Source organism: Vulpes lagopus, chromosome 8 (assembly GCF_018345385.1).
Source record: "Vulpes lagopus strain Blue_001 chromosome 8, ASM1834538v1, whole genome shotgun sequence".
NCBI classification, from domain to species: Eukaryota; Metazoa; Chordata; class Mammalia; order Carnivora; family Canidae; genus Vulpes; species Vulpes lagopus.
Genome location: NC_054831.1, coordinates 31672188 through 32248903, shown reverse-complemented (window position 1 = coordinate 32248903; position 576716 = coordinate 31672188). Strand labels below are relative to the sequence as shown.

Genomic DNA, 576716 nt, shown 5'->3' with positions numbered 1-576716 from the left:
CACTTGTATTTCCTACTATGGCATGTGTGTTCCTGAGGGTGATGAGTTGATTACAGAGACACTAATGAAAAGTTTTTATTTGAATAGTTTTGTATTAATTTTAATATGCATAAAAATGTAAATAGTAAAATATTACTATTATTTAAAATGCATCCAAGTAAGCAGTGCCTGGTGGCTCAGTCAGCTTAGTGTCTGACTTGATTTCACCTCAGGTCATGATTTCAGGGTCATGGGATTGAGTCCTGTTTTGGGTTTGGTGCTGGCTATGGAGTCTGTTTGAGATTCTCTCCCTCCTTCTCCCTCTGTCCCTCCCCCAACCACAGACTCTCTCTCTCTTCCTTTAAAATAAATCTTTTTTTAAATTAAGATTTTGTTTATTGATTGATGAGAGACACAGAGAGAGAGGCAGAGACACAGGCAGACAGAGAAGCAGGCTCCATGCAGGGAGCTTGATGTGGTACTCAATCCCAGGACCCCAGGATCACGACCTGAGCAGAAGGCAGGCGCTCAACCACTGAACCACCCAGGTGCCTCAATAAAGAAATCTTTAAAGAAAGATGCAACCAAGTAAAAAGAATGATCAGATTTAAAATAAATTCTGGGAAAATTATTAAGAAAAACAGAACAAAAAATAGCTAGCCATGACAAATGTCACAAAACTGTACCAGTGACTGATGCTGGGAAATGTGGCTGCATAGAGGGAGGTCCTTTGCAGCCTTTGCACAGGCCAGTACATCAGACAACACACAATGAACAGGGCACCTTTGCCTCTACCCCTCTCTAGCTCTCTACATTTTATCTCCTGATTTGTTTAATGTTTATCATTTAAAGAGTCTCCTATAGTTACTTCTCTCTTACAGGGAAGAGGCTATTTGCATGAGGTTATTTGCATGCATATTTTTCCATAGTTGTTGTTATGTAGATAGTTTACTTTTGCCTTATTTCATTCAGTGTTATATCAGAAGCATTTTCCATGTTGCATATCATTTTCATTTTTTTAAATCATTTTCATTTTTAAGGGTTGTTTCCATTTTTAAAAAATGAACACCATTGGATACATACCTCTTGTCTTCTATTGAACATTTAATTATTTAGGGAGAATAAATTCATGTAAGTGGGATAAATGGGTCAAAGCATATACATTTTCATCATCTCTTAACTGTGCACAACCACTAAGCTTGAGGCCTTTTGGCCCATAAAAAATAATGGTTGCCTTTTTTCTTAATATGTAAAGAACCCTTCAGAGAAAAGGATGAAAAACCCAGTGGAAAAATGACAAAGGATATGAATGTTATCTCAGAGAAAAAGAAATACACTTGGCCATAAGCATATGATAAATGCTCAACCTCGCTGACAATTAAAATTTTATAAATTTAAGCAAAAAATGATACCTATCTTATAAGCAGGATCTGAAAAGTTTTATAACACTTCCCAGAGGTACAGTTGAGGAGAAAAGCCACTTTCATTTTATCTTTGCAGACACATTGATTGACAAGGCTTTAGGAGAGGATAATTTGGCAATTGCTACCAAAATTTTAAATGTGTATGTCTTCTGATACAGCAGTACTCCTTCTAAGACTAAATCTTGCAGACTTCCTTACAATGTACACAAAGATAAATTATATTCCCATCAATAAAGTTTTTAATAGGGAGAACTGGAAAGATTTTAAATCTCCACCCACGAGAGACCCAGTAGAATAGATTATGATACATTTATACTGAAGCACTACTACTACTACGAACAGGGGTTGGGGAGAGGATGTCTGCTGACATTCACACCTGGGTGTGCAGCTGGCTTGTAATGTAAGCATGATTGAATCCATTTTTATTAACTTTGGGACACATCTAAGATTCTTCACTTAATATCCTTTATACTATCTGAATTTTGTACAAAAGAACATGTTTCTTTTGAAATATAAAACATTAACACATATATTTTTTAAATGTATTTAGGAGTCACTTGGAAAATTATTGATGAAGGGGCCACAGTATTTTCTTCATCAAAACTTGCTAGTGAGCATGTTCTTTTTCTCATTTTGCTAGTGATCAAAATGTTGGTTTTGGTATCAGAAAATTATCCTTTTCCTCCTCTCAGTGAATAAGTCACTGAGCTTCTCCATGCTGTTCTTAGAGCTGGGTGGAAAATAAAAACTTTTATGCATGAGAAAAATTGAAGCACAAAGAATGCAAGGGGTTGCCTGAGGGTGCAGAGGATGAAATCAGAATGCAGGCCATCCCTGGACTCTTCCACCCTTTCTCTCTGCTGCATGAAAACAGGACTTATGTGCCAAACCCAACTCGACCTGCACTCTAGGCACATAGCTCTGACCACCATCTGTAGAGATTGGATGCAAGTCCACAAAGGTTAGCTGTAAACACTGCCTTGCCTCACATCCTGAGACTACTACTACACCCATGACCTCCAGAGCAGCACTGGCCAGTAGCCCTTCCTGCCGTGGTGGAAGTGGGAAATTTCTGGATCTGTGCTTGATAGGATGCCACAAACCATGAGTACTTATTGAGCACTTGAAATGTGGCTAGTGCAACTGAGGGACTGGATTTTTAATTTTACTTACTTTTAATAAACACAAATTTAAATAGTCACACTTAGTTACTGGCTACTGTATTGGACGGGTTAAGCTCTAGAAGTGGAATATTTGATGCAGTCTGCTTTGAGAACTCTGATGATTCTGAGCATACCATGGGAGATTGCAACTAGCTAGACCAAGTTAATAATTTCCCAGGGAATTTGTGTGCAATACAAGAGGGAAGAATTTGTGTTTTTGAAGTGTGGCAAAATGACAGAGCCTCCAGGGCTTGTGGCTCTATCTAAATGGTCATGATCAGTGCCCAAGGCCTTCTGGAAGTTAAGCTGTGCATTCATCAAGAGAATCTTTACTTGCCTTGCAGAATGACCATCAGTACTTGGAAGAACTGGAGTGCATTTCTTCTTTACAATGGATCAGCCTAATCAACACTCTCTGGCATTTCGACATGCAACTGAAAACGTTATTGGATAGTTTGGTAAAAGTGATCAACATCTGCTGAATGAAGACATAAATCTGGTTGTACATTGGAATGAATTTTCACAAAATGGAGCATGAGTTAATTTCTCCATGATCCAGTCCTTTGTTGAGTTGGAATGTTTGTAATAACAAGGATAGGGAGTAGTAGAGGACGACCCATGCTGCCATTCAACCCTCTTCTCTCTTGGGTTTCTGTACCTTCTGTAGTACACATCAGTACTCTCCTAAATGAACAATGAATGGGACCATTTTCAAGGCAAATACTCTTGAAAACACCTAATAATTCATCTAGTGACCCCATTTGAGATAAGCCTTTTCCAATTTATTGGAGAGTTAGAATTGTAAGCCAATTCCAGTTTGCATATTTTTTAACCTTTAAAAAAAAATCATCCGTTTTTTTTTTTTTCATTTTTTCATTTGGTCACATGTGTAACTTACAAATATAGTAATAAAACACATAGATAGGCATTTTCTACCTCATGAGTATATCATATTCCTCTATATTTTCTAGTGTACCTTCATAGTTTTTAGTTGTTCAATTTTTAATCCCTATGAAATTTATATTTGTTAATGGTGGAAAAGAGAGCTGCCAGATTATTTTTTATGAATTTGTAATAAGTTCTCTAAACATTGATCTATTTATCTTTTCCCGTCTATATGAGACATCTCTTTCAACACTTATCATATTCCCAGCTGTTCATGGGCTTTCTCTAGATTTGTTTTTGTCCATTGTTCCACTTATCTCTGCCATTCTAATTGCTATAGTTTTTTAAATTCTTCAAATTCTTTTTAGCTATTATTGTACATTTCCTCTCCAATATGAATAGAATCAGTTTGTCAAGTTTAATGTTAACATTTTTTTAGTAATTTGATTGGTTATGTAGTATTTTTTAAGCCCACAAAAAAAAATCCCATTATAGCATGAAGTTAGAAGTTACCCTTTATGAACCTTGCCTCCTGCTTGCCCATGCCAACAATCATTTCCAAATGGCCTCCCTCTGACCCTGACACATCGCAAGTCACTGGCAGAGAATAGGATTTCTCACTGAGTACATTTCTGTCTTCCCATTCCAGGAGCCTTCCTTCCTCTCATCCCGAGTTTCTTTCATAGCACTTATTCACACCAAATAATATGTTGACACAATTTATGTATATTTTTCCATGTTTTTAAAAATAATCTTATTTAAATTCAATTTGCCAATATAGTATAACACCCAGGGCTCATCTCATCAAGTGCCCTCCTTAGTGTCCATCAACCGGCTACCCCATCCCCCATCCTCTCCCCTCCAGCAACCCTCAGTTTGTTTCCCAAAGTTAGGAGTCTCTCATGATTTGTCTTCCTCTCTAATTTTCTCCCCACTTAGTTTCACTCCTTTCCTTTATAATCCCTTTCACTATTTCTTCCACGTATGAGTGAAACCATATGATGATTGTCTTTCTCTGATTGACTTATTTCACTCAACATAGTACCCTCTAGCTCCATACACATCGAAGTAAATGGTGGGTATTCATCTTTTCTGATGGCTGAGTAATATTCCATTGTATATATAAACCACATCTTCTTTATCCATTCAGCTGTCAAAGGACATGATGGCTCCTTCCACAGCTTGGCTATTGTGGACATTGTTGCTATGAACATTGGGGTGCAGGTATCCCAGCATTTCACTACATCAGTATCTTTGAGGTAAATTTTTGATTTATTATTATCTGTCTCCTCTTGCTGTAATGAAAACTTAGTTAAAAAGAGCAGAGTCTTAATTTTGCTATTCTCTGCTCCATCTCCAAGGCACCTCAATATCTGTAGAATGAATGAATGAATTTGAAGTTATGGTGTCTGGAATGTGATATTTGCCACCACGTTTGGTTTGCCACTTTCAGCAGTTAGGGCTGACCTCCAGCATGTGGGAGTTCCTCAGAAGGTATTCTTTCTTGTGGAGTAACAGCTATCCAGATGGAGAAAGACCTCTCTGAGTCAGCAACACATCATTTCATTTCATTTGGTCTCACCAATCCTAGGAGGAAGACAAAGTAGGTTCAAATGCTGGTGGGAATGAAAATTGGTACAACTTCTGGGAAAGCAGTTTTGTACAACATGTAGTCTTACTCATGTTCCTCTGGACACCACCAGAACACATCTGTAGGTAAAGAAATTCATTTCACTCAGTAAGAGAGTATTAAAAAGAACCCAAGATAAGATTAGGACTTATCCTTATTAAGACTTATGTTTAATGGCTTATGTTGGAGGAAAGGTCTAAGGCGTTGCTCTGGTTGCTGTCAGGAAGTGTGGGCATTCTACGACCCAGCAATTGCACTGTTGGGGATTTACCCCAAAGATTCAGATGCAATGAAACGCCGGGACACCTGCACCCCGATGTTTCTAGAAGCAATGTCCACAATAGCCAAACTGTGGAAGGAGCCTCGTTGTCCGTCGAAAGATGAATGGATAAAGAAGATGTGGTTTATGTATACAATGGAATATTACTCAGCCATTAGAAACGACAAATACCCACCATTTGCTTCAACGTGGATGGAACTGGAGGGTATTATGCTGAGTGAAGTAAGTCAATCGGAGAAGGACAAACAGTGTATGTTCTCATTCATTTGGGGAATATAAATAATAGTGAAAGGGAATAGAAGGGAAGGGAGAAGAAATGTTGGGAAATATCAGGAAGGGAGACAGAACATAAAGACTCCTAACTCTGGGAAACGAACTAGGGGTGGTGGAAGGGGAGGAGGGCGGGGGGTGGGGGGGAATGGGTGACGGGCACTGAGGGGCGCACTTGACGGGATGAGCACTGGGTGTTTTTCTGTATGTTGGTAAATTGAACACCAATAAAAATTAATTTATTAAAAAAAAAAGGAAGTGTGGGCATTGTGATCTGATGTCTTTATCCAGAAGGCAAGAGGAAAGAATTAAGGCTAAAGCTGTGGTTGGTAAAAGCCACAGAGGTCACTTAGAGTAGCCAGCACAGGGATGTTTGGTCTTTGTAACCTAGACAGTGTATGTGTTTTGTCTGTGCCTAGCCACAAACTTGGAGAGGACTTGTTCTTATCTCAATCATGGTCCCAGAATAGCCTTGCCTGAAAGTTGTGTTCTGTAACATTGCTACTGTTCCACGGGAGGACATTAGTGCCTAGCTGTGACACCAGGTCAGCTTCTGCATGTCCTGGCTGCTGTTGTCTTTCTCGTTGCCTTTTAATCTAAGGAGCACTTCTGGGGATCAATCATATGTACATCTCAGCATTATTTTAATAGAGAAAATACCCCCTAAACACAGGTATGGTAAAGAAGTTCTATGAAGCAAACACATACATGAACCATGTGAGCAGGGTTGAGTACAGACAGGGATCATAGTGCTCAGCCATGAGTGGCCAACACTGTATGGAGCATGATGCTGTCCTCATCATGATGTCTACAAAGATTTCAAATGGCCTGAGGACACTTCAAAGATAAAGTAAAATAGAGAAGTGAGGCACATAACTTTAAGTATAAATATATATATAGCATATCAATAATGTAAAAGGAAATTATTTATTCATTTAATACTTCTTAAGTACTGACTCACTAGGGGAGGAACCCACTCCTGGTCCATGTTTTTTCTGTGACTCATGGTCATGTTAAAAGAAGATGGCATACACTGCTCTTAGAGAGAGCTTGGCTAAGTCCCAGGATCAGGCTTCACAAGGTATTACCACCGGTTGCCCAGGTACAGAAACTGGATTTTCCCCCACGCACTCAAAATTGATGGGGCTTCTGAGGACCAAATAATGACAATAAATTCATAAGTCAATTATTGCCAATGGCTTGTGTACTTTATAATCCCACTTTCTTTAAGGCCAGTGGGAACAGACTTCTCCAGTGAGAAGAGACCTTAGTGTTTAGAAGAGACCTTAGCTCTTTGGGGAGCTTTCTGGTCCCCAAACACCTACTGCAGCCTTGTAAGAGACCTGGCTGAACCTGGAACTGGAGCCAGGTCAGGGGTATCTTAAAGGAGAGCTAGCCAGCCATCAGTGGGAGAAAGACCAAGCCCCTTGGATGAGTTCCCAAATGATCCACTTTGAGGGCGTCCAAAAAGGTATGTCATTTCATTTACTGTGTAAAAAACTACCCCCAAACTTAAAAGCTTAAACAATAATACTTCTTACTTCAATTTCCATGAGTTAAGAATCTAGGTAAAGTTTTGCTGGGTTCGGGATCCCTGGGTGGCACAGCGGTTTAGCGCCTGCCTTTGGCCTAGGGCGCGATCCTGGAGACCTGAGATCGAATCCCACGTCGGGCTCCCGGTGCATAGAGCCTGCTTCTCCCTCTGCCTGTGTCTCTGCCTCTCTCTCTCTCTCTCTGTGTGTGACTATCATTTAAAAAAAAAAAAGTTTTTCTGGGTTCTCCAGGGCAAAGTGGCTTAGGGTGGCTCAGGCACCAGCAGAATCCTGGGTCTATGTTCATGCATCATCTACAATGAATATTTTATATTTTGCATGCCTATTTCCAGCAAGACCCAGACATATAAGCACAAGAGTTTCACAGCTAGTTTTTAAAGTCTGGGTATTCAAACAACTCCTGACTGGACCACCCAACTTAATCTGATCTGACCATACGGATAGCAAGTTAGTACCCTAGCTACAATCTGTCCAGTGGTGTCAGGATGAGTAGGCCCCCACTCCAGTGCCCTGCTCAGTGTCCCCCTCCTCCCACACCTTCCTGAGACACTGGAGCACCTTGCTCCTGGATTGTACTTACCTTTTATACTTTTTAATGCCAACAGCCCTGTTTTACAGACCAGATACTAGACGGGGGGTAGGGGCTGACCACAGTGTCCCACTCTTGTAGGTTCAAGGGGCTAACAGCCCCTCACTGCCATGCACCATACCCTGATGCCTCTTGTTCTTCCTTTCATGCATTTGAAGCATCGCCTCTGTAGGTGTGAGTGTAGGAATGAGACCTAGGGTAGCCAAAGGTACTGAAGCAAATTATGTTCCTTAAACCAGAGTATACCCTCTGGAATCAGAAACAAGGCTGATGACTTTAACTCTCAAAGCCTCTCTGTCCCTGCGCTGCTCTCCCGGTGGCTCTGGCTCCCTCAACTAGAGCCCAGGTACAACCTGACTGGGTATTTGGCAAGAGACCACACAAGATGCGGACTTATCTTCTGCTCACAGGTTGCAAATATCTTTTCTAGTCATCCTCAAAGCTCAAAGGATTGCAGAGTATGAAAAAGACAATTGATCCGCCAGTCCTGCTAGAGTCCTAGATCCACTTTACAATGGCTCTTGCTCTTATTGTGAAGATACTCTGCAATGAATACATTCTAGTCTGTATAGTGTTAGCTGCCAGGGACTCAACTCTTTAACCTGTTGCCAACAAGTGATCAGTTCCGACAGAGCAAGTTACCCATGTCTTTTTTCGTACTTCTGCATTTGCACCTCCATTTCTGTGGCCTTCATCCTCATTCACATCCACAGATGCATGGCTCCTAAATGTCACCTCTATCTGCCTCCTTCTTGCCCTTTCCCCTCATCCAGAAAATATGGTGCTTTTTAGTTCCAACAAACCATGATTTTTTTTCTTTTTCTCTTAACCAAACACCGTGTCCTCTATTCCACATTAGAATTAAAAATACCTACTCATCTTAGAACTACAGAACTCAATTGCTTAATGTGGGTCTCTTTGAAAAACTGAAGGTATCAAGAAACTTAGGATTTGGGAAAATGCAGAAATAACTGATGTTGGAAAAAAGTGTGCATGCGTGTGTATGCATGTATGGGAACACGGGAAGAAAGGAGTCAAAACCTGTAAGGCATGGCTGAGAAGCATATTTTCTCTTCGAGCAAACAGTAAAGCCACTCCAGAAATGTATTCATTTTTTAAAATTTTTATTTATTTATGATAGTCACACCGAGAGAGAGAGAGAGAGAGAGAGAGAGAGAGAGAGGCAGAGACACAGGCAGAGGGAGAAGCAGGCTCCATGCACCGGAAGCCCGATGTGGGATTCGATCCCGGGTCTCCAGGATCGTGCCCTGGGCCAAAGGCAGGCGCCAAACTGCTGCGCCACCCAGGGATCCCCAGAAATGTATTCATTATTCCCCAAGAGGACACTTAGTCCTAGGGAACATAAATTTCTTTGTAATGCACCTTCTGATTAAGCATTTTTCAGACATGAAATTCTCTAGACATCTAAACTTGTCTCCCCAGGATAAGAAAGACAAATATAATTCAACAATAATCTTGTATGGAAAGACAGATGCTAATGAGAGCTGTGTACATGGGGTTAATTCTAAATTTCAGGAAGTCTGATTATATTAGTGTAATCAAAATCCTCCTCAACTCAAAATACTCTTGGTCAGGTCCCCACCAATCATCAAACTATCTGAGAAGCAGGAAATTCAGAGTCACTTCAAGAACACTTCTTAGGTATTTTAGTCTGTGGCTAACGTGTTGTCAAGTATGTGAGGCACATTAATTTGATGAAATGAGTGTGCTTATGGGATTAAAAGCCCATATGCAAAACACACAAACAAAGGCCTCTGAACAAATAGTTGCCAGAGGCTTACTTTTCTCACCCAAGCTTCTCTGTCAGTGTTCACACAGCACCATAGGCTCCATTTCTGTACTGCGAGGGTGGATTGGGCTCTGCTTGGCCTTGGTGAGAAAGGTGCCAAATATGTGTCTCAGGTTCAGGAAGGAACACAAAGGCCTCCTTCATTTTCTAAATGTCAGCCCTGGGGATGTTGCATGTACAGTGGGCACATTTTGGGGGATACATCCTATGTATCTCAGGGAACAGCCTCACAGCTTCCAAATGGAAAAGCAGATAGTGTAAATAAATGAGGGAATATAATCATGTTTCAAAGGCTCCTTTCCGTGTCCTCCTTGCTAGCCCACTTGGTGCCCTTTCCATGTTCACAATTTTGCCAACTACAATAGGATACAGCCACAAACGAATCCTTTAATCATATGTTGGTTTCTCTGGTAATCAGCTTCCAATTTCAGTTACTTAGAGGCTTTTCAAAAGTCACTTCATTAACATAAACTCAAGTATGGTAGAAAGGGCCTTATTATGAATAATATAACATCCTTTTCACCTCTATGGCTTTGAAATAATTTCTGAAATAGAGGACAAAAGGCCAGATATTATCATAAAAGATGCTTTCATTGCTCTTATTGCTTATGAAATTCCAAAGGCTTTAGGAGCTGGAAGCTGAGAACCAGTAGATGAAGGCCAAAATATACATTTATTATAAATCATAATATTACACTGTTGATATTTTTTTATTGGAGTTCAATTTGCCAACATATAGCATAACACCCAGTGCTCATCCCATCAAGTGTGCCCCTCAGTGCCCGTCATCCAGTCACCCCAACCCCCGCCCACCTCCCTTTCTACCACCCCTTGATCGTTTCCCAGAGTAAGGAGTCTCTCATGTTCTGTCACCCTCTCTGATATTTCCCACTCATTTCCTCTCCTTTCCCCTTTATTCCCTTTCACTATTTTTTCTATTCCCCAAATGAATGAGACCATATAATGTTTGTCCTTCTCTGACTTATTTCACTCAGCATAATACCCTCCAGTTCCATCCACGTTGAAGCAAATGGTGGGTATTTGTCATTTCTAATGGCTGAGTAATATTCCATTGTATACATAGACCACATCTTCTTTATCCATTCATCTTTCGATGGACACCGAGGCTCCTTCCACAGTTTGGCTATTGTGGACACTGCTGCTAGAAACATTGGGGTGCAGGTGTCCCGGTGTTTCACTACATCTGTATCTTTGGGGTAAATCCCCAGCAGTGCAATTGCTGGGTCGTAGGGCAGATCTATTTTTAACTCTTTGAGGAACCTCCACACAGTTTTCCAGAGTGGCTGCACCAGTTCACATTCCCACCAACACACTGTTGATATTTTTTATGTTGATTTAAAAGCATCCTCTGTACACATGACTGCAAATTTGAAACATTTCCTGGTTGCTTCCTGACCTATTTAAGGAAGGCCAGGGTGGAGAAAATACAACTTTAGGCTGTTAGGTACGGTTATACTTTTTGGCAGCGGCAGAGGGGGTGGAGGTGGCAGGGTGTGGGGCCCAGAATGCCTAAATTTGAAATACATCTCTGCTATTTTCTGTGTAACCTTGAGTTGATTAACATCTCCATTTAAGTGTTTTTATATCTATGAAATAGGGATAAAAATCATACTTAATGTCTTTGGGAGTAGTAAATGAATTCATACATTTAACATTTGTTGAAGAGTATCTATCACATAAGAAGCATAATGAATACTAGCTACTCTTTGTGGGTAGAAGTCCTGATTATCTTTTTATGTACCTGACTTTGGAAGGCATTCAGTTAGTTTACTTCTGACTACATTTCATTAAACTCAGTGACACGATTTTAAAAAGTGGCAGTTCCTTGTAGGAATAACTAAATATTTTATTCATAAACTCAAAAGAAAAAATAATTTTATTCTAATGCATTCTAATTCAAGAATAATGGAAATTACACAGCAAGAGCCAAGGCTCTCACCAACAGTTTTCTTTTATTAAATTTAATAAATAGTTTTTCTTGTTTATTTCTTTTTTTTTTTTAATTTAGTTATTTATGATAGTCATACACAGAGAGAGAGAGAGGCAGAGACACAGGCAGAAGGAGAAGCAGGCTCCATGCACCGGGAGCCTGACGTGGGATTCAATCCCGGGTCTCCAGGATCGCGCCCTGGGCCAAAGGCAGGCGCTAAACCGCGGCGCTACCCAGGGATCCCTTCTTGTTTATTTCTTGTTCTTGATGAAGTGCTAGGGGATGGAGAGGTCATGGCAGTCAACCTGCTCTCTTTGTCAGTCATCAGTCCCTAAACAGAAAGACAGATCTCTTTTCTTTTTTTCAAGATTACTTATTTATTTATTCATGAGACATAGAAAGAGAGAGAAAGAGAGAGAGAGAAGCAAAGACACAGGCAGAGGGAGAAGCAGGCTCTATGCAGGTAGCCTGTGGTGAGACTCGATCCTGGGTCTCCAGGATCAGGCCCTGGGCTGAAGGCGGCGCTAAACCACTAAGCCCCCTGGGCTGCCCGAAAGACAGATCTCTTGGAGAAGTCATCCTCCAAGGGAAAGGTGCAGGACTGTAGGTCTGCTTGAAATCTGTGGCATCCCATTGAAGCCACTTTTCAGGTGCACTTTGTATTTATGTTTGGACACTGTTTAAATCTCTTAAAACTTCTGAAATTGATTTCAATGCTCGTATGGCTTTAACAAACACTTCTCTTTCTCACATTTTCTTAAGGATTTATGTCTCTGGACCAACTTATATATTGTAAGAGAAATGTGCCATAAAATCAATAAACAATTTTCACTAGATAATTTATTCCTATATTGACCTTATGTTTGAGCTAAATTGAACTATTATCAAACACTAACAGATGAACAATAGCTCCTTAGTGATCTCTTCTATAACCTTCACTGAGGCTGCAATTGGCATTCTGAAAGCTTTCCAATAAGACCATTTTGCAGGGACACCTGGGTGGCTCAGTGGTTGAGCGTCTGCCTTTGGCCCAGGTCATGATCCCGGGGTTCTGACTATTATCATTTAACAAATCATAATACAGGGCAGCCCAGGTGGCTCAGCGGTTTAGTGCTGCCTTCAGCCCAGGATGTGATCCTGGAGACCTGGGATCGAGTCCCACATCGGGCTCCCTGCAGGGAGTCTGCTTCTCCCTCTGCCTATGTGCCTGCCTCTCTCTGTGTGTGTCTCTCAATAAATAAAATCTTTAAAAAGAAAAAGACCACTTTCCAGGTTTACAATTGAGTAATTCTGCTTACTGAGTTGAAATCCACAAACATTTACCAAGTATTACTCTGTGTGGAGCCCTCCAAACACATAGGCAGTAAAGTGGGGCAAGACATAGCCCTAATCCACAGAACTCCCTACAGCCCCAGGGTCACACCAGCCCAGGGACGAGTGTGACAAAGGATGACACCAGGTGTTCCGGGGAATGGAAAAGAGTAGTGATGGTGGAAGATGTCCCACCAGCTCTCAGAGTTGGGCAGGGCAATGCTGGATGTGGATCCCCTGTGTACCATAGCAGTACTAGCAGGAACCTCAGTGTGCACATGAGTCACAGACGGTCACCTGAGCCTCTGGGGACACAGGACGAGCAACACTGAGCATGGAGGGTTTGAGGAGATGAAAGGAAGGCAGGGTGGCTGGAGCACAGTGCATGAAGCTGCAGGACAGAGCCCCCAGATGTTCAGTCCTTTGTCAAATTTCTTGTGCTTTTTTTCAAATATAATTTATTTGTATATAAAGAAAAATATATTTATATAAGCTCATATAAAATATTTTCTTTTTATAATGTAAGTTAATATACTTTTAATTTTTTCCAATCTTACAATGTGATTTGGAGATTTGTTCACACCAGTACACAGAGGTGGTCTCGTTCCCCTTTTTTACAGCTGCATAGTATTCCATCGTTGCATTTGTTTAACCAAGACCCCATTGAGAACATTTCAAGTGTTTCCAGTCTTCTGCTACTATAGACAGTGCTACAGTGAATAACTCTGTGTAACAGTCATTTTGGAGTTCTATGAGTATCCACATAAGATAAATGCCTAGAAATGAAATATCTGCCTCCAAGAGTATGTATATTTTTAAATAGATGTTCTTAAAGTGCTTTCCATAGTGGTAGCATGCATTTAAACAGCCACTGGCTCTATAGGAGAACATTTCCTTGGTAACACTGTGTTATTAAACTTTTTTATCTTTGCTAACATAAATGAAATCAGTTATCTCAATATAAAATTCTGATACTCAGTTTTTATTACAGGTGAGATAGGGCATCTTTGCACATTTTTATTTTGAGCTTTCGGCCTTTACTTATTCTTAGGAGCTTTTAATATCTCAGAAAATTAGCCTTTTGTGTGATCTCAGTTGTAGTTTTTTTTTTTTTTCAAGTTTGCCATTAATTTTCTGACTGTGCTTATGGTGATTTTTGTGAGGTTGAAATATTTCTATGCATTAAAATTTATCTATATTTCTTTTGGGCTTCTGATGTCTTTCCATATTTAGCAAGGACTGTTGTAGTCCAAGAATATAAAGAAAATCTCCCATAATTTCTTCTAATGCTTCTGTGGTTTAATATTTTATATTCAAATCTCTGATACATTTGGGATTTGTCCTGCTGTAAGGTATGACATATGCTTTGAACTTCTTTTTCCTGACTACTTAGTTATCTCAATAACATATGTTGAATAAATCATTTTTCTGACTGAAAATGCAACTGTTAACCAAGACTAGAACTATGGAAATTGTTTTATTCTGGAAATAATCCCTGAAAGAAAAAGAAATCTTCTTTTCTATGTGTGTTGTAAAAATCCAGATTCACTCTTGCTCTGAACAATCATTCATGTGGTGACCTTATGATAAAAGTAATTTTATTGTGCTCAATTTACAGCCTAGGAAACTAACTGAACCAGAGAGAAACTGAAAACTTGCTCCAGATCACACTACTAGAAAGTGACTGAGTCCAAGCTATTCAACACTATGATACAGGCCTAATTAGTTTAAAGAAGTATTAAATAATACTGTGTTCATTGCAGTTATTCCTGGCTTCTGCAAAGTGGGGATAACCAACTTACTTCTGTGTGTGGGTTGCTCTGAAGATTAATCATTCAGTCCATGTGCATACCAAGGACCCAGTCAGGCTAGCTATTTATATTCATTTAATGATTTAGGGCTTCTTTCACTCAGAGCCATATATTTCTGTAACACTAAACACTAAGACATAAATCTGGGTGTGAGTCTCAAACTAACAACTATCTTTTCTGAGTCTCCTCTGCATCTGCAAAATGGGCTCAGTGGTAAAACTTACTCACAGATACTGTTTTACAGACGGAATGAGATAAAATATGTAAAGAGCCCAGCCCAGCATTCTCCTGAATGCTCTGCCTTGCAATCCTATAGGTTTTTCTATGTTGCTGGGGCATCTTCCTGCTGATAATCACAAAGCATGGAAGTTCTTCTCACTTTCAGCAGAACAACTCTTCAGTCTGGAATGGGCAGCTAAGGATTGCAAACAGTTTAGCCTCAGACCTAATTGTTAAAAAGATCTTCCCCAAATGGGTCTACTGCACCCCACCGTAATGGTTTCTGGTAGGAAATTGAGCTGAGTCGGTGCTAGCCTCTGGGCAGACCCCAGAGACCAATGTTTTAATTACCACTGGTTTCCCTCCTCTATAGAGGGAAATATACTTCTTCCTTTTGCTATAGACTGCCTCTCCTCCAAGATACTACTGCTTTTCCCTTTCTAGTCTCTGGAGCCAAATGAACTTAATATTTTTGGCTATGAGATCAGTTTCCACTCTAAATGACACCTCAAATCTCCCATAACCAGCAGCTTTGGGTCCTCCTTCCTGCCTCTTTCCACCAAAGTCAGCTCCACCTCATCACTCCGGGTGATGCTGGCCTCCTGGTCCCCAGTAAGCTGGAGAATCCCTAGGTTTCTCTGCAATTCCGGGTTTCTGCTGGTTGAACTGCTTCTTGTGCAGAGACCTTATAGCACTTGACAAGTTAAGTCCAATGCCAGCAAGCACTGTTGTGGCCAAGGAAGGCAAGTTTCACTTTCCTTTTAAGTGAAACTTAAAGTGAAACTTTCCTTTTCCTTTTTCCTTTCCTTCCTAACACTCGAAGGGAAAATGACTTTTCTCAGAACCTGTATTGAGTGTCGGAGCCAAGATCTGATTATGGTCTAACATTTATCAAGCATAAGCTCCTGAACTAAATCTTTATATTCTCTCTTTCACTGAATTCTCACAGTAACTGAATGAGGGACGTGGGCCTGGCTGGGCAGGTGGCTGGTGAAGGCCTCAGTGGTCCATGCTCATCACAGACACAGGATCGCTCTCCAAAAGCCTTGGGAGGGCACTTTGCTGAGGAGGTATGGGTGGGAATCCACCTGAATGAACTAGACATTGTCAGGAAAATCACATCAGGAGAGAGGCTCACAGAGCAGGATCAGGGTTTTGGAGCATCAAGTGTAAATTTAATCTCGTCTTTCTGTTCAGTTGGGGTTGTCTGGTTTGAAGATCTATCTTGATGGAGGATTGCTTGTTTTCTGGCTGGGTGGCCCATTTTTCTATCTGTCCAGTTGGAGATCTGTCTGGCTCATGCAGTGTCTGTCTAGCTGGGGATCTGCCTGGCTGCAGTCCTTTTGGCTGGAGGTCTGCATGTCTGTCTAGCTGGGGGTCTTTCTGAGGGTCTTATCAAGCTGGCATTCAGTCTGTCTGGAGTTTACTTTTCTAGCTATCTACTTGGAGATTTATCAGCCTATCTGGCTACAGACTGATCTGTCAGCCTATGAGGCTAGATGTCTGTTTTGCCAGCTGCAGACCTGTCTGCCAAACTAGCAATCTGTGTGCATCTGCTATCAGTTCAAGGGCTGGGGGTTTGTCTGGCTAAGGGTCTATGTGAACGGCTCAGACTTAGTCTAGTTGAGGGTCTTACTGTCTGACTAGGGTCTATCTGGTTGGGGATCTGTCTAAATGGAATTTGAGTTGTTGGGGGTCCATTTCTCTCTCCAGATGAGGGTCCACCTGTTCATCTGGCTGTCCAGTTTGGGATATGGCTGGCCAGTTGGCTTGGGGTTTATTTATCTCTGCCTGAGCACAGTACCTCACTGTCTGGCTGGAGTCATCTGTCATGTGCCTGACTAGGAGTTCATCTGCCAATGCGGCCCTATCCTCTCTGAGAGACCGTAGGTCGATCTGGCTAGCAGATATCTAACCTGTTTGAAGGATCTGATGTGCAATGTATGCCAAGTTGGTAGATGGTGGGCAATCTGTCATGCTTAGGATGCTTATCTCCCTGAGCGTTTGTCTACTTATCTGGCTTGTTGACTGCCTGGGGATCCACCTGGCAGTCTTCTCAGCAGGTGGTGCATCAATTTGTCTGCTAAAATGTGGGTTCTATGGAATTGGTGAGTTGATGGGGACTATCCAACCATCTAGAAGTTCACCTAGACATCTATTGCTAAGTTGAGTGGCTGTCTGTACAATCAAGGGTCTGGCTGAGAGTCCATCTGGCTAGAGAGGAGTCTGACTAGGTTAGTCTGTCCACTCACTTGGGGGTAGGTCTGTCTGAGAGGATGTCTGTGTGCCTGTTCAGCTAGGGATTTATTTATGTCTGTCTGTCTGGGAGTCTGTCCACCTAGAGGTCCATCTGGCTGGTGTCTGGCTGGCTGCCTAAGCCAGGAGAGGGGTGTTTTTTATGGTCTCTCTTGCTGGGGCTGGTCTGTCAGGCTGTTAGTTGATTTCTCTCTCTGACTGGAGGTCCATCCTTCCAGCTGTGGTCTGTCCCTCTGAAGATCTGGCTGTCTTAGGTATATGGCTATCTACTTGTCCCAGTTGGGGGCCCATCTGTCTGCATACCCATCTGGGGATCTTTTTACCTGTTTGAAATCAGTCTGCTGGGTTGTTATACCTGGCTTGGATCTGTCTGAATGGTGACAGCAGGGTGGGGAAGCATCCATCAGTCTTTTTCATGGCCCACCCCTTTCTGTATCCAGCTGAGTATCTTAAGTGAGAGAGGTTCAATTATCGAGATGAACTAGTGCATTATGGACGATGGGGGCAATTTATAGAAGCCCATCTGTCCATCCTCTTCTTCACACCTGGGAGAACCTGCCTAGTCCCCTGGGGTTGGACCCATTCCTGATGTTTATTCTTGAATCTGTTCACTGCAGCCTTACCAGCCATTATCTTCCAACCACCTCCCCCAGCCTCAGGCTTCGAATGCTATAATCACTGGGGCAAAGCCCCTATATTTCCACCCTGAGAAACTTTTATTTTGATCCAGGACCAGCATTCCCATTCCCAGCACTTCACATAGCAGAGCATGGCCGTCAGCAGGGCAGGTGCTCATGGGGGGCAACAGGCAGGCAGCTTGCGCACTCACACCTGGCTCCAGTCAGCAGGGGGTTCCCGGGGCCCTTTAGGCCTTCCAATGCGCAGGTTGAAGCCTGGAAGAAGGGTTTCATGTGGAGACATGAGGAAGGTCGTCCTCAAGCCTCCAGGCCCTTGTGTGTGTGTGGGGGGGGGGCTGAAGCCACAACCACGGGACTCGAGGAGTGTGGGCCCCGTGCCACCATCCCTACGCCCCCAAATCCTGGGATTCAGTGGAAGCTGCGGAAGCCCAGCAACCCAGACTTTGACTTACCTAGCCCCCCGGTCTGAGGGCCGTCCACCACATCCTCATAGGCGTCCGGCCCGGCGGGGCTCTGGTCGGCAGGAGCTGTGGGCAGAACAACCCACCCCCGCCCCCACGGATCGACTCAGCCCCACGGAGCCCCGGCACACACTGGGGGCACCGCCCCGCGCCGCCGGGGCCTGGGGGGGGGCGGGTGTCGCCGCGGAGGGCTAGCCCTGGACCGGCTGGCGTCGCCACGGACTCGGGCCAGCGCTGGGCACTTCCGACCGTGGCAGGGGCCCTGGTCGGCGCGCCGCGCGGCAACTGCCCCAGAGGCGTGGCCCGGCCGGCAGCGCTGCGGGGCAGGGGACCCCAGCCAGCCGCGTCTGGGGCAGGGGAGGTGGGGGCAGGGGAGGTGGGGGCAGGGGAGGTGGGGCAGGGGAGGTGGGGGCAGGGGAGGTGGGGTAGGGGAGGTGGGGGCAGGGGAGGTGGGGCAGGGGAGGTGGGGCAGGGGAGGTGGGGGCAGGGGAGGTGGGGTAGGGGAGGTGGGGGCAGGGGAGGTGGGGGCAGGGGAGGTGGGGGCAGGGGAGGTGGGGCAGGGGAGGTGGGGCAGGGGAGGTGGGGCCCGGGGAGGTGGGGGCCGGGGAGGTGGGGGCAGGGGAGGTGGGGCAGGGGAGGTGGGGGCAGGGGAGGTGGGGCAGGGGAGGTGGGGGCCGGCCCTCCCGCCTCGCGCCGCGACCCGCCGCGACTCACCGCCGCCGGGCAGCAGCCCCCGCGCGTCCTCCGCGTGCGCCGGCGGCCTCCGGGCGCGCGGCCTCACCTGGCTGTACAGCGGCGCCTCGCCCGCGCCCGCGCCCCGCGCCCCCGCCCCCGCCCCCGCCCCGGGGCCCGCCGGCGCCCCGCGCTTCTGCACCACCGCGTACGTGTCGGCCATGGCGAGGCCCGGGGGCGCGGGCTCCGAGATGCTCCCGCGGGCGCGGAGGGCGGGGAGGAAGTGGAACGCCTGGGCCGGAGGAGGGGGCGGGGAGCGCGGCTTCCGTTCCGCCCGCGCGGCGGCCGCGGGGCCCGCGGAGCCCACGGGCTGGGCTCAGGGCTCTGCGCTCCGGGCCCGGGCTCTGCGGCTGCGGCGCCGGCCAGGCCGGTGGACGGGGCAGGCGGACAGCGCGCAGGTGAACGGGGCGGGGTACTGGTGTTGCGGGGGGCTCACTTCTGGGTAGACGTTTGAACCAAAGAATGAGGAAGTGGCACCTAAAGGGGAGGGAGGGATAGGCTCAAAATGGTGAGCTGGTCTCAAGGACGAGGGGCTGAAATCCGCCGCAAAGGGAGAGGGACCCTGTGTCCCCAGCACCTGACACGAGGCCTGACACGTGGGCAGCATCAAGAAATATTTGCGAGATTAATGACCGGGGAAGCAAAGAAAGGGCTAACCAGGGGCTCGTCTCAGAAGCAGAGGCAGTGGGATCTCTGGGATCAAAGTGTCCTTTGGGGGCTGGTTCCCCGACTCAATTCAAAGAGCCAGTGAATATTTGGTAGACTAAACATGGAAGGGCTGGTGTTTCAAGGGCAAGGGAAGGGTTAGCCTCTGAGGCTGAGAAATTAGGAAGGGAAGAATGAGGAGATGGAGCTGGGTACCTGAGGACCTCGCCAACTGGGCGTGGTGTGGTGGTAAGGGCCAGGGAGGTCTGGAAGGACAGGGCGTCCTGGTAGACGGGGGCACAATGCTGGGGAAAGACAGGAGGGGAGGGGTATGAAGCTTGGAGGAAACTGGCCAGACCCCTGCTGAAGGTGACCATGGACTCTGTGTGAGGGGCAGGGGCAAGGGCAGGGGTGGGGCGGGGGTGGGTGGGAGGATTGAGCTTAAGAGGAATAGTCTGATAAGGCAGCAAGGACGATATCATTGTCAGCCCTGCTCCCAGAAGGAGTCCATGGGCTAGATGCAATGATGGTGGCCAAAGACTTCTACTCTGGGTCCTGGTCTCTGAGGGTGTTGATGGTGGACAGGAAGACAGTAGGAAGGGGGCCTCGGTACCTCCTTGAAATTCTGGTAAAGAGGGTTGGTATTTTGGAGTGCTGAGAACATCTGAGCCACTGTGTGGTATAGAAACCTGTACTGCTCCTGGTAGGGGAAGAGGAATCATCAAAAAGGGAAGACAAGAGGAGGAGGGATGTGACCTTGGATTGGGGAGACTGAGCCTCTCACCTCTGTCTGCACAGCTGCAGGCCTCTGGTTTCTCATCTCCAGGACCACGTTGAAGAGGCTAAAGTTAGGTGGGATCATCTGGAGCAGAGAGAGCACATGAGCAGGACCTGGTGGGCATTGGACCTGTACTGCACATAACCACACACATGCCCTATTCGTACCTGGGTCAGGAGTAACTGTCTCACATAATCCACAGTGCACAGGACACCTGTTCACCCACAACCCACACTGACAAGCAAGAGTAAGTGTAAGCTTGGTCAGGACCTGTCCACAACCCCTTTATATGGGGCATTTGAAGTTGGGAGTGAAGGCCATAATGAAGGATCCCCTGCAGCACCTTTTGATTCTCAGAATCCCCAGATTACAATTTAAAAGAAAAAACTTTTTAATTGCTTATATTTTTGAGCATCAACTTTGTGCTTACTCTCCAGCAGGCAGTCTGTGCTCAATAAATGCTAAATTTCAGTTGATGCAGCATGAGCTAGTGTGGCTTCAGGTTTTTCAAAAGAGGCCCTCAAACTGTGATACTGACTTCAGGCCCTGCACTGACCTCCCTACTTCCCTCCCCCACTCCTAATCACCTCTGTCTCACCAGACCCCCATAAAACCCATTTCTTTAACCTGCAGTGGACACAGAGGGGGCTGGGGCCAGATCCCTGGAGGCAACGGGCTTCCTCCACCATGGTGAGCACATGTTCAGGATTGCTAGGGACTCCTCTGTCTGGCCAGGACATATATTGCAACTGATACACAGAAGGGCATTTCTGAAACACGGGAAAAGAGAGGCAGATTTTTAAAAAGCATGTATGGAGCATCTACTACATGTCAGACATCGTCCGTTTAAATCCAACAGGTAGTAACGGAGGAGATAGGTATTATTGCTAATGCCCATTTTACAAATGAGAAAACAAACAGGAAACAGCTCTGCCCTTATGGGAGCCTCCGCCTCCCCTTTCAGTACCTTCTGAAAAGTGACCTGGAGGGTCCTGAGCACAATGTCTGTATTCAGCCGTGTCTCCCTTGTCTGAGGATGTGGGGCAGGTGGGAAGAGAGAGAAGAACAAAGGTGCCAAAAGACATTTACAGCAAACAAAGCATTTCTGATTAAAAATCAAAGTCAAACAACATATTTTAAAAAATGCATTTGGCTCAAACGTCTTCCATGGCTTTCCTGAAGGAAACATTTGATAGAGGGGAGAAAGAATTGTGATTTAAAACTCCAACAAGCTCATTTATGGTGGGGGAAAAAAAAAGATTTATTTTGTTGTATGCAAGAGTTTTATTGTACTTATTATGTACCAACTATACATGACTTGAAGTGAGAGATTTTCTGGAGTTCTGAAATGGTAAAGGAAATAAGGATTTTAAGGACCTAACCAGGCATTTATATAACAGAGATAACCATGATCATAGTCAGAATGCAAAAGCAATGTACATATGGAGTTCTGACTATTTGCATGCTAATACCAGAGAGTGCCCTGCAGTGTGAGGGGGCTGTGGAAAAACTATTCATCCTTTCAGGCCCAATCCAAAAGCTTCCCTGAGAATCTTCTGTGAAACCTCCCTTCATAAAACACCATTCCCACCTTTGCCCCAGCTCACCAGGGTGATGCAAAAAAGCCCAATCTGTAGTGGTTCCCATTCTTGGGCCCAGAAAATGCTCACACTTTTTCTGCAAAAGCCAAGGGAGAAAGGGCAGGGAGTGAAGAGCAGTAGTCTGCTTTATAGAGTTCCAGATCTATACACCTACACCCTCACAGGACACCTCAGGCATTGCTGGTGGAAGCACATATAGCTGCAGCTTTAATGCATGCCAGCTGGCAGCGCCCTGTCAGATCAAACACACAGACACAGTGGAGACTTGAGCTTCTGACTATGTAGGAGGAAGACAGGTCAGAATGCTCTCATATCGTAAACAACTAAAAAGCTGGACAGAACATATGTGCCACTATTTTCAGACATTGGGAAACAGGCATTGCAGGATTGTTATTACTGAACAAAGAGAAACACATAGGTTAAATCTTATGACTGCCCCAGGTTACTGCCTAGAGGCAATCACCAGGCAGGACATGGAGAGTCCAATGATCCCACTGAATTGAGGAGCCAGAGATCATGGCTCAGGAAGGCCAAAGCATCTAGAATCGGAAGGGCAGAGTCCTGGAAAGAACAGAGGCATGCAAACAAAAGTTTAAAAAGTCCAGAGATCTGCATATGGTCCCCTTGAGTATTATTAGCTAAATAATAATCTGAGCATCATGAAACTCCATGAAGCCAAGCAAGAATAACTTCCCATGAAAGAATAACTAAGGACCTAAGATGAACATTTCCTGTAATTCAGAACAGGACAGAAATAATTTATATTCTCTCCAACCAGAGTGGAGAGACCTGATTGACTATAAGGGCATTCAATAGGGAACCAAGAAGGATCACATACATATTAGAAGTAGAGTGAAATTAGTTCTAGAGTAAAGGCCGCTCTAGACCTGCCCTACAAAAGCTGTAAAACAAACCTTAAAGTGATCAAACATCCAAAAGTAACTTAACTGTCTTCCAGAAAAAGTCCAATGCTCTTTAAAGGAAGACGATAAAATCCAGCAGTTACCTGCGTAAAATTAGAAATGTCCAGCATCCAATAAAATTACTAGACATACAAAGACACAAGAAAACATGATCCATAACCATGAGAAAAATATGTGAACAGAAGATCCAATAGGGATGAAGAAAGAATTAGACCTTTAAGCAATTAAAAAAAATATTTTAAATATACTTGAAGATGAAAAGGAAAACACAAACATAACGAAAGTGAAACAAAAGATATATATATATAAAAAAAAACCTAAATGGAGGTCTTTAGACCCCATTAGAGGGGAAAATAAAATACATGAAATAAAAAATTCACTGTAAAATAGCAGATTAGACACAGAAGATCAATAAACACAAAGATATGGCAATTGAAACTATTTAAAATGAAAAAAAAGGGATGCGTGGATGGCTTAGTGGTTGAGCATCTGCCTTCAGTTCAGGTCGTGATCCCAGGGTCCTGGGATGGAGTCCCGCATGGGGCTCCTTCCAGGGGCCAGCTTCTCCCTCTGCCTATGTCTCTGCCTCTCTCTTTGTGTCTTTCATTAATAAATAAATAAAATCCTCCTTAAAAAATGAAAAAAGAGAAAAAAATTACTAGGGAAAAATGAACAAAGAGTCAATTACCTGTGGAAATATACCAAATGGTATGCATAATGTATGCATATCTGGAGTCCAGAAGAAGGAGAGGAGGGAGAGGAGAACAGAAACTACATTTGATACTACACTTGATCTTAGCCAAAAGGATGAGAAGCGATGAGAAACTACATTTGAAAAAATAATCATTGGAAACTTTTCCAAATTTGATGAAACCACAAACCCACAAAGCCAAGAAAGTCAACCATAGAGAGAATAAACATAAGGAAAGCCATATGATCATGATCATGGCAGATCATGATCAAATTGCTGAGAGAGACAGAGAGAGAGAACTTAAAAGCATCACACACAAAAGGACATATTACATGTTAAGGAACAAAGACAAGAATGACAGAATTTTGTCAGAAACTGCGAGCCAGAGGTCAAAGGTGTGACATTCTAAAAATGCTGAAGTTAAAAAACCTTTCAGACAAACAAAAGCTGAGAGAATTTATCACAAACAAATCGGTACTGTGAGAAATATTAAAGTAAGCTGTTTGTACAAAAGGAACATAATACTAGATGAAATAAGGATGAACACAAAAGAATGAAGAGTATAGAAAAAGCAAATATGTGCCAAATATAAAGGATATTTCTTCATTTTTAATATTTTTTTAAAAGGTAATCCAGTGAATTTTGCCAAACAAGGAAGAATTAATAGCAATTATTCACAAATTTTTTCCAAAAAAAATTGAAGGACCATTTTCCAATATATTGTATGAGGCCAGTATTAATCTGATACCAAAACCAGACATAAACATCACAAGAAAAGAATGATACTAACCAATCTCATTAATACAGTCACAAAAATCCTCAACAAAATACCAGCAAAGGGTTATACACCATGACAAAATTGGATTACTCCCAGGAATGAAAGATTGGTTCTCTACATAAAAAAATCAATTAATATCATATACCATATAAATAGAAAATAAAATAAAAATACATGATCATTTGAATAGATACAGAAATTTTTTTTTATAAAATCCAACACCCTTTCATGATAAAAGTACAAAAGAAACTAGGAAAAGAAGGAAACTCCTTAGCCTGATTAAAACAACAGCAACACTAATACACACATCTACAAACAACACTAAACAAAATCCACAACCAATCCTTATATTTATGGTGAAAGACTGAATGTTTTGCCCCTAAAGTCAGGTTGCACTTGCCACTTCTGTTCAACTTTGTACTGAAAGATCTAGTCAGTGAAGATAGGAGAAAAGAAATGGAAGACAGGAGGGAGGGAGGAAGGAAGGAAGAGTATTGAATTAGAAAAGAAGCAGCAAAATCATCTCAATTTGCAGACGACATCATATTACATATGGAAAACCCTAAGTTTTCCACACAACCACACCCACACGATTAAAGCTCATAAATGAGTTCAGCAAGGTTGCAGGATATAATATCAATACAGAAAAATCAACTATATTTCTATATAGTGAAAACTATTTGTTTGCAATAAGGAAACTGAAAATGAAATTAAGAAAATTACTCCATTTACAATAGTATCAGAAAGTATAAACTACTTAGAAATAAATTTAACAAAAGTGCAAGATTTCTAAACTAAACACTATAAACATTGCTAAGAGAAATTAAAGAGGACTTAAATAAATGGAAAAATATCCATGTTCATGGAATGGAAGACAATACTGTTAAAATGGCAATAGCTCCCAAATTGATAGATTCAATGCATTCATTATCAAAATCCCAGAAGGCTTTTTGAAGATATTGGCAAGCTGATCTTAACATTAATACATTAACATTAATGAATGTGTCATAGATACCTAAGACCACCCTCACGTTTGATAATTACTAGCGGGATTCACAGGACTCCGCATAGAGTTATGCTCATGGTTATGATTTATTACAATGAAAAGATACAGAATAAAATCAGCAAAGGGAAAAGATGCACAGGGCAAAGTGAGGGAAACAAGGTTCCTACTTCCAAGAGTCTTCTCCCAGTGAAGTTGCATGCAGTGTGCTTAATTCCCCCAGCAATGATTTGTGGCAACATGTATGTATGTCCACAGGGAAGTTCATTAGGCAATCCGTCCCCAGGGTTTTCACTAGGGCACTCCATGCGGCATGCAGGCACCCTCTGATTAGCATGTATTGAAACTTCAGGCTCCCAGAAGGGAGAGCAGGTGTTCACATAAACCATACTGTTTATATAAACAGTTCTAGCATACGGAGCCACTTTTATTAGAAACCCAATTTCTAGGCAGGAGCTGATCAGTAGGTAACTAGGAAGGTCTTTTTAAATCATAAGCCTGCTATCTTACTCTTTTCTGCATAGCAAGTGACCCAGAAAAGTCAAAACGATCTTGAAAAAAAAAAAAGAAATTTTGGGACCCAAAATTTGGGTCACTCAGCAGTTGGGTGGCTCAGCAGTTGAGCGTCTGCCTTTGGCTCAGGGCGTGGTCCTGGAATCCTGGGGTGGAGTCCCATATCGTGCTCCCTGAGAGGAGCCTGCTTCTCCCTCTACCTATGTCTCTGCCTCTCTCTGTGTGTCTCTCATGAATAAATAAATAAAATTATTTTTTAAAAAAAGAAAAAAGAGATTTAGAGGACTCACACTTCTTGATTTCAAAACTTACTATAAAGTTACAATAATAAAAAATGTATAGTACTGGTACGAAGACATACCAATCAATGGAATAGAATTGAGAGTCCATAAATAAACCCTTACATTTATAATAAATTGATTTTATACAAGAATAACAAGATTTTTCAATGGGAAAAAGACAAATAACAAGTGTTGGTGAGGATATGAAGAATTTGAATCCTCATACATTGCTGATTGGAATGTAAAATGAGGGGATCCCTGGGTGGCACAGCGGTTTGGCGCCTGCCTTTGGCCCAGGGCGCGATCCTGGAGACCCGGGATCGAATCCCACATCGGGCTCCCGGTGCATGGAGCCTGCTTCTCCCTCTGCCTGTGTCTCTGCCTCTCTCCCTCGTTCTGTGACTATCATAAAAAAAAAAAAGGAATGTAAAATGATATAGCTGTGGAAAACAGTTTGACAGTTCCTCAAAATATTATGAATAGAGTTACCACATGATGTAACAATTCCACTTCTAGGTATATACCCAAGAGAATTGAAAACATACTTCTACACAAAAACTTGCACACAAACGTTCATAGCAGCATTATTCAAAAAGTGGAAACAAGTCACATTCTATAAACTGAATAAGTTTAAGAATAACTTAAATGAATAAATAAAATGTAATAGATACATTCAATGGAATACTGTTCAGCAATGAAAAGGAGTTAAGTACTGACACATGCTATAATATGCGTGAATTTTAAAAACATGCTAACTGAAAGGATCCAGTCACAAACACAACATATCATATGATTCAGTTTATATGAAAAGTCCAGAGTAGTCAAACCTATAGGGATGAAAAATAGAGTAGGGGTTACCTACGGTGGAGAAATGGGGAGTAATGGCCATAGATACAAGATTTTTTTGTGGGGTGATGAAAATGTTCTAAAATTTATTGGCAGTGATGGTTACATAACTCAGGAATATACTAAAAACAATTGAATTGCACACTTTCAATGGATAAATTTCATCTTGATAAAGGTGTTTTTAAAAAGAGATTATTTTGATTCAGTCCCAATAGTTTTTGCTTTTATGTCCTTTGCCTCAGGATACATATCAAGAAGGATGTTGCTATGACCAATGCCAGAGAAATTACTGCCTGTACTCTCTTCTACAATTTTTATGGTTTTGGGTCTCACATTTAAGTATTTAATCCATTATGAGTTTATTTTTGTGTATAGTGGAAGAAAGTCATCCAGTTTCTTCCTTCCTTCCTTCCTTCCTTCCTTCCTTCCTTCCTTCCTTCCTTCCTTCCTTCCTTCCTTCCTTCTTTCCTTCCTTCCTTCCTTCCTTTCTTTTCTTTTCTTTCTTTCTTTCTTTCTTTCTTTCTTTCTTTCTTTCTTTCTTTCTTTCTTTCTTTCTTTCTTTCTTTCTTTCTTTCTTTCTTCTTTCTTTCTTCTTTCTTTCTTTCTCTGTGTCTTTTCTTTCTTTCTTTTTTGCATGTAGATACCTAGTTTTCCCAGCACATGTATTGATAAGACTCTTTTTCCCATTGCATATTCTTGCCTCTTTTGTTGAAGATTAATAGATTAATTGACTATATACTCACGGGTTTATTTCTGGACTTTCTGTCCTATTCCATCGATTTATGTGTCTATTTTTATGGCAGTAGCATAGTGTTTTGATTACTACATCTTTGTAGTATAACTTAAAATCTGGAATTGTGGTTTGAATCACATACTTTGGATAGTATGGACATTTTAACAATATTTCTTCTTCCAATCCATGAGCATGGAATATCTTTCCATTTGTGTCATATTCAATTTTCTTTTCTTTTTATTTTTTTAAATTTTTTTATTTATTTATGATAGTCACACAGAGAGAGAGAGAGGCAGAGACACAGGCAGAGGGAGACACAGGCTCCATGCACTGGGAGCCCGATGTGGGACTCGATCCTGGGTCTCCAGGATCGCGCCCGGGCCAAAGGCAGGCGCTAAACCGCTGCGCCACCCAGGGATCCCCTCAATTTTCTTTTATTCAGTGTTTTATAGTTTTCAGTGTAAAGGTTTTTCACTTCCTTGGTTAAGTTTATTCTGAGGTATTTTATTATTTTTGGTGCAACTGCAAATCGGATTGTTTTCTTAATTTCTTTTTCTGCTGCTTCATTATTAGTATATAGAAATACAATGGAATTCTGTATATTGATTTTGTATCCTGCGACCTTACTGAATTCATTTATCAGTTTTAGCATTTTTTTTTTTTTTGGTGTAATCTTTAGGGTTTTCTATATATAGTATCATGTCATCTGCAAATAGTGAAAGTTTTACTTCTTGCTTACCAATTTGGATGCCTATTATTCCTTTTTTTATCTGATTGCCATGGCAAAATAAAAAGCTTCTGTTTAATGAAGGAAAGAAACAAAACTAAAAAAAAAAAAAAACCCAACCTATTGAATGGGAAAAGTATTTGCAAATATATATCGGATAAAGGGTTAGTATACAAAATACATAAAGAACTGATTCAACCCTACAGCCAAAAACCAAATAATCCAATTTAAAAATGGACAGAAAAAAAAACAGAAAAAAAAAAATAAAAATAAAAAAAATAAAAATGGACAGAAGACATCCAAATGACCAAAAGACACAAGAAAAGATGCTCACTCAACATCACTCATCATCAAGGAAATTCAAACCAAAACTACAATGAGAGGGACACCTAAGTGGCTCAGTGGTTGAGCTCCTGCCTTCAGCTCAGGTTGTGATCCTGGGGTCTTGGGATTGTGTCCCACATTGGGCTATCCACAGGGAGTCTGCTTCTCCCTCTGCCTATGTCTCTGCTTCTCTCTGTGTGTCTCTCATGAATAAATAAATAAAATCTTTTAAAAAAGTAAAAGAATGGAAAAATATATCATGCACACTTTAGCACAATTTAAATGGCTATAGTAATATCAAAGTACACTTCAGAAAAGGAATATTAACAGAAATAGAAAGGAACCTTTCATATTGGAAAAGGGATTGATTCATCAGGAAGACATAATCCTAACTGTGTATGCACTCAATTACAAAGTTTTAAAATAGCTGAAGTAGAAACTGACAGAAGTGAAGAGACAAAAAGATAATTTTAAAATTAGGGACTTAAACATTATTTTAGCAAATAATAGGGCAAGCAGCCCCCCCCAAAATCATACAAACAATAAGATTTGAATAATATTTGTCCTAATTGGCAGTTATTGAACAGTTGGAGATCTCATCACTCCTCTCTTAGCAATTGATAAAACATTTAGAGAAAAGAAATTAGGAAAGATTTATAAAATATAGTAAAGATACAAAGAATATAAACGTGTCTTTCAAAAAAGACACAATACATTTGACTGAATTGATATTTATAGAACACTCCATTCAACAAAAGCAGAATACACATTCTTTTCAAATGTACCCAGAGTATTTACCAAGATAGACTATATTCATAGCCATAAGACCAGTCCAGTATATTTAAAATGTTTTTTTTTAAGATTTATTTATTCACTCATGATAGACATAGACAGAGAGAGAGGCGCAGAGACACAGGCAGAGGGAGAAGCAGGCTCCATGCCGGGAGCCCGATGCGGGACTTGATCCCGGGACTCCAGGATCGCGCCCTGGGCTAAAGGCACGTGCCAAACCGCTGAGCCACCCAGGGATCCCCTATTTAAAAGGATTGAAATCATATAAAGTTGTTCTTTGACTACAATAGAATTAAGTAAAAATTAATAACAGGAATACACGTGAGAAAGTCCTCAAATATTTGGAAACTAAGTACAACCGTGATCAAATACCATGAGTCAAAGAAGAAATCACAAGGGAAATTAGAATATATTTTGAACTAAATGAAATATAAGATACAATGAATATATCAAGTTTGTGAGATATAGCTAAAGTAGTGCTTAAAGAAAAATAAATAACATTAAATGCTTATATTTGAAAAAAGAAAAATCTCAAATCAATGATCTAAATTGAAGAAACTAGAAAAGTAAGAGCAAATTAAACCTAAATAACCATTAGGAAGGAAATGAAAAAGATGAAAAGTTATTAATGAAATAGGAAATGAAAAAAATAGAGAAAATGAATCAAACCCAAAGTTGGTTCTCTGAAGAAAACAACAACAACAATGACAACACAACAACAACAATTGACAAATCTCTAACCCAAAGATGGCTGACATTTTCTATAAAGGGCCAGATAATACACATTTTATACTTTGCAAGCCATTCAATCCACCAAAATTGCAACTACTGAATTCTACCATTTTAGCATAAAAGCGGGTATATACAATATACAAACATATGAGTATGGCTGTATTCTAATACATTTTATTTACCAAAAAAGGCAGCAAGATAGATCCAGTACAACAGCTCATCTTTAGCCAGACTGATGGGAGAGATGGACAGACAAATCACAAATTACCAAAATCAGGAATAAAAAAGGGGCATCACTACAGATTGTACAGACTCCATGATCAGCCATTCATTTCTGGGCTGTACTTACCCCACCCCCATCTCTGTCTATTGAATAGGCCAGAATGTAGAAATCATGTGCCTTTGATGTTGATATGCATTTACTGGTAACTAATGTATGCTAACAGACAAAACAAAGATCTCTGAACTCCTGGACTTATCTTCTAATCAAGAAGATAGAGAATAAACAATGTGTAGATTATAGTATATGCTAGAAGTGATAAGAATTGTGAAGAAAAAAGGAAAATAGGACAAGGGAAGGAGAGTTGAAGTGCTGGAAGCTTTAAATGGTGTAAAATCCAGGAAAGTCTCACGGAGGAAGTAGCATTTGAGGAAAGATCTTAAGGTGGTAGTAGAGCAAGCCAAGGAGAAGAATGTTCCAGGCAGAAGGAACAGCCAAGGCAGAGGCCCTGAGACAGAGCCATCCCTGTCACATCTGAGCAACAGCAAAGGCCAAAATGGCTAGAATGAAATGAATAAAGGAGAGAGAGAGGCAAACACAGAGATCAGAACTGTACCAGGGACAGCTTGGTATAGGGCCTTATGGTCTATGGTACAGACTTGTGGTGGGAAGACCAGCAGTAAAGGGGTTGTGAACACTGCAGGGATGAGCACCATGAATAAAAGGGGGAAAAATCAACAAAAAATTAAAGAGAGCAATAGAGGAGTCACTACAAGAATTGGTCCTTTTGGACCCGGGATTAGGGAGTTGCTAGCAAGATTTCTCTTGCCTCCTTCCTGCACAAGGAATGTATTCTAGAGGGCTAAGAACACCTACCTGCCCATTCTCCATTTCTCGACATGCCATCAAGATTACCTAGACAAGAAAGGGGAAAGAGGAGTGATTTGGGTTAGGGAATCGGTTAGGCCAAGGGAGGACTCCAAATGTTAGCTTCACTTTACCCTCCCCTGAGCTGACCTTGACCCCAAACTCCCAGACCAGGCGCCAAAAGTCTAGTATGCTGTGAGGCAGGGGTCCTTGTGTGGCAATATAGGCCTGGCTTCCATCAGTGCCCTGGTAAAGGCTAAGTTCACCACCAAGATCTTGCTGTCACCCCTACCATATCCATCCCTCCCTGACTCCCAGCCTGACCCGAATGAAGTTGCCATTGATGTAGTCGCCATGTCCCTCCTCCTGGAGCAGGGAGAGGATCACTTGTGTCTGATCATCTGCCAGTGGGAGAGGTGAGAAAAGTGCTTTGGGATGACAGAGGCACCAAGGTGCTGACAGCCTCCTGGATGAAAGCCAGCAGGATTATTGCACACCCTGCAGGTATCCCACCTGGGTGCATTCATGAGTTGCTTAGGAAGAAATGTAGCCATTGCAAGGATCTGAAAGGGAATGTGCTGGGAGCATACTAGGGTGGACTACACTGCCATGGGGTGGAGGATGTGTGCAGAGCTACACTGACTCTCTCTGGAAGTCCCCAACTTACACGGCAACACATCTTTGTTTCCATGCTGCTGAGCGGGCAAGGATGTACTGGAGGAAGTCACCATGAGCCGAACCCAGGGGAAGGAGGAGAGAGGAAGAGGGGGGCCAGGTCAGGGTTCTTGGGCTCAGAAGCACTTGTAGGGATACAAGGTACCTGGCCTGTGAGAAGTGAGTGCAGACTTTCAAGATAGCATGGTGCCTGGGTAATAGTAGTGATACAATAGTAACAGCAACTCAGAGCACCTTCCCTATGCCAGGCTCTGTGCTAAGGACATTGGATCATTACAAAAGTCACCCTAAGGCGGGGGGGGGGGGGGGGGGGGAGTAACGACTATGATATGATTGATGTGCCCACGGTGTAGGTTAAGAAAACCTACATGGTTGAGTAACTTGCAGAAAGTTCCCCCTCCAGGAAGTGCAACAGTGAGGATTGCATTCAAACCTCCCAGCATCTACCCCTTAAACATTCAATCTGTGTTACATTGTATTGTAAACAATTGTAACATAATACGTATTTAATAGAACAAACATGATTGGTATATGATCTATATGACAATATACAATGCATATAAATTATAATGTATAACGTTATTTTTGTAACAAAATATTACAGATACTTTGTTACTGTTCGATTATTATAATTCGTGAAATGTATTTCCATCAGCAGCAGCTATTAAAAATCAGACGATAATAGAAAATACCTACCAATGTCTACGACGCTGCATTAGCATTCCTTACGCATGGCTTGCATCGTGGCATAGTAATGTTTAGAATATTTATAACTAGCGACATAGGCTCCTACAAAGTGAGCGCTCAAGAAGTACTAGGCGTTTTTTGTTGTTGTTGTTGTTGTTTTACCCACACCAGTTCCTCACACCACTTTAGTCTTTATCGCGTTTTACCCAAGGAGACACTGATGTCCCAGGACCCAGGTGAAGCACCCTAGCCCGGCATCCACACTACCATCCCTCGTCCCTCCCCCCCACCCCGTGGCAGGGCTTCTTGGTTCTTTTCCCCTGACCCCTTCTTCCCCATGACCGCAGACGTGATCACCGGGGCGCCTGCGGAGGCCCGGGGACTGGTGTGCACTCAAGGGCGGGCCTGCCTTCCTGCGCCGCGCCAGCGTCTCCAGCCCCGCCCAGCAGCCGGACTTCTCCGGGAGCTGGAAGAGGGCACAGGGGCCCAAGGGCGTGTGCGGCACCGCCAGGTTGGGGAGGGGAAAATGGACGTTGAGACGAGGAGAAACCCCTGGATGGAGAGAGGGAGAGACAGAGAGACAGAGAGAGAGTCCACCGGGCGGCTCCTGGCTCCGCGGGCCGGCGAGGTCCAGGCCAGCGGGAGCGCCCGGCGGGGTCGCGGGCTGCTGGAGCGCGGGGGGCCCGGACCGCAGGCCCCGCCTCCGACCTCGGGACCCGGTGGAAGCGCGCAAAGCCGCCGGGGCGCGCGGGTCGGCCAAGACGTCGGCGGCTCGGCCTGGTACCGCCCTGAGGCTCGGGGCCTGGCGGCCGCAGTCCACACCCTCCCTCCGGCCGGGAGAACTGGGTCCAGCGCAAGTGCTTCCCTCTTTCGGGGCGCCGGGCATGTGGGTGGAGTCCGGACGATCCCCTGGATCCTCCCTCCCCAGACCCTCCCAGGCAGGATCCGCTCCCGGGGCCCACCTCCGCCGACGGGGCCCGCGCTGGGCAGGTGGCCGTGCATTCTCGCCTGGCCTCCCGGGTCCAGCGTCCTGGAGCGGTCGGCAGGGCTTCCGGCCAGAGTGGCCGCGGCCGCCCGCCCCGAGGCCCCTGGGGTGGGGGCGCCCCTCGCGCTGAGGGCAGCGGCGGGCCCGAGGGGGGGCGCGGGAGGTCGCCGCGGGCGAAGCTGACCCCCAGGCTCTGCTGCTTGGGAGAAAGGCCGGCTGGACGCGCGATTTTCCTGTATTTCCTGAGGTTCCTTTTTCTGGGTTGTGCTAAGAGGAGCTGGGGGCACCAGGATCCTGTCTTACCTTAAGGTTCTCAACCCGCCTAACCCTGCCAGAAAACAGAATCGGGGCCATAGAAGTGGGCTCCAGGGGGAAAGATGTTCTCGACGCTTTCAAAGAACTTCTATTTTCTGTCTCCACACCCTCGCCTTCAGAAAATGGGCGGGAAAAGGCCAGAGGACACCTGTGGACCAAGTTTCCTGGGGCGCTAAGGGGAGGCTGGAGAAGACAGAGGAGCGTAGGGGTCCCACTCTTCTGGGGGCGTCACTGGAGGGGTGACTGTGCAGTCCACTTTGAGACTGTATAGGTGTCCAAGATTAACCCACGGGGCGCAGTGTACCATACCTAATTGAGGAGTCAACGGAGTCACTGGTTGTGTATTTAATTCATGAGGGGATTATCAGAGTGTTAAGATAGGGATGGGGAAAGCCTTTTCTTCAAAAAGGCTTTGGTCGGGATCCCTGGGTGGCGCAGCGGTTTGGCGCTTGCCTTTGGCCCAGGGCGCGATCCTGGAGACCCGGGATCGAATCCCACGTGGGGTTCCCGGTGCATGGAGCCTGCTTCTCCCTCTGCCTGTGTCTCTGCCTCTCTCTCTCTCTCTCTCTCTCTCTCTGCGTGTGACTATCATAAATAAATAAAAAAATTAAAAAAAAAAACAAAAAGGCTTTGGTCTTTGGCTTTGCTGTTTCTGGTCTCTGTCCCAGCTGCTTAACTCCATGGCAGTGTGAAAGCAGCCATAGGCAACATGTAAAGAAATAAGTGTGACTACATTCCAATAAAACTATTTGTGGACACTGAAATTTTAATTTCGTGTAATTTTCATGTCACAAAACATTCGTGTGTGTGCGTGTGTGTGTGTGTGTGTGTGTGTGTGTGTGTGGCCTGATGCTGTGGTTTGCTGACCCAGGTTTAAGTAACAGAAGTCAAAGTGGATGATCAGTGGGGATGTTTCATTTATTGAGGGGTTAGGTGGAATCAGTATTTATTAGTTTCATCTCTAAGGGCTCAAAGATGGTCAAGTGATCACTGAGGATAGATGTGTATAGTAAATTCATTGGAGGTCAGTGAGAGTTCTTTGGATGTTCATGGGCAACTGTCATCAGATATGAAGGCAGCCATTGGAGGTCAGTGAGGGACAGTGAAAGTAGCTAAGGGCTATTGTGATTTGGGGTGATAGGAATTCAGGGTTCCTACTCAGGGCACAATAGCATAACTCAGTGAAATCATTGAGATTTTGTGGATGGTAATGGGTTTTTGGAGACTCAGGGAGGTGGGATACAGAAGTATCACGAAACTTTTGAGAAGATATGGATGTTCAGGGGAGGAATCATGGACCCTCTAGTCCTTGAGTACTCATGGGTACTAATGGCAGTCATTAGGGACTAGTGGATACCAGAGTAAATGAAGAAGAGTCACTATGGGATTGTGAAACAGTTTGTGTAGACTCTGGTTAGTGGATGTCACTGGAGGTTAAAGGTCACTGGACACTCGTGGTACCTGGAGAGCAGATGCACCATTGAAGGGTCATTGGGCCACCCATATCATCTATGGGTGGTGACTGGGGGGCAGAAATGCTGACCCAGAAGTTGGGGTCTGGCCAGCTGGGGATCTTCTGGCTAGTGACTGAGGGTCTGTATATCCAGTGGGGGGGATGTATCTATCTGTCCACCTGGCTTTTGGGGGGCATGTTTATCTTGCTGAGGGCCTAGCTTTCTCATAGGCTGGGGTCTCTCTTACTGTCAGAAGCATTACTGTCAAGCGGTGGTATAGCTGGCTAGTTGACTGTGTAGGTGGGGTATATCTCTGCTGGAGTAATGTCTGTCTATTCGAGGGGTGGAGTGGTCTACCTTGAGGGATTTTGTCTTTTGGTTGGCTAGGGTCACCTAATTGTCGGGCACCAGGGGGTGTCCATGTGTCTGATCACAGGTCTTTCTGGATTCCTGGATGGACATCTTCCCATTTGTTCGAGAATCTGTCCATTTGTTTGGCTGTCTGTCCCTCTGGAGTCTGTTTGTCTCTCTGGGATTTTGTCCATCGAGAAGTCTGTCTAGCCAGGGGTCTGTGTGTCGGTCTGTTTGGGGATCTGGTTCAAAATCTTACAGCTTATGAACAGAGTGGCTGAGGCTGGAATGACTGTCTTTTTGGTTGCATGTTCACCCTAACTCCATGCCCCACTCTGATTGTTTAATCTGCCTGCCCTACTGACTATTCCTCTATGTCTCTCCAGATACCCAGATACTCCTGGCTAGCAATCTACTCCACCCAGTAGGGTCCTGTGGAGGATGGGAAGACCGGTGGGAGTGCCTCTAGTAGCCCAGGCCTGTCCCACCTCTCCCTTCTCCCAGAGAATTGCATGCTGTGTTCATACAGTGGGATTTGGTGCTAATGGCCCCTTAGTGGCGGCAGTCCTGTGAAGTGGGAGCAGACGGCACTGCCCCCAGAGGTCCTAAGTACCCTGATGCACACATTCCAGTCTGCCTGTTTGCCAGCTCAGAGCGCTCACTCAACAGAACCAAGTGGCCTGGGTGCTGGAAGGTGCTTGGGTAAACTTTCTTAATCCTGAGGAACTCAGGCTGAGCTGATGTTGCAAAGAGAAAAACTGCAACTTTACAATGGAAAAACAGTAGATACCACCTTAATCCAGGGAGCTTGTTGGGAGATACGGTGAGGCTATTGATAGTACTATACCATACAGTTCTGCTCTGGCTTCCTTTTTTATAGAACAAAAACGGGGGGGAAGATATTTGAAAAAATTCTCCCGCTGCTCCAGTTAAGACCCCACAGGCTGGGTGGGCCGACCTGTTGGTCCACCCACACCTGTGGTGTGGTGTAACATTGTTCCCAATAGGGGCAGCTCCTGCAGCTAACTGCGTTTGGGAGGGCACTTTCCCCAGACTGGCCCCACTTCTTCCAGGGCAGATCCTAGGTATCTTCTTTGCTTGGGGTGAACTCCACATGCTATTAACATGTCTTTGGAGGAAATAAACTCAGCCTTGGGCTCTCTGTGCCAACAGCTCCAACTCCTACAAGCTCTAGGCATAGAAATGCTCTGACAGTGATGCTGGTAACATTCTGGGGCTTCTGGTCAGGTCACCCTACATCCTTGGCTTGCAGCTTTCCCAACCAACTTTAGCTCAGCACCACCCCCTCCCCTCTTATTTGGAAAAGACCAACTAGCCACATTCTTTTAAACTTAGTCTGGCTGGAATCCTGCATAACTAAGGGTTCTTCTGTGGGTACTGAATGCAGAGCCCATGGCATCACAACCAAAGGGAAGTATGGATCTTCTCCATCAGCTGCCACTCTATAAAACCAGAGAGAAGTTAGTGCACATCTATGCCTAGGTAAGTATTAACATCTCTGGAAGGATTCCTATAATGAGACCAAGAGCAAGGGCAGGAAGCATCTCATGCTGCTGCAACTGCAGCTCGGTGTTCTAAAGTTCTAGCTGATGCACTGTGGCAAGGAGAAAAAGAGAAGGGTCTGTCAAAAATACTGTAACTGGCATATGGCATAATCAGCTAGAAAGTTCTAGAAAATCTTATGAAAAACCATAAAGGCTTATAAGAAAATTTAATAAGGTATCCAGCTGAAATATAATACCCACACATCACACATATACATACACAAATCACTTTCCTATATACCAAGAAAAATAAATTTGAAACTGTAATGCAAAAAAGATCTCATATTAATTTCTTGAAAAATAGGCACCAAGTTCCAAACTGTTATTAAATTAATAGAGCTAAACAATGATATTAATGTCTGCTATCATCAAAAAAAAAAAAAAAAAGACACCCGCATATTATCATCCTCCTGGTAAAAGAACAAAACTCCACCAAATATTCTTCCCAACAAAATTTAAATCTGTACCTGGTTGAGCCCTTAGATCTAAATATTAATTTTGAGGAAATAGAAGGGCACAGAAAAATGTCAAATGACACAAGAGGGACAAGATGAGAGACATCCAGACTGTGGAAACACTGTAAGACAAACCAGTTTCCTAATTGAGTAAATTACAAGGAAAAAAATTTAAAGAGAGAGAATTCTATAGGTTAAAAGAGACTTAGGATGTATACACAAATGCTTATGGGAGTATTATTCTTAATAGCCCCAAAGTAGAAACAACTCAAGTTTCAGAAAGTGATAAATGGGTAAATAGAATGTGGCATATCCATACGATGGACAATTACCCAGCAGCAAAAAGTAATGAAGGACTGGTGCTTGCTATGACAGGGATAAGCTTCGAAAACATACCACTGAGTGAAAGAAGGCAGTCACAGACACACCACAGATTGTATGATACCATGCATATGAAATGTCCAGAATAGGCAAGTCTATGGACCAAAAGTAGATTAGTGGTTGCAAGGGCGGGAGGACAGAGGGATGTTGGGAGGGGAATGGGGAGTGACAGCTAATGGGTATGATGTGTCTTTTAGGAGGACAAAAATGTTCTAAAATTAGATTGTAGTGATGGTTACACAATCCCGTGAAGACAAAAAGGTTTAATTGAATATATTTTTTTATTGTAGGACATAAATGAGTGAACTGTGTGATATGTGAATTATATCTCAATAAAGCCATTTAAAAAGAGTAAGTGACTTTTCACTCATTCGCAATGAATGGACCTAATTTGGATCCTCAGGGAAAACTCAACACTAACTGTATATTTGAAACAACATATTTAAAATATGGAATATTTTGGAATAATTGGTCCCTTAGGTGTGATAATGGTAATGTTTTCTTGTTGAGTCCTTATCTTTTAGAGATATGTACAGAAATATTAATGGGTGAAATGACAGGATGTCAAGGATTTGCTTCAAAATGAACAAGTGAATGGATATAGGGAGTAGGTGGGGCTATGAAGGAAACCAGACTGGTCAATACTGAGATGGGCTCATGGACTTACTGTATGGTCCTCTCTGCTCTTGTATGTTTGAAATTTTGCACAATTAAAATATTTAAATCCATCAATATAGAGGTGAACAACCAGTTCTATAAAGAGAGCAAATAGGTCAGAAAATACAAACACATACAAATAAATGGCCAATAGTATTTGAAAAGATGCATAACCTCCATCATAATTAAAGAAATACAAATTCAGTTAGGGAACCATTTTGCATCTAGAGCTTGGCCAAGATGAAAAGTCTCATAGTACCCAGTGCCAGCAAGGACACAGAAACAGGCACTCAGATCTATTGACAGTGGCAGGGACAGCCTCTTGGGAGGACAACTGAGCAGCATCAATGATCATTTTAAAGACAAAAATCCACTCATAGGCAGTTATTCATCATATGTACTCAAATAAGTATACAGAGTTACATTCAATGATGTTTTTGAAGCAAGGTTTCTGGTAGTAAAAATAGAAAGCACCTTGAATGTGCAGCCATTAAATAGGAGGTGGATCTACATGTACTGGATATCCTTGATAACCTAGAGGTATCTCTGAAAGAGATCATTAAAGGGAAAGACAAGAAGTTTCAGAATGGTGTACACAGCATGATTTTTGAGTTAAAAAAAATACCATGGGGCAGCCTGGGTGGCTCAACAGTTTAGCACCGCCTTCAGCCCAGGGCATGATCCTGGAGACCCAGGATCGAGTCCCATGTCGGGCTCCCTGCCTGGAGCCTGCTACCTCTGCCTGTCTCTGCCTCTCTCTCTTATTAACAAATAAAATCTTAAATAAAAAAAAAAAAGAGTGTCACCTTTAAAAAAATACCATGAAGAGAAAACGTCTGGCCATATTTTTTTTTTTTAAGATTTTATTTAATTTTTATTTATTCATGAGAGACAGACAGAGAGAGAGAGAGAGAGAGAGAGAGAGAGAGAGAGGCAGAGACACAGGCAGAGGGAGAAGCAGCCTCTGGGCTGAAGGCAGCACTAAACCACTGAGCCACCTTTTTTAAGTCAACAGTCCATAGCTTCTGGAGAGTATGGCAGGATTGTTGGGGGCACAGGAAGGAAGGTGGTTTATTTTTCACTGTGCACTTGTTTTTTTATTTATTATTTTATTATATAAATATAAATTTATTTTTTATTGGTGTTCAATTTGCCAACATATAGAATAACACCCAGTGCTCATCCCATCAAGTGCCCCCCTCAGTGCCCATCACCCAGTCACCCCCACCCCCGCCCACCTCCCCTTCCCCCACCCCTAGTTCGTTTCCCAAAGTTAGGAGTCGCTCATGTTCTGTCTCCCTTTCTGATATTTCCCACTCATTTTTTCTCCTTTCCCCTTTATTCCCTTTCACTATTTTTTATATTCCCCAAATGAATGAGACCATATAATGTTTGTCCTTCTCTGATTGACTTACTTCACTCAGCATAATACCCTCCAGTTCCATCCACGTCGAAGCAAATGGTGTGTGTCGTTTCTATTGGCTGAGGAATATTCCATTGTGTACATAGACCACATCTTTATCCATTCATCTTTCAATGGACACCGAGGCTCCTTCCACAGTTTGACTGTTGTGGACATTGCTGCTATAAACATCGGGGTGCAGGTGGCCTGGCATTTCATTGCATCTGTATCTTTGGGGTAAATCCCCAGCATGCACTTGTTTTTTAAACATGAGGGTGTGTTACTTTTTGTAATTTAAAGAAATATCGTTATTGCAGTATCTGCAACATCTTTAAACTCTTTAACGCCAACCAGACAAAATCAAAGTATCTCCCTCGCGTTCCAGAAAAACTGGGCAGAGAATCCAGAAGGTAGCTCACAAAAGTGAGATCAACAAGTAAATGAAATGTCTATGCACAGTAGCACTAAATTCTCCCTTCTTCCTGGATCCCCACTGCACTGTTACCTCCTGCAAAGGACCAGTTGAATGTTTATACTCCTGGAGATAGATAATACAGTTCATACACCAGATCGGGGCCCTTCCCCCTTCTGCACACTGGTAGCATATCACATATGGCATTTCACCATGCTTTTATCACTTTATCTTGAGGTGCTCTTCAGTGGCTGCAGTGTTCCACTCAATAGATGCATCCTAATTTATGTAACTTCAGCGCTAATGATGGACCTTCAGGCTGTTTCTCTGCTTTTGCTGCTACAATGTTACAATGGTATAGATCCTTGCATGGGGACCACTGTGTACATGGTATGTACATTGGGCACATTCCTAGATCTGGCTACTGGATCAAAGTAGGAATTCCAATCTGATAAAAAACGGTCCCCAGCTATAAACTTTCTGATAGTAAATATCAGAAGGCTTAGACTTGCACATCTCCTTGGATCAGGAGTATATTCCTAGAAAGTCCACTTCTAGGAATGTACCCTAAGGAAAGAATAAGGTTAAGATATTCCACTGCAGCCAGCTTATTGGATCAATGCCCAAAATGTACTTTTCATATTGTGCTTGACTTTTCACTTCCTTTTTGTACCTGAACATTCTCTTTTCCTCTTCTTCACTACCACCCCTCAGCCCCAACTCAATGGCTTTCAACCACCGTTAATGGTTGGCATGTCTTCTTTGTTAACTTTAAAAATAAAACTGGCATTTGTTTTACCAGCAAAAAAGTGGATTTGGGAATAGCAGAGAATTACAATCCAAGACAAGCATGATAAGGTAAAACCATAGGCAAGTCCAGAAAACAAGAGAGGAATGGTTTTTCACAAAATAAAGTGAGCGATAGGAGGGCTGTGATAAACAAAAAGTTCATTAGAATAAACTGGGGAGTTCAAAGTATGGTGGCTTTTCATTGGCTGAATTGTGACTGTCTTTCACTGACCTGACCAGGCTGTTGCCAGAGAAGTAGAAAACCTTTCTTTCTTCTGCTGGAATAGCAAAGTAGCAGCTGAAGTAGCAGGGAATAAGGTTTCTGGGTCTGCAATTAGGAGTGGTAGGGCATGAGAGCACTCCCTGCTGGCTTTCCACCTTTATCTAAAAGGAGGTTCCCTTTTATTTTCACACCTCAATCTTTTTACTTGATGATCTTTAACAACTTAAAACAAAAATATGAGAACTCCTTTAATAACAGAAGGCATTTGTAATTATTTTCCTTTTAATCCTTTACTGTGAAATATTTAAGACATGTCAAAGTAGAAAATACAACACATCCTTTGTCTGAATCACTTAAATATGACAATTAGTATTTTGCTTCAGCTTTTTCGCCCGTGCTAAAGCATTTTCAAGCAAGTATCAGGCTGATATTTCACCCCTAAATACTTCACCATGTCTAAAAACTGAGAACATTTTCTAAAGGAACTCTAATGTTACAATGTTACCCCAAAAGATTATCAATAATTCCTTTAAAACTTCTAAAATGTTTATTTTGAAATGTCATATAAAGGTTGCAAAAATAGGGCACAGTTCTCTCATGCTCTTAACTTGGATTCCCCACATGTTAATATTTCTAAACACTAAGAATACTAGAACATGAAAATCACTTGCAGCCACGACACAGGGCTTTTCCTGAGCACAAGAGCCCTCTACTCTCTCTGGGCCACTGCTCTCTGGCCTGACAAGATGCTCCAAATGGTACCCACCAAAGCCCACACCCATTTCTGTCTCCTCCCTCATCTTTCACATTTCAAAACTCTACAAGTATTAACTGATTTCTTCCTTAAAAAAATAAAACATGCACAAATATCCCTTGAAGCACTATACCACACCTCAAATCCAAGGCTTCTTGTGAGTCCTCAAGATATTATCTGTGGACATTTCCCACAAATTATTTCTTGCCTCAATTACTGCTATTTTATTGACTTATTTTACAAACTCCCCTGCTCAAACATCCAGGCAAAGCTGTGCCTGAGCTGTCGTCTGCAGATCAGTGGCCACTAGTGTGGTGAGTCAAGAAGCTGAACATTCTATATGCTAAGAAACCCTACCCAACTGCCATCTGAAAAGCCTTTCCCCATAGGTTCTTCTACCAGCAGTATAAGAGTCCTGTTTCCCCCAGTATCACTTGACATTAGATACCATTCATGCCCAATAGCTAAACACAGCTGATAAGCCAAATTCCATGGTCCTTCACAAAGCCTTCCACTACTGGTGACCTCAAGAGTGTTGGGTTCTCTGAGGAACTTGAAGAATTACACTCAAAGGATCCTTTACCAATGGAAGCTGCAATGAAGTGAATAATAGTTTGCGTCTTATTTTCTGCCTGTCCTTGGCTGCGAGCTGGCCTATCAGCTATCAGCACAAAGGCCTGCTCTGAGGCTGCTGTTATTAAAAAAAAAACAAAACAAAAAAACACCAGTGACTAAGCACCTGCTCTGTGCCCCAGGCCTCATGGCGCACTGAGCTGGAAGGACGCTAAGAGTAAGAGGATGAGGGGAACAGCATCCTCATGCCTGCGATGTTTGCAAAAGGTTCTGGGGATACAGTTAAGGAAGGGCAGGAGCCCCATACCTATTGAATGTAAGGGATAAGGACACAGAGTCAGATGAATGGTGGCCCCAAGAGATATGGCCACAGCCTAATTTCTGGAGCTGATCCTGTCTGGGGGAAAAAAGTCTTTGCAGACAAGTGATTAAGTTCAGAATTTTTAAATGAAGAAGTCATCCTTGATCTTCTCACGGGCTGTAAATCTAATGACAAGTGTCCTTATAAGAGACACACCAAGGAAACTTGACAGAAGATGCTCATGTGAAGACAAAGGCAGAAACAACAACTATGCAACTACATGCCAAAAAATACTAAGGACTGCCAGTAAGCACCAGAAGCTGGAAGAGGCAAGTAATGGAGGAGGGGTTGGAAATGGAGCTAACACCTTGATCTGACTTCTGGCCTCCAGAATTGTGAGAGAATAAATCTGTTTTTAAGCCACCCAGTTTGTGGCAATTTGTTATGGCAGTACCAGAAAACTAACATAAAACATCATACTACTCTACTTTGTATGTACTTTTGTATTTTCATAACTTACACAAAAATTTTAGTGGTATAGCCTTCATTTGTCAACTGAGGCTATGGCAAGGTGGAAGAGGCCCTGGAAGGCCCTGGATTCACATGCGTGGGGCCAGAAGTCACAGACATCCCATGAGGTTCCATTGCCTGTTCTCCCCCAAGACTTCCCTTTCACTGGGCCACTCTTGCTCCTGGAACTCTTATGAACACGTCCACTTCAGGGTCATTACACAGGCTACCCAGGGGAGCCCTGATGCTTCATGCCATCCCGTAGCTCTCAGACATCTGCAGGGGCTCCCCACCTTCATCCCCTTGCCTGAATTGTGTCTTCATAGGCCTGCCCCATGTGGTGGGATGGGTTTCTTTCTTAATGTCATCACTCCCCTCCACATCAACTTGCAGGCATCCTATAGCGTCCTGGCACATGTTCTGGGTAAAACCAGGGTCCTTGGGTATATACCAGAGCCCAATCTTCCCAGTCTGACATGAACTCTCACAGCCCCTGACCACTGAGTGACAGCAACACCAAATCTCTCAAACCTTCCCTAAGGCTAAGGGGCCAGCCAGCAGGTTTGGCCTGCCTGTCCTAGACACAATATCAATGGCAGACCTGAGAATGTTCCTGAGCTGTCAACTCCCCACCTAAGAAGACCCATGGAAACTGTCCCTCACACTCAGCATGACAGTGGGCTTGTCCTGACCACACAGAGGCAAACAGGGTGGTGTGGCACATGGACTTTATTCCGACCCCTCCCCACCTCCTGGGGGGTGGGTTCATTCAGCACTCAGAAAGACTCTCTTGCGTGCAGTGTTGGTGTACGGATGCCAGCGCCACTCCACATCTGCTGTGGCCTCCTGTTCCAGCGTGCCCAGGCGGATCATATACACTGCGGGGGGTGGAGATGGAAACATTGTTACCTAAACTGCCAGCACCCTACCACCACCAGAAGTGGAATAAAGCCCCAAACTCACACTTTAGTTCAAAGCGAGGTCCAACCTCAGTCAGCTCCACACTGCGATGGTTGGTCTTCTTATACACGTGGTGCCTAGGGCAATGGGAGGCAGAGCAGGGATGAGGTGGGGGCAGAGAGTGGATGTAGGTCAGTAATAAACAGCAGTCAGGACACCATTCTGTAACTAGCCCATGGACCTACCGGAAGGAGATATAGTCATCTTGGTTCGCGAAAGTTATGACCCGGTGGCTGTCATCTTTGGGCACAGGAAACAGGTAACGGAGTATGTCAGAGACCTGGGTCAGAGAGAAGGAGAGTGGCAAATGCCCAGCCTGGAACTCCCTGCCTCCAGGCCTCATCCCGTGAACCCAGACTCACCCGCTTGCCTAGGCGAGAGGAGAAGCCATGCATGATGAGGTGAGGCTTGGCCTCTGACATGGTGCCCAGGTCAGGGATGTCATGCCGCATGACCACATTGCACAGGGTGAAGTAAGCAGTGGGGCCGAAGGGCAGATGGCTGACAATGAACCCCACTGGTGGGGCCAGATTGGGTCATCAGAAACCTTATCTGCTCTCAGACAACCACCCCAGCAGACCCTCTTCCCATCCACAGTCTTACCAGGTGTGCCTCGATGCTCATGGACAACCAGTAGGTCAGTGACACCATTGGCTTTGCAGGCTCGCACCAGTGCCCCTACCTCATGCCGGCCACGGTTCATGCGTTGGGCACCTGGGAACACCAACTTCAACTCCTGTATATGAATGTACTCCAATTAGGACTGGGGCCACTGGTGCCTTAGCAACTCCCACTCACTCCCTACTGGTACCTTTGCAAACATCTTGAGGCGGGAACTGGGGTCTCGGGAGGTAGTGATCATGATCTTAGGATCCTCAACTCCCGCCCATCGATATTCATCATCTGTGTGGTCGGTCACACCTGTCAGAGCATGAGGGGCAGGAACGTGACATTGTCTTGAGAAATAAAATGCTAACTTGAAGGTGGCTGACTCTGTCTAGAGCAGCACTGTCTGACAATACCTTTGATGATGAAAATGCTCCTCACCTGCACTGGGCAAGAGGGTGACTCCCCAGCCCCACTGGTTACAAATACAAGTATGACTGAGGAACTGAATTTTTAAATTTGATTTTAGTTCATTTTAACTATATTTATCACACAGGGTTAATGGCTACCATTGAAGTGCAAGTCCAGATTCTGTTAAGGCCAAAGGAGTTTGTTAACTCCTTTCCCTCATAACAAAAGTGTATAATGTCTGTGATACCTATAATATTTGTTGAATAATGCAATGAAACATTTGGGTGTTAATGAAGTGCTGGGAGCTGAGAACATTGCAGTAAACAAAATGGACCCTGTGTCGCCTTGGTAGAGTTCACATTCTAGTAGGGGAATAATTAACAGACAAAACAGAGTAAGCAGGATAATAGTGTATGTGTTATAGAAATGAAACTGGGAACACTGAGTAAGAACTTTCCTGAGGTGCCATCTGTGGAGAGCCATGAGGGCACCAGGGAGAAACCTTCACGATGAGTTGCACAGCCTTTCCTTCAAGGTGTCTGAGGAATGCATGGAAGCCAGCAGGCTCAAGTGCAGTGGGGAGAAGCTGGCAGGAACATTTACCTTCCCCGCCGGCATCATCAAACTCCAGGGAACCCTGTAAGGCCAGAGCCTCCCTGCGTAACTCGGTGGGAATCAGGCGGTTCTCTGCAAGGGGAACATAGAAGGGCTGAGTTAGACACATGCACCCACCAAGCCCTCAGTTTATACAACACTGTGGCTTATAAAAACTTACAGACTTAATTAAAAAGTAACCTTTTCACTCCTCTCTGTGCAGAAAAGTGATACATATTTTTGGCAGGGGGAAGAGAAAAGCAAAACTATTTTTGTCTATATGCCAACCTGTCAACAATGGTTACAGGAGACCTCATTTTCTATGGTTCCTGAGTCTCATGGTTTGAGGACTTTCTAAAATATTTAATTGCAAGTATATAATTGTTTTTGTAATTAGAAAAAAATTAACAAGCTAATTTTTAAAAGAATACACACAGAGGGCTCTTTCTGTATGAGGGTGGACCAGAAACCCTGAAACCTTCTGACAACAAAACTGCTCATCTTAATGCTCCGGGTGAGAGGTTTCCTCTGTGAACTACAGCTGGACTTGGTAAAAGAAGGGCTGGCTGTGGGTATGCCTACTTTGGAGCACAGAGCTGAATATGAACATGCCCTTGGACACAGCTTTTCTTTCCAATACGCCCCGGAGAAATTCTTGCACATGGAAGAGAATGTTCATAGCAGCAATGCTGTTTCTAACTACCCCAAACTAAAAATAAGGTCAGCACCAAGCACAGGGAAATGGGAGCCCCCACCATACTCATTGGGTCTTAAAAGCAACGCTAAATGAAAACCTAAAGCTGGGAAAGAATACATACAACTTAATAAGTAAGTTTAAAACTAAAAACCGACCCATTTCATTTAAGAATACAAACAAGTACGACATAAGCATAAAGAAAAGCAATGAAATGGTTTATTTCATTCAATGAAATATTCACAGTATTCAATACTGTGGCTATTCTGAGTTGGGGAAAATACTCCTGAATTTCAATATATTAAGCATTTTTCATTTCTAATGTGGGCAGATAGGTCACAGGTGTCTAACAACGCTTCATCTAAACATACAAACATATACAAGTACTTTGTATGTCTAAAACACAGAAAATCAAAGTGAATTTAAAATAATCAAAGGTATTAAGCTGATGTACCATCCAGATAGGAAACAAGCTCCGCCCACACAAGAGGCAAGAGACAGGGATAAATACAACATTTCCATTCAGGCATGCCTAACCCTCTTCATCAGTATAACAAGAAAATGGAGAAAATATTGCGAAGGTAGATCCTAATTCACAACTCGAATAAAACTAAGTTCCCTACGGTTTAACATTTTAAAAATGCAATGGAATCATAATAACGCCAAAAGACGGTAAGATATTCTACTTCTTGTACCCAAGAAGGTGGGGAAAAGAAAAACAGGGCAAGAGGGTACGGGGGTGAATATCTATAGGATGACGTAAAAACTTAAAATTTGGGATGAACCAAACACACAGTGTAAACAAAATGGGAAAACTGTAAAATCTGGATACTGCAGCACAGATGATGCGTGATTTATTGCATCTCGGAAGGAACGTTTGCAAACCAACAGGAGGACCCAACAGGCAAGGAAACGGCCAGGAAGTACCCGAAGCGCTGCGCAGCCACACTAACGCTAAGAAACGCCGGCACCCGCGTCCCGCCCGCCCGGCCTGTCACTCTGCGGGGCTCCGGCAGGTGCCGAGGCCGGCCGGCCGCCCGCGCAGGTGAAGCCACCGGGCCGCGTACCTTGCAGCGCGCGCCGAACCTTGTCCTTCCGCTCCTGGAGCGCTCGCTGCGACTCCTCCTGGGCCCTGCGGTACAGGTACTCGCGGCGCAGGCGGGCCTCGCGGCGCAGCTGCGGGACAGCGGGGTCGCTCAGCCTTGTCCTCGCCGCACGCCCACGCGCCCCCGGCCCAGGAACCACCCCCAGCCTCCAGCATCCCCCCTACCATCCCGAGCGCGGCTTCCACGTGGGTCCGGGAGACTCGGCCGCGGCCGCAGGAGCCACGCCACCCTCACGTCTGCCCTCAACCAACAAGGTCGCTCGACGCTTCACCACGCTTGGCTCCCGTAGCAGTGCCCGACGTTAAGATGGCGGGGCGTGGGTGTGTAGTCGCAAGGCGATTGGCCAGTCCGGAGGCGCATGCTCCCTGCAACAGCCAATAAGGGCATTAAGACGTTATCACGTCGCGTAGGAGAGCAGGGAGTCAGATGTCGCTGCGTGTCTCCTGACTTGTCACTGTTGTGCGCGATGCTCAATGTTAAGATTATGAACCGCTAAAGTAATCATAATTGGTTGTTCGAAATGATCCAGCAACTGGAAAAGCAGCACAGCGGTTGTCTGGAGGTTCGCCTACCGGCTCCTGGAATTAAAGCCTCTTCTCCCTTAAAACCAAAAGTGACTTGATGGCGGCCCTACGGCTGTGCGTCTTCCATCACCACAGCTCCAGCCTTATTCTCGTGCGGCCTCTTCCAGAAGCACCTCGGAACCACCCGCAGCTCTAGCCGACTGTTTGCCTGGCTGTCCCGCTCCGGAGCGACTAGTCCATTCTGTAGGGCTGTTCTGAGAGCGCTTGCCTTTAAAGGCGGGGACCTGGTGGCCTCTACACCGTGGCTAACTCGCCCCCGCCCCCCCTCGGCTGGGCACGCCCTGCAGGTGGGTCTATTGGTTGCCGGGCCGTGGGACGAGCGGCGATTGGGTGACCTGTGAGGACGCCGGTTCCAGGCCTCTGTCCGCTGGGCCATGGCTGCGCCGGACCTCCGCTCGGAGCTGGACTCGCTGCTTCTGCAACTGCTCCGGGACCTGGAAGAACTGGAGGCGAAGCGGGCGGCGCTGAACGCCCGGGTGGAGGAGGTGGGACCTTGGAGAGGGGTGGGCGTGCGTGCGGGGGTAAACCGAGTCTCACCACCCTCTCTTTCCCCAGGGCTGGCTCTCCCTCTCCAAAGCTCGCTATGCCATGGGCGCCAAGTCTGTAGGTCCTCTGCAGTATGCCTCCCACATGGAGCCACAGGTCTGCGTCTACACCAGGTGAAGAGCCATGCTTGCTGGAGCCAGTGGGTGGGCAGGGTCCAGGCTGGGGCCTCCAAATATCCATACTGCCTTCTTGTTCTTCAGCGAGGCCCAGGACGGACTCCAGAAGTTCTGGGTGATGAGAGCCAGCGCCCAGACTCCAGAGGAGCTGGGACCCCGTGAGGCAGGTGAGTCCCTCTTTCTTCCCGTCAGGGCGCTCTCCCAGTGTGGAATACAAAATGTACAGGATAATAGAGGAGGTGAGTTTATTAAGGGTGTTGTGATAGAGAGGGCGGCCTGGATTGGAGGATCACAGTGTCTTGGCAGGCTGTTTTCTTGTAGGGAGAAATAGACAAGTTATAGCTGAGGTACCTTACAGTTCGGATAGTTTTGCAATCAGGGGAAGTTTCATTCAGTTGAACAGAAAATGTTTATATGTCTAACTGGTTTCAGAGGAGAAACTCATAATTTCAATCACTTCTGAGATGAATGGGGAGTTGGAGGATCTGTCCGACCTTCAGCATGTTCAGGCAAAATGGGGAAAGTCAGTGTGTTGGCACTGTCACAGCTAAACAAGGGGTCATCTGCTGATCTTGAGAGTCATGGGAAAGAGTGGTCAGGGCCTCATCTGAATCACAAAGGGAAGGGTTGTTCTTTGTGGTAAGATGTTCTCTGGAACATAAATGGTTGGAGGCATTTTTCCAGCCATCGGTGTTTGTCAGGATCATGAGCTCAAATCAAGTTCAACATTGTCACAGAGGAGACAAGGTACAAGTAATGTACCCCAACCTCCAGGCTGTCTTTCTCCAGCTTTGCGCAGGCGCAAGGGTCTCACCAAAACCCCAGAGCCGGAGTCCTCCCCAGCCCCCCGGGACCCTCTGAATTGGTTTGGAATCCTGGTTCCTCACAGTCTGCGGCATGCCCAAGCCAGCTTCCGAGAGGGTGAGTGGATGCTCTATCTACTGGAAGCACTTGAGCACTGACGCCATGCCTGGCTGGGGTTAATCTGCAAAGGGTTTTCTAGGTTTTCTCCTTAGCAGGCTTTTGTTGCACAGCTGCTGTTTTTTGTTTTGTTTTGTTTTTTGTTTTTTCAAAAAAGCATTTACTGGCTGTTGGCAGTGTTTCAGGCTCATGCTAGGTGCTGGGGATACAGCAGGAAACAATAAACAGCCCTCATAGATTGAAGGGAGAGTGAGAACATGCAAATAACTAAATAGGCTCTTTATATAATACCAGGTAGTAAGAATTGTTATGAAAAAAATAAGATAGGGTATGGTGGATGGAGTGAGACAAGAGTGGGGAGGGTAACTATTTTATGGAAGGTAGTCTGGAAAGGCTTCTCTGAAGAGATGGAGGTGATCTGGAGGATCTGTGCTATAGGCAGAGGGACCAGCCAGGGCAAAAGCTTTGAGATGAAATCATGTTCAGGATGGCAGAGAGGAGGCCAAGTGGGCTGGAGTGCCACTTATGCATCAGGGAATGGAAGGAGTGAGATCAGAGGGGCTGGGCCCAGGTGATTTTAGGTGTAGGTCCTGATGAAGACTTTGGGGAGTCACGGATTGCTCTGAAGAGAGTGAGGCACAGTTGGACCCACAGAGTGATAGAAGACTGGCAAGAACAGAGGGACGAAGCAGGTGCCAGAGACAAGCCAAGCTTACAATGCAGGTAGAGGCAGTGAAGGAGAGGGTCACTGATAAGAACCTGCATGTTTTGAGAGTACAAGTGACAAGATTTGCTGACAGATCATTTTGAGAGTAAGGGAAGGAGAAGAGTGAAGGATAAGCCCACAGATTCCAGCAGGAACACCTGGCAGAGTGAAGCTGCTCTCACCTGGTGTGAGAAGGCTGCACAGCTACAGCCAAGGGTAAGTCAGGAGTTGAGCAAGAGTATGTTCCTAGGCTGTGTGGTGGGGACTCTGATCGGGTGTCAGGGCACATGCATCCAAGTTTGGAAGAGACCTGGGCTGGAAAGAGAGATTTGGGGAGCCCACTGCATAACATTGGTGTTTAAATTTCTAAGTTGCTGGCACAGATACAGCATTAAAGCAGAGATCAGCAGAGGGCCTCAGAGTGTGGACAGAAGGTAGGAGGAGGAAGGGGAGAAACCACTGGAGGAAACTGAGAAGTAGCAGTGAGACAGGAGCAACACTCAAAGGGTGAGAGATCCAAGAGGAGAAAGTGAAGGGGGTGAGAGATCCAAGAGGAGAAAGTGAAGGAGGTGAGCAGATGTGTGGCCAGCCCTCCTGGCAGGCAGGTAGGCTGAAAACTGGATGGGCAAGTGGATTGGGCATGGAGGGCCCAAATGACTTAATAGCAGAAGCATCAGGGTAGACCTCGTGGCTCAGCGGTTTGGTGCCGCCTTCAGTCCAGGGCGTGGTCCCGGAGACCTAGGATCGAGTCCCGCATGGGGCTTCCTGCATGGAGCCTGCTTCTCCCTCTGTCTCTTTCACTCTCTCTGTCTCAAATAAATAAATAAATAAATCTTTTTAAAAAAAAAAGAAGCATCAGGCAAAAGCCACCTAGATGGGGATCCAGAATGTGGAGCACTCTTGAGCGCAGAGAAAACGTGTAGAAAGAGAGAAGGCAGGAAAAATGAAGGACTATTAAAATGAAGGAAGGAAATGAGGGCATGCAGCAGTGTTATGATCTGTGAGTAATATGATCAGTGTTAGTTCCTGGTGGGTAATATAAGGGAGTAAAGGGAATGTCAGAAGTGACATTTTTGTAAAGATCTGAAGGAGGTGAGGGTGTGGGGTCTAGTGAGATTCTGAAGTAGCCAATGCAAGGCTCTTCCTGGAATATTTTAGGAATACTGTGGAGGCCAGAGAGTTCTGGAGGCTTTCCAGTCCCTGGGAATGTTCAGAGCCCCCTGAGTCATGTGTCACATTGAAGATACCATGGTGACAGTCTTATCTCTTCTTCTAGGCCTGCAGCTGGCTGCAGACATGGCCAGCCTTCAGATCCGCATCGACTGGGGTCGAAGCCAGCTCCGGGGGCTCCAGGAGAAACTCAAGCATCTGGAGCCAGAATCTGCCTGACTTGTGACCAGAGGCAGGGTCGTGAGCACAGCTGTTCTTTGGTGTGGCTGCCTTATCTCAGGACTCCTTGCTTCACAGATTGCCCCTGCTCCTATTCCCACCTCAACAAGTTCCTACTCCTTAAAATTTCTCTGGTTTGCATGTTTCTAGCTTTGTTAGGTATGAAACTTTGAAGAGACCAACTGAATACTCTTGAAAGTCACTACCGGGAAACTACTTCTAAGTTTGTATTCTCCTAGGACACATTCATGTGGGGCAGGGGCAAAGCTGTTAGGTTAGTTTATAAACAACCAGAACAGCCTCATAGATGTATCAGCTGTGGTTTCTTTACAGAATGAAATACTGCATAATTAGTGGTAGAGAAGGACAAGAAATAGATGCTTCAGTTTCACTAGATTCTCAAAACTGATTTTGATGTAGGAAAAAACAAATATGGCTAATAAATCAAGACAGTATGATTCCATGTCAATAAAAAACATGAACATCTGAGTAGATAAGGTAGTCCTTGACAGGTTTTAGGCCAGAAAATGAAAAAGGTCTTAGATTTTCAAGGGAACTCTAAGTACTCTTTCATTATCTTTGTAGGACCAAGACAAAACTGCTTTTAAGTTTTGAAGGGCTAGATGTATTTCCTGTGATGGGAACTGTGTCTTCATTTTCTTACTGGGTTGTTCGTATTTTTAGAAGTTTGTAGAAGGTAATCTTTATGTTTGGGGACAATTACTTCTTTGTTCATAATATGAAGTGTAAATATTTTTCCCAGTTTCTCTTGTAACTTTGCTTCTGGTGTTTTGTTTTTGAAATCTTCATTGTAAAATAAAGCACATTACATTACTCAAAATAATTGAATAGCTTAATGAATAAGGTGAAAGCTATAGTAACTATCACTCAACTTTTTTTTAAGTTAATTTCCTTAATTGACTTTAAGAGTTGAATTTATCAATCAGCCGTTTTATAATTTCTGGATTTAGGGTGGTAAATGATGTGATAAAGGAATTCTCCAGTATTTTCCATAGAACTTCTATGGTTTCATTTAGGGTCTGGGGTGAATCCTGCATCTGAGTCTAATGTGCCGCCCGGCTACAGACTCACCACAGACTCACCGCTTGTTGGAGACCCTGGTAATCCCAGGACCGCCCCTCCTTTTACTGTCCGTTAATGCGGAGCTTCTGCACTCGCATCGCAGTCGGTCAGATTTGTGACCGGATGGGGGGAGCCTTCAGCTTGAGCTGTCAGTGAAAAACCTAATGGAAGCACTTTTCAAAAGGAAACTGGAGAAAAAAGCATATCCCCTCCCACAGAGGTTGAATTTGAGAACACAATCCTGCTACCAACCGGGTGTCAACCAGTGAGATTTTGAAGCCAAAATAAGTAAAAGAAAACAATTCGTTTTTGTTTTTCACGGAAAAGATATTCACGTGGAACTCCGGTTCCAGGCGGGATCCTTTATTTTAGATGTCAGTTGGTGTCGATGCAATAGCCCTCCTTTCACTGAAGTTGGCCTTTGGGTACGCGAGCCGGCAGTTCCCGCCAACACCCCGCAGGCAGCCCCCCGCGACCGTCCTACGGGGGGGGGTTTCCGGGCGCAGGAGTTCCCGCCCCCAACGGAGACCCGGATGTGCCGGCCCAGGCCCCGGCAGGGAGCGAGGCCTCGCGAAGGGCTCGCGCAGCCGCAGTCAGATGTTCCGGGGCGGGGCGAGCCCCGCGGTCCTCGGCGGCCGCTGTTGCTCTGTGGAGGCGGGGGTGGCACGCTCAAGTAAGTGATATGTGTAAAATGAAAGCCGTGCACGTAGCACCTCCCATATGGTCTAGCGGTTAGGATTCCTGGTTTTCACCCAGGCGGCCCGGGTTCGACTCCCGGTATGGGAATGGGAGTACCTTTTTGTTTTCTACTTAGGCAGAATTTTGTATTTTCGCCACTGGAGTGCGTCAGGTCAAATTGGACGTTTCTTTCTATGTAACCTTAGAGAAATCAGGGCCCGGAAAACTCTAGGACTGATCACCCTGTGTTTTGAACAAAGTTTTAATTTTCCATCACATCATTAACTGGTTTCTCTGTCAGTAACTCATTATAGAAGATACCGTTATATTTAAATATTGAATAATATTTAAGATATTCAAAATTCATTGTCGATCTCAGCGGAGGGTGACCGCTGCCCGGCAGCTTCCACACACCCCTGGGGGGAGCCTGCTAGGGAGGAAGGAAGGTCAGCTGGAGTCACGACACTTGCAGCTCCTGCTGGAGCGGGTCCAAAGCTGGGCTGCAGCAAGCGCAGCCGTCTCTGGAGGGCAGAAGGTAAGTGCACGAATGGACTGGAGAGGCCGGCTGGAAGAAGTCTCTGGCAATTTAATTTTTCCTGGCCTTGCGGCTGCTTTGTTTCCCTTCTAGTCCAGTGGTTGGGGTTCCTAAGCAATGTGGCTTGCCCTGTTAATTGAACTTTTAAAGAGTCCCCCTTGACACTTGCACACTTTCAGTCAAAAGGAGAGACAAACCTACAAACCGGAGTCACTAAGTGCCTTCGTCAGTGTTCCACCCGCTTTATCAGGTTCATTTACTCAACCCAGGGCTGCGGTCCTCCGTTCAGAAGTGGATCACTACACTCATTTATTCATTCATACATTTGGAGGGGGAAGAATTTATTTCTGAAATCATATTAAGTATATAGGTTAAAATAGGATACAGTGGAGCTCGGAAGTCATCACTTTGGTCCTCACAAGACAAAAAAAGCTGAATAAACTAAAATTTAACAACTCTTCTTAGATCCATTGGAAAATTGAAGTCACAGGATGAATAGCTGCCTTGAAAATTGGGAAGAAGAATGAGCACAAAGTCATAGTATAAGGCTCAGAAGCTGCTGCTGGAGCCAGGAACTGGTAGGAAAACTTGAGGGCTAATTGACCCTGATGAGAGAAAAACTCTCTAAAGGCCTGTTATATAAGGGAGGCTTATTCTATTTTTATTTTATTTTGACACATTAAATATTTATTGCTCTTTTGCAGAACAAGAGTCCTAGACAGTTAACCATCATGGTGGCTTAATTCAGACAAAAATAGCCAAGCGGCATCAATTTATTAGCAGAGCAGTTTTAACAGCAGCTCACTAAATTGTTAACAGAATCATTTTCTAGAAAATACTAATCTAGTCATGTGAATATGAAATAGGTGAAACACAAGAATGCTATAAAGATTTTGTGCAATACACTTTTAGTTCTCCACAGTTTTGTTGGGTATGAAGCAAATATAACTGGGCTCTGATGTAGAGAATTATTGATATAATTTTCAAGTTTTTCAGTGTGGGAAAGGGATGGTGGCTGTTGCCCTCCTCAGCATGGAGCCCATGACCTGCCCTGGGCAAGTTCAGACCCAACTCACACATCTGCAAGCAGACTAGAAATAGCCAATCAGGTAAATGCCAGTTTTCCGCAAATTAAAACTGATAAAAAGAAACATAAGATTTTGACAAAAAAGTTTCCAACTCTGTTTGAAATCTAGGCATGGATCAATGGCCATCAGACTCAGAACCCTCAGGAAAACTGGAAGAAATTCTTCAGAGATGACAAAGGCAAAGGTTTTCTACCTGAGCTTCAGGGTGGTCAGTACAACCTCACTTCTGCACTCAGCTCCTCAGCCAGGACAGAGAGAAAAAGGCAGATTCACCAGAGGAGCTGGGACATTCTTATTTATAAATGAAGGAAATGAAGAGGCCCCAACCAGAGCAAGTACAGATTTTGTGAAAGAATAAAGGCCTCGAGTATGACATTGATCAAAGGCAAAAGAAGAGATTTCTATCTACAGTAACATCTTTAATTTTTCCAAAGGGGAAGCCATTTTAGGTTTCTTTCTAGGTCAGCATGACTATATAAACTTTGCTTAAACCAAAAGCCTGATTTATAGCCCTCCAAGCATACGTCATGCATCTGCTTTGTAAATGAAACCATGTAAAGGTAAACCATCATGTCCTTAAGGTGTTGACTACACCTGCTCCTTGCATTTCTTAACATTAAAACTTGTGATTCCTGCCTATATGTTAATCTGTAATCTCTTGACCTTTTACAAGATGTAAAACTATAATCCTGTACAAAGTGTTCATTGTCTGGAGCATTATCTTCTCTGTGAAGAGTATGTTTCCCAGGCAGCTGTCCTAATGGGCTTGAATAAAAATTTCTTTTAGAGTTTCTAAGTTGTACTCATATTGCATTGACAACCCTCACATTATTTTTTTAATTTAAATTCAATCAGCCAACATATAATATATCATTATTTTCAGATGTAATTTTCCACAATTTATTGGTTGTGTATAACACTCAGTGCTTATCACATCATGTGCCCTCCTTAATGCCCTCATATTCTTGTGGGCTTTACCTCCAGAAACCCTACCAAGTTGTTAGGGTCCAGATGAGCAGAATCCCCTGGTGCTTCTGGCAAGAGAGGGGAAAGTAACCACTTTGAAATATGCCAGAGCACCCAGTTATCCTCAGCAAAGGCCTATCCTAAAACAAACAAATAAAACAAAACAAAACAAACAAACAAACCAAAGGCCTATCCTCAGGGAAACTATTTTACTAGAACCCACCCAACCTAGAGAAAGAGAAATGATCCTAACCCCCTCTAGCCTTCTATGTCATATAAGGGAGAATAAAAAGCTAAGAAGCACTTATGAAGGTTACAGCCTGAGGGCAGAAGCTCAGTAAAAAACTGTACATTATACTTCCCTTCCCGCCATGTGTTATCACCACATCACTAAGGTTCTTGTTATGATATATAATAATACAACTGAAAGAACTGTAAGGGTCGGAACCTATGTAAGAAGAAATCTGATGGGAAACCCAAACACAACAGAGGAGACTAAAGTAAGGGTATTATGCTAAGTGAAATAAGGTGATTGGAGAAAGACAATCATCATATGGTTTCACTCATATGTGGAATATAAGAAATAGTGAAAGGGACCATAAGGGAAGGAGGGGAAACTGAATGGGGAAAAATCAGAGAGGAAGACAAACCATGAGAGGCTCTTGACTCTGGAAAAACAAATGGAGGGTTGCTGAATGGGAGATGGGAGTGGGGGGATAGGGTAACTGGGTGACAGGCATTAGGGAGGGCAGGAGATGTGATAAACACTGGGTGTTATGAAATATGTTGGCAAATTGAATTTAAGAAAATAAAAACACTGGAGGAAATTTTAGCCTCTGACACCAACAGCTACAGCAAACAATAAGCACAGACTGATTCCTAGCCAGATAAATATAAATCTCACACTAAAAGTCTATTTAACTCAATTCCTTTTACCTGTTACATCACATCTACCTTTCAACAAAAATTTAAAAGTTGGAGGATAAAGCATGTCTGTAATTGAGAACCTCTATCAGCCCATATCCTATATGTGGGGCTTTGGAAGTGGGGCTTTCCATCTCTGTTGGATGATCTTAGGTTGCCAGTAGTTTTCCTGGTATAACGTTCTCAGAACCCTTGTCAGCCTGTGCGGTTCTTGGGTTTCAGCCCTCAGACAAGACAGTCCTCCACAGATATTTCCTGGATAACCTCATCTCTATTCTTGTTTCTGCTGAGATGTCCAGTTGGAACCATGAGTCACAAACCCAGTCTCTTTAGCGAAAGATTGTCCAGCCACACCCTTGACCCTTTTTTTCAGAGCACACTTTCCAACAGTGAATTTCTTAATATTTGAATCCTTTGTAATCTTAGTAGCCTGAGAACCACCCAAATCATCAAGAGCTGGCTCCTTTTTGTTTAACTGTCCTTTTCTTAATTTACTTCTTTTGCTTTTTACTATAAGCATCAAGGAGAATCAGTCTGTGCCTTCAACACTTACTTAGAAATTTCTTCAGCTAAATATCCAAGTTCATTGCTTCTAAGTTCTACTTTCTGTCAAACAGTAGAATACAATTCAGCCAAGTTCTCTACCACTTTGAAAAATGGATTGCTTTTCTTCAGTGTCCAAAACATGTTCCTCATTTTCTTCTAAGTTCTTTCCAGAAACACCTTTAACTTTCCTATTTCTACTAATGTTCTGTTCACGTCAATATTTATATTCTCTAAGAGGATAGAAGCATTCTTTACTATGCTCCTTACTTATATTTTAGCTCTGGCCAGAATAACCTTTAATGTCCATATGTATTTCCATTGAACATCTCTTCAAGGCATTCCAGGCTTCTTCTGTCTTGTGCTTCAAAATTCTTCCAGCCTCTATTTCTTACCCAATTCCCAAGCCACATTCTACATTCTTAAACAATTGTTACAGGAACCCCCTACTTCATGGTATCAGAATCTACATGAGTTTCCTAGGGCTGCCATTATAAATTACCACAAACTTGGTAATTTATTATCTCTTAGTTCTGAGGCCAGAAGTCTAAAATTATGCTGTTGCTAGGGCCACCCTTCCTCTGAAGGCATCTTATATGGCCTTTTCCCTCTGCGTCTCTTCTCTTCCTGTAAGGACAACAGTGATTGGATATAGGGCCTATTCTAATCCAATATAACATCATTTTAGCTTATTTTCATCTTCAAAGATCCTATTTCCAAATAAGATCATACACTGATGTTGCAGGTGGACAAGAATTTGGGAGAAGACACTGTTCACCTCACTACTGAGCACATGTTGGAACAAATTACAAGACTAGTGGATTCTTATAGTTCTTATAAATGCTATCTTGATTCAGCTTTGAGCTCTGGCTGGAGGCCAATTTCCCTTCTAAGTAGCTAATTAAATCCACACCCCAACCACTTCCTTTATCAGGCTCTCACACTAATGGGCTATTGTATCCCTATCCTATTCTCTCCAGGGCCAGGTATCAGACACCCAGGGGAAGCCCCTATGCCCCTGAGCCTGCTGAAATTATTCAAACTAGCCAATCCTAACCCTGGTTACCCCGACTAATCCATTCATTCCCCAGGAAATCCTCATAAAGTCTTTTGTGTACAGGTTCCTCTTCACTCTCTCTGCCTCTTGATCTCACCCTTGGTCATTCTTTGTCCCCCACTGCCACCCTCTTTCCCCCACATGATGTGTACCCCTTCTCTTGGGAACCTTGAGTAAAATAAACCATCTTTTCAGTGGCAGTTGTTTTCTGATCTATTGGCCTTACCATGCCTAAATAGTAGTAGTAGTAGTAGTAGTAGTAGTAGTAGTAGTAATAGTTGTCGTAGTAGTAGTAATAATAATAAATAAATAAAACCTACCAAAACAATTGGCCCAGCAAAGCAGGATGGCTTGGTTCCAGACCAAATGACATGACACTAGACTTTTCTTGACTTACATGCTCTTGCAGATAGCAGTAGCTACCTGGGCAGGCATGCCACTGGCTAGCATGTTGGTGCTGTGGGCCATAGCTGCTTTTTGTTTCCTCTACCAGATGTTGCTGTGAATCTACTCCACAAGTTGTGAAATTTGTGAACAGTCCTCCCTTATATTCTCTCTGAGTCAAGGTGTTAAGTGTCCAGGACAGAGAAGTTGGAGGCAGCTCAAATTAATCAGCTACTTCTCATTGTTAAGAGGCTCCTCTGAAGAGAGTTAGGTGTGACCTCATCCAAGTGGCAGGAGATGGTCTGAGCAGCCTACTGGTCAGCAAGTGGTGAGGCCAATGAAGTCATTATATCCTATAACAGTCAATTTATTTGGCCTATTCCACACTACAGTAGGAGACTACTCTGTCTCAAATCATTTATAGGGTCAATGTGAGGGCATCCTAGTGATCATGGCACCCACATGTCATGTGGTCCTGTGGTAAAGGTCATAATTGTTATGCTGCTGTTTGTCTAACTTCCTGACTTAGTTGGGTAGGGGAGACCACATGGATGGAAACCAGTAGCGCAAAGCTTAATGAAAAGGGAAAGATTGGGGGCACTATCCTTACCCTATCTAAGACCCCTGAGGAAGTCATGCCATTGTTTTAGGAATGTAAAACTCATGGACCCTTCTGAGTGCTGCTGCTTACCAGTACACCAAGGGCCTTATGCTCAAAACCTGGGTCTTCAAAATACTGATAAGGCCACTGTTGCTCTCATGGAAGTCCATGTGGACCCTCAGAGGTCAATTGAGACATCACAGAGAGGGAGGCCACTGCCTACAGACAGGACCACTGGACCACAAGAGTTTACCTGTTAAGTATTCAAAGGTCAAAATGGTTTGGGACACACAGGAGACTAAAACAAAAACTAAAATTTTTACCTGCCTATACATATAAGTCATTTTTAAAGACTTTACCCAAAAAAGATAGTGGAAAAAAAATTGGTACTTCAAGACAATTACACTGTCCCGAGAACAGGCTATTATAGCTCTTTAAGTGCAAACCCCTATCTTTGGGAGGTGGATTTGGAAGGCTTGGAAGGAGAAAGAGCCACCTATTAGGGGCTCCTCCCTTTCCTCTGCTTTTGCTGTAACCACTTAGAACACACATAGTGTTATTAGTCACAGATAGAAACTATAAATTGTGCATTCAGGCAGCTAAAAGACTAAGATGAACAAACAAACCAAAAAAGGAAAAAGGGGGGAAAAAAACCACCCAAAGAAATGTAAATACAGGGTAAAAAATAAAAAGTAAATAAACTGTATACATTTAATTTGACTTAATTGTAAGTGGAAAATTTACTTAAAGAATTTATATTTAAAAAACAACAACAACAAAAGGGGCACTCATTGGCTTTTGTGCCTCAACAATATAGGTTCTTTTTTTTTTTTTTTCACAAGAACCAATTAGCTGATTTATTTTAATCTCAGAAATGTGTCTATAATCAATTTGGAGGCATCTGCTGCCCCCTGCCTGAGTCCCTGCCTAATTTCAGCTTTACACTGAAGGAACCTGAGGAAGGGCCGGGATCGCCCCTCACCAGCACATTCCAGTGAAATCAGCAGCTTGCCCAGAGGTGTCATTGCGGCCAGGTTGAAAAGACGGAGAAATATAAAATTGGCTCAGATCTCGTTAAAGCTACATGGCTCAGTACTTTGGTTTTTGCCACAGCAGGGCAACCCTGAGCTCAATCCACACCCCGCACAAAGTGTGCCAGGTTCGTGCACACACACTCGCATGACTGAAGTCACAGTTGGCATAGGAAACCACAGATCCCATGTCCCTTAATTGGCACCACCAAAGCTCCCCGGGAGCTCGCAGACCTCTCCAGGGACACCAGAGGGCCCCCCACATGCTTCATGGGGGGCAGTGGATGCAGCAGCTGGGGAGCCCAAGGCGAATCTCCACTAGTTGTGACCCTGGGCAAGTCACTTGCCTCCCTGTGGGTGCTCTCACCCCAAAGATGGGACAACACATCTAGAATATGATGAGAACAAAAGGAGAGGGTTCATCTCGGGGCAGCCAGGGGGCGTCCCCAAGAGCTGTGTGGAAGACTCTCCTCCCCCAGCCAACCCTGCCTTCTAACTCTTGAACACCAGGAGGTGTAACTCCCCTGGGAAGATATGGTTTGCCTGGCAAGTGGTAAGAGCACTGCCCACGCGGGTTCTACAAAGTACCAGCTGTGAAGGATTTAGGATAGAAATTAAAGAGACGATGTTCTTATTATGAGCCTCAAATTGGAGGAAGATGGTATTTGGGGAGAAGTAGGACATGACCAACACAGACAATTTGAGCAAAGGATTGTTTAACAAGGACACTTCTGTCTCTGCGGAAAGTCACCACTCAGAGGGAAAGCAATTTGGACAACTTCCGCCTGAATCCCCAGAAGAATTGGCATGGAATTAGAAGGCAATGATCTACCCTAACCAAAGACCTGAGAAACATGTGGAATTTAACCCGAAATAAATTTCTAAATTTATTCAGAAAAAAAAAAAAAAAAAAAAGAGGATACTCTCATCCCTTTCATCTGACATTGTCTTCTGAGCTCAGCTCCTCCCCTCAGCCCCCAGGGATTCAGATCTCCTATGGTGTCTCCATCCTGAAAGGCCCACACCTCAAGGCTGTATCAGAAAGGGATGAGCATTCTCCTCCTGCACATTGTCCAGAATAGAGGTATCTGAGAACACAGGAAGGAAGGGCTTATGTCCTGAGGTCCAAGAAGTAAGAGGAGCCCTCCTCGATACCTACAGCTATGGTGAATCAGGATGTCTTCTGGTGACTATGACCTTGGTGATTTCTCATGCCTTACCTATCCAGCTGGCATGCATCCTTCCCTGAGGATCCAGACCAATAGAACTGTCCTCTTACTCAATGGTTAGATTCTTCAACTCTTCCCGAATGTGTTCACCAAAGCTCTCAGTACAGCATCCCCAGGACAGTACCTGGGAGACCTTTAATAAATTCTAAATGGAGAACTGGCAAAAAAAAAAAAAAAAAAAAAAAAATTTTTTCCCTTTTTTTTTTTTTTTTTTTATGGTTTAACAAAATTCTTTAATAAAATTTATAAAAATGAATATTTAAGAATTTTCGCAGCTTAAATTGTTTTCCTTTTCCAGACCTAAAGAAAATACAAAATTATCCATACCCACACACATATACACTCAAAACTACATTAACATTCTCTATACAGGACTAAATTAGAGTTTAAATTGCTGAAAAATCAAGACAATTCCAAGAAGTGATTGCAGGGATGATTTTTTTTCTTTGAAAAACAGCTGACAGACAGTAAAGCAATTTAAGATAAAATTATTTCCCATGGTTGTCAAAAGTTCCTTGAGGTTCACATTTCAATTTAAAAAAGATCCAAGTCAAAGCTCTCCCCACCCTCCCTTTGCCAACACCCTTTAGGGTCATATTTTCTTCCTGCTCCTAAGGGGGGGAAAAAAAGAATTTCCTAATATTGTCAGTTTTCTATGCACACTTAGAATTGGGGCACCTGAGTCCAGATCAGGCTGCATTTTCGGTGCTTGACTGTGCACCCTGGCCCTTCACAAGGATTACAAGATGCTGAATCCTGTGTCGGGTTGATTTGGGTCTCCACGTCCTGTAACACCGCTGGTTACAGGCTTTCTGCTTAAATTACTCTTAAATTAAGTTCTGCAAATGATTCAACAGACCTAACATGCCCTAGCTACTTCTACCCCTGGGAGTCGGGGGCAGCGGATGGGACGCTGGGGAGGGGGCCCGGCCCAGCTCACTGCAGGAGGTGGACAGCAGCAGCCTTTCGGATGAGCCGCTGGGTCAGGGGTGAGCCGGGCTTCAAGGCGTCACGCTCCATCAGGAGGCTCGGCACCACATTCCTGTGGATGCCAGAAGTGCATTTTAAGGCTGCCTGGATCAGCAGCCTTGGTTGAAGACGTCTCTCTGGGCTTTGCTGCCTCCGATCTGCACGATCTGGTAGCGGATGGGCAGGAGCAGCTCCACGACATGGTCGGGGTTCCCCTTCTCGGCCTCCACCAGGGCCTGGCACAGGGGCAGCCCCACGTCACGGGCCAGGAGGTGCTGGTAGTTCTCCCCGGGGGACTCGCTGGCATCCTGCAGGGTGCTCAGAAGCTCTTGTGTGGTCTGGGTGTCCCCAGCTCCCAGGGAGGCCATCAGGAAGTGCGCATCGTTGAACAGCAGGATGTGGTCACGGCTGTGATTCTGGGTCAGGGGCAGGATGTCCTGCCACCGCTCACCCACGGACACTCCTTCCGTGGACATCTGCAGCCGGTACAGCATGGAGCAGCTGTCCACCACATCCAGCATGGTTCCGCTGGTCTTCAAGCTGGGGAGGACATGGTTATCGTAAATGGTCAAGGTGGCCTCGTATTCGCCCTTTTCAATCAGATACAGAGCCCAGTGCCAATAATTATGACAAGCAAACATATCAGAGTCCTTCCAGTGGGTTTCTGAGTGCTGCATAAACTCCAACCGGTCCTTGATTTCTGCTTTCATCTCGTGAATATGGGCAATGGTGTGCACCGACCATGCGTCCATGGGGTTAATAGACAAAGCCTCTTTGGCAAGCTTCTCTGCCTTATCGTAGAAGTTGGTTTCCATTAATCCAAAAGAATAGATGCCTTTCACATAGCTGCTCAGAGGGATGCTGGTGTCCAGAAGGGATAAATTCGAGCCACAGAATCTCGCATCTGTTCCTGGTAGCCCAGGTAAAAATAAGCATCGTGGGAAAATTTTAGGGCTAACATGTCTGGTGGGTGGTCCCAGAGGATCTGTTCCCATAGTTCACAGGCTCCGGAAAAGTTTCCCTTGGCAAAGGTCTGCACTGCAGACACGTGCAGCCGCTCCCGCTGCGTCAGTGGCTGGGTTTGGGAAACCTCCACCATGGTCTTCACGGCCAGGGCCAGCTCTCTCCAGCCTCAGAGCTTCCAGTGCCGACCAGCACGAGCCCACTGGCGATGGCGTGGCCCATTGCGAAGGTTGGATCTGCTGCTCTGAGCTTTGACAGGCGGCCCTCAGTGCCACCAAGACTTTGGTCATTAGTCCACGTTACATACTGGGTCAGGATAGCGTCGAACAGCTTGCAGGCCTCGTTGCTTGTGGTTGAGAGTGGGAGCCCGGAATCCTTCCACGCCTGGCAGTCGCGCAGCCGAGCGGGGGCAGCCGTGGAGACGCGAGGGTGGCGGGGTCCGGGGTGGCGGTCCGGGGCGCCTCCGCAGCGGTGCGGGCGCGGGGCGGGGCCAACAATATAGGTTCTAAATGAACTTTTAACATCTGCTAAAATGCCCCAATTGGCAAAACTAATCAATGCTTGGGCTCAAATTACAGTTATCCCCAGGGGTCCCACTAAGTATAAACATTGTACTCCCTAAAATCTTGGGAAAGTCACTAAATAGAAAATAGAGAAAAATAAGTATGCTTCACTTTAACTATAGCCTTGTCTAAATTTCCCATATTCATAGTACTTATTGTTCTAATATATCCCATATTGGATACAAATCTCTAACACAATGAATTAAAATTAAGTTTTGGCATTTATAAATTGGCAGAATAATAATGAGACCTCCATAGACCTCCATTTAATATGGCCCAATGTAAGAACAGGGCCTTTAAGTAGTAAAACTATTATATAAGACCTAATTAATAAAGGAATGATTTCCCCACTGATTCTTTAACAACTCAGTTTGCCTGATTTCAAACAACAAAAAAAGTATGGATGACTCAGGATTGATAAATGCAACCCTAATTTTATGGTCCCATCTAGTAATTATTTCATACCTAGTGCCTAATATTAAAATTATTGATGCCATCCAATCAACAACCAGTAGATATTTTACTATTACAGATTTATGTAATATGTTCTGTTTAGTGCCAATTTCAACAGCCTCTCAGCTGCAGTTTGCCTCACCTCCAAAGGGACACAATATACCCTTTCCAGGCTGCCCATGAGGTTCCTCACAGCTTTACTATCATACATCATCCATATTCGTTACAGACAGGATCTTAACTTTCTCCACAAATAGCACTATGACATTACATTGATGACCATCCTCCAAGGATACTCATTGGGTACATTCATTAAGGACAATTAAGGACATACAAATCCCTTTTGGGTTCTGGTGGCAACATATTTACAAATTTTTCTTAATCTCACCGATGCTACTTACAAATCAGCCTATCTTAAATGGGGCTCCTCCTACAAACACTCTAGAATCTGTCCCAGTTAAAATCAACAGGCACTTCCATTAGTGCCCTCAGAGACTCCTTCACTAAAGAGGTTTGACACCTTTTCTCATGCCTCCTGGGGTATCTGGACCACATATAATGTCATAAGTTGCCCCAAAGCCTCTGGTGCAAGAAGCTGGTCCTCTTGGCCCTTTGATAAACTCTTCTGGCTACATACTGGTATGTCCTGGAAATAAGAACTCTCACTCATGGGCCCTGAACCCATGATCATCCATACCCAGCTTCTCATTAGTCTTTGGATCATGGAAACAGCGTACCACAAGCTCAACACGGCTATTCAGGGCTCCTGAAGACAGGGTGCAGGCGGTCCGAGCCCTCTGGTATATTCCACCTACAGGAGGGAGTGGATTTCCCTGTCTTTAGTCTCTTGCCACATGCCACAGTGCCAGAGGAGGTCACCCCTCCTCAAGATCACTAGGCTACCCAGTGAATATCTTTTTTTTTTTAAGATTTTATTTATTTATTTATTTATTCATTTATTCATTCATTCATTCATTCATTCATTCGAGACACAGAGAGAGAGAGCGAGAGAGGCAGAGACACACGCAGAGGGAGAAGCAGGCTCCATACAGGGAGCCTGATGTGGGACCCGATCCTGGGACTCCAGGATCATGCCCCAGGCCGAAGGCAGGCTCTAAACCCACTGAGCCACTGAGGGATCCCACCCGTGAATATCTTAAAATAAATTGAGTGCAGAGATGGAAATATATAGACTGTATGGACAGCATTGCCACCATCACAAATGGAGCTCAGTGGAATATTACTGTCTTTCATCCTATAGCCAAGATAACCCTGATAAAAGGATGGACCAGGGATCAATACAGTTGATCAAACTTAAGGCAATCATCTTAGCACTGGATCCTCTGGCCATCAAACAGTCCCATCTGCACACTCATCACAAACTTTTGGATCATTGCTGAGAGTTATCCCCTCAGGGTAAAGTATTACAGAATGTCCTGCCTCATGTACACCAAAAGATAAATACAAATCTACTGAGTTGAGACCACAATGTGAAGCCTTTCTGGGATGTTCTTTATCCTCTTCAGAGTTACAGACACTTTCCTAGGTACAAATTTCACTTCTTAGAATACACGGTACTGGGCTCTTTAAGAAAGGTGTTTAGTAGGGATCCCTGGGTGGCGCGGTGGTTTAGCGCCTGCCTTTGGCCCAGGGCGCGATCCTGGAGACCCGGGATCGAATCCCACGTCGGGCTCCCAGTGCATGGAGCCTGCTTCTCCCTCTGCCTATGTCTCTGCCTCTCTCCCTCTCTCTGTGACTATCATAAATAAATAAAAAGAAAAAAAAAAAAAGAAAGGTGTTTAGTAGAACTGTTATGCCCCTGATAGTTCCCAGATAGTTTGAGAGACATATGGTCTCCTCTAATAACTCCTATTCAAATGCCATTCTGACTAATGAGTCTCTTCTTGCCCCAGGCCTTAATACCTAATTCACAATTATAAGTATTAATTTTATGTATCACTGGGCCAGAGAGTGCCCAGATACTTAGTCAAACATTATTCTAGATGTTTCTGTAAGGTCATTTTTGGATGATATTAACATTTAAATCAGTTGACTTTGAGTAAAGCAGATTGCCCTCTCTAATATGGGTGGGTGGGCCTCATCCAATCAGTTGAAGGTCTGAGTAGAACAAAGAGACTGGCCTCCCTCGAGCAAGAGAAAATTCTCCAGCAGACTGCTTTCCAATTTCATTTGTAATATTAGTCCTTCCTGGTTATATAGCACACTGCCTTTTACACTGTGATTGCAGCAATGTTTCTCTAGGTTTGCAGCCTGCTAGTTCATCGGGCAGATTTTGGATTTGCTGGCCTGAATCTCTGAAAAATCCTGACTGATAAACCCACTTTAACAAGCTTTCCCACTATTCTTTCCTATACTTGAAGGGGGTTATGTTTTTCCTCCATGCATGTAAAAAGCCCATTAATATGACTCTCCCTATCTCCCTAAACTTCTAATTTTATCTTCATCCTGTAAGCCCTGGAATCCCAGGTGCATACTCTCCTTGTCCCATGGGCCAGGTAGTAACCATCTGATATGGGGCCCATTGATCCCAAACTTATATCACTCAAATAAATCCCAAATTCCCAAAACAACAACAAAAGACTTCCTGAATATTTAGTTATAATAGGTGCATAATTAAACTGGATTCTCCCTCTGATCCCATTTAGGAAATTAAAATTAGTTCTCTAGGGGGATCCCTGGGTGGCTCAGCAGTTTAGCACCTGCCTTTGGCCCAGGGCACGATCCTGGAGTCCCAGGATCAAGTCCCACGTCAGGCTCCCGGCATGGAACCTGCTTCTCCCTCCTCCTGTGTCTCTGCCTTCCTCTCCTTCTCTTTCTCTTTCTCTTTCTCTTTCTCTTTCTCTTTCTCTTTCTCTTTCTCTTTCTCTCTCTCTCTCTCTCTGTGTCTATCACAAATAAATAAATCTTTTAAAAAATTAAAAAAATAAAATTAGTTCTCTAGAGCCATTCCCACAGACAACGTGGAATACCAAAAAAGGTAGATAGAAAATTCCACTTATTAAATAAAAATCACAGAGATCATAATAAAAATCAACATCATACCCCATAATGTTGACATAGTCCAGAGGAGAACCCATATCAGACAACCAAAGCTCATTGACTGCAGCTGCACACCATTCTGTTCACTACTGTTTTATTACTATTAGTCCAAGTGCTTTCATTTGTCTACAACAGAGAAGCCCAAACCCTCCAAGTAAACTACAGTTTCAACTAAACATGGCAATACTGAAGCCCACATGCCATTTGTTTGGCTAATGTGAACCCTACAATCCAAGGAAACTTGCCTATCACCAGCCAAACCAAGAACTGAAGCAAAGGGCCACATTAGAGGGCCTGCCTACAGTTTTATGCTGGAGCTCCAGCCTCAGCCACATATATTTATTAAGAGCAATCTGATGCCCTTACTAATAACACCCAAAGTACCCAGGCTGATGCTGGCAGGCTGGGTCCAAAGGCCCATAGGGGGTCTTAAAGGACCAGCCAAGAAGTTCCTTGGCCTTACATAGGATAGGAATCAAATGCAAGCCAGGAGATGAGAGCAGTCTAGCGACAGTATATAGAGAATGAAGGTACAGACAGAGTGTCTGGAAGACTCCGGAAGGAAGGGAGAGAGCCTCATCTTTGCTCTGCATCTGGAGTTTTTCCTGAGGATTGTGGTCCAGTGTACATGTCCTCTCAGACATCCAGGAACTGGTTAGAACAAGGACAAAGGCCCAGGTGTCCTTCATAAGTCAATTTTATTTGTTTGAACCAGGGAGTAGGGATAGAAATGTCTAGCACTGGTGGTCTGGAATATGCATATGATGATTTCATCTGGTCATTGTCATCTGGTCCTAACTTAAATATTGTCTATTTTTCTGGAAGACTCTAGAGATATTATTAACTCTTTGTCCCTCACAAGGAAGGCATACACTATTTGCCCTATGGGGCATGTATAAAGTGGAGGTATAGGTCCTAGCAAGAATAGAAGCAGGAAGGAGCAAAAATATTTTTATGGAGCTCTTCAGTTTCCCTCCCTCAGATCACATGATTTAAAACCTATTTATAACAGAGTCCCTCTTATCACCCATCTGGGCAAACCCTTGGACTATTGGACCTTTAAAATTCAGTCACCCTAATGGATGTTTTTTTTAAATCACCCTTTCATGCATAATATCAAAGTAGACTTGCATATTGTTTTATTATAAAGCCATTTCTAGAGGAAATACTCCCCTCCATGTTCGTTTGTTTCTTAAATTCCACATGAATGAAATCGTATAGTGTTTGTCTTTCTCTGACTGACTTATATTACTTAGCATAATATTTTCTGGCTTAACGGAAACACTTCTGATCAAATTTTTATAGTCCTGTGCTTTATGGTAGTAATTGGGAAAATTAGAAGGAGGGATAAAATTGATAGAATACTAAATTTATATTTTATAGTTTATTATATTTTATATGCTGGATAAAATAGAATTATTTTAACTAACATTGTGCTTTATCTTTGGTGCTGATCTTTCTGATTATTTTAATTATGGGTTTAATGAAGACACCTGGAAAACTTACTATGAAAAACAAAAGAGGATATGAATGAGACTTGAAGTTATACCAGTTACCTCTACTACAAATAAAATTACAGTAGTTAGTAAATATTCCATAATACCACAGCCTTTTCGACAGGCCCCCAAATCACTTTTTTCCCATTAAAGTTAAATGCTGTAAAATAGTTTAAATTTTTAATTCTCTTTACCACATTTGTTTTTTTCCCTTTCTTCCCTTTTAGTTTCATATTAATGGTTATCTGGTGTTCTTAGTTTTGAGTCACAGACTAGCCATAGCTGGTTTTTTTTCTTTATGTGGCCTATGAGTTAAAATTGGTGTGATATCTTTTTTTAAGATTTTTTTTAAATTCAGTTAGCTACTGTATAGTACATCATTAGTTTCTGATGTAATGTTCAATAATTTATCAATTGCATATAATACCCAGTGGTTATCACATCATGTGCCTTCCCTAATGCCCATCACCCACTTACCCCATTCCCTCACCCCCCTCCTCTCCAGCAGTCCACAGTTTGTTTCCCACAGTTGAGAGTCTTTCATGATTTTTCTCCCTCTCTGGTTTCTTCCCATTCAGTTTTCCCTCCCTTCCCTGACTATCCTCTGCACTGTTTCTTATATTCCACATATGAGTAAAACCATATGATAATTTTCTTTCTCTGATTAACTTATTGCACTCAGTTATTATACCCTCTAGTTCCATCCATGTTGATGTAAATGATAAGTATTCATCCTTTCTGATGGCTAAGTAATATTCCATTGTATAAACATACCACATCTTTACCCATTCATCTGTCAATGGATATCTCAGCTCCTTCCATAGTATTGCTATTATAGACATTGCTTCTATAAACATTGGGGTGCAGGTACCCCTTTGGATCACTACATTTGTATCTTGGAGGTAAATACACAGTAGTGCAATTGCTAGGTATTAGGGTAGCTCTATTTTTAGATTCCAGAGGAACCTCCACACTCTTTTCCAGAGTGTCTGTACCAGTTTGCATTTCCATCCACATCCTTGCCAATATTTGTTGTCTCCTGCCTTGTTAACTTTAGCCATTCTGACTGGTGTAAGGTGATATCTCATTGTAGTTTTGGTTTGTATTTTCCTGATGACCAGTGATGTGGAGCATTTTTTCATGCATCTGTTGGCCATTGGTATATCTTCTTTGGAGTAATACCTGTTCATGTTTTCTTCCCATTTCTTCTTTTTCTTCTTTTTAATATATTTTTTTAAGATTTTATTTATTTATTCAGGGAGAGAGAGAGAGAGAGAGAGAGGCAGAGACACAGGGAGGCAGAGGGAGAAGCAGGCATCATACAGAGAGCCTGACATGGGACTCGATCCAGGGTCTCGAGGATCACACCCTGGGCTGCAGGCAGCGCTAAACCGCTGCTCCACCAGGGCTGCCCTTCTTTTTAATATTTTATTTAAATTCATTTTGCCAATATTACACACACACACACACACACACACACACACACACACACCCAGTGCTCATTCCATCAAGTGCCCTCCTTAGTGCCTGTCACCCAGTTATCCCATCCCTCCATCTCTTCCCCTTCTGCAACCCTCAGTTTGTTTCCCAGAGTTAGGAGTCTCTCATGGTTTGTCTTCCTCTCTGATTTTTCTCCACTTAGTTTCCCCTCCTTTCCCTTATAGTCCCTTCACTATTTCTTATATCCCACATATGAGTGAAACCATAGATAATTGTCTTTCTCCAAATGACTTAATTACACTCAGCATAATATCCTCCAATTCCATCCTTGGCAAAGCAAATGGTAGATATTCGTCCTTTCTAATAGCTGAGTAATATTCCATTGTGTGTGTGTGTATCTCACATCTTCTTGATCCATTCATCTGTCAAAGGACATCATTGCTCCTTCTACAATTTGGCTATTGTGGACATTGCTGCTATTAACATTGGGGTGCAGGTGTCCTGTAGTTTCACTAGAATTGTATCTGGTAAATACCCAGTAGTGAAATTGCTAGGTCATAGGGTAGCTCTATTTTTAACTTCTTGGGGAATATCCACACTGTTTTCCAGAGGGGCTGCACCAGCTTGCATTTCCATCAACAGTACAAAAGGGTTCCCCTTTCTCCATATCCTCGCCAACATTTTTTGTTTCCTGTCCTGTTAATTTTAGCCATTCTCACTGGTGTAAAGTGATATCTAATTATGGTTTTGATTTGTATTTCCCCGATGCCAAGTGATGTGGAGCATTTTCTCATGTGCTTGTTGGCCATGCATAGGTCTTCTTTGGAAAAATGTCTGTTCATGTCTTCTGACCATTTCTTTGCATTATTTTTTTGTTTTGGGCATGCTGAGTTTGCTAAGTTCTTTATAGATCTTGGATACTAGCCCTTTATCTGATGTGTCGTTTGCAAATATCTTCTCCCATTCTGTAGGTTGCCTTTTAGTTTTGCTGACTATTTCCTTTGCTGTGCTGAAGCTTTTTATCTTGATGAAGTCCCAATAGTTCATTTTTACTTTTGTTTCCCTTCCCTTTGGAGACCTTTCTTGCAAGCGGCTGCGGCCGAGGTTGAAGTGGTTGCTGCCTGTGTTCTACTCTAGGATTTTGATGGATTCCTGTCTCACATTTACATCTTTTACCCATTTTGAGTTTATCTTTATGCATGGTGTAAGAGAATGGTTCAGTTTCTTTTTTCTGCATGTGGCTGTCCAATTTTCCCAACACCATTTGTTGAAGAGATTGTCCTTTTTCCATTGAATATTATTTCTTGCTTTTTTGAAGATTAGTTGACCATAGAGTTGAGGGTCCATTTCTGGGTTCTCTATCCTCTTCCATTGATCTGTGTGTCTGTTTTTGTGCCAGTTCCATGCTGTCTTGATAATCATAGTTTTGTAATACAACTTGAAGTCAGGAATTGTGATGCTCCTGCTTTGGTTATCTTTTTCAACATTCTTCTGAATATTTAGGTTCTTTTCTGTTTCCATACAAATTTTAGGATTATTTGTTCCAGGTCTGTGAAAGCTTTGATGATATTTTGATAGAGATTTCATTGAATGTTAGATTTCTCTGGGTAGCATAGACATTTTCACAATATTCATTCTCTAATCCATGAGCATGGGATGTTTTTCCATCTTTTTGTGTCTTCCTCAGTTTCTTTCATAAGTGGCCTATAGTTTTCAGAATACTTATCTTTCAACTCTTTGGTTACGTTTATTCCTAGGTATTTTTTTGTGGGGGGGTTTGGTGCAGCTGTAAATGGGGATTGATTCCTCAATTTCTCTTTCTTCAGTCTCATTGTTAGCATGTAGAAATGCAACTGATTTCTGTGTATTGATTTTATATCCTGCCATGATATTGCTGAATTGTTGTATGGGTTCTAGCAATTTTGGGGTAGAGTCTTTTGGGTTTTCCACATCAAGTATCATATCATTTGCAAAACTGAGAGTTTGACTTCTTCTTTGCTAATTTGAATGCCTTTTACTTCTTTTTGTTGTTTGATTGCTGAGGCTAGGACATCTAGTACAATGTTGAACAACAGTGGTAAGAGAGGGTATCCCTGTTGTGTCCCTGACTTTAGGGGAGATGCTCTCAGTTTTTCCCCATTGAGAATGATATTCACTGTGGGCTTTTTATATATGGTTTTTATGATGTTTAGGTATGTTCCCTCCATCTCTACATTGTTGAGAGTTTTAATCAAGAAAAGATGCTGTATTTTGTCATAGGTTTTTTTATGCATCTATTGAGAGGATCCTTTCTTTTATTAATGTGATGTATCATGCAGATTGACTTGTGCCTGTTAAACCACGCTTGCAGTCCAGGAATAAGTCCCACTTGGTCATGGTGAATGATCCTTTCAATGTACTGTTGGATCCTACTGACTAGTATCTTGGTGAAAGATTTGGTATCCATGTTCATCAGGGATATTGGTCAGTAATTCTCCTTTTTTTATAGGGTCTTTGTTGGTTTTGAGATCAAGATAATGCTGGCCTCATATAATGAATTTGGAAGTTTTTCTTCTATTTCTATTTTTTTAAAACAGCTTCAGAAGAATAGGTATTGATTCTTCTTTAAATGTTTGGTAGAAATACCCTAGGAAGCCATCTTGCCCTGGATTCTTTTTTTTGGGGGGGAGGTTTTTGATGCCTGCTTCAATTTCCTTGCTGCTTATGCATGCTCAGCCTTTCTATTTTTTCCTGTATCTGTTTTGGTAGTTTATAAGTTTCTAGGAATGCATCTATTTCTTTCAGATTGCCTAATTTGTTGTCATAGATTTGCTCATAATAGGTTCTTATAATTGTTTGTGTTTCCTTGGTGTTGGTTAGGATCGTTCCTCTTTCACTTGTGAAAATCACAAGTGAATTTATTTATTTAGGTCCTTTCTCCTTTACTTTTTGATAAGTCTGGCTAGAGGTTTATCATTCTTATTAACTCTTTTCAAGAATCAGCTCCTAGTTTCATTGATCTGTTCTACTGCTCTTTTGGTTTCTCTTTCATTGATTTTTGTTCTCATCTTTATTATTTTTCTTCTTCTCCTGGGTTTAGGCTTCATTTGATATTCTTTTTCTGACTCCTTTAGGTGTAAGATTTGCTTGTGTTTTTGAGAATTTTCTTGTTTCTTGAGAAAGGCCTTATTGCAATATGCTTCCCTCTTAGGACCACCTTTGCTGTATCTCAAATGTTCTGAATGGTTTTTTTTTTTTTAATTTCATTTGCTTCCATGAATTTTTAAAATTCTTCTTGAATTTTCTGTTGACCCACTCATTCTTTACTAGGTATTGACCTCCTAATGTTTTTGTGTTCTTCCAAATTTTCTCTTGGAATTGAGTTCATGTTTTAAACCATCGTGGTTTAGAATATGCAGGGAATAATCCTCATCTTTTGATATCAATTGAGACCTGATTTGTGACCCAGTTTGTGATCTATTCTGGAGAATGTTCCTTGTATACTACTCGAGAAGAATGTGTATTCTGTTGCATTAGGGTTGAATGCTCTACATGTATCTGTTAAGTCCATCTGTTCCAGTTTATCATTCTAAGCCCTTGTTTCCTTGTTGATCTTCTGCTTATATTATCTATCCATTGCTGTGAGTGGGGTATTAAAGTCCCCTACTATTGTTGTATTATTATCAACATGTTTCTTCAATTTTTTTATCAGTTGCTTGATATAATTGGCTGCTCCCAAGTTAAGAACATAAATATTTATAATTGTTTGATCTTGTTGGATAGACTCTTTAAGTATGATATAGTGTCCCTCTTCATCTCTTATTACAGTCTTTGGTTTAAAGTCTAATTTATCTGATATAAGGATTGCTACCCCAGCTTTCTTTTGAGTTCCATCAGCATGATAAATAGTTCCCCATCCCCTTACTTTCAATCTGGAGGTATGTCTGGGTCTACGATTCATCTCTTATAGACAGCATATCAATGAGTCTTGCTTTTTTACCCAATCTGATACTGTATGTCTTATGATTGGAGCATTTAGCCCATTTACATTCAGAGGAACTATTGAAAGATATGAATTTTATTGCCGTTGTATTACTTGTTTAGTCACTGTTTCTGTAGATTGTCTTGTTCCTTTCTGGTCTATGCTACTTTTGGATTCTTTCTTCACCTAAAGTATCCCTTTTAATATTTCTTGCACGTTGGTTTAGTGATCACAAATTCTTTTCGTTTCTGTTTTTCCTGGAAGCTCTTTATCTCTCCTTCCTTTCTGAATGACAGCCATGATGAATAAAGTATTCTTGGCTCAATGTTTTTCCCAATTATCACCCTGAATATATCATGGTAATCCCTTTTGGACTGGACTGTCTCTGTGGATAGGTCTGCTGCCAGACCAATGTTTCTACCCTTGTGGATTAAGGACCTGTTTCAGGATTAAGATTAAACTGCTATCAGGATTTTCTCTTTATCTCTGAAATTTGCGAGCTTCACTATTACACGTCAAGGTGTTAAACTACTTTTATTGATTTTGAGGGCATTTCTCTGGGCCTCTTGGACTTGAATGCCTGTTTCCTTCCCCAGGTTAAGGAAGTTCTCAGCCAAAATTTGTTCAAATAAACCTTCTGCCTCCACCTTTCCTCATCTTCTGGAACCCCTATTATTTGAATATTATTGCACTTTATGATATCACTGATCTCTCAAAGCTTCCCCTTATGATCCAGTAGTTCCTTTTCTTTCTTTTTCTCGGCTTCCTTAGTTTCCATTATTTGTCTTCTGTATCATTGATCTCTTCTGTTTCATTTACCCTAGTGCTTAGAGCCTCCATTTTTTACTGCTTCTCAGTAATAGTATTTTTAAATTTTGCCTGATTGGATTTTACTTCTTTTATTTCTACAGTAAGGGATTCTCTAGTGTCTTTTATGCTTTTTTTCAACCCCAGCTAGTATCTTTATAATTATTATTCTGAATTCTAGCTCTGACATCTTACTTATATCCATCTTGATTAAATCTATGGCAGAGAATATTGCCTCTGGTTCTTTCTTTTGTTGTGATTTTCTCCTTCTAGTCATTTTGTCCAGAAAAGAAAGGAGAGTAGAAAAGAAAAAAAGGAACAAACCCAGCAAGAACAGCAATAATAATATTAACAACAATAATATTTCAGGATGTGATCCTGGTATATGTATGTATACTCTGCAGTTGTATGTTAGTTGCTCTTTCCCACTGGTCCTTCCTCTATAAAGTTCCTCCTTGCTTGTAGTTGGGGAGTATTTGTTCCTTTAAGTAGGTATGTTCTTTTTTCTTTTTTTTTTTTAAGGATTTATTTATTTATTCATGAGAGACACACAGAGAGAAAGAGAGGCAGAGACACAGGCAGAGGGAGAAGCAGGCTCTATGCAAGGAGCCTGTCCTGGGACTTGATCTTGGGTCTCCAGGACCACACCCTGGACTGAAGGTGGCGCTAAACCGCTGAGCCACAGGGGCTGTCAGGTAAGTATGTTCTGATTTGTTTGTGAAGTTAAGCCAGAAGCTGAAGTTTTGGTGCTTTCTTTAATCAGTAGACTTGGTATATGCTAGGATTTGTGTTTGTCTTCTGAGGAAGAGGCCTGTTGCTCTGGCTCACAGTCTGACTTGCTCTTAAAGATGCTTCTGCCAGGACAGGAGGTGGGGTTTAGTGTAGGGGATTCCAGTCTCCAGTAGAGGTGCTGGGTTTCTCTTTGGAATCTGACTGGGCTGGTGGGCAGGAAGAGGGAGTGGTGGTAGAAGTAGAATATGGTGTTCCTTTGTCCCTGGAGGTGGAACTCCTAGAAGCTGCTCAGGAAGCCCACTCAGAAAAGTGAGCAATCTCCTGTGGCCCAGCCCTTGTTAATTCCCTGGCCTAACTTGTCTATGTCTGGGTTATCAAAATGCCCAGACTCATAGACCTCTTGTATTTTATATCTGGCTAGTGGCTAGGATTCAAAACTCCAAGTTTTAAAGGGCCTGATAATGTTCGCACCCACTCCAGTCCGCCAGTGGAAAGACTCAGGGAATACTGAGCACTATCATGCCCTAGAAAAGCCTTAGCTCAGTGTGCACAGAGGCTAGAGTTTATTGTAACTCAGGGAAAAGCTGGAGCCAGGCTATTAACCATCTGCACTTGACTCAGTCCTCTACTCCCCTTTCTCCCAGGAAAGCCATTGCAGAGGCTAGAATCTACTGTGGCAGACAGCAAAAAAGCAGTGGCCATGTTATCAATGATACGCTCCAGTCTCTATGGTGTTCCCAGAAAAGTGCACAAGCCCAGAGGTATAAACCTACTGTGGCTCAGAGCAAAAAGCAGCAACCAAGTTATCTGGGATCCACTCTAGTTCCTGTACACTGCTCCTTCAGTCCCACAAAAGTGGCTATTGGTGCACACACAGAGATTTAAGCCTATTAAATCAGAGCAAAAAGTGGTAGCGAGGTTATCCTGGATCTGCTTTAGTCTCTGCACTTCCCTCAGTGAGTCCTAATAAAGCTGCTGCTTGGTACATGCACAGAAGCTTAAGCCCTATTGTGGCTCACACCCAAGAATTTAAGAGGTTTTCTGCCCTCTGCATGACCCTCTGACCTTGCTGCAGCACTGTCCCTTTGTCTCTGGAGAGGACTAATATGCTCCTCCATATACCCTCCAGGAGGCAGAGCAATTTTGCCCTAGGCCACCCAGAGATCCACATGCCACACTTATTCTGGAGTCACAAACTGCTGCAATCTTTCCAACTTTACCCCTCTTCTTGAATTTGCTCCACAAACTGGTCTTCTTCCCTTCCTGGCCTCAATGGTTCCCAATCCTCAATTTTTAGGGCTCTGAACCATGCTTCTGCCAAATTCACTCACTCCAACTGTGCAGATTGTTTTGTATTCCTCTGATCCTCTTCCTAGTTTCAAAAATAGTTAAAGGTTGATCTAGTTGTATTCAAAGGGTGAGGCAAGTTCAAGGTTGCCCTACTACTCTGCCAGCTTGGACCTCCTGAAATTGCTTCTATTGCCATGTGAAAGAAGATGGTCCTTTAAAGATGGTTTCTAGACGCGCTAGTTTCACAGATTTAGGTAGATGGCACTTTCAATATGTTTACACACATACATTTGAAGACACTTCTTTCTCTACGAAATAAATGAAATTGAAAAATGGTTTCTACACATACTTGTTTCGCTAAGTATATGGTATATTCTTTATGCTTCCATACATACATTTGAAGACACTTATCTCTCCATGAAAGATGTTATTTAAAAGATGATTTCTCCACAGAAATCTCTCACTAAATTAGGCATATGGCTGTTTCTTTATGCTTCCACACATACATGTGAAAATGCATCTTTCTACATGAAAGGAGATGTTAGTTGAAGCATGGTTTGCGAACAGACTTAATTCATGGAGGTAAGTATATGGCACTTTCCTTATATTTCCACACATTCTTTTCAAAACACTTTTATCTCCATGAAAGAAGATGTTATTTGAAAGATGGTTCTACACAAACATGTTTCACTGAGTTAAGTAAATGGCACTTTCTTATGCTTCCACAAACATTTCTAAAACAGTACTATCTTCAAGAAAGATGTTAGTTGAAATACTATTTCTATACAGAGTTGTTTCATTAAGTATATGATACTTTCTTTATGCTTCCACACATACATTTGAAAACACTTCCATCTTCGTAAAGTAAGATATTAATTTAAAGATGCTATCCATGGAGCACCTGGATGGCTCAGATGGTTAAGCATCTGCCCTCAGTTCAGGTCATGATCTCAGGGTCCTGGGATCAAGCCCCAAGCTGGGCTCTCTGCTCAATGGGGAGTCTGCTTCTCCCTCTCCCTCTACCTTTCCCCCTCTGCTTATGCTTTCTTTCTCTTTCTCTCTCTCTCTCTCTCAAATGAATAAATAACATATTTAAAAAATAAAGATGCTTTCCATACAGTATTCTTTTATAGAGTTACTATATGGCAGTTTCCTCATGCTTCCACATATACTCTTTTGAAGACTTCTGTCTTCATGAAAGAAGATATTAGTTGAAACATGCTTTCTACAGGAACTTGTTTCTCTGAGTTAAGTATTTGGCACTTTCCTTATCTTTCCACACATACATTTGAAAATGTTACAATCCTAATGAACTAAGATGTTAGTTGAAAGGTGCTTTCTATACAGTGTTCTTTCTTAGAGATATGTATATGGCACTTTCCTTATGCTTATACACATATATTTGAAAACATTTCAGTCTTAAAGAAAAAGTGAAAGGAAGAAGCAAAAAACTTACCCTCAGCCCTACAATATGCCTAGTCTCTAAAACCAAACACTGACCCAGAGCCTCACCCTAAAGCTTGCCCTCAACTCAGTTCTCAGGGCAGGTCTTACCACTGTCATCATATGCAACCCTATCATCTCCTGGACCCTCATCCTAAGCCTAGGCAAGTGTATTACCCTTCCTAGTCCTAGTATTAGTCTGTGGAAAGACGAGATTTTGGAGACAAGACTGGTGCAGGGTGGATCAGCCAAAACTACAGAAGGAAGCTGTGCCACATGGAACCACTAGGATGGAGCTGTAGAGCAAGATTCTAAGGAAAACCTGACCCTCAGTCCCACCATGTGCATGGCCCCTTGAAATCAAACCCTCACCCTGAGACTCATTCTAAGTCTTGCCCTCACCTCAGCCCTATGGGCAGGTCCCTACACTGTCACTGAATTGCCTCCTACCATCTCCTGGACCAGAACCCTAATCCTACCTGACTGGGCCTGAACCCTAGATCTAAAGGTACAATGGATTTGAGACACCTGGTCAATGCAAGACAAATCAGGCAGGAACACAGAAGGAAACCATGCCACATGAAACCCCAAAATGGAGCTGGAGAGTATGATTTTAGTGAAAGACCTAACCCTCACCAAAAACACCAGCATGTACCTGAGGCCAATCTGGAAGCCAGAGCTTCACCCTAATGCTAGCTGTCAACTCAGTCACAGGCAGATATCTGCACTGCCTTCAGATAGGTGTAACAAGTTCCATATCAGAACCCCAACCTAGCCCTGACCAGAACCGAACCCTAGGTCTGAGTGCACAATGGATGTGAGACAGCTGGCCAGTACCAGATTATTCAGGGAGGAATTCTAAAGGAAATCATGGCATGTGCAACCTCCGGTATAGAGCTAAAGAACTTAATTGTAGCATAAACCTAACCATCCCCAACTGCATCAGCATCCCCATGAGGCCAAACCTGAAGCAGGAGCCTAACTCCCATCATTGCAGGCCCTCAAGCAAGCCCTCATGGAAGGTCTCTTCAGAGCCATTAGGTAGGCCCTTACTATCCCCCAGAACAGAACCCTTACCCTTGCCCTGGCTATGGCCCTGATTGGGCCCAAACTCGAGGTCTAAGGGCACAGTGGGTTTTGGAGACTTGGCCTATGTCAGACTATACAAATAGGAACAAAGAAAGAAACCGTGGGAAAAAAAAAAAAAAAGGAAACCGTGCCTCGTACAACCCCTGAATGGAGCTGGAAAGCATGATTCTAACGAAAAACAAAACAAAACAAAACAAACAAACAAACAAAAAAACCGCTCACCAAGATTATCAGCATCCCCCTGAGGACAGTCCAGAAGCTGGAGACTAACCCTAATGTTAAGATGGAAACCATGCCACCTGCAACCCCCTGCGATGGTACTACGAGCATGATTCTAGCAAGAAACCTATCCTTGATCAACAGCGTCAACATCTCTCTCAAGCCAAACACGAAACCAGATCGTCACTCCAATGTTAGACCTCAACTCAACCCTCAGGACAGGCCAAAAGCATGTTCTTACCATTTCCAGGACCCTCACCCTAAACCTAGGCATGGCTCTCACCCCATCTGGGCCTAAATGCTAAGTCTGAGAAAAGATGGGATTTGGGACACAAAACAAGCACAACACTAATCAGGCAGGAGCAAAAAGGAAACCATGCCAGTTGCAACTACTGGAAGGAGTGTATCATTGTAGTGAAATTGCTGGATGGAGTGTATCATTGTAGTGAAATACCTAAAGCTCAGCAACACTAGGAACATGTCCCTGAAGCCAAACCTGAAATTTGAGCCTTAACCTAATGCAGCGCTTCAAATTTGCCCTAAGGGCAAATCTCTACACTGCCATCAGACAGGTACCTACTATTTCCCAGATCCTCATCCTAACCCTATGATGTTAAATCTGAGGAAAGATGAGATTTAGGACAAATGACAGGGACAGGATGAATCAGACAAGAATAGAGAAGCAAGCTCTGCCATGGACAACTACATGAGCTGGAGAGCATGAAACTAGTGAAAAACCTAAAACTCAGTAACAGCATGAGCACCCCCTAGAGGCCTAACCATAAGCTAGAGACACCCTAATGCCAGCCCTCAACTCAGCCCTCAGGGCAGATCTCCACACTGGCATTGGATTAGCCCTTAGAGGCTCTTGACATTAACCCTAACTCTAGCCCGGGCTGTGGCGATCACTGGACCCGAACCCTAGGTCTGAGGGCAAAATGGATTTGGGATACCTGGTCAATGCTAGACTAATTAGGCGGGAACACAGAAGGAAAACGTTTAACTTGTAACCCCCTGGATATTGCTGGAGATCACGCTACAAATGAAAAATCTAAAATTCAGCAATATTATAAGCATTACAATTTTAGTATATGTGCTGCTGAAGCGAACACTATTATGAGCATTTCAGAGGCCGGCCTAGAAGTCTGAGCCTCACCCAAATGCTAACCTCAATTCAGTCCTCAGGGCAGGAATCCACATAGCCAGTAAATTGACCCCTAACATCTCCCAGACCATAACCCTACCCTTAGCACTGGATGTGGCCCCAACCAGGCCAGAATCCTATTATGAGGGCACAAAGGATTTGGGACGCCAGGCTGATGCTTGACTAATCAGGCAGGAATAGAGAAGGAAACCGTACCTCTTGCAACCCGCAGGATGTTGCTAAAGATTGATTTTAGCAAAAAACCTAAACCTCAACAATAATATGAGTGATCTTTGAGGCCAAACTGGAAGCCTGAGCCACACCCTAATGCTAACCCTCAACCCAGCCCTCAGGGCAGGATTCTGCACTACAATGGGATAGGTAGTACCTATCATCTCCTGGATTCTCACCCTGACCCTAAGCATGGGGCTGGCCATATGTGGGCCTAAATGCTAAATCTAAGGAATAATGGGACTTGGGATAAATGACTGGTACAGTTCGAATCAGCCAAGAATACAGAGGCAAACCATGCCATGTGCAATCATCAGCAATGATCTAGAGATCATGATTCTAGTGAAAAATCTAAAATTTAGCAGCAGAACTAGGATCCCCCTGAGGCAAAACCAGAAGCTGGAACCTGACCCTAATGTTAGCCCTGAATTCAGCCCTCAGAGCATGTCTCCACATTGACATCAGATAGACTCCTACCATCGCCTGGACCCTAACCCTACCCCGCCTATGTATTTTACTAGGCCCAAAGCTTAGGTTGGAGGGCCCAATGGCATTGAGACACTGGCCGATGCTATACAAATCAGGCAGGAGAAAAGAAGGGAAGTGTGCCACTTGAAACCCCTAGGATGTTGTTAAAGATAACATTGTTATTAGATTCTAGTGAAAAATTTAAAACTCAGTAACACAATGAGCATCCCTGAGACCAAACTAGAATACTGAGCCTTACCCTAATGCTAGAGATCATCTCAGCCCTTAGGGCAGGATTCCACTCTGCTATGGAATTGGCCCATACTGTCTCATGGACCTACACCCTAAACCTAGCCTGGCTGAGGCCCTGACTGGGCTGAACACTAGGTCTGAAGGCAAAATGGATTTGAGATACCTGGCTGATTCCAGACTAACTAAGCAGGAACACAAAGGAAACTGTACCCCATTCAACCACCTGGATATCACTGGAGTCAAAGGTTGTAGCAAAAAATCTAAATTTCAGCAACACTAAGAGTATCTCTATGACCAGATCTGAATCCTGAGCCTAAGCCTAATGCTTGCTTTCAACTCAGGCTTCAGGTCAGATCTCCACACTGCCACCGGATAGTGGCACTCCACACTACCATCACCTGGACTGTAACCCAACCCTAACACTGCCTGTAGGGCTTACTGGGCCCAACCCCTAGGTCTGTGGGCACAATGGTATTGGGACTTCTGAACGATGCCAAACAAATCAAGCAGGAATAAAGAAGTAAACAGTACCACTTGAAACTCTCATGATGTTGCAGGAGACCATGATTCCAGAGAAAATTCTAAAACACAGCAAAGCAACACTATGAGCATCCCACTAAGTCCAAATCAGAAGCCTGAGCCTCATCCTAAGGCGAGCTGTCAACTCAGACCTCATAGCAGCTCTTAGTACTGCCATGGGATAGGTGCCTACACTCTCCTGGATACTCACCCAAACACTAACATGGCTATGGCCCTACCTGGGCCCAAATCCTACATCTGAGGAAAGACAGAATTTAGGAAACAAGGCTGGTAGAGGATAACCCAGGAAAGAATACAGAAGAAAGCTATGCCACATATCACCACCATGGTGGACCTAGAGAGAATGAATGTTATTCTAGCAAATAACATTAAAACTCAGCAACAGAATGATGTCCCCTTGCGGCCAAATGAGAAGGGGGAGACTCACCGTAATCCTAGCCTCAACTCAGTCCTCAGGTCAGGACTCTGCACTGCCACTATCAAAATTGACCACATCAGATAGGCTCCTACCATCTCCTGGAATGTAATCCATTGTGCTGGATGTGGCACTTAACTAGGTTTGAACCCTAGTTCTGAAGTCAGAGTGGATTCTATCCATCTGGCCAATGCCAGACTAATCAGGCAGGAACACAGAAGGAAACTGTGTCACTTGCTACCCAGGGATTTTGCTGGAGACCATGATTCTAGGGAAAAACCTGACACTATGAACATCCCATTGAGTTCAAATCAGAAGGCTGAGCCTCCCCCTAATACTAGCCCTCAACTTGCCTCCTAATGTAGGGCCTCAACTCACCCCTATGGGCAAATCTCTGCACTGCCATTGGACAGGTACTTACGATCTCCTAGATTCTCACCCTAACCCTAGGCACAGCTCTGGACCTAATTTGGCCCAAATGATAAGACAGGAAAGTCGGGATTTGGGACATAAGACTGATCCAAGACAAATCAGTCAGGAATACAGAAGCAGCCCAGCCATGCAAAACCATGGCGGTAGAGCTGGACAGCATGATTCTAAAAAGAAATCCTAAACTTCAGCCCCACAATGTGCTTAGTTCCAGAAACCAAATGCTAATCCTGAGCTTCACCCTAATACTCACCTCCACTCAGCCCACAGGGCAATATCCACATTGTCATCAAATAGGCCCCTACTATCTTCCAAAATGGAACCCTAATCCTAGACCTGGCACATAGACACAAGGATGGGACACCTAATTGATGCCAGACTTTTCAGACAAGAACATAGAAGGAAACCCTGCCACTTGCAACCCAAGGATATGCTGGAGACCATGATTCTAGGGAAAAACTTGACACTCAACAACATTATGAGCATCCCCATGAGGCCAAATCAGCTTAGACCCACCCGGATATTAGCCCTCAACTCAGACCTCAGGATAGGAATCCACACTGTCATCAAATTGGCCTCTAACTGCTCCTGGACCTTAACTTTAGCCCTAGCACTAGATGTGGAACTGACCAGCCTCGAACTTGACTTCTGAGGGCACAATGGTTTTGGGATACAAAAGCCATGCCAAACTAATCATGTAGGCACACAGAAGGAAACTGTGATATTGCAACCACTGGAATCCTGCTGAGGCATGATTCTATTGAAATCTCTAAACCTCAGCAACACTAAGAACATGCCCCTCTAGCCAAACCAGTCTCAGTCTCACCCTAATGATAGTCCTAAACTCAGCCTTCAGGGCAGCTCACCATAAGAGTTTCTGATAGGTTCTTACCAACTCCCAGACCATAACCCTAATTCTAGGCTGGACTGTAGAACTTACTGTGCCTGAAAGCAAATTCTGAGGGCACAATGAATTTGGGACATCTGGCCCATGCCAGAATAATCAGGCAGGGCACATCAGTCTAGGGAAAAACCCTAGCCCTGGTTGTGGAACTTATTGTGTCAGATCATAAGTTTTGAAGGCACAATGATTTTGTGCCAATACCAAAATCCTTAAACCTCAGCAACACTGTAAGCATCTCCATGAGAAAAACCAGAAGCCTTAGACACATCCTAATGCTAGCCATCAACTCAACCAAACTGCGGAATCCTACCTGAGGGCTGAATTGGAGGCATCAGATAGGCTCCTACCATCTCCTGGAATGTAATCCATTATGCTGGATGTGGCACTTAACTAGGTTTGAACCCTAGTTCTGAAGTCAGAGTGGATTCTATCCATCTGGCCAATGCCAGACTAATCAGGCAGGAACACAGAAGGAAACTGTGCCTCTTCCAAATTCCAAGGATGTTGCTGGAGACCATGATTTTGGCGAAAAATCTAAAATTCAACTAGAGTATGAGCATTCCCCTGAGTCCAAACAGTTAGGCTGAGCTTCACCCTCATGCTTGCCCTTAACTCAGCCCTCAGGGCAGGACTCTGCACTGCCACTATCAAAATTGACCACATCAGATAGGCTCCTACCATCTCCTGGAATGTAATCCATTATGCTGGATGTGGCACTTAACTAGGTTTGAACCCTAGTTCTGAAGTCAGAGTGGATTCTATCCATCTGGCCAATGCCAGACTAATCAGGCAGGAACACAGAAGGAAACTGTGATATTGCAACCACTGAATCCTGCTGAGGCATGATTCTATTGAAATCTCTAAACCTCAGCAACACTAAGAACATGCCCCTCTAGCCAAACCAGTCTCAGTCTCACCCTAATGATAGTCCTAAACTCAGCCTTCAGGCAGCTCACCATAAGAGTTTCTGATAGGTTCTTACCAACTCCCAGACCATAACCCTAATTCTAGCTGGACTGTAGAACTTACTGTGCCTGAAAGCAAATTCTGAGGGCACAATGGTTTTGGGATACAAAAGCCATGCCAAACTAATCATGTAGGCACACAGAAGGAAACTGTGCCTCTTCCAAATTCCAAGGATGTTGCTGGAGACCATGATTCTAGGGAAAATCCTGACATTTAGCAACACTAAGAACATGCCCCTCTAGCCAAACCAGTCTCAGTCTCACCCTAATGATAGTCCTAAACTCAGCCTTCAGGCAGCTCACCATAAGAGTTTCTGATAGGTTCTTACCAACTCCCAGACCATAACCCTAATTCTAGCTGGACTGTAGAACTTACTGTGCCTGAAAGCAAATTCTGAGGGCACAATGGTTTTGGGATACAAAAGCCATGCCAAACTAATCATGTAGGCACACAGAAGGAAACTGTGCCTCTTCCAAATTCCAAGGATGTTGCTGGAGACCATGATTTTGGCGAAAAATCTAAAATTCAACTAGAGTATGAGCATTCCCCTGAGTCCAAACAGTTAGGCTGAGCTTCACCCTCATGCTTGCCCTTAACTCAGCCCTCAGGGCAGGACTCTGCACTGCCACTATCAAAATTGACCACATCAGATAGGCTCCTACCATCTCCTGGAATGTAATCCATTATGCTGGATGTGGCACTTAACTAGGTTTGAACCCTAGTTCTGAAGTCAGAGTGGATTCTATCCATCTGGCCAATGCCAGACTAATCAGGCAGGAACACAGAAGGAAACTGTGCCTCTTCCAAATTCCAAGGATGTTGCTGGAGACCATGATTCTAGGGAAAAACTGACACTATGAACATGTGTGGAGGCCAAGAAAATTAAGGCCATTGCACCTCAAGTTCGGCGTTAGCATAAGTACAGCCATCTCAGGCCCCTATGCTTAACGCCCGTGGCAGGAAGCACCATATCAGAAAGAGAACAGAGCTTAACGCCCTTGAAAGCCCCATATCAGAATGAAAACAGAGCTTAAGAAATTCCTCCACCCCTTCTGGAAATCCCCTAGACCTGCCCATGAAAACCCAGCTGAAACCCACCTCGGGGCCAAGTCCCTGCTCTGCTGTGTCTGGTATACTTGGACCCAAGATCGAGCTTGCTAATAAACCCTTGTGTGCTTGCATTGGTATCGGCTCCTTGGTGGTTTCTCGGATTTGCAATCTTGGGCACAACACCACCAGAGTGGAGCTGAAGAACATGATTCTGGTGAAAAACCTAAAAATCAGCAAAAGTATGAGCAGCCACCTGAGGCCAAAGCAGCTTCTGGAGCCTCATCCTCATGCTAGCCCACAATTTAGCTCTCAGAGTAGGTCCCCACACTGCCAACAGGTAGGCTCCTACTATCTCTCAGATCATAACCTTAACCCTAGCCCTGGATGTGGAACTTATTGTGCCTGAACACTAGTGCTGAGGGCACAGTGGATTTTGGATACCTGACTGATGCCAGATTAATCAGGCTGGAACACAGAAGGAAACTGTGCCTCTTCCAAATTCCAAGGATGTTGCTGGAGACCATGATTTTGGCGAAAAATCGAAAATTCAGCTAGAGTATGAGCATTCCCCTGAGTCCAAACAGTTAGACTGAGCTTCACCCTCATGCTTGCCCTTAACTCAGCCCTCAGGGCAGGACTCTGCACTGCCATCAATTTTGCCTGGACATTAACCCTCACTCTAACCCTGGATGTGGACACGGCTGGAACTGAACCATAGGCCAAGAGGACAATGGATTGGGACACCGGGCTGTTGCCAGACTAATCAGGCAGGAGGAAACTGAGCCACTAGCAATGCCTGGGATGTTGCTTGAGAACATGAAAAGTCTAAAACTCAGCAATACAATGACCATCTCCCTTAGTAAAACCAGAAGCCCTAATGCTTGCTCACAACTCAATACTCAGGGCAGGTTTCTGCATTGCCATCAGATAGGTGCCTATCACCTCTCTGATTCTTACCTTAACGCTAGGCTAGAATATTGCCCAACTTGGGCCCAAATGTTAAATCAGAGGAAAGACGGGCTTAAGGATACAACACAGGCACAAGATGAACCATAAGAGAATACAGAAGAAAGCTGTACCATGTGCAACCACCGAGGTGAAGCTGGAAATTACGATTCTAGTGAAAATCCTTAAATTCAACAACAGTATCAACCTGAGGCCATACCTGAAGCTGGAGCCACTCTCTATGCAAGCCCTCCACTTTTCCTCAGGGCAAGTCTCCACATACTAACCAATAGGCTCCTACCAACTTCGAACCCCAAACGAACCCCAAACCCTATCCATGGCTGTGGAACTTACTGTGTCTGAAACCTAGTTCTGAGGCCCCAGAGGATATGGGCCACCTGACCCATGCACAGAAAGAAACCATGCCTCTTGCAACCACTGGAGCTGCTGAGGGCATTGTTCTAGGGAATAACAATCCCTAAACCTCAGCAACACTAAGATCATGCCCCTAAAGCCAAACCAGAAGCCTAAACCTCACACTAATGCTAGCCTTGATTCAGCCCTAGGGCATATTTTCCACACTGCCATCTGATGGGCTCCCATCAATTCCCAGACCATAACCAAAACCCTAGCCCTGGCTATGGAACTTATTATGCCTGAACCCAAGTTCTTAGGGCATAATGGATTTAGGACACCTTGCTGATGCTAGACTCATCAGGCAGGAACACAAAAGAAAACTGTCCTATTTACAACCCAGGGAAGTTGCTGGAGACTATGATTCTAGGGAATAATGTGACACTCAACAACACTATAAGCGTCCCCATGAGGCCAAACCAGAAGCTTTAGACATACCCTGACGCTAGCTCTCAATCCATCCCCCAGGGTAGGATTCTACACTGCCATTGAAATGGCCCCTAAACTCTTCTGGACTATAACTTTAACCTTAGAACTGGATGTGCCCTGATGAGGCCCGAATCTAGGCTTGGGGCAGAATGGATTTTGGTCACCTGGTTGATGCTAGACTAATTAGGCAGGAACACCGAAGGAAACTGACACATGCAACCCAGGGATGTTGCTGAAGACCATGAATCTAGGGAAAATCCTGACATTTTGCAACACTATGAACATCCCGGTAAGACCTACCCAGAAGCCTTAGACACACACCCTAACCCTAGCCCTCACTCAGCCCTCAGGGTAGGCCTCTGAACTGCCAGCAAAATGGTCTCTCGCCACTCCCCTCCCCCCACCATAACCCTAACCCAAGCACTGGATGTGGATCTTGAGTTAGAAGCAGATTGGGCTAGGCAGGGAAAGATAAGGAAAAGACCCAGAGTCAAGTTCCCATAAATGTCTGGGCTCCAATAAATCCTAAGGACACTAAGATGCAACAAAAATAAAGATAAGGAAGTAATTCTGGCCTTCTGGCTCCAAAATATTAGGGAGTATCTTCCTTTGATGGCTACTAAGTAATCAATCACCCAGACTTAAAAACAGTCGTATGTCATTCACTCAAGACAGTACAAGAAATCTCAAGGCCAGGTTCTCTATGAAAGACCAATCCTACAGGTCCTCAGTGGCAACCCTGTCAGGACCCCTCTCACTCCTGAGAGCTCTCTCTGTATCCTTGCTTAATAAACTTCTATTGCGTTACTCACTCTCCTTTGTCCATGAGAACATTCTTCGACTCCATGAAACAAGAAGCTAGCTCTCCCACATCATTTTGATGCTGAAACCCAGGATCACTTCCATCGAAGGATGAGTAAATGCAGATTCTTTTCTTTCCTGGGAGACCCCTTTCCCTTGGAAAACCTCTTTTTATAACAAACAGCAAAATCAGGCACCTGTTGTCCAGTTAAATGCAAATAGCGTGGCCACCAGTCTTAAAATTAAGGTGACAGGCTTCTGGAGAAAGGTTTGGTTAATCATCTTTGCTCAAAAGAAGGGAATGTTGGCCTAACCCTACCCAGTTCTGCTTTCTGTTCTTTGACTTCTCTTAAAGGACTTTTTCCCACCTCAGGAACTTTAGGAGGAAGGACCTTGTCCTCATTTTTGTCACCTGGTAAGACATGTTTTTCTGTTAGGCGTAATTTAGATTTAATCACAGCCAGGAATTAAAACTGAATTATCGGCAAGCAGGATTAGAGCTATCTTTTATATGTCATGTTGGAGGCAGTCTGATGTTTCCTGGGCATTTACTCCCTTTGGAATACTTTGGGCATTAAGGAGGGAATTTTGAACTCCCAGCCTATTCTTCAACTGGTTGTATTAAAGGCTGGGTCTTTAATGGGTTATATTGTTGAGGCTTTCTGGTTCCAACAAAAATATGGAATTATAATGATGCTAAATCTTGGGATCTGCACCCCTCAGTTGGCCATGCTTGCAAATGGGACCTCAGGTATATGAACAGAATAAGCGCCAAGGGTAAGGAGAGGAAACATAATTAAAATTGGTTTATAATTGGCCTGACTGGGAACCATGGGGCTAGGAATGTAAGTGAATTTACATGACCAAACAATGAGAGCTCAAGCAAGAAAGCCCTGAAGAATGAGGTCATTTATAGGATTTCCTGCTTTGTTTAAGGTTCATCCAGGGAGCAGATGGGAGGACTGGCAATCCCAAACTCTGAACCTGCCCTTTGGTTACCACTGTTGACCTTGGAGTCTCTGAGACATGTAAAAGGCTGGAGACAGGCCCTGTGTGTGTGGAGGGGGGGGAGGGGGGGTCACACTCTGTGGAAGCTTCATCCATAAGCAGCACACGCCTCCCACTGAGATACCCTATGTGTTTTGCTCACATTCTTAGTCTTCTGAAAAAAATATCACAGTTGAAACTGTTAACCTCCCTAAACTCTATGATTAGGCCAGACTTTTGAGGGGAAATCCACAGGAGACAAGGAGGATTAGGTGAAGGACAGGTAAGAGTGGCTATCCTCGCCAGCCTGATCCTTCCTCAACCCAAGATATTAGGCCACTCTTTCACCTTGGGTAGGCCAACCAGGGGATGCCTTGTTTCACAGGGGAGAGTGATATGTAGGGACACCTGCATAATCACCTCCCTATCAGGTATAGGGTAACTGACTGCTACCGGTTCATGAGATGGGAAACAAACCATCCTCTGAGGAGACTCCTCTGGATTGGGTACTGCAAAATTGGGTAATTTCCCTCTGTAAAATTTTTCTAGTGTTTTCCATGGGTTAAAAACAGTGGTTTCTTAAAGGCAAGGTAAAATAAGGGGTGACCTTCGTGGCAAGGCATGGTCTCTTCTTCAATCCCCAAGGATTCTCCCTTCAGGTGCCTTTTACCCAACTGGAAACAATTTGGATTGCAAAATTCAGGGAAGGACTGATCTCCTGTAGCACTGCATGGCCTCAGTGGGATCTATCAGTTAGATCTCTTCTGCAGAACAGGGCTCTACATCAGGACCCCCACCTAAGGAGCTCTTGCAGAATGTATTTGCCCGAACATGTTGGCTGGTAAACTTCTTCCTGACATATTGGATAATAATCTAAATAGGCCTTCAAATATACCCAGGCTGCTGGAAGAAACACAGGCCTCTCTTTCTCACTGTTCCTCCTTATAATAGATGTGGGGGCTTCTGCTTCATTAATTTCCCAGGTTAATGGTTATAAATGGAACCAACTGTGGTTAGTCTACCTCAGGACGGGGACTTTAAGGAATATTCCCAAGCAGCTGCCGAAACTCTCTTTATTTGGGAGGAAATTCTCTGTCTTCTCTGGCCTGACATGGACTGCCTCATTCCACTTGTTGTTGGTAGAACATGACATTTGTTCATTTGTCCAAGTGGATGAACTTTAAAACTGGGAATCCTTTTTCACTGCCTTCTGGCTATACTTTGCCTTTTCTGTCTTCCCCTCCTACTCCTATTTCTGCACCACTTTGGGTGCCACCTGCATACACCTCTCATTTCAGATTTCCCCACCAGTGTCGCAGGTAACAATTGGTAATGGGGAAGAAGCTAACTTTTAAAAGTGGACCCTGGTGGAACATATTCAGAATTTGAACTAATTAAAGTTTGTTGGTTTATTTAAGATAGATGTGTCTAAAGTTATTAGCACTAAATCTGAAACTTTTATTCTATAGAGGTTTGCTGACGGTCAAATAAGCTCATGTTATCTCTGTTGCAATTTGTTAGCAAAAAGGTGACTTAAAACTATGGTTAATCTTGTCTGAATGTGTTTTGTGAGTAATTGTTAAGATAGCTTTTTAAACTCTTTCATAACCTGAAACTTTAAAGTTTTGCTTGGATAGTAATTGAAATTAAATTCATTGGACATCCAGGTCTTTTCCATATAGGATAAAGACTGAATCATTGATTACTGGACATAGGCTTGTGCTTTTTATCTCTTGGTCAAAACTAAAGATATTTGGATCTGCTGGTAAACATGCTTTGTCTTTAACTGGTTCATAAAATTGCTGTCTAAAGAGTTTTGGTATAACAGTTCACAATTGGTTACTACTTAGTTTTCACTGGAGAATGAGGTTTCTAAGAGTGCAAAATTCTGCTAACTATAATTAAGACTGATGGGAATAAGGGAAGCAACTCTGTATGTAGAAAAGTTGGAGATATGTAAGAAAGGTATAAGGAATAGGAATGCATTTTTGTTGAAGGTAAAAAAAGGTAATTTTTTCCCAAATGAGACTGGTTGTTTGGGAAAAAATGGCTTGGGACAAAATCTGAAAGCAAAGGAAAGTTGTAGAAGGTTTGTGAATGGAAATCTTTAGAAAGGAATTTTAGGTGTACTCAGGATGGACTAAGATTAAATGAATAGATTTTAAAGTACATTGGTATAAGATTGAAAGGCTGCTTTCTCTCTGTTCAGAAAGACAAATTTTCTTAAATTGTTGGTCTACACTTGATATGAAAGTGTAAATAGTTGTTTTCTCTTTGCAGGCCTGGAAAAACCAGTTTCTATGTTTTGTCTTTATTAGGTCTTTAACATCTCTAATCCTATTTAGGCGTGTGCTTTAAAACTTTCGAAGGTTTTAACAAACTTCCCAAGATTTAAATTATAAACAAAATCTCTTTAACTCATTAGGCCTTTTTATTTGGTATGTTAAGTCACTTTGGAAGCACTGTTAAACATATGATAAGCCTTAGGTTACATTTGGGCAAATGATTTAACTATTCTGGAGATGATATGCAATTCCTAAAGTTTTAATATGTTTTAATGCAAGGTCATCACTTGATGTTTTGATCATTGAAGTATTATGTGTCACAGAAATAACTGAGTTTCCTTGTCAATTGCATCATAATGAATTCTCATATCAGATCATTTATAATGTCCATTTCTGAGTTTTTATCATTTATAATTGTTCTTAGGTGATTCATATAAAGGATTTTCAGGACAAATACAGGTTTTAATTTCTTTAAGATCAAAACTGAAATGAGAGAGAACCTGGGTGGCTCAGTGGTTGAGTCTGCTCTTGGCTCAGGTCGTGATTCCAGGGTCCCAGGATGGAGTTCCATATCAGGCTCCCTTCTCCCACTGCCTGTGCCTCTGCCTCTCTCTCTATCTCTCATGAATAAATAAATAAAATCTTAAAAAAAAAAAAACTGAAATGGGTAAGAATTTCCAGAACTAAAGTTGCATTCTAATTAAACAAAAATAGTAACATGGGACTAAATGAATCGAAAGGATGATTATAGGGTGCTTGGGTGGCTCAGCATTTGAGCATGTGCCTCTGGCTCAGGTCTTGATCCCAGAACTCTGCAAAGAGAAAACAACTATCAGGATCTCCCCAGGGAGCCTGCTTCTCCCTCTGCCTATGTCTCTGCCCCTCTCTCTGTGTCTGTCATGAATAAATAAATAAACATCTTTTTTTTTTTTAAAAAAAAAAAGGATGATTATAATTTTGTGACTACAGTTTGAAACACTGCTCTTTCTCTAATGTTTGCTCTCCCAGGTTAAGAAAATTTTCTCTTAAGATATCTATAATTTACAGAAATGTGATGAAGTATTCATCTGTAAACAAATTAAAGCATTAACTTTTCTCTCTACCTCAACTCTCTGATATTCAAAATGTCTCAGTAAGTATTCTTTCTTCATTGGCAATCATAGGCATTTGCATAAGTTCAGGAAGAATCTGTTCTCCTTCTAACAGGATACCATTGGAAACATTGGTTATTTTACCAAGGCTTTGACTGGAATGTCATATTTGAGAGACATGCATAGACTCAGATATGACCAAACAGCTTTAAGGAACTAAGGTTGACTTTATGAAACCTGGAACCATAAAGCCATTTAGCAATGTTGGCCTGAAACCTTGCTTACAGAGTTCCCAGCAGCCTCACCAGGTGAGTAAAGAATGTTACTTTATGGCAGATGCAAGAAACTCAGGATACTTTGGGGACCTCAAGAAGAGGAGTCTGCCCAAATCTACAGGTATGACAGGCATGCCTGATGGCAAGTATTTGCTTGGCTTCTGGCTTGGAGAGTCTACTAAAAATTTAACCTAGAGATTCCTTATAAAAAGTTCCAGCAAAGCAGATCCTAAAAGTTCTATATGATCAATCATTATTCTTGTGCTGAGCTTATGTAAATAATTAGGCCAAGTATGTTAAAACTGGACTTGTTTTACAGATAGGTCAGTCCTGATTTGGCTTCTTCTAATTTAAAAATGAGGGTTATTATAGACAGAAAAATTGTGTTTCAATAACATACCTTTGTGGATGTTAAATTTTAGTTCTGATTGTCTTTGAATACTGTTTGCCTAAACTAGACAACTTGAGGTAAACTTCAGAGAAATTCCCACAATAACTCACATATAGACAACCTTCTTGCTTGTTATTCTGTGGGGATAATAACAGGGCTCCATGGCATATGATTAAACAACTAGAAAATGGGATTAATCCCCTAGCAATTATATAACTCAACTAGCACTTTGACCAATTCTGTATGACTAGGATGACAAAATTGCTCCTTTAAGAAAAGAGTGTACCCCACTGCATGGAGTTAACTATGAATTTATAGAAAATAATGGATGACCCCACATTCTTTATAATTAGATTGAATGATGCACTTGGGGATGTCCTTATCTCCCAAGACAAGTCTTCTCCCACTTGATTCCTTATAATTAGGACATTGTTAAGGCTGGACCTCAAACAAAGAGGGCTTCTTGATAGTTTCATCCTTCATAGTCATGTTTATCCTAAAAGCCACTTCTATTGATGTACTATTACAAGACTTTAGCCAAGCACACACTGGCCCTCCTAGTAGAAAGAACCTTAAAACTCACTATGGGATTTCCAGGACCTTATGATAGGACTGCAGCATAAAATAAGCAAAATGGTAGGTTTGCTGAGCAGGACTCTAAATGGTATTTGACAGGCAGCAGATATACTCAGATAAGAATTAAGTGAAGTCAGAGGACTTCTTAAGGACCGCACTACTATTGACTGTCTCCTATAGCTACACCATTTGGGGTGTGAGAAATTTCCTCACATGTGTTTTTTTTTTTTATTTAATTTTTATTTATTTATGATAGTCACAGAGAGAGAGAGAGGCAGAGACACAGGCGGAGGGAGAAGCAGGCTCCATGCACCGGGAGCCTGATATGGGATTCGATCCCGGGTCTCCAGGATCGCGCCCTGGGCCAAAGGCAGGCGCCAAACCGCTGCGCCACCCAGGGATCCCACATGTGTTGTTTTAACATCATAGTTAACTCAATTAATAGGGGACGATAATCAGTGATCAATTAAATACATTCAAAATATCCACTGATCTATTTGACAAAATTGATAATTGGAGATCTTATCTAAGGGATGTGATCATAATTTGGGGCCTAATAATTGTTTTATGTTTATTCTTTTGCATGTGTTGATGCATGTACCTTTTACTCTCCATCATGACCCTCTGGAGCCATACCACAGGCCCCCGGACTGGCCCCTGGATAGATTCTAACTGCAGCACAGCCCGCCACCCCATTTCAACAAGAAGTAGCCAGAATATCATCATCCCATTCCCTAGTGGCAGTTAGGGTAACTATTCCAGGAGGAGGAATGAACAAGGAATGAACAAGGGACAGGTGAGGGTAGGTGGGGAGAGATAGGTGGCTACAGGATTAGGCTCACAGAAATCCCAAAAATGTTGAGATGTAAGGAAACCAAAGATAAGAGAACAAACTAGATTACCCTGCCCTAGGTGTGGGTGAGGAGGGTGTCTTTTTTATGACAGTCATCTGTGACCAACCAAGAATAACCAGACCCTAAAAAGCAGTAAGCCATTAAAGATGTTATCACCAGTCCTTACTTAAACCAAGATACCACAAGAATGATAAGGTCAGACCTCCCTGGTCAGTTCTAAATAAAAGACTGTCAGTGGAGGCCCACATTGGCAACACTGTTGGCACCCCTCTCACCCCTGAGAGCTTTTTCTGTATCTTTGCTTAATAAACTTTTATTGCTTTACTCACTCTCCTTTGTCCTCCAGATTCATTCTTCAACTCTGAGACAAGAACCTAGCTCTCCCAATTTACCATCTGTGCCCAGGGCTCAGGAGTTCCATAAGATACAACTTCAGGGGAACAGGGAAATGTGTTTAGATGCTTAGGAGTAGGATAGGGGGCACTTGGGCATCACTATGAGTCCCACAGAAGAACCTCCTCAGGCCCTTGTCCATCCTCCTAAGTCCCCATCCCATGACCACGTCCAAACATGATTGAATGGTGAGTCCAGGTGGTCATACATGTGCAGTTTGCTCCCCTGCTCCCCTGATCCAGGTTCTTGACCCACTAAGTTTGTTGGACAGGGTCTATCCTGCCTTCCCAGACCTTCTTTCTGGGTCAGCATTTCCCACCCTGCTCCACTGATGAGCATGTTTGAATGGTTGTTCCCTTCAGACCCCATAGGGCCCTCCTTTCCTTATGAGACTAAGGACCTCTCTGGTATATGCCAGTCATACCACGTAACTAAATCCCCCCACTGTACTCCTGATGAGGAGAGGGAAGGTCATTGTAGGCAGATTTCTTTGGCCCTTTACCAGTAGATAATCAGGGCTTCTGTGGGAATCAGATATTTTAGGTTTCTCTGATAGGGAACTTGTCAAATGTGTGTGGTATGTCCAGGCTCTGCAGGTGGAGTGACATCTGGCTGCAGGAAAACAGTTAGGTCTGCTTTGGTGATATTGGTATCACTGTGAGTACCCCAAAAGTCCCCACCAGGGCACTTCAACCTCAGAAGTGCCCATAAGGGAACCAATCCAAAGGTGCATGGGTGCTGAGTGACTGCAGCTCTCAGATGCACAGTTAACTCACATCCACCTGCCCTATGTCTCAGGCCATCTGTACTGTTTGAGAGGCCCTGAGTTTCCCAACCAAGTCATCTTCCTGGGTTTGGTAAAGGGGGGGGGTTGGTGTTTGTTGCCCATTTATAATTTCAGCCATTATGGAGATGTTTAATGTTCCTTATTTTCAGAATGACCAGGACCTTGCAGTTCTTATACAATTAGGAACCTGTTTGGCAATCACAATTCTTGGTTGACTCCCATCCTGTGGAGCCTTATACAGGACCCAAAGGGCTTTCTAATTCCCACAGGATCTGCATATGAGATTTAGTGAGCTCTGTGTGCAGTGGAATTGGTGTTATATATTTTTAATTATTTTTTATTAGCTTCAGAGGTAGAAGTCAGTGATTTGTCACTTGCCTATAACACCCAGTGCTTATTACATCAAGTGCCCTCATTAATGCTCATCATTCCTTCCCCCTACCCACCTTCCCTACATTTGTTTCCTAGAGTTCAGCCTCTCTTATGATTTGCATCCCTCTCAATTTTCATCTTATTTTATTTTTCCTTCCCTCCTGCTATGTTCATCTGTTTTGTCCATTTCCTTACCCACTAAGTGAGGAGATTAGACTGGTTGGCCATTAGTCATTTTTAGTGCTGCCTCCCAGCTTTGCTGGAATCTAGAGGACAGAGTATCCCCCAATACTCACATGCCTCAGGGCTCCAGAGCCCTTCTACTCCCTTTCCCCTGCCCTGCACCCCATGCTCCTCCCCACCCTTACTACCACCTTCAATTTACTTGCAGCTCTCCCAGCAAAAGAAATCAGGCTCCCTCTCCCCACAGGGCAGATGGCCCCTGGGGCAGGGGTCTTTCCTGGTCACACAATCTGCTGCCTCTTCCTCCACACCTCTCTCCCTCCTCCTTGTCCTCCTTCCCTCCATCTCAGCCCAGGACTCCCAGATGCTCTTCTATGGAGATTTCTGATCAGGACTCCTGACCACAGGCCTCCTGACACCCCTGCCCCTACACTGCTCATTCTGTGTCTCTAGTGCATTAGGATGGCCAGTGGTATATCAGACCATTGATTGTCCTGCACCTTTGGGCTAGTCCACACCTGGAGGGACTGCCCCATAGTTTGCTCATGACCTTCATCAATGAGTGTCCTGAGTTCTCTAAGACAGCCTGCTCAGGGACAGGCTGGCTCCTGCCCCTGCCTGCACAGTGAGGCTCCTCCAGTAAGCCAGCTCCTTAGATCCCCACCTGTACTTCCTCCCAAGTCAGAGCGTACCCTACTTCCCCATTCCACCTACTGTCTTCACTCAAACTCTGTTGACTTCTGGGAGACTTTACCTTCTAAAGAAAAAATATGGTGTTCTACTTCCTGTTCCCTGGCTTCTGGTTCTCCAATCCCCTCTTTCCTATCTCTTGCAGAACTTGTTTTTTGTTGTTGTTGTTGTTATGTCCCTGAGGCTCCAGTACCTTCCAGTAACCCCTGGCCAGTGTTTCAGTATCTCGCTATTGGCTTTCTTCTACCTATCAGGGCAGGAATCTATTATAATATTCAGTCCCTTATAGAAAATGAAAAGCTTTCACACACATCACCTTGTTGATATTTTAGTTTAACTCTCTGAGAGGGGGGATTCTCTTGTTTACTCAACCTCAGGTGATAAGCTTTGCACATGAGACATCTGGTAAACATTTACAGAGTAATATGTGAATGCCTTGGTCTTGATGGAACCCATGCTTAGAAGAATAATTTATGTAATTAAGAGGTTGTGCAGTGCTGGAGAGTGCAGAGAAAGAAATAAAGGAAGTGAGAGGTGTGGGGAACAGGGATGTGGGGAAACCCCTGGGGTGTACCGCTATACCTCCTGCGGCCTACCAGCTGCAGGATAGCAGAGGCATTCCTGGGATCCCAGTTCTCACATCTTTTGCTCTCAAGACACTTTCACAGATGAAAAATTATTGAGGATCACAAGAAGCCTTTATTTATGTTGTTTACATGTATTAGTATGCACAATATTAGACATTTTAAGGGTTAAAATACTTATTATTTCACTTAAAGCAATATTAGTATACCCATCATATATACACACATGTTTATTTACTTATTTTAAATTTTTGTTAGTGAACATACAGTGTAATATTGGCTTCTGGAAGAATTCAGTGATTCCTCACTTATATACAACCCCAGTGCTCATCACAAGTGACCTCTTTAAAACCCATCCCCTCTCTAGCCCACCCCCTACCCATCTCCCTCCAACAACCCTCAATTTGTTCTCTATTGTTAAAAGCCTCTTATGACTTGTTTCCCTCTCTCATTTCTTTTCTTTTCCCCCTTCCAGTATGTTCACATATTTCATTTCTTCAATTCCACATATCTCATATGAACATGTTTTTTTTTTTAATTTTTTTAAATTTATTTATGTATTATAGTCACAGAGAGAGAGAGAGAGAGAGAGAGAGGCAGAGACACAGGCAGAGGGAGAAGCAGGCTCCATGCACCGGGAGCCCGACGTGGGATTCGATCCCGGACCTCCAGGATCGCGCCCTGGGCCAAAGGCAGGTGCTAAACCGCTGCGCCACCCAGGGATCCCCATGAACATGTTTTAAATGAAAAAATACTTATATGTCTTTTAAAAGCTACTGGGAAGAGTCATTTCGTTTTACATTTTTGCACATCCTTTTTTTTTTTTTTTTTTTTTTACTTTTGCTTTTTGGTCTTATTCAAATTTGTTAGCTAACATATAGTGTATCATTAATTTTGGAATAGAATTTAGTGATTCATCTGTTACATATAATAATCAGTGCTGGTTACATCAAGTGCCTTCTTTAATGCCCATTATCCAATTAGTTCATCCCCTTACCCACCTCCCATCTAGCAACCATCAGTTTCTCTACAGCTAAGAGTTTCTTATGGTTTATCTCCCTCTGTGTTTTTATCTTATTTAACTTTTCCTTCCCTTCCCATATGTTCATCAGTTTTTTTTTAATCTTAAATTCCACATAGAAGTGAAATCATATGGTATTTGTCTATCTCTGATTGATTTATTTACCTTAACATAATATCCTCTAGTTCCATCCACATCATTGCAAGGGGCAAGATCTCATTGTTTTTGATGCCTGAGCAATATTCCATTGTATATAATACCACATTTCTTAATCCATTCAACATTTGATGGACATCTGGTTTCTTTCCATAGTTTGCATATTATGGGCGTTGCTACTTTAAACATTGGGTGTATGTGACCCTTTATCACTACATTTAAAACCCTCGGAAAAACACCTAGTAAACACCTAGTAAAGCTTTAGGATAGTTCTATTTTTAACTTTTTGAGAAGCCTCCATACTGATTCCGAGAGTGGCTGCACCAGTTTGCATTCCCACCGACAGTGTAAGAGGGTTCCCTTTCTCTGCATCATTGCCAACATTTGTCATTCCTTGAGTTGGTCATTTTTTCCCATCTAACCAGTGAGAGGTGGTAAACTCATTGTGGCTTGTACTTCCCTGGTGATCAATGACGTTGAGCATAATTTTCATGTGTCTGTTAGCCATTTTTATGTTCTTTGCAGACTTGTTTGTTCTATTGGCCATTTCTTCGCTGGACTTTTTTTTTTTGTCTTTTCAGGTTTTGAGTTTGATGAGTTCTTCATAGATTTTGGATACTAGACCCTTATGTGACATGTCATTTGCAAATGTCTTCTCCTATTCTGTAGGCTGCCTTTTAATTTCGTTGCTTGTTTCCTGTGCAAAAGCTTTTTATCTTGATGAAGTCCCAATAGTTCATTTTTAGTATTTTTTTCCCCTGGAAGTGTGCCTCTGGAGACATGTCTAGCAAGAAATTGCTATGGCCGAGGTCAAAGAGGATGTTGCCTGAGTTCTTCTCTAGGATTTTGATGGATTCCTGTCTCATGTTTAGGTCTTTCATATATTTTCAGTTTATTTTTGTGTCTGGTGTTAGAAAGTGTTCCAGATTGATTCTTCAGCATGTGGGCTCCCAATTTTTCCAACACCATTTGTTAAAGAAACTGTCTTCTTTCCAATGGATATTCCTTCCTGTTTTGTTGAGGATTAGTTGAGTATTGCATTTACAGTTCATTTCTTGATTCTCTCTTTTGTTCTGTTGACCTACAGGTCTGTTTCTGTGCCAGTACCATACTGTCTTGATGATTACAGCTTTGTGGTACCATTCAATGTCCAGAATCATGATGCCTCCAGCTTTGTTTTCTTTTTCAACATTTCTTTGGTTATTCAGGGACTTTTCTGATTCCATACAAGTTTTTAGGTTGATGGTGGTTTTAAAAAGGGATTACAAAAAAAAAATAAAATAAAAAATAAAAAGGGATTACATTCAATTTGTAGATTGCCTTGGGTAGTATAGGCATTTTAATAATATTTGTTCTTCTAATCCATGAGCATTGAATGTTTTTCCATTTCTTTGTGTCTTCCTGAATTTCTTTCCTAAGTGTTCTTTTCTTTTTACAGTGAAGATACTTTAGCTCTTTGGTTAGGTGTATTCCTAGGTATCTTAAAGTTTTTGGTGCAATTATAAATGGGATTGTTTCCTTGATTTCACTTTCACCTGCCTTATTGTTAACATATAGAAATGCAACTGATTTCTGTGCATTGATTTTATCCCTGGGACATTGATGAGTTCCTGCATCAGCCTACACATTTTGGGGTGGCTTCTTTTGGGTTTTCTACATAGAGTATCATGTCATTTGCAAAGAGTGAGAGTTTGACTTCTTTTTTGCCAATATGGATGTATTTTATGTCTTTTTGTTGTCTGATTGCTGACGATAGGACTTCCAGTAGTATGTTGAACAGCAGTAGTGAGACTGGACATCCCTGTCATATTCCTGACCATAGGGGAAAAGCTCTAGTTGTTCCTCACTGAGGATGGTATTTGCTTTGGTTTTTTCATATATGGTTTTTATGATATTGAGGTGTGTTTGTTCTATCCCTACAATGAAGAGAGTTTTTATCAAGAAATAATGCTCTATTTTGTCAAATGTGTTTTCTGCATCTGTTGACAGGACCAGTTCTTGTCCTTTCTTTAATTAACGTGATGTACCAAATTGATTAATTGTGAATGTCAAACTACTTCTACAGTCCAGGAATACATTCCACTTGGTCATGGTGAATAATAGTACTTTTAATGTACTCTTGGATCCTATAGGCTAATATCTTGGTGAGGATTTTTGCATCCATGTTCATCAGGGATATTGATCTGTAATTCTCCTTTATCATGAGATCTTTATCTGTTGTTGAGGTCAAGGTAATTGTGGCCTCACAGAAGTTTTGGAAGTTTTCCTTTCATTTCTATTTTTTAAAATTTCAGAATTATAGGTGTTAACCCTTTAAATATTTGGTAGAATTGCACTGGGAAGCCACCTGGCCCTGTATTCTTGTTTTTTTGGGAAATTATTGTTTACTGATTCAATTTCCTTACTGGTTATGGCTCTGTTCAGGTTTCTATTTCTTCCTGTTTCAGTTTTGGTAGTTTATAGATTTTTTAGAATGTATCCATTTCATCCAGATTTCCTAATTTTTTGGCATATAATTGCACAAAATATTATATATTTGTCTGTATTTCTTTGGTGCTGGTTGTGATCTCTCTTGTTTCATTAGTGATTGTATTTATTTGGATCTTCTCTTTTCTTTTTGATAATATAGCTAGGGGGTTATTGATCTTATTAACTGTTTCAAAAACCAGCTCCTGGGGAATCCTTGGGTGGCTCAGCAGTTTAGTGCCTGCCTTCCACCCAGGGTGTGATCCTGGGGTCCCGGGATTGGGTCCCACATCAGGCTCCCTGCATGGGGCCTGCTTCTCCCTCTGCCTGTGTCTCTGCCTCTCTCTCTCTTTTCCTCTCTCTCTCTCTCTCTCTCTGTGTGTGTCTCTCATGAATAGATAAATAGAAAAATTAAAAAAAAACAGCTCCTAGTTTTGTTGATCTCTTTTACAATTTTTTATTTCTATATCATTGATTTCTGTTCTGATCTTTATTCTATCTCTTAACCTGCTGGATTTAGGCTTTATTTACTCTTCTTTTTCCAGCTCCTTTAGGTATAAAGTTAAATTGCATATATGACACTTTTCTTCTTTCTTGAGAAAGTTCTCTTTGCTATAGCCTTCCCTCCTAGGACCACCTTTGATGCACCCCAAAAGTTCTGAAATGTCGTGTTTTTATTTTCATTTGCTCCCATGTATTTTTTTAAATTCTTCTCTAATTTCCTGGTTGACCCATTCATTCTTCTGTAGGACACTCTTTAACCTCCATGTATTTCTGGTCCTTCCAAATTTTTTCTTGTGATTGAGTTCAAGTTTTAAAGCATTGTGGTTTGATGGGACACCTGGGTGGCTCAGCAGTTGAGCACCTGCCTTTGGGCATGATCCCAGAGTCCCAGGATCAAGTACCACATTGGGCTTCCTGCATGGAGTCTGCTTCTCCCTCTGCCTATGTCTTTGCCTCTCTCTCTCTCTTTCTGTGTCTCTCATGAATAAATCAATAAAATCTTAAAAAAAAAAAAAAGACCAAAGCATTGTGGTTTGAAAGTATGAATGGTATCATTTTAATCTTTTTGTGCCAATTGAGACTTGTGTCATACAGTATGTGATCTATTCTGGAGAATGTCCCATGTACCCTGGAAGAAATGTGTATTCTTCTGGTTTAGGAGGAAATACTCTGAAGAGATCTGTGAAGTGCATCTGGTCCAGTGTGTCATTCAAAGGGCATGTGTCCTTTTTGATCTTCTGCTTACATAATGTCCCTTGCTGTGAGTGAGGTGTTAAAGTTCCCTATCATTTGTGTATTATTATCTATGTGTTTCTTTAATTTTGTTATTAATTGGTTTATATATTTGGCTGTTCCCAAATATATAAGGGGCATAAATATTTACAGTTAGGGGCATACATATTTACAATTGTGTGATCTTCTTGTTGGTTAGAGCATTTTATTATGACATAGTGCCCTTCTCATCCCTTATTAGAATCTTTGCTTTATAATCTATTTTATCCAATAGGAGGACTGCTACTCTAGCTTTCTTTTTTCTCTTACCATGATAAATGGTTCTCCACTCTCTCACTTAGAATCTGGATGTGTCTTTGGGTCTAAAATGATGCTTTTATGGACACCATATGGGTGGGTCTTGCTTTTTACCCGATCTGATACCCTATGTCTTTTGATCGGAGCATTGAGTCCACTTACATCAGAGTAATTATTGAAGCATATGAATTTAGTGCCATTGCATTATCAGCAAAGTCGCTGTTCTGCAGATTGTCTCTGCCCTTTCTGGTTTTTGTTACCTTTGGGCTCTCTGTTTGCTCAAAGGATCCCCTTCAAAATTTTTTGCAGGCTGGTTTAGTGTTCACAAATTCCTTAAGCTTTTGTTTGTCCTGGAAACTCTATCTCTCCTTCTATTCTGAATGACAAGCTTGCTGGATAAGTATTCTTGGCTGCATAGCTTTCCCATGTAGCATATTGAATTTGTTAAGCTAGTCCTTTCTGGCCTTCCAAGTCCCTTGGGACAGGTTTGCTGTCAGCCTTATGTGTCTACCCTTGCAGGCCAAGGACTTCTTGTCCTAAGCCGCTTTCAAAATTTTCTCTTTATCTCTGAAATTGACAAGCTTCACTGTTGTATGTTTCAGTATTGACCTATTTGTATTCATCTTGGGCGGGGGGGGGGGGGGGGAGGTTCTGTGCTTCCTGGACTTGAATGCCTGTTTACTTCCCAGATTAGGGAAGTTCTCAGTTATAATTTGTTCAAATAAACCTGCCCTGCCCTCCTTCATCTTCTGGGACTCCTATTTTCTGGATATTATTTTGCTTTGTGGAGTCACTAGGTTCTCGACGTCTCTGTTGGTTCTACAGTAGTTGGCTTTTTCTCCTCTCTTCAGCTTCCTTATTTTCCATCATTTTTTTCTTCTATATCATTGACTCTCAATTCTGCCTCATTCATTCTTGCTGTAGGGCCTCTGTTTTTAGCTGCATCTCAGTAATAGCATTTTTATTTCAGCCTGGTTAGATTTTAGTTCTTTTTTTCTGCAGTAAGGGATTCCGTAGTGTCTTCTATACTTTCCTCAAGCCCAGGTAGTATATTTATAATCATTGTTTTAAATTCTATTTTAGACATCTTACTCATATCCACATGGATTAAATCCCTGGCAGTGCGTATGAACTCCTGTTCTTTCTCTTGTGGTGAATTTCTCTGTCTCGTCATTATATATAGAAAAGAATAGAAGAAAGAAAGAGGAAAGTCTACAATACCAAGCAAGAACAACAACAAAGCAACACCAACTGTTGAGATAGGTTCTAACTCACAAAAGTGATAGGCTAGTTGAAAGCTGCAGGCAAGGAAAGCTTCTTCTCTTAGTGTTAAGTAGATGGCCTTTCCACTACACCCTCCACACCAACTGTTGAGATAGCTGCTAACCTCCCTCAGGTGTGAGCCTCGTTGAAAGGTTCACTCAGGAAAGGCTTGGTTCTCAGAGTTAAGTAGACCACATTTCCATTGCACATACACAACTCCTTTTGAGAGAGGTTCTAACTCCCTTGTGCAAGAGGCTAGTTGAAAGTTGCATTCAAGACACTGTTGTTTCCCACAGATATTACAGCACATTTTTACTGTGCCTCCAAAACTTCTGTGGAGATAGGTTCTGACTCCCTTAATTGAGAGGCTGGCATTCTAGGAATGCCTGAGTCTCCAAATTAAGTACAGCTTATTTGCACTGCCTTCCACATGTACTGTTGAGAAAATTTCTAATTTCCATTAGTGAGAGCCTAGTTGAAAGCTATATTCAGGGAACACTTGTTACCCAGTGGTAAGTAAAGTGCATTTCTATTGTGCTTCCACATGTACTGTTGAGATCAATTCTGACTCCCTTAAGTGAGAGGCTACTTGAAAACTGCATTGAAAGAACGATTGTGTCTTAGAGGTAAGTATATCACATTTCCAATGCTCCTCCACACCTACTGTTGAAGTATGCTCTAACTCCCTTGAGTGGCTAGTTGAATGCTGCACAGAGTTAAGTACAGTACTTTCTCATTGCGCCTCCACACCTACTGCTGAGGAAAGCACTAATTCCCGTATGTGAGAGCCTATTTGAAAGCTGCATACTTCTAATGTTTGTTTCCCAGAGATAAGTAAAGCGCATTTCCATTGTACCTCCAGCAGTACTTTTGAGATAGGTTCTAACTCCCTTGAGAGGCTTGTTGAAAGCTGCATTCAAGGAACGATTATTTCCATGAGATATGTAAGCACACTTCCATTGCACAATACAGTCCTCCCTCAAAAAATTGGAAAAACCTCAAATACACAAGCTGACCTTGCATCTAAAGGAATTGGAGAAAGAATAGCAAATAAAGCCTAAACCAAGCAGCAGAAGAGAGATTATAAAGATTAGAGCAGAACTCTATGAAATAGAGCCCAGGAGAACTGTAGAAGAGTTCAACAAAACCGGGAGCTGATTCTTTGAAAGAATTAATGAGATAGATAAACCCCTAGGGGTTTTATCTTTTCTAAGAGAAAATACTCAAATTAATAAATCACAGATGAAATAGGAGATATCACAACCAATACCAAGGAAATACAAATGTTTTAAAAAATGTATTACGAGCAACTATATGCCAACAAATTGGGCAATCTAGAAGAAATGGATGCATTTCCAGAAACCCACAAATTACCAAAACTGGAACTGGAAAAAATAGAACACCAGAACAGGGCAATAACCAGCAAGGAAATTGAAACATGTCATCACAAACCTCCCAAGACACAAAAGTCCAGGGTCAGATGGCTTCCCAGAGAAATTCTACCACTTAAAGAAGAACTTTTTCCTATTCTACTAAAGCTGTTTCAAAGGATAGAAAGGGGGAGAATACTTCCAAACTCATTTTATGAGGCCAGCATTACCTTGATCCCCAAACCAGACAAAGATCCCACCATAAAGGAGAATTATAGACCAATATCCCTGATGAACATGGATACAAAAATTCTCACCAAGATACTAGCCAATAGGATCCAACAGTATATTAAGAGGATTATTTAACATGCCCAAGTGGGATTTATCCCCAGGATGCAAGGGTGGTTCAACACTCCTAAAACAATTAACATGATAGACCACATCATTAAGAGAAAAAACAAGAATGATATAATCCTCTCAATAGATGCATAGAAAGCATTTGGCAAAATACAGCATCCATTCCTGACTAAAACACTCCAAAGTGTAGGGATAGAGGGGAACATTTCTCAAATCTTAAAAGACATTTATGAAAAGCCCACAGCAAATATCATTCTCAATGGGGGAAAACCTGAGAGCCTTTCCCCTAAGATCAGGACCACGACAGGGATGTCCACTCTCACCACCGTTACTCAACAAAGTAATAGAAGTTCCAGCCTCAGCAATCAGACATCAAAAAGAAATAAAAGGTATTCAAATTAGCAGAGAAGAAGTCCAACTCTCCCTCTTTGCAGATGACATGTTACTGTATATAGGAAACCCAAAGGACTCCACCTTAAGATTGCTAGAACTCATGGAGCAATTCAACAATGTGACAGGATACAGTGCACATAAATCAGTGGCATTTCTATACACTAACAATGAGACTGAAGAAAGAGAAATTAAGGAATCAATCTCATTTACACTTGCATCCAAAACCATAAGACCTAGGAATAAACATAACCAAAGGGGTAAAGGATCTATACCCTAAAAATTATGGAACACTTCTGAAAGAAATTGAGGGATATGTAACGAGATGGAAAAACATTCCATGCTCAAGGATCGGAAGAATAAATATTGTGAAAATGTCTATACTGCCCAGGGCAATGTACATGTTTAATGCAATCCTTATCAAAATACCATGAACTTTCTCCACATAGTTGGAACAAATAATCTTAAGATTTGTATGGAATCAGAAAAGACCCCAAATAACCAGAGGAATATTGAAAAAGAAAACCAATGTTGGGGACATCACAATGCTTGGTTTCAAGCTGTCTTACAAAGCTGTGATCATCAAGCCAGGTCAGTACTAGCACAAAAACAGACACATAGATCAATGGAACAGAATAGAGAACCCAGAAATGGGCCCTTAACATTATGGTCAACTAATATTTGACAAAGCAGGAAAGAATATCCACTGAAAAAAGGACAGTCTATTCAATAAATGGTGCTGGGAAAATTGGACAGCCACGTGCAGAAGACTGAAACTAGACCATTCTCTTACATTATACACAAAGATACACTCAAAATGGTTGAGAGATCTAAATGTGAGACAAGAATCCATCAAAATCCTAAAGGACAACACAGGCAACAACTTTTTTGAACCTGGTCACAGCAACTTCTTGCAAGATACATCTATGAAGGCAAAGGAAACAAAAGCAAAAATGAACTATTGAGACTTAATCAGGATAAAAAGCTTCTACACAGCAAAAGAAACAGTCAACAAAACTAAAAGACAACCTACAGAATGGGAGAAGATATTTGCAAATGACATATCAGATAAAGGGCTACTAGTATCCAAGATCTATAAAGAACTTATTAAACTCAACACCCAAGAAACAAAAAAATTCAATCATGAAATGGGCAGAAGACATGAACAGAAATGTCACCAAAGAAGACATAAAAATGGCCTAGAAGCACATGAGAAAATGCTCCGCATCACTTGCCATTAGGGAAATACAAATCAAAACCACAGTGAGATACCACCTCACACCAGTGAGAATGGTGAAAATTAACAAGACCGGAAACAACAAATGTTGGAGAGGATGTGGAGAAGGGGGAACCCTCTTGCACTATTGGTGGGAATGTGAACTGGTACAGCCACTCTGGAAAACTGTGTGGAAGTTCCTCAAAAAGTTAAAACTAGAGCTACCCTATGACTCAGCAATTTCACTATTAAGTATTTACCCCCAAAGTTACAGATGTAGTGAAATGCCTGGACCCCTACACCTCAATGTTTATAGCAGCAATGTCCACAATAGCCAAACTGTGGAAGGAGCCATGATGTCCTTCGACAGATGAATGGATGAAGAAGTGTTCTATAAATACAATGGAATATTACTCATCCATCAAGGGGGACAAATACCCACCATTTGCTTCAACGTGGATGGAACTGGAGGGTTTTATGCTGAGTGAAATAATTCAATTGGAGAAAGACAATCATCATATGGTTTCACTCATATGTGGAATATAAGAAATAGTGAAAGGGATTATAAGGGAAAGGAGGGGAACTGAGTGGAAAAAATTAGGGAGACAAACTATGAGAGACTCCTAACTCTGGGAAACAAAGGGTTGCAGAAGGGGAGGTCGGTGGGGGGATGGAGTAACTGGGTGACAGGCACTGAGGAGGGCACTTGACGGGATGAGCACTGGGTGTCATACTGTATGTTGGCAAATTGAATTTAAATTAAAAATGGTAATAAAAATATTAAAAAATAATAAAGACTACTGATAAGTTCAGTATTAGAGCTGACCCTTGAACTTGTATGGGTTTGACCTGCACGTGGTCCACTTACATACAGTTTTTTTTTTTTTTTGTAAATATAGTATAGTGCTATAAATGTATTTTCTCTTCCTTATGATTTTCTTAACTTCTTCTTCTCTCTAGCTTACCCTACTGTAAGAATACAGTATATTATACATGTAGCATAGAAAATGGATGTTAATTGACTGTTTACCAGAGGCCTTAAGAAATAACATAAATGGTAAGCTGTCAGTAGTTAAGATTTGGGGGAGTCAAAAGTTACAGGCAGGTTTTGAAATACACAAGGAGTTGGTGTCCCTTAACCCCCCACACTGTTCAAGGTTCAAATGTATACTCCAAGAGTGATTTGGTGTGGCTAGCCAATATATACAGAGTAATCTCACACCACCACCAAAAACAATGAAAATGGTACAACAGAGTGGTTGTCCATACACTTACAACCAGATATGAAGTCTTCATTCATCTTGTCAGCTACAGACATATTTAAAACTTGCTTTGTATTAAAATATGTGTGATGCACCAAGTCAGTGACCCTGACTTCTGTCTTCATTTTGATAGGCCACAGTGGGTTATAGATCTGTTTCTTAAAAATTCCAAAAATATCCAATAACACATGAAAGAAAATAATGTAGTATTCTTAAATAATTTCACTTAGTTGACTTATCTTAGATATCAACAGTACTAAAATCTGTCCAAAAGTATTTAGAAAAAAGAAAATCTATTCCCACAAAAGAAAAGTTCTCTCCTAGTGGGGAAGCCAGCCTTAACCCAGTAAAAATCCATAATAGAGAACCAGGAGGAAAAGGAAAAGAAAACTAAAATTTGGAGTAGTACATTTCCACTAGGTCTGTGAATAAAGATACAATTTCTAATCCATAAAACATTTAATATTTTAATACAAAATATTAAGACTCCTAACTCTGGGAAATGAACAAGGGGTGGTGGAAAGGGAAGTGGGGGGGGGGTGTGACTGGGTGACGGGCACTGAAGGGGGCACTTGATGGGATGAGCACTGGGTGTTATGCTATATGTTGGCAAACTGAACTCCAATTTTTAAAAAATGGGAAAAAAATACAAAAGGTTAGGCAAGTTCCACTTGAAAATATGTTCTATTCAAAATGTATACACATTTTATACATTTCTTCTTTTATTTTTTAAAAAAATCTACTTATGTTCTTCACTCTTATCAGTGGACTTGTAACATTCATATGTTTGCCTTTTAATAGTTGGTGACCAAAGACTATCAGGGGAATTAATTCCATTGTCACTAACAGGCTTCAAAGATGCTTTGTCCACATATTTTTGAATGAATCACTTTAGGAGTTTCCGTGTCTAAATGTTTATCCATAGGCAAAACTGTTTCTGAATTAGATGTCAAATGCTTATCTTGAAGAAGAGACTTGGCATCCAGCTTCAAAGGGTCCAGTAGGTTAAAATCACCTTTATTGGCATTTGTGTCATGAACATTAACAAGGTTAAGTTTTGCATTAGCAGCCTGGATAATCATTAAAGGAACTTCTTCTCTCAAGATTTCCTTTGAAAATGCATAACAGAAGAGTCATAAGTTTTGTCTTTCATAACTTATTCCAAAACTTTATGGGAAAAAATTTTGTAGTAGACATAAATGATTATATGAACCATCAGACTATACAGAACTCTTTTAAACTATATGTGAACCAGTTTTAAGCAAAATACCAAAACCAAAATTTATAATGTGCTTATTGCAAACATTTATCAATAGATTCAGATATCAAAAGTGAGTCCAACATGTTCATTATATTACAGGACATATGAAATGCAGTTTGACTTTTCTAATAACCACTAAAACTCTCTGCAAAGATGGCAAGCCCATTAATGTAACCAAACTCAGAAAATTAATATGACTAACAGCCCTTGAAAACATGTATATTGATGCCTCTTAAAATTGATCCTATTTATGATTACACCCAAAACTATAAGATACCTAGTAATAAACATAAACAAAGAGGTAAAGGATTTGTACTCTGAAAACTATGGAACACTTAGGAAAGAAATTGAAGAGGACACAAAGAAATGGAATGGCATTCCATGCTCATGGGCTGGAAGAACAAACATTGTTAAAATATCTATACTACTCAATGCAATATCTATCAAAATATCCCCAGCATTTTTCACAGAGCTAGAACAATGAATCCTAAAACTTATATGGAACCACGAAAGACCCAAATAGCCAAAGCAATCCTAAAAAAGCAAAGCAAAGCTGGAAACATCACAGTATCAGACTTCAAGCTCTATTACAAAGCTGTAGTCATCAAATATAATACTGGCACCAAAAAAGACACATAGATCCATGGAACAGAACAGAAACCCCAGAAATGGACCCACAACTATCTGGTCAACTCCTCTTTGACAAAGCAGGAAAGAATATCCAATAGAAAAAAGTCTCTTCAACAAAAGATGTTGGGAAAACTGGGCAGCCACATGCAGAAGAATGAAACTGGACCACTTTCTTATACCAGACACAAAAATAAGTTCAAGATGGATGAAAGACCTAATGTGAGACAGGAATCCATCAAAATCATAGAGGAGAACACAGGCAGCAACATCTCTGACCTCAGCTGTAGCAGTTTCTCGCTAGACACATCATCAGAGGCAAGGGAACCAACAGCAAAAATGAATTATTGGGACTTCTTCCAGATAAGCAGCTTCTGCACAGGAAAGGAAACAACAGAATTCGAAAGCAGCCTACAGAATAGGGGGAGATATTTGCAAATGACATATTGGTAAAAGAGCTAGTATCCAAAATCTATAAAGAACTTATCAAGCTCAACACTCAAAAAACAAATAATTCAATTAAGATATTGGCTGAAGACATGAATAGACATTTTTCCAAAGAGGACACCCACATGGCTAAGAGACTAGACACATCAGAGAAATACAAATCAAATCCATGATGAGATACCACCTCACACCTATCAGAATAGCTAAAATTAAGAACACAGGAGACAACAGATGTTGGTAAGGATGTAGAGAAAGGGGAACCCTCTTACACCATTGTTGGGAATGCAAACCACTGCAGCCACTCTGGAGAGAGTATGGAAATGCCTAAGAAATTTAAAAATAGAGGGGCACCTGGGTGGCTCAGTCAGTTAAACTCAACTCTTGATTTTGGCTCAGGTCACGATCTCATAGTTGTAGGACTGAGCCCCACGTTGGGCTCCATGATCAGCATGGAGCCTGCTTGAGATTCTCTATTACCTTCTGCCTCTGCCCTCCCACCCTGCTTGCCCCCGCCCCAATGTAAATATAATCTTTGGGGGGAAAAAGTGTTAAAAATAGAACTACCCTACAACCCAGCAATTGCACCACTAGGTATTTACCAAAGGACAATGAATCTGTAAGCACGCTAATGTTTATAGCAGCACTATCAGCAATAGCCAAACTATGGAAAGAGCTCAAGTGCCCATCAACTGATGAATGGATAAAGAAGATGTGCCTATACATACAATAGAATATTACTCAACCTTCAAAAAGAATGAAATCTTGCCATTTATACTGGTATAGATGGAGCCAGAATGAATTACGGTAAGTGAAATACGTCAGAGAAATACAAATATGACAAAATTTCACTCAGATGTGGAATTTGGGAAACAAAACAAACAGATGAGAAGGGGGAAAAGAGAGAGAGGGAAGCAAACCATAAAAGCCTCTAAATGACGAAGAAAAAACGACAGAGGGAGGTGGGTGGCAAATGGACTAAATGGGTGATGGGTATTAAGGAGGACACTTGTTCTGATGAGCACCAGGTGTTATATGTAAGTGATGAATCACTGTATTCTACTCCTGAAACCAAATTACACTCAATGTTAACTAATTAGAATTTAAATAAAAATTTGAAAAAGACCCCTAAATACCTTTTAATAGGAGTAAAATAGCATATACTACAGATGCCCATGAGGTATCTAATAATAACTACATCAGACACAGCAAATTAAGCCAGCATCTAAAACCATGCTCTCCAACATACTTTCCCAATTGGCATTTCTTCTGTCCTAGAATAACAACTGCTGAAAAAGGGCCTACAAATTCTTTTTGGATGTCCAGTTACCACCAAGTGCAATAATGCCTGTAAGAGTAGTCTTTTCTGTTATGAGATGTATGATGACAAAAACAATCCCACAGGCAAAGTTTCTTAAAATTAAAATACTATAATCAGGTAGTTCTACATAAAAGAAAAGATGCTGACTTTGAAAAAAGTCATAGGGATCCCTGGGTGGCGCAGCGGTTTGGCGCCTGCCTTTGGCCCAGGGCGCGATCCTGGAGACCTGGGATCGAATCCCACATCGGGCTCCCGGTGCATGGAGCCTGCTTCTTCCTCCGCCTGTGTCTCTGCCTCTCTCTCTCTCTCTGTGACTATCATAAATAAATAAAAAAAATTAAAAAAAAAAAAAAAAAAAAAAAAAAGAAAAAAGTCATAGATTTAAATCCTAGTGCCAGCACTTATTAACTGGGTGATCTTCCAACAATGTTATACAAAAAAATAAACTTATATCCTATCTTAAATAAAAATACATTGCAGATGACTTACAGATTAAGATGCAAAAGTGCTAGGAGAAAATACAGATGAATAGTTTTAGACTCTTTAATAGATAACATTTATGTATAACACTCTCGTGGGTTAACATTTTCTCAGTCTTAATCCCAGGTCCTGTAAATTGTGGCCATAATTATTTGGAAAATAATCTTGTTAACATAAGTTAAGGATCATGAAATAAAATCATCCTGGATTTAGAATGGGCCTTTAACCTAATAAGCAATGATGTCCTTATAAGAGAAAAAAGATTAAGCAGGATACAGGAACACTGAGAAAAAGACCATGTAAAGCTGAACGCAAATATTCCAGTGATACTACCACAAGCTAAGGAAAACCAGGAGCCACCAGATGTTGCAAGAGGCAAGAAAGGAGACTTTGGAGGGAGTTTAGCCCTTCCAATATCTCAATTTCCAACTTTTGGCCTCTAGAGCTTTGAGAATATATTCCAATTGTTGCAGGCTACCAAATTTTGGTAATTTGTTCCATCACCCCTAAGAAACAAATACAAACATTAAAACCTAAAATGTAGGGCACCTGGGTGGCCCAGTGATTGAGCATCTGCCTTTGGCTCAAGTTGTGATCCCAGGGTCCTGGGATCAAGTCCTGCTTTAGGCTCCCTACAGAAAGCCTGCTTCTCCCCCTTCCTATGTCTCTGCCTCTCTTATGTGTCTCTCCTGAATAAATAAATAAAATCTTTAAAAAAAAAAGAAAAGCCAAAAATGCATAAGGCAAGGAGAGAAGTACAAAGAGAAAACCCTGCTGAAACTTTAATCTCAGACTTTCCTAGAAGTATGAGAAAATAGGTTTCTATAGTTTGAGCCAAATAAGTAAATAAATAAATAAAATATTTAAGAATCAAAATACCTCTTGACACAGAAAGTTTCTAAAAACAATAGATAAAAAAATGAATATTCCAAAAGGAAAAAAAAGACAAGGAAACAAAGAAATGCCATTTAAAAACAGATATCTATTTTTGATATATAATACCAGCAAAAATTAAAAAGAACTAGAGTGAAATAGAAGTTAAACAATAGATAAGATAAATGAAACTAAGAGTTGGTTCTCTGAAAAAATAAACAAAATTGACAAACCTTTAGAGAGGCTTATCAAGATAAAAAGAATCAAATAAATCAGAAATGAAAGAAATTACAGTAATATTCCATTATATACATAAGCCACATCTTCTTTATCCATTCATCTTTCGATGGACACCGAGGCTCCTTCCAATGACAAATACCCACCATTTGCTTCAACGTGGATGGAACTGGAGGGTATTATGCTGAGTGAAGTAAGTCAATTGGAGAAGGACAAACATTATATGTTCTCATTCATTTGGGGAATATAAATAATAGTGAAAGGGAATATAAGGGAAGGGAGAAGAAATGTGTGGGAAATATCAGAAAGGGAGACAGAACATAAAGACTCCTAACTCTGGGAAATGAACTAGGGGTGGTGGAAGGGGAGGAGGGCAGGGGGTGGGGGTAAATGGGTGACGGGCACTGGGGGGGGCACTTGACAGGATGAGCACTGTGTGTTATTCTGTATGTTGGTAAATTGAACACCAATAAAAAATAAATTTATTAAAAAAAAAAAGAAATTACGACCCACATCACAGATACAAAGGATTATAAGAGAATACTATGAAAAATTATAATGCAACAAATTGGACAACCTAGAGGAAATGAATTAATTTCTAGAAACATACAATTTTCCAAGATGAACCAGGAAGAAATAGAAAATCTAAGTAGACTGATCAAGACTAACAAATTAATCATTAATTAAAAAATTACCAACAAACAAAAATACAAGATCAATTGACTTCACTGGTGATTTCTACCAAACATTTAAAGAAGAAGGTAACACTTACTCTTCCTAAACTATTTCAAAAAACTAGAAGAAGTAATACTTCCAAATTCATTCCACAAGACCAACATTAACCTGACACCAAAATTTTAGACCCATATCCTGATAAAAAAGGATACAGAAATCGCTAACAAAATATTAGCAAACAAAATTCAACAACACATTAAAACAATCATCTACTATGATCAGATGGGATTTATTCCAGGTATGGAAGTATAGTTCAATATTCATAAATTAATCAACAAGGTAATTACCAAAATGAAGGATAAAAATAATTCAATCATCTCAATAGATGCAGAAAGATATTTTACATATTTCAATATCCATCCATGATAAAAAAAAAAAACTTCTCCAAAAGTAGGTGTTGAGGGAACATACCTCATCATAATAAAGGCCATGTATAACAAACCCCCAACCAAATCCTACGCAATGGTGAGAAGCTGGAAGCTTTTCCTCTAAGATCAGGAAAAAGACAAGGATATCCATTCTTACCACTTTTATTCAACATAGTATTGGAAGGCCTAGCCCAGCAACCAGGCAAGAAATGAAACAAAAGGCATCCAAACTAAAAGAGAAGGAAAACTTTTGCTACTTGCACATACTACTACAAATAGAAAACTGTAAGATTCCACCAAGAAACTATTAAGGCTAATGAATTGAGTAAAGTTGCAGGATACAAAATTAATATACAGGGACCTGGAGACCCAGGATCGAATCCCACGTCGGGCTCCCGGTGCATGGAGCCTGCTTCTCCCTCTGCCTATGTCTCTGCCTCTCTCTCTCTCTCTCTGTGTGTGACTATCATAAATAAATAAAAATTTAAAAAAATCAAAATTAATATACAGAAATCTGTTCTGTTTCTGTACACTAATAACAAAGTAGCAAAAAGAGAGATTTTTAAAAATCCTATTTACAGTCTCATCAAAAGAGAATAAAATATCAGGATCCCTGGGTGACTCAGCATCTGCCTTCGGCACAGGGCATGATCCTGGGGTTCCAGGATCCAGTCCCGCGTTGGGCTCCCCACGGGGGGCCTGCTTCTCCCTCTGCCTATGTCTCTGCCTCTCTCTGTATGTCTCTCTTGAGTTAATAAATAAAATCTTTTGAAAAGAAAAGAATAAAATACCGAGGAATAAATTTAACCAAGGGAGTAAAAGATCTGTACTTTAAAAACTATAAGACACTAATGAAAGAACCTGAGGACAACCCAGATAAATGGAAAGATAAATCATGTTCATGGACTGGGATAATATTGTTAAAATTTCCATACTACTCAAAGCAACCCACAGATTTAATGCAAGACCTATCAAAATGCCAATAATATTCTTCACAGAACTAGAACAAACAATCCTAAAATTTGTATGGAACCACAAAAGACTCCAAATAGCCAGAGCAATCATGAGAAAGAACAAAGCTAGAAATGGATGAAAGACCTAACTGTGAGACAGGAATCCATCAAAATCCTAGAGGAGAACACCAGCAGCAACTTCTGTGACCTCAGCCACAGCAACTTCTTCCTAGACACGTCTCCAAAGGCAGGGGAAACAAAGGCAAAAATGAACTGTTGGGACTTCATCAAGATAAAAAGCTTTTGCAAAGCAAACAGTCAACAAAACCAAAAGAGAACCGACAGAATGGGAGAAGATATTTGCAATTGTCTTATCAGATTAAGGGCTAGTATCCAAAACCTGTAAAGAACTTATGAAACTCAATACCCAAAGAACAAATAATCCAATTGAGAAATGGGCAGAAGACAGGAGCAGACATTTCTCCAAAGCAGACAGACAAATGGCCAACAGACACATGGAAAAATGTTCAACATCACTCAGTATCAGGGAAATACAAATCAAAACCACAAAGAGATACCACCTCACACCAGTCAGAATGGCTAAAATTAACAAGTCAGGAAACGACAGAAGTTGGCGAGGATGTGGAGATAGGAGAACCCTCTTACTGTTGGTGAGAATGCAGGCTGCTGCAACCACTCTGGAAAACAGGATGGAGGCTCCTCAAGAAGTTGGAAAGAGCTACCCTATGAGCCTGCCATTGCACTACTAGGTATTCACCCCAAAGATAAAAGTGTAGTGATCCAAAGGGGCAGTTTATAGCAGCAATGTCTACAATAGCTAAAACATGAAAAGAGCCCAGATGCTCATTGACAGATGAGTGGATAAGGAAGATGTGTATATATATATACAGTGGAATCCTACTTAGCCATAGAAAGAAAGAAAGAAAAGAAAGAAAGAAAGAAAGAAAGAAAGAAAGAAAGAAAGAAAGAAAAGAAAGAAAAGAAAAGAAAAAAAAGGAAAAGAAAAAGAAAGAAAGAAAGAAAGAAAGAAAGAAAGAAAGAAAGAAAGAAAGAAAGAAAAAAGAAAAAAGAAACCTTGCCATTTGTAAAGACATGGGTGGAGCTAGAGGGTATCATGCCGAGTAAAATAAGTCAATAATTGAAAGATAATTGTCATATGATCTCACTCATATGTGGAATTTAAGAAACAGAACAGAGGATCAGAGGGGAAGAGAGGAAAAAATAAAACAAGACAAAATCAGAGATGGAGACAAACCATAAGAGACTTAATCATAGGAAACAAAACTGAGGGTTGCTGGAGGGGAGGGAGGTGGTGGGATGTGGTAACTGGGTAATGGACATTAAGGAGGGCACAGGATGTAACAAGCACTCGTATAAGACTGACAAGTCACTGAACTCTACTTCTGAAACTAATAATACATTATATATTAATTAACTGAATTTAAATTAAAACAATAAATAAAAAGAACAATGCTGGAGGTATCACCATACCAGATTTCAAACTATGCTACAAACCATAGTAATCAAAACAGTTACAGGGCACCCAGCCCAAGTAGGGCATGAGACCCTGGATCTCTGGGTTGTGAGTTGTTCAAGCCCCATGTTAGGTGTCAAGAGTACTTAAAAATGAAATCTTAAAAAAAAAAAAAAAGAACAGTTATGGTACTGGCCCAGAAATAGACACAGAAATCAACGGAACAGAATACAAAGTCCAGAAAGAAACCCACACTTAAATGGTCAATCAATCTATGACAAAAGAGGCAAGAATATACAATGGGGAAAAACAATTTCTTCCGTAAACAGTGTTAGAAAAACTGGACGGCTACATGCAGAAGAATGAAATTGGACCACTTGCTTTCACCATATACAAAAATAAACCTGAAATGAATTGAAGACCTAAATAGAAGTCCTGAAAGAATAAAACTCCTAGAAGAAAACATGAGCAATAATCTCTTAGACTTCAGCATTAGCAGTATTCTTCTGGATCTGTCTCCTCAGGCAAAGGAAACCAAAGCAAAAGTAAACAATTGGGAGTACATGAAACTAAATGGCTTTTGCACAGTGAAGGAAAACATCAACAAAATGAAAAAGGAATCTACTAAATAAGTGAATTTATAAATAAGTCGTATATCCAAAAGGTGTTAATATCCAAAATATATAAAGAACTCATAAAAACTCAACAGTAAAAAACCTCAAACAATTAAAAAATGGGAAGACGACATGAAGAGACATTTCTCCAAAGACGACATCCAGATGGCCAACAGACCCATGAAAAGATGCTCAACACCAATCACTATTAGGGAAATACAAATCAAAACCACAATGAGACATCACCTCATACCCATCAGAATGGCTAAAATAAGAAACACAAGAAACAAGTTTTGGTGAGGCTGTGGAGAAAGGGAATGCTTGTGCACTGTTGGGTGGGAATGTAAATTGGTGCAGGCCCTATGGAAAATAGTATGAAAGTTCCTCAAAAAACTAAAAATAGACATACCATACAATCCAGCTATCCCAGTGCTGGACATTTGTTCAAAGAAAATGAAAATACTAATTCAAAAAGACATACGCACCCTCCATGTTTACTGCACCATTATATACAATAACCAAGCTATGGGATCCATCAATAGATGAATGGATAATGAAGGTGTGGTGTACACACTTACACACACAGGATTATTACTCAGCTGTAGAGAAGAAAGATTTTGCCATTTGTGACAATATGGATGGACTCAGATGGCATTGTGCTAAGTAAAATAAGTCAGACAGAAAAAGACAAATACCCTATGATTTCACTTCTTTGTGGAATCTTCAACACAAAACAAATGAACAAAATAGAAACAGACTCATAAATACAGAGAACAAACTGGTAATTGCCAGACGGGAAGAAGGTAAAGGGATGATGGGTAAAACAGGTGAAGGTGTTTAAGAGGTATGGACCTCTTTATAACCTCCAGTTATAAAATAAGCGAGTCACAGGGATAAAAAGAGAATAGAGAATACAGTAATATTGTACTAACTTTGTATGGCGGCAGAGGGTAATACACTTATCAGGGTGAGCATATCATGACATATGTAATTGTCAAATCACTATGTTGTACACCTGAAATCAATATAATCTTGTATGTGTGCTATACTTCAATTAAAAAAAAAAAAAAGAAAAGAAATGTCAGACTGCTGCCAACTGGCTATCTCCTCAGTAAAGCTGCTCAAAACAGTCTTGAGTAAAGAAGGCAACCAGGTGATAGTCTCCAGAGTCACTTCGGTTACTGTGAACCCTTTATGTCACTAATTGCATGTGAACCCTTTATGTGCTTGGCTGAGGAGCCAATGGGGCCAAGCTAGCAGCTGCGGGATTATGACTGCAAACCTCTATGTCAGGATCCCACCCAGGCTGAATGACAACACGGCGACATGAGGCCTCAACAGCCATCCCGTCAAACCCACACACATGCACTGTCGCTGGAAACCTGGAACTAAACCATTTTGTAGATGACCTGCTTCTGAGCTGGGGTTTCCTCCCTAGCAGAGGAGCTAACCTGCTGTGATCTAATAAATAATAATAAATAAAACAAAGACAAATACAACTGCTTTGATAGTTTTTCAACCTAAACACAAAATAGGTTTTATTTATATTCTGACAGTGTAACTCTCCCAGCAACACTTGAGTTAGGAAATGAGAGGAGAAAGGAAAAAGGAAAAGCAACCCAAAGTTCTCTTAGGAGGTGGGGTTTCAAAAGGAGATAATGAAATTATTTGAGGGCGCCTGGGTGGCTCAGTTGGTTCAGCATCTGCCTTTGGCTCAGGTCATGATCCTGGGGTCCTGGGGTCCTGGCCAGCAGAGAGTCTGCTTCTCCTTCTCCCTCTCCAGCTCCCTCCTGCTTGTGCTCTCTCTCTCATGCTCTCTCTCAAATAAATATTTAAAAATTTTAAAAGTCATTTGAAAGTCCCATCTTATTGGCATCTAAGAGAAACAGAAAGGCAACAAAGTGCCCTGGTGGGAACATGCTGATGTTATCTCAAATAATGGCTGAAAGACATGTCTGAGAATGAATTAAGGAAGAGAAAAAATGCCCTCCAAATAATGGAAAAACAGCATCCCTCATAGAATCTAAACACTGATTTTAAGATGCCATTATTGCATGTGCCACTAAGAAAGAGAACATTGAACTATGACATATAGTAACCATATGACACATATTGATTTCAGAAGTGTTAAAATATGAAAAATGTGCATCTTATAATAAATTTTTAAAAGTCAAAGAAATTCCAAATGCTTAAGGAGGGAAAATAGAAGGGAGGGTGGAGAGCAGGAATAAATAGTACAATAAAAATTTTGAAGGGGCGCCTGTGTGGCTGAGTCGGTTAGGCATCTGCTTTTGGCTCAGGTCATGATGCCAGGGTACTCGGATGGAGGCCAGCAGCATCAGGCTCCTTCCTTGGTGGGGAGCCTGCTTCAGCCTCTACTCTTCCTCTCTGCTCGTGTGCTCTCTCTGGCGTGCATGCTCTCTCTCTCTCTCAAATAATATCTTAAAAAGTTTTTGTTGAACATAATAAAAAACAATGTAAATATTAAATGAAGTAAATATTTTTAAAAATCAAGAATATTAATCATTATATTAAGTGTTCAAGGATTAACTAGTTCATCCAAAGAGTACCAGATTACATTAAAATTAAACCTAGGGACCCCTGGGTGGCTCAATCCATTGAGTGTCCAGCTCTTGATTTTGGCTCAGGTCCTAATCTCAGTCATGAGATCGAGCCCCAGATCAGGTTCCATGCTCAGCATGGAGTCAGCTTGTTCCCCTCCCTCCCCCTCTGTTCCTCCCAAACCCCCTCCCCCACCACCACTTGTGTGGGCTGGCACACGCTCTCTTTCAAATAGATAAAATCTTTTTAAAAAAGTAAAACCTAGCTACATACTATTTATTAGAAACCCTCTAAACAAATGATAAAGAAAAATGTAAATGGGATGGAAAAGAGAATAACAAGCATACACAAAATACAAAAAAGCAAGGGTACCAATACTAACATACAAAGGAGAATTTAAGGTTAAGTGCCACTGGGCAGGATAAGCTTGGTATAAGCTTCAGACAGAGCATTTCCCCCCCAAAGTATGTATTGTACCTCAATAGCTAATGCTTTAAATGGCTCCTTTGGTTTGCATCTGTAAGTTTAGGCCTTGGATGTGGTTTGTCCTTAAAAGAAATAAAACTTTTCTGCTAATTAAAAGGTGCCCCTTAAAGGAGTGCATTTTAAAGGATAAGAAAAGTTTGCTTTACAGCAGCATACCTATTTTCCTACACTTTTATTTATAGACTTTATTCTCTGAATCCCGTTCCCTGGTAATGCTGACCCCTGTGGAAGCAGCCTGGCTTAGAGACAGCACTGGTTGGCACCTAACGCCTGCCTTTGGTCTGCACTCTGGCTAGGGTTCTGTCCTCTGAGAGTTGTTTAAGTTCTTGGCTTCTGTTTGGTCTCTCTGGCACACTTTCTCACTTTATTATAGAACAATAGATTTTTTTCCGCCAACACATTTCATTTTCAAAATTGATAATTACTGGAAAGTTGGAAGAGCTATATGGTGAACCTTCACATACTCTACCACTTAGATTCTACAATTAACATTTTGCTATATTTATTTTATCACATATCCATCCATCCATTTGTCTCTTTTTTTATGCATTTCAAAGTAAATCACAAACATCAGTATGTTTCACTCTAAACACTTCTTAAGCAAGTTTATCTGTACTAATCTTTTATTCCTTTTTCATCTAAGCTTGGGTTTTATAACAATGAAGTAATTTAGCATATTGAAAGTAAATAATTTTGCAACCCTTTGATTTTTTTCTAAAGTTCTTTATTATAATGCTGGACTGGAAGTGGGGTAACTACTAGCAAAAGTACACAAAGGATAATAATGTTAATTATTTAAATCTGTATGGTTTTTTTTGCCTATAATTTAATCTGTTGCTTTCTGCTTGCATAAAAATAATTTTGGATGTATATATTTTCTGTTTTTAGATACCTTTGTCTGGATATGGAGGGATAAGTAATCTTATTTTGGAAGATGTTAAAAAGTTATCTGACAGTTACATGGTAATGGTGAATGACTTAATATCTGGCGAAGAATATAGAATCGTTTTTTCTGTTCGTAACACCGGCTCTCGGGCAGCTTTTGTTAAAGCAGTAGGTTTTAGGGATTCTCAGAAAAATTTTTGCTGGATCTTAAAGTACTAAGGATTTTTCAGATAAATTTGTGCTCAAAGAAGAAACATGAGAAGTAAGTATAAGTCTCTGCACTAAAAATATGAACTCATTTTTAAGGTAAATTAAGACTTATGTATTTTATGGCTAAAAACTAGCATTTGGAAGTAATAAAAGAATGGAAATACTTAACTGATCTTCTTAGAAATGCTATCAAATGCACCCATGTCTACTGACTGTTTAGGCTCATATGATAATTCACAATGAAGAGACTTAAGGAAAATATTTAATATTTACTCCTGATTTTTTTCTTGGTATCAGGATGTTACTATAATATATAATCTATTAGAAAGAACAACTATACAACCACAACAGAACTGTCAACTATATACTTCTCTGGTAGCGATGAAATTTTGAGGCAGCAATATCCAAGGTAGGTTACTTATCTTAGATGGTGTGGGAAACTATTCAGTAGAAATAGTGAAGATTTAAAAATAGTTTGGGATTTGAAAGCTATCAAACATGCACAACTACTTATTAGTGAACCGGTGGATGAAAAACTTGATAAAATTTGTATAACTGATAGTCGTCCACCATGATGCGAGGAAGAAATGTCTGTAGGAAACCCATCTGCTGTATTTTCATTGTACCTTCTTTTCTAGACATATGTATGGTGCCTGTTTTCCTTTGTGCAAATGGGCACCTCAGACTTCATAATAGGACAATCTTCCTAACGATGGTAGGTCAATTTTAGAAAAGATTTAGGAACTACTGAAAGAATATACTGTGCATAAACACACCTGATTCGTTTGTAGTATTTCTGGGAATGTCGTGAATTATTTGAAAGGATCAAGTTGTATTTAGAAATGTGTAGAGTGTTTAACTTGGCTAGCTTAACACACACATGTGCTTCTAGAAAATTGGTACTTCTAAATATGGTTTAATATACAAAAATCTTGTCAAATTTAGACATTTAGATTTAGATGTGATTTAAACACAGGGAACTTTCTTGTATGTTGAATTCAGAGTTCTTGTATGATAAAATTTTGTTGCCTAGCCTAGAGGGCCTGGATATATTAAAATAAGTGAGGCTCACAACATTTCACGTGTCAGTAGGAAATCATCAGCTCCCAGTGAGGGAGGGTTATATGCTTATATCAGTATTTCCTTCTTCGACCTTTGTGCTCTGCTATGTTCTATTCTGATATATAATTTAGGAAATTGTTTTATTTTTGATCTGTTGAGTGGGAAACATTTAAAAAGAGACTTGAATGATAGATTACTACATAATATTATAATAGACCCAATGTAAAGAGCTCAACTTTGAATCTGGTTTTGTTTCTCACATAAGTATTCTAGCTATAGAAACAGACGTTTGGAGAAATTAGATGACCAGGTTTGGGTTTTTCCCCCCTATTCTCTCTACTGGGATATAGAAATCAGTGTATTGTTTTAGAACTCCTCTTTGCCACATATATATATATAGTAATGAAGTTTCTTTTGTTTGTGGACATCTGAGTATTACAGAGAAATTTACATTTCAGTTCTCTCACCTCAAAGATTCTTTAGAAGAGACCAGGTAAATATAGTTATATGGAGATTTAAATGTCTCTCTATGACATCTTACTTATATCATGTTCTTGGTATATTCTTTTTTTTCTTGAGACAAATTTCTAACTATAATCAAATTCTCACAAATAATGAAAATGTAAGACCTGAAGAGAATCTAATTTTACTCTTCTCTCTACTCTTATATTAGGGAGCTCTTGTTTTGATGGTAATATTTAACTGAAAGCAATGATTGTACTACCATGTATAATTTTCAAGGAAACTTCCAAAACAAATTTTCTTTTAAAAATTATCTATATTAGGATTTAAGACATGAGATATATATACTAATGCATTATGCATGCTACTTGTGAGATTTGCCAAATACACTAATGAAATTTTAATTTATATAAAATCATTTTTGAATAAAATCTCTATTGGCAGAGCCCTTTTGCATAAACCAGGGATTATAGAACAAATACTTCCAGAAGGTTGTAGAACGTTGATTTTGCTGAGGTGTTTCAGGATGAGTTACTAGTAACTGAAGGTAAGAATTTCAACATGTCCTAATACTACCAATGACCCAAAATACGTATCTAGACCCAGGGATGTGTTATAAGGAAGAAGAGTATTAGTTTAGATCATGGAATCAGGCTGACTTTCAGTCACACTTCTGTGTATGACTTTGGACATCACTGAAATTACATTTCCTTTCTCGTAAATGAGAGTTTACCATATCTAGCTTCTCATCCATACGGAATTGTGAAGGTAACATGAGAGAGCTTTCCTATGTAAATGTTAGATGTTATCATGTATTATGGCACCTATTCTTTGGGTAGACTTGTAAATAGGAGGAAAATGGTCATTATTGAACTCAAAGTAATTACTATTTAGGATTTAGTGATTGCAACTCGAACTCAGTTTGAGATTTCAGTGTCTGCTGTGCAATTTATGGAGGATATGATGTTGAAAATAAAAATCCAAAATAGACAGCAATGGAATAATTCCAACCTAGATATTAGCTCTATTTGAGCTGAATTGCTTAAGCATCTAATTGGTGTTTATTACTGATATAAAAAGTATGTATGAGACATACAAATTACGTAAAAATGGGCAGATTTTCACCATAGTATTGTTTATAACAGCAAGAAGTTAAATGAAACCTAAGTGTCCAAAAATAAGGCATTATTTCTTTACAGAATATTTTGAAGCTATTAAAGCAATGATATGATTCTATATAAAATGATATGAGAAGTTATTCATTAATTAAGAAAAATTATTTTAAAGTTTACACACTGAGATCTCCTGGTAAAAATAATTTAATGTGCCTATATACAGCTACATAGGTAAAATTGCAGGAGTATACACACCAAATATGAACAGTGGTTATGTTCTGGTAGTAGACTTTCAGGTGCAGTGTTTTTCCTCCTCATTTTCTGTTCTCGTTTTTTTTTTTGTTTGTTTGTTTGTTTTTTTTATTTATGATAGGCACACAGTGAGAGAGAGAGAGGCAGAGACACAGGCAGAGGGAGAAGCAGGCTCCATGCACCGGGAGCCCGACGTGGGATTCGATCCCGGACCTCCAGGATCGCGCCCTGGGCCAAAGGCAGGCGCCAAACCGCTGCGCCACCCAGGGATCCCTCTGTTCTCGTTTTTAAATGGTAAATAGCTTCTAAAATATGAAGTGATAAAAGGATATTTATGCTTATGTAGAGGTGATGTAGAATAGTTCATGATCTTTTTGGTAATTAGGAGGCTAGATCATCTGCTCAAAGGGACAGTAGGGGTGGATGAGTTAAAAAATAGTGAAAAGATTTGAAATCGATCTTGTCAGCAGTGTGTTAAGGGAGCAGAGTACGGAAAGACCTTGGATTTGGAATTGAAACAATTCAAGATCCATCTTTGCCATTTCATCTCCTCTGAGCTTTATCTTCCTTATCTTCTCTTCATCAGAAAGACTCCCCCAAAACAAAAGAATTAAACTGAATTATGCTTTGTAGATGGAAGCACTTAGTAACATACCACAACAATCCTGGAACCTGTGATTAAAAGTAGGTAGCATGAATTTGTAGTGATTTAGAACTTGGTACAGTTGCATGATTCGGCAACATTTCATTTATTGATTGAATGGACATGTATTGAGAGTAGAGGGTGCCAGTCTGTAGAGATGAAAGATGCAGTCCTGGTCCTTTAGGTTCTTGCAGACTAAGGGGAAGACTAGTGATGAAAGTATGATACGCAAAGGGCCATGATGGAGCTGTGTTTTGGAATCTGGAGAATACAGAGAAAGGGTACCCCATTTAAAATGAGATGACTTTTGAGGTATCTTGAAGAATAAGGAGTTGGCAAGATGGAGAGGATTGGGGACCAAAATGAGGAAGGATATTCCAAGGAAAGGGAGCTTCATGTACAGGAATTCAAGAAATGTGTTATATTAAGGGTCGTGTTGACAAACCTAACTAAGAGCTCAAGTAACCCGTCAAGACCCCCATCTAAGATGGGGTTGAGTTGGGACTTCAGGTAGGTCTTTGGGACATGAGAATACTAGATTCCTTGAGATGGTATACTTATTGTCCAGGGGAAGGGAGGAACCAATTCCGCTTTGTTATTTTATCGGTTAGTATAGATCAGCTATGGGAATGTTGCAGTTGAACTTTTTATGCAGTTATTTTGAATAACACTCATTTGAGCACAATACTATTACAGGTATTTATAATCTTGCTTTTGCAAATGTATGATTTGTGGCAATTATTTTCACACTTGATTTAAACTTTTAAAGTCTGCTATCTTGGTTATTATAAATTTCAATTTACACTTACTATGTTCTTTTAACAATTTTTCACTTAAAAAGTCTAATTCTGGGCAGCCCTGGTGGCTCAGCAGTTTAGCGCCACCTTCAGCCAAGGGCCTGATCCTAGAGACCTGGGATCAAGTCCCACGTCGGGCTCCGTACATGGAGCCTGCTTCTCCCTCTGCCTGTGTCTGGGCCTCTCTCTCTCTCCCCCTGTGTCTCTCACAAATAAATAAAGAAAATATTTTTAAAAAAATTTTTAATTAAAAAAGTCTAATTCTTAATGTCTAATTTATTTTTTTTTTAAGTAGGCTTCACACCCAGCATGGAGCTTGAACTCATGACCCCAAGATCAAGACCTAAGCTGAGATCAAGAGTCAGACAGATGCTTAACTGACTGAGCCACCCAGGTACCCCTCTTAATGTCCAATTTAAATGTGGAATACAAGCATGTTCTATAAAATTTCTTGTATATATAAATTCAGGTGGACTAATACAGAGATGTTCAACTCTACCACTATTTTATTAATTGGCAGTATTTAGTTATATTACTGCCTGGTTTCTAGATTTGCTAAAGTTAAATGTCTGTGAGACCACCACCTATAAATTATGTATCCTTAACCTCTTTGTTTTGTTTTGTTTAAAGATTTTATTTATTCATGAGAGACAAAGAGAGAGAGGCAGAGACACAGGCAGAGGGAGAAGCAGGCTCCCCACAAGGAGCGTGATGTGGGACTCAATCACGGACCCTGGGATCACGCCCTGAGCCAAAGGCAGATGCTTAACTGCTGAGCCACCCAGGCGTCCCATCCTTAACCTGTTTGTGCTTCAGATTACTCATCCTTGAAGTGGAGATGTATATATATATATACCTACCTCAAAGAGTCGTTGTGAAAGCTAACTAGATTAATGTGCACGAAAGGACTAGAGTATCACCCGGCCCACAGTCAGTTTGTTGTATATGTAGCTTTAAACACATTTGAACTTTAACACTCACAACAACCCCTGAGAAAGATTGGTACTTGATGTTATCCTTGATGAGACTAGAGTTTAGAGGAGTGAAGTTACCACGTCCAAGGCCAGGGCCTGAGCTACCTATAACTTAATGCTAGTCAGTAGCAGTAAACATCAAATGTCACCCACCCCCAACCTAAGAAAATAAACTTACACATTTACAGCCACAGAATATTATATGTTACTTTGTGATGTGACTATGTGAAGACTCAGGTATTTCAAACATTGTTTTCTGTTTCAGTGTATGATCTTCCCCAACGACCTAATTAATGATATTCAGCTCTTTTATGGAAATATGCATAAAATTATACTTTCGTAATTGGAGAATTCAGAGATTCCGCATCTAGTAGAGAATTCCTTCAGCCTTCTTCCAAACCTAGCTTAAAATCTAAAAGGTAAAACAGACAAAACATCTTTCACCAGATTTCAAGATAACTTAATTCATAGTAGAGCTCATCTTTTCTCTGTACTTTCTTTACTTCAACATGCTTATTTCACCTTTATATTTTAGTTTCAGTTGAAATAATTTCAAATTTACAGAAAAGTTTAAAAATAGTAGATATGCTACCTGCATTGAGATTCCTCAGTTGCTAAGTTTACCACATTTACCTTATTATTCTTTATGTATATATATCTATAATTTATTTCTGAATCATTTAAGAGTGGCATGATGCCGGCATGATGACCAGTTTGTCCTAAGGTTCCTAAAAACACAAACCCTCTCTTATTGCAGTTCAATTTAGCAACATTTATTTATTTTTCTTTATTTTTATTTTTTAAATTGTTTTTATTGGAGTTCAATTTGCCAACATTTAGCATAACACCCAGTGCTCATCCCACCAAGTGCCCCTCTCCTTGCCCATCACCCAGTCACCCCAAACCCCCACCCACCTCCCTTTCCACTACCCCTTTCCCAGAGTTAGGTGTCTCTCATGTTTTGTCACCCTAATATTTTCACTCATTTTCTCTTCCCCTTTATTCCCTTTAACTAATTTTTATATTCCCCAAATGAATGAGACCATATAATGTTTGTCCTTCTCTGACTGACTTATTTCACTCAGCATAATACCCTCCAGTTCCATTCCCGTCGAAGCAAATGGTGGGTATTTGTTGTTTCTAATGGCTGAGTAATATTCCATTGTATACATAGACCACATCTTCTTTATCCATTCATCTTTCGATGGACACCGAGGCTCCTTCCACAGTTTGGCTATTGTGGACATTGCTGCTAGAAACATCGGGTGCAGGGGTCCTGGCATTTCATTGCATCTGTATCTTTGGGGTAAATCCCCAGCAGTGCAATTATTGGGTTGTATGTAGGGCAGATCTATTTTTAACTCCTTGAAGAACCTCCACACAGTTTTCCAGAGTGGCTGCACCAGTTCACATTCCCACCAACAGTGCAAGAGGGTTCCCCTTTCTCCACATCCTCTCCAACATTTGTTGTTTCCTGTCTTGTTAATTTTCCTCATTCTCACTGGTGTGAGGTGGTATCTCATTGTGGTTTTGATTTGTATTTCCCTGATGGCAAGTGATGCGGAGCATTTTCTCATGTGCTTGTTGGCCATGACACAGACCCTCTCCTAAATAGCTGTAGTAAACCCAAAATTAGGACCTTAACATTGTTAAAGTACTGACATCTAGTCCACAGATTCCATGCAAATTCCCTAGTTCCCTAATAAAGTCCTTTAATAGTTAAATCAAAGAAATAAGCAAGAAAACTTCCTCTTTCCTTTTCCTCTTTGGTCTAGAATCTAATCTGAGATCACACATTATATTTAGTTAGCCTGTCTTCTTTTACCCTCTTTCTTTCTTTCTTTTTAAATTTTTAAATTATGTTTTATTTATTTTTAGAGATTTTATTTATTTATTCCTGAAAGACCCTGAGAGAGAAAGGCAGAGACACACAGGCAGAGGAAGAGGCAGGCTCCTCACAGGGAGCCTGATTAGGGACTGGATCCACAGACCCCGGGATCACGCCCTGAGCCAAAGGGAGATGCTCAACCGCTGAGCCACCCAGGCATCCCTAATTATGTTTTATTTAAATTCAATTTGCCAACATATCCTATAACACCCAGTGCTCATCTCATCATGCGTCCTCCTCAGTGCCCGTTACCCGGTCACCCCATCCCCCACGCACCTCACCTTCTTTCAATATAGAGCACTTCCCCAGTCTGTTCTCTTTCATGACAGAACATGGAGGATGAGATCATCAGATCAGAGCCACAAAATCAAAGATAATATCCAGAATTAAGCTTTAGTAATAATTTTAGGTGAAACATGAGGAAATCAGGATTGCTAAGGATGCTTCCTAGGCCCTTTTTGCAACTTTAATACTCTACTCTGGTTCAAATTTAACCCGAGGTCTCTAAGTTGTGCATGTGATACATCGCTTACACAAAAGGGGGAGCTGTTTCAATTACGAAAGCTCTATTTTACACTTGTGTAATCAAATACGTTATGTGATATTTTTTCAAACTCTGCTGCATAAATTCATTAATTTCAGATTTCTTTATCATAACCTACTCCAGACAGACCTAGAACATGTTGTTATTATAAGCACTCCATAGAAAAGTAAATTAGTGGGTTTACTGGAAGATCCCAAGGGGATTTGACCAAGTCATCTTTTTTTTTTTTTTCCCCTGGGCATTCCCTAATAAAAAGGGTAAATGGGCTGTAGGCCAGCTGCTGACCCTTTCCTCTCAGTGACCTTGATGTTTTTGTAGAGTATAGACCAGTTACTCTATAAAATGTGGCTCACACCACAGAAGTGATGCTGTTTGTTTTCTCCATGCCTCTTCTGAGGTGGTAAACAATGCTGATTTGTCCCGTTACTAGAAATATATTTATCAGTCAAAATGGTGTCTTGCCAGGTTTCTCCACTGTAGCTAATTAATGAAATGTCTTAAAGGGAGATCCTTAGAGACGATGAGTTAGCTTGTTTCTTATCACACGTGTAGCACCCAGTGATAATTATCGGTGAATCATATTAGTACTGTCTTATTTACCAAATGGTGATTTTCTGATTCTATCTTTCTACGTTTACTAGCTATTGGTTTGTTTTGTTCGTTTGTTCATTTGTTTATCTCAATGAATACGACACGCCAGGTGCTCTGATGGATCCCAGAAAAATTATAAATAATGCTGCGATAAACATTCTTATGCAAAAAATTTTTAAGACAACTTTCCCATCGTGAGACCGATGTTTAGAAGATGCACATGGTGACTCTTAGATAAGCAGCGTGGGCACAAAGTAGGAACTCAATAAACATTGTTGATTGAGTCAGTGATTTAGGTTATGTCCAAAGTAGGAGTTATTATAAGAGGAGATAAGTACTATGAGTGTTTCCCTAACTTAATCAGTATGTTTCATCATAACAAATATCTATCCAATGGTATCTATACTATGCACTGGTTTAGAAAAAATTGACAAGAACACAGTGGTCAGCCCTTTCTTTCTCTTAAAGCATTCAGCAACTGTAATTTTTAGAAGGTGACTAAACCAAGGACTTAGGAAACTTTGATACGTTGTATAAGAGCAGAAAGTTAAAAAAGAAAGAAAGCACCTCTTTCTGTGAGAAGGACAAGTTACTATTTTTCATAACATATAGAAATTAAGATGAATAACTTGCTTTCTCACATGTTAACAGTGAATAAAATGTAAAAAGTTCATGCAACTCAATCACAATTATACTATTACATTTACCAGAGGATATTTAAGTGAATAATAAAATGACCTAATTATTTATTTCACAGTATTTAAACCGAGGCACATTAACGACCACAAATCCAGAACTATCCATTAAACAGACTTCCATACAGACAGGGGCCCTCCCCAGATGGAGCTGCAGGATTTACATCATGTAGTCAGACAGCAGGATGTGAGGCTTTGTTCTGAGCTTTTTGACTTCATCATAGGCCTAAAAGCCCACACATCATTTTTTGAGAGCTGTAGCAAACCTTATTTATGCTGATCTCCATGATGTCCAAATACTTGAACATTATAACATAGGGAGTCAGTAGGCTATTCACCCAAACGTGCCTGTGGCTACGCATTAGAATCCAGTCCCTCTGTGTTACTAACCAATGGACAGGACATTCAAGCTTCTGATTAGGTCTGTGATTCTCTATAAAAAAATGTTGGTTTGAATTTCCATTTACTTTGCATCCCAGCAAACCAATCTATTTGCTGTTGTCTTCTGGGCAAAATGCCTGGGCTTTGTAAAATTGGAAACAAACTCCTACTGAAAAAGAAAAATAAACCCAAGGAAAATAAACTTCAATTGTTGGTGTTCTCTTCTGGGTTCTTACCTTTCTTTAGTTTTTTTTTTTTTTTAAGATTTATTTATTTATTTGAGAGAGAAAGAGAACAGGGGATTTGCAGAGAGAGAGAGAGAGCGAATATCAAGCAGACTCCCTGAGGAGGACTGAGCTGAGGAGGGGCTCCATCTCACCAACTCCTAGACCATGACCTGAGCTGAAACCAAGCCAAGTCGGCTGAACCGACTGAGACACCCAGGTACCTCTTACTCTTCTGTAGCTTTAAGTGAGTGCATTTGTTACCAGTGATGCCCAGCCTTTGATTAATTTCCGGAGCCTCTTCTTTTGGGGGAAATTTCTGTAGTGGCCTCTTACAGTTATAGGTTTTGGTACTGCCCTGCATATTTTTTCGTTACAGTAGTTTTTAATTACCATAGATAAAGGGTTGTTTACCTACAGGATTTCTGCAGTAGGCACCTAGAGATACCTCTGGATTATTTTTGTTTTATTATATGGAATCACCCACAAGCCAGTGCAAATTCTAAACATAATTACCCTGTCCAGAAGTAGAAAATGAACATTAAATATTCATCATTTAATCCATCATAGAGGATATATCCTACACACACACAATTTAATAAAAACAATGCCCTCTGTTGCTATTAAAGTTTGGTAGCTACTGGTGTGTTCATAACTGGACCTTAAACAACTTGCAGAACAAGTTGCAAACAACTTGTTTTCTGAGGAAAACACTAGCAGCTGTGTGAAATAAACCTCTCAGGGCCTCCTAAAGAAAGACTACAGCATCCGGGAAGACAGTGGGGTCTGTGATTCTTAACGGGCCCAGGCATTTTCTGGGATAGTGGTGTTCATGGTACAATACTCATCCAAAAGCTGAGTTCTGTAAGGCACAGTAACAGTTGTGCTCCATAAATGCTCACAGCATCTGCTGAGAGGGCTGGCATATTGTGATTGCTGCTTTGAAAGCTTTTCAGCATTCACAGCTGATGTTATATACTTCTTATGAAAGTTCTTGAATTCAATGGCAGCGTACAAACAACTTCAATGATTTTATTTTAACCCCCATGAGAAGGACGAGGGAAGGGTAAAGGACAGGACCCAGACTCTACCAATACAGGCATGACAAATGGCTATTCTATTATAAAAGAAATGACAAATCATTTGACTTTTGAGGTAATAGGATTGAACACTGTTTTAAAAGCTAGAGATACAGTCTGTATGCAAAAAAAATGAAAGCTAAGCCACTGAGTATGTATGTGAACCAAGCATTACCCTCAGTGTTTTACTCACAAAGTTTCAATGGTCACCTTATGCAGTAAGTATTTTATTCCCTTTTTACAGCAGGAAATGGAGGTTCATGTGAGGAAGCTGCCCAAGATCACCTAGTGCGGAGCAGAGGTGTTGGGACCCACAACACTCCACTTCCTCCCAAATGAGTGCATCTTTAGGATGCCCTGAGACCATGTATTTCACACAACTGCTACTATTTCCTGAGATTTGCGTCTCATTGGCGAAACAGGCCAAGAAAGGCCTCTGACATGTTTTCACTCCTGCCAGGCCAGCCCCTCCAGAATCACACAAGACCGCAGTTCCAAGAGGAGGAGCCAATCCCCAGCAGCCTCAGGATTGGATAAGACCCTCCAGGGGGCACAGAGTTGCCTCATTCCCATCCTTGCAACTGCAGCGGTCTCTCCACCTCCAGGGCTCCTCCTCCTTTCAGTAACTTCCTACTTGTGGAAAAGCTTTTCAAGAGTTTAACTCTTAACATATATTTTGCATTTCTAATCATCTTACTAAAAAGGTAATTAAATTCCTCCATGGGATAGACACACATTCTCCAAGTCTCCATAAATAGGATACCTCCAGTTATACAACTTCAGTTGGATAGCAATTTGCTTTTATTCAGATACTCATGGAGACTTTCTAGGGGAAGCAAGTACTGCCAGGTAAACTTAGGAGTCAAGGATGCTGGAAGGTGGGTATCTCAGCTCCTTCTCAATTCTGCCTGAGGCTAGTCCAGACAACTGGGCAGCTTTCTTTCCACAGGTGAAAGGTTATCACATAAATGAACCTCGGTGCAGGCACTACCAAGCAGAGAAGTGACATTTACCTGAAAGGGCCCTTCCAGACTCTTCCAGACTCTTTCACCCAGTTTGACTTTTAGTAGCTGGCTGTCTTTACTGACAATCTGGCTTTGAATGTGTTACCTTTCATTTCCTTTTATCCCCTCCTCTTTAACAATTTCAATATGTGGTTTTATTTTTTTTTAACAGTACAGAGGGGTATATTGAAAGAAAAGATGTACATATAAAACACTCAATCCACTTGGTGCTCCTTAAAAAAAAAAAACTACGAATGTGTCAAGTTTGGTTTGAAAGTTTTAAGTGATGTGATCATACTAATACACAAAATTGTATAGCTGAATCTTAAATGAGAAGCAAATCATCAGGAAAAACCAATCAGCAAATAACAACTTACCCTTTGAACACTTTTTGTAAAAAAAAAAAAAAAAAGAAAGAAAGAAAGAAAAAGATTCTATTTATTTATTTGAGAGAGAAACAGCACAAACGGGTGGCTGGGATAAGGGCAGAGGGAGAGGGCAGAGCAGACTCCCCACTGAGCAGGGACCCAAGGTGGGGCTTGATCCTAGGACCCCGGGATCACAACCTGAGCCAAAAGCAGACAGATGCTCAATCACTGAGCCACCCAGGTGCCCTGTAATTCACTTTTTAAAATGCAAAATAACTAAAATCACGATGGATATACACTTAGATATAGCTAGAAGGGTACTTACTGCAGGGTTGCTTAAAATAGTAAAACGGGAAACCAACTAACTGTCCCAAAACAGGGGACCAGTTCAGTTGGGATGCAGCCATGTAATAGAAAACTATAAAAGCTGCTATGTAAGAGTATTTTGGTGATAAAGATGTCCATATTTGGATGAAAAAACAAGTTAGAAACAGTGTGTATGGATCAAACTTAGTTTTGTAGAGAATGACCTTCCAGCAGTGCAACTTCAGGAAAGTTATTTCTCCAAATCAGTGTTCTTTTTTTTTTTTTTTTTTTTTTTTTTTTTTTTTTTTTTTTTTTTTTTTTTTTTTTTATAGTACAAAGTTAGGGATCTTTATTCAGACAGTAAAGCACAGCAAAGTGGGAGGACTATGCGGTCTCCATGGCAACAGAAAGTCTCCACTAAATGTAAGGTCCATAAGTGTAAGGTTCTTGACTTTTATCAGGCAGACTCTTCCTGGTTCAGGAGAAACATATTTTAACTTGATGAGAACAAAACTAGGCAGCCTGGCTGTAGTGCAGAAGGGTGGCTGGCTGGCTGGTCAGTTCTTCTGGAAGTGCTTAGTGAGTATGTCCAGCAGCTCCTGCTTCTTCAACCCGCCTTTCAGCCCACACACCCTGCAGGCTTCCTTCAGCATGGGCACAGTGAGCTTACCCAGCGTGCCCTTGTTGACATGGGCCCTCAGCTCCTCTTCAGATAACTCCATCTTGGGCCTTTTGCTTCCAAGACCTTCATCATCTTGTCTCCGCTTGGGAGCTTTTCCTTCAGGACTGTAATCTGGTGGGTAGACAAGCTCCTTAAACTCATTCACCAAGGAGCCCAGTCTTTTATCTATTGCTTCAATCTTAGGCAGTGTCAGATCCTCCGCCTGCTCGGGTTCCATCAAATCCAAAGCCAGCCCCTCCAGGTTCCTGAAGTGTTGCTGCAGCACTGGGTTCTCAAAGCTGCCACTTCTGTAATTGAATCGGAGCTTCTGAACAATAGCCTTCATCTTGTCTATCTGCTCTGGGTTTGCCATGACTTTTTCAGTAAAGGGCACCTTGCGTTTATCATCAGCATAGGGTAAGAAGACAAGCTGAAAGCCTGGGGGTGTCACCTGAATTTTCTGGTCATCTAGCTCCTCTTCTTGTGGCAACAAGGCCACAAAATAAGGAGGGATGTTCCGACGGGGGGTGTATCTGCACACTGCCATGACCTCCTTCTCCAGACACTTGGTGAGCAGAGCAATAAACAGGGTTGAGCTCCCATTCACCAAGGACTCTTCAGGGTACACAAACAGGGAGGGCCTCAGGTAATGGTGCTTCTTCAACATTATCAAGGGCTTGAAACCGATGAGAATCAAACCTGGTTCATCAAAGCGTTTCAGCTCTTCTGTTTCCTCTTTCTCTAGTACAATCTGACGATTCCCATAGTTCTGAGATCTCTTGGTGTCACTAGGCAAAAGCAAACTGCCCATATTTACATTAAATGTCCGGGTTTTGGATTTCACTGGCTCATTGGTCTCCCGATAAAGCCTCACCGGAGGAGGTCTGACAGCCTTCTGGACCATATTATAAATGCCGACAGTGAGTGCAGTATCCTTGCTGAGCTTAAGCTTCAACCTGCAGAGCACACGCTTCCGGGTCTCCTTGGCACGAACCTTCCTCAACAGGTCTTCTAGCTTGCTCGATTCCTCAAAGCGAACCCCTAGGTCCTCATCCTCTGCTATGCTGATGATATCTCGGTAGAACAAGGATATGTCAAAACCCCCACGTTTCTTCAAGTGCATCAAGTCCAAGAAGATACCTGTGTCACGGAGATCCCCAGCTTTGGTCCTGGCCCTGCTAGCTTTGGCACTGTCATTGCCATGGGGGTCATCTTCATTGGTGAACAGCATGATCCTCTTATGGCTCATCTTAACCTGGACATCGCTAAAGAGGTTGGCACACACCCACAGCACCTCACTCAGTGAGTAGTCAGATCCATGGCCAATTAGGTCTTGGAAATGTTTTTTCCCCCGCTCCCCCTTAAACCGGTCAAGCTCAAGCACTCGTTTAGCACCTGGATTATCCAACTCCTGTAAGACGTAAATATTTTTGAAATTCACTGAATTTTTATCCTTCTCAGTACCATAGAACACCACTGCCAAGAGATCTTGATTACTGCTTATGATCTTATTGGTATACACACTCTGGATACACTGGATGCTCATGTCAAAAGGAGTCAGTTCAACTTCACCCTGAGATTCAAACATGGCCCTAGAACCATCAACCAAAAAAATCAAACTATCTCTTCCTGAATATGTATATTCTCCACCGGCTTCAAGGCCATCTTCTTGCTCTTCTTCTTCATCGCCCTCGTTTTTGTAATAAGACTCCCAGCCTGACATATTGTTTATTGCTCACTGAGGCACAAGGACCAAATCAGTGTTCTTAATACACGTTAGCTCTCTTCATGATATGTTCTTACAGGGATGAAAAAGAATTTGAGGATATAACATTAAGTGATTTTCTAGGTGATTGCTGGTTTGTTTAATCTGCACTTTTAAACTTCCATAAGTAACATACTACTTACTATAGGTAATACTACTTATTACATTATTTATGTAATAAACTGGAATATTCTCACACAGTGGTTATCTTCTTAAAAATCTACCATAGTGTTTTGCTCACAGTAAATAAATCTTGGTTTAGCTGAATTTACCATTCAAATTTCATTTAAACATGTTTGTTCTGGAGTTCATTTAAAATTATTTTAACTGGGGCACCAGGATGGCTCAGTTGGGTTAGGTGTCTGCCTTTGAATCAGGTCATGATCCCAGGGTCCTAGGATGGAGCCCCACATCAGGCTCCCTGCTCAGTGGGGAGTCTGCTTTGCCTTCTCCCCCCTGGCTGGTGCTCTCCCACTTGCTCATGTTGGCTCGCGCTTTCTGTCTCCCCACTCCCTCCAATAAATAAAATCTTTTTTTAAAAAAACAAACCTATTTTAACTTAATAGCCTAACTTGTTTCTAATATTTTTATTGGGCAAAGCAAGGCATATTTGCATTGTTCAGCCTCTTAAGAATTTATGAGCCCCAATTCAGGACTCATTGGAAAGCCACTGGATCTTGTATTACCAGTAGGAGGTTTCCTCCCAATTCCCCATTCTCTCCTCCTGTTTGGTTTGTTTGGTTTCTTCTTTCCCTGCTATCATCAAGGTGAAGGGTGCTCTCTGCTGGACTGGAAGCTTCAAGGACAGGTACAGAATCTCCTTCATGTTAGCATCACTAGTATCTAGTTTAGTGACTAGAATATAGTAGCTGCTCACTAAATGTTTAACAGCTGAAGGAAGTGAATAAATGTCTAATAGTTCAGGTTAGAGGCTTCAATTCCTCCGTAAGAGAACTAGGTAAAGATGGGTAGGCTACTCTCATCCGAAAATGTCTAGACTTCTCAGTAATTGTCACCCCCTCAAAAACAAAACAAAACAAAAAAACAAAACAAAAACTCATTTGAAAGTATCACTTCTTTAAAAAAGAAAAAGTTCCCATTTGTATTCCATTGTCTATTTTCATAGATGTCAGATTATTTCTATTTTGCCCTATATTTTGTTTAAAGTCTCCCCTCACCAATTCCCAAAGTTTAAGTTACTTGCTCAAATATGGCAAGTAAGTTACCATGCAGATAGCCTCAAGTCTCCTGGATTCCAAAGCCCAAGACCTTTCCACATCATATGGTGTTAAAAATTCCCTATGACCTTTGACCCTAAAAGCTGTTGCAGATATGGTTAAGAACAAATCTTTCCAATAACACCTGAGCAAATACTTCCTATCCTTCCAAATAGTTCCTCAGGCTTTTGTAAGATCCCGGGAGAAGAGAAACTGAGGCCAGGAGGCAGCAACCCAAAGGTGTCCAGTGTTTCCTTCCAGGTTCCTAAGTCAACCAGCTTTACTTAAAAATGAAAAGTAAAGAAGCCAAATTAAATATTAACTCATAAAACAAGACTTCAACCAGAAGACTACTGTGAGGTAAGACAGGCGACAAACCAAGGAACGGACTATAAAAAGGAAATTCTGCACTGCTTATTTTAGAGGAAAAAAAAAGGTTAAGGTTCGAGTTTACCATCAGTCCAATCTTCCTGCAAATTCCAGATTTGTCTTGTTAAGTGGTTGCTCTGACTCAGTTTAAACAGCGATCCCCAGTTCCAGTGAAATGGGGTGGCAACCAAAAACCCTTCAGGTATCCACAATGAAATGCTTAACATCCTGAAGATCCAAGGAACTTGCCAAAGGATTTCCCAGGCTAAACCTCAGCCCACCAGGTGTATAGGCAGGAAACCTTGTGGACATTAATTGGCAATCACCCATGCCAGCTGTGGAACACACCACTGTCTGTACGTAAACAGTTACAATTTGTTTTGGTCTGCTTTGTGCCAGATATTGAGAGTAATGAGGGTTTATGCTGAGTGAAATAAGTCAATCGGAGAAGGACAAACATTCTATGGTCTCATTCATTCGGAGTATTAAAAATAGTGAAAGGGAATAAAGGGGAAAAGAGAAAAAACGAGTGGGAAATATCAGAAAGGGAGACAGAACATGAGAGACTCCTAACTCTGGGAAACGAACAAGGGGTGGTGGAAAGGAAGGTGGGTGGGGGGGTTGGGGTGACTGGGTGATGGGCACTGAGGGGGGCACTTGATGGGATGAGCACTGGGTGTTATGCTATATGTTGGCAAATTGAACTCCAAAAATAGATAGATGATAGATAGATAGATAGATAGATAGATAGATAGATAGATAGATTAGATAGCCAGAAAGACCTGGCATCTCTAGTTATTGTCCCATTTTACTGAGTCAGTGTTTAATGTGACTGAGAACCCACCGTTAATAGACGAGACTACGAGGGTCACCAAGGATTTGCAAAGTTTAAATTCAAAATCCACCCCCAACCTAGAGTCACTAAATAGTTAAATGTCCTTAAAATGTAGAACAAATGTCAAAAACGATTTGAGGTCATATTAGAGCAAACGAGATGAAACATAAGAATGAATGGCAAAGATCAAAAATCGAAATAAAAAATTACAGAACACTTGAGTTGTTTCAAGAGGTGGCCACGGGTTACTGACGACAATCCGGGTCTGGGAGGGGTAGGCAGGTGCATTCTCACCCACCTGCGCGGAGAAGCCAAGCCTTCTCCCTTCCCTAAGCGGACCGGCTCGGGGCTGCCAAGGTTTCAGGGTGTGCAGCCCAGGACTGGACTCTTGCTGTTCACAGGGTCAGTAAGCGGCTCTCAGAAGAGAAAAAGACAGGCCCTCTCCACCCCCCGAACCGCAGTCCTGCGCCCCGGACAACGTCTGGGTTAATCTGCGTCCTTCCAAGGCCAGGACCGAGTTACCCAAAACGGGTGCAAATGAATGAGAGGAAAGCTCGGAGCAAGAGGACTTCGCCACACATCCAACCCCTCCCAGGCAACCCCGAGGAAGGGCGCCCTGGGCGGGGGCCGGGCCCAATAAGAGCCCCCTCCGCGCTCGCCATCCCCCTTTCCCTCCCCGCGCTGCGACCAACGCTCGGCTCACGCAGGCCAGTCTCCTCCCGGCCCCCCGGGCGCTCCCCACCCGCTCCCGGCCCGGAATCGGCCAGGGCCCGGGGCCCGCTGCCGCAGCCACCCCCGGCCGAAGCCGCTACCAGACTCGCGGTCTGGCTGAGCGCGCAGCGGCCCCGGGGAAGCCGTCTCCGGGGCCCTCCCGAGGCCGCTCCCAGAGGCGCAGCTGCCCGGCGGGGCTCCGTGGCCAGGACCGCCCCTGCGCGCCCAGGGCGGGCTCTCCCCGGCCACTCCGCCCGCGGCGCCGTGCGAGGCTCGGGGTTCCCGGGGCCGGGGGCCCGCCCTCCGCTCCCGACGTCACTCATTCTCTCCCCGCCCCCGCACTCCTGACGTCACTCATTCGCTCCCCGCCCTGCGCTCCTGACGTCACTCATTCTCTCCCCGCCCCCGCACTCCGACGTCACTCATTCGCCCCCCGCCCTCCGCCCTGCGCTCCCGACGTCACTCATTCGCTCCCCGCCCTGCGCTCCTGACGTCACTCATTCTCTCCCCGCCCCCGCACTCCGACGTCACTCATTCGCCCCCCGCCCTCCGCCCTGCGCTCCCGACGTCACTCTTTCTCTCCCCGCCCCTGGCCCTGCGCTCCTGACGTCACTCTTTCTCTCCCCGCCCCTGGCCCTGCGCTCCTGACGTCACTCATTCGCTCCCCGCCCTGCGCTCCTGACGTCACTCTTTCTCTCACAGCCTCGCCCGCCCCCTGCGTTTCCCAACGGTGACTCCCCCGCCCGGGTGGCAGCGGCGCCGGCTCCCGCCCCTGCGGCTGTCCCCGCTCCACAAACCCGTGCGACTTCCGAAGAAGAAATCCCCAGCCGACCCGCCCCCTCTCGGTGAAGGCGCGGGAAAGGAGGAGCTTGGCAGGGGGCCGTTGGATCCTGGGCTGAAAGCCTCAGGGCCCGGAGCTTACCTCCCGGAGCGGTGGCACAGACCACTCTGGGCAAAGTTCTTCGGTGCCACTCCCAGCAACTTGTAAGGATGGGCCGGGAAGGGATCCCCCCAACACACGCGCCTTGCCTTATTCGGGAACTGCTTCCTGACGTCCGTGTGAGTGGGCTTGGGGACACCAGCAGTTACTCGGTTATTCGAAGGGTGTTAGCCCAGGCCTAGGTCGCAGAGGTGGGTTTCCAAACCCCACAGGGTGGTCTGGCAGGGTAGGTCCCCCGGTGGCTTGCTCTAGGTGTGAGCGGGAAGGCTGCTCCAAGTTAATGAGGCTAATAATACTTTCCCCTCGGTGACTACCTACCGTGTCATTCGTCCTGTTAATTCATTTGCTTCTCTTTAAGGACAAGCGACCATAACCAAATAAACAGGGAAAGCCTCGTTCTTTGCTCAAGTGAACATTGCACTCTTCCGCAGCTTTCGGAGCACAGGGTGCTGGGCATGTGGTTTCTTTGATGAGCTCAGCAGTTATGTTTTTAGAAGGGTGTTGCCTTCTTCAAAAATGGTCGAGGCTCTATGTTTCTTGGAGTTGCTATTCATACACCTGCTGGGCACCTTTCAAAGTAAAAAAGCTCAGTCTCAGATTCCACTAGGATGAATTAGAATGTGGCCAAAACTTGATTGAATTTAAATGATGAATATTTAACGTTCGTTTTCTACTTCTGGACAGGATAATTATGTTTAGAATTTGCACTGGCTTGTGGGTGATTCCATATAATAAAACAGAAATAATCCAGAGGCATCTCTAGGTGCCTATTGCAGAAATCCTGTAGGTAACAACCCTTTATCTATGGTAATTAAAAACTACTGTAATGAAAAAATATGCAGGGCAGTACCAAAACACATAACTGTAAGAGGCCACTACAGAAGTTCCCCCAAAAGAAGAGGCTCCTGAAATTAATCAAAGACTGGGCATCACTGGTGAAAATTGCACTCACTTAGGGGTACAGAAAAGTAAGGGGTACCTGGGTGGCTCAGTCGGTTCAGCCTTCCAACTCTTCATTTCAGCTCAGGTCTAGGGGTTGGTGAGATGGAGCCCCTCCTCAGCTCAGTCCTCCTCAGGGAGTTTGCTTGATATTCTCTCTCTCTCTCTGCCAATCCTCTGTTCTTTTTTTCTCAAATAAATAAATAAATAAATAAATCTAAAAAAAAAAAAAAAAAAAGCTACAGAAAGGTAAGAACCTAGAAGAGAACACCAGCAATTGAAGTTTATTTTCCTTGGGTTTATTTTTCTTTTTCAGTAGGAGTTTGTTTCCAACTTTACAAAGCCCAGGCATTTTGCCCAGAAGACAACAGCAAATAGATTGGTTTGCTGGGATGCAAAGTAAATGGAAATTCAAACCAACATTTTTTTATAGAGAATCACAGACCAAAAAAAAAAAAAACAAAAAAACACACACACACACACACAAAAGAGAATCACAGACCTAATCAGAAGCTTGAATGTCCTGTCCATTGGTTGGTAACACAGAGGGACTGGATTCTAATGCGTAGCCACAGGCACGTTTGGGTGAATAGCCTACTGACTCCCTATGTTATAATGTTCAAGTATTTGGACATCATGGAGATCAGCATAAATAAGGTTTGCTACAGCTCTCAAAAAATGATGTGTGGGCTTTTGGGCCTATGATGAAGTCAAAAAGCTCAGAACAAAGCCTCACATCCTGCTGTCTTACTACATGATGTAAATCCTGCAGCTCCATCTGGGGAGGGCCCCTGTCTGTATGGAAGTCTATTTAATGGATAGTTCTGGATTTGTGGTCGTTAATGTGCCTCGGTTTAAATACTGTGAAATAAATAATTAGGTCATTTTATTATTCACTTAAATATCCTCTGGTAAATGTAATAGTATATTACATTTGATTAATGTGATTGAGTGATTGAGTTGCATGAACTTTTTACATTTTATTCACTGTTAACATGTCAGAAAGCAAGTTATTCATCTTAATTTCTATATGTTATGAAAAATAGTAACTTGTCCTTCTCACAGAAAGAGGTGCTTTTTTTCTTTTTTAACTTTCTTTTTCCTTTTTAACTTTTTTAACTTTCTTATACAATGTATTATAGTTTCCTAAGTCCTTGATTTAGTCACCTTCTAAAAATTACAGTTGCTGAATGTTTTAAGGGAAATAAAGGGCTGACCACTGTGTTCTTGTCAATTTTTTCGAAACCAGCGCATAGTATAAATACCATTGGATAGGTATTTCTTTGTTATGAAACATACTGATTAAGTTAGGGAAACACTCATAGTACTTATCTCCTCTTATAATTACTCCTACTTTAGACATAACCGAAATCACTGACTCAACAACAATGTTTATTGAGTTCCTACTTTGTGCCCACGCTGCTTATCTAAGAGTCACCATGTGCATCTTCTTTTTCTTTCCTTTTTTTTTCCTCATGTGCATCTTCTAAACATCGGTCTCACAACGGGAAAGTTTTCTTTAAAAATTTTTGCATAAGAATGTTTATCGCAGCATTATTTGTAATTTTTCCAGGATCCAGCATAGCACCTGGCATGTCATATTCAATGAGATAAACAAATGAAGAAACAAACAAACAAACAAAAACAATAGTGAAGTGACTCCATGTTGTGGGATACTATGTAGACAATAAAAGGTTAAAATAATCCCATAGGTAGACTTTAGAAAGCTGTCCTTGTTGGGATGCCTGGATGGCACAAAAGGTTAAGCATCTGACTCTTGGTTTTGGCTCAGGTCATGATCTCAGGGTTGTGAGAGGGAGCCCAGGGTTGGACTCTCTGCTCAGCACAGAGTCTGCTTAAGATTCTCTACCTCTGCCTCTGCCTCTTCCACTGGTGCACATGCTCTCTCTCTTTCTGAAATAAACAAATCTTAAAAAAAAAACAAACAAACAAGGACACCTGGTGGGCTCAGCGTTTAGGCATCTGCCTTTGGCTCAGGGCGTGATCCCCAAATTCCAGGACCGAGTCCCACATCAGGCTCCCTGAGAGGAGCCTGCTTCTCCCTCTGCCTTTGTCTCTGCCTCTCTCTCTGTGTCTCTCATGAATAAATAAATAAAATCTTTAAAGAAATAAAAAAATAAAACTGTCCTTGTTAGTGACAAATATAAACAGTGAAGGAAGCAAAGGGAAAATACACCCCCCCCCACACACAGGCACCCACCTTTTTTGACAAACACCACTCCCATGAAAAAATCCAGAACCAAGCTATGTTACCTATTAACAGTGAGATAAAGAAGGGCAGAGTGTGAAGGAAAAACTTGTATTTTTGGAGTATTTTTCAATGAAAATCTGTATTTTTGAAATTAAAAATAGCAACACAAGCAACATTATAACTTAAGAAGACAGTACTATGAGTTCATGACATAGGGGGTTTATAGTCTCATTGGAGAGACAATGATAGCTGGAACAACTAGAGAATAAGGCTGTTCATCTTCTGGGTTTGGAATTTCAATGCTCATTTTTGCCAGGCCCATCCAAAGACCAAACACCTACAATTATTGAGTACTTATTATATGCTAGGGACTATGCAAATTGCTTTAGCTGTATTATCTCATTTAATCCTTTCAGCAATGATCTGAGGTAGGTACTCAAAATACCCTCCTCTTCAAAGGTGGTAACCAAAGGTAAGAGAGATGATTATCCTCCTAAGATCACATGGAAGTAAGTAGTATCACTAGGGCATAAAACCAGTACTTCTATGATATGGTCTCATTCATTTGGGGAATATAAATAATAGTGAAAGGGAATAGAGGGGAAGGGAGAAGAAATGGGTAGGAAATATCAGAAAGGGAGACAGAATATGGAAGACTCCTAACTCTGAGAAACAAACTAGGGGTGGTGGAAGGGGGAGGAGGGCGGGGGGTGAGGGTGACTGGGTGGCGGGCACTGAGGGGGGCACTTGACGGGATGAGCACTGGGTGTTATTCGGTATGTTGGCAAATTGAACACCAATAAAAAATAAATTTATTATTAAAAAAATAAAAATAAAACCAGTACTTCTGTCTTCAAAGTGCGTACGTTGTTTATTTAAGAGAGAGAGCATATGGGCACATGCATAGGGAGGGAGGCCAGAGGAGAGGGAGAAGCAAACTCCCTGATGAGCACAGAGAGCCTGATGTGGAGCTCCATCCTGGGATTCTGAGACCATGACCTGAGTGGAACTGGAGATATAAATTTTAGAATAGTCAGCATGGGAAGGATAATAAGGAAGCCACAGGGAAAAAATGAGATGGCCTGGAAATAGTATCCAGAATAAGAAGAGAAGAGGTCCAAGAGAGGGCCCAACATTAGAGGGTTGGTAAAGGAGAACACTACATATGGGCCTGAAAACACTTAGCTAGGAAGAAAATAGAGTGTAGTGTTAAGGAAACTGAGGAAAAGGCTATTTGAGAAACATGGAAAGGCCATCTACATTAAAATTCTCCTGAGAGAGCACATAAAGACAAAGTCCATGGAGTTGATGACATGAAGGTCTCTGTTGGCCTTACTCTGGGTGGGGAGTGGAAGGGGGTGAAATCTTACTGAGTAGAAGTGAGGGAGAGCTGGAGCTGGCAGGGGGCCAGCTGGAGTTGAACTGACCTGGCTTTCTGCAGAAGAGAAGGAACAACTCCTCTACCACAGGAGGGAAAAGGGGAAAAAGTAGCATGGGAATCATGTTTGTAGACTGCTTCTAGGAAGTTGAAATCTTTGCTCTCCATGCTTCCATTTTACTGTGAGTTCAGAGGTGTGTATTAGTTTTCAATTGCTGCTGTAACAAATCACAAACTTACTAGCTTGAAACAACACAAGGTATTAGCTCACAATTCTGCGGGTCAGTAGTCTTCCAGATTCTGCTGGTTTCTCAGCTCCAGGTTTCATGAGGACTGAAATCAAGGTGTCGACAAGCTGGGCTCTTACCAGTAGGCTCCGACAAGCTTCCAGACTGAACAGAATCTAGTTCCCTCTCATTGCAGAATCAAAGTCTCCGTGTTGCTCTGCTGGCTGTCAGCTGGGAGCCACCCTTGACAGCCAGAGGCATGTCCCAGAGCCAGCAACAGAGTGTGGAACCCTTCTCACACTTGGAATCATTCTGACTTCTTGCTCTGCTGCATCTCTTTGCCTTAGCTGGAGAAAGTTAGCTGTTTTTAAAAGACTTGTGTGACCACATTGGGCCCACCTGGATAATGCAAGCTACTATTTCTATAGTAAAACCCATAATGTTAATCACATCTCTAAAGTCCCTTTTGCCATGTGATCTAACGTATTCACAGGTTCCAGGAACTAGGGTGTGGACATCTCTGGGGGCCCATTCTGCCGACCATAAGGCAACATTGTCAACTGAGAATAAGTGGGAGCAGTGGGTGGTTTTAGAAAGAATGAAAAGTTTAAAGTAGCCACACTGGAGAGTAAGAACATGAACTGACTAGGGAGCACTAGGGTGGCTCAGTCTGTTAAGCATCTGCTTTCGGCTCAGGTCATGATCCTGGAGTCCTGGGATCAAGCCCCACCTCCGGCTCGCTGCTCAGCAGAGGAATCTGCTTCTCTCTCTCCCTCTGCCCCTCCCGCTGCTCCTTATCTGTCTCACTTTCTCTCCAATAAATAAATAAAATCTTTTAAAAAAATAACATTAACTAGAGAAAACATAAATTTGGCAGATGGTACTGAAGACTGTATAGATGGTACAGGGCCATAGTGGTGCAAGAGTGTCTTTCTCTAGCAGCACTCAAACACCAGGGCATGGGCAGAGAGAATGGAGGTGGTAGATGGGATAGACAGACAGGGAGGGAGGGAGTCTAGGACAGTGTCCATGAAGCAATGGATTAGGGAATAAAAGATGGTCAGGGAGAAAAGCAAAAGGAGGAGGGGGCTAAGGGATAAGGGAAAAGTAAAAGAATTAGTAGCCTAAAGATCCTGGAGACATTGCAGAAATGGGAACCAGGGGTAAGAGAGAGAGAAGAATTTGGAAGCACAGGAGATTTGGGTGGTGAGATTTATGAACTATTATCTGAGCAGTATGGGCAATGGCAGGGCCTGAAATGTGACTGTGAGTGAGAGGATGAGGTGGAGGGAAGGAGAAGAGAAGTTGTTCAGGGCACTAGAAGAGCAATTGTTATAGAGGCTGAAGTTACCCAGAACGAGGGCCAAACAAGGGGCAGAAAAGACGACAGTAAATCAAGTGCCAAACAATTAATAATAAGTTGGAATGAGGAAAGGAAGGAGATAGTATAGAAGATGTGAATGCCTCAAATGAGCAGGGCACTTTACAAAAGCCTGGCATAATTCAGTCCAGAAGTATCTCTAGAAATCAAAGACCCTACTTTTCAACTTCAAGTACATCGAGTGTGAGAGGATAATTGGATATCCTTGACAGGCTGCAGGGAAAGCATGTCCCCAGATTGCAGTTAAGGTCAAATAAACAAGGAATATTTAGAGACACAATTGAGTAGATCAGAGAATTTGTGATCATAAAGTAGGAATTTCAAGTAGGAGAAGGGTTTAGGGAGCCATGGGTAGATTCAGGGAGTCAGGGAAAATCACAGAGTATTATAGAAATAATCATATGGAAACATGTATGAAGGTGGAATAGGCAGGTAGTAGGGTAGGGGAGATTTTCTCCCTAAACTCACCCCCTACCTTTTCTGGAGCTGACAGCTTGATCTTTTCCCAAAGCCAGGGCAGTAAAAGGTAGTCTTGTGTAATGTAACTAAAGGCTGAAGAGAAGACATACTAATTTAGCATAATAGGGTTCAGGAGGTATATCAAGAGGCGATTAATCACAGTGCAAATGATCTCATTTATTATTGGCTGTCCCATTCATAGGCCAAAGTACTATGGGAATAGTACTTCCTCTCCTTTTCTCCCTTAGGATCCAAAATCCACTCACTGGCCCTTAACTACATGCACTTAGATATGCTTGACAATGAGTGACAAATCATGACAATGTTTTGCAAATAGGCAGGAGAAAATGGATTTAAAATTCTGAGTAGCACGCCTTGGGGAAAAGAGAGAAATATCCAGTAGGGGTGGAGGTTGGGGGGGTGGGCATGCTTTACTGGTCAAGATAGGAAGCCATGGAGTCAATTAGGATAGTGCACAGATGTGGATGGAGCAGGTGTGGAAAGGGAATAAACTGGGCTGCAGAAAACAGTACCGAGTCTTCTCCCAGTACTATTAGGGAGAATCTCGAAATATGGTACTTGAACCAGTAGTAAGGGCAGGTCTAACCTCTGGGGTCTGGGCTAATGTGGAGATTGCTTTGTTTTTACTGTGTGACACTCACTTCTATCATAAAAGGGTACGTGTTTGGACTACATGAGAAATGGCAACAATAGTTCTGAGAGTCTCCTGGAGGGTAGTGGGAACAAGTGCCTTAGAAAAATACAGCAGCAGCAGCAGCATAAAAGTGATGACAGTGCTTTGATTCTCATAAGAATTACCATCATGTGAAGCCCACTCATGACTTAATTCATCTTCAGGGGAGGGATTCCAAACATCATTTTAAGTAAGCTCCTGGAACGATTCTTTATTTATTTGAGAAAGAGCGAGCCCAAGCCAGGGGGAGAGGGAGAGGGAGAAGCAGGCTTCCCACAGAGCAGGGAGCCCGATGTGGGGCTGTCAATCCCAGGGCCCTGTGATCATGACCTGAGCAGAAGGCAGACACTTAACCAACTGAACCACCCAGGTACCCACCTTAGATAATTCTAATGTTGAGAAAAAAAAAAAAAATTGGACAATTCCAGCCCAAGGCAATGATTCTCTACCTTTTCTCCTATATTGTTGAGCAAACTGCACTGTTCCTAAAGAAATACTAATTTTCAGTCTGGCATCATGCCATCTTGGAAGGGGCTATCAGAATCACAAAGCAGTCTGGAGTTAGGAAAGAGGCAGATGGAGAAGGGAGGGTGGAGAGGACGTCAGCTTTAACCAGCTTTCCCAGGGACACTGAGGCTCCTTTTCAATAGGGAGATTCATCCCCCACCCCCAATTCTACTCCCAACCTCCTTCCCTGTGTGAGTCATTGTCCAGACTAGTCTGCAGGAAGAAAATTTACTAACAAGCTTAATAGTTATATTCTAATGTTTAGAGTGTTCGTGACTATAATTCTTGTGAGTCAGTCTCTAGTAGGTCAGTCACCTTGCATTCTAGCAAAGTTGAATTTTAAGCCAACCAAACTAAAGATCAGACTTCACAGGCTGGTGCCCATACCAGGAAAGTGACCCCTTCCTTGTAGGACACATCTAGACAGCCTGCTCACCTCCCAGGCCACATGCACTTTCTCCATTGGCTGCCTCTCCAGTCATTCCTCCTGGTTCTAGTCCAGTTAGAGTGTGCACACACACGCACATCCTCCTCCACACAGTTTTTTAGGGCACTATATATGATCATATCATCTTACCCCAACTTGTCCTTCTTAAAAGGAGTGGGACTTGAATTGCAAACTAAAACATACATTTTTTTTCTAATTTAAAATGTGAAGTTGCTGTAGGACATGCTAACTTTATGCAGATCTGACTTTCCAGCTGTTAGTTCAGACTAAAATGTCTAATGTGAAAGGTACAAAGTACACCTGTTTATCCAAGCCCTTTCTACAATGAAGGGAGGTAATAACTGTAGTATTGTGCTTTTTACATGACAGTATCCAGCCAACAAGCTTAGTTATGTAATAACTACTAAAACAACCATGTATATATCATATAAAACTTTCTAGTAACTATAGTCAGGGATAAAGAGACATGGAAAGTGAATAATAACAGGTGAAAATCTTTGACTTCTCAGTTTTCAATTCTTCTGCTCTTTGGTTTGTTTTCAGGCAGTGGCCACTAAAGACTTTATCATATGTACAATTTATAATTTTGACATGAAATGACATCTGCTTTTATACTAATATTGTCACTGAAAAGAAGCCAGACTACTTTCATATATCACTAACTCATTTATTATATCTTTATAACATTTTCTTAAATTCTGATGGCTCCTTAGTCTACAGTCAATATTTAATCCGAATCCTGTAAGATTCAGAAGAAAGTAATTGCCTTTAATACTTTTAAAAAACATTTCCTATTTTGTGTTAAAATCCATTGTTTTCTGCTTAATTTCTTAGTATTATATCACCCACTCCTACCCCTAACTTGGCATTCTCTCCTGCACTTACCCTTTCTTACCTAGTTCTCATAAATTAACCTTGTCCCTCTTTTAATCATCTATTCCTTGGTCTGGCAGTTTCACTCATTATATCTACTTTTATTCTGATAAAGTTTGAAGGAAAAATTTATCTTATTGATTGTATGTATTCTAGGTTTCTCCACTTAGCCACCTGTGGCTACTCAATAAATACATTTGATTAATTGTACTTTTCATCTATTTTGAGTCCATCTATCCCATAAACCTTTATCAAGTACTTACTATATGCTGAGTTTTATAAGGGAGACCAAAGGTGTAGCATATATCCATGGTTTCAAAGTGTTCTCAACACAGGAGCACCTGGGTGACTCAGTAGCTTGAGGGTCAGACTTTTGATTTAAGCTCAGGGTGGTGAGGTCAGCACCTCGTGGGGCCCCTTGTTCAGATTGTCCCCCACCCCCATGAATCTGTGCTCCCTAAATCAAGCAATCAATCTTCAAAGTGTTCTCAATATAGTTGGGAAAATAAAATGAACACACTAGAATCACATTCATCGGAATATGATCATATTTCACCCAGAAGTAACTTAACAGTTAATGTATTTATTTCACATTTGTTTTCAAGGTTTTTTGCCCCACCTCATGGACTGCATGACAACCTGCTTAGAACCCACTTTAATTGGGTGACTACCAGTGCCAACCACTTCTGGCTCCTGGTTTCCCCCATCCCTTCATCTCAAGGATAACACCTTTTGCAACATGCTAGTTAAAGTTGTATATACTAAACCAATAGAAAACATTAATAGGAAAACAGAATAATAGTAGTAATTATATTCACCAAAATGCTGCACCATAGGCATACGACTATACATATACTCAGTATAGTCATGGTCTTGGCAAGAAAAAGTTGGCATACCCAAAGTGATTAACTAAAGAGTCTAATGAAGGTACTATTTATAAAGGATGTAGTCAGAGAGGCCAGTACAAAGATGTAACAAGAAATGATGAAGCCCCCAGGGATACTGAAATCATTATCACCTTTGGGCCTGGAAAAGAAGGGAGAAAGATGTCTCCAGTGCCAGTAAGACCTAGCATCATAAAAAGGGGCTGCTAGATAGAAGCTGTGGCCTCAGGTGGAGGAATGTAGTGATTCAGAGTGCAGAGACCGAGATGAACAGTGATCCTGACCTTTCTCCTCCGGCCCTTTGACTTCCTGCTGGTGACTGACCTGGAGGGAGGAAGGCCACATGGGCACAGTCAGTAAAGTTCAGAGTCCAAGGCCACAGAACAGGGCTGAGAAGGGTGAGAATGGATCTGGAAAGGCAAATGGAGAATAACCATCACTGCTCCCTACAGAGTTTTGGGAGTCCATGACAGGTTGGTTTATGACAAGGTTTTTCTAAGAGCATTGAACTCCATCCAGATCCCCAACTGGGAAAGCCCAGTTTGGAATAGGCATAGTAGGGCAAATTTAAAGAGACCAATGACCTCAGAGTTTAACTTAACCAAATTAGTCTCCCAAACCCCTCCCCTACACCAATTACTGTACAATATAAATGTAACCTAAATTGTAACCTTACATCTCCTATTATTGCAGTGGGAACACGCTTTTTGGTCAGGTTTAACCTAATATTTATAATAAGGGACAACTAGGAGAAAAAGAAGCCACCATGAAGGCAAGGTAAGCAGTTATGTAGGGATGCTTCAGACAATCCCAAGTTAAACCACACATACAACAAAAAAACATCCTGAGGTTTGTAACTCAAAGATTCCCTAAATGGCCTTTCCTCAGAAATCTGCAGATAACCCATACTCAGGATTTTAAGTAATTTGAATTAATTTGTGGAAACATTCTATGGGCACAGTGATACACAAAATGATTTCTTGCGTGTCACAATTTGCCAATTGTTTAGTCAACCAAGACTCTGGGGTCCTTTGCCTGTCACAAATGACCTTCTCTTGGCCACATAATCTAACCATGGATTCCCAGGCATTGTCTGTTGTTACCAGAGTTCTCTAACACAACTGGGCTTACATCAAGGAGACAGTGAAAGGAAAGCAGCTCTTCTCATTTCCACCTACTTCCTGGCCTCCGATTCCACATTATCTACATTAACTACAGAGAACAAACTGATGGTTACTATAAGGGAGGTGTGTGTGTGGGGGGGAATAAGTGAAATAGGTGATGGGGATTAAGGAGTGCACGCGTGATGAGCACTAGGTGATGTGTGGAATGTTGAATCACTATAGCGTACATTTGGAACGCTTACTGCATTACAAGTTAATTAGAATTTAAATACTTTTAAAAAAGGGTCTAATTCAACATTCCAAAAAAGAAAAAGGAAAAAAGAAGAATAAAAAGAAAAAGGAAAGAAAGAGAGAAATCCCAATAGGCAATGGAGGAACCACACACTCTTGGAGGAGTTATTATTTATCCCATCTCCCCAGAAATTGAATCTACCATTTAATTCCTATTTTGCCTGAATTTCAGTGCACACAGCACTTCATTAGAAGGAGTGGAGGCACAGTAGCCTGGTTCTCAAGCCATGTACCAGGAGCCAGTCTTGGGAGTAAGGGGAGGCTAAGCAAGTCTTCTGCAGATGGCTGCAGATGAGGGTGACTTCTGAACACTATTTTCCTTCTGGTTCTTATATTTAAAGCAAAGCCTAACCCTCTGCCCCAGAGTGCCCCACCTAGCCACCGTCAGCCGGGAAGTGGTGAAATCTGTATGCTAAGGTAGAGCCTCTATAGCCAAAAACGGCAAGAGTTCTGGAGAGACAGCTTGAAGGACCTTTGGAATAGTTCTAGGAGACAGATCTCATAGCACTGCCAAGAACATTTTAGGGTCATTGGTGATGACTTTCCATTGTTATCTGGAAAACCTTTTGCAAAAATCCCCTTTCTAAATGATACATGTTTCCTTGGAGTCCTTTTGCTCTCACTCTAATCTATTAGTTTCAGATCTGGTAAGGAAAAAAAAGAGTCCTGGTCTCCATTAAGAATTTCCTGAAGTTGGGGCAGCCTGGGTGGCTCAGCTGTTCAGCACCACCTTCAGCCCCAGGCCTGATCCTGGAGACCCGGGATCAAGGCTGGCGTTGGGCTCCCTGCATGGAGCCTGTCTCTCTCCCTCCCTCTGTCTCTCATTAATAAATAGATAGAATCTTAAAAAAAAAAAAAAAGAATTTCCTGAAATTGGTGGGAAGGGGAAAGATTTTCATATTTGGGGGTTTTCCTCTGAAGTCTTTATTTTTCATTTCCCAAAATACTTTCATACCCATTCAAATTTAGTAAGGCATCTATGATAAATGCCCTTAGTCATCAGTTTGGTATGTGCTCCCTCAAATATTTAGCATTGCCAACCTCAGAAGGAGTTTTAATTAAACAAATTTCTTTTTTTAATTCCCAACCATGAAGCCAGGAAAGATGTACAAATCCTAACAAAATCCTATCAAAGAATGATCACAAAGTGGTATCTTCACAAGCAATGTCATAAAAATAACCATTTGTTCAGTTATAAACATAGTTACAGTACCTGATCCTTTTCTGCATTATCTTTTTCCCAAAATATTTTTTAATTACAGAGATTTTATGTATGTCCACCAATATAGCCCTGGGTAGAGAACAAAAAGAATATCCCTTAAACAGAAAGAAAATAAGTATGGAGGAGACCCTCCCTTACAGAAAGGAGACTGTTCTTACTTTCAATCCAAACAAATACCCAATAGATTAATGACATTAAATAATTTATAAATGTTCAGACACTTTTCAAAATTCAAGCAAAATAACAAAGCTGGTGTTAGACTAGTTTTTAACAACTATGTGTAAAAAGACTTTCATTGAAATAAACTAAAGAAATAAATGTTTCTCTTAACTTAAATTCAGCATTTCTAAGTCCACACAGGAACGTAGATTAGGAAATCATTTCATGCCTTAGATTCTTTATCAGATAAATCTATCTTCTATTATCAGAAAAAGGATAAGGTACTAAATTCCATATAATTATCTTAGAATTTCTAATGTGAAATATGTAAAATAAAAATTCATTTACAAGCAAACATAAGAAAGAAAAGCAGGAGAAAAAAAGCTCCCAGGAGACAAACATACATCAAGTTAAGGAAAGCAAAACAATGTAAAAAAACTTAGGTAAAATATATAGAAACTACCTGTAACAGTCCAGGTAGCTCTACTGGAATCCTCTTTTCACTGGGTAGTTTGAGTTACAATGATTTTTGAAGAGATTGATTCTATAATTCCCCCATAAAACTGTTCACAAGTCTGATTCTTTTTCACAAAATCAAGAATGTGTGGGTCTCTAGATTTTTCTGAAATAGAAAGACTTAAAATATAAAGAGTACTTAAAACCATTACTATATATGGATATAATGTCCTCTCTACCCCACACCAAATCATCATGCATTCTTCTTCTTCTTATTGTTGTTGTATTATTATTTTAACTCTAAAACAGTAATTTAGTCTACCTTTGCTAATGAAGTCAAATTTTAATATGCTAAAAATATAATTATCTAAGGGAGAGGTCTGCTATGCTGTCCTACTCCAAGAATACCTGGACATGCAAGTTTGCTGAGCTGAAGGAAAAGACAGATCATCGTTCTGAAAAAAAGCTGGAAGATGGTCCCAAGTTCTTGAAATCTGGTGATACTGCCATCACTGATCTGGTTCCTGGCAAGCTTATGTGTGTTGACAGCTTCTCTATCCTCCTCTGGGTCATTTTGCTGTTCCTGACATGAGACAGACGGTTGCTGTGGGTGTCATCAAAGCAGTGGACAAAAAGGCAGCTGGAACTGGCAAGGTCATCAAGTCTGCCCAGGAATTCAGAAGGCTACATGAATGTTATCCCCAATACCTACCACCCCAGTCTCATCCTTGGTGGAAGAACGGTCTCAGAATTGTTTGTGTCAATTGGCCATTTAAGTTTAATAGTAAAAGACTTGATTAATGATAACAATGCATTGTAAAACCTTTAGAAGGAAAAAAATGTTTTGTGGACCATTGGGGAATTTTTCTGTGTGTGGTAGTTTTGTTTTTTTAAAAAGATTTTATTTATTCATGAGAGACAGAGAGAGGCAGAGTCACAAGCAGAGGAGGAAGCAAGCTCCGTGCAGGGAGCCCAACACAGGACTCGATTCTGGGACTCCAGGATCACACCCTGAGCCAAAGGCAGACGCTCAACCGCTGAGTCACCCAAGCATCCCATGTGTGTGGCAGTTTTACTGGTTTTTAAAATCAGCACTTTTTAATGGAAACAACTTGACCAAAAAATCCGTCACAGAATTTTGAGATCCACTAAAACAAAAGTTTAATGAGGGGGGGAGGGAAATCTGGACATTACCTCTATCATTTGGCAGAAGAGGCAGGTAGGGACAGAATCAAATAATTTATCCATTTAGAACACAGATCAACAAAGACCCACAAGGCCAGATCTCAAAAACACTTATTTTAAGGGAGCGGAGGATTCCCCCTCTTTGGCTTCCCAGCTAAGCAAGTTTTAAACATTTTTAAAAGGTGACATCTTAAATGGTTATATAAGTACCCACATCATCATGGTCCCAATTTTGTCTCTTGGCTTGCAAAGCCTAAAATATTAAAACTAACCTTGCCCTCAGAAAACTTTGTCAACCCTTGATCTAGAATATTCTATCAGCATTTCTGAAAGGAAAAACCACTACTCTGGACACAGCCAAAGTTAGGAGCTTATAGCTAAGAGAAGGTACTGGCAATTTTCTTTCACTATGTAGCAATTCAAAAGGCACAAAAAATTCCAGCAGGTAAGATTAAATTCACTCTAGACCTAAGGAACACTTTTTACAAACAAAGGATACAGATGAACTAGAGTTTTGTTTTTTTTTTCTGTACCTGTATGTATAACAACCAAAAATCAAACCGTTTTGGAAACACACCATACAAAATCTTGATAGCTAGTTACATAAGTAGGTTATTTACATATTCAATTGGCATGCTTACTCATATATTTCTAGATTTTTCTGAAAAGAAATTATATCAGCCCCGAGAAAGGTGGGAATAAACATGGGGTTGGGGAAAGACACACTAAGGATAAAGAATAAACTAATAAAAGATTCCCTAATCTATTTTCTAAGGCCACATTTTTAATGGCTTCATGGGGTTCTCTTTTCGCATGTGAGTCCCTCCTAATTATTGAGTTTCTGTGGGCACAATTATGTTGATATTTATCAGCACCCAATCAGCTGGACAATCATGTAGCATGAAAAGAGCGGATATGTCTAGGAAGACTAGGGTTATATCAGCATACATATTCCTGGTAATAGGCAGACTCCTAAAAGCTTAAATTATCTTTCCTGGTTATAACAATATCTGATATTTTTAGTGGAAATACCATGTATGTGTACTTCCTAATGAGATGAATACCTATTTGAAATAATAGATAGATCTTCATGCATACGTACACATACACACTGGACAATACAGTGTGATTTTTTTCAGATCATATACTTTCTAAAGTACTGCTCCTATTATATATATTTTAATCTCATTCAAAATATAGTTTTTATTTGTAATATAATACTTTTCACTGTTCAATGAAGAGCTGGAAGGCAATTCATATAAGCTCAATTTTATTATGGTCACAGAACTTACCATCAAAATGACACAGTCATAGTCATTGTCACAGTCATTACTATGGGGTCTGTGAGCAAGCCAGTTCAAAAGTTTATCACATATTCCTTTTGTATAACCACTAAAGTAAAAACTGGATCATCACAAAAGATGTATATATGTATATAATACATAGATATATTATTATTAACTCTAACCTATTTCTCCAACAGTCCCATTAATATTAAGTGTTTATGAAACCATTTATAGGTGGAGTATTTTTATTTTAAGTTTAAAACTACACGGACTTTTACCTGGTAATGTTCAAATCATATTCATATATTACATATTATATTCACTTCTCCTATTCAAGGGAGAAAGAGGTTAGGGAAACCTAAGTCAGTCATTTTCCTAACCACTGCATTTATTTTTAATATGAATATAAAAGTAAGGATCATCAGGCAGAAAATAATGTTTAGACAGAAAAATAAACAATAAAAATAAAGAGAAGCAAAATAAACAGACTGAAAAAATACCTACTTTGCAAGAGATCGTTTAGAAGTCAGAAGAGAACTATAAAAAATTCTAACTAGTGTTCTCATAGAGAATCAAAAATATGTTGAATTTATGAACAGATTGCTGCTATTGAAAAGGAAAAAAAAATCAAGAACAAGAAGGTACTCTTGAAAATTAAAAGTATGACTGCAGGTATAAAATAGTTTGCTAAACAACAAAATTGAGTCCCCACTTGGTAAGCTAAAAGAGAGTCCAGAAATATCCCAAAATACAGAGGAAAACACAAAGATGTAGAAACAGGAAACATTCAGACATTTGAAAGGTAAATTGAAGTCTATAATCAATTTAACAGGAAATAACTGCGATACAAAAATGAATGATAAAAATAATCAAAAATATAATATGAGAAAATGTAATTTTCAAAGACTGACCCAGTGCTAAAGAAAGATATGCATCCCTGGGTTTTAAAGATTCTTCAAAAACAAAGCAAATTTGGTATTAAAAAAAAAAGAAACCCACACCTAGACTCATCCTGGTAGAATTTCAAAGCACCAGGGATAAAAATCTGCCAGACATTTTAGCTACAGTGGGATGAAAATGAAAAGCAGTGTTCCATGAGGCAAATGAAAGCATGAGCTCTGAAGCCAGGATGCATGAGCTGAACTGAATTCTTAATTCTCCATCTAATAAGTTACGTGAACTGAGGCAAGTTTGCTTATTCTCTCTATTTGCTTCAGTTCCCTCATCTGCAAGTTTGGAATAATATTACTATCTTAGAGTAACTGTCCAGATAAAATGTGTTAATACATAAATTGCTCACAGAGTACCTGGCCAGAGTTTGAACTGATTTAAGTAAGCTCTTCTATCATCATCATCAACACTGAATGCTCTGACACATGACCAATGTCTTTCATGTTCTTTAATGCTTCTAAAAGTCTACCATAGGCAGTTTTAATGATAAAGGATACATTTTCTGCTATTTGGGTCTAATTACAAAACTTGACTCCACAATGAATATGGATTAGTTATAATGTTATAGATGTTTTTTACTGTTTTTTAGGTTTTAGATTAAATATATAGGTAAATAACAATGAATTTAATTTATTCAGAGAATGCAATGTAAATATTTTACACACTGACAATATAAAGAGACCAATATAACTAACCAGTTTGGTAAATGTAAAAAAAAAAAAATGGTGGAAAAAAGAAGTAAGTATGCTATTTCAATTTTTTTTTTTTACAACATGAAATCCAGAGATAGTATCCAAAGATGATATTAAAGACGGAATGTTTATATTCCCCCAAATTCATATGTTGAATCCCTAACCCCCACATGATGGCATTTGGAGATGGGGCTTATGGAGATCAGATGAGGTCATGAGGGTGGGGTTCTTATGATAGAATTAGCGGCCTTATAAGAAGAGACAGCAGAGAGTTCTCCTTCACCCCACACCCCGACCCCCATTCTACCTTCTGTGAGGACACAGTGAGAAGGTAGCCATCTACAAGCCAGGAAGAGAACTTTCAACAGAAACTGAATCAGCTGAAGCCTTGATATGGACCTTTTAGACTTATCAAGAGAAATACATTTCTGTTGTTTAAGCCACATGGTCTATGGTATTTGTTATGACAGCTCTAGTAAACTAAGACAAATGACAAACAAAAAAATAAGATTTAAAGAACCAAATATCTATCCCATGTTTCCCATACAAATTGTATCTCTGATTAAGCAAATAGTATGAGGGCCAGTATGTCTTTATAGAAATAACCCAGTTCAAAAAACCTATTAAGAAGGAATGAGGAAATTTTATTATCCTCATTTTGAAATGCTTAATGAATTAGTAGATTTAGATATTGAGCCCCAGGTACTAATACCACTAAAATAGAGAAAGCACAATAACTGTCCCTGAGTGGAACAAAACTCCATCTATAAGAATCATTGAAAAAAATAAGTGATCCTGCCTCTACAAACAAGAACAAGAGAAAGACAGAAAGGGAAAGAGAAGAGAGGAAACCTACAGATTAAAATACACTTAGGAGACCTATCCACTAATTGCAATGTGAGAACTTTATTTAGATTCTAATTGAAGTGAAAAGATAAACTAGAAAAAAAAATATTTTAAGTGTTGTGTTCACCAAAGTTCATGTTTCCCCTTTCACAGTTTAGAGCTGTTCTAAGAAGTTGCCATCTGGCCCAAAACTACATTTTCCAGACTCTTTTGCATCTGGAAGTGGCCATAAAATTAGTTTTTACTATAACGGAATGTAAGTGGAAATTATGGCAGGACTCCCTAAAAGCAGGTATGCCTTGTCTATTGTCATTTCCCTTCTAAAAAGCTAACTGCAGAGAATATTAAGACTTGGGAGGACAGTGGAACCACAATATGGAAAGAGTTTGAGTCACTGAATCACCATTAAAGGCTGTCCACTAAGAGGAAACTCTGCTTTGAACTCTTAGAAGAGTAAGATATAAATTTCTAGTATGTTATGCCACCAAAATGTAGAGTTTCTAATTGTTACAGAAGTTAGTATTCCCTTAACTAATACAGAAATTGATGCAGAAGGGGAGGTGGGTGGGGGATGGGGTAACTGGGTGATGGGCACTGAGGAGGGCACTAGATGGGATGAGCACTGGTGTTATACTATATGTTGGCAAAGTGAATTTAAATTTTAAAAATGTAAATAAAAAATAAAATGAAATGAAAAAAAGAATTTCATCTTTATGAAGAACTTTAAATACTGGTTCTGTCCACTGTGAATATTTGTAACGCTGGTAATACTCCACAAAGAATTTAAATTGAGGGGAGAAATGCCCTTTATTTTTGCCATGACACCTATTCATGTTTGCATTTTGGGTTTCAACCCTAGCCTGGTTTTGCCTCTTAGTGTGCCAGGCACTTAATTCCATGATGATGTACACCTGCAGAATATGTTAGGATTAAGGTGGGGGTGAGGGCCCCACTAGTAGAGTTGGGTAGTAAATGGAAAGAATTGGAAGCCAGCAGTTTTATCTTCAAAGAAAAGGTAACTTGTCCACAATGGTAAGAGCCCAAAAAAAGGTTTCTTCTCAGAAGCCTAAAGATAAAGTTATTTTGAGAAGATGAAGAATGTCTGGGTGGTTCAGTTGGTTAAGTGTCTTTCTTCCACTTAAATTATGATCCCAAGGCCTTGGGATGGAGCCCACCTGGGGGTCTCTGCTCAGCAAAGGAGCCTGCTTCTCCCTCCATCTCTGCCTGCCACCCTGCTGCTTGTGTTCTCTCTTCCACTCTCTCTGTCAAATAAATAAAATCTTTAAAAAAAATAAAAGGAGGTTGAGGCATTGATCACTTCTGTTATGTTTTGGGTTTTTTTATTGAAATAGTTGTCAGTGATGGTGATATTGAGAAAATAAAAGAATCTGAAACTTGACCAGTGATTAAGTCATGAGTTCATCTTATATCAGTTCACTAGTATATTGTGCTTACTGGACTTATATTTCATAGGAATATATTTGCTAGTAGTAGAAAATTAGGCTTTTCTACTACTAGCAAAGCACTTATTGAGCTCTTTTGAATGCTAGGCAATATGGTAAGCCCTTACTATGTATTATTATCACATTTAATCATCACAAAATAACCATAAGGCACACACTATTATTGTTTCCATTTTATGGATGAGGTAAATAAAGTTTAGAGAGGTTAAGTTATAACCTCTCTATAGAGGTTAGATGTATGATCTAACCCCTAGTTAGATAGATGTATGATCCTATAGATCATGTATAGATGTATGATCCTACCCCTGGTTAATGGTGACCAAGATTCTGAAATTTGGTATGACTCTAAATATCTTTGCTTAAGTACAATATTCTTGGTGTCTATTAAATTATCTCATAAGGTGCTTTAGGTGCTACAGTGTTAGCACTCTACCCCAAAGCACATGGGATAATTTTGTTTTCTTTTCATTCTGATTCTTCACTATTCCTGAAATCAGCCCCACAAGTTCTTAATGTAAAGGATAGTGTCTTGTTTTGTCTTTTATGACACAGATTTATCAAGTGAGGATTCCATAAATGTTAACACTGCTCTTTCTACTTTCCACTCCAAAATATGTACAGAAGACACATAAACATTGAGAATTTTGGCCTTATTTAAATTTTCTTATTTTTATTGAAACTTTGAATGATTCATATACATGTGTTTCTTTTACTCTGGATACATTTTAAAGAAAAAAACCCATGAAATTCAGTATAAAAACGGTGTAACCTATTCTATTCCTTAAATGTTTGACAACCTAGTATTGATATATACTTTTCTTTTTTTTTCCTGCTACCAATATGACCATTATTCTCATAGCTATTCTGACAATTTGCTTGCAAGACAAAATTAAGTCAAGATAGTTTAATATTTTTTAGAATTATAATCTCTGTAACATTTCTTTGAAAAGTTCATTACTGAGGCACCTGGGTGGCTCAGTTGGTTAAGTGTCTGACTTTTGATTTCAGCTCAGGTCATGACCTCAGGGTCATGAGATCAAGCTCTGCACTGGGCATGGAGCCTACTTAAGATTCTCTCCCTCTGTCTCCTTCTGCCCCTTCCCCCCTTTCTCTCTCTGAAAAAAAAAAATCTATACCATTTATTTAGGTTTCAGTTGTATAATCATCAGTACAATATTTAATTTATAAATTATGAATACATATGGTATTAACAAATGTATATACTGTATGGAAGAGCAATTGCCTATAATGTCATAAATAATTTGTTTAGGTTTTCTCTTACAGGAAGGCTCCTTGATTATGAAATGATACACTTGAGCAAAACTACAATCATAGTTACAGAAGTCAAATGAGCACACTGGGTCTGTGATATTTCTGCCACAGGCTTTTTCAACACCTGTTGATCAGTCAATCAGAGGAAACCTCAGGGGCTGAAGATATGCCAGCTCGGTGGAAATTCCTTCCCAAAATAGCAATAGCTGAGCAAATTGCTAGGCCAACAGAAGTAGAGCATGGACAGGCCTCAGGATTTTGTATGATAGAGCAACTGTCTTGAACGGTTGGCATTTTTTCAATGTTTAAATCCTTCTTTGGTCTAACAGCTGATTTCCTCCTTTGTCATATTCTTCCTTCCTTTCTGTTTTCCCAGGGAATAACAGCCACACCCTTCCACATTAGACTTTCTTTGGTAAGCAACTTCTGAAATTGTTATACAGCTGTCCCTAGTTGTCTGGCAGTGACCACTTTTCAAGTTTAATATTCCCACTAAATATCTCCATGAAGCATTTAAAATGCGAACTTTAAGAGAAACAGAAGACTGTCAGTTTTTATTTAGATCAAATAAAAGCCAGTTTTAAATAGCCAATTATTTTAGTAGCTTTGTCTTGCCCTTCTGATAGAGAAAAAATAAACACATGAGTTCATACAGTTTAGTGAAGTCTTCATTAAAAAAAAAAAATCAAACCAACTCAATTTAAACCATTAAAATTTTCAGCCGTACAAAGGTTTTTTTTTTTTTTTTCGTACAAAGGTTCTAAGTTTTTTTTTTTTAAGTTATAGTCAAACTATAATAAACACTATTGGTTTTCTTTCATTTTCCCTTAGCATAATATAATGAGCATTTTCTATGTTAATATAAACACTTTAGAAAAATCAACTTTCAAGGCTGCTTCAAAATTCCATGAATTTACTAAGTTGCCCCATAAATTGCATTTAAGTTACTTCAGTCTTCTGCTATTACAAATAGTGCAGAGTTGAATGTGTTTTTATGTAAGATTTTTCCTCTAGTTAGGATTATGTTCTTAAAGCAGATTTAGGACAGAATTGGTCAAAGGCTGTGACTTTTTTAAAAATTACAGTTGAAACTCAATGTTACGTTAGTTTCAGGTGTGCAATATAGTGATTCAACAAGTTTATAGGTTATGCTGTGGTCACCACAAGTGTAGCTACCATCTAAAGGCTATGACATTTAAAGTTCGCCAGATGAAGATGAATGTTCATAAATGCAGAATAGGTCCACTTATAAATGGATCTGAAGATTTGCCAATCAGCAGGCAAAAGCTGATCAAGGTTAGAAAAAACCTTACTTAAGACATTTAAAAACAATGAAGTTTATTTTGAATCCTCTGAATTAAGACATACCGAACTCAAAACTTCTTTAATTAGTTACGCTCTATTTTATATGCAAAGGACTTCAAAAAGTTTTACTATGTAGTAGATTTATCAATCAAGAAAGGATTTTATTTTTTAATTTTTTTAAATTTTTATTTATTTATGATAGAGAGAGAGAGAGAGAGAGAGAGAGAGAGAGAGAGGCAGAGACACAGGCAGAGGGAGAAGCAGGCTCCATGCACCGGGAGCCCGACGTGGGACTCGATCCCGGGTCTCCAGGATCGCGCCCTGGGCCAAAGGTAGGCGCCAAACCGCTGCGCCACCCAGGGATCCCAAGAAAGGCTTTTAAAAGATTAAAATAACTTTAAGCTCATTATATGGTTAATTTTTTAATGGTAAATGTAATGCAAGTACATACAAATTTGAAATCCAAAAATAAAAAGATAATTGAAGGTTTCCTTTAATTTTACTTTTCAGATACAATAACTAATATACAATGTGCTTGTCTCCTTAATACTATATTTAGGATATCTTATCCATATCACTTCTTATTATACTATATTGGAAAGTACATTTTAAAAATTATTATTAATAAGGAAAAACATAAGGAGTAAAACTGTAATGGTCAAGATTATCCGGTGCCATTTTTTCCCTCTGATGCCATTTTTAAAAGTAACAATACATGGAGTAAAGTCTCCCACCGAACCCTATTCACCATCCCAGTCAGAGTGCATTTACTCTCCCAGATTAAACACTGTTACCTTGCAGGAAAACTTTAAAATTGTCCATTCATATACCAAGACTGCAAAAGAAATTGTAGACACAGACATATAGATATAATTATACATAGATACATATGATGATGATGCCACAAATATGTATACTGTTTTGACCCTAATCATCTATCTCTACTATAATCTCATAACTGCACACTTATTTATTCATTCCACATTCTTTTTTTTTCCAATTTGTGTGAGCCTGAACAACTTTTATTTTGCTGAATGAAGTGAAAAAAGGAATCCAGTTCCTTTAACCATAATGAGGAGCAGATCTTTGGAATTGAACAAGGTCAAGAAATAGACATGTATTTATTTAATATGTGCTCCCATTTCAATGTAGTGTTCTTCCGATACAAGAAAAAGATATGTCATTCCTTTTAATCCATTGTCCCATTCCTTATTGTTCATCCATAGGAATTTATAAGTACTCTAGCAGTCTTGAAAGTCTCCTCCTTTAATACTATTTCTTTCCACACAATCATTCTGGATATTTCACCATGCTAGTTCCTCTAGATAAAACCTATATTTGTTTTGCCAGTTTCAGGGGGGAAAATGCTGTTTTATTGAAATTATATGACATTTGTAGATCATTTTTATGGATTTTGTTACAAAATCAATTCTTCCCAATCTTTACCCATTCCATAAAGTTGTTTTTTTTTTTTTTAATGAGTGGAATGGATGTTAATTTTTATCCAAAGATCCATTAACAATCTATGAAAAAAAAAAAAAACAATCTATGGAGATAGCCATATAGCTTCTCTCTTTTGACTTATTAATATAGGAATTAAGTGTTAGGTCTTTGGATGTATTTTTTTTAAGATTTTATTTATTTATTTGTTCATGAGAGACACAGAGAGAGAGAGGCAGAGACACAGGCAGAGAGAGGGAGAAGGCTCCACGCAGGAAGCCCAGTGTGGGACTTGATCCTGGGACCGCGAGATCACACCGTGAGCCAAAGGCTCAACCGCTGAACCACCCAGGCGTCCCAGGTCTTTGGATGTTTGTGTAAAACCCAGCTGGCCATGCTATATTCTTCTTTTAATACACAATTGACTTCTATTTACTAATAAATTTTCCAGATTTTATATTGCTATTTAAAACATCAATCTGTACTTTTATTACTTTATTCATTTTTATATCCATATTATTCTGTCTTTATGAAGAAATGTTACACTTATTTTGCTTAAGTTCAACAAAAGCTGCTTTTGAAATTAATGATACTGGCTTTCAAGCCCAGAAGAATAAACATTTTATACTTAAACCCTATAAACCGAGTTGAAAATGAGATTATTTCAGATTTAGGGTCATATCTAAAAGTGCCTAAATACCCGTATATAAACACGGATTATGTAATCTATGGTTATACTTCAACTCTAGTTTTGTTACTGTTATGATAAAATTTATTTTTCTCTATTCATTTTTGTGCATATACACAAATTGGCAGCAAATATCGCAAGTAGCAGAAGCATGTGATCAAAAGACCACCCACAGCCTTGGATTACACATGTGCAGCAGATTTAACCATAGTTTATAAAAGAGAAGTCATGCGAAACAAATCTGAAGTTTACTGCTAGATCGAGGTGGAAATAACTTTTAATCAAACAAGTCTTTGAGGACTTTGATTCTGTGGCATGTATCCAAGCCAGATACAAAGAAAGAGAAAGAAATAGGAAGACACCATGATTTGAAGCACACTTGTTCCTATCATCACCAGATAGGCCAACAAGTGGATAATCTGTGTTAAACTGAATATTTTCTGCCTCAATTTTTAGTTTGTTTCTTGATCAGTTTTCTCAGTTACTATTTTATTTGCTGCCTGGTGATCTCTGCTGGTAGAGAGTGCCAGGATTGAGGGGGAGTAAAATGTTCAGAAGTGGGGGTAAGTAGGCCAGCTCCTGGAGTTGGAGAATTTTCAGAGCTTCCAGGGCCACCAGAAGAGAAAAGGTTAAGGAAGGATGAGTAAGCAAGTCTGCACACTCCTTTTCACACCCTTTTATTAAAGAAGTTTTGATTATCTATTTTTTGTCTGAACAATAAGTATCTGCATCTTTTAAACCAGTGTACTAAAATACACTATGTCCTTAATTAACCTGAAACTATAAGGCAGACTAATAGATAACATGAAAGTAGAGTGATCTATAGCCTGGAAGTCTCAGTAAAGAAGAAAAAGTCAGTGTAGTCACTGAGTGGGAGATGTGGAAGATGGAAGTTTACGGTTTTAAAAATGGAACATGTCCAAGTATAGTTAATGGAGTAAAGGTGTGTTACCCTTCAAGGTGACCACCAATGATCTCACCAATTGGTATACCCCTGTGAAGTCCCTCCCATGTTGAATAGTACTGACTCTTGTAACCAAGAAATACTGCAGAAAAGATGGAATGTGACCTCCAAGCCTAGGTCAAAAAAGATACTGTGGCTTATTATTGCTCTTTCTTGAATCATTAACTCTAGAGGAATCCAGTTTTCATGATACAAGGAAACTCAAGCAATGATATGAAGTCCACAGGGCTCCTGCTAAGAGCAGCATTAACTTTCTAGGCACATGAGTGAGCCACCTTGGAAGTAGAGCTTCTAGCCCCACTCACACTTTCAGACAAAAGTAGACATGGGCAACATCTCAATTGCAATCTTTTGATACCCTGACCCAGAATCACCAAGTCAAGACTCTATTGGATCCTAATACACAGAAATTGTGCCAAACAACAAATGTTTATTGTTTAAAGACACAAACTTTTCAACAATTTGTTATAAAACAGTAGATAACCAATACATGATTTGAGAAATGGAGCAGATCCGTTTATGCCATCTATAAGTAGAGCTGAAGATCATGAGAGATCGGCAAGTCAAAGAATCAATTTGCCACTTTCTTTTCTCTTTTCTTTTCTCTTCTTTCTCTTTTTAGGAATTTAAAGAATATTTATCTTTCTGGGGTTTTTTATTGAGATATAATTGACATATATCAGTTCTAGAGGTACAACATAATGATTTGATATATGTATACCTTGTGAAATGATTGCCATAATAAATCTAGTTAACATCACTACACACAGTTAAAAATTTTTTTCTTGTGATGAGAACTTTTAAAATCAATTGTCTTAGCAACTTTCAGATAGATGATCTTTCAGTAAAAGAAAAATACTAGCATGAATATGCCTGTTCTTAGCATACAGTTTAGGTGGGATTGTAAAATTAACCTGAAATATATAAAAGTTACAATGCTAGATACATTCTGGTGTAGAGAAAACATATGTTTGGTTGCTCCTGCACCGTTTACTATTTTTTTAATTAGTTATTTATTTATTCATAGAGACAGAGAGAGAGAGAGAGAGAGGCAGAGACACAGGCAGAGGGAGACTCGATCCAGTGTCTCCAGGATCACGCCCTAGGCTGCAGGCGGCACTAAACCGCCTTTATTTCAACCACCGGAGCTGCCCTGCACCATTTACTATTAATACAACATTGAAATCTTAAAAACATTGAGATGAAGGGTGAGTTAGTTATATGTCTAGTATCCATTTATCTTAATAATAGCATTATATTTTCATTGTACATATATTATTTTTAACAACTTGCCTAGTTAATTTCAGCAGTTCTTTCCACAACTACGGTAATATCATGAAAAGGTTACAATATTTTGATTCCTATAATCTCTTTATATTTAGTTAGCCTTAGGACACAACAGAGATTTTTGTTTAATTTTTCACTAAACACAAAAGTACAGATATTAATGTAAATGATATGCACACTAAGATGTATCAAATGTTACCATTTTTTCATATTCCCATCACTGCTATTTTTTAGAAATATGCATAGATACAGTTGAAGCCTCTGTCCCTTCTCTACTCGAACCCCTAGAAACTCCTTCCAGTGCCTCATCCTTTTCATCTGTATTTCGTGTTCCTGAGACTGGAGATTGTGTGTTTTAAATTTCCCAGAGAACATACCTCCTCTCTTCTCAAGACATGGGAAGAGGTCATCTGGCTGCTTGAAGCAGATAAGAGACAACAGGGCCTATGCTTTTGGGGGATTCTTTGAACCAATTACCTATTTTCAGCTCCTACGTCATTCCAGAAATATCCAGAATTGCCAATGAAAAGTTATTTTCAAGGAGGAGCCTGGTGCCTACAATTCCTGAGCCTTTCTGGGACTTTTTGGGGCTAATCATTGCTTCTCATAGGCATGCCTTCTGCAGGCATTTAAGTTTTCTAATGTAGTTAGAGTTAGATCACTCATTTTTATGTTAAGTATTTGCCAACAATTTTGTCTATTTCCAGCATCTTCTGTCTTCTCTACCAATTTCTGTCCTTTTGGATTTTTACTATTATCTTATGAGGTTTTAATAAAAAGACAAATTCATCAATCAGGGTTTTTCCCAATAAATATAAATTTTTAAAAACACTTATTAATAAGTGTAATGACTGAAATAGCCAACAAAAGCAACCAGTTGCAAGAACCATTTATAAAGAACCAGTTTTGCCTAGAAAGAAAAGTACAAGAGCAAAAACTTCTTTTTTGGATCACTGTGATGGTATTATTTAAACAAAGGGAGACTCAGAACTTCATTTCTAAATTAACTGGGAGGTTTTGTGATTATTTTTCCCCTTAGATTTTGCTCTGCTAAAAGAAATGCTTTCTTTTCTTGTTAGCTCTATTCATTATTTAGAAGTTCAAAATAATAGAATATGTTACAATGAAATGCTATAGAATAAGCAATAAAATGGTAGTGAAACATTTTATTGTAACTGTAAGAAGATTCATACTTGTCCTGGACAATAGTCATTCAGCATTTATTTATTTCTTCAACAAGTATTTGTTGGATGCTCATAACATGCATTGAGCTTAGAACTCAGTGTTGCAAAGTTTGTAAGATTCGGTCCCTGTGTGTTTATACCTACTTAATCCTCTACGGACTATGTATTTAATACACATCATAGTCCTATAATAACTTTTAATTAACAACTTGAAGTAGGAGAACAGTATGACTCTCCATTCAATTTGACAGGTGCCCAAATTTTTAAATAGTTAACTGGATTTACTATTTTAGGATAATCTACCATATGACTAAAAGTTAAATGCACAGAGCAGAAGATTATAAGAAGAGCATTTCTTATTAGTGTCACTTTTTCTGCTTGGAATCACATACTGTACTTTTAATTGATTAAGAATATGTTAAAAGGGCAGATGTTGGTTTTAAGCCACAAGGTCAGAGTGTAGAGGGATATGTGTAAATCCTATGTTTATTAGATCTATAAATATAGTTCTTTCTACACTAAGTCCGTTTAATTTCTAAGAACCCAGCCCTCAGACCTAGGACTGCTTCCCAGCCCACTGCTGGAATTCCTGATCGTGGCAGTCTGCTGAAACATGAGTTCAGTTACCAAATATAGTTGAGTGGAGTAAGAGGACAGATGCAAGTCCGAGGCCACAGTTGCCTCAAAGTGACCAAGGACCAAGCCGTCTTTAATGAATAGGCAAGACCAACCTCCGCTCTCCCAGAGAAGAAGAAATGCTCATTTGAAACCCATCACCTTTTCAGAGTCTTCAAAATAAACAAGGATTGAAAAGGTTTGTAAGATATTTCTTAATATACTATTAGGGCAACATTTTCTCAACTTGTTTTAAGCTAAAAATATAATAGTTTCCCTGAAATTATAATACTATTTAGACAATGCCTTGATTTTTCTTTAATTTGGAGAGAAATGGGAATTTTGTACTCTTTCCAAAAGAAAATAATACATAAGATTTACCTTTATTTCTACCCCCACTGTCAAATAACTGAATTTTCTCTTATAATCTTAAATATGCTAAATTGGTGCTATCAGTCCCTGAAGAATGAAGTGTAGTTATGGAAGCAACATTTGTCAAGATTGTTTGATAATATATGTGTTATGTTTCACAGAAAACATGAATGCAGTTAATTTGAACTTTGCCCATACTTAAGCTAAATACTGATGTCTTACAGTTGTGTACGGTAGGTCTTAGTAACATTTTAAGTTGTTAACTATACTTCCAACAGATTTTTAAAATCAGTTTATATAGTAATTGCAGACATAGTAAATTATATCTATGCATAAAGTTTACATGTTTATTTATAAAAAAGATAAAGCTTACTAAGGGAAAACTACAGGCAAATTTAAATATCACAGTATGATTTTATATCATGTTGTTTTAAGTTACACATGAAATTGTCTTGAATCCAATATATGAGGTTGATACAGAATGGTTTGAGGGTCATATTACTTTTTTAACATTTACTAAAAATACTAATCACCTTCTAGTATGAATACTGTGACCACATATCAAGCCCATTGCCTAACAATACTATGCAAAATCTGTTTGATCATGTATGTGCAGAAATTACATAATAAATATCCTTTCCAGTATTTTTTCTCAAAGAACTTGAATGCTCATCTCGATTATTCAGATTTTAAAAATCGAGTCTATTTGACAAATTATTAGTAACAATAGACAAGGTATAAGATTTATTTGGCCAATAAATGCTCTGTAAATATGTGATTACATATTCCTAGAATACAGATTAGTTGTTTCCCATTCTAGTGTCTACTATGGATTAGGGTCTGTATTTTAAGGGCTCTATGTCAGTTCCATCTGAGCTTCTCTCTGTTTTATTGCTAAAACTGAATATTGAGGGGTCCTGTAGCATACTTTGTAATACAGTGTGTATCTAGATTATACTGGACAATGACAATCACTTTAATTTCCTTACTTCATTGAAAAAAGTGTAGAGGGAAAACACTAGTCAAGTTTCAAAAAATATGATGTATTCCTGAAGATATACCAACTGAAATGTGTAAGGACAAAACAAGGAACTCCACTTCGTTATTAATAATATGTGTGTGGAGGATATCAAAAGGGATTGAGATAACTGAGTTACAGTCAGGAATTTTAGCTATCTGGAGTTAACGGCTATGTCCTAGCTAAATTCTAGCAAAGAAAACAAATATTGAGTGAAGTAACTGACTATAATTTGTAACTGTTATATTGGAGAATAGAGAAACAAATTTGGTAACTAATTTTTAACCTGCATACTTTTGATATTAAAACTCATTTTTAAAAAAACACAAGTAAATCCATTTCAACCTAAGCCAGCTTGACTACACGTAAAATTTCTTTTCCAAGATTCCTTTTTCACAAAACTTCTGAAATTTTTTATATTCATTCCCTTTTTTTCTTTTTTCTTTTGAAAACAATCAGTTAGTTGTTTTATTTTAGGACAAATTATTTTTTTTCCTTAACAATTTGTATACCTCATACCTTTTCTTACCAAATACTCATACTACTTTCCTTGCATAGAAATGGTTCCCTTAATATTTCTAGTGGTTTTAATGACACATGCTAATTAGAATTCTTAACCCTTAGAATCCTTAATTTCTAGCAAAAACTAAGAAGTACATAATTGTGGACTATCACACTAGCATTCTGTGAGTTGGCAAATTTATAAATACATTTTATTTTTAAAATTTTTTTAAAGATTATTTATTTATTTATTCATAGAGACACAGAGAGAGAGAGAGAGAGAGGCAGAGACACAGCCAGAGGGAGAAGCAGGCACCATGCAGAGAGCCTGACGTGGGACTCGATCCAGGGTCTCCAGGATCATGCCCTAGGTTGCAGGTGGGGCTAAACCGCTGCGCCACTGGGACTGCCCTATAAATACATTTATAATTTCTAGAAGTATATTCTTCCTCATAGTAAAATTTTCAGTGTGGCACAAAACATGTTTACTAATAGACCCAAATATTTTTAGTTCCACTATAAAAGGATGCCAAAAGTGGATAAACCTATATTCAGTTATTAATGTTTCAGTACTTTATCTTATTTGGAAATGATATACTCAATGCATATTCATCATTTAATTTATCTCAGTGTAATTTTAAGGTTTTAAGTTACAAAAAATATTTTGGAAATTTTTTTTAAAAATGTTTTAGAGGCGGTGGTGGGGAAAGGGAGAGAGAGAATCTTAAGCAGGCTCCACATCCAGTGCTAGCCTGAAACAGGAGGCTCAATCTCACAATCTTGAGATCATGACCTGAGCCAAAATCAAGTCAGATGCCTAACTGACTGAGCCACCCAGGACCCCTTTCAAAACTACTTTTAAGTAGACATATCATAAAGCATAATTACTGTTTAAAATTCATTTATGAACTTTTATGTATATTCAATTTACTTGATAATTATGTTTATTCATGAAAATTTCATGAGACATTGAATAGCTAATCATCATTTTTAAAAAATATTTTATTTATTTATTGAAGACACAGAGAGAGGCAGAGACACAGGCAGAGAGAGAAGCAGGCTTCCTGAGGGGAGCCCGATGTGGGACTGGATCCCGTGACCCCAGGATCACGCCCTGAGCCTAAGGCAGACTCTCAACCACTGAGCCACCCAGGCACCCAGTTTATCATCACATTATCTTTCTTGCTTTCAAATTATGTAACACAGGTAAACATGAGATTACTTGACTTTTTGTAAATCTAAGTGAAATAAAAGTTGTGTCCCATTACATTTAATGCTGATAATCCTAAAGACATTCCTGTCCTAATTAAACCAACAAATTTAAACTAGCTTTTTTTTTTCCTGAAGATTATCCTCAATCATGTGAACTTGAAAAACATTTGAGTTGGTTTCTGTATTTCTGAGAATATACTTGATTTATATCAATGATTGCCTTTAACCCAGTTAAATAGAGCTCTTTACAAATTAATTTTGGCAATACTATGTTGAGGTAAAAATTTCATCTGCAAGATACTATGTACTACACACATAAACACAGAGACATGCAAACAGAGCTCTTAATAGCTTTTATTTTAAAATTGTAGCTATGAGATAGGTACAATAATGCAAAACTCACTAGTTTATAAAAGAACAATTTTGATCCAAATCGTGTTTCTAGAAGATGGAATAAGCTAAGGTTACCTGCTGAATGGCTGAAATGTTTTACTAATTGTGGAGAAAACTCTTAAGATTATTTGCCTCCTTCCTTTTCTTGTTTGTTTGTTTTTCCTTTCTGATAAGAATTACCTCCTTTGAATTTTGCATTTCAAAAAGATGGCCTCAGTTCCTAGAGAAGATCAGACAAACAAGGCTTTTGAGATAAACGGGAGGTTTGGGGATTGGTAAAAAGGATAAGTGGGCTTTTTCTGTTCTTGTAAAGACTCAATTTGTAAGACCAGTTGTACAAGTTGCCCTCAGTTGGTAGTACATCTATTTTTAATTCCTCAAAGAATTGGGCTGCAATCTGAATATATCAAGGCACTGATCCACCTACATTGTCCTCAGTTTGCTTCTTTATATCAGTGAGATCTTTTTTTTTTTAATCAGTGAGATCTTTAAGATAAAAATCGGAAGTTTCTTGTGTTCTGGGTTTACAGCGATTTGTCTCTAGAATGTTGTTCTTCCCTAGTACCTAGTTTTACTTATCTTAGGAGAAAAAGCCTTTGAAAAACTTTATCAGGCTCTGAATATCAGCTTTTAATTTGGCCAACTTTTGACCATAGCACTACTTTAAAAAAATCCTTCCAAATATCTTCTTGGGTTTCAGCTGGGACAAACAGTAAATATTCCTGGTAGTATTGAACAACCTCATGGACCCAAGACAGTGGACCCAGTCAGTAAAGCCTCTGCTGCAAAATAGAATGCAACCCACTTTTCTGCCTGACCATATTTTTGGTGCCCCCACACTGACAGTTGCCAAGTCAAATTCTCAGAACACAGAAGAAGACAAATGGGAAGACAATAGTTGTCCCTGGGAGAGAAAGAATCAATAAGCAATGGTTCTGGATTTGGAAGGAAGAAACTGTGAAATTTTACCTTCCTCTCTCACTGGCACTAGTGATCCAGGAAAGCTGAATTCTGGGAATAATTTTCACCCTTTGCCAGCTTCTGCCAGTTTTCCCAGAATCCTTTCTGTGAGCTCCAGAGTGAGTACATCTAAAGTGTAAACCAGTATCAACCAGAATTTTTTGCAAGGTTTTCTATTAATTTTGTTTTAATTTCCCCTTGGCTATGTAAGGGATAACTGGTAGCAGTTGACTGGAGAATGTCTAAGTCCATCAACCCTGGATGGGGCCCATATGGAAACCCTCTTTTGAGGGTAAATATGGGGGTGTTGAGTTGGTGTCAAGAATTTGATAAAACCTTCAGGGACAATCATATTTCCAGTGTCCCAGTTGATTGCAAGTGATACCAATTTCTAGACCAAAGGTGTGATTATGGTGAGAATGCAATAGGATTACGATGAGAATGTGATGGGAAAGGCCCAAGGGTTTTAGGTTTCTAGCCTTGAGGCTATTGCACTTACAAGGCAACTTGAACTTTTGCCTACAGTCTTGTGGTCTCTTCAGAGTGGAAAAGTAGTTCATATAGAGGATTAGTAGATGGTGAGTACTCAGGTTAAGTAGGATAATTTTTCATTAGCCTTTTGCAATGAATCTTTCAATGAAACTGTTTAGAATCTTGAGCCATTTTGGAGACTTCTGCATGCCAATTAAAATACGTAACTTATTCCATTTGTTGATTTGGAAACCTTTGCTTTCAAGGACACTTCTTAAATGAATGATCTTGTCTAATTGGAATGTTCCCCATAATGGCCATTGTAATTCTAGGTTTTAGTAATATTTTGCTTTTTTTTTTTTTAAGGTATCTACAGTTACCAACACCATAGTTCTTAGACATTAAATAAGCAGGTGTGCCAAAATGTGATATGCTCAATTCTTTGAATCTTGAGAATCTGTTTCTTTAGCTAAGCCTTGGTTCTCTCAGAGCCAAATTAAAACCTAAGAGGGATGTGCCACTGGATTGGAGGTTTTGTGGTGTTTTCAATGTGCCTCATTTCACAGAAATTTTGAGGTTGGTGGGTGAACTAGTATCACCCACCAACCTCAACTACCCACCAACCTCAACTAAACTAACTTGCTCTATGATCAACTTCCCAGCTTGGGAGTCTTAGAATTAAGTAATATGTGCTGATAAGAGCTTTTAATTGCTCTATCCCTGCCCGCCAATTTTGTGGCTTTGACTTCCAAGTTTCCCATTAGCATTAGATCTATTATTCATTTCACAAGGTATCTTTATAACGGCAGATACCCTAACTACTTTTACTTGTGCTTACTTAGATGTTGGTTTTGATGGTCTAAACAGTCTGAATTTCTTCTTATTTTCCCAAGAACCCCAGTAATTTATGCTATGGACTCACCTCAGGCTTTGTGAGTCCCCTAATGAGTACCTCCAAATGCAGACTCCCAATATGACTATTCCAGAGCCCTTACAAGACTCCCAGAATCTTTCTTGGATTTGTTTGTTTATATACACTTTTTCTGTGTGTGTGTGTGTGTATGTGTGTATACATTTTTAAATAAATTTTTCTAAAATAAAGTTTGTTTGGATCAGAGAGCTGAACACAAAGAAGTAGAGAATTCAAATGTGACAGTGACTTACCCATAGCCCTCATAACAATGAAAGGAACAGAAAATTCAAAGGGTTCAGAAGGCATCTTAACTATGCAGCATCTCTATAGGTCATTACCTGTCACATTCAGATTCCATCTTTGTCACTAACAACTGTTAAAAAATTATTAAACTAAATAATTTAGGTGATAAAAACAAATTTTATTTGAAATTTCATTAAGTGCATAGCTTTCTTTTGGAGAATTGCAAATGGGGTGGAAAGCAGGAAGCTTTTTTAGAAAAAAAATGAAGAACAAGGAAGAGAAAAATAGAAAATATCTTATTGGCAAGGGCCACTTAGTCATCCTTGTTTGGAGGAACAAAGAGCAAGAAAATACAGATAGAGCCTGGAGTTGCTTGGCATTTGGGGATTGATTGATTGATTGTGTTTCTGGTCAAAAGAGCATTTACAAGTCACAAATTATCTAAGTTTCAATTTGCTTGGAAGGGATCCTCAGGCAGAAGTGGCTTCATCATTGGCCTAGAAGATTATTTTAATAAAAGGAAGAAATTATCAATAATAACTGTGAATGCAAATGGACTAAATGCTCTAATCAAAAGACATAGCATGACTGAATAAATAAAAAAGCAAGACCTAACTACATGCTGCCTATCAGAGAGTCATTTCAGACCTAAAGACACACACAGATTGAAAGTGAAGGCATGGAAAAATATTTATCATGCAAATGGAAGCAAAGAGAAAGCTGGAGTGACAACACTTCTATCAGACAAAATAGACTTTAAAATACAGACTTTAACAAAACACAAAAAGGACAACATAATCATAAAGGGAATATCCAGCAGAAAATATGACAATTATAAATATTTGTGCACCCAACATGGGAGCACCCAAATATGTAAAACAACCATTAACACACACAAAGGGAGAAATCGATAGTAATAGAGCAATAGTAGGGAACCCTAACACCCCACTTACATCAAAGGTAAATCATCCAGACAGAAAACCAACAAAGAAACAGTGGTTTGAATGACACATTGAACTGGATGGAGCTAACATATATACTCAGAACATTCCATTCAGAAACAGAGGAATACACATTCTTTTCAAGTACACATGAAATAGTCAACAGAATAGAACCCATATAGGCCACAAAACAAGTCTCAACAAAATCAAAAAGACTGAAATCATATCATGCATCTCTTCTGATCATAACACTATGAGACTAGGAAACAACTACAAAAAAAAATGTGGAAAAACCACAAATACATGGAGGTTATATAACATGCTACTAAACAATGAATGGGGAATAGGCTAACCAAGAAACCAAAGAGGAAATAAAAAGAATACATGGAGATAAAATGAAAACACAATGGTCTAAAATCTTTGGGATGCAGCAAAACTGTTCTAAGAGGGAATATATAATATATAGATGTATATAATATATAGATGTTGCATATATATGTTCATATATAGCAATATAGTTCCCTCTTAGAACCTACCTCAAGAAGCAAGAAAAATCTCAAATAACCTAACCATAGTTTGGCTAGTAGAAAAAGAACAAACAAAACCCACAGCCAGTAAAAAAGGAAATAATAAAGATTAAAGTAGGAATAAATGAAATAGAGACTAAAAAAACACTAGAACTGATTAGTAAAATGAAGAGCTGTTTCTTTGAAAAGATCAACAAAATTGGTAAGCATTTAGCCATATTCATCAAAAGAGAGAGAGAGAGAAACAGAAAGAGGACTCAAATAAAATCAGAAATGAAATAGGTGAAATAAAAAACAGCACCAGAGAAATATAATCATAAGAGAATATTATGAAAAATTATATGTCAACAAATTGGACAACCTAGATGAAATGGAGAAATTCCTAGAAACATATAACCTCCCAAAGAAATAGAAAACCTCCAGGAAGAAATAGAAAATTTGAACAGACCTATTAATAGCAATTAAATGGAATCAGTAATGAAAAAATTCCCAACAAATAAAAATCCGAGACCAAATGGCTTCACAAGTGAATTCTACCAAACACAAAGAATAGTTAATACCAGAGCACCTGGGTGACCCAGTCGATTAAGCATCTGGCTCTTGATTTGGGCTCAGATCATGATCTCAGGGTCAGGAGATGGAGCCTCATGTCCCATACTCAGCAGGGAGTCTGCTTGAGAATTCTTTCTCCATCTCTCTGCCCTTCCCCCATTCACATACTCTCTCTTTCTCTCTAAAATAAATAAATAAATATTTTTAAAAAAAGAATAGTTAATACCTATTCTTCTCAAACTATTTCAAAAAACAGAAGAGGAAGGAAAGCTTCCAAATTCATTTTATGAGGCCAGCATTACCCTGATGCCAAAAGCAGATAAAGACACTATAAAAAAAGAAAATTAGAGACCAACATTTCTAATGAACATAGACATAAAAATCTTCAATAAAATATTAGCAAATTGAATTTGACAATACATTTAAAAAAAAACATTTATCATAATCAAGTGGGATTTATTCCAGGGGTACAAGGGTGATTCAGTATTCATAAATCAATCAACATGATACATCATGTTAACAAGAGAAAGAAAAAAGCCACATGATCATCTCAATAGATGCATAAAAGTATTTTACAAAACACAGCATCCATTCATGATAAAAACCCTCAAAAAAGTGAGCGTAGAGGGAATATATCTCAACAAATAAAGGCCATATATGAAAAATGCATAGTTAACATCCTGATATTCAATGATGGAAAACTGGGAACTTTTCCTCTAGGATCAGGCACAAGACAAGGATCCTTTCTCACCACTTTTATTTAACATAGCCCTAGAAGTCCTAGCCACAGCAATCAGACAACAAAAAGAAATAAAAGGCACCCAAATTGATAAGGGAAGAAGTAAAACTTTCCCTATTTGCCAAGGACATGATACATACATAGAAAACCTAAAAGATTCAACCAAAAAACTACTAGAACTGATACATAAAGGTAACAGGATATAAAATCAATATACAGTAATCTGCTGCATTTCTCTACACTACTAATGAAATAGCAGGAAGACAAATTAAGAAAACAATTCCATTTACAATTGCACCAAAAATAATAAAATGCGTAGGAATAAACTTAACCAAGGAAGTCAAAGACCTGTACTCTGAACACTATAAAACACTGATGAAAGAAATTGAAGATGACACAAATGGTAAAATATTCCATGCTCATGGATTGGGAGTACAAATGGTGTGTGTGTGTGTGTGTGTGTGTGTGTGTGTGTGTGTGTGTGTGTGTGTGTGTGTGTGTTTAAAGATTTTACTTATTTATTCATGAGAGACACAAAGAGAGAGAGGCAGAGACACAGGCAGAGGGAGAAGCAGGCTCCATGCAGGACTCAATCCCAGGACTCCAGGATCATGTCCTGGGCTGAAGGCAGGCACTAAACCTCTGAGCCACCCAAGGATCCCCAGGAGTACAAATGTGAAAATATCTATACTACCCAAAAGCAATCTACAGAATTAATGCAACCCTACCAAAATACCAACAGCAGTTTTCACAGAATTAGAACCAATAATCCTGAAATTTGTATAGAGTCACAAAAGATCCCAAATAGCCAAAGCAATCTTGAAAAAGAAGAAGAAAACTGGAGGTATCCAAATCTCAGATTTCAAGTTATACTACAAAGCTGTAATTATCAAAACAGTATGATACTGGCACAAAAATAGGTAGATCAATAGAACAGAAAAGAGAGCCTGGAAATAGTCCCACAATTATATAGTCAATTAATCCACAACAAAAGAGGCAATAGGGGCAGCCCCAGTGGCTCAGCGGTTTAGCTCCACCTTCAGCTCAGGACTTGATCCTGGGGACCGGGGATCCAGTCCCATGTCAGGCTCCCTGCCTGGAGCCTGCTTCTCCCTCTGCCTGTGTCTCTGCCTCTCTCTCTCTGTCTCCCATGAATGAATAAATAAATAAAATCTTTTAAAAAAAAAGAACAAAAAACAAAAAACAAAAGAGGCAATAGTATATAATGAGAAAAAGTCTCTTCAACAAATAGTTTTGGGAAAACTGGATAACTTTATGCCAAATAATAAAATGTGAGACATGAAATTATAAAATTCCTAGAAGAAAACATAAGGAGTAATCTCTTTGATGCCAGCCATAGAAATACTTTTCTAGATATGTTTCCTTTGGCAAGGGAAATAAAAACAAAATTAAACTATTGGGACAATACCAAAATAAAAGGCTTTTGCAAGGAAAAGGGAAAGGAAATCATCAACAAAACAAAAAGATAACCAACCAAATGGGAGAAGATACTTGCAAATGATATATCTGATAAGGAGGTTAATATCCAAAATGTATAAAGAACTTATATAACTCAGAACCAAAAAACAAATTCAAAACAATTCCAAAATGATCAGAGTACATGAATGGATATTTTTCCAAAGAAGACTTACAGAGAGCCAACAAACATGAAAAGATGCTCAACATCACTAATCATCAGGAGAATACAAATCAGAACTACAATGAGATATCACTTCACACCTGTCAGAATAGCTAAAATCAAAAACACAGTAAACAAGAAGTATTGGTGAAGATGTAGAGAAAAGGGAACCCTCATGCATTATTGGTGGGAATGCAAACTGGTGCACTTACTGTGGAAAACAGTACAGAGGTCCCTCAAAGAATTACAAATAGAATTACCATATGATCCAGTAATTCCACTATTAGGTATTTATCCAAAGAAAACAAGAACACTTCAAAAAGATATATTCACCCCGATGTTTATTGTAGCATTATTTATAATAGCCAAATTATGGAAGCAAACCAAGTGTCCATCCATACATGAATAGATAAAGAAGATGTGGTACATATATACAATGGACTATTACTCAGCTATAAAAAAGTAATGAAATCTTGCCATTCGCAACAACATGAATAGATCATGAATAGATCTGGAGGATATAATGCCAAGTGAAACTTGGTGAGAGATAGACAAATACCATATGATTGAATTCATATGTGTGATTTAAGATGTAAAACAAAGAAAAAGAGAAGTGGGTCACCTAGGTGGCTCAGTCAGTTAAGCATCTGCCTTCAGCTCAGGTCATGATCCTGGGGTCCTGGGATTGAGCCCCATGTCAGGCTCCCCATTCAGTGGGTAATCTACTTCTCTCTCTTCCTCTGACCCTCCCCTGGCTCTTGCTCTTTCTCTCTCTCTCTCTCTCTTAAAAAAAAAAAAAAAAAAAAGAGAGAGAAGCAAGAACATTTTTGTTTCTTTCTCTCTTTTTTAAAATATTTTTTGATGAGTCTGACTTTTTTTTTTTTTAATTGTAGTTCACCCTACCCAGTAACATACATTCCACTAATCATGGGCCAAGCAAAAATGTTAGTGGATCATTTAACATAGTACTTGAGTGCCATACAGTAACTACATTTTTACAGCAAAAACATACATGCTCATAGAGTTCTTCAGCTAAAATTCAATATGGTATTATATTACTCAATTTGAATCTTGAAGCGGATGAATGATTGAAATCAACTGATTTTTTTCCTAAACATAATGAATTAAAATAGCATTTGAACAGAAAATGCATAGTTTCCACACAATCCAAAGCACCATAAATGTCCCCTCCACAAACATAATACCTCTTATTCAACTAACGGAAATTAGTTAAATGTGGTTGCTATAGAAACGTGGAACTGTCCTGTTCAGATTTTCCAAGCAGCATCCTTCCAGATCCATATAGACAAAACATTCTTGGTTTTATCAATTTTGTTGTCTTAAAAAAAAATAGCTCGTAATTTCATCAATCTGTTCTATCGGGGTTTTTTGTTTTATGTTTGTTTTTTTAGTTTCTTTATCATTTATTTCTGCTCTAATCTTTATTTCCTTCTTTCTTCTGGTTTTGGGAGGTTTTTGTTGTTGTTCCTTTTTTAGTGCCTTCAAGTGTAAGGTTATGTTGTTTGAGGTTTTTCTTGCTTCTTGGTAGACTGGTATTGCTATAAAACTCCCTCTTAGAACCATTTTTGCTGCATCCCAAGGATTTTGAATGATTGTGTTTTCATTTTCAATTGTCTCCATGTACATTTTGATTTCTTCTTTTATTTCTTGATTGACTCATTCATTGTTTAGTAGCATATTATGTAATCTCCATGTATTTGTGGTCTTTCCAGATTGTGTGTGTGTGTGTGCGTGTGTGTGTGGAGTTGTTTTCTAGTTTCATGGTATTGTGGTCAGAAAAGATGCACAATAAGACTTTAATTTTTTATATCTGTTGTGAGTCGCTTTGTGGCCTAATATGTGATTTATTCTAGAAAAGGTTCCATGTGCACTTGAATGTGTACTCTGCTCTTTTAGGATGGAATGTGCTGAATACATTTGTTAAATCTATCTGTTCTAGTGTGTCATTCAAAGCTACCGTTTCCTTGCTGATTTTCTGTTTGGATTACCTGTCTATCAATGTAAAGTGAGGGGTTAAAGTCCCCTACTATCTGTATTACTATTGATTAATTCCTTTATGTTTGTTATTAGCAGTTTTATCTATTTGGGTGCTCCCATGTTGGGTGCATAAGTGTTTACAATTGTTATACCTCCTTGTGGAATAATTGTCCTCGTTACTATTATGTAGTGTCCTTCTTTGCCTCTTTTTACAGCCTGTGTTTTAAAGTCTGTTTTGCCTGATATAAGTGTTGCTACTCTGGTTTTCTTTTGACATTCATTTGCATGATAAATGTTTCTCCATCTCTTCACTTTCAATCTGCAGGTATTTTTAGGTCTGAAATGAATCTCTTAAGGCAGCATATAAATGGGTCTTGGTTTTCATCATTTTATCACTCTATGTCTTTTGACTGGAGCATTTAGTCCATTTATATTCAAATTAATATTAATATTCAAATTAATATTAATAGATCTTTATTGCCATTTTGTTACTGGTTTTGTGGTTGTTTTTGTAGTTTTTCAAAAAAAAAAAAAAAAAAAGACTCTTAACTATAGAGAACAAACTGATGGTTCCCAGAAGAGAGGTGGGTGAGGGGATGAGTGAAATAAGTGATGGAGATTAAGAGTACACTTATTGGGCAGCCCGGGTGCCTCAGCAGTTTAGCGCTACCTTCAGCACAGGGCGTGATCCTGGAGACTAGGGATCCAGTCCCACATCGGGCTCCCTGCATGGAGCCTGCTTCTCCCTCTGCCTGTGTCTCTGCCTCTGTGTGTGTGTGTGTGTGTGTGTGTGTGTGTGTGTGTGTCTTGAATAAATAAAATCTTAAAAAAAAAAAAGAGTACACTTATTGTGATGAGCACTGAGAAAGTACAAAATTCTTCCCTTCCCTTAGCCAAAAGGCCGAGAAGTGATAGAAAGTACAGAATTCTTGAATCACTATATTGTATACCTGAAACTAATAAAACACCATATGTTAATTATGCTGGAAATTTAAAATAAATAATTGAAAAGTTTTAAAAAATAAAAATGAAAGGAAGACATTTGGTCTAGGAATTGCCTGATTCCCAAGCAACAACAATAAAAAGTTTTAAGTTTTTTTCAACTTTGTTTTCATAGGGTAGATTTTATTTTGAAATATTTTTCATTTTGAATCTTTGTACCAAGTTGTTATTACTTTTTTAGAAATTGTTTAAATATGAAAATAAGCAAATTAAAATGCTTAATTTAAATTGTAAGATCACTTATAATTTAACTGGGTCTTTTTTTCAAAGAATGTGAAATAAACAAAGATTTTTCATACATGTCCCACCCCTCAACATTATTTCTGCCCAAGTTCTACGACAAGGTAATCAACATTGTTTGGTGCATTTTCTTACAACATTTTTTCATGTATTTATTCCTAACTACATATGAATTTTAAAATGCTTATTGAAATGTTACTATACCTAGGCACCTGGGTGACTCAGTTGATTAAGCATCTGACTCTTGATTTTAGCTCAGGTCATGATATCACACTCTTTCCCTCTTTCTCTCCTTTTCAATAAATTAAGTAAGTAAGTAAGTAAGTAAATAAGTACCTGGCCCATGTGGCATGGGATACTGAGTGATCCTTAGTACCTGTCAGCCATTTTCTAGCATCAAACACTTTTTCTTTCAAAATTAGCTTGTCAATGTCTCTACAAGGTATCGCATGAACAGACTGCAAAAGTTCTCCCCTTATCTAAATTCAATACCCATAATATCTCTAATGGGAAAAGAAAATTTTGTGGTTATATGCAGGTTTGAACTCCAAATCTGCTGTTTCCGGATAGTTCAACTTTAGCCAAATAATTGAATGTTTTTATGCTGAAGTTTTGGGGACAGAAATAACAAAAAGAAAAATAATGATTACCCCATCAATTATTCTGTGGATCAAATAGTTTATTATATGAAAGCAGGGAACATGCAACACTCAGAAGCTGTTATGTAGGAAATTCTCAGAGAAGGCTAGCTTTTATTGTTTGCAATTGAATTCCTTCTATTAGGCTCTGCTGTTTCTCATGCATTTACCTTGACCTCCCTTTCCCTAGTCAGGTAAGTCTTGGTCAACAGCCTATAGTGCCTTGCCTCATAGGGATCATGCAGGGGATGTCCCACAAGAATTTTTTGCTGATAATATAGAAGGTTATCCCAGTTATCATAGATCTGGTTTTCACATAATTATTCCCAAAAGTCAGCAACTCAAAAAATAAATGTCATTCATAATTTCTAAATTTGTCTTTCTTTCTCTTTTCTGTTATTTATACATTCATATGTGTTGAATCATATATATTTATATTTATATTCAGGCACTCAAAAATAAATATTTTCCCAAATACAAGGATGGTAATTCCAAGACAATTAAAGATGAAAAAATAGCTTGTGTAGAATGTGCAATATACATAGCATATTTTAAAAGTTCAATGAAAACTTACATACATGTTCTATATTTCATAGTAGATCATGAGTCCAACAGGATATTAACTTAAAGAAAAGTTGTAAACCATAAAATTATTTAGAAATAATCTATAAATTATGTGGCATAAAAGTCCTTAGAATGAATGAAATATGCCACAGGAATTAAACAAAATAGGTGACCATGGAAGTCTACAATCGAAAGCAATATTTACTTGGGAAAGTCCAGATGTTGATGAGCTGTCTACTGAAGTTCAAGGTGGAAAGAAATCTATAATGTCTCACAGTATTTGCTGATCTTCCCAAGCCTTGATTCACCGAATATTTGCTTAAGTTTGGCATCATACATAAATGTCAAAGTTCACCTGGAAAAATTTGCCTCCAGAGCACCATGAGGAACCTGCAGCTGCCTGCATGGTACAATTTGAGAGCACATAAAGCACCACTAGCCTGAGAGTATCCTCTGGCGACTGTTACCACCCTCCCACCAACAGCATGCCTCCTAAAACAGCCATGGTTTGCAAACACCAATATTAACACATAAATATGCATTTTATTATATTTAGTGTTTTTGTTTTGTTTCATTTGTACTTTAACAACTTTCAAAGATAACTTGAGACTGTATACAACAAAAGCACAATGCAATTGCTCAAAGTCAATTAAAAGATTAAGACCAAACCAAGCATAAGAAATTTAGAACCTGACATTATATCAATTTCCTACTTTTGCCTTTTCTCCTTTAGAATGTTAACTCCTTAGGACAGAGAATTCTTTTTTTATTTATTTATTTTTAATTAATTTTTATTGGTGTTCAATTTACCAACATACAGAAAAACACCCAGTGCTCATCCCGTCAAGTGTCCACCTCAGTGCCCGTCACCCATTCCCCTCCAACACCCGCCCTCCTCCCCTTCCACCACCCTTAGTTCGTTTCCCCGAGTTAGGAGTCTTTATGTTCAGGACAGAGAATTCTGTCTTACAACTGTGTCCCCAGCCTGTTAAAGGAGAGCCTAACACAGTAGGCACTCAACAAAAATATGCTGACTAAATAAGTAAACCGAGAAAGTGAGAAAAAAAAAATAGGAGAGGGGAGTAAAAACATTTGTATTTCTATGATTCAAAATTTAACTCTGAGCTTGCTAGCTAGCATCCATGCCAAAGAGCATCATCAAAGGTTACAGAATTGTCTAGTGGAATGCCAAAAAACAAAAATGTTTTTCTGGTTCTGAACTTTTTCATGAGAAAGTTTCTTGGCAAGTATTGAGAAACATAAAAATCAATGTCTCTATAGATAAGGTTTTTATTAATGCTGTGTCAGACCTACTACTGTCTTGTATTAGGGAAATGAGGATGTATTTTGTATTTTTACATTGACAGCTATTAATATATAGTACTGATTCCTTATCAAGTTCTTACTAGAAAACAGAGCTCAGGGGATGAGTAACTATTGGTAAGACAGATGAAACAGCATGTAAAGAGCAGAACAATGCTTCACTAAGGACAGCAAGTCCTAGAGAAATGCTGCAGTGAGATCTGGATGGCTGAGAGCAAGGGGGGAATGAAACATTTCTACCTTGTATGGCTCTGTCTCCCATCAAATCTTTTTTAGGGTTCAATCCACATTTCAAGTACCAAGTATTTCTTAGTTTCTCTCCATCATCTGCCATGACTCAGACACTGTGCTGAGCATTAGCCATTCAAAGACGGTCAGTTACATATCCTCTTTCAAAGTGTTCACAGTCTAATGGAGTATGAGTTGTCTAACTCATATTAGTAATTCAGTAAGATGAATGTTATAATAAAATACTGTGCAGAGTGTCATGTTTGGAAGAAAGAGAATTATACTGACTGGGGAACCAGAAATCACCAAAAGGAAGTGGAATTAAGTTTTTAAGGATAAACTGGAGTTTGAAACAGAAAAACAGCAAGGAAGGGTAAAAGGAACAGTATGAAGATGGGAGAGAACATGGAATGTTCAAGGAATGGCAAATAGGCCAGTAAGGCATGGTGGTAGCATGTGTCAGAGTGAAGATGGAATTGGTTTAGGTTGGAGTCTCCTGCAGGGCAGGCTGTCCAGAAGCACATAGATAACCTGCATATCATGTTTCGGACCTTCTCTTCTCCACTGGGAAAGTACCATTGGAAAACAAATATTAAAAGAATGACATGGTCAAATTTGTAAATATATTCTCTCCCACCATCTTCGATCTCTTACTACAAGATGTTTAAACTACTTTAATAGCAATTGCCACGTTTCTCCATGTATTTATTTCTCACTCTTGTCCTGTCCCTCTAATCCCATCTATTAGATTATAAAATCATTAAAGGAGGGAAACTATGCCTGGCTCATCTTTGCCCTCCTTGAAGCTTCCCTGGAGCATATTAAGTGATAAATAAATGATCATTCAATTGATTTCTTGTCAGTGTAATGATAAAACACACAGGGCCAACAAAGAGCCATGTCTCCCATGGGGAAGAAGCTAGACCTACACAAATTCCAAGAAATTAGAAAATGGCTGTGGCTTATCAGAGTTTTAAGCTGAATTATTAATAATGGATGCAGAATATATGAAAGAGAAAAATACAAAGAAAAAAAATTCCAAGCAATTCAAATTCCTTAAGAGCATAGAGTCAGGGGGAAGAGAAGATTTAAAGATGTAGGAAAATGCTTTATTCCTCAAAATTTCAAAATCTTTCTATTCTACCTGCTAAATTGAAACTCTTTAATGTTTTTGGCATTTATCTCACCTCTTTACTCATTAAAGACACCTAATTAGTTCTTTTCACTCTATTTCATTTTCTGTGTCTATTACACCAGCATAGAATTACCAAAAGTGCTATTTGAAATAAAACATAAAATCTCAGGGAAATAAAGGAGATGTTTGCCGTTGTATTTCTTTTGATTACAACCTTTTAATTGTGGGGTGTTGACTGACATGAAAATCTCTGAAGCATGATTTTCCAGTGAGTTTGGGCCACCTGGAAACCTCCCTTGTTCATCCATGTTGAATGAACATTTTCCCTAGCCCATGTGCATGTTCTAGCAGCAATAACTGGATTGCAAATTAAACCCAAACCTATAGAGCTATTATTTTCTTTTTCACTGTGCAAGCAGTTTTTAAGCTATACCTAATCCTCACAACTGGATCCTGTCAGATGGCGCCTCTTTAAAACCAAAATACAAGTTAATAAGCAGGTGATTAAATTTGCCTCCAGCAAACACTCCTTATTTTAAAAAATGAACTAAAAAGTGTTTCATCATTCAGAAGTTTACTTTAAGCTTCCTCATATAATGTTTTTTATGAAGGTTTAAAATTTATCCTATTATGTTTACTTTGCACTACGTATAGTTAAATCAATAGCAGAACTCTGATATTAGCAGAAATAGCAGAAAACTGATCCACAGTTCTATTAGTATGATATATTGCTTAAGATTCTTGGTTGTGGAAACCATAATATATTGGTAGTTAAGTGTATGGTTAAGATAATGAGCTCTGAAGTCATTGTCTGGGTTTGAATCTTGGCTCTTCTAATCACATTTTCTGCCTCAGTTTCCTTCTTTGTAAAGAAGTTACAAAGTGCCTGTTATGAGAATTTTAAATGAAATAATCTAAATAATGATGCTTTAAATAAATAAATAAATAAATGCATGAATGAATAAATAAATAAATAAATGTGCTTGACATAATGCCTATCTCACAATGAGCAGTACATTGTTAGCCATTATCATTATCAGGATTATTATCAGTAGTGCTTATGCTAGATGAAGTTATTAAGTAGCTGATGTTCTATAGCAGGGGTTGGCAAACTCTTCCTGTAAAAGTCTGGATAAATATTTTAGGTTTTGTCAATCATAAAATCTCTGTGGCAACTACTAAACTCTGGCGTTGTTCTTCAAAGTCAAAGACATTCACATGGTCACACTCTAAATGCAATCAGGAGTCAAAAGTCCCTGCTTCTGAAAGGATCAATTCAGACCTCTCACTGTCTGGATACATCCTTCCAGATCTCTCATTCAGTTATTCCCACTACACCTTCCCTTTGCTTTCATTGGGCCTCCAGTCCCTTAAGCTCTTTATGATCAAACTCCTACCCATGAATCCAAATCCAGGGTAGATTTTAGAATCCACCCCCCCATCTTGCTGTTATTCCCAACGACCTCAACCATTCCCCTTCCATTTTACCTGTGTGTAAAAACCTGGAGTATCTTATCTCCACATCTTCATCTGGACTGCTGAGCTCTGGTGAAGAGAAGTGGGCAATCACACTGATTAATGACGCTATAAATACATTTAACTTCAACTAGGTCCTCACCTTTGCCCATAAATCCCTCTTAAAAAAAAAAAAGGTTTTATTTATTTGAGAGAGAGAGTGCATAGAAGTGGGGGAGGGAAAAGCAGACTCCCTGCTGAGCAGGGAGCCTGACATGGAGCTCAATCTCAAGACCCTGAGATCATGACCTAAACCGAAGGCAGACACTTAACCCATTGAGCCACCTAGGCGCCCCTGCCCATAAATCCTTAAGGAAATGTTCCCCTTTCTCTACATCAGCTATTTCAGATTGTCTCCTGTCCTCATAAACTTCCCAATCCTCAGAAATCTCAAGATAGGAGCTCTCCTTTCTTTCAATTACAAATTTATCTAGATTACCTCTTGCCCCTTCTCTCTCTCCCTTTCTCTCTCTCACATACACACTTCAATTATTTCTCTCCTTTAATAATGGAAGAACTGTTCTCTTCCAATCTGAAGTCATTTGTACTATAATAACCCATTTCCTCTTACATCCTGGAAGACCCGGTCTATTCATCACCCCCACTTTCTTACATGGGTCATCTGCTTCTTCCTCTCACCTATCTAATTCCATTAGCACTGAAACATGTTCCTGAGCCACTTCTTAAACAAAGAAACCCACTAGATTTCATACTTTTGCCCACCTACTAACTCTGTCTCTCCTCATTTCTATAAAATTCTCAAAACAGTCAATAGCATATACAATCTATATTTTCTTTCCTTTCAGAGTTTCTCAACATATGTAGAACCTGGCTTAAATCTCTGTCACATACACCAAAACTGCTGTTGCCAATGTTGCTAAATGTTTCCAGTTGCTAAGTCAAAAGGATACTTCCTCCTTCACAAGACATTTCCTTGCCCAGTTTCCATGACACCTTAGTCTCCTGGTTTTCTCCCAACTCTCTGGAGGATTGTTTCCTTTTCTCTCTCTCTTTCCTTGATGACCTTATCTACCCCCATGTCTTATAGTACCACCCATGGGCTAATAATTCCCAATCTAGTTTTGCTCTCTTTTATTATGTACTCTGAACCAGTATCTCAAATTGCCTTCCAGAAATCGCTAACAGAGTTCTTAATTGCAAAAGGTGCAAATCAAAATTAAATTTTTTTTCTCAAAACTTCTTCCCCTATTTGTATCATGTGAGTTAATGGCACCATCCAACCCATTGTTTGAATAAGAAATCTATAATCCTTCCTCAGCTTCATCTCTTCATTTAATCAATCAGATTTCTGTCCTATCTTCTACCTATTGCTTCAGTTCACTGTTGTCCATCCCAGTGTTACTTATTCAGACTTCTGTCATCTTTCTTTTTAATCTATTAGTTGTGCTCCTTAATGGCAAGAAATATTCTTTGGTCAACATGAGTGCAAAACAAATTTTTTTTTTTCAAAACAAATTATTGATAGGAGTTGTGGCAATTCACAGAATGAGGCCCATAGTGTATGCTGGAAGCAAGACCACAAGGCCAGAAATAGGCTCATGTATGGCTACCACTGCTGTGGTAATGGTCCACACCATTACCACCAGCTAAATGGTCCACACCACAGCTTCCACCTCCCACTCTCTGCACAGCCGCCACTCCTGCCCCTCCATACTGCAAGCTGCTGCATCTACAGCTACTACCAGAAGTCAGAATGTTTTCTCCATGGAACCTGCCTTGAAGTCCAAGATGGATACATATAATTGCCATGTGTCAAGACTTGTGCCAGGCTCCAAGGGGCTGGGAAAGCAAATATTTGGAGAATCCATGTTCCATTATGATAAGTGAGCTTAGTTTCTCACTGAGGCTCAAAACATGAATTATCCAAAACTAATAAGGATGTTCAGATTATGGGCAACCAAAGATAAAGCAATGATAAATATATACAGCCTGAGAATAGGACACAAGCCTTCCCATTGACTTTCATCTTGCCTTCCTCTTCCCCTGACTCAATCCCTGAGTTTCTTTCTAAAATGCAACTCTGGTGATACTTCTCATGTACTTAACAGTCTTCTTTGTCCTCTAACTGCACCTAAGATAAAATTCAAGTTCTTGACATGGTTTCAGGATTTCTGACACCACTCCTGCTTTCTAACTTTTTCTCTGGTGACTTTCCCCCATCTCCAGATAGATTTCTGTTTCACGGAACCTCTCTGAGTTACCTGAGTCTGCCGTACTCTCCCTGGGATCCACAACTTTGGCCATCCTTCTGCCGGTGTTCTCTTTACCTGCCTAACTCTCCCTCATTCTTCACATACCATTTTATAGGCTTCATCTTCCATAAAACTTTTCTTGATCATATAACCCTGTTATCCCCTCTGAGTGCTAACATAACAGTTTGTTCTTCTCTCATCATAGCTCTTGACACGCTAAATTATATATGGTCATTACTTATTTAAATCCCCCATACACTAAGGTCCATGAGGGCAGAAACCTGTTTTTTTTTAAATTACATTTTCCAATCTCTCTCACACTGAGTTCAATACAAAAAATTAATTTCTCTAAGGCCAAAAACAAATAAACAGACCAACAGAGAAGAGAAACTTCTCTTCCAAAGAAAAATAAATTTTGAAATTTGAAAAATAAATAAATGAAAATATGGTATGCTTTTCCTTCAGAATATCAATATACTTTTGGCCCTAGCATCTCTCTCTTCCAATTTTCATGTCTTCTGAATTAATGTTGCCTGGTAGCTTATATTTTCACATGTTTTAAGAGTTGACCCTGACCTTGACTTCTCCTAAACCATCTACCATTTTTGCTGACTGAAGGGCTAATTGTAATTCAAGGTTCTGTCCTGGGAGAAACTAATCTGCCTTCTCAGGACAAACTATGAAAGACTTTAAAATAAGCAATACAGAACTGGTATCTTTTCAATGAAATATTCGGTAGGGTCTCCTTCCAAGGTCATCTGATTTTATTGTGGTCTTTACATTTGCTGTCTTTAATCAGGTAATTTTATAACTTTGTAAATTGAAAAAACCTGGTAACAATGCAAATTATACTTCAGCATAGATATACAAATAAATTTTTTTCCAGTAAAAATACTATTAGTTTGTTTGTACTCCATAGAAATGACTCCAAACATTATATTTTATTGCTCTCTATATATTAACCAGTTTCAAATTTATTAGTAAATTCATTTTAGCATTCTTGATTGTCTGCATATACACTTACACACTTATATATACATATATATTATACTTATATATGTATCCATATACTTTAGAGTCTGCTTTGAAATACTTATATATCGGGGCAGCCCGGGTGGCTCAGCGGTTTGGTGCCACCTTCAGCCCAGGGCCTGATCCTGGAGACCCGGGATCGAGTCCCACATCGGGCTTCCTGCATGGAGCCTGCTTCTCGCTCTGCCTGTGTCTCTGCCTCTGTGTGTGTGTGTGTGTCTCATGAATAAATAAATAAAATCTTTAATAAAAAAAAAGAAATACTTATATATCTTACCAGTTTCCTCATTAATTAGGTAAATAAAACCTCGCATGAATGTTTATTTTGATACTTGTATATTTGCCATGATTTTACTTTTTTTTTTCTTTTTTGTGGCCAGAAACAAGCTCCAAGCTTTCTTTCTTTCTTTCTTTCTTTCTTTCTTTCTTTTTTTCTTTCTTTCTTTTTAAGACTTTATTTATTTATTCATGAGACACAGAGAGAGAGAGGCAGAGACACAGAGGGAGAAGCAGGCTCTTCGCAGGAAGCCTGATGCAGGACTCGATCCCGGGACAGGATCTTGCCCTAAGCCAAAGGCAGATGCTCAACCACTAAGCCACCCAGGCATCCTTTTTTTTTTTTTTAAGATTTTATTTATTTATTCATGAGAGACACACAGAGAGAGGGAGAGACATAGAGGGAGAAGCACAAGCTCCAAACTTTCTATTACTGTTCCCCAGATTTGGCTTCCCACTGAGAACCATGACCACTAGAACACTAGTATGTGGTCTCTCCTTCTACCCTCATAAACTTCCAAGCTCCTACCAATGTTTCTGGATTTTGAGATTCAGAAAGCTTTGACCTTAAGGGAAAGTGGCACACAAACTGAAAGAGAATTTTCTAGTTCCTGATACTTAAGTCTTGGGAGAAGGCTAGGTAGGAAAGTAAAAGCTAATAGGTACTTAGGATGAAAAGTATGAAAGTATGAAAAGTAAAATCAGGCTATATATTTTCATATTTAATTTTGTTTTTTCTATATTATATATTATATACATAATAATCTCTATGTTTGATGTGCCTTTTAAAAATCATATATTAACTGCCTACGTCTTGTGAACAAAACATATTAAAATATACAAAACTGAATACATCTTCTCTCCATATATGAACTATATTTAAAGAATCAGTGAGGAATCAAAATGATTCCATTCTGGAGCACAGACAGGACAAAGCAATTACAATAATATTATAAAGAGGCAGATAGTGACAAAACCAGTCCAATAGATTTGTAAGATTTACTAGGAGAATAGGGGGTAATATGGTTTAGTAGATAGGATAGTACTAGAATATGGAGGATCTCATAATTCAAGTATAACAGAGTAATCTTTCTAAGAGGATGCCTACAACACAAGTACAACTTTTGACTAAAGAAAACATGGTAGGTTAATATTGAGCTTTAGGATCTGATTACATATTTTCTGTTAAATTGACAGATTCTATGAATCACTGTATCCTATGTGGTAGTAAGTCCTTGAGGTAGATTTCTAGAACCCCTTTACATAATGTTCTTTGAGATTGGAGACTTACAGGAGTCAAAAATGCAAGCTGGCTCATTTTTGGTCATAGGAGAGAAAATGACATGTCACTTAATAAGACAAAATCTCATCACTCTAAGAATCCCTAGATGGGAAACTACTTCTGGACAAGCAACCCAATTCTGAGGAACACTTCCCTTATGGAGAATGAATTTCTTATTAAGTTTACTCCTGACCCAACCTATAAAGTTGAGTTTCACAACATCCAATAAGCTTCCTTTGTTGACATCTAGACTCAACCTTGAGGCAAATTTCCCTTCTGAAGTTTTCCAGATCTTCCCTCTATCATTCTATGAACAATATATAGAAAAAGAATAGCATACTTAGAGTAACAGGAGAGTCATTACCTCATAATATTTAGTTCAAAATGCAGTGGAATTTCAGCTGCTGCCCCATTATTTTGCAGATCATGAAACCAGTAGTGGCATTTCTATATAATGAACATGGAAATGCTGGTGGTATTTCCATATAAATGTCCTATACAAGGCACAAAGTTCTCTCACATGTCCTTAAAAGATTGTTAGGTTCTCATAGCAACAAAGCTCTTTTAGTTTTCCTTTAATACTCTAATTTTTATATCATGTTATTTGTTTAATGTCTTTTCTACTTCTCCCCTTTACAATCCCATATGACTTTTAATTCTTTGAATATAAGGACTGTGACCTCAGTCTAGATCAAGAGTCAGCAAACTGACCCAAACCCTGGGCCAAATCCATCTATCCATCTCACCACCTGTTTCTATGTGACCTGCAGACTAACAATTATGTGTGTGTGTGTGTGTGTGTATATATATATATATATATAATCTTAAAAAATCTTAAAAAGTATATATATATATATATATATATATATATATACTTTTCTTTTTTTTAAGAGACGACAGTGAGAGAGAGGGAGGTTGGAGGAGGGGCAGAAGGAGAGAAAGAATTCCAAGCAGACACGGGGCTTGATCTCATGACCTGAGATCATGACCTGAGCCAAAATCAAGAGTCGGATGCTGAACTGATTAAGCCACCCAGGTGTCCCTATATATTTTAACTGTTAAAAAAAATCAAATTCAAAGGAAAAATAATATTTTTGACATGTAAAAATTATATAAAATTCAAATACCAGTGTCCATAAATAAAGATTTGCTGGCACTTAGCCATCCTTATTCATTTATATATTGTCATTGGCCAGTCATGTCGCAATGCAAAGTTGATCTCCAGTCCAGATCAAGACTCTTGTTTATCTCTTCCTGGCTGAGAAAACCAGAGAGCTCAGGGAAGAAGTCAGCCTTCTTGCTTTCTTCCTGCATGTCTGACAGGGAATCGTAGAAGGAGTCATGGGAGGAAGTCTCCGACATATTTTAATAGTCTTCATACACTCTTTGTTTGTTTTCAACAGGAAGGCCAGAGGCATTGTGTCTTTGTACAACAGAGATGTACAGCCCACAAAGTCAAAAGTATTTACATTTGGCCTTTGGTAAAACAATTTGCCAATCTCCAGTCTAGAAAATGACCATACCTCTAGCACCTGAAACTTAATAAGTTATTATTAATTATGTGTTGAAATAACTATTGAATGAGTAAATATGAATGCATATAAATGGACACAAGGAAAAAATGAAACAAGATTTCAAGTATTTCATTGAAAATTAAAGATAAATGAAAGTTGAAATCCAAATATATTTGTGGTTTAGAGTGAGATAAACAGAATCAGATTTACTTAAAGTATCAATAAGCCACTAATCTCATAACATTAATGAAATCAGAGCTTTAATGAGGTATATAGTGGGGGGAGATAGAAAAGAAGGAGGCTCTAAGAAGAGCAGAATGCCCTACTATATTTTTAATGCCTGCTGCAGATATTTTTTTTTTAGCTATTCAATGGTGGTTAGTAGGATACTTAATATTCACTCACAGGGAAAATATTAAATTAAAGTGATAAATAATAAATGCAAGTATACTTAATATTTCTCCCAACTTGAATAAGAGAGAAAAAAGTATTTTTACAAAACTTTATTTGTTCACTTTAATGTTTCTCCCAACTTGTAAATTAGTAGTATTATGATAATACACACAAACACACACACACAACCATTACTACTAACGGCAACTCTCTCTATGTCGTCTTGCAGAACACAAGAAATAAACTGGTTTCCAGTGCCTCCGGCCTTCCTGTTGAAAGCAAACAAAGAGTGTATGAAGACTATTGAAATATGTCGGAGACTTCCTCCCATGACTCCTTCTACGATTCCCTGTCAGACATGCAGGAAGAAAGCAAGAAGGCTGACTTCTTCCCTGAGCTCTCTGCTTTTCTCAGCCAGGAAGAGATAAACAAGAGTCTTGATCTGGCCCGGAGAGCGATAGCCAACTCTGAAACAGAAGATTTTGACTCAGAAAAGGAGATCTCACAGATTTTCAACACTTCTCCTGTAAGTGTCTGTGAAAATCCTTCCCATAAGGAGACCAGATTTGGAGAACCAACCTCTTCAGGAAGACCTCATGGTAACAGGCCAACACCTGTCCAACCTCTGCCAGAACAGACTGACCGTATCTCTTCATCTGCTTCAAAGAGGAAACCTGCCAAATCACCCTTGCTTGCCAGTCCCAGCTATATCCGGAGCCTCCGAAAGGCTGAAAAACGTGGTGCAAAAACTCCCAACACAAATGTAAAGCCCAAACCAGCATATCAAGTTAAGACTGGCCCCCAGAGCCAGCTATGTGACAAGGCAGCTAATTTCATTGAGGAGCTGACATCCATATTTAGAGAAGCAGCAAAGCCAAGAAATAGAAGCCCAACTGGGGAGTCCTCATCACCAGACAGTGGGTACTTGTCTCCTAAAAATCAGCCGTCAACCCTGATGAGTGCCTCAGCCAGCCAGAGCCCCACTGGAGACCAACAGGAGATAGAAGCGAAGGTCAAGTTACCCAAATCCAGGCACTGCTACCAAGCAGACCAGGACAAGGCAGTGCCAACCAATAACATCTCTCACCCACAGCCCCAGAATGCACTCCACTTCCCCTCAGCTCCACGATTCATCCAGAAGCTTCGGAGCCAAGAAGTGGCAGAAGGAAGTAGAGTTTACTTGGAGTGTAGAGTCACTGGAAACCCAACTCCTCGAGTCAGGTAAGAACTTTTTATCGTGAATATCAAATGATTTGTGTTGACTTTTGATTTTACTTTAATGTTCAATGAGAAGAAATTTCCTGTATAGTGAGCCCTCTGGAGCCTGACATGATGTTTTCAAATACCTGCAAGGAAAAAGCATCCCAGAATCGCAAATACCAGTTGTAGTAGATATCACTGGTGGGATGTGCCTGTTATCGTGAACCATGTGCTGCTAAGGAGAAGGCAAAGTATCAGACAGGCATAGAGGAGCACAAATAGGTCATTAAATAGGACTCTGGTATGAATAACATCCCAGGAAACTTAAAATGTAAACTGATTCATTTAAGGTACCATGAAAGTGTGTGCATAACTTGAATACGAGGTGCTGAAGATGGTTGAAAGTGTGGCTAAAAACTGGAAAACTGGAAGTTTTCTGCCAGTACAGAGATGTAAGGCACAGATATGCAGAGGCCAACCACAAGATTTACCCCCAAATATATAATCTGATCTAAGGCCTGGGCTAAGTGGGCACATATTCAGTTTAAAAAAGCATACCCACATACCTTCAATGTGATGCAACCAAGGAAACAAAGAAAGATAAACCATGGTGAAAGTCATACAGGTCTGTCGCTCATACACCAGCTCTGGCCACTACAGCCAGAGGTATAGCAAAAAAACAAAAACCAAAAAACAAAAAAAACAAAAAACAAAAAACAAAAAAGCAAACAATTACATGAGCATGAGGCTAGTTGGAATCCATATACACTTACACCCCCATGACTATTCTAATGTCTAGAGTTCTTCCTTCTTGCAGAGTTCATACTTTCTCTGCAAAAAGTTAAAGAAGGGTGACTCTGGAATCAAATTGCAGTGTTTCCAATCATGGCTCCACCTTTTGCCAATTGTGTCATTGAGGCAAGTTACTTTGTGACTTAGTTTTTTTATCTGTGAAATGGGAATTAAAATAATGCCTACCTCATTCTATTTCATAAGGACCAAGTAAAATAATATGTGAAAAAATAAAATAGTGCTTTGCCCCTTGTGACTGCTGTGTTAGTAGTACCTAATACTTTTATTATTTCTCATTACTTAATTTTATATGCCAAAATGAAAATAACATTACAAACTGGATTATACTACAAAAATAAGCCATTTATTCATTCAGTTATTTTGAAAGTTTTGCTTTTATTAATGAAGGATGTTTTACTTGGATTACGTAAATATTAAAAAGTAAACTCAAAATTGTGAAATTTGGCAAAATGTTAAGTAGGCATCATTGGCTAAAAATTGCAATACTGGTACATTCTTATTAATATAGCATTTCACAAGCCACAAACTTGACCTCTTACCCTACATCCACTAATAGACACTCCGCTAGAGTTGGTCTCTTAGTTTGACAGGTTATTGCTCACAAACATGAAGTAAACATTAGCATTATTGGCTAAAAAGTGGTGTAATTAAAGGCAGGGAATTTTTTTTTTCCAACCAATTTGTTCAATTAATTCCTCGGGAGTCAGTTTTTACAGTAATTTTACTATATTTCTTTTAGAAACTGACAGCAGGGGGCAGTAAAAAACTTCTTACTGGATTCATTCCATTCAAGATGTCATCCTAAATTCTGCATTTATGTATCTTTTCGATACAGAATTTTTCTTATCATTTTTGCCTATGATGGAGATGAAATTGTGTGGTTCTTTTGGATTCTACTTAGATTGCTTTCAACCTACTAATCTTGTCAACAAATAATTCTTTATGACTAATACTTTCATACGTCATTCAAAACAGTTTCACAGGTTTTCATACTACATATGACTCCACTGACATTAACCTCCAAAATAAGCCCCTTTCAAAAAAATTTTTTTTAATTTTTAAAAATATAAAAAAAAACCAAAAAAACAAAATAAGCCCCTTTCAAACATATTACTGTGGCAAGTAAATATACTACTATGCCCTTTCAAAAATGACAAAAACACTCTGCTTAATATCAAAGGGTTCATTCAAGTGAGCAGACCATAATTATTATGTTAAGGTTCACTTAAACATTTAGTAATTTGGGGAACATCAAATTCATGCTTCTGTCTTCCCTTCTTTTTACTGGGATTGAGGGCGTTAACTTAGTTAGTAACTACAGAATTATTAACTAGTTTTCTCTTGTCACCTCCTGGTCTAGCAAAGTCCATGACCAATGTCCTTAAACATTACAAGTTATGCCCTTCTAGAGTTAATTAAGTCTTAGATGAAATGCACCATTGTTTAAAATTAGCTGGTCATTTTTGTATTCTTTGGAATTTTTGTTTGTTTTATTTTGTATTTTGAGAGGGAAATGTACTGGATTTTCTTAATTTCTGTTCCAAAGATTTTGGTACTCTCTTTTATGCATTTGTAGGTATACCAAATGCCTAAGAACACTGAGTTCCTTTTCCACATGAGACATGAGAGTCTAAAAAGATCATCTTCTTTGAAGGAAACTTCATATGAAGAACACTACCTTTAATAAAATGTGCCCTCCTCTGGAGCATTTTAGAACCTGGCTCAGACTCAGTCAGTCCAGGAGACTCTAAACCCAGAGATTGCACAGACCTATTGATTGCTAGGCTACCTCCTAAGATCCCAGAAGCAGGTAACAGGACCCATAGAGAGCAAGGGGTATCAGAGGAACCTGAAGCAACCAATAAGCAGAAGACCAACAGACGATGACTGGTAAGCATAGAGACATTTCAGTTATTGAGAAGTCAGCAGCTATAGGGCAGGTGAGTAAGATGTGGTGCAACTTTCTTCAAAGAAATGCATCACAGGAAAAGATGGCAGCAGGTATCTGCATCCAGATACAGGGTCTGAAGCACAGGGAGAAAGTTCTGCCCTTCAGGAATTTAAGGAAAAGGCAAGGCTACTGCTCCAAAGGACAATAGGAGAGGTGCAGTTCAGGAAATAGAGACTCAGGTATGGTTAAATGAGGTGAGACTTTAGTGACTAAACTTGTGCTGCGTCCAGAATAGGGAAACAAATTGTTAGACTAACATGGCTGGGCTACTAAGGTGCTGGCCTGGAGCTACTTAAATTTGGCCTGAATAGAAATTTGGTCTGGGAAACTGGACATAGTGAAACTTAATGAAGGTAGATAAAGTGGTCCCAGCAAAAGGGAGGATTGGTGGAAACAGTAGGATCGAAGCCAGGCCAGTTCAGTCCAAGGCTTTTCTACTTTATTCTCCCACAAATATATGGCATAAATATCAGATATAACCACAAAGAGAACTGAAAAAAATGTATTTTCCTTCTTTATTTTTGCATAGTTCCAACACAACCTCAACAAAAAGAGAAAGGCTGGTGGAAGAAAGCTTATGTATAGTAACTGAGGCTGTATACAATCTAGATACTACTCAAATTACACACAAATTATTTGTTAACATTTTGAATTATTACATTAAATTAAATCAAGTCAGAATTTACACATTTTTCTGATATGTCCCAGTGTTTGGTATTTCTCATGCACTACTTTATAATAGTAGTTATAAAACATGTTCCCTTACATCACTCACTTTCCCTGTTCCCTCCACTCTCAGCTTTTGTGAGTTGGAGAAAAATTCACGAAGAATTTTAGTTCAAAAGTACTATAAAAATGAGACCTCTCATTTTCGCTTTATATTTTTAAAAATATTTTATTATGGCAACCATATATTTCAAACCATTTTAAAGAAACTGAGAAATAGGGAATTATTTGCCTACTAATAGAAAAATAATTAATTAATCATAGAGACTAGAATATAACTCAGTTCTTCTAATTCCTGATCAGGTACTGAGTGACTCACAAGAAGATTTGGCCACTGTCACTACTGTTTTGCTTGTTGTGGATGGCTTACTGACAAGCTCCAGAAATGGAGATGAGCAAAACTGCCACCTGGAATTCATTCCAAATACCTTTAAAGAAAATAATATCTTGATAATTTCCACAATATTTTTCTATTAAAAAAACACACACACACAGAGCCATTCATGGTTATTCTCTTTCTTTGCAGTAAGTTAATACTGCAAAGTAAGTCAATCAACATAAACGAAAAAATGTTTGGGCATGGGGGAAAGCAGAAATTCCCCATCAAGTAACTACAAACAAAATAAATTATTCTCAATTTATAAACAGTAGTCCAAACCATCCTCATATTCAAATTGTATTTTGAGGTAAATGTGAACATACTCAGAGAAAAACACCTTTAAATGTCCACTTATTGCAGTAAAAGCGAGTCCAGCAGTAGTCCAAGCACATTTAATATTCTAAGTACAATTACACCTAATCATAAGGAGGCTATTACATCATCATTATTAGCCTAGTAAAGTTTTAATGAATATACAAAATTACATTCTTTCCTTCAAAAATCAAAAATCTAGTACCTCCAATGCTTCCAAATTAGTTTACATTAGTGAGACATTGATCATCATCAAAACCCAAAACAAGAGAATTAGCCATATCAAATCTATGCATGCTGTCTGTAGAAATTTCCATCTCCTCAAAAGAAAATAGAAACAAACCACCGATTCACTTTTTTTCCTAGGAGTATCAGTATATTCCAGTTATTGACTACTTTGGTTTGGGAAAATGTGGCAATAGCACCACTAGCTAGTAGGTTATAAACATGTGGTGATTGTTAAGATTCAGATGGTAGAGTTCCAGGAGTATTGTTTGTTTTTTGTTAAAGAGTATCTTCACAATGCGACACCAGATATTACCATTAGATTACCAGAATGAAAGATTGACCATGTTGTTACATGAACATGAAATGTAAATAGGTATAAATAATTTGGGGAATAATTTTGTGATATACAATAAAGCCGAAGGTGTACATAACCTAAACTTTCATGTAATTACCAATTGCCTACTGGACATCTCTGCTCAGATATCTAATAGGTATATCAAATTTAATATATCCAAAACTGAACTTGTGGATCTCCTTTCCTCCAAAACCCTTCTCTTTCTAAATCTTCTGCATGTCAATAAGTGACAATCTTCCTTCCAGCTATTTAAGAGAAAAATTCTGGGGTCATCCTTGGCTCTTCATTTTCTCACATCTCACATCATCCAATCCACCCAGCAAATGCAGTTGGCTCTGCCTTTAATATACCTAGAATCAGACCACTTCAGACCACTAATCGGGACGTCAACATTGGCTGGGTTAAGCCACCACCATCTTCCCCTGGGATATTTGCATAACCTTCCTAATCTGTCACCTTGTTTCCATCATTGCTCGTTATACTCTTTATTGCACCTAGCATGATCCTTTTTAATGAAATTGTGGTCACAACACAGTGCAAAGCTTTCCAGTGCCTTCTATCTCACTCAGAGTAAAATTGGTAGGCCCTATAAACATTAGTAAGGCACCATCTCTCCGATTTCATCTCCTACCATGCCCCTGTTTGGCCCACTCCTGCTACAATGGTGTTCTTGCTATATACTCTGACATGCCAGGTGTGTTCCTGTCTCAGGGTTTATGCACATACTGTTTCCTCTTTCCCCAGATATATGCAGGATTAGATCCTTCATCTCCTTCATATCTCTCCTTAAATATCACCTTCATTCAGAGTATGGCCTTCCCTAACTACTCTATGTAAAGAAAAGGCCCTGCCCAGCTTACTCTCCATTTCACTCATTGTTTTTCTTCACAGAACTTATCCAATAAATTCTGCATTTTACTTGTTTAATTTTTTTCATTGTCTGTCTTCCTAAGTAGAATATAAAACCCTTGAATATAGGGACTGCCATCTGATTCTTGTTGTGTCCCTAGAGCTTAGAATGGTGCTTGGCATATAACAGGTGCTCAGTAAATATGAATTGAATATATAAATGAATTTCACTCCTGGCTATATTTCATGCTAATTTTATACTCATTGAAAAATAATAGCTTTCTATTTTACTCTACTATCCCAGTTATGTATTTGGTATGTTCACAGCAATGTTTCCAATAAATGAATGGCATAATTTAGTCTATACATAACATCTAGAAAATGTCTGGGTGGTAAGCAATGCAAATTAGATACGCTGGCTCTTCGGTGTTTGCCCTCATGAGTTATAAGTTCATCAATTTTCTGAGTTGTCTTAGTTGTTTTAAAGCTTTTAAAATTTTTCTTATTTTAAATTCATGGCAATAGAATGGTATATGTACTCAGTCTTCTGCCAGAGATCTTCTATGGTTAGTCTACCCAATTTATTGACTACAGAGGATAGAGAAATTTGTATATGAGTCTCTCATTCCCAAGACAAAATTCCTGCATTTAGACACACACACACACACACACACACACACACACACACGCATACACACGTGGTACCTTTTTTGAAATAGTGAAAATCTGAAGACTAACAAGAGTTGCATATTGTCATTTCACCAACCCAATTATCCCTCCCATATTATCATATGTGGTAAATGGGAGCAAGCAAAATGGGGCAGAATCCAACAGAAACAATACCAATTAATGTTGTAGGTTCCTGGGGCACCTGGGTAGCTCAGTGGCTGAGGGTCTGCCCTTGGATTAGGTCATGATCCTGGGGTGCTGGGATCAAGTCCCACAACAGGCTCCCTATAGGGAGCCTGCTTCTCCCTCTGCCTGTGTCTCTGTCTCTCTCTGTGTCTCTCATGAATAATAAATAAAATCTTCAAAAAATGTTTTAGGTTCCTATTTTTCTTATTCTTTTATCATTTCCTTTAATTTATTTCTAAATCTTTTAATTGTTTTCTTTTTCCATACATTTGGATTGGCTTGAGAAACTAAGTCTTTTGTATTTTACAGGGGACAATTAGTGTTCTCAACATCAAATTACCATTGAACTAGAAACCAAAGGAGATTAAGCAACAGAGTAGCAGCTTTATTTTCATTGAAATGAAATAAACTTATCTCTGATTCCCCCTCATAGGTGATTTTTATGAGTTAATAAATTAAGGCAATATGCCCTATTATGCTATTTATCCTCTTTCCTATCCTTTTCATTCTTTCTCAACCCCTATTTCCATCCAATATCCACCCACTTGTAATTCCCATGTGAAAAATGACCTATACCTCTACAATGCTTTAACTGCTAAAAGCAGTTTAATATGAATTAAACTTATATTCAAATGAATATTGAATCTGCTTTTGTAGACCAGTGAGTAAAATGAGGTAGCTCAGTATCAATGAACCCAGGAAATATTGGCTCTGTTTTGTGGAGCTATTGTTTAACAATTTGAACATTACAGAGTGACAGCAACTGCCCTATCATCTGTTCTTGGCCAACCCATGAACCTGTGATGCTGTGATAGGCCAATTCTACTGTACACAATGCTGTTCATATGGATATCTCAATGAATCAAGAAGCAAACTTGATATTCAAGGCAAATATGGAGTATTAATATAGTAATAACAATCATTGGTATATAGTTATAAAGTAGCAGCAGCCAAATCAGATAGTAGGATCTATTCTAAAGAATTGGTTCCATCATTTCAGTTTACATCTTGATAGCCAAGTTTCTGGATTTAACAAGAAAACTGATAAATAAACAAACATCAACACAAATTTTCCTAGGAAATAAAGGTGGTCAGAAAATCCTTTTACAATTAAGAAATATATGTTTATGCATTACAAAAAAAATGCTTACAGAACAAACAGCAAAAGGGTTTTGCAGCTGATCATAAAGATACTGAAGCAAGAGTGTGAATCTGGCCTCTATCACATGTCCAGTCATGTTAGCAAATTATTTCACCTTTCAACATTATTTATTCCCTACAACATTATTTGTTGTACACCTTTCAACATTATGTTGAAACCTTTGTTTCATTTTGTTGAAATGTTGAACACCTTTCAACATTATTATTTCCCTACAACATTAATTGGTATTGTTTCTGTTGCCTCAGTTTCCTTGTCTGTAAAATGAGAATAATAAAACTACCTACCTCTAGTGTTGAGTGTTAAGTCAATTAACATAAGTAAAGAATTTAGAACTCTGCCAGCACATAGCTTAATAAATATTAAGGTATTATTATAAAGTTATTTATTATTATTATAAAGTGTTCACCTTTATTGTTTATTGTCATTGATTTGTTACATGCTCCCTACACTCTACCTTCTCAAAAATCTTTGAATCTCTTCTTTTTCTTTAAAATTTTTATGCTACAACTTTCTTTTGTACTGCTCATATTTCCAATGGTGTAGGGTTTATAGAGAGGGAACACTTCAACTTTAAAGGCTAAACATAATATATAAAGAATACAATATATCTCAAAACATGTTTCTAATCCTGTTTGGACAGTGAGTCTCAGATTCCTATCTCAAGGTCAGAATCAATACCCAGGCTGCCAAGGGCTGTTGGGATATTGTCCCCTGATCTCTATTGTCATTGTCTAGTAACTTTTACCTCACTTGGCCTTCTGTTCCTTCATGGCCGCAGGGGTGGGATTAGAGCCAAAGATAAGTAATTTCTTTCCATCTCTACCCTTCCTCCTACAACTAATCATCCCCACATCCTCTCTTCCCAAACCTCAAAGCTGTGAAGGTCAGCCTTATTGTGGACTCCGGACAACTTGGAAAGCCTTCTAAAATCAAGTCTCTGACTATTGTTTTCTTGCTGCTTTTAAAATTGTTTAGCAATTTTCCTGAGTTAATTTCATGACTCTTTGTGAAATACTTACTAAAACCAATTGAAAGTGGTTCCCTAACACTTTAACCACTCCCTGTTTTTGTGTTCCAATAATTTCAGCAGGAAGAAAACTCTAAAAATAATTGGAGTAACAAATGCAGGCTTTTCCCCCAGCTAGATAAATTGGCTTTGATTTTGTATTTTCTTCCTACTAAGTATTATACCATACAGCAAAGCTCTCAAAAGGAAAAGAATGTGGTTTTGGAAGTTTAATTTACTATTATGCAAACTACTGTGAAATAGTTGTTTTGAAAAAAATTTGACTCTGAAATTTGGGATGGATACATTCACAGTCAAAACTACTCAATGTCTTAAGTCTTTTCTGTAGAGCTGCTTAAAGTACTTCTTGACATGTTTCTTCATTTGCCTTGAGGCAGGGCCACATAATGGATCACTGAACCTGTTTAGGCATAATTACAGCAATTCAAGAACTTCACTTCCATGATGCATTCTTTTGACGGTTAAAAGGAGTTATTTTATAAATACAACTGTAGCAAAGACAATTGCAAGTCTGAAACCTGATGCAGCTTACTGTGCTGATCCAGATGCAAACAAAGATTTTCTACCAGTTGATGTGTTCAAGTGATGTGTAGCAATAGAACTGATTCTTTCCTATTTAATTTTAATTTCTTTGAGCCAAGAAACAGGGTCATATTGAACATGTACTGGAATAGGAGTAAAGTGCTAGTCATGTGAGCACTGATAGTGAAACCCAATCAAAAGCTTTTCCTGGCAGAAGAATTACTAATTCCAAGTGGAAACATTGTTTTCTTGATCATGAGTTGTAAGAGTGAAGTCTAATTCTATATAATAGCATAGAGGAAATTAGGCCACAGAAACAAGTTTCCAATGAGTGGTTATATGGTTCACATGTGGGCTAGAACACTTAAATAAAAATACCCTAGGAAACAGGATTTTTTTTTTTCCTAAAGTAACAGCTTTTAGTCTTGGTTGTTGGAATTGGTAAGTATTTTCTAAGGGGAAAATATAAAACAAGTCTGGTGAAAAGGATTTCCAAGTCTTGGAGGAGAATCTTTGAAGAAGGAAGAGGAAAAGGAGGAGGAGGGTGAGGAGAGGGTAGAGGAAGAGAAAGGTGAAAATGAGGAGAAAGAAGGAAGGGAGGATAGAAGGAAGGAAGGGAGGACATATGAAAGGAAAAAAAGAAAATTTATATTTGAAGTGAATTGGTTCTGTCTTTAAAAGCCTGAAAGATCTTCAAAATCATTTTTGCCATCATATTCTACATCTAAATTTACAAACACACATACACACACACGCACACACACATGCACATTTTTAAAAGTAGACTCCACACCCAGTGTGGAGCTCAATACAGGGCGTAGACTCACCACCCTGAGGTCAAGATCTGAGCTGAGATCAAGAGTTGGGCACTTAACCAACTGAGCCATCCAGGTGCCCCTGAAAACACTTATATCTTAATGAAAGAAGATATTACTTGAAACCTTGAAAGATGGTTGATACACAGTGTGGTTCAATGAGTTAAGCATAGGACCTTTCCCATATACTTCTACATTTAAGTTTACAAATACTTATATATTAATGAAACAAGATGTTACTTGAAAGACTTATTATATACAGTGTAGTAAAAAAAATCATTTTTGCCATCACAGAAGTTATCACAGATCAATTTCATTAGCAGAGAATATTCCAATTGTGCTTATACATAGCGCAATAGATATACAGTTATGAAGGCTAAGAAGAGGAAGTAGAAAAAAAAGAAAAAAAAAGAAGAGGAAGTAGAAAATATTTGTTTCAGTTTTGGATTTTGAACTGCCACAGACAAAAATTAAGAATTTTCTACATCATTGGGGAACCCAGACAGTTCAGTCAGTTAAACATCTGACTTTCGATTTCAGCTCAAGTCTTGATCTCAAGGTCGTGAGTTCAAGCTCCATATTGGGCTCCACATTGGGCATGGAGCCTATTAAAAAAAAAAGCAAGAATTTTCTATATCATTATATGAATTTGGATATAATGAAGGAAACACCATGGGCTACTGAGCTTTCTAGAATAATGATACTATAAAGGTATTATTCACAAAAAAGATGATTTGGTCAAAAATAAAGACTTAGCTTAGGCCTAGGCACTCCTAATATTTAGAGGCTTTGTCAGGCCCTCATGAGGAAACTTTTTAAGTTAACACCTGAAACTTACTGTAGTATTCAACTTCATCATACATGTCTGTGCAGTCATTGTGCAGAATTACATAGACCACTAAGTTGTAGGAAGCTTAAGCCATTCTCAAACCCTTTGTTTATCATTCTAAAGTCCCAAGTTAAAATAATTCCTCTTTATTTTCCTGAGAGTATGGGAATTAAAACCTCATAAATGTTGCTATCATTTTCCTAGTAATAATAGTAGATATTGGGGCACCTGGGTGGCTCAGTTGTGCCTCCACTATTGATTTTGCCTCAGATCATGATCTTGGAGTTATGAGACTGGGCTCTGTGCAGGCTCCATGCGGGGTGTGAAGCCTACTTCGGATTCTCTCTCTTACTCTCCCTCTGCCCCTCCCCCCCAACATGCTCCCTCTCCCCCTTTCAAAAACAGTATATATAATAATATTAATAGCCAACATTTCTTGAGTACTTAGCACATGCCAGACATTCTTTTCACGGATAAACTCACTATTCCTACAAGGTAGAGACTACCATATTTCTTGAGTACTAAGATATATACTTTGTCACACTTTAACGTGTCTATAATTAGAATGCATCTTGCAGAAGACAGCATTTCACAATCATTATCAGACCATAGTTATGATACGATTGTGATTGTATATACACAAATTTGGTCAGAACTGTTTGTTTTGTCATTTTAATTGAGCTGTTTGCCTTTTCGGTACTGCATACTGTTTTTTTTTCTTTCTTAATAGTTCATGAAATAATAGTGTCGTATAATGAGTGGTATATTAGGTCCAGCGAGCTATAATATTATAAAATCTCTGTTTTAGAAACAAGAAATAAAAGCATGAAGAGCTTATGAAAATTGTCCAATAGCCCAGAGTCTTTACTTTTTAGCATTACCCTATACATCCAAAAAGTCAGAGTGGAACACAAAGAATTTCTTATAGAATGGTGCCCCAGCAAAGTCTGGGTGGGCCCCAGCTTGCCATTAGAAACACCTAACACAGTAGTCATTATTTCTTGAAAAGTGAAATGTTCATGAATTGCTTCCTTCCATTGCCCAAGATGGAAAATTTGGAAAAGAAAGGAAACATGACCAGTGATTTCCTGGTCCTCATGAGAAAACTTTATGTTGTGTATACTTCTAGTCACTCTATTGTGTCATCGTTGATGGAGACTCAGCATCTTGATTAGTAGGAACAATCTCCATTCCTGCAGTTTGTGGGCCCATGGGGTTATAACTTCTACCATCAAAGCCAGTTAGCCAAGGTCTCTCTCTTTCTCTTGTAAACAGAGCAATAATCCCAAACAGAACATAAGAGATATGATTTGTAATCCAGTACGGTACTCTTTAATTCTTATGTGTAGTGGCCAGCATTTTAATTAAGAATGTGTTGGCATATGTTGGCCAGAATCCTGATTCATGGAGTCATTCTGTGCTCCAAGAACAAGGACAAATTATCACTGCCTGAAATAAAGAAGGAACGGGCCCCAACAATACCAACAACATGTTAGCTCAACTGATTTCTGATAGACCTTTTCTACAAAAGGCCATTGTAAAATATAATACAATAAGGTAATTTTTTTACAGACTAAATAGCTTTAAATTTGAACAGGCAGCTATTAAGAAGGAAGTATCAGTATTAAGAAATCAGGTCAACATTTGGATAGTAGATAGGATGCGTGTTGTCATAGCATGTGCAAGCCAGTATGCATACCAAAATGACAGATGTTCCTCAGCTCACCACAAAATTTATCAAGGGCCACATGGTGTGGTAATTATAGGGGGTGGGTGTTATACATGTAATCAGGGGAGTTCTCTAGGAAAATACCATCTTACCTCAGGGTGGGTCAGTTTCACTTACAGGAAATATGTGTACACATTCAGTTCTACAAGTATCTTGACTAATTCCTTTCTATCCTAGACCCTTAAATTTAACCCCCCCCCCAAAATTTTTTTAATTGGAGGGAATTGGGGCATATGTTTTAAGTACTCATTTGTTTAACTGTTGGCTAATGGAATATACTAATGTGCTACCTCAGATTAGAGATGCCATAACTCCCAGTTAAATAACAGATAGTCCACAGAAAAACAACAAGTAAAATCACTCTAGTATGAGACTTGTGTTTGGATTGTATTTTTTTTCCAATTCCTAACAGGCCAATGCAGGTAGAACGATGAATCCATTAACAAGGTGTGTCTATCCTACTCCAAATCAAAGTAATTTTACTACCATTGTATAATAGATAATATATACCTGTAACTTACATTGCCAATTAAAAAATTTCATACTTACCTACTCCCTTTCATCTGTAAATCTTAAAATCTTAACATTATTCATCTAGGATACTATGTAAAATGGCTTTAGCTCTTTGGAATTTCAAGGTGTGTCTTCTAATAAGACCTAGAAGCAGCCTGTTGCCTTCCAGCACAAAGTTCAGCTTCCCACACATAGCTCAGGAGCTCACAAAGCCATATTTTTCTCAGAACACATTACTAGCTCTTAGCCTCCTCCAATTCAGAATGCACTTTGTGGTCTCTGCAATTTCTTGACTCCATGGGGTCTTCCTCAAGTCTTCAATTCCCCACATGTGTTTTTTCTCTTCTTTTGATGGTTTTTTGGCTTTCACATTTTGACAAATCAGAAAAAGATCAAACCCAGCCAAAACCTGTCTTTCATTACAGTTTGCTCCAGTTGAAATGTTAAATTTTCTCACTTCCATGGAATTAGACTAAATTATGATCCAAACCGAAAGATGAATTGGGTTCATCTTTTCTCTCACTCCTATCCACATTGCAAATAACTCCTTTTTATTTTGCCTCACCGAATGTATCTTTTGCCCTCTTTGCTTCACCTTTGTCTAGGTGGACTGCTCACTCCTCAGGTGGATTTATAGAAACACAACTTAGTTTGCCTTCCAGCATTCACACAAAATGCTATACCTACACAAATCACCTCCACTTAATGTTCACGGGACGATGGGTGATGACTATTAGAAGTTATCTGAGGCTGTTGGCATGTATTTCTCAAACACTCATCTGCACGGCTATATTTGGTCAGCCAATTACAGTAAACAGATCTGAGACTATCAAAGCAGTCAGCAAGCTTGAAGTCAGGGGTTAAAACATTACAGAGAGGCAAATGAAGGCTCAACAAAGAGAAATGGAGAAAGAGGAAAGGCTAACGGATTTGAAGCAGATGATTTCTGAAACTGTTCCAAGAAGAAATGAGAAAAGGCAGAGCTGAAGGTGGTTGAGTGCTAGAGACCATCAAGACAGCCATATACAAAACATTTCCAGATCAAATGTCCAGGAGAAATAAAATAATAAGCAAGAATCCCCTGCTTTGCTGAGCAGTTGTGGCATTTGCTCAGCTGCTTGTGAACAAACAGCTGTTTGCTCAGCACAACACTTACCTGATAGCAATCCTGAAGTGACATGAATCATTGCTGAAAAGACTAATGTTTACAGATTGCTTCCTTATGACTTAGAGTGTTAGGTATAGAAGAAATAGAAGGAAATGAAGACAATATCTCCTTTGGGTTCCCTATGTCTTCTCAATGGATCAGAAGAGAAACTCGAAAATATTCCTTTGGTCCAAGTTGCCACAAAATTGTATTAAGATTATGAAAATATAAGTACTTAAATGCGAGGATTCATTAGTCTGTTCTTGCAGCTTTATCCCTCAGTATCCTCTGGTTATCTTTCATAGGCCCCTACAGATTCTCTTTCCACTCTCCTCCACCCCACTCTTCCCTAGAAAGCTGAACTGGGTGGACTACAATACATTCCTTCAAGGCTCCGTTTGGGTTCAGCCCTGGGGAGCTATGGCAGGTCAGAGGAATTTATGGTACTTAGTCCCCTGGCTACCTCCCTGTGGCCTTCTGTTGGCTCTCCCTATCCAAGGAAGGTCTTCACTCAAAATGATGTTCTTTTCTGTGTTCAGGAAACTGCTGCCTCTCTTCTGCCTCTAATTCTGCAGGCTCAAGACTGGAAACGGGCTTTATAGCCCCAGGGTGATACATTATCCCTTATGGTTTCCTTATACCTTGACAACACTTTTGGATCTAATCCTTTCATGAAACTTTCCTTGAGTCATTGGGATTTAGTGTATCCTCTCTTCCTCATTGGCACCAGGACTGATAACTTTTTCTGATTTGCCCATACTTCTGTTTATAAGATGACCCATAATCTTCACAATCTAGATAAGGGAGCATGATCAATTCCAAAAATGTTTTACCCTGGAATTGCTAAGGTAAATTCTAGATTATTCACTGGCAAATTATCTGGCTCAGAAATTTTTTTTCCAGCTCTATCCTCCCTTTTACTCCTCATTGTTTGCTTTTAGGATTTTTAAGTAAGCCAATTCCAATTCTGTTAATTTGACAAAAGAATCACATTGATTTGAAAGTACAGAAACACATTTTATGTCATCAGTAGAATTTCCTTATTTATGCATTCTCTGTCAATGAGAAAAATAATGACTGACACTTTGTGGAGCATATATACTTGTCATTTTTCTAAGGACTTTATATCCATTCTCTCATCCAATCCTTGCAAGAGCTCTACAGGATAGGGGTCTATTATTATTGTATCACTATTTTACATATAAGAAACTGAGGCTCAAGGAGGGAAGTAAAATACCCAAAGGTATACCCCTGGTTAGTGATGTATATGGGATTACTAACTGCAAAGGTTGGCTATTTGACAGACTTCCTAATTGTTCATGCTTTATGTATTTGAAGTGGTGCTTTATGTATTTAATGGTGCATAACAAACCACTTCAAAACTTAGTGACTTAAAACAACAATCTATTATTTTCTTCCACTCACTAGACTATCTGAAGAGTAGCTACCACAGGTGTACTCTCAGGCATTTTTTTGGTGTGTTTATTACCCTGGCCTAAGTAAACTCTAATGAGTACAGAACACAGGGTACTATGGAGGAAGGGTGAGGAGGGTGGTTATTACAACAGGGTTACAGTTTGAATTAAGAATCAAGATTGGAGGTAGGAAGAGGAGTTCAGATTAATGGTAAGGAGGAAGTGCCCAGCAGAAGAATCAGGAGTACCATTAAGAGTTGGGCTCTGCACTTCGAGCCCAGACTCCCTTCTTCAGTCATGTAACTTGCAGCATGATATGAACACAAATGTGCAAGCCAGAGGAAGAAGGAGAGCAGAACATCACACAGTTAAAGAAGGCATGGCCTACTTAGACTCTCACTGAACTCATTACTTAGATACAGAGAGAAAAGCCATAGATAGTTTTACCCTCCAAAAAATTAAACTTGTACATTGCTATGTTGAAGTTGTATCTGCTTTGTTAAAACTTGAGAATGACCATTTAATATAAAAAAAGTTTTGGGACACTTCATTTTCAAAAATTATCTAAGATCCAGTTCAATCACAGCTTCTCTAGTCTCAGGGGAGGCCTCAGGGGAGAGTAGAAGATGCAAAATCAAATAAAGGAGTTGCAATTTTAAATTAAATAATTACATACAACATTATTGAGTGTTGACATTTTTGTTTTTCAAAATAAGAACCAGATTAGGTAAGTGAAAATAATGTTTAAAGAAATATATACTTTCTTCACTAAAATATTGCCTTAAATGTTTATTTTTATTGTAATGAAAACTTCAAGCTGATTTTGTGTTTTTCAGCCAGGTTTCCCACAAGTCTAGATGGCATACATTTTAACAATTTTTTTATTTCATCAACTGGCTGTGGTCCTCAGGTTCAGTGTAAGAATAATTACATACTACAAATAATTGGAAAAAATCCTTGATGACAATTTATTCTCTGGAATAGTGAATATATATAATTTGACAGAAACAGAGTAGCAATAGCTAACTCTAATTTATTCACTGTAACTGGCAACAAAAGAATATAGTTAATTAAGATCTTAAAGACTGGAAGTCCAGTATTTTAATCAATAATCTCAATCTTCTCACTAAACAAAATATTTCATTGCAAGTAGATTCTCTGTCCTTTTATTCTCATTTTGAGTTTGTTGTTGCTGTTGTTTTTTTTTTTTTTTTAAAAGATTTTATTTATTTATCCACAAGGGACACAGAGAAAGAGGCAGAGACATAGGCAGAGGGAGGAGAAGCAGGCTCCATGCAGGGAACCTGATGTGGGACTCGATCCCAGATCCTAGGATTACACCCTGAGCTGAAAGCAGATGCTCAATTGTTAAGCCACCCAGGGGTTCCCCCCCCCATTTTGTTATTGAATGTCTATTTTGTGAATTTGAAATATATTATGAATGTGATGAACATTTATGAAACACTCCCTGAGGGTAAAACTCTGTCAGGTGTCAGAGGGTACCACAGTTTAGTCCATCACTTTAGTAAACCCAGAATTTGGGGAAGAAGACAGACAGACAGATATGTGTAATTGGACATTTCTGCCTCTCAAGATATGGGTATAACTGTCTTCTACTCTTACCAAGTTTACGGCCTATGAAAGTTTAAATTGTACCCTAGATTTCTTCCATTTCCTTCCTCACTGACTGGGCTCCTGTTTCTGTGTGTGGGCTGCTTCTGTGATGACTCAGTGGACTCATGTGAAAATTCAGCATCTCTTTAAGTCCCATGTTTAAAATGTTTTCATTCACATTCATTAGCCTAATAAACTTCACAGAAAATGGTATGAAAGGAAACAGGTGAGAAATCACAAGAATGCCCATAATATATATAAGGGAGCTAAGAGGACAGATCATCTGGAGAGCTTACTATCATTCCAAGACATTCATGTTCACCAGTTACCACCAATTACCACCATGCCTTTGTGAGATTTCACCACATGTGCCTAGTCCTTGCCTATCCCCCCATCTTGCTCTTACCTCTTCTCAACCACTTCCACTTCTTTTTTCTTTCTTTCTTTCTTTCTTTCTTTCTTTCTTTCTTTCTTTCTTTCTTTCTTTCTTTTCTTTCTTTCTTTCGTTCTTTCTTCTTTCTTTCTTTCTTCTTTCTTTTTTTTTTTTTTTAAGATTCTATTTATTTATTCATGAGAGACACAGAGAGAGAGAGAGAAAGAGAGAGAAGCAGAGACACAGGCAGAGGAAGAAGAATGCTCCATGCAGGAAGCCCAACATGGGACTCGATCCTGGATCTCCAGGAACAGGCCCTAGGTGAAGGCGATGCTAAACTGCTGAGCCACTGGGGCTGCCCACCCCTTCCACTTCTTAGCCTTCAGCCTTCCTTTCCTTCTCTTCTGATTGCAATAGAAGCTCCAAATTGTTTTTCCTTTACTAGACAGCACAATGCTCCCCTCCTCTGAAGTCTTAAATCGTCTGGCACCTAGATATTTTCAACAAAGAATTCTCTCCCTAAAAGAAATTCTTGTGCAAACTATAAATCAGATTTTAAAATTTTTCTCTCTTATCACACACTCCTAATTTAATGCAACAAAAAATAATATTATATTATTAGTGATCACTTATAGAAGTGAAATTTATATATCTCTATATAGATAAATAGAAATTAATATGTATAATTGTGGGACTATATGACGGTTATTTTTCTTTTTCTACTGTTTGTCAGAATATTGGGTAATAAGACTGTTTTGGAGTAATGAAAAACATCACTTAAAAAGACTATGTATAGGGGCTCCTGTGTGGCTCAATCAGTTAAATGTCTGACTCTTGACGTCAGCTCAAGTCATGATCTTAGCGTTGTAAGATCGTTCACCATGTCAGGCTCCTAACTCAGCAGGGAGTCTGGTTGAGATTCCCAGATTCTCTCTCTCCCTTTCCCTCTACCCCTTCCCTCCCACCTAGCTCTCTCTCTCTCTCTCTCTCTCTCTCTCTTTCTCTCTCTCTCTCAAATAAATAAATAAATATTTAAAAAAAAAAGACTAGATAAGTTTTAAGCCAATAATGATAAATCTGAAATCTGACCACTGGGTCAGAACCTTATGACTATATTGCTTGAACTAATTACAGAGACTAAAGGCTGTTTCCACATCTCTGGAGAAAATGTGCCAGGTATGAATATAATTCATCTTAAAGCAGAGGAAGGATAAAGTGCCAACGCTCTGATTTGGAGCAGAGCTGCAAGGTTAGAAGTGAATGACTTGTGACATCCAGTGACAATGGATGATGCTATATATCACACGGCTTCTGTCTCAGTTCCAATGAACTTGGCCTAAGAAGCTCAGTATATGAAGTTTATATGTGAACCAAAAATCCAGGCCACACTTAAGAAACATGTACCAAAAAAATTATAAATTCTGATAGAAATGCTAATACAGTGCAGATACAAGGCAGAAACGAACACTGCTGCTGGCCATCAGGTCAACAGAAACAGCTGCCCTACTGAAGGCATGTATAACAGAAAGCACTCTTTTACCAGAATAAATCTTGTCCTGATTTGACAATTTGATGGTAGGGGTAGGGTGTCTTATAGGGGAATCTTGCTATTCATAAGCCTTACTCTTTTACAAAAAACCTACAAGGCAATAAGATCTTTACTACTCAGAGGAAACATAGGCAAATTACTTATACCAGTCACCCAAGGTCTTTATTCATAAATAGTATCCAACCACCAATAATCACCAGGTGTTACAGGAAAATAAATAGCAAAATGTGTTATTTTGGAAAAAGAAAAAAGAATAAAACAGTGACATTTAAAATATAATGACAAAGAGGTACCTGGATGGCTCAGGTAGTAGCACATGGGACTCTTGATCTTGGGGTTGTAAGTTTGAATCCCACGTTTGATACAGAGTTTACTTAAAAAGAAAATTTTAAAATAGATCGATCGGTAGATAAATAGATAAAACAGAGTGACAAAAATAAAAAACTCCAGTGGATAGTCTGAAAAATCAAAAGATTGGACTGATTAAATGGAAGGAAAAGTTATGAAGTTTCTTAGAATGTAGATCACAAAGAAAAAGAGAGGATAAATATGAGAAAAAAGGTAGAGACTGGAGGGAGACTTACGAGGCCAACATCTACCCAGTAGAATTCCCATCAAGAGAAGGAGAAAATGGGACTCCTGGGTGGCTCAGAGGTTGAGCGCCTGCCTTTGGCTAAGGGCATGATCCCGGTCCCAGGATCAAGTTCCACAGTGGGCTTCCTATGAGGAGCCTGCTTCTCCCTCTGTCTATGTCTCTCTGCTTTTCTCTATATGTCTCTCATGAATAAATAAATAAAATCTTTTTAAAAGAGAGGAAAAAAGAGATAATGGAGGGGAAGGAAATAAGAAAGGAAAATTAGTCTTAGATGGAGAAATACAGGCATCTTTAAATTGAAAGACACATCGAGGAAGCATTGGGTAGAATATATGTTAAAAGACTTATAGAACTCTTGATGAAATGTCAGAATCAAAGAGGAAATTCTAAAAGCTTCTAAAGAATCAAAATAGATTACTCACAATGAAGAAGCTGCCCAATACCTGACATTTCACCAGAGGCACTGAACCCTTGAGAGCAATAATGCAAATTTTATTTGGTGCATATGTTTCAGAATGATGTCTGGAAGAACATACATCAAACCTTTGGAAGTTGAGGGAAGTAGAAAGGAAGATCCACTTTTTCCTTTCTCCCCTAATATTGTTTTAATTTTTAGGATCATCTTTTATTACTTTCATAATTAATTTAAAAGAAATTATTAACTCAATAGCAGTGAACAAAATTAATTAGGAGTGAAAGAGACTAGAGGCTATTAATTCTGTTAGATGGTTGTTATGATACTCGCCAGTAAGAAACTGAGGGAGAAAGAAGCTACAACAACAGAAATCAGAGGCCAGATTCAAAGAGCATTTTTAAAAAAGATTTTATTTATTTATTTGAGAGAGAGAAAGCACAAGCAGAGGGAGGGGCAGAGGGAGAGGGAGCAGCAGTCTCCCTATTGAGCAAGGAGCCTAATCCCAGGTCCCTGGGATCATGACTTGCCCAAAGGCAGACACTTAACTGACCCAGGTGCCCCCCAGATTCAAAGAGCATTTTGAAGATATTTCTGACAATTTAGTCAGCTATTGAAATTAAGAAGAAACAAGAAAGAAACGATGAAGATGATTCTTAAAATTCTTAGCTTGAATGACTAAATGAATGACCATTCAGTTAGGAAAGACAAAAGAGGAAGAGATTTACATTGGATATTAGGGAAAAGTTGATTTTATGTTTATTTTGAGTTTGAGCAATAGGTAGAGCATTCATACAGAAGGCCTTGCCTGTGGTCTGAAATGGAGGCTGGAGTTAGGGAAGAATGTCAGGTGTGGAGATAGCTGGGCCATGAGATATACAGACAAGAGAGACAAAGACTGATGACAGAGCCTTATGGGAAGCCCTGCACATAAGGTAGCTGAGAGGGGAAAAAAAAAAAAAAGTGCCACCTGGGAAGAAGCATTCAGAAAGAAAGAAGAATCTGGAGAGTTGAATGTCACAGCTAAAGAAGGACATTTTCAACAAAGAGGGGAAGTCTTTGCTACATCAAAGGATTAAGGAGGAAGAGTAAAAATGAAAGTTTTGGCAACTGACAATGTCATTTGAGAAATTTCAGGTTAATAAATGTTTAAATGGTCAAATAATCTTGTATAATATATTAAATGCTTCATCGATTGTTCTCATATGGGTAACTCTTTATTACTGAGGGGCTTTTTAATATCTTAGCAAGACAAGGGTAGAAAATCTCTTTCCAGGGTACATAATAGCTAGATTTCAAGAGGACATCTGAAGTCAAAGAGTCAACCCTTTAGGGATGGGTTTCCAGGATTCCAAGCTGAGGTCAAACCACATATCTAGGAATGCCAAGTCCAAAGAGAAGGCTGGGACTGATTCCAGGGCAGAGATCAAAGCCAACAGGAGCAAGACCAGAGCCAGAGGAAAGACTGAGAGTACAAGGACACCAAGAGCAACAAGATGGTCTGAGAGTCAGTCAGAGGACATTTTATCTACTGCTCTGTGTTTGAATCTAATATGTTTCCTGTTTTCAATCACTCCTCCTCTATTTTATTAAAGTTGACAGGCAAATGAGGTATCTGATAGTATTTCCCACAGAAGAAAGTTTTAATCATTTATATCCCCAAGATCCACAACCTACACAAATAGCCATACAGAGAATATTGATGCTTTCCTAATGTATATTATGATGAAAGAGATCATAATCTCCATTGTTGTAATAGGGGAGGTGGCTCCTTCACAATATTCAGCTTTTTACATCTTCCATTGAACATGTTTTCTGTTCTAAACTTCTCTAGTACATATTGCTAAATCATATGTCTGGCTCTACCTTTGTATTATCATCTTTTTAACCATATACATTCTATCTTTCCTTCTGTAGGGTAAGAGATACACATATGACATGTGCTTTATTCTCCTTTTAATTCTCTACATCCCTAGAACAATGTCTACAACGTTACATGTTCTTTATCTAAGTTTATTATCACTTATTAATAAGTGATAACAAAGATAATGACCGCTAAGGATTATTCATAGTATTTCCTTATATAGATTTTTATACTTTTAAAAGTATTTTAATGTACAAAAAGATATTTTACTTTTATGAGAATTTCTTAAACAGAAGAATTGATTACTATTTAATAGCTAGGCAACCTGAAGTTCAAGAAATTCAATTATTTTTTTCCAAAAGATTCAGTATTAAAGCCAGAATCCAGATTTCTTGATTCCTAATTGAGTTTTCCTCTACTAACAGAGTGGCTATTAATTGTCTCTAATAATTGATATTTGAAGAACTAAACCTATCCAATGCCAGTGGTTTTTATGGGGTGGTAGCAGGGAGATTGGGGTGGGGGCGGGTAAAGGGCAGGTGCTGGAGTGTGTTTGCATGTACTACTCTTCAAGAAACAGTTGGAAATATATTGTGTCATCATACTGTGCATTATCACAACGGGTGGAAAATGTTTGTGGCATTTAATGAGATGGGATGTTAACCACCTTGCAATACTGGCTACAACACAATGAGAATTAACCAATCTGAACAGCAATTACTCTCCTATTGAGAAACTCAGCAAGTTTAGGCAAACAAAGTGAATTATATTCACCTCTTCAAATTATAATCTTCCCTATCAAAAATCTGCAAAACAAAAGTCAAAACTTTTAGCCATTATTGAACATACGAATGTCAAGTATCCAAAAGTTAGTCTTACGGGAGGTAACTAAGCAAAAGCAAGAATTCAGCACACAATCCAGGCTCATATTCTTTCTACATAAAAATACAATTCCTACATCCTCACAAAAATAATCACATAGGCAGCATGGTGTGTAATTTACACCAAGATTTAAAGAATTCTAAGCACCAAGGTGCCAGCTACAGGCTTCACTGAAATTGTAACTTGTCAATCACCCTTTACTTGTCTTAATAGAAAAGAGAGTTAAGTAGAGCTATCCTGAATCTTTTCTTAAAATTAGAAGCTTTCTGCTTCTCTTCCTTTGAGCATGCTTTAATAATTGAGTTACCTCAGACTTATGACTCTCTCCTGCTCAGGGTTTTCACAGGAGATCCCTGATTTCTGATGCTTCACATCAGCCTCTCTTTTGGCCCAAACGGATTCCTTTTGCCCATTCAGCAAAACAAAATGAAAGGAAATGTTATAGAAAGCTCTTTTTCTCACATTGCCACAAACTATGTAACAAGTTTTATCCCTTTCAGGATAAAGCTTTGTTGGCCTTCATGGCATGAAGCTACCCATCTTATTTTCCTTCCCATTATTAGCTCCCTTGTATTATATTTTAAAATATTTAGTATTGAGGGGCACCTGGGTAGCTCAGTCGGTTGGGTGTCTGACTCTTGGTTTCAACAAGGTCATGATCTCAGGGTCATGAGATCAAGCCTCACCTCTGGCTCTGCCCTCAGCAGGGAGTCTGCTTGAGATTCTGTCCCTCTGCGCCCTCAACCCATTCATGTGCATGCTCTCTCCTTCTTTCTAAAATAAATAAATCTTTTAAAAATATATTTAGGGCAGTCCGGTGGCTCAGAGGTTTAGCACCACCTTCAGTCCAGGGCGTGGTCCTGGAGACCCAAGATTGAGTCCTGTGTCAGGTTCCCGGCATGGAGCTTGCTTCTCCCTCTGCCTGTCTCTCTCTCTCTCTCTCTCTTTCTCTCTCTCTGTCTCTCATGAATAAATAAATAAAATCTTTTTTAAAAATAATAAATAAATAAATAATAAATAAATAAAAATATACTTAGGGTATTGAAAAAAGTTTCCTATACTTTAACATTTAGAGACACATTTCTTTTTTTCTTTTTTTTTTTTAAGATTTTATTTATTTATTCATGAGAGACACACACACAGAGAAAGGCAGAGACACAGGCAGAAGGAGAAGCAGGCTCCATGTAGGGAGCCCTACAAGGGACTCGATTCCAGGTCTCCAGGATCATGCCCTGGGCTGAAGGTGTCACCAAACCGACGAGCCACCCGGGCTGCCTGAGACACATTTCTTAAAAGGATATGTATACCTTTGGGATTTTTTTATGGTGTTTAGGGGGAGAATGTAGAACTGAAGGAATATTTCAGGTACAAAAAAAGGTCTCACCTATGGCCCTTTAAAATGTAATTGTGACAGCAAACAAATGTTTTAGTTAATCAATAAATCATAAAATCTTTCCAAAGATTGGAGTGATGTGATTATTCTACATAATCGCCGCTTAGTTCTAAGAATGTGTTAATTTGTTTTCTGTTCATCTGGTATAATGGAGCAAATTGTTTCACTGTGATGCTTTATAAACTAACATGTATCACTGTGTATTCCCAATTAAATTTCAATTAAGAAACCTTATAATTATCTTATATCAACCAGCCAAGAACAGAAATACCTCATATTGGATCATACTTACACTAATAATGAGACCCTCAAGGTTTGGCATTTATGTTTACCTCAGATAGGCGTCCAAAAATTGTGATGATTATCCAAACTCTCCAAACATCTTGAGTCTGCAAAATTTGGCTGGCATTCTTGTGGGAACAAGCTTTTTCGCAAGAGCTCAGTATGTCTGCTTCAAATCCTGGCTCAAAGTCAGACTACAAAGGCAGATGAAAATGAGAGAGAAAATTTTATCTAAATATTTCAAAGCTTTAAATGGGTGAAGGTTCATGGGAAGGAACAGTTTATTTTCTTTAAAACCAGTTCAACATAATTTATACCTATTGCCACATTCATGTTTAACCTGTTACCATAGTCATAAATTGGACTTCTCTCCCTTAAAGTGAGAATAATCATTCAAGAAACTTTATATGAGATTTTTTTTAAGAGTTTATTTATTTCTTCATTCATGAGAGACACAGAGAGAGAGAGGCACAGACAGGCAGAAGGAGAAGCAGGCTCCATGCAGGGAGCCCTATGTAGGACTCGATCCTGGGTCTCCAGGATCACACCCTGGGCCGAAGGCGGCGCTAAACTGCTGAGCCACCCGGGCTGCCTTATATGAGATATTTTATATTCTTGGATCCTTTCCCTGTTCTAACACACAGGAGTGACAATACCAAAATAAGCTGTGTTTTTATTCAAATTGTCCTGATATATAGACATAGTAAATAATTTAGAAGTATTTACTGAAGCAAGTAGGATATTAAGTAAGATAAAGAACTAGGAGTTGAAAAAAAATGGGAGTGAATATATTGATACTATATATAAATACTGATTATATACTTTCATAACTGAAAGAACCAATCATTCTTCTAAGTTAACAATCTACTCCCTTTTTTCTATCTGGAATATAGTAAGATGTTTTAAAGCCCTTGCCTTTCAAATGAAAAGGTAAGCATAAAAAGAGAAGCTAATAGAATGAGGATCTACTAAAATCATGACATTCCAAGCTCAGGCCAAATTTGTTTTAAATTTAAATAAAATTATGAAATGAAATGAAATTTAACCCTTGACACTTTTTCAAATTACCTTGCTTCAGTTGTACCTATATTCATTCTATTGTAGCTCATTCCTGTTCTCTAGAACAGAGGCAATTGCATAAAGTTGAACATAAAATAAAACTTGGTTTCCTATTGAATTTCAAATTTCACAGGGAATACTTCTGGAATAATTCCAGACCTCTGGAGGAAAATCTTCCCAACTCTAAAGCCTCTCCTCTAGCTTCACCACAATCACCCAAGTTTAGGATGCTATGATTTCGTGCTTACATTTTTCAGAATTTAGCCCTCCCTCAGCACCCCTCCCCCCAAGACTCACCTTATGGATGTTTTAAAAAAAGATATCTCACAGAAGTAGATAAATTTATAAAGTGTAATAAAGCTAGCTTCCAGAATTATAATTTGGGGGTCTTTTGTTTTAAACATCTTTGAGTATCTACAACATGGGAGATGGGTTCTAATACTTTATTTCATTGAATTCTCACAACTGTCCTATCCCACTTTACAAATGAGGAAAACTGAGGCTTAGAGAAATTAGGTAACTTTTCCACAGTTTGTCAGCCGGGAAATGAGAAAATCTGAGTTCAAATCTAAGTGTTCTGATCCTGAGTCACGTTATTTCAGTTTTCAAGTTTAAATTAGGATTCACTGGGGGGGGGGGGGGGGGGGGGGGCACCTGCTGCCTTGGTGACTCTTGATCTCAGTGCTATAAGTTAGAGTCCCATATTGGATTGGATGTAGAGATTACTTGTAAAAATCAATCAGTAAAAAATTAAAATTTAAAAAATCAGGATCCATTGAAAAAGCTAAAGGTTGCACAAAGGCCTCTCACAATTTCTTTTCACCACTAATTTATGTGACATGCAGCACTCAAACTTCTCATCTAAGGGCTTGAAATTACCTTGGCCATCCTTGTTGATACCCGGTTGATTTCTCTGAACTAAATAAACCACAGCTGCATATACTCAGATTGTCAGACTTTTAGTGAAGGAAATCATGTTGCACTTTAAGAAACTTAAAGGCACCTGAAGCTTAAAAAGAACATTAATTGTGGCGCTGTAGTGTGACCAGGTCATCCAGTCTTTGTGTGGGAACATGAGCCCTTGTGATTTCCACTTTAGCAGATGGTCTCGCTGGTTTCAATGAAGCCTTTCCACAGTTACTGACCTTGATAGGCTACTATCAGGTTCCTTCTCAACTTTTCACTTTCACAGACAGAGACTCCAAAGCTAAATTACAGGCAAGCTTAAAAGATCAGGAAAGCTTTCACATTATATGAGTGGGTGATTAAGTTTGATTTGTGTCTGTTATAGTAATTTTGCCTTTCTCCAGGCTTCCTTCTCTGCTTCTGAAACACAAAATGCAGAAAGCAACCCACACTCTTCATATGCTTGAAGACGGCCTCATGATGTTTTCACCCTGAAACAGGCTCTAAGAGTGGAGGGCCTTGTCAAATGATGACAATTATACTTCAGTTGGCCAAGTGCCTCAGTTCTGGCTGCAGTTAAAATGCATTTCAGTTTTTACTTAGTTGTATGCATTTTTGACGAAAATGCATACAAAGTATGTTTGTGTTTGTTTTTGTATTCTTCACTCTTTTTTTGTCTTGTTTTACCTTGTAATGACTCAATAGTATTGAAAGATGATAAATTCCTTCCTGGCCAAGAAACGCTGTGGGTATCACACATTCTCCTGTATCTCTGGTGCTTCTCCCTGAACGGAAAGTGTCCAACAGGTTAGAAGGGACAATCACTTGCTGTTGAAACGATAAAGGACATTTTGTACTACAATATTACTGAATGAACCACAAGGAACTGGGGTTTTTCTTTGGCACTCCTCTTGCCCCCTACCTCAGCCTTCATCTTCCAGGATGTTTTTGTGAAAAGTCAATAGATGTACTCTAAATTGTTGACTGATCTTGGAGACTGTAGCTTGTCTCAGAATTCCCCAGGGACAAAGTTGATTGCACAGTCTCCTACTAATGAGTACAGTTCATTTCAATGAAATTTATACTTGAAAGAAAACAATGGAAAATGTGGTACAAACACACTGCAGTGTTTATGCAAATATGTTGACTCACTGTTACTTAGGAGTCAATGAACTGAGCAGCTCAGTCCTTAATTCAGCAGGACTTCAGATGGAGATATTCAAGGAGGCAACTGCACTCCTTCTTCATCCATTTGTCTGTTATTTGGGTTTTTAATTTTTGCTTTTCTCTCATACGTTTTTCAAACAACAGCATTTACAGCAACAAAATCCAGACTCCTGTCATAGAAAAATGTCCTCTCTTCATTGTCTTATTAGTTTTGATACAAATTTTCTTGTAAAAGAGAAATACCTAGTAATTGGATTTTTATTTATTTTATTTTTTCCTCACACGTTCTATAGTAGATACAGTTTTTAAAAATACATAAACCGGGATCCCTGGGTGGCGCAGCGGTTCGGCGCGTGCCTTTGGCCCAGGGCGCCATCCTGGAGACCCGGGATCGAATCCCGCATCGGGCTCCCGGTGCATGGAGCCTGCTTCTCCCTCTGCCTGTGTCTCTGCCTCTCTCTGTGACTATCATAAATAAATAATAATAAAAAAAAATACATAAACCGTTTGATGACCTAATTCATTTGCTGGAAAAAAATGTTAAAAAGTGACCCTTCCAAGTAATAGATATTTACTGGACAACTATTACGTGTGGACACTATTCAAGGGGTCTGGAATATAGCAGTGAACAAAACAGACAAAAACTTCTGCCCCTGGAACTGACTTTTTTTTTTTTAAAGATTATTTATTTATTTTTTATTTATTCATGAGAGACACACAGAGAGGCAGAGACATAGGCAGAGGGAGAAGCAGGCACACTGTGGGGAGACTGAAGCAGGACTCAGTCCTAGGGCCCTGGGATCATGACCTGACTCAAAGGCAGACGTTCAACCACTGAGCCATCCAGGTGCCCCCAGAACTGACATTTTAGTTACAAAGGTGACAGGGGAAATGGTGATGGATGTAACACTTAACACATCTGTAACATTATTATATGCCCAAATTCTTTTTTTTATAAATTTATTTTTTATTGGTGTTCAATTTGCCAACATATAGAATAACACCCAGTGCTCATCCCGTCAAGTGCCACCTCAGTGCCCATCACCCAGTCACCTCCACCCCCTGCCCACCTCCCTTTCCACCACCCCTAGTTCGTTTCCCAGAGTTAGGAATCTTTCATGTTATGTCTCCCTTTCTGATATTTCCCACTCATTTTTTCTCCTTTCCCCTTTATATGCCCAAATTCTTAAGCCCATTGAATCATTATGCACACACACACACACACACACACACATACCTTTAAAATTACACCGTAATTAACCATATTTTACAGATGAGAATACATAAATAATGGTCCAATGTCATACAAGTAATAAGTGACAAGGCTAGGATTCCAGCCGAAAAGTTTGACTCTGTAGCCTGTCTTCTTACACTAAATAAAATTGCCCTTTCCAGTTAATCACTACCATGGCAGATTTTTAGTGGCACAGAATTCTGAAGCAGTTTGTTAAGTGCTCTTGCCTGGGAAATTAGTCTTTTTTTTTTTTTATTTTATTTTATTTTATTTATTTATGATAGTCATACAGAGAGAAAGAGAGGCAGAGACACAGGCAGAGGGAGAAGCAGGCTCCATGCACCGGGAGCCCGACGTGGGATTCGATCCCGGGTCTCCAGGATCGCGCCCTGGGCCAAAGGCAGGCGCCAAACCGCTGCGCCACCCAGGGATCCCGGGAAATTAGTCTTTTACCTAACTCAACACCAACACAATCCAGCAGTTTCTCTAAATAAAAGAATTAAACCCCTTGACTATGTAAAGCTAATTGTTTTTCTTATATAAGAAAAACTTGGGTGCCTGGGTGCTCAGTCGGTTAAGTGTCTGCCTTCAGCTCAGGTTATGTCCTAGGGCTCTAGGATTGAGTAGGGCATGGGGCTCCCTGCTCAGTGAGGAGTTTGCTTCTCTCTCTCCCTCTGCCCCTCCCCTGGCTCATGCTCTCTCTCTCAAATAAATAAAATCATAAAAACAAAACAAAATAACTTAGGCAGACGCCAGCATCAGGTGAGAATCTTTCACATTCTTAAAAAAGTGTGGACCTATATAATAGCCTCCAAACATGCATCATTGCCTCCCCCCACACACACACACACCCAGGACAAGGCCTATCCCAGACTTAGGCCACAACCTTTGTACTTCTGGAAACAGAGGGAGGCCATTTTTTTTCTTATCTGGAAAAACAGAGATAATACCTCTAGAAGTTCTTTTGCACATCAAATGAAATTTAAAATTTTTATTTTCATGAAAATTTTACTTTAATTAAATAATAAAGCAAAAGCACTTTGTACTCTGCATAAGGAGAGATAAATGCCTTCAATGCATCCTGAACACATTCACCAGATCAGATGGCTGAAATGCAGCTTCACTCTTCCTTCTTCAGGATGGAGAGAAAGGACCATTTCCCTTTTTTTTTTTTTTTTAAAGATTTTATTTATTTATTCATGGGACAGACAGAGACATAGGCAGAGGGAGAAGCAGGCTCCTCACAGGGAGCCCAATGTGGGACTTGATCCCAGGATGCCAGGATCATGCCCTGAGCCAAAGGCAGATGCTCAACCACAGAGCTACCCAGGTGTCCCGCAAGGACCATTTCCATTAAGCTTCTCCACCAGCCCATCTTGCTTCACCTGTTTCTCAGACCTCTTGCTTCTTTCCATATCATGTAATTATGCGCGGTCTTTTGTTATGCTAAGACTTTGTGCCACCTCTCCTGAAATAAATCTTAAATCCTTGTGAGCCAACCCTAAATCAACTCCTAAAAGAAAGAATAGCATAGCAGTTAAAAGCACAGCTTCTGAAACCTCTCAGCGAGGACTCCATTTCCAGCTCCAGCATTAACTAGCCATCTGACATTGGAAAATCACTTGTCCTGTCTGTGCCTCATTTTCCTCATTTGTGAAATGGATGTGATGTGGGGTGTCCTGCTTGGTGGAGGTCAGAGGTGCAGTGTGGATGGTGAAGGAATTCACCCGAGGCAGAACAAAGGGGATAGAAGTTCATTGAATACAGAGCAAGGGAATAGTGGGCAAGAGAGCAAAGGGGATAGAAGTTCATTGAATACAGAGCAAGGGAACAGTGGGCAAGAGAGCAAAGGAGAGATGCTAGGAGGCAACGGTGGGGGGCTCTAGTTAAACGGGGAAGGTGAGGTTGTATGGGAACAAAAGGAATTGTCCTTTTTTTGTACCTATGTCTGGTAGTAAGTAGCACATTGGTCAGCTACAGCTTATGGATATTTTGAGATGGGTCACCTGATGGGCCTGTTGGCATTCAGCCTGGTGGGCACCGTGGGCACTTCTACTTTACCGGCACTTCTGGAACTCAAGTTGGTTGCCTACAAGTGGCCTCATGTTGATAATATTGTTGAGAGGAATAAATGAGTTAGTAAATGAAAGCTGTTTAGGATGATACCTGGTTCACAGTATGTGCTATGTAAATCATCTTCCTTATTCTTCATTTTTCTATCTTTCTTCTTCATTTAGTCTTGCCTCCACTGTCCAGGGCCTGTGGTTGGACTGGGCAAGATGTGCTACTAAATAGAACATCTAGTTTAATGTAGAAAACATGATTTGGGGGAACTTTACTTACTCTGCTTCTGCTGCTGTTATAAGGAACAAGCATTACCACCAACATAATGAGGTAGATGAGGTGAGCTAAAGCATTAACTTCATTAGTCATTGTGTATGGTACTTATAATACTGTCTCAAAAGACTGAGTCATTATTTGAAGGGTACCTTCCCACACCCAGCTGAACTGGGGAAAATTGCCCTGCCTTACAGACACCATTGGTTTCCTCTAATCTTTCGAGTAGTTCACAACAAATACTAAATCTGCAGATCATATTTCATTGCTAAAGTCTCACAAACTTTTAGTTCTCATCAGGTATGTTAGCATATTTGGGGGAAAAAACCCCACCATCTTTAGAGAGAAAATAAGGTCCATGAAAGAAAGGAATTATTCTAGTTTTGTTTACTCATTTAAAAATATGGTAAATAAATGAATATTCATATTTATGTATATATAGATATATTCATGTATAGACATATATTTGGAATTTTAATGATAATTGCTTTATATACATACAACCTTTCTATTTTTACTGCTTGAATATTGAAAATATGTACTTGATTTATTTCTATAACAAGGCAAAGACCACATAATCTGCTATGTCATTGATAGATAGGTCTTAGATCTAGTCCATCTGTACTACTGAACTATTCTTTTCCCAACCTAAAGTTGATATTGTCCTAACTACCAGTATTCATTTATAATGAGAAAACAACGTAATTACATAACATGCATTTTTTATGGTCAAAAAGAAGAATAGTTTCTATTCATACATGATTATGATGGGGAGGGTGGGATGATCCCTCATGCAGCAATTTTAAATGAGTTAATTATTTTAAATTAGTTAAAATAAGTGCTAGAAAGCTACTATTTTCATACCCTTCATTTTCTTGATTCAACAGAGGAATAAAATGCTACTAAAATACACAATTCTATTCTAGAAAGAATGGCTTCTGTGAGGGAAAAAACCTCAGAGTAGCACTTTTGTTTAACTGATCATCTTAACAGTCTTTATATATGCCCAGGTTGGCTGGCACTAAATTTAAGAGTAAGAAATGGAGAAAGGTAAATGGGTATATGTAGTAACCTGAGAAACATATGGAATTCCTGCAGGAAATCTGAGAGGAAGTTAATGAAGGACAAAAATGATAGGGAGTGAGAGCAGCCAGTAAGATCAGAGTGCTAAAAACATATCAGCAGATAGTAAGAAATTTCCAGAACCAGGATGTAGAAGGAAAGAAGGAGGGAAAGAAGGGAGGGAGGGAAGGAGGGACTTTTAACAAGGGGAATGTCTGCTTTTTAATCTAAATTTTTTATTGTTCCTCCTCCATAAGCCTTCCTTGTCTCCCCAAATTGCCAGTACATCTCTTAGCACCCAAAAGTCTTGTGTGAGGTGAGTGGGATTCTTCGGAAATGAAAAAAAAAAAAAAAAAAGCAGCTGAGCTAGCTGGGCCCACAAAGAATGGAGAAGGAATAGTCGAGGCAAAATACTGTCATTTATATTTCAAGGATCAGGAACTTAAAACCAGAAGTTACCAAGAGAATTTAAGTCCTGTGTATTCATAGGTGTTTCAGGTCATTAAACAGCCCCAAACTCCTGGAATGGAAGGGAGTGGTCCATATGATCTACATGTTGAGGATGCCAGCTGATGTATGCGTGACAGTGGTCACCTTCCTCCAAACAAATGTGGTGGCTAAAATGAGTATAGAATTTTAAATGGTTTATGGTTCTTTCCAGCACTGAAAGGAACATGGGACCTTTCTCATCTCCTGGAACATACTATATACTTCTGACAATGCTATAAAAGCAACCTAACTTTGTATCATGCGTTTCAGATCCACCGGTCCAGGATGGTAAACCAATCATCCTCCTTTTTTGCACTCAGAACAGCGCTGTGTTTGAGCTGCTTCCTTGTGGCATTACCTAGAGGGAACCGGGGGCCCAGGCATAGCTCCTCACTTTCCATCCTTCCTTCAACAAAGGGGCTCTGCTCAGTGTGTGCTGGTCCACAGGCCGAATTGTCCACATCCTTCTGTACTTTGTTAATGCCCAGTTTCCCAGCTTTAGCTAAGTGTTTGGCTGGACCCAGGAGCCCCCAGCTGGGGGTGGAGGCTCTACTCATGATTTGCCCTTCTTCACTGAGACATCCCCAACCTCTGCCCCTTGGAACCCTCTCCCAGGGCCATCGCTTGCCCTGTCCCCACTCCCCTCACTCCCACTTCTAATAATAAAAGAGTCCCTTCACTGTTTTCCAAAAAAAAAAAAAAGGCTTATCTCACACTCATAGAGTTTTTTCACATGAACAAGCCAGGGCCCTCCTCCCTTCCCAAATCTCCACTTCAGAATTTTCTTATATTTCTCCCTATTAAATTTCATCTTTTGGGTTTTCTTGGCCAGCAGTCTAACCTGCTGAAATATTTTAGAGTTCTGATTCTATCATCCCTTGGGTCATCTGCAGATTTGATCCATATGCCTTCACCCTGCAAGGGGTTGTAAGGTGTTGTGGGAAAAGAAAAGGAATAGTAATCTCAAACCCTAAATTGTCGACCTAGATTGTTGGGTCTTGTTTGCACTGGGCTATTTAGTTAACCTTTCTGAACCTCAATTTCCCCCACTTGAAAATAGAAAAACCAATCTCTGGCAAATTTGCCTCAGATTATTATGAAAATCTAATATGTGTGGGTGCACATAAAAATATACACACATACATGAAAAATCAGCTTTCCCAATTAAAATAATTGTCGTGTAAACACATATATTCTTAACATGTTTATCATACCTGTATTCTAGGAGAACAAGATAACACTGCCAAAGGCTATGAAGAATTTAGAGCTTTCTTTCAGGAGCTCCTGGCTAGCTCAGCTGTAAGAGCATGTGACTCCTGATCTTGGGGTCATGAGTTTAAGCCCCACATTGGATGTAGAGATTACTTAAAATAAATAATAACAATTTTTAAAAATATCCTTCCAAGTGAATGCTTGATACACACAATCATCCAGCATTTGCTTTTTAGGCATCTACTGTATACCAAATCAAATGCACCAGGTGCTTGACAGCAAAAAGTAGGAAGACACAAGTGTCCTAGCTAAAACCAGTGATAAGAAATTCTAAAAGATGAAAGGAGAGAGTTCAGCCACTAAGAGCTAATGTTTACTATTATTGCTCTGACAAAAGAGGGAAAAGGTTGTTGCTCTGCTCTTATCAGATAAAAAAGGGAAAAGGGATCATTTCCTTTAGACTCAGAAAAAAAAAACGGGGGTGGGGGACTCTAATGCTCTCAGCAGATCTTATTACTTCTAAACTATCTTTACACTTCTTTGGGGCGGGGGGGGGGGGATGGGGGGGGGGGGGTTGATATATACCAGAAAGAAAAAAAAAAAAAAAAGAAATCCTTTGAGATGATTTTTGAAGACAAAGTTCTTTTCATCCAGTGATTAGTTTGATCTAAAAAAAATGCCCTAAGCCCAAGTCTCAGAAGAGGCAGATAAAATGCTGATGCAGGATTCTCATCCCTGATACTCTGATTGAAATGATCTGATGTGGGGCCGGGACATCAGCAGGGAAATCAGCAGGGAAATGTGAGGTCCCAGTTGAGCATCACTGCAGAAGAGATGAAGTCCTAGCAAAAGTTTAAGTTGGAAGCTCTATGGAGGTGAGTCCTATGTTGTGAGCTAATACAGATATAATAAAATTCTGGGACGCCTGGGTGGCTCAGTGGTTTAGCACCTGCCTTCCGCCCAGGGCATGATCCTGGGGTCCTGGGATCGAGGGACACACATTGGGTTCCCTTTATGGAGCCTGCTTCTCTCTCTTTGTCTCTCTCTTTGTCTCTCTCATGAATAAATAAAATTGTTAAATATATATATATATATATAATAAAATTCTTATAAAACACAGTCTTACACATTGTTTCCTTTAAAGGTTCTTTAAAATTATGACCTTGAATATTTTTATTATTGGAGTTAACTATTTAAATACGATTTGGGGAGGGTGGTAAATAAAATGAAAGTTACTATTAAAGCTTGAGAAAATAGCTACCCCAGAAAAAACACCCACCTGATGATTTAAACTATACGAATATCACCTATTATCTGTTTAATTAAACTACCATGTAATATGCTTCTTGAGTCATGAATTATCCTCTTTCACAAAGATATTACTGTAATAATTAAAATTGTCAAGTGATTGCAATGTCACACCTCTTTAAAAAAAAAGGCAGTGTTACAGCATCTAAACTAAAAGCATAAGGGCAGTCAATGGAAAACAGATGTTCATCCTGGTGGGTGTTCAAAACAATTTTTTTAAGTCAGATGTCTGTATAAGCATTTGTACAGTCTCAAAACACAGACTCGTACTAACAGTTTATATATTTAAATGCTCACTTGTTTGATATCAGAATGTTAATTAGATAAGCAACATATTGTTAAAATCAACTACTTGACTAACTGATCTTTTCCACCTTTTGTTCCTATGGATTTTCAAAAATCTAGTACCACAGAATCTTGATGTTTTTAACCCAGACCAACCAATCCTTCCCTCTTAAGACTTCACCAAACTACTCCCAAAAAACAGGAGTATCTTGTTTCTAAGGAAAACTATATCCCACAATTTATTTCAATATTCTGGTGAGGGATGCAAAACCAAGATATCCATCAAATGGCTATTCAATTTTAAAGATGGTAACTATTAGACATTTGTGGCCAAGGGATCCCAGAGGGATTGGGGAAAGGATTTAGATGATAGAAGGGAAAAAAAAGAGGTCCTCAGAGATAATCCTAATTTTAAAAGGATGACCTTCCTTTGTGTGAGACAGTATGAAACCACAAAGTCTTCATCAGAATAGAAAATGAAAACAAAGAAAAACATTAAGTACTTCAATCACACCATCCAATGGGAGAATTACCACATCCAAGTCATCTGAACTCCCAAAAGCCTACAAATATTTCAGTTATTGTAGTTCTACGTTCCTCTGGGATAAAATAGAATAAAACCTTGCAAGATTCACAGGGAAAACCAAATGTGGAAAAACTGGCTTCTTTGGCAAAATGACAAAATACAGTAAGTCCCTAGAACCAATCTGGACTTCAAGCTAGAGATTATTTATGAGTTTCTATAGAGCCACTAGAAGAGTCTCTCTGTGCCAGACACTCACCTGGACTTCTGAGTTTACATTCATTATTCACACATGGGTATATACTCTTTTGTAATTTTACTAATCACACTGGGCTCTCAGAATCAAATTTTGCTCTGCAAGCAAATTATTCTCATTTATAGGAAGAGGTCAGTTTTTAGTTAGCTTAGGGGCACATGTCATGAATTCTTCAATTATTAATTTTGTTTTCTAGTTTGATATTCTGTTTCCAATTCATGTTCTTTCATTGAACTGTAATGTTGCACCTACATGCTAGCATTAGCATTATTTTGGGGAGGGAAAAGTGGTTTCTAACTACATATCTTACTACTAGTGCTAATGTGCAGTTTAAATTAATGGTTAATTTGCAAATTCTGGTATGTAGCTGTTACAAAGTTCCTAAGTGCTTCAGGAAGTTTTGCATTTTGTAAGTCCAGTGACAAAGGTGTGGAATTATCTATGCACTATAATCTGTGTCTTGGTAACATACTATAAATTTTTGTACCTATTGCAAACATTGTTTTCCAAAAGGTCATTTCCACTGACCTATATAGAAGAAAGTGTTAATCATTGCTTTTTTGCCCAAATTGGATAATATTTTTTTCAATCTCTATTAATTTGACAGATAAAACACAGATCTATTTTTATTTTCATTCTTTGAATATTAATTACATTTTAAATTTGTATCAATCTTATGATTCTTCTCCTTTGTGAATTGTTTGTTCACATATTCCGCCCACCACTTCAGTAATTTAAAGAAACCCAAGGCCAAAATCAGAAAGCTGTTAACCACATTTCTTTTGCTTGCTTAAGAACTGGCAATGTGACCTCATTCCTAAGAAGGAAACTCAGGAGTCACAATGTTTTATGTGCATGTGGTAAAATTCTTGAGTACTTTGTATATTAGTTATTGAGAGAAATACAGTAAAATTTTAAAAATATGAACTATAATTTATTACCTACTCTTTGCGGGAGGAGATATGTATGTGGATGATAGTAAAACTGAAGATTAATTTATTAAGACTTTCAAAGGAGTTTGACAACAGTTCAGAATAAAAAATCGTTTTTTTTTTCCTTGTTTTTTATTGCCTTGTTTTCTTTTCTTTTAATTGGATAGGGAAGTTGTGAGCTACACTGTGTAACTTGCTGAGAAAGAGGCAACATGAATCATGGATTTCAAGCAGGCTTTCCACAGATAGTTGAGTAAAGGTAGGAAGCCAAGGACAAATGGAGTGGAATCAACCAGTCGTGTTTTTATGACCAGTGCTAGAAATAGAGGATTTAATATAATAATAATGATTTGGAAGAGGAAGTACGCAGTGACATTTCCAATTTACAGCTAACATTAAGGTCCCATGAGCTTTCTTTTTGAGTGGGGAAGATGTGAGAAGTTGGATTTGTTTGGTTTTTTGAGCTGGCAAAACAGAGGTAGGTGGACATATATGTGGAAAAATGAAAGATTTTATGTCTAAAAAGTTTAATACTACAAAACAATAAATCCCTTAAACCTATGATCTATCTTAAATCACCCATTAAGTACATAAGCTCTGAATACTAACTGGCCAGCAAAAATCTTTGCAGTTTATTAGCTAAGCTTTCCTCTTTGGAAACCCGATGGCACACACTATCCTAGTCAGTACAAAATTATAGCACATCTATAGTAAGAAAGATGTGGAAATCTTAAGGGAAATTTTTAAAGCTAATAATCATTAGGTATTTAATATGTATTAGGAATCGTGTTAACAAGATTGCATGTTGGGGAATTATTAAAGCCATACAACATCCTTCTGAGGTAAGCCTTTATTTAGTATCATTGGTCTATTTTAAAGATGGGGAAACTGAATCTCAGAGATATTAGGTAAGCCACCAAGTTTACCCAGACAGTGAGCAAGGAGTTTGGAAGTGAAACCAAACTGAGTCTATCCTTTACTGCTCCCATATGTGATGGAAGGAAGAACCACATCCATGAAGGGACTTGGACTGTGAGGACGGTGAGTCAGTCTAGAAAGAGAAAGCCTCACCAGGGCTCTTGTAAAAAACAACAAAAGGTAGAGATGATAAAGCTAAAGCAGATAGAGTGCACGAACTCTGGAAGAAGGTAGATGCCTATATGAGCCATTAATACCGGTGATACAACAATTAAAAATATTTAAAATGTAAAATGTTCAGATAAACTAATAAGTGACATATGTATAGTCAAGGGATTAAGGAAAACCAGATTACTTGAGAGAATATTTTATGCTTAGGCTGGCAGTAAAGAAAGAAAACCATGTCTGCCCACAACAGAAACCTTGGTGTTGCTGTCAGGAAAAGAGGACTAAGGTGAATAAAACTAGTTTCTGTACGATAAGTCTTAATCTATACTTAATATATACAGCTTTTTCCACCTGGCTTTGTTTCATGGGTTTTTTTTCCCCCCTTATATTTAACTTAGATTTTTATACGTACAAAACTGCCTTCTCAGCTAGATGCCTTGGAATATGTATTTCCTTCTGCCTAGAATGCCCTCCCCTTTTCCTCCCCAACCCCCCCACTATCATTCAATGGAGAGGTCTGAAGTGTAGGGAAGGGCATCCTGTATTTTCATTTGTGAAATCAGGTAACCCTAAATTCTAGGAAGAATCTCTGTTGAGTGTATTCCTCCTTCTGGTATTTATGACAATGGTGATTTTTAATTTTTTAAAAATTTTTAGTTTTTTTTTTTTTTTTCATTTATTTGAGAGAGAGACAGAGGTAGCGAGAGAGAGCATGAGTGGGGAGGAGAGGAAGAAGCTGGAGAGCAGGCTCCCCCCTGAGCCAGGAGCATGACCCCACGCATGGGTTTCCATCCCAGGACCCCGAGATCATGACCTGAGCAGAAGGCAGATGCTTAACCTACTGAGCCACCCAAGCACCTCAGGCAGTGGTCATTAAAAAAAAAATATTTATTTAATGTGACTCCACATGAATCCTCACAACCACACAGCCCATGGTCAGCACAGCACCTGGAACACAGTGTGCTGTCATTAAAACCTTGCTACATGGGCAGCCCAGGTGTCTCAGTGGTTTAGCACCGCCTTCAGTCCAGGGCGTGATCCTGGGGACCCAGGATAGAGTCTCATGTTGGGTTCCCTGCAGGGAGCCTGCTTCTCCCTCTGCCTGTGTCTCTGCCTCTCTCTCTCTCTCTCTCTCTCTGTCTCTATGAATAAATAAATAAATAAAATCTTAAAACAAAACAAAAAAACCTTGCTACATACAAGAAACCCTTCAGCTTGCAGATGAAGCACATCAGCTTCATTTTACAGGAATGGGTAACATTAAATCACTATCCTTCATGAAATATCTGATATTTGAAAACCCGTTATTAAGTCATTCCTTGTTCCTTGCTCTATTTTTGTGACTTTCTTCTCTATGTTGAGAAAACGTTGCTTCTTGTAAGTCTGATGGGCAAGGAAAACCGCCTCACTTCTCACATTCTCCAGGACCTTATTGAGTGCCTCTTATTCTCCAGGTCACTAACAATTAGTGGGAAAATCCACCAAGCTGCAACAAAGACCTTATTCCCAACTTTATGTGGAGAAATCTGTATTATAAAGCCACAGTGAAAGACTTAAAGACCTGTGTGTCTCTGACTCTATTGTCAGCATAGACAGACATTCACGGCCTCATAGCAATGAGTGGTACCCATGAGATATCGTTAGAATGTTTAAAAATAAAAGTAACTATTATCATTTAACAAATCATAATACAGGGCAGCCCGGGTGGTGCAGCGGTTTAGCGCTGCCTTCAGCCCAGGATGTGATCCTGGAGACCTGGGATCGAGTCCCACATCAGACTCCCTGCATGGAGCCTGCTTCTGCCTCTGCCTGTGTCTCTGCTTCTCTCTCTGTGTCTCTTGTGAATAAATAAATAAAATCTTAAAAAAATAAAATAAAATATTTAAGGCTAAGTAAGCCCTTAATTAAATTTTTAAAAAGATTTAATATTATGTAGAAATTTGAGAGTCCTCAATATTCTATATGTAAGGAAATTTTTTTTGTTTTGCTTCAATATATTTTTAATAATATCCTGATTCCAGAAAGTACCAGAATTTAGTCCTTTAGCTTCTCAAAATAAATCATCAGCTTTTAGTACAAAGGGCTTCAGTGCGGTTTAAAGGACAAACTTACCAATCCATCTCCTTTTTATACAATATTATTTCTATTAAGTGAAATACATCAAAATGAAAACAATGTTTGCCCCTAGGTAGCATGATTTTCAGTGATATTTCTGCATGTTTTTTGTTTGTTTGTTTTTAAGCAAGCTCATACACCCAACTTGGGGCTTGAACTCACTGACCCTGAGCTCAAGAGTCATATGCCCTACCAACTGAGCCAGCCAGGCATCCTTCTACATATGTTTTTATATTTTTTAATTACATGCAATAAGATACATGTATCATGAGAAAAAAACATAAAAGTATTTAGTTTATTTTACTGGGGTCTAGTCTTCTAATGAGGTACAAAAGATAAGGGGAGAAAATATAGATCTACCATTATCAAAAATTTCACCTATTATTTTCCCCAATGAATTGAACCTGGTAAGTTCTAAATACCTGCAATAATTGCTATGTGGAGACATGTGAATGCTGGTTAGGAACGGAGCATATGGAATGGAACCACATAAACTGAGGAAGACATGGCTCCTGAAGTCTGAGGCCTGAGAAAAACCCTCACCAGTGTACAGCCTCTCCCTAACTAAGCAGGAAGAAGATGTTCCCATCTGCCTAGTGGGCAGGGGGCTAGCCTGCTGGGTTTGGAGCCACTTTATGCAGGCCAGTGCATTGCAACCAGCCTTCTGTTGACTCTGCCTGTTGCAAAATTTTGCTGCTTTCTGGGCTTCTTCCAGACAGCCACAAGGCTATGTTCGAATTTTTTTAGGTGTCTGGGTATGAGCATTAAGAGGAAGGATTCTATATTAGCAGATCAATCATCTCTTTCTCTGCTTTTTGTTATACAATTAAACCAGGGGGTGATTTAGATCACCACAAGGGTAAGTAGGGCAGCTGTTCCATTTCTGAGTACTCCTGCCAAGTATAACAGATTTGGAAACAAAATGCAGCTCATTCCAAGGCAGTTGATTTAATCCCTCATTATCCATCTATGTATTCAGCATCATGGCCTGTCTTGACACCTTATTAATAATTTATTCAAAAGCTTAGCTCTGTATAACATAGCTGTTAAGAGTTGGGAATCCAGTCAAAAAGACAGGATCAATTCCAGGCTCAGATGCAAACAAGTCCTGTGGCTGAGGACACATGGTTTAACCTTCTTAAACCTCCATTTCCTCTTTTGTAAAATGTAGCCACAACATCCTTAAAGATCAGACTGGAGTGAAAATGCTCAAAACCTCTTAGCACAGTTCCTGACACAAATTATGTGCTTATAGATGGTAGCCTGTATTATTAATAACCTCTCAAAATGAGGAATTTCTAAGAAGGTGAAGAACTTTCCCTCTCTTATGGACATATATTTTCCATTTCTTTTTCTATTTTTTAAGATTTTATTTATTTATTCAGGAGAGACACACAGAAAGAGGCAGAGATAGGCAGAGGGAGAAGCAGGCTCCATGCAAGGATCCCGATGTGGGACTCAATCCTGGGACTCCGTGATCAGGCCCTGAGCTCAACCTCTGAGCCACCAAGGTGTCCCTTATATTTTCCGTTTCTTAAACGTAGGCTTTCTGAAAGTAGAATTCCTGGATGAGAATGAGCCAAGCTCATCAGGGATGCTCAATATGCATAAATTAATCTTTTGATAGCCTGAATTCAGAAAGCCAAAAAATATCCACCTCCACCCCCCGCCAAAAGCCTGAAACCTTTACCTTGTTATTTTTTAAGTCACCTAAGTCCTATCTAAGAGGAACATCGCTGTTAATGTCATTCTTCACATGATAATTCAAAGTAGTTGGAAAAAAGACTGAGTAAACAGAAAAGTATAGAAATTTATGCTGGAGAGAAAGGTGTGAGGAGAAGTTTCAAAGCTTGAGGCACTCTTGCCCCTAAAGTAGGGTGCGCCATAGTGTTTTGTGACTGTGGTGTAAAGTCTAGAGAAATGAGCCACTCCTGTTTTATTCCAAAGGCACCTACCACGCACAGAGTAGAAGGCAGCAGGGCAGGTGTTTCTGCGACCATCTTCCCCAGGAAGCATCCATATTCAATGAGCTCTCCACTCATAGTTCCATTTGCTATTTGTTTAATATAGATTGCCCTAAAGTATTCCATGCCTCTGATGGTATTCCAGTAGATCTGAGTCCATTCCAAACAGGATCTCTATGGAACTCTCTATCTTTTATGTTTCTCTATGTGCGTGCCAACTTTGAAACCATAGCCTTTCAATTATACCCATATTCATTCTAGATACAACCAATATGTTGAAGTAGCACAACACAGGATGTAAACAATCACAATTTCTTCTTCTCTTAGACTGTCTCCATAAGTTATTCCATTGTACTAAAGTAACCTTCCCTTGTCCCTGGGTGAAAACTCCAAAGACAGTGTCCACTCTTAACTAAGAGCCCTTACATTTGCTGGAAATCGCAAACACAGCTGCCACTGGTAACATGAAGACCTAATCTGATGCAGCTATCAAACCTCTGAGTTTGACATACTGTGACCTGGTCTCTCCTTCCCCATTTAGGACCTATGCCCAGCCATAAACAGGCAGTGGGGAAGGAGACTCCCACCAGCTCTTTCTTTAATCTCTCCCTGTTCACCTCTTCCTTCCTGCAGATCATACTTCCCACCAAGGTGGAAGTCAGAGAGGCAGGAGCAGTGAGGGGACAGGCTAGTCCTAACTAGGGGTTGGGGGGCTTTGCTCTTTCTGGACCTGTGGATGGCTAAAGTCATTTGGGCTGTTCAGTGGGGAGTTGTGTGAGCTCCAGAGTTTTTCTGCTGAGCTCTCTCCTCCAGTTCCAACAGCCAGACAGATGGAGTCTCATGGGACTCCTTATTCATCCTCTGCAAACCAGCTACTCATCTCCAGCGGCTTCTTGAGGAGGTTTCCTCTCACCCCTCCAGGTGGAGGCAGGACCTCCTGCAGCTCAGTTCTACGCGTCCCAAATGCACCAGCCGCGCATCTGTAGGTCCACAGGCTGGGAGTGAAGGTATCAGCAGCTCCTCCCTAGCTCCTCCAAATGCAGAAACTTGGACCTTTTCTCACCATAAAATTTTCTAGGACACAGTAGGCCGCAGTCCACAGTATACTTCAACTGCTGCAGGCACAAGTCAGGCACCAATCCTCTGTGTATCCTGAATGTATGGAGACATTTCAGAGTTCTAGGGTTGGCCCTTTCCCCCATCACTTGGCTCATGGTTTGGAAGTAGCACCCTCCCTCACCCCTTTCACCAACAAGGACACATCCGACAACAGCTCTCTTTAAATGAATCTCCTCACCAATCTTCTTTGACCACTGTTTATATTGTTCAACACTTGAAGGGCTTAAGAGTCTTGAAACTAGTTCTTAATTATTTTAAATAACAATTTAAATGAATATATTTATTATTTTATTTATTTAAATATAATGTATGTTAGTTTAAATATAATTTATTATTATAAATTTATTTTAATAATTTTTAAGTAAAAATTTATATATGTGGATTTACCTCATATAGACATGGGTATCTGATATCTACCACATTTGTGCTTCAGTTGAGGCAGAGGCCGGAAGAGCCCCATTCTAACATCCTATTATATAAGTGAATGTGGAATTTCTTTGGAATGGCATTTATTGTCACAGTGCCAGAAGTTCATCATAATCAGCATTACAAAGGAAATAGCAAAGGAAGCAATAATGATCTGCCATTTATTGTAAAACATGACCTAGGTGTGCCTTCTTTCTGTGTTTATAAAATGACAGGGTTCACATTATAATTAACTTTCCACATTGCAATTGAAATCATAGACTAAGAGGTTACTATAGGACTAGGTTAGAGTAGATGTACTGTCCACGTGATTGATCTACTCTAAAATAGCTCCTTGGATGGGCAACCCGGGTGGCTCAACGGTTTAGCACTGCCTTCAGTCCAGGGGGATCGAGTCCCATGTCAGGCTTCCTGCATGAAGCCTGCTTCTCCCTCTCTCTGCCTGTGTCTCTGCCTCTGTGTGTGTGTGTGTGTGTGTGTGTGTGTGTGTGTGTGTCATGAATAAATAAATAAATAAAATCTTTAAAAAACTAAAATAAAATAAAATAGCTCCTTGGAGTTCTGACATGATGCCAGAAATTCCCCCTTTAACTCACTTTCAATCTCAAATGCCTTTGACAACTAATGCAGAAATGTTTTCTCTGGGAGAATTCAGTCAAGGACAAAAAGAACCCTGGATGTTTAGCTATAACAAGTTTTTCACAGCACTTTTTATTTGCCCATAGAGTATCTGCCTTAAGGTTCTTTTCAGACTGAGTTTTCAATCTCTAAAACTCAAATTGGTCTGACAAGTTAACCCACCAGCCAATAGTGTAGCAAGATTAAAAGAAAATGGAGACATTCATGAGAGTTTTGCTGAAAAGAAGGGTCATTAAGGAAATAGGACATGGGGTATTGACCCAACCCTTCTGCTAAATGATGCAAAAATCATTTGCTTTCCAACTGGGTGAAGTATGGCCAGATCTTGACACTGAGTTTGATCACTAGAAAATAGCATTATATCAAATTTCACACATAGTTGAAATATTTTAAGATAGCATGTTTAAATATGCATGTCTCTAACAAGGGAACATTACTGCAATGGTATTATAAGAGCCACTTGTAGAGAACTAATAAGTCTCTTGAAGAAAGTGATCTAAAAACCAGTGTATTTTATCTGACACTTATTAAAATTATATTTGAGTTCACATAAAATTTAAATAGTATCTTTTACAAGCTTCAACATATATTTCATGTATCAATTGTATTGTTCTCAAAATACAGTGGCAGGTGGAATATGGAGGAGTGTGATTATCAATGCAGTAATTTCATGATAGGCATGAACTGAAATAGGTTACAGAATGCTTTTTCTGAAAACCAGTAACTAGATTTGTAGCTTGATTTGTTAGGTATCCTAAAGAAATACCTGGCCCCTAAACATTTCCCCTCTTATTCTATAAAGCCATTCACTTGCTTTCCACAATGATACCCATCACCTTACATAATCCTTTAAGAATGAAGTCCTTCTCATCTAGTAAAACTGCAGCTGGAAAGCAAGCAGACAGTGGAAAGCGCTAGAACTGTACACAGTGTTGACAGTGTAATCTGAAACTACTCAGCAGTTTCTAGTATCGGGTTCACACATAATTTGAAACAGACAGATTTCTTTTGAAACTTTCTGTAAAAGGTTTTACTTGAACTGGAAGACAAAGAGTGCAATTATCAGGAAAGAAATTATTCTTATTAATCTAAATGGATTAAATGAAACTAAAATGAACAAAGGGATGCATAGTATATTCCCAGGTAGCATCTGTCCCCCAGTACCTGTTTCTGTGATCAAGGCATCAGGGAATCAGAGAAAGAAGCTCATTAAACAATTTAGACATCCATTCAGTCACCATTTATTAAGATCCTAAGAAGTGCCAGGTACTTTGTGAAGCACCAGGCATATTAGCATTGTGGAAGGTAGGCCCATCTACCCTAATGAAGCTTAAACAAACGTTCAGTACATTTCCACAAAGAGATGATTTGCCATTTGGATATCCATCTAGAAATAGACGAAGATTTTTTTCTATTGAAAAAAGTATACACACACACACACACACACACACACACACACACAAATATTCTAGCATAACTCCTAGATGATGATGGGTATTATGATGATTAATTCTTTATGTCAGCTTGACTGGGCTAAGGGGTACCCAAATGCCTGGTAAAACTTTGTTTCTGGCTGTGTCTCCTGAGGGTGTTACCAGAAGAAATAAAATCTTTTAAATCATTTAAATCATTTAAATCAGGAGACTGAATAAAGAAGACCTGCCCTCACCAATGTGGGCTAGAATCATCCAGTCTATTAAATTCTCCTCTTATATATCTATATATATCCTATTAGCTCTGTTTCTCTGGAGAACCCTGACTGATGCATGCAGAATGCTGTGGTCTGAACATTTGTGTCCCCCCCAAATTCATATGCTGAAAACCCAGTATGACAGTATTAGAAGGTGGCATTTTAGGAGGTGATTAGGTCATGAGGGTGGAGCCCTTGTGAATAGGATTAGTGCCCTTGTAAAAAAGACCCCAGAGAGAGAGATCTCTTGCCCTTCCACCATGTGAAGACACAGCAAGAAATCTGCAGTCCACAACCTGGAAGAAGGCTTTCACCAGAACCTGATCATACAGGCACCCTGATCTAGGACTTCCAGCTTCTAGAACCATAAGAAATATGGGCAGCCACAGTGGCCCAGTGGTTTGGCACCACCTTCAGCCCAGGGAGTGATCTTGGGGACCCGGGATCGAGTCTCGTGTCAGGCTTCCTGCATGGAGCCTGCTTCTCCCTCTGCCTGTGTCTCTGCCTTTCTCTCTCTGTGTCTCTCATGAATAAACAAATAAAATCTTTTAAAAAAGAAATAGAAAGAAAGAAAGAAAGAAAGAAAGAAAGAAAGAAAAGAAAGAAAGAAAGAAATGTGTTTATAAGATACACAGTGTATAGTAACCTTATAGCAGCTCAAACTAAGACAGTTATGATTCATTTGCTTTAGAAAGCAGAGTTACTTGCAATGAAGCACCATTGGTAGAAAAGAAAAGCAGAGTTACTTGCAATGGAAGCACCATTAGTAGAAAAGTAAGAAAACATACATCGTCTAGAAGACAGTGTTTCATGTATCTGCTATTCCACCCAGGAGCTGGGGAGATGGCAGTGAGACCCACATAGGCCCTGCTGTGCAACCTGTCCTTCAGAGTCCTATGCTCCCTAGGCCTCCCTGGGTGCAGTCAAGGATGAGCTACTGAAGGCCAAATCACTTTCAGGACCCCTTTTCTCAAAGTTGCCACAGACAGTTGCCGGGTATTCATAAATAAGCATGTTGCTTGGTATAACCAATTTCAAAAATCTTTTTTAAGTTAGAAAAAGGAAGTTCAAAACACATTCATAAGCTTTTTCTTAACTTAGTCAAACCTTCTGTTCACGCTTAAAACTCACAGATCACTCAAACTTTTACTCTTTCCAGCCCTTTCAGGGGGATTACCAAAGCTTCCCTTTATTTGAATTAGACAAGATTCCATCCATTGGTTTTAGGATGAACTAGTCTATCAGAAATGGGATCAGTTTTGAGATTCAAGATAGATACACTAGGGGTGCCTGGGTGGCTCAGTGGTTGAGCATCTGCCTTTGGTTCAGGTCATGATCCCCGGGTCCTGGGATCGAGTCCTGCATCGGGGCTCCCTGCAGGGAGCCTGCTTCTCCCTCTGCCTATGTTTCTGCCTCTCTCTGTGTCTCTCATGATTTATTCAAATAAATAAAATCTAAAAAAAAATCTTTAAAAAAATAGGTACACTTAACTATTTCAGGAGAAATGCCATGGGAATGAATAAGGGCTACCAAAATTCCTTCCTTCCATGAATCTACAAACATTGCCCCATAATAATATTTAAATTGCCTGTCTTTACTCAACAACTTAACTCAACTCTACAATTTATAAGCCACTTTTATAGGCACTAAGCATTTGTCCTCATTACAACTAGGTTATTATTGCACAGATGAAGATAATGAGACTTGGAAAAATTAACAGATTGGCTCAAAGGTCACATAGACAATAAGATAAATAGGAATTCAAACCTAATACTTGTAACTCCAAGTATCTTTCAAAAATTTTTAAATTTAAATTCAAATTAATTAACATATAGTGTATTATTAGTTTTGGAAGTAGAATTTAGAGATTTATCAGTTGCATATAATACCCAGTGCTCATTCCATCAAGTACCCTCCTTAATGCCCATCACTCAGTTGCCCCATTCCCACAGCCCCTCCACTCCAGCAACTCTCAGTTCTTTTCCTATAGTTAGGAGTCTCTTTTGGTTTGTCTCCTCTGTTTCCATCTAATTTTATTTTTTCCTTCCCTTCCCCTATGTTCACCAATTTTGTTTCTTAAATTCCACATATGTGTGAAATCATATGGTATTTGTCTTTCTCTGACTTAATTTACTTAGCATAATATCCTTTAGCTCCATCTACTTCCTTGCAAATGGCAAGATTTCATTCTTTTTCGTGGCTGAGTAATATTCCATTGTATATATATAATATATTATATATATGATATATATGCATTATGTTATTATTATATATGATATATATGCAAGATGTTATTATTATATATATGATATATATGCAAGATGATATATATATATATCACATCTTCTTTACTCGTTCATCTGTCAATGGACATATTTTAGCTATTGTGGACATTGCTGCTATAAATATTAATGCATGTGCCCCTTCGAATCACAATGTTTGTATGCTTTGGATGAATACCTCATAGTGCATTTGCTGGGTTATAGTGTACTTTCTATTTTCAACTTTTTGAGGGACCTCTATACTGTTTTTCAGAGTGGCTGCACCAGTTTGCATTCCTACCAACAGTGTAAGAGAGTCCCCCTTTCTCTGGATCCTCAGTAACATCTGTTGTTTCCTGAGTTGTTCATTTTAGCCATTCTGACTGATGTGAGGTGGTATCATTGTGGTTTTGATTTGTATTTCCCTGATGCCACCTGGACACGAGAATCTAGAGCTCAGTAGGATAAAGTCAGAAATAAAAGATTGGGAGGTAGCCTAAAAAGGCATTTAAAGCCATAGCATCCCATGAATCTGATCCACTAGAAAATGACATTGGAGTCACATAGAAAAAGTCTGAGGCATCAGGAAATGATTCAAATATCTTCCACCATCCACCTCAGGATTAAAGCCAAATCTCAATGTAACTGAGCATATTGAGAAACAGTTTTATGACAGATAAAATTGTTAATCTTTTCTCTCAGCTTTTCTTTGTGTTAGCAATTTTAATACATGTATCTTTTAAAAGAATGGAGATTTTGAGGTGTGACATTTTAGCAAGAAAAACTATTGTACCTGTGTGCTATAGTGCATGTATATATGAGGAGGTGGAGGTGTTCCATATTTATAGATACATACATTAAAAATGTTTTTGCCTAGTGTGATATGGATCATAAACTAAGATCTTTCAGGAAATAGGCAGCTCCCCTTATGGCATCTCTTTCAGTCTGTGTTCCATGGAAGCAAAAGAATTGTGAAACGAATTTGTGAAAAGCGCTATGAAAGAAAATTTATCTGAGCTTCACCAAAGTGGAGAGGATGAAAGCTCCATTCTAAACCTTGCTGTCCTTTACTAGGACCTTATCATAGTTCACACTATTCAAATGTGACTCACAAGGAATTCATTTAACGTGTACTGAGATACCTGAATTAGCATTCCCAGGTCTCTTTCAAATGTTAATAAAGCCAGTGTTTCTTACTAAAGTGAGATTAGATAAAGCCATGTAGATTTCAATATAACCAGGGTCCCAGGTGAAGTGACCTACTCCCCCTTAGTGTCCTGGGAGTTTTAACATTTCATCTCTTTATAATTCTTTCTAGACAAATATAACTGCTTATTTTTCATTCTTTCATCTATTTAGCAAGAATCTGAGGAATTTCTATAGAATAACACCCTGTTAGGCACAGACAGAAATACATATGAAACACACTGTTCTTCAACAGCTTATTCGAAAAGACGACATTATCTAAAATTATGGGTAGACACAACGAGATCTTATCTATATAAGGCCAGGGAGGGACTATATCTTGCCTATTAAAATTCATGACTGAGATTAATGACGGAAATCTATGGAGGAATTCAAAGTCTTGGGAGCTGACCCTAGAAATGGAAATAAATGAAGACAGCAGCCTAGGTAATGATATATATACTACATATACAAAATTAATCTCCCCAAGATTCCAAGAAGACTTACGTAATTATTAACTTTTGGTCTGTATCTTCATGTTTTTAGAGAAAATCACTGCAGATTAAGATTAAGTCATAGATCTCCAGATGGATCAAAAGCAGATCCACCCTCCTCATCTTTACTCCCAATAAGAAGCAAAGTCAATATGATATTACCTTTGAGAACACTTTAGTCCTTCCCTTTTTTTCCCTGACCAGTGCTACCAAAATAAACATCCATTCCTGTTCAAACTCATGGTCATTAAATAAATATTTATTGAGTGTTTACTATATACTAGTATCCATTGTAGTAGGTTTTGAGGATATGGAAAGGAATGTTTAGAGCCATTTCCTTTGTGCACAAGTAATTACATGCGGGATCTGTGTTACAAAAAAGGAAAACCTGAGTGCTATGGCAATATAGAACGAGGGGAAAATACATCACCCAAGCTGAAACATTGGGGAAGCTTAGAGATAAGACAAGAAAAAAAGCAGAGAAGGAAGATGTTTCAAGTCAAGAAAATCTAGGTGTGAAAACTGGAGGTGAGGAAGAATGCCACACATTGTTCATTCATCCAAAACCACTCCAACTTAACTGAAGCAGGGTGAGCTCCAGAGAAAAGGAGAAGATAAGATTTGGAGAGATAGAATGGCCAATTGGAATATCATCTAGAGGGTGAGGGAAAGCCATGAGCACCTCAAGAAAAAAAGTTCATGGTCAGACTTAAGTTCTGAAAACACCTTTCCTAGATACAAAAGATGCGATTGTTTCACATAATTTCTTATTCATTATTGAAGAATATATATTTACCTTGTCATGGTCAGCCTGCCTCATGGGGAAAAACAAAAACTCATAGAAGAGAACCTGTTTTGAATTGAAAGGAAAAGCTATCATAATTGAAAAGCTGATTCCTCTTTATATATTTCTTATGCTCCATGAAACTTTATAGCCTTGAGAAAATTTTGTCTTCTAAATGTAGCCAAATAATGCTGGTGTCTATGGTAGTATTAGTGTGCTTTGTGTTATATAGTGTTTTCTTTTTCCTCTTCCTCAAAATACCCATAGAACTTTGGACCTGTCCTGTGACCAAATTCTGGACACAAAGGGAGTATTTTGATTATACTAGTGTGAAATAGATCAGAGATAGTGTAAGAGAAAGGATATGGTCTCTTAGCATTTAGCTAATCTCTGGCCATCATCCAACAGAAAATTTTCTCTGGGAACGCCAGAAGATCAGTTACTAAATGTTTAGTAATATATTACTAAAAAGTAATATATTTTTAGAGATACCAACATCAGTTTATACTCTTCTCTAGATTTAGACCTTGTTATAACAAGGAATATATAGGAATATAACAAGGAATAAAATTCTTTGTTTTTATAGGAAAGCTCTTACCTATAATTACCAATTCTAAGTACATATATTTAGAAATTGTATTGATTTATGAGTCCATGAAAATATAAACATGTTGTTTCATAAACATATTGCTTCTTAGCATGTTTCTTCCCACAGTGACATGAGGATTATCAATTTCCATCTTTTCGTCTAGCTTTAGTCCTAACTAGATACTGCAGTAAGGTGCTAAGCAAAAGAAATCTGTATATTGATATAAACATTGGAATCATTTATGTATGTGTTTTTCATAGACCCAAAATGAAGGGTCTCCACATACAGACCCTATGGATTGGCCAGGTTCAGCAAAGATCAGCAAATGTACTGAGGATTCACCAGATTGTTCCTTCAAAACATATTGTCTTCACTGGGGAGGCAACTCAGAAAAACAACTAGAACCATATTCTGCAACACGCTTTCTAGCTATGAGCATATCCTTATCTTGTCAGTTGTCCCTGTAGCTCCACCTTAGAAATAGCCAAATTTTAGTAGTATCACATGATCTTCATATGTTGAGTTGAAGAAACTTTTTTTTTAGATGCCAGAAACCTGTTGAGTTGTCCATTGAGGTTTTCAGTAATTAGATTTTTAATTTTAATTATGAAAAATAATCAAGATGAAAATTGAAACTCCTCAGTATTATAGTGCAGAATTTAAAGTACCATGGTCCCATCTAGTTCCATGAAAAATTTTGTTAATCTGCTATTATGAATCTATTATATTAGATTTTATTTCTATTAATAATAAGCAAATATATAGCAAGAAAATCCATTGTGCTTTACTTAACTAATGATAAAGAGCAAATTAGAGGTACATAGATAATTTCCATTATAATATTCTTGAGAAATTCTACAACAGAGCACTAGAAAACATCATTTGTTTTTGTTTTGTTTTTTAAGGATTTTATTTTTTTGAGTAATCTCTCCACCCAACATGGGGCTTGAATTCACAACCCTGAGATCAAGAGTTGCATACTCTACTGGCTGAGCCAGCCAGATGCCCTAAACATCTTTATCTGTTAAGGTTAAGGTAAATTATTTATTCCATTTTTCTTCTAGTATTTGGCACACTAAAATCATTACTAAAAATTACTTTTTAAAGGTGTATCTGATATGCTTGTTTTCATGAGCCTCCGTTCATTACATAAAGTTAAATTAAGAGTCTAAATGGTCTTTACACAATCTCACAAAAAAATACACGCACATTCAATGTAAATCGAGAAAATAATAGAGTATTTTTTCAATGTAGAAAGAAAATCACTGCCTTTGAATTTTTGTCTAAAACCTGCTTAAATTGGCATGTGCTTTACATTAGTCCTGTATTATTCAAACTTGCATACATATGTGTGCATTATATATGGTCACAAACAATTTGATGATGGTGTGTATGTGTATATCTGTCAAATCCAAACTGCTTCACCTGAAATTTGGGAAAATTTTCCTAATGTAAACCTCCACTAAAAACGATAATAATTAGTATATATGTATATGTAATGTATATAGTATATACATTATATATATGTATATTATACATACACACATACACACAAAGGCAACATGAATGCTTTAATTATATTTTAATGCGTTCTTAGAGTTGGAGTGGGTAATTTTCCTAAATTTCAAGAATAGTGTCCTTTTAAAGACAACATTTAAATGTGATCTTTTTAGATATGTTCCTGAAAAGGGAAAGTCTAATTTTAAAAAAAGCACATAAATCATCTCTGCTGGTTTACTTTTTGCAACAGCTGTTAGAATTCGGAGAGTGGCAGAGAAATGTCTGTAATAGTTCTGCAGTTTTCCACAAAGAAAAATATCTCTTTTACCTTCATTGGTGAGCATCTTATCAGCAAACACATTAACTCAAACAAAAACCACTCTTATCTGCAAAGGCCAGGTTCAGGCTTATTAGTGAAGTGAATTGGCAACCACCCCTTTCTACATAGCAACTGGGCAAATATTGTTCCAGCCCGCTGAGTGACCAATGAGAACCAAGACAGTGCTGTCGAATCTTTTCAGTACAAGTAGTGTTAGTGTGAACAACCTCTATTTCACTCTTGTTCTCCTCTCATTTAATCTTTACCGTTTCAAGAGTATGATCTCATCTACAGACTGTAAATACTTGGGGACTTTTATGAAAGGAAAATATTACAGAGTGCTAAAGTTTGCTTCGAGAACAACTTAGGTAGGCACTTCAGTTTAATTACTAGCAATTTGTGTATGTTGTATTTGAAAAGGATTGTAGTGTTAGTATATTTATTATGGATATAACTAAATGTTAGTGTATGAATCAATAAGAATGATGATTTTTTCCCCCTTATTCTAGAAAGGCCTGGAATACCTAAAATTAAGCAGACTGCATGTTTTCTAATCACCTAATGAATGAAGCAGGCACAAGATGTACTCAGGAGCAGGTTAGAGGGTGAGAGTGCCATATGGTGGATCTGGATCACACTTGACCTCCAATGCTTTGTAATTGAAACTTTATGTAAATTGACCACACCCTTCATAACTCTTCTGCCGCCAAGCCTTTATATTACAGAAGAGAAAAATTAATAACAATTATGAAGGGAGAGTCACTACAGAGATAAGCTTTTAAAAAACACAGCTGGGAGCTGATTTTCCTTTGCAATCCTAAAGGAAATGTCACAGGCTTTAAATCCATACAGTGTAATATTGACCACGCTTCCTGTGTCTTTCCTTCTGCTTGTGCCTTTTGCTTTGTTTTTATGACACTGGCAAGCTTGGGAGTTTTTACCTCCTTTGTAAATGTATATTGTTGTAACTCAGCAGGGGATCTGGGCTTCAAATTACCTCCTCTGGGAACAATAACCTCGGTTATTTACAAAATGCAAAGTAAACAACTTGCTTTAATAATAAAGGTTTTAATGCAACGTGTCCCAGGGTTTCCTAGTAGGAAAAATATTCAATAATTGTCTCTCTATTCAACTGATGAGTTTTATTTCCACCAAATTGATAATGTCTTTGTAAATGCTGAGATGTTTGGTTTTTGTTTTTGGTCCAGAAGAAACTTCCCATAAATGCAAACTCATTCTGGCCACCTAAGAATTTTGTCATAGAAGCAGCGTGTTTTCTTTCCCTTGTGGGTTTTGAAACTTGGCCACATGGTATTTTGGAGTTGGCAGGGTAATACCTTTTAGACAGGGCTTTAGGATTCTGCTTAATTGACTACAGCAGGTTAACGAAAGTGCCAATATTCCTTAAAAACAAAAACCAAAATGCTCTGTGGACCTAAAGCTAATGCTAAATATTAGATTAAATTGCCAATTGCATTTTTCCATGTTTATCTTCTGAGATAGGAATAAAATTAAAGTGTGTTACCATAGCAGCATCTGTAACATTTTATGAGACAAAAGATCCTTTTTTCCACACAAAGATCCAAGCCAGAAGCATTATCCATTAAGGAAAGCAAATAAGGCTAGAGGGACATATTTTTTACAGTCATATTATGGAAATACTAAAGATCCGATGTCCTGAGGTCAGATTGTGGAACACAGCTGTTCACATTCATTTTTGTCCTGGATTGACACTCTCAGTTAATTCCTGAATATCGATCAGTTCTTACCCTCCAACATACCTAAAATTAGAAGCATTTTCTCTTATCCACATTTCTTCTCAAATCACACTATAGTGATAACAAAGAGATGAATATAGATGTACGCCTTGTTAGGCATTAAATAAATGCCTCAGTCAGGCTTTATGACTGACTCAGTTTTGTAATCCTGATTTTTTATTCTCTGGAGCTTATTTCTTTGGCTTTATTCTTTGAAAATGATCGCAGGACTCTTACTTGAAGAAAGAACCATAGAGATCTTAAAACCTTTGGGCCATGACTTTACTTTGCACTTCATCCTATCCACCCTTCCCATCTTTGCCATTTCTCTCATTTTTCCTTCTGTTTATTACCATGGTTGTCTTTTTTTCCCCTTCTACTTCATTTTCTGGTTTTGTGGGGCAGAATGCAAGATTCTTTGAGGCAAATTTCATGCCATGCACAACATCAATCTTCAAAAATTGCTTGCTGAGTGGATTGCCAAACCAAAAGACTTTAAAGTTTCCTCTGCAGTTTTTAAACCTGGAGATAAATTAATGGTCAGAATAATTCTATTGCCTCTTGAGAATACTGCAAATGACTGAGTTATAGCACTTTCACATATAAGCATCATCAGTGCCAGCCTCAGTAAGCATTCAGAAAATAGTTGCTGAGGGAGAAAATGAGTAAATGAATTAATAAGTAACTGAATATTTATACACCCAAGTGTGTACTGACAAATGAATGGAGAAACATAATGGAATATGTACACACAATGGAATATTATTTGGCTATAAAAAAGAAGGAAATTCTGACATGGGCTACAACATGGATGAACCTGGAAGATCTGATGCTAAGTGAAATAAGCCAGTCACAAAAGGACAAATACTTTAAGATTCCGTTAACACGAGGTACCTAGAGGAACAGAAAGTCTTTAGTGGTTGGAGGTCCTAGGGAAGGCAGGAATGGGGAGTTACTCCTAACTGGCTAGGGTTTCAGTTTGGGAAGATGAAATGAGTTCCAGAGACAGATGCTGGTGACAGCTGCACAATCATGTGAATGTACATAATGCCACTGAACTGTACACTTAAATATGGTGAAAATGGTATATTTTTTGTTATATATAGTTTAGTAAAATGTTTTAAAATCTTGTATACCAAAAGAAATATTTTATTCATGACCACAGAATACATTATACGTATAGTGTGGTAATTAGGGGGAATCAGTGTGGTCCTCTTAAGAACTGAAATAAGATGAAGTTAAAGCATGAGGGGAAAGGCTCTGCTTACTGACAAATACACTTTCTGTCCTTCCTGATGCCAATCTCAACAGGGGACATAAGTCCCTCTCCACTTGCCAATGAAATCCCCTCTGCATTTGCCCCGTTAGCCAGTTCATCATCACCATGATCATAATCACCAGTTTGGGATGTCCCCATTGAACACTTGCCATGATCTAAGCATTCTACTAAGCATTTCCCGTAAACAATCTAATTTAATCTTCACAGCAATCCCATGAGGTATTTACCAGATATGAAAACTGAGACTCAAAAGAGGTGATTATCCAAGATGGCATATTTGATTGAATAGGAAAACTAGGGTAGAGATTCAGGTCTGTTTCCCTTCAAAAGCCAGGATCTTAACTACTTTTCTGTAGTGATAGGAAAGTAAAAGGGGACTGTGTACATTTGATTTGCCTTGGGTTCTGGAATCTTTTCGGAAGATATGGGTGTCTAATAGCCACCTCAAACTCAATTTGTCCCAAAACGAACACTTGAGTTACCACATACTTCTCAATCCCTTTCTCATACAATCTCAGTAAGTGGTACCACCATCTACCGGGATGCTTAATCCAAGCCTGGGATTCAGGCTGTCCCTCCTTCATAGTCCACTCATCAGCAAGATCTACAGGCATAACCTCCAAATCTAAGCACTCTGCTGTTCAACACAGATGCAAGTTGTCATCTCTTCCCTGGACCTCAGTAGCCACCTCCTAAATAATAGCCCTCATTTTGTCTTCCATGAACAGTCAGAGTGGTCTTCTAAATATATAAATCCAATTATGACATTCACCTACTTGGAACCCAACAGACTTTTTATTGCTTTTAGCACAAAACCTACTCTCCTCAGTAAGATCTACCGGTAATGCCCAGCCAATTCCTATCCACCTTTCCAAACTCATTGAACACACTTTTCCCCATCTCACTCTTGGAGTATCACTCAAAGTATATCACTCATCACCATCTAGAATTACTTTTTTATTTCCCTTTGTATGTGTTTATTCATCTCCCTCCACTAGACCTTTAGCTCGTTAAAGACTAGTAGTTTGTCTTTTCCTATGCCATACCTCCAGTACCTAAAACAGCATCTAAAACAGAGAATGAATGAATGAATGATGGTCATGTAAGTAAATACAACCCAAATACCCTTCTGGCTTTTATCTGTGGGTAAAGGACAATAGATGTCACTACAGTTTAGTAGGATGAGTACAATGATGGAGGGGTGCAAAGAGCTCTACAAGCGTATAGCAAGTTGGGGAGGAACTGCCTCAGGCTGGAACAGTCAGACCCTGCTGTCTGGAGAAAGTAGTGCTTATAGGAGGCCCTCTTTCCTGAGGTCTATTCATCTTGTAACAAGGAAGCAGATGAGTATCCTTCTTAAAATGTATAAAGCAGCATAACATCATTGGTGTGGCATATAAACCTTGATACTATGTTTCTAAATGCTGGAGAGTACTAACATAATCATGATTACTATGCTCAATTATCCTTGGAATATAACCTCTTATTTTTGGATCTCTAGTTAAAGAGAAAACAATTTCTGGGAAACATCTCCCTTTTTGTAAAGTTTATCCTTAGCTTGCCAGGATAGCTGCGTTTTTGGATGGTCTGTGTCGCATCTTGCTTTCTGACTTTTTTATCAATAGTGTCATGGTGCTTAATTAAGCATAATACTGGCATAAACAATATAGTCACGGAGTGCTGGAGTTAATTTAAAAAGCATGTTGAGAAGCATCAGACATTTGTTGGATAGTTTAAAAGATGATTTTTATAAGACCTTCCAAAGCCAGAGATTTTTTTTAAAAAAATTTGAATCACCTGAGTCACTTCCTTCCTTCCCCTCATGAGTGTTAACGGATCAATAGCTGATTGTAAGTTATTGTGTTTTAGAAGACAAACTTTTTGGTGCTTTTATGGTTATTCCTTCTACATTTTCCCACTACTTGGCCTCCTGCTTAAATTCATACAGTAACTTCTCACTGATCTCTTGCCTTATTATACTCACCTTCCTCAAATCCATCTTCAAACTGCTCTCAGGCCAGTGCTTATAATAAATGATTATTCCAAATAATAATAATAATAAAATGATTATTCCATGCTTCCATTATACCAGGCATCATATTGCAACAAAACTATTTAGTTGCTGTGTCTGTCTCCCTAATAGATTGTATACTTCTTGAGGGAAGGAACTGACATTTTATCTTTGAATTCCTAGTATCCAATATCATCTGTCTTATTATTGGGGTTCAATAATCAGTTGAATCATCCCCAAAAGCCTTCATATCATCAACCGTCCTGTTATGTGACTGGGGAAATATTCAGTAACTGATCTTTCCCCCGAATTTGAGTAGAAGGCTTGTAGCACTTGAAAACAGAACTTATTAGATAATGACAGAGAGTTTAGATGGCTTTGTCAATAGATGCTCTGAAAAGTCCGGGGGACAAAATGATAAAGTAAAAGATTAAAGCTAGAAAAAATTATCAGGCTTAGAATGTGTTTATCATTCTCTGACTCATTTAAAAATAAGAGATTGACATTCACCAGTATTTTTTTACCTGGCTTTTCTCAATTATTATATCTGCTATTATTTTAACATTTGGGATTAATGGCTCACTTAGCCCTTGAAACACTAGTTAATGCCTTTTAATCACCATGACTGAAGAACAAGTATCCGCCCGAGCCGGAGTGAAACTCTTTGCCTTGAGTTAACCTGATGAGCACTTGCCATTAGGTGTGTTTAAGAAAATAGGTAATAGCAGAGGTTCCCTCACTTAACCTACATCAGAATCACCTGGAGGCTTATTAAAACAGATCATTTGAGTTCCACCCCATTCCCTACGTTTCTCATTGACTAAATCTGAGTTGAGATTTAAGAATTTTCGTTTTAAACAAGTTCCTAGGTGATAATGCTGCGCTGATCCAGAAATCACACTTTGAGAAACCCCACTGTACAATGCTACTCTAACTTTAGTGTAACAATAATGAATCACCTGGGCATCTAGTCAATATGCAGATTTTGCTGCAGTGGACAGAAAATTGGGGTGGGATTTGAGATTATGCATTTCTAAGAAGTATTCAAGTGATGTCATTGCTGTTGGTCCGGGGTCCACTTCTGAGAAGTTCTCTTCTCCAGCTGCATACTAAAATCATCTGAATAGCTTAACATATATTGCAGCCCAGGTGCTGTCACAAGATTCTGTTTCAATAAACCTGACCTGGGGCCCAGTTTTTTAATGAGCAACCCCAGGTGATTCTATTATAGTTAATCCATGGTCCATATATGGAGGAAAACTGGTCTAGAAATAAAATCACTTGTGGAATTTTTATACAAACACAACTGTCTGAAAAATATATAAACTACTTACAGAATATAAAAGGATATACTATAATTATCTTTAAGACACATTTTTTTTCAGGGATGCCTGGGTAGCTCAGTCAGTTAAGTGTCTGACTTCATTTCAACATAGGCCATGACTTTAGGATCCTGATTGAGGGCTGCATGGAGCTCTGTACTGAATGTGGAGCCTGCTTGAGATTTTCTCTCTCTTCCTCTGCCCGCCAGACATCCAACTCACACATACACACACACTCTTAAAAACAAAAATGCAGTTTTTCACATTTTAATATCTTTAAAATTGGAAGACCTCTTACAATTAGTAGTGCTTACAAGTCGTGGAAGCATTTTATTTCTCTGTGGTACAGGAAATGGCTGGTAGATAAAATCCAGGAGCTCTTACTTTCTACTAAATTCAGTGGTTTTAAAAGGCTTAGAGAAACACAAGCAAGTCTCACACATAATACAGCAATCTTTTTAAGTATAGTTTATTTTTTATTTTTTTAAAAAAGATTTTATTTATTAATTGATGAGAGAGAGAGAGAGAGAGAGAGAGAGGCAGAGACACAGGCTGAGGGAGAAGCAGGCTCCATTCAGGAGACAGACGTGGGACTCAATCCCCGGGCCCCAGGATCACGCCCTGGCCCAAAGGGGCGCCAAACCCCTGAGCCACCCAGGCTGCCCTTTTTAGTATAGTTTAATTCGGACTTTCCTTATTTGAGAAAGGTAAAAAATATATCAAAAGCATTTGCAATTCTCCCCTTTCTATAGAAGAGGGTATTTGTGGCATTAGGGACAGGAATGAGGGTAAAGAGGCAGTCTGGAAAAAGAAAGAGAAGGGACATTAATCTTTATTAAAGAGTGACATTCACCGACAGGAGTTCTTGAAGGAGCCTTGACAAAAAGAGAAGGGAAGTCGGCAGGAGGTGATGGACTGTAGGAAAGCAGAGTCCCAGCTGCCTGGGAAGCAGAACTTTGGGAAGAGGGAAGCTGTGAACAAGGCAGTTCAGGAATGCGTGTGAGGCACTGGGAATCCCCTCACTTCCTGCACGATCTTTCACAAAGACCCATGTTTTTCAAAGCTCTTTGAACTTAGTGTGTGCTTCCTTTAGATGCAGCACACACTGAAACAAGGTGGTCTGCAATATTCAAAAACAACTTGTTAATTGAAAATTTAAAAATAACATGTTTTTGCTTTACATGATCTCCTAGTGATCTCCTCACCTATTTGGAATATAGGTGAGGTCCGGAGCTGACAACCAAGAAAGAATTGAGACATCTTTGGTGTAAAATGGTGGTTTTATTAAAGCACAGGGACAGGACTCCTGGGCGTTCCCTGGGGCTAGCTGCTGCCAGGGGCCTGTGAGAAGTCGATGATTATATACCTGGGAGTTGGGGGAGGTAAGCAAAAGGGAAATTCCAAAAGGATTTTCATGTGCTAAGAAGGACCTACAAGATACTGGAGGCCTTGCCATTGTCAAGTTAGATTGCTTTTCCCTCTAGCAAGGCATTAACATTCAGACAACTGGAAGCTTCCTGAAGAATGCCCCACATATCCCACCCTGGGCTGGGTTGTTTATGGGATATCAGCTGTTCTTTGTCCTCAGCTAGCCTTGTTTCCTCATCACTAGGGTAAACAGTGTCCCCAGACTTACCCCTCCATTAATTTAGAGCATCGGAAAATGCAATTCTGGATCAAACAGCCTTTACAAAGGGCTGCCCAAATCGATGTTCTAGATTATAAGACCATGGACAATGTTTGTAGATATGAGGAAAAATTGCACACATAGGTGATAGATGATTGACAGGGAGATGACAGAAGGATAGGTAGATACAGATTCCTAGTGTTAAAGAAAAAAGAACACATATGGTAAAGAACACATATGGGTTTTCAAACCCAGAATTTCCCAGACATTGAAGCAGAGAATACTGAGGCACATTCATGAACATTCAATGAAGCACCATTTATAGTTCCAGTTGGTGCCCTCTGTATATCTTGATTTCCAGTTTTAACAAACTCCTAGCAGTATTCTACTTGTTAAATTAGGGAAAGGGTTTTTATTTGAAAAGAAGAGCATATGGAGACCAGAGAGAGGGATAAATGAAAAAAAAAATCTAAAAATAAACTTCAGCTCTATACTTTTGCCTGAGGCAGGCCTTGCTTTCAATCCCATGGAAATCCCATTAAGTGTCCCACAGGGGGAGGTCAAAATACTTTAACAGAATAGTTAATAACACCAGCTTTGGTCATGCCATGTAAAGTCCAGCTGTTTGAGAGTTACTTAATCAGAAACCTCAGTTTTTACTTTCATATAATGTAGGTAAGAATGATGTCTTCCCCAAAAGGACATTGTGAATATTAACTGAAATGCCGTATTGCCGCACAGAGTAAGTAATCGTGACTGTCAGCTTTCACTATCAAATGCAACCAATGGCTAAGTTTCAATCTATGAAAATTTGAGAAATTGAATCTGAAAAGCATTGGAATACTCAGATATTGCAACAATGCCTTTTACATGAGACTATATGTTTATGCACAAACAGATATAAATCAACATATATCAAAGTAGGTAGACATGAATATAATATTGGATGCTTAAAAATAGTTCAGTGTTCCTAAACACTAAAACAAAACAAGAACAACAAAAAAAAAACCAACAAATTTTTCAAAACACCAGAATTATGTTTATGCCCCTACTGTGAAAAAGAACCTTTCTTTGGTAGCTTAAGGAGGCATTTTTTTTGTATTACATAGAAACTTATTTCTAAATACTTTCTTACTTGTTTAAAACATAATATTGTGTTATATTCATTGTTGCCTCCAACCGAAGCCAGTTGCCTGTACATGGAAGACTTTCCACTCTTTTTTTTTTAAGATTTTATTTATTTATTAATGAGAGACAAAAAGAGAGGCAGAGACCCAGGCAGAGGGAGAAGCAGTCTCCCTGCAGGGAGCCCGATGTGGGACTGGATCCCCAGACCAGGATCATACCCTGAGCTGAAAGCAGAGGCTCAACCACTGGGCCACTCAGGAGCCCCCAGACTTTCCTTTTACTTGGTTCCAGTACTTAACCATTCATGAAAGCCAGAATGGACTGGAATAAACAAATGACTAGAGTTGATAATAAAAGAGTACTCATTAGTAAACTTTCTTTTTTTATCTCCCAGTTAGGATTTGTTTTGGTTTTGGTTTGGTTTTTTTTTTTAAGATTTTATTTATTCACTCATGAAAGACATACAGAGGCAGAGACATAGGCAGAGGGAGAAGCAGGCTCCCCACTGGGAACCCCATGTGGGACTTGATCTCAGGACTCCAGGATCACGCCCTGAGCCAAAGGCAGATGCTCAACCACTGAGTCACCCAGGTGTCCCACCCAGTTAGGATTTGAACTCTCTTTCTGTATATTTCAACCATAACGTACTTATCATCGAACCTAAGGAATAAGAGAAAAGACAAGTAGGGTATATCCAAAACTAAAATAAATATAGTCTTATTTCTTCACCTTATTTTAGGCAGGAGGATGAGGAACAGTTAAACGTTAGATTTTATTCCTTGGATATTTTGCTAAGTGTATGCTGTGGATAAGTCAAATGACGTTTCACTTAAAGTTATCAAAAAAAAAAAAAATGTGAAAGTGAATAGATGATGCTGAAACTAAGAAATTATCTCCTAGATCAGTGCTTCTCCAAACATAATGTGCATACAAATCACCTGAGGATCTTGTCAAAGCAGAGTCTGATTCAGTAGGTCTGGGCTGGGGACTGAGATTCTGCATTCCTGGCAAGACTCCTCATGATCCTGGTGCTGCTGGTCTGCAGACCACGCCTGAGTAGGGAGGCCCACAAATAAAATCTTGTGTGGCCCTAAACCACACAAGCCGCTGTCTTTTGCTGACCGGTTATTTTCTAGTCCAGGTTTATCTAATAAGATCTACAATCTACTGATCAGTTTGACTAAGTTGCGTAATGGAGGTGTCTAGACTGAGTTTGCTTAAAGGAAATGTCACTCTTCCATGTAAGGCTAAAGGACTAATTGGACTGAATTTTATACCTTAGTTGTTGGGATATTAATGATATTATTATTCTTTTCTCACCAACATGGTTTTACTCCTGCTGCTGCTCAGTGGCCCCTGGGACCTCACCTGCTTATCATACCTGTCTTCCTTGTCTTCCTTCCATCCAACCTTCTAAATCCACCTGAGGTATAGGGTTCCTAACTCCGGGAAAGTCACAGTTCCCATCTTTTCTCCACCAGTCCTATAATTACATTTCCATTTTCTGAGCCTTAAACTTTTCTTCACTGAAATAAGGAACATGGGAATATATGAAGTTAAGGGAAAAGCATGTAAAGTGCCTACAAGATGACTGGCACAAAGTTGGTATGAAATGAAGGTTGGATCCCATCCCTATCCCAGTGATCTTGTTCTACTCCAATGTGCTTTTGCATAATCTGAAACCATTACATGTAAACATCACATACATTGTGGCCCTAGCTTATGAAGTACCTTAAGACCATCATGTTTTTTTACCTCTTTTCTCCAATTTTAATTTACAGCAATTAGTATTATTAAGTCTGATTTCTACACCTTATAAGCATTCCTCTGCTGAACCACTATAATGTTATAGCCGACGTTGGAAGGAACTTTTGGAACACCAACACACATGGATCTAATGGCAAACAACAAAGGTGATACAATTACTGGGTCTCTCATATTAAACAAATACAATTTTAAGGAAATATGATCATGAATCATCTTTTTGGGATCTCAACCAAAAATAATTATTTTGTATTTTGTCATCTTTTCATTTAGATTTCAACTTAATCCTTCATTAGAATATGTGTTAACACTCTTAATTTGTATGATTTGCTTAATGAAAAGTGGGATATATAAAATAAAGTGACTTTTAAAGCATCTAAAGAATGGTTTCTATCTTAATCACCAAAGCATGTCAGGACATTGTTTAAATGTCTTCTATTTCAATCTGTGGTTTGTCTCTGCCATCCAAAAATGAGTAAACTTTAAGAACACCCAGCTGTGTTCTGAATATGAACATTCAAATGTGGACCATGTGTGATGGAAAATCTCTGATGGCTAAGAACATGGATCAACTTGAGGGGGATAGTTTGATGGAAAGTTATTGTGTATTTTCATTCGTTTATTTATCATTCATTCTGGCTCAGGTACTAGGAGTATGGTGGTGAGCAAAATATACCCCCAACTAAGTACCACATGCACACACACATAGTACATTTATTTGGAATGTGTATTAGAGATTTCCCGCCCCCCTTAGCTTTTTTATACTAGTTCCAATATAACTGTAAAGTTGTTTATGATGAAGATTCAAATCATCTACCATAGTATGGTAGAAATTCTAATGGACAAGAAGACAGATATTCATGTTTTTGATAACAAATGTAACAGCAACCTCAATGTGCTGAGAAGCCTCTGAAAGATCTAAGGAACACAGGATATACCATCCATGATGCATAATAAAAGTATATATACTGAGTTTAGAGCACATTGCAGTTTTCCAAGTGGTTTCATGGCCAGTGTCTTGTTCATTTCTCATAACATCCTTGTGAGTGGTCTGTGTTATCACTAGAAATAAAATATCTGAGTGTGTGTGAACATGTAAGGATGTGTTCTGTCAAATGCATGTGTGCAGGGGAAGGAAGGAGGGGGGAAGCAAGACATTATTGACCCATTTCATAGATGAGGACATGAGAGATGTGACCAGCAATGTAACTTCAATAGTATTGGTAGGTCCCAGAAAAAAGATTTGAAACCGGTCTTGCACTTCCACCCTACTTCTCTCCACTAACCCAACAGCTCTAAGATTTTTTATGAAGTAGGGATTAGAGCCATCCCACAGGTCACCTACAGTAATGACTACACATGCAAATGCCCTTTCGTAGAAGAGGAAAGGGAGAGTGACTAGGAATCCAGTCTCCACTGCAGGCACCGTGTGTGCCCATGACCTAAGCATTTTAATTCCAAGAGCTCAAGGCCAGTCTGATGACAGCCTGTTGTTTTCAGAGACACCAGCCAAGGAAGCATTGTAGACACAGTTAACTGAAGAAAAGCTCCCCGCGAGGGTGGAACCAAGCGGCCTATCCCCTACCTATGTGAGCAAAATTTTCATAACAATCTCAGAGTTGACTTGGGGAATCCTTTTAGCATTCTTTGGAGACCAGATCTGTGATTTTTGCACAATGACATACTATTTAAAAATACTGGATCTAGAGTCCTTTACTAGACAGAATGTCAGGAAAACAGCATTGGCTACATAAATTCCTTCCCTGAAACCCAATAGGGGAATGTTGCTAACTACTGTTGCTCTGTCTGTATTAAAGCTGTGTTTAGATGTTACCAATTGGCTTATATTCTCGTAATTTTGAGGTTGGGAAGAAATTACTTTGAAAGTTTTCGATTTAGCCAGAGTGTTTGAGCATTTCAAGATACCGAGAGTCCACCCCATCATCTCTCTGGGTTCTCAAGAGACCTGAAAAAAAGAGATGGCTTTCTTTCTTTCTTTCTTTCTTTCTTTTTCTTTCTTTCTCTTTTTTTTTAAGATTTTATTTATTCATGAGAGACAGAGAGAGAGAGAGAGAGGCAGAGACACAGGCAGAGGCAGAAGCAGGCTCCATGCAGGGAGCCTGATGTGGGACTCGATCCTGGGGCCTCAGGATCACGCCCTGGGCCAAAGGCAAGCGCTAAACTGCTGGGCCACCGGGGCTGCCCAAGAGATGGCTTTCTATCCAAGCAGTGCCAATCAGGAGTCCAGCCCCATGAAAAAGAAAGCTGAGATTCTCCACTCCTTGGTATCAGTACTGCCTATACTCATGGTACACCATTAAAAACCCCAAATTTATGTAACCATTCCCATTTTAGAATACAGAGCACATTTCTTGCACACCTCATCAGACTTCTCAACTGAGCCTATACTAGAGATTTCTTCACCCAGCACAGCCCAGAATTGACTATTGTCTGGATGCCAGCCCCAATTATCTTAGCAATGATTGATCATGAATTTAGGAATTATGAGGGGAGAGAGGGGCACCTCTCTACCTTTACAGCAGAACTGGCAAAACTGAGGTAGCCAGAAATTTATAGACTTATCAAGCTAACATGTAAGTTGAGTCAATGTCCACGTATAGATTAGAATCCAGAATTGGGTTCTAATCATAAAACCAGTTTCTGATCATCAGCCAGATGATCCTCAGTGGTCCTAGCAGCAGAGTCTATTGCTTCCTGGGTTCAAAGGGGTCATACTTCTGAGGGTGATTCAGGCATCTGTGAAATGGGCCTAATGTTAACACCAGGAGTCTTTAAAATTTTAACATACCAAATCATCAGTTCGGTCTCTCAATTCTCCATTTGTTTATTTATTTATTTAGTAAATTTTAAAGATATTTTCTCCTGGATTTCCTTTTTAAAAATCACGTGTTTCCTCAGGGCAAGGAGACACGGCCAAGAACATCTTATGGCAAGAGGGTAGATGAAAAGACTGAGTCTGTGTCCTGGATGGTACCTGTATAGGGCAGTGCTTCTCAGTGGCAGGGAGATTGTGTTTCCCAGGAGATATCTGTACGTGTCCAGAGACATTGTGGTTATTGCAACTGGGAAAGGAAGCTGCTACTGGCACCTAGAGGGTAGAGGCCTGACATGCTGCTAAATATCTGACAATGCACTGGAAAGTTCCCCACAACAAAGAATCCCCCCCCTCCCCAAATGTCAGGAGTGCTGAACTTGAGAAATGCTGGTGTGTCGATAAAAACAACAATCTGCTCATCTTTCTAGTGGTGGCAGCAGCTGGAAAGGTCTTCAAGAGTCTAAGAATTTGGAAAACTTTAGCTTCGTGATAATGTATCACCCAAAGGAAAAATTTTTTGAAGGCTGTATAGGTGGCATCTGGTCAAATGATTGCATAAAAATCGAAAGAGTTTCCACCTTTTACTTAGTCTGCTAGAACACACCCTTTGCCCTTGAAGAACAGGAACTGCTTACATCATCCAGTAGCAGCCCTGCTTGGTTGAAGCAGCAGACAGCTCACCAGATTTCCCAGGAAAGACTGCCCAGCACAGGCTCAGCCAGGACCTCCAAAGTGCAGGGAGGCTTTGGCGTGAGGGGGAGTAGAGGTGAAGGTGATCGCTAGGGGCAATTTTGCCAATGCCTCCCCACTCAGGTTGCCTTGTGTGAAGCCTCGTTGAGCCCTCACCAGCTACCTTCTTACCTATTATACTTCTCTCACACGAATTTTGCCATTTCTCTTATGCCTCTATGCAGAGGCATAAGAATTTCACTGTCTCCCACCTTTCCCTCCACAGGGGAATTTACTGTGTTGAGTGGGGGGAACTCTCTGGCATTCTCCATAGCCAAAGAACAGTCACCACTTGGCATAATTGTACACAGAAGACTCGTGACAAAGCAGTGGAGAACAGAGAGAGGGTGTGGTGTGTGAGGGGAGATTCAAATGGAAGGGGAAGACCAAAGTTGGGGGAGGAGATAACACTGTGAGGATTGTCACAGGAAGTGAGTTTTCTGCTGCTCATTTCGAGAGCCAAATTCATTTATTCAGAAACTTGGTTGAGTCATTCTTAAGATTAATCTGCTGCTAACTGTTGGATTTGGGTCAGTCTTGAGTAGGATCTGAAAATGCTGTGGAGTGTCCATTCCTAATAGTGGTGATCTCATACGTTTATGCAATTCTGAGTCATGATTTGCTTTTTTCTTCCCTGACCCCATTCCCAGTTTCCTACCAAGATCACTGGTCGCCCTGGGAGTTTGGGAATTTGCATTTGTGAAAAATCCCTGGAGCCAAACCCCATAAGCTATAAATTTGGCTCATCATTCTGAGAATCTTCAAAGGTTAAAGAAATATTAGACAGGGGAAGACAAGAGCTTCTTAAAGTCTATTTGCCCACCTCATCAACCCCAGATGGGTTGTCTACAGATTTTTATGGAGAAAAGGAAATAGTTTAAGATACCTTATTATTACTATTATTATTATTATTATTATTATTATTATTATTATTATTATTTTTGGCAGACTCTGGTTAATAATCCTTCTCAGGTTACTTTACTAAATTAAACCTTTTTAATGTAGGCAGAACAAAATATAATAAGGAATAGCCTGTTCAATCTCTATCAAATACCCCTTCAAATAAAATTATTTTCCTCTAGCCAATTTCTTCTTTCAAGCATTTCCTATGAAAGACTTGATTTACAATCTTACATACAATTTTTTTTTCTTTTTTTTTCAAGTTATTTCTTAATTTGTGGAACTTTCATTTTTTCTTGACAGTGAGTTTTCATATTTGGATCAAAATTTGAACTTGAAACAAGAGTTTCTGTAAAACTCTAGCTAATAGGACAGCTATTAGATACCTAGAGTAAAGCTAACTATTATCAAACACAAACTTACTGGTTCTGTGACTGGCTCCCTAAACGGGGAAAGTTTGCATCATTCTTAAAGCACTTTAATGTGCCATAATTTGTCATTCATGATTGAAATACATGGTAAATTATGCTTCTAGAAAAGTTATCATTCTGATCCATGCCTGATCTAATGGGAGCAGCTGCGTCGTATTGCAGGCAGGGCTCTTGTCAGCTTTTTCCCTCAGGGCCAAACAGGTGTGGCCTAAGCCCCAGTCTTAGGTAGGAGACCTCCAAGGAAAGCCCAGGTGCTTTAGGAAGCTTCACGATGAGATCAGAAATTGGCCCAAACACCTCTGAGTCAGAATTCTGAGTCATTTTTTTAAAAGCGATTCCTTATCCATTTCCTCCTGCGACTACCTGTGTCTGTGCTTCACAGTCAAGTGTTCTGCAATGAGATCTTTCCTGAAATAACCCAGTCCACTGTTCCCCCTCCCCCTCACTCCTATTACCAAAAAAAGTATTGCTAAGCCAATCCCTTCATATTTGAAAGCCCAAGACTGAGGAAAACAAGTTGAAAACTCTGTTCAGAACTGACACTCCATATTAAAGATAGGAAAGAGAGGTTGAGGAGCTATTGAGAATGAGAGGGTTAGTTGTTAAGTTATACTGAAATCCAGACATTATGTGAACCTTCTTGCCACTGAAAGAATCAAGCCTAATGGGCTCCTTTGCCCAGTGTCATGCCTGGGAAAGACTTAAACCCCTGAAATTCTCTGAGAATTCTTGACTGCTTTTTCTGTGACGATCTCCTTTGCTTCTGTTCTGCATACACGTGTGCTGCCCCTGTTTGGCCCCAGGTCAACCTAAGCATAAAAACTCAGTCCTTTGCCTGTCTTTACAAGGAAGTCACTTCGTACCGAATGTTACATGGTGATAGAAATTGCTAGAGCCCCCAGGACTGGCATACTTAGCCCCAAGGTTTTTCTCCAGGTTGACCAGAAGTCTTAAGCCTTCTGTAGCAGTCTTAATGTTAGCTAACCTCTAGCCTATGTTTCAAAATTTTTCCAGCATATAGTTCTCTTCCTCAGAGATATTTTGAGGCCTGTTAGTATTACCATTGCTACAACATCATTAGGAATTCGCAAGGATAGCACTGGGGCTTTCCATACAACGATAAGATACTAATCCACATTATCTGTTTAACAATCAAATATTTAGGGCACCCTAGGTGGCTTAGCAGTTCAGTACTGCCTTCAGCCCGGGGCGTGACCCTGCAGACACGGAATCCAGTCCCAGTCAGGCTCCCTGCATGGAGCCTGCTTTTCCCTCTGCTTGTGTCTCTGCCTCTCTTTCCCTCTGTCTCTCATAAATAAATGAATAAAAATCTTAAAAAAAAAACACAACAATCAAATATTTAGTGCCTTCTAAGTATCAGGGCATAATGTTTTGAAATTTTTTTTTTTAAGTAGAAGTAAGGAATGCTTCCTGATGACTACCCTAGAACACCAGGAAGAGGATGTGCAAGGGATTGGTTGAGCTTATAGGAGATGTTTATAGCACATTGTAGTCTTGGTAATAACTGATCTAATTGATTATTAAGCAAGCCTATACTTCGGTGCAGAAGGACAGAATATCATGGAGTAAAGGGTGGGATGGAATAGGTCATGAAGAGCGTTCTCTTCACTCAGAAGGGGATCTAGAAAGCGTATACTTTCCATTCTATCATTGTCTAAGCACCTCTCAGCTTCTTGACAGCAGAATTACTGCAACATCTCCCCCTACACAGTGCATGGCATTAGAGAGATTTCAGTAATACCCTAATTCAGAAATTAGAGAATTTTCAGTATTACTGAAAATTCACAGAATTTTTAGCATCTGTGGGTTGCATCAAGATGGGGTTCTATACAAAAAGGTTGGGCTCTATAGTCAGGTGATGGGTTCAAAACTGAGTGAGCCAGATACCTGCCATTTAATTCTAAGTGAGTCCTTGTCCTCCCTAGGCTTGGATTTCTGTTTATGAGGAGATAATGATATCTCCCTACAAAATTGGTGTGGGAATTAGAGATGTAGATGTATAACATAGCGTGGGCTATAGCAGACACTCCATAAAAGATAATCACAATTTTTCCTACTACAGATTCTTTCTTATCAACAGTACAAATGACTTTTCTTGAAAATCTCACCTCCAACCCTAAGTGTAACCTGGGAAATTCACTCAATAATATCAACTCTACATTTGTATAGGATTACTTCTATTTCTATGTAATGTTAGTATATATTTTCAAACTATGTTTTGAGAAAATCCAAAATGGTATGATTTTTGGTATAAAACTACTGGTCAAAAATGTTATTACATCTTCTTTCCTTAAAATTTTTTTTTTAATTAAACCTTTTTATGTTAGTGACAGAAAATACTATTCTTCATTTAGCTTCAAAGAGATGTTGAATATTTTCCTTCAAGAATGAGAAGAGAGAAGACAAGAGACAAGGCTTTAAAGTCATAAATATATAATCCTAAGACAGCATTTGTTTATTTGAGAGAAAATTTCCAAATTATGGATGAATGAAATTAGCTGTGGAAATATTACTCTTAGTAATATTATTATGGATTGTTATGAACTTGAAGAGAGAAGTCCCAAAATACCACAGGAAATGTATATAAGAGAACTAAATTCACAGAGGGAAGAAACAGTACCGTCCAAAAACAAGAGAAACTTTATTCAGAACCTAAAGTACCTGGAAGTGTTTTTATTTTGACACCTCAACAGGCTGGGTCATACTAAGATGTGCCTCAACAACCAATTGTTGGAAAAGGAGTACACAATTTTAATAAATCAGTCTGTTCCTAAAATTCAGGAACTCCACTGCCTGGAGATCACCAAGTTACATCAAAAAATCAGGTTAAAATCTCTTATTTGATATTTCCCATTTGACACTTCTTCTATTGTAGTTAAGTCCTTAGCTATCAAATCACTATTGTAGAGGTAGCAATTTATTTCTTTTAAGTTCATTTAATCTACAACATGTTTTTACTAACTTAGTCTGATCTGTCTAGAAGACAAAGTATGAAGAATAGTGCTATTATGCTGCATGAGGCAACGAGCCCTACAGGATCAAACTTGAAAAGGAATCTAGGTCATTGTCCCGACAGATCTGAGCTTTAAATTTTAAGGACACCTACATGTCTAGAACCACGCCAAGTAGTCGTGTGATTTGAGGCTTTGCTTCTGAGATTTAGAGTCAAATAAAATGTAATATAATTGACTCCTTCCTTTAAAAAATAGTCAACTATGCAAAGATTACAAGAGATTTAATGAAGTATAACACACAAAGAAATTATTGATTCCCAAATAATGTTTGGTATAAGTTTTATTTTATAGATTCTTGGATTTTTAAAATCATAATGTGGAGTTTAAAAATGTTTATGGTTAATTAATTTTTTTAAGATTTTATTTATTCATGAGAGACACACACACACAGGGCAGAAGCAGGCTCCATGCAAGGAGCCTGATATGGGATTTGATCTTGGGACTCCAGGATCATGTGCTGGGCCCGAAAGCAGGCACCAAACCACTGAGCCACCCAGGGATCCCCTGTTTGTGGCTAATTTGATCTAATACCTCTCCACTCTTATAAATTCTCATCTCTTTTACTAAGCTTTGTTTTCAACCAACCACAGCTAAAAGTTCTTGGATTCTTTCAAACATAATGGACCATTCACTCCAGCCTCCCTCTGCTGGGTCTGCTTTAATTAAAGGGAGTAAGAGAAATCCCTCAGCTTACTCTCCCTACTCAGTGCATGTCTATTCAGCCAAGAAAAGTACTTTGTTTAATAAAGAGATTACCAATCCCCAAGCAAAAGGAAAGGGAAGCTGGTACAGACAAAACCATGAATAATCAAAAGTTTAGATTTGAAATTCACACCACAAGCACATGTTGTCTTCCATGTGGAAGCTCAACCTTTCCCAGCTGGGTCTCTTTTGCCAAATTACCATCTACTCAGAGACTGGGAGAGGAGAAGGCCAGAAGACAGGAGGATCCTAATAGCAACTTGGTCATCCACATCTAATCAAAATGGAAATAATCTGTCTCTAATGAAAGAGAATACAAGGAGTCCTCATTTTTAAAAATAATGTATTACAGTTTACTTGTCACTCCATTGTTTGGAATCAGAATATATTTTCCATGATAAAAAAAAAATTACAAAGCAAGCATACCCCCCAAATCTCATCTAATTTGTTATGTTGAGTGCTCTGTATACATTTGAGTTTGAAATAAAAAAATGAAGAAAACAGTGCTGTGGCAATGATAGCCATTAAAAATTTTTTTAAACATAAAAGTGACTTTTTTATTTTTATTTTTCAGAAGCGCTGGGCTCGTGGAAAGACATTGGGTTAGATACGTTCATTAGAGGCTTGCAGAAAGGAGCCATCTGGGTAGTTTCAGAGCTTTGGAAATTAATGGCTCCTTGGTTTTAGGTGTATTGTTATTGCCTCTTCTGTATTTGTTGTCACAATTAGGAAAAGTCTGGAAGTAACAAGTTAGATAATACAAAGTAGAGATTACGGGAAACAGGGTTATTTGATTATCTTTAAAGAACTAGGCAAACTGAAAAAAAAGAGGGAAGGCAAGCAGTTGCTTACTCATGATGTAAATAGAAGTGAAAGAGACTCAGGTGGAATTCATCTATCGCTTCCTAGTGAAAGGCTGAAGAAAGGCTCAGGAGAATGGGCAAGGCAAGTCATGCGAAGAGTTAGGAAAAGAGGACAATTTCTTACCGGGCTTCCTGGGTGACACCATCATTCCTGACTATTCAGTTACTAGACAGAATAAGCAGGGTGGTATTTAAGGAGTAACCTTAAAAAAGCAGGGGTGTGTAGAGGAAGCAGTGCCTGTAGTCACAGATCAGGTATTTGTAATATGGAAAGTGAATGTTTTTCTTTTCGACAAACTGGTATACAACTTAACAAAACCAGCATAATGGAAAGGACATGTATTCGCAGTCAAACCAACTTGGATTTGAATTCTGGCTCAATTATGTGATCTTGAACGAATGATCTAACCTACGTGGTCCTCAGTTGGGATATATTACAGATCAGTACACAGTGTTAGTGTGAGGCTGTTACGTCAGCTGGTGTCAAACATTCAATAACTGACACATAAGCTTTCTGAAATTTGCCAGTAATGCCTGATGGGTTACATGTGCATTGATATACCTGTAGTGTTTGAACCTGTACCAAATTCGGTATATGTTTATCCTGTAATACATTTAAATGCATAGTGGATCAAGAACAAGATAAACATAACTAACTCTGTGTGGAATTGTTAGAGTTGCTATGGAAACTTTACTGGGCTTATGACTCTCAAAAGGAATCCCAATTAATAGAATCTTCTTGGAGAGTTATCTATTCCAAGTAAATGAATTATCTCTTTAACAGCTAAAGGACACATGCATTTGAACTAGTCATTGTGAGACTCTTTTTCCCAAGTGAATGATTAATGAGCAAAAGTCTGTGGATTAGATAAATTGACTAGACATCATTGAAGACCCAAAATGAGTCTATATCTGTCCTTGACTTCCACGAGGATGAATTCTCGTGGGGCCTGAGGTTATTTGCTCTCTTTATTGAATCAATAATTTGGGTTCATTAACAATACCTGTCAGTGTGCACGTCTAGAACCAATTAAATACCAGACCAAAACTTTCCCAACCCTGCTGTACTTTGGCAAGTGTGGAAGAATAAATGAGAAACTTACACTTCCAAAGCACAATGATTTATTGAGAAGATCTGAACTACATAATAAACAGATGGGATGACGCCAGAAGCACATGGTATGGTGGACCCCAAAGACCTTCTTTCCTCTATAGATCACATCATTTACTACAAATGCTTAAAAGGCTTTGAAGCCTTTGTCTAAGACATTTATTATGTATAATTAAATAAGTGCATATTTATTAAAGTAAGTATGCTGTCGTTTTAATGCCAAAGTCATGCCTCTCTATAAATGTTAAAAGTTTTCACTTAATATAAAGTGTGGTTATATTGGAGTAAATGTGTTAACCCATTTATAGTGAAGAAAGATGGTGTCTCCAGATTCCTGTGGACATGTCCTCAGAGCTGGAGAGTAAGTATAGGTATGTACCCAGTTAGGAGGGTGCAGGATCTGAATAACCCAGGAATAAAAATCTGCCCTGGGGGATCCCTGGGTGGCTCAGCGGTTTGGCGCCTGCCTTTGGCCCAGGGCGCGATCCTGGAGTCCGGGGCTTGAGTCCCGCTAGGGCTCCCGGCATGGAGCCTGCTTCTCCATCCTCCTGTATCTCTGCCTCTCTCTCTCTCTATGTCTATCATAAATAAATAAAGAAATCTTTAAAAAAAAAATCTGCCCTGCAGTACATGATTTTTGCCTACTCAACAGAGTGTTCTACTTTTGCTTCTCACCGGAACAATCCATGCTACACTCTGTTGTTTTACATATATTTATAAATATATATATATATATTTTTTAAGATTTTATTTATTTATTCATGAGACACACAGAGAGAGAGGCAGAGGGAAAAGCAGACTCCATGCAGGGAGCCCTAAGTGGGACTCGATCCCAGGTCTCCAGGATCAGGCCCTGGGCTGAAGGCGACACTAAACTGCTGAGCCATCTGGGCTGCCCAACTTCTGTTGTTAGAAATGTATCTGCAAGGGATCCCTGGGTGGCTCAGCGGTTTGGTGCCTGCCTTTGGCCTGGAGTGTGATCTTGGAGTCCCAGGATCAAGTCCCACGTTGGGCTCCCTGTATGGAGCCTGTTTCTCCCTCTGTGTCTCTGTCTCTCATTAATAAATAAGTAAAATCTTAAAAAAAAAAAAAAGATGTATCTGCAATAAGATTCTTTGGCAGTTTGAGTATATATTATTCCATCCTCCATTGAAATCATACTTTTAGATTTTATGCACATTCCACAAAAATGTCTTTAGTACCTATTATGTGCCAAATCCTACATGTTCTGTGGATTTAAAGATGAATGAGACACACTCCTCCTACAAAATTTCATGGTCTGATGGAGAAAAAATATGCATAATATGCATTACATTGTAATACATCTTACTTGCTACAAGGATACTGTCAACCATATACTATGAAAACATTAATGAGAGAATGATTAATTAGTCCTTAGAGATCCAGAAAAGTTGTATTGAGGTGGCATTTGAATTGGGCCTTAAAGGTGAAAAGTAGCATGCAAGCCAGGTGAGCAATGAGCATTTGTCATCCTGGGGGAGGCTACTGGATAAACATGGAAATGTGTTTCCATGCAGGGCATTCTTGTCTTTTCTATGAGGTTGTCATTGTTCATTCATCAAAATTCATAGACTAAGATTTTAGGAAATAACCTCTACACATTTCAATCCAGAGAGAATAAAGGCAGGGATACTTTTGGAAGACGGCAGCATGAGTAGCTTAGGTTTGTATTTTCAGGGTCACTTCTTACAAGTGAAAAATGAAAGTCTAATAGGTTGGGTCTATTCTCTGAGCCATTTCAAATATAGAGTATAATTTGATCTTGTAGAGCATGGAAAGGTGAGGTAATACCTAGAATTCTTGATTGATAAGGAAATACATTTAACCATCTCTCTGCCTGGAGAAAGTAAGCCAAAGTACCAAGGGTTTTGAGGTTTCTTAAATTATACTGACCTCATTTAACATTAAAGGTGTTTAGCTGAGTCAACCCCTATCTGAGCCTCAACATATTAAATGCAGTGCCTGTACTGTTTTCAAAATGCTGTCAATTGGTATGTTTAATAATAATAAAAAAAAAGAAACGTTTTTGAATGAGAATAAAATTACACTATAGGCAAAGATAAACGACCAACAATAACTGGCGAAAGGATCTGCAATATGATTGACAGACTAGAGAACTGTGCTATACCCAGAGTTCTCACAGACAACATTAAAAAAATACATGAGAGGCAAAGACAATGAACAGGAAAATCTAGAGAAAATAATTATACAAAAAATTCTCAATTTAACTTATAATTAAATATAAATTACAACAACATACAATGGATATACACCATATATTACTTAAATTGGCAAGTACAAAAACTTTAATACTACCTAATATTGGCAAGAACATGGGGAGACAGTATCTCTTATAAACTCAGGGGCAGATCCAACATTTGTGCCTGAAGCTCATGCAATTTTGGAGGCCTCTTTCAGAAAAATAATACACCCTTAAGTAAAACTTGAAATTTAACTTAGAATGAAAAGAATTCCAATGACCTATACGCTTTCAAAAGATAACAAACACCACAAACGTTGCAAAATCTAGAAAAATAACATTTATATTAATTCACTGCCTGGCATATCTCTGTAACACCTTTTTACTTGCATTTCCTTTATTTTTTAAAAGACTTTGTTTATTTTTTTCATGAGAGACACACAGAGAGAGGCAGAGACACAGGCAGAGGGAGTAGCAGGTTCCCTTTGGGGAGCCCGGTATAGGAATCATCCCAGGACTCCGGGACCACGCCCTGAGCGGAAGGCAGACGCTCAACTGCAGAGGCCACCCAGGCATCCCTTTACCTGAATTTCTTATTGTCATTTCATGTGACAATTTTACGATTGACATAGAGAAAATAGAAATAGAAGTCATGGTTGATCAAAATCTTTTAAATTTTTGATAGTTCAGAAAAGTTTCTTTCAGACTCTCAACCTATTGGAAATGTCACATAAATTTTTAAGGAGACCTAAATCTGGAATGTTAGAAAACTTCTAAAAGTCCTTTCACACAGATCTGTAATATTTCAGGGAATTTCAAATGTTGTTCCAGAGTGGCTAATCACCCTTAATGACTTTTTGAATTGATGGCACTCTCTTGGTTTGATATCCTGTCACAGTGGTGTACTTTGAGCTTTTATGTTATTGTCCATGTCAGCATTTCCTGTCAAAGCAACAAGAAACTGAATCATTTTTAAAGTATTTATATGATTCACTGTTTTCCATAAATTTAATCATCAAATAAGCCAATAGTCTCTTCACTACTCCTACTTAAAATGCATTGTATCCTTTTAAAGAATTACTGCTTCTGGAGTGATTTCAGCATCTCCTTTTTTTTTTTTTTTTTAAACAATTCATTTCTTTATTTCAAAATAACTTTTATTGGTTTCACCATTCATCTTTATTGCTTTGGTTTCATATTCCATTAATTTTTAATCTGAATTTAATTTATTTAATAAATAACTTTAAAGACGCCCATAATAGAGACTTTTCCTATCAATATCAGGAATCTATGATTTATCATTTACTATATTGAAATCTTCAAAAGGGCCTTTACAACTTACAGTTAAAATGGTGTCTTCCCAGGGGAAGCTCAGTCTGTTGAGCATCTGACTTTTGATCTCAGCTCAGGTCTTGATCTCAGGGTTATGAGTTAAAGCCCCATGTTGAGCTCCACGCTGGACATGGAGCCTACTTTTAAAAAAATCATTTAAGGGGGATCCCTGGGTGGCGCAGCGGTTTCACGCCTGCCTTTGGCCCAGGGCACGATCCTGGAGACCCGGGTTCGAATCCCACGTCGGGCTCCCGGTACATGGAGCCTGCTTCTCCCTCTGCCTCTCTCTCTCTCTCTATCATAAACAAATAAAAAAATCATTTAAAATGGTGTATTCCCAACTCAATCTTCCCTAAGCCTGGTCCCCAAAATACACAAGAGTCCCTCTAACTCCACCTAGCATGTGATGGGTGTGACAGCAGGGAAGTCAAAGTAAAGAACTAGTACTCATAAGCAATTGTAGTTAAAATATCTTACTTGTGCTTATTTTATACAAATATTAGAAACATCTGCACATTTCAAGGCTTGGAAGAAGCCCATGGAAGTGAGGTGATCTGAAGCTGAAGATTAATTAGTTCACACACCTTTATGGTGAAAGTAGAAATTCTAATCATGTATTTGTAGAGCAATTTAGCAATATTGACAAAATTTAGAATCACATATCCTTTGATCCGACATTTCCATGTCTAATAATTCATTCTACATAGACCCTTACAAAAGAACAAAATTTTATGTTACAAAAATATTCCATGACGGATTGCTTGTAACAGAGGGAAAAATTGGAAACACCCAAAGTATTAGAAGATTAGTAGACTTAGTTATAGATGTCTATGCTATGATATACTAGTTATTTTTTTAAGATTTTTTAATTTATTTGTTCATGAGAGATACAGATAGAGAGGCAGAGACACAGGCAGAGGGAGAAGCAGGCTCCCCACAGGGAGCCTAATACAGGACTGGATCCCCAGACCGCAGGATCACGCCCTGAGCAGAAGGCAGATGCTCAACCGCTGAGCCACACAGGCATCCCTACTTTATAGTTATTGAATAAATAAGTTAAGAATAATTAATAGATACCATATATACAGTTATCTAAATTATATTTTAAGTGAAAAAAGTAAATTATAAAATGGTATATATAGTTCAGCCACAACTGACTTCCTATGTATTATATTTATGTAGAAAATTTCTGGGCAGGGATATATTCTACTATTAATAATGACTACCTCTAGGGATTGAACTAAGGGGACAGAGAACTTCTATTCGTAAATCTTTGTATATTTTAGCACTATTCCTTCCTTTTTTTTTTAAGAAAATGTTTTGGTTTTATAACAAAAATATTTACAACTGCTAATCAAATTTCTTATGCATCAATAACTACTTTTTCTTTTTAAACTCATCTTTTTTAAAACATTAAATAAAAGTATCCCTTAGAGGATCCCTGCTGTGAAATGACCTAATCAATTTTTAGGTATTCTCTTTTATTTCCTATATCTATAATAAAAGAGATATAGAATATATCTCTTTATATATATAGACATATAGAGACATATATAGACTATCTCTATAGAGATATATATAGGATATATTTCTTTTATTGAAACAGGGTTTTGTTTCTGATTGCTCTGTATTAATCTTGCAACCAGAACTTTCAGAATTTGTCAAGATTTCTTGAATAATGCCTTAATAGAATAAAATATGATGACTGGATGATCAGAACTACTTCAGGTGTATTTTGTTCTAAAACAGAATAGTCATTCAATGGAGGAGGGCATCATGATTAAATAGAGGATATAAAGAAATTCTAGCCTTCAGGTGGTTGCTAAGGGAGTACTAGAGACCAGAAGACTTCTAGTCATCTCAGGTAAGAGTGATGATTGTATTCAAGAACATTTGCAAGAGTGTCTTCCTTAAAAAGAAAATGGCAACTCCTAAAGAAGGATATAATATCTAAACAATGTCAACTTTGCCTGAGGAGAGAGGGGAACGTGCAGGCTTGCCTGAGAGCCGTCTTTAGCATACTTTACTAAATGACACAAGGATATTAAGAAATCAGTGATTTATCACTATTTCCTTATGTCTCAATGTTTTCTCTCCTGCAAGTTTGGATTTGTCATAGACCTTTTTTATAAAAAATCTTAGCTAGTAAAAAAAAAATCTTAGCTAGTTACAACATGGGTCTAAAAATTCTAGCTTTTTGACAAATTATTTACTTTAAAAAATCCAATACATAACAGATCTGTAGCTTGACAGAATAAAAAAGATTGAGCAGCTTGTTTCAGAGCAGAATTGTTTGGGCACGAATGGCTTTCAGGGGAACAAGACTAGTTGTTGGTCACTTTGGTCCAGGAAACCTCTGGGGCATTAGCTCAATCCATACGTCATTAGAGAGTAGTGATTCTTAAACTTCACATGTGTAAGAATGCCACGCAGAACTTGTTAGAATCACCACCACCACCACATGATTCAGGACCACACTAAGCAATGTGCTTTAGAGAGGGCCCAGATGGCTCAGTTGCTTGGGGTCTGACTCTTGATGTCAGCTCAGGTCATGATCATAGGGTCATGGGATTGAACCCCGCATTGGACTCCGCACTCAGTGGGGAGTCTGCTTGAGGATTCTCTCTCTCCTTCTCCCTTTGCTTCTCCCCCTGCTTGTGTTATCTCTCTCCCTAAAATAAATAAATAAACCTTTAAAAAAAAAAAGAAGAAAGAAAGAAAAGAGAGAGAGAGAGAGAGAAAGAAAGAAAGAAAGAAAGAAAGAAAGAAAGAAAGAAAGAAAGAAAGAAAGAAAGAAAAGGAAGTTGCCTTAGAGCTTTAGGTGTACCCCAGGGAAAAATAATATGCACAAAACCATGTCTCACTCCTGCTCTCTGATCTGTAAAAATAGGAATGAAAATGCATTGTCTTGTAACCTAAAGTGCTTAGATCAGCTTAAATGATAGAAATTTAATGCAAGGACACAAAGGGAAAGAAGAGAAAGCAAAGCCTCAGCAGTTGCACAACCCAGACTGGAGAAGGGGGAATCCATTCCTTGCTGGAAAAGAACACCTCAGGGCTATAGGGCCCAGCAATAGTTCTCTACTTAGTGTCCTAGGGCATAATTTCTGTCCTCCAGGGGCCATCTTTCAGAGCCTCTCCACTTCTGCCTCTCTGCCCACTGTACTTTCTGTGTGTCTCCAACTGATCAAAACAAGACAGGAGGGGACAAATGAATAGGAAAGTCACAATTCAGAATAGAGCATTCTTGTGGCTACTAGCAAGATGGTAAAGGTCAATATTTGGGTCAGAGAGTTGGTCTGGCAGGTGGGGCAAGAGTGGCAGAGTCATAAGACAAAATATGGCACCTAAGCATTGAAAACCTGAATTGAATCATTGGGAATGAGATCTTGGAAAAGACAAGTATCTGTCAAAAGAGGGCAATATACTTGCCTGGTGAGCAGTCTATAAACCATTCACTCAGCCATTCAATGATGAACATTTACTAAGTGTTAAATATGAGGCTACATGCTAGAAATAAACACACATTAACACACAGCATCTGACCCCAAGGAGCTTAGAGTGTAGTGATGGCGATAAACAGGTGAATAAACAAGTATTATCCAGTGTGACAACTACTATAGAGAAATGTATTCAGGTTCGTGAGAATGCAGAGACACAAAGAACCCAGAAGACTTTCTGTAGGATGTGAGCTTTGAGCTACATTCCAATAATTAGAATAAAGTAGGAATGGAACCCATATAAAAATACTACCAGGTGTGAAGGCACAAATGGATGTACCCCTATGTTGGCTGAAATCCAGCAATTTTCTCACCGCATCCTCACCTCTATTACCCTGTTTCCACTCCTTCTCAGCCATTTCAGAAGCTATAAGGAAAACAAAAATACAAATTACCTTGAAAAATAAGGAAATATTATCTCCCTGGAACTGAAAAAAAAAAAAAAAAAAGTGGCTCCTCAAAGGCAGCTTTAGGGAGAATGTAACTGGCTGAATGTATTAAAACTATACAGTAATATCCCAGGCATGGATTAACCACTCTAAATAGAAATTCTGTTCCTATCAAGTCCACATTGATTTCTAATTTATGGACTGACTATGGAGGATCTCTGAAAGACCCTGTGCAACCCAGTGCCATCTGGAAACTTCCAATGTTTATCAACATTTTAATAGGCCATTTAAACATTCTTGACCTGGCTAAGTTATAATTCAAAATGTCCCGGAATTTATTTTCTCAAGAAAAAAATAACCAGGGACAACTGGGTGGCTCAGTGGTTGAGCATCTGCCTTTGGTTTAGGGCGTGATCCTGGAGTCCTGGGATCAAGTCCCACATCAGGCTCCCTGCATGGAGCCTGCTTCTCCCTCTGCCTATGTCTCTTTCTCTCTGTCTCTCTCTCTCTCTCTGTCTTTTGTGAATAAATAAAATCTTAAAAAAAATAACCAGCAGTTTTTTTCCTCATCTAAGACTATTTAATAATAGACCTTATATTCTGAAGTATTTTTAAAGCTATTGATTTCTTTTTTTTCTTAATTTACTTATTCATGAGAGACACAAAGAGAGAGATAGAGACATAGGTAGAGGGAGAAGCAGGTTTCCCACGGGGAGCCTGATGTGGGACTCAATCCCACGACCCACGGATCACGATCCCAGCCAAAGGTAGACGCTCAAACACTAAGCCATCCAGGAGGCCCTATTGATTTCCTTCTGACTAGACTTTACAGAAGACTAATCAAATGAAAATGTCTAGTTAATTATGAATATATGTTTTTACCAATAACACTTAATTACAGCTCATCAATAGCTATAGGAAAGAACTATTTTTCAAAATACAAAAAATCTTCATCTTCATTCTGTTTAAGTTTGTTCATTACATTTTGCTCAGGATGTTTCTTACTATTTTTATAGTAATCCTCAGGTTAAAAAGTGTTTTCAAAAGCTCGTAGAGAGAGGTATTATTCCTTTCTTTACAATTGAGGCAAGTAAGTTTTGGGAGATTTCTAGTTTGTTTTGTTTTCTTAAAACTAGGGGGATAATGTGGGCTGGCCTGATTTCAAATAATGCTGCAGGACATACATGGGGTCTCTCCAAAGGGGAAATCACCCTCTCAGTGGTTAGATAGGAGCCTCTCTGAGTGGTTCCTGCTCTCAGGGGGGAGTACACAGCCTTGGTTGGGGTGGGGGTGAGGGTGAGGGTGGTGCCCTTAGCCTGGCTCCTCAGGGTGAGGCTGCAGGGCTCCCAGTACTACACAGAATCAGCCATATCAGATCAGCTAACTAGGCAAGGTTTTCGAAGATGTACAGTGAGGACTGGGGACCATGCTCAGAGGCTTAGTTGAAACTTGGCTGACTGTGGGCAGCCCAGGTGGCTAAGCGGTTTAGTGCCACCTTTGGTCCAGGGTGTGATCCTGGAGACCTGGGATGGAGTCCCGAATCAGGCTCCCTGCATGGAGCCTGCTTCTCCCTCTGCCTGTGTCTGTGTCTCTCTCTCTGTGCCTCTCATGAATAAATAAATAAAATCTTTAAAAAAGAAAAGAAACTTGGCTGACTGTGATAATGGGACTTAAAATGCACACTTGGGCTCCAGAGAGGTTTTCGTGTGTGTGTATGCATATCTCTGTGTGCATGTATGCACACATGGACACACATGTAACAGAGTCACACACACACACACATACACACATAGACATAGGAGGCCAGTAAGTTTTTTTTTTAATTTAAATTTATTCATGAGAGACACAGAGAGAGAGAGACAGAGAGACAGAGACACAGGCAGAGGGAGAAGCAGGCTCCATGCAGGGAGCCTGACGTGGGACTTGATCCTGGGTCTCTAGGATCAGGCCCTGGGCCGAAGGCGGCACTAAACCGCCGAGCCAGCCAGGCTTCCCTGGCCAGTATGTTTTAAAAAGCTTAGTGACTTCCCTAATGTGCAGCTGGTAAAAGTGGACCTGGTCTGTCCACAGGGTGCAAAAAAAAGGGGGTATGTTCTATGGCCAAAGTAGTTTGGGAAATGTTGGACTTAAACAAAGCTAAATAGTTTGGGGAATTTTTTTAAAGTTGCAAATATTTCAGAGCATGGATATATGCTAATGTGCTTTGTAAATCTCCAAGAGAGAGTCTGCAGCATTTTCAAACATGCTTGAGCATGAAATCTTTTATATCCAGAAGTATTTTGGGGGATTAATCATGGAAGATAATCTAGTAATGCTACCCTACATTAGGCTCCTTATCTTCTAGAAATTCAAGAAAATAACTGAAAACTCTGTTAAGAAATGAGTTTATGAGAGCTATAGTGAGAAACAAGGAGAGAAAAGAAGGTAAGCAAGCCTGACTAATACCATAGAAGCTGAGGCTTAGGCAGTAACTTTAGGAGTGTCACATAAACCAACCTAAAAGAACAAAAAGATACTTGATCTCAAGCCAAATTTCTCTCTCAGTCAAGCACTGTGACAGGAACCAAGTGCAAACCATCCATCCATCCCCTGAGTTCTCATTTAGTTTGAACAAGATAAGAAGCCAATCAAAGGAGAGGTCTCAATATATCCTCAGAAGCAACCAACATCCGGAGAAATCTCCTAAGATCTTACAAATGGAACATATAACGTGGCCATTTTAATGGTAAGCCCAACAACTGGAAAAAATGCTAAAATAGTGTCTGAATTTGAGTATAACTAGATATAAGAAAAAAGAGTTACATTAGCAGGCTAATAATGCTTAACTAAGCCAGAGAAATTAGAGGAAACTAAGATAATATTTCTATAAAGTGTAAATTTATTCTGTTGCAATATGAATATTAACAGCAAAAGGGTTGAATAAAGTGCATGTCTCTGAGAATTCCTGTTGTGAGAGAATGGAAAGGACTTTGCTGGGGAAATGCTTGCTACCTAACAATGCCATTGGTGGTGACTCATCCAATATTCAGACACAGGCCTAATGAGTCTCTGAGAGAATTCCTGGCAGACTCAGTCCTATTCAGTGAGGCAGATAGAGGGTAAAAAACGAAAGTTCTCAACTGATACGGTTTTCTGCGATGCTGTGTTGTTCCTGCAAATGGAAATATAGCATACATTGGTCAAATGATTATTTGACTGCCCTCTATGATTTTGCTCATCAGAAGAGAGAAAGACACCACAAAGTGAGAAAGGATTTTGTTGCTTTTTAAATTATTATTAGAATCCTTCATTTAGACACTTCTGAAAGCATGCTTTTGTTGAAAACTGCTCCTCCAGTTCAGGAGCATGATCAAGCAAGTAATTACCCACCTTAATGGGATGTTTCTGGTGGTCACTCCAAATGATTGAGTAATCTCATTTATGCTTGGACTTGGGCACTGTGTTTTTAGCTCCTGCAGTGGAGGTTCTCAAACCTGGCTGCTCATCAGATCCACGGGGGAGATCTTTTAAATTATCCATGCCTCGCCCCCCCACCCCCCATACCAGTTAGACAGACTCTCTGGATGGAATCTGTATCTGTCAAAGTTCTTTAGGTGATTCTAAATAAAAGTCCAAATTCTTCAAAAACTGCTGTTACATTCATGACCAGTGACTACGTAGGCCATCTAGTCTCCAATGAATGATCCCCCAAAATTGAAAGGATTAAGCATGAAGAAAATGTGGCCAGCCAATGGTCAGTACACAGTCAGTTGCTTGAGAACTAGCACCAGGCCAGTGTTGAAGCAAAGGAACCTGAGGGCTGTGATGAATGTTAGTAGAATCCAAGAAAATGATCCACAGACTAGACAATGGAGTCTGGACCAAGGATGGGCCCCATAGAGCTTTCTGGAGACCAGGCTTCACACATCCAGGGGATTGCAATGGGCATTCCTGCACCACTGCCTCCCCTCTCTGGTCTCTGTAGCTTCTACCAACTATATTTTTGGCACCATCATTGCCCTGTAAAATAAAAGAGAATTGTTTTGTCTTATAAACAATTTCAAATAGCATAAAGTATATTAAACACGTATTCTTGCCACCAGAGGAATATACTGTTCATACTTTGGATTTCAGACTTTCTGCTGTGCAAATGCAAATGTAGATTTTTGTACATTTTTAAAAAGATTTTATTTATTTATTCATGAGAGACACACAGAGAGAGGCAGAGACACAGGCAGAGGGAGAAGCAGGCTCCCCGCAAGGAATCCAAAGTGGGACTTGGATCATGCCCCGAGACAAAGGCAGATGCTCAATTACTGAGCCACCCAGGCAGCCCTTTTTGTAGATTTTTAAAAGTTTGCCTAATTATCTTGGAATACATTTCTAGAAATGCAATTTTTTAAAGGGTATATATGTTTTAAATTCCTATAGGAATGGCCAAAAGGCCTTCCAAAATCATTGTATTTGTGTATACTCCTGTAAGTACTGTTCTTTCTCCATGGTTTTGTCTGTAAAGTAGAAATTGTCTTAATCCTTATCAGTATGAGAGGCAGAAATAAAAACCTGTTTTAACTTGTAATTTGATTATTAGGGAACTTGAGCTTCCTTAAATGTGATTTGGGGCCATTTCTTTGTTACTTGCCAGTTGGCGAAACACGTGAATGTTTCAGTATTGGTAGCTGTTATTGCTTTCAGAGCCCAACTACCCAAGGTGACCATCTCAGCTATGCCTTCCTTGCCCTGGCTCAGTTGGAGGGGAAGAGGTTCCATAATTCCAGATGCAGCTCCCTCAGAGTCAGTTTTCTTACAAACTATTTGTTCTAAGAAAAGATGAGAGCTTGGGGTTGAACACTTGAGGTTGTACCTGGGTCAGGAATATTGACTATATATACTGGAGGGACCTGATGCCCACCCTGTAAAACCTACAACGCTGGGGAGATGATTAAAGGAACCCATCTTAGGAAAGAAGCTGAGATTTTTCCCTTGCTTATAACATTCAGTTCCAAAGATATAAATAAAGCATGGGAAGATGTTGAGATAGGAGCTGCTCCCAAGTTTGCATATTGTACCAAAGAGTTGGCTACTTCTTTGGGGGTTTTATTTCTCCAATTCCTGAGAGAAGAATCTGGTTGGTCCATCTCACCAGATGCCCATCCCTCAAGTAACTAGCTGTGGCCTTAAAGCAGGATCACACTATATCATGAGCAGCACCTATCAACGTGGGGTCTGGCAGGAGCCCTTGAGCGAACAACTAGGGGTTTGTGAATGTAAGTCACAACATGGTTTGTAGCTAAAGCAGTCTGCAGCTTTTCGCAGGCACAAATCTGAAGCATGCCTGTGGCAGGTCTCACTCTTCACCTGGTGGGCCCCTATCTGCATCTCAAGGTGGTTTGATTTTCTCCTCTCAAACACTATAACGTGCATGAAATATTAGATTGTTAATCTGCATGAGACTGAGACTTCATGACCCATATCAGCATGATACTGCTTCTCAAACACAAATCCATAACCAAAATCCTTGAAATAGAATTAAGCGCTTGCTGAAGATTCTCAGAGCAGCTAAGAGGAGGAATGGCATCATATGACACACATCAAAACTTTCAAACATCTTTACTAGATTGCTCTTTCTTCCTTCCCCAATCTCTCTTTTTTCTTTCTCTTAGTCCTTCCACATCCAGAGCTATTTGTTGCTGTCCTTGTTTTGGTTTCTTGTTTGCTTTTCTCTATGGCCCAATTTATAGGAATCACTCTGGCACCTTTTTTTGTGTGTGTGTGTCTTTCATTTTTCTCTACCCACTGCTCTGATCAGTATGACAGGCGTGGGATAGTAGAAGATAAGGAAGGGGAAAAGCTGGAAATACTTTTTGCCTTTCTGAATTTTGTCTTGCTGAAATCATTGCACTTTTCCACAAAGGGGCCATCCCCATGAGGCACCCAGGGTTTCTTCCAGTTCCTGCCTCAACACCCACCCCCTCTTCCTTCCTGTCGTCTGCTGAGCTGAGTAAAATGCTTTCCAAGGGACTCGAGAGAATTGCCTCTCCATAAAGCTGGGGGGAAGCAAGAGTTATCCTGAATTTAAACATTCAGCAGCAGAGGCTAGCTTCCTCTAGACACAGGCATTGGCTATGCCTCGTGTCAAGTGTAGATGAGCTGCAATTGTGTTTACCTGTGAATAATAGAAAACCCAATTTTCAGTGGCTTAAATCATTAGGGGTTTTGTTTTTGTTTTTTTTTTTCAAAGAACAGGAGTATGCCCTAAGGGAGCTAGTGGTGTTTGCTCCATGGCAGCTTGACTCCTCAGTGATCCTAGGAAATAGGAATGGAGGATTGGGGTGAGTAAAAAAGCTGGTACGAGGAACGGTGCTCCAGTTCATGACCCGGGCCTGTCCCCACTGGGACCCCTTAAGGATATCTGCACAATCTAGCTCAGAGCTTTCCAACCGATAGGTTAAAGAAAGGTGCTTTCGTTTATTCATTGGTCCCACCTACCCATCGGACAAAGGTTGCCCAGTGAGTGCTGAGGATGTTCCAGCATGATCTCTAGCCACGCATCAGAGACACCTGGGAGCAGAAAGCAAGAGATACTCAGGGCAGTTAGGGAAGATGCTGTCCAGGTATACTTGCAGGGAGCTACGAGCAATGGCTAGCATAAAATTTGGGCTAGGAGGATGTGACATGGGACCCAAGACCTATCTCAAGCAGTTCAGAACCTTCTGAATCTGATTTTTTACATGCTTCCTTAAATCTGGGAAATCTCTGTTACTTTTTCTTTAAATGTGTCATCCCTTCCATTTATTCTCTTCTCTTCTCTTCTTCTGGGATTGCTTCTGTATCAGTGTGGTTCTCCTGTCCTATATGCTTCGTTTTCTTTTGGCACAGAGGGAGAGGGAGAGAGAGAACCTTAAGCAAGCTCCATGCCCAGCATGGAGCCCTACCTGGGGTTCGATCTCAGGACCTGAGCCGAAATCAAGAGTCAACACTTAAGCAACTGAGCCACCCAGACTCCCCTCATTTTCTGTTATAGATTCTATTTCCTTATTCCTTTCCAGTTCCTTCGAACAATTCTGCACTCCAGTCTTTCTGTACACTAACTCATTTTCTATGTCCAATTCATCATTGGAGGGACACCTGGGTGGCTCAGTGGTGACGCGTCTGCTTTCAGCTCAGGGTGTGATCCTGGGTCCCAGGATCGGGCCCCACATCAGGCTCCCTGCATGGAGCCTGTTTCTCCCTCTGCCTGTGTCTCTGCCTCTCCCTCTCTCTGTGTCTCTCATGAATAAATAAATAAAATCTTTTAAAAAATCCATCATTGGGTTCATTGATGATATTTATTTAAACCAGTATATTTTCCTACTGAATAGGTCTCATTGGTAATGCATAACTGCTTATTTCTGCTTCATGTCCTCAATCTCTTCCTTCACCTCTGAGAATATGTGATGTGTCCTTATTTTAAACTTTTTAATTTCTCCAGCCCATCAGGTATGCTCCATCTGGGAAAGTTCTTCCTCTTGAGATTTTTCTTATTATTTTCTTTAGCAGTCTCCATGTTTTTACTGAGAGCACTTACTCTTCTGAGGGCATTAATTTCCTTGGTGGATAAAAGTATCTCTGGCAAGAGGGGTGAAAGCCAGGGTCTCGGGCTGTGCCCTTCCCAGAGAAGGGCTCATAGTTCCTAAATGTTACTCTCTGGGCACAGTCACTATGGGTTTAGCATTCCCCTCTTCTCCAACAGGTGACCCTGCCCCTTGGGGACTCTGCCCACACTGTGGAAGCTTCTCTGGGGAGGGTGGTGGAGGAGGCAATACCTGGAGCTGGCCAGATGGTCTGAACATTTAGTTATCAGCTGCCCACTCCAGCTGGGTTTTCACATCACTGAGTATTCTTTACCTGCCTGGCAGAGGCAATTCTAGCTACGCACAAGACTAAAAGGGGGCAAAGGTAAAAATTTTCCCTGAACCTAAGACCTCCTTAGGGGGTCCAGCCCTTCCTCCATATTAAGTCAACATTTTCACACATACATTGTGATCCAACTACCTTCTGGCTCCTCAGGACTTTCTCCCAGTTTTTATGTTAATTCTAGATTCAACATCTTCCCTCCCACTTCAATGCACCTCCAGAGTCCGGTTCCAGAATGGCCATGAGCAGCAGCCTGGGTTAGCTTCTGTTCTGACAGGTCTGTAAGGAAAGGAAAATCATGTGTTATGGAGTTCTTTTATTCATGGGTGCAATATGAAAATCCCTGACTACAAGTAAGGTGACTATGTGTGTGACTCCATCTCCCCAAACCTTATGCAGTCACAGATTTATTGTCATATCTGTCTCCCACCTGCTAATGCCTAGAGATCAGTCCCTCACCATTTTAGGACCAATTCTGGAAGCTGTGACCAGGTATAGATGACTCTGGTTGGCTCCTTGGTCATCAGTGACCAGGCTCTTGATAACAGCAAGCTGAGTTCCATTCTAGTTCTCAAGTTTACTCCAAGAGCCTTGCCAAACTCTACCATTTGATCTTGTTTCCTGAAGGCTATTAAGGTCACTACATTCTCTTTCTTCCCTCTCATGAGCTCCACCAACAGTGAAAATTCAGGTCATTTTGTCAATTGGTGGTGAAGTCTAAGCTTGTCCCGAAGTTCTTTGCTATAAATCACTCCCCACTGACTGAATTGGGTGTCTCTAATCCTATAAACTGTGTTCCATCATACCTTGCCAGAGGGCCATCTGCCAGAAACTCTGAAATCCAAATATCAAAGTAGGACCTTTCTCTCTCCTTCCTGTTAATGAATGACAAAATGACAACAAAACCAATAAACAACAACAACAACAACAACAACAACAAAAAACCTTCAGCATAGGAATCTCATCAACTCTTCAGCTTGGAATGTATATTTTGCAGGACTATTAAATTACCTATAATCAAAATCGAGGCCTATGAAGTCTTATTCTATGTGAAAATCCTAAGAACAAATTCTACAGGCTACATTTTATCTCCAGCATTTATCTATTTTGAGGTTTTGCCTTTCCAACACCACTTTAATGCATGATCACCTGGAACTTGGTCTGATACTCTTTGCAGATTTTTCTAGTTTCTGGTAGCACATAACCTTCACTAGTGGTTTCAAAGGTGGCTTGATTCTTTGTCCTACCAAAACAACTCAGAAAATGTTGTCTTATTTAATGAAATCAGATACACCAGTCCAAACATGTCTACCACAAACTTTTCCACTTCCTGAAATGGATCAATGTTGTTAAGAAATAAAGGGTCTGCCTTAGTGCAGGCTGCTATAACAACTTACCACAGGCCGGGTGGCTTAAACAGCAGAGGTTCATTTCTCACGGTTCTAGAACCTGGAAGTCCAAGATTAAGATGCCAGTGTAGTCACTTCCTGGTAAGGGCACTTTTCCTGGTTTGCAGACGACTGCCTTCTCGCTATAGCCCCAAATCGCACGGAGAGCAGAGAGAGAAAAAGAGAGAGAGGAAGCAAGCTCTCTCCCATCTCTTATAAGAGCACTAATCCTGAAAGTTTCACTGTGACTTAATTATCTCCCAATGGTCCCATCTCACAGTGGGGATTAAGGTTTTACCGTATGAATTTTGAAAGACACAAATATTCAGCCCTTAGCAGTGTCTTTGAAGTCTGGGTTTTTTTTTTTTTTAAACCAAATTCAGCCTATAGTTTTTACCCTTCCTAACTAAGGGAACTCATATGCCACCATCTGCATGTGGCAGTCCTTGTGATCTCTCCAGCCTCAGCACACAATTTTTCCCCGTAGTGGGAACTCTGGTCCCAGAGAAATCTCCATCATTTTCTCTGATTTCAGGATGATACTCCAAGAACCAATCACAGCTTGTGTCAAGTTGACCCTCCACTCCCTTGTTCCATATTTTCAGCAGCTGAACAATGGTGAAAGTATTCTTTGGCTCTATTCGGTTCTAATGATATTATGCAAGGTGCAGCTGTGCATTATTATTTGGGTCCCAAACACAAGGCATTTGTTCCCAAATCTGAGCTGAATTAAGCCAAATTGCCTTGCACCTGCTTTAAAGTCTTTCTCAACATGGTGACCCACCCAAGAGAAAAAGAGGTGTGTCACCAAAAATATCTTAATGAAAAAATATTTTCCTATTTTACCAGAAGCTCTTTAGAGATGGAGAGGAGGGGGTTTCACAGTGTTTCATAAAGCTGAACTTTCTAGAAATCTTCTCCTAAGGCCCTTGAGCCAAACAGCATAGCATAGAATCCTCCTTAAAAAGGAGACTGTGAGAAAAATGAATCCTTATACTTTAGGATTTTGTCTCTGAAACCACAGAATTCAAAAAGCTCTTTGCACTATTCTCTCATAGTATACAGAACCAACAGGCTTAAATCATAAAGAAGTCCATCTTTCTAATGTAATGGCTGAAGGTTCAATTTTTTAAGGTTCTACTTTTTTTTTTTTAAGATTTTATTTATTTATTCATGAGAGACACACAAAGAGAGAGGCAGAGACATAGGCAAAGGGAGAAGAAGCAGGCTCCCCTCAGGGAGCCGGCTGTGGGACTCGATCCCTGAACTCCAGGATCATGTCCTGAACCAAAAGCAAAGCTAAATCACTGAGCCATCCAGGCGTCCCTAAGGCTTTACTTCTTGAATACCTATTTCTTGCCAGCTTCCTTCAGTAACAAGTGGAGAACACTGAAAATATTCTGAGAGGTTGTATGACAGAAACAACTAATTTCTAATATAATTTTGAAATGCATTGTATGCATGTACATCTCTTAAACACCTATGTCTATGTTTCTTGTAGAGTGACCCAATCATCCCAGTTTTGACTAGGACTATGATGTTTTCCAGGGATGCAAAAGGTTCAGTGCTCAAGCCAAAGAAGTCCAGAGCTAACTTAGATGAGCTGGTCACCCCTAGTTCCAAGCCCACTGAAATATTGCTAAGATAAATGTCTTGACTGAAGTGTCATATGTTTTTTGATGGTCATGCTGCATCAAAGAGCATGTACCATAATTCTCTTCAGAACATCCCCAGTCCTATATCCTGTCCTGGTCTTTACCTAGCCACATCATCTTTTCCTCATCTTTTGGATATGTGTCAACACTCTCTAAAGTTAATTGTGCTATATCCTGTATTCCAGATAACAATGCCAGAAATTGATGCAGGTTTTAGGTTTTGGCTGCAAGGATCTGGTTGTGAAACATACATATTTATAATTGAGAGGAAAGTGGTAAAGAAAAGAATCCTACCTCCTTTGGCTGGTTTATGGAGTGAGCTCAGTCCTACACATTCAGATATGAAGTAATTAGAAATAATGAGCCCCTAGGATTACCCTCTGAGTCTTCCAGGAGATATAGAGCATACACAAGTCAAGCTGGCCATGAAGGCTAGAACTCATTATGGATAAAAGCAGGAGAATTAGATTAAACTAATTCATGGGCATATGTCCAAAGATTATTTAAAAACATGGTAGAGGTGCCACGTAAATAATACATGGATCCCACAAATTCATGCCAACATTGTGAAAAGAAACCTGAGTCGTACAGCTCCATTCCAGCTGCCCTGAAGACCTAATAGTGTTACTCTTCTGGTTTGTAGCTGGGAATTCATTTAAAGGCTGGAGAATTGGGTTTCGGCTGTTCTTTCTCTGCTTAAGTAACGTCATAAGTAATGTCCATCAGATGTAACACTGTCTGTGTGGATGGCGCCTTTACTCTAGTGGAGAATCTCCAGTCTCATGAAGAAAATGAAAAGTCTCTTTACCTCTTGGCTTGGTTTCTGTCTCTTGTCTTTTTTTTTTTTTTTTCCTATCATCTGAGTATTACACTGGTCTTAATCATTTTTTTCTTAAAAGCTCTGGACTTTACTATTATCAAAAAAGACATTGTGCACTCTGTTACTCATATTGAAAAAGTAATAATAGCAATAAATTAATGGGAGGCCCATGCTGAACTAGGGAGAGCCCGGAAGCCCCCCAAAACTGCCCTTCAGACCAAGAGAGAAAGCAGCTTCCCTGGCTGGCGGCTAGATGGTTTTTGGCAAAGATTTCTTCTCTGGAAATTGCTCATATGTGTATCATACATGTTTGAAATAGCTTTCTCCAATTTGGAAAACCATAAAGCAACAATAAACAAATGGAACTCTGGTGAAAAACCCTTTATAAGTATTGTGCATGCTTTTACAAGTGTTTATTAAATGGTCTCATTTCGCCTTTGCTTTTGAACAGTGAACTCTCATTGCTCATCTACACTTCCAGATGTGCTTGGGTCCCTATTCTGTCCACTAACTTGAGTATTTTTTTCATTATTATTATTTTGAAAAACTTCATAAGAACCTAGTGCTGAAAAAGCAGCCAAAAGTACCATGAAATGAAATAAATCCTACTAACAAAGGCCTCTCTTATTTCCAAAAGCATGTGTTCCTCCATAGCTCTGCAGGGTAAACCACATCAGTGTGGGACAGTGCCACGTCAATGAGCTGTTCAAATTGTCCAAAACTGCATATATGAATAAAAACCAAGCAGTTATAGTGCCAATAGGTTGTGGGTCTTTCAAATACAATGGCATCAAGATTCCTCAAAGTGAGAGATGGCTGGAGCCAATAAGCACTAAGGCAGGGATGTTAAGAAATTGATAGATTAGAGTTCCATGATTAAAGGAATAGGCCAAGAGAGTAAACTGCTATATACAGGGTTTGGCTCATATTTCTTGCAATGTATCTTTTGGATTTTTTCCCCCTAATTCCTAAGGTAGATGCTAAGTTTAAAAAAAAAAAAAACTGTTGTAAGACATTACTTTTTTTTTTTTAATTTTTTTTTTTATTTATGATAGTCACAGAGAGAGAGAGAGAGAGAGAGGCAGAGACATAGGCAGAGGGAGAAGCAGGCTCCATGCACCAGGAGCCTGACGTGGGATTCGATCCTGGGTCTCCAGGATCGCGCCCTGGGCCAAAGGCAGGCGCTAAACCGCTGCGCCACCCAGGGATCCCTGTAAGACATTACTTTTAAAAATTCATATAAAAGACTTTGACAATACAAATCACATTCATGCTTCAATTTCACACACTTTCTGTCCAATCATCATGGAAATAAATGTATTTTTTAAAGCTACATTGTGATATATACCACAAAGTGCTTGTATATCACACAAGGAAAAAATGATTGATCTTCATAACCACCTCTCCACACATACTTTTGGTAATCATGAAGATTTCTTCTTACTGCTCCACAAAGAAAATAACAGAAATTGGGATTGGAGTGTCAGTATCTAGCCATAGCCCATTTAGTGGCAAAAAATAATTCTCAAGCACTGACATTACATTTCAACAGGGCAAAAGAAGACTGGATTTACATTCCTTTTTGGTTTAGGTTTTGTTTTTTATATTCCTTCTCTTTAAATAATCAAAAGCACGTGTAGCCACACCTTGCCACCTCCACCATCGATAGATCGGACACATGGCAATGGTAGTGCTTGATCTTCAGGGCGAGTTTCTGAGATGTCTGAGGAGACATCTGAAAGACCATGTTGCTGGATCCCAAGCCAAAGGGATGCTTGTGATTCTTCTCACATTGTCTTTGAGGTGTCAGTCACCAAAGCAATGAATGTCAACCGTTCTCAATCCCATCAGTGACTTGCTCTGAAAAACATACTAGCAGGAGGCTACAGTTTCAAATAATCACTGCTTTGTGGTCAAACAGAGGAAGAATATCCCAGTCAATTTATGAGGTCTCTGCTTTCAAATTGTGGATAAAAGAGTTTGTTGCTAGCTAGGGAAAGTTATTTATGATGTGATTGTTAAGGAAGGAATGATAATGTTACCATGTTTTTCTCAGTCTTTTTTTTTTTTTTTAAAGAGTTCTTGGGTTTTATGACTGCCACAGTATTTTTTGCCTATTCTTTATATACTCCTTTTGTCATTGAGTGTACGTAATGTTGCATAAAGGAGTCAATCTTAACTTTGTGACCAAAGAATTTGTAACCATAGATATCCTATCCTTTTTATAACTTGCTTTATTTTAAATAATGTGGATTCTAATAGCTGCATGCATCTTTTGAGATAGTTAATTTTTTTTTCCATTTTAAGCCTTAAGGATAAGTCCTTATCTACCTTAGATCATATTTAAAGAATGAATCTCAAATTTGAAAAATATCCTAAATTAATACAGAGTAGGGTAGTTAACAGAATTAAAAGAATATTTGATTTCATTCTCTTTTCTTACAAAGGAGAATTTACTTGTATTTCTTTCAGTTTGAAAACTCTACCACCACAGCTACTAGAGAAGCAGACTAGGTAATGTATATCATTTCAATACAGGAGACACAAATAGGGTTTATTTTCTTAACTGAGTTCACCAGATTACATCATACCCTCTATTCCCTATCTCTGGTTTCTTATTAAACCTCATATGATATTTCTCAAGAGGCAGGTGTGTCCCTAACCCTTTGCATCCAGATCGTCCGAGTAAAGAGGTAGGCTACTTGAGAAAAATGAGGTCCCTTTTTAAACCTACTATCAGAATCTTTAACAGTGGATCCAAGAATCTGAATTATTATCAAGTTTCCCAGGTGATTCTGAAGACCCTAAGTTTTGGGAATGACTGCCATGCGATGCCTTACCTTAAGAGATTCTAGAATGGAGACTGTAGCAGGATCCCTGGTTGCTTACCCCAGCAATACCTCAAAAAAAAAAAATAGAACCCCTTTGTCTTAGCCAGGTGCAAGGCACTGTCACCACTAGATGTGGCAATTTGAGTTAGTCCAGACGACCACAGAGATGGAAGCAAAAGTGCTGTGGGCACCTTGAAAGACAGCTGACATATGTCCTTACTGCTTCTTCCTTCTTCCCAGTTGGAGCAGAGATGCAATGATGGCATTCCAGCATCTACCCTTAGAAATGAGGCCACATACTAGTAAGGGCAAAATAGCAAATAGAAGGAAAGTTGAGTCCCTGAAAATCATAAGTTTATGATCATGAACTCCCAAACGTGCTAACTTTACATCTCCTTTATGTGACATCTTGTTTAATTTGTAAATCTCTTATTTTTTAAAGACTTTATTTATATTTGTAAGAGAGAGTGTGCTCATAAGAGCAAGGAGAGAGGGAGGGGCAGAAGAGAGGGAGAGGGACAAGCAGACTCCATGCTGAGGGCAGAGCCAGAGGCAGGGCTCAACCCCAGGACCCTGAGTTTATGACTTGGGCCGAGGTCAGGCACTTAACCGATTGAGTCACCCAGGTACCCCTTAAATCATTCATTTTTATTTTTAATTGGGAGATGGGGTAGGGTTGATATTGTATGCAGCTGAACCTGATCCTAAATGATGTATTCATCAAGAAAAATAGTTTTCTCCCCCCTCCATGGTCCTAGAGCCTATTACCAAAAAGCTGATTTTTTTAAATCAGAAAAGAAGGGAAAGTGGGAGGTGGCAGAGGGAGAGAGAGAATCTTAAGTAGGGTCTATGCCTGATGTGGAGCTTGATGTGGGGCTTGACCTCAGAACCCTGATATAATGAGCCGAGCCAAGATCCAGAGTCCCACTTTTAAAAAAAAAGATTTTTATTTATTTATTCATGAGAAACACAGAGAGAGAGAGAGGCAGAAGCACAGGCAGAGAGAGAAGCAAGCTCCATGCAGGGAGCCCAATGTGGGACTCGATCCTGAAACTCCAGGATCATGCTCTGGGCTGAAGGCGGCGCTAAACTGCTGAGCCATCCGGGTGCCGCAGAGTCCCACTCTTAGCGGACTGAACCAATAAGGCACCCCAATAAGTTGATTTCTTATAAGCAACCACCTGTTGCAGGAGAATGAGGTTTGGAGATGGGTTCCCTCGCTTGAGACTCAGAGCTTTAGCAGCTCTTGGGTCACAGAGCAGAAGTAGGGGCTGATCAAAATTTGGAGCTCCACAACATTTTGCAAACCATCGGAGTCCAAGAAACAGTATAATGAAGTGAAAGAGCAAAGCCTACGTGTTGAGTAGGACTCTCAAACTCCAAGGGGCTGGATCCTGGCCCCTCACTAATTTTCTATAGGCTCTTCGGCAAGTCATCCAACTCCTCAGACTTTAGTGTCCTGCACTATAAAATAAGGACACAGGGACACCTGGGGGCTCAGCAGTTGAGCATTTGCCTTTGGCTGAGTGTGTGATCTTGGGTCTGGGCATCAAGTCCCATATCGCACTCCCTGTGAGGAGTCTGCCTCTCCCTCTGCCTGTGTCTCTGCCTCTCTCTCTCTGTGTCTCTCATGAATAAATAAGTAAAATCTTAAAATAAATAAATAAGATAAAATGACACGTAGAAAACCAACTTGACAATGTTATTATGACAACTAAATTATACATATATATGTATAAAGTCTGGCACATCAATAATAATATCTCTCAATAAACAACTATTATGGTTATTTTTGAAATAATAATAAGAAAAATGAAACATCAGGAAGTATAGTTATGAAGTTATGAAGTTAGGTTCCCTCTACCACCCCACAGCCTGACTTTTTTCCAACTTCAGAAAAAAATATTGAAAGGGGTTGAGTTTTGGAGGGAGAAAGAGATGTTTAAATAAGATTTTAAGCTCCTACTATTGCAATACAAAGAAATCATCAGTTAAGTTCTGGATTGCTCTTAGGGAAGAAGAGAAAGTAATTCTAATGAGAACAGGGGAGGGAAATAAGAGGCAGCTACAAAAAGGGCTCCAGCTGCGGGCTTTCCAAGGCTGTACTGGCCATACTCTTAGTAGGCAGCTGGTAACCTACCAGAATCATATGTCACTGGATCTCAAAAATCTTTCAGTGACATACTCATCTTAGTCACTATTTTACGTCTTTCATTACACAGGGAGGGTTTTGAAAGGCCAGAGATATTCAAATATTAATAGAAGATGCAGAAATCTCTTCTAAGATATGAAAGAAGTACATGGCAGGGAGTTCATTCCATTGTGATTGGAAATTCTTAACATCAGGGTCTGAAAATGCTGTGACCTTTGCCCAGCCACGAGATTAAATCCTTTCCTCCAAGGTAAATGCTGGCTGCTATGAAATACGTATTTGCTTATTCACCAGCTTCACTCCTGTTTCATTCCTCAGTTACATTATCAGTTAGGTCTCTATAGATTCTTGTTCACATTTTTTTCCACATGGATTTGTTCTCTTGGATTCATTTCCAGGTTTTCTTTCTTCTTTCTTTCTTTCTTCCTTTTTCTTTCTTTCTTTTTCTTCTTTCTTTCTTTCTTTCTTTCTTTCTTTTCTTTCTTTTTTAAGATTTTATTTATTCATGAAAGACACACAGAGAGAGAGGCAGAGACATAGGCAGAGGGAGAAGCAGGCTCCCTGTGGGGTCCCGATGTGGGACTAGATCCCAGGACCCTGGGATCACAACTTGAGCCAAAGGCAGGTGCTTAACCACTGAGCCACCCAGGCGCCCCCATTTCCAGGTTTCTAGAAGGCAACAATTTTTATCATACTCTTAATTCAACATTCAACATATCTGAGTGTTTGGTACACTATATGCAGTTTTTAAAGTGGTGGATGCCTGGCCATGACCAGGCCCTGACTGCTTCTTCCTTTCTGAGCTTCTAATATGTGCCAGGTCCCCAGTGGGTGCCATGCTACTGGTATTAATATGCTCATGGAGCTCACCCTTCTGCAGGAAAGTCACTCTACATAAACAAAGACACAAAATATATTTGAGAAGTGGTGGAAATCAAAGTCTAATGATGGAGGAAGACTTTCTGATGGATGACTTAAGAATTAAGACTTGAAGGAGGTATAGAAACTAGAGCAAAGGCCATAAGTGTAAGAGCAGTTGATATGGACCAGGAGTTGAAGGAAAACTAGCAGACTATACTATAGACGGGATGTGGGGGGTTGGAGAAGTAGGCAGCAGCTACATCGCCCCCTCCCCCTGTGTCCTCTGGAGTGCTTAAATGATTTTGTTTTACTGTAATCAAAACAGGCAGCCACTTAGTTATTCTAAACAGGAAATGACCTAACCCCATCTCCACATTAAGGTGGTCTACTGGCAGTTGTGGGGGTAACCAATTAGGATGCCCTTCAGCTGTCTGGGCTGGAAATAATTGTGGCTTAGACTGTGCTGGCAACAGTAGAGTTGGAGAAGTTTGGAGTCTGCTCTTTCTCACATTGCTGGGCGGTGGGGGGCAGCGGGGGAGATCTTCCAGTAGAACCATCTCGATTTACGGTGCTTAATAGTGAGGGATGAAAATGACTAAGGAGTGTGATTTATAACAAACTTCAGAGTTATCTTACACATACAGTTTTTGAGAAGTCTGACTAAGTTTCACGAACACTTCTGAATCTCCTGTTGCTAATGGATTTCTTAAAACAACAACAACAACAAAGAACAGAATCCCGGAGTCCAGGGCCAACCCGGGACTTACCTTCTGCAAGTTTTCAAGAACATCAGATGTACCTATAACCAAATGTAAACAAAAAATATGGTGAAGTATAGTTCTCCTACCCAACAGGCAATTGAGCGTATATTGGAAGCTTCTCCAGTAGTAGTGATGAATTTGTACAAATCCATCCACACGTTTTCCTGACTCTTAGTATGAATGTTCAAGAAAGCCAGTGGACAAAGCACACAGCCTGCTGCCCTGGAAGACAGCAAAATTAACTGAATCTAAAACACAAACCACCCTAGCTCCATGCTAACAACGTAGTCAATAGACTTCATTAATGCTCCTAAATTTCTTTTTTACCCTAATGGCAATTCCAAAAAATGTCCTCCAGTGTGCCAAAATTCAGGGAAGCCAAACAAAAAGATGTTTAAACTCTACTTCTCAATGATAAAAGTAAACCACAATGTCATAAAGATAGTAAAATGTTGTACCATGGTCAGCTTTGCATTTGCTAGATGATGGGAGCTGTGTGGAGGCCAGTTTAGGAAAGGCAGGCTGAGACAAGAAACTCCACACCCAGGCTGTGTAGTCTGCCCCTGCACACCCTACCTTTCTCCCATCTGTGGAAGAGGCAATAACACACTTGCCAACAGGAGTCCAAACTTTAGATGCAGACCCCGACTAAATTCTTAACTAAATTGTCCTCACAGAATTTTTGTCAGAATTAAATGACATAGTGTTTAAAAAAACTACAGGTAGTAAGAACTCAACAAATGCTATTTTACTTCTATCTCTTTTTAAATAAGGTAATACAATATCCTAGACTAGCAATTCTCAAAGCGGATTCTGATGTTCATTGTATCAAGTCACTGGGCATTCTTTTTTTTTTTTTTTTTTCACTGAGCATTCTGGTTTAAAATCCAAATCCTTCTAAATATAAATTTTTTCACCATTAAAAAAATAAAATAAAATCCAAATCCTTGGTTCATGCCCTGCCCCTCTGAATCCAAGTGGTAGAGCCAGGAATCTACATTTTATCGAGACCCATTTGATTCTGATCCACATAACTTGAGAGCTACAGTCCAGACTAGTAAATACAGCATATCTAGTTTTACCATCCTTTCTTTATTGCACTTTTGCAGATATTGTGTTTCTTACAAACTGAAGTTTTGTGGCAACCCTGTGTTGAGCAAGGCTACCATTTTCCCGACATCATTTGTCCATTCTGTATTTCTGTGTCTCATTTTGGTATCTCTCACAATATTTCAGATTATTTTCATTCTTATTTCATTTTAACTGGAATCTCATGATAAAACTTTAATAGATAAGGAGTTGTTTCTTATGGATAAGCAAAGAAAGGGGTTTTTTGAGATGGAATCTTCTCCTGGCAAAGATGCTGTGAAGATTGTTGAAATGACAACCAAGGGTTCAGAATATTATAAAAACTTGGTTATTAAAACAGAGGCAGGAATTAGGAGGATTGACTCGAATTTTTAAAGAAGTTCTGTAGGTAAAATGCTGTTAAACAGCATTGCATTCTATAGAGAAATCATTCGTGAAAGGAAGAATCAATCAGTGTGGCAAACTTCATTGCTGTCTTATTTTTTAAGAAAGTGCTACAGCCACCCCAACCTTCAGTAACTACCACCCTGATCAGTCAGCAGCCATCAACACCAAGGCAAGACCCTCCACCAGCAAAAAGATCATAACTTGCTAAAAGCTCAGATGATGATGAGCTTTCTTTTAGCATTAAGAATTTTTAAGTGAAGATTTGTATTTTGGTTTTTAAACATAACTCTATTGCACACTTATTAGACCACAGTATAATGTAAACATAAATTTTACTAGGAAATCAAATATTTCATTAGACTTGCTTTATTGTGACATTCCCTTTATTTCAATCATCTGGAACTGAACTTGAGGTATGTCTATACATACTTAATTATTCTGCAGCTGTTCAAAAGCATATGGGTTTGTTTTGTTTTGTTTTGTTTTCTCTTCCCAGCCATTGATAAACCTCTGAAAGTTTAGCCTTGGGCCTTCCATCAGATAATCCAGCAGAGATTGGGTCCAGTAAATACTTGATTTATCTAATGGCAAGCAAATAACATTGTTATGTGAAACTTCTCTCATCACTACCAACGTTTTTTAAGACTTAGAGTTTATTCACTGTTGTAATTGTCCTATAAATCCTTATCTAAAGTTTATTTCTGGGGAAAGCGAGAAAACCCCTAGCCTCCAGGTAGGAGGGAGCTGTAGAACTCCACCTGTGGGCAATGCTACAACACAAATCAGAATGAGAAAGGCAGGATGCCTGGCTTCTATTTTCAACTCCTTAGCCTTCCAGCCACCCCCCCCACCCCTGCCCAGGCATGATGTTTTGGTACTAGAAGTTTTTCTCTTGTTCACTTACTTTATCCTTTGATGTTTATGGAAATGTGCCTTTTTATCTAGAACTGAGGTCTAATTTCAGCAATTATGAATATTTCCATATTCTCTGGCTTGGTGTATAAGTCCCCATCCAAATGTCTAAGAATCCCATGACAGAGTTGACAGGAATGGCTCTTTTGCCACCTTGCCAACCTCTCTCTTGGCAAGTGTGACCCAAGAGGTCCATCATTTTGTGAGATGGCAGATGAGCTGCCTAGGCTGTGAATTGCAGTGACCTATGACCCACCTTTGCTTCTCAGAAGCTTATCATCTTGAATTTATGTAGGGATAAGATGCTGTGTAAATCTACCATGAAAGCCCTGTGCAGGCAAGGGAGGGTGATTCTTCAGGTCTGTGAACACATGCTTTATCCGTTTGACTTATGTGGGCACCCTAGGGCTTTTATTTGGACCAAAACGTAGAAGCCAAGCTTTCATTGTAAACAGATGGTGCTGCTAACAAGGAAAGTAAAAAATTCTTTCAGTCATTCTCCCACACTAGAGAGCATAAGAAGATTCTTCTTTAAAAACAAACTAAATTATCAAACACTCCCTCTCCCCGTACCTCATAGGCTCTAAGTTAAAACATACACCCCTGTGAACAGACAAAACCTGGTCTCCATCCCTTACTTTTCTCCTACTTCCCCATCCTCTCCCCATGCCAAATTCTACATTCCTTTGGTGTGGATACTATAAATATAAAATGAGCAAACTCAATCCCAAATCACGAGGGGGCTTTTCCTTGCTTGACCACAACGTAAGCATTTGTCCATCATTTTGGGATTTTATGAAGCCTCGAAGAATGTTCAGAATTCCAGTCTTGCTCAAACAATGTCTCGCTAGTCAGCATGATTCACATGTTGAATCTTAGGACAACTTGGAAATTTCTGGTTAGAAGGAAAGGTAATCCTAAAATGTCTCAATGTGAAAGATTTTCATGTATTTTCCTCTTTTACTGTTTTTCTTTCAGCCCAGAAAAAGAAATGTGGAAATTCTTATGTTTCCTTGAACATAGGGCAATTTGAAGTTGATTGTAATCTCCCTGTCCCTAAGCCCAAAAGAGAAGCAGCATTATTGTGCTGTATTGGATTCTTCCTTAAATTTCACCATTAGGTAGCATCTTGTTACAAAAATAATTCATGACTTTATTTTTTTTTTTATTTTTTATTTTTTTTCAAATTTTTATTTATTTATGATAGTCACACAGAGAGAGAGAGAGGCAGAGACATAGGCAGAGGGAGAAGCAGGCTCCATGTACCGGGAGCCCGACGTGGGATTCGATCCCGGGTCTCCAGGATCGCGCCCTGGGCCAAAGGCAGGCGCTAAACCGCTGCGCCACCCAGTGTTCCCTAATTCATGACTTTAAATTTAAATATCATTGATAACAATCTCCTGACAGATCATACTTCTGGGGCTTAAGTTTGAAAATGAATCATCCAGACCCTGAGATGTTCTTGGTGAGTGTTCTGGAGGAAGAGGACACCAGAGGTTTATCCGGTCACCTGTGCCTTGGGGCAGGACCACACTCAAACTGTCCCAAAGAGATTATTTGAAAGTTTCCCCAGAAAGGTAGATTCCATGACCTCCCTAAGTAAACCCTCCAGTGTTTCCACAACGTTAGCAATTTCCGAAGAGAATTAAACATACTATCACTTTACTTATTATTCACTTGAAACTTGGTCCTTTAGGCGCTGGGGAATATTCCTCCCACATCAAGGTCTTTCAGTAGCATATCTGAAAGCTGAATTGTCTACTTGTGTAAGAAATTATGAGGAAATAAAATTTTGAGAAATCTCATCTCAGTATCTCCTATCTGTTTAACAAAGATATCTGCTCTTCCAAACTCAATATTACTAGGAATATCAAGAAAACATTATGTGTCAAGCTGCCCAAGTAAGGTATTACTTGTATCACCACCAAAATAATCATCCTAAGATTGAATCTGGAAGTAGTTGTTTAAATTTACTCTATTATAGAAATAATAGGAACTCCTAAAAAATTACTGTGAGTCTAAGCCTAAATTAATGGATACAAACATTCTGTCCATGAGTTAGTACGTAGGTACTCATGTAAGCAAACTAGGTGTGGGGATATCACAAACCCTCAAGAAAGAAATTATCTCTCTAAAGATGAAAGACTCACCTGAAGAACAGTGCCAGGAAGCTATATCATTGTTTGGCAATACCTGGTGCCAGCACTGGGTCAGCAAGAATAGAACCAGTGGGTTACATCACAGAATGGAATCCTGTCTGGAAGGTATACAAGTAGATCAAAGTGATTCAGAGGGTGTGAGTGTCAAAGAGTAAGGAAAGACATACCAGGCAAAGAGAACTGAAATAAAGTAAGGTTATAACCCTACTCACAGATAAGGTGAATTTGAGCAGCAAATAAATAAGAAAAAGGACTCATTATAATGCGGAACAATAAAATTAAAAATTAAGCTGTAACAATTATGAATATAGTTACCAAATAATATAAAGGGCATCTTACAAAGCAGAAATTACAGAAATGCAAGGAAAAATATACAGAAATGTAAACTCTCTCAGTATATGACAAAGTCAAAACACCTGAAGTTCAAAGAAGACATAAATCTCAAAAGTGATAATAAAAGATATGTTATTCAACTCTGTACTTGAAAATATAGACACCACTATTTTTTCAGGTAACTAAGGAGCATATGTGAAAAGTGACCATAAATTAGACCATAAAGAAAAAGTCAATTGATTCCAAAAATAGAAACATTATGGACAATATTCTCTGATCACAAAGCAATGAAATAAAAAATTGTTATTAAGATCTCATGAATATCAATGGAAAAATTCTAAGTAAAACATTAGCAAATAGCATCAACCCACACATTAGAAAAATTAACCATGACGAAGTGGAGTTTAATCAGGAATGCAAAGATAATTCATTACTAAGGAATTCATTATATTCCACCAAATTAATAGATCTAAGGAGAAAAATTAGATGACCATTTCTAAAGATACTAGAAAGAAACATTTGGACAAAAGCCAATAATCATACTTGACCCCAGAAAAAGACCTCAATGAGATAAAGATGGACTAACACTTCTTTAGCATAATAAAATATATCATTCCCAGCCCAAAGCCCATCCCATACCTACCGGGAAAACACTGGAGGCATTTCTAGTAAAATCAAATATAAGACAAAAATGCCCACAATCATCACTGTTATTTAACATTGTACTAGATTTAATAGACAATGAAATTAAAAGCATAGAGCATTAGAGCGTAAACACTGGAAAGCAGAAAGTTAATCTTTATTTTTAGATGATATATAGTTAGAAATATAAGAGAATTGAGAAATATCTATAAACAATAAGAGAATTTAGTGAATAAAGTGGTACAAAATGAATACACTATAATTAGGGGATTATATCCAGTAAGATGATATAATGAGAGAAAAGACCTGTTTGCTGAAGGTCAGGAAATAAGATTTGAACAAATGGAAACATTTACCATTTTCTTGGCTAAGAAAACCCAACAACATAAAGATGTTGATTCTCTCTGTTAAGTATCTAAATGTAATTATCGTAATAAAAATACAAATCAGGATTTCTATCACTATTACTATTTGTTTACTCTGAAGTTCATGAGGAAAAATAAGCAAAAAAGGAAACAGAGAGAAGAGCAATGAGAGAATTAGGCTCACTAGATACGAAAATTAAAAGCCTCAATAATTAAAACAGTAGGGTAGTGGCACTGAAACTGAAAGATCAACCAAGAAAACAGAATAAAATGTCCAGAAATAGACCCAACTATATATAGGAACTTAATACATGTTAAAAATGTACATCTTAAAACAGTAGTTTGAAGATTACTATTATAAAGTAGTCGTAAGGCAAAGCACAGGCAGCAGAAATAAAGGTAGAAAAATGGGACTATAGCAAACTTAAAAACTTCTGTGCATCAAAGGGCAAAATCCACAGAACAAAAAGCCAACTTATGGAATAGGAGAAATTACTAGCAAATCATATATCTGACAATGGGTTGACACCCTATATATATAAAAGAATTCTTACAATTCAACAACAACAACAAAAAAAACCCCACAAATAATCTGATTTTAAAAATGTACAAAAGGAAAAAAAATTTTTAAAAAATGGACAAAGGGGGATGCCTGGGTGGCTCAGCGATTTAGCTCCTGCCTTCAGCCCAGGGCATGATCCTGGAGTCCCTGGATCTCGCATAGAGCTCCCTGCATGGAGCCTGCTTCTCCCTCTGCCTGTGTCTCTGCGTCTCTCTCTCTCTGTGTCTCTCTCATGAATAAATAAATAAAATATTTTTTTAAAAAAATGGACAAAGGACTTGAATAGACATTTCTCCAAAGATGGTACTCAAATGGCCAATAAGCATATGAAAAGATGTTCAATACTATTAATAGAGAAATTCATAGAGGAATGTGGGTAGGGGGATGGGCTGGATGAGTGATGGGTATTAAGGAGGGTACTTGTTGTGATGAGCACTGGGTTCTACGTGATGAATCACCAAATTCTACCCCTGAAACTAGTATTATACTATATGTTAACTAGAATTTAAATAAAAATTTGAAAAAATAATTAGAGAAATTCAAATCAAAACCATGAGATATCACCTCATCCCCATTAGGAGAGCCACTATGAAAGAAGGAAGGAAGGAAGGAAGGAAGGAAGGAAGGAAGGAAGGAAGGAAGGAAGGAAAAGAAAAGAAAAGAAAAGAAAAGAAAAGAAAAGAAAAAAAAAGAAAAGAATATGTTAACAAAGTGTTGGTGAAAATGTGGAAAAATTGGAATCTGCCTGCACTGTTGGTAGGAATGTAAAATGGTGTAGCTTCTGTGGAAAACAGTATGGAGATTCCTCAAAAAATTAAAAATAGACTTACCATATAATGCACTAATTCGAGTTCGGGGTATATACCCAAAAGAATTGAAAGCAGGACCTCAAACAGATACTTACTCACTGATGTTCACAGCAGCATTATTCACAATAACCAAGAGGTATACACAATTCAAATGCATCAGCAAATGAAGGGATAAAGAAAATGTGCTTTATAAATGCAATGAAATATCATTTGGCTTTAAAAGTAAGGAAATCTCGTCACATGCCAAAACATGGTTGAACTTTGAGGACATTATGCTAAGTGAAGTATGCTAGCCACAAAAATGATTCCATTTATATGAGGTATCTAAAGTAGTCAAATTTATAGAAACAGAAAGTAGAACAGTGTTTGCCAGAGGCTGCAGAGAGAGGGGGAAATAGGGAGTTGTGGTTCAGTGGGTACCGAGTTTCAGTTTTGTAAAATGAAAAGTTCTAGAAATCTGCTGCACAGCCACGTGAATATATTTGGCATCTCTGAAGATTTAAAAAGAGTTGAGATGGTCAATATTATGTTATCTGCTTTTTATTATAATTACACTTTTTAAAAAAATTTATTCATTTATTCATGAAAGACACAGAGACAGGGGCAGAGACATAGGCAGAGGGAGAAGCAGGCTCCCTGTGGGAAGCCAGATGCAGGACTCCATCTCAGGACCCCGGGATCACAACGTGAGCCGAAGGCAGACGCTCAACTGTTGAGCCACAATTACACTTTTTAAATTATTGTTTTAAAAAGTGGTAGTGAGGGGATCCCTGGGTGGCGCAGTGGTTTGGCGCTTGCCTTTGGCCCAGGGCGCAATCCTGGAGACCCGGGATCGAATCCCACATCAGGCTCCCGGTGCATGGAGCCTGCTTCTCCCTCTGCCTATGTCTCTGCCTCTCTCTCTCTGTGACTATCATAAATAAATAAAAATTTAAAAAAAATTTAAAAAAAAGTGGTAGTGGAGCAACTGAATCATTACTTGGAACAAAATTAATCAGGGTCCATACTTTAATACTTCATAAACTAAACCAGGATAAGATATAAATCTGCCAAATATCTAAATGTCAAAAAATAAAATCATTAGAGTAGATGATATAGGAAAGGCCTTTCTATACACTTTCTCCCTACTAATAAAATTTAGAAACTTTTGCACGTCAAAGGATACCATTAGCCAAGTCAAAAGCCAAATGACAAACGGAGAAAACAGTCTGCAGCTCTTATTTCCTTCAGATGTACAGACTTTAAGTGAATCTGTAAAGAAAAAGGTTAAGAGCCTTATAAAATATGGGTAAAGTATAACAGAGAGGCCAGCCACAACAAAGGAAATGGAATTGGCTTCTAAACATATGAAAAAGTTGCTCAACCTCACTCAAAATCAGAGAAATGCAAGTCAAACTATCTTGAGACATCACTTTCACCTACCAGATTGGCAGACATCCAGAAGTTTGATTATACATTCTCTTGGCAAGGCTGTGGGAAAACAAAAACATTATTAGTGGGAGTGTCAATTGGTTTAGGCAATTTGTCTATATCTATCAAAAAAATTAGATATACATAATTCAATAATCCTAATTGTAGAAGTTAATACCATATACTTGCGCAAGTGTAAAATGTCATATGTGGAAGTTTGTTTAACAGCAAAATATTGGAAACAACTCAAATCTCTATTAGTTGCATCCTGATTGAATACAATTGCAGTGTATTTATCCAAGAGAATACAATATATTAAACATGAGCATGTTTTCTGTGTGCTGATATGTATATAAATTGTATCATGTTTCTCCTCCTCTCAAGACCCTCCAGTGGCTGTCCATTGCTTTATGAATAAAAGCCAAAATCCTTATAAGCCAGTGATCCTACATGATCTGCCCTTCCTGTTGCCTTTCTGACCCCCAATGACATTCTGCCTCACTTGCTCTGCTCCAGTCACACTGGCCTCTTTGCTTTAAACATGCTAGTTATACTCCCACCTCAGGCCCTTTGCACTAACTGATCCCTGTCTGGGTCACATATTCCCCACATAATTCCAAAGCTCACTCTCTCAGTGACATCAAGTCTTTGCTTACAAGGCATTTTCTCAATAATGCCACCTCTGACCACACCATTTAAAATTAAAATCTGCTATCTGACATTCCCAATCCTACTGCCTTGCTCTAGTTTTTCAATAGCTCTAATTATATTCTATCACAATATATAATTTACTTATTATGTTGTCCTCTTGATGTCCCCTCCCCCAAAATATGAATGCTATGGGGCAGAAATGTTCGTCGCTTTTGTCCATATCTGTATCCCTAGCATATACAACAGTACTTGGCACAGAGCAGGTACATAATAAGTGCTTGTCTCTAAATGAACGAATAATTGAATGTATGATATAGAAAAAGAGCCTTAGGTATATTTAAGTGAAGGGGCAAAGTAAAGGATAGTAACTCTTCTGCATATAGCATCTTTAAGAAATAAAAATAAAAGAATTTATATTTGCAGGTATGTACATAAAGAAACCTGAAAGAAAAAACTATTGCCAGTGGTTGCCTTGGAGGAGCTATATGGACTAGACCTATGGAAACAGTGGTAGGAAAGAGACTGCAGGGTATACACCTTTATTCAAATTATGTGAACATATTATTTATTCAAAACATTCAATTACACACACACACACACACACACACACACACACACACACACACACACACGGTAATGTCATAGCCCCTGGACAGAAAGATCCTAAGTCAATAGCTCTGAGTAGGGTCCAGAGAATTTACATTTTCAACAAGCTCCCCTCCCCCATTTCTGAGACAGGTGCTCTGTGGACCACACACAGTGAGAACACTGTCACTGCTCCCTCTCCTAATTCAAGTAACCCTAAGGAACATTCAACATTGGAATATTTCTCATTTGGGGCACAAGCATGCAGGCAGATCACAGAAACCAAAAGGAATTTCCAGGAACATTTGGTACCACCCTTAGGTGCAACCCAAGAGATAGCCTTACCTCTTAGTATACTATGTGGAAGGACTGCAGAAAACTCATCTTCCCTCAGTCTCATCTGCACACACAGATCCAGGAGAAAGGGATGTTGTCTTTGACTAAGATATTTATGTATGGTGGATATTTCAAGTAGATTTCAGACTTCAAAAGTGTCAGAGTTTTAGCAAAGGCAATTGAAAGGGATGCTCAGGTCTTTGTGATCATGGTGATACTGAATCCCACCACCACCCCTATTTTTCTTTCTGCTTTTGCCTTGGCATTTTATTTTTTAAGATTTTATTTATTCATGAGACACACAGAGAGAGGCAGAGATATAGGCAGAGGGAGAAGCAGGCTCCCCATAGGGAGCCTGATGCCTGATGCCAGACTCAATTCCCGGACTAGGGATCATGCCCTGAGCCTCATGCCCTGAGCTGAATGAAGGCAGATGCTCAACTGCTGAGCTACCCAGGCATCCCTTGCCTTGTCATTTTAATCAATAAAATGTTTCCCCTAAATTCACAGAGGATTGTTCTAACACCCCTTGCTGGAGAGGAGAAAGGTGGTTAGGACTTGAAAAATATCTTAGAGAAAGCCACCCAGGAAGGCCACCCTGCTTTACAGTGATGCCTTTCAGACAAACAAAAATATTTGACTCTTATTCAGTGGCTCTAGCAGAACTTTATAAATGAAGCGTAGTTAACAAAAGACCTAATGGCATACAAGAAGGAGCTGAACCCGCCAAACCCAGAATATTTTCAGTTTGAAAAGCAAACTCATCCTTACTACTTTACATTGATTCTCCAAGGAAGGGGGAAATTTAATACGTGAGAAAAAATGTATTTCATGACCCATCACCTCCTCAGGATAATAAAAATAAGCTCAAGATATACACTAAACTGTCAACATCTTATTGCCATTTCAAAAAATATTTTTGTGCTATCTCTATTTTGGACCTCTCAAGATTGTTCTATTTCTGGAACACACTTTCTGATATTTTCTAATTGACTTCAAGAATCTGTCATGCCTTTGCCATGTTCCATGCTACATTAAAATGAATAGTTTCATGGGTCCCTTATGAGTTTCTTCCTTAAATTTCCAAATACAATCTTGGGTTTCTGTTTCCCAGACTGACCAATGACAAGCAGTTCTGTGACTCCAAGATGGGGAAACAACGGAAGTGGTGATATGATCTTTAAAGATGTTTAAAATTTAGGCCCTAACAATCTGCTACAGTTGGCAAGTAGGTAGGTCTCTATTGAATAGTTGGTTTTGTTTCTCCTATTGTCTCTCCATTATATCTGTCTGTGTGGTGCCTGAGTCACTATGACATAATGCTGCAAAGACAGACTGTAGAACCACCAGACATGCACATGTTCATCTCTCAATGAGTCGCAGTCTTGGGTCTGTTCCCTAGATGCTGGTGGAAAGGCTTGATTAATGGCAGGCTTGTTCGACATTAAAAAAAGAACAAAAACCAGATTTATTCTCGGCATTCCTTTTCCTAGGGGCTTCATGTGTCACGCAGTGATTAATTTGTAGATTTAGGAAGGCGGCCTCGGAGAAAGCAATTCAATTCGCCGGAATGCAGGTGGAGGGTGTGATTGAAAAGATACCTCCTGCGTGAGCGAAGGCGTGTGTGCCGAGGAGCAGGATGGAGGTCGGTTCCTCCTGTAAGGGCCACAGACCCGCTACTCGCTGCCACCTGCCCCCCCCCCCCCAGGTGTCCTCGGTGAGCGGAGGTCGTTAGGACATGCTTCCAGCCGCAGCTGAACCGGCTCGGAAGCCGCGGGGGCAACCTGCCGAGCGAGCACCTTCCCCGCGGCGCCGGCCATCCGCGGCCCAAGCTAAAGGCTCCGAGGCTCGGGCAGGGCTCGGAGCTCCTCCGCAGGACACACCCCCGCCCCCCCGCAGCCCCCCCGGCACACGCCCCCTCCCTCCGACACGCGCGCCGCGCTCTCGGCCCCTCGGCGCCCCGGGCTGCAGTCGGGCGCCGGCTCGCAGGGTCTGCGCCTCGCCCCGAGCGCCCCCGCACGGAGCCTCCCGCCGCCGGGCCCCCCTCCACCGAGCCCTGCCCCCCGCCGGCTCGCCGCGAGCCCCCCAGCACCGAGCCCCGCCGCCTCCAGGCCTCCCCGGGGCCGGGCGCACACGCCGACACGTCTTCCTCGCCGCCGGCGGGGCCCGGGCGTGGAGAGCTCGGCTGCCCGCCCCTTTTCTCCGTTGTCTGCACCCAGACGGACGTCGGAGCCCCGAAGCGGCCGCGGGGAATAGCTGGGACCCGCAGGACCTCAGAGGGGAGCTCCTTTTGAGGGCAAAGCGAGTCCCCGGCACGACCGGTAAGTGAGCGTTAAGTACACGTGCAGGGCGGGAAGTCTTCCCGGAGGCGGCGGCGGCAGGTGGTCCCGGGAAACGCACGGTCCTGGGTGCTGGCTCCCTGCGGCGCGGGGACGGGGCGGGGGCGCTGGGTCCGGCTCTGCGCGAGTCCTCCGAGGTGGGAGCCGGGGTGGGGGAGGGGCGGGGCAGGGGCAGGGGCAGGGAGGTGGCATTTCCCTGCCCCCTCCCCCCCCCCCCCCCCCCGCCGCCTTTTATCCATTAAAAAGTGATCCTTGGAGGGAAGCTTCTCATGCGGGCGTGTCTGCGCTCCTTCTCCTCTTTGTGATCTGCTCCATCCCCGCTTGAAGCACAAGGGGAACTCGCACGAGCGGGCCCTCGCTGACAGCGGAATCCCTCATCAGCTGCTCAATGCATTTTAGCTGCAAACACTTTAACGGAAGGTTTTGGTGATTTCTCTCCCCCCCCCCCCCCCCCGCCCCCGAGAGATCTGGGCGCTTTCACACCTGTTGCTTTTTCAGTTCCCTGAGAGTTTGTTTGTTTTCCTGGGTTTCACTTGATTGCAGTCCTTTGTGTAGCAAAATCAAATGCTACATTCTCATTCTCTTGTTCTCCTCGAAGCCCTTTGGATGGGCTCCCTGTCTTCGTTAGCATTCAGTTGGCCGCGTTCTCAGGGAACAAGTGGCCGGCGGAATACAATAGGGAAGAATGCATTCCTGATGACTCGTCTACCGTGGAAAGACTACAGTGAAAAACTGACATTCCCCATTCGTTTTTATGGAAAGCATTGCTGTTACAGTTTTATGAATGTTTGTTCGCTGAACTCTCGGAGTTAGCTAATCCAGAGGTCACCAGCGTGACTTTTACAAAGCAACTTCCCCCAGTCTGCAGTACAAACATAAAGACCCTGCCCTGCCACCTATGCTTTCCAGGGATGCTACAGTCACCTCTCTCACTTGACAGGTAGGCTACTGATGAAAGAGGGGTGGTGATATGGTCTGTGGCAGGGGCCAAGCAGGAGGACCACATCAGAAGGGGGCTGAAGTTTATTTTCAGCTTCTGATGATGAACAACATCATCACAATACTGGAATGCCCCTTAACATCCTGGTAGGTTGAGTTGAATTCTTGTCCACATGATGAAAAAGACTTTCAATAGCCCTTCTCACACTTCCAAGTGGAGCTCAGTGGAATGCTTGTTTATTTCTGTTGCTGATAAATCCATGGGAAATCTCTGCTGAACCCAGCAATTTTGAAAAGCAAGCCCTAGCTTATAATTGCCCACATAATGGCAAACAGGTTATTTTCAGGAACCCAAGAGCCTCGAATTTTCTCCCACCATTGTTTTAGAGGTTACTTGAAGATCTTAGGAGCATACATTTGAGCTTTCCTCTCACCCACAACTGAAACGGAAAGTTATCCTTGGGTGCCTGATGAAAAAGATTATTGCCAGATATGTTACGAGGCTATAAGAAAACATGTTTCTGAAAAGATTATGGCTATTAGATATTAACGGTCACTAGCTACTCTATAATTTTTCATTGTTCCTTTAGGGAGGAGGCCTACTTTACCAAAGTGTTTCCATTTGTTGTTTATTTGTTGCTGAGTCTTTTCTTTTTGCTATTGAAAATCTCCTTTCACTTAGGTGAAATCATAGACTAGAATTAGCAGGGATGATAGCTCTGGGGCTAAAATCAGGCAAGTCCAGGGGACTTTTCAAACATATCCTTCTTGTCTCACGGATTCTGTAGTCTCCTTTCAGACTCCTACTTTTGCGATTATTGTAAGAGGATGCTTAAGTACTCTTTTTACAGCAGTTTATTTGGACTTTTTCTCTTGAGCTTTCATCGTACTTCACTGGCGCATGCTGAACTTTATTTCTCTGAGATGCCTAAAGGCACACCCCACTACATTTACCATCCCTTCAAAGTCTATATACTTAACTCTTTAAACAGTTTCTTTAAAAAAAAAAAAGTTCCAGTGGCACTTGCAAAGTACGAGACTGGGTCCTCTGGCGTGATGGCAGATGGCAGCCGCTTGAGCTTTGTTTATGCCCAGGACAAGCTCACATCTATTAAATTAATCATGAATTGAATAATTGATTTCTCACACCTTGGGCTACTCTTCATCCCCAGCTGTAAATCTAAAGAAAGGTTACTCTTAAGGTCTAGTTCACTTGGAAACCCTTTCAAAGCATATCAAACGATTTTACAGCTGGGTCAAATCTAGTCGTAATACACATTATGAAATACAATGACATAAACTTCAAGCTCTCCTGGCTTTCTCATTTTGAAGCCGGGCTTCAGCGACCTTCCCATTTGTTGGTCAGCTCCAAAGATGGTGGGGTTGATGGATACAATGGGTTTCTGTGAATGTAATTAAACGTGTCTCTGCCAGCTGCCTGTGGTATTCGTGAATGTTTTCATAAGAAAAGCTGTTCTTCGGCTTTATCTGCCCACTGTGGTTTGTGGCATGTTGTGCTATTCTGCAGCCGTTGCAGTTTTTTCCTGAATGATTGAGCTATGATGTCATGTGCTATCTCAGCGCGGAACCCTTTCAGGGCTTTGCTGGGGTCTGTGTGCCTGAGCAGAGGGAGTGGAAGCTCCCTCTGAGCACTCTTGGTAGCGACTCCCCGTCTATTCCAGCACATTCCATTGCCTGGAGACCAAAGCCACCAAATGATTTGCGGTCAGAATGATTTGGGGCTGGTTAGAGATGATTTAAAAGGAAGGTTATGGGCACATGAAGTGTAGGGTAAAGAAAATATATTTTACTACTTTATTGAGACCACATGGCTCCAACTTGAACTTTTTTTTTTTTTTTAACATGGAAATTGGCTGAACGGCCCACAGTGTTCCCCCTTTTTTCTTTTTCTTTTTTTTTTATTGCCTAGAGCAAAGAACTCTACTTTCTATTTATTGTAGGCTTGATCTCACTATTATTTCTGAAGGTTTGAAACATTTTTATATGCCCAAGAAAACAGTGAAAAGTAGACTTTCTCTGTTGTGTTCGAGGACCAAAGACCATTGTCCAAGAAGAGATTCAACTGTCTTCAATTACTGAAAGAAGGATATCCCATGTCAAGCTTGGGGAGGCATCAGTTATGAAAGGCACATGCCAGGCCACACCCTTGTACCAGAGTCCCGCAAAATATCTGCTGGAAGGGTATGCCCATCTCTTGATGAGTCAGAGAGATGATTTTTATACCTGAGGACTCATTATTCCTCCTTTAATGGGGCCAAATAAAATGTAGTCGATCTTTTCCAATGCGCTGTGATGATAGAGCTCAGAGCCCAGTGGCCCTTGGCATTAGGAGTCCAAGGGAACACATAGCCCTTGGACCCACACTTCATTTGTGGGCTCCTGCCTCTTCTATGTGGTCTACATGAATTGGGACAGTAAGTCATCTCTTACCACTGAGCAAGTTCCTGAATCTCTGTCCAGTATGAACTTCAAGTATTTGTCATTACTTTGTGGTTTATTCTCATCCATTTTAGCTTCAGGATACATGCTGTAGCCTCATAGTCCATTACAAACCATCAAATAGCCATCTCCAGTGTCCAATTTGGTGTTATGAAGCTGACTAAGAGAGCTACAGGGAAAGGTAGCTCATGAATATCCCCAGTCCCTTGGAAGCTATCAGTCCAGGGTCTGAGGGCCATAACTGTGATGTCATGGAAGGCTGTTTGAGGCATGCCCAGCAAGTCTTCAGAGTTGCTGGTCTATAATCCATCTGAGCCAGTCTGGATTCCCACAGTTTGAGTCTATGCACATCCAGGGGTTTAAAGGAAAGCACGTGGAGATCAAATTAGTGTGGTGGCTTATGAGAAAATCTTCCAACTGTAGAATTGGAAAAGTGTCAAGAAGACAGCATTGTACGAAGGATACTGCACTGCATTGGAATCGAGGATCCTGGTTTTACCACCCCATGACTTAGAACAAGCTACCCAATAGTGCACATATATCGATAAAGCAGTTAGCTACACTTATCGTGTCCTTCATAAGTGTGTTGCCATGAGATGCTCAGAATGACACCAGGAAACAGCTAGAGTAGGTAGTGTTCTTTCTTTCCATTTTACGGCTTTTGGGAACTGAGTCTCTAAAAGTTGATGACTTGCTCAGGGTCACACAGTATGTGACTGGTAAAGTTTGGCCTCCTATCCAAAACTTCTAACTTCAAATGCATGCTTTTTCCACTGTAGCAGGCAGCCTCCACAACTCTTAGCCTCTACGGACCTCGCTCTCCTTATTTGCAAAAGTGAGGCCTTTGGCCCAAAATATAATGGTCCATTCCAACTTAAAATTCTGTCTCTAATGAATCACTGGCTGGAAGGGATTTTAAGAAATCACTTAGTCATATTCCTTGCTTCCAGGGGGACACTGTCTAAACTATTTTGAGAAGAAAATGTCAGATCTTTGGTTTGTTTTTGTTTGTGTTGTTTTTTTGTTGGAGTCGGTAGTGGTATGTATGGTGTCTTAACCCAGAACAGAAACGGACCCTGGAGGGTGTCTGAGTGCATTCTGGGGTAAGAAAAGAAAGAGGAGCTATGGATGGTGTCAGTGCCTGGTGGGGAGAGCCCTTCTCTCTGGCTCAGGAGTAGTGCTGCTTGCCTCACTAGAAGTGAATGTCCAGTCCTGGGATCGATGTCGAAAGTAGGAGCTGAGAGTAGCAGACATGCTTTGCTGGTTGGAAAGGAATTCTGGAAGGAGAGATCAGAGGGATGGTTACTCTGCTAAGAGGAAAAAAAGAGCTAAGTGACTCAGTAATGATCTTAAAGTTTATTAAGGGCTCCTGGAGAGAGTGACTGCAGATCAGTGGTAATGGTTCTATTTAAAGATACAAACAGAAGAATCCTTTTCATTCAGTAAATGTGACAAACAGAAAGCTGTGTTGATCTAGTTCTGACTCCACTTGTATTGGCAGGGTTGGCGGCAGAATGGGGATGGAAGGAGAAGCTTTTCTGGGAAGATGGTGCCCTTGAACCTGTGAGTCGAGTGCTATACCTCAGTTTCTTCCTTTCCTCACAGCACTGCTCTCTGCACGCTAGAGCACCAGGTTGGGTCTGGTAACCTTCAGAAGACAAAAGACTGTCAATGAACAACTACCAGCAGTCAGACCAGATGACAAATCCAGGCTACTCAGCTAACCTGATTATAATATTAAAACACTCGTCAGTCTCTCAATGTTCTTCCTGTTTCTCTCCCATGAAATAGGTGTTAGGAAAAAGAGCAATGACTTTGGAGCCAGAAAACAGAAGTGATTACCACAACTCTACAACTTATTGAGTTTGGACAAGGCATTATTTAATCTAAGCCTCACTTTCTTATCTTTAAAATGGGGTAGTAATAATACTTTAATTATTCCTAGGGGTCGATGGAGGAATATAGGCAAACGTGCTACGAAAGTTAGTCTGGATCATTTGTAGGTGGTAGTACAGTGTCAGACCCTTTCCATAAATCATGAGGCCACTGAAGTTTCTTTTTATTTTGCCTTAATTCCATTCCCAGGCCCAAGTCAGAATTACGGCAGTTTTTCCATACTTGCTGTGTGTCAGGCATATAATCATGTATTTAATCTTCACCAAAATATTATAAAGTAGATCTCTTATCCCTATTTTATTATCTGGAAATTATGTTCTAACAAGAATAAGCATTTTGTCCAAGATCACATGGTAATATAAATAGCAGTGGTAAGTAGAAACCAAGACTGTTTGGCTCCAGAGCCTATGTGCTTTCAGAACTGTAGAACTTGGGCCTTTCCTAGCCCAATACAGACCCAGTGTTCTTGGTTTCAGGTTGCATTGATCTGGCAGTTGCTTGATTGGCCTCCTCAGTAAATGATTCTGTACCAAGTTTTTGGGCTTGGCTGGGCCCTGTAGCTAAGGCTTCATCTTCACCAGCTTATCCCAATTCACACCCTAGTCTTCTATACTTTCCGTGTTCTGATTCCTGGGTGGCTTATAGGAACCCCTCATGCTCTCCTTGAGCTGCAGGCATATTCTTCCTCAGGAGTATCGTGCATTCTTTTTAGCTTTCTTTCAGAACCAGATAATTCTCCATAGGGACCTTATAGTCTCCACAGTTTGCCCCACTTCAACCTGTGACATGAGCCCATCAAGTCCAGATCAAATGCCCAACCCCTGAGCACATTTACTGTTTTCACTTCATTGGAAGGAAAATGTTAACCTGTTAAATGCAGCTACCACATTGCTCTAGAACATCACAGAATGTGAAGTGTGAGAGTTGAGAAAGCAAGCAACAGAGGTCATTTTATGAATGTAGAAACTGAGGCCTGGAGAATTGCCTGCCCCAAATCACAGCTCTGGGCCGGAGCCAGGGCTGATGCCAAATCTAGTCAATGTTCTCTTTCCTTCCGACTTTAAAAATAGTATAAATCAGCATTTTGTCGCATCCACTTACCCTAGTCTGGTGGGGTCCCTTGGTCAGTGTTTGGAATTGAGTCTTTGTCATGCTACAACATTGATCACAAGGAAGGTTTCCTTTCCTTAACATACATCCCTTCTGCTGAACTGAAGCCTATTACTCCCCAACAGGATACAAAGAACAAATTGGTCACTCTCAGCTGTAATTCATGGACGGGAAGTGTTAAGTATCCCCTTAGTTTTCTTTCTCTAGGTTAAATAATACCAGGTCTTTTTTGCTTATTCTCTTAGTTCTTGTTCTCCAACAATTTCATCATCTTTATTTCTGTCTGTTGAACTGTGTCCAAGGACTCCATGCCTCTCAAACTGTGAAGTCCAGAACTGGACAAAGATGTCTCATAAAGGTATGATAAAGTGACGATTACCTCACGGTGCCTTCAAACTGTGTTTCAGTTAGTACAGCCAACTCTCATGCTTGTGTTTTAAGTGACAGCTGGACCTCAGTGGATTGTTTGCAGCTTATTATCCTCATTTGGCAAGACATTGCTTAGCCTGTGTGTGTGATAATAATCACTTCCTCCAAGTATCATTCAGAATTTTTCCTATTGAATTTTTTTTTCCTTTGTTCTTGACTATTTCTCCAATTCATCAACTCATTTGGGACTCTAATCCTATTCTACTTCTTAATTCTTAACCCAGCTACTGTCCCAAGTAGCTTAGCACATTAAATGTCCCTGGAATTCACCCATATAGAAGTAGACCCCTTGGGCTTCTGGCTCCTCAAAGTAGTTCTCCCTCATGGCTCCAGGATCTGAAAAGCAAGCAGTCTACCTCCCAACACCAGGCCCTCAAACTGATCATTAGACAATGTTGTAAGTGCTGGCCATAGTAAGAGATCATTGGAGAACCTTCCAGGAGACACATAGCTGAGGCCAAAATACTGGCCAATTCAGAAATAACCAACCAAGCCCAGATCTGACTTAGGTAAATGGCGGGGGTCTCCAAGATTTTGCTTTGGCTCAGAGATGTGATAATTACAAACAATTGCATTTATAGACCACTTTGATGTTCATTAGCTTAAGCAACTCCTCTGAAGACATACATTATCTGCATTTGACAGATGAAGAGACTGAGTTTCAATAGAGTCAAGTGACTCTCAATATCACACGGCCAAGATTGGAACTCAAGGTTTCCTGTCTTTAAATTCCTTATACTTTACCATATTTTAGTGTTTTAAGACCTTAGAATTCTTAAAAATCCCTGTGAGTGGGCAGGGTGGAGGAATGCTTATAAAAACGCAGAATCAGGGGCCCTGGCTCTAGGTCGTCTTGATTCATGAAGCCTGAGTGGAGCCTTGGAATGTGCATTTTAATCAGCACTTCAGAGGGTTCTGAGGTTTCAGTAGATTATATTTGAATAAACCCTCTTTTAAGCTATGCTTTCTAGAATAGAATCTTTAAATGCATTTGATCTGCCTTTGTTCTGTGACCAAGCTGGTGCATAAAAACCAACCATAGACCTCTCCTAATCCACATGGTGCCTCAAGAAGTCTCCTTGTTAACTCTGGACCCATGATGGGGGCTCTCAGAACCTGCCATCCAGCCCGATTCAGTCCTGCTTCATCTTGCCAACCTGTTTACCTCCCCTCTTCCGAGTCATCTGCCTTGGCTCCCCACTCAGCTCCTGATAATCTCTGGCCCCTGATTTTGTAAATCTCTGCAGCTCCAGATCAGAAAGCCTATCTCTCTGAGGTCTTTCCAGATGCGACCATATAGAGGACCTGAACTCTGAATCATGAGGGGGAATCTGGTAACTCTCCAGGAGGTCTTTATCTGGGGAACTTCTAACCACATGCACCCTAGCTGGGGATCACTTACCAACTTTTCTAGGGGAAAGATGTACAGCCAATTCTCTCAAAGACCTTCTGGTTCTTGCAGTCTTCCCGCTCAGTAAGATCACAATTCTTTGTTACCTGAAAACCTGGATATTCAGTAGGTTAATAAGTGATGAGTGAATGGGTGGTGTGATCAATGTTGGTTGAACAACCCCAACACACCAGGCACCGTGTTGGCTCCTTTTTGTGAGTTGTGTCTTACTACCTTTTACTACCTTTCACTGATCACATCCAGGATGGTTACATATGGTGCTAAATCCCAGTCTTGGGATTATGTGTTGGTTGAATTACCAGTACTGAGCCCTACTATGTACAAGTAACCTGAGTCCTGAAGAAAAAAGTTTTTGGGATCAAAGCAGACTAATAATGGTTGAAAATTTATGTGAGATCTAACTAGACTCCTACTCATGGTAGATATGTTCCACCCACTACCTCTTCTGTATTTCCTTTTTCAAGTGCAGGCATCATCTACACAATAGGCTTGACTCTCCCACACTTCTTAAGAAACATATTTAGATTGTGATTATGGGACAGGAAAAAATAACATACTTTGACAGCAAGTAACACAGTGAGAAGAAATGTGTTTTTCCTCTACCTTGGTCTCTGCTATCTTGTGACACCCTGAAGAGAAATTTCCAAACATGAGCCTCCTGAGTGATTGTCAGATGTATACCTTGCCTTATCTCTAGCAGATGTGAGAGCTCTTTGAGAATATACCAAGAATATTTGGGGAAAGTGATGCTTGGAGCCTTGCGGGAGCCCAGGCTTAGAGCTTTAGAATATTATCCATACATGAAAACTGAAGTTTTGCTGAAATAAACTGTTTTATGTTATAACTTGGCAAGTTATGGAATAGCACTGATATTAAATGACTTGTTAAAGGATCTCCGTGTATTATGGCAAAATTCTACCCCATCCTTAATTAGGTCAAGTTAAACTCAAAAGGAAAAGGAGTCTGGTTTGCTAACCACAGTGGAAGTATTGCTTTCGGGTGGAATTCATATCCAAATTGTGTTGTCTGACTGAAGGATAATACACAGGAAACAATTTGAGGTTTTTATTTCTTTTGGTTTTGATATTTAAGCTTTAAGGAACTTGCAGTCCAGAAACTGGCATTTGTACTGTTAACAGCTATCACAGTTATCACTAGCCAGAATGTCCCCATTTAAGATCTTGCAGCTGTTTATTGTATTGAGTGTACAGTATGCCATATATGATTTCTAATACACCTGTGCTAGTTATGGCTTATTACCAATAGGAGTATCTACCAAACCATTGATCAAGGGGCCAACATGTCCTACCAGTGCACTCTGAAACTTTATCTGCTGAAAAAGCAAAATTTCCCTCCACTAATGAAAACTTTTAGGAAAGCAGACTGGTTACAAGTGTCTGAAGCAGCAGAGCGACAATGCAAGTGAACTCCTATTTCTAGATTGCAGGTGATCTTGCAAAAACTGGGGGGGGGGGGGCAGAGTTTTACATTGTAGTTTCTCATGACGATCTTCACTTTAATAATAATAGATAGCCTTTACTAAGGTCTGATTGGGAGACTCTTTACATTAATTTCTTCTTTGATCTAACAATCCCATATCATAGGTACCATTATTGTCTTCATTTTCCAGATTATGAAAAAAGTTCAGAGAGATTAAGGAGATCACCTAAATTCAAGGAGGAATGACGGAACCATGGTTCTTTTTTAAAAAAATGTATTTAAATTCGATTTGCCAGCATATAACACCTAGTGCTCATCCCATCAAGTACCCTCCTTAGTGCCCATCACCCATTTACCCCATCCCCCCACACTCCTCTCCTTCCACAACCCTTTGTTTTCCAGAGTTAGGAGTTTCTCACGGTTTGTCTTCCTCTCTAATTTTTCCCTACTCAGTTTCCCCTCCTTCCCTTATGGTCCCTTTCACTATTTCTTATATTCCACATATGAATGAAACCATACAATGATTGTCCTTCTCCAATTGACTGATTTCACTCGGCATAATACCCTCCAGTTACATCAACATAAGTAAATGGTGAGTATTCATCCTTTCTGATGGTTGGGTGATATTCCATTGTTTATATATATACCACATCTTTATCCATTCATCTGTCGAAGGATATCGTGCCGAACCATGGTTCTAATGTAGGTATGACTATGACTTATGCCAGAGACTATCCTCTCTGGAGGCCATTCTTCTTCCAAAACCATTTGGTGCTTCCAGAGAGGGAAATAGTTAAGTAGTTACTCCCATTTGCTTCAAATGACAGATAGGAGCTCTTTGGGTGTTATCTTTTAAACATCTGTTGAGCATTGACTTTGTCTCAAATGGTTTAGATAGCCTAGATCCTTGAATACCCCCAATAAACAAATATGGTGGGTTCTGGTATCCCTATTTTTCTGTTCTCTCTGGTCACCAAGCATTGCCTCTGTGGCCAGAGGGGCTGATGTTTTCAATTTGTGGCATATGAGTAGGGCTAAAAGAGGGAGCCATTTGATGGTCGCAGGAAAGAAGACACAGCAATGGAAGTCCAAAAGTGTGGTCTAATCTTGGATACCATCACTCATGGTAGCTATCTTCAGCTCTAGACCTCTGTTTCTTATTTCCTTTAATTAAATTGGGAGTGCCTCCTGAAGTCCCATCCATATAACATATGAATTAGAAGCAGACATATTTCGGGGTGCCTGTGTGGCTCAGTCAGTTAAGTTTCTGTGTTTGCTTCTCCCTCTGTACCTCCTTCCCCACCTCTGCTTCTGCTCTCTCTCTCTCTCTCTCAAATAAATCTTACTTAAAAGAAAAAAAAAAAAAAGCAGACCTATTTCTTTTCTAATTCTGGCTCTTCCAACTAAATATCACTATTCAAATTAGTCTTTCTGACCCTCAGTATTCTGATTTATAAAATGGAGGCAGTGGTACCCATCTCCAAGTGTTGCTGTGAAGATGCAATGAGACCACACCTGTGGTATGCATAGCAGAGCACCCAAGGTGTATTGTTAGAACTACCCTTTACATGTTAGCTGTGTCCCTTTCCTTAGCTCTCCACCTGGTACTCTATATTACTAAGTTGTATTTAACGTACTCATGTGATAACGAATTTGTTTACCTGAATTGTGTGTCTATGGAGACAGTATTGAGTAATGGTTAAGAGTATGATCCCTGTAAGCAGACTATGAAGTTAAAATCCCTGTTCTGCCATTTATGTGTAACCCTGAGCAAGTTACTTAACTTCCCAGGCCTCCCTTTCCTCATCTTAAAAATGGGCCTAACAATGGGTACTTTTCTCAAGGAATTTTTGGGAAAGCTGAACTAGTTGATATAGGATAAGCACCCGGAAAATCACTGGCACAGAGCTAGCACTCATTCATTGTTGTTGTTATTATTACCTGCTATCTTCATGACCTCTTGTAAGCTTCTTAAAATAACTGGTTTTGGTTAGCTGTATAGAGTGAGGCCATGAAACAGATTTTCTCAGTGCAAATGGGGCTGCTCACAGGGGCCTCGTGAGAGACTGAGTGCTGACCTTGGCCCTATTAGCACCGTTGTCTAACCAGCTCAGGCACGGGGCTATGATGAGGATTATTGAACTAACATATGGAAAACTCCTAGTGTTAGCTCTTGGGAGGGGAAAAGGCACTAAATAAATACAGGAATTATTAAAAACTAGGAGACGACCTCAGAGGGTTGCTGAGCCTTGTATGTTATTTGCTATTCTAAGAAGAAATTGGGGCGGGAAGCCAACTTCATCACCAGGTGACAAAGTGGTCTCCTGGCTGCTGTTCAAGGGACGGCAGCGCATAGCTTCACCTAAGCAGATCCTAGGTCATCCACAACCTCTCCCTGAGTGTAGGCATCTCAGACTTCCCGCATGGACTGAGGGAGAAGGAAGAAGGTCAGGGTCCCCTGCCAGATGCTATGTCTGCACCAGGCCTGCCCCCACTCAACCTCCTATGTGACATCACCAAGGGGCTTCCTTGAGGAGAGCTGGGAGGTGGTGCTCTAAGGTAGAACCCAGGGAGCACAGGACTGATGCTGAATTGCCTTTGGTATGAGTGCTGGGGACTCAAGGGCCACCAGCAATCTGCTTCCACAGCAGGACTTCAGTCCTGGGTTGGGCCAAGCCCAGGACTCTGTTGCCAAGCTTTGACAAGTGTGTGGAGAGCACACAGCTCTCTAATTTTGGAGATAGCAGTCCATCAGTCCCTATTTACAACTTTACCACCCACCCCTGACACATTATTCTCTGCAGAACCAATGCTAACACCAAAATGAAATATACTTAAAGTGGTCTCCAGGTATCACTTGTGAAATGGTATATATGAGCCTTCCAAGAATGAATCAAGATCTGGCCCACCGCCACCACATAGGTTAAGGCCTCTGGCTTCCCCTTGATAGAAGTGGCATAAGATTAATTTCCATGGCTCCAAGCAGTGATTATAGAAACAGCCCATTTCCCTTTGCCACAAAATAAATAGTATCTCAGCCACGTTGTCTTACGTTATGAAGTCTCAGAGGATCAGGATACCTATGTGAGTCTCATCATTCAAGAATTCAGAGCATTTAACAACACATAACTTTTATTTATACTTTTCTGGTAACAATACAGTTTAAAAATATAAATAACTTTTCCACATATGATCAAATATGCTAGGATCTCAGTTCTTAAAACAACTAAATTAAGGTATTGATGTTAATAACACAAAAAACAATACTTCTGCATAAAATACTGTGAAAACGTAGCCTACCCTAAATTTGAACAGCAAGAACAGTTTGATAAAGAAACAAGATGGAAAGGTCCACCACTCAAAAGAAAAAATAATATTCGCTCTCTCGTGCATTCCTTCAGCCAGCTCCAAAGATGCCATGCTAATCATCAAATATGAAAAGAATTGAACTCAGTAGCCTTTTAAACCTATAAGTCTTGAAAAGTAAAGATCAGAATTATTTTCTCTGACATTTAAGATTTTAGAAGGCTCTGAGTAGCTTGGTTAAGTTCTCCACAAAGCTTTGGCAGACCATATTGACTACAATGCAAAATATATAAAAGGTACTCTGGCTCAGTTACTATGATGGAATATATCTTCCTCAGAGATCAGGATTAGTTATTAAAATATTTAAAGAGATGTTCCTACGGCTGCTGGGAGGCACATCATAAGAGTAGATCCCAGTAACAACTTCATGAGCCAAGTGACCTCTTGAACCTGGGACAGTAGAGCATAGCCTCAGAAATAGTTGAGGGAGAAAAAGCTCAGGTAAATTTTCAGAGCCCCATTCGTTCCATGTAATCCATGTATTTCAGTGTACCCCTCAGATTAAGGAACTTCCAAGCATTTAGCACTTATTTTTAAAAATTGCATGTTTTCCTTATTTATTCCAATTGTACACCTAGAACAAGGTGCATCATTCCCCCTTTGGCCCTTCTCCCTTTCTTTCCATCTCAGTCATTCTCTGCTGTTGTTGACGTGACATGAATTCTCTCGTTTTTTTTGTTTTTGTTTTTGTTTTGTTTTGTTTTGTTTTTTGGTTTATCTGCTTCTTATAAAGAGCTAATCTGCTCCAGAGAGTACCAGAGGCTGTTCTTAACCAACAATCCTATAAACTACTTTTCTTTTGCTTTTCTTATGCACCAGAGCACACCCCCCCCCCCCAACATTTCAGATGAAGGCGAATGCCTTCAACAGTATGTAAAAACGACTACAGAAATGCTTACAATGTATTAGCAGCTTAAACTTGAAATCTGTCCATATGCATTAGAAACAGCTGTTTTACAGCCTGAGAGAGAAAGCTAGAACTCTATGGCATAACTGTGGGAGAAAATGGGCCATTTCACTGTAGAGGGAGACTTGAATTCTAAAGTCCTAAATGAAAAGTTTTTGGTCGTTATGGGTATAAATTAGTAGGAGAAGCATGCTTTCAGGAAAGAAAGTATAAATTCTATTTGCCCAGAAGGTGAGAGAGTTGCCAGTTAGTTCTAATAAATCCAACGAGGGAAAGGAGGCCTTTTAGAGATAGGTGACGTGATGCTTATTATTAGTGAATGTCTTGGCATGAATGCTTTTGCATCGAGTGTCTGCTGTCAGGGTCTCCTCATGAATGTTCTTTTTATGTGCTGGTATCTTTTTTCTTACACAATCTTGGTGAAGAACACTGTACTGTTGTAGCATGGAATGACCTCACTCTCTGCCATAGCTACCCTACCTAACATAGATTGGATCTTTCTTAACTGTGTTTTGTTTTTTCATGGCACTTCTCTGTCTGAACTTATTTTACTTTTGTGGCAGTTTAAGTGATTATTGTCCCTCTCTCCCACTGGAGTAAAACCTGCATGTGTGTAGGCACATTGTCCTCTTCTATAGCCATGTCTTCTTTTTCTTAGAATTAGCTTTTCTCGTCTTCCAGAAAGATTTTCAAGATCCAACTCAGGATGCTTGGGGGATGGAACTTAGATTCAGTGGACCTCTGCAAGAATCACTCCGTGGGTAAAAGGCATTTTGTTGTTGGGACACTGAGTCAGCAGAGCCAAGAACTTTCCTATAAGCTATTGCTTGGTCGTTAAGGAAACACAACAGAATACAACCCTAACATGTCACATTCTACAGATCCTCATTTACGATACACTGTGATATTTTTCACCCACTGTCTGAAGCAAGATGAGATAATCCCTGGCTGGTGTGAATTTGTTTTTTTAGCGTCTTTTTGCATTAATAGATCGAGCTTTAGGATTAAATACTTAAGTGTATAGGACAACGCACTAGCATTTGTTTTCTTTAATCAAGTCCATTTAACTCTTAGTGTGACTATGATTTTTGAAAGTACACAATGGCTCTCATAGCAGTGGGAAGCTTCATAGATAAAAGTAAGGGGAAATGTAACAAACATATTTATAACCCAGATCAAGTGGAGGCACTCTGAAATAGGAACAAAAGTAACAAAGTAGAAGACTAATATGCAGTTGCATTCATCCAGAGACTTTTAAAAAAAAAAAAGATTTTATTTATTTGAGAGAAAGCATGGTGGGGAGGGTGGGGACAGAGGGGGAGAGAGAGAGAGAGAGAGAGAGAGAGACAGACAGGGACAAGTGGATTCTGCACCAAGTGCAGGGCTGGACATGGGGCTCCATTGCAGGACCCTGGGATCACAACCTGAGCAGAAACCAAGAATCAGACGGGTGCTTAACACACTGTGCCACCCAGGTGCCGCCTCCTTTGCCCCCATAATGTAATTTTCCCTTTTCTTTTGTAAGAAATAACAGCTGGCTAACCTTTTTGAGTAAAATGAATGAAGTCCTGAGCCAAAGGTTAGACATGCATTGCTGTGTTTAGTTCTTCTAACAACTTTATGAGGGGGTACAAATAAAAAAGGGGTTAAAAGACCCCAGTAGTTAATGAATGATGAAATGATGATGTAAGTATCTTTTAATAGAGCATAATTGCCCTAAAAAGCATTTTTTCTTCAGCTTTTAAACATTATTTGAGAGCGAGAGAGAAAGAGCCTGTGAGCATAAGTGAGGAGGAGCAGAGGGAGAGGAGAAAATCTGAAGCAGACTCTGAGCTGAGCACAGAGCCCAGCATGGGGCTCGATCCCATGACTCTGAGATCATAACCTGAGCCGAAACCAAGAGTCTGACGCTTAGCTGACTGAGCCACCCAAGTGCCCCCCTTTTTTCTAGCTTTTAAAATGCGGCATAGATTGAGTAGTCAAATACTGTGCTTCTCTATTTCTTTTTGTACATTTTAATATGTTTAACATCTATGAAGTAATATTTGTGGTTTTAAAAAAAAATCTACAGGAAGTTCCAAGATGAAAAGCAAAACTTTATCTTCCCTCAGCTGCAGTCCCTCCTCTCAATATAACTTCAGAGTTTTAAGTTTCTCATATAAGTAACTCTCTGGAAGTTTAGTGGTCTGTCAAACTCTGTTGTGGTGTTACTGGGCAATATAATTTTTGACAATCTCGCCTAACATTATTTTTAAAGGCTGCATAGTATTTCCTTGGGTGGAATACCATAATTGAATTGCCATTTTTGTCCTTATTTATGGGCATTTAGGGCACGATGAGTGTTTTTCTATTACTAAAAAAAGTGCAGAAATGAACATCCTTACACATACATATTTCATGGGTCTTTGTGCCCTTGTGTGGACATAGCAAAGCATAACTTCTCAGCATGAAGCTGCTGGGTCAAGTGAATGTATATTCTCAACATTAGTGGTGTCAGATCCTTTTCATAAAAGGTGGGATCCCTGGGTGGCACAGCGGTTTGGCGCCTGCCTTTGGCCCAGGGCGCGATCCTGGAGACCCGGGATCGAATCCCACATCAGGCTCCCGGTGCATGGAGCCTGCTTCTCCCTCCGCCTGTGTCTCTGCCTCTCTCTCTCTCTCTGTGACTATCATAAATTAAAAAAAAAATAAAAAAAAAATAAAAAAAAATAAAAGGTTGTACCAGCAGTTCATATTCCCTTATTAATTTAAACAGTTTTCAACATATAGGAGTCTTAGCTTATGTTTAAATGTATTCATTTTCCTTTTAGATGTTCATATAGTTCCCACTTGGGAAACTCCTTCACCCACCTCCACTAAGAAGACTGCAAACTCTGCATAATCATATGCATATAATAATTCTGTCTGAATATCCTTGTCTTTCCTTCCTTATGTGTAAAGCATGTACATTTTGTTGAGGGTGGATGGTGGGGGAATGCCTTTTCAGGATCACTATTTAACTTAGCTAATTGCAATTCAGAGATTGATGCAAGAAGGCAAAGGGTTCAAGAGTGAAGTCAATTTTTCCTGAAGTTAGAAATAAATCTATAAATTCTGGTTCTGTGAATTGCTGAAGAATTATTGTGTAGGGATCAATAAATCACTTCTAAAGCAGTGTTAGAAGACTGTTCCGTCTCCTCAATGCACTAGTTACAATTACATGATTAGACTCTAGGGTGCTGGGCAGGCTCATTCTTTCAGCTTTTAACATTGCAGTAAATGACCTGGCAATAGATTTAACATTTTCTTTGTAATGTCCAAAATTAACTCTCTAGTTACAGAGTCTCTAATTCCACCAGAATCTTATTGCTATTTAGTATTTAGGTTCTTAATCACTTAGAAATCATAATGACTAGGTGCCTGGGTAGCTCATTTGGTTAAGCATCTGCCTTCAGCTCAGGTCATGATCTTGGGGTCCTGGGATTGAGCCCCCTGGCTCCCCACTCAGCGGGGAGTCTGCTTGTCCCTCTCCCTTTGTCCCTCCCCACAGCTCCTCTTGTTCTCTCTCTGCTTTCTCTCTCTCAAATAAATAACATCATTAAAAAAAAGAAATCATAATGATGCTTTCTTTACAAGAAGAGATGGAGAAAAGGGAGGAATTTCTACTCAGTGACAGGGTAAACTAGAAAAATGGACCGGTCATGATTATTGAATAAATGCATATTATGCATATTGACATCTTATTCAGGAGAGTTGCTTTTGAACAGAAGTAAATAACTAAAAAACAGTGATTCTGCACAATCAGCTCAAAGGCTGGTTTAGTTTTAGCATATTGTTTTGTTCTTATTTCTCAACACTGAGAATAGACAATACTTACTGGGATAGAGGCAAATGAAACACCACACGGAAGCTGGAAGGCCAGAACCCCCTCTAGAGGCTTGGTCTGAGGGCGGAAATGTTGAGGAAGCCAATGGAGCTTGTGAAGACTCATACCCAGTATAAGCATGGCAGGGAGTTCCTTATGTAGAGAGGGCTTTTCTCTCCCAACAGATACTTTTATGTGTGTGCCAGCCCCAAGCAGAAATCATGATTTTTCTTCATCACTCTTTGGGTGGTATGTGATTTTTCTCCAAGAAGAATGTTGAAAAATAAGACACAATATCAAAAAAATGAGGGGAAAAGGAGGGTATTCAAAGACTATCAAAACATATTTGCAGAATTTTATGAAAGTTTTTCTTGAATTAAGTGACAAAATTTTAAAGAATTTCTTTTAAAGTTCTCAAATAATTGCCCTACGGAAAACTTAAATTATACCTCATTGAGTTTGAATTTTAGCATGTGATTATGTAACAGACATTTTTAAAGTTAGAGGTTCTACGTCAATGAAATGAGGCTAAAATGTGAACTTGAGCAAAGAAATAGTAGAAACTTTAATACAAAGGAAAGTTAGTGATGAAGATGATTTAATTTAGAAAGTCTTCCTTTTAGAGGAAATACTCTAATGTCACCTATTGACCTAGGTTTTTGTACACATATGAAACAGTTTTTAAAGACACATTTTATGGGGTGCCTGGCTGACACATTCATTTAAGCATCCAACTCATTGTTTTGACTCACTCCTGATGTCAGGGTCATGGGATCAAGTTCTGCATTAGACTCCATGTTGAGCATGATCTCTGCTTGAGAGTTTCCTTCTCCCTCTGCCCCTCCCTGCTGTGCACACACTCTCTAAATAAATCTTTAAAACACACACACACATATATTGTTGTGATGGTTTGCAAACATGGAAATGTAGCATTTTGTGTGCTGAACACAAGCTCCATTTAACAGCTAATATCTCCAGTAAACTATCCTACTTTAAAAGCCCCTAGAAACCTCAAATGTTATCTTGATTAAACTAGGCTAATTTAGTAAATGCATCATAATTAAGAGGATTATGTCATTCTTTAGTGTTTAGCACACCAGGCATTAGATGTTTTGTTCCACTTTCACACATGAGCTGTCAGTTGCTTGCTAAAAGAAAGATCATGGCAGCAGTCATCGTAGAATCAATTGTCCATCCAATTCTTGAATTATCTCTACAAGATTTCTGCCTATTTTCCTCCATCTTCAACATAGTCAATAACCAGGAACTCCCTCATTCCAATCTATCCCATCTTTAGGCATAGGGAATAATTTTGGTCATAAGAAACCTTAGGGAATTTCTTTAGAGCCTTTAAAATTGACTTAACACAGTACTTGAACAATAATTTTTAAGCCTAACTTCAAATAACCTGGAGAAACTATGGACCAATGGAATATTAAAATCTGGTGGGACACTAGGATCTTCTTGCTCAAAAGAATTGAGAAAAGGTCTGAGTGTGGAACAATATTTATATATAGCATGAACTCCCTCCACCTTTTTCTGTCACAGAGTACTTGTTTTTCTCAATATCCATAAATTGCCAGAATAAGGTAGTATAGAAAGGCTTTTTCTTTTCCTGAAAGGAAAGCGTGACCTGTTGGCCACAACTCTTCTAGTCACAAACAATTCTTGAGGAGCCCCCAAGAGAGCAGTGGCTGAGGTAGAAATCATGTTCTCTAGAAGTCCTGATATCCATGTAGTGAGCTCAGAATGAAAATCCTGCTCTACAGGACAAATTTTGGATACACTGTTCTTTCCAGGCATAGCAAACACATGTAGCCATTATTATTGGTTACATTTTTTAAAAAATTATGAAAACAGGCATTTTCATTTGCTGTGCAAGCAAAGGAACTATTATAATTTCCTCTAACTAGCAAATATCATATGCTACTGCCTCCCCCACTACCCTTCCCCCCCCCCCGCCCCACCCCATACCACTTAATAGTTTTAGAGGTTTGTTTGGTTTTGTCTTTTGCCAAGTCTTTAAGTGCCTCTGAAGCCAATTTTTAAAAGTCATGTATTGTGCCATTAAGGGAGCTTTGGGGCATGGAGGATATAAGCAGTAACTGATGGAATGTAGCCAGGTGGTGGGTGCTCTAATTCTAATCAGAAAAGAGAGCTTTCTTCATCGTGAAAATCCCTATCTTTCAAAGAAATAGATCTAAGTCTGTATCCAATCCTCACATTAATTTTAACACTTTAAAAAAATCGAGTCTGATTGAAATGAAATGCCAGCCTGAGGTAATTTGCTCTGAAAAAACCAACTGAAATGAAACAGGCCAGTTTATTTGTTATTCAAATAACCAAATAAAACAAGGTATAATTAGTCCTGACTTCCTGTTCTTGCTCATATACCTGAGGCCCCTCCCTGCTCCAGCTCCACACACTCAGAATCTGAGGGAAGCAGGGAGACAGCTTTCTTGGGAAATGGCTCACTGTTCTACAAACTCACAAGTATGTATTGGATCCAAATTGTTGGGAGGAGGACAGATGCTATTTAAAGAATTACCTGTGTGAATCAGAATCAGAAGGGTGGTTTGCAAAGCGGCGTTTGCAGGGTATTTGAGACTCTTTCAGGAAATTAATTCAGGGACCCTGTCAGATATTCAGTTCAGCTTTTTGTGTGTGTAGGTGCATGGTATGGTGGGGTGTGTGTGTGTGTATAAAATGTGACTCAATATTTTGGTGAAAACATTCACTATTTAGTTGATGGGATAGCTGGTGGTGCAGGACACATGAGCACTCACCTGCTAACAATAGAATTCCTTCTATACTTAATTTCTCATTGCCTAATTCAAAGAGTTCCTTCCTTGCCGGATACCTCATTTATTATAGTTCTTCTTGGAAAGCTGACCTCTAAGTGCAGACAGCTAGAAGGAACATGACATAAGAACAAGGGAAAAGCATTTAGAAAAGGGGGTGGCTTTGACACAAGTTAGCTGGGAAAATTTTGGAAAAAGAAAGCAAACCAGTTTCCATATGTACTTACTGACAGACAAGGCCAGTGTATGGTTGAACTTTGCTTGCACTCAGCTCTGCTTTTCATGTTTGTTCTGTAGTTCCTAGGGGACCAAACTAGCCATGCTTGAGCATCGTTAGACTAGAGTGGGGCCAGAACAGTGTGTGAGGAGGCCAATGAGCTCCCCTACACTTCACCCAGATTGTCCACCAAATCCGATGAGAGGCTGAAGCAGCCACCCTTGCCTGCTGAGAGCTTGGCTCAGCTGAGGAGGCCTCATCAACCAGTGCAGTGTTAGCTGAAGTCTCCTTTGGAGAGGGGAGAGAGAGAGAGACATCTTTGAATTGAAAGCTGAAGTTGCAGCTTTTTCAGAAAGGGATATTTTCCCTTCATTTTCTATCCCTGCTTTGATCTATTTTCTCCTCCCTTACCCCTAATCATGATTAGCCGGCAGCACAATTAAGGCAAATAATTAAGGTACTAATAAACTAAGAAAAGTTGTAGACAAAATCTGTACTTTGATTTGGGGGAAAGATATTCCACTGTTGAGGAAAAAAATTGTATTCAGTGTAATTGTCAAATGCAAAGAAATCACTACTAGGCGTGCTAGCGGTCTATACATGAACTGTTTAACATGGGTTCCTGTATTTATGTAAGGTTGAAGACACCAAGCGGACTTGTTTCCTATTTCTGCTTTGGTTTGTGTCCTTTCAGGTTTCGTAATTCTGAGGTAATCGTTATATCTGAATGGACACATTCCAAAAGCCTAGAAGACTGACAGCATTGTCTAACAAAACATCTCCCATTTTATTTCCTTTGGAATGCACTCCAAGTTACAACAATAGCTAGTAATTACCTGCCATAACTGTAACAACAAAATAGCTGAATGTGCACCTCTAGCTGTTTTATGCATGCAATCTCTCATTCTCAGGCTCTCTTTATAATCCATTCTTTCCCTTAATGCTTTGAAGGCTTGGAAACATTCAGTACAGATTTTCACAGTATAGGAAACTTTGAAGTATGACTTGTCAGGTCATGCTGACTTGTGTGCTTGTATAAAGGATTGGTAAGGAGGAATCTTTTTTAACAGGTGTAACAAGAATTTGTGAACGGGCGACAGGAAGGTTGGGGACTTTTTTTTTCCCTCTAGAGACTGTGAAATTTACTTTTGTCTGCTCCTGGGAATCAATCACATTTGCAGAGAGTCAAAATATCCACTAAAGCCAAAATGACATTTTCAAGGTGCTCTTGCAGAAGAGTATAAAAGTAGGATAGCTGTATATCCTGGCTAACCTGGCACAGTCCCCATTGTTTCCTGTAATTACTGTGGTGTGGTAGTCTGTTTCTTTTTCTGAAATAACCTGACTTGAACATCATATTGTATATTGACACTGAGCATTTTCCAAAGGAGGGGAAAACCCCAGTAATTCCAAGTGTCATGGCAAAATGGCTGCTTGTCCAAAAAAGAAAGAAAAAAAGAAAATTCTTAGTCAACAGTCAAGGATAGATGGGAGGTTAACAGCATTTCATATTGATTCCTGTCTAAGAAAATAGTTTATAACATAGATAATTAAATCAGGCATAGCAAATATGTTCGACTCAAGTGCCAGCTCTATCTAAACGGTTGGTAGTGGTTACCCAGAGCACATTTGAGAAGGGCTCTGAAACTAAGGAGGCCAGTGGGAAAAGGTTTTACCTTATTAGTGATGTCTGTCATGAGCACTGGAAGAGATAGTTGTAGGCCAGGTATTAAATGTCACTATTGGAGAGTTAGATGGGATGTTGGTGACAGTTTAGCCTAAAGTGTTTCCCAAAATGTGTTCCATGTAACATTCATTAATCCTTCAACATGATTCTCAAAGCATGTGTTCCATAGTCAAGAAAGATTGAGAATGATGCCTGCCAGTTTTCCTCTTGTGGAAATTTAATGTATACTGGCATAGTCAATGTTCTAGAAAGTTCTGTAGTAAAGACAGATGTTTAACTTTGTTTAACTCCTTGTTCCATGAACCTGTTGGGCCACAGAACCTTTTTCAGTGGTATCTGTCAACTGGCTGCAAAATTACTCTCCTGGGACACAGGAAACACTGGTCTAGTTCATGCCTCACATTTCATAAATAAACTCAAGCCCCAAAAGAGAACAACTGGATTACATTAAGCTTAGCTGGTCTATTGACCAGGTAAAACCAGAATCCTGGATGCTGATTCCCAGCCCCAGGGTCCTTTCAACTATATCACCAGTGTGGAAAATACTGGAAGCAATCTAAGATTTTAATAGCTTCAGCAGCACAAACACTTAGTTGTAGATTCTACTTGCCTACTTCTATAGTTGTTTTTTAGGCTTACTGATTAAACACCTATGTGCTCCTAGTGTCCAGATATGAAGTTACTTCTTATGGTCAAAACAAGATAAACTCCTTTTAGAAGTTCTGTTTTATTCGGGCTGCTTTTTCTCCCCCTCTCTGTTTTATCTTTCTTTCTTGAGAGATAAAGTGATTATGAGAGGAAAGAATTGGTAGACATGAGTCTGGTTTTGGTTCAAAAGCTATTTTATCATTTCCTGGGCTTTGAATTTCAAAAAGTCAATCTATTTTTGGTCTCTTTTCAACTAGAAGGTTAGAGTACATCTGTTCTCTGCACAAATTTAGCTATTGGCCTTTAAGCTAAGCAGTCATGAAATTATAGCCATAGTAAATTTAGACAAGGAATAATTTCACTTTGGTCTGCCTGTAAATCCACATGACAGAGTAAACATGGTGTGTCTTGTGGTTAATGTGAACACATGTAAAAAATTAAGAAACGCTTGGTGACAAGACAAAGAATACTCCACAAAAATTAATTGGTGTTTAATTGAGGATGTATGAAATGCAGTATTTACAGATGGCCTGATTTCAAGCTTAGGCATAAATACAGTTCAGCTTGGGCAAAAGTTCCTAGTTTTGGTGATTCTTCATTTCGTGGCTGAGCACTGCTATTCCTGTGGGAGAACGGAACACCTGGAAAATAGAACCCTTGCTGACTTATCTGGGTTTGTTTTGTTTTTGTTTTTTTTTCTTACCTACGTTTGATTTCCATTATAATGGCATTTAAAAAACTAGTTCCTTGAGTTTTCTTCAAGCATGTGCTTCTATGAAATCATGTGGCTGCTGGCACTTAGGAAGAAGGGGGCAGTTGCCGGCTAACTTTGCCTTCCTGTAATCATTGGTATCCCTTTGAAGATAAATATTTCCAGGAAGTACAAATCAGTGGACTTGGAAGCAAAGTAGAGATACATCTTTTCAACGTAACTTTGTTTCTCCAAGAAGGTAAGGAAAGTGAGGTGTAGGAGAAAATTAAAAATAAAAAACAACTCTGCTGTTCTTAAAAGTTTTTACTTAATAAGCACCTCATTATTCTATTAACTGATTTCCAATATTTACCATTTTCCTTAGACTTGGAAAATATTAGCCAAGATTCATTGAAGCCCTGTAAATTTTATAAATCGATTTTTGTGTTGTAAAACTTGTTTGTGTTTAAAATACAGGGCACAGAAAATCTCCATGATACATAGTTGTGGTTCAAACAGGGAAAGATGCTGAAACCATCAATCATAAAACCTGTAATTCTGTTTACATGACAGTGTTAGATAGTACTAGTTAACTGTTAAACCAAGTGATGCCATATGTGATTTTTAAAAAATATAACGTACTAGTATACCACACTGGGTAGCATGTATTCTACTTTGTCAGTGGATTTCGTAGTCCCTTTTATTTAACAACTGAATTTATTGTCACAAAAATCTACAATATTGCCCTATCTTGGAGAACCAGAGTGTGCTGGGCTTTCCCAGATGTACATCCCATTCCGCATTACAGTCCTGAGCCCCACAGCCAGTTGCCAGAGTCATAAGAGAAGGAAAAATGGAAGGTCACATCAGGGGGTCAGTTTTAAAACTATCTTACACTACCCAAGAATGGAAATGATTGTGGTTTTCAAAGGCAGCCGTTTGTTCAGAGCAGCTGCAGTCCCCCTGATTTTAGTTAGCTACCCTGTGACCCCTTTGGATTTCCAACCAAGCGTTTTGTGTGACTGTAGTCAGATAGAGCCATGTTCCTCCAACAGTGCAACTCTGACCAAATCAGAGGTTACATTTAGCTTCATCTTGAAATGTAGAAAGCGAACAATTAAATATTGAACTTTTCTATGTAAAACACCTTCTTGAGTTTCAACCTTACTATATCCTGCTGGTGCCATAACATGATCCTTGAATTTTTGGCACCATCTCACTTTTAGGCTGGAATGTTTGAAAAATCCTGAGAAAAAGACATTAAGCAACAAGAAGAAATATATATATTAAAACAATGTAGATTTCAAAATCCCATCATAGAGCAATATAAAGAAATGTGCCATCTTACAGAGCTTTAAATACTACAGTTCTTTTTTTCTGTTATCATTTATGAATAAAAAAAGTTTCAAGGCTTGTGAAATTCATCAACATTATTCCCTCTCTAACAAATTAAATTCAACCTAAGTATTCTATCCAAAGCAACTTTAATTTGTAAGGATGAAGCCATAACCAATTTTGAAAGATTTTTGAAAGCAGTGCATGCTTCCACGTGATTGAAGAGTCTCCATTCATTAGATGAAATGCATTCAGCATTTCCTAGGTCTATAGTTGGGTTTTCTTATCTCTTTAGCCCTACTACTAATCTCCTGAAATAAACCCAGTTTAGCTGACATCTGTACCTCTCAGTCAGTTTTTGAATTAACGTCAAAGTGCAGGGCAGCCCGGGTGGCTCAGCGGTTTAGCGCCGCCGTTAGCCCAGGGCCTGATCCTGGAGACCCGGGATCAAGTCCCACGTTGGGCTCCCTGCATGGGGCCTGCTTCTCTCTCTGCCTGCCTGCCCCTCTCTCTCTCTCTCTCTCTCTCTCTCTCTCTCTTGTAAATAAATAAAATTAAAAAAGAAAAAGTCAAAGTGCAATAAACCCCGTTGATGAATGAATGAATAAGTAGGACTATCTCCTCACCCTTTTACACTTCATTTCCAATTAATGCAAGGTTAGTTTCATGCCCTGTTTATGACCTCATAACAACCAGTTATGAGACTGACAACCAGCCTCAACTGCCTTACTCCTCTATGAGCAACTCTTAAATTCTTTCAAATGAGGATTTACCATACGAATTTTTCAGTGTTTGTGTCTCAGCTTCCCATTGCATGGCATTCACATAGTTGCTTACCAGCTTCACCAGATTAGAGAGGAAGAATCAGTAACCTTGTTAAAATTTATATCTATAATAAAAAGTTTGATGAAAGATGAAGCTAAATGTGTTGAAGAAAATGAAGTTGTGAAAATTATCTGGATTAAATTGTCCCTGTTCTTTTTTTCATATTTACACATAAATGAAAATAGCCTATATCTAAAGATAAAATGAAAACTGCTTCACAAGGTTTTTGGGAAACAGTGCCATATTTGCAAAGTACATGATATGTAATAGGCATTGAATATGTATATTCACTCTCTCTATTTAAATTTATATAAATCCTTATGACTATCATAGTTCCAAATACTGTGTCCTCATCCTAAGTCTGAGATTATTATTATATATTTTAGCCATTTTTGTAGTTGAAATGAAGTATAGTCAAGGTTTGCTTGAAGTTGAAATTTATTAGAAGTACACAATGGGAATGTAGATAATTGGATTTTGACTTTCTAACATACTAGCCAGTGTTTCACCCACTAGATAAATGGCTTCCAGGTATAATAAATGGAATGAAAAAAAAATTCACGGGTGTTCTCAAGAGGAATTTTACTTAAGTGGACTCTCTTCGCTATATTATATACTTCCATATATGCTCTCTCTCAACCAAATCCTCTCGCTGCTGTTAAAATAGAAACAGCTTCCAGGATCTGAAGAAAAGGGAGAATGTATCTTCCAAGAGCATGGCAAATGTGTTTCATTAGATTTCAACTGCAGTTGCTTTGCACCCTGCCCAAACAGCCATGCTGAGAATTCAGAGACATTCGGTTTCACTAGCAAAGAATACTCAGATCAATTATTGATGTCTGCCACAGGATATGCAAAGAGGATAGTGTCATTACCTGTTCTATGCATTTACTAAACCTCTGTTTTGTCCTATTTTGTAGGCCTAACATTGTAGCTTGTCATACCAGTATTGCTTTTCCTAAACTGTACTACCAACCAGAATTACTTATTTATTTATTTAATTTAAATGTTAGTTAACATACAGTGCAGTATTGGTTTCAGGAGTAGAATTCAGTAATTCATCACTTGTGCTCATCACCCATCTAGCCCATCCTCCACCAACTCCCTCCTTACTCCTCAGTTTGTTCTGTATAGGTAAGAGTCTCTCATGGTTTTTCTCCCTCTCTCCTTTTTTTCTTTTCCCCTTCCCATATGTTCATCTGTTTCTTTCTTAAATTCCACATGACTAAGATCATATGGTATTTGTCCTTCTCTGACTTATTTCACTTAGTATATACACTCTAATTCCATCCACATCATTGTAAAAGGCAAGATTTCTCTTTTTTTGATGGCTAATATTCCAGTGTGTGTGTGTGTGTGTGTGTGTGTGTGTGTGTGTGTGTATAGCACATCTTTATTAACCAGAATCTTTTTTTTTAAAACCAGAATCTAATATAGGAAAAATTTCAGATCAAAATTTAATCAACAAACCTGAGGTTTACCTCTTCTTTGACGAAAACTAAATATTTTGAATCCTTTCCAGGAAGCTGATAGAAATATGACCTTAAAGAAATCTAGCAAAACAAGCATGCCATGACACAGCTCATCCATCTACTCTGTTGCATCAAAACTTTAAATCTCCAGGACTCTCTTAGGTTAGATAAGAAAGTGATTTGTATTTGATCTGCTACATAAAGAATGGACAAAGCTGATTTCCTCTTTTGAAGTAGATTATTTTGAGTTTAATTTTATGCTTTTTAAATGCACTTCAGTATGAGCTGGTGAGAGAAGATACACTTCTCTCTGTATACACCTGAAGGCAAAAACTATAATAGGTCGTCTTATTTCAACTATCTATTCAATCCTTTCTCCTTCATTTGTAAGCCAATCCTTCTTTGATTAGTTTAGTGCTTTAAAATGTAGGTTTTATTATTATTCAGGCAAGGTGAGGCCAACAGATAAGGACTCAGCTACCATCAATAGTTTATTTGCAATTTCCAAGAGTAAAGAGCATGCTACACCATGGGGGCACCACAGGGGAATCAGGAGGTGCCTCCTGCAATGGGTGTAGATGAGGGGGAGGTGGGCATGGATAGGAGCTTTACTGTAATATCTGCAGGAAGAAATGGGTGAAGCAGGGTAAGCACATTTAAGATTGGCTAGTTTGAATAATTGGAGCAAACTCTGCGGCCTAGAGGCTGCTGTCCCCTAGTATTTTGCTCTCTGGTTCTGGGGTGATTAGAACAGAGGCAGTGTAGTGAGGAGAGCCCAATAGAAGAGGCGATGAAGATGTGGCTCTAGACTGATTAGCTTTCATGTGAAAGCTGTGCTCAAAGGAGTCCTTTACTGTCTTTAAGAATTGGCTAGCCTTGGGAGGGGCAGTTTTTCTGGGATCAGCATGGCCCAGGTGTCAAAGCCTCAGAATTACAGAAAATATAAAGGCATGATTTGTATATTCCACATACCCAACATTGTGTTGGGCCACATATCACACTTATTGACTTAGTAAGTTAAAAAGACCAGGTCTCTAACCTGGAAAAAGTTAGTCTAGTAGGATAGAGAGACACATGAAGAACTGGTTTCAAAAGAAGTTGGGAAATATCATGGTAGTGATAAAGACAAGGTGCTAACCATGGACACATTTAAGGACCCAAGGTGGGTAGATAATCTTAGAAACACTATTATTCTTTAGTATATTTCAGAGAAGAGAAGCCATTAATTACTTGGATTAATCAAAGAATTTCATCAAAGAATTTTCGTATTATTTCTAGAAAAACTTTACAGTCTTTTTTTTTTTAAGATTTTATTTATTTATTCATGACAGAGGTAGAGACAGAGGCACAGGGAGAAGCAGGTTCCCTGCAGGGAGCCCAAAGCAGAACTTGATCCTGGGACTCAGGGATCACGACCTCAACCACTGAGCCACCCAGGTGCCCCTAAATGCAGTCCTAAATATAAAACACTTCTACTTCATCAAGAACCAGAAAATTGTGAAAACTTACAGCTATAAAGTCTCATGTCCTTGTAAGTGAGGAATCTGAACCAGGAAGGCTAGCTGACTTTAAAAAAGTCACAATCGAGCCTCTGTGCTATGCCATTGCTAGCTTCAATGTGTAAATGGTTCCAATCATAAATTAAACACACATTTATCTCAATATTGGCCAGGAACCATGCTGCCCTTTTTGTTGCTGCAGGGAGTCTGCCATCTAAATATTTGCAATTTTTCCCCCTCTTGAGTCACACCCTGTCTTACCACATTTTAACAACCTAGAACTGGTCACTTGACAGGTACTTATATCAGTAACAATCTGACTTTCCCTGAGTGTCAAAGCAGTATAAATGACTCATATAAATTATTTGACAAATTTCATCTTTTCTCTGTACTATGTCTTCTATACATTATAATCTGAGATGCTTTTTAAATTTTATTCATGGAGCTGGAGACCAAATAGCATGAGTATTTAGAAAGCAAAAACCAGATCAGTGTAATGTTTTGTAAGCACCAACCATTCTACCATATGCAATTATTGAAGACTGGATGAACCACTTCAAAAGACAAAATGGGTGTTAGACTGTTGCAGAATATGCAATTGTTGCCTTAATCTTTCTGATATTTTATTTTTTAAAATTTTATTTATTAGAGAGACAGGCAGAGGGAGAAGCAGGCTCCATGCAGGGAACCCGACATGGGACTCGATCCCAGATCTCCAGGATCACACCCTGGGCTGAAGGTGGTGCTAAACTGCTGAGCCACCTGGGCTGCCCTTTTTTTTTTTTTTTTTAAATATTTTATTTATTTATTCATGAGAGACACAGAGAAGCAGGCTCCATGCAGGGAGCCCGACGCAAGACTCGATCTTTCTGACATTTTAAAAGTCTATTTCTAGTATTTTATTGTGCTCACTGATTAGTTTCTTTAGCATAATACATATCACCACTGCTCAGATTATAATTGGTCTCAATTTATCTTTAGAAAACTGCGGATTCTATGGGATAGGTTCGCTAGAACATACACATGGAAAGTCAGTAGAAAAAAAAGATGCAAAATTTGAAAGAATCTCATGGTCAACTAACTTGAGTAAATACTAGATTAGACAGTGTTAAATTTCTTCTCTGAAGGACTTTCAGGGCCTTTTATAAGAAAATGTGAATTGTAAACATCAATAAATGATACATCGTCCAAATCTATTCATCCGTAGATCCTCCACTATTTGGTTTTTCATGGAAAGCATATTCTAAAGTTACAAGTGGCAGATAGTATTTTTAAAGGCATACAATACACTATGGATCAATAAAAAAAAAGTTCTTTTTTTTTTCTGCAATGAGGAAGTCTATTTTCTAGGTGGGAAACTAAGGCATAAATGCAGTAGACCTCAAGCAATGGTATGAGGAAATAATACAGAAACTGTCACAAAGTGCTGTATGATCAACTGTTGGATGAAAGATATTAAGATTTGTTTAGTATAGAGGTGAGAGAAACAATATAATTTTACATGCACTTATGTGCAAGGGACCAGAGGTATAAGACACATTAAATATGACTGCTATATTAAAGAAGTGAATAACCTAGAGGGAGAGCCAGGACTCAGTGATGCAGGTTGGAATGGCCCAAACTTAATAGACCTAAACTGCATAATCTTTGTGCACACATGAGTTACTTGGAGGATCTGAACTGATTGAATAGATTTGGGATGAGGATCAAAATCTGCATTTCTGATAATCTCCCAAGTGACACTGATGCTGTTGGTCCAAGGATCACATTTTGAGGAGCAAGAAATTAGAGCAGGAGTTGGCAATTTTTTTCTATAAAGTCCAGATAGGAAATATTTTAGGATTTGTAGGCCATATACCTTGATGCAACTACTCACCTCTGTCACTGTAATGCAAAGGCAGCCAGAGACAGTAATATGTCAATGAGTGAGCATGGCAGTATTAAAAACAACTTGACAGACTCTGGAATTTGAACTTTATGCAATTTTCATATATTGTAAATTCTTCCTTTAACTTTTTGCAAAAATTAAACATATGAAAACCATTCTTGGCTCATGGGCCATACAAAAACAGGTGATGGGGCTGCAGGCTGTAGGTTTGCTGATCCAGGAGTCAGAGGACAAGACACCACACTCCCTTGGGTAGTTGGCAGTGGTTTCCTTATGAAGCATGTCTAATCAAGCAATTGCTCTTGCCGTCTCTTAAACCTTCATTGTATTTTTCATGCTTAATTTTCCCTCCAAATGTTGGTTTGTATCTTTTTCATGGAAGATAAAGACACTCAACTAGTTGCAGAGTTTACCAGGCTTTATTCTATTACCTGTAATGTGTTATGCAGTGCCTTCCACATAGAAGATGCCTAGCAAGCATATGGTCAGTTGAAGGAGCCTTTAGCTTGGCTATAAGGAAGAGTGGTTCCTAGGTGGTTTTAATGAAGAGAGAAGGAGATAATTCTGAGGAAGAGAAAGGATAGGCAAGGGAAAATCAGCAAGTGATACGTGAGGACCATGTAGGAAATAATAAATCCATGCAAATATTTAATGGAGGATTAATATAGGAAAATGATTAAAAAATAAAACTAGGGCCAGGTCTATGAATGGCTTCCATGACAGATCTGAAGTGTAGAGACCTACATAGGGAAGAGCTTTAATCTGATACAGAATAGAGAAAGAATGTAGTTTACTGGAGATGGCAAAATCAGTTAACTTAATCCATCGTCAGTTATCATGGGTGAAGATCTGGTCTATGACTGTGGAAAGAGAACAGTAAAGAAGGAACTAGAAGATGACTCTAGGCTTGAATGTTCTGTGAAACTTTATGAAGACAAAGGAAATGGGACACCTGGGTGGCTCAGTTAAGTGTTTGCTTTTGGGCTCAGGTCATGATCCCAGGGTCCTGGATGGAGCAGCACTGGGGGCCTGCTCAGAGGGGAGTTGGCTTCTCCTTCTTGCTCTGCCCCACCCCCACTCCTGCTTTCTCTCTCTTGCTGGCTCACTTTCTCTCAAATGAATAAAAGCTTAAGAAGACAAAGGAAACTACTAAATGCCCCAGAATCCAGAAATACTGTCCTTTTCAACTGTCTCAGAAGTAATACATGTTATGTTGCAGAGGATGCTTTGTTGGCAGGGTGGTGGTGGTAAATGTCCTACCTGTTCTTTTAGGAGTAACTTCTACTTAATTTTTAACATAGTTTCTGGTGTTAATACCCCAAGTATTAGCAAATTGGTTTTATTTTCAGATTAAATACAGATAAATACCTAAGCTGTGCTACCAAAGTAGCCTTCAATGCCATATTTTTACAAAAAGATGCAAAGTCCAAAGAATTTTATAGAATATACGACTTAGAGGAAATCTGAGTACTGATTGAGGAGTAAAATGGACAACACCGTCCCAGAGACCTCAATGCTTTTCGTTTTAAGTGGCACATTCCTACATATTTCTTAAAAATCACATTTAGTGGAGGTTTTAGGGCAGCTTCATTTTTTTTTTTTTTTTTTTTTTTTTGTAAAAACCCTGTTGAGAGTTTGAGGTGTTTGGGGAATAAGGCAAATGTGAGAGAGTGAGAATGAGAGCGTGTGTTAAAACAGTCTGGCAGCTTGCTGCCTCCTACACCGAGGTCCTGGTTGTTTGGAAAAGGAAAAGTGCTGACCAGCAAGAATGAATTACAGCACAACCTACATTTCCCTACCTCGCCGAGGCCAGGCCGTCTGCTAGAAAGTTTTGTAAATATCAGAAATGTGGAAAGCATTAAATATGTTATTGCTCAGCTGATCAGAAGCCTTAGGGTCAACAAAAAATATTGCTGCCTGTGATTTTTTAACAGGATCATTTGTTCCCCTTGATACATTAGATATTTTGAGCATTATGTTTGTGTTTCCTTTTTCTTAAGGTAAGAATGATAAAGTTGTAAGGAGCATCTACGATGAAACATTTTATAAGATCCTTTGAATTTCTGTTCCTTATATTTTGTGACTAAAATGGTTTTTACAAGTTTGACAATATCCCTTATTTCAAGGTTGATAAAATGTACAAGATGCTTTTAGGAAGAAAACCTGTGGGAATTGTCTAGTCCTTAATTTCACGGTCTAAAATGTAGAGTTTCCCTTAGTAACACTGACACAGATTTTTTTTTTTTTTAATCAAATGAGTATCTTATTACAGGGCATTAGCCTTTTACTTCTGCTATATTATTTTAAACATCACCATTTCCTTTCTTTCTCTCCTGTCCTTTGACCTCCATTTGGCCTGCAGATGGTTCTGTGAGGGGAAAGAGCTACACAATACTCCAGATATTCAGATCCGCAGTGAGGGTGGGGACCTCCACACCCTGATCATAGCAGAGGCCTTCGAGGACGACACAGGTCGCTATACCTGTCTGGCTACAAACCCCAGCGGCTCCGACACAACGTCTGCAGAAGTGTTCATTGAAGGTAAGTGGAGGTACCTGATTTAAAGGGAAAGACAAGGCCTGAGAGCTTGAGTAAGGCTTCACTAGGAACATGCTTTTCCAGTGCAAACGACAGAATGGCATTGTAATTCAAACCTCATTTCTCATGAAAATTTTATATGAATTGAATAGTTCTGACACTTGGGCATACATCACATATGCCTAATGTCAATATTTGTTCCTTTTAATTGAAAACATTTCAGCTACATTAACTTGAATTTATTTAAAATATGAAGTGTCTTAACTTATTTTTGGTTTCTCTAGTGCATAGAGAATGGGAATATATTAAAATACCATGTCTATCAGCCAGATAGAGTCTAACTCTAAATGATTTAGGAAATCATTCACAGAAATGCTAAATGATAAAATATTTTTAAATGTTCTCATTTTTATTCTAGAGTTTTTCCTCTTTTGTCAAGATTCTGTTATTCCTTCTAAATGTACTATGAACTTGCAATGACTAGGTGAAAAAAACTTCAAGAATTGGTGTTGTATTAAAAAGGGATAAGCATGGGCAGCCCAGGTGGCTCAGTGGTTTAGTGCCTGCCTTAGGTCCAGGGTGTGATCCTGGAGACCCAGGATCAAGTCCCACGTTGGGCTCCCTGCATGGAGTCTGCTTCTCCCTTTGCTTGTGTCTCTGCCTCTCTCTGTCATGAATAAATAAATAAAATCTTTAAAAAAAATAAAATGAGAAATAAAAATAAATAAAAAGGGATAAGCAGAAAGTAGAATATTTCTTTTGTTCTTGGCGAGACTCAGCCTGTGGGGAAATTAGAAAACTTGACATAAAAGTATACAGTTTTAAGTTATTTTTGGATTTTGATCAATAATAATGATTTAAGTTGGAAATGTTTTAAGCACCACAGTGTACATATTATTTCTAAATCCATAAATTGATGAATACTCTATTAATTGGTTGCTTTTCAAAATAATAGTTAAAATACAAAAAAAAATTAAAATCCGTGAGGTCTCTATTACCCTCACTCTATCTTTTTGTGTTTCTTTTTTACTATTTAATTCCACAAAATTTCATTATTATTTGAGATAGAAGAAAGCAAGATATGAATCATAATTTGTAGCTCTTTAAGGCTTGACCAAAAAAGTAGTTTTAGAGAAATTATTACTGCTGAGTAGACATATGTACCTTTACTTTTAATAAAAGGATCCTCTGCATTGTCTTTGAATGCAAACATCTGTGAGCTCCTCAAGGGACCTTGTCCTGTTAATGAAAGCAAACATTTTGTATAGAACAATACGTAATACTTCAGAGCACTTACAAGTGTGCATGTACTCATGCGTAATGATTTAAACTTCCCCGTAAGCCTATGAGGTATTAATATTGTCTCCTGTATGTGGGTAAACTGAGACCCAGAGAGGTTAAAGCAACTCTTTCAAAGTCACCAGGTGACTGCAGATGGTTCTGTGAGGGGAAAGAGCGAATTAAATTCACCACGTGAATTAAACCCAGTCAGTCTTGCTCCAAGGCCCATATTCTGAACCACTGTGTCATACATTTCAAAGTGCTAAATGAATTACAAAAAGACTTTTAAAATATAATAAGTTAGCAGTATTAGCCATGGAAAAGGGCTGTGTGGCAAACTTCTTAAAGCATTTTAGAATACAATGAAAGGAACTTAAACTTGCATAAGAAAACTGTTTGCTAATGATAATTGTATATGTCTCCAAAATCCAAGTTCAGATAGATCCTCTTAAAATTCAGTGCTTTAATTGCTTTCAACATTGTTGGAAATGTGGTGAATTTTAGTGTGCATTGCTTTTGTACTACAGATGTTCTGTGAAATCACCTTCAATTTAGTAGCCTACCAACTGATTTCAGCGTGTGTTTATCAAGGCTCTACTATGTGGCAGATAATGCAGGCACAAATATAATTAAGACCTATTCCCTGGTATCCAGGAGTTCCAAGTCTAACAGCAGAGATGGACACACAGAGAAAAAAAAAACACAACAGAATATAAGTGATGTTATAGTAAGTGATATAGAGAAACATATAAAATGTTAAAAGGATACAAATTAACTTAAAAGGTTAACAGGAATATATATATAAGATATACCACTGTTCATATAATAAAATACAATATTTCTTTACCTCCTTAAAGCCAGTGTCAGGATCTAACTCTGGTACACCCAAAACATTCAAATCCATGGTCTTTAATTTTATTTCAGTAAATTTGTTTTTTCTGTGTAGAAGCTCCTAAACTGCCAGTCCTCTTGTGCCTTTGAAATCATCTAGATGAGTTATCAGCATGCAAAAAGTAATCACCAGTTCTTGGAGTGCCTGGGTGGCTCAGTCACTTAAGTGCCTGACTTGATTTCGACTGAGGTCATGATCTTAGGGTCCTAGGATTGAAGCCCCCTTGTCAGGCTCTACACTCAGTGGGGAGTCTGCTTGGGGATTCTCTCTCCATCTTCCCCTCCCCCTCCTCCTGGTTGTGCTCTCACATATGCTCTCTAAAATTAATAAATTAAAAAAAAAAAAAACCACTTGATCTATATACTATGCACATTTCATGCCAGATCTTCAACAAAGATAATGTTTTTTTCCAGTGCAGTTTTCCACATGATAACACTGGATTTACTTTGTCAACCAGCCATTGAGTATCTGTGAGTTTAGGTAAATTGTGTGTGAAAGGAGGATGAGGTAGCTGGGTGGAGCAAAAATAAAGAACCATTAAGAGTCTGGCACTAAGGAGGAGGGCACATGCCAAGATGAGCACTGAGTGTTATGCTGTATGCTGGAAAATTGAATTAAAAAAAAAAGTCTCCTAAGCCTAATATAAGGTGCTTTAGAAAACTGGCTCATTAGCCTCGTGAAGTATGGATCATAATTTCAAAAGAAAAAAACCCATATTTTAGTGTATTTTTATCCCAAAGAGCAATTCATGTAATGGGAGAGAATTTCACATAAATTCTTAGGCTCGTGTTATAACCAAAAGTAAGAAATTTCTATTTTTATTTTATTTATTATTATTTTTTTAGAGGGTGTCTGCATGCAGGTGGCCAGAGAAGGGAGGGGCAGAGACAGAGGGGGAGACAGAGAGAATTTACACCCGGTGCAAAGCCTGGCATAGGGCTTGATCTCAAGACCATGAGATCATGACCTGAGCCAAAATCAAAGGTCAGAAACTTAACTGACTGAGCCACACTGGCACCCCAAGAAATGTTTATATTTACTCATTCCAGCACTGAATCAGACTCAGACATATCCCTATTGAATTAATTGTATCCTAAACCATGTTGCTCTTATTGTCAGCATGTAGTCATTTGTGGGGTCTGTCAAGGGTAGGAAGTTTTGTTTTTTTTAAAGATTTTATTTATTCATGAGAGACACACTGAGAGAGGCAGAGAGACATAGGCAGAGGGAGAAGCAGGCTCCCTGTGGGGAGCCTGAGGCTGGACTCAATGATCCTAGGATCCTGGGATTACACCCTGAAGCTAAGGCAGATGCTCAATCCCTGAGCCACCCAGGTGCCCTGAGAGTAGGAAGTTTATTTTATAGAACTTGAAAAATCTCAATATAACCTTACCTAAAAATTTAACCTACTGGTTGAAAACTCTAAATTTTACTGTCTTATGTATCAACTTTAGTATGATACAAAATAAATTATGGCTTAAGAACAGTAGCCAATTATTTATTTAGCATTAGCTAGGAGCCAAGCATTGTTCTTCATTTTTACATAGATTATCTCATTTAATCCTTACAAAAATCACCTCCATTTTCTGGTTGAGGAAGCTGAAACTCAGGCCGAGTTATGTCCATGATCTCTCTTACATATACCTGGGATTCAAGGATTGAAAGCCAAGTAGTCTGACTCCTGAGTCTAGCCCCTTAGCCACAGAGTAAAATGCAGATGAACTCATTACTGGGGCTGCTAGAAACCTGTGTGTTCAGGGAGCTGAAGGAAGCCCAGGGAGGTGGCTGCGTAGAGGGTTGGGCATTGGCCAGCAGACGTGCAACAAAGAGACTTTTGGTCACTGTTAGCAGCTTGGCCTTAATTCTAAATCACGCATTATGGAGAGTTTAAACTGAAAGGTCACGTTATCTGATCTGTATTTTTAAACTGTTACTTTGGCTTGTAATTGGGAGACCAGCTAAAAGCCTTTTGCAGCAGTGCAGAGGAGAAGCAAGGAGATAATAATAAATGGAGGGTTAGAGTCCGATTCGAGGTAGGAGTTCAGAGGTAGACTCCAGAAGCCAGGCTGCAGACTAGATATGGGGGTGAAAGGGATCTGGTGCAACTCTGTGGACTTCAGCTTTACCATTTGTGTGGACAGAGTTGCCAGCCTCTGAAATGAGGAAAACTGACGAGGAACAGGATTAAGGGCAGAGGGACGGAAGGGCTTTGTTTTGGAGATGCTAAGTTTGAAATCCCTATTTTGATAAGTCAGTAAGTAGACATAAGAATACAGTCCAGCATGCAAAATGAGAAAAAGATTTTTGGGAGCATCAGGATGTAGGTGGTAACTAAAGCTATAGGATTGGGTGTATATATATTCCTGTTAACCTGTTAACCTTTTTGCATGCTGCACCCCACATTTCAGGATCACTACCCTGATCTGCCCTCTTTGGAGCTCCTAAATACTAGGAGTATTACTGATCAGAGCAATGAGGGAGAAAGAGGTGATGAGGAAGAGTAAAGGGCCTAAGTCTGAGCCAAGGATAATCCTTCCTACATGTTGAACTTCCCCGAGAGGAGGAGATGCCAGAAGAGAGTAGGAAGGAGGGAGCTCCTGAGATGGGAGAGAAACCAGTCAGAGTGGTGTAAGAGGGGGTAGGAGACAGTGGTTCAGGAAGGAGGATGATACCAACTCTGTCTACTGCCACTTCAGAGTCCAGTCAGATGAGGACAATATGAAACTACTGGGTCCAGCAGCTGTGGATGTTATCAGTGATTTTTAACAAGAAGGGTTTGGTGAATCTGGAGAGCACCAGCAATCCAATTGAATGAGTTGAAAAAAGTTTGCAAAGTATGAGGGGAGAATCAACAAATAACAGATCGTGTCAGGGAAGTTTTGTTTGACCACCAGCAGAGACATGGGCCAATATTTGGGAAGGAGTGTGGGATCAAGAAAGATGGTGTTTTAGTTCTTTGTTAGTTTATTTGTTTTCATACTGTAATTACTAGAGTATGTTTCTGTGCTAAGGCAAATAATCCAAGAGAGAAAACCTATCTCATGCTGAAGGGAGGGAGAGTAAGAATGAGATCAAAGTCTTGGAAAAGGAGAAAGGAATGTGTCCCACATGAGTGCTAGATGGAGAAAGGTCTACCCTCCAGGATTAGATGGCAAAGAGATCATCTTAAATTCATAATATAAATAAGAAAGGTAAATGTATGCAAGTGAAATAAATACAGACATCTTCAAGTGTCCATCACTGCCACCCTCTCCTCATTGTAAAGTGCATCACATAGATTATTATAGCTTTAGGAGCTCCAAAGAGGGCAGATCAGGGTAGTGATCCTGAAATGTGGGGTGAAGGAAGTGGGATTCAATCTGACCTTGTAGGAATCAGATGGAGAGGAGGGCAGGGCAGCATGAACATGTGGGGAAGGATCAGGAATACTTGAGCATAATTCACGTTTGCACACCCTATGTGACATTTGTAAGTTCCCAGTGCTTTGAATAATCAGATAAAATATGTGCCCTTTTTGAGGGACATTTTGAAGCATGCAGAGATGTTTGAGTTATAGCTCCTTTACCCACTATGTATGAGTAACTTTACCCAGCAGGGTAAAGCCCCTCTGAGTATATGGTTTCCTCTATCCTCTACTGGATTTTAAAAATATACTATGAGGAGCTAAAGGAGTCTAAACACAGCTTTGGGCATTCCTCACTTTATTTATTTTTAAATACCTTTTATAATATTTTCTGGCTAGTTTAGTTCTTAGCTCCATGACCTTGAATGTTTTTCAGTGGCTTGAAGCTTCATTTTCTCTATCTCTGCATGGAGAAAATTAGATTTTTTAAAAAAGTTTTTAAAAAAATTTTATTTAGTTATTCATGAGACAGAGAGAGAGAGAGAGAGAGAGAGAGAGAGAGAGAGAGGCAGAGACACAGGCAGAGGGAGAAGCAGGCTCCACGCAGGGAGCCCGATGTTGGACTCAATTCCGGGACTCCAGGATCACGCCCTGAGCCAAAGTCAGACGCTCAACCCCTGAGCCACCTAGGCATTCCAAAAATTAGATTATTGTAAGAATTGAGAGCAGTGCCTGACATATAGTGTGAGCTATGATTATTATTATAAAGATAGCAAATTTTTTTTATTTTTAGAAACAAAACATACAGATAAAAGGAAGATCTAAAAATCAGGTGTAATGCCACTACTCGGTGACAGTTACTCTACATATTTTGATCATTCAGTCTTTATCCTGTGTGTGAACATTTTACTCTACATACTCATTTGTACCTTGTTTTAAGTTTAACCTGTCACAAACAACTACCTATGTCATCAGGCATTCTTTTTTTTTTTTTTTTTTTTTTTTTTAAAGAGAAAGAGAAAGGCAGGGGGGTGGGTAGGGCATGGGGAAAAGGAGGCAGAGAGAGAGAGAGACAGACAGACAGACAGACAGAATCTCAAGCAGGCTCCACACCCAAAGCCGAGCCCGATGTGGGGCTCAATCCCACAGCTAAGATCATGACCCAAGCTGAAACCAGAAGTCACTTAACCAACTGAGCCATCCAGGTGCCCCACATTAAACATTCTTTAAAACTCATTGTCTTTATAGTCATTCATAATTTCTAAATTTATTTATTTAATCTGTTTATTCATGAGAGACACTGAGAAGCAGAGACACAGGCCAAGGGAGAAAAGCAGGCTCCCTGTGGGGATCCCCACATGGAACTCAATCCTAGGCCCCAGGATCATGACCTGTGCCATTGGGTGTCCCCATTTATAAAATTTTAGAACCATTGGCATTGCTGCAATTAATCTTATCTGAGTCTTAAATGGTTATTGCTGTACTGGTGGTTATAGCATTTAGAAGGGAGGGAGAGGGTGAGTAACTTGAATGGGGGCAGATTATACTTGCTCCTTACACTTTGAAAGGCAAAATATGCACAAATGATGAATGCCATGACAAGTTTCACTAAAATCCCTCAAGGTCTGAAATATATATTTAATATATAAATTTTTTTAAAATGGTTGATATTTGCTTTCATGAAGACTTCCTATTTCTCAAAGTTGGAGCATATGATTTACTTCCAGCTTGCTTCCACTCAGAAATAAAGCTTTTTTCTTTTATTAAAGAAGATACCAGATTGGCAAAAATTATTAAAACATAGTGTTTTTATAAGTTTGAAGAAAATGGGCATTTTGATGTATTGCTATTTTATACACCTTTCTGGGGAAATATTTAAGAATGGAAATACTATATTCATTCCTAGTAGAATGATAAGATTAGGGTAAAGCTGTACACGTGTACTTTAAGCAGCCATTAGAAAATTATAAAGTCTGATGTCATGGAAAAGTGTTTCATAATGTACTGAGTAGAGGAAGAAAGGCACAATATGCACAGCATTGCCTTTTTGAAATAAGTTATATATGTACACAAGGAAAACTTTAGAAGGATATGCTGTAAAATAGCTGAGTTGTATTCCAAATGATTTTTTTCCTTTAATTTTTTCTGTTGAGCATTTTCTGGGTCTTCTACAAGGAAGTATGAAATTTTATACATTTTTTAAATGAAAAGGGAACATCTTTTAAAGACAAGACAGGTCTATTTTTGTGACATTTCTACTGGCACTGCACTTCCAGAATAGAGCAGAGATCATGGGCATTTGATTCCTTCTCTCTGTGTAGGGGAGCAATATGGACATTTAGGCCAGTGAACATTAGATGAAGAGATAGATGGATAGTAATTGCAAGTTCTGGAACATGTCCCTCTTTCAGACTAGAGCCTCTGTCAAAAACTGAAAGTGATGTTTTGATGAATACAAAAATGTTAAGCTAAGACAGGAATGTCCTTTCCTGACCAGCAGGTGCAAAGCAGATGACCAAAGGGAGGAGACGGAAGGGGGCGGGGGGACTTGCTGGCACAGACAGGGAGATTTGATCCATCACTGTCTGCAAGAACAGCTCTGATGTCTGAGATGAAGGTGACATTGAGATTTCATAAGGGTTGGACAGGTGTGCAAAAAACCAGCAAATGGGTTTTGTCCAAGGGTTGCAAACCTTTTTGGCCCTTTACCTTTCTCTGAAAATCAACTGGAAAAAATTGCAAAAAAAAAAAATTTTTTTTTAAAAGGCTTTCTAACTAGATAACAAGAGAGGGTTTTATTTTTAAGATTTAAAATGTTGGGAATCAGATGAAAAACAACTATTTGTCTCCCTGGTTCCTGGCCACTTTGAGAGCATCCATGATAACTTCTGTAGGATTTTTGCAACTCCTCCCTTTCTCTTCAACACTCCCATGATTCCAGTAAAATTGATCTATTTCTGGTTACCCATGATTTTCTGGTAACCAAGGCTACTGATTATTTTTTTCCCCTGCACACTTCCCATATCTGCTCATCACAGTTAAAGCTTTCTCCATCACCTATTTTTTGATGATTTGCTGGCTGTGCTGCTCTTTTATTTTCCTACTCCCCCGGTTCGCCCTGCATAGTTAATTTTCCCCATCACTACATTCATGGCCTAGACATAAAGTCCAAACACACTGGTCCTCGTATTCCACATCTCACCTAACATTTCTAGGCTGGCCTTCCCCTGCTGCCCTTCTGGCATGCTGCTCTTCTGTGTGGCTCCATTCACTTCCCCAAATGAACGTTTGGAGTTCATAAGGTTCCATTCATCCATCCTGCCAGAGGTTGAAGGCCTGTCTTTAACAAGAGATGGAGTTAAGCCCTCAGAGGAATAGGTGTCCAAAGCACGTAAAGGCCATACAGCGTGGGGAAAGTCATAGATCACAAGTTCAGGAATCCTCTCACTACTGCTTTCTAGTTCTGTGACCTAAAACAAATTACTTGATCTCTTGGCCCTTCAATTTTCTAGTGTGTAATTGGACATAATTCACCTCTTAGTGAGGTGAGTTATTATAACGAAATGTTATATAGTACCTAGGAGATTGCCAGGCAAAATAGTTAAGTACTCAAAAATACTCAAAAATTGGTAGTTCCCTTCCTAAACCCACCTCAGTTTTTCAAAGAACTTATACTTTTCTAGCAGATATGATGTTATAAAGGGACCTGAGTAGTATAAACAAGAACACAGGGTGTTCAGAGAAGACAGAGCACAGAAAAAATTACTAGGCTTATCTTAAAAAAAAAAAAATATCGAGAGAAGACTAAGTTTCCTATGAAAGTGAATAATTAAAACTACAAACATGGGAAAAGACCAAGAAAGGAAAGCCCTCACCTCCTTTGGATCTTTATTCAAAGTCCCCATCTTAATAGAGCCTTCCTTGCCACCCTCCCCAAAATTGCATCCAACACCATCCCCATCCTTATACCCTTGCTCTGATGTGTTTTCCCATTTAACTCACCACCACATCATGTAATTCTGTTGTCTCTTGTCTGCCTATCTTCAGAAGAACGTAACCTCTACAAGGGCAGGGGTATGTGGTTTGTCTATATTTCTTTGCTGTGGCATGCCCATTACGTAGTGGAGTGTACAACAGTGAATGTGTTCAACTTTCTGGCTTGGGGCTGTAGAACATGGAAGTTCTGGCTGATAGAGCTAGAAAATCTGGTTAGAAATGACAAAAACTACTAAATAGCATTTTAGGTTTTTAAATTTACTGAGTTGTAACTCCTTATATTAGTTTTTTTTTTTTTTAACAAGAAAGGTGTGTTATAGTTAAAAAAAAAAAAAAGTGACCTACATTTAAGATTGACAGAGTAAGACAAGATAAGAATCTATTGTAGTAGCCCAGGAACGAACTGAAGAAAGCCTATACTAAGTTGTAGTGAAATAAATAGGAAGGGACAGCAAACATTCCAGTAGAGTTACCTAAACCTGACTGTTAAACCAATAACTAAAAGACTGGAGAAGTAGAGTCATGGAAAGAAACACTGGGCAGCCATCCAAGAAATTAAATAAATGCATATATTCTAAATGTATTTATAAGCAACAATAATTAATTGCAAAGAGTATATATAGTGTGATTCCATTTGTAGAGATATGTACATAAATATATGTATGTTAATAAATTTATCTGACAAATATACATCAGACTCTTAACAGGTGAAGAATGGCATTAAGAAATGTACCCACTGGTCTTTAGTAGCATGTCGCACAATTCTGTGTCATTTGGTTACTTTTCTATAAGCATGTATTATTTTATATTAAAGTATCTTCAAATAAATTAATAAATATGTCTCATAACAGAAATATCAAGAGTGTACTTCTAATTATCAGAATTATTTTAAATCTGTTACTTAAATCTCATGTGACAAAACATGTAAGCATTAAAATGCTAGTGCAGTTTGCATTTTGACTAAAAATCTAATAAGGTGACCCTTAATTAAAAAAACAGTAATGAAGTGAATGAATTTGGGGGCACATGATCCAAAATCAGAGACCTTCTTGTTCAAGAGTGAAGCCACTATTTTGTTCTAATTAACAGAGAGTCAGAAAGCATCACCTAATTAATGAGTAATGAAGATATTATAATGCACACAGTGTAATCTCCTGGGAAAGGGTTAAGGTTTAAAATCATGAATGCTTTGTACACGAACACACAGACACATTCACACATTTATTTCATAGTTTATAAGCCATTTAAAAATGATTGTGATGACCAAAGTGATAAAAATGAAAGTAATAGTAAGTCTGACATTGAAAACATTTTGCTTTAAAGAAAGTTTTTTTTTAGTAGATGTTTACTTTAAATAGTTTTCTGAAAAAACGGTTCAGGAAAAAGTGGTCTGAACCATTCCCTATTTCAAAATAAGGCTTTGTATGCTCTATTTAAAAATGAAAAACAGTACTCTTTGAAGCAGTTGTAGATACTGCTCAAATCTTAAATTTATTATTTTTCACTTTCTCAGGTACCAGTTCAACAGATTCTGAGAGTGAAAATTTAGCTTTCAAATCAAACCCTGGAGCCATGCCACAGTAAGTGCCTAGGATCCCGTCAATTATATGTATAACCGAGAATGCCTTACAGAACCACTGGGGGTAAGAGCAGTGTGCATTGTGCTGTGAAAAAAGAGGTCAGCTGATGTCAGTCAAAGATCAAATATTTTAATGTGGAACACAATTTTTAACTTAGGAATTTAGACTTTGAAGTCTGCATTTCATCAAGATGCAAAAAATCAGACAGTAGACAATCTTAAATTTCAAAGACAAGTAACTCATCATAAATATACGAAAAGAGCAGTGTCATTGAGAGGAAATTAGTGAAATCATTACCTAAATGTAAATGAGGGGCAGTCTGTTCATACAGATCGGAAAATGTCTAATTAGGTCAGAAATGGGTTTCTGCTTGGCTAAAGTCTATTACTAGTTAGATCTTAATCACGAAAATTGTAAAATTTTGTTCTTCTTACAAAGACAAATGGATTATATCTCCAAATAATTATTATGTCAGTTGATGGTAATAATTATTTTTTTGTAAAAATAAAATGAAACCTACCAGAATTTTGTAGAAAACTCCATGAGTATTGGGACGGTGTTAATAAATTCCTTTGATCTGCTAGCATATGCAGTAACAATTATATCTATTCAGCATTAAATAATCCCTGAGTATTAATGTTAAAGGAACCTTATGAGATCATATACTCTGTCACTTCTGATTTCAGATAAGGATCTCAAGTTTTGTGAAGTTACATGACTTACTTGAGATTGCACAGCCAACCTCTTAGCAAAATTGGGCCTAGAAACCAACTCCTCTTAACCTTTCTCAACACCTCACTAACTTATGCAGTAAGAAAAGACAAAAATGCCAAGACATTCTCAACAAAATTAGAAACCAGAACAAAGAGCAGCTGCTAGACTTAAAATAGATCACTGAAACTTTGAATTAAATACAGACCCCTAACCCTAAGGATTTCAAGTGTCTGCTTATTGCTAAAGATTGGACCTTTTCCAGATATTTTCTTTTCTCTTAGGATTTCCAAGTTCAATACTTTAGGTTCTCTGATAATAGCTGAGGTACATAAAGTTATTTTTCTTTTACCAGTGTAGTTTGCTAATATCTATAAGGTCATTCTCTGCATTAGTTGACTGTAGCAATTCTAATTGTAGATTATGGCTTCCCATTTCTGAAGCACTTACAATTGAAGTAGATTGAGCACACAAAAAGAAACTGAGCTATTGTGGGAAATCTTTCATAGAATAATCCCTGCTTTAAAAGAAATTCTGATGGAATACACTTGCCTCCTTATTTTTCAGAGCTCAGAAGAAAACAACTTCGGTTTCCTTGACAATAGGATCGTCATCTCCAAAGACAGGAGTGACTACAGCTGTGATTCAACCACTATCTGTCCCTGTTCAACAGGTAAGTGTTCCTTGGGCCAGAGAGCCCAATGAGTCAAACTCATTAGCAGACTTCTTGGTTTAAGGATTATAGCTTTGATTCCAATTAGTACTCCCTGCAATATTTTTAAAGTGGAAACACAATTGGGAGGAAAGAAAAAGGTAGATGAAAATCCTTCCCTTTTTGGGCAGCCCCAGTGGCCCAGTGGGTTTAGCGTCGCCTTCGGCCCAGGGCATGATCCTGGAGCCCCGGGATCGAGTCCCATGTCGGGGTCCCTGCATGGAGCCTGCTTCTCCCTCTGCCTCTCTCTCTCTCTCTGTGCCTCTCATGAATAAATAAATAAAATCTTCAAAAAAAATCCTTCCTTTTAATCCACTAAAGGTAATCTTTAATCAAAAACATATCACCAATTAATCAACATCTGCATATCCGTTCAGAACATCTCTAATGGCCAGTAATCTGGTAAAATGGTATCTCCTTTAGCTATGACTATGATTGTTCTTCCACCTATGTGTCCTCTTCTGTTTAGCCAAATTTACTAACTCATTTAAAATCAATTAGAAGCAAGAAAAGTCCACATACCAACAAAAGTTTGTTCAAGAGATAAACAGATAATAATAAAAAAAATCAGAAAAAAATAAAAACAATAAAAAAAATTCAGGTTCCTTGACTTAACCAAGCTTTTTTTTTTTTTATAAGATTTATTTTATTTATTCATTCATGAAAGAGAGAGAGAGAGAGAGAGAGAGAGAGAGAGAGAGAAAGGCAGGCAGAGATACAGGCAGAGGGAGAAGCAGGCTTCATGCCAGGAACCCGACTTGGGACTCGATCCCCGGTCTCCAGGATCATGCCCTGGGCCAAAGGCAGAACCAAGCATTTTTTTTATCCTGCTTTTATTTCATTATAAGACTACCGTATCCAAGAAAGAACAATTACAAATTACTGGCAAGTAATAGTGAGTTTATGTTGCAAACAGAAACAACAGGAGATTAAAAAAAAAACAGTAAAAAAAAATAAAAAATCTAAAGGTTTTAATCAGATGTATGTTACTTTGCCTTTGTGCTATGATGTGTATATTTAAAAACAGCATTCACAAAAGGCATCCCCACCCCAACCCTTGAAATGTAAAGTAATTCCTAATAAGTATGTTTTGTGAGCATCACCTGGCCCTCTATCTATTGAGCATTCACGTGTTTTAGTAATTGGAGTATGTGATATATATACTCTTGGATATGTGGAATATGGAAACAGTAGAGAAAAGACATTTGAGTTTATAAACTTGAAAAGAACCAACCAGCCTAATTCATTCAAAGATGGCATAAATACTTCCTTTAAATCCTTAAAATGGAGTGGAACATATACAAATCTTTCTGATTAAAGCAATGGATTTTTTTTGGTGTTAAATATTTAAATATTGATGAGTGATGAATGCTTATTAGCACCATGCTAAGGCGTTTCATTGGAGAAAAAAAAAATACATCACCAGCTTCATTCCCAAACAGTTTATAGGACTATGCATGGGAAACAGGAAATATACATATGAAACATTTCTTGAATGTGGCAGCATATATTAAAGTGTGACAAAAAAGCCTAAGAGCAGAAAATATTTAAGTACCATAATAATGTAATAATGGAATATATCACTCAATGGAAGGTAATATATTCCAGTCATATAGGTGGGTGGATGAGGGGCTCACAGAAACTCCATTGCATTATTATTTTTTAAATTTTTTAAAGATTTATTTATTTATGATAGAGAGAGACACAGGCAGAGGGAGAAGCAGGCTCTATGCAGGGAGCCCAACACAGGACTGGATCCCAGGACTCCAGGATTGCGCCCTGGGCCAAAGTCAGGCGCCAAACCCCTGAGCCACCCAGGGATCCCCCATTGCATTATTATTTTAAGCAATGTCACATAAAGTTGAACACCCTGGAGCCAGATTGCCTGGGTGCAAATCCCAGCTCTACCACTTGATGTAACTTCTCTGTCCTAGTTTCTTCATCTGTAAAATGAAGATAATACCATCTACCTCACAGGACTATCATGAGGATTCAGTGAATGAGTGAATCTCCGTATAACACAGAATAGTGCCTGGCACAGATTAAATACCACATAAGTGTTCAAATAGTCTTTGGACATATAAAGATAACAAAAAGTGAAACCCAATCCCAAATCACAAGCCAACGAGAAGTCTTCCAAGGATAATGAATAAGGCCCTTTATTATCTCTATAACTCTGTCAGCATTCTCAATGATGACTTGTGGCATATTTAGACATATAATATCAGATCACCATCATCTGGTGTTAAGAAGTGAACAATTGCTTATATAGAAAGGAATAAATCCAAAGGGTTTGAAAATAAATGATTTAAGTAAGAAAGAGAAATATTTTCCAGTCACTACTCTGGAATCTTTATATTTCCCCAGAGATGAGTGCCATTTCAGTAAGTATTTTAGCACCTTTGTTTTTTTGCACATCAAGGAAAAACAATGTATGACTTTTTAACTTGTTTCCTGTAATCCCTCATATTAAAAAAGAGTACAGGTTAAAAATAAGGTAGATGTTTGATAACTTACCTTCTACTGCCAGCAACTTGCGCTTTTAATTCAATGAATCCAGACTGTATTTAAAAATAAAATGTAGTGTTTGTAAGAACTTTTGAAAAGACCCCTGTGGAAGTCCCACACACAGAAATCCATTTGGTAATAGCATTTAAAAGCTCATGGATCCCTAAGGAACCAAGGAACTTTTACCTTGAATATCCTTTTGAATAGAGAAGAGGAACAGATGTGAAATGAGGATGTAGAACACTGTCTGTACTGTGTGTAGGAGTCAGACTAGCAAAATGATAGATAGTGATATTTTCATTCCCTCATTTCATTTATGTGGAGCGAGCCCAATAATGAAAGGCTTCTTTAGCACATCTTTTCAGCAGTTTATATGTTCAGAATTTGACTCATGCATCTCTGCTTTTTCAGGCTCACAGTCCAACCTCGTACCTCTGCCGACCTGATGGAGCTGCTCCTGCCTACTTTCCTCCTATTTTTACAAAGGTCTGACATCTGCAAGTCTCATTCTCTGGGTTTGCTTTGGTACTTAAATTCCATTCACATGGAGCTTCATGTAGTCGTCTTTAAACATTAAAATGAACAGATCAGTAGGCTCTCATGGTTACCTTTGGGGCTAAATGGGTATTTACAGAACAGCTGTTGCTTGAGTCTAGTTTTGTCAAGGGTCTGAAAAATGTGGGCATGGTCAGTGACTGGATAGAGCTTACAGTAGAGTGGGAAAGACAAGGCAGGTAGAAAAAAATTGAGACAAAAGGCTGTATAGGAAATTAGGAAAACCAGCAAGTTTTATAGAAAGAAAAAAAGGACTAATATTCAGCTTGTTCTCTAAGTTTGTGTTTTGCATTGTCAAGCTGAATGATATCCATTTCCTTAGTCAACTGCTCAGCTTGGAAATGTCTTCATGTAGCATATCTTTTGTAATTCTCTCAAAAAAAAAACCCAACAACAAACAACCTTTATTGAAAGACATCTAAAAAGGTCCAGATATGGTGGAGAGACATACCATGTCTGTGGACTGGCAAATGGTGAAGAAGTCATGACTCCCAAATTAATCTAAATTTAATGTAGATCTGGCTGAAATTCCAACGGGTTGTTTAATTTTGTTTGATGTAGAACAACTTGATTCTAAGAAAAAAAAAAGCCTAAAAATAGCTTGGGTACCTCTGAAGAAGGAAAATCAGATGCTGGTAAGGGGTTTGTCCTCGGAGGTGTCAAGACTTTGTGAAGGTATGGTAGTTAGGATTGTTGTTGTGCTGGCATGCGACTACACAAATTGGCAGGTAATCAGAATAGAGCCCACTGACACTCCACTATCTACAGAAACCTGCAGATCACTGGGTAAAGAATGAATTCTTCAGAAGAGATAAAAAATATATTAAATTGGACTCCTACTTCACACTTTTTGCAAAAACTCAGGCCAAGTAAACTAAAGACGAACATGAAAAAACAAATCCACAAAACTCGTGCAAGGCCATAGGGAAGAGCATCTTGCTTGTTTTCTTGTAGGGAACGATTTTTTTTCCTTCCTAAGCCAGTCTGTATCTACCTTTATTAAAAAGCTTTTCATAAACAAGGTCCTTAGTGTAAGACACTGGCAACAAATGATAATATTTGACAACAACTTTGAAAGTACCCCCCAAAAAGTAAAACCTGACCAAAAACAATGCCACTATCATAGTCCATGGAGTTGTCCTTTATTGCTTAGAACAGCAAATGTTGCCATGGTGTGGGTAACGCAGGTGCTTCGTGGTGTTAGAGCTTTTCCAAGGCAATGCACTTCATCAGTGCATCACCAGGAAGCCTATGTTACCTGATGTTGATTTTGTGGGAGTCCCCAAAGCACTTCTTGCTTTAAGCAAATAGAGAGGATGTGAGGTTTTGCTTTCCTTCCCCACAGGGCTTCACCATAGTGACCTGGCATATGGTGATGTTATGGAACTCCTCCAGGGCACTAAGAGAAATCCCCCAAAGCTAGACACAAAACCTTGTTTCCTCCATTGCATTCTAGCTCCTGAGACATTGACATTATATTAGTGGTATATCCCCTTCCCCCAGAAGAAAGCCAAGAAACATACTGTGTGCTAACCATACAGCTTAGTAAAATGAAAAGTGAAACATTCTATATTTTTATAAAGGTTGATTTAAAAAAAAATCACAAACTGTAGAGAGACTAGCAGCGTGGAACACACCTCACTGTGCATCTCCAGTGCCTTCTACCTTCTGTGTCTAGACCGTAGACTATCTCTGTTCTCTGCAGGACTGTTTCCCTCCTTCCTGGGTTTTGCTTTCTCCTTTGTCCCTTTGGGCATCTTCTCTCCCAGTTTTGCTGGCTCCTTTTGGGCCTGGGCTTTGGTTTTAGAGGGGCGGGCTTAGAAGAGAAGTCTGCTGATCTCCTGTTTAACTCAAAGTCACCTTCACTTTGTCACCTGTAGCATTTTTTTTGGCCTTTCTTTTGGGCATGATGGTGACTATGAATGTCAGGTGGGCTTTGCTGTCTAATAGGTGCCCCCATTTATTTCCTCATGCTCCTCTGGTTAGAATTTCCAGGCTTCACAGCTGGTCAGAAGCATAGCCAGCGCCTCTGCCTGCGGACCAACAGGCTTAGCTGGGGCAGCAGAGCCTGGTGGTGACTGTGGGATGGTGCGCAGTAGGGACACATGTGACACCAGGAGAGCAGCTAGCTTCGTGTGGCATTTCTTTCTGAATAGTACAGCGCCTTCAAGGAATCACAATAAGGTGGGCTGGATATGATGGGAGGTGCCCTTGTGTGGACCCTAAAACACTCAGGGGGCCCTAAGTCCTGCCCTGAGTGGATGATGAAGGCTGGCTCTTTGTCCCCATCAGGGCTCCTCATTGTGCTCCTGCACGTTCTCCTCATGGCTCCGTCTGTTTAGCTGTGGCCTTTCTCAACTGCTTTGGGTCCCTGGCACCTACCCATTTCCTATTATCTCTAAATTTCCAACGTGTGAATGAAACACACAATCCTAGGAATAAATCAGTCTCCTTTGGTGCCTGAAATCTCAGACATGAAAAATATGTGTGTGCCATTTGAAATCTACCATGAGCAACTTCCTGGACGAGACTGGAAGTGTTTAATAATTAATCCACACCCTGGGCCCTGTGCGTGACACTGATCCATTACATGAGCTCTTCTCTGGACCCAGTCACAAAGTCAAGAAGTCAGTTTAAAACCAGAGATTTCCTACATTTAAAAATAAGGAAGGAGAAAGAATACAATCAGAAGTAGTTAATAATCTTAGCCTTTTCGCTTAAAAAAAAAAATTCTTGCTAAGTACCAAGATTATCATCAAATACCTTCTCAGACTTAGTATTAGCCTTCTATAGTTCTGCTGACATCTGCAACTTTGAGAATTTCCTTCGAGCTCTATCACACTGTCTCTCTACAGCCATTTGTAGCAGCATTTGTTCTTCCCAGCACACCATTTGCTGTCCCTTCAGAGAATCTTAAATGAACAAAACCAGAAAAGACTTATACTTTTTAATACGAAAGTATTTGCTCTCGGCTGGTGTGTGAATGGATTGCACTGTCCTATCTTAATTATTTTAAGAGTTCTATATAACCTATATAAGATCTCATACCCTAGTCAGAAGTTGAAAAGTCAAAAAGTTTAAGTAGGCCCCATTGCTAAGTAATCCTGGAGGAAGAAGATAGAGGGAGGACATATGTGAGGGGCTTATTAATCTTTTGATATTTAAAAACAAGTATAAAAGCTTTACCTCTTTGCATCCATGAAGCCAAATTAACTTCTAATCTGTGGGACTGTAAAAATTTACTGATCTGGAGTTGGAGTAAGGTCTGGGGCAACGAGGATAATTACCAAGGAAGAGGAAATGAAGGTCATGAAGGGAGAAGTACTGCAGGTTTTATTATTTTACTTAGAACTTCAAAATGAGAAAATCCTGAAACCCCTTATCTTAATAAACCTGACATAGGAAGCACATTGGCAGAGGTGGTGGGGAGAGTACATGAAAAGGTTGGGGCATGTAAGAACAAATATATGCCTTTTTTCTCTTCCTGTCTGGTTTTCACGAGAATCTACGTTCATATGGAGTATAATCATTTTAGGAAGTTTGCATTTCACCAGCTAACTCTTCAGTGTAGACTGGGAAAGGTAATATGTTGCCATAAAATTCCATAAATATCAATGTGTCAATAAATTTGCAGACAGACCCAAAATTTCTACAGGCCCAGTGGTAGACCTTACTAATCTCATTACCCAGAAATTATGACAAGCTAACGATCAGTGGATTTCAAGGTGTTTATTTTTACCTGAGTCAGTGGTAATTATTTTATGATGCAGATTTTGCATTTTTTTCTCCTAAGATTTGGAAGCTTTATTTTGTGTTGTAAAATTGTGTAAGAGTGCACTAAAGTCTAATGGGGAGTGACTTTCTTGAATTTTAGGAACTACAAAACATAGCAGCATCAGAGGGTCAGGTGGTGGTTCTGGAGTGCCGGGTCCGAGGAGCACCCCCTTTGCAGGTCAAGTGGTTTCGACAAGGGAATGAAATTCAAGATTCTCCAGATTTCAGAATTCTACAGAAAAGTAAGGAGAGGTGCCCATTCTCCCACACCCATCCATTTCCTTCTCTCAAGCTTCAGAAAAACCAAGAAGGGCTTAGCCATTCAAATGAATTGATTTTTATTTTTGAAGAGTAGTGAGACCAGATCATCTGTAAATATGGGGAGCTCAGTAAATTAAAGCTGTGGGGTCACTTGTGTGCCCCTTTGAAAGTCTGATAAAAGTTATATGTTCTTTCTTCAGAAAAAATGTTAAGCACATTTGAATTCAAAGTTGAGCAAATAATTTTAGGAGGTTTACAAGCCTCCTGTAAGCCCTCTATAAATTGCGGTTTAAAAAAACTTCCTAGTGTAAGCTGTGGAATTTGGGTTTCTGTATTTATAGAAATATAAATTGATCTACTTGATCTCTCTTGCATTATGGAGTTCCCTTTATTCTGCAGACATGTCCTGTATGAAGTAATAGAGAAAGATAGGTAGGGTATTAATGGAACCCTATTCTAATACTCTGATTTATTTTTTTCCTCATGTGGCAAACAGAACCTAGATCTACAGCTGAACCTGGTAAGAAGCTCTTTATTTTTTCCCTCCTGTGGTAACATATCTTTTGAGTTTCAGTAGTTCTTTGTTTCGGTTTTAAAGCCATAAGTAGAACAATGTTTTTGCAGTTCCCTGGAAATACAACACCCCCTTAAAGACAATATCTTCTTTATCATGGGGTCTATACACTGCATTTCACATCAGCTTCTTTATTAGTAAAACATTAAGTTCCATTCAGACAAAAAGGTCAAGATCAGTGACTTAAGGCTTTTTTAAAAATATAGTCTTTTATATTCAGAAAGCAAACTAAGCTAATGATGAAAAAACATCCTCCTAAAATTCCAGCAGAAGAGAACCATCTGCTGTGTATTTCTGCTGTTACCAAAACCTACTAATGGCCCGACCCTCCAGCTTAGAAATGTGTCTCACACGAGAGCAGCCCAAAGATGTAAGCAAGCTGACCACTGGCATTTCTCATTTATGTACCCTGAGCCATAAAGTTTTACTGTTCTACAAGCATGAAAAAAGTCATCTTGCTCTAGGATCTCTCTTAGTTACGAGGTCATTTGACCTCATCGGAGTGCTGTGTTATCCAGAAGTGCCAGGTCCAACCTTCTCCTGCTTCAGACTGCTTGTATATTTATGACTCCTCATGAACTAAAACAATGTTTGCAAAAGAAACAAAAATTTTTGTCTGTGCATTTCATAGGATGTCCTCCTTGAGACTACTTTTGCTTGTATTTCTCCATCAGCAAAATTACCAGTTTCACTGACTCCTTGACAAAAGGTAGAAAAACTGATTTGTGCCTCTGCTTCAGCATCAAGCAGATTCTGCAGTTATGTCCCTTGGGAGCCATGGCTTTGCTCTGTCCCTTTGGGAACATGAAAGTTTTCTGTGGGCTCCTGCAGGCCAGGTTACTGTGGTTAGTCCTGTACCTTTCACATCTGAGTGTTGCGTCATTAAAAGTAGGGTGTGATCCTTTTAGGATCCAAAGGTTAAAAGATGCTGAGTAGTAGCATCCTTAGTGAACAGTGGGGATTGATCTAGTGCCTTCTTGTCACGATTACGACTAGAGCATGTTACTGCACCAAATGCGTGAGTCACCACATCAGATAACTGTCATCACTTTCCAAAATGTGGAAATACACAACTTCTTATTCTGTCTGTGATAGGTCTTTATATAAAATTGCATCATGCTGGTTCCCTGATACATGGAACTTCTAAAACTCAATCTACTGCATGAGCTCAGATTTTAGGGCACATCTTTTGTGTTTGCTATTTTAAATAGACTTATCGATAGATATAATAGGAGGAGCCAAATACCTTTCTCTACAAAAAAGTTTGTGAGAAGTCTATAGGCAGTTTACGTCTTTTGATACCTTATATACAAATAAAACTAAAGTTTTGGGACACAAGTTCTAAAAGCATGACTACTGGGACAGATTGGGATTGCTGTGATGTTGTGTTTTTGATTTTGTGCAAATTCATGCAACTCTTTTTCATCATGTTGTTCGTTATCCATCGTCATCACCTACAGAGGTGACAATGATTTATGAAATGTCTCCGATGACCTGTGTTGGAAAACCATAAACTGACCATCCTCCAAAAATTCACAACCCTGGTTGGAAGCTGCACAGTTTAGTTTCTGACTGTGTACGTGTTTGACAACTGAAAACAGTATATTGGCCAAGAAGAGATAAATTTGGGTGAGGAAGGAGAATAGACCCATCTCTTACACCCCTCTTTACCAGCCTCTCCCCCCTTACTTCTCATACCACACAGTCTTTCTCTTTTCTTTTTTTTTATTTTTTTAAAGATTTTATTTATTTATTCATGAGAGACAGAGAGAGAGAGAGAGAGAGAGAGAGAGAGAGAGAGGCAGAGACACAGGCAGAGGGAGAAGCAGGCTCCATGCAGGGAGCCCGACTTGGGACTTGATCCCTGGTCTCCAGGATCACGCCCCGGGCTGAAGGCGTCGCTAAACCGCTGAGCTACCCGGGGTGCCCCACACAGTCTTTTTCAATTATGATTTGCTGTTTTGCATCTAGGATATAGTTTTGATCATGATTATGTAATAAAGTTCTCAGCAGCTTCATGGAATAAAATGACCTCTAGAACGTACTTCAGTGCCTTTTAACAGGCAAAATCGTGAAGAAGAAGAAGAGCAAAGTATGGGAGGCCATCCCTTTAAACTGAAAAAACTGAGAAAAGTTTCTCCTCCTTGTCACTGAATTTCTTATTTTTTCCCCTTCAGTTTGATCTGAAAGCATCTGAAAACAGACTCCTCCGTTCCAACCATAATAATAGAATTCACTGAAAACAAATATTTCTTGGCACAGAACTATGTCAACCAGATCTGTCAATACAAGAAAAAAAAAACTTGTATATGGGCAGGAACTACTAAAAGACGAAGCACAGCTAGTTTTCTCCAATCTTGGGTAAATTCTCCATAATTATGCTTACTACAGAACTGGAATTGCCCCTTTGTTCTGCATAATAGAGCATTAAAATTCTCTCCTTCAGGAAATCTACAACTGGCATGTAGTGTTAAATAAATTTCATGATCGTATTTTTTTAAAACAAAACTTTTAAACACATGAATGGCTATTCAAGTGACTGCTTCTGTGAGCTGTTATGAGTGAGAACTTTAGAATAAGCAAATGTTAAAACATATTTGTATTTAAACAATGTTTTGGCATGCCTGACAAAACTGGGCATGATTAGGATTCTTTCGTTAGTAGCCAAATGTTTTCCTCATATTGACCTTGAGGTTGAGGGTTGAAATGGATGGGGGAAGAAACAACATATATTGAATGGTGTACATTCCTTAAATGACCTGATTGACTACTTTATCCATTAGGCCACTGAACTGATTCAGCCATATAAAATGGATGTAAGAACTAGCTCCCCTGATAGCTCATTTTTAGCCACTGTTAAGTGGAAAGGAAAAAAACAGACAGGACTACAATACATCTGAGGAAAGAGATAAGTTTTATAGGACTGGGCCAAGTGATGTTTTCCAAATGCTAAAACATAAATAGCCTTTGAAATTCAGGAACATATTTAAGCATTTGGATTTTATTACCCTTTCTTCCTACTCAGTTCCAGGCCTCTGACACATTCACTCTTATTCTTCCCTCACTGTCTAAAGCGTGCCCTCTCTCTCTCTCCCCATCTCCTCCCTTCCTCTCTCCCTTTCTCTCTCTATATCTCCTTTTTCCCTCCTTCATTCTTTTTATCTCTTTACTCTTCTTCCTTTTTTAAAATCATATGTAAGATGTGTTAAAGCTCTAGATAGAAAACTGAAATTCACTAGGACCTAGCTATAGCCCCATTAGGGATTAGATATTTAGATAAAGAAGGAGCTAGCTAGCAGATTCTCTCCTAATGCATTGGAGAGACTGAAACAGGTTTTTCTTGTCACTACTGTGTTGTATCTGTCTAATGTGTTTTACACTCCCTTCTCTGTCTAGACAGAAGTCAGCTTGCATCACAAATCTTTTCAGACTGTTTTGTGAATTAATAGCTAGTCAGCTTACTTAAGACCAACATCCGTTTGTCATATTACCTGCTCTGGCCTCTTTCTTTGACATTCTGACTTTATACTGATTGAATCCTTCAAAGACTAGTCTGGGACAGGGGTGGTGTGGAGGGCACAGAACACTCATTTGACAGCTGTTAATACTCAGGCTCTTACTCAGCTGTCTGGAAACAGCCACAAACTGTATTGGGTTACTTCTATAGCATTGTCTAATGGCATGCAAAATTAAAAATACTGTGTCTTGTTGGCTGGGAAATTATAGATATAAAAATGCGGTGCCTTGTACTTTCAATATGAATCTCTGCTAACCAGTGCCACCTATCATCTTAGATCTTATATAATAGAGTTCATGTTTTGATTCTGTGATTCAGAATGTGAAGTTAATTATATGTGTTAAATGTGCTAATGTGTGCCGAGTTGCAGGAAAGCAATAGTAAGGAAGTTTGAGATCTCAGTAGATTGTACGTAGTTCAAAGCTTAATGCAAGTCCAGGTTAAGATGGTAGGCTAAACAAAAGTGGGTTGTGTGAAACCTGTGGTTCTCAAACCTGGGGTACCACATCAGATCGAGAGAGGTGCTGTAATGTTTCACATTTTTGAAGCAAAGGCAATGATACTCAACATCTGATAGATACAACTAGAAGTTTGAAACAGTTCAGAATTTCAACATTAGATCACTCCACATTCTTTTCTATGACATCATATCTTTTTGAAACTGTGTTTTTGATGTGTATGTGTTGATAAAAAGCAAGTGACACATGAAAATCAATGTGGAACATGAAATGAGGCTGGCTGTGGCCCATCTGATCTCAAGAGTTCTGCAGTACACAACAGATGCATGCATTCATTAGTTAGTAATTGTGGTTATTTAGGAGTAAAATAATACTTGTCTTTCAATTAATATGTATTTTTTTTCAAACAGTAGCTAACTTTTGTTTTGTTTTAGTAGCTAACTTGTTAAGACCTAAATACTTGTTCTTTCAAAATAACTAAATAAATGAAGCTGTTAGGTATATCTGGACTTAGGAGCATCATAAACTATTACTGAGACAGTTAGGGTTCCACAGACCAAGGAAGTTTGGTTTAATCTCTGGGGAGAGACAGAAAGTCTTGAGGCACACTTGAGAGTGCACCAAAAAGAAAATTGACCGACTCTTAGAATTCTGAATTTTCAATGCTCCTACTCCCAGTTGCCTTCTGAACTGACCTTCTAGAATGCTGGCCTGTGAGCCTTTCCTTTCCTGGCAGAGCCTAAAGGACTTCTTTCTGGGCAATCTGAACATTCTAAGAGAAAAAAAAAATTGATGCATGTGATATGGGAGTTTCTCCAACAAAGGACATCCACATTACCATAGGGAGAAGGCCAAAGTTGACAAGTTCTCTGTCTTGCTCAGAGCTTCTAATTAACTCAACCTGTAAGACAAGAAAAAAAGACCTCTGAAGAAACATCTATCATGGATGATACAGAAGAAAAGAAGCAACTCCCTGAAAAGCAACTTAGATAAAACAGACTTGCAGAAAGAAGAAAATGTAAAAACAAAACAACACTCCTCTTAGATAAGAGAATCAGTGTGTCCAAAAAGTAAAAAGTAAAAAGCTTTTAGAAGAGGGGAAGAATGTTTGGAAAACAAAAAGTTCTTGGAATGAAGAGTTGGTAGCAGAAAAAAAAGTTGAGGAAATGTCCCACAAAGTAGGGCAGAAAGACAAGAAGGAATTTAAAGGAGCAAAGGTTAAAAAAAAAAAAGAGAGAAGAGAATGCTGGAGAACCTGCTTAAGTAGACTACACATGTATAATTGGGATTCTAGGAGAGAGAACAAAGAAGGGGGAGAGATTATCTATGAAATAATTTTTGCAATTCCCCAAGCAGATAGCAATTTCCAGATTGAAAGGACATGCAGCATGCACAGTGGCTGAAAATAAGTTCACAGCACTGTGCATCATGAAATTAGAATATCCAGGACAGGGAAAGGATGCTGCAGTGTCCAGGGAGAAAACATCAAGTCCCATAAAGCTAACAAGATTAGAAGTACTTAGGACTTTTCAGTAGTCATGGGAGACACTAAGAGACGATGAAGCAAAGCCTTCAAAAATTTATTTTATTTTATTTATTTATTCATGAGAGACACAGAGAGAGAGGCAGACACACAGGCAGAGGGAGAAGCAGGCTCCATGCAGGGATGGACTCGATCCTGGGACTGGGATCACGCCCTTAGCTGAAGGCAGGCGCTCAGCCACTGAGCCACCCAGGGATCCCAGCCTTCAAAATTCTGAAGTAAAATTACCTCCAAGTTGGAATCCTATACTCTGCCAAACCTTCAATTCCTTATGCAGATATAGTTAAGAGTTTGCAGACTTGCAAGGTGTCTTGCAAGCGGCTTTCCTCCACAACTCTTTATGTAGGATGTGCTCTACCACAGCAAGAGAATTCACCCAGAAAGAGGAAGATGTGGCGTATGGGAAGCAGAAGATCAGATGCAGGCAGGAGCCCAGTGGAGCCCGCAGGAGGGTAACAGTTGTGGGTCAGGAACAGAGGACCAGTCCGGATTGGAGGAGTGTGATGCAAGAGGTAGATACATTGACGCTTGCTTTGTCCTTTACTCTGATGACAGAATGACAGGGTAGTAAGCCTGACCCAGATTCTCCTTTCTCTTGGTCTTTTGTGCTCTTCCCTCCCTGCACTGCCTCCTGGTTCAGTTGAGAACATTCTTTTCATCCCCTCCCCACCATCCTGACTTGGTCTGGTGCTGAGACTTGGAAGTTGGCCACATTGATCTTAAAAACAAAGGATGGAATACTCCACCACCGATTCTCGTAGGCTGTTCGGTCCCTGCCCACACTCAGCCCCACCAGACCCTCCCCCCCCCCCCCCGCCCCCCAAGTGAGCCATAGGTCTCCTGAACTCACTCGTGACCTCGTCTCCCAGTTACTCCTGTGGGGGCTTTTGTAAACTCACAGGGTAGTTGAAGCCAGTTTATACCCCAAGATTGTTCCTGTGAACTTTTTCTAGCAGAAACAGGTTTGTCTTTTCTTTACACAGTAAGACTTGAGCTTATGACTCAATTTTCTAAAACTGAACACATTTTTTAAAGGATTTTATTTTATTTTTAAAAAGATTTTATTTATTTATTCATGAGAGACAGAGAGAGAGAGGGGCAGAGACACAGGCAGAGGGAGAAGCAGGCTTCATGCAGGGAGCCTGACCTGGGACTCGATCCTGGATCTCCAGGATCACACCCCGGGCTGAAGGTGGCGCTAAACCGCTGGGCCACTGGGGCTGCCCTAAAAGATTTCATTTGTTCATGAGAGACACAGAGAGGGGCAGATTCCCCGTGGGGAACTGGGGACTCGATCCCAGGATCTGAGCCGAAGGCAGACGCTCAACCACTGAGCCACCTGGGTGTCCAACTAAACACATTTTTTGAAGGATACATATGTGATAAGCATAAAGAAAATCAGAGGACTGATTATCTCAAAAGGTAAAGGAGAAGAAAGATGAAATTGGGGAACACACAGGTATTTCTAATACTTTATTTCTTAGACTTAATGATGAGTGCATAGGGGTTCGTTTTATTGTTACTCCTTAATAGACAGTGTATTTAAAATTCCTCTAGGGAACCCTGGGTGGCGCAGCGGTTTAGCGCCTGCCTTTGGCCCAGGGCGCGATCCTGGAGACCCAGGATCCAGTCCCACGTCGGGCTCCCGGTGCATGCAGCCTGCTTCTCCCTCTGCCTGTGTCTCTGCCTCTCTCTCTCTCTGTGTGACTATCATAAATAAAAAATAATAATAAAAAAAATTTAAAAAAATAAAATTCATCTAAAAATTAGAAATATCCTCTATGTAAGATAGAGTTTGCAATTGTAAAAAATATCCTTTATGAAAATTTATGCAAACATTCTATTTACCCACACTGTATCTCATCTTGTTGATTTTAGTACAGGTTCCTTTTTTCTTCTTTTTTGAATTGTTGTATTAAAACAATTCGTTGTATTAGACAAAACATACAACAAAAAGTTGTATTAGACAAACCATGTGGTTTGGAAGGTAAAAGCTAGATTTCTTTTTAGTTAGGCTGGACCCCAAAGGGGAAAAAAAATAAAGGCTGTGAAGGAAAGCATTTATAAAAATGTCCCCTTGTTACCCAAAGGCCCTAGTAATATTATCCTTGCTCTGGCTCATCATTTTACAAGGTTTGGCAAACAGAATTATTTGTATTTAACCAAGTGTTAAGTACATCAAAAATCTGAATGAAACGACCTCTGAGAGATATTTATATGATTAAGTAATTTTTAGGTAACTATAAAAAACAGTTTATTGGCAGCAAAAATAGTTTCTAATTTAGTAATTTGTTACATGCCATCAAAACCTTTCACTTAAGAAAAATGGATTAAAGTGGATCATAGAGTTATTGGTAACTCAAAAAATTTCCGTTTTCTAAAATGGGCAGCGTTTTTAATACAGATAAGTAAGCCTCCAACTGCCTTTATTTGACATAAGCAGTCATTCCTTCATTTTCATTTCTCAACAAAATGTATTTTACAGATGTCTTAAAGAGATTTGTTCAAATAAGATGCTACCGGATGAGAATGCAATATTACACTCTAGCTCATCTCATTTCCTCATGGCTTTCTTCATTTTCATAATGTCAGAACCATACAACCATGATGCTCCTTTCTCTCAACAAAATGTGAGCTTATTGTCACTTTGGGATGAAATTTTCCAAGAGAAGAAAATTTGAACAGCCTCTGGGGCATTTGACTAAAATTCTATCTAGTAAAAGTTACTGAGACAGAGCAATACATAAAGATCAGTAGAAGAACATGCCAATGCTTTTCTTTCTTTTCCCTTCCCTTCCCTCCCCTCCCCTCCCCTTTTTTCATTGTTCCATGAGTTTGTAGCCTTTTCTAGATGTTTAGTCACACATCAAGTCTGTACATGACTATACTTTTATGCAATAGAAGTATTCCTGAAAACTCATAAAATGAGTTTGAGTTTTGCTCACATTTGAAACAGTCTTTTTGTAAAGCAAATGCTTACTTTTTTCCTGCAATCTAAAATTCATCCATACACTTATTCAAAAATATTTATGGAGAGCCTGCAGTGTAAGAGATGCTGGCCATATACCCATGAACAAAACAAATGCTTTTGCTTTCATAGAGGCTATAGTCAAAGTACCAGAAACGAACAAGACATTACACAATAAATTATAGTTGTGAGAGCTGTCTCCAAGGAAAGTCTGCCATCCTAAGATTATGGTGGATCTGACCAAGTCTAATAAAAAAAGGCTTCTCTGAGAAAGTCATGTTTAGGTGGAAATATCAGGCTGAGGGCTTAAGGATGTAAGGGTATGTGGCTTTGCAAGGGGAAGCCAGAATGCCCTAAGCTCAGAATGAGAGGAGGGGAGAGGCCAGAAGGAACCAGGCAAGTAGTAGCAGCCTGATAATTTAGGGTTCTGTGACCATGTTGAGGCTTTGTAATCTATCCTCAAAGTCATGAAAGAATGTGGCGAAGATAAAATTTCATTCTCGAAAGGGCCCTCTGGTTTCGAAGGGGCAACTGTATACACGCGCACGCTCAGGCTTAAATATATATATATATATACACACACACACACATACACACATATTTATATATATATATATAAATATGGCATATATAAAAATATATATTTGTATATATATTTTGCCATATATATATATAAAAACATATATATATGGCATATATAAAATGGCCATAACTAAAAAATCACAAAATCCTAGATAACCTAAAAAGGAACTTAAAATTGTCAAGATCATCACTCTAAAACCACTGTACATCATCCGTGCTAGATGAGATTTTATCCTGTTTCTCAATGTAGGTTTCAATGCACAGAATTATGTCTATGTTTACAGTTAAGGCATTCTCAGGTATTGAACTGGTGCCAGGTATCCAAGTGTCTCCAGAAATTGCCATCTTTTCAGGTATGAATCATCATCATCATCATCATCATTATCCAAGGTTTTGAGAGGACCTTTCCAGAGAGCATCAGACACTGGCAAAATGGTGCAGGGACTTGGGCGATGGTTCCCCAGGCAGGAAGCACCTGGGGGTGCTGAAAGCCAGAAAGTTTTCCTGACTCCCAGCATCATCTGCTACAGAGAATAAAGGTGACCCACCTCTGCCCGAAGCCCATCTCTAGAGGGCAGCCAGTATGTCAGGATCTTTTCTGCCAGAAGTCAAACAATTAGGATGTTCATTTCTTCTGATACCAGCATGTCCACATTGTACCCCCATTCTAATATATCTCTGAGGACACACAGCACATCTCCTTGTGCAGATGAATTTCCTATTGAATTACTTGGATAATGAGAGTAATTAAAATTTTCAGATTCAGGAAACTTAAATCTTTCCTTACCTCATTTTACTCTGAGTTCTTTATGCCCCTGAACTAGGAAAATGCAGAACAACTAGAAAGGCCTTGTCCTGTAGAAAAATAAAAATAAAACTCACTCGTGGGAAGCAGGATGACTATTTCAGCATTAATTAACCATGACCTTGAGACAATCACTTTGGACCTCACCTGAAGAAATGAGAGATTTGGGCTAGTCAGTCTCTAAAATCCCCTACAACAGTGATGTACTAGGTTTTACCCTTCTCTGTTAAATACACGTTTAACTCCTTCTGTAACCATATGTATTTAGTTTAAAAAATTTCCAGTCCCTTGTACCTTCCCAGATACATCCCACTTTCCAAATGGTTAATCTTATGTGAAGCTCCAACTTGAATTATTTCCACACTTTTTATCTTCCTCTTCAATTGGAAGGCCAAGAACTGTACTGTACAGTACAGTCAAAACACAGGATTAAATCATGCTATCATTCTATTTGTCTTCTGTGAACTTTTTAATCGCATAATAATTGTGTACTTCCAGTGTATCCATATCTCGAATCTTTACTGATTGAGACGAAGGTGAGCATGCCTGAGTTTACACCTTCCTACCCCATTACACTACAGCTCTTGTTTTATAGGATGTAGTCATAATTTGAGCATGATTTATAGAAATATTGAAATAATAAAACATAGTATATAATCTCGGTTCAGAACTTGAATAAATTTTTCTTTGTCCTATTATCAAGACTATAGCAATTGGAAGTAAATATTAACTGCTAATATTGAACCCAATTGGCTTTGTTTTCACCTAGGTAAAAACTGAGAAAGCCAGAAAATTCTGTAGGATTTTACATATAAATCTACATTTGCACTGGATACTCTGAATGTGTCTTTTAAAGGTCTATTTTGATTGCAAAACTTCAAAAGTGTGTTACACAGTGGTAGGATGTGAAATGAGCCATCACAGTCAGCTCATCTTAAGTCCTATGAGGCCTGATGTCACTGTATATAATTGTATATAACTACCTGCTGCAGTATAATCCAGTGTAGTCACATTATTTTGCCCCCAAAAGTATTCCAGTTAATTGTGGAAAAGCTAGAGTCATATATTAGCCAATATTTTTCACCATATCTAACACAGGAAGTCTTCAGGGATCCTATCATCTCAAAAAGAGAAAATAATGCTATTTGAAACAAAGCAACAGCATTATTAAGAATTTAAAGTAACTTGTAATTAAATAAATGTCAATGAATGGAATATAAAGGAAGACTTCGTTTTATACTTTGTGATTTGTTTATATTTATTACTTTTATTTGTATTTTTAAAATGAAATATTTAAAGATCCTTTTGATAAAAGTATTTTAATTTTATAAGGTAAAACTTTTTTACCCTCAGGTGGTACTTTTTTCTTCAGTCTTTGAAATCTAAAATATGTTTTGAGACAAATTTACTAATTTTTGTTACTGATAGTTGGATTAAAGGAAAACACATTATTCTACAAGTCTGAAAACTTTTCTCTTAGCGGGCTGTCAGAGAAGGAGGTTGGTAGAGAAACATTTTCTCTTCTCCACTTGTATCACTTAGCTATTGCTGCACAATACAGCATCCCCTAAATTAGTAGCTTAAAGCAGCAGCCATTTATTTAGTTCATAAATCTGTGGGTCAGCCATTTGGCTTGGCCTCAACTGGGTAGTTCTATGGTATGTGTCAGTCTTGGCCAACCTCATTGGACTAACAATGTGGCTGTGGTCAGCTTTGAGTTGGTCTGGGAATGAGTTAGTCTAGGTTGTTATTTGTTAGAATGGTTGATCTCTGCTCTATGTAGCTCTTCCTGTGACCAGCACTGCCTTATTCCTCTAGCATTGCAACAGGGTTCCAAGAGATAGAAGCAAACAAGGTCCCTTGAGGCTTTGACTTCGAACTGACCAACATCACTTCGACTGTATTCTAGAATAAAGCAACAGACAAGGCCAGCCAGCCAGAATTTAAGGATTGGGAAAGTAGATTGTGCCACTTGATAGAAGGAGTTGCAGAGTCACATTACACTCATCCACACTCTGCGTGGATGCAGAGAAGACAGTAATTGCAGCCATTCTTGCAAAAAGTCTACAATACTAAGTCTTACATTGCCCACATAATATGGGAATAATCAATAGAGTCTCTGTGGGAATCAAAAATAAATCACTTCTTTTGTTACTAATATAATCTGTTTTACTGATAAAATATAATTATTCAATTGAAAAATAGTTAATACACTCTAGATTTGGCTTTTTAACACTAACAGGTTATATTTACTGCTAGCAGAGCATTTATTATGTACCAGGCAGTGTCCCAAACACAGCGTATAGCCCATCACAAGAGGAGGTGGTTGTTAAGAGTGTGGAGTCTGGAACCTGACTTGGCTTGAATTCTGATTTTACCACTTGTTAGCTCTGTCACCTTGGCAAATCAATTAGTTTTATTGCGCTTTAGCTTCCAATCTATAGAATGGGCTAATAATAACCTAAAATGTGAGAAAAACAAAAGGATTAAATCTATTTTCAGTGTTGATAATTGTACCTAGTGCCTGATGAGAGCTTTATTATAGTCAGGTATTGTATTGTCACTGTCATGGTCATCATCTGCCACGGTATCCCTGTGATAGTTAATTTTATGAGGCATGATTAATACCCTATAGGTAGGTTCGTTATTTTCTCCATTTTACAGATAAACACATAAGTGGAGGTTGACTAAAGTCACAAAGGCAAGATATGGCAGGACCATTATTGAAGCCCTGGCAGCTGGTGCCAGAGTCTGGGCTTTTCATGCTATACAATCCAATACTGCCACAATATATAACAGTAGCTTCCACGGTAGTTGTGTGCAGGCCTAGCATCTACATATTTTGTTCTTTTCTCCCTATTGTCAGCATTTCAGAGAAGATTGATCTTCCCTGCTAATTGCTTCTCAGTTGAGCAGACATAAAAAGCAGCTGCACTGTAGTTGAAAAAACTTCCACATATACTCAACTAAACTAGGGAAGAGGAGAATAGAACTGGCATCTACTGGGCATCTTTCATATGCCAAGTGCAGAGTTATATACTTGGCAAACATCTCATTTCATCTTCACAGATAGCCCCATTAGGTATATATTGTCCTCATTTTATAGATGAGGAAACCAAGGCTGGTCTTGTCTAAAGTCACAAAGAATGAGTCTGACTCCCAAGCTTTGGCCATGATGCTGAACTGCTAAATTACATGTAAAAAAATTCTATTATGAATACTTTGTAAAGAGATCGTGTAGTAATTGTTACCTAATTTGCTTGTTTTAGGCAGAGGCTCTGACCTCTTCAAGGTGACTTCCTGGTTTCACTCTGATGAGTTACTCTATTTTTTTCACTTCCAGAGGAGATCTGTACCCTAGTTATCGCTGAGACTTTCCCCGAAGATGCAGGGATCTTTGCATGCTCGGCAAGAAATGATTATGGATCTGTAACCAGCACTGCCCAGCTGATTGTCACCTCAGGTATGTGAAGAGTAAAAAATTGACTGGGTTCTGTTCCCTAGTAGTTGGTGTGTGGTTCACCACAGCAGAAAGAACTACCCTAGAGGAGAACTCACCCCTTAGGAATGCTTGCTACCACTCCAGGAGTTATCCTAACAACCAGTGTCTCATCGTGAAACAAAGGCTTTGGGGGAGGGGGAATGGAAGTAGAGATGAAAAACAAAAAGATAATGACAGTGTAACACAGTGTAACTGAACACAGGGGCTATTTTCTAAGTCTTGCAGCTTGGTCTTGGAAACAATGGATCTGGTTTCCTAACATCCTCATGCTAACTCCGAATCATGCTAACAGCAGAAAGCCACCTCTGAATCAGAGGTGTGGTCATTCTCTGCAATGGCCAACTGAAGAGCTGGTCCTTGCACAAATCATTGTTTGAGCCACGATTGAAACTTTTGAAAAAGTAATACAAGGTAAACCTAATGTAACTTGGAGAAGCTGTGAAGATCTTAGAAATCAAATTTCATTGAAAATGAATTTTCTGATACGGAAAAAAACTAAAGCAGTATATTATCCTGTTAAAACTAATATTAAAAACTAGCCAGGGCAGCCCGGGTGGCTCAGTGGTTTAGCGCTGCCTTCAGCCCAGGGTGTGATCCTGGAGACCCGGGATCAAGTCTTGTGTCCACCTCTCTGCATAAGCCTGCTTCTCCCTCTGCCTGTGTCTCTGCCTCCCTCTCTGTGTCTCTCATGAATAAATAAATAAAATCTTTTTTAAAAAAATCTGAATTAAAAAAAAGATTTATTTGTTTACTTGAGACAGAGCGTGGTGGGGGAAGGGGCAGAGGGAGAGAACCTCAAGCCGACTCTGCTGAGCAGGGAGCTTGATCTCATGACCCTGAGATCATGACCTGACCTGAAATTAAGAGTTAGGTGCTTAACTGACAGAGCCACCCTGGTGCCCCTGGATATATATATCTTTAAAGATTTTATTTATTCATTCATGAGAGACACAGAGAGACACACACACAGGCAGAAGGAGAAGGAGGCTCCCTGCGGGGAGCCTGATACAGGACTCAATCCCAGGACTCCAGGGTCATGAGCTAAGCTGAAGGCAGATGGTCAACCACTAAGCCACCCAGGCGTCCCTGGGTATTTTTTTTAAACTCATAGATGTACCACTTGCAAGCGTTACCTGAAAGCTTTTTCCTTTATTTTCTTATGTCTTTAGTGGACTATTTTCTCCTCTTACTAATCAGCTTTACTTTAACTTACTTTTATTGATTCATCACTGTTATTTACTTTGCAGTAGTTTTTAAAATAGTACTTTGACCAAGCCTGGCACATTGTACATACAGTAGGGAATCAAGAATTGGGTTGTGGCTGCATGAGATAGACTTGGGGAGAATTGAACTGCACTTTGATGTCTTCAGAAGAGTGAGAAGTTGGTGCTAGGTGGCAGCAGAGGAACAAACAAGACTGGCTTAAGGATATTGGAATGCAAACTGTGTAAATGCTTTTTTGGTTAATAAAAGAAATGTAAAGTTGACTGGTTTGGTGATGGAGCCAATATGGACACAGGAAACAGAAAGTCTGGTGCCACAGTTGGAGCTGCAGAGCAGGAAGGATTTCAGGGTTTGATCCTGAGGTGGCTTGAGACCGCCCCATCAGATGGCCCTGGCAGTAGTGCCATCTCCAACAACAGAGCCAAAAACTCTGGTCTGTAAACAATTTTGTGGCAAAAATTGGCATGCGGTCTTTCCCATTTTCACCAGAGGTAAATCTGCTGCAGGCCAAACATAATCAACAAATATTTTTTGAGCTTTCAGTTGAGCTCAGTAAGGATTTTTGAGTATATTCCAGGAGCTCTGTTGGGCTCTGGGCAAGGTGAGGAATCCAAGGATGACATGATCTTATCACAAGATGTTTTCAGTTTATTGAGAGTTAACGAGTAAGTTTCTTTGGTACTGAATTACAGCCGTGACAATTATCTGAATTGGAAAAACATTATGTATGAGATCATAAGGCACAATTTTATTTTCCTTAGGTTTACATAGAATGAATATCCATTGCCCATCACAGAAAGCCTTTAGAGTTTGAGCTAATGTCAGTGAGGCACAGGTAGGATGTTCATTTGTAACCAAATGAACAAATGTGAGCAAAGAAGGCATTATTAGTTGATGTTATTTGTGTTGTCATTTTTTACCAACTTCTGTGTTTAGGTCTTGTTTGAAATTTGTTGATGAATTGGTAGTTCATCTCTCTGCTTGTGGGCACAATCAGGAAATAAAACAGGTAGCAGTCCCTGAAAACCAATTTGGAAGAACCAGACCCTCCATCTGGCTTTGCTTGTGGATAATATGAGGGCAGCAGAGCTGCCTCCTCTTTAACTACTTAGTGGGGCACAGGGATTTTCAGGTAGTCTCTGACAGCATGAAAATAACAGTTCAGCTATAGCGTCTTATTATTTTTCCCTCTCTCTCCACATCCTTAGCCAACACTGAAAACTGTAACTATGACTCCGTGGGAGAATCCAACAATGATCACTTCCAACACTTTCCACCTCCTCCTCCAATCTTGGAGACGAGTTCCTTTGAGTTGGCTTCAAAGAAACCATCTGAGATCCAGCAGGTGAACAGCCCTGAGTTAGGACTCAGCATGGCAGCCCTTCAGATGCAGTTCAATTCTACGGAGAGGGAAACAAATGGAGTCCATCCCAGCCATGGAGTAAATGGACTGATTAACGGCAAAGCTAACAGTAATAAATCTCTTCCAACACCAGCTGTCTTGCTTTCACCCACTAAGGAGCCACCACCTCTGCTTGCCAAACCAAAACTGTGAGTATTTCTGCATGGTTTTATAATATTTTCCATACCCCTGCTAAATTGCCTTTCTGGCCAGGGAAAACTTTTTGCCTGGACTCAACTATATGGCAGGTTGCCTTTTCTGCAGGCAAGTTGTCCCTAGCTGATGTGACCTTGCTAACAATGTGAGGGGTTGGGTGTCCTTCAAAAATATAAAAGATGCCTAAAAATAAAGAAGGCAAATGAGAAAACTTGGTTAAATCTACCCTTTGCTAAAAGCTATAACTGGTTTCAGCTATAAAAATATCTATTCGTGGTGTGGCCTTTCCAATGTATAGCAAGGATTTAGCCACTCCCCAGAGGTGATTGAAAAGGAGACCTACTTTGAGTTTGTTATTAAAAACATTTCCAAGTGTTTTGAATTTAAGAATCAGGAAATCTGACAGAGATAATCCTGGGAAAACTGAAAGCTGAGGTTAGAAATTCCGTGTGCAGAACCTGGGGAAGAAGAATGAAACCAGAGATAACCAGGCTCCTCAGGGAGAAGAGTGCCCCACATAATACAGCCTACTTGGCTTTGGAATTCCATAGAACTGCTTCTTTTCATGAATACCACCTTCATATTTGATATCCATTATTTTCTTAGGATGATAAACCTTCCATGAGCTGTTTCCGTTGGCACCACACAGTGGAGAGTTGTTATGAATGGAGCCATTACAATGTCAGAGAGAGGCAGAAATCAATTAACTCAGTAGTTTCTATCATAGCATAACAGACCTAGAATTACTGCCTTGATAGAGGTCAGTGGAGATGTCAGAATCGTATAAAATGTCTACTCTATGAGGTCACATTTCCATTCGAATGAATTTACCAGAATCAAGGAGTTATTGCTTCCCTAGTACTGAACAGCCTACTCTTCTCCTGTTATCAGCTCATTTGTTAGAAATGTTAGAATGTATAAGATGTCTCAATTAGAATATCTTACCTTTGCACATCACTTTGTTTATTAAGTGATTTCATGAGCCTCGTTAGACTAATCAAATACATCAGCCACAGAAATGTCTTAAGTTAGCAAATGGGTAGACAACTTTAGAAAAAGAAACTTCTGGACAATTTTGTGTTGAATTCTCAAAAATCTGTCTATTACTGCCTCACACTTAATTTTGCATTTTGGCCAAACTTGTTTTTCAGGCAGCTAGGCTACTAGTGGTGTATACAGTAGTGTAAAAGATACAGGGTGAACATTTAATACCTGTGTTCCAGCTCCACTGAGATGCTGAATAGGTAAAATGAACTGAAAAGTGGCAGCCTTAAAAGAGATTTAGACCCTGGCAGCTCCATCCCAGAAATTAATTGTCACTGCTGTCTCCTTTTATCTTTGTATTTTGAATCTGTATTTGTAGGGCTTTTAATGAAATGAGGGACCTGCTCTCCTGGGAAAGACTTTTAATGATGAGGACTTCACTGAGCTATTGATTAAATGAAGTGTATCTACCATAATGACTGTCATAAATTATATATAAATCACGGGAGAACAAACATGAAGAGCTGTGAACAGGCGTTTACAGCCCTTCTTATCTCAGGACTTTCAGCAACTTGTTAGCCCATGGCTCTGCTTTACAGGGATGTTAGTATGTGTGATGGGGGTGGGGTATCTCTACCAAAGAGTTCTGAGTTCAGTGACATGAGTAGCTTAGGGGTGCTGGGGTGGCTCAGTTGGTTGAGTGTCCCACTCTTGATTTCAGCTCAGGTCATGATCTCAGGGTTGTGAGATCGAGCCCCATGTTGGGCTCTGTGTTCAACAGAGAGTCTGCTTGAGATTCTCCCTCCTTTCTTTTCCCCTCCCTTGACTCATAGATACACATACTTTCTCTCTCTCAAATAAATCAATTAAAAAAAAAAGAGTAGCTTAAGTTTAAAGAGTGACAACTGTGATTTGCTATTAGCCAGATTTTCAATACAATGTAAGGTATAGAAAAATGGACTTTATTGCTTACTCTCCAAATAGAGGGTTTACTCTGCTTCATGAGGAAATTTGGGGAAAGGCAAATCACCTAATAATAAAACCTGGTAGCTTACAAGTAACATTACTTACACCAAGTTTTACCACTGGTTGTTTTTTTTTCCCCCCAAATCTTCATGTGCTTAAATATATTCTCAGAGTATCACTTAATTCTTTTCATATTGTATTAGTACCTGCTGTTTACTAGGTAGAAAATAAAAATATGTGATAACACTTTCAAAATACATATTTTAAAGTTTTCTTATGAGGTATAATACTTTCTTGGATTTGTCTTAATTACAAAGTAAATGTATACTTGATGTGCCAATTCAAACAATACAGAAGAAATTAAAAAGTGAATGCTATTTGCTTTTCCTCTTCCATCCTGCCTTTTTGAGGTTGAACCAGTGTTACTGGTTCAGTCTAGTCTTCCAATCCTTTCTCTATTGTCATGGTCTTTTCTGAAAAGGTTTCTCATTGTTTTACAAGTGAGCCATTGATAGAGGAATGCTTCATCATTCCATTGAATGACATCTGTAATAATTTAGAATGGCATTGAAATTACTGACAAGGACTACAGACAGATAACTACCAACTAAAATTCTTACACATGTCTATTCCTTTTTCAGACATTGGAGAGAAAATGAAATTTTGCCTCTTACTGTTGGCAGTTAAAAAGTATGCATTGCTCTAATCTTTTTCCACTAGCCTGTGATTTTATTCCCTTTCAAGAAAGGAGAGGCTTATATTTTGGGGCTATATTTTATGGCATTTCATTCTTCTGAATCATTTGTAATCAGATAAATAGAAAACAATTTGGAGGGGGTAAATAGTAGGAATCAAAACATTTACTCTTGGAATAAATTAACCCAAAAAGCATGTTTGACTCGTCAGATTCCTTTCTTTTTTTTAAAGAAGTAGTTTTGTTTTTTTTTTTTAAGATTTTATTTATTTATTCATGGGAGACACAGAGAGAGAAAGACACGCAAGCAGAGGGAGAAGCAGGCTCCATGCAGGGAGCCCGACTTGGGACTGGATCCCCGATCCCCAGGATCACGCCCTGGGCTGAAGGCGGCGCTAAACCGCTGAGCCACCCAGGCATCCCAACTCGTCAGATTCCTAAGGAATTATCATTTTCAAAAAGAAAATCTCTGCATTTTTTCTCTCAATAGTTGCAGTACTGATGATGAGAAGAAAAAAAAATCAAAGACTAAACTGGAAAGATAGAAATATCATGAATTGTTTTCTTTAGCAGTCATGATCCCTTATATCCCACCTGAAGTCCTCACCAGTAGCTTTGCAGCCTCCCAGACCTCCAGCCGAGTCCGCCCTACCTGTCCTGAGGGCCAGTTTCCTGGCTCAGCATCCTGCTGACGTCCACTTCAGTTTCTGCGTCTCGCAATGTCTTCGTGTCAAATACCGTCCCTCAAGTAGAAGTTTAACATGATTCAATAGGCTCTTCAGTAAGTACCAGATGCCATGCACATTGGATTTTTGGCATAATGTTACCACTTGCGGTGGGAATAGAAGTGCACTTAGAACACTACACAGGAAAAATTCCTAAATGAGAGTTATGTGTTCGATACTCATAATCTTCTATGACAGTGCAAAGAAAAGAAGCAACATGGTGCTGAAGTCCTAATTCTTATCAGAGAAAAAGAGAAAGGAATAAGTACAAACCTACCTTAGGAACTATTTGTTACATTGTTTTCCTTGTTGGAGTACACCAGATAAGTCTGTTGCCTCCCACTCCCTGCAAATTATGTCTGAAGATTCAAAATAAACATAGGGCTCAGTTTGTGAATAGGAAAGAAAATCCCTGTTTCTCTTTATTCCTGCCAAAACACAGTCCTTCAAAGGCATGGATATGTATGGGATCCCCAGGAATAAACCCTGGAAGGAAGCTTTGGAATGCCAAATTTAGTAGGTGATTTGCAAAACATATAGTAAAGCGTGGTTGTGGTCATGTTTTTCCGCTGAGCTCACCTCCTAAATTAGACCAAACAATATCTAAATAACATGCTGCTTTCAAATCTCATTTGCTTCTTTGTTTTTAATATTCTTCCTGTCTTGTGGGAGGGAGGGAGAATATAAACCTGTGGAGAAAGCAAAATGAGAAGCCAAAAGGGAGATTTCTGAAGGGCGAACCAACAGGCAAGTCCTCGCACCCAGGAAAGGACAAGTCAGCAGGTAACACGATGCACACTTGCCACTCTGGTGCCTTAGCCTGAGAGTCCATGCCCTTTGACTGGAGGAATGAGAACGAAATGTTTCCAGAATTTTTAACATGCTTAATCAACAGCTAAGCTAGATATGGATTTAACTCTTTGTCCTGGTCTTACTGCTTTCTCTATCCCTTGCCTCTAAGGAGAAAGCATCGTCATTTCCTATCTGAAAAGGGTAAAATGATTTCAGGCTGAATCGGGCTTTTGGAAATGATGGCATTTCATTACCTTCATCTCTGTCTTTCTCTTTCCTCTCAGTCCCACCCTTAGACACCTCATTGTTCCCACAGCTCTTGTCTCAAGAGAGGGGCATGTCCTAGATGCTCATTCATACTGAGGCCCTGGGGGTTTTGTGTGTCACATCAGCGCAGCTGTGGCCTGACGAAGGGAAGCGGTGTCTTCAGCCCTAAGTGATCATCAGCACTGTGTAAAATCAGAGACATAGCCTCTCACTGCCTGTGTGAGAATGAGTGAGGATGGTGTATCGGAGAGACCGAAGAGGAGGAGAGAGCAGCCCATGTCCCTCTCTTTAGCAGTGTTTGAACTATGCCCAGCTTGCTATATTTGGAAGTTCCTTAAGGTTTCCCCCACACTTCAAGCACAAGTTGTTCCTTGGCCTAGAATGTTCTACTCCCCAGAATGTTCTACTAGTAGCTGGCCTCTTCTGGCTTTCGGCTCCCAGCTTAATGTCCCCACCTCCCCTAACCACCCAATCTAATGCTAATTCTCCAGCTGTTAAACTTGGCTCTTCTCAATAAATCATCCTCTTTAATGACCGCATAGCATGTAACTCTTTCTGATAGCTTCCTATTGACTTCTTGTTAGTATGTGTACTGCTTTTGCCCCTCTATTATAATGCGAGCTTTTTAAGAATAGGAACCTTGACCATTTTTCACTGCCTTTTCACCAGGACCTAGACCAGGGCTGACATGATCAAAAACATTTTTGAATGAGTGAAGCAGGAACAGACCAATGAAAAGGAAGAGCAAGCTCTCCTACGATTAGAGCAAGCCTGTTTGTTCCGTTTAACCTCATACCTAGATGGACTGAGATTTTTGTTTTCAAACCTCATCAGTTCCAGAGTTTTCCTACTTAATCATACTTTTCCAGCTGACCTCATTTACCTTATACACAGAATGATATGAAGAACTAAGTAAGAATCCCATGGAATAGAATGACATTGGAAAAGTTTGTTCAGCCAAGTTACTCAATTTGGGGACCCTTTCAACTCCTCCTCCTTTTCTCCTGTGTTTCATTAACATTTTAATTTTTTTTTCATTAACATCTTACTTTAAAATATCATGGAGAAAGTGAGACATTTGAAAGGTCTGAGAGGACATTTTCCCTCTCTAGTACATACTTGGAGTGTCAGTTGGCCACAGTACAATCAAACCGCTAGTTCAAGGTGTGTGTACTTGACATGTTAACACTCCCATCAGATGCCAGACTTTTGATGAAAGACTGAGAGCTTCTGTGCTACTCCCTTCCTGTCCTGTTGATGTTGGACGGCTGCTCGAACTCCAACATACGGCTTGGTCAGTATAATTTAGAGAGTTGAACATTTTTCCATCCTTTAACCTCTACTAATTGCTTCTCCCTCTGCTATGTCTCTACCTCTCTATGTGTGTCTCTCATGAATAAATACCCTCTACTAATTGGGATGCAAGAACTCATTATATCACTGACATTAGAATATAAATGGTTTCCTATGTTCTGTAAACCTTACCTTATAGGTTTAACACACAGGCAAGGAGAGGATAAGCACAACAGTTTGAGGCAAAATAAGCAACGGAGATTGAAGAGGTATAATCATCAAGCAATTATAGAGAGGTCTTAAGTGTACATAAATGTGTTTAAAAATCTAACACTTTTCATTCACTATTAATTGAGCATCAGCAATGTGTTGGGTGCTGAGGACACACAGATGAAAAAGACAAAAGCATTACCTTTGAATAATATATGATTTAGTGATCACTAAGATCATATCGGCAAGAATACACCAATGAATTCTACACATCTTTAAATGTTATGTAAATGTTGTAGGCAAATGACTAATTCCTAAGTTAATTTCAGTGCAACCCAGTTGCCTTCTCTTCCTAATTTAATATTTGGAAGATAAGCCATTCTGCTTTTGATCCTGAAGACTTAATAGGCAGCGACTTCCATTTCTGGTTAAATGGTTTTTGTTATCTGCTGAGTCTAGTCAAATAACAAAGCAGTCTAATAGCAGTGAAAGTGCAAGTTATGGAACGAGCAGGGCCTTCAAAATAATATTAGGGCAAAAAGAGCAGAATGCAGTGTTTTCAATTTGTTATAAAGTCACATCTATACAAACACACGCACACATTCACCAAGCACATTGGAGAATGGTGAATAAGGAATGTAGGTAAGATCATGGCCTTAATCTTGTAGCACCTGGCCATGCATGCAGATATGGGCTCTTCATAAATACAACATGATGATGACTATGCATTAACAGTGTTGGTGTTGGATCACTGTAAAAACAACCCTTCCCTGAAATGGAAAATTCAATCAAGGAACTTCCTGAAGTGTGAAACTTTTAACTAAGGAATAACATTTTGATATATTCTTCCTCGTGATTTTTTTCATGTAAAAATTGGCTCTGATACAGTGTCGCGTTCTTAGATATTAGAATAATAGTACTTTGCTGTGCTAGTTTTTTGGTGAATATAATGTTTAATTACATTTCCAAAAGGAGGTTTAGTCCTTATTTTTATGGCTGGTAGTCTTATTTTGTGTCCAAAATATAGTTGGAAATACTTACAGATACCCCATGTGCATTCAAAGATGGTCCTCAACCATCCATAAGAAATCCTATATGTGCATCTCAAATAATAGATGCTTTCCATGAAAGAGTAAAACTATGGTGCAATATTTCTTCAACATTTCCGTCTCATCTTGCCTCAGTATGTATGAGAGCTCCTTTAGTGATTACAAAGTAATTTGATTAAAGTCCCTGCTGGGTAGTGGCCTTTTGGAAGGGCCAGGGCTCAGCTCAGAAATCAGATGGAGCCATATATGAGCAGTATGCTCAGAGATGATGCTTGGATCTCATGTCAAAATAACAACGTAGTGTTAAGCCCCAGAAAACTAGAAACAATTGTATGTATATACAGCTTAATATCAATTTTATGAGAAAAACTTAAACCAACTAAAAATGTGTGTTTTTATTAGAAGGAATTATATCAAAATAATACCATTGGTTCTTTGGTGGAGTTTTGAGATTATCTTTTCTTGTTAAGTAGTCCTGATTTTTCAGCTTTTCAACACTAAGGTTTATTACATTTGTAATTACAAAGTATTATTTTGAAGGAAATAAGCACTTCCAATTCTGTTTGCACCATCCTCCCTTCTGCATTTAACCTCAGCTCATTCTTCTTTTCATCATAGATGCTCCCTTCTCCATAAGAGTATCCAAGTTCAATTTTGAGCACAGTTGAAAGCAGAATGTTCTGGTACTGAATATTCTCACTTTCCCCAGTTGGAGCTTCTCTCTTCTAGAAGCCAGTGGCTTCAGGATTCCATCTGGGTTTCTAGGACCCACCTTTGGAAGCCCTCCTCAGAAAATGTCCTAAACTCCAGAATGACTTTGCTTCTCCATGAACACTCTAACATCCCCACACCAAACAAAACTCCCATTCTTTCAATTGCACATTTCAAAAGTGACAGGAATAAGATAATTTTTCACCTTTAAGTTGAAAATAAGCCAACTGTTTTTGAAGATTGATATTTAATGTATAATCCATACGAGGCCTTCCACAGGAAGGAGGATGAAAACTTTTCCCTCAGAAGAAGCAGGGAAGGGGAAAAGATGTAGGAACAGAAAACTGAAGTGCTAAGCCAAATAACAATATTACCAGTAAGATATATGATGAAGACATTTGCTGCAATAGGAAGGATAATTATGGTAAGTGTGAGATTAAGAACAGTGAAAAAGGCTGAAGAGAACTCTGAGAGGTGATCAGGATACCAAGAAAGGAGTGCCATGCCATTTCCTAGCAAAAGTGAGAACACATATTAGAGTCAGTGAGCATGTTTTGTGACTTTATTTCAAACATAATCTTTACTCTGAAGGGAGGAACTGGCAAGATGGGGATGCTATAATATTTAATGTGATGATCCTTGAGAAGTGTCCTCGAAATCCTCATCCAAGCAGTGTGTGGCATCAGAAAGGAAAGCAGAGAAAGGCAGATCAGGACTTAAGGGGGAAAGAGATAATGACTCAAGAAAATGGCAGTAACAGCAAGAGGGAAAATGACTCAAAGGGAGAATGAAATGGGAAGATAGGAAAAAGGAACAGTGGTTATGATTAGAGGACTCTGAAAGTTCAAAATCTTAAAGGCCCTCCAAGTGCTGAAGGAATTTAAGACATTATCTGTTTGAGTGGATAGTTGAAGTGGAAGTTAAGGTCATAGCAGTAGAGGAAGTGGTCAAGGAACCATGAAGTTAAGATGTTAGAAAGAACTTAACATGGATGGTGGCCAGAAGTGATGGCAGGAAATGAAAGGCTAAATGGTAAAGTCATTGAGAAAAATGAGGAAATGGCTGAGCTTGTTGGTGACAACCAAGGAAGAGAGAGTGATATAGGTGGAGCACACAGACTTCAAAAAGGAGCAGATGTTGGGTGAATGACGGGCAAAACTGTTGTAATAGCTTTGGAGACAGGTGAGCATGCAGAGCCCTCCATGCTCAGAGAAGATCGTGATGAAGTTAGTAGCATCATCAAAGAAAGACATTTCAGTTAAGACAAAAGCATTTTTTTAATTAAAAAAATTCTTTAAAAAGATTTTATTTATTTATTCATGAGACACACACACACACACACACACATACACACACAGAGAGAGAGAGAGAGAGAGAGAGGCAGAGACACAGGCAGAGGGAGAAGCAGGTTCCCCACAAGGAGCCGGATGCAGGACTCTATCCCAGATCTTGGGATCACGCCCTAAGCCAAAGGCAGACACTTAACCACTGAGCCACCCAGGTGTCCTGACAAAAGCATTTCTGATGAGAATAGAAAGTGTCCTTGTTGGTTAGAAACAGTCAAAGAATCCTGTAGACAATAGAAGGAATCAGGAGAAGGATGACAACCAGGGAAGGGAGAACAGGGAGACAGCTTTAGGGGAGATGTTTGCATCTGAAGAGGTAAGATGAGAGGATGAGAGAACGAGAATATCCTGGAGGATCACTTGCTGTTATTTCATGAAGATTATTTGTAGTTAGAAGCTGATAGAGCCATTTCCAATATAATTAATGTCTTCTGACCTCTGGATGTGAAGGTTCCCACTGGTATAATAACTGCCTGCTCTGTTTGTTTCTTTTTTTTCTTTCTTTCTTGCTCCAGATTGCTGCTTATTTTTTTAATTTAACTTCCACTTCAACTATCCACTCAAATAGGTAATGTCTTAAATTCCTTCAGCACTTGGATGTTCTTTCTTAAGATTTTGAGAGTCCTCTAATCACAACCACTGTTCCTTTTTCCTGCCTTCCCATTTCATTCTCCCTCTGAGTCATTTTCCCTTTTGCTGTTACTACCATTTTATAGTTGCTAACTTTTTCTATTCAAGGCAGACCTTGAATTGGGTTTTTATTGAACAAGCCTATTTCCTATATTTGGATATTTTGAACAATTGTTCTCAATTAACAGGTCTCTCATCCATATATATTGAATTTCACTTTGTGTCTTCAACTTTTACTACTGGAGAATTTATTTCTTATACTTCAGGCTAAAAATATGTGAGGTTGCCAATTTTTTACCATTGATTTATTTTTTCTGCTAATGTGTAAGTTTTTCATTCAAACTAATATATCACCTAATGGTGAGAACATTAGTAACAGGGAGGTTTATTTTAGTTGGTTTCTATTTCATGTGTAAAAGCAGATGATTCATTTTCTCAACAAACCTAAGAATGACTGCTTCCTTACTTGACTAAAATTATGATTATACAAACCTTCTAGATAACAATGGAATCGATGTAGATTTTTGAAAACCTTTCCAAAAAAAAAAAAAAAAAGAAAAGAAAACCTTTCCATATGTGGAAAGGTATTAAATATGCTTTCATTTGGTTTTAAGAATAATTCATATATTAAGCTAATTCAAGAAACTGTGCAGATTTTCATGAAACAGGTTGGCTGGTTAAATCACTTATATGTTAAGCACATAAGTTTGCTTCATTACTCAAAAGAGAACTATAAATTAATTGCTGAATCTCAAACTTTGGTATACTAGGTTCATGTCTTCTGACCTCTGGATATGAAGGTTCTCACTGGTATAATACTCCCTGCTCTGTTTCTTTTCTTTTCTTTTCTTTTTTGTCCTTTCTTGCCCCAGGTTTCTATATTTTTTAAAATTTAAATTCAATTAATTAACATATAGTGTATTATTATTTTCAGAGGTAGAGTTCAGTGATTCATCAGTTGCATATAACACCCAGTGCTCATTACATCCTGTGCCCTCCTTACTGCCCATCACCCAGTTACCCCACCTCCCCTCCAGCAACCCTCAGTTTGTTTGCTATGATTGAGTCTCTTATAGTTTGTTTCCTTCTCTGATTTCATCTTGTTTTATTTTTCCCTTCCTCCCTCCATGCTCCTCCATCCTGCTTCTTAAATTCCATATATGAGTGAAATCATATGGTATTTGTCTCTGACTGACTTGACTCAGCTTAATCCCTTTCTAGTTTCATCCCTGTTGTTGCAAAAGGCAAGATTTCATTGTTTATGAGGGCTGAGTAGTATTCCATTGTGTGTATATACACCACATCTTTATCTATTCATCTGTCGATGGACATCTGGGCTCTGTTTCTGAGGGCTTTTGTTAGTATGTGCATTGATTGTAAAAGGTTTTTGTTGCTGCTCAGAGGAAATGCCCCAGTAAATTTATCCATCTACTTAATTTCTGCATTCACATTCCCACTGTGTTTGCTCTACCACATCTCAACTCAGAAACCTTGAGAATGTATTTGCTTTGTGCCCTGCTCCATTTCATGGCATTCTTTAGGTCTGTTTTTTATTTAAATGGAATGATGTGGGTATCTACAGTAGGTAGCACTTAAGGGATTCCAGTGCGAACCTCCTGATGAGAAGCTAGTAAAACCAAGGAGTCACTGACATACTATCTAGATATTTTTACTTCACTATGTCAGGAACCAAAAAGAGTAGGTGCAGCTATCTAGTATTCTTTTTCCTCATAAGAGTTTATAAATAGGTCAAATACGGGTAATTATATGCCTCAGCTATAATTTTAAACTTGCTGCTTTCCTAGTAATTGGCATTAAATATGAAGGTTGTGAAAGATTTCTGGAAAGACCACAAAATATTTTCTTGTCTTCATTTCTTTCTTTGTTGAAATAGTTCATATGCCATCTGGTTTCAGGAATGTATCATTATATGCAGTGTTTGTAGCAAAAAAAAAAAAAAAAAAGCCATAAAAGATGGCCTGAGTACAATGCAGTGCAAAGTAAAAATGTTTTTTGTTCTCTGTACTTTCTAAAATTGAGTTTATAGTTTGGTCTTCCAAATAGTTTTAGCCATGGGGTAAATCCTTGCTTTGGATGATTGTATTTTCATGTCTCATGCCCTCCTCTCCCTTGTAGCTCTTAGCTCTTGCTTTCTTCAAAGGGCATCCTTTAAAACAAATGTGAAATGTTTACACTTATTTGTATTCTATCACAAAGCGGTTTTACACAGAGGAGAGAGGATTATTGATGATGAAGCATTCTAGAATAGCAGCAAGAGTTCCACTGCATGTTTGTTCTAATTATTCTACCATTAAAAAGCAGAATTATATTTGGTTGTGTCATTATTAAGGCTTTCTGATACTAAACAGCTGCCTTACTAGAGAGAAGTTAATAAAGGATTTTTTGTTTTACTGAAACCTGGTTGGAGGAGGTTACTAAAAGCAATTAGGTGGTTGCAGAACTTACTTTTACTTGAGAAGTTAAGTTACACTGAGGACCCTGGTCCCCATTTCACCATGAAGGCAGCTTGAAAGAAATTTGCATTTGTTATTTTGCATTATAACAAGGGAATGAACAAAAGCTCCCTTTGTTGACTCTGAAGTTTCGCCTGGTGCTAGACCATGAGCAGCAGCTATGCTTTTGCTTTGTATCTGGTGCTGTGTCTGATCTCCTGTCTTCTCATACTGGAAGATCTTGGAGTAGACAAAATGCAGGCAGGCAAATATGCAGACTTGAACCTGGATCCAGTTCAGGCCCCAAACATAGAAATCTGGATTTGGATGGAATGAGAATGCGGAGGGTTCATGCTTGTAGGAGGCATTAAGACATGGGCCAATTTGGAATGTTTTGGTGAGACCATCCTGGGACTCTAACTCTGTGTCATGGAGCTGGATGGGAGGTTGGTTTGAGTTAAGTTGACATTTTTGTAAGACCATAACCTCTGAAAAGGACCAGAAGTTACACCAACTTTGTTGATGTCTAGCAGATGTATAAATGGAACTTTTGAATTCATGTCTTTCTCCCAGATCCTTATCGTTTTGAACTGTATACTCTGGGTAGACTAGAATAAATTAATTTTGCATGATATGAGAAAATAGACATGTTCCTCTTGCTAAGCAAACTTCACTTAGTTATGAGCAATCTTTCAGATATAATCCCAGATCGACAGGTCTTTTTTCCCCCTCCTTGTGTCAAATTTCCTCCATGTTCTAGTTTCATATGAAATCTATAAACATCAACATTTCATATTCTAGGAAATTATTCATTTCTGGGTCCATGGTGAATTTAGCATGTACTGCAGTATACTGTTTAGAGGTGAGACAATTATCGTGGAATTTATAAAAATTGAAAAACCGTTATATGCAGTCATAAGCCAAGAGACTTCTACCGTACTCCAGGTACTCCAACCCTAATAAAGGCAAGTAAAAGTCTGGATATTTATTCCAATAGAAGCTGTTGTTGTCATCCCACACTTAGAACAAGTAGACATTTTTGACATTTTTTACTCTAGAAACTCTTATTGCTACTAGTTATATAACCTGGACATGTTTCATATTGATATGACATTTCAAAATAAAGGATTATTCCACTGCAAAAAACTATTTGAGACTTTATACAAATATGAGCAATCAGTATTAATTATTAAAATATTTGGAAAAGGACACTATGGCACATTTGCACTTTATTTTTCCAGTCTTTGTCATGGATTTTTTTTTTCTTTTTACACTGAATTGTTTTTTCACCAGCTCTCATTGGGACCATCAGTGCAGCTAGTCAGCATTTTCTTAAACATTTTTTTCTCATGACATCTTCCTGCTGCAAAAGTACTGTCCCTGAAATGCGGGAGACCTCCTTCCTGGAATGCCCCATTCTCTGCTCCATTCTTTTTTTTTTTTTTTTTAATACATACCACAAAAGTTTTTAAATTTAAATTCAGTTAATTAACATATAGGGTATTATGATTTTCAGAGGTAAAGTTCAATGATTCATCAGTCTTCTATAACACCCAGTGCTCATTATGTCACATGTCCTCCTTAATGCCCATCCCCCAGTTATCTCATCTTGTCCTCCACCTCCCTCCAGTGACCCTCTGTTTGTTTCCTATGATTAAGAGTCTCTTGTGGTTTGTTTCCCTCTCTGATTTTGTCTTGTTTTATTTTTTCCTCCCTTCCCCTATGCTCTTCTGTTTTGTTTCCTAAATTCCACATACAAGTAAAAAAAATCATATAATTGTCTTTCTCTGATTGACTTATTTTGCTTAGCAGAATACCCTTTAGTTCCATCTATATTGTTGCAAATGGCAAGATTTCATTGTTTTTGATGGCTGAGTAATATTCCGTGTGTGTGTGCGTGCGTGTGTGCGTATCTCAACATCTTCTTTATTCATTCATCTGTCAATGGACATCTGGGCTCTCTCCATAGTTTGGCTACTGTGGACAGTGCTGCTATGAACATTGGGGTGCAGGTGCCCCTTTGGATCGCTACATTTGTATCTTTGGGGTAAATACCTAAGTAGTGCAATTGCTGGGTCATAGAGTAGCTTTATTTGTAACTTTCTGAGGAACCTCCGTACTGTTTTCCAGAGTAGCTGTACCAGTTTGCATTCCCACCAGCAGTGTACAAGGTTTCCTCCTTCTCTGCATCCTCACCAACATCTGTCATTTCCTGACTTGTTGATTTTCCTCTGCTCCATTCTTGACTAGCTCTCCAGGCTTAACACACAGCCACTCCCCTAAAACTTCAATGTCATCCTGGAAGTACTTTTCACCTTTACATATGTTGTCTCCCTTGATTCCCAAAGGCTGTTTCACTTTTTTGTTTTATTTTCTTATTTGCCAGAAGTATACCCTCTAGCAGGTTTCAAAGAAAGAGTGTAGGACAAATTGTTTCTGGATCCTACTTATCTGAACAAACGTTTTTATACTATCCTCACGCTAAATTGATAGTTTGGGTTTGGAATATAGACTATGCCTAAGATTTTTGAAGGAATTACTTCAGATCCTTCTAGTTTCTTGTGTTAGTGTAGAGTCTAGTTTCTTGTGTAGTGTATCTGAATTACTTCAGATCCTTCTAGTTTCTTGTGTTAGTGTAGAGGAATCCAATGAGCATCTGCCTTTTGTTCCTTTGTGTGTGATTTTTTTTCATTTCATACGTAGAACCTTCTGTATATCCCTAGTACTCTGAAATTTCTTTGATGATATACAGTATTTTTCAGACACTGTAGAGGATATTTAGTGGCCCTTTTGATCTTAAAACTCATGGATATATTCTGGAAAAATTTCCTGTATTATTTTTTATTTCTTCTTCACTTTCTCTGTTCTCTCTGAAACTTGTATTATCATGATGTTAGACTCCTAAACTGATGTTCTAATTTTCTTGCTAATTTTCAGCAAATTTTCTGTAGATATCTTCACTTTTGTCTTCCAGATGTTCTGCTGAATTTATTTCTATTGTATTTTTATTTCCCAAGACTTCTTTTCATTCTATAATTTTTTATAGCATCCAATTCTGTTTCATGAATACTATGATGTCCTTTATCTCTTTACAGATATTAATCATTGGAGTTTCTTTTTTGGGGGGTAGGGTGTCTGTTGTTATAATTTAGCTTCCCCACCCCCATTCCATACATTTTTCTCTATTCCTTCAGGTTCCTTTTCTTCTCTGTGTTTATTTGGGCTGAATTTCATGTTTGAGGATTTTGTTAAATGTCTCTTTGACAGCAGCAAGTTGAATAGGAACTTTGGTTGGGATTTGTCAGCTGGTCGACATTACTCTAGGATTGAGCAAGGACTCCAGATACCTGTATCTACAGGTCTTTTCTAATAGGTTAATCAGTTTCTCCAGAAGGAAAGGCATTCAGTTTCCTTCCTGGGGCAAGGGTGGACAGGACTGGTATTTGCTTGGCAGACAGCATCTGGGAGCTGAACAGGGTAGGGGAAGGCTTTCATCATTTAGTGGATACTTTCGTGTAATTCTGTATCCCCATCTTCAACCTCCTCTCTTGCTTTTTTGTTCTGCTACACCAGGTGTTTCTGGATCTGTTTCATACTGACTCTGTGTCTCAGTAATGGAAACCTGTTTCCAGACACGGTGGAAGAGGAATGGTGGACTAGCTACAAGACCAGGGGAGTGGAGATGGCTGGTCTCCTACAGACTCTGAATCGATCCTCTCATATTCAGTCCCATCCCTCTCTTCTATTTTCTGAGGATTCTAGTGATCAAGTTTTCTGTTGATCAAATTTGATTCCTTCTTGTTTGATTCACCTTCTGTAGCACTTAGGTTTCCACTTTCCTCTCCTGCTAACTCAGTGACAACTCATCCATTCACTTTTTGTTCCAACGAACTTAAAATTTTTTATTTCTTTTTTTCTCTCTCCCTGCCTCACTCCACCTCCCCTTGGTCCCTCCCTCTCCCTTTCCCTCTCTCCCTTTTTTTAGGTTTTAAGGGAAGGAGCAAAAATAAATGGATCTGTTTAACCCACTGTGTTTAAGTAAATGCCAGTTTATGGCTTTGGACCTTCTTTTTATTATGTTAATTCCAGTATAGTTAATAGACAGTGTTGTTAGGTTCAGAGGTACATTGATTCACCAATTTCATATATATCATCCAGTGCTCATCATGATAAGTGCACACTCCTTAAACCCTATCACCTGTTTCACCCATCCCACTTCCCATGTGGTAACTATCAGTTTGTTCTCTATAGTTAAGAGTGTGTTTCTTGGTATGTCTGTCTCTCTCACTTGCCCTTTCTCTTTTCTCTTGCTCATTTGTTTCTTAAACTCCACATATGACTTAAATCATATGGTATTTATCTAACTGTGACTTATTTTGCTTAGCATTATACTCTCTAACTCCATTCCTTGTCATTGCAAATGGCAAGATTTCATTCTTTTTTTATGGCTGAATAATAATTCATTGCATATACATAACCACTCTTCTTTATCCATTTATTAATTGAATCCTTTAAGCTCCTTTTCTGTCTTGGATATCATAAATAATGCTGCTATAAACATAGGGGTGCATGCATCCCTTTGAATTCATGTTTTTGTAATCTTTGTGTAAATACCTAGTAGTGTGATTCCTGGATCCTAGGGTAGTTGTATTTTTAACTTTTTTTTTTTTTTTTAGACAGTGAACATTGAGGTGGGCAGAGGAAGAGGGAGAGAGAAACTTTAGCAGATTCTTTGCCGAACTCTGAGCTCGACACAGGGCTTAATCTCATGACCCTGAGATCATGACCTAAGCCAAAATCGAGGATTGGACACTTAACCAACTGAGCTATCCAGGTGCCCCAAATCTTATTAACTTTTTGAGAAACCTGCATACTACTTTTCAGAGTGACTGTACCAGTTTGCATTCCCACTAACAGTGCAAGAAGGCAGGCACCCAACCACTGCGGCTTTAACTAATTTATAAGTTCTGAACCTTTTTTGTGGCATCTTTAGGGTTTTCCGAATATAATAATATAATAGCATGTCATCTGCAAATAGTGACAATTTTAGTTTTTCTTTTCCAACTTGAGTGACTTTTTTGTTTTTCTTGCTTAATTGCTCTAGCTAGGAATTCTAATACTATGTTGAATAAAAGTGGCAAGTGTGGGAATCTTGCCTTGATCCTGATCATTCAACTGTGATTATGATGTTAGCTGTGGATTTCGCATATACGACCTTTATTATGTTGAGGTGTATTCTTTACCACTGTGTTGAGAATTTTTATCATAAATGGATTTTGAATTTTATCAAAAGCTTTTTCTGCATCTGTTGAGATGATCTCATGAGTTTTATCCTTTATTTTTTTAGTATGGCATATCACATTTATTTGTAGATGTTGAATTATTTTGCATCCCTGGAATGAATTCCACTTGATCATAGGGTATATAGTCCTTTTAAGGTGTTGTTGAATTTAATTTGCTAATTTTGTGGAGGATTTTCATATCTATGTTCTTCAGGGATATTGGCCTATGAAATTCTTTTCTTGGAGTGTCATTGTCTGGTTTCAGTATGAAGGTAATGCTGGCCTCATAAAATAAGTTTGGAAATCTTCCCTCATTTCTGTTTTTAGGAAAAGTTTACAAAGGATTGGTATTAATTCTTCTTTAAAAGTTTGGTAGAATTCACTAGTGAAGAATTTATCTGGTCCTGAGCTTTTGTTTGTAGGGGGATGTTTTTGATTATTGATTCAGTTTCCTTATTAGTAATTGATCTATTCAAATTTTCTATTTATTCCTGATTCATTCTTGGTAGATTATGTGTTTCTAGGACTTTATCTATTTCTTCTAGATTGTCAAATTTTGTTGTTCTTAGTAGTCACTTATGATCCTTTTTATTTTTGTGATATCAGTTTTAATGTCTCCTCTCATTTCCTATTTGAATCTTCTCTTCTTGTTCCTCGTGAGTCTAGTTAAAAATTTATCTCTTGTAAAGTTAGGCAATTTGAGATATTTGTTTGTTTCTTAATGTAGGTATTTATCTGTGTGAGCTTCTCTCTCAGAAGTGCTTTTGCTGCATCCTGTAAGTTGTGTGTGTGTGTGTTCACTTATATCAAGGCATTTTAAAAATTTCTCTTATGATTTCTTCTATAACACAGTGGTTGTTCTTTAGCATTATATTTAATTTCCACATATTTGTGAATTTTCAAGTTTTCTTGTAATTTATTTCTAGTTTTACATCACTATGATTAGATTTCAGTCCTCTTAAATTTATTAAAACTAGTTTTGTTGCCTAACATATTATCAGTTGAGGAGAATGTTGTTCCATGTGTGCTTAAGAAAAATGGTGTTTTTTTTTTTTAATTGTTGTTGCTTTTGAATGGAATATTCTGTTTGTGTCTATTATTAAGTCTACCTGGTCTAACCTGCTTTTTGAGGCTGATGTTTGCTTATTCATTTTCTGTCTAGACCTATCCATTGATGTAAGTGAGGTATTAAAGTTCCCTATTATTATTGTGTTGCTGTTTATTTCTCCCTTTAGGTCTGTTAATATTTGTTTTATATATTAGTTCCTATCTCCTATATTGGATACATAAATATTTTCAGATGTTATATCTTCTTGTTGGATTGGCACCCTTATTATTATGTAATGCCCTTCTTTGTCTCTTACTAGAGTCTTTGTTTAAAAACCTATTTTTTCTTATATAAGTATAGCCTTTCTAGTTATCTTTTGGTTTCCATTTTCTATCGTTTTCACTTTCATTATCTTTTTCCATCCCTTTACTCTGAGTCTGTGTATGTCCTTGCATCTGAAATTAATCTCTTGTAGGCAGCATATAGATAGGTCTTGTTTTTTATCTACTCTGTGTCTTTTGTTTGGACAATTTAGTCCATTTACATTTAATTAATTATTAATAGGTATGCACTTAGTGCCATTTTGTTAACTATTTTCTGGCTGATTCACAGTTCCTCAGTTTCTTTCTTATTCCGTTCCTTTATTATTTCATGATTTAATGTAGTAGTATGCTTAGATCCCATTCTTTTTATCTTTGTATATCTACTATAGAATTTTGTTTTGTGATTACCATAAGACTTACATAAAATAATTTGCATTTTTAATAGTCTATTTTAAGTTGATAAATTTGAATAGATATATATTTTAAAGATTTTATTTATTTATCCATGAGAGATACAGAGAGAGAGAGAGAGAGAGAGAGGCAGAGACACAGGCAGAGGGAGAAGCAGGCTCTATGCAGGGAACCTGACGTGGGACTCGATCCTGGGTCTCCAGGATCGCACCCTGGGCTGAAGGTGACACTAAACCACTGAGCCACCCGGGCTGCCCAATTTGAATGTATTTTAAAGCTCCACATTTTTACTACCCCATGTTTTATGTTTTGGTTTTATTTTTACATCTTTTGTGTATCCGTTAATAATTATACAGTTATTATACAGTTACAGTTATTATTACTACTCTTCTAATCTGCATGCTAGCTTTGTAACTGATTAATCCATCACCTTTGCAATATTAGATTAACTGAATTTTACTGTATATTTACCTTTACCAACTTGTATACAAGTTGTTTTTCTCTTGCTATTTGTAAGATTCTGTACTTTAAGTTTTGACAGTTAATTACAATGTATCTTGGTAGGTTTCTTTGGGTTCGTTTTTGGAACTCTCTGGGTTTCTTGAATCTCAGTATCTGTATCTTTTTCCAGGTTAGGGAAGTTTTTAGGCATTTTTTCCTCAAATAAACTTTCTTCTTCTATCTTTATTCTCCTTCTGGAATCCCTGTAATGTGACTCTTGACTCTTGGTCCTTTTGGTGGTGTTCCATTAGTCCCCTAAGTTGTCTTCACTCTTTTTCATTATTTTTTCTTTTTTCCTACTCTGATTGGTTGAGTTCCACTGTCCTATTTTTGAGTTCACTGGTTCTGTCTTCTGCTTCATCTAGTCTGCTGGTGAATCCCTTTCGTGTGTTTTTCAGTAGTTATTGTGTTTGTCAACTCTGACTTCTGTATGGTGCTTTCTTATATATTATCTTTGTTGAATTTCTCATTGTGTTCATCCGTGTCTCTCCTGAGTTTGGTGAGCATCTTTATGACAGTTATTTTCAACTTTTTATCAGATAACTCATTTATCTCCATTTCATTAAAGACTTTTTCTGAGGTTTTATCTTGTTTGTTTGAAAGTCCTCTGCTTCATTTTCTTTGTCTCTCTGTAGGTATTTATTCATTAGACAAAATAGCCACTACTCTCGTTCTTGAATGAGTGGCCCCATGTAGATGAGCCTTATTGTTAACCCTACCCTAGCTCTTGGTTGTCTTTCAAGCCTTTGTTTTTTGTCCAAGCCTATTTTATTTTAGTGGCCCCCAGTAGTTGAAGATATCCAAGACCTGTTGGTGTCCCATAAGGATGGATATTAGTTAGCACCTAGGTTCAGGATTATTAGAAGCCAGAACCTCAGGCAACTTTTAAAGTATAGAAATATATGTACAGTACTGTGGGACTTCTAGAGCAAGTCACACTGGCCATGATGGCTAGGTGTTCTAGATGTGTCTTCTGGGCAGCAGTCACAAAAAAATCTTAGGATGCCAGATAAATGTATAAGCTCCTTGCCAGGAGATTCCAGTGACCTGACATAAGACAGAGAACACAAACATGCATTCACCAGCCTCTGTTTCCACAGTGTATCTCAGTAGCCCTTAGATGTGTACTAAACCATAAGCCACCCTCAGCCTGAAGCTCCAGGGACACGCAAATAGATCTCTTTCACAAAAAGTCTAGGGATGTTTTTAAGTTTACTGTGTGTGCAGTAGCCTGGGAGTGGCAACTGGCCAAGAACTGTCTCTCCATGTGTTACAGTTCTGTGGGAATAAGGAATGCAAACACCATTGGCCACTAGAGTTAGGCAATCAAGATGCATTCCCTGGTTGGCAGCCACAGAAACTGGGGCACTAGACACATATAAAAGTTCCCCTCTGGAAGATACTGGCACTTTGGAGCAAGGCAAAGGGCTAATGCCAAGATAGCAGCTGCCCTCTCAAGTCTCTGTAGAGGGTTACAGTCAGCCCTTAGGTGTGTGTTTAATGACCCTCACACTGCAGCTATAAAGATAAACTGATCAGCCTCTTTCATAGAATTACTGAATTCCTCAGTCTGTTGCCCATTGTTGTGCCTTGGGGTGGTGGCCAATTAAGAATTCTCTTTCTACTGGTTACAGTTCTATGGGAACTGCAAACATAAGACTCACTGGTCACCAGATTGGGTGATCAAGGGATCTCCCCTAATGGCAGCCATACACACACACACACACACACACACACACACACACAGGGTATAAGCTCCTTTTGGGGGGATCCTGGCAAGCTGGAGTGAGGAGTTTAAAGATGGTGCCCACCAGCCTCTATCCCTGGAGAATATGGTAGCAGGCCCCTGGAGATGTGTCCCTGAGAGAGCCCTTTAGTGCTGTTTTTCAGTTCACTATAGCCTTATAGATCTTGTGGGTATGAATCCCACTGGTTTTCAAAACTAGAGGTTTGGGGGCTCATTCTCTCAGGTTTAAGTCTTGAAGTTGGAGTTCCTGACATGGGAGAGAAGCTCCTGGTTTTGAGTTCCTTCCCAATCACAGGGCACTGCACTGGGGTTGGGTTTATGGTGAGATTGCATCTCATCCTCTCTGATTTGCTTCATTGTGGGTTTTGTTTTTGGTTTTGTTTTTCATTTGTTTGATGGGTATGAGTTGCTTAGCTAGTCTTTGAGTTTTTCTCAAAGGAAATCGTTCTATATGTAGCTGTACATTTAGTCTGTCTGTGGAAAGATGTAAGTTCAGGATTTTCCTATATCACCATATTGAACCAGAAAACTGTTAAGTTATTTAATACAAAATATTTTCATTCCTGATCCTAAAACTCAATAAATTTGCTACTTATGGATGATTCCTATTTATTTCCCTTCCTTTTAAGTAGGCAAGTGCTGGATGTTGGCTGGCTTTCCTTAACTATTTGACTAATTCATTTAAAAAATTTTTTGAGGGCAGCCTGGGGGGCTCAGCGGTTTAGCACCGCCTTCAGTCCACGGCGTGATCCTGGAGACCCAGGATCGAGTCCCACATCAGGCTCCCTGCATGGAGCCTGCTTCTCTCTCTGAGCCTGCTTCTCCCTCTGTCTGTGTCTCTGCCTCTCTCTCTCTCTGTGTCTCTCATGAATAAATAAATTAAATATTTTTAAAAATTAAAAAAATTTTTTTTGAGATTTGTTATAAAATTTGACCAATGTGATGAGAGCATTTAGTCATGATTTTAGTTATAAAGCATTAGTATTCTTCATTCATTAGGAATTAAGCAAAAGTAAGATGTTTTAGTCAGTGATACTGTTGTTGTTGGCAAAATCTCAAATCCTTATGATTTGAGTTACCAGTTTTATACTTAGAAAATCATGAACCCTGGAAACATTTTTCAAAATCATCACTAGGATTTGAATTCAAATCTTAATGAGGAACATTAACTATAGCAACTCAATTTATTTCTAAAAACAGTATTTACAATTTTAAGGTTAAATATGAAACAGTGGTATAAGTCCTGGTGTTTGATTTATTTTTTTAGCTGAGAAAGTTATCTGTGTTCAATAGGTGGAGGGAACCAACTGGACATCCTGCTTACACAAAGCTAATCAGTAGCTTGACAGCCCCAATCAAACATCCAACACAGAGTGTCTTAGAGGCCATAATCTATGTGTCTCCTGCATTGTTTTTGTTTTAAAGGGCTTGGTGGAATGAAGGAGGGATGGTACATCTTGAGATTGTACATAGTTGCCAATTTTCTTTTTTTTTTTCTAGTTAGAACATATTGCTAGTTTGACTTTCTTTCAGCTCAAAGGAACCACTTTTTTCTATTACTTTGTCTTAAGCTCATTAGCTTTTATTATGGATAAAGGTTTTTAAAAATTAGCCTCACAAAATATAAGATTCTTTAAAGTGAATTTTCCAGAAAACTGACACTATACCTTTAAGCATCAAAATTGAATAGAAGAGGAAAGGAGAAGAGGGCAGGAGGGGGTGGAGAGTAATTGTCTTAACAATAGTGTGATAATAATAGAAAGGTTCTGGGGCACCTGAGTGGCTCAGTTAAGAGTCTGATTCATGATTTCAGCCCACGCCATGATCTTGGAGTCATGAGATCGAGCCCCATGTTGGGTTCTGCACTGGGCATAGATCTGCTTGAGATTTTTCTCCCTTGCTCTCTCCCTGTGCCCCACTCCCCACTTGAACTCTCTCCTCTCCTCTCTCTCTCTCTCTGTCTCTCTCTCGTAAATAAATAAAATCTTAAATAATAGAAAAGTTCTTAAATTTCTACCCTTCTATGTAACTGAAACTTTTCTTGGAGGCTCAGGGTCATTTTCATGAATATCAAAGATTAACCCTATTATCTGTTGAAGAGCTCTGACATATTTAGATCTGTTGGCCCCTAAACAAAATGTTACTCCTACACCATCAGCATATGCACTGAGTTCAAAAGATGGGTCAAACAGTTGTGTGCTTCTTCTCTCATTAACAAACCATCCATTTCATAAAAGGAAATCCTCATGTCCCTCCCTTACTGTCCTTGTTCCCCTGCCCTCCTCTTCATAGTCCTGGCTCTCACTTCATCAGTTCCATTTAGTATTTCCCTCCAGGCTGCCAGTGAGAGGTAAGGAAGATATTTAGAAGAGGTCATTCACCATCCTCTAAGAACAACCGAAGAAAAGAAGACCTTTCTTACTCATAGTAACCACCTATTATACTAAAATTAAAATATGTTAGTATGCTGACTGAGTCTGGCTGCTTTTCATCTAACCATTCCATTTCTATCATGTTCTGACCCAAGCCAGGGTGTTAGATGTGGGGTTGCAGCAAAAAACCATTCATACTTATTTATATATTTGAGAGCAAGAGAATGTGCGAGTGGGGAAGGGGCAGAGGGAGAGCTCTATGCCCAGTGTGGAGCCCAGGGATAGATCTCATAACCTGAGCCAAAATCAAGAGTCAGATTCTTTTTTTTTTTTTTTAAGAGTCAGATTCTTAACCGACTGAACCACCCAGGCGCTCCTCCATTCATACTTTAAGACTTCTTTTCTCTAATTTTAAAATTTTCTCGTCCCTTCCCTTCATTGGATACTGTTGTTTTGGGATGCTTCTAGTAGACTGCCTCATGGCATATACAATCAACAGTCAACGTTGGCGAAAATATTTTGGGGAGGGCTAGAAGCAATAAGTCGGTTTTAGGTCTTGGTCCCTGGTGGTTGCTGGAAGTATTTTCTAGAAAAGCAGGGATTCGTTGTATCATTTTTGACTCTGATCTTCTCTTTCCCTTCATCTTTATCACCCACATTTGTGATTAGTTTTATTGCTACTCTGTGAAAAGATAGAGTTATTCCTACTAATACCTGTGCATTTAACGAATATACCATAGGTTAACATAAACTTTGCAGAAACTTTGCAGAAAGGAAACAGCAGAGAATGACTCAGAAACTCTCCAACAATCTGGTATCAGTGAATGAGCTCTGTTGTGGAAAGTCTGCCTCTGACTACTTTTTAATTTGGCTCTATTCATTGCTGCAATTTTTTTTCTTTTCACCTTCTTTAAAAATAGCCTAATTTTGTGAGCATGAAATTTTTTCCTTAATAATTACATGCCCTTAATTTTGCTATATATACCTACTTGGGCATCTATTACAGACACACACATAAAGTATATATGTTTTGGCAGCCTAGGCCAGTTTTAGGAGCTTTGAGTTGTCAGAATGTATTTGGATTCTCTTGGCCTTTCTCTCATGTTTGTGAGATGACTGTAGCTGTTCAAATGCCATGTCCTCACACTGTTCAACAGATGAGGAAGCATGAAGCAGAGGCCAAAAGTTTTGTGCATCTCTGTTTATTTTATTCTGAAGAAAATCCTTTCCAGCTGACTTTTTTTTCTGAGTGTCATTGACCACAACTATGTCGAGGTCCATTTTTGTTCCAAGAAAGGATGGGAAAGTGAGTATATGGCAAAGGGAAATGGAATCCCCATGACTGGCTAAGACTGAGCCTTGTAGAGGGCCCAATATTCAAAGGATTCTGCGTGTACTAAATAAAAACGTTGGAATTCAACTTGGGTGGAAAGGATGGCCACTAGGAAGCTAACAAATAGGGGAACATCTTCTGCCACAATATGTTTAAGGACATTCACTAAAATTGCCCTCAAGTTCATGCTTCCATTTGCCAATGACCTTGGTGTCAACAATGTGCTGCCAGTTGTGATGAAGAGACCAAGGGAAGAGCAGACCATTAGAAGAAATAGCATGGGGGGAATGCAGTGGTTAGTAACATGAAGTGTGAAATGTTCAAAGGTCAGAAGGAAACAAGGAGTTTAATCTGTGTACAATGGAATAGAAAGGATTTGTATGTGTTGTGTTCTAAACTTCATTCTTTCAGAAGGCAGCTTTATATGCCTTTTGGAGCACAGCTGGAATATGCAAACTGATGACCAAGTTCCCTGTTTGTTATATAAGATACTATGCATGCAAAACAGAATATCGATTTTTAGTCCTTTTTCTTTTGAACACTTAATCTGACCTATAAAATGAATAGGGTTAAACACTGAGTGTATTTATCAATAGTCCTCAAACAGTGGAATGGAGACTAATTAACCAGATGCTCATATCTCTAAGATAATTCAAAGATTGTTGATACAAAACATATTTGGGAATTTTTAAAAAATAAAAATTGTAAGTAACAATATTTTTGAGTGCCAGATGGAGAAGACATCTGTAGAGTGAGAAACTAAAGAAAACACACTTGCAAGATGAAGGCACGTTAGAAGAAAATTGTTGGCTCCGTTTGTAATGAGGAGTTTGGAAAATATTTTCTCTGTGTACAGAAGGTTCACTTTACTTGATGGCTCACATAAATGGCAGACACCATTGTTTTCTCCCTTAAGAATTTTCTTTACTAACAAGGTGCTGTATAGTAAGACAAGAGCACACTGCTTTGTTTTCCCTGACCTCCTTTCTCCATTCCTCAGTGAAATTCTGGTAATTTGGAGCAGTTTTGTCAACCCCTAGTATGTGCCTCGCTTTACAAAGAACCTGTTGGGTAGAACTCTTTGTTTGCTGTGTCTACATTGACCCTCCCTTGGTCATGAAACAGACCAAGACTGAGGAAGAGGAAAAAAAGGAATGATTCAGCTCATATTCCTAAGCCTTCACAAGAACATAGCTTATTGGAAGTTTACTAGTCTGACTTCAAAGACCAAGGACAGCATGATTTTCTGAGATGCTGCGGCAGTGGTTTGGGGCTGAGCAAAACATGCATAGCATGCGGACCAGAGACAGCAACAGCTGTGTGGCTCATCTGTTGCCCAACACATTTCCTGACCATGAAGTCTGGTTGAAGGAGTAGCATCAGTGAATTTCAAGCATGGAAAGAATCTGACCATTCTCTCTCATTATTAAACCACATTACCTTTGTCGTTTCCCTCAACTTTCAAGGTCATTTCACTTTGCATTTTTCATTGATTTGTGGCCAAAAACTGATTAGGAAAAGAAAACTTAAAATGTGTTATTAGTTGAAGGTTTGGAATTAAGTATGCTTCAGGAGCCACTTTCTGTAACTAAGATCTCATTCACAAAAGATGCACACATAGCACAATGACATGACCATGGGCGGGGGCAGAGGGGCTACCTTAAGAACAAAGGATGATGGAGGGAACCTCTGTGGAGGACAGATGATATCCATGAGACTTGTGTGTGACAAATATCATGAACAGTCCACGGTGTTTGGTCATTTTAATTTTGCTTCTTTAATACCTATCTTCGGGATCCCTGGGTGGCGCAGCGGTTTGGCGCCTGCCTTTGGCCCAGGGCGCGATCCTGGAGACCCGGGATCGAATCCCACATCAGGCTCCCAGTGCATGGAGCCTGCTTCTCCCTCTGCCTGTGTCTCTGCCTCTCTCTCTCTCTCTCTGTGACTATCATAAATAAATAAAAATTAAAAAAAAAAATAAAAAGTTTAATACCTATCTTCCAGCCATTCCACTTCTGCTGCCCCCACCTTGTTGTAGGCTTACACATCTCATTTCCAAGTATTCCCACAACATCCACACTGATCTTTCTGCCTCCAGTCTCACCCCGTGTAGACCCTTTTTGACCCCACATGGTTGCACCTACCCCAGTTAATTGCAGAGCAGTTATTTTAACTTTCATTATTTACTCTTATATATTTGTAAATAATACTTAGAACACGCCAAGTTACTAATGGCAACAGTGATAAGTATATTGTTTATTGAACAAATAGTTTGAATTACAAAGCTTTCTTAGAAAACAAATAGAAGGCCTTTGAGCATAAAGTCCAGGCAGGACAAATGGCCCATTTTGAAGATAATTAGTTCAGAAGCTGCAAGCCTCCCCATACACATGTGAAAGGCATCATGAGAAGCAAGCCTGAGATAAGCATCCCCACCTACTGTGTGAATTTTTGTTTCAGGTCTGTGTTTTTCCTGCAGTCATTAGAATCCTTCCCTATCCTTTTGCTTCAGATTTGTAGCATTTATCAGTGTCATCTCTTCCCTGATTTAGTGGAGCTCATTGTTTTAGTTTAAAACAATTGCTGGTTTGAAGATGCTTATGTAAACAGCAAGACAGCATAATAATTCATTGCTTCCTCATAATTACCATGTCTGTACAAACTTAAAGGGATGCATGCCATTTACAATAGATGGGGCTCACTGTATAAAAAGTATTTGTAAGTTTTGTCATTCTACTGGGGACATATGTCAGCAATCATCAGATGGTCTCAAACTCTGGAAAACATCCCAAAAGATGTTTTAAAAGGTAAATTGAAAGAAAAACCAAGACAAGATTCTCAATAACCCCTATTGGATCACCTTACGGTTCTCCATTTCCCTTTTATGAATGCACTATTTAGAGTAGAAAATTGCTTCATTTCTTCATCCTAATTTCAAAGTTTGGTTATTTCAAGAAAACTTTGTAATTTTGAGTTTTGGATATCATAACCCAAAGATAGGTGGAAAGTCTAATCACGGATGTCCATACTTGAGTTAACTCTGAGAAAATTTCATCATGCTGTGGTTTTTTCCCGAGCTGGAATTGACAGTAAGTTTCTTAGTTAACCTTGCAGGTGCTTTCAAGATAATTGAACATGAGACTACCGGAAAGGACCATAAAAAAGCTAGAGTCAGCTGGTGGTATGGAAAATTATTTTGAAAGGTGGAAAATGTTAATTTAAAAGAGTTCAAATAAAAAATTTAAAAAAAATAAATAAATAAAATAAAGTTAGGGATCCCTGGGTGGCGCAGCGGTTTGGCGCCTGCCTTTGGCCCAGGGCGCGATCCTGGAGACCCGGGATCGAATCCCACATCAGGCTCCCGGTGCATGGAGCCTGCTTCTCCCTCCGCCTGTGTCTCTGCCTCTCTCTCTCTCTCTGTGTGACTATCATAAATAAATAAAAAATTAAAAAAATAAATAAATAAAAGAGTTCAAGAGTTTAAGCCAAAAGAGCTGGTTAGGTTGTGTAGCAAAACAAAACAACCAGAAACAAAACCCTTGCAAGACTCCCCCAACCGTACATCTCTTTGAATAGCTTCTCTACTGCCATTTTTGTGAAATTGATATGAATCCTCCCATTCCAAGAGCTCATGAACTTAAGTACAGGGAATGATAGCAACTGCAAATGAGTTTAAGGAAACAGGCTGAATGTCATTAAAATCTTTTTAAAACGTTCTGTGACATCTGTTTTCCATTTTTGCTATGCTGTTTAATTAACTTCAGTCTTGTAGAATTGCAGAAATCTTTTTTGCTCAAAATAGCATCTTGAAGGAAGTGACCTTTATTTAATACAGGAGAACGTTAAGTGTAATATGAGCTTGATTAACTTCATCCCAAGTTTCACATTTTTCCCATTGGCTTCAAGTCTGTTCCCCTGTATGGCTCATTTCTGTACAACCCAATCAAACTTCGGGTGGTTTGGATCACAGCTGTGATCTGATTGGTGCCAGTGTCCTCTATTTCTAAGGTAGCAAAAATGGAAGAAATTGTAAAATAGAGATGGTTCAGAAACTCTTCTTGTCTAGGTCTCTCGCTTCCGAGGTAGTGAGGGAGTCAAGTGCTGAAAAACATTCCTTCCTTATAATGATGGTGTGTTTGTGTGTGTGTGATCTCTCTGTTAAAAATAGTTGTCTTGAGAGAGGAAAGAAGGGGCAAAAAGTCAGTACATCCTGTAAACCTGGAACGTGAATGCCTCTTACACTGAAGTTCAGTGGTCCTGGAAAGCTCATATTGGACACATCACGGGGCGAACAGGAACATTGTGGAGCAGCAGAAGAGTGGAGAGAACCAAACTTCACCAACAGCTGACTGTATTTTTCTGTTTGCCAGAGCACACAAAAGCCCAGTGCCCTGAGATCAGGACACAAAAAGAAATAGATGCATTTCAACATGTCCTGGCTTCACCAGAGAAAGCCTACTGGGTTTCTGGCTTTCCAGAGTGGACAGAAGCTGGCACATCAGCTGCCTTTATGCTTATTACCACACAGGCCGATGTGCTGAGCTATTCTAAGTGGTTTCTGAGAAAGCAGTTGTGGATTGCACTAGACCCGATTTCTGCTCAGAGGAATTAATGGACTTTAAGTGGCCACCTTTTTCCATGGCTTCTCTGCTCCAGCCTGACGAGTGATGCTGGTTTCTTCATCCTCCCTGAGTTCCATACCCAGTGTCACTTGAACAAATCTGGCCTCTGTATCTGACCTACACTGGTTCTACTCTCCCAGCTCCTACTTAACCCTCAGGCGAGATGAGGCTTTCTTAACTCTCTGACCTCTGGCTCAGTACTGAGGTCACATTTGCCCTGGAGCAGGAAAAAGTAAATTAGAAGTCACTTGGAGGAGAAGACTGTGTGTTCTAAAGAAAGATTTGTTTAATGTATTCTGGTAGTACTGAGATGGTCCCTTAATACCTTACAAGTAGCTCATTTAGCAAGAAGGCCACATGTATGGTGTTTTGAGGACACAAACACTTTCTGCTCAGTGAACACACCTGACCCATCGTTCTGATGCTCCAGGCACTAACTTGCCAGGAGAGTGTTCCCCAACTGTGGTTTCATAAAATCAGTGATAGTCGCTTTTAAATAGTTTTCAGTATTTCTGAACATCTGGTAGGCTGCACAGATCAACTGAAATGACTGATTTGTTGTTTCCATTTAGCTGTAGTCATCTTGATTCATTACAGTGATATAACGTATGCTGATTATAAGCCCTGATTGGTAGTTGTATGGCCTCTGTTTAGCAAAAGGAGAAAACAAGTCAGTAGTTGGACTTCCTCTAAACCATAAAGAATGCCTTGCCGATTTCATTCCTTCCCTTCTGAAAACAGTGATTCTTTTTCTCTTTCTGGATTCCCAATATCCCACCTACAATTTTCTCCTCTATTCTTCAGTTGCCTGACCATCTCCTTTCATGCAAACACTATGCTCTGCTTTTCAGGAGGCCCAGATTACATTAGGTCACCCTGTGTGTTCTCCCCTGGCATTGAGGACTTCCCCCATGATAACCTTCATATAAATACTCTCTAGAAGTTGTCTCCCCACAAGATCTAGGATCTGTGACAGCAGGCTTGTATCTCTCTTGTTCTTCACCTTGCCCAAGCTGCTACTGTAAAATTTGGCACATAATAAACATTCAATAAATATTTGTGGGTTTAGTGGATACATCATATTCATCGTCAAACTGAGTGGCATTTATCTATTTGAATGCTTGACTGAATGCATCACTAGGCTATCATATTCTGCAGGAATATAATATCTATGGCAGTATCTATCATTTTTTAATCCCCAGCAACTAGCACTGTATCTAGGACAGAGATTTAGTTCAATTCAACTACAGCTGAGATTTTTAAAAATGAGGACACTGTAGATTTTGATAAAGACTTTAATGATCGTGTCTCTTGTCTTATCATTAGGCAGCCCTGTGAAAAGGCAATCCTTGGCTCAAAATTCCACTCAACTTGTGATGAAAGATTCTATGGTTTAATTTTTAGTAAGTGAGTAATACCATGATTTTTAGGTCTGTAAGTAGCTTAAAGTTAAACTTAGAATTTTGATTGGAGATGGTCCTCCCAATCTGCTGTAGATAAAGGGTTTGAATGAGATTGCTGACTGGACCTTTTAACTTGCTGTTCTTGTTTATTTTCTGCTTGTTTTGTTTGTTCAGGTCTGGCATAGAGCCTAAAAATAAAAGCTTGCTTGCAGTTTGACTTTCACTGTGATTCAGTTTTGCAATCTTTTCAAAACACCCTTCAGGAGACCTCCATATATCTGTGAGCATCTCCTGGGTTTTCCAAAACAAACACAACATAAATGGGGGGAATTTGGAAATTTCCAAATTATAACAGATGGGAACTTGCTTTCTTTGTCTGAGAAGTATTTGCTTCAGAGAAAGGGGAATCCCAGAGGAAAATATAAGTCCGAAAGCTCCACAGGGTTCTCTGTCTTTGCTTTCCCTGGCTTAGGGGGTGTGGGGAGCAACCAGATGTCAGATGCCAGCAAAGAGTTCTCCATCCTGATAGCTGTCAACTCAGAAAAATACAGCTCTGGGGTGGTAGCCTCAATCATAGGATGTTTCCCTATGAAATCAGCACTTCCCTCTTCAGTTAACTGAGGATAAAAATGAATTTTTCAGGTGAGAGTGGCATCTAATGAAACTTTGAGAATCCTTCGTGTCCAGGAAGAGAGTACTGCTGTGGGAAAACTCCTGGGGTTCCTCTTTCCTTTCTGCTTCTTTGTTGGGACAGCTTACACAGGAATATGGATCAGTGAGACTCAAGTATCCCTGGCACAGCCAGTTCTTTTCTCTGTTCCTCAGTCAGGCTATAGCACCAGCACAATGGCCCCAACCTTAACATTTCAGACCTACTACCCCAATTTCTCTAACAGGACAAAACAGAACCAAGATAAGGCCTTGGGAAACACAAAGCTCTAATCTCATGGTGTCACAATAGTGAATCAAAAGATTGATGAAATTTTAGAGCCAAAGGGAACCCTCGAAGTCACTTGGTCCAACCCCTCCATTTTTCTAGGAAACAAAAGGAGACCACAGAACTTCAGTGACTTGATAGATGTAACCTGTTGGTAGTAAAAAGTATAATAGTATAGACTTTGGGGTCGGGCATAAGCATGAATCCTAACTCTACCTCATTAGCTTGGTTATAACCTTGAATAAGTCACTCATACTCTTTCAGGTTTATCATCTGTAAATGATATAATAATAGCTTTTATAGGATTGTTGAGATTACATTAGAGAAAAGTCATGTAAAACACTTAGCATAAGGCCTAGCACTCAGTAAGTGACTACAAGTTGGAAGCAACTGTTTATCATTGTCATTGTCACCATCATTATCAGCATCAGAACCAGAGCCCAGGACCCAGTCCCCTGGGTCACCATTTCTGTTACTACATGTCTTTGAATCATCTTCATATATTGTTAATACATTGGATGACCCCATTCTGTATTGGTTGAAGCACAAACAGTGGTGAGATCATTAGTTTAGAAACTCTGAGATGCTGGGCAAATAATGATGTAATTCTTAAAAAAAAAAAAAAAGATGTAGCACTTATAGACTCAGGATTGTAGAAAACCTGAATTTTATTTTGAATTATGTTTCTGTATTATAGTCTCATTATATTTTAACAATGTTTCCTTTTAAAAAACATTCTCTAATACATTCAGATATATATATATATATCTGAATGTATCCCATTTATTGTTTTCCTTCCCTTCTCATTATGACATTGTCACAATGAACTTCTAGAATGGAATACATTCCACTAAACAAATTCCAAGTGATTTTTCTGGTAGTGAAAGCATTATTTGGTAGTGAAAGTGTAGGAACTACCCATGCTGATCTGCATGTGATCTAAACAGTCCCAAGAAACTGGTTACTTTGGGGGGAAATGCTAAAGACGGTGTGCAAGAGAGAAGGATGGTTGAATGAAACCTTTCCATCTGTAAACTTCTTACTGCCATGTGTGCTCAGGACGTGGGCTCTTTGCCCTCAGATTTGTTCATTGAGTTTTGCTTTATCATAATGACACTAAGGTCAGGAAATCCTAAGTCCAAGTAAAGTCAGATTTGAGTCTCACCTTATTCTGCCTGGTAAATGTCCCTGCTTTTATCTAGTCTCTCTCCTCTTTCACCAGCTCAGATTAAGTCGCCAAGTCTGACACAATTTCTTTTGCCTTTTTTTCTTCTTCCTTTAAGTATTATGTAAGCATATGTGAATTCTAAAAAGCCTGCTTGAATTATCGGAGTACCCTGATCAAATATCCCCTTAATCAAGAGGAAGGATTTGAAACTCTAGCATTGACAGTAAAACCTGAGGAGGAAGACCCCTGAGACATAAAATATAAAGCTTTAAGGGCAAGAACAGTGTTTTATATATTGACATGTTTGTAGCACTAGCACAGTGCTTAGCATATGACACATTCCAATAAATATTTGAATGTGTAACAAGCCTTTCTTGATTTCTAGTCAGTTTATTAGTTGTAGCAAGTCTCCTCCTAGGACCGAAAAAAATTACAAACCTGTGGATCTTGTGAACATTATTATTGTTTTACTAAGGGAGAATTGGTATATATTAATTTTGGATGTATAGCATAATGGTTTGATGTTTATATATTCTATAAAATGATCACCACAATAAGCCTAGTTAACATTATCACCGTGCATAGTTACAAAATTTTTCTGGTGATGAGAACTTCTAAGATTTATTCTCTTAGCAGTTTTTAGATATGCAGTAACTATTATTAACTATAGTCACCATGTGGTACATGACATCCCCATGACTTATTTATTTTATAATGAAATTTGTCCTTTTGACCTCCTCCCCATTTCACATACTCCCCCCTCAACCACCTTCCACCTTTGGCAACCATCAGTCTGTTTTCTGTTTCTAAAAATTTAGTGTTTTGTTTTTGTTTTTTAAATTTCACATTTAAATGGTATGTGGTATTTGTCTTTCTCTGGCTTATTTCACTTAGCATAATGCTCTCAAGTTTCATCCATGCAAATGACAAGATTTCATTCTTTATGGCTGAAAAAAATTCCATTGTGTTTATATATCACATTTTTAAAATTCATTCATCCATTGATGGACTCTTTAGATTGCTTCCATTTGTGGCTATTATAAATAATACTACCCTGAAGTGAATATAGGGGTGCAGATCTATTTTTGAATTAGTGTTTTCCTTTTCTCAGATAAATACCCAGAAGTGGAATTGCTAGATCATATAGTGGTTCTATTTTTAATTTTTTGAGGAAACTCCATACAGTTTTCCACAGTGGCTGTACCAATTTACATTCCCACCAACAGTGCATGAGGCTCTCTTTTATCTACATCCTCACCAACACTTCTTAACTCTTGTGTTTTTGATGATAGCCACTCTAACAGGTGAGGTCATATCTCATTGTGGTTTTGATTTGCATTTCCTGATGATTAGTGATGTTGAGCACCTTTTCATGTCCCTGTTGGTTATTTGTGTGTTTTCTTTAGAGAGCTGCTTATTCAGTTCCTCTGCCCACTTTTTAATCAGTTTGGGTTTTTTTGGCCATTGAGTTGTATGATAATTTTTTATATTTTTAATGGCTGTATATTAACTCCTAGAATTAATAAGTTGTGGTGCATCCAGACCATAGATTTTTGCTCAGCACTAAGAAGAAATGAGCCATTAAGCCATGAAAAGCATGCAAGAAGCCTTAAGTGCATATTACTAAGTGAAAGAACACAGTCTGAAAGTCTATATACTGCATGATTCCACCTATGTGACATTCTAGAAAAGGCAAACCTATGGAGAAATTAAAAAGAACAGTGGCTGCCAGTATTTGGAGAAGGGGGAGAGATGAAACAGGATTTTTAGAACAGTGATTATATTCTGTATAATACTATAATGGTAGATACACATCATTATATGTTTACCAGACTTAAAGGATGCACACTACCAAGCGTGAATACTAGTGTATACTATAGACTCTGGGTTATAATGATGCATTAATGTAAGTTAATCAGTTGTAACAAATGTTGCACTCTGGTGAAAGAGGATGACAGTGGAGGAAGCTATGCATGTTTTGGGGTAGTGGGCATATGGGCCATCTCTCTGCCTGCTGCTGTATTTTGCTATGAACTTAAAACTACTCTAAAAATACAGAATCCTTTAAAAAAAATAAGAAACTAGTTGATATATCAGGAGGCCAAACAATATGAATGATAACAACTGGGAAATATTAAAAAGAGTATGCCTAGAAGAGGGAAAACAGCCAAAAGAAGTAGAGTAATAATTGAATACCAGGGAAGCCAGGAATGAAATGATATAGGAGTAGGATCTACAAAAAGGTACTTGCCATTTTTCTAAGAAATATGCATGATCAAATAAGCATACTGAGGTTGGAGATGTCTCCAGAGAGAAAGCAATTCACACCTGGAAGCCAGGCATAAAGTATCAAGGCTAAAGTAGAGTTTATCTGATAAGTAGACACCTTGGAGCGAAGACTAAGAAGAATCAGATTTTCGATCAGATAGGATTTCATTTACTAATCGTATCAGTGTATAGATAGAGACACACAGTAGATACTCATTAACAGAGCTGTTATTACTATTTTTCTTCTGTATCCTGAGGTTTCTCATACTTTCCTGTATAGTGGTGTGAATGTTCTACTCTAACCAGCCAGACAAATGAGGAAGTAACAAGTGGACAAATGGTCAGAGATCCATGAGATCCTACAGCAGGACCCTGCACTGAGGTTGAGGCTTTGGATGAGGAGTCTACACCTTCACTTTGAGGGTTAGTTCCTACTCCTGTGTAAAAGCATGGCCAATGCTTGGCAAGGGCATGGAAATTGAGAGAGGACCATAAAGGCAGAGGATATGTAGCAGAGTTTCAACTGTAGTTATTATTCTTAACAGTGAAAAAGTGTACAGATGATGGATGACCATATTTTCAAGTCAAAATTCAGACACATGCTATGACAATGAGATAGAATATGAAACTACAACTATCTGAGGAAATTGAGGCTATATGGTCACCATATGTAGAAAAGGCAGAGAAATTTAATTGTGTGTAGAAAAAGAGGCCAACATGTCCATCCAGTTAATCCAAGGGATAAAGAGTTGCAAAGGCCTGCAGGTCATATTATCTGTTCCCCTAGTTTTAGGGAAGCCAAGCAACTTTCCCAAGCTAAATTTTAGCTTGTTATTAGAGGCTTTCTAGAGAATATTGACATCTTACAATTGAGTTACTATAAATATCATCAAAGGAATTTCAACATTTTGAAAGATGATAACTGCTAGAATAACTTATTTTTGCCACAGATATTTTGTCCCTATTTTAGTAGTAGTGTAGGATCTTTACTACCAAGTCACAACTGAAATGTTGGGAAAAGTTGGATCCCTTTTCTTATTCTCATTTTGTGTTCCTGTTGTGTTTTGTTTTCTGAGTTTATTTGTAATTGTTTCTTTAAAATAGAACTATGGATAATGGATGGAGGGACAGGAGACAATGTTAAAATAATGTTGACGCAAAGACTTCACTATTTTAGATAATATTTAAAAAATACATATCATAGTTCTTTTGCTTTAGAGATGTAAATTGACACAGAAATGTTTAGAAAATAAATTCGTATAGACCAGTGGTTTTGAAATGTCCCCCAAACCAGCAACATCATTATCAGCTAGGAATTTATGGGAAATGCAGATTCTCCTGCTCCAAGTCAAGGAATCAGAAACTCTGGTGGGAGGAGGGAGCAGAGAAGTGGGGAGGAAGCAAGCAGTGTGTAATTTAACAAGCTTACCTGATTATTTTAACCACTAGTGTAGATGAATCATTCAAACAAGCATGATTTAGAAGATAGTTCTAAGTAAGACTGAAGTGAATGCATCAAATCCTTCAAAAACATTTCTCTTGTGGATGTCTGCAGTTTATTAGTTTTCTATTGCTGTGTAATAAATTACCACAAGCTTAGTATTTATTATGTTGTAGATTCTTTAGGTCAAGTGACCAAGGATAGGTCAACTGGGTCATCTGCCTAGGGTCTCACAAGGCTATAATCAAGGTGGCAGCTGGGCTGCATTCTCATCTGAAGGTTCACCTAGGGAAGAAGTTGTTTCCAAACTCTTTCGAGTTGTTGCCAGAGTTCATTTCTTTTCAGTAGTAGGGCTGAGGACCTTAATTTCTTACAATTGGGTGGAGGCTGCCTGAAATTTCTGCCATGTAGATATCCTCAAAAGCATTTCTCAGTATGATAGTTTGCTTAAAACAACACATATTTATTCTCTCACGGATTCTGTAGGTCAAGTGTTGAGTAGAAACAAGTTACAGGTTCTGCCTACACTCAAGGGTAGGGGTATGTGACTTGTGGCTGACTGTAGGCTATATTCGCCACCTATAGAAATTATAATTTTTTTTTTTTTTTACAAAATTGAGCACTTTGTGTACTTTTTATTTAAAATAAAGCACATTTTAAGAAGCGTATCTTTTTGAGAAAAAGTAGTGTCATAACTCACTACGGTTTTAACAGATTTAGGTCAAAGATTGATTTTCTTACAAGAAAAATTTAATGCGGTTAAAAAAAAATAATTGTATTTAACTGGCTTTAACATTGAACACTCTTCCCCCTGTTCTCCTATACTCATCTCCTGGTTGTTCTTCAGAGCGCTGCTCAAATATCTCCTCACAAAGCCTTTCCTGATGCTTCTATGTGGAACTCTTCTTCATTTTAATTCCCACTATTTTATTGTCCTTATTTGGTGGACTGGAATAGTTATTTAAGTAGGTGATTTATCTCTGTTTTCTGTATCATTGAAGCCTCACTCAGTAAATGAGGACTTAAGGGAAATTGACCAAATAGATGTTACATTAATGAGGTCATATTTTACGTCTTTGGAGCTCCTCAAGTAGCATAAGTAGCATCTGCTTGTGATCTAAACAGTCCCAAGAAACTGGTTACTTTTGGGGAAATGCTAAGGATGGTGTGTGCAAGAGAGAGAAGGATGGTTGAATGAAACCTTTCCAACTGTAAACTTTTTACTACCACGTGTGCTCAGGAACATCAACTCTTTGCCCTCAGATTTGTTCATTACGTTTTGCTTTATCAGGAAATCATAGGTCCAAGTAAAATCAGATTTGAGTCTCACTTTATTCTGGCCTGATAAATGTATGCTACTATTAAGTTTTGTTGAATTAGAAAAGCAAATCATTAATTTTAGATGTTTTGACTAAAATTTATTCAGTGTAAATTACCTCATTAGGGGTATAGTATAATAATATGTAATAATTTTGGAGTCAGAAACCCCAGAGCTCCATTTCTGGCTTCTCCCTTTAATGACTATATGTGGCCTTGGGTATGGTACTTAATGTCTCTAAACATCACTTTCCTTAATATAGTCATTACTTAATAAATATCAAGCCATTATTAATATCAAGTTGGAGGCATTAAAATTTCTTGACAATACCAGCACAGTTCGCGCAAGGGCAAGGACTCTAGAATTTCTGCTCAGCTCTGGAAGGATGGCATGCACATGTATCATGTTCATTTCAGAGGATAGTGACTTTCTGGCCAACAGACTAAATAAACATTGTATCATTCCTACAGTTATTTATAAATATTCTCCATCTTTGATGGTGATTTTAGTGGTTAGAATGATAGAGAAAAGAGTAGGTGGAGTGAGAGGCCATAGGAACTCTGTTTCAGTCAGTAGCATGGGAAAGCTGGTCCTGTTCACAGAACTGAGGGAGATGAAATAAGCACTTTTTCCTAAATGGTGTTCTGAGGATTACACAGAATATTAGCAGCCGCTTCCAGTGAGTCAGAGCTGGAATGTTCGACAGATCAATGCTCTGTTAAACACTAAGTCCCACTGCCTTACCCAGCACCCTTGCCAAACATAGGAATTCACAAGGTCAGGCTCAGACTTAACAGTCCTTGGCTTGAGGATCATGCTGAAGTTATTTTCATTCTTTGCAGTAATCTAATCAGTTACTGTAACTTTCTCAATGAAAAGGCAAAGGTCAATGTGCTTTTCCTTAGAATGGAGGAATTGTTTTCTTGGGCAAAGTGTATAATGTGAGGGTGCGGGTACTAAAATGACTCTGAATTTGTACCTTTTAAAAGTCTGTTCTGCAGTTGTGTGCTTGTAGGGTAGGTGAGAATGCATTCACCAGCACTCCACCCGCCCCCCTTTTTTTTTGGTTTTCACATGACAGCTATTTAGAACTTGTAAATGATCCCTGCTAACTATTCAATGAATATATTAGCATCAGCATAGGATATGATATAGGAGATATATATATATATATATATATATATATATATACATATATATATATGTATATAAATAATTTCACATATATAAAAACATTATATAGGGAAGCCTGGGTGGCTCAGCGGTCTAGCACCACCTTCAGCCCAGAGAGTGATCCTGGAGACCTGGGATCAAGTCCCACGTTGGGCTCCCCACATGGAGCCTGCTTCTCCCTCTGCCTGTGTCTCTGCCTCTCTCTCTCTCTCTCTCTCATGAATAAATAAATAAAATCTTAAAAAAATAAAAACATTATATATATTTATTTTATATATATAAATTATGCCTATTATAAATATATGTATATATTGCCATTTATATCTACTGGTGGCCTCCATAACACAGAATTACTTTTTAATGACTGAAAAACTTACTTAAATTCCCATTGTATATTGTCTGTTATTGCTTCCAGTATAGAAAATCTTTGAAGACTTCCAGCGTAAATAATTACAGAATAATTTAGAGAGTGAGAAGAGAAGGAAGTGAAGAAGGAGGAAGAGGTGGCAGGGACTTGTGACCTAAACTTTGTTGTGAGGATAAAAACCCTATGATATATTAATAGTGCATTTATGTAATGATGGGAAAAGTGAACAAGCAAGAGAGTTTTGACAAATCTCAGTTGAAATTAAGAATATTTTTATTAGTTATCTTTGGAGGCCAGGTAGCAGCCACTTGACTACTAAAAAGCAGCTAATGTTAGATAGATTCTTCCTACTTCTTCTCTTAATATTAGTAACTTAATCCTTTATTTATCATGCCATTTTAAGTGGAAGGAGAAAGTAAGGAGTATGCATATAGTTAATTCATTTAGCATTTGGAAGGCCATTCGGGTCCCAAATTCAGATACCTCAACATTTCTACTACTAACCTTCTCCTTGTCCCTGCCCCCCTACTGCTGTCTACAACCAGAGAAAGTTCTCTCTCTGTTCCTGTATCCCTTACTTTTCAACTGGAAGGGATTTGAGAGGAATGAGCTCATAAGAACTCTGTCACAGCCGGCATTCAAGATGGACCCTATCAATTTTGCCTGCTGCTTTCTTATTTTTCTGTCATCTCCTCTCATACTGATTCAGACTGGGTCTGTGTGACCGATAGTGTGTAGTGGAGGTGACAATGCATCACTTCCCATTCCAGGCTTATAAAAGGCCTCATGGCCTCCTCCATACCTCCACGCCTCCTTCCTACCTCCACGGAGGGTAGAACAGGGAACAAGACAGATAAAGCCTTGCCCTAATGAAGCTTACATTTTAGTTTGAGCCTCCATTTTGTAAGAATACTCACCAGCCCGGTTGGAGGGGCCCACATGGGCCCACATGGATAGAGACTGGGGCCTCCTACCCACAACCAGCACCAATTTGCCAGCCAGGGAAGTGAACCACCTTAGAAGTGTCTCCTGCAGCCCTGGCCAGCATGACTACAACCTGTGAGAGAAGCTGAGCCAGAATCAACAAGCTAGAATACTGCCAAATTCCTGCCCCATGGAAACAGTGAGATAATAAATGTTAACTGTTGTTTTAAGCCAGTGCGTTTTGGGGAAATGTTATACAACAAAACATATTATATGTTATGCACACACAAATAAGCAGTAATAAAAATACTTAAAAAAAAAAGAAAAATTCAGAATCATAAGGACTAAAAAGCCCAAAGCTTTTTTTGTTTGACAAGAATTTTATCTCCCTTGAATGTTTGGAGCCTATAATAATGGTCTTTGTGTAAATTTAAGAAGACTGCATCCATGTTTTTCTTCTTTGATGGTTAGGAGAACCTGAAATGTATATAAACCCTATAAAGAAATTATAGCTCATTTGTATCTGAGAAGCCTCTCTACTACTAATTTTTTTTTTTTTTTTGGCAAGTTATCAATGCTGATCTCTTCTGTGTTTTTAAAGTTGTGGTCATCCTTACTTCATTAAGATTATTATGAGTACACTGCTTAGTATACTTCCTTTTGTCATATTGCTTATTCCATGTGCCTAAGTAATGATTGCATTTATGTTTATTCAAATGAGTTGATCTGAATGCAGATTCCTCTGTGCTCTGAAGTAAAATTGCTATTAATGTCTTCCAGAACAAATCTGAGATAAGATCATAATTGTGGTTTTCCAAATATTGCTTTCCAAATACTGTTAAATTATGCTGACTATTATTTTCCGTTCTGGTGCTTCTTAAGCTTATTACATGGTGATGATTTTTATATGAGAACAGTCTGAAGAAGAACAGTTGTATGATTTTAAACAGAATAAAAAATCAGGATTCGACCAAAGTATCATGGAGTATCTCAGAGTAAAATGTGTTATACCTACCTCACTGACTCACTTCCATCATCCTAAACAATATCTGGCTCAGTCATTCATCCTTTCTTTTACATACACTGTACAGATACTTGGTGAGGACCTAATGTGCATGACTCATTGCTCGACTGTGCTAAGCAATATTCTGGGCAGGGAGAGTAGAACAGGGAACAAGACAGATAAAGCCTCTGCCCTAATGAAGCTTAGATTTTACTTCGAGAGACAATAAATATGACTAAACAATATAATTTTGAGTATTGACAAGTACTAAGGGAAGAAAAGGCAGAGGAGAGGGAAATAGAGAGAATGACACGGGGGGATTTATTTCAATTATTTATGCAAGGATCTCAGGGAAGAATATTAACAGCAGAGAAAGATCAAGTTTAAAAGCCCTGGGGTGTAAAGGAGCTTGATGATTGGGAGCTTAAATAAGAGACATGTTGGAAGGGCCATCAGAGTGAGTAAAGCATGTCAGGAAGGAGGTCTGATAGAGGTGGAAGATGAAATTAGAAAAACGAACAGGAAATTGGCAGGCCCGGGTAAGGAGTTGGGTGTTTATTCAAAGTATGATGGGAAGCTACAGGAAAATTTTAAGAAAGTTATGTGATCTAATTTAATTTTTAAAATCTCTTGCTGGTAGCTGCATGGAGAATTAGGCTGGACATAGCAAGGAAAAAAGCAAGATCACTTGATTATTGTAGTTGAGGCAAATAATGATGCTGGCCTGCGAGGGTGATGGTAGTCAGTGGAGGGCATTGAAGTGATGAGGGTTCAGGAGATAGGCAGTAGGATTTTCTGGTGGATAGCATTTGGTATGGAAGGGAAAGAAAATAATCAAGAATGACCCCAGCATTTGGATCTAAGAACAGGGTGAAAGGTGGTATTTATGGATATGATGATGGTAAAGGAGGAACAGTTTGGAAGGTGGGAGTGAATCAAGAGTTCTGTTTTGGCCATGTTAAGTTTGGAGTATGATTGATTATACATTTCCACGTGGAAACGTGAAGTAGGCAGTTGAAAATAAAAGTAACAGAGAAATGGAACTAGAGCCAAAAATCTGAGAGATACCACCACCTGCTTGGGATTCTTTCTCTCCTGCTCCCTCTGTGCCTCCAGTGTGCTCTCTCCCTAAGCAAAAAGAAAAAAAAATGATTTGAATATTGTATATCAAGAACAACTTACATCCATTACTTTATTTTACAGCCATTTCTGTGATTCAAGTAAGTATTGTGCCATTTTCTGATAAAAAGAAGTTAGTCTCAGAGCACAGCCATGTATTAGTAATTAGACCTAAAGTCTCCACAACCCCCCATGGCCAGATGGACCATAGCATGTGGATATGTGACCAGTGATCTCTGGCATGTTGGAGCTGCTGATGACTGGAAGTGAAAATAATAGCAATAGTAACTGATAATATCATACCACCTTGTGAAATAATTTTCACAAAATTATTTATACAACCATATGGCCCATTTAAAATGCCTTTTCACATATGTTAAATTCTCTAACTCTGCCAGATTTTATCCTGATGACTTTTTCCTGACTTTACCTTATTAGGAAAAAAAAAAAAAAGATTTGTAACTCATTTTCAGCCTCAAGAACTGTTGCTTTGGAGAGGATGTGAATAAGCATCTGATATTGTTGGTCCTGAGATTGGTCTAACTCAAATTTCTGAAGCTGCCACCAGAATGCTTTTCTCATGCAGATCAAAAGTGAATGTGAAATATAGCCCATTCTCTTGCTCTTGCCTCCCTTTCCAAAGTGACTCCACTTCCTCAATGGTGACCCTCCTGAGTCAGGCAGTCTGTAAGAAATCCTGGGCTGTGGTATGTGTTCCATACATTGCCTTCAGAAGGCACATCATGCATCTTAGGCGTGTAAGCTCTTCAGCATGAATCATGCAAACTTGGTGAACCATAAACCTCTCCCTGTGGATATGAATTTGTTGGTATTTTAGTCTGCTTGGAAACAGTCTGAGAAACATTAAACCCAGCTTTTTTGAGGTTGGTCCAAATTATTTTTTTAGACGAGAGAAAAAAAATATTATGTCTCCTAAGGAAACTTGTAACCACGAACAGTAAATTTAAAAGGTTTTAAAATGTTTTTTTTTCCTCCCACATACCCCACTTGTGCATAGTTTAAATCCCTAGTTTCTCTCACCAAAAAATAAATGCTAGACTGCAGATCAATGGGTTAGGCCCGTGCAAATGTATTTCTTAGATTAAAAATCTAAAAAACAACGTGTGCTGGTTATACTGACTCCACCAATCTTATCCTTTCTCCAATTCTCCAGTTTAGCAGCCCACTAAATAATCATATCTAGTAGGTTTTCAAAATCTACAACCATTTGTTGGTAGAAAAGCACCTTTATTTATAACATATGAACTCAACTTGCTCTACTTGATGAAAAGGGAGTTAGACTAGAACTTACCTATTCAAGTATTCCTGTTTCAAATGTAGGCTTTTCCAGGTTAACTTGATGTCTCTCGGGTAAATAGTCTCAAAGGGCTCCACTCGTCCATCCTGTCCTCTTTTCTGAGGCAGGAGGAACCTGTGACAAGAGGAGAGCCATGCAATATTGTAGCTGCAGGGGAAGATCTTTCTGGTCTGACCTGGCCTTCCCTGAGATGGCATTTCCCTCTGTGTTTGCCCTCTGAGTATTCCCTGTCCCTGTTGAAAACCTACTCTGCCTTCTAGCCTCAAACTCTGCACATCCTTTGCCTTCCTCATAATGACTCCAGGATCTTTAGGATCTTTGGCCTTCTCATCTCACACCCACTGGAGCATCTGGAAACTTCTGACTTTCCCTCATGCTGTGCTCTGGCTCTGGGCACTGGGGAAGCAGGTGGGAGCCTAAACACACCCATCCCTTTTGCTACTCTACTGTGACTAATTCCTTTTGGCTTGAGGCTGGGTGACCTACTTCCAAGTACCAGATTGCAATATGGGACCTTTCTGATTTTGGATTTCCCCTCAAATTCAGAGATTTTTATCTCTCTTTCATGCTCTTCCTCCATACTCACATGAGGTCTAGGGAAGCAGGGGGTACTGAGTATATGAAAAGGGACACAGCTAGCAAATTAACCTTAGTCTGATCCGCTCCAAATTTGTTCAGAAAAATATTTCCCCTGCCCAAGAGGGATTTTTACCACCCCCCTATACCAGGTCTAACATCTGCCTCACTCATGAGCATCTCACTCATCTAACATCTGCCTCACTCATGAGCATATTGGAAAGTTCTCAGTCCTCGGTGTCCCAAGACTGAGTGTGAATATTCATTGCCTAGCTATGAGAGACCAAGATAAGACTTCTGTTTTCTCCTCAGGTGCCTTGGTTATTGAACCTGAAATCCAGAACACTCTCATGCCTGATGTTTTTCTTAACAACTTTCAAAGTCTCAAAAGTCAGAGCTGAACAATCATTTTGTCATCCACTGAATTCTGCCTTTCTTGAGAAGTGTGTGTGATTCAACCTCAATAGGGTGATAGAAGTTACCAAGGAGGGGAAAATGTACCATGTGATCTTTAGCATAATATCTGATGCATTTTTAGTTTTCAGACATTCTTTCAATCAAAGAACAAACTAGAAGTCCGAGGGTTCACAAAAGTTAAGCTTGAACCTAAACCTAAAATCTCTCAGTAGTTCTTTCCTCTCATTCTTAAGCTATTTATACATTAGATCACTGCTGGGTAGGAAGGAATACTTTTTACTTTTTCATATGGAAAAGTTTTAGGACACACATTTCCATGGAATATGTTTTTCCCACAATGTTTTCCAAAGACTTTGTCTTTGGCTTTTAAGCAATAGCATTTCTCCAACTGGAAGTTTAACCAGCAAGTCCCCCGGGTTCCTGTGCTTCTCTGTAGGGACACTGGAGTCTTTGCTTTATCCTCACATAAAACTTTGAGATTCTTTTTCTCCAGTTAAAATCATATCCACTTGATTTACATGAATTACAGTATTATACGTGGCACCTTTCTTTGTCAGATAGCTAGTACATAGCCTAAGGAAATATTCTGCCCTGGTGTCAAGAGAGGAATATGGTATTCTTTTTGTTTCTCTCATCATGCTGAACCTGCAAAGGATTAGAATTCTAGTCATTCCTTCCTAATGAACCATGTTTAGGCTTTATTACTTTGTCATGTTCTCTTAATCCATTCTCTAAAAATCTTATTTCCCCATGATTTTGGTTTAGAGAGAAGAAGAGAGAGAGAGAGAGAGAGAGAGAGAGAGAGAGAGAGAGAGAGAAATAGACAAGTCTATTTTAAGGATTCAGTAAAATCTTTATTTTTTTTTAAATTTTTTATTTATTTATGATAGTCACAGAGAGAGAGAGAGAGGCAGAGACACAGGCGGAGGGAGAAGCAGGCTCCATGCACCGGGAGCCTGATGTGGGATTCGATCCCGGGTCTCCAGGATCGCGCCCTGGGCCAAAGGCAGGCGCCAAACCGCTGCGCCACCCAGGGATCCCAAAATCTTTATTTTATAATAATTGCAAACTCTGTGAGATAAGGCTCAAATACATTTACAAATTTACTTACAAATTCTGATTTTTTAAAATTGCTTCTTAATATAATAATCACTAATATTGAGCATTTAAACATGATTGAATTTAAAACACATAAAAAATGCCATACTTCACACAAAGATTTTGATAGATTTTTCATCTCGGAGCTTGAAATCCATAGCTACATTGTTTTAATATATAAAATTATTTCATTGTCTTTCTAGGGAATTTAGACCCAATCTCCAGACACTGTGGATTCCTGCTATGTGTGCCAAATACTCTTAAGTGGTATCCTTCATCAATCAAATTCTCACAAGAACCTTGCAAATTGGACACATTCTTTCCTTTCCACGTATGAGGAGCCTCAGGGTCAGGCCATCACATAGCCACAGGTCACACATAGGAGATGGGGGCTCTCTTAAGCTTCACTACATATAAAATATTTGAATATATGTGCAGTAGATGACAGACTTTTTTTTTTTTCTTTCAACAATCACATGCTTACAGAAAAAATACTAGTGAATGAACTGAAGATCTTGTTTCCCTGGTGGGGAGCTCTACTGGTACCACATCAGTAGGAGTTGGGACAGGCCATGTTCTCCACAGAGGACTACTCAGAGTAGGATGATTGCTGGCAGAGGGAGTCATTATAGCCTGCGCAAAAAAAATTTTTAGGTCAGCACCCAGTTACAGAAATGCAGAACCAAAGAGAAGTCAACTTAACTCAGGTTCCTTCAGGCCAGGGCACAGTCAGGCTCTCAAAACTCTTTGCCTTTCCCCTTTCCCTGAAGGCTAGCTGCAGAGCCTCAGAGCTCCTCATCAGATTCACATCTCTGATACTCTCTGAGATCCTCAGGTGACAACAGTCCCACTGGGGGAAGGAAGCAGATACTGCACATTTTCCATTTAAGGAATATATTTGCTGCATACCTTCTTATAGATAGAGCACTTTGTAAATAGTACAATAGGATTCAATAAATACTTGTGAATAAATTAATAGAGGAGTGAGTGACTAATTCTTGCTGCTTGACCAGAATAACATGATTTAAAATAGGACCAATTTTTTTCCCTGTCATTTTCCTATAGGTAATTTATTTCTATAGTATACATGGTATTTCTTATAAAATATATTTTATAAATATATCATCTGTAGCCTAGAAACCTCTTTCTATACCTTGGCCCTTAGGAACGTTTTGTGCTTTTTTTTTCCTGGATCAAAAAATTCCCCTCAGAATGTTACCTCAAACCCTAACTGACCTCCGTGTATCAGGCAAAAAGACTCCTTCCAGGCTTCTTAGACCATCTCATGTGGCCTGAGTCAAACCATACCATCTCTAAACAAGTTCCCCTTTCTCTCTAACTTGCTTCTGGGGTCCCCACATCTCTCCCGTCCTTCATTATTAAATACCACCTTCGGTCATGTCTTCCCCCTGCTTTCCTCCTGGTCAGAGCAGGCTCCAAGTTTACTTCCTTATCAAGCCTCATTTTTGCCTCAAGCCTCACTTTTCCCTCATTGGAAAAAGGGTTATACAATGTTCAATATATGATTTCCAGTGGCAGTTGGAGAAGACCATTCATCGTGCTTGGCAAGCTTCTCTCAAGTCCTCTAGTGTGTGTGTGGATTAATGGACTTGGGAGTCAGCAAAAGCTTGTTTGAATTCCACCTCCAACACTTGATAGTTTTGACTTGGGCGAGTCATTTCAATGATTTGAAAGATGAGGGTAAAAAAAAAAAAGGTAGTGAATTAATGAGATTATGTATGTAAAATACATAGCACAGTATTTGACAACTAGAGGGTATTCAATAAATAGAAGCAGTGATGGTGGTGGTGATGATGATGAAGATGGAGGAAAACATGATTTCAGTAACTAGTAGCCATCATGGGAGGCATAGGGCATGGCCTTGACCATGTGAGATTAGGAATGGCTACATCTTCGTAGGGAAAGGGATTGTATGGTAGGTCATCTTTGAAAGGGGCTCAAGGTAATGCAAGGAAGAATAGTTACTCCAGGGCACACAGTGAACTCAGCAAAGATGATATTGCAATCTATTTAATGATTTTGTCTTAGATTAATTTAGTCACATGCTTATGGACATAACTTTTGGAGCCAGCTTACACTACAGAAGCGGGTTCCGGTTTTGTAGGCCAATGTCCTGTGCTCCACAGATCTTAATCTCTTTCCCAAAGTACAGACATACCAGGAGCCAGAAAATAGCTTTTAATTAATGAATTTGTCGTCTACAGTTCACTGGTAATGAGGGAAATCCTGTACTGAACATTCTTTTAAGTATAGATTCAGGATCTGGATATGCAACTAGTGAGGTAAGCAATTCAGCCCTTTTCCTATGATTGTGAGCCAAATAAATGGCTGAGTTACTAATGGGTATGTGGATTTGTTTTAAGTGTGGTGGGTGGAGGTGGGGAGCAGAAGAGGGTGAGTCTTTTCTTGGCATAGGTCAAAATGAATGAAAATGCTTTGAGTGTTTTTCTAGTGTGTTCTGTGACGGTTTCCAGGTGGCATTGTGCCATTCCTCAGGGCACACCCATATGGACTCAATCCCTTTTTGTAGGGATATCACACTTTCTAGTTGGCAGGGTAGGGACCAAAGCAGAAAGATCGTGGCTGGCTCCTGCCAAATGTGGGCTGTGGGAGTGATGTACCAATGTAATGAGAGTAATAATAACCATGATGGGCCCTGCTAAGAAACTGGTAAACTATAAAAGAAGTTTCTTCGACCTTTGTTTTCCACCTGCTCTTCCAAAGTGCCTAGACTTCTCTTTTCTGATTATTAGAGCCCCTTTGAACACAATCCTAATTTTCAGTTTATTTCTCCAAATTGAAATTATAACTTCTTAAACTACAGAGCAGTCTTAGAGATTATCCATTCCAACATCCTGCCTATCACAAGCATTCCCTAGGAGCCCCCTTAAACAGGTTGTCATCCAGCCTGGGCTCAGATACATCTAGAGACTGGGAACCCATTTCCTGGGAAAGCCAAACCATTGCTGGGCATCTACTGTGGCTGGGAGGTGGCATGATGGTGGGGTGTGGTGTGGTGTGGGGAGAATATTGGAGTTGGCAGCATGAGAATCAGTCTGGCCCTTGTTCTCCCACTGACCAGCTGAAAGGTCTTAGTGATAAGTCATTGTGCCTTAAAATGAGTCACTGTTGTCAACTCAAGCTGTTAGATAGATCTCTGTCACTTCTAGCCATAACTCTGTGATCGAAAATTGTTTTTTCTGTGTCCGGCCAAGACTGGCCTCCTGTAACTCCTAGCTATTGGTATTAGTTCTGGCTTTGAGAACTCTGGAGGATGTTTTATCTCTAATTAACATGGCAGCTCATCAAGTATTTGAAGATGGCCACAGTGACCCCCATAAGTTATCTCTTCTTCAGTATAAACATCTTAAGATACCATAAATCTTTCTTTATAACTTGGCTTTCAGACATCCTTCTCATTCTGACAGTCCTCTTCCGGACGAACTCAATTTCAGCTCTTTAAATTGTGGTCCTCAGAACTGGATGTAACATTTCAGAACTGTTCTAATAAACACAGGAAGTAGTAGGACTATTAACAACCATCTCATCTGTGTCCTTAATCTAGACCCTGTGCTGCTTTTAGTTAAGTTTGCATTTAACACAGGTGTTTGAGCCACCAGAGCCACTCCTTAGCACAGCCTGTGTGTGTGGTCAGCTAAAGAAAGCCACTGGGTTCTTTCCATAGGAACTCCTCTTCGCCAATTCTTCTCCCCTATTCTGTACATGCACATTTAATGATTTCCCCCTTTATATTGTATAAGTAATATATACTCCTAGCAATGTTAAAAAATTGAGAAATAGTGCCTCTAAAATTTCAATACTCAGATAACATTGTTAAATTTTCTTATGTTAATATGTGTAATTTTTTTACAAAAATAGCAGCATTTATGGTTTTCCTTACATGCTGATGTTTATACCCCTCCTTTTCTCTGATTTTGTCATGTCATTCTGCTTCTCAATATTCCTGTGTTCAATGAGCAGAAGACCTCAACCTAAAGATGGTTTTTACCTTCCTGCAGCCTTTCTAGCCATGTCTCCAGCCACTGCCCAACTGTTACCCACCCATCCCCACCATGGTTCAGACTTTCATATGTACTGTAATCTCCTAGAATCTCTCCCCTCCCTCCCCATTTGTCCTTTTGGAAGATGCCTACATATCCTTTAAGACACAGCTCAAATATTACCTCCTCCATGAAGTTCTCCTGATTTCCTCTTCCATCCCCATTCCATGAGAACTTACTCTTCCCTCATGTGTATCTCTGTTGATCCTTGACACAACTTTTTCACAACACATGGATGTACAGTTGGACATCCCTGACTGAGATCATGTCCTGCCCTGGGAGCCACATGTAAGTTGTCCACACTGTAGTGTCTGAAAACTATTGCAAAAGAGGAAGAGCTAAGAGAGCTCCTCTGCCTGTGACAGCTGCTCTTTTGATGTTCACGTTAATTACCCTCTCCCTGGGACACTTTGCTCTGAGACATGGCAGATTAGATGTTGGAATAAAGGTCAAGTTTAAAATTAGAGGAAAGAGAAAGCTATGTCCCATGTAATAGATTCAAGGCAATTGCTTTAAAACATTTGCTTCTTACAAACGTTTATACTCTTATATGTTCATGATTCACGTGCATACAGTCTGTTTGTTAAAATTGTTCTCATTAGGAATGTGTAACATAGACTCAATTTATTTTTGGAAAGCACAGACTAAAGTGATATAAAAATAAGTTCAGCCAAGGCAGCTAATTTGAATGGTATGTGTTTTGTTTGAGTGTGCATTGGTGACTTTTCCAGTGAGGAACATCTATTTTAACCCAGTCAATTATTAAAAATGAACTGTTCTCTTTGCTTATATAAATCAGATTTTCAAGCACACTTAATCTTAGAAGAGTGTGCGTGTGCACACGTCTGCCCACAAGCATGAATCCAGAGACATTCGTTAAAACTGTCCTCACAGTGACAGTAAAGAATTTGCTTTGTCTGGATAAGTTCCCATCTTTAGGGAGAGGAAAAATGATTGGGAATCACAGGCTTGAATCTCTCAAAGAGCAAAACTTGTGTGGTGAAGATTGAGTGTGGGGTCTGGGAACACTCCCTCCGACTGTGAGAGGCAGGGCCGACTGGTCTCAAAGCTGCTGCCTAGAATTTAACTGTGGGCTGGCGTTGCCCTTTTGAACTCTCCCTGCCTGCTACAATTCTGGTCTCTACTCTATCATGGGTCCCAAGACAGTTTCTGCTCCAGACTGTCTGAGGAGCCTAGGGAACTCTGAGAGGAAACCTTTCAAGTCTGCTTTTCTTGAGAATGTGAGACCTGCAATACTTGGCCAGACATTGAGTTGGGTCTCCTTCTGTGGTGACTCAGAAAGCTCAAGGAGAGCAGGAAAATCTAGAGGAACACTAATCGCGTTGAGAGGGCCAGAGGGCACAAGGGATGAAATTTGTGTTTCCATTGAGTGGGTGATATTTTTCATTTCAAAGCCTGATGTAAAATCTTTGCTGGTTTTTGGTTATCTACAGACTGAGAACATAAACACTGCTATTAAAATATTTCATCTCTCCCAAATGAGGCCCTGCACAAACTTCCTTCTATGTGCAAAGCTTTCAGCAACATCCATACAAAGCACAGGCAGGCATCCAAAATCTACTCTTGCTTTATTTGAAGTTAAAAGGCACTATCTCTGTGGGAGAGGGTGGGTGTCAGGGAGGAGGGGTTCTAAAAGAAGGTCAAGGTTGAGTCTGGTGGGGAGGGAGACATTAATATATTGGCCAACCGGTCACAGTGGCTCCTTTCTATCACTAATAGCAGAGACTGCTAGACCGCTTGTTTAAAGTTAGGCCCTTTCTGGCAATATTCAGACTTGGATTACCTACAAGTTAAGTTCAAGGATTCGGTGTGATTTCAAACAGATTTGATTGCTGGTCAGAACAGAGAAGTGTGTATCCCCTTCAGGTGGGGGCCTTGCCCTGTCCTTCCTGTGAGCACTCCTCAGCTCTGATGGCTGAGTATAGGGGGTTCCCAGTCAATAATCATTGAGCTGCACAACCTGGCAGCTTTCCATCACTGCCTACTGACTTGGCAAGTCCTTGCAGAAATGGGCCACGATTGATGTGCTGTGTGGATCCCCAGAGCTCATCCACTTAAGACCAAGGGTTCAGCTTGGCCTGTAAGAAGAAAGTATCTCTGGTTTTCATGGAGCATAGAGTCTTTTCTGTACTTTTATGCCTCCTCTGATCTTTCTACCGTTCAGGTGATTCTCCATGACTTTAGATGAACATCTCCAAAGTTCTACAGAAGCCCCATTTTTTATAAACTCATATCTAGCAGAGTGTTAGGAACCAATTAACAAGCACCTAAGATTCAAAAACAATCTCTGAAACCAATAGTGCAAATAGGTATTCCTCCAAAGGTCACAGGATTCGTACTTCAGAAATTCACATTTTATTTCAAATATATGATTTGCATATCCCTTTGGCATGAATCTCTAGGCAAAGTTTGTAAAATACAATAAATAGAAAATTTTCTGAGTGTCTTCTCCCACAGAGATAGTTAAGCCTAATATTCAAAGCATGACACATTTAATATTATGACATATTTTATAGGCAGAATTAGAACATGAAGACACATAGAGTCTCTTACCTGAACTTCAAAAATTTATATTTGCCCAGAGTCTGGAAGAGGCATTCAGAAGCTAGCTTCAAATATCTTGCCATTGTGTGGTCCTACTTACCTAATTGGTACTCAATAGAGTCTGTTCCCAGAACAAGTTAAAAGGCAAGTACCCATACATTCATACACAACAAAACACCACCTCATTCTCCAAAGATCACCAGGCCCACTATTGGCCTCCTACGAGTCAATAGATTGCACTCCAGTTCTATATAGTGAGATAGTTTCTGAGGGCACACTTGTTCTCAGCCATCACCTACCCCCAACAAAGACTCTCAAGTGGGATTCTTTACCATCTGGTTCCATCAGGACTACCCTCCTTCCCTCTGCTAATTGCCCTTGGTTATAGGTTCAGTGGCATCTATCCTGAAGCACGTCCTTGGATACTTTGAAGTTTCATTTGTCACCTGATCTCTGGTATCTACTCTGCATGTCCTGGAAGCCAGGAGAGGTGGCATGCCATTGTCACTTGCTAATCAAGAGTAATCCTCTGAAAAGTGGTATTTAGGATTTGTTGAGGGGCAGGCAGGGTGGAGGCAATGTATATTTTTATAAATAAAAGTGTATTTCCCATTTATAAACCATTCTGATAGCAAAAATATTGACACAGGCATACTCTGCCAGTTTGTGGTTGATTGACATATAGGATCTCTTCTTCTGAACTGTATTACTAATAATAGTATTGCCTAGCATTCAGCACTTACAGAAGCCTATGCATCAGGCCCATGGGACTTTTATACCCATTTTACAGATAAGGAAATGGAGACACAGAGTAATACTATTCTTAAGGTTATAGAGTTACCAAGTAACAGAGCTGGGATTTGAACATAGGCTGTGGCTCTTCAGAGTCTAGGCCCCTAAGACCATGTAGCACTGCCAGGTTAGTGCCGAAGTGCTCCCCCGCAAATGAAACTCACTGTTTTCTCTCTCTTTCAATTTTCTTTTTTATCTCTGCTGTTATTTTCATCTTTATTGCACATGTCTTCTTACCTGTCTTTTCAAGTCTCTCACTTTGCAAAATGGAGCTGATAATTATGAAACATCATCAGAACACAAACAGTAGTAGATAGATGATGCCCAAGACCAAAAGGACCACACTCAAAGAGTTTGGGGGCTGGGACTTGATCTTATCTACAGAAGCTTTTAAATTTCAACTTTTTAACTTTCAAGTACATAAATAGAGAATTCCTATATTCTGTGTATGATACATGCACATAGTTCAAACTGTATTCTCTGCAGCCTGTGTGTCCTCATTGTATAAATAGGCTTGACACCCCAATGGTGGCTGGCTTCTTAAAAGCAGGAAATGTGCATCCCATTCATCTTTGTATTTCCAGGGCTTAGCACCAGAAGGTGCTCAGTAAATATGCTGAATGAATGAATAAATGAATAAAAAAACTAATACAAGACAAATAGGCATCATACCCCACAAAAAAGAAGAGAAAAATAAAGGAGGGAAGGGGAGAGAAGGAGGGAAGGTGGAATGGCAGGTGAGATTCCTTAGTTGGAGGGTGCGCTGAAGTATGGAGTCTATCACTGGCCACACATGTGATGGGCTTACATTATTCCTTAACAGTCATTGTTTCAAAATGAGGCATCCTGTCTCTGAGGGCTCCATGCTGGCGTGGCTCACGTTCTCCTAAGAATTTAGAGTCTAAGAGTATTACTTGGGAATGTCAGTAACAAGTGAAATTAGTATGTTTAGGATCCAAGTACTGGAAATATTGCTTTGAAGGGACTAGCCGTTTATAAAGCCATATGTGATTTGAACACCTCAGCCTGACTACCATCTCTCAAAGGCCTAGTGTCAGAGGAAGCCCCAAATGAAACATACTTTAAATGGATTTCCTGGCAGGAGCTTCTTGTGGGTTTTTATCATGGCAAGCCCTAGAAATAGCCTGAATGCAATAAGGTCTTTTTAAAATCATGTTCCTTTACTTAATTACTAAGATTTGACGTTTATAAGTTTAAAAATTCAGTTGTAACAATAGGTAACACGCTTACTGCACATCAGACATTATTTCTAAGTGCTGTACAGACATTATCTCATTTAAATTTCACAACATTTCACATACTTGTCATTCCTTTACAAATGAGGAAAGTATGACAGACAGCAGACAAGTTACTGGTCTCAGTGGTAGAATGAAGATAGGGACCCAAGCAGTCTAACTCTAGAGCCGGCACTATGAACTGTGGTCATATGCTACCCCATGATGAATTTCATCTAGAATATGCTAAGACCTGCTGATCTCTTACCCCTTGCCTTTCTTTCTTACTAATATCTGTTTCTCAGCTTCCGTGGCATCTGCTGAGCCCCACCCTGACTCTGTGCCCACCTCCCTGCCTGTTCTCCCACTCAGGTCTGAAAGGTCACAGGTACACACCCAACTTCAGATAGCATTTACTTGGCTTCCCCTCTAACATTTAGGAAGTGTTCATTAAATGTTCTAGCCATTTAACAAGTCTATTTAACTTCATTTTCAATTTAGCCACGTATCATTTCAATTTCCTTTTCCTCAGTATTGTATAGTCCTGGGAATAAAAGTTGGAAGTGTGCCTATCATCAGCTGAGTCATATTTTATGTGTCTCTTCCTCTCAAACCGCTATTTCCTTAACCTTTTTCTTAGGGTTAAAAAATTTTTTTATTGTAAAATAAAACATACAGAATATATAGCACACAAAACAAATATATGGCTTAATAATTATTTTAAAAAATAGTTTATTATGCAAGTTGTGTGTATGTAATAAATTCATATATAATGTCTATAAAGCAAGCACCCTGGTATCACTGTCCAGGTCAAGAAATAGAGCTTTGCCATTTACCCAAGAATCCCCTTCCATGTGAACCTCCCCATTCCCCACCACTCCACAAAGTTATTGCTCTAGTTTAACCTACAGTATTCATAGTCCAGTCGATTTTTTTCATTTCATGTAATTTTTAACATTTAAAAAATTTAATTGACAGTAAGCACATAATTAATGGATAAAATTTGATAAGTTTTGACATATGTCTACATGTCCATACAACCATGATAACAAATATGTCCATCATTCTCAGAAGTTTTTTGCTACCCTTGTGAGCCCCCCCCCCACCGCCACTTCCTGCTACTCCTTTGAGACAACCACTGATCTGCTTCCTGTGACTATGCATTTATTTGCATTTTCTAGAAATTTATGTAAATGAAATCATACAGTATGTACTTTTTTTTTGGCCTGGCTTCTTTCAGTCGCATTATTAAAAACATATCCATGTTATGTTTCACGAATAATAGTTTCTTTTTGTTGATGAATAGGATTCTATTATATATATATACACACACACACACGACACACATATCCATAGATGTATTATATATATATACACACATATATATGACACACATATCCATAGATGTATTATATAGATATGTATGACATATCTATACATAAGATATATATCACAATTTATGCATTCAATCAATATTTAAATTATTTCTAATTTTGTATCATTACAAAGCTGCTTGTGTACAGTTCTTTGGATGGATTTATACTTTTCTCTTAAATAAAAAACTAAAAAATGGAACTACTAGATAATGTGCTAGATGAATGTTTAACTTTTAAAGAAACTACCAAATTGCTTTCCAAAGTGGTATTTCATTTTACTTTCCTACCACCAGTGTATGAGAGTTCCAGTACTTCTACATCCTAGCCAGTATTTGGTATCTCCAATTTTTCTTAATTTTAACTATTTTAATAGGTGTGTTGTGGTATTCTTTGAGAGTTTAATTTGCATTTTCCTAATGACTAATGATTAGACCATCTTTTCTTATTCTTATTTGCCATCAGCATATCTTCCTAGTGAATGCTGTTAAAATCTTTTGCCTATTTTTTAATTGGATTGTTTCCTTATTATTTTCTTATTACTGGGTTTATTATTTATATATTCTAGTTACAAGTCCTTTATCAGATATATGCTTTACAAACATTTTCTCCCTATCTGTGGATTGCCTTTTCATTCTCTGAACAGCAACAGCTGAAGTTTTTAATTTTCACGAAGTCAAATCTATCAGCTTTTATGGCTCATACTTTTGATATTATATGTATGGAATTCTTGCCTAGTTCAAGCTCACAGAGATTTTTCTCTTGTTTTCTTCTAGGCATTCATATTATGGTATTATGTTATGGGTTCAGATCTATGGTCTATTTTGATTTTTTAAATGATTTTATTATTATTATTTTTTTATTAAGTAAGCTCTCTGTCCAACATGGGGTTCAAATCCATGACCCTGAGATCTAGAGTTGCATGCTCTGGGGCACCTGGGTGACTCAGTAGATTAAGAGTCTGCTTTCAGCTCAGGTTATAATCTCAGGATCCTGGGATTGAGCCCCTTGTCACTCTGCTCATTGGGGAGTCTACTTCTCCCTCTCTTTCTGTCTCTCCTGCCACTCATACGCATGTGCATGCTCTCTTTCTCTCAAAAAAAAAAAGTCACATGCTCTACCAACTGAGTCAGCCAGGCACTCCCTTATGATCTATTTTGAATTAATTATTATATATGGTGTGAGGTATAGACTGAGTTTCTTCTTCTTTTTTGCATTTGGATATCTAGGTGTTTCAGTACCATTTGTTAAAAAGATAATCCTTTTTCCACTAAATTGCCTTTGTAACTTTGTCAAAAATTGGTTGTCTGCATACTAATAGATCTCTTTCTCAACTCTTTATTTGGTTCTATTACTCTGTCTTCCTTTACGCCAGTGCTACACTGTTTTGACTATGTAGCTTTATAGTACATCTTGAAATCAGATCATATTAGTCCTTTACTTTTATTGTTTCACAGTTTTGGCTATTGTAGGTTCTTTGCATTTCTATATGGATTTTAGAATCAGCTTGTCAATTTCTATCAAAAAGCCTGCTGGGATTTGAATTGAGATTGTGTTGAATTAATAGATCAATTTTGGAGAATCAATATCTTCGAAAAATATGAGTCTTCTGATGAGTAAAGTATATCTGTCCATTTACTAGGTCTTCTTTAATTTCTCTGAGTTAACGTTTATAGTTTTCAGTGGATAGGTTGTGTGTATCTTTTGTTAGATTTATTCCTAAGTGGTTTATGTTTTTATTATAAGTCATTTTAAAATTTCAATTTCTGACAATTCTTGATGTATAGAAATAAAATTGACTTTTGTATGTTGATCCTATAAGCTTCAACCTTGCTAAACTTATTCTAGTAGCTTGTTTGTAAATTTTGTAAGATTTTCTACATGGACTCTAGTGTTTTTGTTTTTGTTTTTGTTTTTGTTTTTAAGTTTTACTTCTCCTTACAAGCTAGATGCCTATTGTTATTTTTTCTTGCCATATTGCACTGGCAGAGCTTTTAATAAAATTTTGTGTAAGAAGTGGTAAGCATGGACATTTTTGCCTTGTTCTTCAACCTTTCACTGTCAAGTATGATATTAGCTGTGGTTTTTCATAAACATCCTTTATCAAGTTGAGGAAATTTCCCCCTCCTAGTTTAAGAATTTTTATCAGGATGTTGGATTTTGTAAAATACTTTCTCCACCTCTACTGAGAGGAATCATATAGTTTTCTAAAACACGATGAATTACATTGATTTTTCAAATGTTGAATCACCCCACTTCATCATGATATATTATCCTTTATATATATGATTGGATTGGATTTGCTAAAATTTTTTGGTTTCTTTATGTTTTAAATATTCCCATTTACTGATAATTTGGGGCCCCATACATGGCTTGTTAGATTTAGTCACTGTGCACTGAACACTAGCTAAGCCAGCTAGAGGCTACTTACTGGCCATAAGTAACAGTTTTTTCTTCCACTTTAAATATTTATGTGCTTCTGATTGAGGACTATTGAAAATCAAGGAGAACCCTTCCACCCACATAGCATTCTATCTCACATAAAGAGTCTGAGTTTCACCAAGAAAATATAAGAAAAGGAGACAGGCCAAGGGTCTTCCTAAGTAAAATTAACATAAGACTAAGCCTATTGAGTAAGTCTCAGTGTGGCTGACGGAAGATGGATATGGAGGAGAAGCTGTAACTATTGCTCCATGTGTTTGGGGTAGCACTGTAAATACTGTGCTATCCCATTTATTGCCGTATAGATCAGCCTTGACACAAGGCTTCCTGCTGCTGTGGACTGAAATAGAGTACTTGTCCCAAAATAAATGTGATGGGGAGATAGAGCTTTGGAAAAATGTACACATACTACCTTGGACTAGAGGGAGGTCCTCTGGTCTTCTTTAGCATATCGCAAACATCAGTGTATTTCAATATGACTTAGGCTCTGGCTATAGGGGAACTAGACTCAAGGTTTGTGGACTTAAGTAGGAGGTGGTAAGTGATAACAAGGTATCTGTATGAGGAGGAGACAAACTCAGTGAGTTCCAATAGGTTTTATGCATAGATTCAGAGTATCAGTGGGAGCAAGGACTATGGAGACTTCAAGGCTACTCCACTCAGTTCACAGATGAGATTGTTAATCCCAGAACATGCTTTTCTTTTCTCCTCTTGATATGATCAGAAAATACTCCCTCCCACCCAAGTTTAGCAATAATTTATTTCCTTGGAAAATGATGCCTCATCACACACATTCAGGCCTTAGGTTAGTATACACAGTGGCTCTTTGCACTTCCAGGGACTTTCACCACCTTGTTCATTCAATACTGTCTAATTTGAACTCACTACTAGGGCCCTTTCCTGTCCTTTGAATCAGCAGTTCTGCTCCATCAGTCAGAGAGCCAGCTGGCTTGAGGAAAAGAAGATACCTCTGCCAACAGCTCATAATAATCTCAGATTATTTTCTAAATTAGCCCCAACAAACCCAGAGGGAGTACTAGATTTACCTCAACCTGAAACTATCATTTTGTATCCATTTTTCTCCCTAATGGATGAACTTCATGTGTTTGAGGGGAGGACACAGTAAGGGATGAATAAGTAAAAGGAAATGAGTAGGAAAGCCAAAGTCAAGGGAACTCTTCCTTCCTCTTAAGTCTTTTGTATTTTTTTCCTCTGGAGAAGTGTATAAATGCTCTGGTCTCTGCTTTTTAAAAGAATGATTAGTAGGATCTTTTTGTTTCTAACTCACAGAATCTTAGCATTGGAAGACAGTGAGAGGCTGGACACATTTTAGCAGACATGCATCACCAAGCTGTCTCATAAAGAACATCCCAATCTCTAAAGAAGTGATCCAAAAAGTTCATATGCTTATGGTTTAAGATAGACAAAATACCTTGTATTCACTATATTGCACTTGCACGGCACATTTATGGGAACTCAAATATAGTAGGCACTTAAACTTGTTATCTTTGTGTGGCTTTTAACTATGGTTGAGCTGCTGTTGAATCCTTTTAGGTCAGTAGATACTCAATAAGTGTTTACCTAATAAGCCTTTACATAGTACTGATTATATACTAAACACTGCTCTAAATATTTCAAAAATATAAGTTCATTTGTCCTCACTCATTATAAGAAAGATGCCATTTTACAGATAAGAAAGTGGCATCCAGAGAAATGGAACAATTGAAGGTCACCTAACTAATAGAGGGAGGAGCTAGCGTTTGATCTCAAACAGACTGGCTCTTAACATTTGCGAAAAATAAATTGATACTGAATTTTTAAATATTTAGTATTTTTGATGCTTGTGAGATTGTGATATGATTCAGCATAAAAGAAAGAGGATTATATGAAGTTTTCATTGATCTAAAAGAATTAAGTACCAGATGTCAGAATATATCACCTTTTCCAAAATTACCTGCTGACTATTGGTTACATTTTGGTTAATCCATAGTAGCCATATGTTTATTGCAGTGTAGCCTTTACCCCAAATTACCTTTTGAGTTGAAAGAGCATCACTGCTTTTCTTACTACATGGAAATAAAAGAATCCAATAGCCTTTTTGTCTTTTCACTTTTTATATATTTCATTACAGATCTGAAATCACTAATTTTTCTTCAGAAACTGTTAATTTTGAACTCTCCTATTGGCCTTTAATAAATCCAATGTTGGGAAGAAAATCTTTTGTTTTCATAGTGGAATATGGTCTGGTTCTAAAGTTTACAGGTATAAACTCAGTTTGAGTATCTCATACACACACTTGATTTCATCTAACTTACAGTTTCTGTGATAGCTGTGAACACACATTATTAGATTTTGTGTTTTGTTTGGATTTTAATGCACCACACAGGAAAACTCTTGCAACTCTGTCAGTTTTTCTAGTTCCTACCCACTTAGCAGAGCCACCGCAATATTCTTCACCAAAACCTCGATTCCAGTAAGTCCTCCTAATATTCTGTGTGTAATGACTTGACTGAGTAGATTTGTTTTCTCTTTAATACCTTTATCACTGTGTCTTCACATTTCTTCTGTAACTCTTTATTTTGCTATGTTTTCTTTTCATCATTTCTAATATACTGTAAAGAAATTCTTGATATGGTTTTGCTAGTTGATGTGTCAGAGCAGAACTTTCTCATACTGATCGTCTCCCCTGGTCCACCAGGTTGTCAATGAAGAGCTGCAGGCCTGACTAGTAGTTTCATTCTCTGAAGATCTTAATCCAATTTTCCTATTCCTTATGTACCTTTAAGGACTATTAGAAACTAGACAAATACTTGCTCTTTCTTGTTAAGGTTTATATTACTCATAGATATCCTGTTTTATTGCTCTGGGATTTTTCCTTTCCCACAAAATTGTACAGTATTCTCTCTTACCCTACCTCATCCTTTTCCTTTCTGTAGCCAGTTTTTTTTTTTTTAAGATTTTATTTATTTAGTCATGAGAGAGAGAGGCAGAGACACAGGCAGAGGGAGAAGCAGGCTCCATGCAGGGAGCCCGATGTGGGACTCCATCCTGGTCTCCAGTATCACGCCCTGGGCTGAAGGCAGAGCTAGACCGCTGAGCTACCCCAGCTGCCCCTGTAGCCAGTTCTTAAGCAAGGATTGGCCGTGAATCAACCCAGTGGTTTGCTGTGAGAATCGTCCACAGGCTAATGCCAAAGATTATATGTATAATGTACTGTATACATATATGTGTATATCGTTTTAAACAGAGCCATAGACAAGAGTCTGTATATGAAAACATTCAAAATGAACATTTTAAAGATGCCAACAAAGGGTCGCCTGGCTGGCTCAAGTTGGTTAAGTGTCTGCCTTCGGCTCAGGTCATGGTCTCAGGGTCCTGTGGCTCCATATTGGGGCTTGATCCCCAGTGGGGAGTCTGCTTCTCCCTCTCCCTTTGCACATGCACTCGCTCTTTCAAACAAATAAAATCTTTTAAAAAATGCTTAAAGATGCCAACATAGTGATATTTACCCAGAAAAAAAGAGCCACACATACTTATTACCTTGTTTCTAGCTTTTGTGATGAGAGAATTGTTGGATATAATTTCTGAGTGATAAGTTTGTCCTTAGGGTGGCCTTTAATAAATCCAGTGTGGAATAAAAATTAGGAAAAGTATTGGATTCTGGCTATATATGCAGCAGGTTTGTGATTGTTGAACAGTGTGGTATTTAAGAAGACATATGAAGGTTTGGAACTACCTTCCTTCCCTTGGTCTCATCCAGCCTCCAGTCAACACTGGGTGTAACCCAGTTGATTGCAGAGGGGTAGGGTTGATGGAGAGCAGCTGGGTGGCAAGCCCTGCCATGTGCTGGGCACATCAGTAGCAGGTACTTAGCACGGCTGGTGCCATAATAAGGGCAACCACAGTATGATGTGGGGCCAAAGGCAGAGGCCAGGTGGCTCATCACAGCGCACCGTGGTGACATGATGACAGGAAGTCTGGGAGCAGATGCTGTTTGGAGGTTTGAGGGGGTTGAGCAGGCTGTCAACATTAGAGAAAGCTGTCAGCAGGCAGGAGAGACTCAGCCACTGGGCTGCTAGTCAGAGTCGGAACTTCCAAGGACTATTAGAATAACACGGTCAGAGGAGCAGTGGTAACTAGGGGAGTTCCTAGGAGAGAGATTCAGAAATGGGGAGCAAGACAGAGACAGTTCAGTCCTGCAACTAGAGTTCCCAGAGGCCAAGAATGAGGCCAGCCCAAAAGAAATTCAAGTAAAAACGTAGTTGTTCCAGTACTAGATTGAAAAATATGTGATTTTAGTTCATCAATTGACAACTTTGCATTATTGTTTATGAACAGTGGGAATGACACTCTTCCTGTCATTGTTTTGACTAAAAAAACCCAAAACAAACAAACAGAAGCTACCCCGGCATCCGTTAGAGCTAAACGCTGTCTGTCTCTTCCTGACTTCAGAAACCAGGTAAAGATGCTTGGGGATTAACTGATTTTATTACCCATGTATCTTTTTGCCTCCATCTCCATGAGAAATATAGTTAACAACAAGCAAACTGGACCAGACTGCTAACAGTCACAGAGATTGAATGTTTTCCTACAACTGTGTGAAACATTCAAAGGTGGTGGATTACAGCAGAACGCTGAGAGTCAAGAGAAATTTTGGAAAAGGGGAAGAAACTTTTCAGGGCACACTATTTTGGCAAACTCTTTTTTTAATGTGCTTGCAACTGTATTGTGATACAGAACAAATTATGCTTACTCTGATTTAGATCCCAAGCCATAGGTAGATGCTTAATTTGAAAAGTATAAAATAGTGTCAAGAAAATGAATATGGAAAAGTAAATTCTAATTAAAAACAGTAAGCAGAACTGTTTCCTATTCAGATGCTTTGTTTAGTTTTTGTCTAAAACAGGGATCAGCAAACTTTTTGGTAAAGGGCCAAATAGTAAATATTTGGGATTTCATAGGCCATATGGTCTCTATGGCAAAATCTTCAATTATGTCCTTGAGCTGTGAAAGTAGGAACAGACAGTACAGAAGTGGCATGGCATTGTGCCACTAAACTTTATCTACAGAAATAAACCATGAGGCAGATTGGGAGATTGGGCTATAATTTGTTGACCCCCCCCCCCCTTCTAATGAAAACAAGAAAAGAGAATTTCTACCTACAAATGTATATAACATACTATTCTCATTGAACAGCAAAAAATGTATATTTATGGTAGCTACAAAAGGCAAAAGGTACCTTTAGGTAACTTTTATTTTTCTTAGTGACAATATCTATCCTTTTGGCAATATTTATGGTGGCACTATTTATCATTTTGATTTAGTTAAATAATAAATACTGAGTACCAGTTATATTTTTACTCAGTACTGTAGGCAAATAAAAAAAATCTTGGTGGCCTTTGTCCTCCAGGAGCTTTTAGTATAGTTGGGAAATAAGATAGGTAATTTTGCAAAGCAGCAGCACAGACATCAGAGAGAGAATAAGTGGAGAAGACCGTCAGAGAGGAGAGGACTAATGTGAATTCCAACAGTTGGGTCTTCTTGAGGAGGTATGGCTCTCGATGAGTCCTAGAGACCAGTATAAAGTGGGAATAAAAGACATTTTGGGAAAGAGGTGAGGAGACCAGGAAGAGAATGAACAAAGGCTGTGTATGTTCAGAAAAAAAAAAAATTAAAGTAAAGCAAGGTAGCCAGGCTCACCAGGACAAGGTGATTGTACCGTCGGTGCTTTTAAACTTTTATCCACAAGATAGTGACAACAAGCTTGGGTTCCTAGTAGGACTGCTGTGAAGATTTAAGATGTGAATGGTAAATATCATATGAATATTTGTCCAGTAAAGAAACACTGGAAGTAATGAGCGGTCAAGAAGATATGGTTAAGATGCAGTATGTTGAAAACAAAATAATCTTCCAAAAACACATTTGTCATGCATCTACACAGGCAAGCATCTGCAATGTCCACTGCTTTCTGGACATGCCCAGGCTCCTCCACTGGGCATCTGTGATTGTCCCGTGATCCCCAGTGAGCAGTGAGTAAGTGAAGGATGTAGAGGGGAGCTCACGGTTTCTAGCCTCCAGTGCCATTGAACTTGTAAGGAAGCCGAGCAAGAGAGTTGCTTCATGGGAGAAAATGGGGAATGATTTGCTCACATTGCATTAGAAGTGTGGGTAAAAACAAGTGGAGACAGCCTGACAGCTCCTTGATTTGGGGCATGAGGTAGAGACCCAGGAACCATTAGCCCAAGGTGACAGCTAAGGTCTTAAGACAAGGAAACCAGATCAAGAGAAAGATGGACTCTTGAACTGACACACACCTTCATTTAAAAGGAAGACATAAACTGCTATTAACTCAGAATTGTGGTGAGAAGTAAAGGATACAGCACTCCCTGCCTCCTCTTGACTTTGTGTGAGTCAAATGTGAGTTCCATAGTAGGATGGGGTGTGAAGTTGTAAAGTGCACAGTAGTCTATGTGAACAGATTTTTCCCATCTTGAGCAGACCCTGCAGAGCCGCAAACAATGCTGCCTTATGAGCTCTGGTCAGTCTGTTCATGGGATACCTGTGGGGATTTCTTTCCTGCCTCAGAGAAACGGCTTCCCCAGGACTTGGCAGGGAGACAGGTCTGAGGAATGCTTCTGGCTGTGGGTGCATTCCAGCTCAGGATGATGTCCCAGACGTTTCTCCTTTTAATGAAGCACCAGCGCTTTCCTCCCTCTTGTTTTTTTTTTTTTTTTTTTTTTTTTTTTTTAAGAAAGGTTGTTACAAGTGGAATATAATGGGGTACTGACTGTGTTTCATTAACTTTTAATTTAAGCTGTTAGTATGGAATTAGTTAGCAGACTTGTGAATCAATTAGCTAGCCAGTAGGATTCCATTTTAACAAGGGGAGTACTGTGTGCTTTCAAATGCTTGCTATGTGTGTGAACATGCAGGACAAGGAACTTTGTTATTTGTCCAAAAGATGAAAGTGAATCTCAGTCCTTGCTCCTGCCCCACGTTCCAAGTTGGTGACTTGGCTAGAACAAATTGTGTATCATCAAACCCTTATCTTCAATGCAAATATGGATGGGTTACTGAATAAATCCAATAGAAACTCATTCTTCATATTAATGAAGTCAAAGACTTTCAGGGTCAAATCAAAAAGGTTTGCCCTGAATGATAGTGAGCAATTTGAACATTTACCCTTTGATGGAGAGATTCCTTATACCCTGGGAAGCAGTTACTCCTTGGAAATTCTGTAGGAGCCTTATAAAAGTTCCCATATGTGCTCCAGGGATGAAACTGTTTTCCTCTTCATTCCCAAATCCCACCTGTAGGTTGGGAGACCTGACAGCTGACATTCTAGATCTTGCTTACCACTCTCCTACTGCTAGGAAGAAAACCTTGTTAAGCAATTTCACTCTCAAGTCTGAATTCCTGTCATCTCACAGGAACCATGGTAACTTAACTGGGAAATCTAGGGAGAGAAGGTAGAGTTAATTCTAATAAATTGTAGAAGATTATGTAGAGTTTTAAAACCAGCTTGGATAGACAAAGTTGTTCAGGTAGCATTGGAAAAACCACATAGAAAAATGCATAAAGAGATAGGATCATGATTCATATTAAGATTTTGCCAGTGGAATATTATATAGACAATAAAATTGATTAAAATTTTATACCAATTGGCATAGAAATATGTTCATCAGTATTAGAGCATTTGAAAAACAAGTTAAATATACTATTACATACAGTCTAATTTTTGTTTTTGAATATTACATATACAAGTATATCTAGTCAGCAAAGAAAAAAACCAATAGGCACAAATTATAGCCACTGTAATCTCAGGTATTGCAGGTGGTTTTATTTTCCTTTTGAGGGTTTTAAATTGTGTAATTTAAAAATTGTTATACAAAATGGACTCCTTTCTCCTGAAGCAGAAAAATAATTTAGGGGTTGAAAGAACCTGAAAAGGCTTGGCTTGCAGTATTTAATCAGGCCCTAAAGCAGGACAGAGACATCCCAGTAGGAGTTTCAACATTTAAAAATCATTTACTAAGATCCATGTATCACACTAATTAACTTTCAGTCTATCTAGTGAACTTTCCTTCCATTCAACACTATTGCCATTGAACTCATTTTTTAAAAGATGAGAGATAATGACTAAATTTCAAAGAAATGCTTACCCTTTGCCATAAGGCTCCCCATTCCCCAGTCAAGGAGTGAAATAAGTTGCCTACCAATTTATTCATGAACTTAACTTAATTCATTTTCTTACAAAGATTCATTAAGAACTTGCTATTAAGGGCTCCTGAGTGGCTCAGTTAGTTAAGCCACTGCTGTTGGCTTGTGTTGTGATCCCAGGGTCTTGAGATCGAGCCCTGCATTGGGCTCCCTGCTCAGCGGGGTACCTGCTTCTCCCTCTGCCCTTCCTCCTGCTTGTGCTCTCTATCTCTCTTAAATAAATAAAATCTTTTATTAAAAAAAAAACTTGCTATTATACCACGTGGTAATAATCCTAAGATGAAACAGCTAGAATACTTTCATCGTTCAAGTTTTCTGTTTAGAATCATCTTTTTTTGTGTTCCTCTTGAGTACAAGATGTCAAGAGAAACTACATATAATCTTGATTTATAATACTTGTGGTTTCTCCAGAAATGTTGAAGAAGTTATTTTAAAATTTAGTATTTTTTCAATAGAGGAAGGGCACACATGGGCTGTCCAACACTGGAGCTACTAACAATATGAGGCTACTTAAATCTAAATTAAATTAGAAATTCAGTTCTTCAGTCAATCTAGGCAATTGCAAATGCTGAATAGCCACATGTGAATGAATAGTGGCTGCTATATTGGATAGTACAAATATAAAACATGCACACCGTCTCCAAAAGTTCTCCCAGCAGTGCTAGTCTAAACTTAATTGGTGAGACACTTGTGTATGTGGAGGCATTTTTCACAGTTTTTCTCTTCATTTATTAAGGTTTCAGATGTTTATTTGTAGTTTAGCTACTTTTGTTTTTTACTTTTTTTCTACACTCTTGCTCTAGGCTTTCTAAGTCATAAGCTTTTAAGAATTTCAGTGTGTGTTAGTACTTGTTTCTAAGAGCAGGCATTAAAAGCCGAATCAGTCCATTTACACACGTATGTGTATGGATACACTTTTGATTAAATATTAACTTGAAATGATTATAAATGACATTTGAGGCTTGAAAGAACAGCTATATAGCTTTAATTTAAAACATGTTCAGTAATGTTAAAACTGTTCAACTAAAATCTGGCATCTTTATTAAGTAGCTTCTACTGATTTTGCTGTCTAGCAAACAATTTTAAAAATTTCACTGACTTGCAACAAATATTGCCACTCCCACAGATAGGAGATGAAATTACCTAATTCCTACTTTTTATTTGAGTAATAATTTAAAGATTAAATAACAACCCAGGAATTTTCACAAGTTCCTTATGATTACATTGAACTGGATTTTCCTTAGGAAAATGTCTAGAAAAGCAGAATATATGACAGTACTTTGTGCTTTAATGCATATTTTTTTGTGCTTACACACAGCATTGCCTTTTTTAAGTAGAAAATTGGTTTACTTTTCTTAATGTGAAAAAAATCACGTCTGCAAAGTGCAGGAAACATAAATGTTCAGTTTAGTAAGTCATTATAAAGTGGAGACCCATATTGTTTTTTTAAAATGTAGGTGTTGTTATTATCCAGGTGTCATGAGGCCAACAGATCAGGAGATCAGGTGATGACTGTCCCTGGAAAGGGAGTTTATTATACACTGTTCCCAAGGGGAGGGAATGCCACCCCATGCAGGGCCACAGCAGACAGCACCAGGGTTGGTCAGGAGGCAGAGGGAGCAAGGGGGAAGCATGGGCAAGAGGCTGGTTTCCAGGTGAAGGAATGGATGAAGCAGGGTAAGCAGATTTAGGATTGTCCGGTCTGAATAATTTCAGGAAGCTCTGACCCCTAGGTTGCTATCTGTCACCTGGCTCTGGGTTGACTAAGGGCAGAGGAATAGCACTTGGGTGTGAAAGCCCGATCCAGAGGGTGGTGTTGGTGTGGCTCTGGACTGAGTAGTCTTTGTATGAAGGGTGTGCTGAAAGGAGAGTCATCTACTTTCTCTAGAAATTGGCAAGCCCTGGCTGGGCAGTCTCTCCAGGGTCAGCAAGGTCTAGATGTCAAAGCATCAGAAATACAGAAATTAAAAAGGCATGATTACTTTACCAAAGAAAATATTCAGATGTCAGATAAGCGTAGGAAAAGGTGCTCAATGTCATGGGTCATTAGGACTTGCAAATTATGCAGTAATGACACACAGACTACACATCTATGACAATGACCCAAATCCAAAACCATAACAACACTAAATGCTGGAGACAACATGGATTAGCAGGAACTTTCTTCATTGCTGGTGGTTTTTCTTTTCTTTCTGAGGATTTAAAAAATTAACTTGCATAATTTTTAAATTATTTTGTAAAATGCACTGCCTTTTCCTAAGTAAACAATTCTGTCCTTGAAGAGGTATGATTTTTGAAATATGTAAATTTGAATGATAAATATTTAAATATCATATTATTGATGGGTAGCTTCTAGCTGAGGGTATAAAAAATTTTTGGAAAGTAACCCAGGGCCTGACTCTCTCCAGTTCTATGAGGACCAGGAATGTAAAAGCCTCAAAATTATGCTACTACTCTAAACTGAGATTTTGTGGTTAAATTTCTCTTAACTTAAGAATTTAAACCATCTGGAATTTATGTTGTCATATAGTGTGAGGTACAGACTGAAATTTATTATTTCCTGTGGTTTATTGAATAATCCATACTTTCTCACTGTTTTGAAATGGCAGCTTTATCATTCTCTAGATTCTGTGTGCTTGTGGATATTTCTGGTTTTCTCTTCCATTCCACTGACCTCTGTCTACCCTTGAGCCAGTATCACACTGTTTTAATTACTGTGCCTTTAAAATCTGTTTGCATCTGTTGGTACGAATGTATCAACACGCATACACTGAGTATTCCTCTTTCCCTACCCTTTATTCCCAGATAAACTTTTGCACACATGCCAATTTCAGAAAAGAATACCATTATGAGTCTGAGGTACTGACTTAAAATTTATTTTTGTGGAGAACTGACATCTTTACATGAATCTTACTGAATCTTACCATCCACTCCACTAATTCTTCTAACTCCTGCAGTAAAGTTGAACATGGAAAGAATCACGTCTTCGTACATATAGACCTTGTAGATTTTATATTTCTGTTGCTTTCAGGCCTGTCATTTGCCATCAACAATTGGCACCCAGACCACAGGAGTGATCCCCAGGCCTCTGCACCCACTACCACTAGGAGGTTGCTTTTAGCTTCCTTGTCATACCTGTCTCATCACAGAGCAGAGGCTGCTGTTTAGGGCCTGACTCTCAGAAGTTACCACACTCCCATTTTATTTTTTAAAAAAGACTTATTTCTTTATTCATGAGAGACACAGAGAGAGGCAGAGACACAGGCAGAGAGAGAAGCAGGCTCCCTGAGAGAGCCTGATGTGGGCCTTGATCCAGGACCCTGGGATCATGACCTGAGCCTAAGGCAGATTTTCAACCACTGAGCCACCCAGACATGCAACACACTCCTATTTTAGAATAAAAATTTCTGTAGAACAGGGTTGCTAAAAAAAAAAAAAAAAAAAGAAGAAGAAGAATCTTACACGATACTTAGTGAATTAAGGAAAATGATTAGAACTAACCGAGGAATATTGCCAAATAAAAAAGAAATTTGTTTTCAGTTGACAGCACCCTCACCCTGACAGTTTCTGAGTCTTTCTTGTGGTCCTTCTTCCTCTACCTGCCCCAAATTTTGGTATTCTAAGGTATACCTACAAGTTCTTTCCCCTCCAAGAAGCTTTCCTCCATCCTTTAATTTAAACCTCTGCATTAATCATATTTTCCCAGAAAAGTAACCCAAAAGAGGGGAGGGGTAAGCTCTTATGCCCCAGGAACTCCAGGGACAGAGTTTAAAGTGGTCAGCCACAGCCGAGGAATTCTACTCCAGGATGTTTCCGAGTACATTGTGCATACCCAGCAGAGAAAAAGTACTATATAATCTTATTCTTCTAAACTTTATAATGGGGGAGGGTATATTTTTCCCAAGTACATAATAGTGCAGAATATATATATATATAAAATTCATAAGTAAACAAAAATATATAGAATTTGCACTAGTCCTTGTTGACTTTACCTTCCTGCTCCTTCCCTCCCTTGCTCACCCCTGTTGCTGCATACAGGTCATGGAGTATTTTTTTTTTTTTAAGATTTTATTTACTCATTTGAGAGAGAGAGCATGAGCAGGTGGAGGGAGAAGCAGACTCCCCTTGAGCAGGGAGCCCGACATGGGGCTTGATCCCAGGATTCCAGAATCATGGCCTGAGCTGAAGGCAGATGCCCAGCTAACTGAGCCACCAGGCGCCCTAGGTCATGGTGTATTTAAGTGACACTGTTGGGGTTTGAATGCTGACTCTGTGGCTCATTAGTAAGAATCCATGGTAGTGATTGCTTCCACTCTCTGAGCATCACTTACCCTGCTCGTAGGAAGTGGGTAGCAGAGCCCTTATATTGTGGAGCTGTTAGAAGGATTAAACATATGATGTGTTTGAATAACATCCAACATGGAGAACACAGTCAAGGTCTGTTCAATAAGGACATAACAAATCTTTCCCCTCCTCAACTGTAAGCTCTGATCTTCCATCCTTTCCTTGTACTGGATAGAATACCAGAAGATCCCGTAGCTTTTAGATACAAGTTTTCTCATCTTGAGCTAGGACATTCTCATTATAGTAATTAATTATTAATTCTTGTCTGTTACAATAATATGAGGCTGGGCCCAGACCTACATAAATCTCTCCTACCCCTACCCCCACCCCATGCCACGTGAGGCCCAGTTCTGCCTGGGACACCTGCAGTCAGGGAGATGCAGGCTGGGTCTCCCCTCTCTGGGCCTCCATCCCTTTCCCTCTCCCTGACTTTCTAGCTACTGTTGCTCCTCCAAACACAGGAGCCTCCTCTTCTCCAGGCCTCATCCTCTGAGCTTCTATAGACCTGCTCCACCCAACTGCCTGCTCAGGTTCCTTCACTCTGCCTGACAGTCTTCCTGAGGGGGTTCTTTTAATATGGTTTAGGCAGGTTTCCTCCCAGGCTCAAGTGTGGACCTGTGGAGCTCATACATGCTTGTCCAGTGGTCAATGGGAGTGCTACCACCACAGCCTGAAGTTCCAAGGGACTAACTCAAGCCCTTCTAGAGGATCTCTTGAGGCCCCTTTCATTTACCCGAAGGGGAGGAGAATGTGACCCTTCCCTCTCCCAGGGCCGGAGTCTGAAGACACACATAACATACATGCGCGCGCGCGCGCACACACACACACACACACACACACAGTTCTTTGGCAGCCTTGATCCCTGTCTTCATTGGCTGGAGGGGGCAATGGATGGCAAAGGTGGCAGAACGGGTTTTTCAGTCTCCAAACATATCCTACACTCAAGCTCTTGGTCTCTTAGCTGGGGGTTTAGCACTTTCCTTCAGGGTGTGGGGCATCTACCTCGCATCTGTTGTTCAGAACCCGTGATGCCTTAGTTAAAACCGAGGCTCACAGATTTGCCATTTAACATCCTGTAATAAAAGTGAATGCACTTAACCCCCAGGGTTTGATATATAGTAAATAATAAATGTTAGCTGTCATTATTATTAGCAATAGTAGAATGTTTTTCTTTTGGTCTTGTGAAATCTCTACTATATAGATTTACCATAGTTTGAGAAGTATAGTCTGTGGCAGTATTTTATATAACCACTATTGTGAAATGAATTTAAATGTTCTTAAATGGCAATTTTTAAATGAAATCAAAGAATAGGAAAAAGAAAAATCAAGAATACATTTATCTCAAACAGGCATAATTTTATCGAATTCTCATTTTTAAATAACTGTGTTTTATTCAAATGTGTGTGTGTGTGTGTGTGTGTATATATAGTGACTAAAAATGTATTTGTCCAGTGATTAGTGGGAGTGCTACCATTGTTAGGTGTACCGTTTGTCACAGGTTTCCATCAGAAACGTTTGAGAGCCATCAGGCAATAGGACAGCATCCTTAAGTTTTCTTCCACAGTAATTATAACATGAGAGAATCAATGTGGTTTTATTAAAGCAAGTTTGTGTTAAGGAATATAGAGCATTTTGTTCCTCACAGGTCTCTGTAGTGAGTTTATTCTGTAGATAATATTTTTTTGTAGATAATATTGAATCATTTTATTGTTCTAATTGCTTCTTTAAGACCAAGCGTTGTATCCCCCAAAACAAGAGGAGCAAAGTATATATTTTACATTTCTGAATGGATTCCTCGCAGGGCCCAGCAAAGGAGACCATCAATGTTGACTAATGTCAGTGTTCAGTTTGGCTATTTTACTTGTCTTCCGGTAGTTTCTGAGGAGTTAACTTCTTTTGGTTTTAACTTCTTTGAACTTCAAAGCTTCAGCTTACGAGATTTGCACTAATAATAGTTAAGATACACCAGGTTAGAAGGGACTCCAGGGTCTGAACCATAGGCTCTGCTCAATAAATATTTGTAGAATGAGGAATGATTCCATCTTTGGGATGAAAACCACTAGTGGCTGATAAGTTTTCAAATGGCATATCTTCTGTAAATTTTAAATAATTTTGATATGATTTGGTCCTTGGAGTTTCAGAATATTCATAGGCCAGGAATGAAGTCACAGAATTTCTCATAAAAAGGCAATTTGATCAAGTTGAGGGGACACTCATTCAGCTTTTGGTAGTAATAGTAAATTTACTATAGAAAGTGCATTTTACTTTCCCTGCCATGTAATTCAAGATCGTGTGAAGCTGAACTACTTTGTAGGGTAGGTACATTTTGTTTTGCATGAGGTGTCTAGTGAATGAGTGTGGTTAACCTGGACTTAATTACAAATACTTGGCCTGTTCTGCAAAATTAAGGGATATCACTTTAAGGAAAAAAACTTTACATCCCAAGAAACATACTAAAATAAGTTTGCATTGTCTTTATGTTTCTTACAAGAATGTAACTAAGTACAGTAGTAGTGTCAGTTTGCTTGTGATTTTGAGTTACTAAAATCTAGGAATATTTTGAGCATTTTTATCTCTGCAAAAATCACATAGATTGAAAAAGACATAGGTGAATGAGCAAAGGAAAAAGAAGTAATTAGATGACGTTCACATACTTCTGAATAAGTGTATGTTTATTTTGAAATCCCTGTGTACCATGCCAATCCTATCTTTGAGTTATAATCTTCTGCACCAAATGCTGTGTAGTAAAATTTTTTTGTGACTCACCCTAAAATCCAGTATATTTAGACTGCCTGGCCAATCTAACAGGATAAACAGAGCTGCTCATCTGCCTGTTCATTGTCATCCTTTCCAGGAAATTGTTAGATTCCTCATAGAGGAGTTTATCAGATCCACCTCAAATTCTGTTTCATTGGGATAATGTCCTAACCAAGAAATTTTCAGCATTTTTACCTTGGGATAGAGTGAGTGCCTTAAGGAAAGGAAGGACTATGTTTGAGAATTCGATTGGTGCTTCAAATTTATGTGTCTAGCTTCACAGGGAGGAAGTGGAAGAAATGGCAGTAATAGATGGAATTGTCAAGTTTCCTACTCCTCATGTTAACTCACCCAAAAAAAGGGTTGATTAAAAAATCAGACCATATTAGCAATTGAACACACAACCAAATTCCAGATTTAGCTGTAATCAGATTTTTTGTTATTGTTTTACTGAGACCTATATTTAACACCCTTTCCCCACCACTTCCATACCCTCTGCACCCAGCTGCAGCCTTGCTAATTACAGAGTATATTCCTCCTGTTTATTAATCACACATTCAGTAAATCTCTCATGGAATTTACCACCTATTGAGTTAGGAAACTTATCTTCCGATCCCAGGCTAGCTATTGTTCTTTAGTTCAATATCATGATATCAGAACTGGAGAGTTTTGTTAGGAGTGTCAAATTTAGAGTTGTACACAAAAAAGTTTATCTTTTATGAAACAGCTATGCAGTCACCGACTCTGTCACCACCCTAAATAGGGTCAAAGGTGAAGGATTTGAAGTTTAAGCAATGTGGGGTACATTCCAGAATATGAAATCTGTCCTTCCTCAGACAGGGAGCCTTTTATTTATATCCAAATGGTCCCCACCCCATATAAAAGATAAGGATACTATTTGATAAACTCCTCTGAATAAATATGCCATTAGAAGTTATATTTAAAGGAATGAAAGGTTAAAAATGAAGAGGCGTTTTTTTTTATAACTTACAAATTTGCAATGCCATCTTCTAAATTGCCAAAATACAATAAAATTCATTCATAACTTATAAAAATATAAGAAACAAGAGCTTTTGACTGTAACTAAGGCATTTGTTAAAATTTTCATATTGCTTCTACCAAAATATCTATTAATAGATAGAATATAGCTATTAATTTACAGGAACTTAAAAGTACTAATAAAAAGAGAAATTTTAATTTCTGTGACATACCTCTATAGAGGTAATCACTGTTAACTTTATAAATGTGTAATTTTGCACACTTTTAGTGATACCATATTATATATACTGATTTTATCCTACTAATTCATGTAGTAAATATCTGCTGAAATGTTTAAAACTTTTAAAAAGTATTCTATTTACTACAATTATAAAGTAAAGTAACTCATTGCTTTTATTATCAAACTTGAAATAATGGGCTCATTTTTTAAAGGATGAAAAAAATCATAGTTCCTATAAAGCTAAATTGTTCAGAAAATGTAGACAGAAGAAAAAGAAAACCCCTGTTCTTTGTTTCATCCAGAATAGTCCGTTGATTGAAAGACAATCAGTCACTTAACCTTACAAAATTTCTAATATATCCTTTAAACCATAGTATTTCTACTTACCTGAAACATATAGGTATATTCCTTGTCACTTGCACTAGCCTATCTTTTATTTAGATAATGAATTTGGGAATAGTTTGGAATTCAAGCTCTGACTCTAAGGGAAGAATGAGTACCACATACCTCAGTGTAGTTCTGTATTTGTTAAGTAACCAGTATTTTCTATGGGTGAAAGGAAATACATGTGAAATAATCGAAACTCAACATGTCTGTTTGATGAATTCCTGAAAGCGCATATATAAATAAATCTTGGTATTGTTAAATACCAAATAAATCTTGCTATTTTCCTATTAAATTACCCAGGCAATTTATCTTAAACCTCATATTATTTTCCCCCAAGCACAGAATTTAAAAATACATCCCCCATAGGTAGCTACTATTACTGTTTCCTGTGCATCTTTCCAAAATTTATGAATTTCAAGCATTTGCATCACGTGTACATGTGTATATTAATGCATTTCTATAGAGTACCCTTGGGTACATTCCCTACATGGAGCCTAGGACATATCTATATTCCTACCTCTTGAAAGAATTAGCAGATTGACCTTTTGTTGTCCCTAAACAAGGTATATGATCTGTTTGCCCTCTTATCAGAGGCGGGTTGCACATCTGTTATAAAGGAAGAAAATATAAAGCGCTTGCTTTAAAGGTTCCTCTTTTTATAAATATTAGCTGCTAACTTCTATGATTCTATTTTTAAGAAGAATTTCTTCCTTGTATCATATACAGAAATTAATTCCAGATTGATTAAACAAAACCTAAAGGGAAAAGTTTGATAAATTCACATATATTAAAATAAAAAGCTTCTGCTTATCAAAAGACATCATAAAGGCAGTAAAAAGACAAGCAACAGAGTGGAAAATATTTTTAACTCCTGTAGACAATACCAGGCCTCTACCACAATGTGTAGATTACAAAATAAAGAATTCCTACAAATAAAGAACTCCTACAAAGGGAAGAGGCAGTCAGGCAATTAAGCAACAACAAAAAATAAGGCTAACGATGTGAGCAGCCACTTCCCCAAAGAGGGAATAGGAATTTTCAAATTGCCAATAAACATGAAAAGGTGTTCAACCTCATTTGTAATAAGGAAAATATGAATTAAAACAACAGTGATATATCGTTGGCAAAAAATAAGTCTGACAATACCAAGTTCTGGAAAGGATGTGAAGTAACAGGATATTTCATACATTGCCAGTGGGAGTATAAATTGGTAAAAACCACATCGGAAAAGAGTTTGGCATCATTTAATTAACCCAATGTTATACAAACACTATGACCTAGCGGTTCTACTGTTAAGTATACTCCTCCAAGAAATGCTTACACATATGTACTTGTACCAAAGTGCTCAGAGCAGCCCTGTTGATAATAGTTGAAAGTTGGCAATGTCCCAGAAGTCCATCAGCAGAACAAATAAGGAAATTCTGGTAGAGTCATTCGGTTCAATATTATTCAGTGATTAAAGTAAATGAAGTAGAGCTAAACAAAACAACATGGATCAGTCTTAGCAACATCATATAGAACAAAAGAAGCAAGACAAAGAATACAAACAGTATGACTCCATTTAAATCTCAAAAGGGCGAGGGGCAAAGTATATTGTTTAGAGATGCATACATGAAATAGTGAGACGATAGAGAAAATCAACTATAAGGAAAATCTCAGTAGTCAGAATTATAGGTGCTCTGGGAGGCACAGGATCTGATGGGGACAGCTCACACAGGACATTTCTGCAGTGCCCGAGTGCCTATCTCGTTCTATTTTTTGACTTGGGCGAAGGTTACATGAGTGTTGTGCTTTATACATCTTTGTTAAGCTGCAAATGGTTTTTAAAAAGACATGTAGCTGGGAAAAAAAACTTTTTAAAATTGCGTAAAAGACAGAAGGAGAGAGAGAGGCTGCCCCCAAATGCCCCAGATACATTAGGCTATGCTAAGTATCTGTACCCCAGGGAAATTAATCCAAGGTTGAATCCCTCTCCTCTTGTTACTAGTAATGCCCTGTTGTGCTCACAGAGGCTGGCTCTCTAGTGAGCCCTCTGCCTCTGGCATTCCCATTGCCACACGAATAACATCAGCTGTGAACGGGTCCATTGGAGCAAGCCCTTCCCAAAGTAGAGGGCACCAGCAGCATGGCTGATATCTGGATAATGCCTGGCACAGCCTTGTTCACTTTGATTTGTAGGAGTTATGACTGTAGCAGCGGCCGGGCAAAGTCATCCAGCTCTGTGCCCACGAAGAAGGAAACCTGGATTCTTGGCTCCCTGCCTGCAGCCTCAGTAGAATGGCTCCGTTGCCCTCTGGCCCTTCACCATCTAGGAAGTGGTGGGAGCCTGCAGCAGTGGGGAGTCACCTAGGAGGAATTCTCTACCAAAGAGAAGACTGCTTTGCTTATCTGTATGGTGATTCTCCCAATACCAGAATTCTAGATTCTCACATAACTGGAGTCCCTTGTTCCAGCAACACAAACCAACAACACACACGACCCAACAGTCAGGGGCTGTAAAAAGACTCTGTCTACCTGACCTGTGAAACTGCTTTCAGGCTCATTTGGGTAACATGGAGTTCTTTACTCCAGTCGGGAATTGTCTCAGGAATTTTAAAAATGTTCTTTTCGGCTCCCTCATGGACTGTGACAGTGAGGGTTTGAAGAACAGCTTCCAGGCCCATGTTCGAGCGAGCGAGCGAGCAAGAGCGCGTGTGTGCAAGAGCACGGCTGACCTCGGCTCCATGAGGACTTGGGTGCAGAAAGGTGTACAGCGTGTGCGGCAGGAGCTGATTTCCACCCCATGTGGGGCTGAGGCCTGCTTGTTTGGAGTTGTCCTTCCCGTGCCTAAAGGATTCCTGGGAATGCTGTTCAGGCATGTCTCTGCTGCCGCTCTGCTGTCATCTTTTTCTTTTCCATTTACAGTATATAGCTCTTAGAGTTGTAAACAGCCTCAGCTTTTTACACTATTACTCACCGTGTGTGGGAACATTGCGTGTTAATGACATGCATATTGCTCTGGGGAGTATGGCTGAGAACAGCTCCAGGGAGAAAATTGATCCTCCCGGATTCTCCTTTCCTGACAGAAGTAAATGAGGAAGCGTGTTACTTCGTAGTGAAGCCAATCGGAATTATATTAACACAGAGACTAACGTAGTGTACTTTAGAGCTCAGTGGTGAGGTTCCTGGGATAGTTCCCCACATTTGTCCAGAAGTTGCTATAAACCAGAAACCTGTTGGTTTATCACAGATCTGATAATATCTAGACACTAGCCAAGGGTCAGCAAACAGATGTGTTTCGGGGCAGTCTTCAGAACCTCAAAACCACTATCTTTCAGTACTTGGTAGCTTAAAAAAAAAACCACTACGGTAATCATTACAGTCTCTTCTCATTGTAAGATTCTATGGCTCTGGGCATGTGTGAATTTTCTGATTCATGTTGATGACAAAGGTGGACGCGGAGCTACATCACCAAGTATCGCCCCTTAAACTTAAGGGGGGGCGGCATTCCTGGGCAGCAGTGGTTAAAGAGCAGTGGGGAGTCAGTACCTGTTTTTAGAGACATATCCCTGTACCTGCCCTACTATTAAATAAGTATGTAAGTTAGTTTTTCTGTTGATTTTAATTAGGTAAATATTAAATTTTGTGACCCACAATATCAAATCTTTGTTGATGTCTTAAAATGAATGGTGTTTTCATGGCAAGGGTTACATATTCAGAATAAATGTGAATGAATGCATGTGTTCTCTGTGAAGAAAAAGGACCAGGAGTCGCTCATGTCCAAAAGGAGAACTCTAGCTGACAGTTTGAGATGGGAGGTTACTGTCACTCTGCTGTGCATTTTAAGAATTGGTGTTCAGTGGGTCACCAAGCCTTTCCTAGGCTGCAGGCAGAGTCTCTGAGAGGATGGATAGTAAGTGCCCTCTCTCCTAAAGAAAGAATGTGAGATTGGAAGAAAGCTTCACATTAAGGGAGGTGGGCTTTGGAAGGAAACACAAAGATGAGAGTCAGAAAATAAAAAAAATATTTAGAGAAGTTTTTTCCTCCCATTTTAGGCCTGAAGCCTTCTTTCCTGTCCTCTTCCAATCCAATGCTTAAACTTGCCCACATTTCCTTTAGCATTATGTTCAAACTGATTTTCATAGCTCTAAGCATGCAGGGCTCTTGCACAACTTCATGCCTCTGTGCATAGCTCTTCCATAAGTTGGAATGCCCTTGCCCCCACCCACCAACTCCTACTTACTCATCCTTTTGGGGTAGCTCGAAAGAGACTTTGGGAACTGGTTTCTTCCCACTGCAGAGGCAACTGCTTTGACCTTATCTCACCTCCTGGTGAGTTAGAGCATCTAGCACTTTGTAATTATATACCATAGTTTATCTCTGTTTCCCTATTAGAATGTGAGATCTTTGAAGGCAAGGATTTTATTTCATTTATTATTTTTGTACATCTTGTACCTGGCGTCTGTATGGCGTACTTCTGTATGGCGTCTGTATATGTCTTGTATGTATGTCTGACACAACATAATAGATACTCAATAAATGTTGATCGTGTAGTCCTTTGAGATCCAATCACCTATCATTTTTGAATACAAGATCAAGCTTCTGTTCACTGATTATTGCTTGCTCCTAATTGAGTAAAAATACAATGTCAGGGGTCTCCTTCCAAGTAAGAGAACTGATCATTGAACATGGTAATTTTTGTTAAGAAGTGAGCAGTTAAATTTGAGGAATTAAAAAAAAAGTAAAATAGTTTTCATTTTCCTAGACTTACAACTTAAGTTGACAAGATATGTATGTATGTATGTGGTGGGTGTGAGTGTACATTCACAGACATGTACAGTTGTACTTATTCCATCAATAAGTGCATGCTGAGTGCTAACCATGTGCCTAAGATCCAAATGTATATGCCATGATGGTACCTGACCTCATCAGTTAAATATCAGTGCACTGCATGATCCAGAAACAAAATAAATAATAACGTTCTGATTATCAGACAGAAGGGGAAGAGCTTAACAGGAGAGGAAAACAAGGTAAACCTTACAAGTTGAAAAATGAGCATGGAATTTACAAAGGTAGTGAGGAATCTGATAATATCGAAGGCTGTATAGAGATACTTGAGGGCCAATAAAAAGCTGTAAATAGCAAAATTTTACTTTTTGCTGCAAGAATTTGAGAGCTACGAGGGACACATCAGCAAGGTAAGTGATATTTAACTGAACTGAATTTAGCAAATGTGTCAATTTCCAACTATATAGAAAATACTGTGCAAATGCTTTCTGTGACACATTCAGAAAAAATTTTGAGGGGACTCCTAGGTGGCTCCAGTCAGTTAAGCACTGAACTCTTGATTTCAGCTCAGATCATGATCTCAGGGTCATGAGGTGGAACCCCACATTGTGTGCTCCTTCAACATGGAGTCTGGTTGAAATTTTCTCCTACGTACTCCCTCTGCCTCTGCCACCTAACTCTTTCAAAATAAATAAAATCTTTTAAAAAATTTCTGAGTAGATTTTCAAGAGCTTATAGCCCATTGAGAAAAGCAGAACATATCCATAATTAGACTACTATGTATTTTAACAAGCCTGAGAATATCAGGGGAATTCCTTCAGAGAAAATCTGAGATGACTACATGGAAGAGGTGGAGTTCTGTACTAGAGTTGAAAACTGAGTAGATGACTAGAAGGAAGCACATCCAGATAAGTGTAACATAAAGCATATAAGCAGGCTGAGTATTTTAAGTGTTTGCAATGGGGAGCAACTAAAGTGCTCTTTGAGGAAATGAAAAGACGACCTGTCTCACTTCTTTACACATAGTATTTTTTTATATACCCTGTATCTACTGAGCCCAAACCTGGAAGTGTTTGTGGGTCTGTTACTTCTGTTATTTTTGCTGGTTCTTGCTCATGGTACCATATTTCCATGTGTCCTTAGTGATTACACACACACACACACACATATGATATGTATATATAAATCTCACAATTTCATAAGGGACAGCCACTGGTGTCCCTTAGGAAAGTATGAAAATTCCTGGAGGCCTGTGCTGAAGGTGTCTTCTTCCAGAAGGAATTTGTTCTGCCAGGTGTCTAAAGATATCACCAGTCTGGGACTGTTTTACAAGACCTGAGGCTGGTTTTTTTTTCTTTTTTCTTTTTTAAAAACGATCCTGATGATGGCAATCTGGGTTGTAAATCTTCAAGAAAAAAAAAAAAAAGACCACTTGTAATTTCACTTTCTCAGGACTGTTTTTCTTTCCCTTGCTTCTGAATACCAAGGTAGCTTTCTTTGTAATGCCCTGGCTTCACATGTATGGGTAGGTCTTTTTAACTTCTGGTATACCCTTTTACTAGGCCTTTGTGTGAGGGGCTTCAACTTTATGTGAAAGAGTCTGTGGTTATTAGGACAGACTTGGTTTTTTTTCCTTCTGTCTCCTGTTTTTATGAGGCCATGAGAACTGGAGCTCATTTTCTAACTTCTGAAAAAGTCTCCCAGGGTTAAAGCAGCTTTACATACTCTGTTTACCATTCTATGTTCCCATCTTGATTTAAATTTATATATTCTTCTTGAGAGCATTTTAAGAAAATGATTTTTGTAATTTATTCATGTATTTTGCTATTGTTTTCAAGGAAGGCTCAAGAGGACTACCTCAATAGGACTACCTAGCGAGTCCTATTCTGTGAAACAAATTTTAAAGTAAGATTTACATTTTAGTAAATTAGCCATGTAGAGGATGTATGGGGAAAAAATTAGGAGATGATTATAATAGTACAAATGACAAATAATGGGGATCCGAACCAAGGCACTTGGAGTAGAATTAAGGGAATGGTAAGTTCAGTTTTCAGCTTGTGTTTGAGGTGCTAGTGGGCATCCTGGTAGACATATCTTATATGTGGTTGGAAAGATGTTTCTGGAACTCAGAAGAAAGATTGAGACTAAAGACATACTTTCGTCATCCACCTAGACGGAATGATTAAAGCTTATGGAATGGGACAAATACCCTTGTGAGAATCTGTAAAGTAGAAAAGGAGAAGGCGGAAGCAGATACCTGATCAGAAGCAGGAAAAAAGTGAAGTCAATGAACAAAGCTAAGAAGGCGTGGTCAGAGAAGTAGAGAGAAAACTGGGAGAATGGGGTGTTGTAGTGGTGGTCAGCGTCAGCCTCTGGGGAGGGTGGGACTCATTCCTCAGGGCTGCAGATTAAGCCTGGGAGTTGGAGATGCTTCAGTGACTACTGAGGCCACTTTGAGTACAATGCAAAGGGAAGAAGCAGGATTGTAAAGGTTGAGGAGAAAATTTTAAAATTTTCTTTGTGAAGAAAGAAGCATGTGTAGAAGCATGTATGTGAAGCCAGCAAGTATAGAGATTGTGCTTTTTAAAACATTTGGTGGTGGACCGAAAGAGCAAAAAATGGTATGTCATTGATCCACAGAGGTCATTGGTCATTGGGTTTAGTATAAGAAAAGTTTTGTAAGGACCCCATTGACAAGAGGAAGAGATATGAGGATTGAAAGTTTAAGAGAGTGTGATAGCTGGATGGGAGCCCTGAAGACTGGAAGGAATGGGACCTTGAATACCAGGTGGGGCCTGGATAATATTTCATGAGAATGGAAACACTTACCCTCCAAAGTTAGAGGTTGAGGAGAGGATAATTGAATGATCTCCTAGATGGAATAGGTGTTGAGAGATGGGGAGAGATTTGGTGGCTTGAGGAGAATGGGAGATGAGAACAACGTGTAATATGGTGAATCTTTTAAGGAATCAACTTTGTACCAAGTAAAAGACTGTAAGCATCCAAAAGAGACAGAATTGCCTGGATTTGTGGTTCAGCTAACAAAATGTAATGCGACTCCCCACACATATTCTCCAGGATGCCTTTCAAATCTTCCTGTGTGGTCTTTCCCCACTACTCCCGTAACCCCTGTGCTGGGTTCAACACATTCTCATCTCTTCTATGTTAGCACCCATCTGAGTGGAATTGTATACATGTCTACTTGCAAGGGAAGATGAATATCTTTGATTCATTCTGTCATCGGTAGATAGGGAAGTATTTTTTTAACCAATAGATATTCAAAAAAAGTTTATTGAAGAGAAATGGGAAATTTACCATATTCAAAAGACTTCAAGGAGAAAGGGGATTTCAGCTTTGAGTGTTAGGGGTATGGAGTGGAAAGGTAGGATGAAGATAACAGGCCTACCCTAATCTACTTGCTAGAGATCTGTTGAATGAGATAAGAAAGGTGGTTGCTATAGAACTGTTTTAGGAAGTTAGACAGCCTGAAAAAGGCCAAAGGCATGAAGTAGGACATCAAAGGATGGAAAAGTATATTTCAGTAAACGGAAAGGGAAGAGCATGAGGTGAACATGGTTATGATGCCAGATGAGATACATGTCCATGAATGAAATGACTTCCTGAAACTCTCCTTGTTCTGTTAGATTGGTGAGGCGAAGACCAGACTTAGGTTTACAGAACACTAACCTCAAACTGTGGCTTGGAACGGATTGAGAGCCAAGCAGGATGACTCTTGACCCTCTTTGTCCAAATCGCACCTCTTAGATGTTAGTACAGACCATTAGTAAGGGATATCCAGCAGAGCTGAAATTTCCTGCTTTCTGCCATTTCATGAAAATGGTTAGTGTAAGTTCATTTGTTAGGGCCCTGTGTCCATAAAAATATCTTGTTGGGCCTCTCATGGTCGATCTCAGAATGTGTCAAATAGAGAGCTGATCTACATGGATAGACCAGGAGGGCAGCGTCTGTGGAACAGTTTGACAGAAATTTCAACAAGGAAGCATCCAGGATGGCAGTGTGAGTCATGGCCAGATGTAAGGGGAGAATACATTTCCAGCACACTGCTGGTAATAATTTAAGTTACACTCTGTGTCCTGCCTGCTGGTTTGCAAAGATTTTCCAATTCAGGGGAGATCTCTGCAGCTCTTCCTAATAGTAGTTTAATGTGAAGACATTATGTTATGAGCGTGTTATATTCACAATTAGGCCTCCTTGATGAGTATTTGGGTTCAGAGTCAAATCTAAGGAACCAGCTTCCAATTATACTAATTTGCTTGAAGTTGTATAATGAAGAGTTATGCTTGTGTTTCTTTTTACATTTGAGACAAATGCAGGGAAGCATATGGCAACCATTTTCCTTTTTCCCCCCATCAAAACCTGGAGTATAAATATGGGTGTGGAAATTAGAGCAGGCCTAAAAACTGCACTGGTTCCCAACCCCCTATATACATTCATGAGCTTGAATGCCAGGCTTTCTGGGAGAAAACCCGGCCTAGCAGGGAGGAACCTCCCTAAAGGCAAATAGATGGTTGAAATGCTAGTGTGGACAGGCTCATTGCCTCTGGAGCTCTTTCGGTGTGGATTTCTTTTCTTTTGTAAAAGGTAATCATTTTGGAAAAACATAAATTGGAATCTATTTCCTGCCTTGCGGTTGAAGATTCAAATGATGCAATTTTTTTCCTTCAAGATAATTATAATTCCAAGTAAAGATTCAAGCCTGTGGGAGTTACACAAGGGATGGTATGATGCAAATATTATTGATTTTATTGGAATTTTAGAATTGTTTGCTCACTTCTGGATTAGTGCTCTTCTTGCTATATCATGCCACCAAGGATGCACAGGGAACATATATATTTATTTTAGAGAGAGAGAACATGAGCAGGAGAGGCAGAGGGAGAGGGAGAAAGAGAATCCCAAGCAGACTGTGCTGAGCGTCAGAGCCTGATGTGGGGCTCAACCTCATGACCCTGAGATTGGGTCCTGAGCCAAAACCAAGAGTCAGCTGTTCAACTGACAGTACCACCTGGGGGCACCAATTAGATACATTCTAAATAGTAAACTTAATGTATATAATATTTTGACTGTCCTATACAAAAAAAAATCAGTGTTTAAGAAGCTGTTGTTATAATCAAATAATATGTGTATCAGAAACCTTCTGTCCCACCCCTGAGCTTCCCCTCATGGTGTCCTCTGAGCCCAGCAGTAAGATGAGAGGCAGAGGAAACTCAGCAATGGGGTACAAAGAGGACCAAGGTAAAGTGAACTCTGAATCCAGTAGGGAATGTGTGGGATGAAGCAACAACAAAAAAATGTATTTACAGCCTGTCAATAATAGGTTTTACCAGCATTTTTTAGGAGTTCCAAACCAGTCTCAGAAAGTACATGATCCCAAGAACATGAAGAGAAAGGTCAGTTTAAGTCAGCCCAGATTTATGGCTGAATTTGGGAATCACTAATATGATGACCACAGGCCAAAAAAAAAAGAACCGATAACCTTTCTCCTTCTAAGAGTTAGAAGTTAAGAAATTATTTGAAATTATTTTAATGTTAGTAATTCCTGATTTGTTTTTACTTAAGAACTCATATTTCAGATCTCTCAACTAACGTACCAAATATGTCTACCAGCAAAGCAGGGGCATTGCAGGTGGAAATTCATTAAGTAATATCTTATATGGGCTGTCTTGAGCAAATATGCAATTTCTGCTGGGCTCTTGGGATAGTTGGACTCTCATCACTTTGGGAATTCTGATTTAAAATGATGTCTGCGGGTAGCCCTGGTGGTGCAGCGGTATAGCACTGCCTGCAGCCCAGGGTGTGATCCTGGAGACCGTGGATCGAGTCCCACATCAGGCTCTCTGTATGATGCCTGCTTCTCCCTCTGCCTGTGTCTCTGCCTCTCTCTCTCTCTCTCTGTCTCTCTCTCTGTCTCTATGAATAAATAAATAAAATCTTAAAAAAAAATGATGTCTGCATTTTAGGGGCACCTGGGTGGCTTAGTCCGACTCTTGATCTCAGCTTACTTTTTGACCCTCAGCTCAGGGTCATGAGTTCAAGCACCTCACTGGGTTCCATGTGAGAAATTCTTTAAAAAAATAAATAAATAAAAGTGCATTTTAAAGATGTGGAAAGTAATATTCATAGGGAAAACATGAACTACTCAAAAGTAATACAGCTGCTTTGCAACAAAACTGGCAAGAGAATGCAGGTCTTCAAGCCCAGTCTTGCGCTAGCTTCTTGATGCCAGTGGTCCTCCAATGATGCTTTGCAGAACACGGGGCTGAAAGTGAGCAACGGTGTTTTTTTCCAAATCATGGTAGAATGTTCTCAATTTAAAATTTTTCTCCCATTAGACAATGAAGTTTTTGATGTTTCTAGGGACTGCTACCACTTTTCTTCTGAATGACAGCAAGATGAATGTGCAAATGTAAACATTAATTTAAAAAACTCAGAAACAGACTTTCATAGATTTCCACGGACATGTGCTGTGACTGTGCTTCAGTACTGCAGGCATACAAAGTCATTTTCTTTTTTCAGAATTGCCTGGTGTTCCTATTAGATATAAGAAAGTATGCAGAATGTCACAGCTTTCCATGTGCTGTGAAAAGCTGAGCAAATGTGAACTACAAGCCATGCTATAAAGCACATCCGGATTCCTTAAAATTACAGCCAATGGGAATGATCGAAAGTATGTTTATGACTTATACCCTGCCTATATCCAAGAAGGGTTTAGGACTTCCATCAACAGGAATTCATCCAAGTCAGTCTGAAACTGTTCTAAATAAGAGAGTAATGCACTTTGGGAATTTGGTAAGCTGAATGTTATTTCCATGTTAGTCACCATGGTGAACACAAATAAGCAAAATGGATGGAATGGTAACAAGACAGGGAGAAAATGTGCTTTCTACAGAATTTGAACTGTTCCTTGTAATGATCAGTGGTGCCTCTAAAAGCTGCAGCATCTAGTCCAATGCCGGGTAAATAACAGAGCTTTAGTAATTAGCGCAGTGGCTGAGGGAAAGTACTGACTATTTTCAGCGGCTGAATGAGAAATCATATTCAGCGATAGGATATCCTGTATGTTTATATTACTTACCTTTGGAAACAAGCTCCGATTCTTTTTTCAGGGCAAGTGTTGGAACAAACTGGCTATTTTACCACTTAAGGGTATTTCTGGGAAAATAACTCATTCTAAATTTCTCAGTCAAGTTAGACAAGAGCTAATTGCAAAAGGATTAAAACCTTGAAAACTGCTTTGTTCAGCTTATTGTTTCAGGTTTCCCTTTGGAGTGTGGATGATGTGTTTATTTGCATAATAAATACCACCATCCACTTTGTTCCAGGAACCAAAAGGCTATGTGCTTGCCCAAGGAATTTCTCGGTTGTTTATATGTAAGGAAACTCTGTTCTGTTTTATTGGTTGGGGCCCTTGTAGCTTCTTTCTTAAATAGGGAATGCAGAGAAGCTGTACTTTCCCCACACATACCTAAGCAGAGAAACCAGAAAATACCCTTCCACACTACAAATGCCTGGCTGTTTTCAACTCCAGAGAGCAAAGTGAATTTACAGTTAAGAGATGTGTTCTTAACTTAGGAACCCAGAGCTTCTCTATGTGTTGTTGGCATATCCATTTGGACCTACGTTATATACTTCTTAAAATCTTAGATTGGAGTATTTGGCATGTACTATATATGGATTAGAAAAAGTTGAAAACAAAACAGAACCACTCTATCTATTGACCAAATTTAAGAGCCAGAATGCGGAGGAATAAAATAATCACAAATTAGGCAGCCTGGAGTTTTTTTGGGTTTTGTTTCTTTTTAAATACATACCCTGCCGTATGAGGAGGGCAGTTGTGTGAAATACAGGCTTTGTGGTGACTTAGAGTGTATGCAACAGAGCAGTCTTTCCAAACAGCTGAAAGCTTTCTGGTCTCTTATGATTTCCAAAAGGTACTCCTTAAATGGGCATAACTGATGCGTAATTGGCTAGTGAACAACAGGGCTGAGTCAGAGTGACCTGCTGAAGCCAGCCACATGTGTGCATGTGTGTGTGTGTGTGTGTGTGTGTGTGTGTATGTGTGTGTGTATAGGAAAGGGGGAGCAGAGGGTAAGGGGCGGGGGTGAAGGGAGGCTGCAAGCTTAGCAGAATGTTTGAACAAGACAAAGAGCAGTTCCAGCAACCAAATAAGGAAGTCAGCCCTGAAGGATTTCAGAATAGGAGTGTGTCAGAGACTCAAGGCAGTCCGGGAGAGTAAAAATAAGCAAAGAAAAATGTCAAAGGATTTTTGTTTCACTTACACGAGATACAAAGGGAAAATAGCATGTCTCGTCTTTAAGCAGCGATAGCAACACAAAGTGTATCTTTCCCCTTCTGTTGGCTTTTTGTGGACATGTGTCTGAAGAGATCTTTAGAAACTGCTGAAATAATAAGCATTTTCTTGTTAAACATGAAAAAAGTGCAAGTCGTGCATTAGAAGCACTGTAGTATTCCTTTTATGTATAATTGATGAAACTTTTAGCCAAAGATGATGAAAGTTTCTAAGAAGCCACAAAAATACCTTCAATCCCATTTTCAGACATGCCCTGAACACTGAATTACAATTGTATCCATTGAGAAGCTTACCTCTTAACAAGTTAATTGAAAATCCATCAGACATATTGTCTAATTAAATATGTTGATAGTTACTAAAGATGTTAGAGGAGGCAATCATGCAGAGAAACTGTAACTGCCGATTTTAATCTTCTCATTCTCATCTCCCAAAGCCTCCACAGTGGCAAATAATGTTTGTTGCCAATAATATGAATTGACATTGATTTTATTTTGACACTTTTTTGTAGTGTGGGTGGAGAAGAACTGATATTTGGAAGACGAATTTCAGGACATTCCCAAACATAGTTAGAAACACCTTTTTTGTGCCACGAAACCAATAGAGAAATTGTTTCTGTTAACCAAAAAATCAATTTATTTATGTTTACAGCCAGGAATAAGATAGAGGGCATTGCTCTTATATCAGAATTTGTTTAGATCTTCATTAACTTTAAAACTTTGGTAACTTTAAGGGAGACAAATGAGTGAACCTACCCTTCTGCTCCCACACCAAATACACAGTTCGCCAGCCCTCAGTTGAATCAGAAAGTACCAGAACATTGCTTAATAAGAAATGGAAGAATTTGCATATAGAACTGACTGGAGGGCAGAAACAGGGAACACCACCACACACAGATTGACCACTGGATAAAGGTGATCTTAGAATGCAGTATGACCTGGTCCAAAAATAGCTACTCCTTTTAAATTTAGATATAAACCCTACTTAATAAGCCACCATTAATTATCACCCTCTTCAGGAAGATGTCATCATCAAAAGAAAATGTTTATCAATGCTAACAAGGAATTAAAAAAAAAAAAACAAAACAATGTAGCAGTAAATGTCAAGAATTATATCAACAGCATTTTACTCCCCAAATTATACTTTTCAGTAGTTGCCCTCAGGAAATAATTCAAAAGAGGACAAATGTATAAGCCTAAAAATGTTCACAGCAGCATTAAAAAATGATTTATTTATATATCTTAGAGAGCATGGTAAAGAGGATCAGAGGGAGAGGGAGAGAGAGAATCTCAAGCAGACTCCCTTCTGAGCATGGAGCCCATGTGGGCCTGGATCTCAGAACCCTGAGACTGACCTGAGCTGAAACCAAGAGTCAGATGCTCAACTGAGCCACCCAGGCACTCCATTCAAGCAATTTTTATAATTTCAAAAAAGAGAAAGGAACTTAAGAGCAAAAGAACACAGAATGTCAGTCCTCTTGTCTTAATTAATAAAAAACTATGCAACGTCTTAAACTAGTAATGATAAGGCTATGAAGGCAAAAATAATAATATAGTAATGCTGAAAATTTAGCTTTTACATTCCTGGTATAGCTATGCTTTGAAGACTGGAAGAGAATGTGGAGAAAATAATAGTGCTAGTATATTATGATTATGGACACATTTTTTGTTGCCTTTATTAGTTGTATTTTTTCATAATAAATATTTTTTTAAAAGCATGATTAAAAAAAAAAAAAAGAGGCAGTTTCCAGGATAAGAAAGACCTGAGGCTTCAGAGTTTATCTATACAGCAAATATAAAGCACAGAGTTCAGTTTGCATAATGATATTGTACCAAAGTTGGTGGTTTAGAGAACTACTTTATTTACTAACTTGATATCAATAATTTGCAAAATAGCCAAGCCAGCTGTAGTTCTCTGTGAGAAAAGCAGATACAGTATAACTGCAGAGGCCCCAGGACCATTTCTCAGTGATCTCTCCAGAACAGCTCTGATTAACATGAAGTAATCAGAAGTTGGCAGAGTTAGTTAGTCCAGGATTCAAAAGTCTCACCAGCAGATCTCCATTTGAAAGAGGAAGAGACCCTGGATCCACCTCACACAGGGGTCTCCTTCTCAAAGCGCCAGATGGCATCTGCTAACAGGCCTTGGCCTTGAGAACTCAGATTTTTTTTTAAGATTTTATTTATTTATTCATGAGAGACACACAGAGAGAGGCAGAGACATAGGCAGAGGGAGAAGCAGGCTCCCATGGGGAGCCTGATGCGGGACTAGATCCCAGGACCCCAGGAACATGACCTGAGCCGAAGGCGGACACTCAACCACTGAGCCACCCAGGCGTCCTGAGAGCCTCAGAATTCTAATCTCTGCCCTCAGAACAGTTTGTTTCATCTTTCAGTGCTTTACTTTTGATCCCTCTGCTACTGAAAATAATTATAAAGACTTCTGAGTGTTTAGGAAGTACTTAGCATAAAGCAGCTCATTTGAATTATTTACAGGAAAAAGTTAATTGAGACTTAGAACAATGCACAAATTATTTATATACCCAGGCGTCACAGGCAGAGAAGCAAAGAAATCTTTCTTTATAGAATTTCCTGTGATGGCTTATAATCACTGTATAATAATTACAGATGTTAGCTGTAATCTCATCCAACTCCCTATAGCACAGATTTGAAAATTGAGAAACAGGACTGGAAGTGAATAGTGCAAGCAAGCTCTCAGTGAGTTAATGGTGGAGCCAACTCGTTTGTGGAATATAGTATTTAAGTCCCTAATGGCTGTTTTCCTGTCAAGTCTCTCTTCATTACCCTTCCCTTCTTGTTCTTTTCTTGTGGTGAATTTAAGTGGCACTTCCACCAGTCTTGTTTTGATAGACTAAGAGTTTAAAAGAGTTTTAATCTATATTCTTGACTTAGTCGAGGTGGTACCTTAACAGTTTGCTTCATCTAGTTACTTATTTGGAATATAAACTCCTTGATGGCATCTGTTCCATGATGCTCAGTAATGACAATAGAAATTGCTAAACTGTTGGCGACAATACCATGTGCACTGTGCCACAGAATTTACAACATCTCCATGAACCCTCACAGCAACTCCATGAGGTGTGTAGTGCTATTTCCATTTTATAGAGGAGGAAACTGAGGCATAGAGAAATTGAATAAGTTATCCAAAAAATCCCCCTAACAAGGGACAAAGTTGGGATTCAGACCCAAATCATGAACTCTTAAATATGAAATCATATGACTTCAATGAAAGCTTTTGAGGATATACTTGAAGTGTCACAAGTAGGTGATAGTTCTCTTCAAAATATCCAAAGGTAGGGGACACCTGAGTGGCTCAGTTGGTTAAGCGGCTGCCTTCAGCTGGAGTCATGATCCCAGGGTCCTAGGATCCAGTTGTGAGTTGGGCTTCCTGCTCCCGGGGTAGTCTGCTTCTCCCTTCCCCGCTCATGCTCTCTCTCTCTCTAGCTCAAATAAATAAATAAAATCTTTAAAAAATATATCCAAAGATATGAGAAAGAACTTCCACTTTAATTCAGAAAATAAAACTTTGGGCTTCCAAAAGCCACGTATCCAAGTGGCAATTTGTCAGTTTGAAAATGATGATTACAGAGCTCCAAAAATTATCTGCATGAATAAAACTTTGGAAGTAGACATAAAATTTGAAATATAAATCAATGAAGGAATCTAATGATACTGTGCTTGTGTATTAAGTGAGGATCTCACTTTAAATTGTTAAGAACTGAATGTCTCTGCATTTTCTTGGGTTATGGATCCTGCTGCATCAATAGGAAAAAAGATCTGGCAGGTCAAATGCTCTCCTGTGTACCACATCCAAACTCCAAGAATAGCAGACCTAAAGCTGCTATTAACCTAATAGGTTATCCCAGAATAACCTATTCTGTAACTTACAGGATGGGAGTAGGCATTCAGGTGGGGTGAGCGCTAGCCCTCTGCTGTGGCTTTCTCAAGTGACTGGAATATTTGGTTGAATCTGTTATAAAGGGAATAATTTGAAGGAATTGCTTTGACTCATACTATACTTTATAGTGCTATACTATATGTATAAAGCATATACCATACTATGCTTTATACTCATGCTATACTATACTTCTCCCCAAATTAGTGTAAAATGGACCAGAAAGCTTCATCTTAAGTTGAATTTGCATGCTTGAAGCCATGTATCTATGAACCATATAGTGCTAAAGGTAAAGCTGGAGATGGTAAAGCAGACCCTCAGCCAGACATCATCTGGTGAATTGAATTAATTACCTATTTGTTCTTGACCCCTTTCTATCTTAGCTTAAAACCATGAGATACTAAGTTTTTTTTTGTCATTTATCCTTTTGTATATGTGTATGTGTGTGAGTTTAAGATATGTACATATATGTATATTTCACATATATAAACATAAATATAGATACACATGACATAAAATATACAGAAAGTTTAAAGGAGAAGATAAATGTAAATATAAAGAGAGATTTTAGTATTTTTTCTCACTTCTCAGTGGATTATCTTTTTTTTTTTTAAAGATTTTATTTATTTATTCATGAGAGACACATAGGCAGAGACACAGGCAGAGGGAGAAGCAGGCTCCATGCAGGGAGCAGGAATCACACCCTGGGCTGAAGGTGGTGTTAAACTGCTGGGCCACCCAGGCTGCCCTTTTCAGTGGATTATCATTGAAAATCACTGCTCTGTGTGATACCCCAATACTCATTTGAAGAATTGCCACAAAAGTCCTACACCCCCAGATCAGGGTGGGCTGACCTTTGGCCTGATCTTAGAACCATCTAGCTGAAGAGAACTTTAGTGACCATGTGGTTCAGCCTCTTCAGTAAACAGATGAAGAGAGCATGGGACTAAGGGACTTCTGCCTAAATGCTTCATTTCTGAGGACTTAGGACCTGATGAGATGATTTGTTCTATTAAAAATCAGATATACTTGAAATTTGTTAAAACGATAGATTTTAAGTGGTCTTATACACCCCCCCAACACACAAATAATAACTGTGTGAGGTGATAGATATGTTAATTTGTGTTTGGAAATCATTATACAAGGTATACTTACATCAAAACATATTGTAATACAAGAGAGGCTAATATCCAAAATATATAAAGAACATCTACAACTCAGCACTAAAAAAACAAGAAAGAGGTGGAAGACTTGAATGATATTTTTCCATGGATGACATACAGAGGACCCACGGACACAAGAAAAGATGCTCAGCATCACTAAACATTAGAGAAATGCTAATCAAAATCACAGTGACATATCACCTACATCTGTCAGTATGGCCAAAATCAAAAAGGGAAAAAGTAAAAAGTGTTGAGGATGTGGAGAAAAAGGAACCATCATGCATTATTGGTAGAAATGTAAATTGGTGCAGCCACTGTGGAAAACAGTATGGAGGTTCCTCAGAAAGTAAAAATAGAGGGACGCCGGGGTGGCTCAGTAGTTGAGCATCTGCCTTTGGCTAAGGGTGTGATCCCGGCCTGGGGATTGAATCCTGCATCGGGCTCCCTGTGAGGAACCTGCTTCTCCCTCTGTCTATGTCTCTGCCTCTCTGTGTCTCTCATGAATAAATAAACTTAAAATCTTTAAAAAAAATTTTTTTAAGTAAAAATAGAAATATCATGTGATCCACTAATTCCACTACTGGCTATTCACCCAGAGAAAAACAAAAACACTAATTCAAAAAGATATATGCACCCTTCTATATGTTTACTAAAATATTATTTATAGTAGCCAAGATATAGAAGCAACTCAAGTATCTCACACACACACACACACACACACACACACACACACACGATGGAATATCATGCTGCCATAAAAAAGGATGAGATTGTGCCATTTGTGACAACATGGATGGACCTAGAGGGTATTATGCCAAGTGAACTAAGACTGAGAAAGACAAATACCATACGAGATTTTAACCACACATCAAATCTAAAAAAAAAAAAAAAAAAGAATAAATAAAGAGTGGAGTTAGACCTATAAATACAGAGAACAAACTGATGGTTGCCAGAGGGGAGAGAGGTTGGGGTGATGGGCAAAATGGGTGAAGAATAGTGGGAAATACAGGCTCCCAGTTATGGAATGAATGTCATAGGAATGAAAGGTACAGCATAGGGAATACAGTCAGTGATATTTTAACAGCATTGTATGATGACACATGGTAGTTACACTTGTAGTGAGCACAGCATAATGTATAAGAACTTGAGTCACTATGTTGTATACCTGAAACTAATGGAGCATTGAGTGTCAGCTATGGAACTCAAATTTAAACATTGTTTTAATCACTGTGCTGTATACCTTAAGTACATATGCTTATTTATCAATCATAGGTAAATGAAGCTGGGGAAAAAATAAGTTTTCAAAAACTAAGTCTGAGTAAGTATGTGGTAACAATGAACTGAGTGTAGCCATTGTTTTACCAAATAACAGAGATTTTTTTGGTAGCAAAAGAACTCTTTTGTAACCATGAACAAGTTGAAATTGAAAAAGAACTCCTTAGGAACTTAAAAAGTGAAAGGTAGAGCATTTTGCAGAGGAGGCTAAATGACACCAGTTCAAGAGAAGCACTGGGCAAAATGGCTGTATAAATGGGAATGTGGGTGACCCGGGAAGTATCAGGAGCTGCACGCTAACTTGGAATAATACCCTGCCATGTTGTAGCCTTCAAGCAGATGCTAACTCATTCTTCAGACCCAAGTCCAACTTCTAAGTGCTTGAGGGATTTTTGTTAAGCCTTCTAAGGGAATCCAAATGAATTAACTATTGTGCTTCACCTACGCTCCAGTAATTCATGTTCAGTGGGCAGTCTTATTTTCCCAGATGTGCAGTTTGTTCACAGGGGAGTTATGAGTAATTAACTCGTAAAAGAAACGTCCAAATGAATGAACAACTGCAAAGCACCTGTTGTTAACAGCTGATTTTGTCTCCTCGCTTAGATTAAAAGGAGCTTGAGAATGTGGGGCTGTGTTTTGTTCTTTTAAAACGCTGTGACACCTACTGATGTGGGTTCACACAGAATACACCGTGAATAGAGACTAAGTGGTAGAGTTTGTCTTTATATCTCATGAAAAGAGAGTGTCAAGGGTTCAGACAAATGTCAGCCCCCTAAGGTTAGAGCTACATTATGTCCTGCATGGGCCCTAGGCATGTTTGCCTTTCTGTGACCCTTTCTCCATTAAACAAAGTTAGAATTATATTTTATAACTGCATTGGTATAGAAATGAATATAATCCAGGCTAGATTCACTATTGTACAGTCATATCATCATATTTACATTCATTTTTTCCTTTGAGTATGAAAGTATTTAAAATAATTTTTTTCTGGGTTGCCAAAAGTATTGTGGGCACTAGCCACTGTACCTACAATGCCCAGTGGATAAATTGGCCCCTCCTAGGATTATGGGCACGAGCATTGCATAAATCACCAGTGGCCTCATCTTTTTTTTTTTTTTTAACTTTTTTTCCTTGTGATAAAGAACATTGCCAACCCCTTTTATTTATTTTTTATTTTTTATTTTATTTATTCATGAGAGAGGGGGGGGGGCACAGACACAGGCAGAGGGAGAAGCAGGCTCCATGCAAGGAGCCTGACATGGGACTGGATCCCGGGTCTCCAGGACTACGCCCTGGGCCAAAGGCAGCGCTAAGCCACTGAGCCACCCAGGCTGCCCTGCCAGCCCTTTTTAAATTCTCCTTTTTCTGAGCTTTTCTCTGAGCAACCGATGGTTCAAGGAGCAGCATTCCCCTGCTCCTTAAGTGACAGGACATAGCCTCGAAAAGCCAATGGGTGCCCTCACCCCCCACTTGCCAGCAGGTTCTAGGGCTGATCATGTAGGGTCTTTGGCCATATTGTGATGATTCTGAGACAGGTAACTGAACCCAAAATTAATTCCTCTGTGATGCTGAAAGACAGTGCCTTTGTTCTCCAAAATGGAGTCAACTTGAGAGGCTAATTTTTGTCAGACCAGTTTATCCATGGCTGGCACACAAGGTTTCATTAAGTGTCATACACTGGGCAAACAAACAAGGGAACAATGACACCAAAGTTCTGTCAGGCTTCTCTTCGTGCCACCCACAAGTGAAGACAGAATAACGTTACCACCTATAAGCTAATGAACTGAATGCAGCCGTGGTGCGAAAGCATGTACATACCTGTTGCTAATAAATTAATCTCTGATGAAACTTTTTAAAAATTGAGATAATGATTTGCAGAGGGTTTGGTTTTCAGGAAGCAAGACTGAATTTAGTCTTTATGATTACTGTCTTTCTTGAATTAAAAACTTTATTTTCTGGGATACCTGGGTGGCTCAGCGGTTGAGTGTCTGCCTTTGGCTCAGGGCGTGATCCTGGAGTCCTGGGATTGGGTCCCATATCGGACTCCCTGCATGGAGCCTGCTTCTCCCTCCGCCCATGTCTCTGCCTCTCTCTCTCTGTGTTTCTCATGAATAAATAAATAAAATCTTTAAAAAAAAAAAGAATAAAAACTTTACTTTCTGAATCTGTGTCAACTTTGCACAGAAATTACACTTTTTAAAACTGTTGCTAAGCTCCATTTCCCTCAGTGCAGTTTTCTCTTTTTGAACTTTATTCATGAGCCATGTTTCCTTAAAATTCATTACATATAATGAAAGATATGGCCATTTGAAAACATTTAGGGGCCACTGGTTTCTCTGAATATAGCAGATTGAACCAAAGTTTAATTCGAAAAGTCACTTGATATCCTTCCAGTCAAGTGGCCAAGTTGTCTCAAAATCAGTTAACTTTGTCTTAGGTTACTAAAAACAGACAAATATGATATTGATGATATAAGAATAATGATCTCAATTCTTTGGGACAATAAAACTCTTATGTGTAATGAACTCATGCATAAAAATCTTGATTTTTATCTCTTGAAGTCTAGTACTTCATTGTATCAATGGCGACACAGTATAACTTATTTAATGGGCTCATCTCAGGCAGTATCAATATTAAGTCAGTTGTTTTAACTGTCAATCATATAAACTGTGTATCAGATAAATTATTTTAATTACTATTACCAAATATTTCCTCTTAAGAGTTTTAAGATCTACATTCAGGCAATTTTCCATTGTGCAATGCATCTAGTTATTTTAAAAGAAAATTTAATTAGAATATTGTCTCATTCCCTTTCCATACAAGAGTCTCAGTTTGCACAGTTTATTGTGTCAAAGATATATACTATAAAATAATCCCCACAATTCTCTTAGTCGGTGGATATCTCCACTGGCAGACTTTTCATTGCTGCACCCAAGCAAATCCCCGTGTATTTCCCTAATGAGAAAAATTAAGTACTTTAGAGAACATAATCCTATTAATTTGAGCCAGAGGATTAGTTTATTAATTCAAGGGAATAGATGCTCAAATTTAGGATGTAAAAGATTTGGTAGAGGGAAGATTTCAGAGTTAGGGAAAATAGGCCCAATTCCCTCCTCCTTGTGAACTTGGTCTCCTGTCTATATCCTGTTGGAGTCCACTGTTTCCTCTGCATTTAAATCATCATTCAGAGAAAGACATTGCCAACCTATGGCAGCTCCATTACCAGGCTAGTTTCACTTCCTGTATTTCTGGGTGCAGCCATGGGACGATGGCTGATCTCTGTTTTTTAGAAGAGTACAGAGCTGTCTATATGAAGTACAACACAAGATTCCTTATTTTGGTGTCACCAGAGGCAATAGTATTAAGAGAATCAACCGAAGAAGTTGTGTCACCTCACCCATAACCTTGTGAATTGCCATTGGGATTAATTTAAAATGTGAAAATGTGTAATCCTAAACTGATGATGTCATATTTATTATCAGTCAATATGTTTGTAAGACGTAGCTTGAGGTTTTTCTTATGCAGGATGAAGTTAAACTAACCAGTCAACTGATAAAAGTATTTCCCCATTTACTTAGGAGAGTCACATAGAAAGCAAATTCCTCCTTTTATCTATCCCTTTTCAGTAATCCACGTGGAATCTGTGGATGATTCCATCAGAGCCAGCATAACTCATTTGATTTGGAAAAGGATGCTCAATAATGAGTCAGATTCTTCTGTGGATGAAGCAGGACATGTTTAGAAACTGCCTTAACTATTTCAGGTCAAATGGACACTGTGTAGAATAAAACTTTGCAATAATAAATAACTGATTTATTGGTGGATATCTTAGCATCCTAAGATTGTTAATGGACTTACCATAAATATATATTTTTCATTCCAAATTTATATTCTCTGGAGTTTGGGTTCTGGAGCTAACAATTTATTTCATTGTTCCTCCACTTACCTGCTGTGTCCTTGGATAAGTTACCTAACTTCTCTGGGCCCATCTTTCTCCCCCATAAGGAGGTGCATGGCAGTAACAACCATACTTCCCCATGGGTTGTCTAGGAAGATAAAATGTGAGAATAAATGTGAAGTAATTGGCATAGTGTCAGCACAAAGTAAAGTTCAGATTATTTTTCACTCTCTTCCTAAGTACTGTATTGTGTAAAATACATTCCTGAGATACCATAAGGTTATAAATGTACACATTAAAACAGTAAGAAAACCAGCCTCCACCTTCCCCATATCAAGCACCACATCCTACAGGCAGTCTCTCACTTCATCTTCTCAGCAGTGATCCAGAGTCAGTACCTTAACCTCCATTTTACAGATGAGAAAACAAGCTTTATGAGTTTAAGGTCATGGTGACAGCCTTTGATTGACCCCAGTCCGGGATGCCCTTCTACTAGCTGATCTCTTCAAGGCCCTTGCTAGCTCTGATTCTGTGATTCCTCTGGAGTTTGCATGGAGGCTCAAGGCTTACTTTGCTCTCACAATCATGATCTGTACTTTTGTTTGTAATTTCATGATCTTTTCTTACATTCCACAACTGCAGACCCTCTGGTTGTCATGTTCCCTCTCACGTGCTATTTTACGTCCATTGGATTCTAGTCATATTTAACACAAGTACAGCGAGTCCTGTTTCTGTCTCCCTTATCCTCTCTCCCTGCTCTTAATAAAAAGTTATGTACAAACCAAGGAGCCAGAAAGTTATCTTGGCCAGTGGAATACATTAATTTGTTTTTATGTTGAAACTATGAATTGTCCTTGGAGGCTTGCCCTGTACCTCCTCCTCTAATAGTCTGCATTCATGATCAAATAATGCAGTGTTTAGCCTCTTGAGAAGACACACATTTTCATTTTTAAATATTTCTTACTTTTGTTAAAATAATTTGGCAGTTGTTGATATGGAAATAAATACTACATAGAAAATGCTGCAATTAATTAGAAAGGGTCTATATTCAAAGTGGTCCAATATTTTTTAAGGTGCTCATTTTAAAATTAATAGAATAAAAGTTGATCTCAAGCATTCTACTCTCAGAAATGTTTTCCCAATAATATCAATTGGAACCAGTATCAGATAAAATGTGTAATTGCTCTATTTTCCTGGTCTCGTTCTTGTTGGCTGAATGGGGTTGAGAACCCTTGCAAAAGTAGTATCTATAAGAGAAAAAATAGTCCATTCCACCAAATTGTATGTATACCTTTTAAAAATATAGCAAGAGCTACACCAACACATTTTTAAAAATCCTATCAAAGTACCATAAATGAATGGAAATTCATTATTATGAATGAATTGATATCAGAACTTATGCTGCATTGATATCAGAGCATATTGTTCACACCATTGATCACTCTGGGACAATATATAACAAAAGCTGCCTTATATAAAATGTGCCAACCCCAAAGCCAAGAGTTAAGAAAATCTCAAGTTTTGGTGATTTTCATTAAAATATTAATTGAAGCAGAAATGCCTGAAGATATACCAACATTCTTTTATTGCTACACATAAATAAAAGGAACACAAATACAGATTTTGACCTTAATTTATGTGTTAGACAAGCATGGCTGAACTATGTAGAGTTGTGATGGTAGTTTTTTGAATAGACATTTGGTGAGAGGATATTGCTTTGCTAATACTCTCCATTTATAAACTATTGTTCCCTATGCTGAGTATATGTGAGATAAGTGCCGTGTGGAACATGTTAGCAGTTATATCTCTGTATCTCTATGATTTAGCCTCACTGCCAATATCTTGTTTGTTCAGTGAACACTATTTGTTTTCAATTGTCTTTTGTTCTTTATAGTTTTAACCACCGATGCTTCACCTTTTTTACTTGTGAGAGAGACTATGAAAAGAATATGTAAAGGAATGGTTTGAAGGATTACCTTCACCCATCCACGTTTCTCCCCAAACAGCCAAACCCTTGAGGAAACTATTTCATATCCAATTAAATTTGCACATTTGAAGCCATAGGTCCAGGAGCCCAAGCATGCTAAAAGGAAGCTAGAGTCAAAAGTCCTGAAACAGAACACTTTAAGTCCTAAATGGCAAACACTCTAAGGGAGACCAGATGGAATCCCAAGAGTGTAGCCCCTGGTCAAGGAAAAGTCGATTGCATATTTGTTCTCTACTCCTTTCATCTTCCTTTAAAACCATAGACCTCTAAGTTTCAGCTAAGGAAAACAAAGAAAAAATATAGAAAGAGAAGGTTGTTGATCAGAATACTCAGTAAAGCACGAGAGGATGAAGTGTTCTTTAACAGGCTTGGCAGAAATTCCTATCAGTGCTTCTACTGATAATTTCACAATTTTGGAACTTGCCAAAGTGATAGCTAAGATGTATCTACGCCTCCCATACTTCATATATAAAAAACTTTAAAAGCTGAAAGCATTAAAATATTCAGTGTTTTGTACCAGTTCCTTAAATCCTCCTGGATCTGAGCTCTGAGAAATGAAAACTGGTCCACACGAATGTTGCTTTCTGGTCTCCTATAGAAGGAATAAGTCAGAGATGGCAGATCTAAGGGGTCATCCTTCCTTTGGTGCCTCTTGAGAGTGAAGGAATTGGATGATTTCTTGTGGATAATCAACCCATCTCTTCCACCCTACGCACCCTCCCATGGTGGGTAAACACGTACAGTGGTAGTAACTCATGCTTATCTAATTTATTCCTTCTGTGTTCATGTTGAGAATGGACTCCGAAATAATAAAATTACAAAATCTAAGAACTGAACCTTAAAAATTATCAAATCAGTCCCATTGTTGTGGGAATAAGGAAATTCCCGAGTTCCGCAGTTAATAGCACAGATTCCTAAATCCTAACTCTCATTTTAGAATTCTTTCGTCATCGTTGTCACACTGTAGCCTGCAAGAAAACCCAATGATGCGCCAAGTGATGTCATTGCTGCCACTCTAATGGCCATTTGACATGGGGATGAGCAAACTAAAAAGTCAAAAGGAGGCAGTCAAACAGTGAAATACTGAGGGTTTTTTTTATCTGCTTGTCCTCTCAAAAATTGAAAATATGGTATAGTGCCTTATGTTATACCTAGAAAGATGACTACCGTATATTGTAGGTTAAAAAAAAAAGGTTACAGAATCATATGTAAATGCTGATCTAATCTCTGTTTTATTATGTGTTTAAATACACACACAAAAGTCTGGAAGCAAAGGCTGTAGGCTGTTAACAATGTTTATCTCTGGTAGAGTTACAGGGAAACACTCATTTTTGGTTTATTTGAATCTTTTACAGACATCATTTTAAATTTACAAATAAAGATATTTCAGAGAGAGAAGTAGAGTATCTGGCTCATGGCTGTGAACCTAGAAACCCTGTTGTTCAATATTAATGAAGGCAGAGATGAAATTACTAGATAATTTAAACATGTGGTCCACTGATTATCTAGTTGGTATCACTGGCATTTAACTGGGAAGGGCCTTGGCATGACAGATGTTCAGTAAGTGTCAGGTATTAACATTCATTCATTCCTTTGACAGTTTATTGTGTGTGAAAAAATTTGGTCTCAGTGGTCAAGGAGCGTACACTCTGGTAGAAGTAACAGGAAGAAATACCTGTGATCGTGTGCTAACCTAACTACTGGAGGGTTATGCACGGAACCAGCTGAGCTGGTGCAAGGAAACATTGCTGCTCTGGCTTTAGGATCAGACCCACAGTAAATCACAGATTTTACAGAGGAAATTAAGTCAGGAATCAATACGTCCATACCCTACTTTAAAACACTCTACAGACACCCCCATGTAGTAGGTTCAAACAAGTGACTCAGGCCTCTTGTAGTTTATGACAGAAGAAAAAGACAGGATGGGAACCGCGTTCCTAACATACTGCTAAATGAGAATGAGCTACACTTCTTACCCCGAGGGTTCCTAAATTTAGCTACTCATTGATACTCAGAACAGAGTAAGCTAATTAATGTAAATCTAGAAATTATCCTCTTACTTTAACAAAGGAGTGTACCACACTTTCTCATTTAACTGCTGTTCGATCTGCAGGTGCCTGCAAACCCGCAGCACCGAGTTAAAAGTGAGTAGCCGGCAGGTACTGGACCCTTCCCCACCCAAGCCTTAGCCCTGCGGTTTCAGGCGGGGGGGGGGGGGGGGGGGTTACCATCCCAGGCCCCAAGAATGTTGCCCTGGAGTCAGTCACTGGACATTTCTTTTTAGTCTCTAAAGGAAAAAACACAACCAGACACTGGAGGGAAGTCATCCTGACTTGCAACCAACGTCTCCAGTGGCCCAGACAGAACAGTTACATTCTTTCCCATTATCAGTTCTTCCTAAAAGTTTCGAGGAAGCCGGTTCGAGTGTGCCGCTCCAGGAAAGGGCGCCCGAAGATGCAAAGGGCGGAGCGCGGCTGGAGGGAGGGGCGGGAGCCTGCGCTGACCTGGGGCCGCTGCGGCTCGAGCCCCGCCTCCTCCGGGGACTCTTATTTTGAAGGAGGCGGACAGAAGGTTCAGACTCACTGAGTCACGGAGCGGAGCAGCGGGTATATAGCCGGCACCTGCCTGTGGCCGCGGCGCTGAGCCCGCAGGACTGGGGGTCAGGGAGCAGCGGGGGCGCGGCCCCGAGACCCGAGGTAGGCGCCAGGCGCAGAGGGCTCGGCCCCTGGCTGGTGGGAAGGTATGAATTAGAGGGAGCAGAGGGTGTGGGGTGGGGGGCGAGCTGGGGGTGGGGAGCAGGGAGGCAGAACTGGGGGCGGGAGGGCTGCAGAGGAGGATGGGGGTGGGAGCAGGGAGGCCGAACAGCTTCCAAATGCAGTTGGGGGGGGCGAGGGCGGGATCCTTTCGCAGAGGCCCCCCCACCCCCCTTGTCTGATCAGAGCAGGAGCCGCTGAGAACAGAGTTGGGAGTTTGCTTCCTCTGATCGGGGTTGGGACTGGAGGTGTTTGCTGCCAGGGTGGCCTTTGCCTCTGATAAACTTTCCTGACCTGTGCCTCCCTCGCTCGTGGCCGCCGTCCCACGGGTAGCGAACCTGTTGAGGAAGGGCAGAGAAGAGGAGGCTGGCGTGGACGGAGGGGCTGAGGGGTGACCTCATTCCCCGGCAGCCGGCGGGGGGTGGGGGGTGCACGGGGTCCGAGGTCTGCGCTGGCCTCTCCGCAAGCGCATCCTCCCTTCCTTGGGAGAGTTCAGCCCCCCTCCCCCCTCCCCCGCCCCCAGCCCCGGGCGCCGTGCAGACGTGCTTGTCACTTGGGGGCTTCGCCGCGGGGGTGCCCGGGGTGCCGTCGGCTGGGCGTGCTGGTGCGGGGGTCCGCGGCTCTGCCTCGGCCGGCGGTACGGCGGTGATGGCCTGCACGCGGCCCAAAGGGCCCGAACTCTGCAGGCGGGTTCAGAAGCCGGCAGCGCGGGCCCACGCCGCGTGCAGGGGGGCTGCCCCCCCCCCCCCCCGTGCGCCTCGCTGACCACGGGGGGGGGGGGGGTCCGTCCGGCTCGGGAAGGGCTTCAGAGGCCGGGTGCGAGCGCCCCGGCTGGGGACGGGCGGCGCCGGGCATCCCTCCGCCGGCCGAGCGGGTCGTGCCCGCAGTGGGCCTGCACCCGCAGAGCTGGAGCTGCGCTGTGATCCGCAGTCCCACGGCACCGGCACCGGGCGAAAGGCAGAAGCGGAGGGGCCGAGCGTCCCGGGCGAAAGGAGACGAGACCCTGCGGAGGACCAGCCTCTGGAAAGCCACCGCCCCCCCCCCCCCCCCCCCAGGCACAGCAGGGGTCTAACCAGCTTTGGAGACTGCCCAGTTGTGCCTTGGAGGACGCTTTCCTGGTGGTGTTTTGAAGGCTCCTGCCAGAACTGTGGCAACAACTAACTGTCCGGGGATGGCGGGGATGCTTTGCTTCTGGAGCTCACAATTTAAAGGCGTGAGCTTTTCTACTCTACTTTTACGTCCTCCAGAAAAGAGGTTATTATTTTCAAGACCTGGCCGACTTTGATTGAGTGATAAAGGGGTTTGTTTATATCGACTGATAAAGGAGACAGTATGAACTCTATGCGCCCTTATGCCCTAGAGTGATTGCCTTACTGTACCTTTAACAATAAATGTATGATGAGTTGGCACAAATTATACAATCAACAGACATTTGAACAAACTCCTAAGCTTTATTTTTTATTCTATTGTATATGAAATAAAATTTATTTGATATTTTTATTTTTTGTCATTAGAATAAGGAGTGAGGTGGGTTGCCCAGTGTCCATACCACATCCATTAATAAGAAACTAGGGGCATCCCCGGGTGGTTCAGCGGTTTAGCGCCTGCCTTTGGCCCGGGGCGCGATCCTGGAGTCCCGGGATTGAGTCCCGCGTCCGGCTCCTGGCATGGAGCCTGCTTCTCCCTCCTCCTGTGTCTCTGCGCGCGCGCTCTCTCTCTCTCTCTCTCTCTCATAAATAAATAAATAAATAAATAAATAAATAAATAAATAAATAAATAAATAAATAAATAAATAACTTTCAACTTAAAAAGAAACTAGGCAAGTACAACAAATAACAAAACATACCAACATTCTAACCATCTATTCAGCTGTGAGAAAAATTGGTGATCTGAGTGAAGAGCATGGGTATATGGTTGATAGTAACATACCTTTATTTGGGTGGACAGTTGGAATCCATGTATCATAATTTTAACTGCAGGAATGGTAAAGTAGATCTCCTCCTTTATATGGTTTAGTGACTTAATGTCCAGTCTGTCCCAGGTGAGGACATTGACTAAGTAAAGAATAGATAAATGACCTAGTTAGACTAGCCCTGGTATGCTTCAGGATGTCCTTTTAGGCTCTAGTTTTTAGCTGACTTTAAAACTTTATAAGATAACTGACTGAAAATTGAGTGCCACTTACCACATTGCATTGGGGTTGACCTTAAATATTTTAAAGTATTGTCATCTCTGTAGAGGAGCTGTAGGGTGTTTACTACTTTGAGAATAGTTGCTTTTTATCCCTCCAAATATAATTTCCCTAGACTATAGTAATTCTTACACTGTACTATATTTGAACCAACTATGTATTACTGAAATAAAAAGTATTTCCTGGAAATTATCAAGGAGTCCATACTGCTTAAGGTGCTAAAGACATTATTTTAAGAGGAAGTTATTAATTCGTTCAAACAATTGTTTGATTGTTACTCCCACTTTCCGCATTTTTTTCACGGTCGTTGGGAACTGTAAAAATGTATTAGATGCGGTCTTCCCTTCTGTGTATATTTCACAAATAATTTTGCACCCAAAAGTATTGTACTTTTTCAGCATTTATTTCTGAAGATCCAGGTAAACATTGGGTAACCGGAGTTCACTATGCTTCCAGAATTGCCTACTATGCAGTATATTGCAAAAATAATTTTCTTTTTTTTTTAAAGATTTTATTTATTTATTCATAGAGACAGAGAGAGAGAGGGGGGCAGAGACACAGGCAGAGGGAGAAGCAGGCATCATACAGAGAGCCTGACGTGGGACTCGATCCAGGGTCTCCAGGATCATGCCCTGGGCTGCAGGCGGTGCCAAACCGCTGCACCAACCGGGCTGCCCTGTTGCAAAATAATTTTCTTCAAGGAGATGGGGGGCAGGGGACGGGGTAGGCGCTAAATATACGCTTTAAAAATTAAAGATATGTTAAAAGAGCACTAACCTCTTTGAAAGTGTTCCCAACACATTAAACATTTGGGTCATCTTAATAATATTCTTTTGAGACACTGAACAAAAAATGGAGCTCTACCAGATTTTAAAGGAAGGTGTAGGCAAGATAGGAATTTTGTCTGGGATCATACAGAGATAAAATTGGCTAGTTCTGTGTCCCAGGTTTTTGGCTCTAGAAAATCCCTGTGAGGCTGCACTAATTCAAAAGATTTTATTTTATATTTTAGTGGGAAAGTTTTGTCTTACATTTTGTCAAGGGAAAATAATTGTTTGGAGGTGGTAGATGTGAAAGATTTCATCCAAGGAGATTTGATGACTAGGGAGCAGAGCTCATTCTCTCAGGAAAGGCCTGGAGATAAGATGGAAGTAAGGAGGGCCCGAGGGGTCAGGGAAGGAGGAAAAGCATTCTGAAATGAATGGCATGTACAGCTCTCTGTCCAACCCTATTGACTACTGAAAGCATGGACTTCTTCCCAAGCAGTAAGGCTGTCTTATTGGTTATGTGCGTTAGGGTTAACTGTGATATGTAATGTGAGCCTTCCCGTTAGGCGAGCCTCTCTTACGTGTATATTTTGGACAAGGACTATAAGGAAACAAACCGAAAATGTGGGATGGTTAGTTAACGTCTGTCCACAGTCTCCCACTGAATGTGCATTGGCCCAACTGCCAAAGCTTCACCACTATGGTAAGCTAAAATGGTGATTTTCGCAGTTTGGCATGGACTTTTGGAAGGTGTAAAGGCTTATTGGATGGAAAAGATTTCCTCCTCAGGGAGAAGTTGCCATTCGCAGACAAGGTGTGTCAGCCAGAAGAAATGAGCAAATAACCATTTTCTGGTTTCTATTGGCAAAACGTTGCGTTTTTTTCCCCCTATGGAAGTGTTAAAAATAGATTCATAGGAAGACACACAAAACCAAGCAAAAGGAATAGACACTGAAGTTTCACCAAAAGGAGTGGAGAGAACTAACCTTTGTTAAATAGCTAGCACTAACCAGGCTCTGCTGGATGTGTTACATTCTTTTACCACCCTTCATTCTCACAGAATTCTCTGAGCTAAACCCAACACATTTCCTGGTATTAGAGGATGGGATCAGGTATGCCACTTAGCACCATAGTCTTCGGCTTGCCCCTATTCTTTGTGACATTTGTGATACCTTTCTGAAATCGTCAACCTTACTGAGAATTAGCGGCCCTTACCTTTCAGATAGGTTAGTTTCTGAATGTGGATATGTAAATTGGTTGCTGGGAACTCTGAACATACTTTTGCATTGAAATTATGTCCCACTTTGTGGGTAGGATCCCAGGACATCCCAGAAATCACAACTGAAATGTTCTACTTTATTAATAGTACCATAGAACCGAGCCACTATATATAACATGGTTTTTGTGGGAAAATGCACTCAAAGCTCCAGCTTGATTTCTTTTTTTTAAGGTTTTTAATCCCAGCAACAATGGATAAAGGGCCCCACCTTTTCTTTTTCCATTTAAACCCTGAAGGGAAAATAAAGGTACAGAGAGATACATTTCCTTTCATACTCCCCTTAATGCTAACAGAGACCCCACCCTGGAGCTACAGAGCTTTGGGGAGAGGGAATCCCAGCAGAAGCTGGCTTTGTAACAGAGGGGGAAGAGAAGAAAGTGAAAAGGACCTGGGTAAGAGGGCAGAAGCGAGGCCCACTTGTCAGCTGTGGGATCTATTTTGAATGGCCAGTCATTGCCAACTGCCTGTTGGTTCACGTTATTTTCTTATATTGCAGTGGTTAGGAGACAAACCATAAACAAAATAAACTAAACAACCAGTGCTTCTGGTGGAATTACATGTTATGGGGGAAGGAAAGCCAGGAATGAGGACAAGGAATGCCAAGGTGAGGGTTGCAGGTCGGTGAGACAGAAATACAGCAGAAGAGTGGCTCAAAGTCAACCACATGAGTCCAGAAGTACTTGTTCTATTGTTTCTCCCTGCAAACCGTTTTATTTTGTAATGCCGAATGTTTGAGAATGTGCCATCTTCCTCGGTCACTGTAAATACCCCAGCAAGTAACTGAGGAGAGAGCCAAGAACAGGAGATGAAGGCCTTGACGTTGTCTATCCAAAGGCCAGTGGGATCTGGTGCACCAGCAGAGTCCTGGGCCTTGGCAGGGGGCACGGAGACGATGCTGCCCTTGCACTGGGGAAGACCGAATCTGCCGGCCAGGATGGGGGGCGTGGACAGAAGTGGCAGGGGGAGCTGGGGTGCTTCTCTACTTGTTTCTGATTTCTCAGTGAAACAGGAAGCATCAGCTGAGGGCCAGACGAGGGAGCATTTGAGGGAATTCTGAGGACAGAGGAAGGTGTGAAGCAGACACCTGGAGAAGAGGAGCCTGAATTTTAATTTGACTGGAGAAATGTACACTCGGGGTCTGCCCAAGGTTGAATTCTGACTCTATATCCACGGTGTATTGGACTTCAGAATTCTGTAATCATAAGGAGAAGGACTGTCTCTTCTTTATTTGTCACTTCCATGGAACAGAGTCGCACACCTCATCATTTGTGGTTAGTGTTAATGTTGTTGAGTGGCTGCTATAATAAAGCTCCTATGCACTTACCCAGAAATCTCCTTTAAAATTTCCCATCCTAATCATTACATTAATCTCACTCTACTCTGAAATGCGTGGACACTCAAAATTTCTAGAACAGAACTTATATACCAGTTTATTCCTGATTATTTCACTGAGTTAATCTCATCTCTCTCAACATTAACACAAGAGTTTTAGACTCTGAAAGAATGCTTAATGGTATGCTTTTTCTCTGTTTCTTTTTTTGTACTACTCTCCAGTGGCTACCTAAATCAAACCTCATTCGTACCAGATTATCCCTTTCTTGAGGGCAACAAAGATGCCTTCTACTTCTGATCACTGCTGGGTGGTTAGGACACCACTAGGGCACACTAAAGGTAGTTAGCTGGGAAACAGGAAGACCAATTGCAATGGTTAGAATAATACATGAGATAGATATTGGTGGTATGAGCTAAGTTAGTGGTAAAGCAAGTGATAGAAGTAATTGGATCCGGTATGGTTAGAAGACAGAATTGACTGCACTTGGTATTGATGCCAGGTGAAAGCTAAGGGAGTGGGATGCACCAAAGATTATTCCCAGGCCCCTGCCAGGCAGTGGCTAGACAGGGCTGCCATTTAGAGAGGAAGGGACGAGAAGTGGGACATCTCTGGAGGCAGGGCAAGTTTGGTTTGAACATACCATGTGGAGGTGTCCAGGAGGCAATGAGATACCTAGATCTGACATTTGGGGAGATCAAAGTGGGGACAGTGATTGATAAAAGCCTTGGGAGAAGATGACTCTGTTCCAGAAGAGAATGGACAGTGAGAAAATTTGACTCTCAGCATTTGAAGGTGGGGTAAGGATCCTGTCATTTGATGAAGCTGTAGTCTGCCAAATTTGTCCAGTAACAGAACATTAAAGTAAAGCATATCCCAGTAAAACCACAAATGAACTGACTCAGAACTGGAGTTGGAAAAATTTGTAGTTTTTCTTGGTAAAGTCTCATTTCCTACTTGCCTTCGTTACTATAAATGGATGCATTTATATGGAAGGTGATATGTGGATTTTTTTAAAAAAATCTATTTTAGGCACTTATTAATAAAGTGAATCCACATGTGCTCCATAATTTTCTCACATAGCACCTCATTGTGCTGTGTCGCAAAATGCTGGAGCACATACTGTCCACACAGAACTATACTGTTTAATGTTAGTGCATCTTCTCCTTTTCCAGAACTCTTCAACAAGATGGTAGATGCTCAGTGAAACCACCAAGCGCGCAAAGCTGCCAGACCTTTTCTGAGGTTGACTTCCCTGCTACAGGGGACAAAATGAACGATAAAGTCTGGCAGTGCCACTTGAGGAGGTTACTTGGAATTATTTTATATTGAGAGATTGAGAAAAGCCTAAAACCAGGCCCATCGCAAGCATATCAAGATTGAGACTTCTGAAATCCATTGCTGTCTCTAAGGGCCAAATTCTCATTCATTTAAAAATACCAGGACTTTTGCCACATCCCACTAGTGGAGCTGGGTAGGGCAGATGTCCTTCTCTCTACTCTACAGATTAAAAAGGACAAATTGTATAATTGGTTGACTTTCCAAAGGTGCAGTTATAGTAGGACTTGCATCTCCTGCCTCCCGACTGTTTTTCTTTTCAGCACACCGAGCATCCCAAGATGCAGGGGGATATTACCACTTGAAAATGTGCACTGTGGGCAACAGCAGAATTTTCCGAAAGCTGAAGCACAGATGGCAAATCTGGCAAAGTCAAATTAAGAACACTGATTACAAGTTCAGGAGGAAAGTTTTTAAGGATGAATGCTGAATGTTTAAAATCCTTAAGACCAGTTTACTTGGGAAAGGAATCCCAGTGGACGAATCTGGATGGTTACCAAAGGAACCACACAATGGCACTCTCTGCAGGTTGGCCACCTGCCCTGGCCAGCAGCTGAAGAGAAAATGTAACAGTGGTGTTGAGTAGACCCACTCAGCCATTGACCTGCAGTCAGTGTGGACCAGGCACTCTGGCTGCTTTGTGACTGTCCCTTCTGTGTCCCTGTAATGTCAGGAGCTCCCAGGCAGGCTCCCTGTGACTTCCACAGCTCTGCTTAGAGCTCCACCTACCTAGTGTTTATTCTTTCTAACCTTAGCATTTTGATTTTGTCTACTTATTAAGCCAAATGCAAACCTGATCATGAAACCGAAGGTTTATCAAAGTGGACTTTTAAATATTTACTCAGTGTTAACTATGGCTCCAGTTGTTTCATTTTACTGTAATGTTCTACTTACATCTATAATTAGGTCATATTTCAGAATTACATTGATAATGAATGATTTCATAGTCTAGTACAACAATTACTGGTTTACTGTGCTTTAAGCAAAACAGCATTCACAGTAATACAGTACATTGTTAATATTTGGTTATTTAGGAGAATTAGCAAAGAATAAGAGTGAATATCTTGAAACAAAGTTTGGCGAGACAGTTGGCTGGGCTCTGAAATTTGAGTATAATTCTCTCTCTTACATAATCGCTTTTATGGATTCTCTTCTAACTTTGAGCTAATCAGCTCATCCTTTCATCGCTGCTTTAGATCTGGCTTCAAATACTATATCTCTTCTACAGCTTCTTTAAAAAAAATCACTTGTTGGCAAGAAGCCAACTAAAATTATGAATCAGAAAAAATATGGCATTCTAGCTCTTGGTAGTCAGATTGAAGGTTAAAGTATTAGGAAACCACAGGATCTGACTGAACCTGTGCGTCATATTATGGCAAGATTGACATACATAGACCTGGTGTTCTCCTTGACCACCCAAGATCTGCATCTTAAGTTAATGATATAGTAAAGTTTAGAAACGTGTCCATGATTTGCAGCCCTATTGCTTTCATGCCACCTTCTTTTATTTTCTGAACTAGTTGAGGAAATGACTGTCATCCCAAGTCTGTTTTCTGATGTGCTGTCTTTTCCCAGACTACCCCAGTTGCCCCTGGGTTTCTGCTGGCCTCTCACGAAACAGAGACTAGATGAGATGCGCTTTAGTATCCTGAGCTTTACTGTCCCTATGCCATGTAGGACACGAGAAACAAAAGGCATTCCTGTCCAATTCTGCATCTTTCTTCTTCATTTTCTCCTCATGATCTCATGGAGTGTTTGGTTAAAACACCTAAGAAGTTGATGACTTTATGGGATGCTGCTATTCCCTAGTCTTAGAGAAGGAGAAGGATGTACCTTAGACTCCAGTAAATGTCACGTTCTAGTTCATAAGCCTGAGCATGATCAGTAAAACCATGTCAGAGCTTCACAAGTGCCAATTACCCCAAAAATAATGACAGAGCTGTTGAAACAAATGTGTGGCTGTATATATATCATAGTATTCAAAAACCAGGGAAATCTATACCATCATCTGACATTGCTCTAGCATCTAAGCATGACTACTGGGGCTTTGCCAGAAAGGAATTCTAAAGGCAGTAAGGTTTGCCATTAATGGGCCATGTAGCATAAGTAAAAGACTTTCCTGCAAACTTTTTGGAATTTTCTATGCTAATTTATATTTCAGGACATCATACCCTTTGGGTATACTGTAATTTGGGAAACAGAGGAGACTTAATGAATTGGTGTAACCCCCTGAGCTATGGTGGCAGAAAGTTTAGCTTGGAAAAAAAATCACAGGTTCCACCTGGTCAGTTTATCTTCTGGTTAGCTCAAGGTAGAGAAAAATTTACATAGTTTAAAAAGAGCATTTATAAAGTTTATATTTGATTTTCAGCAATCCCATTTCTTAGACTTTGGGATAAACAAATTTAATATAGTACTTACGTATTGTGTGAGTTAGGTTGACATAAGGCTGCAGTCATGGCCGTTCTAGGCAAAAATGATGCTATAAGCAGACAGTCTTCCCGTCGTATAATGGTTTTTAAGTATACCTTAGTAAATGCTTTTGCTATTTTAATAGTCAGGTAGGTTCATCCCATGAATTGAGCCTTCCATATTAGGCTTTTGGAGACACAGCCAGCCTGGGGATTACATGAGGCCTTGGTGAAAAATGGAGACCAATTGAATGCGGAGGCTTCTGTGGGGCAAGCAGAGTAAAGAATTCAATCAAATGATGTCATTCCAAGAGAAGCAAGCCCATGCCCGAAAAACTGGCAGCATCTTACCCATACCAAGCCACCTGAGACATTTCCTGGACTGGAAACAATGTTAGGGAAATTGAACTTCCCTGCCAGATTTACCACACCTTGCCAAAGCCTGGGTACCTCTCATCTTGCCTCAAGAATAATCACAGCTTTACAGCACATCTACCAAGCACTTCCATGAAAGTGAAGAAGGGATCAGTAACACTTGTATTTCAGCAGACTAGAGAAGGGCTGGGTAGATGTGCTTCCCCTTCCCATTGAAAATGAGGCTTTTCTAAGAAAGAGTGCATCTAGTATGAACCATTATCCACAAGGAAAGTAATCTATCTGGCTATGTGACTCAAAGAGCTTTGGCAAAAAAGCTTAGTTTTTTGTTTTGTTTTAGCCACAATCCTCCAGAAAACAATCACTAGATCACCTTTAAAAATTAACAGTCATGATTGAATGTGCCCAGAAGGAGAGACTACTTTTGATTGATCTTTCTCTTCTGCCCAAATCCAAATGAATAGCTTTATTCATTTATTCAATAAATATTTAATGATACTGTTAATTTTCAAAGTGTTTTTTTTTTTTGTTTTTGTTTTTGTTTTTTTTTCAAAGTGTTTTATATACATTCTATAGTAATTCTTATGGCAATCCTGTGATCATTTTTATCCTTTAAAAATTTCATATATATAAAATATATTTTAATATATATAATTTGTATTTTCTACATTTTCCATATGTGTGTGTGTGTACCTCTGTTTTAGAGAAGGGAAAAACCGGCCATGATAAGGTGAAGCATTTCTCTGAGTGGTCAGGTGACACAGAGCTCACTCACTCTGGGTTTCTCTCCCTATGTCCTAGTGTCTGCTCAAAACCACGTGCCCTCAATATACAAGACCCTGTGATTGCTGTGGTATCCTTTAACCCATAGGAGTCTAATTTTATCAAAGATTTATTAGAATATATAAGGTGAAAAAAAATCATGCAACAGGAAATTGAACTAAAACATCCTACAGGAAATCTCACCTGCCAACCCCCTGATAAAGGATGAATTCCAAATACTAAAAAGTTACTGTTGGAGTGTGACATACTTTAAGATTTTTCCATATGCTTTAAAAAGCTAGCATGTTGTTCATTAACTCCGCAAACACCAACTCCACATGTCCCATGTTCCCTGAATGAGTAGGGAGATGTTGGCCAGGCCCTCTTGTGTCGCGCGCGCTGGGGGCGACAACCGTCCAGGGCTGAGGGTAAGGGAATGAGGAAAAGAAAGGAGACATAAACAGAGTGGGAGCAGGAGGGACATATGGCCGGATTCAGCCACAATGCCAACTTTATTTGTATTATTCACTCTTTTATAAAGCAGGGTTGTTTAACAAGCAGGATATTTTAAGTTTAGTTCTCCAGACATGTCCTTTCACAGTAGACAGCAATAATATGCGTCCTTGAGCCACAAGCCTTCAACAACAAGGGTGAGACAGGTGGGCTGCGGTTGGAAGAGTCAACAGAGAGCCTTTGCTCGATCCATTAACCCCTTCCTGGCACGCGGCTCCCAACACTCTTGTAGATCAGGGGAGAGATGAGCCCAGCAGCAGGACGGATTGGCGAGGCCTGCAGTGGACAGTGGATGCAGATCAGTACATGCAGAGCCCTCAGAGGAAGGGGCCTCAGTTCTGCCAGGGGGGTGCCAGGGGAAGCCTCAGGAGACAGCCAAGACACCTGACAGCAGTCAAGTGTGATAGAAGTGGAAAAGGCAGCTCAACTCCACGTCCACACTCAGAGGTGGAAAAGAGATTGTGTGTCTCAAGGGTGGTGGGCGCTTGCATGGGTGCAGAGGATCCCGCACAGACAGAGCAGAGGAGGGCCTGCCAGCCTGTGAGTAGCCTTGCTTGTCACCCTGAAGTGTCACAGAAAACCTACATATTGCTTTCTCCATGAGATATGTTCGCCAACTGATCAAAATATATCCTGTATGTCTATATAACTTGAGAAATCTTTCTAGATACTTTATAAAGGAATTGTAGAACCTCCTTATCACTTCTTACTGATCCCTTGTTCTATTTTCAGTAACATTACCTGATTTTGATTACCCATAAGACAGGTGGTTATGAGTTTAAGAGACTCCAAAATCATAATTAAAAAACAAAACAAAGATTTCTTTATATAAAGAATTCGACAACTGTTGGTGGGAAGTGGAGTGGTTTTAAATAGTAATGTGATGTATTTTTCCAAAGGACTTGAGAGGAGCCTGCTTACACAGGTCTTTTGCTGATCTTTCTACCACTAATTTAAGAAGCCCCCTTCAGAGGTATTAGTGAAAAACTTCAGAGGTATCACAAATTCTAAATTCATGTAGCCTGAATAAGTGAGGCTCCCTCTTCCTGGAGTTTGAGATGGCAACTAGTTGTTCCAAGATCATTGTTCTTACTCCTTTTCCTTCTTTCCCTTTCTGATGGGCCATTTGGCCAGTTTGTTACCAGATTATCTTCTCTCAACTATTAATGCTATGACTTCATGCTTAACACATGCCATGAACCAGGTATATCACAACTGCGTAATGCAAAAGCCTTTAGTTTGACAGCACATGCTGACAAATTTGGCTCTGTCCCTCTTTATTTTTTTTTCTTTTTCTTTTTTTTTTAATTTATTTATGATAGGCACACAGTGAGAGAGAGGCAGAGACACAGGCAGAGGGAGAAGCAGGCTCCATGCACTGGGAGCCCGACGTGGGATTCGATCCCGGGTCTCCAGGATCACGCCCTGGGCCAAAGGCAGGCGCCAAACCGCTGCGCCACCCAGGGATCCCCCTGTCCCTCTTTAAAGAGTAGTTCCTATAACCGCTCTCCAATAGAATTCACTCTCCTGGCAGGAGTATGTAAATATTCTCTTGAACAAATCTGTTCAATTCTACACTTCTACACACTTCACTATTTCATTCTTAGATGTTAAGATCTAGAACAGAAAATACATTGGAAGTGCTCTGTAGATCCACTACACATGGTCAAAGGGAAGGTTCCAAGTTCACGTGTCATTTGTTTTCTCATGTTTGCTTTTCTAACTGGGGTAAATTGAGATCTAAATTTGTCTATTTAAGGTGTGTAACATAAGTGGCTCTAAACACCTGGTGATTATCTTAAACTTAAGGCCTTATATAACATATAAGGCATCGGTGTCCATACCAGTCACATTTGATCAACAGAGGGTTTCCTTTGTAAAAGGGAGAAAGAGGTGCAATTATTTTGTAGTTGTCTTACATGAATTTTAAGTATCAGTTCTGTGAGGAGAGTAGGCCTGGGGCGTAAGAGGTAATTCTAAGGAACAATCCTCATGGAATTTGCAGCTTGCTCCTTGCATGTCACCTGTTAAAGAGCCCCTATGGTAGTGAAATGGAACAGAAAGAAGATGTATTAGAGTAATTAGGGTGACTGATTGTCATTCAGACTCCTGTAAATCAGTCTACGCAGAGTAAGATAGTGGTCCTCTCTCATCACAAGTTTATGCCCAATAAAAAGGACATTCTGAAAAGAAGTGATTCTGGAAATGTGGTCTCCACACAGACAGTATCAGCATCACTTGGGAAGTTGCTAAAAATTTAAGTTCTTGGGCCCCATGCTAGACCTACTGAACCAGGAACTCTGAGGGTAGAGCCCAGCTGTCTGGTTTTTCAAGCTTTCTAGAAAATTCTGGTGCCTACTAAAGTTTGAGAACCAGTCCTGGTAAAGAAATATGTTGCCCCTTAAATAAGATTTTTTGATACATCAAATGCCAAAACGTCAATTTCTTACGCACAGTAGACCTTTATTTATGGTTAGCAATATTACCAGGGGAAAAAACATCAATATGGCAACTAAGACCAAAGCAAAACAAAGTTTTAATACTTGCTAATGAAGGAAATGCTTGAAATTAGTGGCCTAGCTAAAAGCAGACTGGATCTCAGAGCTGCCCCATCTTCCATTCTGGTTTTAAAAGCTTCTTAATTGAGTTGAAAGTTCAGTTGGAAAAAGACTGGTAAAAGATCATCTATTCTTTCTTCCTTTTTCAGATAAAGATATAGTCATAAGATCTTTTTGAGAACAATTTGGCTGTAATCATTAAAATGTAAAATTCACATACCTTTTGACCTGACAATTTCTAGAAATTTTTCCCACCGAAGACTCCAAACAAATATGCAAACAGTTCAAGGATCTTCATTGCTAAGCTATTTGTACTAATGAGCATTTGAAGAGAACGTGTCTGTCATTAATAATGAATGGTGTATCTGTACTGTGGGATACTGTGAGGCAGTTGAAAAGTGTGAAGTAGAGCTGAGTGCCGACATGCAAGGAGATCCATGATAAGCTGTTGAAAGATAAAAGATCCCTGAGGGAAAATGCATATGCGTGATCCAATTTTTGTGAAAACAAACAAAAATCCAAATTGTAAACATATATATGTGTTTTATATGTATTTACATTTGCGTTGTAAAGGCTGTGGAAAGAGAGTTTTACAATATTAACAAAGGTTTATAATAAGATTATATGATGGGGAAGAATTTTCACTTTTATTTTACTATCCAAATACTCTTACTTTCTTATACTTGAATTTCCCACAGTGAATATGTATTCCTTTTGGGGAAATGGGAAAAAAATGAAATCTCTAGAATATTAAGAGATAGCTAAGTAGCAGTAGAACTAACTCTGGTACCCTGATCTCCTATTTCCTAATCAGTGTTATTCGGGATTATTTTTTACTTCCCAATGACAGAGTGACTTAGAATTTTAGAGCAAGAATATAGCCTAATCTACTAATTTGACTTGTAAGGAAACTGAGCCTAGAGGGGCTGTGTGACAGAGAGGGGCCCCTTGAGATAGTGGCTGAGGGAGAAGCAAGTAGCGGGCCTTCCTCATCCTCCTGGAGCCGGGAAAGCAAATCAAAGTGAAATCAAGCTTCATGCTTGAAATTCACGGTTCCTCATGTGATTATGAGCCTGCCATTTTGTCTCCTCTTAGGGCCTTTGATGGGTTCCAAGACTAATAACAAAAGTTATAAATATGTGTAACTTAGAGATTGAATGTACTTATTTTGGTGGTGGGCAGTGACTAGAAACCAGGGCTCCTGAGCAAGAATCATTATTCACTGCTGTTCAACCCAGCAAGTATGCTGTACAGAAGGACCTCACTTTATTTTTTTTAAGATTTATTTATTTATTTATTTATTTATTTATTTAAGAGAGAGAGATTGAGAGAGAGAGAGAGGCAGAGACACAGGAGGAGGGAGAAGCAGGCTCTATGCCGGGAGCTCGGGACTCCAGGATCGTGCCCTGGGCCAAAGGCAGGCGCCAAACCGCTGAGCCACCCAGGGATCCCCCAGGACCTCACTTTTAACTCTCCCTCTCCTATTAAAAGGCTTCTCATATCATTACAGATGGTAAAATAATTTGAAGAAAATGTAAGCACTCAGTATATGAAAGAGACAATACTGAAAGCACAAAGTCTGGGTCAGATTTAGGATTATGAAAAATTTGAGTTCAGAGCTCTAAGTACTGGTGGAGTTCAGACCTGTGGTGCAGAATATACTTTTATTCTCTGCCTCAATAGTAGAAAGAAAAGGCTCAGATTCACAAAGTGTGTTTCACACTGAATCGTTACCCTGAATCATAGTCTTTAGCGAAGTAATGAGAAGATTCAACTCTATGACTATGTTTCATTTTTGAACTTTATCAGTGTCAAAGCCTCTCAGAACTCTTATTTCAGGAAAGAAATAATTTCAAGATATCTGTTCTCCATGGTGTTCTGTAGTGTGATTAACTTTTTTTAAAAAAAGATTTTATTTATTTGAGAAAGAAAGCACGGAGGGGGTGTGGAGGGTGGGGGCGGGGAGGAGCAGAGGGAAAAGCAGGCTCTCTGCTGAGCAGGGAGCCCAATGTGGGCTCGATTCCCAGGACCCTGAGACCATGACCTGAGTCAAGGGCAGACGCTTAACCAGCTGAGCCACTCAGACACCCCCAGAGTGTGATTGACTTCTAAGGTCACTGCAGACAAATGAAATTTCCCTTACAAGGCAACTTAAGAGTACTAACTACGCTCAGCAGAGAGGGGATGGATTATTTTGCAACTCTTCCTGCAGGGTGTAAGATGTTTCTTGGGCAGCCTGGGTGGCTCAGCAGTTTAGCGCCGACTTCAGCCCAGGGCCTGATCCTGGAGATCCAGGATCGAGTCCCACATTGGGCTCCCTGCATGGAGCCTGCTTCTCCCTCTGCCTCTCTCTCTCTCTCTCTCTCAAATAAATAAATAAAATCTTTTTTAAAAAAAGTTTTTTCCTTAAAGCAGAATATAGGATTCAGTCCTCCGCACAAGAGCCACTTACATATGAGCATGAATTAGTCCTAGCATGTTGCAACATTCTGTTTCCATTCCCAGTCCCAGCCCAGCCCCTATTGCAATATTCCTGAACACTTCTGCATTCTGACTGGGTAGGCAGTTGACTGTCTTTATCTTTCCTTGGCAACTGATAGTGTCAGAGGAGGAGATAAGCTGCCCCTGGAGAACTGAGCTGTAATGGGTTCCAGACCTCTTCATGCCCGTGGTGCAAGCCTTTCTTTTGAAGACTCAAGGTTATATTAAGTGTTTGGGATGTTTGGTTGTTTGCTTTTCAAGCAGCCAGATCAGATTTTCTTCATTGTATGAACTCTAGCCGGAGAACAGGTATACCTTCTAAGGTGATCTCTACTGCCCTGGCGCCTTTAGCTGTGCAAGGAAAAGGGGAAGGGAGGAGACGGTGTACCTTGGCCCCTGACAGTTTCTGTAGTAACGGTGGGTGAATTCATCCGCAAACCTGCAGACAACCTGATACCTGCTCTTAAAGTCTGAATTGAATTCTCTACTAGATTCTGAGACCTTAGAAGACATTTCAGGACAAACCAAACTTAAAACTTATATTTTACCAATATTGAAGGAAAATGAAAAGAAACTAAAATTTTGTGAAAGCCAGGTTCCGCATTACACTTTTCCATTCATGACCTCACTTAAACTTTTTTTAAAGAGAGAGAGCCTGCGGGGGGTGGGGGGTGGGGGGGTGGGGGGGGTTCGGGAAGGATTGGGAGGGCTGAGGGGGAGGGGCAGATGAGAGAAGGAGAGAGAATCTCATCAGGCTCCACACCCTAGCCAGTCTCACAACCCTGAGATCATGACAGAGCCACCCGGGTGCCCCTCACTTCAACTTTAGAAGAAATCTCAGTAGTAAGTATTCTGGAAGAACAGAACACTGAGGCATGGCGAGGTTAAGGAACTAGCAGTAGTGAGGTTCAGGTCACATGGGGCTGATTGATCACGCTGCACATGATAAGAGAAACATACCTATGAACTAAGCCCTTAGTTCCATTCCATCTTATTACCCCAAACCCCCAACTAAAAGAGAGATCCTGGGGCATTCATTCTCTTTTATTATGTACACTTATGAATGAATTTGCTAAATTTTGGTGTCATAAAATGCAATAAAATCTTGATCAGTTGTTCAATGTATTTATTTAATTTTAAAAAATATTTAAGATTTTATTTGACAGAGAGAGCATAAGTGGGGGAGCAGTAGGCAGAGGGGGAGGGAGAAGCAGGCTCCCTGCTCAGCAGGGAGCCAGATGTGGGGCTCGATCTCAGGATCCTGGGCAGCCCGGTGGCTCAGCGGTTTAGCGCTTGCCTTCGGCCCAGGGAGTGATCCTGGAGTCCCGGGATCCAGTCCCACATCGGGCTCCCTGCAGGGAGCCTGCTTCTCCCTCTGCTTGTGTCTCTGCCCCCCCCTCATGAATAAATAAATAAAATATTAAAACAATTAAAAAAAAAAGGATCCTGAGATCATGACCTGAGCCAAAGGTAGACACTTAATGGACTGAGCCACCCAGGTGCCCCTATTTGTTTAATTTTAAAAAGCAATAAGCCCCTTTAATCCTCCCTCATACTTGAAGAATACTAAGAAATGAGGATATCATGATAAGCAAAGTTGTGTCTGACCACAGAGCCAGGAGATTTAATTTGCCTAGCTCCTGACATGTGTATATTTGCTGGAACCTGAGTGTGGGGTAGCTTGTGAGGCCTGCAGCCTTCTGGCCTCCCAGGTGAGAGGCTTTCCTGCTGTCACCTGGCTCCTGGAGGGAACAACACTCTCCCTTTGGCCACCTCTCTCTCCCCACCAAGAATTCAAAAGAGGAAAACATTTTCCTGACCATAAGATGGTTTGTTTTTAATGTGGTGCATCTAGGCCTACGGTATTAAACTTCCTTATGAAAGTCCTCTAAAGGATGACGGTTGTTCACATTCCAAAGCTATTTGAAAAGTCTGGGAAATCCAGTCCACAATGGGGAAAGTTGATCTCCTTGTCACTTATGTGGTTTCTAATGGTATAGTTTTGAATTTTGTCGTTTGTACTATGCTGTCCTGGATGTAGCTCAAAAGTAGCCAAGTGTCGTACAAAATAAGCACTTTAATTCCTGCTTAGCAGGAATGTTCCCAGATGCAATTGCAGGACCTGGCAGACCGTGGGCGAGCAAGACACATGTGCCGTGAAGTAAGTGTGGTGGAGAGGTGGGTGGGGGGGGGATAGCGGCGTGTGCCAGGCCAGCAGCGAATGCACCACCTCCTACCAGGGCCAGTCTTTCATTGCTGTGTCTCTCCTTCGCACCCTCTCTTCCTTCTCTCCTTGTGTATCTCAACCCTGCCAGTCACAGCAGCATTTAGTCTCTACTTTTGAGACTGCTAACCTTTCTCCATCTCCAGAATATGTCTTTCCCCTCATACTCCCCTAAATTAGAAGTCACCATATGCTAGCACCTGGCTGGTTCAGTTGGTAGAGCAGGCAACTCTTGATCTCAAGGTCTTGAGTTCAAGTCCCACGTTGGGCATGGAGCCTCCTTTTTTTTTTTTTTTTTTTAAGATTTCATTCTTTAAAAGATTTTTTAAAGATTTCTTTTAAAGATTTCTTTCATTCATGAAAGACAGAGAGGCAGAGACATAGGCAGAGGGAGAAGCAAGCTCCCTGCAAGGAGCCTAATGTGGGACTTGATTCTGGATCCTGGAAACACGTCCTGAGCTGAAGGCAGACACTCAACCACAGAGCCACCCTGGTGTCCCTGGAGCCTACTTTAAAAACAAAACAAGTAACTGCATATGTAAAATAGGAGAATGTAGCAGGGCAAAACTGTTAACAAAGACAATTGTGCAGTCTCGTGAATTGAATTGAAAGATCTCTGTGGATTTTTTTTTGGTTTTCCTCCAGAGCCCATTTCTATTGAAAGGCTTATACCTTAGCACTTTAATAAGTAATTTATCAAAAGCCATTAATGCTAGATGTTAAAGAATTTTAAAAAAGCCAGCTATGACTCATTCACGCCCATTGGATAAGCACATAGGTGACACCAATGGAAATCTAAATGGTAGCCCTGTCTAGCAACATAATCGACGTGGAGCCCTTCACCACATTTCATGTCTCCTGGAAACGTGCCCTGGTCTCCTGAAAGATGGGGGCAATTGCTGCTCAGAGCAGAGCAAGGTCTTGCAAAGCCAATACCCACTTTATGGGCAGAGTCTAGCTCTTGCTGACATTGTGGTTAATTTGGAAATCACCTGCCCTCCAGAGTTAGATAGACAGAAAGTGCCCTGCAAGGCTGGTGCGATTCCCCAGACCACCTGCCTGGGAATGCCTAAGGTACTTGCATCAGACATACAGTGCTGCAGCAATTTGGAGCTAAATATACTGTATAGTGAGGAAACACAGACTATACCCATCTATATGAATTACACTGCTTTCATGCAGCTGATCACTGTTTTAGGTTACACCGTGCTCACCAGCTTCCTGTAGCTTCAGTGAAGGCCAGCGCTGTGTCTGTTTCTGTCCCTCATTAGATGGTCAGCACTGAGCCTGGTGCCTGGTTTTCTCATGTGGGAAAAGCTCATGAGCAAGAAGGCAGAATGACAACTAAAGGGGCCATCCCCCAAACCACTAGTAGGCAGAAGTTTGTAGCTGCTCATTAAGCTTGGGGTTAGGGTTATTTTCCAGGGGGTGTTAAGTTTTGCCTTGAGCCTCTATAATTTGATTTAGTGTGTGACTTGTAGGTGAATTAAGTGGCCAGTCCCTCTAGTGCTTTCCGGGTTTAGATGTTCTATACCATATTTGGAATATGTATGTTTGATGCACTGATATAGTCCTCAAAGTAGGACTTTGAACTAGAACTGCCTTTTCTTCTGCCTCAGTTGTTTTTAGTAATATTAACGTTCACTCACTGCTACACTCTGGAAAAAATGTTATTTACTTTTTAGGATTAATAAAATCAGTTTTCACAATTCTGGTCTTTTGAGAAAAAAGAGAAAAGTCCACAGTGTTTTGTGGAGCCGACACAGCCAGCTAATTAATGGTAAAAAAATGAGAGCTGAGATAGTGGCATCTGGGGAACTTAACGTGAGCATCTCACGGAATAACTTTTTTATGTAGCGTAATTGTTAGCTTTTCCCATGTATGTACAGAAATTATTTTTAATAGAAATTTTGGCCTTAAATGTCTGGTATAGGTTATTTTATGGATGACCAGAATGAAGTCCAGAAAGGACCGCACTGGGAGAAGGCCACACTAGATCCCAGGGTATTCTCTAGAGCAGCTGTCTTTGCTTTCTGTTAGCATGCTGCCTCCTGGCTCTCATTTTACTGAAGATGGGAGAGGCCCAGGGAGCCTGGGAAGGGGGGACCATCAGACTAGATGAAAGATGTGCAGAGTGTGCTTGCGGGGCAGGTGTGGAGAACAACGTGCCCAGACCTCTGAGGGCAGGAGACCAAAGCACTTGGTCCAGTTTGGAGGCCTGAGGAAGGGGCCTTTCCCCAGCAAGAGATGTTGGAACGGACATCTGAAGGATGAGTGAAGTACAGGATAGGCATCAAAGCAGGAGGAATGCATGTGGACAGGTAGGGCTGAAAACTCCAAGAATGAAAACTCCCAAGAATGGAGGAGATGAGAAGAGGCTAGAGCCAGGCAACCAGGCCTCCTGGGCCCTGTTTGAGGACTTAGAATTCATCCCAAGAGCAAACATAGCTCCTGGGAGCCCAGTAAGTCAAAGAGTCTGAAAACTAGATGTGCGACTTGAAAAAAAAAAATCTCAGGGCTGCATGAAGAGAACAGTGCATGGGAGATGTTAGGAGAGGGGAAGGCGAGACTTGGTGGTGGTGGGTTAGACATGATAGGTGAGAAGCAGGTAGGGATGAGTCCTGGGATTCTGACTTTCATGACACTGGCCCAGAGATGGTGCTGTTTACTCAGGAGGAAGAGAAGATTAGCACAACAACTGGCAGAGCACACCTCTGTGCCAAGCATGGGTCTCATGTCATCTTTAAAGTGGCCTTATTGGGCAGCCCCAGTGGCCCAGTGGTTTAGCGCCACCTTTGGCCCGGGGTGTGATTCTGGAGACCCAGCATCGAGTCCCACATCGGGCTCCCTGCATGGAGCCTGTTTCTCCCTCCGCCTGTTTCTCTGCCTCTCTCTCTCTCTGTGTCTGCCATGAATAAATAAATAAAATCTTTAAAAAAAATAAAGTGGCCTTATTGCTTGAGTCCTGTTATGATCCCATTACATGGATGAGAAAACCGAGGTACAGAAAGGTTGATTAAGTTGTCCCAGGTCCTACAGCTAGTAGGTACTAGAGAGAAGACATAGGTATGTGAGAGACAGAGGAGGCGTACATACAGAGTGGATGGGCCATCTGGCATGAAGATTCCCGTAAATGTTAGATACTGCTGCCTCTTCCTATTCACTGATTCATAGGTTCACTCATGTACTGTGCTAAGCTTTAGAAAATACATTGGGGAGTATAATAGATGGGGACTCTGCCCTTACAGGATGGCAGCCTTCTGGAAGAAACAGACAATAAATGAACCAACAGTTTTCTTACTCAGACAGACTGGTAGGGATGGTAGGATGGTCCAGAAGCCGAAGACTGAAAAGTCAGAATTCTAGCTTTTGCATAAATCTTGGAAGGACATACAGGGGGAAAAAATACACATTGCTGACTAAGCTAGAAAAATGTTTCCCAGATGTTCTCTGAGGTTCCACAGGCTCTGCAGGCACCCCCAGCGTGTTAGGTCAGAATGAGGCCTTGTGCCAATTGTATAGGTGGGGAGGCTGAAGCTCCAGGGGGAGACAGCGGCACAGCCGTGCGAGCGTCTAAAGGAGCATGGGCTTCTGCGTCCTGGCCGCTCTGGTTGGACCTCCAGAACAGCTGCCTTTGGGCACCAGGTGGAAGGAAATGGCCCAAGTCTGCCTGCCTCTGAACAGGTCAGATCACAGCTCCCCATTCTCAACTATATATAGTAAAGAACTTACATAAGAGTGCTATTAAAACAAGACGACAGAAAGCAAAAGAGAATGCCAGCTGAATTTTTTCCACTAAAGCTCATATTTAACGGATGTGTTTTCTCTGTCTCTACGATGACAGTGTACCTAGGGCAGTTCCTAGGTCAGGAGGGAAGCAGCCCACTTACTTGCGGAACCACAGTGGAGTCTGTCTGTGCTGAGCAGAGACGGGGCCCGTGGTAGAGCAATCACACTGTCCTTTACCTTTTTACTCAATGTTACTCTCTTCCCCTACTGCCAGATTCCCTGATGTCTGTGGGGCTCTGCGGAAGAATGAAAATACTGCTGAAATGATTTAAACTCATCTTTACAATATATTTGGGATGTGGGATACCTGGGTAGTTCTGTCTGTTGAGCGTCTGACTCTTGATTATGGCTTAGGTCAGGATCTCAGGGTCTTTGGATCGAGCCCTGTGTCAGGCTGCATGCTCAGTGGGGAGTCTGTTTGATATTCTCTTTCTCCCTCTGCCCCTCTCGCACGCATGTGTTCTCTCCCTTTCTCCCTTCCCCGTCTCTAAAATAATTGTATCATTCAATCTTTGGGAAAAATAGAATGCCTTTTTTTTTTATAAGATTTTATTTATTTACTCATGAGAGACACAGCTAGAGAGAGAGGCAGAGACACAGGCAGAGGGAGAAGCAGGCTCCATGCAGGGAGCCCGACATGGGACTTGATCCCAGGTCTCCAGGATCATGCCCTGGGCTGAAGGCGGCACTAAACTGCTAAGCCACCGGGGCTGCCCCAAATAGAATGCCTTAATAAAAATTAGTAAATGTAATTAAAAACAGTTTTTTAAAGATTTATTTTTTATTAGAGGGCACAGAGGAGAGGCAGAGGGAGAGGAAGAAAGTCTTAAGGAGACTGCACTGAGTGCAGAGCCCAACATGGGGCTTGACGGGGGTGTCGGGCTTGATCTCACAACCCCTAGGTCATGACCTGAGCTGAAACCAAGAGTCTGCCACTTAATTTACTATGCTAGCCAGGCACCCCTTAAGGCATTTCTATTCCATTTAATCCTGTACTGTCTAGTACCCATTGATGCACAAATTTTTGTTAAATTTACAAATTATTGTGTGACCTTCACACGATAGAATATTAGTGGGATGACTACAAGTTCCATTTTTCTCCGGGCTGTCAGTTTACTTGTCTGAGAGTCAAGGGTTCACACTTGGACACTAAATTATATGATCATCCTGAAAATTACTAACAGTTATTGAAGGTTTGCTCAAGCTTTGCTCTAAATACTTCATGTGTAATAAGTCATTTGATCTTCATAGGCTCGGAGATCGTTCCTCCATGTGAGGAAGAGGAAACAGGCTCAGAAAGGTTACGTGATCAGGAACACTCAGCTGCTAGCTTAAATACAGGCGATTTAACTCCAGAGTGTACACTCCTGAGAATTATACCACTACTTCTAATTCCTAAATCAGAAAGAAGTGTGTGGATAAAACTCCCAGAATACAGCAGGGCCTGTTAGACTGGAAAGTTCTTTGAGTTCTTGAGTGGAATCTGTTTCCCAGTCTGCTGGTGCTGGGAAACAAAGAGGACCATCCCCAGTTCAAGTTAAATTTTATGGATCACAAGAGATTCAGGTGTACTTGTTTTTCCTAACTTTGAAAAAATAAAAGTTAAAAGAAAAAAGTCTTGTCATAGGGCTAGATTTAGGAGTATAACCTTGGAAGTATTCAAACCATCCTCCCCTCTGTTCCAGGCCATCCTGCTTTCTCTCTATAACCCCTCCTCTGAAAGCCATTCCTCACCCTCCACATTTCCATGAATATGTGATGAATCGGAATCGGTTAATGAACCAAAGGGAAAATGAAAAATAAGTGAGTGGTTTGTTATTTACTGCCTGCCAAAAGTAGCACCCTATAAAAGAAGGTTCCGTGTTCACTTTAGCACATTACTCTCATGATCTGTTGCATCTCAGGATGGTTTATTTATAAATTAATCATTTTACACTGTGATATCAGCTTTGTCAGCCTCATTGCACCATTGTGGACTTTAGATTTAGAACTTTTTTCTTAACTCTTATTTCTCATAAAAATAGTCCTTACATCAAGAATAACGGAAGGTCAGGCAGCCCAGGTGGCTCAGCAGTTTAGCGCCGCCTTCAGCCCAGGGCATGATCCTGGAGACCCGGGATCGAGTCCCACATTGGGCTTTCTTTTTTATTTTATTTTATTTATTTATGATAGGCACACAGTGAGAGAGAGGCAGAGACACAGGCAGAGGGAGAAGCAGGCTCCATGCACTGGGAGCCTGACGTGGGATTCGATCCCGGGTCTCCAGGATCGCGCCCTGGGCCAAAGGCAGGCGCCAAACCGCTGCGCCACCCAGGGATCCCTGGGCTTTCTTGCAAGGAGCCTGCTTCTCCCTCTGCCCGTGTCTCTGCTACCCCCCCCCCAAAAAAAATAAATAAATCTTAAAAAAAAAAAGAATAAAGGAAGGTCAAATATCAGGGAGAATCAGCAAAATGGTGAATAATCCATATTCATAGAAAAAGTAATTATTTAAGGAAAGGGTTTGCTCTGATTGAGTTTATTTTACACATGTTCATAAATCGTACATTTTATACCAAGAAGATTAGTAGACATGGTTTGTGTTTTTGCAAAACACAAATATATGTTATTATATAACATATTAAAATATAATTTCTTTTCCAGTTTTATTGAGATATAATTGACATACCACATTATATTAGTTTAAGGTATACAATATAATGAATTGATACATGTAGTATTACAAAATGATTTCCCCAGTTAGTTTAGTTAACATCTATCAGCTTACATGGTTACATTTTCTTGTGATAAAAACTTTTATAAGATCTTTTCTCTTAGCAACTTTGAAATATACAATACAGTACTATTAACTGTAGTCACCATGCTGTACCTTATATCTCTAAATTTATTTCTAACTGAAAATTTGCACCCTTCCTTTACACATCCCCCACTCCTACCTTTAGCAACCACCAATCTGCTGTTTCCATGAGTCCAGTTTTTTTTTTTTAGATTCCACATGTAAATAAAATCATACAGTGTTTGTCTTCTCTGGCTTATTTCACATAGCATAATGCCCTCAAAGTCCATCCATGTTATCACAGATAACAGCATTTCCTTTTTTGTGGCTGAATAATATTCCGTTTTATATAATGTATAAACACCACATCTTCTTTTCTTTATTCATCCATTGATGGACACTTAGGTTGTTTCCATGTCTTGGCTATTTTAAGTGATACTGCAATGAACATGAGGGCCGATAAAGGCCGAACACAGGGCCTATTTGGCTGCACCAATTTGCATTCCTACCAGCAATGCACCAACGTTCCTTTTTTTCCACATCCTCACCAACACTTGTTGTCTCTTACGTTTTTGATGATAGCCATCCTGACAGGTGTGAGGTGATAGCTCTTTGTGGTTTTGATTTGCATTTACCTAATGATTAGTCAGGTTCAGCATCTTTTTCATGCACTTGTTGGCCGTCTGTCTGTCTTCTTCTGGAAAATATCTATTTAGTTCCTGTGTCATTTTTAATTAGATCATTTGTATTTTGGGTGATTGATTTGCATGATTTCTTTCTTTAGTTTGGATATTAACCCCTTATCAGATACATGATTTGCAAATATTTTCTCGTATCACACAGGTCACTTCTTTTCATCTCATTGACAGTTTCCTTTACTACCAAAGCTTTTTGGTTTAATAGAGTCCGATTTGTTCATTTTTGCTGTTGTTGCTAGGTTATCATGTTAGTAATGTGTCAGACCAAAAATATAATCCAAAGTTGTGTAACATGGTAAACATCATACTGAGGGATGTTTTAAGAGAAGAGAAGGGAGGTCTTTCTTCTTCACATCATCATTGGAAGATCAATCAGATATGAAAATCTTTGGTTAGAACCCATATTGTGGTAAACCTACATAGTAAACCTACAATATGGCTTCTAACTAATTGTGATAAATCAAGAATCTAAGAATTTCTGACTTCTCTTTCTGTTCACCACAACATAATGCATATATCAGAAAATATATAGAAAGCAAAAATTTGAGGAATATGAAATATGCTTTCTTAAATGTATCTTCTTCTTGAAACATTAAATGTTCCTCATTAAAATGCTTCCCATAATGGTGCTACTGTTTAGAGAATTAAAATACCATTGTTAAAATGAGCCTATATGTCACCCACATTTCTCCTGACATATAACAGCCCTCTGGTTAGAGTGGTCCTCCATCTAGAGTTGCTCATTGAGAATTAAACACTGATTGTTTACAGCAAAATGTCAGGTTTGAAGAAGTTTTCCTAATAAGGAAGAATGATGTAATGTTCATGGAGGGGGGCCAGGTTCCCTCTGTTTGTTTTATTTATATTAGCTGAATTCCAGGGGAAAATGTGCCACGAAGCATGAGGGCTGCTAACTATATTTAGCCAAACTCAGTAAGTATTACCAGAAGGCTTTTTTTTTTTTCAGGTTATATACTCATCAGTGTACTATAAGATGTTTTTCCAGGCATCTTGTTTTTATAAAGCTTGATCAAGCATAAACAATACTTTTATTGACATTTTATCTTCTTTGAGGATGGAGAAAGTATCTGTTGTGATCTCTCTTTGACTTGGCAGCTTTTCTGTGAGATGCTGTTTTTGGGAATCAAAAGATTCTTAGTGATAATACCATGGTTGAGAAGACTGTTAACTTTTCAGAATGGACTTTAACAAGGAGACAATAGCAAGTGACTGTAGTCTTTTAGAAGTAACATAATACATGTTGGAGAGCCGTGTTCTGCCCACTGTCTGGCCATTTTCAATCTAGATTCTCTCCCACCCACTCAGTTTACTCTAAATATAATCATAGTGTGTGCATTTTATGATAGTAGACTATTGTTTTCGAACTTTGACATTAAGGCTCTTATTTAAACATTTTTATAAACTGGAAGAAAAAAAAATCTACAGCCTTGTTTAAACCTAAAACCTCAGCTTTATAACTTGGTCGTTCCCTCTTCCATTAACATGTTATATCATTTTGCTTTTGCTCTATTTCATGATCCAAGGCTTGGGACCTAAGGCTTTCTTAGGAGAAACAATTCAAATTCATCTCCACCCCAAAGCCTGCTCTCTCTGCCTTTCACCTCACAGCTTCTTCCCTGTGACTGGTCGATAATCTGCTCCTTGCAGCAGGGAGTATGAACATCCATGTGGCTGGAGTCTCCTCTTACCACCTGAAGGAGAATGCCCTGTCATAGATGGTGGGGTGCTCTCGCCCATCATGATGAATAGCACTGAGGGTGCCCCAAACAGGCCTACCTTTGTGAATGTATTAGAAGAGCAGAACAGTTTGAGAAACATAATCTTAGAAAAATTTGGTATCACTTGCTAAGGAACCAGTAAATGCATTAGAAAAAAATGAATAAGAATTTGGAGGACTGCTTTTTGCCACTACCATGGATAAATCCATTACTACCCTCCCATAATTGGCCCCATAGAGACCAAGGCCTCAGATTCTAATGCTCTGCAGTATTATTCCTCTTCAGATTCTTGTGAGAAGTAGTTTTAGAACCAGGCCTCTGGGGAGCGCCAGTAGCAATATAGTATGAACTATAGATACAGGCCACACATGCAGTTTTAGTTTATTGGTAGTCATGTTAAAAAGAAAAAAGATAGAAATGAAGTTAATTTTAATATATTTCACTTAACCCATTTATTAAAAATATTGTTTCAATATGTGAGTAATATAAACATGTTAATTAGATCATTTTATACTTTTCTTTTTGAACTAAATTGTCAGAATCTGGTGTGTTTTTTAAATGTATAGTACATCTCAATTCGGACGAGTCACACTTCAAGTGTTCAACAGCCACATGTGGCTAGTGGCTGCTATATTTGGGCAGCACAGGTCTAGCATATATAAATTAGGTATGCACAAACCTTTATACCTAAATAAATCATTGTAGCAGAAACAATGATAAGTATTCTAAATGGTCATCTCTCTCTTCCCACAGCTGGAGATGAATTTGGAAACCATATGACAGGAATAAGAGCTAAACCTGGTAGTAGAAATGGAGCTTGTTCAGTGGAGAAGTATCTGTTGAACACCTACTGTGTGTGAGGCCTACCTCATATCCTGAACCATAGCTCTGTATCACTGGACAGAAAAAGTACTTTCCCTTAGGGCATTGACCTCCCAGAGATGGAGTAGGGGTGGGCTGGAGGGCTGGGCGTTTAGGTGGAAAGCATAAAAAGAGATACATAAATGCAGTAATTTCGTGGTAGATGCTGTGAAGAAATAAAACAGGATCATGAAATAGAGCGAGGTGGGAGTCCTATTCTTGCTCACTTGGGTATTACATGAGTCATTGAGGAAGCGAATTGGGCTGTGAAGTGTGAAAAATGTTTTTAGTTCGGCCTGGGCAAATATTTCCTCTAATTATCAAAGTGACTCAAGAGATTCTTATTTTTCTTTAAAAAATAATTTCATTATTGAAAAACACCAAAACCCAAAGAAATGGAAGCAACTGAAGAATCTGGTTTCTGTGTACATCAAATAGTATTTGAGGACCAGGTCCCAGATGACAATATCTCTCCCCCAGGATATGACAGTTGACATAGCTAAAGTATGAAGTATGGCCTAAATGATACACAGAAAGGCTGATAATTTAGGAAAGATTTTTATGTTTGTTTTAACTGAGGCAAACACATTTTATCTGTTTCTTTTCCATATTTCCTCAAGTAAACTTCAAAACTAATTGTTTCCAAAGAATTTAGTCTCAATTATTTGTGTATGACCAGTGAATGTTGTCAAGAGTATGGGACTAAGTGAATAATCTAATAAATGTGTTGAATATGAAAGTTTTGTGTTTTAAAAAAATCTTGTTATAAAGAGCAATAGAACTACCGTATAGTATATACCACATGTTTTTACAAATATGGCCTTGCATGGGAGGGAACACAAGGAATGATGAACAGTGTTTAGTTAATGCTGGGACTGGAGATTGGATTAGGAGGAAGAAAGTATGGAGTAAACATACTTGTCATGGTGTCCTTTTTCTATTTTTTACTTTTTGGAGAGTATGAATTTTTAATTTGAATGAAGTCCAATTTAGCAGTTTTTTTTTTCTTTTATGGATCATGCTTTTGGTGTCATACCTAAGAAATCTTTGCCTTACGTATGGTAGCAGAGATTTTCCTATGTGTTCTTAAAATTTTGTAGTTTTGGTTTGTAGTCAACTTAAAGAGTCATATAAATCACTTTTTATATATAGTTTTGAGTTGTGGGTCAAGGTTCTTTTCTTCTCTGCATATGGAAATCAAATAGGATTTGTTTTTGCATTTTTGTCATGTGCACTCTAATATAAAGACTTTAATTCCAAAAGAGATAAAAAGGAATATTGTATAGAAATGTCTGCAGTTACTGGTTATAATTACAAGTTCAATTTTAAAAAGAAAAGGTTTCATTAGGACTACTATGCTGATTTTCAGAAGCTGTCATTATCCTTGTGCTTTAATTCTCTAAGCCAAAAAAAAAAGTTAAATTCTGTTGGTCAAAAAGATTATGCCAGTGCCTTGTTTTTCCAGCCAATTCCATAATCAAAACTTGGTGGCAGTATTTTGTTTATGGGCAAGAAACTAAAAATGTTACAGGGTATTTATCAGGGTAAATTTAAACTGAGTATTATTAGACCAGGTGAATGAAAAGAGGTTATAAAGACAAACTTTCTCCAGGAGAAGGTGGGAATACTAAAACTTCACTGGAAATGAAAGGTTATGGATAAATTTGCAAATACAATTCTTTAGGGAAAGCACCATGCAGAGGAGCTTTTCCATATCCCTTAGGTAAGGAGTGACCTCCTGCCCCCCCATTGCCTTCCAAGGGGGAGCTTACCTAAGGGATATGATAGTATAACCCTCTTTAAAGGAGTGTGTGTGTGTGTGTGTGTGTGTGTGTGTGTGTGTGAGATAAACCATCAGTGACTAATGTCCTCTGGCTCATGTTGACATTTTTGTAAATTCTGTGGATCTTCGATTTACTCATATATTTTAGAGACCAAGAAATTTCCACAGCCAGAAAAAAAATCACTAATAAATTCATAATTCTTATTTATTCTATCCTTATCACATTAATCCCATCTTACTTAGAAGGCATTAACAACAAAAATTCATACTAATTTTGTTTCTCTGGTATGAACTCTTTGTTCTGGGATTACAGACATGCTTTTCTTTACTGGTGGCCACCATTAAGACAGAAGATCATACTTGGAAGGTCAAGTTAGGAATAAAAGTATAATTATTCTATAATTTTTATTATAAGGACTAAGGACTATAGTCCTTAGACAATAATTTTATTATCATATTTAAACTTGAAAATGTGCATTATGCTGATACTGTATCTAGTCAGATGCATGGGTCTCTGCACACATACACACCCACGAATGTGTGGGCTGTATTAGGACATAAAACCATTAGACAAACAGCTCTGCATGATTCCTAAGCAAGGAACCAGAACCTTTCTTCTTCTGGGAAGGAAGAGCCCTTGTCGGAACCTGTCTGATTTACAGCATATTTTTATTTTGGTCTTTGGACTACTTAGCTGTATTCTTATAGAAAGGACTTTTTGGTTTGTTAGTGAAAGCCTTTTAGTGAAAGAAGTTTATATCTTGGTATCTTCACTTGAAGGGGCTAAAAAAGCAAAAAACCTTGTTATTAATTGAAGCTCTGTCAGTGGTCTCCTGCGAGATACTCTGCCATACAAGATGATCCAGGTTCCTTCCATCTGTCATTCTGTGAATCTCCTGTTTAAATCATCATACAGATATTTTATACTCAAGTAGCTTTTTCCATTATTTGTTTTAAATTTTAAAAAGAATAAGCCTATCCAGGGACATATATGATTTTGCTCAATGAAGGGCCACCCAATATATAAAAATTTAAAATCTAATCATAAACCCAGTGTAGTGTACAGCAAACCTCATTATTTATATGTTTTGGAAACGATTAATGAAGTATAGTGAAACAAGTTCAAAACTGTAGCTGAATATACTATAAAAAGTTTTCTTTCAAAAGGCACTTCTGGATGTTGCAGGGCTTTTATCATTTTGTGATATCATGAATATCATGTTAGAGGATACTCCTTTTAATAGAATGGTCAGTAAATGCCTCTTGACTATACACAGTCATATATAAATAACCACATTGAAGCTTTGTGTAACTATCATAGAGTTCTCTCATTTTTTTCTTGAGTAATTACATTAAGTAATTGGGCTGTTTTATCTAAGAATTATTTTAATGGTTTTAGTCATTTCTCAAGGAGGGAACCTCATTTATTATGGTCCTTCCCAAGACACATTTGGATAAACTTCATTTACTGCTGCCAGGAATGGATCTGCATCCTGAGGGGGAAGGTCAGTCAGCATTGTCATTACTGCAGCTCATCCCTTGGCCTCTAAGGAATGTCAAGGTCAGTTGGCCATAAGCTAAGAAAGGTCAAAGCCATTTAAAATTTAACAGTTCTTTTCCATGGGTCACAAGTCTCTGAGTGCATGCTGCTAAGCTACATATCTTGAGTTTGCCAAAATGCATTTTTGAGTTGCTTCAAGAACCTTTTCCCTCTTCGGATGAAAGGTTGGAATTGGTGCCTGGTGATCAGGCAATGTGTGCAGGCACACTGTGGAATCCTGAGCTTGAATATCTCCGTCATTAACATTGAAACTAGCAGCAGTCAGCCTTTAAGTGAGTATCAATTACTCTTTGAGTACTGGGGTCCAACTATGCGTTCCTCTCATTTATTTACCCTTGGGAGATTGAAATATGTAGAAAATGTTATTGGCAGCTTACTTATTCAGAAATGTTTACCTCTTCATCGATGGGCTTATATAATTTATTTTTTAAAAGATTTTTATTTATTTATTCATGAGAGACACAGAGAAAGAGAGAAGCAGAGACACAGGCAGAGGGAGAAGCAGGCTCCATGCAGGGAGCCTGATGTGGGACTCGATCCCAGGTCTCCAGGATCATGCCCTGGGCTGAAGGTGGCACTAAACCGCTGAGCCACCAGGGCTGCCCAATGAGTTTATGTTAATAAAAATCTAAAAAAGTCATCTTTATAACTGTTGTTCATTAGTATGTGGAAGATACCATATTTTTTAAAGTTCCAGCATATTTAGTGATGCAATCTCTTCAAAGATGCAGTAACACAACAAATTAATATGCACATGTCCAATCTTCAAAGATGAGATTGTGGACTTTATAGCTTGGAGGAACTTGAAAATATATTTTTTGAGGGACTATTTTAAAATAGTCCAACTTTCTATTTCACAGATAAGAAAAAATTTAGACCCATTTTAGTCAAGGCCATACAAATAATTTGTGGCATAGTTACTTCTGCTGGGGAAAGCACTGAGTAGCCCAGTGGCAATTTCCCCAAGAAATAAAAGTCTGCAAAGCATAGCATATGAGACATAAAGCATTCCCTATCTAAAATTGTACATGTGGAATGTCTTCTAGTCAGAGCCAAGTTGTCTCTCTGGGTAGCTGTTTTAGGCTCCATTGCAATGTTGTTATCCCAGTAACAAAGAAACAATGGGATGGGAGTGATAGAGCCAGTTTTGGGTGGAACCCACATTACAAAGGTCCCCTGTGGCTGAAAGGATCATAGTGCACTTGCAGTATTAGATAAGTCCTGCTGCCTTGATGAGAGATACCATAACAGTAGACTCATGAGCCACACCACCTCAGTGTAAGCCCATTGGCACTACTTTCCAGCTGTGTAACTTTGAGCAACTTACTTTTTAACTTTGTGCCTCAGTTTCCTCATCTGTAAAATGGAGATAAGTGAGGTCTTATCTCCTTAGGCTTTTATAAAGATTCAGTATAGTTGGTATAGATTAAGTACTCCTCATAGTGTTTGGTACATAGCAAGTGCTCAGCAAGAGTTCTCTGTGATCAGTAGGAGCAGTGGTGGTAATGAAGCTCTTGGTACCAATAGTAGTAGTGGTTGTCAGGATTGATTAAAGTCTTTGGACAAGGGCCTCCCCAGGAGACTTCAGATACATGGAATAGATGTTCTCTTGCTTCTCGGATCTTTCATTATTAAGACAAGAGCATTGTATCGTCTTTTACCATGTGACTGTTTTTAAAATAGAAGCTTTGGGAATTTGATATGTTTTAAGAATTAATATGATTATAATTTGAATATCTTAAGAATTTTATATTTTAAACGTATTTTTACATGTACAAGGTTAAAAAAATACTCAAACTACTAGTATAGGAGGCTATGAAATGCAAAAATAAAAGACTGCCTCCACCTCATTCTAGTCTTACTCTCCAGAGATCAACACTTTTTTTAGCCATTTGTTTTTAGACTTCTGATGGTTTCTTTCACAATTTTATAAACAGTATATGTAGTCATTATTTACTGATTCATCAGCTTCAGGTAGTGCTATTAATTTTCTTTAAAGGTTTTATCTGAGAGGGGGGCGGGAAGGGCAGAGGGAGAGAGAGTATCTCATGCAGACTCCCTGCGGAGCATGCAGCTGGATGTGTGGCTCCATCTCAGGACCCTGACTGAGATCATGACCTGAGCTGAAATCAAGAGTCAGATGCTTATCCCACTGAGCCACGCAGGTGCCCTGCTATTAATTTTTAATATTATTCTCATAGGCAAGATGCTCTTGTCAGGCCTTGGGCATTGACCAGCTGATAATTTTGTGTAGTTAGTCTATGTTTCTATTTCCTTATCTGTAAAATAAGGAAATTGGATTAGTGACTGGTCGGTCTCCAAGGCTACTTTTTTTGAAGTGTTAGAGAACATTTGAACTACCTTAAGCAAAAAAACAAAACAAAACAAAACCCCCCCAAAAACGGAGAGGAACAGTTATTTTTGTACATGGAATTCAGAAATAAAACTGATCTGAGAGCTATCCGGATCTAGTGCTAAGGTAGGCATCCCAGGTTGCCTCTGTTGTCTTCTATTTCTCAACAATGGCTTTTTTTTTTTTTTTTTTTTAATGTATTGGCTTCCTTTTTATAGTCTCTTCCACCGCAGCCAGCACCTCTGAGGGATCCTGTCCTTCTAGTTAGCCATCAAAGGAGAGAGACATATAGGTCCTTCTTGTCTTCAGTGTGAAAAATCCTGATTGGCCTAGTCTGACCTAGATCATACATTTAACCTTGAATGATTTGGTGAAGCCAACAATGATTTGCCAGTCCTAGGTCACATGCTCACCCTGTGACCCTCCAAAGGTTGGAGGTTTATATCTGGCAGACCCACAAGGAATAGAGTAGACACTGACCTGTAAAGGAAAGGATAAACTGCTTTTACCAGATGAAGACAAGAATGGTTGATAATAAAAGCAGATGACCACTTCTCTTGGAGTTTCAGAAGACTGATTTTAAGAAGGAACTCACTCCAGGATGCCTGGGTGGCTCACTCAGTTGATTAAGCGTCTGACTCTTGATTTCAGCTCTGGTTACAACCTCAGAATCATGAGATCAAGCCCCATGTTGGGCTTGGTGCTCAGCACAGAGTCTACTTGGGATTCTCTTTCCCTCAGCCCCTCCCGTTCTTGGTCTCTCTCTCTCTAAAATAATCTTAAAAAAAAGGAACTCATCCAATTACTCACCAACTGGGGTGAGTCATTACTTGCTTTTATGAATGCTTGCTGCCATGTCTCCAACCAATGGCTGCCTACTCCCAGAAAGAAAGCATGGCTTCCACCTACATATTCTTTAACTCAGTATCAGCTGGTAGGAACTCCTGGCAGTGCTCCCCAACACTTGAAAAATGAGTCCAGATAGGAACATGAAGTTGCGGGCAGACATGCAGGCTTCAGGTTGCAGCACAGGCATCCAGCGCAGCCTTGTTCATACTGCACTATTAGATCTTTATGAGCTGCTGCTACACAATGGATACACAGGGAACCATTTCCTCCTTCGGTTCAGGGGCCGACTTTGTTATCTTAGGATGCAATCTATGCTTTGAAAGAGAACATTGCAATTAGGGTCCCTTCTAAAGAAAAGAAATGCCTAGGGATGACTCCAGTTCTCACCAAGTTCTGAAAATGTCCCTGAGACACTTTTCCTTAAGGTAAACATCAACTTAGGCACTTCTGACTGATAACCAAATAAAATGGAAACTGGGCACTGGTACAGACTTCCGCTGCCTGGAACATGATGGAGTGCCACACAGATGCCAAATTCGGAACTTGTGCTAACCAGCTTCACGAACACTCCCAACTGGGGGATGGGAGTCTCATATTTTAGATACTAAAAAACCAGAATATAAGTGCTGTCATCATTCTAAGAGCTCGGATTGTTTCACCTTCCTATATTCCGCATAAAACAATGCCTGGTGAGCTCCTCACAGGTGGTGATGTCTACGAGCAAAATGTTGCAATCATGACCAAGAGAGCACGGAGACCACAAACCTGGCTCTAGATCGGGCTTGTGGGTGTGGGTGGAAAATGTCACTGCTTGAGGACTGGCATAGCTTGCAAGAGGGAGAAAGAATTGTTAGATATGTCTGGGGAGGACTTCAAGGAAAGAGAGATGTTGAAAGGGGCACAAAGCGATAGAGAAGCCGGGGGGGGGGGGGAGAGGTAGTTTCCAAGAGATTTGAGAAGGCTAAGAAGGAAAAGCCAATGAGAGTTTGCAGGACAAGGAGACTAATTAGGAAGGATGAAAATGTGGAGATAGAGCAGGAGTTAGTGATAAGAAGTTAGGACTGCTCTGGGCCAAATTGTGGGGATCTTTGAATTATCAGCCGTTATTAGGGGGAGGAAATTCAAGAGGAGGGAGTGGCACACTGTCTTCGGTGTGGTAAGTTTATGTTTTATGAACTGGGCAAGAGAACTGGAATTCAGGACTGGGGTCTGAATCAGAGGTAGATTAGGGAGTGATTGGGAAGTTTGATATTGGGGGGACACCCATAGTCAAAGGGCTGGAGAAGAAGCCATGAGGGAAACACAGGAGAGCAAGGACAGTGGTGGTGGTGATTATGGTGGCAAGAAGAGTGCTTCGAGAAGGAGTGGGTAGGTGCTTGCATTGTCAGATGCTGCAGAGGAAGGAAGAGTGAGAACGAGAAAGGACTGGCATTTAGGGATTACAGATCCAGGGCACAATGTAACCCGTATCTTTATGGTCAAGCAAATACCTTAATTTTTTAGGAGGTTTACAAAATCAGGACAAAGGAGGTTTTGTGGTGGAAAGAGGGTCAGGATATATTCACAGAATGCTGAGCAGTTCTTGAGCCACTGAAATAGTTCATGGTTCTCTAAGAGAGAACATTCTACAAAACCACATCCAACCCAGTTCCCATGCGAGCTGTTTTGAGACACACAAGACCCCAAAGCTATTTTTCTTAACTTATGGACAGAATTGATGTGTAGAATTCATCTACATGAAGAAAAAAATTCAATTAATGTTAACTGATGAGGTGGTGATTGTTTATAGAATAAAAGCATCCTTCCTCTTACAAGATTTTATAAGAATCCTTTGTGGAAGGATTTTAGTTTGCTTCTCTAAAGCCTTCAAAATCTATTTCTGTTTACAGGAAATAACATACTCAGTTTTCAAAGACAGTTTGAATGGGTGTGAAAACAGCATATGCATAGGATTAATATATGTATATGAATACACACCAGGCTTGGGCTTGGGTAGTTGTGAGCTTCTTTTTACTCCTCAGTTTCTTTGTTATTTTTAAATGTACCCAACTGAAGAGTAAGGATCATAAAATCTGAAAGTTTACTAGGACCTTACAGATACATTATAAATTCATATGTTAGAGCCGGGAATGGGTCCTTGATGAAGTCAATTATCCAAAGTCATAAACAGTTGGTGGCTGAACTGGAGTTGAACTATTTGAACGTTTCTCTGGGTGGCTCTGTGTTCTTGCAGATAGCCTGTGTGATAGTGGCTTTATGGGCGGGATACCTGTACTCCCTTAGAACAATGCAGTGGCATGGGCTGGAGTGCCATATTGCCTGATGGAATAGAGAAATCTGAGGATTGTAATTAAATTCAGACAATATTTATTGAGCTGCTTATATCGGAACGCAGAGAGAAATTGAAGATAAAAACAGAAGGTGTAGAGAAGTGAGAGAATCGCTATTTTGTTCTCTGAGCATATTAAAGCCACTTGGTGAGTAGATGACCATTATTTCTTTGGAAAGATAAGACACTTTGCCTCTACTAATACATTCTTACAAGTACAAAATGCATACTGTTGTAGATATATTTGGTTCAGCAAACATAAACTAAGTTGGAAATGACACAGGAGGGATGGGACAAGCCTCTCAATGAGAAAATGGAAATTTGAAGAAATGTTAACCATATGAAACCTTAAAATATACCATGAATTCTTCATCTCGTTATAAGACTTCTCAAAGTTAAGTATCTGTCCATTTCCCCAACCCCACTCCCAATTCTTTAAAATCTCAGAGAAATTTAAAGCTTAAGACATGAAAATTCCTTAGCATCTGTCTCACGGGGAGTGTTTTTTTTGTTTGTTGTTTGTTTTTTGTTTTTTTTGGTGTTTTGGTTAGAAATGTGATCAGTGACATTGCCTCAAGTATTGACAGGAAAGGTTAGAAACCACATTTCTCTTCGAAGGTGCGCTTTGCGTTAAGAATTAATACCAAACATGTTCAGCTGGGAACAGTCTGTATTTCTGTTAATGTCCACTATATTTGCAGTTTTTATAAGAATTAGCAACTAGTATCTACCCGTATTTCCCCTAGCCTCTGTGGCAACAGAAATGAAAATGATCTAAGGCACTGAACTATGATGTTGAGTTGATGCTTTTAGAACCTGATCTCACTCCCTTAAAGAAGGTGACACCAGTGTTGAATCTCATCTAGATTCGTCAGACTTACTGCTTAGGACCTGCAAACACCATGGGAGCCTGTCCCTTATCACATACAGTTCAGTTGGGATACAATCCTTTTCTTTTGGTAGGACTATAAATGCTTGGACCACAGCCTTCACAAAGCCAAAGGACCATTGATGTACCCCACAGACCCCCTAAAGGGAAAGCCAGCTGCAGGATTCACGTTCTGAGGCCCTTCCTTGTTCCAGCACCATCCCAGCCCTTCCGCCCTCACTCCCTGAGCCACAGCCATCCTTTGATATTCCAGAGACTTTCCCAGGAGGATTATGAATTGGTCAGCAGTGGCTCCTCACCCTTCTCTCATGGTACATGGATTGACCTCAGATAGACATCAGCTTTATATATTAAGACATAAAGAGCTACTGTTTTTCTGTAGCAGAGCCAGATGCAGTTCTTATTCTGAGTGGAAAGGATGAGTCTTTTTTCTAAAAGAGGCTCCAGTCGTGTGCTGATTTCACTCAGGTCACTTCTTCCCTGAACCCTCCTATGTAATTAATTGTGGTCCATCCCAGCTCTATCTAGAGAGTCAGGATGATTTACAAAAGGCACAAAATAAAATTAAAGATCAAAGAACATGGCTTTTATAAAGAAACCTATGTCATTATGCAGTAAATGTTAAACACACATTCCCAAGCAGTGGTCAGTTTTGATGTTAACATTCCCTGGTTGATGGTACTTTGTAGAAAATCCAAATCTTCTATCCCTGCCCTCTCCCCCAACCTTAGAGAGAATGTATTTAAATTTCATAGTCATTTTTGCACTTACAACCTCCCCGCAAACCCTGTGTAGTACATTCTCGTTGGCTTATATTAACTCATTTTTATTATATAAATGATTGTTCTCAAGACTGAGTTTGTACCTTTTACCAAGAGGCATTAATAAGTTAGTGCTAACTAAAGCAAGTTTGATATTGACCCTCATCAGGTTGACCTCATTCATGTGATATAAAGACATAAATTATTATTATTTTTTTTATTTTTTTTTTTAAAGACATAAATTAAAGTATGAGTAATAGAGACAAGAACAAGACATTTGAAGTACTAATATAATAAAGCAGATGGACTTTAATCAGTACTCCCTGAACTGAGCCCTTGTAGGAGTTCTATTTTATAAGTTCCCAGAATTAACATACTGAGTTCTCTCCTACACCTGATACTGAGCTAATCCCAACCGGAGAGGGCTGTTGTGGGAATACCCACAACATTATTCCCTAATTCATTTACCTACCTTCGTTTGAAAATTCTCAAAATTCCCCAGTCCAGTATGGACGACCCTACTAAATTTACCTGCTGAGCCCAGCAGGGTACAAAAACTAATATGGTTTCTGCCACTGAAAGTGTGTGTCTGCCATGTGTGATGTTCAGTTGTGTGTTGTGAGGGTGCTGGAGGTCACAGTCCTTGCCTTCCAAGTGTTTATCAATAGTAGGACCAGCAGAGCTCTTGGTTCAGAGGGTCGCAGTACTGCACCTCTTCATCATACAATGGCTTCTGTATCACACAATTAGCAAACTAAAGAAAGTATATAAACCAACAGCATATTTATTCTGAAAGCACAAATGTTTTCCAGCTTCACAATCCCAGGAGTTTCTCCAGACAATTATAAATACTCCATCTTTATTAATATGAGCAGAGGATAAATTATTTCTTGCAATCTAGACATTGCTCCAGAGAGACATACTGGGAATTTCCAATTTACATAAAAGTTGTTTTCCAGAAATTTACTTTCACATCATTTATTTTGAGCTTGGGCTGCAGTCCCCCAGAGAAAAAGTGATATGTAGTAATAATAAGCTAACATTTTAATAAACCTTTTTTTTTGTTTGTTTACTGAGCACTTTGGAGAGAATGATGAAGCAAGACTTTCAAGCCAACCAGCCCTTCACATCCAGGTTTTGCCCTTAGACAAATTACTTGGCCTCACTAAACTGGGGGGGGGGGGAGTCTTTTTATTGTTGTTTTAAAAGATTTTGTTTATCTATTCATGAGAGACAGAGAAAGGCAGAGGGAGAAGCAGGCTCCATGCAGGGAGCCCAATGTGGGACTTGATCCCGGGTCCCCAGGATCACAGCCTGGGCTGAATGTGGTGCTAAACCGCTGAGCCACCTGGGCTGCCCTGAAATGGGGATGAAGATCCCAACCTCCCAGGATTGTTGAAAAATGAGTCAGTCCAGTGCTAGGTGTATAATTAGCGCTGTCTCTCATCTCCCACGCTGCTGTGGTTTCATGAGTCCAAGAAGGGCCACCACGTGCAGTGGGAACAGAAAAAGAAGAAAATTCTCTTGCAATAAGTAGAACATTATCTGCATGTTTTTTTTAAAGGTCCATTTTGTACAGTAACCTGAACTGATGTGGTGGTTCTTCCATGCCGTGACATGTCTCTAGAGTGCACATTGTCAACCAGGCACTGTGCTCGCTTAATCCTTGTGGTGGCCCCACAGCTACTAGCTGTGGGGAGTAGCTGGTGGAGTTGGGTTCCATGCCAGTGCCATCCAGCTTGAGGCCAGCCTTCTTCTCCTGAACCACTGTCACTTGGCCAGTTGTGCTTTCCACGGCTTCTTTAATCTAGTGGCAAGAGAGATTACTGAATTGGCAAGTAAATCAGGTTCTACATCTCTGTTTATCCCTGTCAAATCTAAATCTTTGTCCCATCCAATTGTCTGTAAAACTGTTCTACTTAAAGATTTTTTTTTATTTTATTTATTATTTATGTATTATAGTCACAGAGAGAGAGAGAGAGACAGGCAGAGACACAGGCAGAGGGAGAAGCAGGCTCCATGCACCGGGAGCCCGATGTGGGATTCGATCCCGGGTCTCCAGGATCGCGCCCTGGGCCAAAGGCAGGCGCCAAACCGCTGCACCACCCAGGGATCCCAAACTGTTCTACTTAAAAATCAATGTCTAAACCATTGGGCTCTTGATTTTCTGTAATAGAAGAGGGGCGCATCCACTGACTTCGTATTTACATAGTCCCTTTCTGAGCCGTGAAGATCTTCTCATCTTTGTACCATTTCACTCTAAAAAGATTCAAGTTTGAAATTAGATATTCTTAAATATAGTCTTAAATATGTAAAAATTTAAAACTTTGATGATTCAGATCCTGAAAGTCCTCATGCCATGGCTTCGTGGAGGCATGAGTGGGAAAAATTCTTAGAAGGGGAAGGTGACCACAGAATTTTTTTAATTGCATCAGAGATGGGGGTTCTTCTATGTTGACATACCTGGTGCAGTTAAAGCCAGACACAGACACAAATCTAACCTGGCTCTCCAGGTAACCTGTTCTGTGACCTTGAGCAAGTTACTTGACGTTTCCCCATTTGTAAATGGGCTGTGACAGGTGCATAATCAAAAGTCCAGACATCTCATTTCCTTCAGTATTGAAGCCTTTAAAATTGAAGGAGGAGTAAGAGTAGGACATTCCTTAGACTTTTTGAATTGGGGTTGAGGCAGAGAGGGGTATATGCTCTGTGTGTGAGTGGGGGGGGGGTAGATGGAGTTGTGCAAAACCAAAGACTTTAATATGATGCTCAAAGTGTCATTCTTGTGACTAGGGCGTCCAGAACTCTTAACTTTTCAGCCTTTCCACAGTACTTCCAAGAAGTTCAATTCAGTTTCATTTTCAGAAAAAAGACAGCAGGAAAAAAATGGGGAAGGAGAAGTGATGAATTTTTATAACATTTAAGTAATTTCCAAAGACGTTTCTGGTGCCTTTCATTCCATTTGCCTTTTTATCTCTGTGAAAATCAACTTTTATTAAAAAAAAAAAAAAACAAGGACTGAGAAAATGACTTAGAGTTGTGCCTTTCATCATCTCAAAATCCAGGTGTCAGATCCATTTAATTCAAGTATTCTTTAAAATATTATGATTTGCCAGAAATTAAGGCAGATACTCAATGATTCAAAATAACTGTTTTACTCTCCCTTCCAACCTGTCCAGTTCTCTGCATATTTTAGTCTGTGCCCAGTGCAAAATGGGGGAGTAGAAACCTAGCAGAGTTCTTTACTGCAATATCTGCTAGTAACCAGGTCAATAGAATGCCTGTTCATTTCTTATGAAATGTTATATTAAGACTTTCTTGAACTGTCACTTGTTACTAAAAGTAGCATGTCAGCAGCTTTAAGCCCACATAGGTTAACAAACGTGGTGGCTGTTTTGAATGGTCCAATGAGTAGGTCTGACCCCGGGAGAGTCAGAATATGGTGGTGGTCTGGGCTTTCCTGCCCTGGCTTCTTTGAAGACTGGCTTCTCAGGAGCCAGTCCCTCATCTTGGGGCAGAGGAATCCTGACACCAGACATAGCGAATGCTAGGTTTCTAACAGCCTTGCCAGAGCCACTGCACACAGCTATTTGCTGATGCCAGGCCAAGCTCAAAATACCTTAGAATAAGGTGAGGCTCTGACCATGGTGCGCCCAGCTGGCCAGAGTAGAGGAGCAGTGCCTCTGAAGAGGGCCATACAAATCACTCTCAACCCAGGTACACAGGTCCCCTGAATGTTCATGATGAATATTCAAGGATTAGGATACATAGTAAGAAATAAGGTGATAGAACAGGCAGGGAGATCAGAAAGGAGCATTTGGGGATTCAGCATGAGAGTGCTTGATGATGGGTTTTAGAGCTATTGGGTGGTTTTTATGAGTTCTATTCCTGGGCCAGTTCTAAATACATGAATGCAGGCGTGCATGTGCTGGACAGTGGACCCAAACCACACTGACATCTGCAGCTTCACCATTTAGTGAATCCTAGCAGTGGCATGGCTGCTTTTCAAACGCTCCAGTTGAGTTCCATTGGACTGACCCCACAAAGTTCTTTGTTGAAATCTTTGATGCTTTGTACAGATTAAGCATATAGAACCATGTATATACTTGATATACATAATAGAACCATCTGCTTTTCAGTTCCCAAGCAACTTATTTCTTGTTCTTTTTGTGGATTTAAGTGTATTCACTTTACTGGATAATTATAGGAGAGGATGGATGACACAGGAAGGATGTTCCTACATCTACTGATACTTGCTAAGAGAGCTAAATCTTCTTGATTCTTGAGTTTTTTTTGCTTTGATCAGCAGCTTCAGTTCCTTTCATTGCTTTGAATTTCTAAATGCATGATTTTGAAAATTAAACACTTATGGTTAAGGGAAGTTTTGCGGTATTTTTTTTTTTTTAAGTTATAAAAGGCTTAAAGTTAGGAGTATGGCTCTGCATATTCATGGCTGCTCTTGATCTAGGGCCACCTTCTGTTGGTTTCTTTTGACAGCCATTGGTCACTGAATAAAGGAAAACATCTTGGATGTAAAATTCAGCCAACCAGGAAAGCTGGAGTAAAATAGATTTTATTTTAGCTCATTGCTAGCTGCTTACTAACTTTTGTAGAAGTTAAAATTCAGACTCTCTCTTCTCAGTGGAAAGCCCTTGGGTAATTAAGGCTGCATTATTACTATGCTAAAATAATTTGTTACTGCTTATTGAACACCTACATATTAAAGATAGGTGTTGCTTGTGTATTTCAGACATATCACAAAACATCAGTGTGTATTAAGGTTTGTATAAATAATTGGCAGTTCAGGGTTGACTACTGAAATTCTGGTGATAGTAAATTTTGTAGTATGTTTTTGTAGGCAACAAATGGATCAATTAAAGTAGATTTGGGGGGAATACCCCCCAAATCACCCTTTGGTGTTTACTGAATGCAGAGTTGACAGCACTACAGCAGGCAAATTGGACTAACCGAGATCTTCCCAAAATAACTTTTAACTTTCTCATGACAGAATTCTCTTCCCCCAAAAAAAGGACAAATAGAGGACTGAGGACTCACGTCCAAAGTTTCTCTCTTCACACGTCTGGTTTTGTTAACATGAACTGGGGCTCCTGGAAGTCCGACAGAAGGACCACCCGGGAACTTGTACCCGGATGTGGGTCACGTCGGGTCAGGCTTACGCTGGATCCCGAGGTCCCGCTGGCCGTGGCCGCCTCGCCCCCTCCCTGCCTGACCGTGTGCCTCTCCTCTCCCCGCAGGGACCCTCTGAGACTGCAGCAGCTGCAGCACCAAGTCCGCCTGGAGCAGGAGGCCGGCGCGCCGCCCCCGCCGCCGCCCTCCCCGCCGCTGCCCTCCCCGCCGCCGCCCGCCGCCGAGCCCATGAGCGCGCTGGCCCCCCGCTCCGCGCCCGCCATGCAGGCCTCCGGCTCCTTCAATTACGCGCGCCCCAAGCAGTTCATCGCGGCGCAGAACCTGGGCCCCGCGTCGGGCCACGGCTCGCCAGCCTCCAGCCCCAGCTCGTCCAGCCTGCCGTCGCCGCTGTCCCCGACCCGGAAGCAGTTTGGCCGCGCGCCCGCGCCCTTCTCACCGCCCTTCGACCCCGAGGCCCCGTGGGGCCCGTCCTCGCCGTCGCCCCCGCCGCCGCCGCCGCCGCCGGCCTTCAGCCCCACCACGGCCTGCCCGCTGCCCGACGTGTTCCCGCTGCCGCCGCCGCCGCCGCCGCTGCCCAGCGCCGCCTCGGCTGCGCCGGCCGCCCTGTGCGCCTCGCCCACGGCCCGCTTCGCCCACAGCCAGACGCCCGCGGCCTTCCTCAGCGCCCTGCTGCCCTCGCAGCCCCCGCCTGCGGCCGTCAACGCCTTGGGCCTGCCGAGGGGCGTGCCCCCCGCGTGAGTGACGGCGCGCGCCCTCCCCGTGCCCCGGGCTTCCCCCTGCCGCAGCCCTGCGCTCCTGCCCCCCACCCCCCCCCCCCCCCCGACCCCAGGCGCCACCCGGCGGTGCGGACCCACCGCACGCTCATCCTTACGGCCCGTGTCCGGATTCCGATCCCAGCAACGTGCCCAACGATTCGGGCTGAGCTGCCTTCCCATCACCGAGTCCAGTACTCTCTGTGCCTTCCCATGACCCAGACCAGTACTCTCTGTGCCTCCTCATCACCGAGTCCAGTACTCTCTGTGCCTTCCCATCACCCAGACCAGTACTCTCTGTGCCTTCCCATCACCGACCAGTACTCTCAGTACTCTGTGTGCCTTCCCATCACCCAGACCAGTACTCTCTGTGCCTTCCCATCACCCAGACCAGTACTCTCTGTGCCTTCCCATCACCCAGACCAGTACTCTCTGTGCCTTCCCATCACCCAGACCAGTACTCTCTGTGCCTTCCCATCACCCAGACCAGTACTCTCTGTGCCTTCCCATCACCCAGACCAGTACTCTCTGTGCCTTCCCATCACCCAGACCAGTACTCTCTGTGCCTTCCCATCACCCAGACCAGTACTCTCTGTGCCTTCCCATCACCCAGACCAGTACTGTCTGTGCCTTCCCATCACCCAGACCAGTACTGTCTGTGCCTTCCCATGACCCAGACCAGTACTCTCTGTGCCTTCCCATCACCCAGACCAGTACTCTCTGTGCCTTCCCATGACCCAGACCAGTACTGTCTGTGCCTTCCCATCACCCAGACCAGTACTGTCTGTGCCTTCCCATCACCCAGACCAGTACTCTCTGTGCCTTCCCATGACCCAGACCAGTACTGTCTGTGCCTTCCCATCACCCAGACCAGTACTGTCTGTGCCTTCCCATCACCCAGACCAGTACTGTCTGTGCCTTCCCATCACCCAGACCAGTACTGTCTGTGCCTTCCCATGACCCAGACCAATACTCTCTGTGCCTTCCCATCACCCAGACCAGTACTCTCTGTGCCTTCCCATGACCCAGACCAGTACTGTCTGTGCCTTCCCATCACCCAGACCAGTACTGTCTGTGCCTTCCCATCACCCAGACCAGTACTGTCTGTGCCTTCCCATGACCCAGACCAGTACTGTCTGTGCCTTCCCATCACCCAGACCAGTACTGTCTGTGCCTTCCCATCACCCAGACCAGTACTGTCTGTGCCTTCCCATCACCCAGACCAGTACTGTCTGTGCCTTCTCATCACTCAGACCAGTACTCTCTGTGCCTTCCCATGACCCAGACCAGTACTGTCTGTGCCTTCCCATCACCCAGACCAGTACTGTCTGTGCCTTCCCATCACCCAGACCAGTACTTTCTCTGCCTGTCCCATCACCCAGATCAGTAACACTCTCTGCCTTCCCATGACCAAGATCGGTACTTTATCTTCGACATTAAATAAGATTCTCATCAGAAGCTACTCAAAACTCTCTGCAGGACTCTTTAATAATTTTGATGATAGTGGAGTTGGCTACCATATAGAGCACTGTGCTAAGTAAATTATGTATGTTACCTAATTTGATACACTCTCAAGAGGTACCACTGCCCTACTGATAGATGAGGATTCCAGTAGTTAAAGAATTTGCCCAGGGTCACATTAGCCACTCAACGGAGATTTGAACTCATGTCTACTTGAGTCTACTGCAGATCCATGCTCTTACCAACAGACTATGTATCTTAATATTTTAGACCAGTATGACAATGAATGTGGAGGAGTTTGGTTGTTAAGTATATATCCAGTGTTTTTGAAATATGTAAATAAGAAAATTAAAAAGTAAGCCTTTACATATATGTAATGATTGAGCAGAACAGAGAAAAACATACAAAATGTCTTTGTGTTGTTGATGCAAGTAAGGGACGACATGTCCAATCTAGTGAAGAGATGATGTGCCAGTTCTGTCCCTGGCTAGCAGTTAATTCCTAGGGAGAATACATGGATCCTCAGTCTCATTTTTTCTGTTTGCAGATTAAGTACTTGTCTTTTCTTATGTTAGAATGATGATGAGGCAGCCATCTGAAATCTTTAAATAGAAAATCTATGAGGATAAATAACATCTATAAAAGTGCATTAAAGCCTTCAGAAGAAATGCATCATACAGGTGTTTGGCCCATATTATTGATAACTAAAAAATAGCACATACTCATTTTACTGAAGAGTTTAAAATCAAGTACCTGTCAGCAACAGAAGACGGAATCCTCACTAAAGAATAAAATGAGAAAACCTTAAAGTTCAGGTTATTTTCATTCATATGAAAAAATTTCCCATTTTGGGATATCCTAATACCACCGTAGACTTGAGCATTGCTATGCTTGACTTTGGCAAGATGTATGAAGGAGCATCAGTTAGCAGTGTTTTGTTTCGTTAGGCACTTTCTAAATGTTGATTGCATGAATTCTGTATTTGAATCTGGCTTTTTCTCAAATCTTTATTGGAAAAGCTCAGTCAAATGAATATGTAAATAGGTAGCGTGAAGGAGGAGCTTGTGTAGTAATGTGATAATGGGCTTCTACTGAAAGTTGAGTGAGTCAGCTTGGCTGAGAAAACTTTTGTTTTTCTCCCCTGCTTGTTGGTTTTCTTTTATTTAGCTGCTAGGAAATGAAGTATTCTCTTGCCACAAAGAAGCTGTTAGATTGAAAAAGTGAGTTTGCTGCATGACACTCTTTTGTCCCTCTTACTAGGAAATGGTACCAGATCTTGTTTCCCAGGAAGATAAGAACTTACCTGTGTAATATTTCTCCAATTGAACAAAGACTAGACTATCAAAGGTGTTGGGCCATCATGCCTTTTATCTTTTATCATCTTAAGTAGAAACAGTAGTTTTTTCCTGATCTTTGAAATTCTCTTAAGAATATATGCAGTTCTAGGAGCTTCCCTCAAGTAACAGAAGCATTTGTCCCTTATCATCATTTATCACAGTTATTAATTTTATGGAGTAAAATATTTCATAATTGTTACCACTAAAGAATCTAGTAGCTCCTGCCATTTCTTAAAACCTACAGAGAAATAATACTAATTTTCTGGAATCTGTGAAGAACTGTACTCAAACATAGACACTGTGACACCAAAGATAAGTGGCAATACCAGGCTGCAGATTTTTCTCTATGCCAGTCCAATAAGCCATTATGATTACCCTTTTATCTCAAGGAATTTTATTTTTGCTAAATCACACATATTTGGAAGAATTCCTTCTTCCAGTATAATACGTGACTTTTGGAACATGTTTCTCCTCTGGTATATTGTGGGATCCCTCATTTGTGTTTTGAATTAAAAATGAAAAGAGCTCTTTTTCCATCATAATAATCCAAATGATTTGCCACAGGCTGAATGTCCCTTTCAGGGCTGCCATGACTAAAAATTATGGCATCCTTGAACTTGTAGGAACTGGCAAACTGCTGACAAATGAATTTTTAAAATTTCTTTCATTTCTATTTCACTGTGAATTTGTGATTATGATAGCAAATTCAGTTCCACTTATATGTGTAATTTCTCTGGTTGAATGGTTTTGCCCTATTCGTGAAGTGCCAGTAAATGGATTGATTATACGTGACCTGGTAAGTAGAACTATGGGGTTTTGTTTTGTTTATTTTAAAGATTTTATTTATTTATTCATTAAAGAGACACAGAGAGGCAGAGACATAGGCAGAAAGAGAGGCAGGCTCCCTGTGGGGAGCCCAATGTGGGACTCGATCCCAGGACCTGAGCCAAAGGCAGACGCTCAACCACTGAGCCACCCAGGTGTCACCTGGTTTGTTTTGTTTTGTTTTTTGCCTGCCCTCTTTTACCAAAATCTTAAATATAAATGTCACTTATCTCAGTATTCTTAATCATAAGTTGCATGCTGGTTGTTTTATTCTGTTTGTATGTTTAGCATTGTTCTTGTTTTAATCCGGAAGAGGGTAGGCTGGTCATGCACTAAGTTTTTAAATAGTCCATGGAGATAAGGTTGTGTTTCTCATACATGTGGGTAGCAGAGGTCAAGTCAGGAAACAAAGGCCATGGATGCCAGGATATACCACGAGGTCAAGAAGGCCAGTGACAGTGAGCTACACTCAGACTCACAACAACAGTGTGTGATTATTGGCTGATTGCGGTTTGGGGAACCGCAAGAAGTGGGGAACTTCTGTATATCCAGTTTCTCTAGTACCTTTCTTTCTTCAGACAGCTACATTCTTCCCCGAGATTGCAGGGTCACTAGCAGCCTCACAGATGTTAAGTCTACTAAATCTCTCAGATGGGGGGGGCAGTGAGGAAAAAATGTACCTTAGAAAGAAGCCTGTTTCCACTTCGATAAAATTCATGTATTCTCCTCCCCTCACAACTGCTTGATTGATAGTTTTACAGCTTCCCTTGCTGTCACCCTGTTCCTCTCGTGGTAAACCTCCTACGAGAGCGTGGGAATCCACCTGGAAAGAGTGCAGCAGCTCTGTCTCTGCTGGTCTCTGAGCACCTGTGCCACGTCACAGGGTGAATCAGGTCAGAGCTGTCCCCAGGAACCAGACGGCACTGAATGTTTTGCCCACCTTCACATTTTTAGAATCTCTTCTCTTAAGGGAGTGCCCCATAGCCACAGCTATCATGTTGTATAAGTAGGCCTTTGGTTTGAAATGTTACCCCATGTTTGTCAAAAGTAAAAAGTACGTGTCAATAAGAGCTTTTATATAGTTGTATTAATGAGAGCTTTTATTCTTTAGGCACTCAGCCCTTGACAGACACTATCTCATTGTCCCTCTTTCTCTACCTGATTTATAAGAAACAGGTAGGTAGGTGGGGACCCTGTCATCACTCTTCATGCAAGGTGAGAGTGCCAAGAGGTGAGGGGATTTCCCAGGGTTCTGGAATAAGCCTGAGCAGAGAGGGAGTAGTAGGACTTAGCCTTGGGTGTACTGCCCAGGTTGATCTCAGATAAATCTGATGTTTGCTATTTCTTGATCAAAGAAAACAGCTGCAGACCAACAAAACAGAATACCCTAAGTCCTAAGGAAAAGTTTGTAAAGATTTATTTATACGTTAGGCAGTTCTCAAGTCAAGACAGTGGTTAGATAGTAACTAACAAAAAGACAGAAGCTGCATTGGACTCTACAGACATTATCTCATTATTCCTGTTCTTTCTCCTGTCTTGCAGGAAACAGGTAAGTGGGGGCCTTGTCATTCCCCATCAGAGGCAGAGGCCTCAAGGGCTTATGGGCTTTCCCGGGGTCTTGTTATTGGATTCATTAGTGTCTAGTATCTTAGAGGATTGCACAGAAAGTTGCAGCCAATTCCGGGCGAGTATTTTCTAGCAAATTAGTAAGTGAGGTCTTGGGGTCTGGGGTGGGGTGACTGATGATGATTCCATTGAATTGTCTGCCCCAAGAACCGGTCAGGATCAGACCTGCTCATCCTGGGTGGCTTTCTACCAAGTAGTGATATTGTGCTCACATGTGTGTGAGTTTACTTTTTAGAGAAGCCAAAAGGCAATGTGAAGAGAACTTAATATTTTTATAAAGACATCTATTTACATTTCCCGTTTGCCAGCTTTTTCAGCTTATAAGTCTGAGATATATGAAACAAAAAAAATCAGGGAATTCAACACCATACCATTCCTTGGTTTCCAAAGTCACTTCATCTCTTCACCTTTCAGAATATTCTTGTTTTTTTTAAATACATAATTCCTAGGATTTTTAGTTATCTTTAGTGGAGGAATAAGAAGTATACCCATTCCATCTATGTCCTGTATTTTTATTAGTTAGTATTAGTTCCTTTTTTAAAAAATATTTTATTTATTTATTCATGAGGGACAGAGAGAGAGAGAGAGAGAGAGAGGCAGAGACACAGGCAGAAGGAGAAGCAGGCGCTCCATACAGGGAGCCTGATGTGGGACTCGATTCCGGGACTCCAGGATCATGCCCGGGGCCAAAGGCAGGCGTGAGCTATCCAGGGATCCCAAGATATCTATTTTCCATTAGGTATGAGTTCAAGTTATCCACTTGTACTCTAACAGTTTAGGCTTCATAATAAAATTCAGTTAGGAAAAAATAGAATTGATACACAAAAACTCAGTCTGTATATCAAGCTCTTTTACATATTAATTCACACATTACATTCTTGAATATGAAGGATGCCTCATGGCCAACATGTTAATGATTTGTGGAGCTTACTGTCAGATATTACTGAATATGGGAAGAGAATAAGAGGACTTTCAATAGTTAGAATAGGTTCTTTGGTTTGCTAGATAGGCATATTACCTTTTAAATCAATATTGTACTCTGGAGATCTGAGTTTCTGGAATACACCAACAGAACTGACCTGGAATAATATATCAAGGGCTGGATGCTTTCAAGATTATTCAGTAGCCAAGAAAAAAAGAAAGAAAGAAAACCTCCTAGGATTTGTTGGTGGTTGCGTCTGGAAGATTTTACCTTCCAGATGCTTGTGTGTATGTTTAAGATGTTTTTACCCCCAGCCACATGAATAGTAAATGGTGAGTGACTTACTGTTGAAGCTAGAGTAAACAAACCAGTAATATTTTTTGCACAGTTGGGCTGAATTGTGTATACACTGATGTATTTATATTCAGTGTGGGAGGCTTATATGAATTGTTTACTGGCTAAGATCTGCTTCTGAGTATGGGTTTCTGTGAAGAGTTCTGGTTTTAGTAACAGTTTACTTTGACAAAAGCATGTAAGCATTTTTATGTTTAATTGTACAAACCATCATGAAAGGAGATCATCTCTTTGTCACCAAGTACCCTTTTTAAAATTTCCTAATGAGTTGTTGCTTTTCATTTATCAGAAGTCGTGCCATTTGGGAGAATCCGCCATGGCCATTTTACATTACATTACAACAAAGAATTAGTTTTATAGGAAAACAAACTCAGTTGCCAAAATTTTGCCCTGAAAACTTATAACTGTTTTTTTCTTTCTGTTGTCTCCCCCAGAAAGGAAGACTCCACTTTGGTTCTTACTATAACATTTTATACTAACTCTTAACTCTGCTCAGTTTTTAATGCAATTGCTTGAAGTGTTTTCTGAATTACATTAATCCAGATGAGATACTCCCTGAAAAAAAGAAGAGGTTCCACAGGGTGAGAAGTTCTGTATCCTGTACCTCTTTCCTCAGGTTCCTTCAGCCCCTGAAACCTTTGCCCTGCCCGGCTGTGCTATAGGTCTTCACACTCACTGGGGCCTCAGCAGTAATTTCACCTCCTCACACCTGTGACTGACCTCACTGTGTAATATAGTCATCCACTCACACCCCTGTCCCATCATAGGACTTACCACCCTCCTGCCATGTCCCTCCTTCCACCCCAAAGGGGTGGGAAGTCAAACTTCCCATCTCTCTGCCATCCCCAACATAGAATATAATTTTTCTAAGTAGAGTCACTTAGTTTTGTTCAACATTGTATTCCAAGCACCTAGAACAGAGCTGAATACTGAAATGCCACTCAATAAAGTTATTTGGACCTTTTTCGAAACCAATCAAGAGTTCTTGGCATGTTTTTAAACTCCTTTCCCTCTTTCATTCCATTCCCCCAGTATTGTCTTCGTGATTCACTTCCATACTGGATAGTTTCCGTCGGCCTCCAGAGCCATTCTTAGTATGCCAGGCATTGATATAAGTGCTTATTATGTAGTAGCTCGTGTCCTTTCCCTTATAATCCTGTGAGATATATGCTATTAATACCCACGTTTGGGACGTCTGGGTGGCTCAGCTGTTGAGCATCTGCCTTCAGCTCAGGGTGTGACCTCAGAGTCCCGGGACTGAGTCCCACATCAGCTCTTTGCAGGGTACCTGCATCTCCCTCTGTCTCTGCCTCTCTCTCTGTGTCTCTCATGAATAAACAGTCTCAAAAATTTTTTTAAAAATACCCATGTTTTACACCTTACAGAGGAGGCACATAGCCATTACTAACTAGCCCAAACCACAGTATTTTAAGCAGGAAAAATAAATAAATAAAAGAGATTCTCCCGTCTGCATCTTTATTCCTGCTGAGTCTGAATCCCCCCCCCCCCCATCCCTACTCTACTACCTCTTTCATGAGTCTTTGGCATTCATGCTAACCAGCACTCTTCTCTACTTCCTTTTTAACTCCCATCGCACCTAAAATTACTACAACATAGTCTGTTCATTTTTCCAACTTGATTATTAACCCCTTGGGATCAAAGACCACCCTTTAGGATTTGGCTATCTTCTCCTTGTCACATAGAATACTGTTGAGACTATCGTGATGATACTTTTGGTTTATTATTATTTTTCACTATTATACATAGAAATTCTAATGCCCAGAATTCCAAGATATCAGGTGACACAGTCACTTATCTTACAAACCAACTATTGAGTTACAGGCTTAACAGAATTTGTATTGATGTATTTGCCTAGCATTGTGCCTTGCTAAATATATATACTCAGTAAGTATCTGTGCAGTGACTGTTAGACATTTAAGAACCTTTCAATTAACTGATTTGATTTCAGTGTTAATTGTTCAGAACCAAGAAAACATGTACCTTAAATTCTGGGAGTAAAAAAAATGTCTTTAAAATAGGAAATAGAAAAAATAAATAAATAAAATAAAATAGGAAATAGAGTAAATGCCCTACTAATGCTTGTGATCTTGATATGTTTAGGGAATCACCTTGTTCAATCTAGAATGACCAGGGTTTTTATCTGGGTCAATGAGTAATTTTAATTGCACTCTGAAAGAGTAAAATACCTGGGTGGCAGAAACCCGCACCAAGGTGAATGGCTTCTCTATGAAATGTACCAGACAAAGCAGTCATTCTTTAGTTCCCTAAAAAAGTCAAGTACACTGAAAAATGCTTTTTAAGCCACAGGATTTATTCTGCCATGAATGGGCAGGTGTTTACTTGTCAAAGAGGACTTGTGGCTGTCATGTAAAAGCCCAGTCTCTGTTTCGGTTGTGTAGGTGATCTCTTCTGTCCTTCATAGCCACCCTTTGCCCCTTTTTTTCTTATTTGTGCAGAGAACACGGCTCTCAGTGTATTCTGCTTGCATAGAGACAGTGAAGCTTCTGTCATCAAAGGCTGCTCATCATTCCATAGTTGTGTAACTCGTTTATGTTGTTAAGTTTAAAGTAATAATAGGAACCTGTGTGTTCCCAATAATATGTGATGTAACACAGAGCTAGCTTTCATTTTACCTTTCAGGGGACTTCAGAACCTACCTCTTCTAGTTCTCAGATGTAAGGCTTGGGTCAAAAGCAGCACAGAACTTTTTTTTCTAAAACTGAGTGATTTTTGTGTGTTCTGAGCCTGACTTTTTACATGTGGCTTGATTATAGATAGTTTTGGGATAATTATTCTTGCCTGAGAAGGGAAGGTAGAGAAGTCAGAATAAATAAAAATCTTAAAAAAAAAAAAAAAAAGAAAAGAAAAGAAAAAGAAGAAGTGAAGGTAGAGAGGTAGATAGTGCATTTATTCACTTATTCTATGAATGTTACTTTAGGGTCTGCTATTCGACAAGCATTGTGATAAAGAGGCACAGTGTGAGAGGGACAATTAAAAAGAACGTATACTAATAAAGTTTGATAAGTGCTATGAAGAAAAATATGGTACAATAACTAATGGGTAGACTTGGTCAGGGTCTTCCTTCCCAAGGAGACTTTAGACTGAGGCCTGAAGGCTGACAGTGTGGTCCTGTACGGGCCAGCGGCTTCAGGCTGGGGGAAGCTGGCACAGCATGCACGTTTTTGCTAAAGGATTGGATGGTATTAAAAATTGAGATTGTAGGTCATGATTCCTGTGGCTCTTACTGTTCATGTGTCACAGCTTCATTGCTTAGCTCCTTAAAAATCAAGATCAACTGCCAGGGAGTAGGGTACAGCAAAGCCTGACCTAGTCTTTGATATTCAAACAGAGAATATCACAATATTTCCTTTAATACTAGTGTTTAACACCCTCCATTTGAACTTCAGGACAAATGACTAGAAAGGAAGGACCTGGAAAAGCTATCAGGATACTTTCTGCTCTAGGTATCAGAAGATTCAACTTCCAGTAGATTAAATATCTATCAATTTACATAAATGTGGGGTCAGGCGGTTCCAGGGTAGGTCACCTGTAACAGGCTCCGAGGGCTCTGTCTTTCTAAGCTGTCATCATCAGCATGTTGTGGGTTCTCCCCTCGTGGCCAGTGTGGATGCAGCCATTTGGGGCATTACATTTTGACATAGTGGTAGCCAGTGAAAGAGGAACATTTCTTCTGTATGTTGCTTTTTAGAGGTGAGAAGCTTTAACTAGAGCACCTCATCCTTTCCCACTTCCACTTCCTCAATCTCCATGGCCAGGCTCCATCACATGCCTCTAGCTATACTAATCACTATCTGGGGATTGAGACCACTCAAATTAACTTCCATCAGTCACCCCTGAGTCTGGGGAGGTGGTCACCTTCTCTGAGCACACTGGAGGGTGAACATCCAACAAAATCAAGGGAAGTTTAGCAGGGAAGCAAGAATGGATAGGAGGAGCACAGCCCTCAGGATGCTTTGGTATTATTGATGAGGGCTGAGTGCACAGGGGTTATAGGATGCTCATGTTTTCTCTTGTGTATTTAGTGATTGTCTTGTTTCCAGCATTTTTGGATGAAATAATAAGCAGAGGGTTTGGTGAAACTCCGTGTTAATTTGCATCCTCGGCCTTACTAGTGCTTTCTACTGTATCAGTGAAGCAGTATCCAGCACACGATGCCTTGACACCTTTGCAGTAAACTTTTTTTAAAATTTAGAAATGCCTTATCAAATAAAACATGTAAGGAAAAGGAAGGAAGCAAAGATAGTGTATATATATATATATTTTTTTTTAAAAGAATAGTAAAGTCATACCTGTTTCTAGTACCTTTGAAGGCTCCCTATGTGACCCTCCCCAGTCACATCCACAGCTATCCTCGAGAGATAACCACTACCCTGAATTTTTGACTTAATCCTTTTCTTACTTGTCTTAATGGTTTATATATGTATGTTTCCCTAAGTTTATTTCTCAAACATTTTTATGTATCAGAATCACCTAGAGGACTTGTTAAAACAGATTACTGGATCCTAAACCCAGGACTTCTGATTCAGTAGGTCTGGAGTGAGTCCAAAAATCCACATTTCTAACAGTTTCTCAGGTAATATGGATGCTGGTGGTCCAAGGACCACCCTTTGAGAACCCCTGCTTTGGCAGAGAACTGCTTAGTTTTTGTCTGTTCATAAATGGAAGCGTATTTTATGTGTTCTTGTTTTTTTAAAAACTTGACATGTTTTTGAAATTCAGCCTTGGTGATATGGGTAGCTACAGGTCAGTCATGCGTTTTCACTAAGAATATAGTTTGTTTTTGTTTTGGTTTGTTTTGTTTTACTATATAGTACTCTTTTTCTCTTGAATCTTTCCCCACAGCCCCGTGAGGGAAAAGGTAGGGGGTGGCAAATTACTTAAGGCACCAACAAATGTGATTCCCCACCCACCAAATATCCAGCACCAGTGACCCCTGGTTCTCATGGCTGAGGGCATTGTTGCCACCCTTAGAAAGAAGAGTTCTGAGGTGCCACTTATCTCAGAGCCCTAGGCTCTCCAGAAGGTTTAGGAGGCTCACGGTGTTGTGGTGTACCAGGCATAGCAAGACCTGCAGAACCTCCAGGGCCCTCCTCTAATCAAATCAGGATAGAAAAGAACACACTATATTTGCCTAGAGTGAGCTAAACACTGTTGTTGAATAAATTGCAAAGGACCAGAGGACTGAATTTACAGAAGTGTATGAGGAATATATTCTCTTTCAAAAATGCTCGATAGCCATATATGTTACATATGTTTATACTTGTTTATAGGAAATGTTTTAAAAAGTTGCCCAAAGTCACAAACCTAATACCAGGCAGAGTCAGATTTGAAGTCTTTTTGTGATTACAAATCACATTGTGTTTTCACTTTACTGCCTTCCTGGGACTAAAACACAGGCATTCCCTGTTCTTGGCATTTCTCTAACCACTGAAACACACTCCCTCAGGTATGTCCACTTTCTCTGAAAACTGGTTCCAATTACTGTTACCTATACAGTGCAACCAGCTTTCATGGTTCTTTCCATAATTAGTTGGAATAGATATAGTATTGGAAAAGAGTGGGATACACTGACACATTGTACTGTCTTTGTTGGACTTGAATGTTTGGCTTGGATTTATGTGCTTGACAACTGACTATATTGCCTTGTGCTCTTTTCCTGCAGGGGATTTCCAAAGAAGGCCAATAGAACTGCTAGAATAGCTTCTGATGAGGAGATTCAAGGCACAAAGGACGCTGTCATTCAAGACCTGGAACGAAAACTTCGCTTCAAGGAGGACCTCCTGAACAATGGCCAGCCGGTATGCAGAGATGGATTTGGGGCCTGAGCTTGGAATACTAGCTCTTCACATCAGAGAGCTCTTTTGTCACTTTGGTTCTTGCAATTTGTATATAAAATTGATCTCATTACTCCTAAATCTCAATGTTCTTCTTAGCATTATGGCCTCAGTGTGAGGGGAAGGGAGAAAGTGGAATGGCTACCCTCTAGTTGGCCTTCACTATTTACTGCCATTCATGAAAACCATTTTTGGAGTGAAGATAGCAAGTTGGAGATAAAGAGGAAGGGCTGATTTTAAGCTGAGGAGTAAAACAAATGAGGAACTGCAACATTACAAAGAAAAAGGAACAAATCCAGGCTGGGTAGGAGGGGAAAGGTGTGCTCTGGAATGATCTGTATCTACCAAAAGTACCAAAAGGAGAGTTTGGATTCTATTCCATGGACTGCTTCTACACACAGAATATCTTCACTAAGGAAACAAATCCTGATGTCCAGTACCATTCTAGTAGACCATTACTAGATTCTGATTCAGATTCGGTAATCTGAAAGAGTAATGCTTGTTTCACAATATTGTTCTAGTATCTGTATAATAGATCTGGTAAAAAATACAGGTATATAAGATGTTTTTGCCATTGGACTTAAATGTTTCCTCACCAGTTGTTTCTTATTTTTTATTGACCCTTCTTATCATGTCCAAGATTTTTAAGAGGACAGGAAGAACAAGTCCCACAAATCAGGTGAAGTCTGAAAAGAGCCTTCTGTGGTTTTATTTTAGAATTATCACCAGAAAAATTTGCCTGGATCATACGTAAAAGAAGAAAGGAGCCTCTTTGTATAAAATCTCCCTCTCAGGCACCTTTTTCAGAATAGAAAGCTCTCTATGCTAAATATATTTTCTAGGAATTTTAATTATCACACACTGATAAATAAAAATGTAAGAACAGCCCATGTTTGTTTGATTGGAAAGGTGGAGGAGAGAGAAGGGTGCTGAATGCTGCTTTTAATTATTAGGGCATCCTAATCTGAGTTCAGGAAGATTAAAATTCTAATGAGAATTTGTGCTGGTCATTCATTTCATTGAGAATAGAAGATTTTCACAAAGGGAAAATATTTTCTTCCTGAAATAAGTAATAGCGTGTATAAATGTGCATACTCTGGAAGTTTTCCCTGGCTCTGTCAACTAAAGCCTTTGAAAGATTAAAACAGATACTTAAGGGAACTTACTCAAGCCAGGTAAAGGCATTTCTCCAGTTTTTTGGTTTTGGGTTTTTTTTTGTTGTTGTTTTCTTGGGTCTCTGTTGAAATATTCCTAATTCCCTTGGTTAAAGAGACTTAAGAGTTCTATAAGCTGTTATATCATACTATATATATTATGTGTATATTTACATTTATGTATTTAGCAGTGAGTGACATTCCCAACGAGTTCCATCAATTTCTGCATTTGTGAGCTCAAAATGCTAATGTTACATATTATTCCATTACTTATTTTTGGCTTCTATAGACAGGGCTTGGATATCCACACAGCCTAGTGGTTTAGAAACAAAACTGAAGTAAATTTGGCTTTTACTGGTAGCAGGTGCTTTCTGGCAAAGGACTAGGTATCAAATTGACATTTCTGCTTTATAAGGAAAGGGGTGGAGAGGACTCCAGTCCTACCTTCGTTGATACAGTTCTCCATGAAAACATTAGGAAGGCTTTTAAGAGAGCAGGTATTTAAAATTCTCTTTGAAAACTGAATTCAGTGATTCTTTAACAGATGTGAGAAAATTAATTTGAATAATAACATACTGGGACCGAGACAGTCCAAGCACCAAACACCTACCTCTCCTTCTTCTAATCTTCTGCCCCCATTTTAGTAAATGAAATAATAGGAACTTCAGGACTATTTGTCATTGGCACCGACTTGTTTCACTTCCCGGTTTCAGCTGGGACTGGAACCAGCAATTACTGGAAATTGTAAATTTATTCAACATATTTTCCTGATTAGAGAGTTTCCAATAGAATTTACATCTATGTTCAGAAGTTTTGGATGTTCACTGAAATAACTTCTGTAATTTTTTAAATATTCTGCCTTACTAATCATTCTCTATTCTCTCTTGTGAACTGAACACTTGGTTATGGGACAAGGGGTCTCTGAGAGTTCTTCCCAGACTTTGATTCTATGGCATTTTAGAACCAAAGCTCAAAGGCAGGAAACAGCCCAATAGACAGAACAAAGACGTTGGCATTTCTTCTAAGAATGGCCCAGCAAGTGTGTGTTGGCCAGATCTGGAGCACTGGCTACTCGATGCAAGACCATTACCACTTTGCCTGATGGCCAAGCAGTCTGCCTCTAAGTAAAATCTGGAATTATGGATATTAGCTTTGGCAAGTACCTTTCACAGTCCTTTGCCTGATTTGCCTAGTGCAGTCATCCTTTGTGGACTGTTACATTTGCCTACATGCCCCTGTTACACGGCGGCCAAGGAAGTGCCCTTAGCGGTGAGGATCTCAAACAGCACCGGCATGGCCAGCGAGTCTACAACTTCCCTCATCAGAGGCTTGGAGCTGACTAAGCTGTTTTCGAAGCTTGTGAATGGCCATCAAAATAACATTTCCTTTAAAAAATATTTTGCTACTTGAATATCTTTTTTCTCATTGTGTATCGTTAAGGATTCGTATAGGACATGTATTTTCTTTGTGGTCTCTGCCACTGAGGCTGGAAGGGAAAGTGACAGAACACTTGAAGGGAGGGAAGGAAACAGACTGCTTTTACAGACAGGTATCTGAAGGTTGAGAGAAAATAGTTACAGAAAACATCAAAAGTCATTTTTAAAAATTCTTGTTTGTGAGGCAGTATGTATGTAATTGTGAATTTTCTATTTTTTGTGGTTTACTCTGTTTAGAGGTTAACATATGAAGAAAGAATGGCTCGTCGATTACTAGGTGCTGACAGTGCAACTGTTTTTAATATTCAGGAGCCAGAAGAGGAAACAGCTAATCAGGTACTGTGTTCTTCTGGACAAATTAGAAAAATAGTAATTATTCTGTCCCCTCCCCCCATCCTCCTTATGGACACTATTCTTGGGATCACTTCTGTGGGAAGCATAGGACAAGTCAAAGAAAGGCAGTATTAATATCACCAACTCATAGCTATTATTTATTGAGCACATAGCATGTGTCAGACAGCTGTGTTAAGTGACTGATGAGAGTTATTTCAGTGATACCTGTTCTTTTTATCTTATTGATCAGTTTATTCTCCTTTCAAGTATCTTTCTGTTTTTCCTGTCCTGTGCTTTATTGCAAAATACATATTGTAGAGAAACATATTTTCACTGAAATTGTTTGACATAGCTAGTGAATATTTCCAATTATATTCATAACATCTAGTCAAAGTAAGATATCTGTGTATAGAAAAAACGGTCTTTATTTTCCTTCACATATATAGTTACAAATCACTAATCAGCAGAAAACCTAGATTGCTATTTTTGTTCCCTTCCTACCACAAAAAGAAAAGGTTACTTCATGAATTTGATGGAAGCTGTTTTATAATCTCCACTGCTTCTACTTGGAGTTTCTAGATATAGTCTCAAGATTAAAGGAAGCTTTTTAAAACAAGTTTAAAGGATCAAGTAAATTCTCATAGATGTTGAGAAATAGATCTGTCTTCAATATCTGAGGATTTTTCTGTGTGAAGTATTGCTACTACAAAAATTTCAACTGAAAGAAAACTAGAAATCTTTCTAGGTTCTTATTTCTATTATTAGTCTTCACTTCTTTTTTTTCTACCATTACAGGAAATTGAGTCTCCTCATGCTTCTGTAGGGAGTACTCTGGACGGTCAAAAGGTTAAGCTTTTCACCTTTCTCCTCCTTCTGGTCTTTCACTGTATCTGTTTTCTTGTGTTCTTCCTTGTTTACCTGTGTATCTGTCTTTACTGCCATATATTAATTACAAATACTATGACCAGTGTCTGTTTTTACTTAATATCATATGAACAGAATTACTACAGTCAGTGTGCTTTTTGCTACTTGAATATCTTTACAAAGATATTTAAGAAAAAAATATATTTACAAACTTGAATTTGATTCTGTCACTAGTGAATACTCTGAACTATAAATTGTTAAAAGTGTCTCATTTGTTAATACCTTTCTGGGGGAAAACTCACTAATTCTCAAACTGACTAATCTGATAGTAGGTAGAATAAAACAGCTCATGTATTCTTTGTAGTTTTATTCATACTGCTGTATTTCTTCCCTCAAGACAACAGTTTTTTAAAGGTGGGGTAGCTTCTTTATGAAAAAACCGAGTTAAAACATTTTTTATTTGTTACTAAATAGAGACTATTTTGTAACAGGCTGCCTTGTTGTCATTATACTTTGTAAGCAGGAGAACTGTAGAATCCACCTTATCACCATAGGATGTTGACGGCCACTTTGCTTTTGTCTTATTAATCCAAATTTTGACTGGACTGTCAATCCTGTTTTTCTTTTAAAGAGGGTGGAGAGTAGTTCCTACTAGCTGCAAAGCCGAGCAGGAGATCAGAGGCAATGGGGCTGAGGATTATTAGGAGTGAAAAACAAATGCCATTTTTCCATTATTCACGTGATAAAATGCTATGTAATAGTGCGGCTGCCTTCCACATGAACTGTTGCCCTTCTGAAGAGCTGCACCACCCTGCATCAGCTTTCCCCCTACAGCAAGAAATCCTTGTTCCATCATGTTTTATTTTTGTGAACAATTTAGGAATACAAAGCTGTTACCTTTTCCTTTCTTTCCTCACCCCCACCCCTCCCACTCCCCCACTCCCCACCCCCACCAAGAGAAAAGAGAAAGAAATTCATCTTCATAGTTCCTGGGGGAAGGAGGATGATAAGACTTGAAGACAATTTGAAATATCATATATACTTACTTCCAGATGTTTTTTGTTTTATATGGAATTGAGCTGGGCTCTGGTAAAATATCACTGTCTTCTTAGTGTCACTGGAGAGGAGAGTAAGACTCAATGAGACACATAGGACCACAAGGGATCAAGGTTGCTAATGTGACCTTTTTTTTCCTGAGACAGGAATATAAAGTGTCCAGCTGTGAACAGAGACTCATCAGTGAGATCGAGTATAGGCTAGAAAGGTCTCCCGTGGATGAATCAGGTGATGACATCCAGTTTGGGGACGTACCTGTGGAAAATGCAGTGGCACCATTCTTTGAGATGAAGCTGAAACACTACAAGATCTTCGAGGGAATGCCTGTAACTTTCACATGCAGAGTGACTGGGAACCCAAAGCCAAAGGTAAGCAAGCTGAAAAAAGTTGGCTTTTTCAGAGTCCTGTGTTCTGAGGAAGTTTAGCTTCTACAATATAGCATGTGTAACAAGAGGAAGAGGTACAGACTACCTTTCTCAGTCTCAGGATGTCAAATGCTTGAAGTACTTGTAAGTTCCAGACCTTCCTCAGGAGGCATCAGAAGCCAGAAAGAGTGGAAGAAGGGTTGAATTTGGGTTTGAAGACAGGAATGGGAAAGTAACAATTAAATAATCGACAAGGAGCTTTTCATACACCTGCATCATTTCCTTATGTGATGTTATCAGTGTCACTCTCAAATCGCAGGTGCCTGAACTGAGAGCTCAGGGAGGTTTAATTAACTTGCTCCAGGTCAAGGAGCTGGTGAGTGGCCAGGCTGGAACCCGAGCCCCATGCCATGTGCCATACGGAGGCAGCATTTAACACGGATTACAAAAACTTCAGATCTTTAATCTGCAAAACCAAGGCTTCCTGTATTTACAAGGGGCTAAGGACTAGAATACTGTTGAGGAGGGATAATTAAAGGAATTTCTGATATTTGGGAGAGCTAGGCTGACATACATGGGAGCCCTCTCTCTAAAGACACATGGAAACAGCTGGATAAAGAGTTGCTCTGTCTTTAAAGGGAGACAAGAGTAACTGCTCACTGGTCCAGAAAGCAATAAACAGGATTACACTTTTTCCCTAGAACTTGGGAAAAAAGAATAAAAAAGGGTGCCCATGAGAAATGGAAACTCCACATTGACACTATCTCACGATATGAAGCCAAAGGCTGAGAAATTAATACGAAATTTAGTCCAAGATGATTAAAATCCCTGTTTCTGGGAGAAACAAGCAAAAACTGTCCAAAAAATACTCACAATTTGGGGCATATCAGACTTATGCAGCGTTAAGAGGGAGGAAGAAATTCACAGTGAAAACTTACAGATCATAGGAGAAACAATGATGAGAATAAATAGCAAAAGAAAATAGAAACTCAAGTATTGCACAGTATTGAACAGTCTTAAGTGAACTATAAGATAAAACTATGTTTAAAATGATTGAAACAATGTTAAAAGAAATAGAAACTTTTTTTTTTAAATTTTTATTTATTTATGATAGTCACAGAGAGAGAGAGAGAGAGAGGGGCAGAGACACAGGCAGAGGGAGAAGGCAGGCTCCATGCACCGGGAGCCTGATGTGGGATTCGATCCGGGGTCTCCAGGATCGCGCCCTGGGCCAAAGGCCGGCGCCAAACCGCTGCGCCACCCAGGGATCCCAAGAAACTTTAATGAAAAAAACAAGACAGGACCAAAGACCAGGCAAATTTGTAAAATAAGCATATAGAAATGAAAAATACACTCAATGAAATTAAAAGCCTAACAGTGGTATCACAGAGAAAGAGCAAAGAAAACAGCCTTAACTTTCCAAACTCCTATTCACCTCTTCATAAGATGAGATTTTTCTAATACACTGTGTTAGAGAAAACTTCTTAGTTCTTGGCATAACTTGGATAATTGCTGTGTATTCACAAACATGATACCAAATGCATGTACTAAAAATAAACTTGCAGCTTATGAATGAAACTTAACAAGAAATTGGATATTAAGCTTCCAAAATGTTTGCAAAAATCCGTTGTTATTTTTAAACCTTGGTCATTAATGAAGTTCTAAGATCATTGATTCTTGTTCTAAAGAACACTGTGTTCACTTGAAAGACGGGCTGTTGTGTTTAACGTTACTCTGCTTTTCTAGTATGAATTTAAATGTTTCACAGCTTTAAGAGCTTAATTTTTTAAGAGTTTTTACTGTTAGGTTGTCTTCTTTCACCTTTCCTTCCTTTCTTCCCTTCCTCCCTCCTGTCCTCACTGCTGTTCTTTTTCTTCCCTCCCTGGTTTATTGAACAACCGTTTCTTCTGCACACGTTATATAAATGCACTAGGACTATTAAAGTATGGGATATTCATCATGTTTAAAAAAATCCTTTTTTGGGGCTTCTGTTTAAAAAAAAGGAAAAGGTAGTCTACCCTTGACATGCTTGTTCTAATGGAAACATGAGAAGACAAAGGGATTTCTAATTTGCCTTGTTTTCATCTCTTGTACCCTCCCCTTCCCTCTCCGTTAGCAGTCTTGGTAAAATTGTTGGACTCTTTCTTAATTTTCATTTGAACGTTGTATTCCAAGTATGATGGAGGTGAAAAGTATGATTAACAGAGACAAGTCTGAAGAATTGACATAGTAGCAAGAATGCAAATTGTATACTAATTACAGCTTCTCTGTTCCATCAGAAATAATAAAATAGCCAAGCAGAGAATGATAATTATGAAGTATCATGCTTTATCTAACTTAATTTCTAGAACTGAGAGTTAAGTCTAGCTGACGATTCATTTTTAGGTTAATAATACAGCCTGTAAATTTAGAGCTAATTAGAAAATGGAAGTTGGAAAAGTTTCAGCAGTCAGATCCCAATTCTTTATGTACTTATTTAGTGCTAGAGATTTCTAGCCCTTTCCTTTCTTAGAAATGTAAATTTCAGAAAGACTTTTCAGATTCAGAGTGCTTCATCGAGTTGAATTTGAATGCCAGTTGAGGTCTCAATTGGCATATGGATTTACGTTAAGGAAAAAGTTCATTTTAAAAACTGAAGATTCTAAAGTAGGTTTTTATTCTGTTAGGGACCAAGTTAGGAATGCTTTAGCTGACAACAGAGAACTTGTGGCTTTAAAAGGAGGGATTTGTTTAGTTCCCTAAGTAAATCTGGGGTGGGTTGATGCAGGCATTATTATTAGCTCAGCATCTCAGCCACGGGAGGGCTGATGGCACATGATTCATCATTAGGGCCCCATGTCCCCACTGTCAAAGACTAATAACCAAATCACAGGGCTCCAGGGACCAGCGATTTTATTTTATTTTTTTTAAAGATTTTATTTATTTATTCATGAGACACACACACACACACACAGAGAGAGAGAGAGAGAGAGAGAGAGGCAGAAACAGAGGCAGAGGGAGAAGCAGGCTCCGTGCAGGGAGCCCAACGTGGGACTCGATCCCTAGTCTCCAGGATCACACCCGGGGCTGCAGGCGGTGCTAAACCGCTGAGCCACCTGGGCTGCCCGGACCAGCGATTTTAGGTACAGGAGAGGGAAGAGAGGAGGACCTATGAAAGAGGGAATTTGACCATTTTAAAATGTGTGAATTAGTCCAGATTTATTTTTACTTTATTTTTCACATTTAACTTTCTATCAAACCAAATTAAGATATTACTAAAACTTATAAGTTTAAATACAACTGTGTTTTCTTTAACATGGTGCGGAGAGCAAACTTTCAACCTTTGAGCATATGCTCCTTGGCCCACAATGAAAGCACTGGAGCTCCACCCACCACCAATCCTTAACTGGTGATCATTCCTCACTGCCACTTTCTTTTTTTTTTTTTTAAGATTTATTTATTTATTAGAGAGACAGCACCAGCGGCAGAGGGGGGGGGGCAGGAGAGGGAGAAGCAGAAGTAGACTCCAGGCTGAGCAGGGAGCTGGACATGGGGCTCGATCCCAGCACTCTAGGATCATGACCTGAGCTAAAGGCAGTCACTTAACCGACTGAGCCACCAAGGCACCCCTCCCTGCTGTTTGTCTAACACAATTCAGGGGAATAGTTAGATCTGTAATTCTCTAAAATAACCTTTTTACCTTTCCTTCACAAGTAACACATTTTACTTTAGTGCCTTTCATTCAGTACATGTGAAAATAGAAGTAAAAAAGAAAAATGCCTATAGAGCCACTCCAGAAGTCACTATGTCTACATTCAACATTGATCACTCCATATAAATAATGTCAAAAAAATATGTGAATAATATGTGAATACCTACTTATATACATATTTTTAAATAAAAAAGATACAATTTTTAAAAACTAAAATAGAATTAAACCTGTTTGTTACCTACTTTTTTCACTCAAAAATCAATTTCCTTTTCAAATATTGTGTTTAACATTTTAACTAATCAGCTGTGCAGGCCACACAGTTATTATTTACCGGTCCCCCAAACAGGGTAGTACTACACACATCCTTAATCTTTCATCACTGTTTCCTTTCACAGATCTATTGGTTTAAAGATGGAAAGCAGATCTCTCCAAAGAATGATCACTACACCATTCAAAGGGATCTTGATGGGACGTGCTCTCTCCATACCACAGCCTCCACCCTAGATGATGATGGAAATTACACAATTATGGCTGCAAACCCTCAGGTAAAGATTAAGGGTATAGGTTTGGCTTCATTTCTGTGTATAGTGCTCATAGGCATTTGTTTGGAGAAAGTAACTGTTTAATTAGAAGGCAGAATCAATGTTCTTTGACTTGAAACTATTTTCCCATATTCTACATCCATTTTGGTTTCAGAGGATAGAAAAATTATTTGTTTCATTAGTATTTTTTTATTTCATCAAAGTGTTTTTCACATGAATAATTCCAATACAGATATGTATTCTTTCTACAGATATTACTTGGGGCCTAATAGGTACACTTCTTATTCAGGTGGTGGGGTTGCAGTGGTGGACAGAACAAAGTTTTGAGCTAGAAAATAAGAAAAGAAACATATGTAAATAATATAATTTCAGATATGATTAAGTTCTATGAAGAAAAAAAAGAAAAGGACAGTGAGTGACATACATAAATATGGTGTAGTAAAAAAAAAAAAACCTCAAAAAGTAAAATATTTAAAAGAAATATATACCTACTAATTCAGTGGAATTTAAGTATATAAATGTAGACAAATTATAATTTTGATAGCATCTGTGTATGGCATTCAGGATTAGTTTCCATCCGAATGTTTTCTCTTGTATTTATCCTTAGATTTAGGATCATCTGACTACTTAGAATTTAATAGGCAGCAGTTACTGGTGAATATCAGGTTCTCAATTCAAGCCTACAAGTTCTTTTATGAGTGTCAGGTATGTTTTAGGCACTATCTGGGTAGGGAGAATGCAAAAATGAGTAAGAAGTGATTTTGTGTGACAAAATCACAGAGCTCATTGTGTGATAGGTAATTTTACAAAGTCAGCAGAAGTCATGTAAATAGCAAATTGCACACTTAAAAAAAGGTAAAATTAACAATTTTATTATATAACTAATGAAGATTGTCCAGTGTGTTTTTAAAATCTCTGATCTATTTATATCATTCTATATTTTGTTCTTTCTTTTGAAGGAAACATGAAGTGTCAAACATGAAATGGTACAAATAATTTCAGCAAAGCTTTCACACTTCTAAAAGTTTGTGCAATGTTTATCCTAATATTACACTGTCACATAAACATCAATTTCTGTAATATTAAGATTAGAATGAAATTCTAATTTTCCACAAATGAGGTTGTGATAGAGCACAGCAGACTCTTCACTCTCAACAGTTTCCATATTAAATATGCACTTTTCTTGAGGTTCTATACATGACCATCACCTTGAAAAATAATCAAAAGCACAACTTCTACTAAAAGTTACATTGTAATACTTATTTGTGTTCATGTTTGGAGGGTTTGAGGAAAGAAGTAGAATTTGCTTTTTTCTTTCTAATTCTATTTTCAGTATGTTTCCTTGACTATTACTAACAATTTCAATTTTCAGTTTTCTGCCTATTAAAATAATAGTGAAGAACTCAACAAAATCCAAAATTTCTCTTCTTGCTAGGTCCTTTATTCCTTTAGAAAGGTTGCTATGTATTATAGTGATCGAATTGACTGTGTCTCTTAAGCACTCACCAATCCTGGTCCTGATGTGAATTTTGAGGCATTTTTCCTAGTGAATGTTTTTAGCACTTATTGGGAGTCAGCAGTTTTCTAAAACAAAGAACATAAATGTAAAATTGCAATTATGAGTCTGCTTCTAGTCTTCTTCAAATTATACTAATGTAGTTTTTACATGTGGAAAAGTTCTAAATGGGGAAGGACTCCATTGGACATGAGCAGAGTTGGAGACTGCATGAACTCATTAGATAAAGGAAGGCTGCTGAAGATCCCCTTTGTAATGTAGAAGAGGAGGAAGGGAAAGAAATAAAAAGGATGAAAGGACACAACAAAGACCAGAAATGCAGAAGGTGCTACTGAAAAGCCTAAATGGCATAGTTCAGGGGTTAAGAGCATGAACTTTGGCATCAGATCTGAGTTGAATCTCTGCCACTCACCACGCATGTGACCTTAAGTCACCTAACCTCTCTGTGCCTGTTTCTTCTCCTAAGAAATGAGCATGATTGTATGGATTTAAATAATGCACTCGATTTACCTGTCACATAATATGCTTTCAATAAAAGTTAGTTATTGACATTATTTCAATTCAAAGACACTAATAACCCTATCTGAAAGCAGCAGCCCTAAAAGTGGGCAGAAGTCTATGGAGTTAGGATGTAAAGGATGGTTCTGTTTCTAGACATTCCACCCCTACTATTAGAGTAAGAAAGTCAGTTTGGGCTGAGTTTCCACCCAACATGTTGCTGGTGTGTGGTCTTCTGACCTTCTGCTTTTCCTTTTCACCACCCCCATGGGAAAGGAGTTAGGCAGAGCTGTGGTCATGCCACAGCCACCACAGCTGTGGGCTTGGGTGGAGGGAGCTGTGAGCTGGGCAGGGCCACACCCACAGCACAGCCAACTGGAGCCATACAGGAGGCCCAGAAGTTGCCCAAGGAAGGCCCAGAAGAGAGCTGTCAGTGCCCTCATTCCAGTCCCCCAGTGAATTCCACTGCTTAACCAAATCTCAGGGTAAGTCCCAAGTTAATCCTCTCTCGCTCTTGGCCTCTCTGCCCTTTGAGAGAAGACAAAGCAATGAGAAGTGGACTAGTTCCTATCAGGCAGCCAAAAGCCCAGCCCTCTAACAGAGTGTCCCACCTTACCCATGATTTCCACAAGCAGGAATATGACAGCTCTGGGTCTATCAGAGGGAGCAAAAGATTCAAAGAGTTCCAGAGGTCATAGACACCAGAGTAGTTCCTATTACCTAGAATTCCAACTGCCTTTCAAGGTTAGCTGATCCAGCCAGTATTCTGAAGAGGGTGAGGCTAAATCATGTCTCATTTTCTACCTTAAATGACCAAAGGCAGGCACAGGAGAGGAAACTTGTGAAGAGAATCTGAGGAAACCTAAAAGTGGGCATGTAGGCCTCAAATGGAAATTGTGAGGGAATTTTTATGTTTATGGTACTTGGTATTAATTGCTATTCCAAGTCTCAGCATGTGCCTGGTTGATTTTAATTTCAAGAGTACAACTCCTTGCTCTCTCCTGGCGTCTTCAGTAGCAGGCATGTGCAGATATGCCAGATACAGGTTTTGTGATCTATCACCTAGAAATTGGGACAAACTTCACCACCCATTAGAAAGACAGAGAGGTATTTAAACCATGACAAGCAGCAGACCATTTTTTTACTGTGTCCTTAATATATGTTATCATTTATAGAAATGTTTGACGCTGTTTTAATTTCTACTTTATGACATTTGTTATCTATTAAAGTATTTTGCCATTTTTTTAATTTGTGAATTAAAACATGATTTAAGGGGCACCTAGGTGGCTCAGGTCATGATCTCAGGGTCCTAGGATTGAGCTCTGTGTCAGGCTCCCTGCTCAGTGGGGAGTCTGCTTGTCCCTCTACCCCTCCCTTCACTCTCTCATGTAAATAAAATCTTTTTTTAAAAAATTTGATTTAAGAGAAGCATGAGGAGATCCCTGGGTGGCTCAGCAGTTTAGCGCCTGCATTCAGCCTGGGGCATGATCCTGGAGTCACCAGATCAAGTCTGCATCAGGCTCCCTGCATGGAGCCTGCTTCTCCCTCTGCCTGTGTCTCTACCCCCCTCTCTCTTTCTCTGTCCCTCATGAATAAATAAAATCTTAAAAAATAAAAATAAATAAAATAAGCATGATATAAGGCACTGAGAAAGATTTGAAAAGTCAAAGCTGAATTTTTTAGGACACATTAATCCCAAAAGCATAACATACAGTCAAAAGAAAACTTGATTCTTTAATTCCTTCATGCCCTTTGGTTACCTTAAACTTTTTTATTTTAGATGTATATTTGGTTTGAAAAGGAGACAACTACATCTATTTTTTCTGGTACACTGTAGTGTACATGATGTGAAATGACCAAGGGAAAGAGGAAAAGGCTGGAGTGGAAAAATGAGTTCAGTAATGAAATACAGACGGCAGAGTTTTCCTGAGCAGTGGAAAGTAGTTACAGAAAGCAGCCAAGAGAAAGGGTGAGAACCAAGGAAAGAGAAAACACTAAAAGTTCAGCAGAATATTTTATAGAATATTTTTCCACCTGAGTCCATCTTTTGGGAATAAGAAACACTTTAGATATTGATGACTACATCCAAATTCTCCTTGGGATGGAACACCCAGCTCTAAACATATACTAGACACTGTGTATCACAGTGTGTGCTGCTCCTGCAATTCACGAGAGACCAAAGCAATCACATAGTCAAGTGAAATAATGAGTGATTATGCAGCACTACACCAAACATAATGCCAAAATGAGGATCACAAAAGCAGTTTTAGACTCTAATCCTATCTTTAAGACACAGCTAAATCTAAACATGAATGTTTTACATTGTTTTGTTGTGTTGCTAAGTTACTCTGTGCTGCACTTGGAGTTTGGAAGGGCTGTTTTGCAATTTGATGTTTCCTCAAATTGCATTATGTATACAAGTGGCAAGCGTTTATAAAGACCTGTGTGCCACAGTTAAATTTCATAAGCTAGGAAATATAAATGTTATTTCCATATTATATAAATAATTGGCCTTGCATGAGACATAAATAATCTTTACAAGCTGATGTTTGATACATAATCACTTTAAGAATTCAAACTTATTATTTGCTCTATAGCTTTAAACTCTGTGGATTTGTTTGGAATAGAAAAGTAACACACAGCTGAATTAAGTTTAAGAAGTGGGTTTGCTTGTGTTTTGTTTTAGCATTAGAAAGTTTCCTGGCTCATTTCAAATTTTAAACATTCACTTCCATTATTCCTTCATGTGTTAATAATAAAGTAGGTAGAAATGAAAAAGTTAAAAGCAAATGCAACAGCATTAATGTGCATCAGAGCCTAGTAGGAGGATACTAGGGTTAAACGGCACGTTAGTATGATAGAATTTTGTACAACCTTCAGATATAAGACATCCAGATTTAAAAATCTTAACTTTCAGTTGTGTGTATCTTTTAAAAGTGTTTCACTGAATTCTGCTTTTTTTCCCCCAAATAAAAATGTCCAAAATATACGACTTGTTAGTTTGGAAGCTTTCTAAATGCTCCTGGTCATTTATTGATTAGTAATATATATTTAGCCAATAACACTGTATTCTCAAACTAACAGTTCTGCCTCCTAAAGATCATGCTTTCCCCTTTTATGTTCAGAAGTAAAACATGGTATAGGAGTTAAAAATGACAAATGGTGGCATATACCTTTTTCTTAAATTTGGGTAAAGATATTTTATGGCAGTATTTGTGTATATGGTTCTAAGCAGTAGCAGGAAAAGTCTTGAAAACATTGTAGAAATGTGTGATCTTTAGAGAGTAGTATGCCAACTTGTTGACCCTATATATTTTTTTTTTTTTTTTGGAGAGGGAAGAGGAGTCAGGGTTTATCCTAAGCAGAATCTAATGCTTAGAGCTGAGTAGGACATCTTTTATCTTATGCCTCAAATGCAGCCATTACATCAGTGAATACATTGAACATACCAGTGTGCTTGGCACCTTTCAAGCAATAGCATAAGTTTTTCCTTTGGAGGGGGTTATAGCCTAATACCAAAAGAAAGAAAACCCCACTATGTATGAAAAAATTGTTTTTAAAACAATTCTAAGGAATGTTTCTTGTTTATCTGGTCATTATTATAATTACATCCATAATAATTTCACATTTCGAGTGTTTACTGTGTGCAAAACACAATACTAAGTACCCCTGTTAGCTCATTTAATCTTCATAAGAACCCATGCAAGATTGATTAACTCCGTGGTCCTATTTTATACATGAACTCACTTAGGAGGTTAAATTACCTGCCTAAAGTCCCTCAGTTATAAAGGACATGCCTGGTTTACAAACCTAGACTGACCAGAGCTAAGGAGGGTCATGCGAAGGTAACTAAAACTCATCTCAGTGTTAAGAGGGTGGGGAGACCATCATTAAAAGAGGTATTTGAAGGAATCAAAAAGAAGGTAAGAGCATACTCGGGCAAAGTATAACCACTTGGAGAAATTTATTGGAGTCAACCAAGCTGTCAGGACCCAAAAAATCATCTGGATGCATGTCTGTGCATATATAATGTCTAGTAAAACAATAGCAGCAATGATTAATAGTGATACTTCATGATATCAAGATCCATTTGATATTTGGAAGATAAAGATCACTTTAGGTTGTATCATTTAATGTTTACAACATCTGTGTGAGACAGATACACAGATATGTATCTTCTGGTTTTTACAGAAGAAGAAACAAAGGCTTGAACAAATTTGGTGATTTGCCTAAAGTCTGAGGAAAGTCAAAACTCAACTCCAGTTTAGAGAAAAATTTTTGATCTGCTTCCCCAAATTCAAGGTTAAAGGCTGAATTTAACTTACATCTTTTTCTAACCACATAAGTGATTAATGTTAGCTTCCCTTTTGGATCCTCTGGAGTCTGGCATTGGGCTCCCACCTCCATGGAGAGCCTGCTTCTCCCTCTTCCTCCCTCTGCAGCTTCCCCTGCTTGTGCTCTCTCTTTTTCACTTTGAGTCAAATAAATACATAAAATCTTTAAAATAAATAAAGAGGACCTCAATAGCAAATATTGTGAGTGCTGGAGGAGGTCACATATCTAGTGCGATAAGACTACTTCAGTTTTGTCTCTTTACGGCCTCCTCTTTCTGTTTGATAGTTCCCAGTTCTTCTCCTGTCTGTATCACAGCCTGATATGTCTTTGCCTTTTTGGAGTGGTCAAGGCCCTAAAGAAGTCCAGTCTGTGGGGAGACCCGGAGAGCCCTGCTGACTGGATTCCTGCCTTCACTGACTCCTGCCGTGGGGTTTCTCTGCGTCCCCTCCACCATTGTGCTCCCTCATCCCTGTTCACTCTGAGGTGGAACTCAGAAAGCAGTTCCTCAAAACATACAGAACACCTGTGCTTCTGTTACCTGTCTATACTGGCACCGTGGAATGAAAATGAGAGGTAGTGGTAAATTTGGGCGATAAGTGCACATGAGGGTGGCTCATCCACTGTGAGCTAGAAATCCCTAAGTCTCATCATTAATAATCTGCTGTTTCTCGTTTTCCTTTCTTGCTGCTCTGTCTAGCCATCGTCAGAATTTAGAAGTACAGCTGCTCACCCTGTCCTAGATACAAGAGGAAAAAATCTATTCTGTTACTCTTCCAGTAATAGGGAAAAAAGTAAAAAGAAGGAGCAAAAACAAAAAGCCAGAGTAACAGTGGTGATTTACTCATGTTATCTGAGTCCTCTTAAGTATTACTTTTGTCCATCCTATGACAGCATTTATCAGTTCTTCAACTTAAGAGATAAAACTTGAGATAAAATATAGCTTTTCATTAGATAGGCCTGTATCATACAACCCACATATTTTTAGGTATCTCACTGCTCCTGGTTTTTAAATCACAACTATGCTTAATTCATGGGCATGTGGTAGCCTATAGTCATTCTATTCTCCTTGTCATGCCCATGTATCCTTCTCACATAATGCTCACTTCATGATGCTGGCGTCTCTTTTATTATGTGGTTTTTAGAAGGAATACCACCGACATTTTATATATATATATATATATATATATATCTAAAAAGATACATCAGAAAACTAAAATCATCTAGTATGATTTTAGAATTAGCTACAACTAATAGATATTTGACCATAAAAATGGAATTATTGCAAGACAGTTAATGTCCTCCTGCTATATTGTACAATTCAACTCCATGTGTTAGGGAGACCATAGCAGATTATAATTAGTTCATTAAGGAGTGTGATTTTAAATACCATTCTAGATAAAACAGTAAAGCTTTCTTAATAGTTCAAAGAAAGACCTAGTCACCAAGTTCTTTAAACAAACAGAGAGTTTGCCAAGGAGTTTAACTCAGGGAAAGTACATTTCTTACTAATATGGCATATTGGTTTGTTATGGACAACAGGACAGTAAACATGGTGCTTAGTGGTTAGTTGTTCTGCATGGCAATCACTTCTTTTTCTGATGTCTCTGACAGGGCCGCATCAGTTGTACTGGACGCCTCATGGTACAGGCTGTCAACCAAAGAGGCCGCAGTCCCCGCTCTCCCTCAGGCCATCCTCATGTCAGAAGGTATGGCAGATGTTCCTTCCCATAGGTGTTAACTACTATTTTATTTTAGTCATTACTATAAACTCAACGATATTTGAATCATGGTATGACCAAGAAGAGCAGACAGTGTCAGAAGACAGAAGAACATGAATACGGTCTTAAAGTGTATACGTTGACTAGCCCCTTGATGATTATGCTCCTTTGCAATTCATAAAAGGGAAAGTTAGTTGCTAATGTGGCTAAGCCCAGTTAAATATACCACCACTAATTTGTTAAGTAGGGCCCAGTCAGTATATGAAGAAACAAGACTAGACACCTTTAAATGGCAGGCACATTAACATGAAAATACTAGTAAATGGTACACAGCCATTCAAAACCAAATTTCTAGACCAGCAGCGGTCTAGACTGGCCATGACAAATTATTGCCACTAGATTTCTTTCTTTCTTTTTTTTTTTCTTTTTTTTTCTTTTCTTTCTTTTTGCCACTAGATTTCTTAAAATTAGCTGGTTTGTGAATGTTCACTTTTCAGTCATTTCATTCAAAACAGTTTATTTTTTATGACAGTTTTGTAGGTAAAATGTGCCCTATTTTAAAAGTTCAACAAGTACTTGTTAAGAGTAAAATGTGCTTCCTATTCCTAGTCATCCTGAGCTTATGCAAGGATACTGCCGGAACTACGGTAGGCAGGGAGGAGAAAAGGAGATCACTTCCTAGTAACATACTTGCACTTAAAAAAATAGGGTAGGGGATCCCTGGGTGGCTCAGTGGTTTAGTGCCTGCCTTTGGACCAGGGTGTGATCCTGGAGTCCCGAGATCAAGTCCCACATCAGGCTCCCTGCATGGAGCCTGCTTCTCCCTCTGCCTGTGTCTCTGCCTCTCTCTCTCTCTCTCTCTCTCTCTCTCTGTGTGTGTCTTTCATGAATAAATAAAATCTTAAAAAAAAAATAGGGTAAGTCACCCTGGCTATCATGTTGGGTGCCTATGTAGATATCTTACAGAGCGTCTCAAATAGCCCTGACTATATAGACTGTAGGCCCCACATGCAAACACTGCTGGTGAGAAAAGCACGTACATACTAAGTTAGGCTCACAGAAGGGAAGCCAGAAACACTGAGGAAGCCCCAGACAAGTGTTATGTCTACACCCCATGTGACCGCATGCTCAGAAACCTTTGCTCAACAATTTGGAAGGCTGTTCTGGCACCGAAACACATGGCAGGTTAATTCTAACTTGTTTGTGGCAATATCTAGTCACAAGAACCTAGTTAGGCCTTTGCACATGGCTATAAACAGGGCGTATTTAGTCGCAGATCTCTTGCATTACTTTCTTCTGCTTTTCTTGTGTCTTCAATATTTAAGCTTTTCCATGTGTCCGTGTCTACTAGAAAAATATTCTGCTCACAAATGAGATCTGTGCTTGTAGAATAGTAAACTATATATTTTAAAAAGCTGGTAATTATTAGCCTGTTACACTGTTCTTTCCTTTGTTCTACTCTTACCTTTTCCAGTTAAATGTTTTTAAACTTGTCTTCTAATGATTAGTGACAGGATTTATGTTCAGTATCCTGTTCCTTTGTTGCATCCTCCCTTCAATTAACTTGAAATGGTGTTATTCTTAAAGGTGCCTCTAACAACCTACTCAAATCAAGAGAGATGCACCAAATTTGGAAGATATGCACAATCTTATTTTAAAGCTAAAAAATTTAATTTGTTTTCCTGGTTAATATGAAAAGGAATTTTGATTAGAAAGATAGGAAATTTTTACAAAATAATAAGAGATTTTAATTTCCTATAAATTTAAAATCCCAGTGGAAAATTATACTTTCTGTTGGAAAAGATTTGGTAATAAATGAGCAACAGCTGCTGCTGCTTCTCATATAGCTTTCAAAAATATTTATTTAGGGAAAAATAGGTTAATATAGAGTACTTCATTTTTTCCCATTTCCCCTTTTATGATTTATATTAGCTTTAAGGATTAGGATAGCGGAATTATTTAAGTTCTGCATTTAGCAGACTATTAAGTTCATAATAAACTTCCAAATGAAACAAGACTTTGCTAACTTTTCTGGTTTTAAGTACAAACTTTCGGAATAGGAATCAGGTAAGAAAATTATATTATTACTCCATGTATTATTATAAAAATCAAGAGTCTGAAAATAATTTCTATCTTCCTCCCTCCCTCTCCCCTTTTGTTTCCTTCTTTTCCTTCCATCTTTTTGTTTATTATCTGTCCTGTCCTAAGGCCTCGTTCTAGATCAAGGGACAGTGGAGATGAGAATGAACCAATTCAGGAGCGATTCTTCAGACCTCACTTCTTGCAGGCTCCCGGAGATCTAACAGTTCAAGAAGGAAAACTGTGTAGAATGGATTGTAAGGTAAGAGTTTGGTGTTGCCTCCCTTCCCCCGCCCCGCCACTGCCATGTCTTTTAAGTTCCTTTTAGGGAAATTATGTAAGGTGTGCATCTTTGAAATGTTTTCCAAACTACGAGGAAAAAAAAGAGAGAGAGTGCTATTTACTGGATGTTTATATACTGTTCTGTCATTCGTTTCCTTTAAATTTTTATTGAATGTGTTTTTATTTAGAACCCTGTATACCATACTGCACACAGTCACTGGGAGGTTGTTTCCCTTTAAGTTTCACATTTTGTTGAAGCAATAAATGTGTTAAATTTGTCATATGTCCTAATAATTCATTTATCTTCCATTCTTTTTTCATACACATTTTATAGCCATGTATCTACTCCTTTATTCCTCCCATTTCTAGGAGAAGTTAGAGTGACATACTTCTCTTACCCATTTTACAGTGGGGATTCCTTTTTTTTTTTTTTTTTTAAGATTTTATTTATTTATTCATGAGAGAGACAGAGGGAGAGGGAGAAGCAGGCTCCATGCAGGGAGCCTGACGTGGAACTCGATCCCAAGACTCCAGGATCAGGCCCTGGACTGGAGGCAGACACAACCACTGAGCCACCTAGGCGACCCTACAGCTGGGATTCCTAACCCAGGGCCTTCTGGGAGGCAGCTTTCCTTAGGTGTGAGTTCTGAAATTGCATACAAAATTATGTGTATGATACAGCTTTCATCAATTCCTCAAAGGAGCTCAAGGCCAGAAATGTTTAATAACCACTGCTGTGAAATTTTTTTTGATTGCTTTGTTTTTTTGCCCCATTATTTATTGATCTTAAATTTAAGTTCTTAAATATGGATAAGGTTTTTTGAATGTGGGCTCCCTCTGCTGGTTCTCTCTGGGATTGCAGAACACAAATATAAGATGCTTGGAGGATTAAATCTGGGTTTATAGAAATGTATTTTAAAAAAAAAAGTACTCTTAACAAAAGTATTTTATTTTCCAACATAATTCTTTTTACAGTATAAGTTCAAAACTTGAGTTTTAGCACGTGTGTGTTTATTTTTGGTCTGTAATTAAGAGTCCATACAGACCACTTATGAAATGACATTTGAGTCAAAATGTGAAATTTTATTTTAGATTATTAGATGATACCAAGGGATTATTATATTACATGTACAAAGGGTTTTAAAAAATCTTTATTTTTTAAGGAAAAAAATTATCAGTATAATTTTGCCCCAAAAAAGCACTCCCCCCCCCCCCCCCCCCACCTCTCTAACCTGTTGGGTACGTTCCTAGATGCTGACTACCCCTGTCGTGGTACTAAGTGCAAAGGGAAAATAATCCAACTCCTCTAGTAACAGGTCTCCTCATCTGCCTCCTCCCATTTCCATATCAGCCGAGAGCATGCTTCTGTTCAAATTATGACCTGTTTACAATGACCTTGAATTCCTGAGATGGGGCTTGGTTTATTTACATAACCAGAAGGGCTGGAATTAAAATGGGTAGAAGAATGGGCATTTTCTCTCTGCCTTAATGAGATGAAGTCTGTCCCTTGGCATGAATGCAGTGTGAATTAGGGGTGTTGAGAGTACACAGTGCTTGGACTGATGCTCCTACTACACATGCCATGGCCTTGGTCAGGATCTAACCTAGCAAGGTGGGAACAAACCTTGCCACTTTTTTTCTCAACTTGGGAAAGGACTGGAGCCTGACCAGAAGCTCTTCCTGCATACCACCTCTAGTGATCTCCAAACAGGTAAAGGAGAGGACAGAGAGCCTGACCCTTTCAAAAGCCAAGCTGACTAGTGCTGTTTCCAAAATATCTTCATCCTTTTAACCAGCATTTCAGTTTACTTATTTTTTTCTCTCTTAAATCCTCAAGACCGGGACACCTGGGTGGCTCAGCAGTTGAGTGTCTGCCTTTGGCTCAGGGTGTGATCTTGGTCCAGGGATCGAGTCCCACATCAGGCTCCCTCTGAGGAGCCTGCTCCTCCTTCTGTCTATGTCTCTGCTTCTCTGTCTCTGCTTTTCTTAGGAATAAATAAATAAATAAATAAAATCTTAAAAAAAAAATTCTCGAGATCTTTGTTACATGTAGGAGGAGGCATCTTGTAGGTAGTGTAAGTGAATATCACAAAGCAGGAATGGAATTTGGCAGAGCTGGGTTTTCAAAAGAATTACTTTACAGTCCAACTGACATCTTTTTTAATGCAATTTCCCCCTAGTAAATTTGGGGTGGGGGTAAAAAAAAAGCCTTCTTTAATGGTGCTTTTTTCCCTTTCACAATTAAGGGCAAAACTATAAAGAGCTGACAGATGGCAGCCATCCCTACCCTTCACAGCACAATGTGATATTAGCAATTAAATGCGCTTTTATCTGATCTCTGGTCTACACAACTGTCCAGATCTCAGATCTCAGGATTTTAGTTTCCGTTGTGATGCTAATTTGTTGAGATGGCTTTCTGGGTAATTTCATATTGCTCTTGTTACTTACTTTCAAGGATTATAAAATAATAATAGCTCTGTGTGCTGATGGATGCATTAACTATGTCTCCACAGCTATGGCAACCCTTTGATAACAAGCTTTATAGGGTATAAATGAGCGGAGTATGTGTTGTATTGTAGTTGGACATCTTTTTCCAAAGAGCTCAGAGCCCTGTGCTGACATCATCCCAGTAACCTTTTAACCCTGGTGAGGTAAGACAATAAAAGAAATTTAAAAACCCCATTTTACTTTTCTTTTGTAGGTTGCTCTACAAGAGATGTTTATAAGTGAGTCGATGATTTCTCAGGAAGCTATTGAAAGGTTTAAGCAAAAGAGTACATGAGCTGGCTCTTGTACTAATGAAGGAGAGAATTTACGGTGGTTTCTTAACTATAAATGATTTCACTTTGTTTCAGTATTAGAGAAATTTATATGCTCCTTTCTGATTCAGGTCAGTGGGTTACCAACCCCAGATCTAAGCTGGCAACTAGATGGAAAACCTATACGCCCCGACAATGCTCACAAGATGCTCGTGCGTGAGAATGGGGTGCACTCTCTGATCATAGAGCCGGTCACATCACGAGACGCCGGCATCTATACATGTATAGCCACCAACCGAGCAGGACAAAACTCATTCAGCCTGGAGCTTGTGGTTGCTGGTAAGCAAGTCTGGAATTTTTTTCTTTCAGAATAAACATCAGATTCAAAAATGTAAATTAACCCTGCATTATTAACCAATATGGAAAAGAAGTCAAAGTACTGAAAAAGTAGATTGTTTCATCAAAACAGTCCATTAGGACAGAAGGCTTAGCAAATCAGAAACATTAATTTTTTTCAGTGTAGCCATAATTATTTCTCTTTCCTTTCTCCCATTAGCCTGGCCAAGACAGAAGAGGAGGTTAGCAGCTGATCGGGGTTGTTCTACTTCTTGTGTGTGCTGGCCTCAGTGTTACATAGAGAAAGAGCAGTGGTGTCATGGATTATAGAACCAAATTTGATATATAAGAATTTGCTCATGAATAAAGTTCTCTGCCCACTTTTTAAAGTAATGTGCTGTGGCCTCAAAATTCAAAAATTTTAAACATTATCATCTACCCCCAGTGTCATAGTCAAATTCAGATTTGCTTTTTAATGTATTATACTGTTAGGTAAATTTCATACAAGTACATGTTATACAAAGTCTTACCCTTACCCTTTATAATATCCTTGGGAATTGAGCATAAGTAAGAGTCTGTTATCTGTTCTCTTTTTAAAAAGAATGTTTATTTCTCATACCTCTATTTGCGAAGTGCTTCATATACATTATCTCAGCTGGTCCTCACAAAAGCCCTAAAAGATAACTGGAGCAAATTTTCTTCACTTTACAGATGTGGAAGTTCGAGAGAGTAAGTGACTTTCCCAGGGTCCTGTTTGGTAAACTGAGGGCCAGATCACATAGTCTGTTCACCTCTAGTGGTCTTCCCCAAACTATGAGCCACTGAGCTCTTCCAAGAGATACAGTAGCCATGAGAATAAAGCCCAGGAGGTCCTGGCTAAAACCCTGGATAATGATTCTAATAAAAGCACCAGGAACCTTTTTCACACAAAAATGTCCTAAATACCTGGGCTGTCATGTTGTGTGTTATATCAAGTATTCACTATTCCTGTATGACCAGGATCAATTTCATCTAGCCCTCTAAGCATCCCTCCTCCAACCTAAAACTGTTCAGCATTCTTCTGTTAAATGTTCCCCTTGGATCATATCTGCTCTCAGAACTGAGACTTGAAGGTCTGAGAGACACAGACATCTTGGTGTGCCTCAGTCAGTACTTGCATGAGAAAGGTGGCAGGACACAGTAATTAGAAGCATCATGTCTTTGGCATCAGATCTCAGTTCTAATCCCAGCTCTCATTATATATCTGCCAAAGGACATAACTAATAAATATCTCTGCAGCTTGATTACCCCATATGTGAAATAGGGACCATCAGGCCCCACAGAGTCTTTATGAGGATTACATCATTTTATAAGGATTAAATCATATGAAGCTCTGCATCACCACCAGTAACCTGCATAGCATTGCTCCAAAATGGTGGGTGTTATTCTGTTGGAAAACTGCTTTGACATTGAGGTCCATTTTATACCTTCTATGCTTTTCTCAAAACTAGGATCCAGAAAGAATATTAACAGACCTATTCTCACTTCCTCTGATATAGCCCGAGGCCAGGAAACCATGTGAAATACAATAAAAGTATAACCCTCTACATCATTCCAAATCTTCAGAGAGTCTCAGGTATTTGCAGTTTTCAGGTGCAGGTTTTCTCCTCTTCACCTGTTTCTCCCCTGTGTGGCTTGGCTATATCTGTCACTGCACAGGAGTGTGTGGTAGACAAAGTCATGCATCCTCAAAATCATTATTGGTAGCTAAGAAAATAATTAAACTTTATTCTTACTCTGACATTGTTTTTACTGCACATCTGTGAAAACAATTTCCCATCAGACAGTAATAATCAGAGTGTTATTAAAGTTGTCTCTTTGTGGCTTCTTTCCTTCAGAGGTTATAAAAAGTCTTTTTATAACTTCCTTGAAAGAATACAAATTGGAATTTGTAATTTATAGGATGTACATTCCTAGTTTTAAATAACAATTTTAAAAAGCAGCCAAATTTGGATAAAGATGTCTCCCTGTTCATTTCCCCCTTTAAGTCCTACGGTATGTCTCACTTGAACCAAGACTTACAGATTAGTAAACATTGATTCAGACAGCAAGGAGAGATCTGAGTGGATCAAATCCTTAGAAATCCTTGTTCTCCTTAGAATCACTAGGTGGCAGTGGTTGGTAGAGGCATAATCAGTAGTGAAGCCATCCCAGATGCCTAGCAATGACTTAGGAGTGCCACTCAGCCTGTCAGACAGGCATTCTGTGGAGCAGATGGCCAGTGGACTGTGTGGGCCTGTCAGACTTCAATTAATTGAGGGGAAAAAAAAGAATTAATTGAGGAAATAAATGAGTGGAAAAAAAGCCTAGGGACCTTTCTTGGTAAAAGAGTGATTTGGAGAAGGAACTAGCATCTAGCTGAAGTGAAAAATGGTATCATAAAAGAAAAGATCTATTTCAACAATATTTCTAAAGGCTGCTGAATTCTTCATAGCATTACCTTTGTAGATCACTGATAGATAATTCCTCTCCTGTCCCTTAGCTAAAGAAGCACACAAACCTCCCATGTTTATTGAGAAGCTGCAAAACACAGGAGTTGCTGATGGATACCCAGTGAGGCTGGAATGCCGTGTTTCAGGAGTGCCACTGCCTCAGATATTTTGGAAGAAAGAAAATGAATCACTCACTCACAGCACTGACCGAGTGAGGTGAGAATACACAGTGACTTAACTTAATCCACATCTGTTCAATAGGTCCTAAGGATATATAAAAAGGATATACTTTATATAGCAAATACATCTTTGCAAGAGTCATGTTATTGATATTAAAGACAAAAGTCGCTCTTTACCCTAATGTAAAATTAAGTTTTTGGAAGGAAGCTCTAATATGTGATGAGGCACATTCTAATTTAATCTCATGGTGATTTTTTTTTTAAGTGTTTATACCTAGAAGAAAAGATGAATTTATTGGCTTCAGTGGTGATACAGAAACTATTCAGTGGGTTTTGTAAAGGGGGATCCTCAGCTAGAAATTATGTGTGCACATTTAGTCAACCTCTTGATGTCTGCTCTTCTCTACCATTAACTTTAATGGGGCTAGCAGCCTTTCTAGATTAAGTATGACCCTATTATCTGCTACTTGCACAATTCTGTTTCTAATGATCTAATTAAAAATGATGCCTCATGTCCAAAGCCACTTTTTAAAAATTTAGAACCCTAATGACTTTATCCGTTTCTCCAGCATGCACCAGGATAACCATGGCTACATCTGCCTGCTTATTCAGGGAGCCACAAAAGAAGATGCTGGGTGGTACACAGTATCAGCCAAGAATGAAGCAGGGATTGTGTCCTGTACTGCCAGGCTGGATGTTTACAGTGAGTGCCACTCCATGTCCTCTCATTGTATTTATTCATTAAGTCATGAAAAATTAGACATCTGGACAGCAAATCACATTACTTTTATATAAGCTTATAAACAACTATAGTGTTTTATTTGCCCCAAATTTCATATTGCTCTTTCTCTTTCTATTTATAGTTTCTCAACATTAATAGTGAACTACACCAGGAGAACAAACACCCAAGTATCATTCAGGAACTTTGTATTATTAGCAAACTATGCATGTTGATTTCTCTTACGTTGGCTAGTCAGTTGTGGCTTCCTTACTCAAGCCTCCTTAGAAGTTAACAGTAGACGAAGGCAATAACCACGTTTTTCACATTTTCTTGTTACTGTGTTCTGCAAATGACTGCCTCTTAACATTTCTTTCTATATTATAATCCTACACGGTGTCTTCATGCACTCTCAATGTGTGTACCATGGATCCTGGAATGCATCCTTTCTGTGGCTTAGCGCTTTTCTCTTTTAATATACTTTGAGCAGCTCAGCAGTAGGCTTGAGTGTTTGTGTATGTATATTTGTGTACATGCATCTTAAACTTAAAGAAACTTGTTTCTATTTAATTGCAGACTAGTCCAGTAGCATGAATGATCTATTGACATAAAGGAAACCACTAGAAACAAATTAAGAACTTATTTCAAATTTCCCCTCTTCTTGAATAGGAAATAATATTGAGTGACCTCAACCTTCCCTACTGCCCACTTCTTTTCAACTGATTAACATTGAAACATCTATCTGAATACCTACTACAATTATTATGGCATTTATACATGTTGTGCTTTGAAGATATTTTTTAAAGAGGGAGAGAGGTGGGAGTTAGGAAGCTGAGCAACTATTTTGAAGGATTTCTGTGCTCCAGTAAGTATTTACTGTAAAAAAAAAAAAAAAAAAAAAAAAAAAAAAAAACTACACCTCTTCCCACTGCCCTGTATAGACAGTGCTTACATTTTAAGATTTCCACCATGCCAAAGAAACGTGCCTGGTACATATCAAAAGACATTCTGTATTTACTTGAAACATGTAAGTGCTTTCCAGTGATTTCCTGGGGTTTTTTAAAAATCTTTTTATTTTTTTCCTTTTTTATTGTAGCCCAGTGGCATCAGCAGCCACAGAGCACCAAGCCAAAGAAAGTACGGCCCTCAGCCAGTCGCTATGCGGCACTTTCGGACCAGGGACTAGACATCAAGGCAGCGTTCCAACCGGAAGCCAGCCCATCCCACCTGACGCTCAGTGCTCCCGGCTTGGTAGAAAGTGAGGACCTGTAATCCAACATTCTTGTTAAAGCTGAAACACTGAAACAGCCGTTGCTTGACCAACATACTCCTTTGTCACATTATGTAAAGGGTAAAAACATACCTTTGACTATAAGAGATAAACACCAAAATATTTTTCTTACTTGATATACCAAACTTAGAGTTTAAGTAGGTAATGCTAATAGAAATGTACACATTGCACAGAAAATTTACATTCATCATCCAATTTAAAACTTGTGGAATTTCTGTGATGAAAGCAATCTCAAATGCCAAAATGCTAATGGAAATCAGCTGTTCAAAGGTAACCAGAATTTGTATTCTCCAAAGTGCCTTAAACACTAGTGGTAGGTGCTACACAGCATGACAGTGTGGAATGCTTTACATGAGGCAAATGTACCACAAATAGTACTAAAATGACTCTAACTGGGCAGTGTGTTCAGATAGCTACAGTGAACCAAGTGCAATATATAGGAATGAAAAGGAGAGTAAATGACAAATCCAAGTAAATGCCTTGTTTTTGCAAGTTGTTTTATATTAAATCATAAGGAAGGAGTTACTTGCCTTAAATTTTATTAATACCGAGAGTTTTCTAACAAGGTTAATACCTTAGTTCTTAACCACCTTTTTCTTTATGTGTAGTGTTTTCTTTTCATGCTACCTTAATAGGAAGCTTACTTACAACCATATTAAAAGGCTAATTTAAATATAAATAATATAAACTGTTCCAAATAGAGCAGAACTATATTACAGTCCATTCCACAAAAGACATCCAAATCACCCAAATGACCAAGGCATATAGTATTCAGAGGAAAGAGGGGTCTGGAAGTAGCAGAAGAATGAAGGAAAATGCTACCAGCACACCTGTATTCATTTGGACAAAAGTAGAAAGGGCTGGAGAGGCGGTGAAGGCCAGGCTTTTCCTTGGTTTTCCTCAAATTAAAGTGTAGGTGAAAAAAACACTGCCATTCAAAAGTCCAGGGATCTAGGGTCAGCTGGGAGATTGGAGCACATGTGCTGTGGAAGTTCAGTGTGTCCGAAGTCTGTGTAGTTGCTGAAGAGGTTAGGTATGTCGAGCAAGTGGAAAATGGACTGAGACTGCAAGATTGGCATCAGTGAGAAACTGCCCTAGAGGGAAAAGGAGATTTGGGAGAGACAAAAACAGGTTTGTGCCATAGTCTAGTTTTTTCCAGTGTCACTGTGATATGGTGAATGGAAAATGCTAGTTCACTTACATGCTGCCATGCAGTCTGGCCTTAAGAAGGTGCTGGGTTCCAGGTAGTTTGTAAAGGCATCTCTGCAAAGACTGATGTTTGAACGCATATGATTCTGCAACAGCTAGACTGACATGATTCTGACCAGACTTGATGGTTTTAAGTCGGAACCAAGAAACTTTAAAATGGAGAAAAAAACCAATTTGGCCAGCTATTATAAAACATGAGGTTTTAATGGTACTTTGCTATGACAACACTGTATTCCTTATGCAAAACACATATATCTTTCATTATTTATAATAAAAATGTTGAATTGTCTTAGCTCAGTTAATTCAATATGTAGTATTTTTTAAGATAATTTTATATCTGTGTACCACCCCATATATTTCATATTACTGCTTCACATGTACAGCTTTCTACTTCTTTGTAAGAACACCAACCAACCAAGTTTTAAATGATTAATAGGCTTGATCACTGGGTGGCAGATGTTCTTTGCAGAATGGTGCAAGTTTCTTTGACCACACTTATATGCGTTGCTAATGTGGAAATTAAGATACTATACAGAGTCTTTCATGGACCTATCTATATTGTAGAATTATGACTTATGTCATATCTTACTTGCCAAATTTTTCTGAATGTGACTGTTTGCTAATTTGTTGGGTTGGGATTAAGTAGCATTATTTGCCACCTTTTATGTTGTATTTATAAAAAAAAGTACTATCATACTACTTTTTGGATTGTTGTGCTGGTGTAATGTGGATTTAACATCAATAAATATTTAACAAATAATAGTTGAAATTTTGTGAAGCAAAATATTCCATTGTTTTAGTTTTCTATTGCTGCTGTAATAAATTAATACAAGCTTAGAAGCTTAAAATTTATTAGCTCACAGTTCTGCACGTCGGAAGGGCTGGGTTCTGTGCTCAGACTCTTGTAACGAACATCAACACATCCACTGGACAACATCTCATCTCAAGTTCCAGTAGTTGAGATAAAATTTATTTCCTTGCAGTTGTAGGATAGAGACCTCAATGTAATCTGTCAGTAAGGAGCCACTCTCCACTCCTACAGGCCACCTCCGTTCCCTGCCATGTCATTCCCTCCATCTCCAAAACAAGCAAAGGGAATCTCCCTCAGAATGGATCCCTGTCATGCCTTGATCTTATTCAGAAGCCCAGCCCCCTCTAGGGGATCACCTGATGAGGTCAAGACCAAATGAATACCTCTCTTTCTTAAAATCACTTGATTTTTTTTTACCTAATTAAAATCCCTCCAAAGCAACACCTAAATTTGTGTTTGATTGGATAACTAAGAGGTGTGTGTATACCAAGAGGTGGGAATATTGGGAGCCACCTTAGAATTCTGCCTACCACATTAGTTTACTGTATATATGCTTATAAATAATGTTGGTTCTTGTGATGCCCCATAGGGACAGTGTTCTGTGACCACAAACCGTATGCCCTCTCTTGGCATCTATGAAATTAAATAGAGAGGGTTCTTGTTCAAGATGGTAACACAGGATCCTCAACACACCTCCTCCCACAGACCCACCAAATCAACAACATACATAACGATTTCCTCTAAAAGAACCCCCCAAACTAGCCGACTGCTACACATTAGGCAAATGAGACAACCCACATCAAAAACAGAAGAGGCTGAAACACAATCTTGTCATAAACTCCACCCCTGGCACGGCAAGCTACCATTAGGAAGAACTCAAAATCCCCGGCTTCAGGCTCAGGATCAAAGGATGTGAAGCCCCAAATGAGCACCCCAACTTCAAGACCTGCACCTGAGAAACAAGCCCCCAAAACATCTAGCTTCACAAGCCGATGGGGCTCAAATCCACCAGATCCACAAAGCTATAGCAACCTGATAGTTCTTAAAAGGCTCCATGGAGTCACCCACCCTAGGGACCAATCTTTCTCTGAATTAAGCCTATTTGCTTATCTTAGAGCATCAGCCTGAAGGCACGTCTGCTGCCCTAATTTAACAAACATCTTGGGATAATCTCCCAAGACTGAGGCTGGTGAGTACAATCTCTGTGCTCACCCCCTGCCTCACTCCAGGTCACCAGTCTCCCAGAAAGAAGCTTCTGCAAATGTCTAGCACCCTGGTTTTCCCTGCTGCTGCCCAGGGGACAGCCTGGCTGTGGTGGACAGTGGAGGCATGTCCCATGGGACTTTAATGGAGCAACCATCCTTAACCATCTACTGCCCAAGGGCAGAGCAGAGGCAGAATGAACCTGTGAGAGGACTGTTTGCTTCTCTTTATAGCCACAGCCTGAGGGGTAGGCTTATAATGAAACACACATCTGAGGGCCAACTCCCCATCTCCAGAGAACACCAAGGCCAGCCACTGTCCTCACACTCTCCTTCTACCTCACTCCAGGTTGCTGATATCTACCCAAAAGGAGCTTGTACGTAAGTCTCGTGCCCAGGTTTTTCTAATTACTACCCAGGGGACATCTCCTGACAGCCTGGCTCAGGTGGCCAGCAGGATTCACATTCGAGTCCCATAAGACTGCAATGGAGAAATAATTCTTAACCAGCTATTTCACACCATCCCCTATCCCACCCCAAGACAACCTAGACAGCACTGCCAGTCTCTGTGAAAGAGGACAATTAGCTTGTCTTTATAGCTGTGCCCTCGGAGTTTGTAATTACACTTCTAGGGACTGACTACAACCCCCTCCAAGGAATGGAGATCAGAAAGGCCAGCAGGCACCATCTTCAAGCTCTCCCTCTGGCCTGTCTCAGTTCATCGGTATTTCTAAGAAAGGAGCTTGTATCCACATCTAGTACCCCTGCTTTCCTGGCTTCTTGCCAGAGTGCACATCCTCCTGGGTTCATGGGCTCAACAGAATGGTAGCAAACAAGGAAACAGCTCTTAACTAGCTATAACCTCAGGATTTAGTGCGGAGGCAGCAGATATGCCCTGCTCCCAGTCTTCCCCTGAAGAGGTAAATCTGCATACTTTAAATATTGCTGTCTGATAATTTGGCTTCCCAACAGCCTGAACCTTGGTGCTGTTATCCAGTTGGCATAATGACAGGTCTCAGTACAGCCTCCACTACTTGGAGGAGCCACTAAGCATGAAATAGGCTGCTTGGACAATAACAAAGGCTTGAATTAGGGCTGAGTTGGACAATAAAATTCATCTCCTATACAAGGCCATGCCTTCAAGACTGGGATAGGTGACTATTTATCCAATGCATAAAAACAGAGCGTCAAGGAAAATGAGCAAACATAGAAATACATTCTAAAGGAAAGAATATAAAACATCAGAAAAAAAAACTACCCTTGATGTAGTGGAAATAAATGACTTCTTACTAAGAGTTCAAAATAACATTCATAAAGATGCTCACCAAGCTCAGGAAAAGAATGAATGAGCAAAGTGTGAACTTCAACAAAGAAAAAATATAAGTCAATACCAAACAGAAGTCATGGAACTGAAGAACATAGTAACTGAACTGAAAAATACAAAAGGGGCTCAACAGTAGACTAGAGGGGGAAAAATTAGAGAAAATGATGGGGAAAAAAAGACTAGATGAAGAAAAAAGGATCAGTGATAGAGCACAGGAACTCATTCAATCACAGCAGCAAAAATAAAAATTAAGAGTAAAGATAACTTAAGGGACTTGTGATACAACAAGCTGATCAACATTTGCAGTATAGGGTGTCTCAGGAAAAAAGAGAAAGGCAGAAAATTAATTTCAAGGACTAAGGGCTGAAAACTTCCCTAACCTGGGGAGGAAAACAGATGTCCTGATCCAAAAAGCCCACAGAGTTCCAAGAAAGATGAAATTAAAGAGACCCACGCCAAAACACATTATAATTAAACTGTCAAAAGTTAAAGACAAAAAAAGAAAAGAAAGAAAGAAATCTTAAAAGCACCAAGAGGAAAAAAACCTTATTACATATAAGAGAAGCCTCATAAAATTATCGGCAGACTTTTCAGCAAAAGCTTTGCAGGCCAGAGGGACTGGCATGATATATTCAAAGTGTTGGAGGGAAAAAAGTGTGACCAAGACTACACTATCCAGCAAAGATCCCATTCAGAACTGAGGAAAGAGGAGAGTTTTCCAGACAAAAGTTAAAGGAGTTGTCACCATTAAGCCAACCAGATTTTCTTAAGGTGAAAAGAAAGGGCCCTAATTAGTAGCAGGAAAATGTATGAAAGCATGAATCTCACTGACAGAAACATATTGTAAAGGTAGTGAATTAATCACCGATAAAGCTAGAATGGAGATCAAAAGACAAAAGGAATAAAACAACAACAATAATTCATTAAGGGACACACAAGATAAAAAGCTGTAAACTGTGACATGAAAAACATAAAATGGGTGGGATAGAGTAAAAAAGTAAGCTTTAAAATGTGCAAATTTAAGTCCTTATCAACTTAAAATAGACTTACCAACAGATGTTGATTTATGTAAGCCTAATTGTACCCACAAAGCAGAAACCAGTAGTAGACACACAAAAACTAAAGGAATCTAAACATAACACTATAGAAAATCATCAAATCACAAAGGAAAAGAGCAAAAGAAAGGAAAAAGAATTACTAAACAATCAGAACAAATTAACAAAATGATAAGTACATACCTATCAATAAATACTTTAAATGAAAAGGGACTGAAATATCCAATAAAAAGACACAGAGGGATCCCTGGGTGGCGCAGCGGTTTGGCGCCTGCCTTTGGCCCAGGGCGCGATCCTGGAGACCCAGGATCGAGTCCCACGTCAGGCTCCCGGTGCATGGAGCCTGCTTCTCCCTCTGCCTATGTCTCTGCCTCTCTCTCTCTCTCTCTCTCTGTGACTATCATAAATAAAAATTTTAAAAAAAATTAAAAAAAATAAAAAATAAAAAGACACAGAGTGGCTGAACAGATAAAAATCAACATCTATCTGTATACCAAGGGATTCACTTTAGATGTAAGAACACACACAGACTAAAAATGAAGGGATGGAAAAAAGATATTCCTTGAAAATGGAAACTAAAGGAAAGGTGGGGTAAAGTCTGTTTTTTTCCTGTTATAGGACAGTAACAAGACAAAGAAGGTCATTATAAATAATAAAGGGGTCCATCTAACAAGGGAATATAGTATCTGAAAATATTTATGCACCCAACATAGGAGCAGCTAAACATATAAAGCAAATATAAAAGGAAATATATAGCAAATATTAGATCTAAAGGGAGAAATATATAGCAGTATAATAATAACAAAAGACTCTAATACCCCACTCTCATCAATGGATAGATCATCTAGACAGAAAATTAATAAGGAACCGTGGCCCTAAACAATACATCAGACCAGATGGATTTAACAGACATATACAAACAGAACATTCTATCCAAAATTAACAACACATTCTCCTCAAGCACACATGGAACATTCTCCAGAAGAGAATACAGGTTAGGCAACAAAACAAACCTTAATAAAGTTAAGAAGATTAAAATTATATCAAGCATCTTTTTTGCTCACAATAGTAAGAAACTAGGAATCAATTACAAAAAGGAAACTGGAAAATTCACATAT

At 39.6% G+C, this 576716-nt stretch overlaps 7 protein-coding genes and 1 non-coding gene across 14 annotated transcripts; 4 read left to right on the top strand and 4 right to left on the bottom strand.

The window, feature by feature from the left end:
• Positions 1–17828: 17828 nt before the first annotated feature.
• Positions 17829–32147, bottom strand: PTPN18 (protein tyrosine phosphatase non-receptor type 18). The gene is given in 15 exon segments (XM_041767434.1): positions 17829–18024; positions 18222–18296; positions 18945–19156; positions 19824–19912; positions 20221–20307; positions 20392–20469; positions 20553–20619; positions 21013–21155; positions 21353–21415; positions 21993–22046; positions 22048–22062; positions 31426–31464; positions 31567–31662; positions 31741–31817; positions 32084–32147. Coding segments are annotated over 15 exon segments (1227 nt in total). The 3' UTR covers positions 17829–17956.
• A 12469-nt stretch (positions 32148–44616) lies between these two features.
• On the bottom strand, positions 44617–48990 carry IMP4 (IMP U3 small nucleolar ribonucleoprotein 4). The gene is made up of 10 exons (XM_041767258.1): positions 48849–48990; positions 48441–48641; positions 48238–48346; positions 46486–46569; positions 45677–45786; positions 45469–45601; positions 45228–45382; positions 45051–45145; positions 44869–44942; positions 44617–44783 (listed from the first exon to the last, which is right to left on the bottom strand). Exons 2-10 carry the CDS (start codon positions 48441–48443, stop codon positions 44671–44673), a joined length of 876 nt encoding a protein of 291 aa, XP_041623192.1. The 5' UTR covers positions 48444–48641; positions 48849–48990; the 3' UTR covers positions 44617–44670.
• Positions 48991–49112: 122 nt separating this feature from the next.
• Positions 49113–53379, top strand: CCDC115 (coiled-coil domain containing 115). 2 transcript variants are annotated; one of them, XM_041767260.1, is made up of 5 exons: positions 49113–49345; positions 49416–49519; positions 49607–49689; positions 50312–50443; positions 52426–53379. In XM_041767260.1, exons 1-5 carry the CDS (start codon positions 49235–49237, stop codon positions 52536–52538), a joined length of 543 nt encoding a protein of 180 aa, XP_041623194.1. In that variant the 5' UTR covers positions 49113–49234; the 3' UTR covers positions 52539–53379. The 2 variants fall into 2 exon arrangements, with proteins under 2 accessions (XP_041623194.1, XP_041623193.1); XM_041767259.1 differs by having other exon boundaries at positions 50297–50443.
• Positions 53380–53993: 614 nt separating this feature from the next.
• On the top strand, positions 53994–56734 carry LOC121497683. Its single transcript, XM_041767433.1, has 4 exons — positions 53994–54294; positions 54679–54834; positions 55831–55943; positions 56031–56734. The coding sequence occupies exons 1-4, from the start codon at positions 53994–53996 to the stop codon at positions 56226–56228; spliced, it is 768 nt and encodes a 255-aa protein (XP_041623367.1). The 3' UTR covers positions 56229–56734.
• TRNAE-UUC lies at positions 54336–54407 on the top strand. Its single transcript has one exon. It is a non-coding gene; the product is annotated as a tRNA-Glu (tRNA).
• Positions 56735–63369: 6635 nt separating the features above from the next.
• Positions 63370–84905, bottom strand: LOC121497682 (tetratricopeptide repeat protein 38-like). Its single transcript, XM_041767432.1, is given in 6 exon segments — positions 63370–63743; positions 63746–64488; positions 64491–64754; positions 64757–65116; positions 66303–66416; positions 84875–84905. Coding segments are annotated over 6 exon segments (1662 nt in total). The 3' UTR covers positions 63370–63593.
• Positions 84906–136897: 51992 nt separating this feature from the next.
• Positions 136898–138975, bottom strand: LOC121496548 (X-ray repair cross-complementing protein 6-like). The gene has a single exon (XM_041764940.1). It carries the CDS (start codon positions 138950–138952, stop codon positions 137126–137128), a length of 1827 nt encoding a protein of 608 aa, XP_041620874.1. The 5' UTR covers positions 138953–138975; the 3' UTR covers positions 136898–137125.
• A 32577-nt stretch (positions 138976–171552) lies between these two features.
• PALLD (palladin, cytoskeletal associated protein) lies at positions 171553–571975 on the top strand. Of its 6 annotated transcripts, XM_041766122.1 has the most exons (23): positions 171553–171697; positions 197562–198553; positions 345151–345329; positions 356352–356418; positions 357697–357802; positions 360761–360835; positions 364779–364920; positions 365436–365459; positions 378730–378849; positions 381321–381663; positions 529329–529955; positions 542203–542338; positions 545202–545300; positions 546093–546143; positions 547364–547585; positions 551669–551818; positions 559776–559870; positions 562091–562223; positions 565134–565341; positions 567860–568025; positions 568558–568691; positions 568852–568897; positions 569803–569941. In XM_041766122.1, exons 2-22 carry the CDS (start codon positions 197643–197645, stop codon positions 568863–568865), a joined length of 4002 nt encoding a protein of 1333 aa, XP_041622056.1. In that variant the 5' UTR covers positions 171553–171697; positions 197562–197642; the 3' UTR covers positions 568866–568897; positions 569803–569941. The 6 variants fall into 6 exon arrangements, with proteins under 6 accessions (XP_041622056.1, XP_041622054.1, XP_041622055.1 ...); XM_041766120.1 differs by lacking the exon at positions 568852–568897 and having other exon boundaries at positions 569803–571975; XM_041766121.1 differs by lacking the exons at positions 546093–546143; positions 568852–568897 and having other exon boundaries at positions 569803–571975.
• The last annotated feature ends 4741 nt before the right edge of the window (positions 571976–576716 follow it).

Bases quoted from the DNA above. Each gene is read 5' to 3' on its own strand.
- IMP4 (XM_041767258.1), bottom strand. The intron at 46,570-48,237 runs GTACGCGGCCCG...TTCCCCTTGCAG, and splicing joins GGTTCGGCGCGCGCTGCAAG to AGAACCGCCTGATTCCCACC. The intron at 45,602-45,676 runs GTACCAGTAGGG...ATTCATATACAG, and splicing joins GCCTCAAGATGTTTGCAAAG to GAGTTGAAGTTGGTGTTCCC.
- CCDC115 (XM_041767259.1), top strand. From the start codon at position 49,235: ATGGCTGCGCCGGACCTCCGCTCGGAGCTGGACTCGCTGCTTCTGCAA. The intron at 49,520-49,606 runs GTGAAGAGCCAT...CTTGTTCTTCAG, and splicing joins CAGGTCTGCGTCTACACCAG to CGAGGCCCAGGACGGACTCC. The intron at 50,444-52,425 runs GTGAGTGGATGC...CTCTTCTTCTAG, and splicing joins CCAAGCCAGCTTCCGAGAGG to GCCTGCAGCTGGCTGCAGAC.
- LOC121497683 (XM_041767433.1), top strand. From the start codon at position 53,994: ATGTCAGTTGGTGTCGATGCAATAGCCCTCCTTTCACTGAAGTTGGCC. The intron at 54,835-55,830 runs GTAAGTGCACGA...CAAGTTTTTCAG, and splicing joins CCGTCTCTGGAGGGCAGAAG to TGTGGGAAAGGGATGGTGGC. The intron at 55,944-56,030 runs GTAAATGCCAGT...TTTGAAATCTAG, and splicing joins GACTAGAAATAGCCAATCAG to GCATGGATCAATGGCCATCA.
- LOC121496548 (XM_041764940.1), bottom strand. From the start codon at position 138,952: ATGTCAGGCTGGGAGTCTTATTACAAAAACGAGGGCGATGAAGAAGAA.
- PALLD (XM_041766120.1), top strand. From the start codon at position 197,643: ATGTCGGAGACTTCCTCCCATGACTCCTTCTACGATTCCCTGTCAGAC. The intron at 546,144-547,363 runs GTTAAGCTTTTC...TTCCTGAGACAG, and splicing joins GTACTCTGGACGGTCAAAAG to GAATATAAAGTGTCCAGCTG. The intron at 551,819-559,775 runs GTAAAGATTAAG...TGTCTCTGACAG, and splicing joins TTATGGCTGCAAACCCTCAG to GGCCGCATCAGTTGTACTGG.